At 40.1% G+C, this 576,716-nt stretch overlaps 3 protein-coding genes and 2 long non-coding RNA genes across 5 annotated transcripts; 2 read left to right on the forward strand and 3 right to left on the reverse strand.

The window, feature by feature from the left end:
* The first annotated feature begins 12,500 nt into the window (after nt 1-12,500).
* On the forward strand, nt 12,501-53,482 carry SMS (spermine synthase). The gene is made up of 11 exons (XM_021553026.3): nt 12,501-12,661; nt 25,665-25,785; nt 32,949-33,042; nt 33,787-33,851; nt 36,279-36,454; nt 38,256-38,410; nt 39,290-39,379; nt 40,345-40,459; nt 40,918-40,997; nt 51,664-51,779; nt 53,071-53,482. The coding sequence occupies exons 1-11, from the start codon at nt 12,610-12,612 to the stop codon at nt 53,111-53,113; spliced, it is 1,107 nt and encodes a 368-aa protein (XP_021408701.1). The 5' UTR covers nt 12,501-12,609; the 3' UTR covers nt 53,114-53,482.
* Nucleotides 53,483-70,650: 17,168 nt separating this feature from the next.
* Nucleotides 70,651-168,493, forward strand: PHEX (phosphate regulating endopeptidase X-linked). Its single transcript, XM_021552941.3, has 22 exons — nt 70,651-71,224; nt 75,424-75,492; nt 76,647-76,808; nt 91,919-92,005; nt 93,021-93,247; nt 96,357-96,425; nt 97,001-97,117; nt 100,134-100,217; nt 100,531-100,676; nt 106,874-106,967; nt 111,549-111,677; nt 115,132-115,233; nt 131,964-132,041; nt 133,672-133,775; nt 141,202-141,260; nt 155,327-155,381; nt 158,469-158,536; nt 159,891-160,021; nt 162,954-163,019; nt 163,131-163,235; nt 164,955-165,031; nt 168,151-168,493. The coding sequence occupies exons 1-22, from the start codon at nt 71,113-71,115 to the stop codon at nt 168,251-168,253; spliced, it is 2,244 nt and encodes a 747-aa protein (XP_021408616.2). The 5' UTR covers nt 70,651-71,112; the 3' UTR covers nt 168,254-168,493.
* LOC110483233 (uncharacterized) lies at nt 93,135-100,940 on the reverse strand. Its single transcript, XR_002467535.3, has 3 exons — nt 100,829-100,940; nt 96,908-97,096; nt 93,135-93,582 (listed from the first exon to the last, which is right to left on the reverse strand). It is a non-coding gene; the product is annotated as an uncharacterized LOC110483233 (long non-coding RNA).
* On the reverse strand, nt 103,624-140,792 carry LOC144245954 (uncharacterized). Its single transcript, XR_013339529.1, has 3 exons — nt 140,768-140,792; nt 122,669-122,768; nt 103,624-103,794 (listed from the first exon to the last, which is right to left on the reverse strand). It is a non-coding gene; the product is annotated as an uncharacterized LOC144245954 (long non-coding RNA).
* Nucleotides 164,479-470,422, reverse strand: LOC110483230 (uncharacterized). Its single transcript, XM_077790894.1, has 6 exons — nt 470,326-470,422; nt 469,575-469,750; nt 417,954-418,094; nt 402,905-402,973; nt 276,004-276,074; nt 164,479-168,421 (listed from the first exon to the last, which is right to left on the reverse strand). Exons 1-5 carry the CDS (start codon nt 470,420-470,422, stop codon nt 276,051-276,053), a joined length of 507 nt encoding a protein of 168 aa, XP_077647020.1. The 3' UTR covers nt 164,479-168,421; nt 276,004-276,050.
* Between the last annotated feature and the right edge of the window lie 106,294 nt (nt 470,423-576,716).

A 576,716-nucleotide genomic window follows, 5' to 3' on the forward strand; every position in this document is an offset into this window, starting at 1 on the left:
CTGGTTTCGAAAGATCAAGATGCTGAGATAAATGAAAGATATTAACGTAAATTAAGTATCAAAGAGCTATAGACAGAAGCAGGGCTGGAGTAGCATGCAGCAAATTAAAAATCAAGTTAGTGGAGGGGAAATATTTGGGAGAGTATTGAAGAACAAAGCCTCCAGTCAGCAAAGATTTAAAGTGATGATCACAGGAAAGAAAGGAGAGAGAATGGAACTGAGGGACAGGAAGTTGAAAGGGGGAATGGGAGAGATGACTGGGACTTGAAACTGTAGAAAGAGTGTAAGGATTAAAGAGACACCATATAGATAGTCACTGATTCTCCCTCATTCTGAGGAATTTTGTGGGGTTTTTTTTATAATTCCCTTATCTACTTACTCATGCAGCTCATTTTGTATTTACACCGCAGTTGCACTACATGTTTTTAAGATTCATTGTTTCAAGCAGCCTGCAATTTGACCTTAGGGGAGGTTTAAGGTTTTATAGCAACCTTTTACCTACCCACCACCTCTTCTCAGGAAATTTCCAGTTCATTCCTGCCATGACTGAAATGCTGCATGATAGCATCTTTGCAAAGCCTTCAGAAACAGCACCACGCCAAAAGCATCTTATTGCTTCTCAGCATTCTCTCAAAGTCAGTTTAATCCCACATATTTAGTGCTGCAAGCATGCAATTTCAGAAAATTAAACTGGAATTTCCCTATGTGTTTATAACATGGCAGTAACGACAGATTTTTATTTGTAGCTAAATATTATCCTGCAGTATTTACCAATTAAACATTCAAGGCACACAAGGAAAGTGATTGTGGGCTTGACTGAAAGCCCGATGAAGGGAGAAAATGTCATTGATTCAGCTGTGGTTTAGAATTGATAAAGCCAGCCCAGAGAATGTTTGTGAATAAATGTGGTCATTTCACTAATACATTGGAAGTGGAAATGCTTGGTTTTAAGGGCTGGAACACTTATGAGACATTTAACTCCTAAACAGTTTATAAATAGAGCTCTGTGTTGTTTTCAGCAGAAGGATATACTGTAAATGTGTTACTGGAGGCTACCATTCACACAGACTGCACATGATCCGAGCAATGGAATATGTCATGCCTGATGGTTGCCATATTAATGGGACAACTCTGGGAATAATACTATAATGCACTATCCCTCAAAGTTGAGCTCCATTAATTATTATAAAGGTATAAGTGAGACTTACTAACAGAAGTAAGCCTAAAGCTAATCCTATTCATAAGATACAGTTTGACCAGAATTACCTACAAGCAGAGAACTTTGGTCTCTTTCCCATTAAAAAGTACCATTTACATTTTGAACAAAACAGAGGGAAACAAATTTAATATGTTTTTATCTTGATATTATTCATGAATGAGAAAGAAAAAGAAAGAAAGAAATAAAGAAGAATGGTTAAGACTGGAAAAGACCTTTGGGATCCTCAAGCCCAACTATCAACGCAGTCCTACCACCATGTTCAACATTAAACCATGCCCTCCAGTGCCCTACCCACATGTTTTTGAACACTTCCAGGGATGGTGACTCCAACACTTCCCTGGCTAGCCTTTTTCAATGCCTTACAATGCTTTCAGTGAATAAATTTTTCCTAATATCCAGTCTAAACCACCCCTGGTGCAACTCAAAACCATTTCATCTTGTCCTGTCAATTGCTCATAAGGCCTGTGCTCCAGACCCTTCACCAGCTCTGTTTCCCTTCTCTGGACTTGCTTCAGCACCTCAAATAAATCTAATTGAAAGTAAAGTATATTTGTTGCTAAGTGGTCAGTATAGTGAATAGTGTTATATGCATAGTAATAATGAATATATGAATAGTGTTATATGCATAGTAATAATGCTTGTTTTCTTGTTCAGAAATCAAAGAAATTTTTCAGAGTCCCTTGGCTTTACTCTGCAAAATCACAATCATGTGATCTCATAACTAGAAGGGATCCAACAGTAGAAATGCTGACAAGAAAATATTTCCAGGGAAGAAGAATACTTAAAGAGTAAGGTGCTTACTAGTATTTCCTCCAACCATCTTGGCTTCCTCCTGCAGGTTTATTGCAGTGATCCCATGGGACTTGTTTCCACACCACCAGGAAGCCCTACAGCAATGCCTGGGGATCAGAGGGAGCCCAGCATCAGTCCTCAAGCCTGGTTTATGACAGGATGAGCTGTGAGCCTCTAGGGCCGAGTCTTTTCATCCATCCACATAGTTTTAACACAGGACAGTGAGTGGGAAAACAGAGCTGGCTGCTGCTTCTATGGTCCTGCAGTGCTGCAGCCAGCAAAGGCTCCACACTAAATCTGGCTGTACTGTGCTGCCCATAACACAAAGGGAGGGCCCTGGGCTCCTTGTGTCAGTGACTCTCAGTGCCATAGTGTAACCGTGTCAGAGTGCAATAAAATCTGTGGAAAAGTCTTCTGGAAGAATGGAATCAGGCAACTGCATAATTTGTTCCAAGAACTCTGCATGACATATTGCTTAAGTTTTACATCTTTGTCTGACAGACCCAGAATTGTCTGTCACACAGAAAATGTATCTTGTCTTTTCTTGAGCCATTTTTGTTGCAAAATCTGTTATTCAGCATTCATTGGTCAAAAAATTAATTCATGCACTTTGTCATTAGTTCCTGCACACTTCCTAAGCAAACAGTAAAATTTAAAGGCTGCCAGTTCCGCATTGTTTATTGTTACATAGGACTCTGTCATTTTGAGTATGTGATGAAGAGAAATACAATAGTGCACAATTTAAAACAGGAATCAGGACGAAAATATAATCCAAGAGTTTCATTTCAGCATTCTCAAATATCTTTTTGAATCAGTGTCTTTTGGCATTGACAAGACACCAGCTTGAGCTCTTTTGGCACAATGAAACACAGTATCATTGATTATGACAGATGAAGCCCATGAAAACATGGCAAAATAGAAAAAAGGTCAGGAAGTAGTGAGCACTCAGAACACAGCAGCTTGAATTCATCAGAGTACAAAAACAAGGCCACCATATCACTGCCTAGATCAGAAGAGAAACCTAACCAGGATTTCTAGTACCCTGCAGGTACAACAATACATTCTTTTCTTCTGACAGCTTAACCCCTGCATAGTAGCAATCCCAAAACACTGAAAGCATAGGAGCCAGACCAAACTAAATTACCCACGATTTGCTTTAGGTCATAAAAGCAACCTTTCTGTCAAGTTTTAATTGAAAAATTAAAATGTTTCCACACCAGAAATTCTAATTACATTACCTATTCACTTATGTTTTTAATTTTGCATGTCATGCTGGTCTAGTTGGGATTGGGAAATGACAGGAAACAAAAGAGATACTTGCTTTTTTTTTCAAGATTCATGTACTCTCAAGAGTAAGATGTAAGACCCTGAATTGATAAACTTTAAAATAAAGAAAATACAATTGCATGTTATTCTGTAAGATACTTGAACTTCTTAAATTACAGAACCCTTTATGAATAGCCTTCCTTTGTGTAGCTGAACAATCCTTGTCTATTGAAGTAAATGGCATCTTCAGTGCCTAGGCTTTGACACAACTCCCATCAAGGAGTTTTGCTTCCAGTTTTGTCCAGACAGAAGAAATTAATGACAATTTGAATTCTGTATAAGAAATTCTTTTCCTCTATCTCGTTTGCCAAGTCTTCATTTCTTTCACAACTTTCACCCCAAAGTCAAAATAGATACTGTGCTCAAAAGTCCTGCCTTTGAAAATTATCCTCAGGTGTTACCAGTAGCTGCAGGTTCTATTGGAAATCCCCTTAAAATTTTGAAAATCTTCCCTCTCAAGATTTTCACCTCTCACCGCTTTGAAGAAAACCTTCGAGAATTCTGATGCTAGGAAGAAAAAAAAACCACCTACATTTGAACTTTGCATATGGTAAGTATTCCTATCTGATTACTTTTCTGATTTTCTTGTATTTGAGGTTAATGTTGCTGGCAATAATAGTAATTCTATAAGTGTTGCAGCCAAAACCTCTAAACAAACTACATGTTATCTTTTGAACAACTGCTTACTCATGGACAATATCTTTATCACACATGCCATTTTGTGTTCAGCAGGAGTTCTTTCAGTTTAAAATTAACAGAGTAAAGAAGAAAACCTAAATAAGAAATCTAAACTAACCTGTTAAATAACTGGAGAATATATTAAAGACTGTATAAGGAATCACTCAGATAATATTAGTCAAGTAATAAAGAACCATTATAGGAAATTTGTGTAGAATACCATATACATTCTTCACAAGAGGAATTTAGAGCTACCTGTTGAATTTGTATTTTTTAAAATGTCACAACTGAAACAGTTTTCATCCTCATGGGTGTACAAACTAACAGAGAAAGAAAGTACTGTTAGTACCACTTTTTGAGTGGAATAAACATTAGCAACTTAAGAATTAAAACACTGATCTCCTGACTCCTAACCTACTGTTCTAGTTTCTCTCAAAGTATCAGTAGAGACATTTTAGTAAAGATTCAGCTGGTACCAGTGGGGACAAACTTCTGCAATCAGTTTATCTTACCTGACAAACTTCTGAGTTCCAAGGACACATAAATTCTCTGATGTTTACAACAGTCTGTTTCAGACTGAAAATTTTTATGTCAATTCCAAAAGGCACTTTGCTGTAATTACTGTCAATTACTACTTTATTGAGTTCTGGTGAAATTTTGGTAACAGATTGCAATACATTATTATTGTACTACCTTGTTAATGGGGTCAGTATTTTTCCATAGGTTTTGGAAGATTAACTACTAGACTTTTATCTGTTTCTCCAAATTTGGTTTATCCATTTTAGCTCTAATTGTGAAAGCACTTAGATGAGCTACAAGATCAATAACTTTGGATTATATTCTTGACTCTACAATTTAATTTACATTGCATTTAAAAAAACATATAAATTTATGATTAGATGTTACCTGACAACTTCTTGGAGGAACTGACTGTGAAAGCCACAGTCTTTCACAAAGTCCTTTCAACTTTTTTTTTCTGTGATGTTATTTAATGAACTCAAAGATGGTCTGACAGCAAATAAAAGGAGACCATGGCCAGCTGAGTTGATCAATATTATCAACTGTACTACCAATTTACTGTATCAGTTTTTCCCCTAGAAAACTCATCTCTTTTTCCTAAGCACATGCTCTTTCTTATTTACAATAGAAAATGGAGAAGTTGATACAAAAGTTTCTGCTAAGGAGAAAACTTGGAAAAAAGTAATCATGACTCTCATCCTCATGTGACAATTCTTATTTCATGTTGACAGTATCGCTGAATAGAAGGAAATTAATTCAATCTGTTCAAAGCACTCCAAGAATGTGAAATTCACCTGAACTCTTCATATGCAACAGAGAGGAACAGAACACATTTTAACTGATCTGGATTAAATTGCAGATGAGATGAACTAAATCTTAAAACTGGCTCTCTGCTGTTTCTGAATGCAGTCAAGACAACCAGATCAAATACAGGCTTCTGGATTGTAGATATCTGAGTTAAAGGAGATAAGTTTCATGAACAGGGTGCACAGGAGAGCCTGATGTGCAACAGCTGTTCTGCACTGGCATGTTGCTATTTAGACATTTTTCCTTTCTTTAATCTGGAAATCCCTTTGCAGAAGAGACCATTTTCTGACTTGGAATTCTTATTGCACTTGCAATTAAAAGGTTCCCTCATGACAGGCATAATAGTAATACCTTGTCTCACAGTAAGAAAGCTGAACTCATCAATAAAGTAATACCCCTTATAGAGTTCTGAGGGGTTGAGTTGAGTTTATGTCTTAATTATAGCTAGTGTGTTATTGGCATGTATTTAAGCATTTTGTTCATGCTCCTTGGTTTTATATTTTGAATGCTGTTACATACAATTCTGCCTGAAAAGTCAAAGGATCAGGTAAAAAAGAATATTGGTCTAACCTTGTCTGCAGTGCACCAGACAAATACTGACATTCTGGCTCCCTTGAAGATAGCATTAAGTCTGTCTGACTTCAGTGGCAACAGAATTTAATGTAAGAAGCCCTGAATCCAGTATACAATACAGATATGAAAATAAAATTCACACTATAATTTATCAGCATTTCTCACAGAGTGCAAGCTGAGGCGTCATCACTCAAAAGAGAATTGGAGAAAGTAACTAAAAGGAGCAAAACAACTTCATGAGAAATAATATTGCAAAACACGCATATAAAGTACATATTACTGATGTCTAGTTAAGGTAAAACATCTTTTCTATTGTGTTTTTTACACTCCCTCTCTTTTGCTCATTTGTTGTACTGCCTCCATGCTGTCCAGATGAATTCATTACTCTAATTTTAATCAATTTACCATCCATTCTTCTCTGTGCAGGGATTCCCTCCCACCCCCGCAAAAAAACATTGATCAGAAAGAATCTTATTTTCTTCATGTTATGAGAGGCTAGGATTACAAATTATCCCCCCATGTATATTTTTCCCTAATACAAAGAGTTTTACAAGGTATAAAAGAAATGATTTAACCCTGATTAGGTTTTCAATACTATTTACATTGTTTCAGCTGTAGCTGCAGAAAGCAGAATGGTGTCTACTGGATACAAAGTGCTGTGATGAAAAAGAGGGGATTTATCTATTCAGTGTGTTTTCTGATATCTAGGGGTAACCTCTTCCTGAAGTCACCTGCGTACCATGGGAAATTATCATGAACAGACAGAATGATGTAACTTGAAGGGATTGGGGAAACCTGCTTATTATTGCTCTTGTGACAGCAATTATTAGGACATAGAAACAAAACAGAAGGAGAAAAAAAAAAAAAAAAAAAAGAAAAAAAAAGAAAAAAGCAAAACCATCTTAATGTAATAGACAAATGATTGTGTTGCATTGCTGCTGGAAACAAGGGCTATCCTGAAGTCCCAACCATGTCACACACAGCCACCCCTAGCACTGGTTATCTGACCTCACCTGAGCTTGCTGCCATTCTGCTTTGTGTGTGGGGCAATGAAGCATCAGAATCTGATTTTTTTCTGTTATGTTCTTTTTGATTGTGAACCACGGGTCCTGTCCTGTACTCTCTAAGTCACCTCTTGGGAGTGGTTTAGATATTCTAACAAGCTGATGCAGCCATCACACATAACTTCTATAGCTTAGGTCATAAAAGAAGGCTAGTACTGGCAAGCCCTATCGATGCCTGAAGAGGTGCATCCAGACAATGTGACAGGCATGACAGAAGGTGGACAAGCCAGACAAGTCCTTTGTTGCTATCCAACAGGACAATAATCTGATGTGTTACTGGGAATCACCTGATGAGCTGCCCATGGGATTAGATGATGACTGGGGACAAAGAGTGAATAGGGAAAATTATCTGATAGGAGTTATAAAAAAGGTTCCTCAACAGCTATTTTCAAACACCAAGAGGGATTTATAGACTGTAATTGTTCTGAGAGATGACACAGATGTTAAAGAAAAGTTTGATCAAATTCTGCTATATCATGTGCTAAGTTCACCACAAGACTGTGGTTGGGATGGAAAAGCAGTGTTCATCTAGCCTTTACTTATATTTGGTTTGGGGGTGAGGAAATACTCATTAGGATTCTGGGGAATTCTGTTGAATGGTCAAACATCTACAGAGAAACACAGAAGAAACTCCATCAGGTCTGTGGCATTTTGGCAGTTAGGAAAAAGCCTCAACCCCAAACCTCCCAATATGTGCAGGTTAAAGGTACGATGTGGGCTAAGCTTAGAGAATGCTGTTGGGAAGGCAAAGGTAGGGAAGGGTCTGTAAGTGTTTTCTGTGGCTACTTCTCAGTGTTATCAAAATAATTCATTAGCTTCTGTCAAGATTGAAGCCTGATTAGTGAGTGTTTTAATGCAAGTAAGGTGTCCCTGAAGATGTGCAGGAGGACCAGGATCCTGGGATGACTGGACTGAAGGTTTCACCTCAATGGTAAATAACCTCTGCCTGAAGGAAACAGAGCAGAGTCTATTTGGACCAGAGGAAATCCCAAGGGTTCACACACAGCACTCTGGCTAAAATCCAGCAGAGGGTTCTCAAAAATCACGGAGTATAATAGCTGCTATAATTTATGGTAGCACTTATTTAAGTAATTAACTCTTATCTGAGTTTGCTAGCTTCCTGAAATTGTTCTGTTGTTCTGTGAGAAGTCTTACATCCTATGATATAATTTGACTCTCCAGGGTCTTTCTTTGCAGAATTAAAAAAAAGAAAAAAAAAGAAAAAGAAAAAAAAGAGTCTTTATTCATCTTGTAATCTGAGTAAATTTCCTGTTGAACTCAATATGCTTGTTTTTAAAGTCAGAGATTTCCCTCATAATTTCCATTAAGATGTAGACTCCACACTGCCTAAATTTAATTTGAAATGGACAGTTTGCTATCTTTTTTTTTAAGCCTCTAAAGCTATGCCCCAGCAAGCTTATACATTATATACAAAGCATCCAAGAGAGGGGGGATAAACTGTATTTGTTTTAGTAAACAGTAACATGTTCAGGCACAAGAGTAGAAATACAAATTAAAGAAGCAAATTCATTACAATAATCACTTCTAGTTTTCTTAGTTGTATTAAACAGTTGTTCACCTCCAGAAACCACAAATTTCATCTTATATAAGATAATGCTGTTTTGCAAAGTGGTGAATTTCATGTTTGGTCACAATTTTGATACCACATTGTCACCTCAAATCATTTCTAAAACAACTATTAACTTACAAACCCCTTCCCATCCCACCCCACCAATATTTTTCTAAAATGAAGTATTATCTTCCCTCTCCTTCCTCTCAAAATTTACCATGACTTTTGTCAATGATAAGCAAGTACTTAAGGACTAGAGCTGTGTTCAAAAAAATAAAATTCCTTGGGAAAAAATTATTCAGATGCACAAACAATGAAGAGGATGAAAACACTTTCAGGGGTTTGTACCAAGTTCTAACCCTCTTCTGTTTGCAGCCCCTGCTTTTCCCATTTTGGTGATATCTTTTAGCAAGCACTTCAGCTTGGAGTAATATGTTTGCACATGTTATTCGGCTTATATAATTGTATTGCATTAATTTTTAACAATACTTTGAATATACAGAACCAGGCATGGAGAAAGAACTCATGTGTAAGTTAATTTTAGATAGATACATTTAATTTCAAGGTTTCAATTAGCACTGTGAGATGGCCACATAATTCCCAAGTGATAAAGCCATAAGATACACAAGTGTTCCTAAACAAGGGTGAAAAGAACCCTTGTGAACTCCTGTCTTAAATGTTTTATTACTTTAGAAACTTTTTAGCCATTCAGGGAAAAAAAATCTATTGTTGTTAGGCAACCTTAGTGAACCCTGGGCTGGACTCAGCAGGACCTGAAGTTAATGAATTTCTGAACAGATTATAAAAATGAGGAAAAAGAATATTTTTCTTAAGGGATGTTTCTTAGCTGTGTATGAGAAGAAGTTTGGTTTATCTTTCATTCCTGAGGTGAATTTAGGGTTGTGGCAGTTGTAGGTGAAATATCTTTAGAACAACGAATAGAGGTAGATGAAGTCAGAGAGGATGAACAGGGAACCTGTGGTTAAAAATGCTATTATACCCTGATTAAAAAAACTTGAGACTTGAAACACTTGGTATTTCAGCCTGCTGTGGTCCTGCATGAAGAACAGGGGTTATGCAGGCTAAACCACACATCTAGTGCAGGTTACTGCATACTCTGCAAAGCCTTTGTCCCAGCTATTTGCCAGTGCAAGGATTGTTCCCATCAGCTGGTGTCTTTTGTCTAATCTATCCAATCTACCTGTAGAGGGTATGGTCTCTGCCCTTGATTTTCAGCACAAAGCTTTTCAAACACTGGTGCCTCAACCTTTTTTCCCCACTTTTTCAGTTTCTACTAGTTTCAAAATACGCAGGTAACCTCACACTGAATAAACTCTTTCCAAACAGTCTGTGCTAATCTTAACAACGTGATGTCACCCAAACTCCACAGCATTTGTGAAACATGTTTTAATATTCCAGATCTTTTGATCTTGTCTCATAAATCAATCCCTTCATCTCTTTAATTATTTTAATTGCCCTTTTTTAAATTCCCTTCAGTGTAATTTTCTAACAGGAAGATTCCCAAAAATATCCCAGGCATGACCTAGTTAAGTAGTATGCACAAAGTAGTCATGCCAAAGAAGTGGAAGAGGATTGTGTTAGTTCCTTCCTCAGTGATGGGATCCTGCACAAGGAGGCTTAACTTCTGTGGGCTTTCTTTTTATGCTTTTCTGTAAAACCATACGTAATTTACTGTTTACTTTCACTCCTACATACAGATATTGCAGGTTTCTTCCTTTTGTTGGGTGTTTTCCTACAGCTCTACCAAAGTTTCCAAGATGAACCTCTTCTTCTTTTTCACCCTTTACTGAATTTTTTCATGTAGTTTTTCCAGCTTTCCCAGTTTCACCTAACCCAATGATCAGCTGCAAAAGTCATTTATGCATAAGAACTTTCCTTTAAGTCAAAGTTTAAGAAAGACTTTGTACTGTTCTTTGGATTAATTCATTAGCCTTTTCAGCTTTTCAACCCACTACAAAATCACAAAATTCTCATCATATAAAAAAAGACACAGTAAAACTACTGTTCTTTTTTCCACAGCAAATTTAATTAAAAAGATGATGTTTCAACTTTCTCTAAGTGCCAATCTGAAATGGTTGGCCTTCAATTGCAAAACTAATGCCAGGAAAAGATGTGGATGACATATTGATGTTCTTTTTTTTTTTTTTTTTTTTTTTCCCTTCCCTGTAAACCAGGAAAGTTGCTCATGTGTATGTAAGGGCATAATTTAGCAAGGCACTTAGCACATATGAACAAATACATTTGAAGGCACTTAGGTGGCAGCATCTCTATTACCTTCATCCAATTATTCCGCAGTGGATAGACAATGTAATAGGTTGAACAGAACACAAGGCATTGCTCTCACTGAAGAGAGTAAAAATCAATCCAGTAAGTTCCTTCATGGAATGAGGTAACTGAAACCACTGCAGCAGCCACAAGCAAAGGTGAGAGATGCAAGTGATTTTAAAGAGCAGGATTTTACTGGCTGTCTTGTGGCAGTTGCATGTCCTGAAAAAAAATGTAGAGAGATTGAAGTTGGCAGCAAGAAAGAATTGATTCGGGTTAAATTAAAACAAAAAGAAAAATCAGAATTCTGGATGGAATGGCAACAAGGATACACAAGCCACCCAAACAGAACTATGTAATCCCTGTAACATCCAGGACTGGATCAAAGACATTGAATGGGAACATGCAAAGCTGTATATTTTAGCTAATGAATCATAAAATCCCCCAGCCTCTCATGCATGAGCTGTGTCACATGAAGACCATCTGAAGAAAGTATAGTTAGTACAGACCTGCAGATGGCTGTGTGTCTTCTGATGCACATTTCCAGTGAATGCTTCTGCTTTGCTCAGGGTGTCTATGCAGAGCTATAACTGTTCAAAACAGGGATACTGGAAGTTTGCCCTGAAAATATCTCTATTGAAAGTTATGGAAATAATCATGGTAACACATTAGATTACTCACATGGCAGTTACTTGTAAATCTTTTCATTTAATTGTAGAATCATGTGAAACCATTGATGCCATGGCATTGTGCAAATCCACATTAATTCATGCAATAAAACTAGTGACTGGTGCAGCCAAACATCTTCCCCTGTCCTCAGCACTGGTGAGGCCACACCTGGAGTTCTGTGCCCAGTTCTGGGCCCTTCAATTCAGGAAGGACGTTGAGGGGCTGGAGCATGTCCGGAGAAGGACAGTGGAATTTGGGAAGGGTTTGGAGTTCAAATCTGATGAGGAACAGCAGAGGAAGCTGGGGTTGTTTGGCCTGGAGAAAAGGAGACAGAGGTGACCTTATGCTCTCTCCAATTGCTTTGAAAGAAGACTGTAGACAGATAGGGCTCAGTCTCTCCTGCCAGGCAGCCTGCGACAGGACAAGAGGACACAGTCTTAAGCTGCACCTGGGGAGGTTTAGGTTGGACATTAGGAGGAATTTCTTTACAGAAAGGTTAATGGAATGGGCTGCCCAGAGGGCTGGTGGAGTTACCATCCCTGAATGTTTTTAAGGAAAGACTGGACGTGGCACTCAGTGCCATGGTCTAGTTGACATGGTGGTGGTCGGCTATAGGTTGGATTCGGTATCTCAGAGGTCTAATTGATTCTGTGATGTGATTCTGTGATTAATCTTGTAGCTAGCTACTTCTGGATACTATTTTTCTGGGTTTGTAACTGCACGTGATTAATATAATTTGTGGATTCAGCGCGGTGTTTCAGTTACCCGTTATGAATAAAAAGGACTTTAAACAAAAGGCTTTAAAGACTCCCTGGTGGTGGTGCCTCTGCAGGGAGGGCCGGCGGGCCCGCTCCGTGCCCAGGGCGGGCAGCAGGCACACACAGCACCCCCGGGACACCATCGTGGGGTTTCAGGGCTGGGATTTCGCCGCAGAGCCGCGGCCCGGGGGCTCTCGGCCACGCCGGGCGGGTCTCCGGGCCCGCCCCGGCCCCGCCCCGCCGCGCTGCCCCCCCGGCGCCGCCGCAGCCCCGCGCATATAGGGCCGCTCCGCCGCTCGGCCGCGCCGCCGCCGCCGCTCCAGGCATGGCACAGGGCTCTACCTCACTATGGCAGCAGCAGCGCGGCACAGCACCCTGGACTTCCTGCTCGGCGCCACAGGTAACCGGGCTCCGCGGCGGCGGGGGGCGCGCACCTTCCCCTCGCCGCCCGCCCCGTTCGCTGTCCGGCCGGGGCCGCCGAGGCTGCGGCCCGCGCGGGCGCCGCCTCCCCGCTCCGGCCTTCCCCCGCGCTCCCGCCGGGCCGTGTTTGTCTGCGGTGCCCGCCCGAGCCCCGGGGCCGGCGGGCGGCCCGCTGCGGCCTCCTGCCCACGGCCCGCCGCGGCGGGGCTGCCCCGCTCGGGGGCACCGGCGGGGCTGGGCAGGGCCGGGGCGGGCGGGAGGCGCCGAACGGCAGGGCCGGGGAAGGGAAGCAGAGCCCGGCTGTGGGCGAGCGGCCGGGCCGGGGCACCCCGAGGCCGCCCGGGCTCTGCGGCCGCGCCGCGCTTGAGGCGGGCTGGGCGCACCGGGCTGCGGCTGCCGCCGAGCGAGGCGCGGCGTGCGGTGTCGCTGCGGGGCTGCGGGAACCTGGGGCAGGCGCGCCGGGCCGTGGCAGGCCTGCCCCCGGGTGGCTGCAGGGGCACGTTCCGGCCCGGAGCCGCGGCCACCAGCGCGTTTGCCGCGGCCGAGGCGGGGGAAGGTTTGGTGGGGGAAGGGGGAGCTGCCGCGGGCGCCAAAGCGCCTCGCCGAGTGCCGGGCCAGGCCGCGGGCTCGGTGTGGCCTCCTGGGCCGGCCTCGCCTCCTTGTGGAACCCCTTTCTCCTTCCCAGTTCGGTGTGAAGGCAGTGCCCTGCATCTGCAGACAAAATCTTCTAAAAGCTTGGTTTGGGAAGAGGTTTCTGACCACGGGGGCTTTGCTGCGAGCTGTGCCCTTTGTGGCATTGCTGCATGTGCGCTTCGGAGAGCCGGGAGCAGGAAGGGGAAGGTGTTGCTGCAGTTGTTCCCAAAGAGTGTGTGCTTTCGGTGGTTTTCACAGTGAAAACCTTTCAGTTTCCCTTTTACACGGGGTTTTTTTTCAGGGCGGATTAGCCACTTTAATGGTAAATGAGATAGTCCTGCTATTTTCCTTGCATCTTGTGCTTGACTAATCTAGCATGAGCAGAATTGGTAAACTAGACTAGTGTAAAAACCAGTTTCAGAGAAACCAGCCAGCCCCCCACAATGGCCTCTTTGTGTCTGTAGTCCACTGAACTACCGTAGGTTCAAGAGTTACAACAATAACTGGCTTCTGCAGAAGGATGCAAATCGCCAGGGATAAAGTAGGTGTATTGAAAATAAGCCATAGGTATGTTAGCTCCTCTATGGTATAAAAAACAATGCTGTTCATTAGAAAATGTGGTAAGGATCTCAGCAATTGCTTTGATTTTAGGTAGGCTTTTCCACTTGCCTTTACTTTTGAGGGCAATGTTTGCATCATTCTCTCACCAAGATGGATGTGCCTAAGTGGGGATGGGAGGATGGACCCACTGTAGAAGTGTTGCTGTGTAGATCAAAGGAAGGAAGAAGCATTTTTCCCTTACATTTGTCTCAGCAAAACAGACCTCTTCAGTGAAATATGAAGAACTTTCTTTCAGCTATGACAGCCCAGTAAATGGTTTGTACTTCTTATGTGGAGTTTCTCCTCTCATCTAGTGTCTATGGTCCAAAGCACAAACAGTCATCTAAATAGAAAAAGTTGATGAATGTGCATGTGTAGGTTATGTTACAGGAGCTAAACCCTATAGCTTAATCATAAATTGTCAACTAATTCAGTTTTTTTTCTCCAAATTAGGTGGACAACTAGACTCCTGAATGGTCTGGAATGCCATGAAATGGCATTTAGTAAAATTAAATATTTGATTTTGGACCTTCAGATCTTGTGAGGATAACATGTTTTTTTCTAGGTCTCAGCTAAAGTTGGTTCATCTTTCCCCCTGAACAAGGCGGAATCTGTAAACTTGGTAATGCACACTCCATGTTTCTCAAAACATTAGTTGTGTACTTGTTTTTGACAAATGCGCATTTTTGTGTCGCTGTTAATATAACAAAAGTTGCCAGCTTGTCATGGATGGGTTGAAAGGGACCTTAAGTGACCTTATCTACGTAGATAAGGGACCTTATGTACTTGCAAGTTCTCTGCCATGGGGAGCTACACCTTGGGTTAGGTCAGTTTACACTGAACCACATCCAACCTGCCTTGAACACTTTCAGGGATGTGGTATCCACAGATTCTCTGGGCAGTCTATCCCAATGCTTCACCACCCTCACAGTAAAGAACTGAACCCTATTCTCTTTCAGTTTGAAGCCATTCTCCCTTGTTACTCCAGGCTCTTTTTCAAAAGTTTCCCTTCAACTCTGCGTTCCCTTCAGGTACTGGAAAGCTGTAATTAGGTCGCCTCAAAGCTATCTTTTCCATACTGAACAATCCCAATTCTCTCAGCCTTTCCTTGTAGAGGAGATTCTCCATCTCTCTGAACATCTTAAACTTGATTGTCTCTGGACTTGAACAGGTCCATATCCCTCCTGTGCTGGGACCGCAGAGCTGGAGGCAGCAGTGCAAGTGGGGCCTCACCAGAACAGAAGGGCAGACTTCCCTTCCTCACCCTGTTGTGCTCAGTGCCGTGAACACTCAGGACACTGATGTTTTTTTGGGCTGCAGATGCCTGTTGCTGGATCATGCCCAGCCTTTCACCCACCAGCACCCCTGAGTCCTAGGCAGGACTACTCTTGTTCTGTTCATCCCCAGATGTTGTTGATAAAAGCAGTTGCCCAGACCTTGGTGCAACCCATGGCACTTGGCCTTGTTAAACCTCATGAGATTCCCATGAGCCACTTCTCAAGCTTGTCCAGACCCATTTTCATGCCTTCCCATCCTTCAGGTGTGGCAACCGTGCCACTCTGCTTGGTGCCATCTGTAGCTGATCTCTTTGTCTGTCATTAATGAACATACTGAATAACTGGTGCCCTTATGGACCTGAGGGGCACTTCTTGTTACTGATGTCCATTGGAATGCTGAGCCACTGACCATGACCCTCTGGATGGGTCTGTCCAATAACTTACTTATGCACCAAACAGTTCACCCACTGAGTCCAGCTCTCACCTGTTTAGAGAGAAGGATGTTGTGAGGGATCATGTCAAAGGTTTTGCACAAGTCCAAATAATTGCATCTGTACTTTGTAGGAAGGTTGTACAATAGTTTGTTTCATTGCATGTATCTTGCAGTAACTGTACATGGTAATGATGGGGTTTTTTTTTTAAAGAATCTGCTTGGTCTGAGTCATTATACACTGTTGAAATAATCTGTATGTGTTCCTCACTGTCCACATTTAATATAGCAGCTATCCAAAGGTATCACTGTAATTGTCTACCATCAAGACTGAAGATGACTATAATGGCTGTGATGTTTATAGTTCTCTGGGATCTGTTTATCACTTTGTTCTCTGGTTATGTCTCTTGTCTATCCTCAGTTTTCTGAGATTCTCTGTGAGTAAAGGATGCAGGCTGTCTTTGTTGCTGGCAGGGGAAGATCTCCAGGATACAGCTCTGCATGAGGACTATGGGATTTTGTAATTTTGTGTTAATACTTGTGCAGCTGTTAGCAACTGCTTGTGCTGCAGAATGGTGTGGATTCTGGTGGGTTGTTCCCACTGGCTGACTGACTTGGCATGTTACAAACCTGTTCAATAACAGCCCTAGTTTCTTCAGGCATTCCAGTTGTCTTGGAGTACTGGACTGTGCAGCTTGTCATGTACATTCTTCAGGACTCAAATGTACTCAGCAAGAATTGTGACATCAATAACTTACATAGCCATTTCTTCATGTTTGCAGTCATTGCTTCCATAAGGTTGTTGGAAATGCAAATAAAAACATGGGTCTGGGGAGTTTGACAAAACAGGTCCTCTTGGGTTGGTTTTAGATGGGGGAACGCAGTATTGCCTTGGGAGTAGGGTTACATGAGATGATTAAAGCCATGTACTTCTGCTAAAAGCTGCCAGTTTTTTTCAAACTTTTCAATAAATATTTTTGTGTGCTACAGAAATCTGTATACTATTAAAAAAAACACCCTTTTGCTTGTCTGTGTGCTGTCCTTGGCTTTTTTTGTGTACGATAAAAATCTATATACTATTTTAAAAAAGGCCCCTTTGCCTGTCCTTGTCACTCTTTCCTCTAATTAGGCACCTTATTAATTTTTTAGGAGTAGTCAGTTAAAAATACAAGCAGGGGTGAATCTTTGGTTAGCTGGATAGAACAGCCTGAGTTTCAGTAATGGTCTTCTCAAGAGCTGGTTAAATTAGCAACTCAAGAGTTCAGGCCTTTGAACAGAGGTATTTTACTTATCTGTGACCCTTGAGATAGACAGCTTTAGCAGGCAAGCAGCAGAGTGCTCCCTATCCTAAAATACAAGAAGACTAATATTTATAAATATTGACACAGCTCACTGGCCTTCTTTAACTTGGGCATAGAAAACTTTAGTTGTGGTCTTTTTGTTAGTCAGAAGAGATGAATTTGAGACTCCTCAAATTACTTAGTTTGAGGACTTTATTATGAAAGTATATACATATTTGGTGCAAAGATGAGTGAGCTGGTGGAAGCAGCAGTGATTACCTGAGCTGGCACAGTTACTAAAACAAAAGCTTAGGAAGCTTTTTGGGTGAATTACACACTCTGGGAATGCTGGGGTTTGAGAGAGTGCAGGTAGGGCAATGCTTAAATTTAAGAAAAATTTCAAGTGAATGTGTGTGTGCACATGATCTGGTTTTCCTCAAATTAATATTTTCAAGGATATAAAAGGAAGGGAATGACCTTTTGTAGGCTGAGCATCCTCTGTTAGTGGCTTGCTTCCTGTCTGCAGGGTTGGGTCCACTGTTCAATTCTGGCACTACGCTGGGGGTAAAATCTTAACTACCAGGTGTTCTGAGTTACCTTCCTAAATATTTTAGTATTGAAGTTTTTACTTGGCCATCAAATTGTTAAATATTTTAACTGAATGCAGTTAAAATATTTTCATTCTTGTCTTTGTTTGGATTGGAAGTCTTAATGTTCTTCATGGAGCAGTACTGATGTTTCATGTGCTTATTTTTGGCTGTGTTGATGTAAACTTTTGAAGGGGAGAAGACACAAGGTTTTGAGTTTTACACCTTTTAAAAACATTTTTGTTGAGTTTCCTTACTTTAAGAACTAATTAAGAAAATATGTTTGTGAAAGGGTAAATGCTGGGAAGAGGAGTGTTTAGGAGAACTAAATACTGTGGGGATAGGGGGGGAGTTGGGGGGTGCTGCATTGGCTTTTACTTGCTACTGTCTCTGAAATCTCTGCCTTAACTTCTACCTGGGAAAACACTGCATGAGTTCAGTTGCTTGTGTTTTGAACTGTGTCTTGCTGTAATAAAGACAATTTGGAACTGGTGCTGGTTTAGTTTATTTAGCAGATAATCAATAGTTCTAGATGTTGAAACATTGTTCATCCCATAATAAGTGTAGAAATAGCAGGGAATGCAGCAAGAGATGACTGCAATTGAAGATTTGATATTTCTCTTGAAAACTTGTGGTTTCTTTCTCAAGTAAGTCAAACTTGTGTATGAAGGAGGAAAAATATGTCAAGTTCAGTATTAGCCTAAGATTATAAATAAAACTCATCAATAACAGATTTGAGCACTTACCTGTACAGAGTTACTTCTAATTTGATGTTCTCTAGTGGCTGCTTTTGTTGTCTGATGTACTAGAGATGCTAAGGCTTTGTTTTTTCCTATGAGACAGATTTTGCTTTTGTGGCTGGAGCTGGCTGCAGTTAGCTGTAAAAACATGTTAAATATATTTGAACTTCTTGTGAGGGAATGGTATCTCTGATCCTTATAGCTAAATTTGACTGGTTCTGTCAAGCATTGGGTTGTCTGAAGTGCTGAAACACCTGATTGCAGTGATAACATGCAGATGACAGGCTTATCTCCTTACCTTATTGATTTATGGTATGTGAACAAAATTTGCTGACTCCTTAGCAATGATCTGTATGTGAAGACCATGTAAATAAGTAGTAAACAAGACTTGGATGTCTCTGGAGCTTGCAATATGTTATCAACCTTGGCTAAAGGTGTGTTTGCAACTGCAGTTCAGGAATGGGTCTGTTTTGGTTGTATTTCCTTAGCAGCCTCCGCGAGTGGTGTGGGCTCAGCCTGCGCCTTTGTCTGGGCTGTTATGAGCTGAGCCCTGCAGGTCTCCATGGTCTAGTTCTGGCAGGCCTGGACCAAGAACTGGCCTGCTGAGTGTCAGAGCACAAATGGGGCTTGTCAGGAGGTGTTAATACAGGTATTAATAGCTTTCCATTTTTAGCAGTAACGACTGCTATGAACTCATTGCCTGCTTTTGTTGGTTTCTAGGTTTGAAGATTAAAATGCTTTATGACTGGAACTTTGAAAATACAATTATCTGATTCTCCAGCATGATGTCAAGTTCTCAGTGGTTGCTTGCTGAGACATGAAGGAACTGTGTCACCTGCAAAGGTGAAGGCTAACAGTGTGGGAGATGTTTTTTGTGAGGTTCTGGTTTGAGGCTGTAGAGCAAATTGTTGCTGGAAATGAAGACTGCTTTTGACACATCAGTATTTCCATTTCAGATGCATTTCTCTGACCATGCCTCTTAAATATCAAAATCCTTGAAAGAAAAGTATATAGGACAAGTACTATGCATAATGGTTATGTAGAAGATTAACAGGTGAGGTGATGAAAGTGGCTTGAAAAATGTAAGCGATCAGAAGAGCTCATATGATTTAGACATGCTGAAGTTCTGTTACCAAGGGTGTTTTCTTCTCTACAGCTTTCTTGTGCGGAAGGGTTACAGGTATTTCAACAGATGCTAAGATTTAAAATGTGAACAGTCTTTGTATACCAGTTGGTGGACTTGAGTTGTGTGTTACTGGGGGACAAATGAAGTTTGTTAAGGCATTGAAACTACATTTGTTGATACTAAGGCTCAAATGGAAGCCTGCGTTGTCTTGGGTTTTTTTTGGAGTTACCAGAGAATTGCTTTGTGATCTATTGTGCACATTTCCAGAAGATGGGCATTTAAAAAGTTAACAATTGGATGTCATAACATTACTAACTGCAATTAGATGCCAGGTATAGGAAAATACTTTTAAAGCATATATTTAATTAAAAATAGAGAAAGAAATAATTTTTAGATGTCAGAGTGAATGGGGGAGACTCTACTAGTGATTGAAAATATGGTCCCTAATGTGCTTCCAGACATGAGGTTTTCTTAAATTTTGCTGAAAGCTAATAAGGGAAAACCCCACTCACAGGTCTCTGTGGTGGAGTCTTTTAAATTTTCCGTAATACATTCTTCTGTAGGAATCATTGGGAATGAGCCTTCAGATATTGATGAACCCACAAGCAGAGGCACCCTATATTTGTGCAGTAAATTAGATATTTTGATAGATGTAATACAGCCAATCAAGTAGAGGAAGGATGAAGGCTAACTTACTTTTAGCCTATTTATTCCATTATGGAAGGGAATGGATCTCATAGACCTATATTTGCTGAAAACTTGAGATCTTCTGTAGAATTCTCCCTTGAAAGTGATTAGGGAGCTAATACAAAGGTGATGGTAGGCAGGGGAGGAGAGAGTGTTGAATTCTCCTTTTTGTAGCTGGGTATTGTTAATGCTTTGAGAGCTTGTTCTGATCATGCTTGTTTTACTCACAATTTCCTAAGGGACCCTTGGATGCCCAGAGTGACTCCTGTTGGCTCTGGTGATCACATGGAAGTGCCATTAAGTTCATGTTGTTGCTGATGTGATACAGAATAGCTGTATTTGCCCACATTCACTATGTAGCTGGAAATCCTTAAAAATAGGGGGAGATGTTCTGTGGAAACCTTTGGAAAAAGCAGGCTTCTACTCCTAGCCTTGTGTAATACATGATGCAATAGAGCATGTGCACTAGAAAACTCAATGATCTGTTTTCCCATGGATGAATGAGTAGTAGATGACTATTTCCACCTGCTGCCCCCGTAAGCCTCATGCCATATATGATTTATTGGCTTCTGTGTCGAAGTCAGTATAATGAGGATGATCCTTGTGGGTGTAAATTGATTCAAAGGAGTAATTTTAGTATGATTTTCCTCTTCCTGGTGTTTTCTTCTCTTGCAGAGCTGTCAAGGACAAAACAAAGGATTTTTCTGTGTGTGTGTTCTGGTGGGAGACTTTGAATCTTAATACCCAGAAGGTGTATGTTGCTAAAGCCAGTTGTTATTTATTTGAATCTGTTTACATGTTTGGAAAAAGCTACCTGCTTTGTTCTGGGTAGTTATGAAAGCAGGGGTCTTGGAGTATGCTTGGAGGGTGTTCTTTCATTCTTGTGGGGTGTGGAGTTATTTTCTTGTTGGAGGACAAGACTCAGCTTAGGCAACTGTTGGCATTCAGACTTGAGTTGAGCCTGTGATATTGTTATGAAAACTCTGGATAGTCTGTTCCAAACACCAGTGTGCTCTGCTCACTCATTTTCCGTGCAGGCAGATCCTTTTAACTAGCACAAAAGAATTACAATCCTCAAGTTTTCTAGTTCTAAGAAAAAGATTGCCATGCAGGAGTTGATGACTAAGTGATAACAAGTTATCTGCAAATTATTATGTACTGTTTTACCTGGTCACATACAATGGAGGGGAGGGGGGGACCTAGGAGGAGGAGGAGGCGGCAGCTGTTGACTTTCCATAAACAGTTGTGACTTTTAGCTTTTTTTTTTTTTTTGGTGGGTGTTTTTTTCTTTGTTTGGTTGTTTTTTTGTTTTTATTTCTATTTTCTCAAGTGCTAAAAAAATCTAGGACATGGAAAATACGTGGGAGCCTGTGCTTCTCCTTGGCTCTGGATTTTTAAAGTTTATGAACAATTTGCTCACCAAAGATTTCTGCTGCACACCTCTTAATTCTACAGTTTTTTGATGGTTAAGATTGAGATACTGGCATTAATATTGGTGTTGGAAAAATGCCTTGGATCAGTCTGTGAGTGAGAGATTCCCTGTACACCTGTGAGCCTGAGGACACTATTTCCAGTAAGAGGTGGTGGTGGTGGAGGGGGCTGCCAGTTTTGACTCTGAGTTCAGTGCCAGAGCAGTCAGGTGTGCAGCTGTAGCACGTTGGAGGTACCCCCTCCTGCTGCTCTTCTTGAACTGTCCCTGGACCTCAGCTGCCTAGAAATTAATCTCTTCTGTCAGGTGTGTTCCTTCACCACTTGTATGTGGCGCCCCCCCACTCTGTCTCTGTATTTCCTTTTCCTGTAAGAATTTTGAAGAATTTGAGTTGATAGGCAGAGTGCCTGTGTGCAAGAAAATCAGACTTGCAAAACACAAGAGTTTATTATGTTGAAACAACCTAAACAGCTCTGGACTAAAACAATATGCCAGCAGTTCAGGTTGCTGTTTACTATAAGCATATTCTGCATCTTTATTCCTAATGTATGCTAACTTTTTAATGTGTTCTTAATGTAGCACTTAGTTTGATTTGTTTTCTTCACCTTTCTCTACTGAGTATCTAGCTGCTAAGACAAAATTCTTCAGTTGCAGAATCATATATAAATGCTTTGATGTGTTTTATTGTTTTGGTTATGCTATATTCTCAACTATTAGAAGAAATTATTGAAAATCAGCGTAAGAAAAATTTAAAGTTGGAAATGAGGTGAATATTTTCAAATGAAAATTAATCTGTTCCCATAGCTTACTGAAATTTTGTTAATTGTAAAGTATGAAGAAGTCTTAATCCAGAATATTTTAGAGATAGTCTGGCTCAATAGCAGATGATTCCAGCACTGAGCTCAAGTATCAGGGTGGAACTAGCCAGTGTTGTGCATGAGACCAGACTTGATTACAGCAACTCTGCACTTTGCTCTCAGGTTCACAGATTACTGTCAATTACTGACTGCTTTGCTGCTCAAATTCAGAGGAACATCTGCAACTGCTGCGAGTCTTCTCTTCAGATGTGCTGGGGTTCAAAAATATTCTGGCTAAACTGGGCATTAACTCTCCTTAAAAATACATATATTTCAAATCCTATACATAGTGGGTTTTGTTCCTGTTCTCTAAAGTTGAAATTCTGGGCATTTTTCATTACTTCTGGCAACTAATTATAAAATGCCTAAACCAGTATTTTATACTTGATATCCAGAGTTTGTTTCTTTTGTTCCTTAATAACCAAAAAAATAATGACTACTTGAATAAGCATTTAGATGTAGATTCAGAGGTATTCTTGTTTTAATCACCATTGTCCTATTTGCTTATCAATGCTTGATAAGAGCATATCTGAGCTTGGAGTGAGGGGGTGACAAGTGGATTTGGGTGAGATATCCTGAGATCACGGAAACTTCCTGATGCCTTCAAGCAACCACTTAGACCTCAAACTTTTTATAAGGGAATCTCCAACTTGGGAGAGTTAATTAGCCCTCCAAGGCAAATCTTGGGTGGTATAACTAAAAGGATACCTGGTGAAAGAGCATGTTGTTGTTTTAATTTCCTAAAGTTAATAGCATAATTGGGAGAGCTTAATCAAGCTTGTGCCTGTTTTTTAACAAAGAACTCTGCGGCTGAGTGATGAGGTGTATATGAGGGGTTGATATGTTCATGGAGCAGAAAAGTATCTGTGATGATTTGTCCTGCAGTGTCTGCCAAGATGCACCTAGCAGGATTCCTTAAAGCTTTTGAAAACAGGCTACATGTGTTATGAGTACTTCAGTTCTTTTACTCTGTTCTCCATCTTACTGCTGTCTTGCAGAAGTGAAGTGGTTTGGGGGTTGGTTGGACAGTGGTTCAATTTGGGTCTCATGTAATTTTACTCTTGGTCCTTGGAGGGTATGCAATACATTAGTAAACAGAGTTTTTAATGTTTCTGTGGCTTAAGAAGTAAATGGTGAAAGTAGGCATTTGTTGTGGAAGAAATGGAGAAGGTAAGGGAGTTGGGAAAAGATGCAAATGTTACTGAAGAAGTGGGGATGACATATCTGACGTAACAAAAATTCATTGTGAATGTACTGGCATTGGAGCAGCTGCTCTTACCTTCTCCAAAATGGCTGATGGCCTGCCAGAAGCTGCAAGTTCAAAGTGAGCCTCGCAAAATTCCCTTACCAGTGCAAAGCAGAGATTAGAACCTGTTTAAGAACTGTGGCTCATAGTTATGGCCCCATTTATCTATTCTTTTGATGTCTGAAAAACATGTTGGTTTGATTGCTGGCCAGTTTATTACTACTGTAGTAACCATGGTTACTGGGTAGACACTCTGTGTACTCTGAGCCCTATTGCCTGTGCTGTGGTAGAACCTGACACTGGATAGGAAGTCTAAAATCTTACTGGTACAGATGATGCATATTTTTACAGAAAGGTAGGGGAAGGAGGAAGTTCCATGGTGGTAGTGGACTGTGCTGTTTCATCAGTGGTGCTCCTGACTAAGAAGGATCCAGCAGTTAAATAATTCACTGTGAGCTAGCAGAATTTAGTTTTGTCAATTCTATTTGCCTTTAGTTTGCAACATGAGTTAATGAGTGAGATTTAGAAGGTGAAAAAGAAATCTTATCTCAGAACATGCATTGAGATCAGATAGAATGAGTGATAAGCAAAACCTTCCAACTTTTATTAAATATCCTTGGCTACTGGGAAATTGCCTTGCTCTTGATTTTGTTTGAAGAAAAGTAAATCCTCTATCAGTTACTTCAGTCTGGTTGAAATATTCAGGGGTAATTCAAGTCTAGGGTTTATGGCTGGGCAAACATAAGTTTCAAGCAATTAGATTTTTAGCTTAGTCTGCTGTGGAGTTGGATAGATGATTGATTGATTGATGGACTTTGGTTTATTTGGTATGGATATTTTTTTAACTTCTTTGTAGCTCGTAAAACTCCATTTTATCCTGGAAACTTGCTGATTATGTCTGCTGGCTCCCTTTACTTCCAATGTATGTGCATTTTGGGAACAGGGGTAAAAGAAAGTAATTACCTTGGGAATAACTCTTTTAAAAAAGTCACAGTGGGGAAGATTGTGTCTGTGCTGAAGCATTGGTTGTAAACTCTGCCTCCGTACTACCTCAGTGTCAGGTGATTTCTCTGGTGGAGATAATAAATCCTGGTTGTTTTGATGCCATACTGCATGACCATAGTGGCTTAGTTCTGTGTTTTGTGAGGTGGAAGTGATGTTACTTGTCTTCTAGGAACATCCTGTAGATGTTTTGTTAGGTCTCCTCACTGACACTGGTGTGGTAAGTCTTTCCAGTTTTGTCTGTCTTCTGCTAAGTGCAATTTTAGGAGCATCCTCCACTAATTCACCTTGTCAACTCCAAAATAAATGGGCAAAGCTTGCAACTTGCTTTTGAGACACTTAATTGAAGAAACTAAAATTGTTCATTAAAGCTGTGTTGTGGGTAGTAAACCCCCCACAAAACTGTATAGCAACCTTGAGACTTCTGAACTTAGCATGTTCTGACTAAGGAAACACCTGTATGGACAAATTATCAGCTTGCTTTTGAAGGTAGTTGTACCAGAGTAATGTCAGTTACTTCCAAGTGAGCTTTTTGTGCTCTTCTGAGAGTTCTTTTTCATACTATTATGAAGATTTCAGCTGGGGACTTGATCTGACCTGGATATTAGAAAAAAGGATGTTGTGTAGGGGTATAATGGATAGGTTAGTCTTCAATGCCTTTGTAGTTATCTAGTATTACAGCTTAACATTTTTTTGAGGTTTCTTCTCAGTTCTGTGGTTTTTTTGGGGATTGCTGTTTGTGTATTAAATGATTTAAAAAGTAATTATGTAAGTAAAGACTTGTGTGGATTGTGATATAGTATATGATCAATAGTAGCCATAATAAAAATACTCTAATTACATCCATAGTAGATAACCATTTCTGCTCAGGCGTGAAAACTGATTTAAAGTTGTTTGGATACCCATGCACTGAGAAATATGTCTGGGTAGGTGAGGATGGCAGAAGATACATGAAAAAATGGTCAAATGGTACTTAAAGAAAAATTAATCCAGGTTTCTGGGAAAAACTTTCCAGCCTCTAAAAAGAGGCAGAAGTAACTTGAGTGGAAAATCCTCACTGATTGCTTTTTTTCTCTCTTAATCTTGCAGCTGATTGTAATGCCGTTCTTAAAGCTCTACAGCCCATTTTTCAGGAGCAGGGAATGACAGAAACAGTTCATAACTGGGAAGACCATGGTTATTTAGTAACCTACATAAAAAAAAATGGCAGGTGAGTGGATTTTCTTTTGATTATGTCTCCACTGTCCTTCCTTAAAATTTTTACTTCTCCCTCTATTGGACCTCCGGTAGTGTTGAGAGGGAAACCTATCCTTTTATCAGCCTTGTGTATGAAGTAGCTATGATAAAGCAGAATATTGTTTCTAATCTGGACTATGTCATCTTGCAGTTTGGATATCAGAAGGTTGAGCTGGTCAGTCTGGTCTGTACCATAGAATGGTGCCTTGGTCTCAGCACTAGTCCTTCCAGATGCTGGAAAGCTCAAGTCAGTTCAATGTATTTGTGATTTTCTGACCATTAAATATGTCTAAACATGTTGGAGTCTAACCTTGGCATGTGAACAATGACAACTTTGTGTTTGTCTGTATTTACATGCTGTTATGCTTCAAGTTTTCAAGCAGCTTCTGAGGTAATTAACAGCATGATAAGGGTGGTTGGTGTCATTAGTGACACAAAAGCTGAGTCTGCTGGGACAAACTGATAAACAAAACTACATTCACTTGATTTCCTGATGCTGCCTTACAGTTAGTTGATTATGGTGTACATTAATCTGGTCTATTTATAAGTAACTACCATAGTTTTATTGCACTAAATTTCTTTATTGTTATTGTCATAATTGTGGCAGTTGCTGCTTTGGGGTTGCGTGTTTTCTGTTTTTTGCTGGTTGGATTTGTTTTGTTTGGTGGTTTGTTTCTGTTTGTTTAATTGGGGTTTTTTTTGGTGGGGGGTTTTTGGGACACAAACTAAGGTAACAAGTAAGTAGATACTAGTAGTTCTATGTTTATCATTCTCAGTTGTGCTCTATGAAGTTTTTATTAGATTTCAGTTAGCTTTTCAAATGTGGCACTGGCTTTTTCTGCTCAAAATTACTTGGTTATTGTACTTAATTTGTCTAGAAAACCTGTTAGTTGTCTTGCTTTTGTACAGCCTTGTTTATTTGTCTTTAATTACCTGTGCTTTTTTATTCTTCCTGAATAATTTGATCAACATTGAGTTCTGGTAACCTTTTGTCTCTGGGTCAGTGAAAAGATATCAAAGTTGGTAATTTTCTACTCTGATTCTATCCTTCCTCTCTATTGAGTTAAACTTTAATGTAATTCTCCTAAAAAGATAATATCAAGATTCTACCAACTCTGAAGAATTAAAAGATAATACCTAAAAGTAAAAAGAAATTAGAAGATTAAAAGGTTGGGTGTATTTGATTACGTGACCTCAGGTTGTTTTCCTGCATTTCTTTGAGTGTTAGAGGGATTTGAGATGTGAATTCTCAAATTGGGTTTTCTTTTTGCAGATTTATTTGATCATTCATTTGATCATAATTTAAGATGATAGCTTCTTCTAAAGGAGCAGTTTCAGAGTTAAATTGCCTGTCTTTTGATGTGTTCCAGGAACTTCCTAGAAAACAGTGTTTTGTTGCATAACTTTTCCAAGAGATAAGTGAACTGGCACCTGGAAGCATTTCTGAGAAAGGTTTTTATAAAAACCTATATTTTAAAATAGCTGACTTGATTGCTCTTGTTACACTGTCAACTAAACGTGTGTAGGGGAACTTTCTGTGAGTTTTGGGACCTCAGCAGTTTTGTTTCCTCTGGTTATATAACGAGCCTGAATTTTTTAAGGTAACCCTAAATAGTATATTTCTGCTAGTGTAGTTTGTATTTGTTTGATGTAGTTTCAGTTAACTTAAACAAATGAGGTTATAAACCCATAAAACCCAACAGACTGGACAGTCAAAAATCCTTGTAAAACAAACACATTTCACAAGTTGTAAGAGTGAACTGATAAGCATATGGATTTCAACTGAACTAAATAGTTAAAACAGAACTTCCTAGTTCTGTTTTAAAATCGGCAAGTTTGTCTGCACTTTATGTTAGTACCCTAAAATGTCATACATTTTAGTTAGCATAAAAATATTACCTGACACAACTACGAAGAAAGTAGCCAAGGCATGCAGACTTTTTCTCTTCTTTCCCTGTAAAGCAGTGAATGCACTTCATTTCTAGCAGCAGCTTGTAGTAAAACTTGGAAAAAAGAATTGTGAGGTAGGTATGTTATGAGCAGCTCTTGTAAGAATGGCTGGCTACAACTTGTCACAAGTTCCCTAGAAGGAGAGATGGAGTGGGTCTGTGAGTAAGGGTTTGTGAGCATGTGCACACAAACGTGTTTTTAGCCAGCCAAAGGTGACCGAGCCATTGCAAGACAGATGTGCAGTTGATGTGACAAGCTGGGTACTAATCCCTGGGGAAAATATTTGAGAAGTAATGTGTTGCTAAACAATGTCTGTACTCCAAAGTTTGCTGAGATAACCCCCATAGCCTGCAGGGTGCCCCATGCTGCAGTCTGGAATTGTGGGCCCTGCTGTTGACAAAGCAGTCTGACAAAGCCACCATGGGAACAGCTCCATGGAGGGCTGTGCTGGTTGAACAAATTGGAGCTGATTTGGGGATTAAGACCTGCTTTCCTGTTGTCATTACCAAAGCAACAGATCCCTGTTCTCTTTTGTGCAAAGCTAAGCAAGCAAAAGTCATATGTGGCAACTCTACCTGGTCCATTTAATTTGTGATTTGTTCTGACAAAAAATCTATTTGAGGGAGGTTCAGTTGAAGAAATTTACTAATGGGGTTGTCGACACAAGGCTCTGGAGTGGGGCAGGGAATGGCTCACTTGAGCCACTCAAGTTCTTCTCTGAAGTGGTGGGGATGGATGCATTCCTCTCTGCTTTGCCAGCCCCCCTGCCCAAACGCTGCCTGCGGAGCAGTAGCATGTGCCGGAGTGGAACACTGTCTCTTGAGTTTTGAGTCTCAAGCAGTGTTGTTTTTCTGAGTTTTGTGTTTTTAGATTCCTTCTAGAGTGGTTTGTATAGGGTCACACTAAGCCAGCATGCTTTCACTATCTTGGACTAAACAGTTAAATTAGGTCTAAAATGTGAAGTTTTTACCTTATTTAATGTATATATGACTTAGTACAGAGTCATATTACCTAGTATATTTCAATAGGTTGAGAAGTGCTGTTACATCTAAGTTAAGGAGAAAAATCAATGAAGCTAAAACTTACAAATTGCTGTCTTTTATTATACTGCATAGAGCTTTGATTGTTTTTTTTTCCTTGTGCATCTGTGCTCCTTCTTTTGTGATGTCCCTCATGTTCCACCTTGAAGTTCTTAAAAAACCCCCAAAACCTGAAACTTGAGTCATTGTTTCTACAGTAGAAGAGTGTCTTTTAGAAAAGCTTTGTCCTCCCTTATACTACACATTCATTTTTTACTTTGGTGTCTGAATTCTCATTTAGAGAAGTTCTAATCCTACTGCAGTTGATTTCACAGCAGTGAAAGCTTTAGCCAGTTGAATTTGGTTTGTATGTCACAGAGATGCTGATGAATATGTTAACACTCTGAAGGGAGAGGGGAGTGTGTTTACTTTTTCTTTGTTAGTCCTTTGCTAACCACTCTGTATGCTAGACAGCGCATTTTAAAGGAGCAGGATGAACATTCCTCAGCTCTTTGTTGCAGGCTAAAATGTTGTAGTTGCCTATGGAGAGACCCAGAGTGTAAAAATGGGCTGAAGAATAAGAAGCAGTTGGTAGGAATCAGCAAATGGTTTTATTGGTTTGATTTTCTTCTTCTGTAAAAACAGAACTGGACTAATAGTATAATGTGATTGCCTAGCTCCTTAAGATCCCTCAAGTACTTTGTAATTAAGGTGAAGAACTTTAAAAAAGAGTATGTTTTAGTGAAGCAGTCTCATGCCATTTTCAAAAATTTTACATTTTCCTAGTAAAAGCAAATTTTTATTTCCTCTCTCATTGAGTAGTTTGACAGGTGATGCTTTTTGTGGCAAGCTGTTTTTTAAATACTTGAACTGTTCTCTTTTATAGCGATTCAAAGTTAGTCAGCAGATAAAAGCTTTGATGGGTAAAGTGGAGTTTGTAGGTACCTGTCTTTCTATCCAGCTTTATTCTCTGGGTGTGGTGGTTTGGGAAATCCTTTCTTGGGTACGTGGAATTGCAGTGTTTCCTTGTACTTTGCAGTACAATTAACTAAGGTAGGATGGTGCATTTTGGGTTAGAATATTTTGATCTTTGCGTCCTGTTTCCAGCAGTTACTTTTTGATTCATGCAGTTTGGAATTATTTGTTGACATCTGATGTTTTCTGATGTTCAGGTGCTAAGATGCAGAACTCAATAGAATTGTGTCTGTAGCTGACACCTGTTTGCATACAAGCACAAAAAGCTTGAGCACTGTCTTGGAGGATGTGACAGATATGCAGGTGCAGCAGCAATCGGAGTGTTCTTACAATGGGGACTGCTTTAGTGAGTGCTGCTTTTCAGATGCAGATTTCCTTGCTAGATGGAAAGGAAGAGGATACCTCCTCACTGAGCTTTTTTTTTCCCCCTTGCTACTTTTATGAAATTACATGCAAGCACACACCAGAAGCGTGGCAGGTGGCTTTTTTAAAAAAAAACAGGTGTTATATTTTTTCAGAAAGATGAGACAGGAGGGGCTACTTTTGAAGCAAAGTTTATTTTTCCCCTTGTATGGATTTTAAAGTAATCTTTCCTGTATATTCATAGATAGAAAATGGAAAGTATTGTCATTGTTTTAAAGAACCCTCTTCCACATATTAAAAGAGCAGCTGCTGATAGAAACCAAATTCATATGTATGTTCTGCCAAGCAGAAAAATGTAAAGTGGCAAAATCCAGCATAGCCTTTGCTGTCTGCTAGTAACTTTTTGTGAGCTCTGCTTTGGCCTACCACTACTGCATTAATACTACTTAATACTGGACTGTTAACTTTTTTAGGTACACTTGTACTCTTGGCTGTGTGCTTAAATCTTTATGGGCATTTTAGCTTATTTTAGGTCTCTGTTTTCATCCAGATAACTTATAGCTAAGGTATAACCAACCTGGACCTGTATTATTGTTGAGTATTTTGAATTTCATTCAAGTTTTTGTTTTTTTTTTTACTGTACACCAGCTGAGACTATCAGCCAGCAACTTGGAACCTGTTGGAACTTGAGATTTTGTCCCATCACACAGCCTGCTGCCTGCCTTTCATATCTTCCCCCTTGCCCCAGGTGTCAGGACCCTTCTGTTCTGCTAGAGGTGGCAGCTGGATGAAATGGATGGTTCTGCAGGCTGTTGTCTTTTATTCTAATGCTGTCATACCACTTACAAATCTGGAATTGTGTGGCTGTACTTTCAGAGCAGCTCTCCTCTCTGCCTCTCTTACCTCCCATCTCAAAGCAGGGGCAGGAATATCCCCTGCTGAGGCTCTCATCGAGTCACAGGGGAAGTGAAGATGTCAGCTGTCAAATCTTATGACACCTGTGTGATTCTTATGAGAAATTAATTTAAAAGAGAACTCGAGTCACAGGGCAGTCTATCTGTTGCTCATTTGTGCCAACAGCAATTCCCAGAATGTGGAAGTGAACTGATAAAAAGTTTTTCTAACAGTGAAAATATTTCTGACACTATGCCAGTTTTCAGGAAATCAAATGACAGAGCTGTCTTCTGAAGTCCTTATACATATTTCTGTCTGTAATGCCACAGCTCTAAGGGCCTATGGACTTTACCCTTTTCTCTGTGAATGGTCATGTCCAAAACCTGCTGGAGTGTCAAGTGCTTCCAAGTTCTGCTCTTTTGTCTTTCCTTTAAAAAAACCCCAAACCCTCACAAAGACAGAATCCTGGTAGGCTCTTGTGATCCCTAGCCAAAACCCTGTGTCGGAGGACACCTAGTGGGGAAGCTCTGGGATGGAGGGAGGGCCGCTCCAGGGTGGTGGCAGTCTGTGTGCCATGGGTGTGCATGTGTGTAGTAAATAGAAACACCTTTTCTTCCTGGGAGCAGGACCTGTCTGCAGAGTCTTCAGGAAAGACTAGGAGTGCCCAGACCCAGCCTCTGAGGAGAACTGGGTGACAGTAGTAACACATCAGAGCTGCAGATCACTGCTGTTCCAAAGCCAGCAAGGTGTTTTTATTCTTGAATTGCTTCAGTCAGTTTCATAATTTGATTGTTTTAGAGTTGCCAGAAGTTATCTTCAGATAACACACAATATTCAGGTTTGTATCTGTGACTGCAGCTGGGGGCTGAAGGTCCCAGCACCATGGGGGAGGTAGTATTCCTGTTGAGGCTGACAGTTTTGCAAAAGGAGCTCTGGAAGAGACAAAAAAGGTGGGAGTGGTAGGAAGATGAAAGGTCAGGCAAACTTTGTCATAACAAGTGTTGGTTTGTGTTTTCCTTTGGGGTTGAGTGGGGTGATAAGAGGAGACGGGCAGAGAATGGAGCATTCAGAGAATGATACAGCTTTATCTGAGTTTTCAGGTTGTACCAGTGCATTTCTATGTCTGAATACCCTGCTTTCTTTGTTCAGCCATTCTTGTTCTCATCCCCTCTTCTGCTTTTTTTTTCCAGTGTATGTTTTTCTCCTCTGCTTCCTTTGCAGCCAGTTTCTGTCTTCCCTCCTCCCTAGAATGGGAAAGATTTTGCCTCTGCTACATTGTTTCCTGGTGTCCTTCCCCACTGCCCTTAATTCTTGTTTTCTTAATTGCAAGTTCTCGGAGATTCTTTGTTCACCTCACATACTTAGTGTGGCAAAGCCTTGCTCTTTGGTCTTTAAATGTTTCTGTAGTAAATATACAGTAGGAGTTTTGTTGTCTTTCCATCTGTATTCATCAATGAGAGTTTGCTGCTGCAACTTCTTTGCTAGTCAAAGCTGTGATTTGCTCCAGGAAGCTTATTGTTTTTCACTTACAGATAAACAGACACATCCCCAGAAATGAAAAGGAAAACACAGGGGAAGGAGTGTCTGTTTACTTAAGGCTTGTTTTCAATGAAAAAGCCCAAACCAACACACCTGTTCCAGCAAGCCTTATAGACTAGCAAGCAGTGTCTTCTCATTATACCACTGTTCTTATAGCTTAACACCCTGTTCCCCTGCTTTGCTTCCTACTGGTTTTTAGTTGTGTAGTGATAGGCAAGTTCTTGCAACTTTGTTTGCTCTTTGTGACTTGCAGAGGAAGACTTGAACTGGTGCTGCCAACAGCTACAGATACTGGGGAAAAATATATTCATTTTGAATTTTAATATACCTTGTTTTAGATTTGCTTTCCATACTCTGGTTTTTGATAATAAAATTGTCATTACTGTCTCTGTTGTAGTTTTGCCAATTTGAGAATTCACCCTCATGGACTAGTGTTGGTGGATCTGCAGAGCTACAGTGATGACATGAAAGGAAGAGAAGAAGTTGATCAGGTACGAGTGTTGCTTATCTTACTAGATTTACCTAATTGTATGGGGAACCCCTTTTTTGTCACGTCTCTCAAAGTCTGTCATGGTAAAAGATTACAGATATTAAGGTCAGTTCAAACCTGGATGCTCACAGATGAGGAGCAGTAGCACCTGTTGAAGTTGTGCACACATGTGAGTGTGAATGCACACACTCCTCTGCAAGTACTGGGCCTCATCTTTGTAACAGTTGTGAGGATACAGCAGCCTTGCTTAGGGCTTGAGTCTCTTTAGCTACACAGGGCAGTGAGAGAGGACGTGAGATACTCTGTCTACAGCCCTGGTGTATTAGTGCGAGACTTTGTATTCTCTGTTCTGAGAGATGGGAAGCCTTCATACTCAATCTTTTGCCCCGTGGAGAAAAACAACTTCATCTTCCCTGGCATGAAGACTCTAGACATTGAATACTACAGGGGAAGAGGCCACTGCTGTAGCAGGAATGGAACTTTGAAGGGTTCTCATGTTCCCTCTTTGGATGTGTTGTCCTGGAGAACAGCTAAATGCAGTGATGACAGCTGCTGAAATGTGCACATTCTTGCTAGTAACAAGGCTGAGGAGGCCAGCTAGTTACTCGTGGGCTTCTAGTGTTACATTTCATAGCCTTTTCATAGCAGGTGCTGTTCTATTGACTTCCAGGTAGGCTAATTTAACAGATATTTTGCATGAAGTGCTGATCTACAAATTGTACTTCTGGTTTGCTATGTTTTGCAGCTTCTAAACAAAGTAGAAGAAAGAATGAAAGAATTGATTCATGGTAACATAAAAAGGGTGAAAAGGTAAGTTTGTACCTTTGCTTCTTATGTGGCGTGTCTGCATAGTTACTACAGATAATAAGCAAGTTAGGTTTTGCAGTATTGCAGTGAATAGCCTGGAATATGAAGGTATGGATGGGATATTTTTTTAGTTTCTTGAGAAGATTGCATGAAATAGTGAGAGAAAATGCAATATGGAAGCAGGAGCAAACTGCTCTGAAAGAGCTGGGCAGCCAAAAGTGGTAGAGGAAAAGGCTGGGGAATAAACTGTACTCTATGGGCCACATCCCACAGCTCATGGAGAAGGTGAACAGGATCAGACCCAGCCCTATGACTGCCAGGCTGGGCTGTAGTATTGAGGCAACTCTGAGCATGAGCTGGGTGTCAGGGACTGGCAAAAGACTTGGACAGGTGGGGATAGAGCTGCAGTGCAGCTCTGGCACAGGGACTAGGGGTGAGCATTAGAGCTAAAATGGAGCTCAAGCCCACAGAGGAGACTTTGCCCTGACAAGGTTTCCTGCAGCTCTTTCTCACATCTCTGCCTCTGCTGTGCATCATGGTGCTTGCTTGTGGGTATGTGTACTTTAACATATCTGCCAAGAAGGTATGTTTTGTAGCAAATTTTATATAATTAAACTTAAGAATGGAGACTTTGCAAGCCCTTTGTCAGTTTGGATTATTTAAATTCAAGGCTATGTGTTTAAATTTAAAGACTCAAATTGCAGCTCATGGCCTGGTGCTGAAATAACTCATACTGTATGTGGCTTGTTGTTGTCTTTGTGGTGGCTGTCTGAAAAGTGACTGATACCTTGAAGCCAGGGAGCACTTACTCTAGGCATGCACACGGCAGGAAGTGCAGCAGGTGCTTGAAGGAACATAAAAGTGAAAATGGGTCAAGAAAAGTAAAAAGCAAGTGTGAGATCAACGAGGCTCAGTAAAGCCAAGGAGTGAAGCAGTATTATGGCAGAAAGTAGATCTGGAGGTTGAGAGAGCACAAGTAAAGTGGTAGTAATTTGAAAAGTGGTATTATACTTGCATATTGTTATTTCTGTTTTACAGTTGCATGTAAAACAGAGTAATTATCAGAGAAGAGAGTACTTCAACCTGGTAAATCCTCACAAAAGGTGCACAGTGTATGAACATAGATGATCTTGCATCTGTGCTTATGGAGAGAAGCTTTCTGAGGCTGTTTTGATGCTGAAATAATAAAAGGAGTTTGTGGAATCCCTGTGATAGGAATTTCCTAAAAGTGGCTCGGGACAAAGTTTGCCTGGAGTGCTCTGGATCTTCTGATTACCTTTGTATAGGGAGATGAACCTCCTAGAACAGTGCATCTGGCATGGATCTTATCACACACTCCTCCATGTCTTTTTTCGCTTGTTTTTGGTTTGTGAGGTTTTATATGGTTTTTTTGGGTTCTTTTAAATTCATTTTGCATTGTTTTGTTTTGGTGTCAGCTGGACACATGGAGCTGCAGTAGGATGAATGTAGCTGGAGAAGTTTCTCGCACCTTTTTGTTGTAAGGCAGGGTTGCTCTTGCTCCCACCGTGTGCCGCCATCTGGCGGCTCGCTGCGGGTAGGAAGCGTTTCTGGAATGTTGATTGGGAATCGCTAGGGAATTTAGAAGCAGCTTGTTGGATCTGTCTTCTGCTACAGTCTCCTGGAAAAAAAACCCTTTAATTCTTTGATGTGCCTGTGGGAGATCTGATGAACTCTGTGCCTGCACATTTTGCCTAAATGCAATCTGATTGTTTACTGTCATATCAAAGATAGTTTGTCTTTACAGGTTTGAACCAAGGTACATATCTATGAATTAAAAAAAAAATCCTAAAACCCACAAACAACATATCCGAAGCAATCTTAGCAGATGCTTGAACCACTTTTAAAAAGTAATGCAGATTATTGACTGATATCAAGGATTGTGGTTATGTACTGCAGGCTGACCCAGCTCAGTTTGAAACACTGTAATAGTGCTTTTTTTTGTTTCTCTATGTATTAACATATGTCTCAGTATAGCTTCAGAATGAGATCCACTTAATCTCAGAGAAATGGCTTTCTTAACTGAACAGAAGATTAGAAAAGCTTTTCTCATGTGTTTTTTTTTTGGTCTATATTCTGTTTTTGTGCTGTATTAATTTCTAGTTAATGAGCTGATTCTTCTGTAGAGGCTCATACATTGTGTAAATTCTGTCTCATAGAATAGAGAGAAATTTACAGGTACATTGTAGAAGTTGTACATAAAGAAGAACCATTTGTGCTACCTGTCCCTTAGCAAGTTAACATATGACTGGTAAATTTCTTATATCTGTTAAGTGTTAAATGTGGCAAGTTATCTTAGAAGCCTCTTATATATATTATTTAATGTGGTGAATCCACAGTATGTTTAGAGGGGATTAAAAAAAAATAAACATTCCAAATTGTTGTAATCTTCTCTCATATCACTTTTTTCAGGTTGCCAGCCATTTTGAGAGGAGGTGTTATTGATAGATACTGGCCCACAGCTGATGGGCGCCTGGTGGAGTATGACATAGATGAAGTTGTTTATGATGAAGATTCACCTTTTCAGAACATTAAAATTCTGCATTCAAAACAATTTGGGAATATTCTTATTCTCAGTGGGGATGTTAGTAAGTATCATTTCATTTAAGAATGTCTGTTGTGAAAATGTCAGAAGTGTTGTTTTCTATCCTGTGGCAGTTTTAATAGATGTCTAAAGGTAATGGTTCAGATACTGGAAACTGTTTGTGCATGTACACATATATCTGTTCCTATACATTAAGGACGTTAATCAGGCTGACCAGTGTAAAATCTAGAGTTAAAAAAAAAATAAAGTTTATTTTTCCAGAGTTAGCGTCTTTGCCACAGAAAGTGGCATGGGAGAATAGAAGATGATGTTCTATAGCAGAGCTTGCTCTACTCCATTCTTTTATATGAACTTTTCTCTGTTGCCAGTCCAACCTTCTAAGAGCTTCTCTTTGAAAGTAAAACAAGCTACTTTGTCAGTCTTCAAAACACAATGGAGTTCCAAAGAAATATGAAATGTGACCTGGTGTGTGTGCATAATCTTGCTTCTCCCTTTAATTCTCTAAGGGAATTTCCTGCTTGGTGAGGTATAGGACAGCTGTATCTCAAAACAATTTAGATGCTTTATTGATGAACATCTTTTGACTCTTCTTCAAAATATTAGAACTCATAAGTTAATCAAAATAGTGACCCAACCTTTTTGTGAGGGTTTTTATATGTGGTACTTCATGCCTGCTGACCTTTGTATTTTTGAAAGTGGACTTAGGAGAAGGTGGACTACTGTTCTTTAAAGCTGGAGACTGCTGTTTACTGTAAAATCTAGGCAACAACAGGACTATGCTTTGTAAAATCTTAGTTCTTATGTTGAAAAGGGATTGACTGTGGTAAATGAAGGATGTTGCTGCCCAGGGATAGAATACCTATTTTCACTCTAATGGCAGAGTAATTAAGAAGTTGAAATACAGCTTTTTGAAATCATTGAAAGTACCTCTAACAATTCAATTAGCTTTCTGCAAGTATCAAGAGTGTTTCTGTGCAGATGGCAGCTGAAAAGTACTGCTATTGAATTCATTAGCAAGGTATTTTCTAATCCAGATAGAATTGTATTAGAAATCATCAAATTGGATACTCAGTTATTCTAGCCAGAAATTCTACATCAGAGATAATATGGAGGTGAGGTTTTACTTGAACATTATGACAATGTTCCTTGTAGAAAAGGAAGTATGCCATTACTTACTTCCCTTCCATGGGACTTTGAAATAATGCTTTGTCTCATTTTGTTATTGTGCGCTCATAAGTGAGGTAGTGATTGCCAGGCAGAGTGACAGGATGTGCCACGATGTGCTGCTGCACAGAGCTTGGCCCTTGTAGTGTAGATCTTGGCCCTTGTTGCAGCTTGGCAGTGTTACTGCTTGCTTTGAAGCTAATGCTGGCAGCAGGCAAGCTGCAGGGCTCTTCAGCACCTGGGTGTTAAGGGTCATGTTTGTTTCTGTGCAGGGATCCATGGGTGTGCATCCAGGTTGCTCTTATTAGCTGGGATCCACAATGGATTTTCAAAAGTTTCCAGATTTGTATCTTGCAGGATGAGTGTGAGATAAAAGCCCACTGAAGTATGAAGTGACAGCATTAAGTTACCAAGACCGATGGTTTTGCTCTGCTGCTTTTTCTCGTGGTGCACAGTACTGCTCAGTGCTGAGGTGGCCATTGTTGGGCTCATGTGGAGAACTGGGGAATTATGTGGGATTCTGAGAAGAGTCTCATTACTTGGACTGTCACTGATAGCCAGGTTGTTTCTGTAGATATTCTTGCTTTGGTCTGTGTTGTATCACCTCTGGATTAATACCAGTTATTGGGAACAACTGAAGATTTAATATTGCTGTCCAATTCTTTCTTCCTTCCATTCAGATCTGGCAGAAAGTGACCTGGCATATACTCAAGCCATAATGGGCAGTGGAAAGGAAGATTACACTGGGAAAGAAGTTCTAATCCTAGGAGGTGGTGATGGAGGAATACTATATGAGATAGTCAAACTGAAGCCAAAGATGGTTACTATGGTAGAGATATCCTTTGACAAATGGCCCATCATTCATATCAACCTGAGCTTTCTTCTGATACCAGCACTGAGCACAGTTACCTGTCAGGTTTTGATTTGTGTGAGGACATAGGGTCCAAAGTGAAATCTTTTTGTCACCTTAGAGAGACCCATTGGCTGCATACTTGTGCGTCATTACGCAACACCTGATTTCAGGTTCCCAATCCATACCATAAGTCTTGAGTAGCAGTTTACATATGGCTGGAAAGGAATGCCTGTGTCATCAGACTGGTGCTTTCTCTAATAACAGAAGACAGATCTGTCAAGTTTGGGCTCACTTCTGCCTTCTTGAGTTTGTCTGTTTTCCTAAAGAAAGCTATTAAAAAAATAGTGCCTAGAAGCAAAAAAATTTAATCCATAGAAATGTCAGGACCTGATTAACAGTATTGATTAATTGACCAACCCTGTTCTAAAAATACCAATACAAACCAATTTTCAACATTCTGTAGTTTGTCACATAAATTGCTGTTAGCCATATGAGATGTTGATCACCCTAGGTTTTGAGATTTATTTGCTAAGACTAAAAATAATTGTTTCAAAAGTGTAGGTTAAAATCTTAATCTAGTTTAACTTTATAGTTTTCCGTAGTCTTACAGTTCACATTTCAGACTTTCACAGTAATGATAACCTAAGGTATCAAAAATACTGGTTAAAACCAAGAATAAGCACTTCGTGATCATCTAATTTAATCTGGAGGCCAGTACATAAGGTCGACTATTGCAGTATATTTACCCCTACACACATCTAATTATTTCTTTGTGAATGCCTCTTTGACAACTTGCTTCTGAAGAAGAAGAAACTCTTAACTGTATTTTTGGAATCAATTATGCCTTGACAAGCTTCAAACATTGACCAAATGGTGATTGATGGGTGTAAAAAACACATGCGTAAAACGTGCGGAGATGTCTTAGACAATCTGAAAGGAGACTGCTACCAGGTAATACTTTGTTTTACTTTCATTGCAAGTCTTATTTCAAATACACGTAGTCTGGAAGGATTGCTATGGCAAAGTTTTGGGGACAAGTCTTCTGACTCAAATTTGGGAAGATCTTTTTTTTCTTTTGTACAACACTTGCATATTTTAATAACTGGAGTTTATATTGGAAATATTTTAACTCTCTCTTTAGACTTCTAAAATTTATTGCATATGTAGCTTTTAAGGAATATGAAATAGGAGAATGATCGCTCTAACTTAGAAATAAAGAAGAGATAGCAGTAAGAATGTTGTGTTTAACATCATTCCTTAAACTCTTAAAAACAAAGAAGAAATGTGTTTCTTAGTTGTTCTAGACTATTGAAAATAGCTGAATTTGGAATACACATTTAACAATTATTTTTATTTTGCAGGCAAAATCCCTTAGTATACACTGCTATTATATTAAAGTAAAAGCCCCAATAAATGTCATGCATCCCTGCAGTTGAGTTCTCTGTGCTGCATCTGATAGCACTTACAAATGAGCCCAGTGTAATCTGACATGTTTGTTTTTATTACTGGCCCTTAGCTGTTGTCACAGCTACAAACTTACAAAAGCTAGCTAATAAAAATACACAAAAATAACAGAAGTCACATGCTACTCCATGGAAATCAGTGGCCTTTCATACAAATACTTTATTTAACTCAACATCTTGGAACTGCTAACTGTTGTCAGCATTTGGTAGAAAGAACAGTGGTCACAGATCTAGGAACTTCAGTCCTGGAATGCCTGTGTTTTCACTGTCAGAATTCCTACAAAGTTCCTCCTTTCTGTATGATGTAAAAAGTTGAAAGTGGAGACTAGAATTTAACATGCGTTTAATGTTGTAATTTTTTTCCTCCTAATTTCTGCAAGTCCACATTTGTTTCTTTTACCTGGTCATTTTTAGGGTGTTTTTAGGACTAGCAACAATATTTCATTCTTATAGGTTCTAATTGAAGACTGTATTCCGGTACTGAAGAGATATGCCAAAGAAGGAAGAATGTTTGATTATGTAATTAATGATCTGACAGCTGTTCCAATCTCCACATCTCCAGAAGAAGGTAAATCTTCTAACTTACTTACTTAAACTTCTGAGACTTTTCACATTTCTGTCCTTCTGCTGCATAATAGTCTGCAGCATAAATGCTTTCTTTTTTTCGATTTAAGAAGCAGATCTGAGAAAAAAGACAACTGTTTTTTTGAATGTTAGAAAAGACTAGCAAGTGCCTAGCACTCTTTTTAGTCTCTTATTCCAGAATAATATAAACTCATGTAACTCTTGAAGTATTTGGAGTTCATACTCCAGTAAATTTTCCTCGCTGCATAATTTATTGGAAACTTCAGGAAAATTCCTGTGAAGAAAAACAATACTCATGCTGTCATTGCCATTGTGTATGGTTTGCATTTGTTTTTTTTTAATCCAGGCTTTATTTTTAAAAACTTTTTAAGTCTTGAATATGTAATAAGTAAACAAGCCAATAATGTGCTGTTCTGCTTTTCAATCATTGCTCATATGCAGATTCCACATGGGAATTTCTACGGTTGATTCTTGACCTCTCAATGAAAGTCCTGAAACAAGATGGAAAATACTTCACACAGGTATGATACTTGGATATAATAAAGTACTGCTTTATATCTATCACAATTTGCATATTTTCAGTTAAAAAAAAGACAAAGCTAACTGAAAATCTACTTCAAGCTGGTTTTCTCCCTTTAATGACTTAACAGGCATTTTGCATGAAAGTTAGGATTTGCTAACTGACTTGTCTTTTCTCCTTATTTCAGCTGAATATGTACTGCTTTTGTCTGGAGTTCAAAAGCATAATTTTAAGACTCAGCAAGGCACACTTCAGAATATTGCAGCTAAACAGTTCTTGGAAAAGCAGAACAGATGTACTTCATGAAGAGATACATGGTTTTTAAGCTAATGTCTCTAATTGTAGAGTATAAACCACAGAAATTTGTCATTCATTAAAGTGTAAGAGTTTGACATAGGTGCAGTGAGATGAGAAAATGGTATAGTCACCTCATAGGTAATAGAATTGTGGTATAGCTTTCAACAGATAATACTTCAGGTAATCCTGAATTTGAAATGTTACAAAGTTGTGTGCTATTGTACAAGAATGTGACAGGAGCCAGCAGATGGTTTAGTGAAGTCTAAGTCTCTGAAGCAGTATGTTTTTTGTCATGCTCATAAACTAGACTTCTGATGTGTGGAGAATGTAAGTACTGTAATTTAGAATAGTATCCTTAAACTCTGAAATATATAGAAATTCATTTATTTTAAAATTGTGCAGGTTTATAAAGAAATGCAAAACTTGTGGGATGAGGTTTCTGGCAATTCTAGTAGGCTGCTCTATTTTAAAATGCTGTGGTTGTATGAGCAAGAAAATTATCTTGTGGTTGAAATAAAATACATGATTAACATGGTTTTGCCACACTTCTAAATTTTAATGGCATTTCTGTCTTGTTAATTGTAGAAATATTTGTGGCAGTCTTTGCTGTGAAAATGACACTAAATGTTTTGGAAACAGAGCAAGTTGTGTTGCAGTTACTGTCCTTGTAGCATACACAGCAATAGTAACTCGCCTTATTGGAATGAGGATAAACGTATATCTGGGGACAGTTTCTGTTGGACTTTGCAGAAGGACTCTTGAAAAGAAGCTTGTGCTGAAAGCTGAAATGATGGCTGTGCTGCAGCCAGAGGGCAGGGGGGTTGTTCTGTGTCAGCTGGAACCAGCTGAGGTGGAGACAGGTGCAGCCCTTGCTGCTTGTTTTGCCCTGATGGGAGGAGGTAAGTCAGCTCTCCAGCATGTGGTTGCACAGAAGGAAGGAAAGGATAGCAATCCTGAACCAGCTCTGGTGGGTTTTAGCAGTTGTGAAACTATGAAGTGTTACATTTTGTGGTCCCAAAGCAACATGGCAGGATGGGAAAGAAACAATATTAAAATTGATGTGGCTTAAAATTGGACTTAGGGCTAATGGGTAGCCAGGGCAGGGGCTGGAGTATAGAAGCAGTGTTCTCTAGCAATTTAGTCTTCCTGAAGATGTTGAAAAAAGGACAAGTAATACTGGGGCAGACAGCTGTTAGAGCTTTTGATACATCTTTTGATAGACTACTCAGCTCATTTGATGGTCCTTGTAGCCACTTTGCAGTTGAGCCTGAAAAAACAAAATAGTCCTCTGTAAAAATGGAATAACCCTCTATTGGGTTTATTTGGGCAGGTTTTGGTAGTGGAGGAGTGTGAGAAAGGCTCCCCATGTCTAACAGAGGTAGTACCAGCTGGCTCCAGGATGGACCTGCTCCTGACCAAGGCTGAGCCCATCAGTGACTTCGGTAGTGCCTCTGGGATAAGATTGTTGAAGGGCCAAAAATTGCTGCACAACAGCCAGAGAGAGAAGTGAGAACATAGGAGAGAAACAGCTCTGCAGACTCTAAAGTCACTGAAGGAGGGGGGGAGATGCTTCAGGTACCAGTGCAGAGATTGCCCTGCAGCCCATGATGAAGACCATGGAGTAGCAGGCTGTGCTCCTGCAGCTCCACAGGGGAGCAGAGATCCCCATGCAGCCTCTGGAGGAACCCATGGTGGAACTTGTGGGTACCTGAAGGAGGCTTGTGACCCTGTGGGAGCCCCACACTAGAGAAGCCTTCCTGGCAGAAACTGTGACCTGTGACCCTGCAGGGGACCCATGCTGGAGCAATTAATGAAAAACTGCAGCCTATGGAAGGACTCAGGTTGGAGAAGTTCTGGAGGACTTGTCTCCTATAGGGGGAGAGCCCAGACGGGAGCAGAGTGTGAGGAGGAAGGAGCAGCAGAAATAACATGGGATGAACTGACCACAGTCCCCGTTTCCCATCCTCCAGTAGTGCAGTGGGGAGGAGGTGGAGAATTCGTGAGTGAAGTTCACCGTGGGGAGAAGAGAGAGGTAGTGGAAGGTATTGTTAAAATTTGGATTTATTTCTTATTATCCCACTTTGATTTGATGAGGAAATTGAGTTCATTACCCAAGTCGAGTCTGTTTGCCTGTGACAGTAACTGGTAAGTGTTCTCTCCTCAGCCCTATCTTGGCCCATGAGTCTTTTGCTATATTTTCTCTCCTCTGTCCAGCTGAGCAGGGTGTTATTTGTAGGCACCTGGCATCCAGGCATGGTCAACCCACCACACCCTCAGACAACTCAACAGTCTGGTCAGACTATTGGGGTGCTTTGAATAAAATTAGCTATCTATAACTTCGTTTAAATTACTTAAATTTAAATTCAATTAAGCTAACTGAAGCTGGCTACTTGGAGGATTGGTTAGACTATAGACAGAAATTCAAACATGACCACTACCAACTTTGGCAGCTTAGTCACACATTGGGAACTCATAAACTATTTTGAATGTTCTGTTGTGTTTGCTGTTAAATTCCAGTGCTTTTTCTTCTGTGTATTAACATTGGGAATTTAAGTTACTTCTGGTTCAGCTATCTACTTGCAGGATGCTTATGTTACACAGCAGGCCTTGCTGAAGAAATCATGTGCCTTTTAAGGCAGTTGTGTTTTTAAAATGCAAGGCTGTATGCCCCCCAGCCCCTTCCTTGCATTTTGGTTCTTTAAAACAAAAAATATTAAATGTCGTCAAGAAAAGGGACTGAGGGAATGTCCACTTACTTGTTGGAGTATCATCTTTGCTATGGTGAGGAAATGTCTTGTAGGAAAAATACAGCAAAAGGATTGTTGTCCTGGTGACCACCAGCCAGCAATTGCAGTTGTCTCTTCTGCCTTGGCATTATTTTGTACTAACATTGAAAATTTCTGTCCTTTGTAGTTTGTAGTTGGTCCCCTTGCACCCTGAACAGAATTGTGTGCATCTAGTTAGAATGTAATTTATTTCAATGCCAAAGAAATGCTTTACCTAAAAGTGGAATTGTGTTCAGAGAATGCCATCCTTTCCCATAATGTATTGCTGTCTGTCTAAATGCCATTGCTGGGAAAAATAAAAGGAAATGCTCATCACCTCTTTGAGTTCTGCACAAGTTTTAGAAAATGTTCTGATGTGCACGTGAATTGTCAGCAAGCAGGGTCTTAGTGCTGCCTAACTCCAGATGGATATAATTTATCTGAGATTATAAAAAGTATAATTTCTGGCACGCTGCTCTTAACACACCTGGTGGTTCCCTTGGGATTCCTTCCGTGGTGATGCTCAAAGCAGTTTCCAAATGCTGCTGCAGAATGTCCTGTCACCACTGGGTGGAGGCAGCTAACCGGTATTGCCTGGCAGCTCATTAACATTTATAGAGATTCTTCCTGTGGAAGGTTTTTCAGACTGTTTATTTGTATTCCTAGGGGATATAAGAACTTATGTTGTCAATTTTAAGATGCAGGAGGGACTTCTTCCTTTTTTTTCAGCTCTAGAAAGATACAAAAGGGCAGTTAATGGATGTCATTCTCTGCTGCTTTAAATTTGTGTCTGAGTGTGTTTGGGGAAAAATGCCTCTATTTTCTCTGTGCAAAAAGTAATCACAGCTTAGAATAAAAACTTGTATGAGTAGCAGATGTGCTTTACATGCCCTTGCTTTTCTAGCTGCATCATCCATATTGAGTGTTGCAACCTCTGCACAGAGGCTGCAACACTCAATCTGCACAGAGAGACATGAGCTTTGGGGCCCTTAGCCTGCAGGACTTGCAAACCTGTCTGTAGGTTTAAGACTTGAAGCTTGTTTGTGAAAACTTACTGTTAAACATAATCCCACCACTCTGAGGTTCAGTGCTCATATGGCATGCTCTTATTTCCATTCTTCTGAAGCTGGTGCTTTGACATATTTAATGATATGATAGGAGGCCATGTCTGTGAGGTGCTTGGTGTTATATTCTCCAAGGAGAGACAGAGGTCCAGGCTCCCAGCCATCACAGTGGAGAGAAATGGGAATTGATAAGGATGTAAGACATTGGTGTAACCTGAGGTCCACTTTCATCTCTAATATACCTTCCCAGCAATATGTTTCCAAACATGTTAAGTGTTTTTACAGTATTGGACTCCCTAAAAGTATGATTTTTATATGGCCCAAATGATTTCTTACAAGTGAGTATATATACTTGTAGATAGCAGCATGATATGTGCTTTTTGTTTACCTGAACCATCACCCTTGTGCATTCACAGTACCACATGAGGATTGTCCCAAGAGCTGTGAAGCCATGCTCTGTCAGATGCTGAGACTGGTTGTAAAGTTGTCTCTGAGTGTCAGTGGATTGTGTGTAGCTAAGAAACGGCCTTTTTCTGTGCTAAGTTTTTGTTCTGTTGATCTAATCTTTTGAGGTTGAGAAGGCTGTCATTTTCAGTCTGTTTATGTAGTAGAACCTTTAAAAATACCTCTGAACAGGAATTTGTAACTTCCTGGTTGGGGTCACTCAGCCCAGGCAGGATAGAAGCTCAGACCACTCACAGGTTCCAGTAAACAGCACTGACCTACTGAAGGGATCATGTGTCTCCCACATGAACATGTGGCCCTTCGCTAAGCTGTCTCTTCCTGGCCACTCATATACAGCCCTCTAAATGTCCAGACAATCATCATGTTGCTCCATAGTTAGACTCCTTTTTTTGGCTACTGTGTGGGCTTTCTAATTAGCATTTGCAATGAGGGAGCAAGATTCTCCATGAGTGAACCATGAAAGGAAGTTGGAAGAATGGCTGTATGTCCCTATGTGAACCTCTGTGATTTCTTGGTAGTTCAAGAGACTTTAAGGAACAGACGTTTCATTTCCTTTTGTTAATGAGCATTTAGCCAGTGGAGGTACAAGTGGGTTTGCCTCCATTATTTCCTTAACAGCCCTCAGTGTCCCCCAAAAACTAAGCCTAGCTTTGATGCTGGGTGTTTCATGCTCTGTGTCTTACTGCTTATTAGTCAATGTGAAGTGAGGAAGGATAAAACCAAACCATGGCTATGTCCAATGCTGGCACATCATTATAAAATAAAAATAGAAACCCATGCTAAACATAAAAATTCAACTTCTCTGGCATACAGTCACAGACAAAGGTGGCCTGTGATATATGGTGTTAGATATGTAAGAAATGGGCAAGTATGGAAAAAGAACCTTTTCACCTGCTTTTAACTCAGTAGTTTACTTTCTGAGGGTTGGAGGAGGCATAGTTGTAGGGAACGCTGTGCTCCAGGACAGCTTTGATGAATGGAGACGAGAGATCTCTGAAGGCTGCTCTTAGAATATCAGGTTTATTAGGGATGGTGAAAGGTCTTGCTTGGAGCTGCCAGACACAGCACGTGGCAAGGTCTGAGGGGATTGGGGAGGGGAGAGACAAGGGGTAGAGAGGATGCTCTAGGAGAGGGTGGAAGTTCCAAGAGGGGGGAAGTTGCAAGAGGGTGGGGATTCCAAGAGGGTGGGGGTTCCAAGAGGGTGTCTGGCCCCTTGAGGCCCCTTATCAGGGGGCTTCAAGGTGGGCTGGGACAAGACTTGGGCCAATGGGGTCACAGACACCTGATGCTTCAGGGGAGGGTTACAGGTGTGGGATGAATCATACATTTTGGGGGTTGAGATGGAACAGTCCATTTGACTTTTGGACCTATCTGTAGGTAAGGGCATTGTTTAACCAGTAGGGGGGATTGTTTTCATCCTGGCTGTCCTATTGTGAATCTTTTGCCAGGCAATTTTATTTATTCATCCTTCCCAACACATAGTGGCCTAAGTTCAACTTGTAACCAGTTGATGGACATAATGGGCAGAGTTAACTGGAACTTACAGGGCCAATTTAAACAATTTTTTTTGTTTTGCTACTTTAAAGAATGATTTTTGTCTGTCCAGAGCTGTATTTTTTATTTAAATTTGTTGTGTGTTGTCCTGTAGAAACCTAAAAACGAAACCCAAGGAACTGCAGAATTTATGCCTTGTGAGAGCCCAGAAAATGAGGGGATGAGCTGTTGAAGCGAGTGCAAGCACTGAGCAGACTCAGGATGCAAAGGCTGTGAAGCAGTTCAGGAGCCAACTGTCTTAAGCAAGGTTCTAGAGATTAAGATTTGTTAATCTCAAAAGTTAAAATTGCCTTAAGTATTTTTGTGTCAGAGAGATGCATCTTAAAGGTAAAATAAATTCTCATTCTCCTAGTTCTTACCTGTCAAATTGTTTGACATGGAACAGAGATTAAGTGAGGAGGGCTAGGGAGAGGAGTTTGGTAGGGTCTTTTGTATATGGTGAAAAATTGGCTGAACCTTGTGGGAGAAAAAAGGAAGTGATTTTGCTTTTTGAAAATGTGTAATTGGTGAGTCATCTGCTTTAAACCTTATTGAACAGCATTCAGTATTAGCTGTTCTTTGAGTTATATGGTGTCTGTTAGAACAAACAATGCATTGCTCTACCACATAACTCTTCATTAGGCAGTGGGAGTTAAAGTGAACACTGTGTTGCATTCTGGGCTTGGTTCTCTGTGGCATTTGGGTGATACTGGAACATCCAAGTGTGATTGACATTGTTACTAAAATGTAGTCTTGGTTAGTACAGCTGGTCATATTTTAAAGAAAGGTGTTAAAAATACTGATTTTTTTTTTTCAATAAGTTTATTGAAGTAAGCCTTAGGTTTTGTAGATTTGATTTTTTTGAGTGCTTAATTTTGTGTTGACTGAAGCCAGATAGTTAAAAAAAAAAAAGTATGCAGAACTATAAAATTCTGTAGTGTTTCTCCAGAAGAAAAAAGTTGATAGAAGAACCAGGTGAGTTGTCTGAACCTTTAGGCAAGATCTTGATTTGGAGATTGTGGGTTTGAAAAGTAGAAATTGTTTTTTGGCATGTTCATTGTTCCTGTAATTTGTTTTCCATGGTGTCTGCACTGATTTGTCCCTCACTAGAGAAGGGTGAAATGATGAAATACTGAAGCAACAGTCTGGGAATCTGTATACTCTTCTGTCATTGTGTATCCTGTTCAACTCCCTACGTAATAGTGGTGTGCTCTGTAAATTACCTAGCAGTGTTCCTATTTATGACTCAAATTACACACAGGTTGTTTTTTAGTTTTCTTTTGGATTCAGTCTGATGTTGAAACAAAATGAGATGTTTGGTAAAGGGCATCTGAACAAAAAAAACCCCACCACAATCCCCTGGATAATAACAGGTTACTAAACAAGTACTGCAGCAGTCTGTTTATTGTGCTCACTTTCTTTTAGTCTTTTACCTTTTTGTAAGTCTCATTTCTTTTCTGATACCCAAAACCAAATATGAAAATTTATATACAGCATGTCACATTCCTTTACTAAATAAGCAAGTACTAGTTTGTTTGTGCAATATAATCAAAATTGTAATCAAACATATTTTATGCAAATTCTTTTGAAGGAGTGCTTTCCCAGGTATGATTTTTAAAAGATTAGAGAGTGATAGAATAGAGTAGAGTCATAGATTTTGCGGTGTGGAAGGGGCCCACAACAATCATCCAAGTCCATCTCCTGGCCCTGTGCAGGACAATCCCAAGAATCACATCATGTGCCTGAGGCCATTGTCAAGATGCTGTGTTAAGATTTTTTTTTTTTTTAAGTTGAGGTTTTCTTTTCTACTTGTGAAGGCTTGAGCACAATTAAAAAAAAAATGAGCAGGATGCAGAAAATTCAGAGGAAGATGAGTGGAATGAATTCTCTTTTCACTTCTTCTGGAAATAGAAATGTTTTGAATACACTGTGAAAAAATCCTACCAATAAAAAGAAGGAAAAAATAGTATAAATCCCAAAGTCAGAATGTACATTTTACACTTTGGTTCTAGTTATCATCTGATGTTGTTACATGGAAAAATCAGTGTAAATGGAGCTGCATAGAAATACTGATTTCAAATGTGATTTCTGCTTGTTTTAGCCTCTGCCTGTTGTATGCTTTATAGAGCACAGATATTGTTCGAACTCATCTTAGTTCTTTGCTTTGTGAAAATTAATTTTCAGTTGCATCTGTGTACATGTAATAATTTTAAGGCCATTTAAAAAAATCTGGGAGCACCAAAAGTAAGCTGCATAGTAAAACAAGTCTTTAATACTCTGCTCCTGGATTTAAAAGCTTTGCAGTGTCTTAGCAGTGCAACACAATGTGTGAAGCATAGGCAGTCAGACACTTTGGAAGCATTGAGTAAGTTCTTGGTTTGTGGGGTCCTCATTTCAAGTTAGAGGACTTAAAATATTGAATAAGATGTGAATGTAAGGGAGCTAATTTTTTCAGTAGATCTAGTGTTTTCTAATTGAGCTATCTGCATTCTTTCACAGTCAGGTAGATGTAGGTTACATGTGTAATTGAACAGCAGGAATGAACAAGATACTGCATTCAATGGTCAGTTAAAAAAAAAACAAAAACAAAATCATGTGTACTTGTATGTACACACAAAGATTTCCCAAAGTCATTCAGAACAGCAGGAAGATACTGTTATTCTGTAAATGGGGGGTGTTGCTTTAGACTCCTTTTCTTTCTAACACAACTTCTGTGCCTTGCATTTCTTGCTATCATTTTGTGGGGCTTTGGCTCTTGTGCTGGATCTTTAGGAACTGTGTGTATTCATTAACATGAAAATTTTCTTTTTATTCTCCTTTTTATCTTCTTTGGCAAACATTCCTCCACTAGAAGTGGTAAAGTGTGTGGGAAAGCTGAGGATTTTTATATTGAGAATAGCTCTAGAAAATGCTAGTTAATGCTTCTCTATCTACTGATCAGAAATCTGAAGAGGAAAGCAGAGTCTGTGCTAGATCACAGTAAAAGACATTCATATTACATACTAGTAAATGAACCACTACAGGAAGATGGGGACACACATCTCCTGAAGATCTCATCCTGCCCCACATATGGCCAGACTGGCACATACTGTGTGAGCAGGAGAGATTGATAGTCATCATATAACTTGATGTATAATGTTACAGCCTGGTTGGTTTATCATGTTTGGGGCCTATAGGTTGAGCTGAAGATTCCTCAGGAAAGTGGTGCAAGTAGAAGACCACAAATCAATTCATTTGGCTGTCAGTGTGCTAAGGGCCTTTAACAATATCCACCTTGGCCACAATCACGGAATATATTTTCTCTGTGCTGTGCCACAGCAACAGTACACTTCATTTGGTGAGTCTTCATTCAGTGCCTCATACCTGGAGAAAAAAAAAAAAAACCTAAATTATTTGTAGACCACGCAGTGGTGACTGTATTCAACTTAATTTCAAATTAGTGTCCAAATAACTTGTATTGGCCACACTCTTCCTAAGACCATTGAATTTAAGGTTGTAAAGTGTTTGCTTGTCTACTTGGTTATGTCAAGAAACTTGACAAAGCTTTTTTGATTGAACTTGCACAGCTGACTCTTATTGCTTTGGGTAGTTGATATTTGTTCAGTCTGGTGTTCTGGTGAGCTCACTGTAACCACTAAATCTTCAAATGTTACGGATATGGACAATTCAGACTTCAAATTAGAGCTTTCTCCATTTGGGCACCCCAGGTATACATTGCAGTAACTTCTGCTTCTTATTAATACTTAGCTTGGGACATGGCAGTGCTTGCAAATAGGAGTTGCTTGGGGGATGGGGTTTTTTATTTTAATTTTTTTTTTGGGGGGGGTGAGGGATGTTTCTTGGGGGATTTTGGGCTTGGGGTTTTTGGGGGGTGGGGTGTTTATTTCTTGTTTTTTTTTGTTTTTTTTTTTTTTAATTCCTGACTCTTGGTAGTCCATGATGTGTTCATATACCAAGAATGAGATGTTGTTTCACCCCTAAGGCAAAAGAAGTACTGTCGGAATCTCTTCAGAAGCATGACGTGTGGAAACTCAAGATAATGTAGCCTGCAGCCAGAGAACTTCTGTATAATTTGATGTATTTTGTCATATTTCATTGTGGAAGAATGTGTTTAAAATTAATAAGCTGTAGGTTTTTAAACACTGTAAAATCTAGGCAATGTTAAATAACAGAAAAATCTGGACGTTGTAATACTGTTTACTAGTACATTTAAGCAATTATAAAGAAAATGGTTATGGGGAAGATGTTATAGGTAAACAAACATGGTGGTCTGTTTTAACTGGAAGCCCTCATATAATGGTTGCTTCTGCTAATGATAATATAGATAATCCCCCTATACTTAGCCTTTCTTGAAAGGATACAAATTGTTGTTTGCTATAGGCAGAATGAAGACAAGCTGTTCAGTGTTTGCCTTGTAAATATTAATCATTAAGAACAACATGTATCTGGTTCCGAAATATGTGGGAGCCTTGCAGTAATGTCAAAATGTATGTATTCATCTGAAATTTTGCTTGATTGTGACTGGGACTTCTTTTTTCTTCAGGGAAACTGTATCAATCTGACCGATGCCTTGGCTATGTATGAAGAACAGCTTAGCAGGCTTTATTGTCCTGTGGAGTTTTCAAAAGAAACTGTGTGTGTTCCCTCCTACATGGAATTGTATCCTTAAAGATTGAAGAAGACTGGAGAGTGTGTATTAATAAATCAAGCAAGCCTAGATTGTTTGGAGGTAATGAACTCAAGCAAAAAGGCAGCTCTGATTTAAATACTTAATGTTTTTTTCATGGTAAATGAACTACTGAATTTTTATTTTGAGGATAATTCTAGGAATTGTTTTCTAAAAGTGCTATAAATTCACAGCTGGTGAAATGATCAGCACCTTTCATGAACAGGTTGTGTTTTTGTTAATATTTTTGAGTGGTGTATGTCATGTAGAATAAACTGTATGATAAGGGTAATGCTGCCTAGGAGTTCTGACAAGGCTGTGTCTTCTTATTTTCTTTTACAAAAATAAGAAACTAATTTCACACAGATCAGCATCATCCAGATCTTTAGATATTGTCTGATAGAACTATTCTTGAACATACAGCTCAGGCTTGATTTTTAAGGCTGGGGAATGGAGAAGAGTGATTCCTAGCAATCATTACTAGTTAGTGTTACTGGGAAAATATTCCAGGTAGAGGGGTATGCATATTTTCAGCAACATCCCATTCCTAAAAATAATCCTTCCGAATTTCTTCAATTTGTGGGTAGCAAGGAAGTTATATAAGGAGCCTAGAAGTTTAAACTTCAAGCCCTTAGCTCGAGAGGGGCATTTTGATCTGCTGTAAGGTGGTTCTGCCATCTGCCTTTGACTTGAGTGTTTGCTGCTTTTGTGGGATCTCCCTGGAAATGTTTCTGCAGAGTGAAGCCTGCTGTGGCTGTCTCTCTTGACAGGAAACATCTTGCCACAATATTTCTTATTCATAATACATTAAGCACATAATACTGCCACAACCTTTCTTCTGTGGTGTGGGCTAATTTGCCTCCCTCCTGTGTCTCTAAGCCCGGAAGTGCTCACTGCTGCAGCCTCCATACTGACCCCATACTGACTATAGCCAGCTCCTCCTGCTTCTCATTATTGTCAACTCTGTGAAATGCAGGTTTGACCTTGCATTTTCAAGACAAAAGCATGTGAAGGCTAGCAAGATACTTGCCCTTAAAGCTTACAGTTCCAGAGGAACTGGTTATTTTTGCCTTTACATCTGCCACATGTATGTGTTTTGAAGAGTAGGCATCTTTTGAACTGCTGAGTCAAGATGAGAATCCAGGTAGCTTTCACTTTTGAGTGTTTTCCCTACTCTTTATGAGCTACCAGAAATTTTCAGAATTTAAATATAAGTAAAAAGAACTACATTTTAACTGTGTACAAGTGTTGCCTTTTTTTTCCTTAACTGCTTCTTTTCTCCAGATGGGTATTCTACACGATTTGGAAGAAACAGACTGACATCTGAACATCAAGATTATTTGAGATGATCCTAAATATACATGCAGCATGGAGCATATAGACCTGCCACATGCTGCATATTGGCATCTTGAACCTTTAAATTATATGCTGTAGATGATCCTGAAACTTAGTCATGCTATTGATTGTGAATTCTTTAAATGTTTTTTTATTATTATTTTAATTTAAAAGCAAATGGAAAATGTATATTTTGACGAGTAGGCTGTTATTTTTGAAAGTCAACTTAAAGATGAATAAGCAGCAAAACTATATAGCTGCTGACTGCACTGAACCTTTAGAATGTGATCCTTTTTATTTTTTTGTAGATCTTCACAAACTGGTTGATTAAAAAAGACATCTTTAGCATTTCATCCCTGAAGGGTGGTCCATGGAGTTTTTGTTGTTTTTGTTTTTCCAACAGATTTTTCATTTACGGTGCTTTTTAAAAATGGGAGAGGGTTTTTGTGTGGTTTTGTTTTTTTTTAAATGAACACTGCAGTGCTTCCATATAGAGAAAGGCATAACTAAAAAGAAAAAAATCATGTGGTAGAATACCCCAAGTCCTTTGTTGCAAAGGGAAGAAAGCCAGTCTTAAATTTTTATTTACCCTAGCAATTCATCATTGCTGTAATCTCTGCTGCAGAAGAATCTTTTGCCTTTTACCTCGTGGATTTCTTTAGTTGCTGCCATATTGATTATTTGGATTCTGATATGGATTTGACAGTAGCTTTGTACTGAAGCATGAATATCAAGGATGGGTTTTCATTCCACCACAGTGCAAGAAATTGAGTCTAATGAGGTTTGTGTGGGCATAGCCTTATGGGAAGCACTAGATTTTTGAATCAAAAGTTGGCTTAGAGGATGCAGAAATGTGGTGTGATGTGATCTATCTTTATGTGCACCTGTACTGAATGTTCTGAAGCAAGTGCATGTGTGCTTCAGTTGGGTCAGTGCTGGTTGTATTTCCATGGATGGCCCATATCGTGTGAAGCTCTTGCTCAGTTAGATTCACTTGCAGTGTAAAACCCAGTAGAAGCTGGGGTGTCTTGTAGTTCTGTTCTGAAAGAAAATGCATTTTTCTTCAGCAGTTTCTCATGCTGTCAGCCGTTATATTTTTCTAAGAGTTTGCTATGTAGGGACTAAAATATTTGTGCTTCAAAATCCCACTTGAAAGGAGGTAGGAAGGATATGACCAATATGTGCATTTTTTACTTTTCCAAGGTAGAATAAGAAGTGCACTATTTCCCTAAACACTCTAGTCCTGAGCAATGATGATGTTTCATTCAACACCCATATCAGCATTTTCTTAGTTTTATTGGAGAGAGTTGATTTGCCCCACCTATATACTGTTAATGAAAACAAACCATACTAAAGCTGTCCTTTATGTTTTTACACCATACATAAAGAAATATTTTATTGCATCCCACGTATATAAACTCTTCATAGAATCTGAGTAGCCTATGCAGAATTCTGGACTGATGCTAGAAAATGTGCCAAAATTTGCTTTTTCTTTGGTCTATAATTGGTCTAAATCTGTTAAAACGTTTTCAATTTGGATAGCCAGTAGAAGCATTTTTCAGTCTTACTATTTTAAATTATCGCAGTTAATTCTGTAATATGCACAGGGTGCGGTTCTTCCATGGCCTACAGCTTGAGAATCACTGAATACTTCCAAAGAACAGAGCTTCCCTCTAAATAGAATAAAGTTTCCTGTATGTCTCTGAATGTTCTAGCTCTGTTGTAGGCATCCCAGAAAACTTTGATGTCATTACATTTAATGTAATAGAGACTCTTGATTTATGATCCAGGACTGCAATCAGTTTGTGTAGCTGCAGATGAATGCAGATATCCTGTAAGCAGGTGTATCCATACCTCTGCAGGCATGAATATTTGCATTGGTTCTTAGTGTGATTACTCATGTAGGTGAAGTGAAGCCCACAGGGACAGAGCTCCGAGCATCTGTGTTCCTGGGTGAGCTTGGCAGATGTGGAAATCGGTCATGACAGGTGGGGGTTGTTTGGTTTTTAGCAAAGATACTTGTGAACTAGAAGATGACTTAATCTGCTCATTGTACCAGGGCTTGTACTTCCCTTTGATATCGCTGCACAGGGAGCTGCTGGGTGTGCAGGGATGTTCTGTAAAGATTCCCAGAATGACCAAGGGACCTGAATTGCATATTAATAGCTGAGAGGCAGCAGTGCTTGCAACCTTTTCAACTAAAAGGGTATGGAGAGAATTGGGAGAATTATTTTTTTCCTTAACTTTTTTTTAACGTAGTGTTTCGCAGTGATAGATGCAGTATAAAGCAATTCAGTAAACACTGAACATTATATTTTAAGTTACTGAATTGATTCTGAGCAAATATATATACACATTGTTAGTCTTTATTTATTTGTTGCTGTAGTATAGATTTTTTAGAAAGAAAAACAAGTCTCTGTGTTAGACTTTTCAAATGCAAACTGCTATAGCTGATCAGTTTTCCATGTTTAAGGCCAGTTGGGAAATGTCTGTGATTGCTGCACTATGTATGCAAACAGTTCCCAAGACATGGTTAACATTAGAAGTTTCTTAATTATTCTTTGCACTAAATTCTGCTTCCACCTAGAAGTTATTGACTGATAGTAGTTTGTGCAAGGAGAAGACTGCTGGCATTGTATCTACTGCATCAGTGCAGTGCACGTGTTAAAATAAAGGTACGCTGTCATTACTTGTGTGTTTGCATTGTTAAATCCATTGTGGATTCAGTGTTCCAATGACAGAATTGATGGGTATGATGCTTACCATTGTACCTCCTTTTTCCTTGTTGCATAAAGGTACTTCCTGGTCCTTTTATTGAGTATCTTTTCTGTCTCAGTTTAAGAAATTGGTTTGTTTTCTATATAATAAATGTTCAGATAAGATACTCTGTAGTATGGAACAGTGCACTGATATTTGTACTGGGGAGAATCACTTGAGGCTTCAGTGATACTTGGCCTAGAAAGAGTTAGTTTTCTGTACAGCATTTTAAACATGAATTCTTTGAAGGCCTCTAAGTGGACGTTTGAGTTTTTCTGCTAAAGCAGTAAGTTGGCTTTGGGTGACAGTGTGACTCATTGTGTGGCACAGAGAAAAGGCTTAGGAGAAGTCAGTGTGACATTGAGAATGATGGAAACTGGCACAGAAGTGTAGGAAACAGGGAGAAGGGCACAAACAGGATGGGCAGAAGTTATCAGTCTTACCAAATCACACCCCAGAATAATGTCATACAATGAAAGAAAGACATTACTTCCAGAAAATATAGAGAGATTTACATGAATTCCAGCTATCTGGAAAAGAGAATTATTCACATCTGCATTAAGTACAGTGGTAGCAGACAGCTTGCTCGTAGGGAAAAAGAGAGGGGGAAGGCATAACTTTGAGGGGAAAAAAGTCTCACACATAGACTGATGGTAAGGAGTAATTTTGGAGCTCCTACGTGCATGGTAGGGAAAATAGGTATCTTGGGTTTTTATTTTTGCTGTTTGAGAGTTTGAGGTGTTGACAGCTTGCTGGAGGGAACAAGGTGAGGGGATGGGTGAGAGGAAGAGAACTCAATTTCTTATTTTAATTGCGGAATAGGAGAGTGTAGATGATGTTGCCTGTGGGTAATAGGAGAAAGCTGACAAACTTTCCCCACAGAGAGAAGTGTAGTTCGAGTCATTAGAGATGCTGAGGGAACAAGTGAGAGAAGTAGCAAAGTAAGCAACTGCTGCAGTGATTAATAATAGCACTGAGCAGCTCAGAAGTGCCTTTTTGAAATGTGGAATGCTTTAGGAAGCAAGGAATGAGGAATGTGGAATGGGAACTGGGAGGATATGAAGTTCATACTGTGGTCATACATTGCAGTGAACTTAAGCTGCAGAGGTAGAAACGGAGAAGGTAGAAAGAAGGAAAAGTAAAATGTGAAATTAACTTCATAATTGGAAGTGTGATGAGTAGTATTCCTGTGCAGTATCAAGAGTGGAAAGGATGCAGGGGCAAGAGGCATTAAGTTGGAAAGGAACTGAGGAAATGAGCCAGGAGGAGGAACCAAGAAACAGGACAGCACAACAGATGTGGTGTGGGAATTTGGGGAACACATCTGGACATACAAAAAAGTGCCAGTCACTCTGCCCAGCCTGTCCTCTGATGGTATTGGACAGAGAAGGAAGAGAAATTGGAAACATTTGGGTTTGTTTTGTTGTTGGGTTTTTTCCTAACTAGTAATGAGTGCAAGATGTCTTCTAAGTATTTTAGAAGGAAAAGAGCTTAACTGCTGGAAATTAAATGAAGACTAAAAGGAAACTTCAGATTAAGGAGTGTTTAGGGTAGACTGATTACTGAAGCAAATACAGACTTCATGAAGTCCAAAGACAAGGCAGCTGTGGGATTTAACTCTCATGGATTATCATCACTGAGCATGGAAAGGAGGAGGGCAGTGGTGTCTCTGCTGTCTTCAGCTCATGGAACTGGAAATACTGATCAGAACTGACAAATTATGATAATAACTAAAACGCACTGCTACAGCCATCTGACTTCAACATGCCATGATAACATTGTGTGTTTCATGACTCAACGATGAATGCACAGCACAGTATACCATATTGCCTGTGCAGCACCCAAATACAAAAGCATTTTTTATTGGTGTATAATGGAAATATTTTATTGTAACTCTTCTTTGTATAGGCACAGAAATGCACCAATGGAATAAAACAATGGCTTTAGTAGATGGGAATAACAAAGATAAGTGTGTACTGGAAGCTCTGTGAAGCCTTTTGTTCTGGTGGCTGCTAGTGTTATCTAACACTTCCCTGTTTAACTTTAATTATCAAACATGATGGGTTTGATTTTAAAAATTATTTTTGTTCCATACTTTGTCCTGGTTCTGCTCTTAGGCTCCTCACTGGGACATCCTGTGAAATTACTTTCTAGTGATTGGCATGTCTTGTAACACTTAGGTGTATTCAATGATGTTTGACAACCACTGGTTAGTTAATTGGGGTGGAAGGATGACAAGTTCTTTTCAGGAAACAAATTTTTGACAGCTCATTGTTTAAAATCACAGTGAAGGCTGACAGAATACTTATAGGAACATGCCATGACTTTTTGTTTTAGAAAGGATTGAATACTGTTAGAAATTTTCACCTGTGTCTTGAATTAAAATGTTTCTACTAGGATTGTAAAATTCTTACAGTATGTATAACTTTCCTTTCCTTAGTATTTAACTGTTATCTGCTGGCATTTTCTGGAGCTGATTTGCAGACAGCCATGTGGCTTAAGTTGTAGTCTAGATGCACTTAATAGAAGCATGAAGAAAATCAACAATTAACCTAATAGTGCCAACACTAAACCATGTCCCTGAATGCCATATCTGCTCCATGGATGGTGACTCATCTGCTTCCCTGGACAACTGTTCCAGTGCTTCACGACGCTTTCAGTGAAGAAATTTTTTCTTAATAGCCAGTGTGAACTGCCTGTGCCACCAAGGGAGGCCTCTGGCTCTTGTCCTACTGTTTGTGACTTGGGGGAAAAGAGTGACCCCGCCTCTCTACAATTTCCTTTCAGGTGGTTACAGAGAGCAGTAACCTCTAGTCTTTTTCCAAGGCTAGAGAGGCTTGCCTCAGCTGCCCCTATGGTTTTTGCTCTGGGGTCCCACAGTGAGCCCCAAAGGCCTGCAGAGGCCTCTGGGTTACTCTGACTGCCAGACCTTCACCTGCTGCTGGAGCCTCACCACCTCTGATGCACTTCCATGGCTGCTGGGAGATGGCCTTGTGTGCAGAGACTTCTGTTTTTTGCTGTTCTTTCTGCACTGCTCCCGAGTAGAAGTACTGCCTGTGTCTGCCAGGCAGCTGCGGAGGCTGCTCACGGTGCAGGTAATGGGCGTCTTTGGCCGGGTCTCTGGGCCTGGGAGCGCTGAAGCTGCAGGAGTGGCTGGGCTGAGAAGTGACAAAATGCTGCAGAGTGGAGCTGGGAACAGCCCTGTGAGCAGCAAGGGGGGAGGAAGCACTGCAGGCATCGGGAGAGATTCCCCTGCTGCCCTGGGCATGGCTCCAGTGGAGCACGGGCTCCCTGCAGCCCGTGGAGGGAATGGGGCCTGAGGATCCACATGGCTCTCCACAGGACTTGCACTGGGGTACACGGCTTTTTCCTGAAGAAACTACAGCCCCTCTGGCAGCAGGTTCGTCCTGAAGCCCTTGGGTGGGATCCCACCAGAGCAAGGGAAAAGTGTGTGCAAGATGGAGCAGCAGAGGAGAGTTGGTGGTGGTGACTGAGCCCAGCTCAGTGCCTTGCACCTCTCAGGGGAGCAGGACAAGGAACAGCCAGGAGTGAATTTGAGGCCAGTAAAAAAGGGTGGAAAAGGTGTTTAACCTTTGTTGCTCACTTCCCTGCATTTTTAACTGGCAACACATTTAACCAATTTGGTCACTGGTAAAATGATGAGTGGAACAAAAGCTCAGCTGGAAGGAACATCTAGAGCAAAAAGAAGTATCTAGTCCAACTTTCTGACCACCTCAGAGTAACCTAAGTTAGAGCATGTTGTTAAATGGCATTACCCGAATGCCTTTTAAATGCTTTCAGGCTTGAGACATTCCCCACCTCTCTGGGAGGTCTGTAGGATGGACATTTTTCTAAGGTCTCCCTGGAGCACCTTCAGCCTTAAACAGGCGATAACATTAGGTATGACTGGGAAAATAAGAGAGGAATTTAGTGCTCTTCTAGGTAAGTAGGGCAAGAAACAGCCTCATTAAAACTGAGGAGTCCAAACCATTTTTAAATAGCCGACTGCTTAGCCTGGAGGCATAAAAGTATTAACTGGAACTTCTGGAACAATGAAAGAGGTTGTTCTCTTGAGCTAAATCTAAAGATCCAAACTACTGGCAAAGCGCTTCTGTTGCAGTGTGTGTTTTCAGCCTAGGGGCTGTGCTAGAACTATTTTGAGAGCTTGCTCCCAATGCAGACCTAACCCTTAGGTTTGCTGAAGCTAGAAGGTAGAGTTCCTCTTGTCCCCTGTCTCTCTAAACTTCTGTTTCTAGAAGTGCTGAAAATGCTTATGAGATATATGGAAATTTAATTAGCTGTAACTTCTCAAAGAGAAATAATTCAGACTTTCTTGACTGGAGTGTTTTCTAAGGTCTGTTTAACCCAGTCCCCCAATGCTACAGCTTACAGGAGATGGTTGCTGTGAGTCATTTATTCAGTGGCTGTGCCATGTGAATGGTCCCAGCTATCCCTGCCCTCTCATTGCTTTGGCTTCACCCTGTATTGTCCCATCTGCCATGAGAATTTCAGGGAGCTCTCCCATGGCCATGTGACAAACCAAGTGGGTTAAAAACAAGCAAGCAGAGATGTTAAAGGGAAATGAGAAATTGATGTTTCTCAGCTACACTGCTGAAATGAATGGATGAAAAAGCTGTCCGTGCTTCAAATATACCTGTCTGGCTCCTCATGTGCTGGCAGACCTCAGTGGTGAGCAGGAATGGGAACTGGTGGTTCCCATGGGATTGAGGAGCAAGTCACACCAGGTGTAGAATACGGGAAAAATGTTTAAAGTAAAGGTTGCAGAGCATCATGGTTTATACTAGCTTTAGAAATAGGGAGAGGAGTTGTTAAGTGTGCTACCTCTTGTTTTTTTCTTGCCTTTCTCTGACCCCATCTACTGAATTACTTATGGGCCCCTTCCAACTAAAGGTATTTTGATTTCAGTCATCCAGAAGTTTCAAATAATTTGAACTTCTACAGCACGTAAAAGGTGAGCTAGTATCTTTAATCTAGTGGGAATGAAAAACCTGTGTCAGTACTCTGCTGGTGGTGTAGCTTAGTAGGGGGGTGTGGGTTTTTTTTGGTTTCTTGTTTCCATTCATACCTTCAAAACTTTAAAATAAAATTTTATGTCAGCAATTTAGCTGTCTCAGTTGATTTTGGTTACATGGATTGATTTTCTTCTGTTATTCTGAGAATTAGATTAAAAATATGATAATACTACTCAAGTTTCAGATAGATTTTTTTTTCACAAGGAATTTGTTTTAAAGAATATGGGGACAGAACCAATTTGGTGCAACATGAGCTTCCTTGCTCTTGGCCTTCTTTGCTCTGCTTTTTAAAAAGAAAGAAATATGAGGCTCATTTAATTTCATTTTTGCTACAAACAAAATCAACAATGTGGCTTTAGATACCTTTGGACAAGGAGTGCTGTTATATGCTATCACAAAGGCAAGTCCTTGCACAGTGAGTTACAGTGGCAGGGTACCTGTGTGGGCCACAGTGAGTTCCTTCCTCCAGTAGAAGTGTTTTTCTGTACTGAGCATGCATCATTTGGGAGAGCAGAGCAGCATGGTCTAAGTCTAGATCATACTTGTGACCTGCCTTTCCAGCACCTGCTTGGCTGTCTGGTGGCAGTGAGTAACTTGTTTTTCCAGTGGACAGGAATTTGGCCAGTTTTAAGCATTTAATTATGAACAAATGATATTCAATTATATCCGAACTTAAAACATACTAAAACACATTTTATGTCATACTGATAAAAATATATTTGAACAGCTTTAAATATTTTATAGTGCATCCAGATTCATGCAACAACGGATGAGTTTCATTCAGTATTTTATTTAGCTTAAAATTATGTTTTATTTTTCCTTTTATGCTCACATATAGGGAGGAAAAAGATGTGGTTAAAATAAAAGCAGCAAGCTGTAAATGTTTTTCTAAAATGAGGTTGAAAGCATTCCCTACCTTGTAAGAGCATGTTTTCCAAAGACAAAGGTTTCAATGTCCCAAGAAAAGGAAGTCATGACATCACACTGTGAAAGCGTAGACAGGAGTGTGAGTTTATCTGATTGACTCAGAGTGAAGTGAGCTGCATTTGCATCATTCCTGGTCATGTGTTCTGGTGCTCTGAAAAGTGGGAGTAGTGACAGCAAAGGGAATGAATTAATTTCTGCAACAGTCAGCAGCTGGGTGAAAAGGAGGAACATGGCACTGCATTTTTTCAGACTGCTTTTCCAGGGAAAGACTGGGAACCAGAGAAAGTTAGGAAAGGTCTTTGTAAGAGGAGCAGGTCTTAGCCTCTGGGAAGTGTAAGAAAGTCCTGTGAGGAAATGGAGGGCTTTCCCTCAACACAGTTGATATCTTGGGCTATGGGACTACATTCTGGCTGGCTGCAGCACAGCCTGGGATCCTGATTTCTCTGATACCCCTGGCACACAGGAATTTTCATCAAGGTCTTACCAGTGTTCTGATCTGCCTTGAACGTGGTGGGGACTGTACCCAAATGAGGAGTTAAATCAGGTTTTGGAAGCCACTAGGAAATCCTTTTTGTGTCTTAGTCCAGATGTAGTCTGGCTGTGAGTGCTTTCTCTCTGTTTTGGGGAGATGGAATGCTTTCTCTCTGTTTTGGGGAGATGGAATATGCTCTCTGGGCTCTTATTTTCTCTTACTAATTGCTGCTTCAAAAGCCATGATACTCCTAGGTTGTTTTTAGAAACTTACTGGCAGCCTGCAGACTTTTCCTTAGGTAAAGCAAATGCTGTGAGTATGTTCTGGCCAATCTGAATTCTGTTGGTAGTCCAAGTTGCAAGACACTTATCACATCTATCACTTTGTTATGAAAAGCACAGTCATCGTGGGAATTTTACTTTAGTATTGTTTTAAAGTTGGATAATGAATGTCCCATTTCAGTCAACCAGTTCAACCAAGGAAGAGGCTGGCTGTGTTTGCAGCAATTTCAAAGAACTAGCAACAGAAACAGCATTTAATTATTAAAGACCTATGAATTTATCAGTGTCTTTTAGTGGACTAAGTTACTGTCATTTTCTTGGGAAGTGCATATTAAAGAAGTTAAGGAAACTTTCAGAAGAGCGTGATCCTTTCTGCAAGTTGTAGAAAAGGATTTAGCTTTGATCAGCATAATTTTCCTTCCCTTTAGGCAAGCTTGGTCATTAGTATTTTTGTCATTGTTATTAACTTTGCTAACAGTACTGCTGATTTCTTTGCAGGGTTATTTACATTCTAAGAGTAGCTAGTTAGAGCTGAGGTCCTTTCATCAGTTTCCCTAATCCAGTTACTTGTTCATAGGTTAGTGAAAATTTATGGAGAGCAATACCATGTAATGATCCAGCTTTTGATCTATAACAAGTAGTTTGGGTATGTTTGATATTGCAGAAATCTTTATTTTCTTTTAAAACCTTGTGTTAATAGTAAAGAAGGCAAGAAAGTTTTATTTGAAATAGAGATGTTGGAAACTTAAGGGAAGGGCTGTCAGAGACATAGTAATTTGACTTGTAAAGATAATTATAGTTGGTGCCTAACTGATTTTTGAGGATTTCTGCAGCTTCAGGAAAGCAAATGTTTGCTCTCAGTGATCCTGTCCCATGGGGCCTCTTGCTGTGGTTTCAACCTGATCCAACTCTGGTCTCTCCTTTCCAGAGAACTTGCTGACTAAACACATTTAAACTCTGCTGAGGGGCTGCTGCTCAGCATTATTAGATGCATACATAGTTACTAGAGTTGCACCAAGATGAGGACAAGATGAGAAATATCTAGAAATACCTCCACTGAATTAATACACACATAATCTCACATTGTCAAGGGGCGTTTAATTTAGGACATATTTAATGTGTGATTTTTCTGGCTTTTAGCTGTGTGCAAAGTGACTTTTAATCTCATTTTGAGATGAAGGAAAAGAACTCAGTGGAATAAAATGCTTTGAAATAAAACTAACTTCAAGTAAGATCCTGAGCTGGTTGTAGCAATGCCCTGGAAGAGCAGGATATGATATTTCAGGTTTGTGGCTGGGGTTTTTTTGTTGTTGGTTTTCTAGGGTATTTTTTGGGTTTTTTGACAGGCTTTCTTCTGAAAACAGAGGTTATATAGTTGTGCTTTCCTGTCTCTGTATCCCCTCTCTCCCACCCAGCCTTGGTAAATAATGCTGGACCTTGTCAGCCAACTTCAGTCAAATTTGACAGAGGGAATTTGGGTTCAAAGATATAAATTCTGACAAGTCTTTGCGTGGATGAAAAGGTCTCTTACTTCTGCTACAAGCCCGTGGTTAGGTGCATTTGTTGTGCAGAGAGATGTGACCCAACAGCCCCTGTGTGAGAAGAGCTTTCACCAGAGCTTGTGCCTGACAGGACTGCTGAGCTCTACTGCCTTGGGGTTAAAGCACTTGGAGGAGCTTCTGCTTCACTTTTTCTGGTTTCCTACAGAAGTTAGCACAAGCAAGTCCTGAGCAGATAGCACTGACAGTGCCTGTTACCTATTCAGTGGCACCTCTGTGGAGCAATTGCTCTGCTCCTGGCTGCAGTTGTCTCTGAGCTCTGTTGCTGCCAAAGACAGATTTGTGGTGCTGGAGATCCAAGTGGGAGAGGAGGCAGAAACCATTGCTTTTGCAGAGACAGTCATGCTTCTCTGAGAGACAGGAGGTGTATCTCCTCTTCTTTTAATTTAAAATACCAGTGAATGTGTGTCTCACTGCACACCTGAAAATTCCTTCATGGAACACAAACTCCTTGGTAACCAAGCTTCTTGCTTCCACTCATATAAATAGACTTTGACAACTGTCAGCAAACATCTGGACAAAGCAAAATAAGTGGGTAAAGCTCTGGTGGAATGATGCAATATTTTAAGGAAACAACAGATATTTGTGTTCTATCTCCGTGCACCTACAGCTGTGGAAAAGTGACATTTCCTAGCAATTCACTAGAAAAGTGACATTTCCTAGCAATGTCTTTTGCAGTGTCTTTACAGCCTATGTACATAGTTAGATTATATGAAAAAAAAAAAGCAAAAATTTGCTCTGAGTTACGCCAGGGTATCTTGTGTATTTCTTAATCCCCAACTAAAATGCCTTTCTACAGCTCATGTTAGCATTCACCCTTGTTTAATCTCTACAGCAGGATGACAGATGGGAAGGATGCCCATGTGATGGCTGAGTGTAAACACTCTCTGGTTGTAGTGCGAATGTGGTCTTTAGGAGAAGTAGTGTTTGGTTTAGCTAGAATTTAATGTGCTTCTTGACAAAAAATTGCCGGAAGACCTAAAGCAGTTCCTTCTGCTTGAGAACATATGTATTGCTTCATTAAAGTGCTTTTTCAAAAGAAGCAAATAAAAAGCTTGCAAACTTGAGTGGCGTAACTTTAAGCATCCCAGATGTTGGGTTTCATAGTCAGTTACGGTTTAGGTTGCATATAAGCACCTTTTGGTCAGAGAATGCAATGTTTCCTGCAGCAGGGAAAAAAAAATTCTTAGGGTAATGAGAATAGCTTCGTTTACTTGGAACTGAAAAAAAAAAATTTGGGGGTATTAAATGTTAGAGAAGAAAGTTTTCTGCTTTGCAGGGTGATCTTACAGTTGCAGTTAGTGGAAAAGCTTGCCACCAGCATTGTTTAGAGCCCTGCAAATTCTGTTGGCTCAGTATTGACTCCTAATTAATTATCCACATTCTCACAGATGCACTGAGGCCTTCTGTGATGTGGCTGGGCCAGTGGAAAACAATAGAGTCATTTATTTCCAGCTGTATTTGTCCCATGAATAAAGGACATGAAGTAGTGCCAGAGTGTGGTTTCTGTTGGCTGCTGTACAGAAATTTGGCAGCTTTTGTGGCCAAGGGAGTGTAATTTATAAAATTCAGCAATCTGATGACAACTGGTCAAGCTGTCTTCAAATGCAACATGTTGGGCTTTTCTTGAGTATGCTTTGTGTATGTAAAGCCCAGTTCTGGCTACAACAGCTGCATAGTCCAAAAAAACAGTTCAAGGCCCAGGGTGAAACCCTTGAAATGGGATGGAATACAGCCTTTACTCTGACCCATACTAATTAATCTCTTTCAATGAAGCCAGCATATACCTCTGTTTCTATGTGAATCACAGAATCACAAGGTTGGAAAAGACCTTCAAGATCATCGAGTCTAACCCGTTCCCTGACACCTCAACTAAACCATGGCACCAAGTGCCACATGCAGTCTTTTTTTTAAACACATCCAGGGATGGTGACTCCACCACCTCCCGGGGCAGACCATTCCAGTACTTTGTCACTCTTTCTGTGAAAAAGTTTTTCCTAATATCCAACCTATATTTCCCTTGATGCAGCTTAAGACTGTGACCTCTTTTTCTGTCAGTTGCTGCCTGGAGAAAGAGACCAACCCCACCTGACTGCAACCACCCTTCAGGGAGCTGTAGAGAGTGATAAGGCCACCCCTGAGTCTCCTTTTCTCCAGGCTAAACACCCCCAGCTCCCTCAGTCATTCCTGACAGGGCTTGTGTTCTCTTGTTGCCTCCTCTGGATGCACTCAGGTGTCCCAACATCCTGCCCAAACTGAGGCCCCAGAACTGGACACAACACTCAAGGTGTGCCCTCACCAGTGCCTAGTACAGGGAAGAATGACCTCCCTGCTCCTGCTGGCCACACCATTCCTGATCCAGGCCAGGAGCCATTGGCCTTCTTGGCCACCAGGGCACACTGCTGGCTCATGTTCAGCCGGCTGTCAGCCAGTACCCCCAGGTCCCTTTCCTGATGGGCACTGTCCAGCCATACCATCCCCAGCCTGTAACATTGCAGGGGATTACTCTGGCCAAAATGCAGGACTTGGCACTTGGACTTAGTAAACTTCATCTTGTTAGACTCTGCTCATCCCTCCAACTGTTCCAGGTCTCTCTGCAGAACCCTCCTACCTTTCAACAGATTGACACACGCTCTCAGCTTAGTGTCATCTGCAAATTTACTACTGAAAGGCTCAATCCCCTCACTCATGTGAGTGGCTTCCATGAGGAAGCCACTCAAATTGTGTCTGGTGTCTCTGCTTCCATCAGTGTGATGGTGGCTGTATTTTCCTTTTACCATGGGCAAAAAATCCTCAATAGTACATCACCAAAGCTGTGACACTGTGATTGTGGACTACTTCTGTTAAGCTGTACTTGCACTAATGTGCATTACACACCTCCCAGGTAGGGCAAGTTTTTAATGTGCACCATGGGAACAGTGTCCTCTGAGGCAATGTAACTCATGTGTTGGTGTAACCTATTGTGTTTTACCTGTCTTACATTGGGGTTTACATCTAGAACTGAACTGGAATTTTTTCTCTTTGTATAAAAAGTATCAGTGATTGTTTTAATACGTTTTGAAGTTATCTAAATGCTAGAAAGATGAACTATTTTACAGTACTTAGGCTCATTGCCCACAGTTTCTTTGAGCAAGGTTGGGCTGGCCATGTGCTGACATCAGGCTGTTTTGCTGTTCCAGACATTCACCAACACCTATGCAACTGGTTTTGACCGTTCAGTAAAAACTGGGCAATATGTGCAATTTTGTTGATCAATTGAATAGTTAAACCTCATTTTTCTTGGGCCAAGCTCTGTGAGGAGAAGCTGACATGGTCCTATTGATTTTAGCTCGGATAAGTGCTCGTCTGACTCTGACATAATGGCTAGAAGCGGGAATTGTGTCTGCCTGTGGAAGAGCAGGATATCACACACGTGTGTGTTTGTGAGTGTACGTTTATGTGCATACACAAACACACATATTCACAGACAGACCTTTCCTAGAGGCTGAGACACTTGATGTGGCTCAGCCCAGAGCATGTTCCAGAGGGTTTGCCAGCTCTGGCATATGACCATGGATAGAATTGTTTGTGCATTGTCCTGAATTTGTTAAAAGTGCCAGAGTGATCCTATTGTTTGAGTGGGATCTTGATGAGATGGAATTCTGAGTGAATGAAGTGTGGTTTGAAGCATGTAGCATTTAGTTATTACTTTTTTGTTCCCTGTTTCTGTTCAATGTTTTATGAATGTTTAGCAGAGTCTTTGCATAGCCTCATTAAGTGCCTTATTGGGCTGCAATGGCCAGGAGTGCTGTTAGCAGTTCCAGCAGGAGGTGTGGCCATATGTCCTGTACCTGCCAAAGAGCTGCTGGACTTGAGAAGAGCAAGGCAACCAAATCCTAGAACTCTCATCAAAAATGTGAATTAAATTCCACAGGCTTCTGTCACAGATCATCAGTATCAGGAACTTACTTACATGTGCTCTGTGCACCTTTTCAAACACTGCCAGAAGTGGACCTCTGCAGCTGTTGCCTGCAGCTGTTTATGGTTTAGCTGTAATTTTATAGTTCTTTACATGCTGGAGAAACCAAGATGGGTTATTGACTGCAGGCAGGCTCTACAGCCAGCAGAGAGGACACTTTATGCCACAGTGTAAATAAGACCACAAACCCAAACATGGAAAAGTCATTCTGTTGCTGACAGCTGATTTGTGATTTTTCTTGCCACAATGATTAGGTGCTGCTTGGAGCTGATTTGCCAGAGGACTCCTGTAGTTGGAGCTTGCTGGATTTTGTTGGGGTAGCTCCATGTTCCCATACTCCTCAACTTCCTGTGTTTGGGAGAGGGGAATGAATGTCCAGCTTCACCCTGCTCCTTCCCTGTCTTTCCTTTCCTTCCTCCCCTGACACAGATTTCCAAAGAGAAATAACTGGTTGCTGCTTTGTCTGTTGAAAACTGTTCTTAGTTTCTGACTTGATGTTGTCCTAGAAAGAGATCAATTGTGACGATGCAGAGTGATGCAGAGTCCCCAGGCAGTGCAAAGGAGCCCTGCTTTATTGCAAAAACCAGGCCTTTCTAAGCAGTTAACTGGTTATCACTTTACCTAGTTTTAAGGCACAACAAGCCCAAGTCAACCAACCACCAACAGCGCGGTGTGGACACGCGGCAGTCGCGCAGCCCGGCTCTCACGTCGCTTCACGTCTCTCTACCCCTATTCCAGCTAAGTCACTCTCCCATTTTTCCCTTCTACTTAGCCTAAGTAGCAGACCTGAGCCATTGTTTTACGAGGGTAACAAGGCCCTTATTTTATAAGACTTTGCCTTATTTTATAAGACTTCATGATTGTGCAACAATCGATGAAAGCAAAATCCTGCTAGTGAAACGTGATAGAGCATGATGTTCAGTACATACAAGTACTGCTCAAGGGGGAAGCAGCTGAAATTTAGAAATTATGGGGGGATTAAGTAAGCATATGATAATTCAGTATTGGTTGTGGGGACATAAAGGTCCAATAGCTCAGCATTTGTAGTGTTGGGGTTCAGTAGAAAAACCATTAGGTAACCAACAGCAAATACTTGTCAAAGGGTCCTTCTGAGGTCTACTCAGTGTATGGATCATGGATACAATGGTTTAAGTGTTGATATCACACAATGTCCATGGATCTTCTGTCAATACCCTGCCCTTCTGGCAGCCCCTTTGAGATCATAGTGATTTCTGATATGAGGACTCAATTGCACCAACATCACACAAATGCATTCCCAAACCTGTGCTGGTAACAGTCTTGTGCTGAGTATTTCTTATAACCAGGTATCTGCTCACACCCATGGAGTCCTTCACACGAGTGGGAATTTTTATAGTGGGAGGCATGTGGCCCTCCTGGTTCTGCAGCATCATTTTCCGCTCCTGCCTCAGCTGATGGGTGTCAAAGTCATGGGTTATATGTGGGATAATAGGCAGGTGAAAAGGAGAAAATGTTTTTTTTCCTGTTCTGGACCAAGCAGAGATGGGAGTGCCCTCTTGGAGCTTGCTGGTGAAGAGGGACAGGAGTAAGAACTGAGGGCATTTTGTTTGCAGGACCCCAACAAGGCAGTAGAGGGGGATGAGAAGTGAGGATTTCAAGACCTTCAAATGCTTAGTCTTCTTCTAGATAAACTAGGCTTTCCCTCTATGTCCATGTGACATCCAGGACAACTTGTGTGCAGGTGCTCACATGGAAAGTTTTCAGTCTCCAAGCTGGTAACTGCCATCACGCACATTTTGTGACATGCATTTCTTCTCTGTCTGCTTGTGCAACTTTTTATCAGGATGGTTGGGGGCTGGGATAAGGACTTTTAAGTCCCCATGAAAGTAAGTAACTCAGTAACATAAACTGTTCTTGATAGCATGGGCATGGTGCTGCCTCTCCCTGCATCCTTATGTTTTGTATGTAAGTCCAGCCCTTGAGAAAGGAAGAGCTCCTCAGGGCGCCCTCCTCAGAGGGCTGATTGTCACATTCAGCTCAGAGAATTCACCCTGAAATGGCTATTTTTTTACTTGATGAATGGAGAAAATTTGCTTCATGGAGAGAGGACTATCAAGTCTACTCCACTGAGAAAACCATATAAGATTTTATTTTTAATCCCTCACCATCTTAAAGTACCAAGTTGATACTTTTCCACTAAGCTGATAGTAGTACTTGACTTGGAAGCATAGAATCATCTCTTAAAATGTGTTGTGTACCCACAAGGACTGAAATATCTCGCCTAGGAAAAAACAGATCTAGCTTTTAGAGCAGGACTTTTCTGTAGGTTGGCTGATTATTGCTTTGTGCTGCTTGACTGTGATTTTTGGCACACAGTGTCACATACCAAATTCCCGAAATAAAATGCTACATGATATTCTAAGAGTTCTTAGGAAGCTTTAAAAAGGGATTTGACTGCTGAGTGCGTACCTCTTCTGAAGCCAAATGATGCAGCAGCAATGGTTTAAAAGGAGAAAACTTTAGTCAGCAGATAATTAGTCTTTTTAAATAAGTGCAAAAAAGGAAAAAAAAAACCCTTCCATCAGACTTGTGTTTGTAGAAGTTGTCAGCAATCCTGCTTTGATTGGAGAGGGTGTGCAGCTCTTTGAATAGTTAAAACATCTGTTTGGCGACGTTGTGAAATGCTCGTGTTCGGAACCCCTGATAAGGGGAACTGCTGAGCGCTTGGCTCTTAGAGGCTCTACAGGCAGCAAGGGCTGCACAAACTGTGGCCACTGCTTGCCTTTCCTCCTCCTGGGCAGAGCAAAACATAGGAGACAGCTTTTATTTTACATGTGATTTTGCTTTGAGAGGGAGAGAGCAGGAAGTGCCTAGGAATGGTTCATGACCGAAACCAGGAGTTTTAAATAGGAGAGAAGAGGAGGAGAGCTCATGGGCACAGTTGGTGAACAGTTGAAACACTGACACAACAGCAGCCGGGGAAAACCAGACTTCTGAGAGAGAAAGCACCTCCCAGGCTATCCTGATGGAAGGAGAGACAGTCCCTGAGCCCAGGGGAGCAGCCAGCAAAGCCACTTGGATCGCCCTCGGTGTCTTTGTGAGTGGCACTGTTGTGCTTGGCACCGCGCTTTTCTTGGGTAAGTAAAGCGTCGACACTAACCTGAGCACAGCCTCCCCAGCCTGCCTGCTGGGTGCTACTGTTTGTGCCTCATGATGTCTTTTGGTGAAAATCTAAGTCTCTTTTTCTTTCCTCCCTTTTTATATTTATCCTGAAAGGGATATGTGTCAGTAAAGGAGTTCTTCTTCTGGGAATGCTAGAGATGGGAGATGCAATGGGAATTCATGTAACGTTTTGAATGCTGAATTTAAATTTGGATACTCAGTTGAATGTGTTCTGACCAGACTTGGGTTCTTTCACAGGACAGAGAGAAGCAGGTGAGATTTTGCTGATTATGGATTCAGTGGTTGTGACCGATGTGGAGTAATATTCTCTGTTTCCTGAAAAATGAAACTGTGTACTGCACATATTTTATGGAATCTTTTTGGGTTTTCCTTCATTTGGTTTTCATTTAGGGCTTGACTAAAACCCCTGTAGAAAGCTTCAATTATGCATATGTGTGCACGTTTTTTAGATCTTTCTGTTCTTCTATGATGAATTGTGAAGTTGCCTCTACAGAAGTCATAAAGAATGCATCTAGGGTGAAATTGAAATATTTTTGTTAGATATATAAGCTTGTAACTAGATGCAACAGAGAAGGAAATAGTTTTTTCCCTCTCCCAGATTTGGAATTACCTGTAGAGTGGTTTTGTTAGCATAACACTTGAAAGCATATGCCTACACTTCTGAAATTATGAGTAGAAGTATAAATATGTCCAGAAACTCCAACAAAAGAGGAAGCTTTGTTGTATCCTTTAAGAACTTTGCAGAGTTGGATCCTCTTTTGGAACAATTCTTCGCAAGTTTTTATTTCTTTAGACCAACACAGATTTCCCTAGATTGGTGGAAACCTTGCCTCTAAGCATATCTTTTGCTTTCCTCCAATCCTTTATGATCTTGTGACTTTGTTTGAAAGGTCTGCTTTGTTTATAGTCACATAACGATGTCAGGTTTTCTATAGAATATTTAAAGCACCAGGATCACTCTTGGTTAGAGATTTTCTGCTCTGGAGCAATTTCTGTAATATTTGCAGGAAAATAACTTCTGTGTTAGTGATCCCATTCAGGCCAGCTTTTTATAACCATGAGTGAGTTTGAATCTTTAAATGTCTAGATAAAAGGAAAAGTTTTTAACTTAAAGAATGCAGTATAAACACAAGAGAGTAATAATGGAGAGACCTTATTTCTTCTTGTCTGCACTAGATTTGTTTGTTTATTGCTTAGAGCAATAAAAGTAATTGACATTTATCACCACAGCTTCTCAGAGATAGAACTGCTTTATCCATAGGCCAGGTGTGAAAATTCAAGCAAATATATTAATTCTTGCAGACAGTTTTCCAAGTGCGCCTGTGGCATGTTCTTTAGGCAGGGGCTCAATATTGAAGTTTTCATTGGCATAACTGCTAAGAAAATAAAAATGCTGTCCTTGGGTAAACCAAAATTTTTTTAGAATTTATTTGGAAATTGCCTGAATTTTTCAAGCTAAAGAACCAAGGAAAAAAGGTTAAATTGTTTTGGTTTAACATTTTTTCAATTAGATGTTTCCGTGTTTCATTGTGACATGGTTTTGTTTGTAAGTTTGAGCTATTTTTTTTTAAAGTTTTATTTAACTGTAGAAATGGACATATTTTTTTTCCGTCCATATTAAATATTTATGGCACCTCAAGATATCCTTTTTTCTTCAGTTTTCATTTAGTCTGCAAAACTTGTTGTTTCTGGTACACCTGAAATCAATTTTCCAGCCTGAGGAGTGAAATGTAGCTTTCTCCTGCTTTTTTCTTCTCATAGTTCCTGCAAGTCTAAGGAGGATGTGGGTGAATCAGACATTGTTATTTACTGTTCCTTGCTCGTGCTGGCTGTGAGCTCACTGTGACCTCAGTGGGGAGCATTGCTGGGGTCCTGCCTGTGACACTCTGGTAGGAGTGGGGGCTGTGACAGGACAGGAGCCACCTCCTCCTTGGAGGAGGCAGATTCATCTCCAGTGCCCTTGGGTGAGAAGTCAGGCAGCTTTGAATCTCAATTTGAGAGCCTCTTCTCCAGACTTGGTAGTCTTTAGGCTTCTCACATTACAGGAACATTCACATTATTTGCATCTGTATATTTGTATGCCTTTTCTTTTATCTTTTTTTTTTTTTTGTTTTTAAGCTCAGTTGTGGTGTGTATTTGTTTAAGAATCTGGAAACAGGCTTATCAAGGAGGAAGCTAAGACACTGAGGGTTATAACCATGACTCTAAGTAATAATGTCATGAATAGTTATCTTAACAATAAAAAGGCAAGAGAGCAAAACTGCAAAGTTTTTTCTGTCAAAATTAGCTGTTAATTAAAATGGAAATGTTACTGCCAAAAATTTATTCTAATGATAAAATTGTGTGTGTATATATATATATATATATATATATATAATATTATAATAAAAATGATAAAATGTTTCCCAGTTGAAATGGTCCTTTGTGTTTGTTTATAAGTATCAAAAGCACAAGCGCTGCTTCAGATTAAGCATGAAATGATGTCTGGCCTTTTCCTTCCTTTCTCTGCTTTGTTAAGAAAAAAAGTCTAGCAAACATTCAAGACCTGGATAGATTCTAAAGGGCTAAATTAAAATCATGTATAAAGGTGAGCTGGGAGGAGTGCAGCACTTAATTAAAAGGGTCATTATCCATTATTTGTAGTTCATCTTTGTAGTAGCTCAAAATCATATTCTGGAGAGCTCTACTTCTCTGTTTTCTCCTGTTCTTCAATATTCCAATTACAACCTTAGTATGTCTCAGAATCTTGTGTATTTCTTGGCTAATTTACAAAGGTGTTTGAGGTGTTGTGTTTCACTAAACCAATGCAAGCTGTGGAAAAGCTGTCCAGAAATAGTTTTACATTCCCATTTTTTTTGAGAAACGTGGATTGAAATCCAGCTATTTCTGTCATTAATTGCCATTAAAACTGTGAGACTGGAAGAGAAGAAACAGCTTACTATTCAACTCTAGCTGTAGGACTTTTTGTAAAAAAATTTCCTGGGCTGAAATGATATTTCATATTTTTCTATCACTTTGAAACAAGATGTAACTACAGCAGAAAATGCTTTAGAACTATCAGCACTGTTAAAGCTAAGGTACCATAATATATTCCATTGTTGTTTTTTTTTGCTTAGTGTTATTTGCTTTTTTTATTTTTTCCATGGACTATATTATTAAGATAATGGATATAATGAGACATTTCTTTATGCCTACTGAGCACATCTAATGAGAACTATTTCACCTATCCCATGGGATTCTCCTTTCCTAATCCCAAGTATCAATTATCTCCATATTTGCTGCCTGAGAGCAGTGTCTGAAATTAGCAATTCCTGTGCTTAAATTTCAGTGGCAGTTGTAATACATGTTTTTAAAAGACGAGCAAAATTAACTGACATTTTCATAGTTCTTCTCAGCAAGGCTTTTGGAAGCAAATGCAATGACAATACTTTTGGGAGACAATTCAGACAGAAACTGGGTTGTGCCTTATAAAGCACGGCTATCCTTGTGCCCATTGCAATCTGCTTTGCTCCAGGCTGGAATTAGGAGACGCTGGGAATATCCTGTTGATGCTGGGTTGTGCTGGGCAGTGCTGCTGCAGGGCAGTGTGGGCCCTGCAGCTCAGGGGAGATGTGGAAACCCTGCAGAGGGTGGGGAGACTGCTCCCTGTTTCATTTCCAACCATGGAAAGTGCAACCTGGTCCTGTGGAAGGTCCCTGCCCAGGGCAGAGCATTGGAATCAGAGGATGTCTAAGGTCCCTTCTAACCCATTCTATCCTCCTGTGTTTCCAAGCTCTGAAGGATGATAACAATGCTGAATTGTTTGCATGGTGTGGTGCTCACTGTCAGTAGGGCTGAAGTGATGCTGCTCCAGGCACTGTGCAGAGGCAGCCCTTGCTCTGTGCTGCCTGTGAGCACAGAGGGGGAAGGAGAAAGCGGGACTAGGAGGGGGGAGTTATTTGTACAAGCTGCAGTATTTACATAATATACATTCTAAATATTTACTTAATATACATTCTAAGTGCTCTAAATCTAATGCTCTAAGTGCTTTCTAAGTCAGAGAAGCACCGGGACCAGAGGCTGCACTGATATTGGAATGATCAAGTACACAACATTTCACTGCAGCTGTCAAAATTCATTGCAAATGATCTCATTATGGTTTTCCATTTTGCAGTTAGCCAAGGTCTCATAAAGTTTCATCCGAAGCAACAGTACTGTTTGACTGCAGAATGCATTGAAGCTGGTAAGCAGCAATTTTATAATCTCAATTATATCATGATTATAGTATGTTAATGAGGTATTTATACCATTTATTTTTTCCCATTATACATATTACTCAGAAAGCTTAATTAATGAGGAAGAAAGAACAACAACACCAAACTTTTTAAAAAGTCACTGTTAAAGTTGCTTCTGTTTTGTTTATTTTGTACAATTAAAATTTGGATTTTAATTTGGTCTAATACTAGTCAAACTAGGTTGACTCAAAGTTTCCCATAGGGATTATTTTTCCTTTCTTTAATAGGAAAAAAAATGTTGAGTGACTAGACCTTCAGGTATAATTTGTTGCTTCCTTTCCAGTTATCAGAAAATTAGCAAGTGTACTGTTAAGCACAGAGATGATTTTGTACAGACCTGACACACACTTTATATGATTTTATTATAAGAGGGTAGATTCAGACTAGTTATATGGAAGAAAATTTTTATGGTGGGGGTGGTGAAACACTGGCACAAGTCACTCAGAAAAGTTGTGGATGCCCCATTCTGGAAGTATTCAAGGTTAGGCTGGATGGGACTCTGAGCAACTTGGTCTAGTTGACAATGTCCCTGCTTATTGCAGGAGGTTAGACTAGGTGACCTTTAAGAGTTCCTTCCAAGCCAAACTATTTTATGTTTTTATGATGCAAAGCTACTGAGTCTTGGGCCTGTCAGACTGATCTCTCTCTTACCACCTCTCTTTCACTGACAATAGCAACTGGTAAGGAAGCAATCACAAAATAGAGCTGAAAATACAGTAGTCTTTTCCAGTGTATGGTAGATCAGAATTTGATCTGTTTGCTTGTGCAGTATTCAACTAGAGGTAAACACTGCATAGTTACTGAAATGCTAATCACAATCAACTTAATATGTAACACTACTAATTCCTCAGGCAATTAATTCTGTCATGGCAACAATGGAGAGCCTGTCTTCAGGTATCTGGCTCCAGCAGGTCATGTTCATGTAGTGCTAAGTTCAGCCATCATTGCTGTATGGCACTCAAGAAGATTTATTGCAGACATTTTGTCGTTTTTGTTTGTTTGTTTGTTTCTCATTAATCATAATTTCTGGACTGTAGCCTTCTGTAATTCTCTATTTAGGAAAAAGTGTTCCACAAAATCTATGTGGTGTCTTTTTTTACAGCTGCTGGCATCCTGAGCAAGATAAATCAATCTGTAGATCCATGTGAGAACTTCTATCGATTTGCATGTGATGGCTGGATATATAATAACCCCATTCCTGAAGATATGTCCAACTATGGTGTTTATCCCTGGCTGCGACACAATGTGGACCTCAAACTAAAGGGTAAGTAGAGAATTTCTAGAAGTATTTAGTTGGCTTGTCACTGTAGCCTGTTAATTGGCTGGGTTTGAGATGACCAAAAAATCTCCACAGTTCTTGTCACTGGATAACATCCAACAGCCTGACTTGATGTTCTCTTTTAAGTATATTTTTCTCTTTTTAATTAAAAATTGAGATTTTCATTGAGAGATAAAGAATTTAACATAAACAGAATTTGGGACAAAGAATAGGACTGCTGGGAATTCTGAAAATTCTACCAGTTATGGAGGGATGAAATTATACCGAGTATAGCAAAAGGAAAAGACAAGGGGATTTAACTCTTTCTCCCTTGCAGTAGATGGTTAGATCACAGTCCAGAAGCTCAGCAAAAGCATGTAAGAATGTCCCAAAATCAATCATCAGTCTAGGGCACCAAGCTGTCTCTAACGGTGGCCAACAGCAGGAATGAATATAATAAGGCCAAACCAGAATGATGTTTTCCAGTACACTCACCTCGCCCTTGGCAGAGGCAATTCTCAGGCTTCCGGAGATGGAGCTTGTTTGGGCATTGGGTTTCCTTCCCACTGCCATTCAGACTGCCACTGAAGTACCTGAGCTATCATCAGTGAAACAGAAAGTTGCTTAAAAATGTGTTTCTGGAGGAAAAAATAACCCCAGGGTGGAAATGTGTAGGAAAAAAGGTATTTTAGTCTGCATGTGACTTGACTTTGGGCTATACTCTGCAGTGTGGCTGCCTCGCCAGGAAGCCCTGCAGACCAGCTGGGGAGAAAGGGTGATGATTATTGCTAGGCAGGAAAATCCTGCCAGATTCCTACCGTCTTGTCTAGAAGTGAGTCATTCAAAAAAAGGGAGACATGCAAGATTTAATACTGTTGGTAGTGTACTTGAGCTTTGCCCACCTTGAGTAACTGACATAAGGGCCTGGCTTGAGCTCACCACAGAACAGAGGTCAGTTTTAGAATTTAATGCTTAAATACAGCACTTATTTTTCTTTGGATTTTCTGTAGGCACCAAAGCCCTTCTCCAATTGTTTTTTTTCAGTCTTATTGTATCCAATTTTCACCTCATTAAGTATTTTAAAAGCTGTATTTGGGTTCAGAATACAAGTTTTGGTTTTCAGCATAGTACATGATTTCAAGATTTCTGTTTAAAGTCTGCTGAAGATGCCACAAGGAAAGGAAAAAACGTATTGCCAGAGCCTGTTTTAAGTTATGCTTTGCATTCTAATTGTTCTGCTGTCAGAATTGTTCTGTATTAGATAACTGCATGTCCTGCATGAACCATAGCCACAAAGAAGCCAGTCTTAATTGAATATAGAGTAGCAAGATGTCACTGTCATCCTTAATTTCCTCTTTTTACAGGTCCTAATCAAGGACATCATGCTAAGCTGGATTTTTATTTTATTTCTTTACGCAGTTCCTTTAGAAGTTGCTAATACATAGCTAGAAAAAAAGTAAGACAAAGAAAGAAACATCCAAGTGGGAAGTATTTGCTTAATGAAAATTCCATATCAGATAAAGGGAGTTTATACAAATTTATTTAATAAGTGGCCCTTGGCACAGACAGGGACAAAAAGATGTGAAATGCTGGTTGGTGTACAGGAGTGTTTTTAAAATAGCCTTTCTCATCTCCTCCTTAACTTTTTACTTCATGAACTTTCCAAAATATATTCTTTGTAATTAAAAAAAAGGAAAAAGGGAAGCGTTGGCAGCTGAAATAATAAGCATAACTTCAGCCTCTAGGTATATTTGTGTTATCTCTTGAGTTATTTCAATATATTAGCTCAACACTGCGTTATTAATTTGTGTATGACCATAACCTTGCTAGCAGTTTTAGTAAGAGGAAGAACTCCTGCATAGAGAAGCAGCTATAGGAATGAATAGACCTTGGAAGCAAATTTAATCTCTCCTTTCTCAAGAACTCTTAGTAGAACTTTGTACCACATGGCAAATATCTCTGTTTGACATTTGGTAGATTAAAAAACCCAGTCTTTAAAGACCTGGTCATTATGCAACTTTCATGCTCTGAAATACTTATCATATTAAAGAAAACTATTAATTCTAAAATGATAACGTGGCTTGGCCAGAAAGACACATTTTTCATATTTGATTTTCTTTAATGGTACAATATAGATGGAAACATTTATTCAGGCTATATATTAAAAAAATATGTTACTTAAAAGAAACTATTTGGACATCTAATCTGTTTTCTGTTCCCTGAATATTCCTGAGCCTACTCCTGTTCTGGAGAAAGGGGTTTTGGGCAAAGACTTATATACACAGGTTGCACAACTGTATATTTAATATTCTAAAAGCTTTTTTTTTTTTTTTTGTTCAGGATCAATTGCTACAGAAGATCTTTCAGTAGATAATGAGTAGCAAGTGTAAGAATTAATTTTGTCTTACCAAAAAATGGTAGTTGTGGCTGTGTAATGTAATGTACTGAGCCCTGCATTAGGTGTTAGTGGGCTTGATGATGAAGCAATTTTTTCAATGTCTTTTGGATTTGGTGTTTTGGTTTGTTTGTGGTTTCTTTGTTTGGTAGGGATTTTTTTTTTTTTTTTTTTTTTTGGTGCATGTGTGTGCATTTTTGGGTTTTGTTTAGTTTTGTTTTTTGTGTTTTTTTTCCCTGGTGTGTTTTTGTGGGTTTTTGGAGGTTTTTTGAGACTCACAAGAGCATACAGCTTTGCAGGTGTCAGTTTCAAAAAAGGGTAGAATATTTTCTGTATCAGTGAAGGTTTTTGGTGCCTTAATAGGGAATTCCAAGAAGAGGAAATGGCAGTAGGTCAATGGAAAATAGCTAAGAACTTCTTGGTGGTAGATTTTTTTGTCTGCATATCTCTGGCTTATTAAGGGATCAGGATTAGAAACATTAATTTTGGGGTTCTTCTAGATATTCAAAACATAATGTGATAGTTCAAAATAGTTTTTTCTTTTTTTAAGATTTGGGTTTATAATGGGGTAGGAAAAAATATATATATATTATGCTCCCATGGTTTTGTCTAGATGTCTTAAGATGCATTCCAGCTAAAATCATATCATCATTTCCCCTTTAATTTCTTTTCCATACGTTGTTTGAGGGTCACTTGGGTTTATTTTTCTGTGCTCAGAGGAATCCACAAACCACATGTGTAACTCACTTTGATCTCCTGACTATACAAAATAAATAAAGTTTTAGCCTGGAGAAAGTAGTGGTAGGTCTTTCCTTGGATGAGACCTTCAGCAGGATTTCAGGCGTCGTGGAGGAATGTAAAGAAGATAATTGTAGAGAGCCAAAAATACCTCAAAAGCAGAGGCCTGTGGTTTGGGTTATGATCCAAACCTAGGTAAGGGACATGTTTAGGTTAAAATTTCTTATAGAACTGTTCCTTATAGAACTTTCCTGGAGAGGACTGAGGTACCACTACTTCTCCTGAACCATTCTGGGCCAGATCAGATTGTCCCTGACCTGAAGCCAGCCTTTCCTTTTCAGCTACACCACTGACATGTTAGAAAGTACCTGACTAAAGAGCAAACATTTCTGTGTCCAACAGGACTCTGATGGGGAAGTCCTTGGAGTCCTTCAAAGTGGAAAGAATCATTTGGCTGTGGCCTGCATTGTGTGAATAGAAGTGATCTCAACCTGCAACAGCTTCAGCTTCAGACTCTTGTCAGGTCAAGACAGCAGTGACTCTAGGAGTTATTAAATGTTTCTCCACTTACCATAATATTTCCTGCAAAGCTATTTGCGTTCCTGATGAATTTTTCTGTTTTGATTTGCTGGCCTCCATTAAGGTATTAGGAGTGCTTTTGTCTTGTCACTGAAAAGCAAGTGGCTTTTTGTGAACTGTTCAGAGGTGGAGGTCTGAGGCACATAATTCAGTGCTTATTGCCTGTGGTGAATGTTGGTGGTGAACCCAGAAGCTGTTTTTCCTTTCTCTGAAGTATAGTGGTACACAGCTAGCTTATTTTTTTTCTTTCTGTGAGTGACCATGCAGGAAGCAATAAATTAAAATAAAAACAACAAAACAAAACTCCATAAACATTCCTAAATCTCAGCACTGCAAAGGAGCTGATTTAAATTATGTGAATCATTTGTGAACATGTCTTCAGACCTTTTAATCTTAATTTATTACTGTGGAAACTGGTTTACAAATTAAGTGTCCATAGTGTTCCTGGTCCAGTGAGACACATACTTCAGGCTGATTTGCTGTGCTAAGCTTTGTAGTTTGGCTGTTTCTGAATGCCAGTCAGTTTAAAATGAGGAATTTCAAATGTGGTAAACAGAAATGGAGGTCTTTTAGGAGGATATGGTGTGTGGGTTTCTGAAGAACATGAGACAGACAGCAAACAAAATATCTTGGCAGCATAGGCAACTTTTCCCAGGATAATCTTCAGTGATTTCCTTTGGAAAAGAAATTGTTTATAAGTAAAACCAGTAAGTAAAAATATCTCTTTGGAAATTTATGCTGTTTGACTATAGGATATCCTTTCAGACTGATCCCAGGAGTTGGTATTGAGCAGTTGTTGTTGCTGTTGAGTGGTTCCTGTCCTGCACAGAGGACCCTGTGCCACAGGGCTCTTCTAGGGCTGGGTTTTATCTCCCACCATTCAGCTGGTGCTCAGCTGGGACCACTGGGATAGTTTGGAAGTGTCCCATGAAATCTGTAATGCAGCTGCTGACGCTCATCCCCAGGTTTCCATATTAGCTGACCTGTCTCTTGTGGTTTGTTTCCTTCAAAGTTATTTGAGCTTTTTGAGAGCTGTCCCATGTATGAGGAAGAATACCAGCAGCAATTCAAATAAAAGAGGATATTTATGGTTTTGCCTCCAATATTTTGCTGGCTAACTGCTCTTGAATAACAAGAAGGCAGAAAAAATCAATAGCACTTCATGCTGTTTTGCTTGGTCTTTTTTGCAATAAATAGATCTCTTTTCAATGGTACAAACACTTTTTCAGTGGTCCAAATCTTTCCTATAGTGGCTTATTTATCTGAATGTAAGAAAAAAATATAAGTGGTACAAGTCAGGTAAATCTCTCCAGGCAAGAAGTTAGTAGCATTTTGGTAAAATGAAATACCTAAGTCAAAAGTGGAGAAGCCAGGACCTTTTCCAGGCTTTGTGGCTGCTCAGAATGAAAACTGTGTGTAATGGGTCATTTTGGGCAACCATGAGTACAGATAGGAGACAATTTTGGTTCCTAAATGAGGTTTAAAGGCAGCACAGTAACTGAGCCGCAGGATTCCCACAGCATCTGCCTGGTGTGGAGACTCGAATGGCATCTTCCTCTGAGCCCTCAGCTAGAGCCTGAGCAGGGCATCCTGCTCACTCCTGTTCCACATGTGGCACATATTTCCCTTAAATTTACAGTGAACCTGGGGTTTGTATGATATGTGTCATCCTGGCTGTGTTTGGGTGGGTAATTTTACAGAATCAGGATTGATGCCTTGGAAGGCACAGCAATCCATGACATATGATTCCCCATTTGACAAAAAAAAAAAAAAAAAGCATCCACAAGTACATGTTGAAAGTATTATTGTAATGAAATAAATGTAATGCTGCCATTCTGTTGAAAATGTGTATTAAAATCTTTTGCCTAACATTATAATGACATGTGTTATCCTAAAGCATAATACTAGGAGGCCAGAAGGGCAGGGTAGGGAAGAGGGCAATTCTACTCAAAAGAATAAGATGTATTATTGGAATTTAATTTATGGACAGAGGCTATCACCAACATATAAAACAATTTTTGGTTTGGTCACAGTTTGTGTACAGTTACATTGACTTTTGGAGGAACTCACATGATGGGCTTATCTTTTGATATACAGACTCAGAGGATTTACAAAATCCTGAAACTGTAAACAAACAACATTTCTGTTTTGGAAATGTGCTATGTATTAGGGCACTGAATAGCATTAGGAAGCATTTGTGTAAGCACAGCTGTGTGAGAACTTCCATACTGCTAAAATGGATATTCAAGGAAAGAATTGAAGAATTTCTTTTCAAGGGGTGAGGAGGAACCCTAGAATGTCAGTATATTAGTTAGGTTTATATGTCTAAATAGAGAATCCTTAAATGAAATTCGTATTTGGGAATATTTTTTTGTTCTACTTGGTTTATGTTCCTTGGGAACTAAAACCTATATGAATTGATTAATTAAAAGATTGTAATGAATTCTTGTGGGAATAAATATTCATATTCATTACATCCTTGTGAGTGCAAAATTAATTCATAATGATCTAAATGTTCCATTGGAATATCAGAAAAATTAATAATGAGGGACCGTTATTTTCTAGAATCACAGCTCCATCCATGATGAGATGAATGCTGCCATCAAGAAATTGGCTGATGGACATTAATTGCATCAAATAAAAAAGATAGCTTCCTGAATTGATAACTGGTGTCTTGATCAATATTAAATACCTTTAAGAAAAACCAACAAAACCCCCAAACAAACAAAAAACTCCAACCAACCCCCTAAAAACCAAAACAATGAAAAAAAAGCAAACAAACTAAATTCTCCCCCTCCAACCAACCACCAACCCATCCTCTCCCCTCAGCTCAAAAAATAAAACAAGGGCAGGAGGGAGACACAGTTTATCAAAGCAAGACAGACCTAGATTAAAGCATCAGCTCCACAAGGGCCATTCTGAGGAATGAACTCATGGAGGTGCAGAATACACTGGTAGTTTTATTAAAGAAAAAACCAAAAACAAACTAGTTGCTGGTTTGAAAATATGGAAACTTTTATATTTAATATCTAAGGCATATCTGAAGCTATGTAAGCCAACACCAGGCCTTCCAAAAGTGACTAATGACCCCATCTTTTGACATCCTGGGTGGTTCTGCCTTCCAAAAAAGTGGGAATATGCAATACAGCAGGTGTAGGGCAATCTGAGAGGAGGCTAGTGCTCTGCATTATTTCATATTCCTGTCTGAATAAGGGGTTTGCCATTATGAAATTTGCTTTGAGTGATTATTTCAATCACTTATGTACTCCAGTAAGATGATTCTGGTGACCTGATTATTAACAATGAGGAACTGAGAGAAGAAAGGTAAGAAAGAAGTAGAACCTGGTTAAGACTTCTGGTTAAGGCTAGTTAAGACTGGGAATACAAAAGCCACGAAAGTGGAAATAAGGTGTACTTTGGAAGCATTTAAAAACTGCATTATAAGCACCAGAAAGTTGTATTGATTTGCTATCTTATTTTACTTTAGACACACAAAGCAAAAAGCATTAATTAGGCAAGGATAGTTTTAAGCATATGGAGAAAGACTTTTTTGCAAGCCTTTGATGCTAGCTTGTTCTCCCATATATATATTTTGCAAACAGTAGAGAAATATGGACTATAATTAATCAGAAATTCAAAATACATATTTATAAAATGCAATGAAATATATTTTGTACTGCATAAGGCTTAGATGCTTCCTTTCCTGTGCTCTGAAATGGAGAATTCTTTGCAGCCACCAATGCACAAAGAAAAGGAAGAAGATCCTTAATGTCAGTAACAAGTTAGCAATTATTTAATTTATTTATGGTGGTGAGAACATTTTTCATCACTTTTTTTTGCTTGTTTATTTGCAAGGGAATAAAAATTTTATCTTTAGATTGTGTATTTTCATATTTTGGACTTTTGGAAACAAATTTTTATTTGAAAACAAATTATTTGCAGTTCACTTCTAATAAAGTGTCTGGTGGGGAAAAGGACTCCAGACTTCTCATGCCAGACTGTGCATAAGATACGTGAACTAGCAAGAAGCTCTGCAGAATAATTAGCTCTACTAGTAGTTTACAAAAAACAAATAAATTTAGTTAAGCTCATATTTTAGGGAACCCTCAGAAACCAAATATTGCTATCAATTTCTACTAGAGGAAAGAAGTGATTTTGCACACTTAAGTTGCCTATCAGGAGACATTCTCAGCAGAACTTGTGTTTTAAAGACATAAAGGAATGTATTGAGGCCTTGAAATGATGTGTTTGAGGTTGGGTTGCACTGGTGTCAGATGAGAACTGTAAGCAGATATCTGCACCTCCACTGAGATTTGTCTCTGTGGTATTTTCCAGGCAGACTAGATCTTGCTTTGCTCTTCTTCCAAGGCTTCCAGATGCAAAACAATTCTGAAATGGAAGCTGGGCAGGTGCATTTGTGTGGGAGTTTGACCTGTGCTATTAACCTGCTAAGAGGGATAAAGTTGTGCTGAAACATTAAATGTTGTGTCCTACAGCAGATGTCCATGTCTTTTTCAAGAGTGCCCTGAGGGAACCGATTTAACTCTAAGAATAATCTTGGTTTGATGATACTTGTCTTGTTCCAAGAAATATGTTCAGCTTGAAATATCAATTAAGTCTATCACTTCCATTTAGAACATACATACATACATACATACATACATACATATACAATATTCTTCACTCTCCCCTCTAGATCCCATTCCAGTATAAGTCCCTTTTCCCAACTGATGAGAATAAAAATATATGTATCAGATTTTCTTCTCTGACTATTTTGCAACCTGGAATGTTGCAGACTAGTAAAATTCTTATTTTCATGTATCAAGACAGGAATGTTACCATTGGTCAAATGATCTCAGCAGTCTTGTGTATAATTTTATATGCTGTGGCCAGTGCTTTTATTTTGGGGTAGGACATTATGCCCCTCGTAGGCACAATGATACTTACCACTGCCAGCTCTCCTTCACTTTGAACTCTGAAAAGGAGGAATTGGAAACCAGATACTCTAAATGAATGTCAGCTGGCCCCAAACCATTCCAAAATTATCACTCTTGGAATGTGTAAGCTTATGTTGCTTCAGACTGTACATTTGTCTAGCTGTGATATCTGTAATAGCAGTGTGGTTTCAAAGTTTTTTGTGTGCCCTTTGGCATCTTGGCCAAATCTTTGCTCTGTGAACCATACTGACCTTGTCTTCTGAAATTCAGAGTGCTGAGAGTTCAAAGAGGGGCCAATGGCTTCATGATGCAGTTGGAGGGCTAAACAACCCCAGTGGCACAGGTGCAGTTGGATACTTGGGTTTCAGAGGTTACTTTTCAGGAACTCTTTTGTCATACCTCTTAAGTGTGAAGCAAATATGGGAATTAAGAGTTAGACATTTTTAAGGAGGACTAGATTTGTCATAATTATTTTATAGTTCAGGGACCTCAAGGAATGACATTCTGCACACATGTCTTGTGTGTTTGGTTTGATTGCTAAACACCAACCAAGGTTTGAAAAGGTTTTTCTCTGCATTTAAGAGATAATTCCTCACAGAACATCCTTACAAGGACCTGCTGTTGGCATCAGAGGACCATGTGCAATTTTTCAAAAGATAACTTGGATTTTGTTTTTTCACAGAGGTAGCACAGAATAGGGCTAACTTAGGGAGGAAACAAAGGCTGTCACTGATAGCTGGAGATGGGAACAGCTCTTTTAATTATTCTTCTCAACTTCTCAAGTAAGTTAGTTCTTATAGCTGCAGAGCACAGTGAGGGCAGGATGACTAGCAGAGTCTTTATTGCTCAAATATTGAAAGAGAAATTCTCTGTCATTGGATATTTACAAATAAACCTGCTGAATGTGTAGGCCCTTGGGCTGCTTTCTGAATCTGGTCCCAAAAAAAAATGCATTATGAGCTGCTTTCAGTTTAGTACTGAGCATCATGTCAGTATGCCAAGCAACTCCCACTGTCTCTGAAATTAAAGAGGCTGAGGGGCATTCACTGTCTCCAAAGGATCAAGCTCTTTGAGTGTGTGGATCAAGTTCAGCAAGCTTTATGCTCATAAAGGAGCACTATTCCAGTCACTTGGAACCTGACATTAGTTAGATAAGTAATAATCTGTGGCTCACTTTCTTTATCTGCAACAATGGATAATGGCTGTGTCTCCTTGCTCTGTCATGCCTAAGAGTGCTTTGAGATCTGTATCCTAAATGTATAGAGTGCAATTGCAGGAGTAACCACTAGATTGTTTCCTATGACCTTTTTTGTGTCACAGACAATTACATTACCCATGTAATGCAGCTCAGCATTGCACTGGGATGAAATATAATTGACTTTGGGGTAAAGTTTATTCCCAAAAAAGCATGTTGAAAATATTAAGGGGCAGAAAAGCCATTATCTTCTCTGGTTGCTGGTTCCAGTGGTTAATCACTGTCACTGATGAATTTGTCTTCATCGTTCAACCATTGGCTTTCTTTCTGCCTTTTTGCCATAGACTAAAGACCTCTCTGGCACCAAGCATTTTCTAAAGGTGTTTTGATATTGTGATCCCATCACCCTTTCACATCTCTTGTGAGAAAAATCATGTCCCCTCATTGCATGCTTTTTTTGTCCTTCCCTTCTCTTTCTCAAGCCACACCCTCCAAAGAAAAAAAAACCCAATTGTTTTGATATTTTTCTGCCCTCTGTCCAACTGTCCAACATTGTTTTTACAGCTCAGACAACAGCCAAAGGGCAGGCTGTGTTCCAGTCTGTCTCACCAGCCTGTGTACATATTAAGATCATCTCCCCACTTTGATACTCCTCTGGTTTTGCAATCCAAGACTCCTGTCTATTCTAGCATTGCCCTGGGAGTTCACACTGAATTATTGTCTGCTTTTAGCTTTTCAGTCCTCCAGGGTTACAACTTCCCAGGAAATAGGATGTCCCTTGGGGTTCTTGTATAATTTTTGGTTTTTTTACAGTCCATGCATATTCCCTGGGGGATATTTGCACATGGAGTTCTTTTTCTTTAAGACACAAAGCATTATAATATATTTCAGATCATTGTCAGATATCACTGTACAAACACTTGAGCTTGCATTTTCCAAACAGAGGAAATGTTTGTAAAAGGATAAGGACAAAAACTAATGGAAGAAATGCTACTGTCTTTACCAACTAGATATTTCTCTATATTTAGGGTTGAAAAGTGCAGAGAAAACTTATTTTTTCACTAGAATAGGAAATAAACCTCATGAATAACACAGTATTTATCAGGATTTCAACACAACAATATATATAGAAAACTGTCTGATAGGGTACAGTATATATACAATCTGATCAGGACACTGATAAATGAAATCAATACTTCTAATCTGAATGAATGGTGTGCATGTTTCTTTTCTCTGAAAATTTGGCATTGCAATCCTTTTTCATGCAGTCCAAGTCAGAAGAAGGAAAGGTATGGGATTTCTTGGTGCCATAAATAAAATATGATGGTAGAAAACAAAAGTGAAGCTGCGCAAGACAGTGGGCTGGAAAATCAACACGGGCTGGAAATGGAAAGTAAGATTAAAGGTAACACTTAGCCACAAGATTATCCTTAGCAGCTTTAGAATAGTATGCAGTTAAATAAACACACATGCAAAGCTTACTTTGTAATGTGCCTTGCTCTCACTTTTAACAGCAGATGATTGCTATTTACTCAAGGGTAGGAAACCACAGGAAGCTGGCCTTTTTTAGCACTCTTGCCCTGAAAAAGAACTATGTGAAGGCAACTCAGTATAAACTCTCTTCCTTCCTTCCCAGTTCCCCACCCACAGATGTGCCTTTTATTCCTTCACTGTATATCTGAGCATCTCCAGTTTGCACAAATAAAGATCTCTCCCAGCTATGGAGTGGTTTTTTGCTGGTGATGCTTAATCTGTGTGTTTTATATGACAGTCAGGGAGTGCAATGGTGCAAACCTGCCAGACCTGGGATGACAGAAGTTCAAGAACCTTGACTACACCCTCATCTCCTTTATGAAAGAAAGTGAATGATGAAGCCATTTGCAGCCTCAGGAAGCTTTGGATATCATGAACACCTTTAGCCAGTTTCTGACTGAAGTAGTAGCTGCTTAATGACATGAGTTATGTTATTACAGCACTGTGAAGTGCAATTGCTAATAGGTGTTGACACTTGCCATAACTAAGTTTTATGTGACAAAAAACAGAAATCTTGCATTTGGGATCCTGTGCATATGGAAACATGAACAATGAGGTGCTGAGGTCAGTGATTGAGGCAAAGATCTTTTTTTATCCCAAAGAAAATGACTTCAGAAATAATTTAAAAGTGAAGAAAGTGAAAGATGTAACTGAAAATTAACTGTTTTGCTAAAAGCTATTCAAACATACCCTTGATATTTGGCTAAGGAAATGGGATTCAAACTGTATATTCAACTGGCTTAAGCTATGCTGGTTCACATTGTTTGTCCTGGTGATTTTAGGTTATGATATTCTGCTTTGCAGGCAGGCTAATGGTATAACTCAGTAGCAGCAATAAATTGTTGAATTTTGGTTGATATTAATAACAGTTCTGTGTGTTTTCAGATGCGTGGAAATCAGCTTAGATTATGGTTTCTTTTTAACCTGTGCAGATTTTGTTGGACGTTTGATGTGTATTTCCTAATCTGATCAAAACTATATATTCCTAACAATTCTTCTTTAGAGGTAAAAAAATGGTGTTCTAAAATGGAAGATTGCTTTAAGGAATTAGAACTTTTAATTTGAAACAAGAAAACAGACAAGAAAACAGAAAGCAAGCAAGCAAGACAGCTCCAAGAAGAAGCTCAGTGTCCTTCTTAGTGCTAAGTGAGCTGTTTTAGTCAAAATGTTGGTAGTCCTGATCTCCCCAACTAAGTCAAAGTTTAAGGAAACTGTGCTTAAGGAAAGCCTATCAGGCTGAACTTCTCCGTAGATTTGTATGAACACACACAATTCCTTAGTGAGGCGTGAGAGGTGGAGCTTGGAAACACAAAAGAATTTAACAGCAAATCTGTGGTTTCTTATGAGGTGCAGCATTAACTGATCTTTGGTGGTCTTTCCTCTTCCTATCCCTTGAAAGACAACATTGGTTTTGCTTACATTTTGGCATCAAAACAGAAAATATCTGAAGTATTACAGTTTTCTAAAGTGGAAAGACAATTCTCCCAGCAGCTATAGATCAGGTGAATTTTTTCAGGCAGGCTGAATTTGCTCTCTGTATGTCACTGGCTGGCATTTCCCTTGCTCAGAGAGCGTGGGATGGCCCTGGGGCAGGTTTGTTCAGCTTGCAGAGCCCTGGGAGAGCAGACTGAGCTGCTGCCCTGCAGAGCAGCGTGCACAGACCCACACAAACATAGCTCTGTATGGAGTGGGTTTGTCAGAGCCTGCAGCTGCAGCCAGGCTGCTCACAGGACCCAATCTTGCTAATTTAAAGAGAGCTTGATAGGCCTACATAGATTTCAATCACAGTAGTGACTTTCTTTCCATGAATAAGCAACCTCTAGACAGACTAATTGATTACATATATCTTTGATCAGTATGCTGTGCTTCTTGCCTTTTCTTCCTATTCTTGCCTTTTCTTCCTATTCTTGCCTTTTCTTGCTATTCATCTGTAAGAATTTAAATACTCAAGGACACATAAAATCTATATGTATTTGTGAATTAAATAAGAAGCAAATTTCTAAATCTTGTGTTTGGATTTTATACTAGCTAGTGTAGAAATCATGTGGATGTGAGCAGTGGTCCAGGTTTGAGCTTCTAAATCTTTCTGAAATCTTGAGGTTAAGGCTGGGAAATCTCCACAGCCTAAAGACCATCCATGGATCACACCCTCTATTTCAGTGTCCACAGGATTCAAGCATCTTATTGAGTCTTTCATATTTGATCACTGGATTTTATGTTATCAGAACTGAGAATTGTCTTCATAAAAGGATTCTGTGCAAGCTGGCACCATCTATCCCACCTCACTCTTTGCAGTAGTGAGACGGGGTAGATGTCACAAAAATGAAATGGTTTGATGGAAAAACATCAGGTCTGATTTTAACACAATTTGATGCAGTTGTATCTCTAGAGTTGATTTTATTGGCTCATATAATCTGTTTCTCTCTTGAGCTTTAGCCATTGGATTTTATTAGCTTCAAAATTTCATGGTTGTACAGCTCACTGGCAAAGACAGAAATTATTGTAATGCCTGTAATGAGAGGGAAGATTTTAATCCTTAGTTTTATGAAGGACTCATGTATAATTTCTTTCAAAATGCCATTTAAAAATGTGAACAGGTCTGATTATGCTGCTATGAATTGTACACACTGAACATATATATATATATATAGATTATTTGCATTATATTATATTTAATAAATTGGGAAATATTTGAGGATTTGAAACCAAAGCTATCCTCTCCACAAGTATTTTTATAGAAAAATCTTATTCATAACTAAGAGGGAATAATGTCATTAAATCTCTTAATTGTCTAAGCAAAAGAATTGGGCAATAGGGCTTTTTGTCTTGCCCTGGCTGGTGTTATGGAGTCTCAGTGGTTCTCTGGATTCAGAGGCCTCTGGGACTCTTGTTTTCTTTGTTCCCCCTTTTGTGTGGGGCATGCTGCTCAGCACACTTGCACTGCGCTGCACTTGCACTGAGCAGAGCCCTGGGTGGTACTTTGGTGCACGGAAGGGAGTCTGGAATTTTTCAAGGCTTTTTAGCTCTGGCTGACCACACCACAGGAGGGACTTGATACCAGCAAAGCCACTCCATCCAGTGGTCCCAGTAACATTAAGGTAAGGCTGTGCAGGACCTGCTTGGGTCTTGCAAAACCAGATGAGGTCCAACAGAGTTTGCTAGCCCCATTCCTGTGCTGTGCTCAAGAGTTCCCTGCTTCTCTTGGCCGTGGAAGTGCTTTTGCTGTGCAGCACCTGGGCTGATATATCTCTCTGAAGCTCAGCTGCCTCTGCATTCAGCCACTGTACTTTGTATCTGCAGCTGCATCGTGGCTGATTTACAGCTCGCTCCTGGGATCCTGTAACCTTCTCTGTTAGGTCCTGATTTCATCATGTACCAGCACCAGAAGCTGAGCCACTTGAAAAAATTCCTGACTCCCTTCTCTGTGTGTTGGTTCCCACCCTCACCCCACAACTGCCTGTCATCTCTATTTGCTGAGGGTAGCTGGTTGTGAGGATGAGTAACAAGCTGCATCTATCATTTAGTGCTTTATATCAGTTCTTTTTAAAATAAATAAGTAAAAAATCCTTCTCTGTTGGGGATTGAAAAAGTTGCAATTATGTTTATGCTACTACTTAAGAAAGTACACATGGAGCCTCATAATTAATTAAACAAATCCTGTGATTATACAAAATGCTGAAACAGGCAAGCAGTGTCTGCATTTTCCAAAGTATTGAAAAAAATTATTTGTTTTTTTCAGCATTGCTAGAGAAACCCATCAGCAAAAGACGAGACAGTGAAGCTGTACAGAAGGCCAAGATCCTTTATGCATCCTGCATGAATGAGGGTAAGTAGATTGATTTGAGGAGGTCACAGATGCATTTCCTGCATTTATAAAGGCAGGCTTTTGTCTCTCTGCAGAGCTCTGTGAAGCTCTATGCAGATGCATGGATTGTACTGATATGGATTCAGCAGGGGTTGAAGCTGTGAACTGAGACTGTGATACACTCAGGTGCAAGTCAGTTTTAGAGAAACCTCTGCTTGTCAGAACTGTGAAGAGATATTTATCTGTGCAAAAGGATGTTAAACTGTGCCCCACGGTTGTGGGGTTAGTGCCTGGGGTTATTAAATCAGAGGAATACTCTGATGAAATTCTCATACTGATATTTTCAAGTGCCTGTTGCTCATCACCTTCTACATTTCTCTAAATCTGTTTAATCAAAACACTACCCCAGGGCTGGGTATAGACAGTCCTGACTCTTTAGCTTTGGTATCTGCATGTCAAGAAAGTTAGCCATGTTAGCAGAGTGCTTTTCCTCAGTTTGTAAATGCTGTAAGGTAATGTTCACTAATTCGGGATATATCACTACTCTTAGGTAGCTACACAGGTGAAAGAAGGCTTGGAAGTCCCCTTTGTCCTTCTGACTATTTCAGGATTTATTTCCTGCACACAGCATGGCCCATCTGACTGCCAGCAAGTGAGACAGCCTGCTCTATAACCTTGGTGCCCAGATATTGCTCCTCTGGACTTGATTATGAGCAATAACCCCCAAAATTTCCCTAAAACCAGTAAAATTTTTATGCTAGTTCCTAAGCAAAGAGTGTTTTTTAAAAAAATTTACCTAATTCTATCCTTTGCCTTTTTGGAAATGTGCTGACTTGCCTCTCTTATTCTTGATACAGATAAACAGGGTTGGACTTCTATGCTGCCCTGCTCACAGGCAGAGCAGAGGCTTTGCGTTTCAGCTATTGTGATTGCCTTGCCTGGAAGTCAATCGATGCCAATAAATCTTTGTCTTGTGTGGCTGCTGCTGGACTTGAATTGTCTGGAATGTAATTGTTGTTACACTTGGGCATTTCAGATAAAATTGAAAAAGCCGATGTGAAACCCCTGTTAAGTATCCTGAAGCATTCACCTTTCCGCTGGCCTGTGCTGGAATCCAATATTGGGCCTGAAGGACTGTGGTCAGAGAGGAAGTTCAGCTTGGTCCAAGCCTTGGCAACTCTTCGTGGCCAATACAGCAGCTCTGTCTTCATCCGTTTGTATGTGGCTGCCGATGACAAAATCTCCCACCGCTATATCCTGAAGGTAGAGTGCAGCATTTCTAACAGGTCACTTTGCATGCTGTTTTATGGTCTCTTTTTTTAAAACACATTTACGTACCAAATGTTTACATTTGATTGTTGTTATCTGCTGGCTTACAGATGCATGTAGGTGCCTGTTTATGGGAATGTAGAAGTCACTAGCAACCACATGCTATTGAAAAGTATTTCTGTACGGGTTTTCTTCTTTCAAATGGAAAAAACCCATAAAAATGTCCCAGTAGACCAATAGCCAGGGTCTATGTGCAGGAGAATCAGAACTCAGTATCTAATTCTGTGTGCTGCTTATGACTCATCGGTTTCATGAAGAAGACTTTTTGTCTGTAAGGATGAAAAATGGTCCATCAGTAGCAGAGATTTTGAACTCGAGCTGTTTTTCTTGAGATGGAAACACTTAATCTGGTGCTTATACAGCATCTTAAAAGAGAGATCTATCCCAAGTGCTTTTAAATGTGAAATAAGAGAATTCACATTTTTCCTGAAATGCTTTTAGACCTGAAATTGCTTTTAAACCAATTGAATTTTTCCTGAAATTGCTTTTAGACCAAAACATTGCCAAATTGTTAACAATGCATGGCATTAAATAACAGTTTAGTAAGAAAAAGACTTAAGAAATGTTGTCTCCTTGTAGTCTGACAAAACTCCAGATAAAATTGTATAACTGTGACAAGACTGAGTGCCTGAGCCAAATGCATTGTTGTTTAAGAACTTCAGATGAGAAGCCAGAGCAGACCCTCCCTCCATGGCTACAAGAAAATAGTTCATGAAAGCAAGAGAGAAGGAACAAATAAGAAAGTTACGATGGCATTCATCACAGCAAAAAAAAGGATCTCAGATCCTTATTTTGCAAGCATCTTGGCTAGCTGTAGGAATGTAGCCAAGAATACATTGTATTTAGGGACTGTGGTGGTACTGGACAGTTCTAAGTCAGTTCTTCCATGTGTCTTTTGACTGAGGCATTTAACTGGCATAAAGTTGAAGGGTAACTTTCCTTCATCTCTAGGACATTTTCCTGAATAATCAGCAGCAGATCAACAGTTTGCTGTGTTAAAGGTTTCATTCTGCTACAATGCTGTTGAGATCCTGTCAGGTTTTCTTCAGCTGGAGACTCACTCAAAAGAACTGAAGCTATAGAATCAGGGAGATGCTTATCTGAGTGTCTCCTGTCATAATATTTCAGTTCAAGTCTCCTGTCAGCAAATGGCTGGGCAGGAGCACCCTCAGTGCTGGTCTCTTGGAAATTATTTACAACCAGCAGGACCTTCACTGACGATGCTTAGGGGCACCTAGGAATTAAATATCTAACTGAAGCACTACATGCTATAAATGACGTATATTCTGTGGGTATTCTGATGTTAATTTGATTCGGACCTTGATCTGCAGAATGCAAAGCCACTGCTGTACTTTGTCCATGTTTTAACAAATTCCCTGGGGTGTAGATGTACCACAGTGTATTTCAATCTTCTTGTAAAAATGGCTTTATTGCAAAATTATTTTTGTTCAGCATTGCAAAACCATCAATGGGTCATAAAAGAAATGGAAACTCCAAATAAAACTTTGTTCAGCATTCAGCATGATATTTTTTCTTTTTTTTTTTTTCATGAATGCTGAAGCTGTTGGTTAACATTTTTTGTTTGTTTCTCATATTTGTGCTCTCTTGGTTTAATATGCTGTCAAATCTAATTCTAAGACCAGGGAATTTGAATGAGCATTTAATGTAACAGTCACATAATTGAAATTCCCCAAATAATCTGAAGTTAACTATTGCAAAGACACATGTACAAAAAAACATTAGTATATTCTTTTTGCATCATTGTGCTGAGAAAAGAAACTGATGCTGTTTTTCAAAGAATGAGAATTGCACTGAGCATCACAATAACTCCTTTCTCAGGATAGTTTGTTATGTAGAGGAAAAGATTACATTTATTCATGCACTTAAAATTCTAAGTTTTATTTATTTTTCACATGTAGAAAATGTGAAATATAAATCAATTAGCCTAAAGTACTTAGATTAAATAAGACTTATATGAATTGTATGAATAAATACAGTCTATTGTCACTAGACTTACCTTTTAAAAACAATTGCAGCATCAAACCAAAACTGTTTAGAACATCTAAGAAGTTGCTTCTGCTCCAATCTGTATCTTATTCAGAGTTTGGAAGACGGTTAATGGAAGTTTTCAGCTTTGGCTTCCATACCCTAACCTAAGCTGATTACATTGAAAAGTTCTGGGAAATCTCAGTTACTAGTAATTATTATAAAATACATACTGTGTAGTGAGTTTTTCCTGGTTAGGAATTTGAAACAGTATGCAAATATTCCCATGTAGATATTTCACTCAAAACACTAAATGCAGATCTCAAACTTTCAGGTCTAATTCCAGTATTAGGGTGAATGTAGACCAGAAAATCTGATCCATGTTTAGATGGAAAAGGTAAATGAAGGTCAAAGATCCTTCTGGACTACCAGACACCTTTAGCTAAGGTACTGGGGATATAACAGTATCCTGTGCATGCAGTCCTGGCTGGCACTTCAGTTTCAGTTCATCTGTTCAGAAGACTGAGTACAGCCCCGGTGCTGGTTTAGGGTGAAACTCAAAAGTGTAACCCCAGCTTCAGTCACAAAAATCTGATGATGCCTCCCAGATAGACAGCAGCTCTCATGCTGCAGCACCTCGGGGGTATTTGGTGTGGTTCCAAGCTGACTCCTGTACCTCTGAAACAGGCACAGTCATCAGCACCTTTGGTTTGATCCTGTAGGCCCTGTCCTTTTGCATTTCCTACTCACTGATGTAGCTGTTTTAAACAGCTAAATCACACCTGTGATTCTTTTCTTTAGGTGGCTTAGCTATTGCAGGGGTCACCTGAGGCTCCGCAGACCACAGTAATGTGATTTAGTTAATTCCTGTCAGCACAGCATAGCATTTTCCTGTTGTTTTGAAAACCTGTCCAATTCAGACTGGTGCAGTGTTTTATATGTTGGGTATTTGCACACAACTCAGAAAAACGTGAACTCTTCCAAAGCTGCTTGTCAGTTTATCTTTGAATCTGATGAATTTAGCTGTTAAATGTTACTTTGTGTTTTTTTTTAACAGCTTGATCAAGCAAGTCTCTCTCTGGCATCTCGAGAGGATTATCTAGAAAATACTACAGAAGCCAAATCTGTAAGTATTGTCAGCTGAAAAATAGATCCACCATTATTCCCCCCATCTTTTTTCATTGTTAGTTTTGTTTTTGTTGAGCTCCAAACTGAGAAAAGGTTGTGCTTTGTTTGGATTTGGGTTTTGCAGGGTTTCTAGCAGAAAACACACTTCTATCAAATACTCTTGCAGTTTCCTAAGTGAAGCTTGCACTTGTATACAAGTACTTCTGTCCCATGGTGGTTACTGTATTAGTTGGCTTAAAATATTGGTGTGCATTTTTACACATTGTCTAATCCATTTGTATGAGCTGAATATTGTCCGTCTAATCCAGAAATGTCATTTGCATTTCCTGAGTTTTGTACTCCCTGAACCACAGCAGTTGTCTCTGTCATACACGGTATTTTTACAGTGTTATTTCTCCTTTTTAACTTGCTTGCCATTCAAGGTAAGGAAAGCACAACCTTGGTTCATAAGGCATGAAAATAATATACCCCTTTCTATACCTGGGCATTTCTGGTCTCTTGCTGCAACTCTCAAGAGCAAATTTTCTCAAGAGCAAATCCTGTTGTCATTTCAGTCTTTCTCTTTCTTTGCAGTACCGAGATGCCTTTTTGAAGTTCATGGTTGATACAGCAGTGCTTCTGGGTGCAAATGCCTCCCGAGCCGAATCTGATATGAAATCAGTTCTAAAACTGGAAGTTAAAATAGCAGAGGTTGGTAATCTAATCTAATCCTCTCTTGAAACGAAAAGCCATTGTATCAACAGCATTAGCAAAGAGATTTTAGAAGCAGAAGGAGCAGATCCTGATGAAGAAAGGATGAATAATATTTCTCCCTTAGTTAATTGTTAAACTGTAAATTTTATTCTCAGGGCAAAAACCTTAGCCAGAAACCCCTGGTGTTTTAAATTGTAATGTCAGCCAGGCTGACCAGAGGCAAGCCTGGGGGTGGCATGGCAATGTTTAAGGGATGGTGTATTAGCAAGGTCCTTTGGTCTGCCATCTCCATGGAGTTGGGAGATGGAGACCCATATGGCAACAGAGATACAGGGGCTGTTGATGTGTTAGAAACTGTGGAAGTGCCTGAGGATGGTCCCATACGAATTTGGGCTTCTCCTTCCAAAAAGGTGATGAGATCAATATCCCAGCTGAAGTGCATCTACCCCAATTCACTGGTACCCACTGGTCAGCTGGAAAAATATGACATAACCCAAGACCTTTTCCAACCTAAGTGTTTCTATAATTTTGAAGCTGTGTAGAATCTGAGCTCCTGCCACACACCTGTGTTAAAAATATATTACTTTGTTGTTTAAGAAGCAGACTGGGCTTATTCTCTGTGGAACAGTCTAAAAGCAGTGCAAGACTTAGGTGGGATATTGGATCTTGGTGGTGAGAGGTGGTGTTTACAGCAGTACCATCCTTAGCTCCTGAAGTGTTTTCATGGAGTAGTCTGGGAGAGTGGATATTTTAATTTAGGGGATATAGATAGTAAAGTTTAGCATATTTAAATCTGGTGCTTGGTTCTGACATTTACTTGGTGACATTTTTGCAAGGAGTTTAATTTATACCACAGGATTAGTGCAGATTGAAGGAGTGTTTTTGCTTCTCTATACCTCTGTTTCAGTGTGGCTACTACAGGAATCCCACTCATGGGAGCGGCAACTTCATTATCATTTCAACCTTTACTAAAACTAAAGAGAAGGGTTGGCCTCAGTGTTGGGAAACCACCAAAAGTAAGGGTATAGACTTGATGCTGGTTTGCAGAACTGCCAGCTGAGCTGAGTATTCCTTCTTCATATGTGCAAGGAAAGAAGTTATCCCTGTGATATGCTGGTCTTCTGTTAGCATAGAAGTCTGCTGCATAGGACAGGTGATGCAGCAGGTGTCTTTTATCTGGATTCTGGTTTTGCAGTCTACAGGATACTTCTTAATGTGTGTTTGTACAGAAGTGAGGGCCACCCACAATAGCAGCCAATCAGTATTTCCATCTCTCTGCTGAAGGGGAGGAAATTTTGTCAATCATCTAAGCCAAGCCAAATATTCATTTGCAGCTATTTAGCATGGATGGACTAAAGCACAAATACTTCCTTGTGACCCAGCACACTTGAAAAACAGTACATATTTGTTCTGTTTATCAGTGATGGCATAAGAAGAGGTATCCTTAGCTGTGGTAGCTCTAATGCTTTGCTTAACAATTGTCTTACAGAGCATTAATCCACAAAGTACGTAAATGAAGCTGCCATACAAGATGACGTGGATCATGTAACAACCCTCAGCATCAGTAATGCACATCATTATGCAACAAGTCATGCTTGCTTACAGGTTATTTTAGTAAGGATAATCCTCCTAACATCTGTCAAGATATTAGGCATCAGTCAATAGACGTGGATTGTTGCATAAACCCTAATAAACATAATGATTATATGAACATCTTACTGTGATGGATGTAGTCCTGTTTGTTGCTGGAGGTTTGATTGTATCTTGTGTTCCTCTGCATTTTTTCATTTTTCCATATATAATGGAGAATTTCTATGCTCAGGAAGAGGCAGCAAGAATAGGAAGGAGTGGCATGCTTTGAGAGAGCTTGTTGTGTACAAGGAAGATTTTTATTAAGTTTGAATCACTGGAGCAGGAGGGAAAGTTTTGTGAGGAAGGGAGTAAATGGCTTCAAGAAGTGTTTAAAGATTTTTCAGATAAATGAAATTTGCAGAAAGGGAAAATAAAGCAAGTTTCTTTCCCCTTGGCTTGGGCAATAGTAAAACCATAAACACTTACTGGAGAATTTTGATTGGAGAAGTGCCAGTGATCTGGTTAGTCAGGTGTCAATCTCTGTCCTTTAGACTGCCCAGCATGCAGCCTGTTGTATAAGATTTACCTTACAGCAGGCTGGAATTGCCATTGGGAATTTTTATTTCTCTTGAACATTGAGAAATTTTTGAGCTGTATCTGTACTTTGTTTGTTTTACTATTATGAACTACACTCCACAGTGTCTTGGAGTCTGCATGTCCCTCTTGTCAGTCATAAAAGGTCTTGCTTCATATTTAGGATTTCTTTTGCTGTATCCTTGGACACTGCAGAGGAACTTGAGATCCGTCTCCTCTGCTCACCCACATGAGAGGCCTGGTTGGAAAATACTTTATTAATTTCTGGCCTATATACTCAGGTTTCATGCTATGGAAATCAGGATGATGGGGTGAAATGAGGAGAAACTTGTGTGTATCTGGCCCTTCTCCCAGGTGGAATAAAGCCCTAGCAAGAACATATTCAAATCTGACGCATGAGATGCACTTCCAGTTATGAAGATGAACCTATCTCAAACTTGACCTATTAAATCTGAAGTTGGCTTCTATTCAATAGAAGGAATGAAGGAATGAATAAGTATTAATAAATATTAATAATAAAAATAAGTATTAATGCTCAAGGTGTACTTTTCTCTCTTATGTATTAATATGTTTTTTCCTTAGCATAATCCAAGCTAAATTAGTCTAAAATCCAAAGAAGACATGCAGCTCATTAAATTCCCCAGTAATAAGTTAAACATAAAAGGAAATATGTTCCATATTTTCTAGTTAAATGCAATCCTCAGAAACAGAGGCTAATGCCATAAATGTTTGGAAAACAGGTGGTGAGATATTTTTGCACTGGGATTATGAAGGATGGTAATGACGTAAGAGTCCCTGCAGGATAAACCTTGTTTTGATGGTTTTGTGCATTTTTTTTCTTCACCAGATCATGATTCCATATGAAAATCGAACAAGTGAGGTGATGTACAATAAAATGAACATATCGGACCTTAGTGCCTTGATTCCACAGGTTGGTTGGGGATAACTGAAATTTTTTTTTTAATATATGGCTTGTATAATTAAAACTGTCTTTAGTGTTCAGAACACCATGTTAAAGATGTATCATTAAGAATGTGTGTGCTCATTTACAGTATATGTTATTTTAAATATAGTTCCAACTTTAATGAGGATTGAAAACATATGTAGTGAGAAAGTGCAATAGTTTCTAAGATTTTAATAAGTAAAGCATTGAAATAATTAGCTTTAAAGGTATAAGTAACTTAGTTAATAAATCATCTCACTTCCATAATCTGCTTTAACCAGCCTTCTCTTTGTCATTGCAGTTTGACTGGCTGGGATACATCAAGAAGGTGATTGACACCAAAGTCTATCCTGAGCTTAAAGATATAGGTCCTTCAGAAAACGTGATTGTCCGTGTTCCGCAGTACTTCAAAGATTTATTCAGGATACTAGAAAATGAAAGGAAAAAGTAAGGATCCTATGATGTTTCACTCACTTGTAAGGGGACATCAAATGCTGGGCTTTTTCTATTTTTTTTTCATGAGTTTCAGCTAGTCTTGTAATCAAGCCTCTAGGCAGAGAGTCTGTTTGGTTTTGTCTGAATAAGGATTTAGATATTACCTTGTGCACAGCAGGAGAATTTTCAGTTTCAACACATTTCTCCTATGGTTAACACAGGTTGCAGTAAAGCTGCTCTTTCCAGATACATTCAGCATCTCTTACTTTTATAGGGTCTTGTATCTTGTAAAAATCCTTTTCACCTGTAGAACATAGTTGTAAAATGCAGGTAACTCAAATTAAACATGGTATATGTTCTTTGCACGGAGAAGCAAGACAGCTTTGATCAGTAATGAAAAAGTGCCATCCCATTTTAAACATCCTTACTGATGACTTCTAGGGGATTTCTGTGATAATTTGGTCTCTGAGGCATGTTACTGAACTTGATGCTATCCCCAAATATCAGTCTGTGCTGATTGTACAATATGTCCACAACCAAATGTATTTCAGGAAAAAAAGGACAAAGATTATTCTTATATTGTCTCTCTCTGGCACTAGTGATGGAATGCTTACATTAATTCATACTATCTGTAAAAATAGCACACAAATCAAACAATTAGAAAAATAAAAATTACTGATTTGCCTACAGATAATCAAATATCTTTTATTTAAAAAGATTTGGATAAGTAGCATTAGTGCTGCCAATATTAATCTATCAAAAAATTTTTTAAAATTATTTTGTCTGTCCCTGTTTTCTAACTCAAAGTTTGTTACGTCAGTGGGTATAAATGTGTGATTTAGAGGATGCATATCTAGCAAGATAATAGGGAATTTGTTATTCCCTGCATACAAATACACTTAGATGCAAATATATTCTGTAACTACAGAGTAAATACCTGGAGACTTTTTCCATTAGTTTCTTATTCAAGGAAAATCTGAGTATTCAAGAGAATTTAAGCCAGCCTGTGTGTCTTGGCAGAAGGAGGCCGGAGTAATGATCAGAAATAATTGCAATGCCTATCTTTAGCAAAGCTCAAAACCAGGTTTCTGACCTCACAGGTCAGGGGGAGAGGGTGAACAAAACCAGTTCCAGTATATTCACAGGGCATATTTTATAGGTGTTAATGACTTAGGCGTTTTCTGCCCAGTCTTATCCTAAGAAATTTGCATCATAAAATGTTAGAAACTGGCAAATGCTGCTAAACTGAATCCAAGCAGGTTTCAAATTCTTGTGTGTAAAATGTATCCAAACAGCCCAGGCCTGATAACCAAGATCATGTTTATCTATTAGGTGCTAATGTTCATTACTTAAAATGTCAGAGTCTGCTTCAGAGGTAACCTTGCTATCTGGCCTGAGAAAATTAGGAAATCACCTCAAGGTGAACTCCTAACAATGAGGTCTCAGCATTTCCTTGTAGGGTGAACTTTGAAAGCATCATAAGGATATTTTATTTTAGGTAATCTCATTTGTTATTCTCCATATTACATTTTAAAGATTTATTTAATGTAAACAACATGAATTTGATTTGTTACTATAAATATCCAGACCTGAAATTCCTAGAAAAGCATTTCAAAATTTTAGATTTGCTTCAGTGTTCATAATGGTAATTATTTTATCATCATTTCAGGAGATGAGTGCCATTAGGAAAAGCAGTTGCTTTCACCAAGTTCATATTCTTTTCAGTTACAAGGCTATCCCTAGATTAAGCTTTTATTCCAGTGCCTTGTGTGTCCTTTTCCTGAATGAGCACCCTGCTAGCCTGGGTACTATTTAAAATGTCACAAAAAGATGGCTCATGCCCCAGTATTTTACCCAGTGATCTGGTAAAGTATTTAATGAAGTTTGTTTCAGGTGGAGGAAAGAATGGAGTGAAAATTAAGTCAGGCTACAAAAGCACTTTGTGTTGGAGGTGGCAAGCTGTACAGACTCACAATCCTTGTATTAAAAATTTCTCCCTCAGGGAACCTGCTGAGCAATCTTGAATTGTGAAATCATTCACGGGGCAGTATTACTAGAAGAGAGCACATTGACATGGTGTAGTTTAGCAGAATTTTACTTAACTGCATATAATCAAGTTGCTGTGTGGAGCTTGAAATAGGTGCAGTGGTGTCCAGAGGTCAGTCTGAAGTCCCCAGGCCAGAGCACTGCTGTGACTCCAGCCCAGGAGCTGGGCTCTCCATAGAAAGCTTCCCAAAAATCTCAGCAAATAGCCTGCAGGAGTTTCCACCAGCTTGGGGTTAGCTAGCCTTTGTCATGTCTGGTGCTGAAGTAAGTCACACCTTTGTAAGGGGTCTTCAGGGATTCCTTCAGCTTCTTGGTGTACTAATTCATTTTTATGGGGTTTGTCCCTATTACAGGAAGAAGAGATGTGTGTGTGTAGCTGTGATGTAAATGAGCAATTCAGAGCTCTAGTACAGCTGTGCCATGTGAAAGGGGAGATAGAGCTGTGCTGGCACTAATTAGGAGCTTATATCCCTTTATCCCTTCCCTGTTACCGGTGTGCTGGTGCTTTATGGGAGCCATAAATAGGATACTCTAAATTGCATCCTTTTTGGAGATCCTTGCAGCTGTTGAAAGAAGCAGCTTTATCATTCTCATAGCTCAGAATGCATAATTAGTTTAATAGAAGCATATGATGGTTTGAATTGAAGGGACCCTACAGGTTACCTTGTTTCAGAATCCCTGCCACAGGCAGGGACACCTTGCACAGGCTGGGCTGCTTAGAGCCCATTGTCATGACACACTCTTAAGGGCAAGGGCAGCCTGGCCTTGGACACTTTCAGGGATGGGGCATCCACAGCCTCACTGGGCAACTTGTTCAGTGCCTCATCTCCCTCACGGTAAAGAGTTTCCTCCTAATAGCTCCTAATCCTTGTTCAGTCTAAAGCCAGTCTCCCTTGTCTATCACTATATGTTCTAGTAAAATGTCCCTCCAGCTTTCTTGTAGGCCCCTTTTCCCTTGTCTTATCTTCCCATATCTTTGCAATATGGGACTATTAATTGAGAACTCTAATTCATATAGTATATGAGGAATTTTCTTCAGAGATGGTGGGAGGCACTGGATCTCTTCTCTGGTCTTAGTCTGCATCTGAAAAATCAAAGAAGTTATAATAATTTGCCTTGAATTAGTGCCTCTAGCAATAGAGGCAAAAGTTTTTTCAGTACTTATAATTTGATTCGTGACTCAATTCTGAATAGAATTTTCAAACAGATCTAAAATTTGTGAAGGATCTTTTTCTTAAAATGTCAATTAATTTTCCCACCTATCTCATATTAAATCTGTCCTCTTTAATTGCTACCATGTCTGTTGATTAAAATATTGCAAACTCACAGAATTTTACATGAGCAACCTACTTTATTCTCAGACAGGACAGAAAGTACTTTAGTAAATATTCATAAGTACTGGTATAATTTTAACTGTCCCAGCAAACGATCTCTCTACCACTTCCTTTGGGAGTGTGTGTCAGAATAAGGGTCATACTGGTTAGAAGTGAGCCTACACTTTCTGCAACGGGCATTTAAAGGAAGTTAAAATAGAGTGTACTCTTCTGAAAGGTTACAGCAACAAATAGTCTGGTCTCATCGAAAGAGCAGAGAGGATTTTTGTTTTTTTTGTCTACTGAATTTTCTCAATGTGTAGAGATCAACTTCTCTGTGCCTCAGTGAATTTATTTGGGAAATTAAGATAAAAATCACCCCAAGATCTGCACTGTAGTAACTTTATCAGCAAAAAGTGTCAGTTTTTAAGCCAGCTGAAAATAATAGAATGATTTGAAGTTTGCATAGTTAGCCCAAAATGTAAAATAATAATTTCCCAAATAAGTAAACAAATTCAGATAAATTACTATTTTGTTTTGTTTTGAAAAACAAACTAAAGCACACTGGGCTTCAAACATGACAACAAACCCCCTCAACCTTTCCACCTGTTGCCCATCCCCAATTCATAAGCATTCAAGTGGAACCCCCCTGTTGTTTAATGTATTGTGGTTCTGTTGTGGTTACAATCTGGAATTATTACTGTCTCATCAGACAGCTTTGGTTTTAGCATGTGTCAGCCTTTTCCTTCCCAAATTAAAATAATCTCCAATTAATTATATTTCCTGCAACTGTGATCCCCCTTCTTGACTTATACCTGACATAAACATTTCTGAATTCTTGTTGATATTACTGTTTTTCAATAAGTCACCTGTTCAGACCCAGCCTTTATAAATTTCAGTCTTTCATTCACTACCAGTTTGAGAGAGTTCCCCAACTCAAATATAAGGACAAGCATTGCTGTGTGAAAACAAGTACACAAAAGACAGAATTGATTTTGGTTTTGTGATTAAGTATCAAATTGTAATACATAATCGATGTGATAGTGATTGAGTTAGGTAAGGATTTTACCTACGGCTTTTGATTGGAAACAAATCTTTAACCTTTTAATCTGTAAGATTTGTATAAATGCTGCAGAAGTCACTACAGCTGGATATTCTTCAGTTCTGCTGAAATATCTGAGGCAGATTGTCGTGAGGTTTCTGGAGTTCGAGTCATTTACCAAAACAGTGAGAGCTGAGTGCTTTTAGGATGCTTCTCTTGTCATTGAGTGAGAAAATTCCACATTGTCAGAAACTTGTTAAGGGAAAAAATCTGAACTCTGTGGCAATTCTCAGGTTGAAATTAATTTTTAATGTTCCTAAACATTATCTTAAAATGGTGTGATTATTTAAACAGAGCTAATTGTTTTGGCTTTTGTGACATGCACTATCTTATAAATGTACATTATGCATGCTAAAAATATTTTTTCAGTTATGTTTTACAATTATTAGGTGCACTATAGAATATATCTGTGTACTAAAAAAGGGAATACACCCAGTGTGAGAGATGCAACAACACATCTTGAGCAGAAGGCTTTGTGTGGGTGGACTGGAGCTTGGTTAAAGGCAAAACTGAAGTGATGTCTCAAGCAAATGCTGCTGTCAAGACAGCAAGCCCACAGAGTGTGTTCCCAAGCTGTTCTGATTCAGAGGAGGGAGCTGCTTGGGATGTGTCTCTGGTGAAGCTAATGGAGTGACACTGCAGCAACAGCTGCATTGCCCCACACTTATGGCAATGGGAGATTGCAGAAATGGGATTTTTAGAGATTGGGGGAGTTGTTCAGACAGTCCATAACAGCACCTTCAGTTGCATAGAAACCATTTTCCTATCTACACAGAAGTCTATAGCCTGTCAAAAATGTTATGTGTATTCCAGTGGGAAACAAATAACATTTGAATATCCTATTTTGTTTTGAAAGCTTTGAAGCAATGACTATCCTTGAAAAATGTGTCATGTATAAAAGAAGATGAGAGTAGTAAGTGTAAGCCATTGCTGAACTTCTTTTGAGACTGAGGTTGAATTGTGTATTTCAGAATGCACTTTTAGCTTATACAGTCACTGCTGAACATGGAGAGAGATCAGTCTAGGCTGGATAAATCCTCCAATCAGGTGCCCAAAGTTTTAGAAAAGGGACATGGATGCCAGATCTCCTGGGAATTTTAAACAAGCTCTTCCTTGATCTCTCAGCCTCAATTCTTATAAGATTTTTGTTACTGATACTTCTCTTTTTTGGTATTTCAATTATCCATCTGACAAAATAGGAATGGTAAAACTTTAATAACTTTGTGAATAGTATAAGTTTTCAAAGCATAATGATAACTTCTAATGAAAGATACAACTATGGGATAATGAGAGTGTCTATGGGATGCACTGTTATCTATTCTGTTACCATTTGTGTGTCCTACTAATGAGGGGAGATAAAATTCACTTTGATCTACAAAAGAAAAACTAGTTAATCTCTGGATAGAACTTTGATGCAACTATTATTATAACACAGTTCTTGCCACTTCTAAGGAAAATGAAAGCTGCCTTTTGAAAAAAAACATTACCTAAAAATTATGTACTTGCTGATGGACCTGTCATAAATAATCTCTAGAAGATGGTTATCATGGACCAATTATATATTAAATAGCTGAAATCATACAGATTATTCTATGTAATTGGGACTTATCAATTTGGCCATCGATCATTAATTTTTAAGGTGAAGTTTCCAGCATTCGGGCAAAACGTTTGTGGAGCTATTTCTGTGAGTGCTTTGTGGTACATCATAGGTGTTTACATGTCTGATAAAAATATGCCTGCTTTAACAGGACTCTTGCCAATTACCTGGTATGGAGGATGGTTTATTCAAGGTTATTTAACCTCAGCAGACGTTTTCAGTATCGATGGCTGGAATTTGCTCGGGTAAGTTATGCTTTCATAGCATTTACAAGGGTCCTACTGTTTACAGTGCTGGTTTCCCTTATAGTTGCTTATACCTTTGCAAAACACAAAATGTTTTCCATGCTGGATTAATTTATTGACTAAACTTTTTTTTTTTTTAAGACACACTCTAAAACAATTGACATATATATTTTTGTATTTGATACACATATTTTTGTGTTTGACACTAAGACACTTATATGACACTAAAACAAAAAAGTCTTTTAGATTATGTTAAAGAGGTTTTGAAACCTCCCCTTTAAAAAACTTAGTCTTCTTTTGCAGAAACTTGAATTAGGTTATGTGGACTGTGACATTCAGGACAAACCCTTTTGACCAAAACCTGAACTTTTTGAAAACTACTGTTTACCCATTTGTGAATACAGCTGTACTAAAACTGAAGTCTAGCATTTCACTTTCTTGAAGCTTGCTCAAAGCTCTCCCATGCTCTAATGTCATTGCATGAGTTCTAGCAAAAGGATACCCAGCCATTTCCAGAGAGAAGATGATCAGGTGCCTTCCAGCTTGGGGTTGCAGAAGAACCAGAAAACTGCTACAAGCTGTGAGAGCAGAACTAATTATTTGTTCAGTAACAGGGGCATTTATGTAAAACACATACATTTAATTAAGTGAACCCTGAATAGAAAGCCACCTTGGTAATTGTGTGGGCAGTGTGAGGGCTCCTTAAGTAAACCAAGGATGAAACTGAAACTGAGTGGTTCTTTGTCTTGTGTCTAAGCCACTTTGGATGGTGAACTTTGCCATTATGCAAATTGGCTGACAACAGGAGGCTGGCAAGGTGCAGGAGGTGTGGGTGTTCTGTCCTCCCTGGTGAGGCATGCAGGTGACTAATTAAAGAACCTATACTGTTTTGCTTTGAGTAATAGTGGAATAATTCTGAGTTGATCACATACCTAAAAATAAATTCCAATAGCTTGATGGAAATTGCACAGGGAAGGCAACTTCTTTTACTTCTGAGATCATATTCAAAATAGTCTTGTTAAAGATGTTATTTTCTTCATGTAAGATATGAGAAACTGGCTGTCAGAACCACAGTGACAAATTTGTACCGCATGGTTCTTGAACATCTCCAGTGAAGGAGATTCCACACCCTCTCTGGGCAATCTGTGTCAGTGCTTGGCCACTGCACAGGGAAGAAATTCTTCCTCATGTTCAGGTGGAACTTCTTGTGTATCAATTTCTGGCTCTGGTCCTATTTCTCAGCATCACAGGAAAGAGCCTCCAAAAGGCTCCATCCTCTTGGCACCTCCTCTGCAGATACTCTTAAACAGTGATGGGCTACCCTCTCAGTTGTCTCTTCTCAAGGCTGAACAGGCTCAGCTCCCTCAGCCTTTCCTCATAAGAGAGATGTTCCAGTCTCTTCATCCTTGTTTCCCTCCACTGGATCTGCTCCAGGAACTCTGTGTCTGTCTTGTCCTGAGGAGCCCAGAACTGGACACAGCACTCCAGATTCCTCTCACAGGGGCTGGGTGGAGGGGCAGGATCCCCTCCCTGACCTGCTGGCAGGGCTCTCCCTGATGCACCCCAGGATCCCGTTGGCCCTCCTGGCCCCAGGGCACTGCTGGCCCATGGGCAGCTCATTGTCCCCCAGGACCCCCAGGCCCTTCTCTGCAGAGCTGCTTTCCAGCAGGTCACCCCAGCCTGTGCTGGTGCCTGGGCTTGTCCTTCCCCAGTGCAGGGCCCTGCAGTTGCCTTTTCTGAATTTCAGGCCATTCCCCTGCCCATCTCTCCAGCCTGTCTCCCTTCTGAAGGGCTGCCCAGCTCTCGGGGGTATCGGCCACTCCTCCCAGCTCTGAGTCTTCAGTGAACTCGCTGAGGAGGCCTCTGCCCCTTCCTCCAAGTCACTGATGGATTAGTTAAACAATACTGGCTACGTAGATGGGTGTAGACTTCACAGGTCAATAGAAAGGACATGAGGAATGGAGTCCAAGGCATTGGACTACTCTATTGTTGAATAGATTTATCTAGTCAGAGGATGGAGAACTGGAGGCACTTTAGGATCATAAAAAGGACCCACCAACCCCTCTGCCAAGTAAGTGAATAATACATTTAATTACTACTAAAAAGATATGACCATGAGATAAATCAGTGACCCTTAAAGGAAAAGATGCATTTATACATTCATCATTTTGTTAATTCAGTCATCCTCAACCATCATAAGCAGACTATTTTTTTTTCATCAGATTCTCATTTTCTTTTGATGGCTTTTATACCTTGTATGTAGAAATCTTGGCACCAAGACCTTATAATCTTTGCAAGGAGAAGGAAAAGTACATGATGAGACTTTAAAAAAAACTTCAGGTTTAGAAATAGGACAAACCTGCTGACTCTAGAGAAAGTGCTTTGAGTATCACATCAACAACTATCAGCATCTCCTCTGCAGTGGCACTTTGAGACCTTGTAAATGTGCAGTGGCACCTGGGGAAGAGGTTGGTTAATTGTGTCGTGAAGTTCTGAATTGACTGGGAGGGCTTGAAACCTGCTATTTATAGGCACTGTTACTACCTGAAGTACTGTGTTTTAGAGTGGTACATTAATATTAGGAGCACCATTTGAGGGAGTTCCTGTTGCTGTTGTGAAATAAATATCAATAAACCAGCTGTGTGATATAATCTATTCCTCTCAACTCTGTTTTTATTGGTCTCACAGCCTGTGCTGCCTTTATGTCCTCCTTACAGTCAAGCCTCCATCAAAATAATAATAATTATTATGTTGTAATAATAGTATGTCACTGTATAAAAGCCAGCTCTGTCTCCTGACTATTTCTATGGCTGATGCATACTCACAGCTTTTGGAAGAAATTTCAAGCTCTGATGACTAATGCCATAACTCCCCTTCTTCCCCCTGCGTCAGGAAAAATCTTCATTTCAGGTTTACTCTGACCCCAGAGAGAAATTTTCTTCTCTTTTGTTCTTATCTTTTTTTGAGTGTTTTGTTGTGTTATGTATAAAGGTTGAAGAATTTGGAAAAGGAGTCGATTGTCAAATTTGGCTCTGTTTATAAAAAATATCACCTTACTGTGTATTGGTTTGACTAATAGGAGTTCTTTTGGAAGCAATGTACTCTTCGCCATTGAAAATCTATTACTGTATATACAGTATTAATAAAAAGCACTTGGAAATGCAATTCACTGGTGTATTTAAGTGTGAGTCATTGATTATGCTTAATTACAGCCAATATGATAGGGAAAAATCGATCTTTGAACTACCAAAATATCTCACCTTCAATGGCTGAGGGTTAAGCTGCTCTGGAATTTTCCAATGAAATATTTTCCTATTGGCAAAAGACAAATCCAAACCCTTCATTTTGCTGGACATTTAATCTTGTGCTCAAAGGAGGAGAATAATGGGAAAAAGAAAGAGCTAAGAAACTGCAAAATTGGTGCTTAAGAGGCTTTTATAAATTATGAGAGGCCAAAATCTCTATTCCACCTGTTCTGGTCTGATGCTGACTATACTCTACCTTTACACAGCTGTCAGGTATTAATGTCCAGACTGGAATTGTGCTTGTTCTCTGTGGAAAAGCTTAAGAAGTTCCCTAAGTGGAAAGGGAACATTGAAACTAACATTGAAAAATAACAAAATATTCTTAAGTCAGCACTGCTTATTGCTCACATGGACTCATCTCCTATCTTTGTGTGCAGGATTTATTTACACAAACTCCATCTTGATAAGCAATATAATGTTAGCTAGCTAAGCACCCACAGTAATAACATTCTCCCTGTAAGAAACAGAAACCAAGGCAGCAAATGCTCTTGAGTTCTGTTTTGCCTTGTTCCTTGTTGTGTTGACCATTCTTGACTGTTTCTAATTTATGGTGACATCATCAGAGCCTGAAAGAATGTATTTATTACCATTCCTTTAGTAAAACTTGCAAGCTGTTCTAACGACATCTTTCTACTGCAACAGAGTGACTGTTTTTTGGGGGGGAGACAAACATATTGTGTTCTTGATTATTTAAACCTCTTCTCTCCTGAAAATGTTCCATTTGGGAAAGGAGCTGAAAGCAATTTTACTATTTTATACAAACTGCTGTAAAAGTAGTTGGACAGGTAAATGACAAGAAGGTGTGAACATGTACCCATCTGTGTTAGATGTCATTAGTTCATGGCAATGGAGGGCTCTGCAGGAGGTATTTCATAAGGATTAACCCAATTTTCATGAGGACAATCTCCCTAGGCATCTCACCCTGTCAGGGGAGAGGCAAATGTTTTCAGGAGATACCTCACAGCAGGGTTTTTCTAGAGGAAATTGTCTCTCACATAGAAAGAATACCAAGATTAGTCTCAAGTAAGCATGAATTCTCTAAGCCTAGTCTCTAAATCACTGCTACCATTGTACTGTTCTGAAGTTTAAAATCTTACAAGTATTTTGTGATGTTCAAAATATTTGTCATAGCATTGGATGAAAAGAGAAATAACTGTATAGTATCATTATTGTTTCCTTTTGGTGGCCTTTTGACAAACATGCTTTGGCCTATACTGTGTTTGGATTCTCCTTAAACAGCATGATGTTATGGCCTAATACTTGTTCCTGTCAACAGGTGATCCATGGGACTACAACTTTGCTGCCTCAGTGGGATAAATGTGTGGACCTTGTAGAAAATGCCCTCCCCTATGTTGTGGGTAAGATGTTTGTGAAAGCCCATTTTCAAGAAGACAAGAAAGAGATGGTGAGTCCTCTGCGGTCTCTGTCTGGAAATTTTCAGCTAGTGGTTTCATCCTCACAAATTGCCTCTGATGTTAGACCAAAGTTTAAAAAGAGAAGATTCTTGAAAATGTTTTCATTGAATTTAAAAACCCCAAAACACTAGGAGAAAATTGAATGAATTTGAAGAAGTGTTGCCTTTCTGCCCATCTGGGCACTGCCCCTGCTTTCCTTTCTTGTCCTTCAGACAAATAAGCAGCCAGTCCAAAACCAGGTTGAACACTGATGATTTATGCAAATAGTTACAGCCAGGCTGTGCAGGAACAGAATGAGGGGTATTGATCAGAAATGGTTTAGTATAAATAATATAATTTATTATGGTAAAGTTTTTACTGACTAATCAAAAAACTGGTTGAGATTTCTCTGTTTTAAGATTACTCTTTCAGGCTGTAACTGCTTCACCCATAATCTGAGCAAGAAACATGTGACTGATGTCTGGCCCAAACTGAGGGAAGCTGAGAGTCACATAGTGAGAGTTTATATCTGTGATTCAAATCTTTTCTGCTGAACAGTGGAAGGAAATATTCTTTCATACTTTGAGTCTAGAAAGATGTTCATCCTCATTCTAAAATTTTCATTATTCAAATAATTAATTACCCTTCACAATAATTTATTACTTACTTTCAGTTCATGCTTTTCTTACAAAGTTTTCCAATATCTGCTTTTGCAGCCATTGATTTTTCAGCAGTAATCAGTTTCAAATTGACTCATTTAGTCATTGAACTTAGCTCTCCATGCAGGAGAGGCACAACCATTTAGGAAAAATGAGATGGCACCCTGTGCTGGGAGCAGCAGCTCTGTGAAAGCCTTGCACTGCCCTGGCTCTGTAACCTGAGTTTGTCTGGCTTAATCTGTTTAGACTTCTTTCTCAAGGAAGGATTCCATTTTAGAAAGCACACACTTATTTGACTTGTCCAAATCTTTGTCATCTGTTTCCCTCCCAGGTTCTGCATTTCTTTTCATATTTGCCTTCAACTGGAGTTTCCTCTCCGAGGAATCTATCTCCTTTTTCTTGATCCAGTTTGTAATGTGCTATTTGGCCATTTTGTGGCAAAAATATTCCAGGCATATGCAGTACGTTATCCTGCACAGATAAGTAGGAAGAGTAGGAGTATAAGAAATGTACACTTTATGGAGGGGATGGACACTCATATTTGCATATGTGAGGAAAAATTATGAGAAGCAGATAGAACAGAGTTTCTCTTGAAATGCAAGTTAATTGGAATGTTTCTTAGTATGCACATTCCTTTTAGACCAAGGCTTTGGAAAATTATCAAGTCTGAATTCGCAATAGCACCTGTAGTGAGAAATGCATATAAAATTCATAGTGTAGGTCACAAAATTCAGTCTTAAATGAAAAACCCATGGAGATAAAATTACACACAGATGAAATTCATTGCATTTCATTTAGAAGTATGCTTTTCAAGTTAATAATTTGTGGTGTTATCATTTTCATTTCATTGGTTTTCAGTTCTATTTCTCTTTCTTAAGCAGTAAGAAAGCATGTGAGTAAAGCACTCTTATTTGTACAGTTTTTTTCTTCTTCTTTTTTTTTTTTTTTTTTTTTTTTTCTGGCTTATGGCATATATCTGTCTATGATAAGCAAATCCTGAGTTACGGATAATATGGATTCTTTCCCCCCCATGTTTTGTGATTGATGTTTCATACCTTAGATACTTCTTTTATCAAGAAAGACATTATTTGTGTCTAAATATAGCACTGCTTCTAACTCAGAGTGCCTGCAGTGTTTTTTACAGATACGCCTGAGCAGTTTCAGTAATAACTTTGATAGCAGGAATAGGTTTCTGCCCCTGCCCCCTGCAGCTACAGCTGCTGCATAAAGCCTAAGTATACACCAGGGCCCAGCTGCAGAGCTTAAGTTTGAACTTGTAACCTCCAAATACAGGGAGTTCACCTCATTAGTGAATGAAGTTAATTGAGTCAGTGCTCTGCCATCAATATCTTCAAGTTACCTATTTCCTGGGATGCAGTTTACTGTGAAAGTTTACTCCTTAGTCATATTTAATGCTAGACCTGCTCCGTCCCATTTTGCCTCTAAAAATAAGAAAATGTTTTTTGAAAAGGGTAGGAAAAAATGAATAATCTAAGGAACTTTGCTACATTTCTTCTGACTGCACCACAAATAAAGGACAGTTCCAGATTAAAATGTTCATCTGATGCATTATTGACAATTTAGCTAAAAGTAATGTTACTTTGAGGGTTTAGTCCCTGCTTATAATGACATTTCAGATCTACTAGATTTATAGAATAAGATTATACAAATCTCTGCTGCTTGACATTTTCATTATTTTTAAATGTAACATAACTGATAACACAAAGTTCCAATAAGTCTTCATCTAATGGGTATCTGTCAAGTCTTGTGCTGTCTCAACTCTGGTTTGTGCTAAAGGAGTCAGTCAATGGCTGGATCTCTCTCATTGCCTCACTCTCACAGCATTCCCATGGCTATCTGTCATGGGGTTCATCTGCTGACATAAACAGACACAGCTGGTTGCATACACTTTTCTGGGCTGCCAGACAGATCCATAGGAATGAAGGCTCTTTAGACTCATATAACGCATATCTTAGCCATTATTTTCCAATTTTTTGGCATTTCAGTGTTTTCTTATTGTGAATACTCACTGAACAGTCCTATTATTATTATTATTTTAATGGCTTGAGATGCGGGCTTGGCTGTGCAGAGGTGTCTGAAGAAGCAGCTGAGCAAAATGGTTGTGGGTTTACCCAGTTTTGCACAGATCCAAGCTGTCACTGGTGGTCCAGGACCACAGAAGCAGTTAAGGCTGTTCAGTGGTGTGAGCCAGGGCCTCTTTCCCTGCAGTAAGTACAGGGTAGCAATGCTTCACAAATGCAGCTAAATACAGGCTAAATATTTGGATACTGCTTTGTATTTGGCTGATGATGCTGTCAGCCCAAATTCAGTTCTTTGCCAGCATTAATAAGGCACATCTCAGTCTCAGATAAACCAAATCAGACCACAGACATTCTCTCTGAAGGAAAGGCTTTATTTGTACAAATGCCTTGCAGCTGGCTCTTTCTGCATGGGCCAGTGATCTAGAACCTAAGGGACAGAAATCTCCCCAAGGACTGCAAATCTCTTAGTGTTTTTTATGTTTTCAAGATAGGTATTCTCACAAATATGACATGAAATGATCAAAGCAATCAATGGGGTGTGTGATGTCAGAAGGGAATGAAGATGGAAAAAAACTTACCTTCAGAAGTGTCTTAGTACTGGAGAAAGCAGAAATTAGCCTTCAAGAAACACAGCTGATACCATCTGATCTGCAATAATTTGTGGTCTAAACAAATCTATCCATCCTACATACACCAAACCTTTCCTTACAATGATTCTGCTATGATATATTTTACTGGGGATGGATTTACTAAATATTTTGCAGATGGAGGAATTGACAGAAGGAATTCGCTGGGCTTTTATTGACATGTTAGAAAAGGAGAACGACTGGATGGACTCTGAAACAAAAAGAAAAGCCCATGAGAAGGTAATAAATACAAATGTTGGATAAGTAAAATCCTGTTATGATAAAAATTTGACTTGAGTAATAACAGTATTTGCAGTTCCACTTGCTTACTGATCATTTTCTTTGTGAAGGGACACATTTGTTTTTCTGGACACCAAGCCATCTGAGCTCCTGCTTCTCTGCTGAAGTTATTTTTGTTACCTTGTTCTTCTTTCCTTGCGTCCATCTTTCCCTGTCTGACTCTGGCTGATATAGAGTATGAGCTTATATCAGATTTGGCTTTTCTTGACAAAGTTTTTACCTTGACTGGGATCCCAGGGACACAGCAATCTATAGACAGAAAACAGTGTCTAAACTACCTGTGTTAGCCAAGGGTATTTGCTGTGAAGATGGAGAATCTAGCCTAGAAGGGGATATGAGAATAATTCAGGTTTCACAGTTTTTCCAGTGCTGTGGTGGGAGGCCTAACTTGAGAGCTGTCTTTTGAGAGTGTAATGGCAATCCCAGCTGAATATCCATTTCCTGACAGAATAATGCCAGTTATAAAGTGTTATAATCTAGGATGGTATCACTAGTCCTGATTGCTTTCAGATAAAGTCACAATAAATTTCAGGAGGCAAAGGTGAAGGCCAGAGGATGTACTCAAACCTCCTTTTCACCCTATTCTCCCATTTACAGCATGTGATGAGTGGAAAGGAAGATTGTCTAGATGCAGAGCTCTGCCCCCAGAGCAGCAATTGGAGGAGGTGTATAAAAAGACAAGTGGAGTGCGTTGTGTAGGTCTGTGTCCTTATTTATTGAGGCAATGGGATATCAGTGAATTAGTAAGCATCCTCTTTTGAATAAACTGAGAGGCAAATGCAGCTGAACTGTTCCTTCTCTCTGTGCTTGAATAAAAACAGCAGTGTTTTCATTTAAAAGCAAACATGAACTTCAAATTTTTTAGTAATTCTAATGAAAAGGCTGTTGTTACAGTGAGCTCATGGGCAACTCTGTGCCCCCTTCCCCGGGACTCTGTGACTCTGATCAGATAACCCTGGACCCCTCCTTCCTGCCCCAATGGGGTTGGTGGAGAGCCAGGGAAGCCCACCCTGTCCAAAGTCTATACAGACCCCTGACATTTCCTGTTTGTTCTCTTTTGCCCCGCTCTTCACATGGACAACACAGAATAAAGAGAGCTGAACCAACATATCTGGGGTAAGAGCCTCTTTTGGAAATCTTTGCCATCTCCTGATATTCCTCCCCTCAAAGCCTTGGATCTCTGGGCTAGCCTGATATTCAGGGGGCTGTGTGACAGGGGAACGTCAGGCTGTTGAGCAATTTTATCATTGGAAAGATTTAAATTCCATATGCAGTTCATTTACATTTTATACAGCAGTGCTCTTCATATACGTGCAAATGAAATAGAGCTGCATAAATGCACTGATAAGCTCTATAACAAGAGAACAATAGTAAAATGACATTTATTTCCTGTTAACCTGGTGGTAAATGGGCTGCAGTTATTACTTCTTCCTAGCTGTTGCATTTTTTTTTTTTTTTGCTAGAAATACCATTAGAAATATAATGATTTGTAATTTAGATATTTGTTAAAATTGATGCAAAATAAGAACAGGAAAATTTTCTAATTATTTCCTTAATAAAGATATTTCTATGTAACAACATGCTTAGTGACTTTGTTCAAAATTTACTACCTGCCTTTCAGCAGGGAACAATACAAACATTGCCAAAACCCAATGAACTCCTAAAAAAAGCTCTCCCTTTCCCATTTTAAGGAGGATTTTCAGCAGAAGGTAGGCTAGCTCTTTGGTGGGTAGAGATGGCTGTTTCCCTCTGTTGACAGATTTTGGAAGCTCCCAATTTAGACATGTCATTGAAGGTTTTGAAGTTAGTGGGGTGACTCTGGGCTGAACAATGCATGGCAAACTAAATTCCATAAGTACAACAAATACAATACTACAAGCCATAGTACTATCAAATGTATAGCCAATGGTTCAAAATAATTCTCACTGAACTGAAAAACCTTTTCAGAGTTTGCTGACATAGGAACAAAGTCAAACTTATAAGACATGAGTGTTATGTAATGCCTTAGATACTGCAGCAATGATTATGTGATATGGCTTACGTCTACAAGTTTAAGTTCAGATCCACAGAAATAGCTACTTGGCTGGAAGGAAAGAGCCTAGAGAGACATTTGGTAGATTTCCAGTCATGGAGTGTGTGCATGTTTATTAAATATTACTTATTGTTAATGATAGATCTTCTGTTTGTCCTGGAACTCTTGGATGAGCATGTTTTTAATTCAAGAAATAGATTCATTACATGTAGGGTCAGATAATTCACAGGGGAAATCTAAGTTTTATAATACAGCAGAACCTTCAAAATCTGTTACACTATTCTAATTAAATCTCATGAGCCTAGCACTTTCTGCTGTTACTTTTTAAATACTTAGGCTTTAATAAAGCAGCACAGACAAGCATGAATTTTATGAGGGAGATTGGTTGGTCAAAAAAACCCCACTATTACTTTTTTATAGAGATCTGTAAAAGTTTCTTTGTCAATAAATGTCATCCACACATTGGACTCAGCACCCAGGATGGAGAAACACTAGGTACCAAGCATAAATTGGGAGAGAGAGGGTGCAGGGCAACAGCTGGGGACTTTGGGGCTGTCTGGTTTGGAGAAAAGGAGGCTGAGGGGCCACCTCTGCATCTTCCTGAAGTGGGGAAGTGGAGTGGGAGGTGCTGATCTCATCTCCCTGGGGTCCAGTGACAGCATGTGTGGGAACAGTTCAAAGCTACTTCCTCAGAAGAGACTGGACTAGACATTAGGAAGCTTTTCTTTACCAAGTGGGTGGTTAAACACTGGAAAAGACTTCCTGAAGAAGTGGTCAATGGCCCAAACCTGTGTCTAAGAAGCATTTGGACAATACCCTCAACATTGTGCTTTAACTTTTGGTCACCCTGAGGTGGTCTAGCTGTTGGGCAAGATGTTCTTCCTTCCAACTGAAACGTTCTAATTCTATTATATCAATTAAGTAAAGAAAGGATGCTATTAGTTAGGTAAAGGATGTTGTGGTCATTTATGTTTTCATTAGTAACTGTCATATGCTTGTAGCAGTGCAGATTGGAGGTTCTGCTCTAAGTTCCATGGCAGAACTATATCCTATATGGAAATGACTGTTTCAGATATTTTGCTCATCCCCTGTATTTTTAATCACATTTTATTTTTGAAATGTTCAAATTCTCTGAAAAGGAATTAACTGCAGAAACCTGACAGTGGTTTTGTTTACTGAGCCTGCTCCATGTGATCTGTTTAATTTCCTTTCGTTTTTCTTTAATTCCAGACATATTTGGGTCATTAACTATTTTTTTACTAATTTCCTGAAAGAAGAAGAGAGTCAATATGGGATCTGTGTGTCTGGACAATGAGCATAGAAAGCCTTGTGGTGATTGTCTCTTTAGATGACAACCTTGTAATGTAAAGGACATGGCAGATTTGAAAGAGAATTAATTGCAAATCTCTGTGGTTCAGATACTCACTGTTTTGTGTATTTTTTTGCCTCCCGTTTTCTGATTGATGGCCACCTTTCTTTTGTGCTTGGCTGAGGCCAAATTTGTATCCCTTGCTGTCAGCCTGATGTTTTGCAATCAAAGGAGCCATCGACCTCCAAAGGACTTACGAAAGACCCTCTGGTAGAAACTATTTGTGAATTTTGCTTTAGGCAGCCCATCAGCTCTATCTAATCACTATGTCGTCGACTCTTTGTGTCTGTCCTGTTGTTTTATGTTACTCAGAGGGGACACTACTAATTTGATGTTTAAAGGATCAAATCTACTACTCCATGTGACACAGGGAACAATTGTCTTGCTGCCTTGATATCTGAGAATAATCTCTTTAGCTATTGTGTAGTTTGGAGTTAAGGTTTGACATTCCTTTCGTAACAAAACAATATAATGAGATAACATCTAATAATTTACCTCTCTCTCTCCCTTCAATTCCTTTCTTTCTGTGATCGAAAGATGAATTTAAGCCTGACCATCTGCAAAGGACAAAAAAGGTTTCTGGCAGGGTGAGGTGGCTCTGCCTTCAGTGCAGTTCTCACCTGGCTCTCTGGATGGAGCTCACGCTGCTTCCAAAGGAGCTCCGAGCCCGAGAGAAGCGCTCGGCTCTGAGCTGTGGTGATGTTTTCTCTCCTGTCCTTATTCTTCTGCTCTATTCTTTATTGACTGTATTTAACTATCATCTCAAATTTGCTTCAATATGTCTGTTAACCCCCCGAATTTTCAGTGGAATGTTCTGCTAAACAAACAAACACCCCAAACAGGTTTCTGTTCTTGTCCTTTTAGTCTCCCTTTTGTAAGGGTCATTACATTTTGCCCTTATTTGCAGAACAGAGAGATTATTCAACTGGGTGCAGCCCCAAGGATGTGTCGACAACACTCTTCAAATGCATGTTCTGTGAATTACCCATGGCCACACCACAGCCTCTGAGCAGGACTGCAGGGGTGGAGGAGAGAAGGGACACCCTTTTGTTTCCCCTACAATGAAGGTGCAGAATGCAGCCAGCTATGGTGGTTAAATGGTATTGACAGCTGTGTTTTGGCATGGTGAGCCACAGGGGAAAGGGGGAACCCACAACTGAAACTCCATTGATGTAACATTGATGTGTAATGAGGACTCACTTTTTTAAAACGGTAATTTATTGCTTCTGCTCTTCAAAGGATAATTCAATGGAAGATCATCACTGACATGCTAAATTATTCCCACTCCTGGGCAGGAACCATCATTTTATTAATCACTATTTTTCCTTCCTAAAATGTCCTTTGTTCTTGGGTTTAACTGAAGGCTTCAAAAGAGAGGTTTTTCTTAAATTCTGCAATTCTCTTGTAAAATATCCTGTTAGGCTATGGCATAGGAATAAATTCCTATTTGGGAGTTAGTTCTTTTGCTTTTCAGCACTATTTTTAAAGGATGGATGATAAGCCAAAAAAGAGCTTGTTTTTCCTCTAGTAAGATTTTTCTGTAACATTATTAACCTCCTTAAGTCATGGAGCACAAATCCCAAGGTCACTGTGCAATCATTTGGCTCCTGAACTTGCCTGCTGCTTTGCTTTATTTCTAAGGAAGTTGTATATGCAACATTTGTTTTCTCCACATCTCTGAGTCTGAAGGCTGAGTCAAGAGGAGCAAAACATCAGTACCTAGCTATAGGTGGCTCTCTCGGGCAGTGTTAGGTACCTTTGTTTAGCCTACAGGGCTTGTTCTGCTTCTTCAGAGATATAAAGCAAACCTCCCTAGACAACACAGTGTAATTTGGGCCAATAGCTCTTAGGAAATCAAGAGCCATCTGTACAAGCCCTGATTTTACAAAGTATAGGTACTTTAAAGAATGGGTGTCTGTGGGTTATCCCACTGAAGCTATTTGTTTCCCAGCCAGAACTTGCTGGCTCTGTCCAGCTCTGCTGTCACTTATCAGAGCTACAACCCCCTTTCCCAGTTCTCCTTGGTCTCTCTCTCTCTCACATTTGGGTGATTTCACTATGGCCATGACAGTGACACTACTCAGAGCAGAGTCCAGTGGCTGCTTCGGACAGTGGCCAGACAGTAGCAGATGTTTAAAGTCAATGCAAGGACAGGGTGAGCATAAAGGGACACATTCCACTGTCCTTTCCTGGCCTCTGACGAACTGCAGCTCACTTTCATCCTGAGCCAGAAGTGGTGTCTTTGTATTTATTCATATTTTCCTCCTGTGAGTTTATCTAATGACTTTTTGAACCCACAAAAATTTTCATCATCCACTACTTCCCAAAGTAATGAGCCCCACTGCCTCACAGTGCTCTGTGGGTAAAAAGAATGTCTTTTTGCTTGACTGAAAGTCTTTTCCTATGTTATGGTAGTGCAGAAACCAGAGAATTATCATTGCATATTCTCTTTTTGTGCTCACTCTTGCTTCTGTAAAGTCTTGGCACAGCAATACATACTGGGAGAAAGAAGCCTCCTGCTTTTCTTTACATAGACTGTCCAAGACTAGATACAGTTCTGAAAAATAACATTTCATTGAGACCTGAGGGAAGCCCAGACAAAAAGGCCAGGCACCACAGCTTCAGGAGCTGAAATTAATCTTGCTTAATGCCAAGCTACTTTGCACAAAGCTGACAAATCATCCAGTCTTGAAAGTGGTTACTGGGTGTTCTGCAAAAAATTAGAAATGCCTTTTGAGTTTTGTGGGGTCTGTGGACCCATCCTATGAAAATTAATTTGAAAATATGACAGTGGAACCAGCCCTGAGACTCAGTGCCTCCGATTTCAATGGCTATTTCTAGAATGAAAGCCAGCACAAAGCTGATAGAAAAATATTTGGTTAAAGAGAGGGATGGAGTTCCAAAACTAAAGCTTGCAAAACACATTTTACATGTTCCTTTAAGAAGACTTTATATCTTTGCTTTAAGGATGTCAGAGAACTTCACAAAATGTAAGACTGCTTCAGAGCACTCACAGAAACTGCTAAACATACTTCAGAAAAGCAGGAGGAATTTCCAAAGACTCTAATTTCAGTCATACACTTAATTCCTGTTCAAAAGCCATAGGGGTGACTGATGACTTTCTAATTTACTGGTTTTACTGGAAAGTTTGATTCAAATATTCTTGAAACCACCTTCCTATTTATTAATTGGAAAGTGTACTTTTGTTGAGTGCCAACTAAACCTTAGCCACACTTCTCCTTTGTGGAAGTCAGCATTCTGAAATTAGGGTAGTCTCTGTCTGGATGCAAAACATTCAAGGGCCTGGTTGCATTGTAGTGGTTGCATTGCAGGGAGCAATGAGCCAATCTCCTTATAAGGTTGGAATGTGTTGAAGTTTGGAAAAGGCAGAGTCACATTTTAACTCTTTTCCAACATGTCTGCAATTCCTTTGTGCATTATATTTATCTCTAGAGGTTTATCTTCCTGGTTTAACTCATTTTTCACAAAATCACAGCATGGCTCAGGTTGGAAGGAACCACAGTGGGGTCATCTGGTCCAACGTCCCTGTTCAAGCAGGGTCACCCCAGAGCACCTGGCATAGGAATGTGCCCAGATCATTCTTGACCATCTTCAGTGAGGGAGACTCCACAGCCTCTCCAGGCAATCTGTTCCAGTGTTTGGTCACTTCCCCAGTAAAGTTCTTCCTCATGATGAGGTGGAACTTCCTGTGTATCAGTTTCTGCCTCTTGTCCTATTGCTTGGCACCACTGAGAAGAGCCTCCAAAAGGCTTCATCCTCTGACAGTCTCAGATACTTAGAGGCATTGATGAGGTTCCTTCTCAGTCATCCCTTTTTGAGGCTGAACAGCTCATTCCTTCTTCTATCATGTGCATGGATATATGAAAAGAAGGGGACAACTCAATAGGAAGCTGTAAGGAAAGTAGATGCTTCTCAGAAATGATGTAATGGATTTAAAAATTTGTCCTACTTACCTAGTTTGGAATTTGGTCAGGATTTTGAGGCTGCCACTCCTACATCATTCCTGAGATAGCTGTTTGGAAAATGCCAGTTTTTAGAGTAACATTTTTTCACCTAGAAGAAACAGAGAATGGTATTTTCCTTCTGGAGTAGAAGTGTTCCATGGTTTTTGCTGAATAAAAATAAATCTTCACTTTCTATCAGATTAACATCCCCTTTCCTTTCATATTAGTTTTACATCAAATATTTATTTCTCATCACAAACTTTAATTTTTGAACTCTACGAATCAGCTATCACATCCTGAATTTAATTTAACCTTCCCAGGAAGACTGGGCCTTCTGGATCTGTAACCACAGGAGATGTTCTTCTCCATTGGCCAGAGCTGAAACTAATAGCCATGGCATGTTTGCTTATCTCTTATCTCTGGGGTTAGATTGCTGCTGTCAGCTTCTCCCTTGTTATCTGACTGCTGCTACTGCTCACTCAGTTGTGCAGGGATGTCAGTTCCATTAATAACCTGAGCACCGTGCAAACAGATAGTGGAAAACAGGTGAAGGGAGAGGAAATTGTATTTAACCCTGATCTCACAGCTGTCATTTTTCAGAATCAGCCACGACTACATAAGGCCAGAATGGGTGTGTAACATCAAAACACTTGTGACAAATCTCATGCTTGAAATAGGAGGGAGACAGATGGACAGACACCTGCAGATGCTCAGGGACCAGGGTGAATCGCAAGGTTTTATAGCAGAAATGCAACATGGAAACATCGTTATGCTAAATGACAGAGTAATTCTTCCAAAGAGCTAGACATCTTCCACCACCTGTGAAAGTCTTGGATTGTTTCAGCTTTAACTTTCACTATCTTTGTTGTTTTAACAAATAAACCTGTCTTCTGTAGAGGTACAGTTACAAAGTGTAGTCCCCCAGCTCAGCAGTAGCAGATACGGAGGTGCAGGAGAGCCATTCTCTGTGTGGAGGAGTTTACAAGGGCATGCCCAGGTATGTGCTTGGCGTTGCCTCTCTCTGCAATGAAAGTGCTTTTCCTGGCTGTGGTGATCTCCATGTGCTGTAAATGCTCACTGAAGAGAGCTGCCTGCTGGCTGGGAGTGAGTGAGGAGCTCAGCAGGGCAGGGTGGGGCTGGGACCCCACCATGGACCCCACCATGGAGCTGTCCAGAGCCAGGAGCGTGAACCAGCAGCACTTCATCTTGCTCAGATGTTGTACCAGTCACTGGGGTCTGAAGCAAAGTTGTGAGATTTTAAATGGCTTCAGGTACTGGTATTGCTGGAGTTTACCCATAAAGGAACTATATCACAAGCAGCTCATCCGACTGAGGAATTTGTTCCTTTAGTGGCCTTTTAGAAGCCAGGATGCTGTAGCTAAGAGTAAAATCTTCCTCAGCTGCCAAAATTTGTGAGGGAGCTGTGAAGCGTCTTGTGCTCAATTTTCTGCATATGGGATGAGCTTTATCAATGTGAAAATAACTAGATATAATTTATTTAAAACTAAAAATATGTAAAGGTTTGGAATAGAGAGGAATTTGATCTTGAGTAGAGAGTAGAGGATTTTCTGTATATTTTTTCTGTGTTCTGCAGCCTATGTATTTGATTATGTACACATCTGCTTTCCCCCCATATATTACAAGGCATGGACACCTGAGAGTGACAGACACGCTTACTGGAACAGTGCTGGTCAGGTCCCTCTTCAAGCAAAAGGAATTCCTCCTCAGATAAAACATGCAAGTCATGAGTACTACTGGTGTTTAAGTTCTCAGTCACTATTTTAGTTTGAGTAGTGTTAAAAGGGGTCTCTACCATGTCTGGTTTCAGTTGCATCAAGACTGCAGCTGAAACTCACTTGTGAAATGAGAAATGAAAAGGGAATTTTTCACATGCTATTCTTTATTTTAAAAAAACTGCTCAGCACCTTTGCTTAACCTTGAAAATGTTAAATGAATGTAAAGTGATGCAAGCAGAGACTAAGGTCAGAAGTTGTCCCTTTCTGGAACAGGTTATTCAGAGTTTTGCATAAAACTGGAGAAGAAATGCTGTGGTAAATAAAATCCCATACAGTTATGATGGGGAGAGATCTCTGAGCCTGCCGCTCTCTCAGTATCCCGTGCCAGAGATCTCAGCACAGTTTTTTGGATCCCTGGGGACTTTTATTTTGCTAGCACAGTGGGGTTTATTAAGCCTGCTGCTTGTCTAGAGCTAAAACAAAACAGCAGAAAATATTTTTTGATCAAGGTGTGTTGTAGCGCGGTACGCGCTCCTCGCTGCGGCACTCCGAGCCGTGCCAGGCTGGGCGGTGAGGGAAGAGAACGGGCGGCCGCTTTCCCCCGCAAGCTCTGCAGTCTCAGTTCGTGGCGCGGGGACAGACGAAGGCGACACGGGACTTGGGGGTGAACGAGATGGTTTTATTCAGTGAGCCCCAAGACCCCGGCGGGCGGGGGGGCAAAGGTTTTATACAGAACTCAGGAGGACGGGTGTAGGAACAGTAACCAATGAGGGAATAGCAGGGGAGGAGTTTAGGGCAGAACTAACATCTGGAAGCTGAGGAGGGGGCTAGAATGAATGACAGGGAAGGTTCTAGGGAAAGGGGCAGGGAAAGGGGGGTTGGGGGGGGGGAAACAGATATTAAACAAATATCAAATGAAAGAAAAACACACCACCGCAAAGGTGGGTGTGTTTCTAGCAAGAAGTGGCATGAACATGGGAGTGTGGGTCAACTCACGAGGTGTTCTGGGGGTTAGCAGTGAAGGAGTTCCTTCACTTCCAGGAAGGAGTTTCTATAGAATATAATAATTTCTGCAGCTCGCCAATGTGACAAAGACCAACCAAAGGTGGCTTTTTTTTTTTTTTTTTTGCTATTGCAAATCCTTAGGATCCTGGTGCAAAATTGTATCAGTGAAGATATTTAAGTTAATTTCAAAACACAAAGAGAATTTGGAGTTGGGGGAGTGTGTTTGGTTGTTTGGTTTTCAGAGATAGCTACATTAGAAAACATGGAATGTTGGCTGAAAAATAAAGGCAGGAAGAGTATGGATTTACACATACTCCTAAGTAAGAGTCCAAGCCTAGCTTGGCATGAGCCCTGTCAAAGGCAGTTTAGCAGCACACACCATGGGACATATATCTCTATCTATATATCTATATCTATATATACCATCTACATCTATATAATCTATATCTATATCTAACTATATAGCAACATGATACTAATGATAGTCTGTGTCTTCAGAGCACAACACTTTAGTTTCTGGCTTGTTTGAAGTGCCACTGCAGGAGCTCCCAGCTCTCCACACACCCTGGTGCAGTCGTGCCCCAGGTGATCCACAGGTGTGCAGAGAGGAATCCAACACAGGACCCCCACACTGGAGCTGACCTGTCACTGCTGGTGTGGTGCCATAGCTGAGGCATTTTGCATATCTGGGCATCATCCTTTCTTCTGGTCCATGGGCATCATTCCAGCTCCACTGACAATCCAAAGACCCTTAAAACTCACCCAGGTGCTTTGGACAGGAATAGTTAGCAGTTACACACATCCTGTGCCAGGAACTCAGTTGTGCTGATCTGCAGTGTAAGTGCACTTACATCTTCAAAGATGAAAATATTTTCTGTGTGCCACAAATAGAGGTATTGCAGATATGATGCTCTGTTTGCGAAAGACAGAATATATGTCTCTTACATATAATATTCTGTTTATAACATAATGGAATCATGCTAATTGTCATACAGAGGTTGCAAATGAAATCTGGAATTAAAATAAAATGGACAAAGAATTGTTTTTTCTAAGCAAAATTAAAGCAAAGTGAGAAGCAGAATGAGTTTCTGGTTGAAGGAGAAAATATGACTAGGTCTATTAATTGTAGTGCTGCACTGAACTGAGGAGTTGTGCTTATGAAAATATCACAGTCAATTAGTATGTTTATATAAGACTGAAATAAAAATGCTAATTTCACACTTTCTCTGACTTAATCCATTTCTATTGCTAAAAAAATAATAATTTCACGTGGGATCCATTTAAACTGAAAGGTTAATTCTAGTGAAACTTTCATCACAGTGCTTGAACCAATGAGTGAATCTTTGTATTCCAGAGAGCCAGAATGGATTTAGAACAGAAAAGAGTAGCACTGATGTACATTGTTGCTTTTTCTGACTCTTTTGTCCATGGTAGTCCTACTAAACTTCTGGATGCTTTAAACTTTATGGTGTGTAATAATAATATTGTCTTGCTGAATAGTAGTTATTATGACTGAACATATAATCTCAATGAACAGTTGTCTTAGGAATTGCTGTGTCCCTTTTCCTCTCTGTTTCCTAGGATTATAAGGTATGGTATGTTATTTTTAAGTGTACTAAATAGCATTGTCTTGCCAGCAAGTTTTGTCTGAGTGAGGCTTTGGTTTCAAAAGATCATTCGGAGGAGGAGGTAACTATTGTACCACATAACCCTTCTCCATTTTGTCACATCATGTGTCCCCAGCACTTGGCTTGTAAAAGTTCCAGAACTTGTTGGGTCTTTCCATGTAGTAAGTAGTTCAGCCCAGTGATCTGGCAGAAAATTAGCTTGGGAAAATCTTGGTTAAATTTCCACCTTGTTATTGGTGTGTTAAGTGGTCCCACAGAAAGATGTGTTGAGAAGCTGAGGCAGCCTTTGGAGGCAGGGGGTGCAGGCAGCATGAGAAGAACTATGGACAGAGCTGAGAGGAGTGGGGGAGAAGGACAAGGACTAGGACTTTTTTTCCATTTGGCAGCACAAAGTTGTTAAATGGATTCAGCTACTTTTGAAACCATAATGTGTATTTAAGTGAAAGCAATTTTATGTGTACATGAGAGTCATTATTCACACAAGTCACTTGATTATTTATTTTACTTTTTCTTTGACCTTGGCCTCAAGCTATTACCAAGAGGCAATAATAGCTGTGATTCTGTCTTCCTTATTTTAGCAATTATTTTAGAGCTTTCAAAACAATTCTTGTAATACAGAGGGGATGGTTATGGTGCAGTGTGAAATGGTGGAATGTGAATTATTATTAAATGAAACACCAGTTCTTGAAAAGTCTACACAGCTTCTATTACTGTGACAAAACAAAATGAGGACAGTTATGCAACAAAAATAGAACAGTTAAGCCAAGTTCTAAAAATAAATAATGATATTCTTGAGTATGGATTAGACAGTTCACCGCAGATCAAGTACTGTTAAAAATTGTCACTTCAGACCAAGTGTTCATGTTTAAGTTGCCACTTCACTTTCCTTTGTAGTTGGCAATGTGAAAATCCCTGATATTTCATTTTCCCACAAAGGAAATACTGTGCATAATTAGGGTGAGCTCAATCCATCTCTCACTCAAGTCAGTAGTGATTTCCTAGTGACATCTGTAGGATTGGGCTTTAGTCCTGTGATGGAACTTAACTGTGTTTTGCCAAGATCCATCATTCTATTTTTCTAGTTTTTCCGTATGTAAACCCTAGATAGATGCAGTGATATTTATGCAGCAGTTTTACCAGATGGCTCTTGAATCATCTGTTCTCAATGAAAAATGAAAAGACTGGGCACAAATATAAAGGCTGAATTAATCTTTGTAATTAAATGGAACATTACTTTGCCATGAATTATTTTAGCTTTCACAATGTATTTCATGCTAATTTTTTTCAGTGAACTGTAATTGTATTAATTTTTTATATATTTAGAAGCTTAAAAATGATATTCACAAAGTTATTGAGTCAAGTTAATATACAGAAGATCTCTGTCAGACTCATAAAACTTTGTTGTGAGATGTATGTTTTGTTTTGTTTTCTCTTTAAAGTAAGTAAAATATGTCAGTACTTACTGTAATATAAAATATCCAAGTCATACTCTGAGAGACAAAAAGGCTCTCAGGATGCTCACATGCTTGGTTGTCAAATGAGAATTTGAATAGTCTGGAACCTGGGCTGCTTTGGAGTGCTGAGACACGTGTGCATTCCCACGTTGGCAGGGTGTTAAGCAGAGAGTGAAAGCCTGTTTATTATTTTGCCCATGTAGAAAATTGACTTGCAATGCTCTCGCTGTGACAGAAAAACTGGTGGGAAAATCCCGGTTGTGTTGAAGTCAGTGGGGGAACTTCCATGCAAAGGAGTGGTGGAAGTAATCCCACTCTGGCTCCTCTGCCCCAGAGCCTGCTCCCTCTGGCTGCTGGGATGGAAAAGAGTCATCATGATTTACCCTAAAGCACCCTGCAGAAATGAGCTTCCTTAATTTACCCAACACCCAGGCTGAGTGCTTAATGGTGCCTGGGGGAAATACCCCAGCTCCTCTTTTCTTCCTGCACACATGGCTGTTTAATATGCAAATTAGAGAAAGGAGTTAAATGAGCCTTTAAACCATAAAAAGTTGTGCATGGTGGATTTATGGTGGATTCATGTGCAATTGCCACATGGCTGGTTCCTGTACATTTGTCACATTTCATTTGACTCCCTGTGCTTGCCTCCTGGAAGGCTGGTCTCTTATATATACTTTTAATCCTATCAAGGGGAAAATAATGACATCATTATCAAAAAGTAAGCAAGCTGTAGAAGAGTTTTCCACTTCCTTGTGCTATATAAATAAGGCATCTCCCAACTGCTGTTAAATATTACACAAGTGAACAGAAAAATAGGCACAGAAACAAGACTTCCAACATGCAAATTTAGAAACCTGTTCTCATTATGATACTTTCTAACTTGTCAGCTGTGTAAATAAATTGTGCCATGTGCTGGGCTCAGCTGAAAAGGTTTGCACCTGATGCAAAGCTTCTAGGAAGAATCCCAGTCAGAGGGATTCCCTAGGACTTCAGAAGGCCGCCTATGTTCTCTCATGATGGTTTGCTTTGGCTATAGGAAACAGTTTACCTAACCAGGAGCCAAACAACCTTCGCTGTCAGCATCAATTTTGTCTGTCTTATTTGCTCTCTAAACCACACATATTGTGGTAATGCCTTTTAGGTAACAAATGCAAGAATATAACATTTCCCCTTCTGTCTGTCTATCTATCTATCTATCTATCTATCTATCTATCTATCTATCTATCTAATCTCACAAAATACAGACAACTTTAGACATTGACAAAGCATTAAAGTACTAAAAGCAGCATTACCTTTTGAGTTTGCTTTCAAAAATCTCAAGACACACTCTGTTATTTACTAGGGTTTTATATAGCCCTTATAAAATGGTCTCATAGTGTCCGACTATTTTGTTCTCACGCTTAGAAATCTCCTCACAACATCAAATGTGAAAGTCACAAAGCAAATAATGAACTCATGCAGAACATTTGAGATACACCTGATTTGTTTAAGTAGCTGACTTAGCAGAAATGAAAAATGTTGGGTTTTGCCTTTCCTTTTTCCAAAGCTAGTTTTAAGTAGTATTGAAACATGGGAAATAGTAAAGGAAATTTTCTGATTCCTTGCAAAGTTCAGTTGGTTGGACCTGACAACACCACCAGGAAAAACTCAGACACTCTAGATTACATACAAACTTGCGGCTGACTTTTGCTCCTTTCCTGGCTTTTTATTCTCCCTCCCTACCACAGCATTTAAAATATCATGAAAGACTACTGAACCTTCTGTCAAAGTGAGGAAACATTCTGTTGAGAGTTAATTTGGCTCATTTCATATTTTCCATTCAGCATTTTTCTTCCATTGATTTTTTTATTACTAGGGCAATTTGCATGACAATGGGATCTTTCTTGCTAAAGAGATCGTCTTCTCCTGCTGCTAATTTTTTACCTGAAGTTGTTATCTTCTGTTTGTGGCATCTTAATTATCTCAACCACAATTAATTGTGATGTCACAAATGGAGGATTATGACTTTGGGTTGGAAATGAGATTGAGAAATTGAAGGAGATTGAAGTAGAAAAGAGACCTTTCTTCTTGAAAAATAAAAGAGGAGGCAGAATGACTTTGGTTAAATGGAGGCAATCCTCCATCACCTTTCTCCTTAAAGTTGTGGAACAGCTGGTTTTATGTATTGCTGTATACAAGGTCATGCTGTATTGAGATAACTGTGAAGTGGGAGAAGGGGAAAGAACATGTGGAGGAAGGGGAATCTTCTCTTAAGCAGTCAGTCCCTGCAGCAAGGAAAGTTGTTGGACCCTAAAAAGGTGCAGGCCCTGCTCACAGAGAGCAGAGTGCAGGATTGGTATGGTTGTTCTTGGTTTAAAGGCAAATTATTTATCGCTTTTCATATCTTGCTGTATTCATTTGAGTTTTGACATTGGAGTCTGATGACCATGGAGGCACAGTTTTTGAGGGGTAGAGGAAATTCCAAAGACCTATGGAGAAATTATATTCAGCATTCTGAAAACATAAAAAATTAAACTTTTGTGCTAACCTAGTCCATAATAGCTGTAATATATCCTATGGACTTGTCACATTTCACTTCTTGGTATGTCATCTCATCTTTTTGTGTACTTCTCCTTTTCTTCTGGAAACTTGTTTCCACAGAGATTCTAGGTGTCTGAGTGGCTTGCTGGTGTTTTTGTGAGGACATTACCAGAGCTGTTTATAAACTCACACCATGATTTACAAAGTGGGAATACTCATCTACAGCTACTTCACACTGGACTGTTTGTGCAGGTTGTGCATAAATGCTGGGACCAAGTCACAGCTGAAAGAGGATTAATGAAAATTGAAGTGTCTTATTTTAACACCGTTATGGGCAGTAGGGAAAGAGCAAAGACTGCAAATAAAGGAAGGAAACTGGAGAACTACACACAGATCAGTCCTGTGGTTTTTGGACTGTACAGTGTCCTTCAGAAAAGGACCCATCCCCAGGTGCAAATAGAAGTGGCCCTCAGTGGAAACACCAGGCTGCACTTGGTGGGATCAAGGTTGATTCACATCTGTGCATCAAATCTATTTTAGCAGCTGGATGTGCATCAGCTACTGTGGCACAGAGAAACAGGCCATTTCCTGATGTCCTTTGGAAAACATTGTACAAACAGGCATTGGACCATCTGATTAACACAAAACCCTGTAGGGAAAATCAGCTGTTAAGGTTTTGCACTCAGACACGTTGCTGTAAGTACGCAAGAGCACTGCAGGCAGTGACAGACCCACTGTGATAATCTGACAACAGAATCTGGACCCTCTGTGTTGTGATGCAGAGCTCATTTGTGGCACCAAGTTTACCTTGCAGCCAGGTTGTTCTGAAGTTACATTAGGATGGCTCCAGGGAAGCATAATAATACCAAGTGGAAACTGAGCAAGAAAGAGAAAAAGCTGTATGCTGAGAAGTGGTTTTATCTGTCAAAACTTTTTTCTCTCTTTTTTTTCTTTTTCAAAGGCAAAAGCAGTTATGGCGAAAGTTGGTTACCCTCAGTTTATAATGAATGACACATATATTAATGAAGACATCAAAACAGTAAGTGTCAGGCTTGCAGCTTTATTGATTTATTGCAGCCATTCTTTGCTCTGTTTTGCTGCTGTCTAAAGTCAAAGCTAGTCTTTTGTTTGGCATGCACCTGGACTTGTACTTGCCTGGTTATTTTTATTTTATTTTTGAAGTGTGCTAGCTCTAAATTTTGTCTAAATAGTCAATGCTGTTGTATCTAAGTGAGATCATGAGGCCTGCTGGGAGTAAAATCTGCCTGGGTGCAAAGAACTTTCCTGCTATTAAGCATTTTAAAGGTTAAGCACACAATGTAATAATTTTGTGTTTAGTTAAAAAAATGAGACAAACTAAAAGCATTTTTTCTCCAAATAATGATTTTCAAAAAGCCTAATGCATTTAACCTCAGAATATCACAATTTAGGATGCAGTACATAAGTTCTCCTCATCTCTCCAGGCTATGAATTTAATTTACAATTGATGCTTATAATCATGCCAAGAGGTCCTGACCAATGTATTGGCCTATTGTGCTGCTTGCTGGACAAAGATACTGTGGGGGGATTCCTTCCTGCCCCAGTACCTGTTCAGCCTAACTAAGGCAGGAAGGTAAATGATGATGATGATGATGATGATTATTATTATTATTATTAACAACAACAACAACAACAATAATAATAATAATTTTAATATTTTCCAACTATGGCATGCATTTGATGATTTGTATCACTGAAAGTCACAGGCAAACTAGAAACACAAGTTCAATCCTGAAGCAGTAAAATAAAAGAGCAATCATCATCTTTGCCAGAGCACATGAACACACACTAAATAGAGGTATCATTTATTGAGAGAACCAACTCAACCAGCCTAGTCCTTGTCCAGGGAAGCTGTAGGGTGAGATGCAGTGAAAGCAGTGTAATGAGACAGAGTATGTGACCAGCACTGTCACTCAGTGTATGGCATTATTTGCTCTGATAAGTGGCAATGGCTGGTGAAAAATACTTGTTAATCATGCCTGCAAAACAGTAGTTTACATCTAAAGAGCAACTTCCTCACAAATCGTAGAATTGTTTTAAACTGATGACAGGGATTTATAACTTATTAACATCCCTCTTCCTTGCCTGTTTAGTTTTGTGTGTGTGAATGCTGTTAGATTTGGAAACTTATAGAAGCATGGAGCCCTATGGCTGTAAATATTTAATGTGGTAGAACTCTCAGAAGGCACAGAATATGAAGTATTTTTTATAAAATGTAAAGCAAGCTGAAAAAGGGGACTTCATTACATTGTTGGAAGTGGTTTTAAAATGCACTTTTAAAAATAAAAGTAAGCCTACTTTCTCCTGGGAAAGAGGCTGTCTTAATAATAACCATAGCAATGTGCAGTCTGCAATCCATTGTAGGGTGCTTATGATTCCTTCAGCAGCATTCTGCACAATGAAGAGTTTTCCCAGTGTTCCAGACCCTTGTGCAGATCTGTTCAACCACTGTTTTTTTAAAGTAAGCTCATAAAATATTTATTCTGCCTACCAAGTGTGAAAATTTTACTTGCTTTGATAATCGCAAAAAAAAAATTAGGTAATTATCTCATATAAAAATTCTGCTTGTTTTATGTCAGCTTTTGTTTCTTTGGACATGCTTTAAAAATGTCTGTGCTTTCTCGGTACAGCTGAAGTTTACAGAAAATGATTTTTTTGGCAATGTATTGCAAACTCGCAAATACGCAGCCCAATCTGATTTCTACTGGCTTAGAAAAGAAGTTCCAAAAACAGAGTGAGTAGAAAAAAGGCAAATTTACATAATCTTCTAACAATATTTTAACTTTTATTATTTAATTTATATATTAAATACTGTTAATATTAAGTTTTAATAGAATTATGTCAACAGCAATATGTTATGCCACAAAAAGCCTATGGGCAAACTCCCATTATTCAGAAACTCCTGTGAATTTTTTTTTTTTTTGGTAAGGTATCCCTGCTCATATGCAGAGTAGTCACATGTTTGAAGCTTAAACTTAATGAAAAAAAGGGGTAATTGAATTGCAATTAAAAATGGATTATGTCTCTTGGTCACAGAGTTTGAAATGGTACAGTGAGGATTTATGAAATACATTCTGTAGGAATTAAATCATAGTAAGAGATAATGTTATTATTAGTAATACAAAACAGCATTGTTAGTTACCTGCTGTTGATAGCAATGATACAGAATGAAACATAATTTAATCTACGTATGTTATTTTTATTTATTTGTAAACATGGGAGCGCAGACTGTGTCACAAACTGTCATAAAATACATGAGAGAATCATTCTATTTTCTTACTAGTGGGTAATCAAATCCTTAAAATGCAAATTAAAACCTAAGCAGAACTTAATTAGTCTAATCATGCTACTTAAAAATGACTTCTTCTACACACAGACTTTGAAATCAGTGCCAGTGCTTAGCTCCAGTGCTTTTATTTCCTTAGGACTCCAGAAGCCCTACTCAAACTGAGCCATAGGTTGTTCTGGGGGTGGCTCTGTGCTGTCTGTGAGGCAGGGGGACAAACAAAGGTTGCTCATGTTTGGGGTGTTTTCATTTAGCCCCCTGTGGTCAAGGCATCATTTATAGCTTAGATTTAATTGTGAATTTTACCTTCTGATCACAGCTTTCTCTGCTGGTGCACTGGTCAGCCCTGGGGTATGATTTTAGGGATTTTCCTGGATGTCAGGACTAGACCAGGGTGGTGTATTCTCTTCAGGGTAACAGTTCCAAGAGAGCAGTGAACCAGCGCTGGCCTCTCTACAGCAATGGTCAGCCCTGGGGCAGCCAGCACTGGTGCAGAACCTGTAGACTCCTGGCAAAAGGAGAGCTGGGAAAAATGGGAAAGCTCCCAAAAATGGGAAAGCTCCCCTGTCAGGAAATCAAGTGGGAGGCAGCCCCTGACTGCAGGGCTGTCATCTGAGAGCTGTCCCATGGCTGTGCTTCAAAAATGAAGTGGCCCTCTACGAGATGGAACATCTCATGCCTGTCTTTACCTTCTTATTCCCAGGACTACATAATAGCCAGCCCCTCACCAACTTTGTAGCTCTTTTCTTGTCACCCCTCAGCACATTCAGGCCTGGGGGATGCCAGCTGGATTTCTGGTCCCTTCCCTTTGTTAACACAGCTATTTGCTCTGCCTTCTGCAGGGCTGGAGGAACTCTCCACCTGAGCCCCGGCAGGGAGGGATAATCGGGGCTCCTGCTGGGATATTATTCTGTCTCTGCAACTGTTCAGTGGTAGAAAAGGGCAATGAAAGTGGTGTCACTCTGCCTGCTGAGGGACACCAAGGCACAGTCATTGCTGCCACCAGTAATTTTTTTAAAAATTATTTAAATAAACCAATAACTCTCACTCACCAGTCTAAGGCATGTCAAATCTGGCCTCAAAAATATCAGCCACTTTTTAGCTACTTCCCACTTTTAAATCATCATACTCCACTTCTTTCTGATACTTTTGCCTTGTTTTTTTTCTCTCATTTTTGTGTTTTTCTTTTTTAAACTTTTACATTTCATATAACTCCACAGAATTTTTGATGAAGCTTGGTGTTGTGTTAATAACTAATTACCCTTGGGTTTTTGTTTCTGTTTGCTTCATTTCTTCTTTTGCCTAGTTTAGTAGCTTTTAGCATAACATTTATATTTTGAGATAGATATTATAAGATCACCAAAGTTGTGGACCAAAAGGTGAAATAAGAAAATTAGTGTTTAAGGAAATAAAATAAAAGTTGCTAAAATAATATTACATCCAAAATGTAAAACACTATATTCTTTTAGCAAATGGTCCATTTTTCTCAATAATTATTTCAAACTGGAATCACTTTCCTCAGCTAAATATGAAATTAAAATGATAGTTCAATTGAAGCACCAGGGAAAGACCATCAGGGGATGGACAGAAAAGATGGGAGATACAAGACAAACCAGTTGGATAAAACAAGGGGCAATATGAATAACAAAGTGGAAAAGAATAGTTTTGGAAATTCAACAGTTTTTAATTTAAAAAAAAGAAAAGAAAAAAAAACCCCAAATCAGGAATAATTAGCAAAAAATCTTTATTCTTTCTTCTATTCCCTGCATCCTTGGCATTTATCTGCCTGTCAGGAGAAGGGAGCATGGAGGAACTCAGATGAGCTCCTCCCTGCTCAGGGCATGGGTGAGGGGCCACACCCAACCCCACTGGTGCCAGAGAGCTGTGACAAGGCACAGGGGAGCTGTGACAAGGCACTGGGGAGCTGTGACAAGGCACAGGGGTGTGGAGCTGCCTCTTCTGCCACTCCTGGGGCCAGGCTCCCCGAGGACACCACAGCTCTGGGAGGTGTCACTTGTGCTCAACACCAGCCTTGGGTGCCAGCTGCAGCCTCACAGCTGGCTGGGGAGGTGACTGTCACCATCACAGCTGGCTCTAGCCAACAAGAAAAAAAGTGCTCAGGTATCAGCAGAGAGAAAAATGAAAGGGATTTGTGCAGGAGCTGAGGAATGGGGTGCACACACCAGCACAGGTTAGGCTGAGAGGGCTCAGTGGAGAGGCTGTAAGCAGCAGTGTGGGAGGATGGGCACCAGGTGTGGAGACAATCATTGTAAGCCAGGTGAGATACAGCTGGAGCAGAGGAAAGTGAAAGGCAGTACAGGGGGAAGTGATGGCCATGGGGAAGGGAAAAATGAAGGAGAGTCAGGGTTTTAGTTGCATTTGCCTATCCATCCATGGAGTCATACACATTCATACATAGAAATTTAAGTGTGTGTGTATACAAACACATGCCTGCACCTTTTAATCAGAGATAGGATCTGTCCTTCTTAACACTGATATTATACTTGCATTTAACAAAGCATCAGAGGACCTCTTGGCCACACCACTTCATTATTATTCATCTTTCTCCTTTGAAGTCAGCATATAATCTAAGACTTTTAGACCTGGCCAAATTTTTCTCCACTTTTCACTGGGGATGTAGATGTCTGGTATCCTGATAAGAGGATACAAAGGAAGGATGCTATAAGAGGATTCTGGGGTCTCCTCCAGAACCCATCCCTTTTTTCTGGATCACACACTATTGTGTGTTAGCCCTGGCTCTTGGTTTGTCACAAGGGAGGGTACCTCTGAGAGGTTCTGGGTTGGATACCTCTAAGGATGGTGTAAAAGCTCCTGCAAAAAAGGTAAAAACAGACATCAAAACCACTGGGCAGGCTGTTGTCTGTTGGAGAGGCACTGCTGGAAATTGTGTGGCTGGGATCTTCCCTGGAGAGGAGAGGCTGGAAAGGAACCTCCTGGAGCCTTTGCCTGGTCTTTGAACCTCTTTTTAAGCAGCAAATGTGGCACTGAAGGCTGGACCCAGCCTTATCATTCTAGTTCCTTGCCTATTCCTAAGGGAGATGGATGGTAACCTGGCCTGGGTCAATAATCTGCTTCTACATGGGAAAATATATTAAAGAAACTAACAAGGAAAAGAGAAAATACAATTTTGAAAGTCACTTTGAAGGTTGCCCCTCATTCAGAAGTTTTTCTTTTTAGTGTTTTCTTTGGAAGACATTTTACAGCTTCCAGAAACTTTGAACAGCTTATCCCTTCTAACCAGCTTGCCTTTGTACATTTAGAAGTTCATTTGCTATGTTTATATGATTATTAATTTTTTATTTCTTACTTTGAGTGTTGACCAGCAAACCAAATGATTTCTTCCAACTCAAAAAGCTGAGAATCAATTTGCAAATTCAATTTATGCTTTACAGAGAAGTAAATAAACAAATAAGATTTTTCTGTGTTGTTAATATTTCCAACCATCCCTGTTCATGAATGGCAATGTAGCACACTATACTCTTAACACAGAAAGAAAATACCAGAGGAAATTTCAGCCTCAAGAACATAGACTAAGGGAGTTTCTGCCCCACTTGCTATCTCATTGTATGTTTCAAATTTTATTTCTACAAGAGAAATCTCAACCTTACAAGTGTCAATTCTGCAGAATTAGATTTTGACTGCTGCAGTACCAGATAGGTAATACTACATCATTCAAAACTATCCCTTTTTCACAAACTTATAGCAAATGAAAACAGTGTAAACAGTTCTAGAATTTTTTTTTTATTTACTTTGTAATTAATAAGAGTTTGGAAATTGTAATGTCTTTCTTTTTTTCTATCCTTCTGTAGATAAAGCACACAGAAATTGTCACCAGACCTAGATTAAATTCTCAGGGACTCTGACTTCAAACAGGAATGGGAGAGTTATTTCTAAATTTGCTTCACCTTAAAATTTAACAGTAACAGCTATTTATTACACACCTTCATGTTGTAATTTGGTCTGTTATTAGTTAAGAACGGTCCCTGAAGGTTCAGTCATTTCAAGGAGCTCACTTGCATGAGCTCACTTGAAAGAACATGGCAGATGAGAAATGAAGTTGTTCTGCTAGCCTGGATGGAAGCAGTCTTGGTTATTGCTACTCTTTTGTGGAAAAAAGATTTCCTAAATCTTTTTGAGAGGGCTCAGAATGGTACAACAAAATGCTGGAATAGAAATATGCTTCTTTCTCTGCTTGTTACTAGAGAACGCTTAATACAATAGTCTGCTTGTTACTAGAGAACTCTCATTCTTCCTGACTCCTCAGTATAGCTGCTAAGTGTCCTCTTCCTAACTGCTTAAAAGCATAATGAATTCCATACAGGGTCATTCTTGAGGCCTTGTTATGGAGGAGCAATTTGGAAAGAACTGAGTCCAGTTTTACAGTGGGAAAATCAAGGCTGCTCTCAGCCTTGGGCTCATGCTAAGCTCAGCAAACAGGATGGGCTCTGCAATTCTGGTGGCAGATCATGAGAAAAGCAGCAGCCTCGGGACAGGGATGCTGTGATCTATCTTCCCCTGCAAGCTCCAAGTCTATGAGCTCATGGCTATGAAAATATGGCCAGAGGATGTGTGAAGTCCTCCCTCAGTAGATGTGGACCAAATGTTGCCAGCATTCAGTGCTGCTCTTGGGCAGAGTGAGGTGTTCCTGTGGGGACAAGTGCCTGAATCACCACCTCCTCACCCAGGAAAACAAGTGCAGACTTGTGCTGTTAGAGAGCTGTCTCTGGTCAGTGAAGAGCTCTTTGCTGCTGCTTGCGGTGTTCCTCTTTGCAGCTAGCAGTGGTAAGCCCCCACAGAGCATGGAGAGAAGAGCCACAGCACATTAATCTGTTTTGAAATATCTCTTATGCATCTCAGGCCCTTGATCCTTTGACTGGAAATAAAAGGCTGAGAGGAATTTGCAGAAAGGGAACATTTTCTGTCCCAGAAGCCTTTTTCATGCTTCAAAATTGCTGTTTGAGAACAGAAAGGCCATTGTAAGCAGAACAAGCCAAGAGGATGAGGTGCAAGTCACAACACTATGTGTCTTTGCTCAAGTTTACAGTAAAATATAAATTGAAGTTTTGACTTTTTTAGATGGGCTTTCTCCTTATCAATAAAGGAACAGTCCTCCAGATTTACAGCTAAGCCTGGAGTGCAGGTTCCAAGGCATAAACGGCAGGCTTGCATCCTTCAAAACAGTTCAGCTGATTGCTACTGTGAACAAACATGAAATTGAAATGTAGTTAATTAAGCTCCTCATTTTTTTTCCCTCACCATATACATTCTTTCTTCAATTTTCCATTATCTCACTACATTACCTCTAACATTTAATCTCCTTATTATGAAGAAAGCAGAAAACAGACCAGAAAACAGCCTCCCCTGCTCCTCCCCTTCACAATCTCCTAATAAACAAAACAGGGAGAGTTATCTCTGACAATTACAGCCTGTAATGTAATGGATGGTTAAAATATGTACATGACATCACTCTTAGCCTTTATTTATTAGTTTTTCTAGTTGATGTATTGCAAAATAAGCTGCTTAGCTTGGAGAATAAAATAAGCAGTTAAATTTATTGATAAAAGACAAAATGCTGCCATTTTTGAACTCTACACTTTGTTACATGGTTTAAGTAAGGACATTAGTTGTCAGAAAAACAGTCAGGATCTGCAGATGACTCTTTTATTAATGGGGCTATTTAAAAGCATGAACTGTGTGTACATTGTCACTGATATCACACATTTTCCATATTCTGAAAGATCTTCCTTTGGAAAGATCTTACTCAATGTTTTGCAGCTTCTTTCTCTTCTCTTTAAAAGAAATTTTCCAAAACAATTACATTGCATTCACATGGCTTTATAAAACTTTTGAGTATTATTTTACAAATGATATCAGGATGTTCCTGTTTGAACATTTACTAGAGTTTCTTCTAAGTTATTATGAACTAACTACTAATTATCATAATCTTTATTTCTTTAACCTAATTTCTCCCTTATCAAAACACAAAGTTAAATCTTGGGCTCACTGAACTCAGGGTTTCGTCTGAGGGAATTTGGATCTTGCCGAAGTCAGTCAAGATTTTCCATTCATATGGTTGAAGCTACTGTCAATATGACAAAATGAGCTTAGGCTAAGGAGATTCATTTGCTATTCATAGAATCATAGAATATCCTGAGTGGGAAGAGACTCACAAGGATCATTAAAGTCCAACTCCTATTCAAATCTAGGTTTTTTTTCCAGTATATATGAGAAATCAAACTATGAGAAGAAATGCCTGGCAAGAGGTCTGTTTGTTTGGGATGGTCATGTTCACTGCATAGGGTACAGAACATGAAGATGTTTATTTTGCATTTACATTCCCAGAAATTATCTGTTTATGTTGCTGGCATAATCCTAATTTTTCAAGTAGTTGTTCAGCAATGCCTCTAAAGCCACTTTACCTGTTTCAAAATGCTCTCCTCTAATTCCAACACAGAGTTCCTCCACACATTTGAAAAACACACAGTAGAGTTTTCACGGCTGCTGTCTGTGTTGCAGCCTCTTCTGGGTGAATTTTGTGTCATCAGCATGGCTGGCCTCACAAGCACAATGGTCACTTAAAAATTAAACAGATCACATGAAAGGAACAGTAAGAATTGCTCCTGTTGGCCATTTATTGACTGTATGCAGTTAAAGTAATTAAACAATAGATTTCAATGTTCTAGAAAGTGTAGGTAGCATGTACTGAAATGGAGAAATACTTAAATTTTAATGTATCTTAAGTCCTTAATGTTTTTACTTCCTTCTACTGAGTTCAATTTTTATCTTTGCTCCTTTGATTCATAAAGGTGAATGTCAATGTACTGACAGACAATTTCTTTTGCTCTTGCTACAGGTGGTTTACAAGCCCAACTACTGTAAATGCTTTTTATAGTGCATCTACCAACCAGATCAGTGAGTATCTTCCTTCTGAGTCTCCTCATAAAGTGCTTGTTTGGGAATGTATGCATCAAGCTTCAGATAACAGCTGTACCTGGTGTGTTGTTTGTGACTGAAAATTAAAAGTTCAAACCTGGTAATTCAGCTGTGAGACTTCAGTGTGTATGTGTGTGTTTTTGCACTCTGTCCATTGTGAATGATAGCTTAAATCACTTTTGTTTTCTGTAGCAAAATGGTGTACGAACATCTCCATAAATACAGAGTGATAGCAGTTCTGTCCTCTAGTATTGACAGATATGTAATAATAAATGTGACTAGAGAAGACTGTGATATAGACTATAAAACATACGAAGTTGTATCCAGTGGATTTGTTCAATACCTTCAAGGACAAGGAGTAATATCTGTAGTTAACTGAAAATTCTTACCTGCATGTGAAGTGCTATCTGTGTGATTCTAATTTCTGTTACTGGTTACTTTTAGACAGCATATATTCTAGTGTGGAAAAAAAATAAGGTAAAAGAGCTGAGTTTTTCAATTATGTGTTCCTAGTTTGGATGTTCATTTCTGTTTGCCTTAATGGGGCTTTGAATTGAAATTTTCTAAAATTCTATACCAGGCTTTAGAATTCTATACCAGTCTGTGTGCAACAGTTTTACCTTTATCCTGGCAATTCTCTTTGCTCTTATTAGCCCTGAATGTTAAAGTTGCTTTCTTTTTCTGTGCTGTTAGGGTCTGTAAAGTGGCTGCCACCACTTCTGTGGTCTCAGTCCCCAGAGTCAGGACCTCAAAAATTGCTGAGTGATTCCCCCTTTTTCTCCTGAATTTCTTTTGGACACAGAGAGAAAGGCACAAAGATAATGTATCACACTGAAGAAGGTACAGCAGAGGACTGGTAATTTAAGTCTGCTTATATTTGCTTCTACCAATTTCTGTAAACAGTTTTGCCTTCAAACCACTCGCTTAAATTTTTTTGTGTCTAAGTGATCTCATTTGTAAAGCATGTATATTAATTAGGCAGTTCTTTTGATTAAAATTAGTGCTAGATTTAAATAGTTCTGCCTTAATTAGAGGACTGTCATCATTAGGCGGACACATTTTTGTTGATCATCAGAGGGAGCACTTGGATGAGGTGGTCACAAGTCTGAGGTACCCCTGAAGCATTACAGCTGCTCTTCCTCCAGCCACCGCTGCTGCTTGAAAGGTTTTATGTGAGTGGAGAGGAAGCCTGCTCAGAGAAAAACGAGAGACATTGCTGTTATACCCTCTTTAATACTGGGTTCTTTCAAATTTTAGCAGTGCTCAGCTGTCCCAGAATCTCTGCCATGGCACGCTAGAGAAAACTGAGATGAGAGGCTGGAGCCACTGAAAACTTTACATTCACTGTGTCTAAAAGAGTCAGGAGGCAGAGAGTTGTCAAACATAACCCATCAGTCATGGGTGTAGGGGTGATTTTATTTTCTACCATAACTGCTGACCTCTTCTCGCAAGTGACCTGGAAGTTTGGACAGTGCCACTCACTCCCAGTCATTTTTAGGACATTTTTCAAAGAGGAAAAGGATTTAGGTGGCTCTGAACAAAGTCCTCTCATACCTGAGAGAGAAGTACAAATGTAATCATGTCCCAAAAATGATGTGCAACAGGAGGAGGACTCGGAGAAAGGCACAGTACTGTCTGTCACTGCTGGCTGGTTTGTTTTTATGGGTCAAGAGGCCCTGTGTGATGTGGGAGGAACATTCTCTGGTAGAAGTTGCTGATAAACATTTGACACATCACTACTGATTTCCCATTAATGCTGGTGGGGAAGAGCTGCTACCTTACTGCTTTGCAGCTGTGTTTTCAGTAGTAATCTGTACAAAGTTCTGGGGGCTGCTCACATGACTCAAGAACTGTGACATTTTTAAAGCCTAGTTAAATAACAGGAAAAAAGCTCTAGAAACCAGAATAATTTAAGAATAAGAATTATGTTTGAACTCTAGCAAGTTAGATGTAAAATTGTGATAAAGCAAGCCCAGAAATATTTAGAGGACCAAATTTCTAGGAGCGTAAGAACTAATACTTCAAACCTTTTTGTCAAATTCACTGAGAGAGGAGAGTCTCTAAGGAATAAAAATAAGCTAATTCTTTGTGTTGAAAGAGTTTGGAAACTTCTGATTCTGGAGCTTTTGCTTGTGAGAGGTTAGTCCCAGAAATTGTTTAAAATTTAGTGTCAATAGAAGGGACTTTAGAAGAAATTCATACAAGGAACTGTGACAAATACAAGCACCCAGGTATTTTAAAGGAACTTAGACAAAAATTTTCCAAACAACCAGCTTTGGTGTATAGCCTATGGCTTATAGTGGCCTCCACAGAAAGAATAGTTGTGACAAGTATCAAATCCTATATTTCAAAAGACAATTCAGAGGGATCTGTATAACAAACCATCTTAGCATTTATATGAAGAAATCTGGTTGTGACCACAACATATTGAATAGAGAGAATGAATAAGCATATGATACAACAATGAAGAGTGCACATGAGACTGTGAATGCTTTTTGATTTTTCTTTTAGAAAAAAATCATGCTTTCTTAATCTACTAGAGTTTTTTTTGTTGTTGTTTTTTAATTTAGAAAGCAAGTAAGTATGCTTGATATGATCATATATACTTTTTTTCCATAGAACACTTTTGATGAGGTTCTTTCTCAATCCTAATAACCTGAAAGTTGTCATGGGACAAGTGAGGTCCTTTCATAAATCAATGACTGATTAGAGATGATAAAAAAAGGAAGTAGGAACCAATTACTTGTTGGCAAATAGCTGGTGGGGTGTGCTGTGAGGATCTGTGCTACTCACTGCATTAGCAGATGAACTGAAAAGAGGGTGTTCTGTTCTGTACAAAAGAACAGAGGGATATAAACCCAGTTCAGGAGGACAGTTCCCACTGCTGCTGGCTGCTGGAAGGTAGGAATATGTGCTAGCAGAAGAATTACCTCACAGGTAATTCTGCCTGAAACTCTTTTCCTTCATATCTACAACTGATCACTCCTGTAAATGAGTGATTGAACCAGATATCCTCTCCATCTGCTTGAGTTGCTCTTCAGTGAGCAAACTGGATTTTAATGTCTAATAAGGTCCATCTATTTCTGCTCTTTATAAGTGAGTTTACTAAGAAGAATTTGAGAAATAAGAATTTTCAAATGCATAATAGAATTTGATCATGGAAAGTAGTTTCTATGTGAATTGGAAAATCCCTGGTTCCAAAATTTGATTCTAAAAATTAGTTTGGAAATGGAAATATACTGTGTCACGATATCAACAAAACTACAGCAACTCCAAACTTCATTAGTCACTGGAAGCTTCTTTAAAAAGTTAAGAGAAAAAGAAACATCAGTGCCTTGACCCGTGGATTCTGAATAGGAGCAATCATCAGGTGCCTGCAGAAGGGAAGGGAAATGTGGATGTCCTGAGCACTTCTGAGCTTTAGGCAGATGCTTTTGCTTTCTGTGTTGAGAGCACACGGAGGTCTCTGACACTCCTGATGGAAGGATCACAAATGCTTATCTCTCTGTAATCTGTAAAACTGACATAAATATTGGACTATCCATGCAAGTCCATGTGATATATATACATACACAGGCAGGATGTTAGTGTTCTTAACTTGACTGCTCGGTTACTTGGAAGCAAAGGTCTTGTTTCACTAAAAGAAAAATTAATAGAGAATAGAAACTAGATTATTTAAAAAAATATTAGATTTGTGAGAATTTAGCAAATTTTGCATATGCTGTAGATGTACCAAATTTTGATGTCTTTTAGTGCAAACACTTTTGTGTTTGGTGTTGCTTTGTTTCATTTTCAGTACTAAACTATTGATAGTTTGAATGATGAATGAATCTGTAAGTATCTCCAAAGGAGAAATAAGTAGCTGCACCAAGGTGAGATGTGCTGCAAAGAGCAGAGTTAAAAAAGATGTTGCATATAATTTATCTTAATATTATACAAGTTTACTCCTGATGTTCTCTGTATATGAGTTTTATTTATTTATTTCCTCTCTTTCCATAATTCAAAATGTCTTAGAGGAACCACCGTGCATGTTTATAATGGTTATTAATAATTTTTTAATCCTAGTTTGGATAATTTTTCAATTTTCTGTACATTTGCTTGCCAATTTACCCTTTAATTATAGGTACTTAACAAAGACAACAGGTATGTGTCATTGCCTTTAGAGTCTCAAAATGTATCTAAGTACACTTCATATCATCTAAGCAGCATGAATACTATCTTTTTAATTATCATAATTGGAACACCAAAAACAATTTCTAACGGATTAGTTTATTTTAATGTGCTCTAGAGCAGTCAGCAAATATGTGCTTAAAATAGACACAAGTGAGGATCAAAGTGTGCTAGAATATTTCTGTTCAAGAAAAGGTTTTATTTCATTACAGCACTAAAATATTGGCCTTTGAATATGTTAAGGATAAAAGGGAACTGTTCATCAGACATTTGGTGTGTTTAGGTTTTTTTTTCAAAGTGTAAATATGTATGCCTCTAGAATATATAAAAATAGTCACATTTGTGGGCTGTGAACAGTAATGAAAGGGAGATTTACAGTGAACTGAGGCAAATATAAGCAATGCACTCATGAGGTGTAAGCTTGAATAGATGTACTGGATAATTAATCTTGATATTATCTCTGCAAGTTTATATCCATGCTCCTTCTAAGTCATTTGTGCTGTTACTGCAGTTCTCTAGTGAAAGTCAAGAGGCCTCTTTTGAGAGAGGCCTCAACACATGTTACAGGAAGCAGATATGATCTACAACAGAATTTAAAAATTGCATTCAAATTAGCATCCACAGAGAAAGCCAGAGATGAGAGCTCATATTAGCCAATAAGTATCATCTTTACAGGAAGCATCACGCAGATGTTGACGCTGGCAGCTCACTGATGCTGGGGTTGCAAGGGAGAACTCTCATCTTGCCAGAAGCCAGGGAAGTGCTGGCAAACAGCACCTGGTGCCTGGCCAGGGCAGGATGAGGGGAATGTGCACAGGGCATTTTCTCTTCCCTTAAGAACTGGACTGTTGCAGAGGATAGATAGATACGATTGTTATTTTAGCTAGCCGGATGTCACTTCTACCCTTGGATGAATCATGGAGTGAAATGGACTCTTCCATCCCACCCCGCAAGAGATTGTGGTTCATCCCGCACCTCTGTACCTGCCCCTGAAGCATCGGAGTCTGTAACCCCATTGGCCCATGCCTTGTCCCAGCCCACCTAGGAACCCCTGAAAAGGGGGCTCCGAGCGGCCATCCGGCCTCTTGGCCCTCTCCTCTCTTGGATTTCCTCCCTCTCTTGGCCCTCTCCTCTCTTGGCCCTCTCCTCCCCTCTTGGACTTCTTCCCTCTCTTGGACTCCCTTCCTCCCTGGGGCTTCCCCTCTCCTAAACCCTCTGTTTCTCTCTCCCCTCCCCCGTCCTCCTAAGCCCAGCCACGTGCTACGCCTGAGAGCACGAGGCCTGGGCATCCCTGAATTCTCCAATAAACCTCTTCCCCCAAGAGCAAGCTTCAGAGATCTCTGCCTCCCTACACCCCAACCGTGCAAGAGGAGCATAATCATCCCTCAACTGGCGCCCAACGTGAAAGAAAAAGGAACCCACGAATCTCGACACCTCCATGCACGGTAATTACCTGTGATAGCCTCCTCTTCGCTCTGAGCACAGGCTGTCGTTGCTAAGCAACGTAGAAGCCTTATCTCTTTAAAGATTTGCCGAGGCAATTTACCCTCGAGCACCATAGGCCGTTAGTAGCGGGCTTTTGGAGCTCTTGGGACTGCCCGACAAGGAGCCGTGAGCTGGTGGCACGTGGCCACGTTAAGAGAGCGCACCGAGCACAGCCTAGCACTGCCTGCGCTGGAAGCCCCGAGGGGGGAGGTCTGAAGGTCCCGAGCACGGAAAAGCCGTCCGGAGAGACGCCCGGAGCTCTGAGGGGACCTGTGCAGAGTCCTGAGGAGAGGATCTCTGCTTTTGCGAATTTGAGGTGAGCTACACAGGTCTAAAATATGGGACAATCCCACTCTACCCAAGATAGAGATCTCTATAAACAATTGAACCATCTGTTACGTAGTCATAATAGTACTTTGCCTAAGAAAGAGTTAAAATCCCTTTTGGAATGGGTCCTGCCCCACTTCCCTCATACTGGTCGATCAGCCGCCTTTACCAAAGAATTCTGGGACTCAGTAGGTGATAAGCTTTTTATTGAGATTTCCAGGAGACACGCCGTTGCTTGCGACCTACTCCCAGCTTTTAGAGCTGTGGCCGAACTGTTCGTTCCTCGAGAGCCGGTCCCGGCCATGTGGCCGGCCCGCGCGGCTGCTGACGGCGGCGCCGCGATCCCCTTCCGCCCCGCCCCTCCCCCTCCCGCCGCGGCCCCGGCCGCAACCGCCGCAGCCGCCCCCCTGAGTGGCGCGGTTCCCGCCGCCCCGGCCCCTGCGACCCCCCACCCAACCCCCGCGCCGCGCCGCCGGGCGCCGGCCCCCGCGGCCGCTCCCACCCCTGCCGCTTTCACCGCGACCGCGAGCCCACCCCCAACCGCCGCGGCTGCGCTGGCCCCCGCGACCACCCCCCGCACCCCCCCGATCCCCGCGCCGCGCCGCCTGCCGCCGGGCTCGGCGGCCCCCGCCGCGGCCGCTCCCGCCCCTCCCACCTCCGCCGCGACCTCACCCCCCACCGCCGCGATCAGCCCCGGCCCCGCCCCGCCCCCCGCGGCCGCCGCTCCTGTCCCGGCCCCCGCTGCCGCCCCGCCCCCCCTACTGGCCGCGGGGCTCGTGCCCGCCCCGGCTCCCCCCGAAACCCCCCTAGCAGCGGCTGTTGCTACTTTCGTTAGCTCCTTACAAAGCGCCTTCGCCGCGTTTCTACAAACGCTCGATCCGGCGATCACCGCCGCCGCTGCCTTGCCGCCGCTGCCCGCGCCGGGAGGGCGCTTGGCCACGCCCCCAATCCCGGACGTGCGGCAGGAAGCACCGGGAAGCCCGGTGCGCCCACCCCAGCCCGAGCCCCGGCCGTGGGGGGACACCCCGGGTCCCCGCGCCGCGACCCCGCCACCCCCCGCCCCCCGCAAACCCCCCCGCGGAACGTGCCCATCGTCAGCATGCTCCGGCGGGGCGGCAGACGCGGCCGCCATCTTTGTTCGGCCGGCGGACCACGTGGTGCGCCCCGCGCATGCGCAGTTCGCGGTGCCCCCGGTCCGGCCGGTCCCCGTCGCCTCTGCCGCGCCGCCTGCCACTCCCGCCGCGCCCCGTGCCGCGACCCCACCACCCCCCGCCTCCCGGCAACCCCCCCGCGGTGCGGGCCCAACATCAGACGGCTCCGGCGGGGCGGCAGACGCGGCCGCCATCTTGGTTCGGCCGGCGGACCACGTGGTGCGCCCCGCGAATGCGCGGTTCGCGGTGCCCCCGGTCTGGCCGGTTCCCGCCGCCTCTGCCGCGCCGCCGACGGAGCCCGCCGCTCCCCCCGCGCCCCGTGCCGCGGTCTGCGATCAGCCAGAACCCCCGAGCTCAGCGGCGGCGCCGGCAGAACCCCCGGAGCCGCCAGAAGGAGCCCCACCGCCGACGCCGGGGACCACCGAGTCGCTTCCGGGTTTGCCGCTAAAGCCCTCCGTGCCGGGTGCCCGCCCGGAACTCCGGCCAGCCGTGCAACAAGTTCTCGTCACCCCACCGCCGCCCCTACAGCCCCTGGATGCCCCCACTTCCTCTCCTAGGCTGCATCCACATTCCACAGCTGCAGCCTCAGCTTGGAGAGAGCCCTCCACATCCTCAAGTTTCTCCCATGAGCCTTTGCTGACAGTCTCCACTCCTGCCCCTCTGCCCCAGCTGTTGGCAGCTGCTGCATCTAATTCACAGCTTAGCATGCAGCCAGGGAAAGAGGAACAGCACCTGGCAGCTGCTTTGACGAGTACAGGATCCACGGAGAACTGTGCTACCCCTACCAGTACCACCCCTGCTGCCTCAGTTTCCCAGGATGCTCAGGGAATCATTGATGGCCTCCAACTGATGGACAGGCATATATCCAAGCCTCATGGTCCCAGAGAGTGGACGGCTGTCCCATCTCTGGACAAGAGAGAATTCCTAGTAGCGGCAGGAGATAGTTGCTTACCTTTCTCCTATGGTTACCAGCTGTTGGGGGGTACCATAGAAAAGACATCTAAAGCCCTAGAAAGCAGCTTATTAAAACAGAAAAGGGGAATATATAAGGCCACACCCCAAAATAGCTTCAACAAAGCCCCATATGCATACAATCTTTCAAATTGCTGTATAGGACAGCCTGACATGCCCATTTACAGACACTTTCTGAACAACAAAAAAGTAAAAATAAAAGTCTTGATCAAGACCTCAGTCACAGGACAAATAGAAAGCCCATGCAACCTCGTAACATGGGAGAGAGGGTTTGCTTGTGTCTCTACAGGTGAAGGACTCAGATGGATCCCGGCAAAGAATGTAAGGCCTTACCATACACCGAAATCTGGCAGTGCCCTCACCAATGGCAGTGACTTTGCAGGTGCAAACCAAGAAGCAAGCGCTCAGATTTGAACTGTGCTAAGATGAGATGAAAACTACCTGCCAGAAACAATTCAAGACTATGGACATTTATTTTCACATGCATGTTAATTTTGTACCCTTGTTGTTACATTTGTTCTCTTATTTCAAATTTTGTATTGAAGTTCCACCTATAGGTTAACCGAAGACAAATGCCTGGGTAACTCTGGCCAAGACTGCAAGCTCTGATACCATATCTCTAACTGATACAAAGCTCTAATAGACTTTTTCAACCTAGTCAATTATAGAACCTTCCCCAAAAGGTTTTTATAACACTACCTCAGTTAAATTCTTCCATTAGACTAAAGTATTCAAATGGTTAAAATGCTCAATCAGTAAAGAAATAAACGCCACCTTGATTACAATTAATAATCTAGCTAAACAGTTTAACTGGAGGTTTGAGCTCTGCATCTTGGCTGAAGGAACTCTGTAGAGTAAGCTTGATTGTTTTAAGAGTAATAAGTATAGTTTCAGTACCAATATGTTATATACCCCAAGTTGTGCAAAAATAGTAATTAAGTCTGTATTTACCTTTTCAAAAGTTTAACGAAAAGGGGCAATTGTTGCAGAGGATAGATAGATACGATTGTTATTTTAGCTAGCCGGATGTCACTTCTACCCTTGGATGAATCATGGAGTGAAATGGACTCTTCCATCCCACCCCGCAAGAGATTGTGGTTCATCCCGCACCTCTGTACCTGCCCCTGAAGCATCGGAGTCTGTAACCCCATTGGCCCATGCCTTGTCCCAGCCCACCTAGGAACCCCTGAAAAGGGGGCTCCGAGCGGCCATCCGGCCTCTTGGCCCTCTCCTCTCTTGGATTTCCTCCCTCTCTTGGCCCTCTCCTCTCTTGGCCCTCTCCTCCCCTCTTGGACTTCTTCCCTCTCTTGGACTCCCTTCCTCCCTGGGGCTTCCCCTCTCCTAAACCCTCTGTTTCTCTCTCCCCTCCCCCGTCCTCCTAAGCCCAGCCACGTGCTACGCCTGAGAGCACGAGGCCTGGGCATCCCTGAATTCTCCAATAAACCTCTTCCCCCAAGAGCAAGCTTCAGAGATCTCTGCCTCCCTACACCCCAACCGTGCAAGAGGAGCCTACTCTTCCCACACTGGACTATTTGCAATGAAGTAGTTTCAAGTGTGCCATTAGTTTCCTGGAGGTTAATGAATGTAACAGATCTGGACTGAACACTTCTGAGCCCTGTTATTAAGTAAGCTCTAAGTGTCTTAAGTGAGCCCTCATTTTCAGTTTTCCTGATTTACTAAATACCACTATTCTCTTTTATTTAACCATGGTGCATGATCCTTACCTCCATTCTTTATTTTTTCTTTCTAAAATTCCTACCTATGAATGTATAAAATCAAAGAACTTGTACTTTGTTCTTCTCCCCCTAGCCCCCATTCCCTCACCCCAGGGAATCCACTGAGGCTGTTTTCTCATAAAATAATGGCTTCAGTTACTTGTAAAACAGATGCTTTCAGATTTCCCACTCCCTTAGCAGACAGTATTTCTTGGCACCTTACAAACCACATCATGTTCCTCCTCATGTTGGCCCACTGAGGTTGGTGAACACCAGGTTCTCTCTTTTTCATGAGTAGAAAAAACCTCTTGTCAGGTGAAGGAGAAACTGAGCCAAGAATTGAAGCAGAGGCTGCAGAGTCCTCTTTAAGACCATTACTTCCCTGTATCTTTTAAATTAACTTATTCACCGAGTTCTTAATAAAATTAAGCTTTGTGTTCATGCATTGCATGGAACAGTTACTGTGCCTTACACAATTTATATTTTCTGTCCTTGTACAAGTTTTTTTTTCTGTCCTCTTTGTCCACAAGATAAAACTTGAAATAAGGTGTATGATTCAGGTCCATGTAATGACAGACAGTTTAGTCTCTGTCAGCTACATATGGATGCTCAAAGCTGTCTGTGTGTCTTAAAGTGTCTGAAAATAATGTGTTTTTTCTTATGTGTTTTATCTGAGATAAAACTTGCAGGAGCCCCTTGCCAATGAGACTGACAGCTAGACCCCAAAATCAAAACTATCACTGGGATGAGATTCAGTAGTCCAAATAGAAGTCTGTGGAACCATTTTAAACAAATGTATCCTTCCCTTTGGGCTGTTTTAGACAACTAACCAACATCCCAGCTGTCTTCACATTTCCTTATGTGAATTCAATGTTCTTTGATTACTGACCAGCAGTTAGTCTTCCCTTTAAAACTCTACATCTGAATTCATTCAGTGAATGAATGTGACTTGAAAAAAACAAGTTAGAGCATTTGAAAACATCTGAGAACTGTCAGCACACCAATTGGCAGAGAAGCCTGTATATCAAACAGTTTAGCACAGCTATCTCTTGTATCTGTTATTTATCTGGGGGATTCACTAGCCTGTGAAGTTGCTTAAAACAAACCAACCTCATTATTGGAAGTTGTAAATGCACTAGCTTGGAATAAGGCTTTTCCTTGCTCAGTTAAAAACATCATGCAGTATAATTGAATAATGTAAGTGAACTATACAATTTGAATTAATATTTAGACTTGAACTCCAAATTTCCATGTGATTTGGTGAGTCTTCTCATGTACTTTAGTTTAGTTTATCCATTATTGCTCTGCATTTTTTTCAGGGAATTATCAGATCAAATGCAGTTATTTGTGTCTTCTTGGTAAACTAGCAATATTATACTGCGGTAAGGGTATTCATCTGCAAAGTGTATTATACAATATACCATGTATTATGGTATATACATAATATATGCATATATTATTGTATAATACCTTCATGGTATTATACAATAATACCATGAAGGTATTACCTAGTAAATGGATTTATTAATCCATTTATGATAGCAAAGCCCCTGCAAAACTGAAGAAAAAGAAAACACCTTCAAATTTTAAATACATTCTGACTTTACAGCACCCTGCAGGAGAGAGATGCTGAAAATGACATTATGGATACAATGAAGATAGAAACCTTTAATTACATTAAAAGTAGTCTTGTGCAGGAGATGTTGCATGAAAAGATTGTCAGCTCTTAATGTGTTCCTTGTAGTGTTGGAATAGTGGACAAGCACCGTCAGTCCCTCAGTGCTGCTGACCTCAGGAGAATGGGATCCATTTGCTTTTCTAGCTCACCAAGAATCACTTTCAGACCTAGATTTTTCTTTATTACCAACAAACAAACAAACAAAACCAACAAAACCATAAAAACATGCACCCCCCAAACAAAATAAAACCAAACAACTACTGGTGGTAATGTATTACAGTTTCCTGAGGTTTTCTGAAATGTGTAGTACATTCTACTGGCCTCTAACTCTGCTTTGGCCTGACAATACTTCCTGAGCTTCCTTTAGTGCCAGCTACAGAGGTGTTTTCATACATGCCCTGAAGCAGAAACCACTCCTTCAACCAGCATTTTGCTCAGTTATATCTAACCTAAAATAGATCCTGACTGAGTAAAATAATTACCAACCTGTTGTACAGATTCAGCATTGGAGCTCCCTACCATTCATGCCCATTGACTTGTTTAGTGAAACTATCTCATGGCTTAACTCAGCTGACTGTGTTTCAGCAATGTTCTATGATGACACATTTAGTGTAGCTGCATAAGCCTGAGTGAAGATTTGCACCTAATTTGCTGTAAATAATGTATATTACCTCTACTGCAGACAAGAGCAAACTCACTACAAGTTTATATTATTTTATAAAAAATAATTGCAGCTCCTTAAAAGATCTGGATAGCCTCTTGGTGCAGTGCCAGGCACCCAGGATTGTGTGATCATTAAACATGATTTGTGGGGTGACTGTGCTACCTTGGTTCATACTGCCTTCAGTATGGGTTCATTTGCTCATTTTGACCACAGTTGCTCTCCTCTGCTATTGTGGGGATAGCATCATTTAGAGTTGTCAGAGCCTAAGCTTTACAAAACCTTTTCTGAATTTCAGTGTTTGGATGGAACCAGTTCAAACTAGATTTTCAGCTCTGAACACAGCTCTTAAGGTCTAACAAGCAATTTTCCTCAGGTTGTATGAGTGTACCATTGCTCCCTAAAATGTTCAAAACATGCATAATAAATAATCTTCTCTGTGCACTGGGAGGCAAGGAGAGTTAGATCAGTAAAACTTTGTCCTTGACATTGGTAAAACTGTGGTTTGCAGTGCTGGAAAAGAAAATTATATTGTGCTTTAAAGAATAAAACAACATCTGGAAAATTAAGGATAAAAAAACCCAGACAACACTTGGCAAATAAGTTTGAAGCCCACCCTTTTTATAAGCTAATTGCAGATAGGGAATGATGGCAGCCATGGAGGAGCAACAGGAGGACATTCCTTGTGCCACATCACTTGGCATGAATTACACTCAGCATACTGGGTTTGGTTTGGGTTTCTTGGTTTGTTGGGTTGTTTTTTTTATTTGAAAGTAAGTTTTTAAAGACTTTGTAAGGAAAAGACAAAGGTCTTGACTAACAACTTATCTCAGATATAAAGAAGTCCATAACCAAACTATCAACAAAAAACTGAAGAGTGTTAGAATCAAATGAATATAGTTTTTGTATTGTTCTGGGTGTTCAGGTGATTTCTTGAAGAGAGACCCATAGGGTAAAGAAGAGTTCCTGGGAAAACAAGTGAGTCACTTGAGGAAATGTTCTTCCTCAACAAGGTGATGACCATGTGGGTAAATCTTCTAAGCAGGTGTGTACCTGTGCTTTATAGATGAGAGTTTGTGACACAAGACAGTAAATTTGGGCCTGGAAGTATGTCACTTTTCACCATCACATAAGAACTTTGACCGTGGGTGTATGTTTTATTTAGCAATTATTTGGGATGTTAAACTTCTACCATGTGCAGTTCTACTGTCTTTAGTATCCTGGCACTAAAATGTCACCCTGGAATTAAAAATAAACCTGTGACTTTGAATTTGAGGAACAATTTTGATTCTTGTGTGAAACATCAGTAGCTCATCACTCACCAGAGTGTTTCCATTGTTGATTTTTTTGGCAACTGCTTAGTCTACCAGAAGCAGCCAGATAATATTCATAGCTAGGCTGGCCCTACAGCCTTAATAATCTACAGTTTTCCTTTACAGAAGTGCCTAAGTATGTTCATTTACCTCTATTTTTCATAGACTAAATAGAATCAGGCTTGTATTTTATAATTTTCATATTTCTTGCTTCACTGAAGCCTCACTAAGCTAACAGTATTTTAATTCTTATTGCACTTCACCTATGTATTTTCTATTGATCAGTCAGCCACCTGAGGATAATCCAGTCCCCTTCATAGGAAGCATGAGGTGTGTTTCTCACAGGAACACATGCATTTATTCAGACCCGCTTGTGGCAGGATCTCTGCTGCCTCTCTGAGATCCTCCCTATTGCAGTCTACCTCCCTATTGCAGTCTCCCCTTGAAAAACCTTCTGAAACCAAACAAATGAGGTCATAAAATCTAAACCCTTGGACATTGTGACAGCTATTCAGCTGTATTCAATTGACCTCACCAGTTTTTTCTGGTTTTTTTTTCCTTTTTTAATTGCAGGGTTCCCAGCAGGAGAACTTCAAAAGCCTTTCTTTTGGGGAGCAGAGTATCCTAGGTAAGTAGTGCACAAGGGAACCTCATCCACCTAGAACTGAGGAATAACAGGGAAAGGTATTGCAAACATATATAGACAAAGAGGAGGGTTTGGAAAAGAAGGCTGCACTGCTGAAGGCAACTGAAAGCTAGCCCCTAGGAAAACTGTGTTGTCCTGCTCTAAGGCAAACTTGGTCCTTGGGTTGTGCATTCTCTCCTGCTGTATCCTGCTTTTGCCTCTGGAAGGGCTGACTTTGAGAAGTGCTGCTTTGTGTGATATTTTCTTACCCTTGGGAGCTGTATATGTTGCTGTTGTCTTAAACTGATGACTGATTTCTCACAGGAATCGCTAATTAAGTGCACCCAAGTGGAAGTATTTCAATGCTACAGCATGCAGATGTAGCAGTGTGCACATGGCAGGTATTAAAAGGAATTGTAAATCAGATAACTAACACTTCCTGAATAGAAGTGAATACCCAGAGAAGCCAGTTATTATCAGTGTATTGTTCATTTTCTGCTAATATCTAAGATTAGCAGTGGGCCCTTGTCTGTGCCTGTCAAGGTGCATGAGAATATCTTCATGTGCATAAGTGATTGCCTGAGACTGCCTGAGCAGGCCCATGTGCCAGTGTAGCTAAGGAAGGGTAATTATAGGTCACATACATTAAATTTTGAAAAATCACTGCTTTTGTGCAGTTCAGTAGCTTTCTATTTTAGGGCAGGGTAAGACCATGAACAATTTCTGGTGGCAGTTTCTGAAAGTTATTTTGCAGTTATATAAAGCCAGTTGCTGGCGAAACATATCCTTAATAAATCATTGTTAAAAAGAAAAAACAAATCAAACTTTTCAAACTTTTTGGTTTTGCCAGTATCCAATCTAGATTATGTCCTTGTAAACAGGAAATTTGGCAATATATGTTCAATTTATGACCAAATTAATTTGCATTCAAACAGAATTCTTATGGGCCAGGTGACTTTGTAAGTGGTAATTGGGGATAGAAGAAAGTCCTTTCTTCTTTCTTAAGGTGAACTCATTTTCTGTTATCATTATTGCAGGCCAGCTTTGCTTTCTGAACGGATTTCTCTGTATTCTGACCTTCTGCCATTGTGATAAAACTGTGGTTCTTTCAAAATATTATACTTTGCTCATTTCTCTTCCTTAAAGGTTACCTTAGCTTAAATTGGTTTTGCTGGAGTACGTATCAAAATGTAATTTAGTAAACAAATGTAGCTGGTTTATATCAGACAGCAGATTGCTTTTGTCCTTGAAATATTCTTGACTTTTTCTATCTGCTTAGAAGAAACATTACATGGCAGTGGAACAGATAAACCATCAAGAAGTTACCAGTGCCTGCTGAAAATCTAATTTAGCAAATATTTAACATTTAGTGGCATTTTAGTGTCCAGTTCCAGCACAACCACCAAAATCCAGTTACATCTATTTGCAGAAAGTAAAGTTTAGTTATCACTTTTACATCTCAGTACATTAAAATAACACTCAAATGCCACTGTTCACAATTGTGAGTCTTCAGTGCCATATATATTGAAATAGAGACTTCAAACTATCTGACCTCATTGCTTCCTTACAGTTCTGAGCCTCCCCATTCCCAGAAAGTTCCCCTTTAATATGGTATCTGCTGGGCTGCACCTAACCCTTCCATCTCTGTCCAACTGTGCCCAGAAGTGAAAAGCATGAACTGAACTGCGAAAATTTCTGGAAAAAATATTGTTGAGATGGACAAAATGCTGTGCTGGGGTTCACAGATTCAAAGGCCAAAATTCCCTGCAACCTTAACCCCATCTTTTGGAGTTAAGGAAATCTCCAAGGAGCCATAGTGCCAGAACACCAGCCTGTTCTTTGTCCCTACCACTCATGGTGACAAAGAATCTTAGAAGAAAAATAAGATGTATTTAGTAATAGGGTTTGTTTCTTCTGGATCTCTTTATACATTTTGTGCCATTATTTTTATACTTCTCCAGCTGCAAAAGATCCTGTATAACCCCTTTACTTCAGATATGGAAAACAAGTCTTACATAGGGCATTTATTAGGGGTAATTGTCACTGTGTGCTACACAAGATTACAAACTTGTCACACTAAAGGATGGCATTTCCATTGCTGAAACATGCAATTTTAACCTGCATTTTTTGGAGATGGTGTGCAACAGTACTTGGGCTAAAAAACAGTAGGGGAGATTTTAACACATGCAAAGTACCATTAAGGAAAGCAAAAAAAAAAGTGAAGGATTTTCATGGGAGCAGAGGGAATTAAACGATATAATAGTTTTTGGGCATGACTGAGATGAGCAATTAGTGCACTATGGATCATTAAGTCCAATAATATGTTATTTCAAAATCCTCTGCCTTCTATTTCAATACAATGTCTTAGAAATACTGTAAGCTACTTTGAAGTATAGCATCTCAATAACTGAAAAAATTAAAATCACAAAAAGTAACTTAACAAAGGAAAGATACATTGAGTAAGTCACATAGCCCCATGATACCCACTGTAAAAAAGCCCTGAGCTTTTCCCTCTTTCATTCCTATTTCTCCTAAAAGCATGCTTATTGGGATATAATAAGGAAGATATAATTAATTGTCAGTCAGGAATACAAAGTATTTCTTTTTACTCTGTCTCCCAGGTGTCTTAGATCTTACTGTGTATCATGTCCTATTCCAGGGCAGGTGCAAGGGAATTATGAGACCTTTCTTTTTAAAACTGAATGGAAATCTGTTAATGCTTTACAAAAGGTAATCATTATTTCAGAGTAGTTACAGCTATAACTTTGTCCTGTTCCCAGTCAGAATATTCAGAATTCAGTCAGCTGAAGGAGGATGGAGCTCATATGATCCTGATAAGGAATTTGGTTGGAAGAGTGAACTATCACAGTGCTTTCAAAACTTTAGATTAATTCTTACTTTTAAATGAGAGTTTAACATTAAGATTTTCAATGTCTTTAAGTCAAAATTGTGTGGGTTTGATTTTTAGACCTATATCCCCTGCCTCCTCAGCCTATTTTTAAATAAATAATGATATTTCCTGGGGTCTTTTGTCCTTTAATGTTCACGACTGTGAGCACTTTCTGAGGAAGCTGCTTCTTTGTGTTACAGGTCATTAAGTTATGGTGCCATAGGAGTGATTGTTGGCCATGAGTTTACTCATGGATTTGATAGCAATGGTGAGTATTTGATGCATTTTGATAACTTTTTTTATTTACGGAGTTGACAGATTATAAAGCTGACTTGTACATGCTGTAGCATTTTTCTTATTTTGTTTTTTTTAATGTGCTGAGGTGTGTGAAAAAATTATAAACTTTTATTTATTAGATTTATTTACATGGAATCATGCTTGTCTGAATTGGATTTTATTTGGTAAGAAATACCACAAGTTTGATTCTTTCTGTTTGTCTTGAATGAAAACTAAATCAGCAGCAGATTCTGAAAGTCCTAAGAGGGACAGGGGGGAGTCGGAAGGACAAAGGGATAGTTTCTCTTTGATAAAAATTACTAAATAAATTTTCATTTCAAGTTTAACATTTTTAAAAAGATAATTGTAAAGTTTTAAAGTACAATACTGGAACAAGAGTGGTAGAGAAAAGGTGTTGCAAAATATTAAAATTAAATTAACAAAAAAAGAGAGACAGGAAAAAAGTAGTCATAAAATGTCAATGCAATTGTCCTGACAAACTGGGTGGAGTGGGGCATTGCCACAGATTTGGCTGTCTCAGTAAAGTGCTTTTAAAAATTGGGACCTGAGAGAAAGTTTGGGGAGAGTGGGGAGGAGGGAGATGCAGACAGAAAGAAACTTGAACCCCCTCCTCTAGGGAGTAATTTTAAGTTTGCTTATGTTGTGTAATATTGAATACCTTAAAAAAAAACCCAACAAGCCCAAAAAAACCCTGGTATTCTGTTTGCTCTACAACACTTTGTGTCAGCAAACACCCAGAATGGAGACATTTTCCTTCATAAACTCCCACCTTGTGTAGGTAAGCACCTAATCTCCACTCGTCTCCTGCCAATAAGAAAGGAACCTAAAGCTTGATTCCCAAGCAGACCTCTCCTTACCAGAGTCTTACCTTCCAGATACAGAAAGAAATACATCTCTAGGGAATTTGTCACCTTGTGGAAACTTTAGAAGTTTGCATTAAATGCATTTGTTTCCTGATCAGGTGAAAAATTAATAATAAATTATTTACCATCACATTAACAGAATGAAAGACATATGGTCTGAGGATGAAAAATGCAATTATACTTGCAAGAAAGCTAAGTGCCTCTTACACTATGTGATTATAAAATGTGCTATAGAATTCATTAGGTATTACTATATTTTTCTGCAAATAAATAAATAGACAATAAATAGAATGCCGGATTTTCACTGCTGATTTGAGTGGGGTCAAGATTTTGCTCACTGTTCCTATCCATTTTTTACACATACTCACATGAGAACATTCACCTCTCATTTCTGTGATAAATTCCTAAAATGTAAAAGTTCTTTCCTGCAAAAACATTTATTTTTTTTCTCTCCTTTTTGAGGTCGGAAATATGACAAAAATGGAAATTTAGACCCTTGGTGGACAACTGACTCTGAAGAAAAATTTAAAGAGAAAACAAAATGCATGATTAATCAATACAACAATTACTACTGGAAGCAAGCAGGCTCACATGTATGTAAACCACCAGTAACTGAAAACAGTGGTACATGAGGAATTTGGGTTGTTGTGATTTTTTTTCCTTTTATTTAAGTTCTCTTTTTACAAATCCCAACATATTGGAATATTAAACTACCAGCTTCATTTCTCACAAGAAATGATTTTTTGAGGTGAATAATTGTGTTAAAAATTGTCTGTCAGGTTTGATTAGTCCAGTCAAGTACCACTACCCACACTCTGGTGACAGGGTTAAAACATTTCTCTCCATCACATCTTTTTGGAGTCAGAGGAAGAGGATGAAGCTACTCAGCAGGGCTGGTCTAATTATTGTGAGCATGTTAAATGTCTTCTGAAGATGAAGTCTCTAATGAAAACTGAACATTCACTCTTTTAGAAAGAATATAATAGCATGTTTTATAGATTCCTTTAACAATTCTGCCTGTTATTTATTGCAGCTATAAAATGGATGCATAAGCCCTACTTTATTTCAGATTCAACTCTTGCTATTCCTTCCATGTGTGCACACAGACCCCATTTGTATGTTTAAGCAAGGGAATATGACAGCAGTATCTCCTAGAAAAGGATTGGAAAAGTGCAAGGGAATTGTTTTTGTTTCATTGTGTATCAAAGGTATGGGCTTCTCTGAAGGTGTGTACATTCATATGTGTGTCCAAAATGAGGATAAACAGGATATGTCCCAGATCTTCAGAAATGAATAGCTGAAATTCCAGTGATGTTGTCTGGGACAGGATTTTGATCTTAGTTTTCAGGATAAAACACATACTCCAGTCCCCACTCAATTCTATCACCTCTACCTACATTTTAGAAATACTGGTACATCTTTGCCTTTTAAGAATAGTGAGGCCGTTAAATTCTTATCAACAGTTCTAGCACTTTTCCCAGGCTTGTGTGTACTGATCTCAGAGATAACAAAGCCATATTGTGGTCCAGTGTGAAGTCCAGCAACTCAGACTTGAAATATTTCATAATAAGCTAATTTACAAATAAAAATTCTCAGGTTCATTCCTGAATATTTGTAGGACAAAAATCATCATTACAAAAATGTTACTGAAAGAAGATCTTTAAAACCTCCCCCAAGGATGTGGCTGAGCTCTTCCCATGCCTCTGCCATTGGCTTGGCCATCCACTTTACCTTTTGCACTGTCTCTTGAGATGAGGTAGGTCTGAATTTCCTCCCAGTGTAGATACTGCCTTTGAAGTCCATGGGCTTACTAGAGAAATCCTGTTACCCACAGCCTTGTCATCCCATTCCTTCTATATCCACAGGATAATCAAAACCACTTTTTAGATGATAGAAGATTTTTCCAATTTTCTACTATATTTTATAGCGTTTGTTTGAAGAGTTATGCAAGCAAAGACCTTTTTTATTATCATTTGGGCCTGTCATTTACATCAGCACTCTGCAGGCTTTTTACCCTTGTATGAATATTTTCATGGATCAAGAAACCTATTTATTCTTCTTCCTTCTCATTTGGTATACAATAAAATTGTCTCCAGAAAAGAAATCTAATGAAAGAAAAAGTGGATATAGATATAGCTTCAGAGTGCATTAATCACATAAATTCATCTTATCAAATAAAGGGCTTATTATGGTCCGTGATCCCTGCCACAAACTCTCTGGGCAGAGTAGTCTCAAATACCTGATCCACAGCTGCCTGAGATCAGCAGAAAGAATTCTTCCAATTTTTAGCTGGCCTGTGGCCCTGTGCCACTGTTAGGTTACTCTGATCTTGTGCTCTAAGTCAGTCTCGCTCACAAGCCCAATGCAAGTAAAATGTGTGAGCATGAAGGCCAGGGGAAAAGGCAGCTGTGTGCATGTCTGCTCCCTGGTGCCCCAGCACCTGGTGTCCTAAAAGCTTCTCTCACCTCCATCTCCATCCTCCTGAGGCAGGGGAGAGCTGTCAGGAAGGGTTGCACTTTCCTCTGTGGCTCCCATTTTTCCTGTAAGATGTCCTGAGTCCAATCTAGGTGCTCATCTGCGCTGAGTGTGGGGCTGTGCACAAGTTCCTGGCCATTCCCTTGAATTTTCCCCTCATTTGCCATCCTGAGACTGAGTCCTGATGCCAACCCCACTGTCCTGATCCCTGTGGCACGGGAGAGCTGATGGCTGCAGCCAGCACTGACCTACAGAGCCCTGCTCAAAACCATGCTCAATTATCTTGCTTATTTGAGGCACAGGAGAGAGTAAAAGTGCTTAATTACAAACACAGTTGGTAACACAAGTACTTTAGTAGGCTGGGTGAGTAGAGATAATGCTACTTCAGCAGAAATCAGGATTTCTTTGTAATGACATTGCACTTGGTAATGCCAGCAGACCAGTTTCCTCACAAAGTTTATGCAGTGCAGTTTCCAACAATACATTCTTGTTGCTATTGCTCCTGTTCTTGGAATCAATAACCAGGAGAAGCAGCAGGAATCTCCTTTGCAGATATTTTTAGAGCACTGAATATACTACCAATTTTGATTCTGTCTCTGACAGCTATTTTTAATTATGCTTATTTATGTTATGACTTAGAAGTTATTTTAGCATCCCAGTAGCATATTAAGAGTTATGTAGAGAAATAAATATAGCATTTTAGATAAAAGTTTAAGAGGCTACTGGATGTTACATGTCACCAGATATAAACAGTCCTTAGGGGAAAATTACTGACACTCAGCTCAAAGATCAGGACTGGATTCTTAAGTAGATTCTATCTAATCTACTATGTTTTGTGCTACAGAGATCTATGACCAGAGCCAGGATAACTCATCACAGAAAATAGTTTACTAGCAGTATTCACATGGAAACCCAGTTTTCTTAGCCAAATTTAGTTAAAATTGACTGAGGTGTTCTTGCCTTGTTTTACTTTTCCCTCTCATTTTGAAGTTGATCAAGTAGGAAGTTCAGAAATGGGTCAAATGACTGATGTTCTTTCATTTTGCCAAGGTGAAAGGGAAGAGAACTTTGGCAGAAAACATTGCAGATAATGGAGGTTTGCGAGAAGCTTTCAGGGTAAGTAGATAGAAAAATATCTGAAACTTCGTATTATTAAAAAAATAAATAAAACAAAAAGCTATGGTTATCTTCATGCTGCTGAAAGGCACTGAGTATCTTTCTTATCAGGCATACAGGAAATGGATAACAGAAAAAAGGGGAGGAGAAGAAGAGCCTTTACTGCCAGGCCTTGAGTTCACACATAACCAGCTTTTCTTTCTGAGTTATGCCCATGTGAGTAGCACAAATGTGTTTCAAATCCTCTCTATTGTCTTGAACAATGTGCAATGCACAGATGAACTTGCTTGTTTTCAAAAATCTGCATCACCAAAACATAGATTTTGAGAGTATAAGCAAAGACTTCTCCCACAATTATTATTTCCTTCTCTTTTCCTTTTTGTCCTCAACTCCTCATGGTCCCAGAACTGCTGAAATTTTTTTTGGCTTTGCACAGTGTCGTCACAACAACTTTCTTTCTGCTTTCTGCTTCCCTGCACAAAAAGGGTCTTCCTGCATGTATTGACTCATCAGCCTCCTTGAATCTGAACTCACACCACTTGTTACTGTGTACGCTGTTCAAGGAAACTAAGCAGCAGTGAAGAAAATCTTAGTTTATTTTTTCCCATCTGTAACTAAATATGCTGTGACAAAACTTTTATAAGGGATGTGAGTTTTTTAGAGAAAGCATAGAGTGAGGGAGAGGATCGGAAATTATTTATTTGGGTAAAAAAATTGGGGCAAACTCCCTACATGAGAAGTAAAAAGCTATAAAACTTTGCCACCAGTTGAAGGAATTAATCATCTCAAACTGAAAAAACAGGACCCAATGCAAGCAGTCCTGGCTGAAAATAATTTCTCTGCTGAGAGTCAGTGTAGCAGTCTATGGGCCTATGGCTGTTTCAGTTTATTATATTGAACAAAGACAATATTACAGTTTCATTGTTTATGCTGAATTAAGTTTCACCTTGTGTCAGTTTTTCTCCAAGAAAATTTTGAAGCTATAGAGAACATCTGAGGGTTTTACAGGACCACTGCAGAAATCATATGTCCAGTGGTCCCTCACAGGGAGGGCACATGCACAGTGAGAGCAGTGTATGTCAGGTACCCTCGAGCTCAGACTATTTTCACAAAGCTCAAGATACTCAACAGACTTATTTAAAATGTCAGAACTGTGTTCAGCCAGAAAAAATTGCACTGAAGTCCACAGAAATCCTATGGGCAATCTGCCTTAAAGGATTTTGTTGATAGGAACATTCAATGTAGAGACTTAGGTAAGGTAGGGGCAGTTTAAAGGAGATTTTTCATGCAATGGACACAGCGTAAGAGGGATTATTCAGTTGTGCAAATGTTCTGTGTACCCTGTTTTTTGGTCATTTATGATTGGGTTAAGTGTCATATCAGGAACAGGGAACTGAGGACCACTGATGGATATGTGGAAGATGTGTAATTTACTGACAGATGAGAAAAGATACTGACATTCCAACATGGCATAAATATATTAGGTAATATAGCAGCAATTCTAGAGATGATAAGCATCATTATGTGTACCTTTTATACACATTACATAGTTTTGGGACCAAGAAGCATGTTTGGTAATTATTAAGGTGCGAGATGCTGCAGAACAAGCTGAAAGACAAGCTACCATTATTGAGAATTTCAAAAAAAGAACTAGCAAAGTGACTGACTAGATGATATGAAAGTGTGTAGAGAAAAACAGTGGGTGGACACTGGATCCATTAAGGGATTTGAAAAGCAAGAGAATATAACAAAAGAAATCTGCAGATTGGCAAAGGTGAAACAAAGCAGGAATTTATGGTGTCTTTCTGTTTTATGCATTCTATAAGTAGTAAACATCTTAAGAACAGTGACATTACATTTTGCTGTATATAAAAAGTCATCACAGATAATGAGTTTTTTTCTGTTCTTTTTAATTTTTTAATTTTATTTTATTAGGTAAGATGCAACTCCTTTAGACCAGAATCTGCGAGGGAGCAAATATATACTGGAGCTCACAGCCCTCCTCAGTTCAGGTAGTGCAAATATGGTATTTCCTCAGTGTACACACAGAATCAATCACTGCAGAACAGAAGTGCAGAAATATAGCATTTTAAGAGGGGGTTAAGAGCAAACACAAAATTGGACTGTGCTCTTGGTTTAGATGGAAATTGAACTGGTTTTATTAGCTTATCTTTCACTATTATAAATGCTCTTCTGTGAAATTGAGGAGCTTGCATCCACCTTCAAAAGCATTTGAACCAGAACACACTCTGATCCCTGTGATTCCTGTAATCATGGTCTGAGTACCTTAAATGCCTCATCTATCACTTTCTTGCCCTAAGCAATTCTAGTTTAGAAAACAGTGAATATAAGGAGGGTCCTTGATTTAATCTGCCTGAGTTCATTAAAAGCTCCTAAGTCTCAACCTTGAATTACATTGATAATGCAAAGCAAAATGTGTCCTGTGAGTTCAGTTCAAGACCAAACTCTTCCACTGGCCTTCAAGTGACACTTTGCTTGAAGGAGCTGTGCTTGTCCAGCCATAACAGAGGGAAACTCTCCTTGCCAAAAGGTCTCCCACAGGCTCCTCTAGCCACAGACACTCATGAACTCCCTGCAATAGGAAGGGGGAAAGTTTTAGAGACTAAACAGGAATTAGGAAGCCAGAGTTTATTTTTCTTCACCAAGAACATGTTGGTTGCATTTACTTAACTAAGAATTCTGTGTTGTTTGCCCTTGGTCAAGTACTACATTACCTCTTTATTTGGACAAAATTCACAAAATACAGTGGATTATTTACCTTCCAGAAAATCCTACCAGTTTTTGTTGACTAAAAGAGTGTTATACCAGTTAGTGAGAGTAAAAGTAGTTCAGTATGCAAATCTGTGTGGCTTTTAATATTGAAAATACATAATGACAATGAGGACAGGAGCATCAGGTTGACCTTCAGCCTACAGAGATATTATTTTCATAATACCTACCTGTGTTAAGATTTTGGTAAAATAACCATCTGTTGTCTTTTAAATTCTTCAGATTTATTTACTTGTATGTATATTTATATTCTGAATCATTTCATTGCTCCATTCCCATGAGATGGTGATACACATGGAACTCTAGGGATAGAGTATTTATTAGGAAAACTCCTGAAGGCATCAGGCTATGAAAGAAAATTTTAGAGAAGTTTAGATTAATATGAGATCTAGAAAATATAGACAAAACTTTTTCTTAGTTTTTGTGAGAAATACTGAAAACTGGCTTCTGTTTCAGAACTGAAGAAAAGCAGTGGTGCTTTTCTCCTTGCAAATCATATCAGCTGGGCTAAAAAATTATCTTCTCTATTTCTCCCAACTTGGTTTCATTTATGTCCCAAGACCATTATAAGCATAACTGTAATACAGGTAGCTCCAACAATGACAGCTCTTTCTGTCCAAAAAGCCCAAACTACCCTTTTAAAAGTAATTATAAAAGGTAACAATAAAAATTATAGAAATGAACAACGCATGTCTTGAGCACAGGTCTGTGCAGCTGAACTACTCACACCAGTTTCTCTTCAAAGTCAAAAAGGAAATGTTATTTTAGATGTTAATATATATATATATATATATAAATAATCTTTCAGCAGGTAATAAGTTTAAATTACTTAGACTCTGCAAGTACATCTTTCTATTGATTACCAAGGGAGGCCAGTGTGACCTGCTCAAGGAAAGGTGTCTCTACTATAATTCAATGGGATGAAATCCAGACACTCCACTCTGATTTCAGTTAATGTGTGGCAAAATCAAACCATGGGTAGAAAAGTGGCGTGCATGCATACATAAAGATTTTTTCACTGGATAAATTCTGGGTTTACTTGGTTTTAATTGGCAGATTTTCAATATTAGCATGTGTCTTTGCTATTTTTGAATGCCAATTTCAGATTGAAATCCCTGGCATGGCAGGCAGAACTCCCACCAACATCAGCAGCAGCTCTGCATGACCAACTCTTGCTGTTCCAGTCCCTGAATATGTATCTGCAGGGTTTTTTTTTTTTTTTTTTTTTTTTTACAGTAAAGCTGCATATCTTATTTGAAGTCTAACCTAATTTGGTAATCTTCCATACAAAACTGACCTTTAGGTATTTTTGTGCCAGATGACTGCAAATTTTCTTACTCACAGAAAGTCTAATCAATGTAATAAGAATATTTTCTACCATTTTGAGCTACACTGAGAAGCTGACTTTCTGCAATATAGAAAAATACCTCCTCACTGCATAACAAAGGCAAGGTATACAATTAATATCACAGTAGATATTTTTCTGCTTTTAACTCAGAAAACTCTTTAATACCATTGCAAGTTTCAGGTTAGTAAATCCCAAGATGGTTAAAAGCATAGGAAAAAACAGCAAGCAACACAATTTCAGTCTAGCAAAGGTAAAAGAATAGTTTCTGACTGCATCAAATAATGCAGATGTGAAAGCAGGAGCCAAGGATGACTGCCTGCAAAGACCAAGCTCTTCCCCTGTGCCTGAGGGTACTAGTCAAGAATTCAGGCACATTGTCCAGCTTGTGTCAGGCTCTTTCACTATCACACCACCTGTGGCAGGAGCAAGAGAGCTACTCAGGGCAGAAGGCTCAGAAAATAGATTTCCAAAATATCAGAGGAGTTGAGATGCTCACAGGTGCAAGGCTGAGCTGCCCAGCAAGAGCCTGCAAAGTCCCAGGGACCCAGTGTGTGTGGGTGTGGATGTGTGTGGGTGGGCAGAGCGTGCTGTTAAGAGAATCTGGAGACTCATGAAACCACTGCCAGCACAACCCCAGTGTGTGCTTACATCCTCCTGCCTGCTGCACCGCAGCTGTCTGGCAGGGCTGGGAGAAGAATTCCACCATGCACCATGGGTTACATTAGAAAATTGTTCTAAAGGACACAGTATCACAAAATACATTTGTTTTCATCGAGTTTCTAGCAAAGCAAGATGTTTCTCAAAGCATGAAACAATATTTGCTTCATATTAACTTTAAATGGGAGCCCATCTCCTGAACCTTTTGGTTTTATTTGTGGAAAAAAATATATGAAAGCCTGAAAATTCAGCCTGAAGTGAAGACACTGAAACACTTGCAGACCTGTAGTGTTTGACAAAAGGCAACCTGCACGTCAATCACTTTTCTCTTTGCAGAGTAATCGGAGCCATGAGCAACTTCGAGGAGTTCCGCAAAGCGTTCCACTGCGCCGCGAACACGACGATGAACCGCGGGGCAGAGTCCTGCCGGCTGTGGTAGCTGTCCCTTCCAGCTCTTCCCTCAGGGGCAGGCTGCGATCCGAACTGCTCAAGCCCAGTGCCAGAGTTTCAGAATGATGGTCTGAAACATGGAGAGGTGTTACTCCAAATGGATCTTCCTCCTCTGTGCTGATGATCTGCATGGATCTGACCGTTCCTTATTTAGAACCTAGAAACATTCCAAATAGAAGAGCTTTTCTTTAAGTATAATAATAAAAAGTAACTCCTTTTAACCATAAAACTCCTCCGGCACATCTGCAGTCGCACTGCTGTTGATGGATAACTGCCATTATCAATTCTAATTCCTGATTTATAGTTGAGCAAGACGTAAATGCTAAAATCCAGTTTTAATCTATTGCTCTGCTGGGGTTCTATGCAGAATGCTCCCACAGTAAAATTTATTCTTTCTGGATGAAGAAATTCATGAGACCTGCTATAAAGCCAGCTCTGATCTGCTGTGTGATACTGCATTTTCATAACTTAAGCTGTCACAGCCCAGCATGCCATAAATGATGTTGCATGATGTAAAGACACAAGACTTTATATAAGTTCAGTTTAACATGTCAGATTAGTGCCTCTGGTTTTGGAACAGCTTCAAGCTGAGAAAGTACCTCATAGTATTAATCTGTAGGACTAAAACATAAAGGATACTTGTCAGATCGTGGCCTCTTCTAATTTTAGAACAGCTTATGATAAAAATCAATGTATGGTGAAAATCAGAGGCTCTCAGAGGGGATTCCTGGCACCATGATACTTATAAATATGTCACCATTTTTTCCGGTTTACACTGTAGGCAGATTTTTTCCCAGGGAATGGTTTTTACCTTGTGCTGAAAATAGCTTCATCTACATTTATTTTTTTTTAAGCCAGAAATACTATACCAGTTTTAAATGATGGATTTGATAGTTTCTGAGTCTTACATGGCATTTTAAGTAGAGTGTGTGCTTGCCCTCATGTTCTGGATGGGACAGGATGACTTGTGATTTTAAGGCAAGAGTATGTGACAGAAAAACAGAGTACCAGCATAATTTGACTTGTCTGGCTAAAAAAAGAGCAATTGAGGAGTAGAGGACTTAAAAATATAGTAAAAATACAGACTAGTTGAGTTTTCAATTTGATTTTTAAGAGTATTAATGAAAAGATATTTTATTACAGCAGAAAAACTTTAACACATGACTGTTACTGGGAGGGGGTGGTGGTGAGGGAGGATGCACACACAGCTCTTTTTTTCCTGACAGAAAGGTACCTATACAAGTGGTGTATATTTATACCTTGTGCATTATTTCATTTTCACATGGTGGAGTTATTTCAAAAGGAGTTTCTTTAGACTGATTTAATTACTGCAAATCCATATTAGTCTCTGTGTGGATACACATAGACACAAAATATAATTTTTTCATATGCTTTAGGTTTTTTTTATCAGTATAGAAATATTAGTAAGAGAAACTTTTTTTACAAAGATTGGTGAAATACTGTTGTATAAGGACTTGGTTGGATGATTGTATCCAGAGGGTCTCAGAGTCCTAATGGACATCAGTGAAATGTGGTGCCCCTCAGGGGTCCATACTGGCACCAGTGCCATTTAATATCTTCATTAATGACAGATAAAGGGATCAAGTGCACCCTCAGCAAGTTTGCAGATGACACCAAGCAGAGTTGTATGGTGACCACACCTGAAGGATAGGATGGCATCCAATGGGACTTGGACAATGAGACTTGGCCCTTGGGAATTTCATGAGGTTTAACAAGACCAAGTGCAAGGGGCTGCACCCAGGTCTGGGCAATTCCTTGTAGCAACAACATCTGGGGATGAACAGATCAAGAGTAGTGCTGTCTAGAAAGACTCAGGGGTGCTGGTGGGTAAGAGGCTGGACATGACCCAGCAACAGGCTTTTGCAGTCCAAAAAACCAACAGTGTCCTGGACTCCATCCAAAGCACCAAGGGCAGCAGGTCAAGGGAAGGGAGAGGAAGCCACCAAGACAATTAGAGGGATGAAGCACCCTTCCTATGAGGAAAGGTTGTGAGAGTTGGGATTGGTCAGTCTGGGGAAGGGAAGGCTTTGGTGTAACCTACATTTCAGCCTTCAGTACATGAACGGAGTCTAGAAGAGGAAAGAGAGGGACTTTTCACAGAGGCATGGAGTGACAGGGCAAGGGGGAATGGCTGTAAACTGGAGTAGTTTTGGATTAGCTGCTAGGAAGAAGTTCTTTACTGTGAGGGTGCTGAGGCACTGGAACAGACTGCTCAGAGAAGTTGTGGGTGCCTCATCACTAGAAATGTTCAAGGCCATGTTGGATGGGGCTGAGCAACCTGGTGGAAGTGCAAGGAGGTGTCCTCACCTGTGGCAGGGGGTTGGAATTAGATTATCATTAAGGCCCTTACAGCCCAAATCATTCTATGATTTTATGATTGTCCAACAGTCACAGTGGAGTAAGGTTTACTGACGCTAACTAACTGAAACAAATTGGGTTATTTTCCTGTGTGTCTTTAGAAAGAAGGGAGACATAATGGAAGCATAATTTATGGAAAAGAACAGGATCTCAAACTACCTTCCAGAGTGAAGGAAGCACATACTCCTGTCCTCAAGACTGTGTTGCCACTTTTTAGAAACAAAATATTGCAATTTCAGACCAGAACATTCTTTAATATTTTTTTTTCCCTTGGAAAAGTCAAAGTTTTCTTAAGAGGAAAGCATTTTCCCTTAATTTCAGCTCAGTTTCTGAGTTCCACAGATTACAGTTTATCATATGAATTGCCACAACCAAATTTTTCTCCTGGAGGTATTTTTCCCATAATAATGGTAGCATAGACCTTTTCCCCAAACAAGCAGGTATGGGTCTTTAGCAAAGGATACTGTTTGCTGCATAATGGGAAAGTTCCTTAGCAAATTGAGTATCTGTTGACTTCATTTCTGTGCTCATATGAGCACTGACATGACTTGATGTTGGCTGCTTTGGATCAACAGCACAAAGTTCAGGGTTGACTTCCTGGCCCAATTAAAGGTAGTACCAATATGGTTGTTGTCCTCAGAAAAATCAGGACATCAACTCAGGCACTTGTCTGAATTTTCTAAATTGCTGGAATATGCAAAGATGGTTTCACAACAGTCAACTCTGTGTTTTCTAATTTTATCTCTCAAATCAGAGATGCATTTGCAAGAATTCCTCTCTCACGGTTATTTTCCAGCGGGACAGATTCTGTCATTTTGTGATTTATGAAGTTGTTTCTCTGTACTGGATTGGAATTTTTTCTAAAATGTCTGATGTTTCTTGCCTTAAATGTCACTTTTCCTGCTCCTTGTTAGGTTCAGGTCTTTCATGTTTAATACCAGGGGTTTCTTCACGGAAGTGTGCATATTCCCAGTGGCACAGGAGCCACTGCAAACTCTTTCATCCTTGCTAGGCCATCTCCTGCAGCAGGCAGGGGACAGGTTCTGAGCTGGGGGAATAGTAGGGAGCTGAGTGTTTTGGGGGCCATGCATTAGGAAAGAGGAAGAGAGGACATGACCTGATTTTGGCAGCTGAGAGGGTACCCACACACTGCTGGGGGAAGCCAGAAGTCCTTGCTGCTGACTGGTACATTCATCAGTAGTATCCTAATTCAGGAAATTCTTGCTGTTGACTCAGGGTCTCAGTGTCTGGGGTTTAGGTCTTGCCTGTGTCCACACAAGGACCCTGGCCTGCCTCACCTGCTGCTTTTTACCACAAACCAAAAAGTTGATCATAAAATTTACAGTTCACTTTGGATAAGCTTAGGTACTTGCTTAGGTACCATTTGGAAATCAAAGCAGAAGGTAATTAAACAAGTTCTTAAAACTTTTTTCATCAAAGATATTGAAGACATTAGTGATGGTTTGTGAGGGCTCTGCCCATTGCCTCTGTTTCATGAGACCACCTGGCTGTGCTTTGTTTTTGTAATGTGCCTCCTGGGTCTGTTCCAGCAGAACCTTCCTGCATTGCTCTCAGGTTCACTTATTACATCTATGCAAAACAATTCTTCACTGTATATATCCTTTTTCCCGAGCTTTCAAATTGTTATTTTGCTTAATTGTCAGTAATATTGGGAAATGTTTCTTCCTGTTGGCTCAGTAATCTACTTCTTCTTCAGTGACCAGGAGGGGAAAGGTCACCTATGAATGAAACATTTTTACCTTTGTAAATCTGAGGAGATATTTTTCTACTGTGTAGACATAAAGAAAGAACATCTACTCCTGTCCCATGTATTCTCCTTCAGGTCCTAGAAATATGGAAACCTATTCTCTCTTCTAGTTAATCTAGTCTAGTCTTTCTTTAATTAAGCCTGAAATGCTAAAACACCAGTATATACACTGTGAATATTTCTGCTGATCATATTGTGGAAGACTCAGCACTCTGAAAATGCAGCTGTGCTATTCACTGTATAAACTGCTTAGCTACAAAAATGATGTCCAAGCTGGGTCTGGGAACCGAAGGACCAAAAAATCAGCTGAATTACAAAACTCTGCCTCATGCCCTGTGCAGAGGGACTTCACTAGTCTTTAGGTAGGAACATTACCATGTCACTAATTGGTTGAATAATTTATAAAATAATCAGGTAGTTCTGCCTATTACTTTTCTTTGAGTATTATTCAATTACAGGTTTGGAAGTATATCTCATAACAATGTTGTATGTGTATATATATATATATATATATATACACACATGTATCTGTCAGTGAAATGTTCAAAGCCTGACAACTAAGGAGGCAGAACTATAGTGATTTAAAATGTCTTTTGTCTTTAAATATTTTTAATCTGATTTTTATTTACTGGTCAGTTTATTGTACATTTAATTTTTTCTACTTGGATAGTACAGTGTTTGACTGTTTTAAAGACATTGTGTTAGCAAATAAATCCAAAGTGATGAAGAACTTTCTTATGCTTGCAATATGCTAAAACCTGCTTGGCTTGGCTCTCTCCAACTCTACAATGTTACTTCTATAATATATAGTCTTAATGAGATGTAATAAAGTGCATAATGATGTGGCCCCAGGTTCTCAGGACTACTTTTACTGCTTGACAGGCTAAGAAGGATCTCCACTCTCTATCAGAGAATTGTGTAGGCACCGTCAGCCAGAGTTTAGGCTCCACATGCCCTCTGATGAGCTACTGTGGATGAGGGCTGGGTGCTGTAAAATCTGCAGAAAGGCAGAGCTGTCTCTACCAAAGCCACTGGACCACAAAAAAGAGTGAGAAAAGATCCACCTGCCTATCAGCCTCCCTCTTCTCCTCTTCCCCACATCCATCCCTCTCTCAGCCCACTCTTTGCTTTCCAACTGCTTTAAAGCATTTTCCAGAGGAGTTTTTGGTAGGAATAGTCCTTGTGCCACCCCTGAGTTTGAACTTCAGCTCAGCACACAGTGTTCTTCATGAGTGTGATCGAGCACATGTTCAAGGGCTGTTTGGGCACAGGGACTGTGCTGGGGCTTTAGGCATCACCAGCTGGGCTTTTCTGGGCTGAGTGCTCCATCTCCTGGGCTCTGCCCTGGCCAAGGCTCCTGGCACAGCTTGGGTGGCCACAGGCAGTGGTGCTGGCCCACTTCAAGGCAGCACCGTGCCTGTGAGCACCAAGGAGCGATTTCTGCTGCTGGGGACAAAGGGTGATGTTGGTCTTGCTGCATCTTTTGGATGGTGCTCTGTGGTGGTGCAGCCCTTTGCAGGCCACTGTCCACACAGCTCTTGGGTTTGGGGTGGCAGGGTGTCTTCCAAAACCTGCATCAGTTCTGTCTCCTACTTTACAGTGCAGCCTTACAACATTTCTAAGGGCAAATGCAAAGGTTTCTGTGCAGGAAGATGAATTAACAAAGCAAAGGCTGGGGTCAGAGCATGAAATCAGCCTCAGCACAAGGGAAATGTTAGGCTTAATTCTCATGGGTTATCAGCACCTTGGAAAGATGCTTTAACAATGTCTATAGAACGCCCTGAGGAATTCAGGGTTTAACTGTGCAGTGAGAGCCTGCTTCACTAATCAGACAACTAAATCCCATTTACAGTGTAATATATATTAATAAAAAAGAAAAGAAATTAAAGATACCCCAAGGATTCTTCAGCACAGCATTATATTTTGTTAAATATAATATCAAAGTTGGAAGTTACTGAGAATCAAGATAATGTGTTACATTAAATTGTGATCAAAGAAAGAGATATAATAATATAATTTTAATAATCCATAAGCACCAAAGCTGGAACATTTTATGTATGAGGCTAGACATACACAGCTGCATATATTAACTGTGGTTGTGAACTGAGAGGCACATTATAATACATGTCTCTAAAAATTTTATCACATCCATATCTACGGGTCCAAACTGGTAAACAAAGCTTGGAGAAAGGCTTCAAAAGGGATCTTAAACTTTTTCTACCATGAAATTTATTTAACATACCAGTGCTGCTGTGTGCAATGACCAGTTAGCTTGTTTTAAATGGATGATGCATAGCCCTCTTCTGAAATGTTAGTAGCAGCCATTTAAGTATAGAAATCTGAAAAGATATGATGTTCTATCTTCTTGATGCTAAAAGAGTATTTGGGTAGAACCAGGAAAAAGAAATTACATTTTCAAATACAACAATTAGGGAAATATAAACTTGTGAGTTTATGCCATGATATGCAATAAGAAATAAAAAGCTGTTGTAGGATATGAAGTTGCCAGACTGGGTCAGAGGAATGGTTTATAACTTGACAGATTATTTTTGCTGGGAGAAAAACCTGAGTGCAGGAGACTTGTCTGCCTTTGTAACTTCCTGGGGCACATGTGTGTTAGAGCTCTGTCCTTTGGTGGGGGTCACAGCTGTGTGTCTTCTGAGAGTTCACCCCAGTCAGCCCTGGGGCTTGAGGGGCTATTTGCTTTCTCTTGGGTGTCTAGAGCACCCAAAAAGGCTGAAATTCTGCCACTGATTCCTAGTTTTATATGTAATTTTTTTTCTTTTCACCAAGGAACACATCATATGAATCAGCCACTTTCCATATCATGGTATTTTAATTGAATCAAGAGGGGCTTTTGTAGGTCTGTGCTGCAAAACAATGCAGTGCTGCTGCATCTCAAGAACATCTGTGTTTTGTGAAATGGGGCTGCTCTTCACCAGACAACACATGTGCTTTCATGTCATTCTGCTAGAGTGGGCCTTGGGTGGTTTGCACTGGAGAGAAGAGAGCAAAATAGGGAGTAAAGTCTGATTAGGATGACAAAGAGAAATTAGAAAGTCTTTAGTGTTGTAAAGCAGCAAAAGATTGCATTAGTACAAAAGCATTAGTACAATTACTGCTATAAATGATTGTATATATATGGGCACAGTGTGGGAAGTTTGTAAGTCTGTGCTATGTGAGTGCATATAAAAATGTCAGAAATATGAATTATTTTTTAAAAAATTGAGTCTCAGGGTAAAACTCTGACCTCAGTGAGTTCATTGAGTGATTAATGTCTGTGGGCCAGCATTTTATTCCATCTGGATAATAGCACATAAAGTTTACTGATTTAAAACTATTTGGGACACACATTTTCTTCTAGACAGAACAAAATTTCTAACCTCTGGTATTTTCAGAATCTGCCCTGTCCTCAGTCATTTGCATAGGAATTACTTTATTTGCTCTTGTTTAGCAGATACTCCATTTTCATATTTTTAAACATTTCAAGAGTGACTTTATCAGTGTTTCAGAATTGCAAAGTAGCTTTTTCAACTTGCCCTTTCCAGATATGGTTCTATTAATCATTCAAATAAACTTGCTATGTTCTATCAAACTAAGTGTAGGCTTATTTATGACACTGAGATCATAAATATTTTTGTCTCCATAAATGTTTTTTTGTCTCTCCTAAATGTCTTGGTCTCCATGATGAGGCAGAAAAGTTTTGTGTTACTGGAGTGACAGGGGAAGCTGTTGGTGCCCGTGGCAAGGTCAATGCTCTTGGGCTGCAGGATGGCTGGAGAGGGGATGGGTGATTCACAATGGCCACATAAAGCTGCTCAGCAAGAAAAAGTCTGTGCTTGTCTGTGTAACTTGCATTAAAATTGTACTGTCTAACAGAACCAAAAAATCTGTTGTCGTAACCAAGAAATTACTTTTCTTGGTGGGAAAGGTGGGAAGATTTGAGCCATCATGCTGACTGAGGCAACAAAAGCTCTTGCATCTTGCTTGTGCAATCTCCAGCAATGTCACAGCCCTGCAGAGCTGCCTCTGCCTGCAGCTGTGTCTTTCCCTTTGTTTTGAGATGACTCAAATTGTTGGATGGGCTGAGCAAGGAACAAAACTCACCACTATGGGGAGTGCAGTGCAGAAGGAAGGCTTGTAGGAAACAGGGCACACCCCTGCTGCCCAGAGAGCAATCATAGTCCTTCAGGCTGCAAAGATGGTTAACTTACGCTGCCAAGTCCACCACTGAGCCATGTTCCTAAATGGTACATCCACATGTCTTTTAAATATCTCCAGTGATGGTGTCTCAACCCCTTCCCTGGGGAGTCACCAGTAGCTCCACCATCAGCTCCCACTATGGCAGTGGGTACAATGCAGCTTTTTACAGTGCCAGGCACATAAACCTCCTTCCCCCTTAGGGAAGCCTATCTGTGAGAACCCTGATGGAATGGGGAGGAGGAAGGGACTTGGCCCAGAGAGGTTTGTTTAAGCAGGGGGCACACCTTGGTTTGCATGAGCACAGATGGAGTGGCAGGAGTGGTGTGCCACCTCCCCTAGGTAGCAGGGCTGCCAGGGCTCTTGCATCCATGCAGGGCTCCTGCCAGGGCTCCTGCATCCATGCAGGGCTCCCTCCAGGGTGCATGCATCCATGCAGGGCTCCTGCCAAGGCTCATGCACTCCCCTCCCTCCCATGCATGGCTGCAAATGCCCGTGCGTGCTGTGTGTACCCACGGTGAGTTAATGGGTGAGGGGTGCTCTGCTCACCAGCCTCTCCTTATTCCTGCTCCCTCCTACAGCCAGGCAAATCACCACCAAGCAGGAGTGGGAAGCAAGCAGGGTGCCCTGTTCCAAGTCACCCCAGATGAGCTAATTCCCTGGGAGGCACAGCTTGCATGTGGCAGCACAACCTCATCCCAGCCTCCGACAGCCGAAAGGTGTCAGGTCATTTTAGAGACAAGATAGGAACATTTCTTCTCCTAGCCTGGGCTGAAGTAAAATGTCATGGTCTGACTTCAGCTTAATAATTATTTTAGCCTTTCAGTGTATGATAGAAGAGCAAAGTATGGAATGTCCTTTAGTGAACAATTTCATTCTTTCAGCTGGGTTTTCCTTTGTTCTGCCTCAGCTTGGTGACAGCCGGCAGCTCAAAGCTGCTTGCACAGTAGTCCTTGCACGAGCAACATGTGTTGAGGCAATCACTGTGACTGCATTCAGCATGCTTATTCAGCTTTCTTTTAATAAATCCAGTAATAGACTTTCAGAGGCAATGAAGGGAAAAGAATAATTTGGAAACAAAGCTGTTGAAAATAATACAATGCAGTAGAGAAGAATGGGATTTTGGAGGTCTCTGCAGCTGTTTTATTTCTTTAGAGGATTTTAATCAACTTGATTACACAGGGAAGCGAAGGAATTTTAAAAACAGTATGGTGATAATCAGTGGAGAAAACAAAGGGGTGTTTTCCCTTTCTTGTATCACTCACTTTTGTTTTCTCCCTTTCATGTGATTTTACAAGCAAAAATCACATATTAGCTAATTTTAATTTAAAAAAACTATCCATGCCAGGGTTTTCCTAGAGAACCAATTTCAGTCTTTGTCCACTAGATCATTTAATCAAAGATATCCTAAATGCTTTCAAGATTGCTGTGGCTGCACCAATCTGACTGCCATCAGTATAATGGCTTTCCCAGTGGATTGGAAAAAAAATGTGTAATTGGACCTGAGCCCATCCTTTCAAGTGGGATTAGCTGCTCTGCTGCAGTTTTCCCTTAAATTTCAGTGTTTGATGTTCTTTTCTTGTTCCTTCTGTACTTACTGCTGCAAAGCAGTGCCATCTTTAGAGTTGAGCTGTACAGGCACAGCCAAGGGAAGGAGTGTGGAGTGGCAAAAGGCCTCCTTTCTGTGTCACTAGGAGCAATTGGTGTCTGGCTACATCTGGGGAAGACCCTACACCATTCCTCCCAAGAGAGAACTGTATGTGTGTAGTGGGAATTTGCCACTTGTCGCTCCTAAAGGCTTTTGGATAGATTTTCCCAACAACCTCCTCCTACCTACACGCTCTCCCCAGTGCTGTGCATATCAGGACCCTTAAGCAAAGCACTGGTGACATTTTCCCTGCCCCAGCAGCCATATTCTGCATATCCCTGCTGGAGTTTGAGGCTTGGCTGCTCTCTTGCCCTGCCCTGTGCTCACCAGCAGCACAGCCCGGGCACACAGCACTTCCCATAGGCCAAGGCCAGCCTCTCCCCATGGTGCAGACACAGTGGCTTCCACATGCTCACCAGAGGACCAAAGGGCCTTCAGGCACCCCTGTGAGCAAACGACCACAGAAACCTTGAAAGACATGGGACTTCATGTGCTGCCTTGCTCTCTGCCTCCTTTTAGAGGTGAAAGAGTATTTGGTGCCTCCTGTCCATATCTCAGAGTTGTCCCTGTACGCACCATTTGTGCTCTGTTACATGTTAGATGGAGAAGTTTAGGTCAAAATTTAGCTTTGTCTTTTCTGTCAATAGTAATGGTTCCCTAATTATTCTTTTCAACCCTCCGCCAGTGTCAAAACTTTTCAAAGCCTAACTTTTAGTTGACTAGTGTTTGCAAAGTTATTCAAGTGTTCATGTTGCCAAAAGCAAAGGAATTCCAAAAGAGGAATATTTAACTTGTTTGGGGAAAGAGCTACACAGCACAGAGACCACAGGCACACTGTTCCCCTTCTCCCAGCCCTGAGCCACATCCAGGTCACCAGCAGCAGATGTGGCAGCACCAAAGCACCTGAGTCCTGACCAGCTTCTGGGACAAAGGAGTGCCCAAGGGATGCTTTAGCTGGAGAGAGATGATTTCACACGTGAAGGTATCAGTTTCCATAATGGCTGATGTTGGTTTGATGCCTGCTGTGGAAAACTTTCATTTTAAGATACTTCCAGATCAGTTTGTTGGGCTTGTGTTATATTAGGTGACAGCTCAGGAAACAAAGGCAGATCAGGCAGAATTGAAGGTGACAGGTCCTTCTCTTGGGGTGATTGAGTGAAATGTCCTTGGTGTCAAGAGGACAGTGAGGGAAAAGAACAAAAACACTGAATGTTTCCTCGTCAAAGTTAAATTTCTCAGGATTTCAAAGGACACATGAAGAATACCTAAGACTTGCTTGGTTCTGCTAGTGCAGAGGGTGGATATCACCAATGAATACAATTATTTAGAAGAAATATTTACTCCCAAAAACAGCTGGCTTTAGGATACATGAATATAGAATTTTCAGATAATTCTTGCAGGAATTAACTAACATAATTAACTAATTATGTAGTGCAGGAACTAGAAAAGCCCTGCTCCCTGTGTCCAGACAACATGGATGAAGTAAGATTCAAGTGTGGTAAAAGACAGATGTGAAACCCTGATAGAGTTCTTGAATGCTTAAATGTAAGAGGGCAAAAGCCAAAATACCACATGAAATGAGAAACAGAAAGGTGATTCTCAAGCTGATGTGGGAAGAGGCTTCAGGAGCTAGAAAAACATGCATGATGTAGGAAATCAAGAAGGTAATAGTCATATTATCCCAGAGGAGCATTTCAAAGGAGCAATGTACAGCAGTGCAAGAGGGGATGTATAAATGGGAAGCTTCCAAGCAATGAAGCAGTTGCCATTTTAACTGTAGCACTGCTGAAAGCCTGTTGCCTCAGATCTCTGCCATGGAAAAAGAAACATGCCTAAAGGCAGGGACTACAGGAGGAGCCAGGCTGGCTCTGGGCATTACTGCACAAGCAGCAGATGTGTGACTAGCACTAGATGTGCTTTGTTTTGTGGAAAATAAAGTGAAACTGGAACACTTTCCTTACGCATCATGGCAAAAAGTTCAAAAGAAAAAGAGATAAAACGTTTACCATCAAAGGGAAGAGGAGATAATTTTGGCAAGACAGCTGATATGAACTCTCCTCTTGGCTCTACAGTGACAACCTCAGTCTGGAAAGTTACTTGAAAAAAAGACAAGAGTCCAGTCTTCCTTTGATAGTTACTGCTTTCTCTTCCTGCTGCTTTCGTACCTGATATACTTAATGAGAAAATGTCAAACATTTCTCATAGCAAAGACAGTGAATGTGTTGAACCCTCTATAAGTAATAGCATAGTTCACAAGAAATATAAAAATTAATACCTGGAAGCAAACTAAAATCTTCAAAGAAAAGACTGAAAACACATTTCATCTTCCAGGGTTTTAATATTTTCATGTTGAAAATACTGTAGTCTTTCATTGTGAAGACTAAGAGGACTCTCCTATTGTTTTCCAAAATTTTGCTTGCACCAGGATTCTCCAAGGAAGTCCTGAGAGAGCAAGGATTTGAAGGATACAGTGTTTTGTCCCTTGAGTATGTACTCAACCATGTTTTTTTTTTTTTTTTTTTGGAGCTGCCTTACATCTTTCCAAACAATGATGTTTCATACTTGACAGAAGTGGTAGCACTCCCAATCATCTGCATTCAATTCTGGGCAGCTTAATTAATTAAGTGCTTATCTTAATGTGCCATGGGAAAAAAAGCCCAAAAGTTTTCTTAGTGAAAATAGATACAATGTGCTGACAGAATGTTAAAATACAATTGGTAATTAGTGTACATTGAGAGTTAAAAATATAGAGCAAGAGTCAGAGTATGGGAAAGGATTTGAGCTGCACAGTAACAGAGGAGAACAATGATTTTTCTTTCTCTGGTGTCTCTTATAAGATGAATTTTCTATGAGCTGTTTTCTTTGAGGATTTGAAATCTTCCATGGAGGGTTGGCATCTGGAAATTGTCCCTTTCCATCTGGCTGCTGCTCCCAAGTCTTGAAAGATTTAGATGCATTTGGCTATTTCTCTTGTGTGAATGACTCCAGTGAGTTCTTCCTCAGAGGTTTTTTTACTACCAATGGGATGAATTTACCTAATTTACTGCAATATAAGAAAACACTGAGATACCAGAAAAGCAGCTGGAGTTTAAATTAGCAAGAGAGGTGAAGGACAAGAAGAAGGGCTTCCATAACAGAATTGGAAAAGGAGAACTAAAGAAATTGTGAGCCTGCTGCTGAGAACAGCTAGAGATTGAGGGACAAAGGACACAGAAGAGGTGGAGGTGGTCAGTGCCTTTTTGCTATGCAAGACTGCTTTCAGACTCTCCTGCTCCTGAGGCTGGTTGCAGCCCCCTCTGTGGCAATATCCAGAGGAGAGGCAGAAAGAGGAAGGGAGCACTCAAGCAAGTTGGGCACATGGAAGCCAGATGGTGCAGATGGGATGTCTCTAGGAGCACCAGAGGAATGGGCCAACATCACCAGGTGGCTGCTCTACAGCAGCTTTGCAAGGGCATGACAAAGCTGATGGAGTGAGTCCTCTTGGAAGTCCTGTCCTGGTGGGTGAATGTCAGAAGGGTGACTGGAAGCAGCCTGCATGGAGTTCGCAGCAGCAGACTGTGCCTGATGAGACTGACTGCCTTCTGTGATGAGACAGATGACTCACAGTGAGGAGAGTGGTGGATGCTGTATATTTGGACTTTAGCAAAGCCTTTGGTGGGGTTCCCCACAGCATCTTGATAGCCCAATTGGTGAGGTATGTTTGGCTAAGCGGAAAATAAGCAATAAGGTGAATGGATAATTGCTTGGACGATGTGTCTTAAAAGATTTTAATCAATAGTATAATGTGTACCTTGTTGATGGTCACTGTGATAATCTTCAGGGATTCATATTTGGGACAGGACTGTTTTATATCTTTAAATTACCTGCATGACAGGACAGTGTGCACTACTCAGAAAATTCACAGCTGATACCAAGTTGTGTAGAGGGAGATCTTGTTAGACTGGAACAATCCGTTGATTGTTCTCCTCATGAATTTCAGCAAAGGGAAGTGCAAAATCCTGCACCTGGGAAAGCAGAATCCCTGCAACCACCTGGGCCAGGCAACCTTGCAAAAAGGGAGCTATCAATCTGGTGCTCCAAGTTAAATATCAGTGAGCAGTGTGTCCCTGTGGCAAAGGTGGCCAATCACATCCTGCACAGTTTTAGCAAAACCATACCCAGGGGGTCCAAAGAAATGACTATTCCCATGTATTTGGCATTTATGAGGTTGTGCTGAAAGTTCTGCATCCAGTTTTGGGTTCCTCGCTATAAGATATGGATCTTCTGAGGAAAGTTCAGCTCTAATCCCCACAATGTTCATGGGGATGGAGTACATGATATAAAGGAAAGACCATGGGAATTGATTTTTTTCTTTTCCCAGGAGAATACAAGGCAACGGAGTGAGTTTATTGCTGTCCACAATATTTAATGGGAGGGTGTAGAGAAGACAGACCCAAACTCTGCTCATAGGGATGCAGTGAAAAGAGGCAACAGACAGAAACAGGGATAAGGAAAATTATAAAAAAATAGTAGGAAAAAATCTTCAGTGTGAGGAAGGTCAAACAATGACATGAATGCTGGTGGAGACTGTTGAGTCTTCAACCCAGGAAACACTCAAATTCAACAGGAGGCAGCCTAGGCAGCCTGCTCTAGCTGCCCTGCTTTTAGTGGGCAGTGGGCTGGAGACTGCCAGAGCTCTCCTCGAGCCTGCAATTCTCTGCAATTCTCTGGCAGTGTTAGTCCTGTAATAGCAACACTGTGTGAAACTAGAAGATGGTCTATTAGAGACCACAATAAAAGCAACTGTTTTGGTTAGCCAGTCCAGGTATGGGGATATTTGGAACCTTTGAGATGTCAGGGTAGACAGAAGAGCACTTTGGGATTTGTTTGATGTGGTGAGCCAGCCATGCAAGAGGTGGGGGAAGGAACTGATGTAGGGGCCAAGCATAATGACTGTGAGGCTATTAAGAGCCTGATGGAAAATCCTGACTCATTGCATGGTAAATGCTGTTCATACCAAATTACAAGTGAGAAATGTGAGAGAGATCAGCATTTCATGGCTGATAACTGTTTCCTAAGTGAACTAGACTAGAGTGGCACAAACAATGCTCCAGAGCTCTGAAAGCAGTTCAGCTTGAGACATTGGCAATATTTTTGAGAAAGGGCAGGTGTTTCTTTCAGCTATTCTCCTGTACAAATAATTCCTGAAAAAAAACACTAAATGAAAAATCTTAAAAGATGGCTTATTTAGTGAAGTAAATCTTTAGAGCTATCAATTGAAGAACAATGATTTTTAAACTGACTTTGAGCAAATAGTTTGTGCGACTCTTTATTGTGAACTGACTGTGGTCAGTGGCTTGCTCATTGTAGCTCTAGCTCAGATGTTTGCCTTGTATGTCCAGCATGACACCCAGCCTGTTCTCAGTGGCCAGATGTATGGTGCTGATCCTCTTCTTTGGTGAGAGGCTCTAATTAGTATTGCATTTCCCCAAAAAAGCATTTTCTTCATTTACAGAATAAAATAATTAATTCTGGAAATTGATTTTCATTATAAAAAGTAATATTTCAACAAATTACTAGTTATTATCTAGAGAATGGCTGGCAGCATCATGTTACAGGCTAGTTTTTCCTAGTTGTGACTTGCAAAATTATATTTTGAGAGAGGCTGCTAATGCACTCTGGCCATTACCACATACCTAATAATTGCAAAGGACATAACTACCTGAATTCAGGATTTTCATTAGTAAAGTTGGTTTACTCAAAATTCTGAAAGGGCTGTGTCAAATGGAATCCTAGAATGCTTCTGCACAAACCCATTTTTATCAGCAAGCTCACAATACTGTTTCTGTCTCTGCTGACATATATTGATTGTAAGTTTTCACGACAGAGATAATGGCTTTGCTAATGGCACAGTAAGTATCACAATTTACATCAGCTATAAATCATCAAGTATCTCAAGAGCATATAATCTACCATGAATGAGCTGAGTCATAAATTGTGTCCCTGTTACATTTGTGTCAGCCCAGCAAACCTATATCACTTATCTCTCCCCAGCCTACACATTTCAAAGTGCTATAGGGGAGGAAAAAAAAGACAACGGATAACTCTAGAAATTGATTTTCAGACATGTAACAACACATCTAAGAAAGGTCAGCAAGTAAACTCCTTCTTGGGGTTGTTGGCAAAATAAAGTAAAATTGACACAAACTAAAAAGAAAAGGATGACAGCACATTCATCTGTCTGCCCCCTGGCTTTTAAGTATACCTGTGGCCTTATCATTTAGGAGGAAAGACATGGAACCCAGAGAGCACCACACACACACACACACACTGGACTTTTTGTCCTTCATCACGAGCAGGTGGCTTTGCCTTCAGAAGAGGTGTGACACTTTCCCAGCCAGCTGTGGAACAGCTCTTCATGGGCAGCCAAGGAGTTAATTTAAATGGTGTTCCCTCTGCTCCCTGCCAGAAAGATGAGCCTTCCTGGCCAGGGCAGAGGACAGAGTGACCTGCTGCTGCAGGGGACACAAATGCAGTCTCAATTTTACATAACTGCTTAAAAAATTTAAGCTGTCATGCCTCAAGATACAAGAACTTGACTGAATGGAAGGAGCAACCCTTGGCCACTGTTTTCCACTAATCTCTGTCCTGACTGCTGTGCATTTTATCTGTCTCTGACATTGACAAATGCAGTGCTTGTAAAAGCCTTCAGTAAAAGGAAAAGATTGAGGTAGGCAAGCAAATTAACACAAAGTTTAGCCTCAAGCTGTTCTCTGCTAAATGTTTTCCTGGCATTCTTTCTGCTGGGGCAGTGCTGCTTTGAGACTCAGGACCAGCTCTGTGATGTGCTCTGCCATGTGGGCTTTTAAATAAACTGATATCCAGCCAGACTCTGGCTTTCCCTCCCATGAGGACCAGTAGTTGTGAACACTTGCCAGGGTTTCTCTTCAGACTTTCAAAATTTGTACCTGAATTTGTCTTAGTACATAGACTGTAATCATGTCAAAGAAGTCACATTGGGCTTTTGGACAGTTCAGCTTGGGGGAAAACAGACCAGTCTGGCGGATGGCTTATCAGGTTTGAAAAAAATGAATTGCTTTCTTTTTGAGGGCTTTGGTGGAATTAGTAATGCAGGCCTAGTTTTACTGATCATGGAATCATGGATTGGTTTGGGTTGGAAGGGACCTTGAAGGCCACTGAGTTCCACACCCCCTCCTCAGGGAGGCAGCCCTCGGTCAGGCTGCCCAGAGCCCTCTGAGGCAGGAGCAGAGCCAAGCCTGACTGCACAAGCTGCAGAAACACTGGATGTTATGTGTAATAAATATAATTCACGCCATTCCTTGTATGAAATATGTAATATTGCATACTTGTTAAATCATGCCCGTCGTATTAGTTCCCCCCGCCCTTGCAGGCGAGACTGGATGTATATTGGAAACTGATTTACAAGTAAAAGGATGTGGCTCGGCCAGGAGATGGGCCATGGCTGGGCTCCAGGTGTTGATCATCGGTGCTGATCGTCCAAGATGGATCTCATGGAAATCCTCAGACAGATCCATGTGAATGCACCTTCCCGTAAACTCTCATCAAGAATTCAACTACTCCGGACATTGAATTATTTCTCCTCATCACCAAAAAAAGAAAATCTTATTAACCTATAGACTCTGAATAGAAGAAAAGACTAACTGCTGAAATCTTGGCCTCAGGCAGAATTTTCCCTATAAAAACCGCCTGTGCCAGGATGGAGGTGTGGGCATAGGAGAAAACCTCTGCTGAGGCTGACTCCTTGTGGCACACCCAGGGCCGACCCCGGGCTCGGCTCTGTCCTTTCCGTGTGGCTGGCTAGATAGAATTTGACTGCAAATAAAATGATTTTTGTTTTTAATCTGGCTGAATAAATTCTCATTTATAACACTGGACATGAGTGGCTGAAGTGGGGCCACAGAGCAGGAGCTGCAGCACTGCCTTTCAGCACAGCTTCAGTGGCAATGCAGAGGATTTTTAAATGTTTTGATATCTCTCTCAGGCCAGGAAAACCCAACAGATCACCCCACCCATGCTGCAGAAAAAAATTTCAGCTAATTGGGGAGGATCCTCATTCCAGCCAGTAGGCTCCACAATGCCTACAGCTAACTCTAACCTTGACAGGAGCTGAATTAAGATATTTTGCAGAATAGGTATTCACAAATAACAGTTCTATTACTTGATCTTTGCAAGTACCTCATTTTATGCAGAAGTATTGCTTATGAAATTTGGAATTGTTAGCATAGATTGTGACTGTGAAAAGTTTACAGATAACAACACTGACAAAAATTAAATTGTTGAATAGCGAAACAATTGGCTAATTTTTTTGCAATGTCTTTTGCTGAGACTCAGCAAAACCATGAGAACCCCAGGTTACCCTGACTTTCCCAAAGTCACCATAAGATCCTTTGCTATTCTGAGCAGAGATGCACAAGCCAACATATGGAATTTTATTTTATGTAATGCAGACAATTAAGGGGAAAAAAAATTTCTGAAGACAAAAGTAGCACAAAATCTTTAAATTCCCTTCACATTGGACCTGTGTAGTCATTTCATTGATGTTGAAGACATTGTATAGAAGTTTTGTTTGGTTTTTTGTTTGTTTTTGGGGTGGTTTTTTTTTGGTTTTGTTTTGTTTGAGTTTTTTTGGGTTTTTTGGGTTTGTTTTTTGGTTTTGGTTTTTTTTTTTGTTTTGTTTTGTTTTGGTTTGTTTTACTTAAACTGTGCCTATATGAAGCCTGTTGTCAAGCACAGGATTCCTGGAAACACCAATTACTAGCTAGAATGCCTTCGCATTCACAAAAATGTCATGTTGGAGTTTTCTGCCCAACTGCTGTGTATGTTCCATTTTAGAGTAATAACTCATTTTCTTTGTAGGTGAATAATATATGATCTTTAATATTTTAATAACCCCTCACACTGTAAAATAAAGTACATCTTGAAATGTTTTACTCTTAAATAATACTATAATTAGCATGTGTTTCATTAGAAAGTGTCTCAAGAACCTTCCTATTTCTCTTCCTAAGGAGCATTCAATCAAATTCAGTTATTCTGGGGCTGGAACATGAGACCTACTGTGATAAGTTTATGATGCAGTGTTCTTGTGGAATGGGGGCATCCTGGCTCCATAGAAAGCCACAGATAATTAAATAGAACTGGTCTCTTCATAAAATCTTTTTCATCTATGAAACATTGTACAGAAGTTTCTCCTTTCTTCTATAAGCACTTGAAAATAAGTAAAACTCTTTTATTTTCTTTTTCTCCAGCAAGATTGTTTTAAGTAGAGGCTATATTTCAACAAAAAAAAAAAAAAAAAAAATAAAAGCTTTTTAATAGTTGCCACCTTTTTTTGTTTCATCTTCAAAGTCAGACATTTTGCTTTGGGCCTTTTCCCAAAGACTGCTATGATAAATAATAGATGCTATACTATTTGTAAAATGTTATTTTTATGTTCTTTCTATTTCAACAAATCCTGCCCTTTTCTAATATTAAGAAATCTCTATGGCTGGTATCTAAAAATATTTTTCAGCATGAGAAAATGATCTTCACTTTCCTTTTCTCATTTGTTCTCAACTAAACTTTATGGGTACATTTCAGCTGAAAAGAAATTAATACCATGATTGGGTCCCCTGATATCACTGCACAGAGCTGTGGGTGGGAGGAGGGGAGACAAGAAAGGCATGATTGCCTCTCTATAAATAGAGTATTCTCTGCACATCACCAGTTCTGCACAGATGTCTGTCAATGACATAGATGCTACTTCAGAAATTACTTAAACAGCTGCATTCCAGGCAGAGAGGAGAAAATTAACAAATGGATTTGGCTTGCAGAAACATTTCATTTGGTGACAGATGTTTGGATACAATCTTACCTTTTATTTATTGAATAAATGCTCTTAATTTGATTTCCTTCTATTATTTGCCACAAGAGCATAAGTAACTATTTTCTAGGTGAATATGTTTATATCACAATCTAAGAGTCAATCATTTATTATTTTACTAGGAGAAAATAGATGCCTTTGAAGTACTGTTTGACTAACCACAGACCTTCTCCCTGGGCAAAAGACATGCAAAATATTTGATGAGGGAATATATAAAATCTGAAACAGAGGGGCTACTTTCCAAGAAGAGGACAGACTTCTCAGGGAGAGCTTTTCTAGGAGAGTGCTGGCCCACCCCTTACAAAGGTCCCTCATGGGGATGTATACTCAATTTTTCAAGTTTCCAAACCCAAAGTAAATTTCCTTCTGGAAATTCACTGGTAAATGAACAAGTCCTAAATGATTATATAAACACTTTTGCCTAGAAAATAATTCTTTACGTAATAATAAACTGCTGGATAATCTGGGGGAACATGAGACAAATTCAATATCCAGGATTATGCAGTCAGATTAGGTAACATATTGTATCTCCTTTCTTAAAATCTATATATCCTTAATAATTCCCTGGATAACTTTCAGATTTTGGTAAGGAGTGCCACCATATCCTGTTTAAATCAAGTTGCTTAGAAACACCATGGATAAGAGTTTTCCTTGCTTGGTATTTACCTCTCATGTCACTGACTGAAAGAAACCTGGAAGCCTCCTAAAGGGACTAGGATTGCACTACTTATTTTTGCAGCTATTTCAAAAATGTTTTGAAATAATTTCCTTTCTTTTCCCTGCTTTGCTAAATAATCTGTATGGCTGTTCCAGATCAGCTGGCATTAACAGGGGGCTGGGGGGAAGGAGACAAGGCAAGGGGAGCTGGAAATGCATTTCAGGGAGTGTGGGGAGTGAGGCAAGTGCAATGGGAAGGAACTGGCTGCTGTGATTTAAAGCATGTGGTACGTGTTAGCATGGAGTAAAAGACATGCAGGGAGCTAATGGAGCTGGTGTAGTCTCTCAGAGGAGATAATTTAGGTATGCTGGATATCTTAACTACCTTTTTAAAAGCCTGGAATAATTTGGTTCTAATTTCTGAGCAGGGACTTGCAGCCCACACAGCAGTAAGTCTTGATAATTATTAATTATATGTTTTCCTTCTGTTCTCTATGACCTTGTTTGTAAAGGCTGTGTGGTGAAGCTAGAATATTAAGAGGTTTATGGGCTCTGGCATGCCACCTAGCTGGAAGAGATGAAAATATTTAAAGAACAAATTGATAACAGAAAGTATAACCTTGAACTTGCACCCTTACAGAAGGCACTGAAATGTGGAGTGCACTCATCCAGCACACTTGGCCACTGAAGAGTGAGGAGGTGATTTCCTGGTTTAGCTACAATTAAACTTCAGACACACTCTTCTTTCAGTCTGATATGAAATGGCATCAGGCAGCAAAGGCACAGGGCAAACCACCCATGGAGGAAACCCTAGCTTGAAAAGCTGCCTTAGCTTTATCCCAGCAGAGCTCCAGGCACCACAGCTCTGGCTCGAGCATTGAGGGGCACCACAAAAGGAACCACTCCAGCACCAGGGAGAACACAAATTAAATCTGAAGAGGAGAAGCTTTGCTATGAAATTTTTGTTTCTACTTCACTACCTTATAAGAAGCTGCACTACCCTTCTACTGCAAGATCACTGTGTTCCTTTCCAAATGTGGGTATTAGTCTAAAAATCAAACCTTCTGTAAATGTGAGCACTTATGTTGTTTTTTTATGTTGTACCTACTTAAAGAAATGCTGCTCTCTGATCTTTCTTGAGTTGCCTGACTCTCCCCCAAATATTTTTTCCCACTAGAAATAATGAAGCAACCTGACTTGCAATAAGAAAACAATGTTCTGGAAACCATGAAAGCAGCCTGTTTGCCACAGTTACAAAGAAAAAGTATAATTGGACCTGGATTTCAAGATGCTGAGGAGATACGTATTGATTGTGATTCCTCTGAAAAATAAATTGGCCTCCAATCCTTGACATACTCAGAAGAAATTATTCCTTTACTAGTTCTATCATGGTTTTCTTCCACAGGTTTGGAACATAATGTCATTCTCTGAGTGGCAGTTTGTATAGTAAGTGAATTATTGCAGTGCTGTTGGGAAGAGGCCCTAAGAAGTTCATACACTATAAAACCAGTGTCCACCCACACTTTACTTTTAACATTATTGCACAACACAAGCACAGAGTATCTCAAATTAAGTTAGAAATCTCAAACCTTTTATCTCCTGCCCTTTTGACTAACAATGTAATGTGTTTCTCAGCTCTTTAAATTGCAGAAAGTGGTCTCACTAGAGTAGCAAACTTCTGTGATAAAGATTTATGTGCAATTATGACTAGTAAGAGAGGAAAAGAAAGGCAGTTTTATGAAAGCATGGATGTCTGCTGCAAAAGGTAGATTGAACTGGGAAAGTTAGGGCAATAATAGAACACCCTTTCTTGCCTGAATAATATTTTAAAACACATCATTGTTTGCAGTGTGATGAGTGCTGCAAAGAGTCACAGCTGGCTCTCAGACCTGCTTGGAAAATGGAAGAAATTATGAATTCTTCTGTCATATTTCCTTGTCTTTGTCCTCTCCACATTTGATTTATCTCTCATTTTTGTCTTTTTGGTGAATCCATAGATGTATCCTCTCTGAGATAGAGTGCCTGTTTGCTTGGCTGGGCTCTCTAGCGAATATGGAAGCAATGACAGCAGTGGCTCAGCTCCTCCTGGTGATGACTAGAAGCTGAAAACTGATCAGCAGAACCCCTGACATTCAGATTAGGGGCTGCCAAAATTCACTCTCTGGGAAAGGCTTGGAATAGATTGCACCTGGGTAAGTAATTTTATTTCACAAAGAAAGGAGCTTGCTAATATGAGAAACTAAAGGTTGGGTAAAAATAGAAGAGAAGAGACCATTACTGTGCCCACCTGCTGCCAGTCAGGAGCAGGAGGGAGACATCAACCCTAAATGCAGTTCCTGCAGCTCGTGAGCACATTGAGGGCAAAAGCAGAAGCACAAGAGGAAAATTTGGTGACAAGGAAAAGCAACAGAGTCTTGAAACTATATTTGGTGCTACCAATGGTTCGGCTCTCAGTCCTCAGGAGAGCAACAATAATTAATGGACTTGCAGGGATGGGCTTTAGAGAGTTGGAAACCCCTGGGAGAGCCATTCTTCAGGCAGAAAAACTCAGTCTGCAGCACACAATCAGGCCTGATAGTGTGCATTTCCAGATCAGTTCCACTGGGGACTGCAGAGACACAGCTGCTTTATCCTTTATGGTGCTTTGTAGGAGCACAGACCACCTGGAGCATCAGGTCTGCTCTTCCACTGCTTTGTTTTTAGGGCCAGTCATGACTCCTTTCGTTAACACCTGCTCAGAAGTCTCAAGTAATTCACATTTCCTTGTCTTGCTCTCTATTCAGTGACATCAAAATTTAGAAGCCCTGGTGCAACTTAGGCAAAAAGAAAGTAATTAATACACCATTACTTTATTTTCAATCCTTGCATCCAATCTTGCACTTACAATTACATCTTCTTATAAAAAACATAAGTGCTAGAAATGTTAGCATTAAACAAAGCAGCTGGCCCAGAGGAAGATTTGCCCTGTTGTAATTTGTTATCATGGGGACTTTGCTCCATTAAATTGAGCATGCAGTGAGAGAAATTACCACATCAGTGAACAAAAGCTCCTCAGCAAAGAGAAAACACCAGTAGATATAACATACAGCAACCTCTCTACACAGCACACACTTCTGGCTGCAGTCTCCTGGAATCAGATGGACTTTGAACATTGTGCCCCAGGTTATCACATCCCCAGTGTATGTCAGAGATATAACTGGTGCTTTAAATCTTGGTCTTTTTATGGCAATATTGTTCAGAATCACATACCCGTCACCTGACAGTATAAGGCAGAGTTAAGGATAGTAAGGTCTTTTCTTAATGTTCTCTTCAGGTCCTAAAACTTCAGTGATTTTTTTTTTTTTTACTAAAATTAATATGCTACTTTTTTTTGGTAGTATTTGAGTGCCTGTAACTACAGCTGTCCACAGCAGTCATCTGCAGCAGAAGAATAAGGGTTATTCAGCTTTAATGTGTGATTCAGCCATGAGAATTGGGTGTCTTTACCCAAGCTGATGCCAATGAAAATCTACTTGTAAAATAAGCCATTTACATCAGTGAAGAAAGATGGCAGTGCAGTGAGAACATATTGTCTGGCACAACAGACACTATTAGGTCTGGCTATAGACTTCCTATGGTATTATGGGCAAGACAGCTAATCACTCAGTGCCCCTGTTCCTCAGCTATATAATAAAGGTGATAATTCTTTGCCAGGCTATTCATTTTTTCTTGTCTCTTCATGGCATAAACTGCACCATGTAGGACCATCCTACAGGGTGTTATTTTTATACCAGTAGTACCTTCAAATACTAAATGTAGGCTAGAGTATCTGGTTTGGTTGTTATTACCAGAATAAAATAAAGGCTATTTTAGATTTAGCATGGGCTTCATCACAGAATACATCTGCTAAGTGAACCATGCATTTAGAATTACTTTTGGATTATTATACATCAGGTTTGAAATAATTCCAACTTTTGAATGAACTGTGATGGCATTTTATTAATGAAGGGTAAAAATTTCAAGTTTTACCATTGTAAGGTTTCTTGCCTGGTTAGAATGTTTTAGCATATGGTCCCTGCTGCATTAATTTTGGATATGCAAAGCATGGAGGGTGCTGGGGGTTTTTTGGGCCAGGGAGACTCATGGCACATCATGCCAAAATCTTTCACACCTGGAGGGCCCCTGGAGACATATGTGGACCCAGACAGGGCCCATGTGGTTCTTTCAGACAGAGGGATGGGCAGGATGGATATTCAGTTCCCAACTTTATTGACTAGCTCTTATTAAGCCAGAAGTGCTTTTTAACTTTGTAAATATTTTTACTTTGGCCTGGCTGTTTGTGTATTAACTTGGAAGATTCAACAAATTCCAGTCTATGCTTGTAAGTCTTGAATGACCTGCTGTCCTGGACCTTAACTTTTTTTCTTACAGCTAATAAATGAAGACCATTCTGCTCTCCACAAGACCACAAGCATGTTTTTTAAGGCAGCACATTGCTTTTTTCTTCTTTCCTGCTCCTGCAGTTGTTTTGTAGAAGACAAGATGCTTTGCAGTGAGCCACAGGGAGACATATTTTCTTCCTACATGTGGCTTTAACCTGCACAATCCAAGCAACAAATGGCATGTTTTGTATAATTGTGGGGAAGTGGATGTAACTAATGATCAATACTGAGAATTGAACCATTTTCCCCATTTGCAAATTATCAATATAGACCTGGAGTTTAATGATTTACCTCTTGTTCCAAACTAATCAATCAGGGAAGAAACTGTAAATTAGTCTCAGTGTATTCACTGAGCAGGTATGGATGGATGCTGATGGCTGGTGACAGGGCAAGGCGAGTCCAAGAGCCTGCAGGGGCATCAAATGAACAGCCATGGCAGGAGCTGGTCCCTGGGGAAATGCCAGCCAGATGAATTTTAAATCCTGCCTGCAAGGTTGCCTGCCTGGGGCAGTGGGGTGGCCTCACCACATGTCCAGTGTCAGAGGACCTGCCAGTGCTTTCTGAGAGAGAGCAGAGAACAGCATCCCTGCTCTCCAGTGCTTGCTTGGAGACTTAAGTGTGTTACCATCATACTACATTTTTGTGTGCTTTCAGACCTATTACCCTGAATTTCCTTGCTGCATGGGGTTTGATATGCCAATGCACTGGGGAACACCTGTCCCAGAGCCTTCCCATGGGATCTTCATGCTTCTAAATAAGCAGTCTGGTTTTGCCTGGAATGTTCACAATCCACAAGAGTATCTAAAATGTGTTCCTCTGCCTCTTTTCATTTTAAATGCAAGCAGCACTTTAACATAAACACAGAAGTGTCCATTAGGTTTATAGGCTTTTTGCTCTAAAAATGCTTTACAGATCAATACTTACAGGGGGCTCTGGTGGGAACTCATCTTCTATCTCACTGTCCATTTTCAGCCTCTCTCCAGGTCCATTCAAGCCAAATAGAAATACCTAGGAACACACGAATCTTCATGTATGTGACTTTTCATCAAAATGGTAGCTCTCCTCTTCGGGTATGGCTCTTCCTCACCATACAGTAGGTTTAGAGTTCATGATAGGTGTCAGGTTTGGAAGCCCCCAAGAGCTGTATTTTAGGATTTGAGATATCCTGAGTGGCTTGAGTCACCTGTGGGCTGGCTGCTGGTACGTCAGCTGAGTGGGGGCCCTTGGAACTGGTGGGGACTATAAGGGCTGTGTAGCAGAACTGAGGCTTTCAGTGCAGGAACCGTCCTGATTGATAAAGATTGCCATTTCTGTGCAAGTTCCCTTTAAGTGTTTCTTTAGCATTGCTCTGGGTTTTAAAAGGTTTTAAGGTTATCCACATGACCAAGATCAAGCTGCTGGTACCATGTCTTTGCTGAATATAGCTGTGCAGTCCTGCAGATAAATACCTGACTCCTCCAGCCGGGTAGGTTATCCCTCCATGTCAAATCTGTCACAAAAGATTTGTGTTTGAAAGCAAAATAACAGTTTTCTTACTTTATTTTTTATTACCGTAAATCTGTCAAAGGCAAGCAGCTGAAGAAGAGTTCTACATCCTGAGGGGAAAGAAGAGAAAATATTGTTTTGATGGGAAACTCAGATAAATCATTTAAATTAAGAATTACTGACACTGTGGCTGCTGGAGGTGCAAATGGAACACATAACTGCTTGAAACAAGAGTCTGGGAAAAGTCAGAGAAATTGTGCAAAAAAGAAGTTATGCATAGCATTCCCTCTTCTCTGTTGGTCGTTAAACCTAAGGTTTTCCCCAGCAAAACACCATAGGCTATTGTATGGTGAGGAAATGGTCAATTTACTGTTAAATCATAGGGCTGGAGTCTGGAGAAGCAGTGGACAGAATGTAACTGAGATAGAAGTGGAGGCTGAAGTTTCAGATTATGTTATCCAATGTTTGTGTGTGTGGCCTTCTGGCCAGGAAACCCCAGCCTCACACAGCAGCACCTGCTGCAGTGGTGAGCAAGAACTGCCTCACTTGTCCAAGGGCCTTTTAGTCCTGCTGAGAACTACTTTACAGCATAAGCAGGCTCCTGGAAGAACACCAAAGTGTTTCTAATGAAAGACGTGAAAGTCTGGACAAATTGGTGAAGATGGTACAAAATGATGCTGCAATTCCCTGCAGAAGGCTCTTTGCCTCCTGAGCAAAGACCAATGTCCTGAGCTATAAGGGGAATCCACCGCAGCACTTTTCATCAAAGTTAAAGTCACAATTTAGACTTAGACATTCACCTTCACCATGTAATTGAATAAAGACATCAGCAAGGGCTTCAGCAGAGACAGCACCCTAACTTTAAAGACAAAAAGGTGGATGCAAAATCCTTGTGTGTGAAATGGCAGTATTGATTGCAGACTGGATGTGAGGGGCAAACTGGCAGTATGACTGAATGAGGGTGTACATGCCTCACTATTTATGGTAATTAAAGTTTTAAGGTCAAAGTGTGCCTTAGATGCAATTTGCTGCATTGATCTCAAAATTCTTTACAAAAGGAACATTTGTACTTTACAGAAAACTTCCCTTCTGCATGTGCAGCCTGGTTGATAGTGGGAGCTCTGCACGTGTATCCTGAGTGAACACAGCCCACCAGTGAAAGGCATCCCAAGCATGCCAGCCACGTTGACCTAGGAAATGTGAGATTATTATGACCCCCCAAATGAGTTTGCAGTAATTACTCAAAGGCAATGAACTATTTTTTATTAAGAGAACACAAGACATTAAACATTTCATTAATGACAGCTTCAAATTTCTTTGAAGTCATTATGATTAGGGACTTATGCATTATGAAATTGCTTAGATTTCAGTTTCTCCTTCACTGGTCACAAAATCAAATCTATTTTTTTTTTCCTTGTGTAAATTCACCCTATCCAGTGTGGTGCCTCCAAGGCACACATTTCATTTTTATTAGCTGGGCAGTGTGAGTCATGCTATTAATCGGTATCAGCAGCAACACTTCACCAGCCTGTCCTTTGCTGCACAGCCTATATTTAGAAAGGGAATGAGACTGCTGCTGGGTTATATAATGATGCAGCTATTTATAGATCTCCATTATACCTAGAGAGCACCATCCTGCCATCTGAGCTGAGAGCAGCCAGCCTGACAGAGGTGTGATTATAGATTCATCATCTGCCCTACCTTTCCCCCAGACACAGTTGCAATTTTGTTTACCTTGCCATTATTTTTGTTTACTTCACCTGCAGTAAAAATACATGTAAATTCCTCTGTTCAGATAAAAAAAACCACCAAAACCCCGCAGCATGTTAGAACCTGTGATTACTTGTGGAAAGGTAAAACAGTGTCACAATACAAAACAAAAACCAAAAATCCCCTACATTTTCATTTACCTTCCTTTTCATTTGCATGAAACTCATCAAAATGGACTTTAAAATACACACATATTTCTAGTAGCACTGCGCTAAAATTTTCCGATTCTGAGTTTTTTCCACTTTTTTCTTTTATACTGATTCCTAGTGGCTACAAGTCGAAAAAGCAATGAGAAACATGACTTTTTGTTTGGCCTGAGTGAACATAAGGATGGGGGAGTCAAGCATTTGTGTTGGAGGTAGAAATGTGTTTTTTGCTGCATCTAGCATGTCTCACAACAAAACACTGGTTCAGTCCTGCACAGCAGTTAGTCCGACTGACAAATAGTTGCAAAGTAGATATTAACCATTTAAGGTGAGTTAGAAGGCTCAGGACATGGTCTCTCTGCTCATCTAAGGCATTTCAGACCTTGGATGTTCATTTGTAAATTTTCTTGAACTGTAATTTTACTTGTAGAATAGTAAATAGACCAGATTCCAGCCCTGGCCTCTTGGTGCCCACGGTACCACAGGCAGAAGGCTCAGCCCTGGCTGGAGCTGCTGAAGCAGTAACCTCACTGCTGCAGTTGGCTCACACCGAGGCACGGTGTCATTCCACAGCAGGCTTTGCCTGTGGCAAAGCAAAGGCTTGGAGCTGGTACAAAACTGAGAGGAGTGTCAGGTGCACCATAAAGTCATGCTGACATCCAGAGGGACATCACCAGGCAGGAGAAATGCGCTGTCAGGAACCTCCTGAAGTTTAACCAGGGAAAGTGTAAAGTCCTGCCTCTGGGGAGGAAAACCCCCAGGCACCAGAACATGCCAAGGGCACCTGACTCAGAAGCATCTTTGCAGAGAAGGATGAGGTGGTCCTGGTGGACACCAGCTTTGACAGGAGCCAGCAATGTCCCTACTTGTAAAAAAGGACAACAGCGCTCTGGGCTGTGTTAGGAAAAGTGTCACCAGCAGATCCAGGAAAGTGACTCAGCTCTGGTGAGACACACCTGGACTGATGGGGGTTGAACTTGACCATCTCCAGAAGTGTTCTCCCACCTCAGCTTGTCTGCAGGCCTGGGAAGGCTGTTCCTCAGCTGCAGAATCACTACCTTGACCTTTAAGATCCCTTTCTACACAAACTTTCTATGATTCTACACCTGTTGAACAGAGCAGTGTCAGCAGAGGACAGTGTGTGCCAGGCACTGCTTGCTGCAGGAATGCATGGGAGTCATTGGAGTGGATCCTTTATGCAGTGAACAGACAGGGTAAGGTATGTCAGAATGCATCTGGGGCACCTGAAGTGCCAAGGGCAGAGTTACCAAAGGTAGTCTGGTTTTCAGCGGCTGCCAAATACCTGCATCCAAGAGGGATGCAACACGTACTCTGGAGTTGTGGGGCTTCCAATCAGTAAAGCAGCCAGATGCTTGTCCTGCTGTGCAATACATCACCAGTTAAAGCTCTCCACCAGGCTGTGGGAGATATGGATCTGTCCCTTCCTCTGCTCCCAGGAATTTATAGCTGTGGGGCACGACTGAGGGCTGCTCAGTGTCCTGCTGGCTGAAGCCAAATTGCATACAAATAGTCAGGACAGACCAGTGACAACCTGTTGTACTGTCCAAAAGTAATCAGCTCCTACCTGAACAAGTCAAATTCATTTTCTTCCAGCTTCCTGATTTTCCATGCATTTGTTTCTCCCCAGCCAGTGGAGGTCCATGCACCAGAGGGGAACACAGGAAACCCCAGAGCAGTGAGTCCAGGTGTCTTTATGTTGTCTTTGCTGTTGATTGTAACAGTGCTTGGCAGGGTGTAAAGTCCAGGTGCTGCTTTTTAGCTACTGTGTGCAGGCTGGGTTACCTGATGCCTGGAGCAGGAACAAGGCAAGCAGGGAATACACCAAGGTCCGCATCTGGCAGCCAATGTGCTGACATGTAATAAGACAAGAACTTTTCTCTGCCTCCTTTTTCTTTTTGATCTTTCTTTTCTTATCTTCCCCTCTTCTCTCATTAGGGTGTTAAGCATGTCTCTTTTAACTCTATTCAGATACCCAGTGTTCACAGAGCTGGCAAAAGTAGGATACCCTTTGAAGCTCTGTCACAGCTGATTGAAATCACCTACTGACTCAACAGTTTTCAGACAAATACAGTCACAGTGCAATCACATAAACACCAAGAAAACAGGATTAAAAATACTTCCTGTAGTATCAAAATAGTTTATTTATGCTGCTATAGTACTAGTTACTGATACCATATTACTATTGCCTAGTACCTATGGCTAGAAGTGGTTTTTGCTAGATCTGCAACAGCCCATGTCATCACAATGTGTCATCATCACTTGCTGTTTAGAGCAAGCACAATAGTTCCAGCTTATATCATCATGTGCTATTTAAAGTGCTTAAAAGACTAACCATCAGGCATCAGCCTCTCCACTACAATTATAAGCAGCTTGTTTCTGAAAATTGAGATAGGTAATGATACAAAAACCTGATGAAATGGCACACATTTTGTTCCTGGCCATGGTTGCATTTCTCTCAGGCCCCAGGATTTCTCAAATTCCCTCATCCCCTTTAGTCTGTACATGCAATGCATGCCTAAGTATCACAAGAGAATTAAAATATAAAGGGGGGCACTGTCAATGTGATGGCCATTAAAATATGGTCACTGACCAAATCCTTTAATATCCTGAGTTACTGCTGTTGGCTTTAAATACACTTTGAAGAGGATTAACTGCAAAGCATGTTAGACCAAGGGCATATCTCTCATCCTCAGCTGCCACAAATGGGATGTAAGTTTTGCATACAGAAGAAAGGAGAAGGATTTTGACAGCTGGAGATGCTTATCTTTCCATACCACAGGGAAGGCTGGACAAGATGCTGCCTGCCACCTTTCCAGGCTGACATTATCTACACATCAGTGAAGGTGCTGAATGTCAGCACCTGAATGCTGCTGAATGCTGCTTCCATATGCAGAGGAGCTTGCCACCACACACCAGCAGCAGATAATGTTCTTTGAAGTGGGGCAGGGGAGGCAAGGCACAGGCACAAAGCATGCATTCAGAATAGGCACCATCCTCATTAATTAATTTGAAGGCTGTTTATTAAAACATGCAATAACATTACAAATGCCTATGTTAGCTGGCAATCATTACCCATCATATTTAATTAATCCATTGATATTTAACTTACTCTGAGCTTCTTGTTAATATATGGAGTTTGATTTATTGTGGCAGTTATTGAGTAGTAAAAAAATACTCCCACTAAGACAATAGGTCAAACTGCTGTGGAAGACAAGAACTATTGCTGAAATGTAAGAGCTTTTTGATGTCCTGGAAACAATTCAGGCCAACCTGTCCTGACTGGAGGCAGTACAAGCCCAGGCTGTTGAGCCATTGCAGAGGGGGTGGTGCCATTTTGTCAACACTTGATGAACATTTGAGTTCCAGAATGTCTCTCTGTTTGGACAAGAAGGTTTTTCAGATCCTACAGAGAGGTTCTCAGAATATAATGATAAAAAACTATAATAACCCCACAGGGTATTATTTTGGTGTAATATTACACTGTGGACCCTGTTTGTGTGTTGTACTATATCTTAACAGTTGTGTCCCCTTCTGGTGTAGGGCACTGCTCGTGCTTCTTGGTCAGGGATTCCCTTCACCAGCAAATATGTGCCTTCTCTATCCAGGTAGTCTCTTCCAACAGGGATGCTGATGCAGCAAAAGTTCTGTTTTTCCTCCTCACTGTGTAATTGTCAATGTGAGACACCTGAGACCAGGCTTCAGTGAGGCCAGGTAAAGACGTCCAAAACTTCTTTTTCTGCTGCAACATAATGAAACTAGAGTAAGACACAGGGTAAGAGCAGGTAAGGGGGAACTGAGCTCTTTAGCCTTGTGATTTACTCAGGCAGTCAGTCGAGAAGAAGAGTAGTCAGAGGCTGCTCCCTGTTACAGGGACTGATGATGCATTTCTACAACCTACAATGAACTGTTCTCCCTTCTCTACCGAATGAACAGCTCTATTCCCATGTGAATGGAGGCATACATACTCCAGAGGTGGATAGCAATTTGCGTGTGTAACCACATTTAGAGTGCAATTCACCCAGTCATTTAGGTTGGAAAACATCTTTAAGATCATTGAGTCCAACCATTAACCCAGCACTGCCAAGTCCACCACTAAGCCATGTCTCAAATACTACATCTTCACATTTTTGATCATTTCCCACTATTGTCCAGGGCAGCCTGTTTCAGTGCTGGTCCACCCTGTCAGTATAGAAATTTTTCCTAATAATTTCAATACAACCATAGTGTTGATATAGGTAATTGACTCAGGAGAGCTATTTACCAGGCCAAATGTTGGTGTCTGTTACAGTGAACGCCCTTGCTGACTTGGCTGAGTAGACTCAAGGTTCTTGTACCTACATGCAGCAAACTATTATTAAATTATTCTGGTGTTACGTCCTGTCTCCCATGAGGAGGCTGAGATCTTCCCTAAGGTCCACATCCCCTCAGCCAGCCCTGTGTGGTGTCTTGGCTACCCTTCAGTGTATTAAGTGGAACCAGGATGTGACACTGGGGAGCTGAACTGGAACCTGACTTCCTACTGCTTACAATCAGGGTCTGGGCATGTTGTTCACATCTTGGCACTTCACAGACCACGCTTAGATTTAGCTACCTCACCCCACCAGCACAGTCTCACTGCCAGTGTTTCTCACTGGCAGACTCTTGGTGATTTTCCTCTCTGTAGGCTTTTTGCTCCTGGTGCCCTCAGCTGGCAGACATAGCACCCAGACCCTACAAGTCTCTGAACTCCAGGTTTTAGCTTTGGCTTTCAGATTTATGGGGGTACAGCAGCAAGAGGAAAAAGAACAAGCTGCAACTCCTCATGAGAACAGAGCCTGAGGTGTGGGGAGGGCAGGGGTGGGTGGGGCAGTGCGCAAGGTGTGGCAGCAAGGTCTCATTGCTTTACATATGAGGTCTCTTCACAGACCTGCTCTTCTTTAATCACTGTTGAGTGTATTCTCAGTGTAATGCCTACAAATGATCCTTAAAATATATAAACAATTTTTTTTGTATAATAGACACATAGGTAGTAAAACAATGATTGCTCATTCCTGCTTAAGTGCTGGAGGGAGCTTGAGTAGTCGGGAATAGCTGCTATAAAGGGTCTGAGGTCAGGATCCTTGGAGACTTTGAAATATTTCACCATGTTTTTAACTAGCCTTAGTATGCTGTCTCTCCCTGTCCCCAATTAGCAGGCTTTGTATTTCAGGATTCTGATATGCATGACAGTAATGCTTTACCTAAAGGAAAATAAAACTGCCCTTTAGCAGATATATGGCTTTTCAAAGCAAATTGGTTTCACTATATTTGGAAGCCCATATGTGTTGAAAAAAGCCCTTTAACTGAGAAGAGTTACTCAAAGCCCAGAAAATGAATGTAGAGTAAATGTTCATGAGCTCAAACCAGGGAGCTGTTTCATTGAACTGCAGGAGACATAATACAACTGTAGAACATTGTTTTCTCCTTTTCTTTGCTTTTTGTTCATTATTATTCAAAGCAGGTGCTATCTAATGGTAGAAAGAAATTTTCAAGCTATTTCCCTTCTGAGGTGTTTACAAAATCGATACAATAGAAATTAGGCAAATTCCAAGGCTTCCCTCAGCTTTTCAGCTCTCCTGTTATACCACAGAACTGGTTTGGAAGAAGCATATCCTTTTGTGGCACTGGGCTTGGGGCACTTCTTGGGTCCATATCTATGCCTCACATTTTGCTTGGACCTTAGGAGACTAGTGAGACAGAGTAAAAATTTAATGGGGTAGAAACCCATTTGGATTTAGGTGAAATGTGCCACTTTGAGCTTGCTGACATAAGGGAAATATGCTGGTTAGTCTGGTAACTGCAGCACTAGCAAAGTTGCCCCAGCTAAGGAGAAAGAATGCAAATTTCCACACTAAAAAGGTAAGAGATAAGAAAGACTCCTCGGACCTTGAAACAGGCGGTGTAGAGTGACCCAGGAGTTCTTTCTGTACTTTCTGACAAAAACTGAGTGCAAGTGTAACTAGCTGTAAGAGTAATGCAAGATCAGCAAAATGAATATACATGAACTTATTGTAAAATTCTATGCATATGGAAATTAGATAAGGGTAATAAAAAAGGATTGGGAGTTCTCAGGGGTGTACATGTCCATTGAAGGGCAATGAGTCCCCACATGCATCCAGCACTGTTATAAACATACCATCCCTACAAATCTTTATTGGAATTGTGGGGTTTGGATTTTTCATCCACGTTTCACTAGGGAGGGCCCAAGGACAGTTCTGGACTACTGAGCTTCAGAGAACAGCCCAAGAGCTGGACCCTGGTAGCGCTGATGAGCTCTCAGACCCTCCTGGTGAAAGCATTTCCCAGAGGCAGAGCTGTGTGGGTGTCTGTTCTTAACATCTCAGGGATTAGAAAACAGGCAGGAGCTGAGTTACCCTGGGATGGGAGAGCTCCCAGGGAGCCCTGCCTGAATTGTCCTGCATTGTGCTTCACAGCTGGGGAGAAGCTGCTCTCCTCTCAGATGCAGAGCGACACGGAGAGCCTTTTCTTTTGGAGACAGAGAAATGAGAGAGTGTGACTTCACAAGGGAGATTCCTTAATGATAAAATCTTTACAAGGCAGATCAGAACTGCTCTTTTGCAGAGACAAGGAGCTAGCTTGTGAGCCCCATAACATGATGATAACACAACATTCCGTGTTCAGCCCACATTTTCTCCTGCCTCCAGAAGCATTCTAGTTCTTCTGTACACTGCTCTTTAACTGAGAAAGTGAGACACAACACCATCCTTCCTGACTTCTAAGATAACTAATTGCTGATACCAGAGAAAACTCAGCTTCTCCTGTGCTGCCCTTGCGTGTCCATATTCCTCTGAATTATTGCCTGAGGTGCCGAGACAAGCTCTCCTCCCTTTCAGTCCAAAAAAGGACTTGCCAGCAGAGCTTACAGCTGCAACTCTGTGGCTTTCCTTTCTCATTTCATTTGGAGCTGGTTAGGGACAAATAAGGGCTAGGTGACAGCTCTGAGTAGCTCCTGGGAGAAGGAAAGCTCCTTCTCTGCAGGGGAGAAGTGATATTTTGTCTTCACAGGACTTCAGCAGGCAGAGAAATAAGAATACTGCCCTAGATGGGCAAGTTAAACCTGGGATAGCTGGTGAGATTTAGCTGTCACAACCATCTGCTTCACCTCTCCTGGAAGCTGCCTCTCCAGCTGAATGATTCATGAACCACCTCAATTTACAGCTTGGCATAGTCATAGGAATTAAAATTAATGTGCACTGGCTTTGATACATTAAGCTGTAAGTGCAGCACTGCAGAGACAGAGACACATCCCAGTCAGGGTGTGCTTGATGAAAGCAGGAATGCTTGGCTCTGCAAGGAGTGCGAGATGGTTCCCGAAAAGAAGAAACCTGTCACCTTCCTAGTGCCATCCATGTCAAATATGTGTCAATAACTTTACCACCCCCAAGTTATTTTTCCTCTGCCATCTCCAAATAAATTTTTTTCTCAAAAAAAAAAAAGGATAATTAGAAATATTTTAGATTATTTGGTTGAAAACTTATTTCCTCAGCAAGACTTATATATTTTTTGTTTGTTTCTGAAATGCTTTAAATCCTGAATTGCAATGGTCTCTAAACAGAACACCTCTAACAGGCAGTTTTTACTAAGTCAGTTTGCTTTGGTTTCATGCAAGGAAGTGTCATGGCTTGTAATCACACTTACCAAGAGGAATTATACTTGTCACTTCCGTGTTATCTGAGATGATCTTGGAATAAATTTCAGGCTTTTACTGGCATCAAGATCCACACAGCAGAATCATGGACAGGATGCATGAGCTGAATTAGGTGTATCTCTTCAAAACCCACACTGGGTTTGATCTGCCAGGTATGCCTTGGGAGGTCATGGCTAAAGGAATGTGGCTTGCTCCTTTCCAATGTACCCAGTGAGTGAACTTAAAACTTTAAAAGGCTTTGGGAGGACAGCCCCTGGGGTTTCCTGGGACTTGGAGATAAACTAGGCAGTCTCTAACTACACTGAGCTGAAGGGAGAGGACAAAAGAACACTTCAGAACTCTGAAAAAAACCCCCAAAGTAATAAAAGCTTCCTTTGACAAGTTATAAAGAGAAAACCAAACAAACATTAAAAAGCCAAGTCTCTTAAGTGAATTGCATTTTTATCCAGCTGGTGTTGTGAATGATTTAAGGACAGATTCAAGTTCCATTGCTCTGTTTCCTTCTCCTCCCTCCCCCATTCCCTCCTCTCCCTGCTCCCCAGACACGCCGGCTGTGCCCTCTGCAAGCCAAGTGTGAAATTGCTGCCTTCATTCATGTGTGACCTGCATCAGCCCTCCGGGAGCCTGGAGGGGAGGGAGTTTTTCCTCCCAATTGCTGAATGCACAGGGTCATAGGCAAAGACAGCTGTGTTGTCTTCTGTGTGTGAGGCCCACAAGTTCCCTCACACAGGCACTGAGAGTTACCCCAGCAGCGCCTTCGAGTCTCGTCTGTTCTGCTCCAGAGCCAGCTGCACAAGGTTACTGTGGTGGGGAATGCTTCAGGGCTGTGTGAGCTGGAGCAGAAAATCCCCTGTGCATCACTGATAGGGAATCACCTTGCCCTCTGCAGCTCATGCTCTCCCTAGGTTGTTTAGGATAAAGTAGAAAAGAAGGAATCCACATGTCCCTGGTGTAAAATAGCAGTCTCTTTTTGGTGTCATATGCATGTCTGAGCCATCTAAAACACGACACCTGTTTTATTATTTTGTATGCCTCTGGTGTACAATTGCTGTGATTGTGAGGACAGGGTTATTTCTTGCTTAGGAGTGATTTTTCTAAAAGAGAAAGTGGTGGTAGCTCTCCTGTTACCTACTGCTGCTCCCCAGAATGTGAGTTTTTTTAATATAAACCAAATCTTGCAGTGACAGGGAGCTGAAGCAGCCCAACACGGCACATACAAAACTGAAAAGGAGATTGCAGCTTTGCTTTTATCAGCTTGCAGACAGCTGATTCTTTTTTTGTCTTGGCTAGCTGGAGAAGCCCACCTCTCTTCTGCCACAATAGATGTGGAGGGTAAGAATAGACATGGCAAGTTCCTCTGATAGGCTTTAGTGGTGTCTCTTGAGAAAAAACAGGCAATCCCCAGTCCATCAAGTGAAGACTGAGAGCAAGACAGCCCAGGAAGCACAGGGGGAGCATATTGATGAACTGCCTTGTTCAGCATTTGTTTTGCCACCTGTTGCTGGAGAGGTTTTGCTTTTCTCCCCTGTGCTTGATTGCATCAGTGTGCCATGCTTTCCTCACTGCTTCCTTCCTCCTCCTCAAAAAACAAACAAGCAATTAAGTTTAAAGCCATGCTTATCAGGGAGGCAGGGCTGGATTAGCTTACATAAAATAAAAATTGGTGTGCTGGAGACAGACACGGAAAACAGAGGAGCAGTTCAGTAGCTGTGTTTGTGCAGTGCTGTCAGCAGTCAGAGTGTGTCACTTTGACCTCAGCAATCAGCACGAGCCTCCTGCAACAGCCCTGAGACCATCACCCCCCTCTGGGATGTTGACCCAGGGCTTACAGCTGGTTTAAATAAGACTAGTTATGGTTCACCCAGCTCTGAAGCACCTAGCTGATAGGTAATCCCCAACGGAATGAAAAACGTAGAAAAATTATTGTTGTTTAAAAAAAAAACAGCCAATGTTAATTGTCCTAGGAATTATTATGAGCCTAAAGGGCACTTTCACACCTCTGCTGTTGAGAGCAGTGTGTAAAGACCAGCTTGTGGCACTTGAGAAATAGTAGCACCTACTTTGTCTTCTTTTTCACCTGCATTGTGGCAACCACATTTTTAAAGGATAATAAATGAAATTATAGCTTGACTTCAAAAGAACAAGGTGAGAATGGTCAGTACTTTGCTTTTCCAAAGGAATGTTGCCTAGGAAACATCAGCCTGTGGCAGATGTATGTTAGTAAAGACAGATTAATTTTGTCTGTGAGGAGGCATGTCAAGAAAATATTTCTAAAAGGGGGTGCAGGCAGAGGAAACCCCACCCTGCAGCCTGTCCTTGATTTCCTGCAATTAAGGCATTAATTACGAACAGCTAGAGCTGCCCAAGGACCTTGGGATGTTCCTGGCTATCACTGGTACACTAATTGCTAAATTAAGGTGATCCAAGCCTCTCTTTGTCTTTGGGGCAGTTCTAGAGGCACATGACACACGTGCATAACTGAGATGGATCTGCCGTGGAGGGGACACAGGGGCTGGGGATCTGAGGCTGACTGCTCCAAAACACCTGGACAGATACAAAAGTAATCCTTGAAACACTGTTCTGAGGCAGAGAGATGGCATCATTAAAGAATGAGAAGTGACAGAATCAGATAGTAATGAAGATCCTGTCAATACCAAGATAGCAAAGGGACAAGAAAATAAAAGCTTAGAGGGGAAGAGGGCAGCCCTCAGGAGGGAGGGAAGAAAACCTCACTCTTCCACAGGTACAAGAGCTGTAATTAAAAACATACAGAAAACAAAGCACAGCAGTTTGGAAACATATTGAAGTTGAGGTGATACTGTCAATAGAGGGGGAAATAAGCCACCTTTTGTTCTTTCACAAAAGCTGTCAGAAAGCTACCAGATGAATTGAGAAATAATTTTCTATATGACAAAACTTGAAAAAAGGAAGATTTTGTACAAAAACCTAGAGAAAACTGGAACTAGTGAAAGAAGGACTTGAATATGAGCTGAAAAATAACTAGATGTCAAAGCTAGCTGAAATCTAGCAGGATGCATAATGCCAGGTACAGTACTGATTTCCTTGGAAGACAGGGTCAAGGACAGGTGACTTCTATAATTTCAGAATAAAAACTCCTTTCAGTCCAGCACTGCAATTGCTGTAGCTCCTCTGCATTTCCTATAAGTGCAAATACAATAATTCTATTCTTCACTGATGAGAAGCACCTTGCTTTTTCATTTTTTTGGTGTATGTAATTGTTGTACATACATGTAGTAGAGAATAAAAGATTGAGGTGCTCTTTAGAAAAACAGAGGTTCAGAAGTGAAGTTTTTAAATCCCAGGACCTGTTGTTTTGTTCAATCTTTTGCTTTAAATCCCAAAGATCTGGGCATATTCTAGCACTCTAGAACTATGTCTGTATTCTGCAGCCATATCAAATAGTCCCTGCAGCTAAAGCCAGTTCAACAAAAAGATTCCCAAAACCTCACAGAAATTTTAAAATAGAAACAGAAGAGAGTATCTACCATCTGTCTTTTCTTCTGGCAGGATTTCATGATCAATTTGTCTAACTTACGCTTTACAGTCCTCCAGTGGTGGAAGGGTTGGCTGTCCTTTTTGTCAGGAAACATTACTCTATCCTAAATTTCCCTTGATGCTGTTTAAACTCACTGTTATTTTTCCCAGCACTGTTAGGGAGCGAGAAAAATTACTCTGTATTTTGAGTCTATATTTTGAACACATAGCCAAAAATAATTATCCACTCATTTTCCAGCCTTCTTTTTAGTGGAAAAAAAACCCCAAAACATCTCATGTACAGCATCCTCATCTAGTGCTCAATAGATTCCCCCAAGAGGTCCCACAGGTTTATTGATGTATTCTGGATATCAGCAACAAATAGAATAAGGGGATTATTCACCCAGCTACATGGATATGTTTATCTATTTTCTCCTGAGTCTGATCCTGTTCTTTTCCTGTGTTCTAGCCCAAGGCTACAGTGTTGGGGTTATGTTCTTTGGGAGCTGTGCACTGGTATCAGAGACAAAACCCAGCCAGAGCTTTCTCTGCACTAAACAAGGTGCTCTCCCAAGGTCACTGATTGCATCTGCCAATCTATATCATCCACCTTGAATATTAATGCAAGTGACAGTATGTTGTTATGAACTTGTCCTATAATTGCTCCTGTTAGCCCAGGATTCTTGACCTCCTGGACTTCAGGGGATGCTTGGATTGTTTTTAAAAACATTTTTGCCATCATTATAATTTCACATTGTGGTCCTGGTTGTGTTAGGCAGTCAGAGATGATCTTCAGGCCATGGACTGATTTAGCAATGAGTGCAGCAGATGCACTGAGAAGGTGAAGTTTCTAGAGGGGATTTTTGAAAGTAATTCTATCTTCCTACTGGCACAACATGCACCTGAGCTCACTGTGGGAAGAAGGGATCCATCAGCACCTGTTAAGGCTCAAATAAAATGGAATCTGCAATATTATCCATATTGGCAGATATGGCCCCTTGGGGGAAACTCCCTTTCACTCCAATCTGAGTCTTTGCAGTAAAGACCTGGTGGAATATGCATACTCCTGGATTATCTGGAAAGTCCTGAAAACATCCCTGGAACTAATGGACTCTATTTATGTGGGCAATGAGTTTAGCTGTGTCACGGGCATCAGTGGAGAGTCCTTTGTGCTTGCAAAGGTCATTAAACTTTCAGCAGTTCCTATCCAAATGTAGCAACAATGGGAATCCCCTTTCTAGAGAAGGGTTTAAAAAACAATCCCTCGAAGAGTTCCATGCAGGTGTCTAGTAACACCTCTGGAACAGGGAATGAGGAACTCTTTCCTTGTTGCAGACCAAAAGGACCTCATGTGGGCTACAGCCTAACACACACTTCAGTGAAGTGAGAATGGACATGCTGGGAAAGAACAAAGGGCATTCAGCTCTTCTTGAATGTGTCAAGGAAAAGATTATATGACATGAGAAATAAACTGTGAGGATTTTACATTATGTATTTTCTCAGCTCTCAGCAACCAACCCCTTGGTTTAGGGAAAATAGTAAGAAATTGCATTCAGAAGACAGGAATAAGGAGGGGTGGACTGGAGGAAGGCACACAAACCAAAAGGAGCATGGGGCAGGTCATTTGTAGTGAAGACACAGATGACATCCAACCTTTGGGAAGTGGGTTTTCACCCTTGTGATAGACAAAATCATAAATCAGCATAAAACATGGGATATGTTAGCAACTGAAGGGAAAACCTCTCTGCTAAAGACCAGAAAAGGGACAGGAATTGTGGATTACAGGTAGAAAAAAATTTCTTGAAGAGGGGCTGAGCTTTGCTGGATTTAGTGCATAAAAACAGATGTAAATGAGAAGAGTGTCTGTCATCCTGTGAAGGACAGGGGAGAAAGAGGAAGGAAGGAGAAAAGTGAGATTAGCAATTGGCTTGAATCAACATGGCTCTGCTGGCTCTGACAGTTCTCTCTGGTGGAGCTCTCCTGAGTCATTCATGGATGTAAGGAGCAGTGTTAGTGACTAAGGTTGTATAGAGATAAAACAACATTATACTGATAATTATACAAACTGGTAGTTATAACTTATTTTATGACAAGGAAGGAGATCCATGCATCTGTCAGTTTGTTCAGAGGTGTTGCCATCAACTATATATGGGGTCTGACTTTAGGATGGGGAGGACCTGCCAAGAGCATTAAATGGTAAAGGAACAGAAGCAGCTTTAAATTGAGGCTGGAGATTTTGTTCAGAATAGACTCAATGATCCAAGTTGCTCTTCTGCAGTAGAAATCCTGACTGGCTTGCTTCTGAAATTCCCAGTACTTTGTGACCTGAGGATGTTGAGACATATAAAAACTGAAAGTGATGGGGCAGTGAATCATCTGAATTTACCTGAATGTGAGGGAAAGTCTCAAACCAGAGTGAAAATTGTTCATTCACAGGAATGTGCATTGAAGTAACTTTTTAAAATTCTGTTTTTAATAGACAATGCTGCCATTTATTGATTAGAAGGGCGCATATCACCCTATTACTCCTTGACATCCCATAACTCCAGGACACTCAACTGTTTCTGCATTAACAAGAACATATTGAAGAAATATTCCAGAACAAGACTTTTTGGATGATTTTCCAAAAACTCTAAATAAATTCATAATGCTCTTCAAGTTATCATAAGCATTGATTTCCCCTTAATTTTAAACAGACTTACTATGACAATAAAACATTTTAACTTTACTTGTTCAATAGCAATATTTTTATAGAAAACTCTTTAATTAGCTTGTGTAGTTTGTAATTTTTTCTTAATGGTGACAAATGACATTTAATTCAGGACAAAATTAATATCATCACAGACTTATGCTGAAGAAACCACTGTTTTACATTTGAACTTCACTAGTTTCTTCTCAATGAGAGGAAATACATTTCTGCCTGACATACTGGGTCCTATCTCAAATGAAGTCACATGCATTGAGTTTTAGTGAAGAAAATGCCAACAATTTTAATGTTTCCACACTCAATTTGGCAGGGGAAAATAACAGAATTTTTATGGGAAAAGGTTGGATTTAGAGGAAATCTTTGTTTCTGAGTGATGATAAAGGAAAGGCTGATGCGATTATCCTACTTGATAGTGTTTAGGGAAAATAATGATGCATCTGTCTCTTTGATGGATTCCTGTTTTAGCCAACACTGGCAATACAGAATCCTGGGGATATTATAGCAATTTTTATTTTCCAAAAGGTCTTTCCCAGTAAACAATTTTTTATTGTGAGAATGATATATCAAAATCAATCAGGCATGCATGGGAGGACGTGTGCTTATATGTGTATATGAAAGAGCAATTTTGGGTTAAAAAAAGAAGGCAGATTACTGACATACCATTAAAATGAAATTTTAGGCCCTTTGCCTGCAAGATGGCTAAAAAACAACTCAACAGACAGTCTTCAGAAACACCTTGAAGCCAAAGTTTTCTGTGTCCCATGGAGGGGACCATGGTCTGCTGTGCTTTGGTGTAGCAAATCAAAAAGCAGTTGAGTTCAGGAACACCACAGTCACTCTAGGCGCTTCCTATTGATTTAAAATTTGATATATTTTATTCTTTCCCTTCTGATTTAAGTAGGCTGTGGGCTACGGAAGGTGAAGGTACTAGAATTTTTGAGAAGTTAAAGGGGGTTTGGCAAAAAAAAGATTTGCAGAAGGATAAAGCAGCTGAAGATTTTCAGACAAGCAAAGCACTGTGTGTTTTAATTAAAACTGTTCTCTGTGGAGTCATTAACATTGCTAATTAAATTGTCAGTTTTAGATTTCATGATTTAAAGTTGATGGAGATGAATGGGAAAAGTCACACCTCTCCAGTCTTTAGCTCCAGGCATTTCAAGATTTCCTTCATAACCACATAAGTTAGTAGCTGCTTCCACAAGCAGCAGCAGTGGTGGGATCTGGGTTCCTTAGCTTTGCATTTGAAGTCAAATGTTCTAATATTGAATAAAGTTTGAGAGCCCTTGTATATTTGGGGGCATTGGAGCCCTCCAAGCACACTTGTCTAGCTTGGCCCCTCTGCTACCTGGGCAGTGGGCAGTGCATACTGAAGGCTTGTCATCCACAGCGTCATTTAGGGCTTCTCTGTCTCTCTAAGACAGCCACTGATTTTCAGGAAATTGGTAAAAACTTATAGTTTTTTATATGGTTGTCTTTATGTTAAATTTGGCTACTGTCCCAAGTCTAAAATTTATTAGAATCAAGTAAATGGATATTTAATATACTTATACACAATAAACTGTTTTCTCAGCAAGCAGGGTAAACAACAGACCATCTCTTCAGGTAGGATCAATACCTGCACACACCATTTTCTACTCACTGAGAGTTAGGGCTTTATCTGTTTCCTGCCAAAAGTTTTGACACCGGATGATAAATTCAACATTGCCAGAGAGGTAGTCCTGCCTTGGGGACAGTGGAGTGCATGCTAGCCTTGTAACCTGCAATATCACCTTCATTGGTGCTTTTTCAAGTTTTGTTTGGTATTCAGGGTTGTAAAACTCCTTCTCCCTTGGTGCACCTGCTGCTTAGTGCCTGTGTCCTATTATTTCAGTTTTCCACTAACCTTTTGCTTCCTCCCATCCCCTTTTTCTGTAAAACCTATGGAACAAATCAGATAATTGGAAAAGAACTGACTATTGTGCTGACTCACACCCATCAATAGTTCTCTTAACAAACTTGTAAGTGGAGGATGAGCATTACTGCTGATGGTCCACAAGGAACAAAATAACTCGGCTCGATATTCAGATCAACAGCTAAACAGAAGTGGCAGTGGGGATAAACCAAATGCTTCCACTTGCAAATTGACTCAACTAATGCAGAGTACTTCTAAAGAAAGAAAGCCATTTAAAAGCTTAATCTTAGGCACTATCTGAATTTAAGCAAAAAATCTGCACACACCTCATTGCAAAAGGCTCTCATGAGATATAAGGGTCACTGTAAACATCCATTACTTGTGCTTTCTCCACCTATGCAGTCACTGTGAAGAGGAGGTGAAAGTGACCTCTTGCTTTCTACACGGGAAGTGAAATTTCCTCACTTTTAGATATGCATTCTCAAAGGAGAGGCTAAGTAACGTGATACTCAGAGCAGCAACATTTAACATTTCGGCCTCGCTGACCTCAGTGCTGCTGCACTCGGTGTCTGCTCTCACAGGTCAACCAGAAAGTACCTGTTACCCTCTGGGAGGACGAATATCTTCTTTCTTGGAGTTTTCCTGTGTAAAGGCTAAGGTGGTGGAAGTCCTTTCCAGGGTGACTGGAGACCACCCTGAGCATGCACGGCTCGCTCACTGCCCAGCCCCAGTGCTGGCTGAGCAACCCTCCTGGGTGGGAGGAGAGGAGGAAGCAAAGAGAGAGAAAAGAACTCTACTGCCAGTAATTTAATGCCTGCCTGCCATTAGTGCCTTCTCAGAGCAGTGAGGATTTCTCCTCTCACAGGGAGGTTCCCTCAGGCATGCCAGCTTTGTGTGTGTGGATATAATGCCAGGCTACCTCAGGGAGCAGCCCAGTGGTTTTGAGACTTAACTAGCTGGGTACTTGCTATGTAATTTAGGATTAGAAGCAAATTACTTGAGTAGCAAAATGTCAAATATAGAGACTTTAAAGTCCCTGAAAAGGTTGTTGTTTATTTATTAACTCTGTTGTTGTTAAGTGTATTGATTCTGCCTTTTGTTGTTTGCTAACTATTCCACAAGATGAATTAAAATCACAGAAGAGACCCATATTCATATGTTTTCAGATAGGTTTAGGTATTATGGATAATTACATTATTTCTTCTAACTCGAAGGAAATGTAAAAATGAGAAGCTCATCCTCACACATGAGATGCTGTTAATTAGGTCAGATATAATCCATTGCTTAATGAGATCCTTCAGACTCTGAACATAGCTTCTGTTTAATTCAGAGCTTTAGTCACTCATTTAGTCACTAGTTCATTAGGACTGAACACAGGTGATTAGTGGGGTCATATAGGACTAGGAGTGGCCCCATAACACAATCAGTTCCAGCAGACAGTCTGGATTGTACCACATCATTATTACTGCCCCATAAAAATTGGAATCCAGCTTTTGAAGAGTGTCATGAGAAGTCCTTAGTTTATGAATGACAGGTTTGATCACATTGATTGTTTGCAATCCAAATCAATGCTATTTGTTAAATAGAGAGTTTTGTAAAGGGAAATCAAGGAACAGAAGTTTGCAACTTATCTTCTTTTCTTCCTTGGGATTTTTAGTGAACATTTTTTATTGTGATTGTGGGCTATATTAAGCAATAATTCATTATGGACCTGATCCAAAGACCATTTAAGTCAGTGAAGGAAATCCCATGTAATTCAGAAGCTACCATTCACTGCAAAGTTGTGAATAGGATCAGCTCCAGCAAGTATAAAGTCTATTCTGGAAAAGCTCATTCCCATATAGTACAGTTGCTCTGTATCAGTCTGATGAGCAAATAAATACTGGAAATTTTGTGGGTATTTCTTTGTTTTGATTAAGACTTCCATGTAAATTTTCCCATCTGCCTTCATTAGAAATGTTAAGACAAGTAGCTGTGATCTCCAGGGTTGGTTGACTACGGTTTCATAATAACCACAACCAATGGTTTGCTAAGTGCCAAAAGGAGTCAATCCTTTACCCCTCTCAGACTGTACCTGGAAATCTTGCAGGGCCATAGAATTGGTTTTTTTTCCATTAAATAAGCCCCATACATTCATAGTCACCATTAAAATGGTGCTGCTGTGGATGTTTACAAGATCCAAGATAATGTTGAGAGCCTTAAGGTCTGTCACAGGATTTCAAAGCAAACAGCAGCCAAAAAAAAAAAAAAAAAAAAAAAAAAAAAAAAAAAAAAAAGTAAGTTGAAGGTCAGTTCTTCTTACTGTCACTGCAAAGAAAAAAAAATCAAATGCTATAACAAATAAATATTTAAACCTGTAGAAATGTCCAACAAGTGAAAACAAAAAAGGCCCGTCTAGGCTGAAATTAAGCCCTCAGCTTCCTTCCCCACCATATTGCACACCACCCCTTGTAGAACTGCCCTTTTGAAATTTCCACATCTTCTGTTCTTCATCACCTCCTCTACTGTGTTATCCTTCATCTGCACATCATGCCTAATTCATCGCTGGCTACATATCATTCATCCAGCAAGAGGTCAAGTCCTCAGTCTGCTCCTTGGGACAGAAAGGTTTATCTTTCTTTGGATAGGAGGAACATGCACACATTTATTTCCTCCAAAAAAAGCATAAATATACTAGTCAGCCTTTAAAAGAGTGATGCATTTTAGAGGACAAATACTGACCAATTTGGGCTTTAAATAAAAAATGTATGATAAACCTGAAACTTACTTTAAAGACATCTTAATATAATGTTGAGGGAATTCCCCTTTTAGTATATCTAAACAGAATTCATAATGATCCTTGATATAAGAGATTGTCACTCTCTATGTGGCTGGTTGTTCACCAGCCTGCCCTGGTGAACAAGGCAGTAAAGATCAGAAGAAAAATCTAAATATCATTCTAAGAGACCAGTTGATTTCAGAGGAAAAAGGAACTGAGCTGAATAGTAAGCTGCAAGAACCAAATTATGTCAAGCAGTGGAAGAGAGCTCTGTGGGGAAAATGTTCCTTATGAATCTGTGCATGTTGACTGATGAGCTGTTAGGTAGAAAAGATGTGTCTTCTCCTTTCTAGTTTGTTTTTGTAAAACAGTCTATAGTTTTGCCATTCTTCATGTGGTTTGGAAACATGAAATTAAAAAAAAATGTGTTTTATAGAACTGCAGGGGAAGTTTTATATAATATTGCTCAGTACTGTACATTTGACTGCAGACTTAACATTTTGGACCTGTTCCTACTTCAATGCTAAAGGAGACTGAAGTACTTAAGAACCTTATATTGTTAATATTAGGCTTAGAAATCTCTGCCCTTAGAAGGACTTCTTCAGTGCTGGAGGAGGCTATTTATTTCTTTCTTTGTATATAGAGCCATGGATTCACCCCAAAGACCTGGTGCCAGCTCTCCCAGCAGCAAAGAGGATACTGGTAGTTAGAGATTTCACCCAGGAAAATGGACTTTTTGTCTCCTCTATGCGATGTACAGAATTCAATCTTAAGTGGAATATGGGCCTGAGTATGCCACATCCCAGGTAATGTTGGAAAGCAAAAGACACAGCAAGTAAAAATAAATTTGGGAGAACCACACTGGAGGGACAGTTCAGATCCTGAGATATTTTAGGTACCTAGGTTCCAGATCTACAAACATCCATTTTTACAGGCCTCTAATATTTCCAGTGAATCCTATTTTCTGTGCTTGCATGACTGACAGGGAAACTCAGACACAGAAGGGGATGGATATCTTCTTGAATTACTGGAACCCCTGTAAATGATTTATGCCAGTGAAATGGGGAGACACAGAAAGCTTGTGGGATCCCCAACCTTGGGAGTGTTCAACACTAGGCTGGATGGGGCTCTGAGCAACCTGGGCAAGTGAAAGGTTCCCTGCCCATGGCTGGGGATTTGGGAGAAAATGTTCTTAAAATCTCTCCCAATCCAAGCTGTTCTATGATTCTATGAATTGTATGTGCTGACCAGATCTGCTACAGGGCAATCAGCAGTCACCTCTGGATCCAGCTCAAGCAGAAAATCCAATGTTCTGGAACTTTCAGCCTGAACTGCAAATGTGCACAAAGGAATCCATGATGTCCAGCCAGAGTTATTATAGGGTAACTCTGCTTGGGCTGCTATGTGTCCACAAATTTCAGAAAAAAGTATAAAAAACTATGCATGTGGACAAAATCTGTGTTAGAGCCTGGATACATCCCACATAATGTTGTGTTACTCCACAGGAACTCAGGACTTCTGAATGTACTTAAGCAGCAGCAGAAGTCTCACAAAGTGCTTCTATTAACCAAAATTACATTTTCTGTTATCTGACATGAAAGGAGAGACTTCGTCCAAATTATCTTCACTTCTGATAAAACACCTTGCAGCTTTCAGAAAGGTGCAGAATAATACAAAATTCACAGCCTGTTCCAAATCTGAGACCATTAACTGAGACTGATTTCCCAGAATAGCTAAGAGAGCAATCACTCCTCCTGGGTATTCACACACAAGAAAACCCTTGTGGAGATATAGCTTGTCAAATCACTGAAGAAGGACTGGATATGGGCAGATTAAATTTGAACTGTGCACCTACAATTTTGAAACAATACCCATACGGGTCCTGAATGTGGATCATCCCACTGGGGGATCCAGGAAACAAGTTGACTTATTTCTCACGGATGCAGTTTAATTTTTATTTTTTGCAGCTAAGTGTCACTGACTAATGAAAATATATTGGCACAATCCTTGCAGGTTCTTGTTCCATGTGGCTGTACTTCTTAGCTGGGAATTTGCAAGCAGGTCATGGCTGAAAGCAATATGAATGCACTCAGCTATTCAAATATTCAAAATATATCATGCTGTATTTATTGGAAGCAAAGTCTGACAAGATTATGTGTATACTAGGAACTGATAATGAAACATGGCATATGGCATTGCATTGGCATTGGCTTTCTCAGCAATAGAGAAATTACAAACTTTAAATATTTATATAGTAAAATTAAATGAAGCTATTAGTGCTTCCAAAAAGCATGCACTGCAGTGCTATAGATAGACATGAAGAATAGAGTTTTGGAATATCTCTAACAGGACAATTTATCATTTTTGCAGAATAGTTCCATGTCTGTGGAAACATGGTCTTAAAGAAATTAGAAAAAGACTTGCAAAGAGCCAACAAGGTCTGAACACAAAAAATGGATGTTCCTAAGGGCTTAAATACACAATGGAAAATGAATGTCATAAGTAATCCATTTTTCTGCATTGCTGATTTATTTATGTTGATTTAAAAACAGTAAGTACAAATATTTCTTTAAAATGCTTTGGAAGCCAATGATATTTATGGTCCTTCAAGAGATCATCTACTTATTTTTTGTTAATTTAATTCTTTGAAAAACTGCCACTTTGATGTTTATTATGTTTGCTGTGAGAAGATGAGGAATAAACAGAGCAACCCTTAAACACAGTTAATGGTGTTTAGTCTCAGTTGCTTTTCTATGCTGGGAGAAATCCTGAAGTCCTGCCTAGAGCAGGAAAGAGGAACCCTGGGAGCATTTAGGATGTGAACCCGTTACACCATTTCCTTCAGCAGCCTGATGGAGCAAAGTTGCAGTCCCAACTTCCTCAACTATAAACCCAAAGACTCCTGTAAGGCTGGGATTTCTCTTTACTTATTCCCCAAATGGGATGAAAACATGGTGATTTCTGCCCATCAATTAGAAAAACCTGCTTTATTGAAACACCAAAATTAGTAATTTAGAGTCCTGGGAAGCTATGCATATTGATTTGGATTGTCTTCAGTTGTCTAAGTTGCTGGTGTAAAATTTTTTGAGACAAGGGCAGCTAAGGATATGGTCTGGAGTGCTGTGCTTCAATTTCTGTTTTCTGCATTTCTCTTTTGGCTGCTGGTTAGTGTAAGCTCACTTGAACCAGATGAAAAGGTGAACTGGGATCCCTTCTATGAGTGATGGCCACCACAGTGTAAATCAGACCAATTGCCACCAGGAACTGCCTTCCTTTTCTCTTGCCCTGCACAGGCTGGGACCAGGAGAGCATCCAGCTGAGACCTGACACAAAAAATGAAGCAGGAAGCCAAAAGAAATCCCTGAAGATCTCAGCACCTCATCAGGTGAACTTCAGCATCAGTTCAGAGAAGGATGGAACTGAGTACTGGGATACTCTCAGGTTATATAATCTTAAACTGCTGGGGGAGCACAAACTTGGTGTTCATGCAGCTATGATAGTCTTTAGAGATTGTTGCCTCCTTAGCTCAGCTTCAGCAGAAGCATCCATGAGGTAAACAGGATGAATTTCAGAATCTAAGCATTTGGTATGAATGATGTATGCAAAATGCTATTTTTAGCCCATCACTGTATATCTTGACTCTGAAAAGTCATTGACAAAAGAAGAGGATGCATCGTACAAGGGTTTTTTATCACTTGTCATGAATTTGACAAAACATATCTTGTGTATTGAATTTCATCACCCCAGAGATCAGACCCTTCCTGGAGGCTATAGAATAACAAACCTTGCAAGCTGCCAAAAGGAAATGCACCCACACTTGTGCCACAGGTCCTGAGGCTGTCCAGACACTGGGGCCCTGTGTTGGCAGGAGGGAAGGACATGGTTTAATCTGTTAGTTTTAAGAAAAGCACATTCTATGCTTAAAACCACAGTCATGATTTCTGAGCTCCCACCTACTGGCAAATGCACTGATACCTTGCTGTATGTGTCACACACACCAAACAGCTGCTGGGACCTGTGTACATGCAATGATCCTCAGAGATTCAAAGTTTTAGGCAGGCCAAGAAGCTTATTTATTGTATTGAGCTTCATAACCTCTGAGCAGAATTTAGTCTGTTGTTAAATCTCTCCTTTTTTCCAACTATAAGCTTCAAGGCTTGAAAAAGAAATAAACTTCTTTTCCTTATACAGGCATGGAAATGCCTGTATGAGGCATTAGTGCCTCTGACATCACATACAAAGAAACAGGAGCTCAGGTTAATAGAAGTGTATAGTGCCTAAGTTGCATATTTTTCTTCTTATCTTGCAAATAATGTGGCAGCTTGCTTTGCTTTGTCTTGGTGGATGATGATTATTTACAATTCTGAGAGTGAATGCCCCTTAGAATGTGAAATATTCATTCTGCATTTTCTCCTCAAAGTTGCTGTTCAGTAAGGGAAATACCATAGTACTAAAAACTACCTGAAAGGGTGCTAGAAACATACTTCTGAAAAATTTGGCTGATTTCAATTTTTAGGCTTAACTATCCCTTAGCATGAACATCTGAACCCAGCTGATGGATATTTATCAGCCAGAATCTGTCTCTACTGTTTGCTCTTCCACAATCCAAGCAATCAACTTGATTAAACTGAGCATCAAGCTCAGAAATCCAAGGAATTCAGAAGAGTTTACAGTCAGAAAATAACAGAGTAGTCACACCAGTAATTGCAGTAATTATTTCTGTTGCACTAAAGGGTATAAGTCTTGTCTTCTAAATTTAGTAAATAGGAAGGCCCAGGCAATAAGGAAAAAATATATTTGCATTATGCATATTTTTTATGTGTAAAAGACTCTCTATGGGAAATGCTGTGGTAGAACTGGTCATGAATACTTTAATGTCTTTTGGGAATTTGCAGTCAAATGTCTTTTCTATCTTAAGAAAAATCCTTCTTGGCTGAATATGCCCTGGGGGGGTTTGCCTGATCCTGGACTGGGGTTTCCATTTTGCTATTAAAGGGAAACATCAAATTACAATTTACAAGTAAATTTTCAGTCTATAGTGATAGCAATATATCATCTGATACAAATAAGCATTTCCAGAGCTCAGGGAAACAGCTCTGCATTCTTAAATGTCTGAATATTTCAAATACAAGAATGTCAGCAACAGCATTTTAACCATTCTTCCTAATGGGCAGTGGCAGGGGGAAGTGGAAGAATATTTCACATCCTGTATTTCACATCACAGCAAAATTGAATACAAGCAGTGGAGCATTCATGCATTTTTTAGTACTTGCCATTACTCTGCAGAGAATTTAGTTTATTAAGTAATGGTTCATTTCAAGAAAGGTTACAATATATCATATCAGATCTTGTTTATCTACAGAATTTTTCTGTTTTGTGGGGTTTTTTGGGTGGTTTTTTGTTGTTGTTTTTTTGGTTTTTCTGTGGGGAAGGAGGACTTATTTATTATTTTTTATTTATTATTTTGTTTGGGATTTTTATTTGGTTGGGGATTTGGGGGGTTTTTGTTTGATTGTTTTTTTTGTGGGATTTTTTTTTGTTATGGTTTTGTTAGTTGTTTTTTTGTCAGTTTTTCTGTGGCCTTTTGTCATTGTTTTGGGGTTTTTTGGAGGGGTGGGGGTGAGGATAGACACACAAACAAACCCTTGTCCAAATTGGATCAGGGCATTTTCAAAGGAAAAAAAATAGGATAAATATAATCTTAAACTCTAGGCAATATTTAAGCAGAGACCATATTTCAAAATAGCCCTGCATATATATATATGTAAAAAAGAAAATTATATATGCTTATACTTTTAAATTTAAAATTAATAGATTATTAACATGTTGTTCATCAATGAGAGAAAAAAATACATTGATCAATAGAAAGGGATAAGGCAAGTTTTATAGGTCATTTTATTATAGAGTGTTTTAACTTTGACAAGCATAATGAATGTTCATTTACTTTGCTGCCCAATGTGATAGATAAATGTGCTGAAAGAAAAGGACAAAGAGGACAAGGGATAGAAAATCTGAATTTTCAATTCCTTGAATTTTCTATTCCTTGCCTCCTGAAATTTTCTAAATATACCTATCTTAGGATGCACCTATCACATTTCTCTTTCTGTTAAAGAGTTGAGCTTTTTCTCCCTAGCTTTGTAAGGATTAAGAGCATCCCCACTACCTGGTGCTGGTAGCTTTACTGTGGCACTACAGTATTTACAGCACCTGATATCAATAATTTAATGTTATACACAGGGCAATAATTTCCAGTTCTGCTGAGCTTGTTTCACCAAATATGATGCTTTAACCCAAATTTGATGCATTCAGTGGAGAGGAAGAAAACCTACACACAGCAATGCTCGTCTAAGGAGCTGAACAGACCTGCATGGCAATGACACTGAAGCACTTTGCTGCCTTAATGTGTACCATGTTTTCATCTGTGAGTGCTTTCATTCCACACAGATTTTCTAAGCTCTTGCTTACTAGGATGGTTGGCTTAAGCTTGCTTCCAGAATATGATTGTAACAACACTCCAAAACCACAAAAATCCCTCAGTCTAGATCTTGAATGACTATGGACCATTTTAAAGTGGTTTAGACACTGTGAGCTAAATTTTTAATGGCATTTATGGAGCTCTGTGATGTCTCTTAGTAAAACCCTTTGATGATGATCTGGTTGTATTTGCCTTTTCAATTCCTAGTGCTTCTGTTTCCAGCATACACTTTTGCTTTCCCCAAGCAGCACCTGCCAGGGGCAGTTTTCTCAGCCCTCCTTCACCAACACCACCTAGCAAAGCTGACAATGAGCAGTAAATATTTATGTAACATCAGATTTCAAACCCAGTATGAGCACAAGCTTTCTAACTGAGCTTTTACCAATTGCCTGAGAACTTTCCAGGGACGCTGCCTGCACATCTCTTGGAGATTTTTCATTCTTCCCCCTTGGGCAGAGGCAGAGACATTTGTGACCGTAGCCCAAACCACACTCATGCATATAAGTTTGCTGTGGGTTTGGTGGGTTGGGTTGGTTTTTTTTGGTTTTTTTGGTGTTTTTTTTTTTTGGTTTTCAGCCAGGTTGCCTTGGGGCTTTTTTTGCACTTGACAGCCATAAGGAATCATAAGGAAAATATTGTCCTTCTCCAGTTCCTTTTGGGAGCTAGAGGAAGTAAAGCACTTTTTTTTTTTTTTTTATGACACCCATCATCAGTACCAAGCCACGTATTACAAGGAACCATTTTGGGATAGCATGGTAGGTTTTAAGTGTGAATTAGTAACAGAAGTACAAGTTGCCTAATTTTTTTTTAAACTATGTGAGGTTTCAAAGCAAACTAATGAATTCTATGTGGCTTTCTATAAGTCCATGCCTCATCCTCTCTGGAGTTTCATCTATTTACTTTCCTCTGTGCTGCCTAGCATAAAAGCATCTTTGGTGTTGAACAAATGCAAGCAAATTTTACTCTTAGGTGTTTCGCTAAGAGCATGACAGAGAAAGATAAAAAATTAGCAGCCCAGATCATGCTATGAATGATACATTTCAAACATCATTCCAGATCAGTCATGTCTCTTGTATAATTTAGATACACAAAACATAAAGAGATAACCTAAGTCTATCAATTTAACTTCTTGGCATGTTTCTATTTGTTTCTTTATAAATTGCTCCTGAAACTCATTCAAATTCAATTAGGGTCACTTCTGCTTGATCAGCTTATTCCTCTTTTTTCTGACAATAGTAGTCTGTGAAGAAAACTTTAAATGCAATATTTATCTAAAAAATAAAGGTGAATTAAATATTTCAACATTAGCAACTTTATTTTTCTCCTGTTAAAAGGGCTTAGGTAATTTTTTTTTTCCTTCTCTCTCCTTGAAACCTCAACATAGTTTTCACTTCCTTATAATTCAGAAATTGATTGTGATATGTTTTATTGCTTCAGTAAAAAGAGCTTCTCCCTGTTGAGGAAGCAGGGATGCTAGCAGGCATGCTAGTCTATTAGATATTATTTTAATTTATAGAGTATGTTTTCATCACAGCTGTTGGCTAATGAATCAGTTGGAAACCAGACATACTTTGCTTGAATCAATACCATTGTTGCAAATATCCACCTACTAATTCAGCCAGTAATTTTCAGTGGATGTGATGTTCATGACTGATTTGCATAGCATGCCAAGGCCACTTATCTCTGTTAAATGCAGTGGTTTCCTTCTTGTGAGTAAATGATCAAAATGTTTTATGCACGTCAGTAAAGAATAATTAATTTCAGGTATCAGATTTGGATCTACATCTGCTGTTTAGTAGACTACTGAGACATACTTACTAGCCCATGAAAGTGGTACATATATTTGTGATGAATCAGTATTTTAAGCTTTGTTAGTCAGAGAGAGCTGAGGCCTTATTCATGCAGATGTGTGCACATTAATTCTTCCATCATTTACCATGTATAGCAGGTTTAAACCATGAAATTGTGGTAAAAAACAAATTAGTTCTTTACAGGATGCCTGTGTCATTCAGTGCATTAAAACAGATTTTGTTCACTTATGGGCAATTATTCAGCATTGTGTGCTCCCTTTGCTGCTCAGTGTATATTCCAACCATATTATGACACACAGCACAGTCGTACATTTGAGACAGATTTATTCAAGTCCTCAAAGCTTTTCTGTGGATTTGATACCTAGTTTTGAAGGCCAGGAGATGTTTCCATAGGCCTTCAATTCATCCTTATGGAAGATTTCACGCTATGTGGGCCCAAAATAATGAGATACAAATCATCCTGTAGAATTGACTTCTGCTTGTAATTATTTCCCAATCTGTTAATGTTTGTGCCATCTGAAAACAGTACCAGCAATGATTCATATTTTCTTCCCTGTCATAGGTGAGAATATTAAAAAGCACCAACGTAAAGGCAGATCTTTGGGTCATTTGACTGTTGACAATCCCTTTGGGAGGTGATTTTTTTCTATTAATCCTGTAATTTGATAGGTATAGTTCAATCAGTTTAACTATCTATTTAAAAAAGGTTACATTTCATGTAATGCTATTATTTTAAGCAAATAGATCAAATATTCTTAGAAATCTGTTGCTATCTATCCTTTCTGCCAATTAAGAACTTCAACTGACAAAGAATTTTTTGAGTATTGACTTCAAAAATCAAATAATAAGCTACAATTTTTATTGAGATTCTTATCAAAGTGATGACATAACCATAATTTAAAATAACTTGAAAGAAAACTTATAGTGTAAAAGATGTGAAAATGAGGTTCAAAAGCTATAGATTTTTTTTTCTCAATACCCCCCTAAAAGTAATTTTCTAGTGCTGTTTTTCTAGAAAAATGGAGATTTTATGTTCTTTCTGCAACCAGCTGAAACAGGATTTATGATCATCTTTGAGCAATTATATGAAAAAAACCCCTAAGTATCCATGAAAAAATCAGCAATTTTTCCCACAAAAGGTCAAACTAGAAAAGCTAATTGATCTACTCAATTATGCATTAACAGATCTGTTCAGCAAAGTAATTTGCAAGTGTCCTCTGAGTATTATTGGTTGCTAGGGCTCACCTAGTTTATCAAGAACTGACTCAGATAAAGGAAAACAGCGATTTTCAGACTCTTAAGCTACTCTGACAAGCCATTTGGTTACTTTTTTTCTGACATGACTATATGCAGTGGGCCTTGAGCGATCCCTGTCTGGAACCCTTTGACTCAAGGTCAACATGGATTGAATTTCATCTTTGGGTGTCTCAATATCCCCAGTGCCTGACCTCGGGCCTGAGAAGGAGGGGGAAGACTTTACCCTATTGCAGAAATGGTGTCTGCCTGCTCCTGAGACCTCATCCTCATCCTTATCTGCCTCTTTCCCAAGCCAAAGAAAGCCCTGCCACTCCTACCCTTCAGAGTGGTCACACCAGCCTCCTTGGATGGGCACATGGAGAAAGGAGAGCAGCAGCAGCAGACTCCTGATTTATGGGACATGCAATGGCAAGCTTAGAGAAGTGATTGTTTTCTTTTATTTGTTTATGTGCCTGCTATATCCTACTGGAACTTCAGCTGCTCCAGTAGCATCACCAGCTGTAACAGGAACACAGCAGTAATGATTGTATCCTCTCAAATCTGATTTGTAGTGGCTAAATCCAATTCTATTTAATTTGAAGATTTTATCTGAGCTTTTACTTGCTATCCAGAGACTGAAGGAGCAGAAAATGGCTTACCATTAATTATGAATATCTGTGAGAAACAGAAATCCAATGACAAATTGTGCTGCCAACCCCCCTTTATGCCTAGTACACATTGGTCATGCTTATTTTGTTCCCACAGAGTGGCTTGTCTGTCATATACCTATCAGCTTCTTTTATGAGCACTTTTGGGTTTATATTATATTTGATTAGCTCATGTTTTAGATCATTAGTTCAACAAATAACCTGTATCCCAGTGACAGATAATCTGCGTTGAGTTAGAATCATTCAACCAAGGCCTGACAATTCCCCATGATTTAGTTTTTAATAGTCATTTTAAGCACTTTAAGAAAGAGTTAAATGAACATGAAAACTGTTCTCAGTTTCAAGTTTTGTATATCCATCATCTATTAGACACCCACTCTGGGCTCCATCATGCTAATCAATCATTTTGGGTAAGTTATTACATTTGCATTGCATAAAGAGATAAACACTTTCATTTTTCAAGTGCTATTGTACCTGTTATTCTTTCTTGTATGCACAGACAATGACCATAGGAATAGGTTAATACCAATTTCTGTTTAAAAATTGACCTTTGAATGCCATTAATTTATTGATTTTTAAGTTTCCATGCAGTTTAAGTTGCACAAATTGATTTTAAATCACCTAGTGACCTGTGTTTCTCCTCTAAAGTCTTCTAATTTTCTGGGAAAGAATTGTATTTGGGGCAGTAGAGTCTTAATGGAAAGACATTGTTTGGGTATTACGCAAAAGTGCTAAGGCAAAGAGCAATGTCCTCCATCAGCACAGATGTCTTATGGAGGAAAATCAGCTAATTATAATGCTGGAGAAATGGTTATCTTATTAGGGAAGTTTAAAAATATTCTGAGTAGGTATTTGCAGACTGGCAATGCTATATTCTGTAGTTTCTTATCAAAACTGAAAGGACAGGAAGAATATTGAGGTGGGGGCAAGTATTCAAAAGCTGCTTACCACCAAGATCCGTATCCTGATAATAGAATCACAGAATAATTTAGGATAGAAAAGATCTTTAAAATCATTGAGTTCAACAATTAACAATGTCAAGTCCACCATGAAACCATGTCTTTCAGTGCCACATATACTTATCTTTTAAATACCTCCAGGGATGGTGACTCAACCATTTCCCTGTGCAGCCTGTTTTATTGTTGGCAACCCTTGGCATAAAGATATTTTTTCCTAATATCCAAACTACACCTCCCCTAGCACAAAGTGAGGCTGTCTCCTCTTGTTCTATTGCTTGTGCTTTGGGAGAAGAGACCAACCCCCATCTCACCACAACCTCCTTTTTACTCTCACTGAAAGTGGAAGACAAACCATTACAGATGCAAATCTCCCTGTAAGGCATATTTAATTTAAGATGTATTTCTCTTGCAAAAAGGACATAGAAAAACATCTTCTGAGAAGCATTTCAAAAACAAAACAAACAATTCTGTTGTGAATCACCAAAATCAAGTGCAATCTTTTGAAAATTCCATGGGAGAAGCGATATACACATGCAAAAAATTCTTGTTGAACTTCAAGCTCAATAGCATTCTCCATTCCTGCTCAAAAAATGACAAGGGCATGCCCAAATTCACGCAGTTACAAAGTGAATGTGCTTAGGCAAAACAGTTTTCTTTTTCTGAGTGGAGGAAATTTGTTGTGTGTGTCATATTTTTAATGCCCAAGGGATGCCAGTCATGATATCCATTATTATTAGCCAATAAATTCTCTTCTTACTCCTTAGGGAATTTCAGCAAAAGGCTGGAGAACTATTCTGACAGAGGGAATGCCTCAATGTAATGAAAAAATGTTTGAATTATCAACCTCCTGGCCATTGCACCATATGGAAAGCATTGCTTATGAAATAGTTGTCTAATTTAGCCATATGTTACATAAATTAAGTCAATGATCACAGGTTAAATATCAAATTATGTATGATGTAATATTTAGCAACACCCAGACTAAAAAAAGACTGGATAAAAAGTAAATAGTCGTAATGTCCAAGTATGTGAAACAAAACAACTAGATTTACATTTAGGCATCTAATGATGGAAATTTGGCAAACATGGCATAAAGTGTTCTGCTCCCACTAGCAAAATCTGGCTGGAGAAGTGAGTTGATATATATGATATCAACTGGACATTTATTAGGAAATTTCTCAGACTATATTCTGGTTTATGTCTTAATTAGATACCTAAACATCAATGTCCACATTAAATATTTTCTAAGTTTCTGTTGTATGTCAAGAAATCCAGCTTTACCTTAGGAAATCAAGTGCAGGGGGTTTCTGTTAAGAAAAACAAAAACAAAAACAAAACCCAAAAAAAACCCCAAAAAACCCCCCCAAAACAAAACAAAAAAAGAACCCAAAAGAAAAAAACACAAAGAGAACAACCAGAGGTGATTCTTAGTGAATGCTAAGTAAAAGACTTTCCAAAGGAAAGCAAACTGATAATCTTGGAAGTGTGACTCCTTGTCTTACAGAAAATACTATAGCAACTTTGCTGGTTTATAAGGTCCAGATACAGGAAGTGCAAAATTCTGCACATCTGACCTTGCTTTTAGCCGTGTGTAGATTTAAAAATTCCTTGGCAATATTTTATATGTTACCAAGAATCATGAGGCAAGGTAACTCAAATCCGTATCTTCAGACTGATTCTGATCTCACACTGACTTAGTATCAGTAGAACACTGTTGGTATCAATTATATTACTTTGCTGATTTGTACTGATACCGATTCAATCAGGAAGACTCACGATAAGTAGATTGTGAATGACTGGATATCATGTGGTCTCCCTTTTCCTTTCCACTAGAGGTACTAAATCAATTTTCCTAAGTGCCATATATCTTTATAACTGTGGATTTTTATCTCCATTAGCTCCAATTATTCTTGTTTCCTTGCCTGTCATTTTTCATGAATGCTTCACAAACATTATTGCAGTGGCAAATTACCATTGCCCTTTCTTGACTTCAAAATTAGTGTAAATGTTTATGGCATTGTTATATGGTGGCACTGTGATAAAATCTGAGTGTTAACATAGGCAGGGAGACACTGCACCAGGCAGGTAATGGCAGAGTGAAGCCAGAGTTCAGGGCATGTCTGAACAGAGCATGTTCAGAACACCTTGGAAGTGTTTCCTCATCTCTGCACCATTAAAACTGACAGCTGTTGGGAGGTTTACTGGAATCATGGACAAGAGATAAATAAAAAAAAAAAAATTGTCTTTTCTGCTTGTCTTCTTCATCTTTGACTGCAAAGTGATAGAAGTAGGCCAAGAGTAAAGAATAAGAGTCTTTGATCAAAACCATTGAAGAGATACTCACTGGCCATCACTTTCTCAGTCCTACATGGTCTTTACTGGTATCAGCTGATTGACTCCTTGCTGCCTATAGATTTTGACTTTTCAAATTTTTCCTGACAGTATTCCAGGTGACTGTTGTTACTGATTTACTGCTAACTTTTGTCCTGCCCAGTATATCTTCTCCCGCCACATACTTTTGTTTCACTCCAGCTTGTGCTTACACCTTCCTTTAATGTCAGTTGGATTTGTGAGGCCTTTGTCATGAGGGAGGCTCACAAGGTGGATCTCTTTTGCCATGCAAGTCCCTTTCTGATCTTGGCACTGAATGAGCACCCTCAGAGTGGTGCTGGGTTTGTAACTACTGAAGTCAGCACCAGAAGAAATGCCCCTGTGGTGACCAGGGGTCAGAGCTGATCCCCTGACTAGGAAAGCTGCAAAGCAGTCATGGCCAGCCTGACATGTTTTTTGAGTTTGCAGTAACAGCATCTGGTATTCTGCTAGAGATCTGCTACAGTCCAATGTTTTTTTTCCCTAGATATTCATCTGCTAGACTAGAGATTAAATCACCAGTTTCCATCTCTTCACATAAAAATGTGAGGCACCAAGAGATCAGTCCTTTTACCAAGCAAAGAGGTTTTCACAACACTTAGTGCTCCAAAAGATGACTTGGAAAGCACAAAAGAAAATCTATAGACACAGACTCTTTTCCAGATTGGTACTCCAAGACAGATAGCTGCAGACAAGCCACAGAGAGGGCTGTGCTGAAGCCCATGTGGGCTTATCCTCAATTTCAAATAGAAGTGGTCTAGCCAGGCACACAGCACTGATACAAAACTGGCAGAAGAGCCAATTTTCTTCTGTTTGAAGTCTTCAAAATTCATAAGCTGCATGACAGAAATAAAACCAAATGGTACATAGCAGTGCTTAAAAAATAGGGAGGAAAACATTTTAGACTTATGACATTGAAGCAGACAGGGCTCCCATTCTCTGATAAGGGATTCACATGTATGAGCTGACCTTGAACTCAATGCACCCTCTCACAAAAGCACCCACTCAGTACTTCAGTTCCCATTCTGGGTTGTGGGAATGAATAATCCCCCCTCATTTCCTTGGTGTCATGTACCAGCCAAAGGAGCTTATGAAAGAAAATAAATACATGAACATTCAAGCATACATGAGAGAATATAAGTTTTTTATCACGGAGACAAATGCAGTTACACATGGCTGAAGCAGCACAAGTCCTCTGGTGAAACCCTGAGAATCTGCTGCCAAATGCTTCTGTATGTTCAATAGCTGTGGTGGGATCTCCAGGCTCAGCCCGAGTATGATTACCTGGCACAGGTACCACTTTTTCTCATGCCTGTTTAATGATGATTCCCAAGCCCTCCAGCCTGCAAGGCTCAAATATTTGTGTCTCATCAGTACAATGAGGAACAAGAACAAACAAGTAAAAGATTCACACAGGACCCCTGAACATCTGCAGGCTATCCTCCCTGGTATAAATGACATTTCTGGTGATTGAACTTGCAGCAGTTTTTATTTTTGGTGCAAAGGATATACCTTATGCCCAGAATCTCTTTGACAGAGGGAGGAGCAATATCACCATGTTTCCCTCAGGGGCATCACTTTATCACCATGCAGAAAACAGTTTTCCTTGTGTCAGGTCTGAGGCCATTGTAAGAAATGCTTGGAGCAACAGAATTTGTAATAGAAAAAAATTTAAAATAGAGGCCAACCCCCAGGCACAAGGAAACTGTGTGAATTGAGGAGCTGGGGGATATTGGTTAAATCTGTGATGTGTGGCAGACCTGTCTGCACCTGGCCAGCCCTTTGCTGTTCAGGGGGCTCTGCACTCCCATTCCCTCCACATATGGGATGAGGAGATGTCAGCTGTGGGGCAGGTTTGCACCTGGCCAAGAACTTTGTGGGCACGAAAAATTATAAGCCAAAATTCTTTTTTTTGTTGGTTGGTTGTTTCTTTTTGTGTGCGATTGTAATGGAGATGGGGAGACTTGTTGCAGTTGGATGAAACCTCACAAAACAGTCCTCAGAGCTGCAGTTCCCTCAGTATCCATGTTACAGCAGACTCTGGAAATACATTCCTTTTCTCCAGGGAAACACGGAAATGGGCACCGCCTGCACTGTGGGAGGTGCTCAGTTTGAGACTGAGCCCCTGCAAAGGAGTTAGTTAATACAGCTCCTGACATTTCTCAGCACTTACAAGGATGGTGTTGTCTACTGCAGCTGAACCCAAAGTGCACCTGTAATTTTCTTAGCTCTCCCAGAATGGCTGCTGATGGGCAGCAAAGAAGAAAGACCTGTAGGTAGTTCAGATGGGCAATGAAAAAGGAACGGCTAGTTCTCATAAACCTTTTCATAATTTAAAAAATCCCATATTGGATACTTTGAGCTAAGACAAGTGTCTTGCACTTACATATTTTTAGTATACAGAGAAAGCACTGAAAACCAGAACATTTGAGAAACCAGAAATACAACAAAAATGCCAGAGGGCACAGTCTTTAACCACTCTATAAAAGCAGAAAACGAACTAATGCCTAATTTCTATATGATTTGTTTTGATGCAAATAATAAATAAACAAACCCCACTTATTTATTGTTCAGGTAGTCCACTTGTTCTTCCTTTAAGCAGCCACTGTAGTGAACAGATTTATAGAAATGTCAAACCATTATAACTTTCTGAACCCTTGCAGTTTCTGATCTATTAGTAATCTTGGTTGAGCAATAGGAAGTATATTCTATCTGTAGTTAATGACCTTTGGTTCCTGCTGTGAACAAAAATGACAGAAAAAAACTCAGTGCTACCCATTCACCCTTAATATTTGCACAAATCACCTTTGTCTAGAAAGGAAATTATCTTTTTGTTGTTGTTTTGTGATTCCCTAACTTCTTCAGGAAATTAGGAGTACTGCCTTTTCTGGCAGCATCAATTAAATAAGTAGGTTTGTGGAAAATTACACAGCATCCTACATTTTTAATCCAGTTGCATGAAGCTGTAGCCCTACGGTGATCCCCAGCATGGGTCTGCTGTTTTGTAAGAGCAGAGAGTGGCAGAGCTGATCTGCTAGAGGCACTATATATGATAATTGCATACAGGTTAAGTGTTTTGCAAATTAGCAGTGCTCCATCATCCACTTTCTTTTTACTGCCCGTTCAGGTTGGCATACCAAGTGTGCTGAAGGTGACTTGTCTAAACTGCAGCAGCTGGAACACTCTGCCATCCCCATAAAATAATTTCCTGCCATTTTCAAATGAAGCTTATGGAGATGGCTGTTCTTCTGTCAGAAGTGACACATGGCACCATGGATTTTGTCAAGGAGCAACCACCTCTGGGGCTCTGTGTGAATCACTCACTGAAAGAGTATTAGGGCTTAGGAGGCCCATTTTGGATTCAGAACAGCACCTTGAGGTATTTCTCTCTGGACTTCTGAAATCCAGCTCCATCCTTCCCCAAGTCTCCCAGAACAGCTGTGCTGAGAATTGCCTCTGTGCACTGGTAGGAAAACCCATTCTGTGGCTCTTGTGGCTGACATTTCCCTGGACCTTCAGCATATACTTCAGAGATAATCTGTGCTCTCTCTGGGTGTCTAAGGTAACAGAAAGAGATTATGTTAAGTGCTTGGTAAGAGGCATTTTCCATTTGCAACATTCAAATTCATTTAGCTGTAATGCATGAAAAAAATGGACCCACGTGGGTGTTGATCTAGCCATTTAATTGTACCTCTGAAGTGTGAATGCGATGAGCATCATGGATTTTGGCACTGTTGACATTTCTTTTAAGCAGGTGACAGTTTGAAAGGATGGGAGTGTATCCTTTTATCACTGCAACAGATAAATACACTACAAAGTGATTGAAACAGCTTTACACACTGACAAGTGACAGAAGAGAAAGTGGTGGTGAAAAAAGTACAAAAGGTAAGACAAATTTAAATTTAAAAAATGAAGCATAAAACATACAAGTGTTCTTAAAGCCTCTCTGATGAATTCACACTGTGAATAACAGTAAGAGTGTTGGCTCTTGACCAACAATTGTCAGTGAGAAAGTTACAAGACTCTTAAAGATTCCTCAGAAGTCTCTTTAAAAGAGTGGATCTTGGACATGTACAGTGGGAAAGCTGAAGGGAGACAAGGACCTCTGGTAAAGAACAAGAAGGGTGCTTCTTACAGGGCAAGCTCCGATGTTCCAAATTATCCCCTCCCTCACATCAGTGTTTTAAAAAAGCATTTTGTTTGTTGGTCTGAGAGTCTCAGTACTTTTAGCAAGTACTTTTATTGCCTTCTGGGATAGCAAGACATAAGAATGTTCTAGAAACAGACCCTTTTCATGGTAAGAAACAATATTTTCCAGGAGTGGGCTGGACTAGAAGCAGACAGGAATGGGTAAGGAAAAGCTCTGGGTGAGGATCACCAGGACTGTAGAAAACATGAGACCTGTGATTTTAAGGATCTCGGGTTGCTGAAGGAAATTGCCAAAGGAATATTTTTCTGAGACACTTATTTAAGATTTCCAGCAACAGGTTTTTGTCATTAACAATATGTTTTCTCATAGCCCCAGATCATCTGAGCAGCTACTCCCTAGTGAGGAACTCAGCTGAGGCACCTTTGGAGTCACCTGAAATCACAGATGAATTCCCATATTTATCAGCTAGACAAGCAAAATTAGCTGTCAGCTCAGGAAGATGCTTGGACTGAGAATCCATTGTAAACTTTTGTATCTCAGGTTCTGTAAGTGTTGATTGTTTTCTTCTTGTGTACTTTTATAGTGCTAAAACAGAGTTTAAATGCAGATAATGGTAATTCAATCACAGACAAGCACCTGTCTAGCATATATGTATGTTAGTTTATCACTGGCTATCTACTGTCTGTCAGATAACTTGACAAAGTGAGAAAATCTATTACCAATGAAGCAGTAGGGTTTGAAAAAGCATTAACATGGGACCCTAGAAACAGTAACTGTAAAAAAAAGCCATGTGCATATAAGAAAGCTTTGGGGTTTTTTTTGTAAGAAATTTATTTGAGGAAGTGATTAATATAAGGACACAATAATTGCAAATGTAAAATAATTTCCTCACCCATTTTGTGAATATTTTGTTCCTCTCTACGCCTACAAAAAAAGGACCCTAAGCCTCTGGAGAGAGAAACAGAAATGCTAACAACATTATCAGGCATGTAATCGGAGGGGATCTTTCTTCTCTCTTGCCACAGATAATAAATTATAGAAGTTTTTGGGAACCTAATTATGTCACAGAGCAAACACTAACATGACAATATTAATGTTTTCTTCAAGCTAACATGATTTTGTGAAACCATTATTTTATTTTAAAAGTACTGCAGAACTCAACTCTGGTCTATTTTTAAAATGATAACTTAAAAAGAAAAATTGTAATTAAATACTATTCTGGTTGCTTTTCCACAAAAAGACAGAAGACCAAATGTCAATTTGAAATTAAACTCATATAGAAGCTGAGCAAACAATAAGGGGATGTATCACTAAGCAAATTATAGCAGTTCAGGTATATAACAGATCTCCTGAATATCTTTTTTTATTGTTGTTAAACCACTAGGCAAATGCAACTCCATCATACTGTGTTTCATGACAATACTTTTGAAGAACTTGAGGAAATAAAAGCATGTAGATTTATGCTTACTGTGTATTCATGAAGATTTAATGGCTGCTGAATACAGAGTTGAAGCAGCTGCAGGAAAGGTCTCAGTGCTGTGATGCTCAGTGATGCAAACCCTCAACTTCAGTAGCCCAGGCCAGGAGTCAGTGATGCTCTGCCAGCCCTGCTAAGGATGAATTTCCTTCCTGCTTCTTGCTCTCATGACATCCACAACACCCATCTGACCAAGCAAGGAGATGCTTAAACCAGTCCAAAAGGAAAACTAAGAGAAGGCTGCTGCTGGAAATTGTGAGGCTGACTTTCAAATGTGGGAGTTATCCTGAGAACTGTCTCGAATGAGTATGTGCAAATAGGCTCAGGACCGCCACAACAAGAGATGGAATTTTCCTGTCTCCCAGTCCCAGGTGACTCTGCCAGGTGGGACTGAAGGCCAGAAATTGCCTCCAAGGCTTTCATGGTTCTAAGCATATCAGAGAAGACCCCTCTGGTTTTTTGGTCCTCTGCAGAATAGATTCCACCCTGAACTTTTTTACCTGTGGAGGGAGGAGTGGGGCTTCTTTTTCACTGTAGAAGCATATCTAATCTATACCAGTAGCAAATTAGATATTCCAAATGTAGGTCTCAATCCTTTCCAAGGCCAGGATAAATAAGAATTTGTATCACCTGGTTTCTAAGAAGGTGCATTTGTAGCAAACCTAACACAAAATAAAGGTATCCATTGCCTCTGAGTCCCACTCTTCCTCTGAGTGAACAGGAGGCTGCCAGTGCTGCTGAGATGTCATTTGAGTATGCCAAGTGAGCCAGGCTCTTCAGGAACCTCTGGTGGGGGCACCTGTCAAATATGTAGGTGGGCTTTTAGTTAAGTGCACCCAAGATGGTGACATTTGTCAGGGCATGCAATAGTAAAGCTCTAGGTAAATGAGCTTGCTATGGAAAACTAGGAGATCACCATTAGGTGCCTTAAGAAGGGTGAGCTGGGCTTTCTTGGATCATACTGTTGGAGCAAGGTGTGCTAGCTCTAAGTCATGCTTGGTGTGAAAATAGTGATTTTAGATCTCACCCTAGAAATTTTGCTGTATCAAGGAAAAGACCTGTACTGGAGAGAACCTGAAATTGCTGAGTCCTGAATCATATTCTAAACTGGAACAAAAACCCTTTGCAACTTACTAAACTTTATTTTTTAATGTTAGGAGATAAAACATAAGCAAAAATATGTAGGAACATAAACCTCTGTGTGGAAATCAGGAGAAATAAGGGAAAAGACTTAAAGTTAATGTTGAAACTTATTCTTGTGCAATTAAGGATTTTAATTTTCTTTGTCTTACTGTCTTTTAAAAATTATATTTTGTGGACAGTTAAAAACCTTAAAATGGAGGTACAACTCTCTGGACAGTATAATTAAGGGTTTTCATGATATTTGCAATTCTCTTTGTTTCATTCCAGAGAAATAGAGAGCTCCCTCTCCCAGGGCTCCAGAGAACAGCAGTACCATTCCTTTCAAAGAGCTCCCTGTAGCCTTCCTCCTCATTTTTTCCATATTCTCTTAGCCAGAGGTACCTTTTTTTCCTGCATTCCTGTTGTTTTTATAACAGATATATTCAGATACATTTTTCATTTTCTCTTGCATACTACTTCTGTTTGAGACCCTAAGGGCTTCCAAGTAAAATGCAAAAATAGCATAAGAAAGAAAGAAGCTTCCAGACAGACTTTCTTCAATCTGAGTATAAACAGCAAGACTTTTAGCTCATCAGACTACCTTTTCAAAGTTTTCTCTTTTTTTGGAAATGTTTGTGAGACAGAATTTGGATTTTTAAAATCTGTTTTTCATTCCTGTCTTTGAAAAAAATCCTGCCCATCAGTGGATTCAAGTGTAAACAGTGGACTCTCTTTGAAGGGATAGAAAACAACAAGACTTTTCAAATTTTTATGTAATTAACCCTTGTTCACTGCTTGCTGGTAGATCAGGGACCTGGACTCACAGCCCAACTTTTCTCTTGGTCTCAGCACCTCCCACTCTTTGCAGGCACTGCTGTGACTGCCTCCATTCCTCCTCAGCCTCTCTGCAGCTTCCCTGATCTCAGCACCAGGGCTCCCCTACCACACCTCTCTAACAGATACTGCATTGTTCAGTCTAATCCCTATTTACTATTTTGTCTGGCATCTTTTTTATAAATCCTCCTAACTTCAGGCTTTGTCTCCCTGGGTCTCCTATCCTTATCTGTGCTAAACACCTTCCCAGCACACCTTCCCAGCTTACAGAGACCTTTCAGGCTTGAATTAATCCTTTCCTCTGTCTGGGTTGCACTTGCACACTTTCCTCACACTGTACCTTGGGATACTTTTCTTTCCTGCCTTCATTTGGTGCAGAGAGATGCATTGTTTAGAGAGGAAGGAAGCCTGTATGGAAGTCTTTAAAGCATGGATCAGAGCATTTAATGAAGGTAAATCATGAGAGACAGAAGGAGCAGGAATCACCAGTCAAACAAACTGGAAAAGCTAAAGAAAGTATTTTATAAAGTCATACATTGCTAATCTTTCTCCTTGAGCCCTTACTTTTACATAGAACAGAGCCCAATCTCAAAAATAAACCTCAAAAATAAAGAGAATTGGAGAATCTGTGAAGAAAAATCCCTTTTTTATGAACTTATACAGAGCCAAGGGTCAGAGAAAATGAAACAGAAGGAACTGTGAGGGCAGCACAGGCACCATGGTGACAAATGAGGTGGCACTTGCTGGATGCCAAGACGATTCCCCTTGTCACAGTGTTTGCCAGAGATCAGGAGGCAGATGTGCCTCACACAGATGTTTCCCAGAGACAGAGAAGGAGGCCTTTATAAAACATTGGAAGCACCAGAACAAAGCAGTCTGGGGGGAATACAGTCAAAGAGAATGTGCCTCTGTGCTGAATTTCCCTGTGCTCCAGCTCTGATGGATGCTGTGGTCCCCACATTCCTCTCTGTGCCTCGCCAGCACAGAGATGGTGTGCAGGGGTTTCTGCTCCAAATTAAACATGGGGAAAGCAGGTCACTTTTCATTCTCACAGTTACTACTACTACTACTACTAAAACAATAATCAGGTCCATCCCAGTCTGAGCATCATCAGATCATTTTTAAACCAGGGAAGTCTCCTGCATATGAAAGATAATAAAAACTCTCATTAATGATGTGGGGTAACTTCCCTGACTATCTGCTGCCAACAAAAATGCAAATGTGATCACTGCCTTGAATTCGAACCCAGAAAACTGCTAAAATGCCAGAAAGAAGTGGACTTTTGCCTAATGACTAAAAGTTTTAGTCCTGCCTCCAAGTAATGAGTTTGGCAGTATTAGTGTAATGTGTTTCATACCCTTTGAAAAATAAACATTTCTGTTTAGATAAAATCTAAATGAGCTTGGAATTAAAATAATTCTTCATTGGCTTCAAATTAGATGGATTGGCCATGTCTGAGCATTACTGCTGCTAAATTTAATATGACATATTGGCCTGGCATTTCCATTTTTAATGTGGGAAGCTGTGTTTATAAATAAGACCTTTCATCTCAGGAACAGCAGTTTAAATTTTTTGAAAACTAGCAGAGATCTATTTAAACGGTGTCTTGCACACTGCTCAGGCTGGGTACCCTGAGAACATGTAAATTTGTCTTATTTATGATAAATGGACCCATGAATAACTTTTAAAAACTTCCATTTTTTTGCCTCCTGCAGCTCTTCCTGCCACAAAGCATTCAACTATTAAAGTATTTCTTGGATGCTTTGATAGCACTGAGGAAGGTGAACATTTGATTGACATTTTTTAAAATATTTCTGGCCTGACATTTTCATGTCGTGTCCTGTAAAGGAGGAATATGTGTCATATACAACATGCAGGAATTCTTTCCTCCCCACTTACAAAACCAAAAGTGATCCTGAACAGTGCAGGAAATGTAGCCTGGAGATATTTCTGGCCCCATCTCTTCCAATTTTCTGATCGTATCTATAAAATTGCTGCAACTTTGGCCACTGCGAGCTGAAGCAGAGCACTGGGTGGGTTCTGTCTGCATTCCTTGAGGGGTGGCTTTGAAGCATGTGATAGCCTCAAGCCCAGCACAAATGTAGCATATAGGGATAGGGCCATTTTCATTCCAAAATTCATCCTACACTTTACACACTAGTGTGGAAGTTAGAGCACTAACTGGGGAAACAAAGAACTTTGATCTCCAACCTTCCCCAGGACAAGAGAATCTCCTGGAGGATGCTCCTCTGCCCCATCAAGAAACAGGCCAAGCTGAGGTGAGGACAAAAGCCATCATTATTTGATCAAACTGTAGTTGGATCTGATGGAAAGAGACAATCCCAGGCACATATGCTCCTGAGCAAGGGGACTTGTTGCTAGGATTGAGCTGCCCAGGGTGTGATCCAGGAGCAGCAGGGTGTCCAGAGCCTCTCTGCTTCAGACTGGAAGGCATGGAAGACTGCTCATGAAGCAAAAGTGAGCTCAAACATTTAGTGAGACTCGCAGTGACACTGACCCCAGTAACCAATAGTCAGCAGCAACATCAGAAGCAAACAAATCACTTGTTCTGCAGTTCTCAAATAACACCTGTGCATGAAACACATGCAGCTCTGGTTCACCAACAACTCAACACTACACTCCAAGGACACCATTGAAATGTACATTCTTTGGGGGAGTAGAATAGAAAGTAATCTTAGGGATAAACCAGAATGATCTGTTTTTGATAAGCCCTTTCCTAGCATTTGGTCAGCAGATGCAAGCAATTGTATCCAAATCACAACAAAGACACCTCTGTACATGAAACCCTTTCAGCACTTGTTGATGAGAGTTTTGCTTTTTGGGGACCCCTCCTTCTAAGATGAAGCATTATTCTGGAAATGCAGCTGAGTGGGAGCACAAGGGATGGAAGAGCTGGGCTATAAACCAGAAGATGACTGGTCAGAGGATATAAAATTATCCTGTGTACTAGAGCCCATGGCAAGTATGCCATCTGTTGGGATATGTTGAAGGGCTGCTTTAGATCTAGAGCAAATACTTTCAAAATCTGAGAATTAGCAGGTAACTTTGTGATTGGGAAAAGCTGGATGGCAGCTTTGAATTATAGTGCCTTCCAAGGCTGGAGAAACCCTGTTGCAAAGAGGCTGTGTTCAGGGTTATTCTTGTTTTGGTGAGGAGGGGAGCTCCCATTTTTCTTCTGTGTTTCTGTAAGTTCCTTGCATGTAAAGCACTGAAACTGTGGCTCCACTGCAAAGTAGCTGCAAAGTTCCTGAGGGTTTCAGACAGCCCCTCTCAGCAGCCTTCATAAGAGGACCTGAAAAAGCTCAGCTAAAGTCAAACTGCCATGAAACATCCAATAAAGACTTTTTTTTCTGCAATGTGCTGGCAGTAGTAATGACATACCAGTCCAAGGGACCCTCTATCAAGTTAGAGCTGTACTGAGGAACAAAATTGCTGCTGTCAGTTATTTGCAGTTAAAGCACAAGCACTGCAGGGGGAAACACCAAATGCTTTTACAGTGCCCTAATGACTGTGAGGCAAGAGCATTATTTATGTTTGGTGAACACCCAGCGTGAATCCAGGAAGGCAAAGCACTGTGGCTGTCACCAGCCACCACCTGCTCTGCCCTGCTGACCTGCCTGCCCTGGGGGAGCCCAAAGCAAAGCTCAGGGGAGAAGAGTCTCCAAGCCTGTGAGCAGCACCATGCTGCCCTGCTGGGCTCTGTGCTGTGCTGGTGCCTCTGCACTCTCAGCTACCATCCCCCCTTGTCTCGTTCCCTGGTGGCACCATGAAGATGGATATATAAAACTAGATCAAATAATTTTTTATTGGTTTTAATTTCCACAAACAGAAGCTTGATAAATTAGATTGTTAGATTTTGTTTGTAGTAGCTAAACAACCTCATAAATGGCTGGAGAGCTAATGAAATGTACTCCAGTCACTGAACTGGATTGGTATGTGATTTAATGTTCCCACACATTCAAAAACTCTATAATTATCAGGATTTCTCAAAAACTGTTTGAAATACTTCTGATACATCCAGAAATGTTTATTCTTCTATTCATCACAATTATTTTTCCTTTCTCATAGGGTTAGGATTCCTCTTGACCTTCTAAGTTTTAATCTTTTTTTGTCTATAGATCATATTAATTTGAATCTAATAATTTAGATAGAACTCCTTTAATGTCTGCTGTCAATTCATTTATGAGTTGCATTCAGAGTGCAGAAAGCAAGTAGACAGCAAATTATTTTTAATTTCTTCAGTATACTAAAATGTGGAAGAATTATTAGAATTCACCACACTTGGGCCGGGGATAAGAGTTCCTTCAGGCTTGAAATTTAAGTTTGGCTTCCTAATAAGTTATATTCATAATGGAGAGTTTAATTATACTCAATGAGATATTCAGAAGACTTTCAGTTTTATGCAGCTGTTAAAACTGTATTTACAGTTAATTAATAGTACAATAATCAACCAGTCTTTATGTCTGAGTCAGATTTCTCTTATATAAATGTAGTCCTGCAAAATCCATATCTTAGCTCTGTGTAGTTATTTGGACTGTCTTCACATCTGCTAGGAGAGAAGGTGACCAAACTGTGCTCAGGTGGACCCTGAAGCTGGTTACTGCCTTAGGGATGTCCATCTCCCTGGCTAAGCAGGGAACAGAGCTGGTTTAGCCCAGGTGCCTCACTTTTAGGTAGCTGAAGTTAGGTAAGAAGGACTTAAATCTCCATCTCTTGGGATTATTGCAGTGCCTTTTTTTTTTTTTTTTTCCCAGGGAACAGAATAGTCCCTTTTTTTTTTTTTTTAATTTTTAGTAATGTTGAGTCTTTAGAATTATAAACCAAAATGAAAGCTTCAGAATAGACAATTAATCCCATAATAAAAACTTAATCAATTAGACTTTGAAGTAAAGAATGCAATTCTGATTTATGCTCATCTCATCTTGTCTTCCCTGTGGAAGACTGCTTCAAGATCATACTTTTTCAGATCATACACCTATAAATATAGAAAAATACATACTAGTAGGGTTATAATTCATGTTAGTAATATGTACTATTTAAACTGTTCATGAAGAAAGGATATGCTAAAGTAATGCTATAACTTTTTTCAAGGTTTGTGTCATGCAGTTAAAGTGTATTTGAAGAGATTTATAAATTACACATGTTCCCAGTATGTCTATGTATGTAATTGGTTTGGATTCTTATTTATCATTGTTAGAAGTCATATCTCAGTAATGCTGCAATCTAAAGTATTCAACATCAGATAATGATATCTTAAAAGGATCTATCACTTCTTGAAACTGGGTCCCTTGAGACTACAATATAGTGATACACCAGAAAAAGTATCAGAACTGAAAAATTTTCCCTAGTTTTTTTTATGGTTATATCAGGTTACATACAAAAAGCGAATTTAAGCATGGTGCTTTCATAAGTATTTCAAATGGTTGTTTTGAATACATGTTCCAGAGAGGTATTTTGAATGTAGGATCCCATGAGACCTGTAGCAGCAAGACCATTAACTATCTGTGTATAATATATGAAAAGATTAAAGGGTGAGATGAAAAGAATAAAAAAAGAATCAGCCATGTCTGCTGCTTGCGCAGTCTGCCAAATATTACAAATTGAAACCTAAGATTGATCTGAAATAAAATATTTGAAGAGCATCAAGGATTACAGAGTCATGTGAGCAGTGGTGAGGACATCTGGAACACAGATATCTTTTTCATCTGTCCTCCCAAAAGTCAAATGGAAGGGCTTTGAAAGGGACAGTCAAATCTGGCAAATCACCAAATGGCCACAGGACTGGTGCCACAACCAGGGATTTGGCTGCTTGGATAACGGGACTCTGAGAAGCCTGAGGAGTGATAGGGCCCATCTATCAGAGAAGGGGAAAATCTTTGGTCACAGGCTTGCTGGTCTGGGGAAGAGGCTTAAACTACAGTAGCTGGGGAGAAGAAGCCTCAGTCCATCCCAATCACACTAGTTTGACACCAGGGCCAGCAAGAAACGCCCAGAGCCTGGAGGGGATTGACAGGTCATCAGGAGAGCACCTGAAGAGCAGCACTGAGGAATTGCAGCAGCCACTGCACCCAGTAAGCCACCTTCATTAATTTTGGAAAAGACCCCCAGATCATTGTGTTCCAACCTTTGACCAAACACCACCTGATCAACCATAGCACCAAGTGCTACATCCAGTCATCTCTTGAACACTTCCAGGGGTGGTGGCTCCACCATTACCTTGAGCAGCCCATTCCAATGTTTAACCACCCTTTCAGGGAAGAAATTTTTCCTGATGTTTGTCTGAGCATCCTCTGCTGCAGCTTGCAGCCATTTCCTCTTATTCTGCCTGGGACAACAATCCCTGCCTGGCTACAATGTCCTTTCAGGGAGATTTAGAGAGCATCCCTTTTTCCAGGTTTAACCCCCCCAGCTCCCTCAGCCCCTTCTCTCATGACTCACTCTCCAGACCCTTCACCAGCCTTGCTGCCCTGATGAGAGTCCATTTTAAATGTCTCTATTCAAATGCACAAAACACAGGGGTTAACAAGATGAGCCAGATCTGTGCACAGCTCTGCAAGGCTGTGATCCCACTGGCACCACGGAGATGTGGTGGGATGGTCCTGGGATGGGAGTGTTCCAGTGGAAGGATGCAGGAATTTCAGGAAGCAGAGGCAGGGAGACCAGGAGGAGGTGTCTCCATCTGTGTAAATGAGGAGCTCTGCCTGCAGGTGGATGAGGAGCTGACTGAGAGCTCAGGGCAGGAATAAAGGGAGGGCAGGGACAGGTAACACGGTAATGGACAGGCTGCCCTACCAGGAGTTCTGAACAGATGAAGCCCTCAATAGACAGGGAGGAGCAGCCTCCCATTCACAAGTCCTGGTCCCCAAGGGGCACTTCAAGAAGCCCAATATCTGCTGGAAGCACAACACAGCAGGGCACAGGCAATCCAGGAGGTTTCCTACTCCAAATGACAGAGGAGCCATTGAGGAGAGGTGCTGTGCTCTGCTGGACCTTGTGGTCACAGATGAGGGGCTGGTGAGGAATGTGAGGCTCAGGGGAAGCCTGGGCTGCAGTGACCAGGGGATGGTGGAGTTGGAGATCCTTAGGGCTGCGAGGAGGGTGCACAGCCAGCTCAGTGCCCTGGACTTCAGGAGGGCAAACTTTGGCCTCTTCAGGGATCTGCTTGGTAAATTATCAACCCTGAAGGGAAGAGGAGCACTAGTAAGCTGGCTAATGTTCAAAGATCACCTTTGATCTTTGATTTTCCAAGCTCAGTAGCAATGCTTTCCAACAAAGAGAAAGACAGGCAAAAATGCCAGGAAGTCTTTGTGGATGAACTGCTGGACAAACTCAAACACAGAAATGAAGCCTACAGAGGATGGAAGCAAGGTCAGGTAGCATGAGAGGAATATAGAGAAATTCTCCAAGCAGGCAGGGATCAGGTTAGGAAAGCTAAAGCCCTGATAGAATTAAATTTGGCCAGGGATGTCAAGGACAACGAGAAAAGCTTCTATAGGTACACCAGTGATGAAGCCTAAGGAATGTGGGCCCTCTTGAGAAGGAAACACTCTTGGGAAAACTGACAAACTAAATCACTTTTTTGCCTCATTCCTCACCAGTAAGCTCTCCAGTCACACCACTTGAGTCACAGAAAGCAAAGACAGGGATTGGGAGAATGAAAAACTGCCCACCATAGGAGATCAGATTTGAGACCATCACAGGAAGCTGAAGGAGCACAAGTCCATGGGAACTGATGAGATGCACAGACAGGGTCCTGAGGAAGCTGGTGGATAAAGTTGTTGGGCACTGTAAACCGCATTTGAGAAGTCATGGCAGTTCAGTGAAACTCCCACTGACTGGAAAAGGGGAAACATAACCCCCATTTTTAAAAAGGGGAAAAGGAAAGATCTGGGTAACTACAGGCTGATCAGTCTCACCTCTGTGCCTGGACAGATCATGGAGCTTATCTGGCTGGAAATTATGCTCAGGCACATCAGAATTATGAAGATGACAACTAACATGGCCTCACTATGGCATATTTAGGATATGTACCTAATTTCTGAGTAATAAAAAATGTTAGGCAGTATTTTTATTTCAAATAGCCACCTACTATTGCAGCCGCAGATGTATCATTCAGTTTCTAAATTCTGTTCTGTAGCAGAATCATTTTGCCTTATCTTTAAATAAAACTCTATTCAGAGGATATAGCCTGGAAAGACTATGCCTTATCTGTGAAATTGTTGCTATAATATAATAAATTAAGGTCTTAATGTGTAGGCTTTTTAGCTAGTTTTGACTGAGAAAAAATATTTAGAATTCAGATTGTGGTTTTTGTATCTGTAGCATCAACTGTGAAATGAAAATCAGGGTTATTATTATTTTTTAAAATAATAATTCAGAGATTCTTTTTTATGAATGAAAGAAATTGCAGTCCTAAAAAAGTCAAAGCATGTAATCAGAACTTGTAAAATATTCCATTCTGTTTTATGACATCTCAACTCCAATCAAATAAACAGAGCCAGAAAGAACTGGAGACTTGATTGACTGTTTAAAGGAAAAGCTGTCAGTTTGATTACAGGAAAGTGAACAGACACATTGCTAAATGTAAACTGCATTTAATTTTATTATGCAAGCAGCTTTAATAACGTCACAAATAAGTTATGCAAACTGAAACACTGAGTGCTACTGCATACACATTTCTGATAATGAGTGGGGGCTGTGGATCATAGCTATTTTCAGTTTAAGTTTTCTAAATTTATTAGGGAGCAAAAGGTAATTAAAAATGAGTGAGCATCAGAGGAAAAAATACCTCCCATCATGTTGTTTCAAACCAAAGTGGTAGAGCTTTCAAATAGGTTTGTAAGAGTATATAGTTGCAGTGCTATGAAAAAATGCCCTTATGGTGCTTCTATTCAAAAAATTGCAGCATTTTCCCCTTTTCCCTCTGGTTTCATTCCCCATGTGTAAATAGTTTTGAAATTCAAAATGACTCATTGAGTGTGATGGATGTTTGACACTAAGCTTGTGCAGGTTTTTTGGTCTACCCACAGAAGGAAGCAAGGCATGAACTATTTAATAGAATCATGGAATCATTTAGGATCAAAAAGAACTCAAAGACAATCAAGTAGGACTGTTAATACAGCACTGCCAAGTGCACCACTAAGCCCTGACCCTAAACACCATCTACATGTCTTTTAAATGCCTCCAGGGATGGTGATTCTACCACTTCCCTGGGCAGCCTGTGCCAGTGCTTGACAACTCCTTTGGTGAAGAAATTTTTCTTGATATCCAATCTTTGTCTCCCCCGGGGCAACTTGAGGCCATTTACTATCATCCTCTGTGGTTTGGAGAATTTTTTTTCCTTACCTTGCTGCCCAGGGGAGATAGTTCAAGACAGATGCTGCTGAGGGCTTCTGAAAATGCTGGGATATCCAGATGTTGTCCAAAAGTGGACTTTGCAGCAGAGGCAATAGTTCTATCAGGCTTATGTTGAGGGGAGATCAGACTTGAGCTGTGCTCTCCCCCAGCCCATGGGACCCTGGATTGCCAAGCTGGAGATCCCATCCTTGCCTGCTTATTTCTGCCTCCTGACCCACCCAGCAACACAGGGGGACAGACCTGGTGTTGCTGTTGAGGCAGAACGGGAATGAATAGACTTGACTCAGAAGGCTGCTGAGAGTAAAACTCCAATTTATTAAAAATACACCATTCTTTTATACAGAGCTTTGCAAGGATCAAATCCATTGGTTCTGAAGTGAAAACAGCCCACCACCATTGGTGCAAAGTGCTTGACGCACAGTGATAGAACTTAACTATAAACAATGTGAAAAACAAGAGAGATAAAGAATTATTTACATTCTTTCCCAGCTCTTTCCCAGGCTTTTGCCTGGATAGAAACTCTCATTTTCTTTGACTGAATCTGAGACCCACAACCTGGAACTGCTCTGGTAATGTACAGCTGAGGGAAATGTGCAATCACAGCATCTGATGCACGTCAGACAGAACCCAGGAGGGAGACAGAGATGGGGAGACAGGCAGGGGTGGCTGCTCCATGATTCCCAGCAGGAGAGCAGCACATCTCCCAATCTGAGCACTTGTTTTCAATGCAAAGACAGGAAAAAAATGTTGTGGCTTTGTAGGTTTCACCCAGGGAGCGTGCAGTAAAACACAACTGTCCTGAAGCAGTAGATGGCACATTCTCACAGCAACAATATGTCCAACAAAAAGCAATTCTGTAGCAGGCTTTAAAAAAGAAAAAAGAAAATTTAGTCACTGGAGAGGAAGCTGGCAAAGCCTGGTGATCAGCGATCAAAATCTGATTACATTCAGTGTGGAAAAACAGAGAATAAGGGTTAGTTTTGTCAAGCTGAGGGAAATTATGAGAAGTGATTCTTTTCTGACTGGCAATTTTTTTTTTCTGGCTCCTCAGAGCACTCTTTAGAATCTTATATGAGATGATTAAAAAGCCATGGAAGTACAGCTGAAAAGACGCAATGTTTTTCTAAAAGCTCCTTTTCGTTGTCTAGCAAAATGAAGGTGATAAGTTTAGTAACAAATATTTCAACAATAAATGGGAGGAATACACACCAATCAGTGCAAATTCAGGGCAAGCTTTTGGAGCACAGAAAAGTGGAACCGAGATCAACAGGTAAGAACTTTGGAAAAGATACAATTGAGCATCAGTGTAAACAGTGTTATGGAATTAAAACAACAGTACTAGGAGAAAAAGAATTCTTAGTATACTAAATATACCTGCCATGAAGAAGAATACCAGAACTAGTAATGAAGGAAAATAGCAGTTTTCAATAACTAATAATAGTAAGTTTTTTGTTTGGAAGGAAACAGAATAGCTTACATCTTCATGAAGACACAAGATATGCTTATTATTCAAAAGGCACTGAAAAATATGTTTTTTCCAACTGCCTGCAAGTTTTAAACTAGCTGTCCTGAGTAAGTATCAGCTTAAAAGGGCCAGGCAAGGTGAAGTGTGACTGATGCATCTACCTTCAGTACTGTTAACTCAGAGTGCTTAACAAACTTCCACACAGTAGGTGTTCAGCCCTGACCAGCAGCTTGTTGTGAGCAGCTGAAGAACACAGCTATTCTGACTTCAACCCCAAATAGAAAAAATTAATTAATAATTATCAGTCCAATGAAAGTCACTCAACACCATTTGACTGCATAAGGCTTGGCAAAACAAACCTGATTTCATTCTTCAGTGTGTTCACTTCCTGTCTGATTGCTGTACTATATATATATATATATATATACACATAATAGATCTAATGGATTTATTTTAATTTTTTATCATCACACACACATCCTGGCTGAGGAATTGGAACATTATGATATCAATAACCTTACACTAAACTGTTTTAAAATCTCAAAGGGCAATCCACGAGGGCACCTCTTAAGAGATTCTCACCAAAATTAGTGCCAAGTGATACTCTTCATAATTTCTATTTATGTTGTAGAAATAAATATAAAATCATTCCTAACACAATTTGGCTTAAGCCTATATACAGGAATTTATCTAATTATGTCTGTAGCAACAAGGGCAGAGCATCAACAGAGAATGCTCACAACATATCACAAGGTGAGTCCAGACCACAGGTTGAGTCCAAATAATTTTGACAGAGCTGAAAGAAATTCTGTGTGTATTGGAACATGGGGTCCAGGTCATGAAAAGAAACTAAGAACTTCTGTCCCAGGACAAAGCACTTCTAAAAGATGTAAGTATTTTAAATGAGAAACTGAGTATTATGACAGAAGGTAAAAATTCTGGTACCTACATTTTAAAGGAAATGCAAGATATTTGGGATCACAAAAATTATTTAAATGATTGAAAATTATTATGTGAAATCAAATCAAATTAAATTTATTTTTAAAATATTTAAATTTCTCACAGTGAAAAGCTAAGGAGTTTGTTTATCCTGTCAAAGAAAGGACTGGGACATCACATGAGTTTATTGCCTTGCTGCACAAAGATGCAAAAGGACTCAGGTTTAGCAAAGGCCAGCACATGGAGAGGCAATGGTTGAATATTGAAGTCATCCATAACCAGATGAGAAATAAAGCACACTTCAAAAAATGACAGGTCTTCACCACTGGAGAAAGACATTAGAGGAATAAATTTGATAACCACAAGCCAAGATTAAGTGGCTTTCTGGAAGCTGTGCTTCAGTTAACCAGGAGTAAAAGGTCTCTAGGCAAGGATAATGGGACCAATATTAAGCTTTTTCATGCAGATCATCAGGCTGCTTGTTTAAAGGTTCCCCTCTAATCTTAAATACTAAAACTTGGCAAGACAAAAGACAAGTGTCACAATGATAAATCCTGAAAGTATTAGAGGACATTCAAAACATGTAAATTATAGAGATGATACTGGGGATTGCTCCATCTTTGGTAAATACCAGTATAATTTTGGTTTTGTGAAGATTTTAAGCATGGTTATGATTTTATGTGGGTGGTTAAGTCCTCAATACTTCAATAGAATTAAACGCATCTTTTTAGGTCAAAGTTTTATCTGAATAATTAGGGCTGTGAAATTTCTTTTTTCAATATTTCAGTGCATCTTCTGCACAGTTTATCATATGTCACCAATTATAACTTATTTCCACAGTCTTTCAGGAAAGGGGAACCAGACTGAATCACATGTTTATAGTATTCTAAACCTCTCTCTAACAAAGAAATTATTAAAATAGAGGTTTGTCTGAGAGCCAAATAAGATGAATACAATATTAAGATATCACACTTGGAAAAGAGGGTTTGTGAATTTACTTGAATCTCTGTAGCAGGAAAGAGCATGAGAAAACATGAAAAATTATACTTAATTTCATGCTGTTTCAATATGCCACACAGTATGTTCAATGCACAACTCTGCATAGCCACAAATGCTGTCTTTTTTTCTATCTCAGGCACATTTGGTTTTTGATAAAACAGTTCCTCCATCCTCATCTTCATCCACAGTTTCTATATATTGAAACACATCTGTAATGAGATATTCTTATTAATGGCAGTGGAGAGCACTGGGTCTACTATTTTCTTCCAGAAATACATGGAAAAAATTTCAAAAGTTTCTCATTTTGGCCTCCAGATGTCATCAAGACCTTTACCTTGGCATGCAGTGTGTGCAGAGCGAGGGTGGCTGGAAAAATCTCATTGATAGCTTCAGTGACTCATCAGCCTTGTTATGGACCAGAATAAAAAGTCTATTCCAAAAATAAACCATGTGGAAAATAAAGAGAAAAAGAAAATTATAAAAGGGGTGGGGGGGGGAAGAAGAGGAGGAGAAGGAGAAGAGGAGGAGAAAGAGAAGGAGGAGAAAAAGGACTAGAAAGAGAAGAAGGAGGAGAAGAAATAGTACAGAAAGTACAAGAACAAGAAGTGGAGAAAAAAGAAGGCAATTATTTACAGTCTTTAAAATCTGTGTTAAATATTTCCTCAGTTATTTTATTTCCAAAGTGTCCCCCAGATGTGCATAGGGAATGCTCCTCTGTTGCCTGGAACAACACAGGGCAATCTTTGACCATGTGGGAATCAAACTAAGATCTCAAGCAGCCAGACAGAAAAGTCCAGATGTCTTGTAGACCAGCACTGCACTCATGTGGAGACAAAATGCCAGGTGGTGGAAGTCAGATAATTTCTCTGCCCCAGTGCAGTGACAGAGGAGAAGATGTCAGTGCACCTGCAGAACTCAGGTACGGGTGCATTCACATTGCTCCTGCCGCTCCATGATGAAGTTGACACAGAGACTGGATTGTGCTGGAGAGGCTGGGGGATGCTGAAGCCCCTCACCTGCAGCAGGAAAGGCAGATTTTGGCAATAGGTTGTTAAATCAAAGTCTGGAATCAATAATTACTGGACTCAATTTCGTAGCAGTCCTGTTTGTGAAGTTAATATGTGTGTAAAGTACCAATTTGCCTCTGAGAACTTCCCCAATCTCTTTGGAAATTTGGCAGAATATACTCAGAAAGTACATTGCATTTATTCTTAATTAAGAAACTCCAAGAAAGTATTTAAACTGTGATCTCAAAATGAATGTGAAAGTAGTTAATGAGAATGGAAATCTAGTCTGGATCTGCAGAGAACTCAGCAAGGCTTTTTATGTAAAAGATCCAGTAGAATGTATCTGTACCATATGGAAATCTTTAAGAGACCAAACTAAATGCAGGTAATTAGGATACTTATAAATGCAATATCTTTACTTCAATATTCCTCAGAATGTCATTCCTAGTTTTCTTACTTAAATTCTTTCTACATAATCTATAGATATAATTCACAAACTGCCTCACACTTCAGCCCTACTAAAAATATCATTCCAAGGGTGTCCCTAGTCCATGTTTCCTCTTCATGCAGAGGATTTCTCAATATGTCTCAATATAACAAAAGTAAAGGAGAGCTGTAAAAAGTCCCCAAATGTGTGATATGAAAATGTATAGCAAAGAAAATTGCTGGAACTGGAGATACACTTCCATTGTGTGAGTCCTGAAGAAAGTATTTCCATTTTTGCATAAGTTTCTGCACTTCTACTATCTTATGGTTTCTACTGCTTTTTAATAAGATGTCTAAGATCTTTTAGCAGGTTTTGAAAAATAATGGGCACGATTTCTAGAATAACAGTATCTATTAAAAGGCTGCAGGATGTAAAGTAGCATGATATTACCTTGAGATGATTACATTTCTCTCTTTCAATGTATTTGTCAGCTTCAATTTTTCTTCTCATTTCAAATATCTGCCATTTAATTATCAAGGGAGACTATCACAGAATGGAAAAAATACCAGGTTTATGCAAACCACTGGATTCCTTGTGTACATGAGAGGAACAAGGGCTGTTTAGATGGAAAGAAATCTCAATAACCTAGAGACAGCAGTGTCTGACACTTCCATGATGGTGCATTTGTTCTTGTCAAATCTATGAGAACACATTAGCATAGTTCAATTTGGATGACAGGTTTTCTTGGTTGCTTTTACGGACAATTTAGTCTGTTCTCAAATTCAAAAGTGCTTTTAATGTCTTGCATTGAGATCTTGTGATCCACATTTATATGGTTTAGTGGTGGACTGGGCAGCGCTGGGTTAGCAGTTGGACTTGATGGTCACAAAAGACTTTTCCAGCCTAAATGACTTTATGGTTCTGTGATCAGCAATATCAATAAGGACACCCGAGGTAATTATCCTTTGGCTTGTGTGATATTCAGCAACAAAGAAAAGTGAGCATAAACATATTGCAATATATTTTCTCTCTAAAAAAATGGCAGCGTAGGTTATGTTTTAACTTGTTCCTTTCCCTGGTTTTCAGCCTTTGGGATATTTTACTTGCTTTGTCTTTAAGAAAATTGTAAGAGAAACTAGTTCCAATAAATGGTTCAGAGTACTACTCCTCTTAGGAAAAATATAGAACAGAGATGGGCAAAAGCCTAAAAGACTTGCAGTTCACCTTATCATTAATTTCAGTCACAGTAATGGCACTCAATCTGCATGTCCAGGGCAAAAAACCACAATGGCAGCCAGGGAAACCCACTGAAATATTTGAGAAGTGGAACTTGATTCCGCACTATGTCAGTTATATGGTGTCATTCTCTCCTACAAATTAGTAACAAAATCAAAATTAACTGTTCCAGGTATAGATGTGGTGACGATGCAATTTTTTAAGCACTGTGCATATCCAGTATATGCTATTTGATACGAAACTGAAACTTCTCATTTGCATGTTATGCTTTTGTAACAGACTCGAGTGTTTGGTGGCAACAGAAGATGAAACCTATACCTCTCTGCAGAATTAACACATATGGAATATATAATCACTCTAATAATTTAGGAAATTTTGAAACATATGGTATTAATTTATCCTGAAAGGGGTAGTTCCACCAGAATTCAGATGAGTTACTTTCTTGGGGAAATACAAAGAAATTTCTTTGTCCCAAGTTCCTTCTTCACATTCAGTTTTATCTATTATCAAGCAGAGAATGTGATAAGCTGCCTTTGGTGTTCTGCACCACACTTTACTTTATGTACTTAATGACTTTAGGAGATCTGCCAGAGCAGCTATCAGAGTACCTATCTTGTTGTGTCATCCCTAAAATGCTCTTGTTCAACACACTCTTGTTCCTGATAACTTCTGTAATGTTTGTTTCAATTTTTTCATTGGATATAATTTCCCAACAACTAAAGAAGGTGACCTGCAAATAAAGCTTTGTGTAGTTCTATTGCTAAGTATCTGGAATTTTTCAAAAATGCTAAAAATCAAATAAAGAAGTAACTTGCATTCCAAAAGGGAACACTATGCATAAATGACATCCCCCTGGAACTTATAGATAAGTCAAAACATCCTGAGGAATTCTGTGTTTCTTAATTTAAAATCTTCATATCTTTTCTTGGAGATTGTACTGACAAGCACATTAGAATTGGGAAGGTGTATTTCATGAACAATAAATCCCATCAGCACAACTTAATGCTATATCCTGGGCTGATAGTTTAAGAACTCAGTAAAATACTCTGACAGGTTAAATAAGTGGTAATGGCATCATTAGAGCTGTGATGGTTCAAGAATGCAAGTGAGGAAAATGTGCAGAGAACAGTACAGGCATTACCACAGCCCTTGGAAAAAGCATTTTAATTTCTCACCTCCTCCCTGCAAGGAGGTCCCTTGCCACCAGCGAGGTGGGGCCACAAGTGTTCTGCAAAGAGCACTCACAGCAGCACTCGAGGGCCTGGCTCTGCACCCCTGACTTTTTGGTGAGCTGTGGCTGATGGCTGGTTTGTGGAGGTTATTGTGTCAGCCCATGGGTGTTGGTAATTGCTATGTTATTGCTGCTCATTTTCATTGCGGGGTCTAGAGGGATGATGCTGGTGTAAGAGGAAAGAGTGGTCATTAATGGCTTTATGTGGAAGTCAAAAAGTGAAATCAGACTTTCAGTCCTCACGATTGTGTGGCACCTATATGCTCCACGAATTCAACAGTTACTAATTAATTGAACAACATAATTAAGTTAAACTTCAAACAAATGTTCTCCACCCTTCTTGGTCGAAAGGTTTCTTCTTTTGATCAGACTGAAAGGAGATCATTTGGGCTGGAAAGCCTGACCAATATCACTTATGTTTAAAAACCTTTTTAACCTCTTTTATAGTTATGTTTAAATAATTCTTTATTATATGTTTGTGAATTTGGCTTGCTTTCCTAGGACTCATCTTTCTTCCTGACAATCTCCACACTCACAGAATTACATACTCCAAAACACAAAGAAAATAACTAAGACAATTAAGAGTTTGTTTAAACTACTACATCAAAGCAGTATGTAGCTAAAACCTCTTAAGGCAAGACAGTGATAAAATCCATTCAGCAAGTACAGTAACTCCAAAACAGTAACAGTACAAAAACTGCACAAAAACACAATAAAAAACAGTAACTCCTTCACGGTGATCAAGGTGTTCTCTTGAAGCCCATGATCAAGTGAATACAATACTGGGAAATAAGAAGACATTTATTGGAAATAAAGTCACTTTTAAAAGGAGAAAATTCATTGCTTGTGTACTTGTAAATTAGTGATGCCTTTTTAGGTGCTTACAGAGCCTTCATCTCTAGAAGGGGTAACGTAATTAAAGTTAACCTGTGACCAAAAGCTGAAAATGTTCTTTTGGATGAAAAGGTAAACCAGTAATCTGCAATGCACAAGATATTGAACTGCATAAAAGCATTTGCTTCAAAGCTCAAGGACACCTCAGCATCTATAATTGGAAGGGCTCTCAAAGGGCATAGACAGAGTCTTTCAATTGAGGTAGGCAACACTTCTTTTAAAACAGTCCCACAACATGAAAGTCTGAGTTCCTTTTAACCTTTTAAGGAAAGTAAGTGAAAAAAAGACACAGAACAGTCAGCTCTACTTTGACTTTACCATCTCAAAGCAGATATACCTCAGTAAAAAGTTAAATGGTGCAGCTAATAGATGTATGTCCTTTTAAATTGTAGTTCTGAAGTCCACTACTGACTGAAGGAGGTTTCCAACATTAACTTATTGAGGTGTCTGAGCTTTTATAATCTTCCTGGAATTGTGTTCTCTCCATTCTTGAGTGTAAAAATAAAAATTTATTCTTTCCCCCCTCCCTCCCCAAAAATTCCTGAGATATAACTTCCTCATATCATAATACTGAGGCACCATGGCAGAAGCAAATTCTGACCTTGGAGGAGGCATCCTACAAAAGGAAACACCTATTTACTTAGAGGAGGGCCCAAGAGAGGCTTTGTTTCCTTTTCAAACATTAAAGGGTAAGTGATAAACATCAGGTTTTGAATGCTGTGCATAACAAGCAGTATTGGAATGTCATATATTTTTTCTCCTTTCCTTAGGTATTTTAAGCTTCTCATGCATCTGGATAATCAATATTCTCAAGGCAATACCTCCCTGTATGATTCAGATACTGGAAGTATCCATGAGTTTACAATGGGAACTGCATCTTCACGCAATACAGTGAAATAGCATGACTTCAAAAAATTTATTATTTTGATTATTTAAGTATCATCCCACTATTATCTTCAGTACAGTTACTGTGGTGCAAGAAATTCATTTCTTGGCTCTAAAGAACATATTATGCTATCAGGTTTATTTGAACCAAGTTGCTTCAAAACCACAGAGTGACATCCTACCTCACATTCTGGAGGCAGACTCATTTTAAAGCATCCAATAGATAAAACAGTTTTAATATTAAACTGTTGCTACTTGTTTATTAATTAAACTGACACTATGAACTTAATATAATAATCTGTGTTGACTTTATATATTAGTCCTGTTTGAAGCTTGTACATTGTGCTGCAGCATACTGATGGGACACAAGCAGCTTTGGCTAACATCCAGGAGACTGCAGACTTCAGAAAATGTTTTTCTTAGTATGAATCAATGTGAAGCAGATTTTGTCTAGAATGTTAGAAACTCTAAAGGGGCAGTGTTGTATCCCCAGTGGTCTAAGTGTGTGTGCAAAGCAAAGCTTCTGGGAAAAAAATAAAACGAGTCCTTGGGCAAGGCAGGCAGGCTTCTGGCACAACAGCTCTTCCTTTGGGAGCACTGGCTCCTCTTCAAGCCTGAAATAGAAGCCACAACCCAGCTGCTATTTAAAGGTTGAGAGCAATTGCTCTGATTTTAGTTTAATTCCATCCATCAATTAGACAAATCTGAAAGGAAATGCAATTGATACCTGGGGGACAGAGCAGGATTTTAGTGAGGAAAGAAGCGATAAGGTCACTGTCTCCCATGGGACAGAGAAAGAGAAAGACCACTGATTACCACCTGTGGAACATGCAGATGCAGACTGAAATAAATTAAATTCTAGCAATTATCAGATCATGCTAATATGGAACTGTACCAAATAGAAATCACTTGAACCAGGATATGATTAGCAAACAATTTTATTTGTGTAATGCAAGAAGCTGGTTCTATGATTTTAGAGGAGGTGGCTAATCCTCTCCATTCTTTTCCAACCAGTTGTGGAGAGATGGATTTAGCCTTCATTAACCAAGATATTATAAATATTTATTTTTTTATCTACATCCATGCTATAGGGACAACATTTAATATCCCCATCAGCCAGTAATCCATCTGGATTTCAGCTACCTCAGTACAAATGTCTACCCAGGTGTTAGGATGATACAAAGAGATGCTGGCTGGTGTTTGGTTTCTTGTTGCCAGACAATGAGAAGGAAGTCCTCAATCTCAGTCAGATCAGCCCAGATCCAGGGTATCTCATGTGGCATTTACTGCCCTGCTCAAAATTGCAAACAGTGGTCTGCAGGTGAGATGCAGAACACACGGTCCCTCTGAAGACCCTAAAATAAGGATAACAATCCCTGACAAGTCTTATGACTGTCACAGAATGGACGTGTGCTGGTAACATACTATGCAGCTGGAGAAAAATTTGTCAGACTTCAGCTTAAACCAGCTTGAGATATTTCTGAACACAGACCTCCTGTATTAGGTTGAGATTCACCACAACAGCAATATAAAGGCTGGGTGGTTTTACAAATCAGTTTGAAATTATTTTGCAGTAATGAAATGGGTAGGGAAAAAGTAACAATGTGAAATGAGATTTTTGTTCCAAGAAAATAAAAGTAAGGTAATGATGAAACCACTGTTCAGTTTTGCACACAGGTCTTTTTTTCATTCAAAGACATGAAAATTCTTTAGAGCAGGAAATTAGGAAGAGAAAATGAAAAACACACTAGGCTAGATTTAAAAGTCAATTTTAATTGCAGAAAAATCATCTTTAATTGTAGAAATAGCCTGAACTCTAAGGACAAGTAGTATGATCTATCTTTTGCTCAAATTAGTTAAATGCAATAAAAAGAGGTGAATTAGTCCTTAGACTCTCTAAGAACATTCCTTGGCTGTGCTGCAAAAGAACAAAGAAATTTTTATGTATTTCAAATGACACCAAGTCACAAGATGTCACATGAAGAGAACTTTAATAGTTTGAATGACTCCTGGTTCAACAAGAAAATTGGCCAGGATCATTACAGGTGGGGTGGACAAAATATTAGACAGGAAAAACAAATCATTCCTTTCCAATGATTTACAACAACTATTTGTTAGCAGACTGAATTCATGGGTTTTTTCCTTCATGCTGGAAAGGTTATAAACAACCCCAGTGCAAATACAAACTTGACAAATTTATTCTGAAAGGTAGTGGGCTTAACAAGCTAACTGTGGCAACAGGTCATATCCCTAACCATGTCAGAATTTACTTTCTGCAGCGTCTTCTATGTCAAAAAAGTAGGAGCCCTCAGCTTCTTGAGAGACAAAACTCTTACTTTCACCAGCAGTAGCAATAAGTAGTGGAAGAACTTTCTCTGGCTCCTCCCTGAGCACTTCACTACCTTACTTTTCCTTAACACCATGTTAAGAAAGAGCAGTGACACAGAGAAACATGCTTCTTTTAAGATGGTTAGAGAAACTGGATCTGAGGATGTGTTTCCAGAGATTGACCATTAACCAGACCTTGTCCCACCACTGGTTATGTTAAAAGGAAGTCAGAGAAGGACTAACAATGCTTCCACTATCATCATCCTGGGACATCATCCAAGGAAGGGTCTGTGGGCAGGAACAGAGGCCAGGATGCTCTGACCTCCAACCTCTGTGTCATCCAGGCAGGCTCTGTGCCAGGAGGAGGTCAGGCAAAACCAACTTCTTGCTTCTGAAGGGAGTCTTGCCAGGAATTTCAGCAGCAGCTTTCAAGAAGGATGCCAACGAACACGTCTGAATACCAATGATTTCCAGGGCCAGTGACTCACTCCAAGGATGGGCATCCTGGTGAGAAGAGCTGTGGCACCAGCCCCAGGAAGCCAGCACCTGCCTGGGGCACTGCAGGCTGAAATCACTGTGCTGGGGATACCCACACCAGCTGTTCAGGCTGACTTGTTAAAGCAATTTTCTGCTTCTAACAGTACTCCTGAGTGGTCATGGGAACCCAGTGCCACCATGTGGCACCTTATCCAGGGAGCTACACTGGTGACTTCCCTAGACACATGGGGAACAGATAGAGATCCCACTGCTCTGTCATTGTATATGGTGGATGAAGGGAAGGTTGCCCTGGCCTTCCTCCTCTTCTCCTGCCAGCCCCTTGTATCCAAGTATATCTGAATTTCCAGTGGCAGCTGGGTCCACACCCTCTGTCTGTCTGCTGAGGTGCATCTCTGTCCCCACCAGACCCTATAGATCCTGATGTGGTCCCCAGAGACACAGATCAGTACCATGAGCTCTCCTGGCAGAGAGTAATGAATAATGTTTCCCTGCATGCAACACACCCTGAATTTTAGCCCTCTGCTTGTCTTTAACACACTGCCCAAAAGAAACAGAAACCACTTACATTTTACTTATTCATCCTAAACTCATTCTTGGAAATGGATGAGGAATTGTGGTTGAAATATTTAAAAAACCCTACCCAAGGCAGAGGTAAGCGTGGCAAATTTCTGCTTGAGCAGTTCTGTGTAGTGATAAAGCAAAGAAAACAGAGCTAATGGCAAACACTAAGCAGCCTTAGCCATAGGCAGTTTTACTAACTCCAGCAGGAATGTGTGGTGTTTTTCCCATAAATACTGCATTGAAGTGCTGTATCTCTCACTCTGCTTCTGTTCAGCTAGCAGCAAAACCCTAAGCTAACTTCTCTGTATGCACAACCCTAATTGAAAACAAAGTAAATTAAATGAATTCCAAGCAGTGCCAATAATAGCTACTAGTAATGTTGCAGTACAAATCCCAATATTTTATCAGTTTTTAATAACTGTGTTTCCCTGCTGTTTGCAATGACAAGAAATTTCCTCCAGTATAAACACAGTTCTTCCCATGAAATTATTCAGCAGGCCTCATATGAGCAATATATTAAAAACATACTATACAAAATTACTGAAATGTAATTGTGCTGCAAAGAAACAGATATAAAAGAGGGTCTACTTCAATTTCCATTTGGTGACTTTGCTTTAATCTCATTTTCAGTGAAACACTTTAGCAAGGGTTTCATTCAATAACTTTCCAGTTTCCATTCAATAACTTTCATCGTCACTGACAAATGGAAAGGAAGATATAGTGCTGGGTAGCATGAAAGAATTTTTAGGGAATATATTATACACATTTATCTTCTTTTATGCTTGTACTTTATAAAAATAATTTGTGATATTTTTTTTAGCCTCTTAATTACCTGAAAAAAACCTTAAAACCGTTTATAAAATTGGTCTTAATCTCTGAATGCAATTATCCTAAATGTGCAATTAGACTTTTCAGGTAAAATATCATCATATAGTAAGTTTATCTAGAATAGTTCTATTCAAATAGTTTTTGAAAAGCTAAAGTTCTACATAAAAAAATAAAGGTTGCTTCTTAAACTGGCCTATATTCTCACTCCAGTGTCTGGATTTGTGGCACACTTCTTGTGGCCTTACATTTTATGGGATTTGTCAACCATACAAGAGTTAACAACATTTTCCTCATGCAGCTATTCAGTAACAAAATTCTTAGGCTTCATTTGCAGTGAAAGCAGAGAAAGCAGAGAAGCAGTGCTGCTGCTGAGCCTGCACTGATGTGTTCCCTGCTGGGGCCACTGAGGCACTTGCTCAGGGCTCTCCCTCCACAGAACACCAAAAGGGTTCCCAGCACAGGGCAGGCTTTCAGTACTTAGTCTGGGTAGGGAAGGGGTCCTCTTCAGTGATTCAGGAGTTTCTAAAATATTAGAATCACCATCCTACAGGTTATTCAAATCTATCTTTAACACTATAGGGAAAGAGTTTCTTTGGTTGCTGTTGAACAGAAAGACTGAGAAAAAATGATCAAGAGTGGTGAAAGGTTTTGCAGCAACAAAGAATTTCCAGAGATTTCAGAGAACTTTAAAGAAAGAATAAATTATTTCTGGTTTATTAATATTCCTCAGATACTTGTTAAATGTCAATTCAGCCCTAAACTGTCTTTCTCCTTCATGGTACTCTGCCTTATTCAGAGGCCAAATGATCTTATTATTGAGCCTGGTGAGCCCACATCACACAAGAGAATGGAGACTTATGCAACCCCCATGTGGTAACATGCTGATGGAGAAACAGCTTTTATGCCAAAATCATTCTTACAGAACTTGCCCATCCAATTCTAATTAGAAGTTGGAAAATTTTAATGAAAGAAAACCATGAATATTTTAAAGACAATAGCCTGCTGGTAAAGTATTTAAATTCAGCTTTTCTGCTTCTCTCTTTTTGCCCACATCCAGCCTTTGCCAGTGCTTCTCTTGGGGGACTCAGAGATACAAAAATTGTGGTCTCTCCTCCAAGCACTGGCTCTGATTTCCTCTCAGCCAGCTGTGGTCAAAAGACCTGCTGGGGAGGAAAGCTCCTTCTTCCAGAACAGCATTTCTGAGGTCTTGCCAGAGCAACTGAGCTTATCCCTCACCAATCCAGAGTCACTGGCATGGATCTCTAGTGAGTTGTTGCTGCCAGAATAAACTGAAATGGTAACTTACATCTAGAGCTATACAAAATATTTTCAGGGACAATGCCTCTAATTTTATTGGTCATTTCCATGGTGAACTTTGTGCAGCATGGCTAGAGTTTGCAGGTGTGATACAACCTTGTTTTCATAGGTGATATGAACATGTAAGGCTGAAATCCTAAGTACACAGACATGTTGGACAGCTCAAGGCACAGGCAGCAGCTAAGGAGATTTATTAACTTGGCTCAATATGGTAGACACCTAACTTCCATACAAATTCCAAAAGTTAGGTACTTAGTCTGTTTGGCTGTTTTGATTTACATTCATCAATGTATACCTACACTGGCAAGACTCTAAATACCTTTAAAACCTATTCCATTAAAGCATAAATCTCCTTACAACCACTTGAACTTTCCTTGTGCTAGGACTGAAGGATATGTAGGCATCTGTCTGCCCCCTCACCCTTTGAAAGCCATGTGGGACTATACATATCTCATTCTGTAGCCTTGGGAGCCTGGGCTCTTGCACACAAATCAGATCAGAAATTGGAGCCTCTTTATTAAACTATATCTGGATTTTTTTCAGTTAAAGAAAGCAGACTACAAAAATTACTCTGCTATTCTGACATACTAGCAGAAAATTAGTTTGAATGTAGAGAAATATATAGTTAGAAATAAAAGCCAAGAAAGAAGATTGCATTAAACACCAAAGTGATCATGAGCAGTAGCAGTGAGCTTTTTTTAGGCTCTTTTAACCACACTTTCCCATTCTAGTTTCCATTTGTTAATTTAAAACAAGTGTGTATTTTCCCCACTTGAGGGGTTTTTAGCTGTAATGGTCACCATGGTTATCACAAAGACAATTTAAATGTTAGGAATGCACAAAATCGACTTTCAATGGTTCATTCTGGAAAATATGTTAAACTCCTGAAGCCTGTGGATAAAAAAGCTGCTTAAAGAAACCTCTCTGGTCATTTATTTCATAGGTTTGATTATCTGGATGGTTAAGACTGGGCACATTCCTGAGAGATAGAAACCAGCATCTGGCCTTTAAATTGACTGTTTTTCACCAAACACTGCCTTGTGGGTTGCAAACAAGAGAAGCTATAAGGCTGGAATGGGCCTAGGACTCTCTCCTCCTCAGTACTTGTACCAAGCAGTTCCTTACAGTGAGAAGGATTTATTTCTCCTGCCCCCTTCAGCTATGCCTAATTTCCATTCAGTGTATTTTAAAGTTTAAAAAGAGTGTTGTACATATATCTGAGTCAAATGCCTGGTTCATTTGACTCAGGATCCTAAAATATAGGCAGCCAGGATTTTTTTTCTCCACTAGCCTCCAAAAAGTGTCCAGCTGTCCCTTTCTTTAAACATGACAACCTGAGTATTTCCTTTAGGAGAACTCCTTCACAAGACACCAGTAATTAAAGATGCAAGATTTACTTACAACTCTTTTAAGATTTATCCTTAGCTGGTGGTCCTAACCCTTGTGCAGACCTTGCTGGCAGTGCTTTCTTCTCCTCCCCTGCCTGCCTCCAGCTCTGCCCCATTGCCATCCACACCCATGTTCTCAGGCAGCACAGGCAGCAGCAGCACTTCCAGAGGGGGAAACAAGCCAGCTCAAATCACCCCCAGAATGGCTATTCCCTCTTAGACTCCTTGCATCTCTCCAAATTAATCCCTGATTGCTGTCATTGCCTTTATTTTTTTGTTAACAAAACCCATTAAACTGGGAACACTGAAATCCCCACTGAGCCTTTTCCTTTTCCAGAACTGCCATATACAGCCTGGCACAGCTGTAATGAGAGTCTCAGAAACAAAAAAATCAAGCCAAAGTAGTAAATTTCCACTGGAAATGATCACCAACATCTATGAAGTTTAACATTATCCTCTGTCTAATATAAAACCCCTTGGCAGAAATGATGCAAACTTGTCTTCACTGAATGTATTAGTGGAGATGGGGGATAACTTGCTAATAAATAGACTGTAAATACTCCATAGGCTTCCTGCATCTGACATGAACAAAGACAATGGAAAATTAAAGGAAAAGGAAAAGGCAAGGAAAATGAAGAAAAAGAGGAAAGAATAAAGTGTTTTTCTGTTTCATTCAGGTTTCTGGGTTTTGGGTTTTTTTACTCTCTCAAGACAAAGTAGGAACTGTACAATTACAAAATCATTTTCCATGCATCTTGCCAGAGGTGGCATCAGATGAAGTCCAACTTTTAGACCCAGGTGAGGCTTTGTGCAGGCAAGACCTTCAAGTTATGTGGATTCAATTGTTGCTCTCTTGGCTTTCATGAGATCATGGCCAAGCCACTTAATTCTGCATTTCAGCCTTGCTTTTGCTCTGGTAGTGATAGCTAAACCCAATTGGTTTTGGCAACTATGCTTATTCACAGCAGAATCTGAAGATAGCTCAAAAATTATTGTTTGCTTTTGGAGGCAATAGAGATAAGGCAGCATTTTCCCCCAGGAAAAAGTTCAACATACAGACTCAGAGCAGATGACATTAACCAATCTGCTAGTAAAGCTTTTACCCAATTTATGGGAACAGCAATCCCTGGAGGCTCCCATGGGTGCTGTTGCCCAGGAGTGAACACCCCTGCAGACAGTGTGTGGGTCTCAGCCTGAGGAGCTGTGATCCCAGCACTGGCCTGAGCACACACAGGAGCTCCAGGGAAGTGAGGCTGACAAAGGGATTCATGTAAGCATCTCCATTGCAGACATAAAGATGAAATTTTCCAAGTGAATGTAATTTTAGTGTCTTCAGAATTTGTCATGTTGATTTGATATTATTGCCAAAAAAAAAAAGGAAGATAGAAACATATAATTTTGAAAGAGAAGATAATATTTTGCTTTTTCTGCTAATCTTCTATTTAGAATTTATTTCCTCTCTCCTTCTCTGACACCTGGGTGGGGGGAGGGGGGGTGCAGGAAGAAGGAAAAGGAAAAGAAAAAGGGGAAGGGGAAGGGGAAGGGGAAGGGGAAGGGGAAGGGGAGGGGAGGGGAGGGGAGGGGAGGGGAGGGGAGGGGAGGGGAGGGGAGGGGAGGGGAGGGGAGGGGAGGGGAGGGGAGGGGAGGGGAGGGGAGGGGAGAAAGAAAAAAAGAAAGAAAGAAAAAGAAAGAAAGAAAATGAAAGAAAGAAAATGAAAGAAAGAAAGAAAGAAAGAAAGAAAGAAAGAAAGAAAGAAAGAAAGAAAGAAAGAAAGAAAGAGAAATAAAAGAAAGAAAAGAAAGAAAGAAAGAAAGATGGAATTACCCAAGTATTGAGTTTATTGAGTTTATCTCAAAAGAAAGAACAAGAGACATTAAAACTGAGAAAATCCAGGTGTATGGAACAAGCATATATTGCCTTAATTGAAACCCAGAAACATTCTAATTGCTAGAAAATGCTAATAAGCAAAACTGCTGGTTCCTTAAGCGAACATTTTGCTAAATCACAGGCATTTAATTTCCTCTTGTGCATTTAAATAGCATACATTTACTGAAAATAAAGTATCAAAATAAACATAAAAATTCTGTTTATCAAAAGAAGAATTGTTTTGACAATTAGTGTTTCTTCAAAGTGATATTATAAAATATTATGCATCAGCTATGCTCAGAAAAAGCACATCATTTGGCACTAATTTGTCTCTAGTTAGAGACAAGAGGGCACGTTTCAGTGAAGTGTCTTGAGTAACCTCAGCAAGGGAACTTAAAGGAGCTCCTCATTTGACTAAGGGGTTGGAAGGATCTGGCACTTTGGAAATCCCAGTGATGTGATATCCTTATATTTCTAATGAGAGCAACTTCATCAGTGAATTTTTAAAAGAACTTTAAGTGATTGTCTGATGATTAACCAGAATTGATTTTAATTTCAGACCATCAGCCCACACATTTTTAGGGCCATTTGACTTAGAGACAGAAAACTTCTCTGCAATTCAGAGAAGTGGACTTGTGGAACAGAATTAAAAGATTTTGCTTCGAATTACTCTGGAAGGTTTATATTAGTTTTCTAGGTTTGATAGGACCTCCACTTCATTCCTCTGACTGGACAATTGGAATATTCTTGGTCTTTCCACTAAAACACCAGACTGGCCTTTGAGGTAAACTAAATTCCCAGTTGGCCTGCAGATTTCCTCAGGACAAGTCATTCATGCTAAAGGACAACTTAATTCCTTCTCTATTTTTCCTACTGAAAAGCTGTGGAAGAAGCCCTCCCCCATGCAGCCAGCAAGCCCTGGGAGCTGCTCAGACACTGCAGTGAGACACCCCCATTCCATTAGGGCCAAGCATTCAGTGCTCACCTAATGGGACTTTTCAAGAGCTCACTGCAGCTGTGAGCTGGCATTCACTGTTTGCTGAGCAGTCTTCCCTCTCCTCAGCACAAATCATGATTGTGCTGGCCCTGATTTATTAAGAAAATTGGGTTATTAATGTATGGAGAAATGTGTGCCCCAGGAATATTGGCACTGACAGCTTAAAGGGACAAGATTCTAAGGAATCAAGTCTGTGTTTGGGCTGTGACTGAAAGCCCACAGAAATGAATGGACCAAATAACTTCAAAAAGAGAACATTTTTCATCTTATTGGTCACATTCAGTGCTTCAATGATTTTTTTAAATTCATTGAAGATACAGAAACTGTTACACATTACTCCCCAATAAATGGAAGTTTAGCTCTTAATCTTTTTACAAACCTAATACAAGTAACAACTTTATTGAAGCTACATCAACAGCTGAAAAAACTCTACTGAGAATAAGTTCTTTGCTTTAGCAGGGAATGGGTGCTAAGTATAGCCTTATAAACTGTAAAAATTTTACTGCACACAAGACTGGTAAAAGTCTAGCAAAAGCAAAGGAAAAAATGTGAAACAGCACAGATATCTCAACTGTGCAAGGCTTATAGCATAGTATATATAGCTTGTAACTTATATTTCAGCAATATAAAAATATATTTAATCAAATCTACTGAGAACAGTTTTAAGAAGGAATTCTGGGTTTCTTCTGACTCTACTCTTCAGCTGAGTATTTGGCTCCTATAGGTCACTTCCACACTCAAGAAGCAATTGCTTTTTTACAACCTCTAACCAAATTCTTTTCCATCCATTATAATTATAAAATAAGTTCAACTTCTTTCCTTTAGATTTACATAAGTTTTTTGTGCATCTCCTGAATAGGAATTGATTGCACTCATGATGGCAGGCTGCTTCAAGGACACTGAAGCATGCATGTGACATATAAAAGGATCATCCCCATTTCCTGGGAAGGCTGGCATAATTTCTCAGTCATCCTCATTTTCACTTTACCATTTCACCATGCTTTCTCAGAAATGTGGGTATCTCAAACATCTTGATGAAAACCAAATCTTATAGATCTAGATTTATCTTAATTTTCTGTAAACAGTCATTCCCACCTGCTCTGTTTGCTGTTCTGCTGGACAATGCCATCTCTGCAGGTGAGCTGAAGTGCTTCAGCTCTTTCAGAAAAAGTTCAGTCATACACAGGATCTGAAATCTGAATTCTATTTCATCAGAATTAAATACTCGCTGAAATCTCTCCATTCCTTCATGACAAAAAACAAAATAAAACAAAGCAACAACAACAAAACACAAACCAGACAAACCAACAAGAAGAAACCACAGTGCCTGAGCATCTACTTACACAGCTCTGTCATCAGCTACTTTAAGGCAGTGTCATTCACCTAAGACAGCTCCAGATCTATCAGGCAAATTTGGCTGCCCAAACATTTCTCTCCATGATTCTGAATATTTCATCCACATTATAAGCAAAACTCTTGCTTTTAATATTGACCTTTGTAATTTGACTTCTGCTCACTGCAAATTCAAAAACTGCTCCTTAGTTCAGGTAGGGAATTGCTTTTTCAAAGCAATACCCTGAGGCACACCAAAGTAACAACAAAATTCAGCTGGCTGCTCCTCTCTGCACTCCTTGCCTGCCAACAGGAGCCAACAAAGCACTGCTGCCAAGAGGCCACTTGGGATGAGCCACCTCTAGCAGCAAAGCCCAAATTTATGGTAGTGCTGGTGCCTATGGACTGCAAAGCTTTGCTGTATGTCCTCGAGCACGCAGAGTTCTGTCCCTCCCTGGCAGTGTCCCAGGACAGGCTGGATGCAGCTCTGAGCAGCCTGGTCTTGCAGAAAGTGTCCCTGCAGGTGGCAGGGGGGGTTGGATCTTTAAGGTGTCCAAATCACACGATGGTTCTGTGATTATCTGAAGGCTGTTGGTCCATCTGACATTCTCAGAGCCTTGTGCTGCTCTTCTTTCCATGGGTCACCCAACTCAGCAAGGAGCCCACACTTCCAAAACATCAAGGTAGAAGGTTCTTGTACTTGGGAAAGCAGGAATAATATTGCTTACCCAGCCTGACAGAGAGTGCCATGAACCTGCCTGCAGAAACCTTTTATTATACCTGGCCCACGAAGATACAGCAGGTGAGAATTTCTGTAAGAGATGAATGTCACAAAAAGAATATGTTCTTGGGCCAAAGAGTGATGAAAATTAAATCACAGAAGTTTTATTAATTCTCATTCTATCTACAAAAAAAGCCCAAATCTAAACAGACAACAAAACCCATGGAAAAAATTTCTTATGCAAATAATTTAATAAATGTAAAAAATTATATTTGTGCTTAGCAGACACCCAAACACTGAGAAGTAGGTACATTTTACATACTCACACTGCTGATGAAAGACTGAAAGAATCTGAGGATAAAATGAACACATATAAAGTGGGGAATGAGATTTATGTGTGAAAGCCAAATCTAGAGACTTGTTCTTTCAAGCAAGTTGCATTTGTGGAAAAAAAAATACCTCTCAATACTTAGTTCACACAGAATTCAGTAGGTTTCTACACATATATATGAGGATCTGCTTACATAAACTCCTGTGAAGAACATGAACACAGAAGAATAAGAATACCAGATTTCTATTCTTAGTAATGAATCACTAAAAATGAAGGAAATCAGTGCAATGCAATTTCTTTTTCAAATACAATTCAGTGGTGTCAACAAACACCATTCCAAACTCACCATGATTTTTTTCTGCCCAAGGCTGTGTGGGGAGAGAAAACATCCATTTCCATTCCATGTGCTATTTTTAAAAGCAACACTGTAACTGAATGATTCAGAAATATTGGGTCTTGGAGCAGTTATTTTCTTCCAGTGCTCCAGAATAATACCTCAAAATCCCAACAGAATGTCTCAATAAAACTGTCCCATTATGTATGGCATCAGTAAAAATCTATGGTCTAACAGTCTCTGTGCTCTCCAACAGGAGCTTTTCCGATTTATTTGCCCTGGAAGTTGTCTCTGCTTCCAGTAGCCTCCCCTTCTCTGGCACATGGTTGTGGGGTGGTGTTAAAGCAGCAAACATCAGGAAACTGCTTCTACTGCTTCCCCATCCTCTGCTTAGCCTCCCAACACCATGCAAGCAGTAATTTAATCTCCTTGCTGTTCCTCTGGCTCCTGTCTCCCCTGTTGGGATGTGTCACAAGGATGTGCAGGTGTAGATCCTTGGCTTCTCCAGTGAACTGCCCCTTGGGAACATCCAGCCCCCATCACCAGGCTCTCACAAAGATCCTCACGCTACACCTCTTGGCAAAGCCCAGCTAGTCCTAAAAAAGAGCTCAATAGACAACTTCTTTTGACAGCTTTTGAAGGTATCTACCTTTTTTACTGGCTCTTTTCCCTTCTGTCTTTATTAACTTCACCTTCTAATGAGGTCCCATGAAGATACATCTCCTCATTTAACTTAAAAGGTTCATTGACCCTCTGGCATACTGCTATACCCCAGTAACCTGTGAGTACAGTAATTAGGACATTATAAAACACTGAGTTGATCTGCACACTTCACATTCAGAGGAAGAGACGTGTGCTGTGTTGCAAAGAGAGCTGGCTGAAGCAAGGGAAGTCCAAAGTGAAAGAAAAATTAATAATTTAGGAAAGAAAGTTGGGATTATTCACGGGAAGAAGAGATTGATTGGAGCAACAAACTTCAAGGAGAGTTGCTAAGGGCAGCACTCAATTTGCTTCAAGAAAGCTCCAGGAGCAATAAAGAATAAAAAGAGAGCAAAAGGCAGAAGAGGGAAGGGCAGCAATCACTCATTGACTTTTGTAACACATTCCTACTGCAGCAGACTCACAGTAACAGCACATAAGAAACTGGCCAAGAGTCAGCTCTTGTCACATGCTGCCCCTGGTGTGACCTGTGAGATGCAGATGGTCCCAAATTGTCTTCACTGCATTCATACAGTCATGGAGCTGCACAAGGATATTCATGCAAATTCAAGAGGCACAATTTAATCATCATCAAGGAAATCGCAACACCTTTCCTAAAGTGGTTTTTTTTTTTTTTTTTTGTGAAGGCAAGAGCTTCATTCTATTCTTATTTACTATTACATTATTTTTCAGCCAATAAAAGTAGAATGTGTCAAAATGCCTGACAGCACCAAACACCAAGAGACAGATGAAATTGCAGATACAAGCTGGTACTATACATCACTGTGGGTATGAAGCAGGATTTCAAGCACTTGTTTCAGACATCCCCAAAAGTAATGGTTTATGAGCCACATCCTGGGCTCTTTAATCATCACAGATATACTGCCTTCAACAGGAGTGCACTGCTAAATATACGTATATTGATGCCCAACATGCTACTCTAAAATAAGTGTATTTGGCTTAGATCTATGTCAAAATAAAAAATGCATTAAGTATATGTACATGGAACTGTACTTGTACCAATGAAGAATGTATCTCATTAAATTGCTAGATTTAATGACAAGATTGTTAACATCGCAGAGATATCTGCAAAATCCTTTGGATCATCCTGGATTATCTCTTCAGCTATTCGTCTTACATAATTTTTAATTTCCTTGGCTGTTAATCCTGTTACGGAGGAGGTTTTGAACAAACACTTTAATTTTTGCAAATTGATTTCCATGATATCCCTTTTTCATTGTGCCCCTTCACCGTTCAAGCTCTGCAATAATATTATGTAATGGAGCCCACACATCACCCTTCTCTCTTTTATAAAACAGTCACATCACACCATGTACTTTTACAGGCACCTCAGAAAAATGATTTGCTGGTTCCAAAACCCACACACAATTATTTTTATTTTTTTTTCTTTTCTTATTTTTTTTTTCGCAGAGATCCTGATTTGCTTCTTCAACATCAGTTATTTATCCCTGTAGCAGCCTGAAAAAACAGGCAACGTTAGTCACTCCGGTAAATCCCGAATAAGCGATGTTAACGATTACAGTTTACAAAACTGTTACTGCAGGAGACACCTCAAAGTTCATCAATGAAATAAAGTGCACCTTAAAGTCTGGTGCTATTCCTATTAATCAAAGCTTTCTGACTTTATAGAAGCAGGCACACTTTGAGAGGATGTGTGTCTGGGGAGCTCAGCCTGCTGTGATCCCATAAACATTTGTCTTCCCTGCAGAGTCCCCAGGGGGCTCAGTCAGGTGTGATGTAACCTGGAGTGAAGGCGCTGGGCTGCAGCTCAGTGACTGAGGGACAACCTTCTGCCTCGCCACGTGTGTGCCTGTCAAACTGGTCCCTTCAAGCCCTGCACTTCATCTTTGGCCAGCAGAAAGAGGAAAGGCCGTGGTGATGCACAGACAAACTGCAATTCCTGTTCAAAAAAACTTTTCTCCCTGTTTTTGATTTTTTTTTTAATTCTCCATTATATGAGAAGATTTAACACCACTGCATCCACAGTGCACCTAATGGTTTGAAAGGAGTTTCTGGAAGGAACAGCTATCTCAGTTTTACTTGGTATCTGCCCATATTCTTTTTCTCAAGTATCATCATTATTAACCATGCTTTGTTTTCATATTAGAAGAAACTTTTCCCCTAGACAGTCAGCATGAGATCCAGGTAAGTGTGGGATGGTAATTTTGGCATTTGGTTGTTTAAAACAGATTTTATGCCAATGATAGACAAACCTCAAAGGACACATTCCAGCCAAAGGCAATGTTTGTGTGGATTTCAGGCCTCCATCTCTCTCCAACAGGCTGCTACCCAGCCTTTCCACAATCAGCATAAGAACTCACTCATGTTCCTATTTCATTTCCATATTTTCCTTGTTGTGAATCAAAGAGGTTCACAGGAAGCTTTAGAAAAATCTTCCACAAGTGATTATGCAATGAAAGACATTTTCTCTGCTCAGACAGACCTCATCTCCAAACACTGTGAAAAATTTTGCAAATAATTGGAACTATATGAGCCAACTCTCATCTAAGCTGTCAGAAAAGACTGGGAAGCACTTGCAGAGGACTAAGGGCATTTGGAAGCATGTCAGAAGGATTAAATAAGGAAAAAGAATTGTGTGGGCCTTTGAAGGAGATGGCACAGAGAAGAAAAGAATGGAGAGGAGAAGACAGCATAAATAATGTTTCAAAGCTGGAAGTGTCATAATCAGGTCAAAAGGGAAAAAAAAGATGGCTTTAGCAATCTGTGTGCTTATAACTTGAATGGAGATCAGAGAGTGTGTGCTAGCACAGACAAGGAAGGATCTGGAGAAGGAGATGTAAAATTGTTTCAGTCCAAGTTTTCTCACTGTAGAGCTCAAAACCTCCATGTCTTAGCCTTACTTGAGAGCATCACTATCAAAATAGAAGCAGCATTCATAACTGTTTCTGCTCCTCCTTTTACCCAATCCCACATTTCACAGTTTAATAAAGCATCATGGTGGATGAAAAGCCTTACTTTGACCATATTTAAGCTGTTGGTCTATTTACACAGCAGGTGCAACAAAAAAAGCTGCCCTTTGAGTTTCCATTCTCCATTAGCCTTGCCAGTAAAGGAAATCTACACCAGTTCAGGAAAAATTCGCATTTTATGTGGCTGTGGATAGAGAAGAAGGAAACGAGCAGGTAGCAACAGCCCTGTCTCTCTCTTAGTTCATTCCAGCTGCATTGTTTATACTTAGGCTTTGCTTTTTGGCATTTTTCCCCTTAATCTTATATCTCTATTAACTCACACATATTATGTTAAGACAATAAGGTTAAGTGTACAAAGTCAGCTATTCAAATCCAATATTCAGGCTGTCTTCAAAAATCAGTATCAGGGCACACAGAAATTGAAGCAGCATCCTACAGAGGCTGCCTTGATATAAAACCACCCTGGCTAAAAAGTAGCCATGTGTCTCTATCCTGTATGAACTAAGAAATGTGGTTGAATAGTGCCTTTGCAAGTGTTCTCTGGCATCAGAGAAACAAATGTATGCCCTTGTCCTCTGGTCCTCTGGGTGCAGGATGTTCAACATCCTCAGGTCTCAGCCACTCCTCAGGTCTTTTATTTTCTCTTCTTCATGCCCAGGCACCTTACCCTTCTCTGCCCTGCTCCAATTCTCTTACTTTTATTCTTGGAAATGACTCTCCCACTTCTGCTGAAACAGAGAAAAAAAATCTTGAAAGGAAAAGGCTTCTTTTAGAGTCAGCCCAGGAGATCCAGTCCAGTCCCATGTTGTTGAGAAAAAATTGATATTGTTTAAGTTACATCATCAGGGAAAAAAAAATTAAACTGAAGCACACTAATTGAAATTCACGCAGCAAAAATTATCTCTTTCAGAGCCACTCTGGTTAAAAGTAAACCCCACTCATGGACTCTGACCACAGATGAATGTGATGATAAGTGATCCTTTTTTTTTTTTTTTTAAAAAAAAAAAAAAAAAAAAAAAAAAAAAAAAAAAAAAAAAAGAGAGAGAGAAACATGAACTCTGTTCAGTCCCACTTCTGGGAACCAATATAGTCATACCAATAAATCATTGTCACTGCTTGATAAACAGCCTCAGATTTATGGCAGGCACAGGACCCTAAAATAAACATATTACAAACAGTTCTGAGACCAGTAGAAGAAGCAAAGCCTGATTTATTAAAGATGAGTTATAGCTGAATTTGCTAACAAACTAAGCTCTGACCAATCCTTTTCCCTTGGCTGAAGCAGCCAAAACACTTATTTCAGAGGTGGTCTGCCTAGAGCAATTAAGGATGTGCTCCTGTTAGTCTGTCCCTTACTGGTCCCCCCTCTTTTTTTTCCTAGTCAACTTTTCAACTTCAAACTTTCAAACTTCAAACTTCAAACTTCAATATATATATATATATATATATATATATATGTATTCTCTTTATACAGACATTAGTAGAAACAATAAATTTTAGATCTGTGCAGGAAACTGATATTTTCATAATTTTCCAAGTACTGATACAATTTTTCCTTTATTAAACATGTCTATAATATCCATTGATTCTGTAGATCATACAGATCTGTAGATCGTTTTTAGATCATAGAAATTTGAAATTCAAATTATAATATGAGTGACCTGTAATAACCTAATGAGAAATAACTGTTTATAGAGGAATGGGTCAAAGCCAGTCTTTGATGCCTCTGACTGCTGATCCATTTTTATGCAGCAAAGGCACACACACTGCACTGTGGGGCACCTATGTCAGAACCTTCTGGGTCAAGTCACTAAAGATCTTTCTACTTGGCCTTCACTTTCTTTCTTAAATGTCTGAGTGTAAATATCCAATAAAAGAATATCATGGTATATTTTATTTAATTTCTCCATATTATAGGAGGAATGATGTGCATTGCCATAAGCAGTTTACACCACAGGGAACAAATGATTCCAAAAGTCAATGACAGTGAAGACAAATCCCTCCTAATGTGAAATATTAGAGACAAAAATTAGTGGGAAAATAAGTAAGGGGGAAATTAGGAACTGATAAGACAGAGGAAATAACCCCAAATCTCTGAATAACCTACAGCAATTTACACACCCTTCAGAAATGCAAAGGTTTTGTATTAATGTGATTATGTAGAATATATATTGCTCTTCCACCAGCCCACGTGAATACAGATTTCAGCCTTAGGAAGAGTATGTTCTTTCAGGGCACTCTGAAATACCTGTTCTGTTTATCCTATGCTACCAAATCTTACTCTTCTTACATCCCACTTATCATTGCATCTTGCCACAATCTTTCAGCTGAATGTTGCATAATATTACCCAAAAGTGTTACATACAATATTCCAAATTTTTCAACATTTTATTCTTGAGACACTTTCCTAAATATAAAAAAAAAATTGCAAAATCATATTACACTGACTGATTTATATCACTTTAATCCAGATAGTCTCACAAAATACAAAGTGAATCCTTGTGTTCCTAAAACTAGAATGGGATTTAATTAGACAGAAGGTAGCTCTCAGTGCTGGGGCTACTAGAGTTAGCATCCCTACAGCCATTCCCATGGCCAGAAAATGTCAGCTGGTAGCTTTTGGTGATTTTTGTAGATCAGACACCAACAGGTAATTTTGAACCTTTTGATTGCCTTTTTTAAATTACTCACTGACCCTTATCTGTGTGTGCTTTTTCTTCTTGATTTTAAGAAGATCTGGATGTAAGCTGCACATCCGAAGGTATCTGTGGTCCTAAACTCTCGTGACTGCAGGTTAAATATTGGAATTGTTTGGGTTTTTTAATGAAAAGTATCAGAAAGATGCTCCCTCCTGAATCAAAATGGCATTGGGCACTTTTATTCTGACCTCTGGGGACTAATGCCATCCACTTAAACTTCAATATTTGCTGTTGTTTTTGAGTGTAGCTCCTGACCCAAGTGTGCTTGACCTGCAAGCCTTAATGATGCACAGCACAAAGTGGTGTGACCTTGTAGAGTCCCAGTGTTACAACAATGACACAAAAAGACAGCTATGAAACTAAACAGAGTGTTCAGAGTTAAAATTTCTCATTTAAGATCAATGAAAATATTTTATTTGAAGAAGTTATGGCCTATTTCTGTTAATAATGAGGCTGCTGCCAGACAACCTAAGAGATACGTCCCCCCAGGCAATGGTACAGAACTAAAACCAAGTAAAAGAGACTACAATATATTAATTAATCATTGGACTTCCAGCTTCTCATTAACAGTCTCAGAAGTTTCAGTAATTCCTAAGCATTCCATAATAAAATAGAACTCACTTCAGGGATTCAAGCAACAACAGATGAATTCAGCAAAATTCTGAACCTAGTGTGGGGATTGAGTTCTAATCCAAAATCGAAGGAGGATTAAGGAGGAAAATACCATGAGCACAGAAAGGCCAAGACAAAACTAACCAGCCAACCAAAAAACAATGAGGCAAGGCAAGGCAAGGCAAATTTTCTATTATATGAAATTTAAATATATTAAATATTCTATTTTTTTTCTTGCAAAAACTAGAGGAGTTGGATTGCCTGATGCTATTAAGAGATTTTTCAAAGGAATACAAATATTACCATCTACAAATTAAAGGTTTGGAGGTTTTTGTTGGAGTATTTTTTTTGGTGGTGTTTTTTTTTTTTGTTGGTAGTTGATTGGTTTGGGGTTTTTTACATTTTGACTTAATACATATAAAGTAAAAGGTTTAGTTAGTGGAGAACCAAAAACTTTAAATTTGCTGAGACATTCTGAATACTCCATGTCTCTAGTCAGATGCCAGGAAGCCTAGGTTCAATTATTTTTCATCTTGTGATGGACAAAGATTTCTGTTGAGTTGTGTCAAGCCTGAAGTGTGAACCTATTAGACTTGCTACCACTTTTTAGACACAAGAAGATCTACAAGTGGAGCAGTGGACAAGCAGAGGAGGATCTGGCTAAGAAGAAATCTTTCAATATGTGCTTTCTATGGCACAGTGTTGCTTAGTTATGAGGAAGTGATGCAGGTCAAGGAGTCCTTTTTTGGAGCCACAAAAATACAGTTTTCTAAGAAATTTTACAGAGCATTCAACTCCTGTACATTTTCCTTGAGTGTCCTGTGTTCCTTGAAAGGAAAAACAAACAAACAAACAAACAAAACCCCAGAAAAGCGCTTTTTTTATCCCAAGAGTTTCACTTTTCATCTTCAGCATGGTGTTACAAGCTCATGAGAATAAAAAAAGACAGCAACAGCTGTAAGTCAGTCCAGCTTATTCAAATGAACAATGTTACTGTTGCAGTCACTATCTAGATAAACGGTGCCCCACTTCAAATATTAGCATTATAAGTCTCCAAGGAAAAAAAAAGTAATTCTAAAATTTTTAATATTAAAAAAGGAAAAAAGTCTACTCAGTACAAGTAAGAATGCCATATTCTGGTAACTTTGAACTGGGCTTGCCATAGTTTAGAGGGGTGTAGAAAAATGTATTTCAGGACAGGCTGAATTTCTCTTTAACAAAAGTTGCAGCCTTTTTTTTTTTAATAAGTCAGGATAACTCTAGAAGGGCTCTGCATCAGTTACTCTACTGATAAAATATTGTCTATGTAAGGCAGTGAAGAGCTAAGGAAATCACAAAGCACTCAAAGAATCACAAAGAAAAAACCCAGTGACTGTATTAGAGTGGTCCTCTCACCCACACAATTTAAGTTTGCACATTACTTTTCTGTACCTCACTCTCAGTGTCAGGGACTCATTCAATACAAGGAAGTACGAAGACAAACAATGGCTTTATTCACCTCTACAGCAGTCAGCTCCACAACTGCAGTGAGCAGATATTCTGCACAATGCAATGACAGCAAGGAAGGATGAGTTTTAAGTTTAATTCTGCTGTGCCACAAAGAAGTTGAAAAACTTTCTACAGAAAGTGAGGAATTTCTCAGTATGGATGAAACGGGCTTATGTCAGCTTATATTTGATATCTATTCTTATTTTTGCCCGTATTCCAAAAGATATTTTTAATGATTTTGCTTTGAGTCAGAAAAGAAAATCAAGCTAGGAGAAGTATAGTAATATTTAAAAGATTATCTGGACTACCTACCTGAAATGGAGCATTATTGCATATATACTCTTCAAAGAGATGGTGTCTTAAGTAATAATCGCTGCCTGAATCTGTGGAGCAAAAGGAAGAAATTAAGCTTGATTAATGTATGTTTTTGACTGAGTAATTCAACAGAACAAGACATGAAAAGGGAAAATATCTTAGTATTGTGTTAACAAGTTCACAAAAATGCAGGGAGGGTAACATCTGTGAGCCAGATAAAGTAGGAGGCAGAGAAATAACAAATGAGACAGATGCTGTCAGAGATGGAAAGACTCACCTGGAGGATAAATTATTCCATCTAACCATCTCTAGTTCAGGGACCTACAACTTTCCCATGGGTTCTGACTTTTTTTAGCTGGTTTAGAATATTCCATTTTTCCAGGGCTGCAGCACTGTGAACATACTATAACTCATTTATATTGAGGATAATTTGATTTGGTTTTTTTGTTACATTTGTTTTGTGTCAAATGAAAACCCCAGTGATATTAGCTGCATTAATGCACACAATCACTAGCAATATTTACAAGTTGAATGTCATTTTGTCAAGTTGGTAAAGATCAGTAAGACTACAATAAAAAGAAAGCATGATTTTCAGACACATTTGTTAACTCTGGTGGCTTTTCCACCTTCTTCAATACAGATGATGAACTACAAGCAAATAGGGCTCATTGGTTTCTTCCTGGTAATCCCATTGCATAAATTTATTTATATCACCTTTGGGATGAAGACAATCAAATGCACAAGCAAATATTCCCATAAACTTGGTATTCCTGTGATGAGAAATGTTTCAAAATAACTTCCACATTGGAACACAAAGAAGAATATGCAGTAATGTTTGGGCCATTGTATTCAGAATTCTAATTTGTAGGTATTTTGTATTAAAAGGACATAATCCACATTTTTTTAGTTTTCCTTTTATCAGTGAATCTCTGTGAAAATCCAGAAGATTGCTCCCACAGTGACTTTGAACCACAAGTCTGCTGACCTTTAAAAATCAACACCACTTTGTGGTTCCGCTCTTATCTTTCCTCTCACTGACAACCATGACCAAATTGTTGGCAGACTGTCAATATCTCAGACCACAGACTTCCAGTGAGTCACCAGCTGTTCAGGTACCTCGTTATTCATAATCCAGTTTCCTCCTCAAGCCTCAAGGGACCACTGGTGTGGGAAGTGCAAGATGTTAGCTGTGATTCTGGGTCTGGTGCCTCAATAGAAAAGCTGTCTTGCCTTGACTCCTAAGACAAGAGCAGCTGTATATCCAAGGGGTATTGAGTTTCTTAGGGGGGTTTGGCATAAAAAATGCCTGTGCTGCTTTGGGGGCCCATACTCTTTGCAGAGTATATTATTAAATTAGTTATATTATTAAATTTGCCCCAAAGAGCAAAAGAAAAGAGAGGAACAGAAAACATTTTGTGTTGCAGTCCCCAGGAAGAGGCCACATCCTTTCCCCAAGTGTGGCAACACTGCTGCAGTCCCATCAGGCTGAGCAAAAGGAACAGGAAAGGCAAAGATAAATCAAAATATGTAGCTGCTGACCATGACAACCTAATACAGATTCACCTCTCTCTTCTTAACCTCTCTTGCTTGTATTATGTCCAGCTCCTGCTCCAGTCATGGTATGTTGTTAAAATGAACTTCGCAGCTTCTTTGGCCTCCTATGGAGATCTAGTAATCTGTTTGGATTTTTTACTTTTTTCTCAATTATCAAATAAAGACCAGCAGTAAGTACTTTTGTACAGCTGACTAAAAAGTCTCCCCATGTTTTTGTTTTTGAATGTAATAAATATAAATGAATGTATAAATATGAATATGTATAAAATAATGTAAACAGTTACCAACATTGAGAAGAATTAGAGAGCATTCACTAGGGAAAAAGTAAGCAAAATTCTTGTTAAAAATCCACCCTGGTAATTTTTGTATTATATATTTGTGTCCTTATCATATTTGAACTGAATTTATTTTTGGTGATATTTTACAGAGGAATGCTTATAATCACACATAATTATCTGAGTAAGAAAAACACTGACTTCCTAAAGAAATACAATAGATTTTTAGATACTTGTTTCATAGCATAGTATAAGGTGTCAGAAAGACCCCACACTTCAAAGTTTCTGACTCAAGTCCAACCACTGTAGTTCAGGTCCATGTACAATCATCTGCTGAGGTCAAAAAAAGCAGCCCACTGCCCGTGTGACACTGAAGCAGTAAACCCTGCTTCTCATCAGAGCTGCTCCCAGGTCTGCTTGGGCTCCTGGTGCCTTCAGGCCCTCAGTCAGAGCTTTGTGGCTCCTCTGGCTGCAGTCCTCATGCACCCTTCAGATTGGGAGAGACAAATACAAGGATGGGGGCAACTCTTCAAAGCAGGATGATCAAGAGTGCCTTTCTAATGGCTTCAGGTGGACTTTGGAGCAGGCCTTGGTGCTAGTACCTATTATCTGAGCACAATAAAGCTTCATGGACCTGGAACCTAGCCATATAAAAAATGCGAGCCATCCAAGGAACTGGCTACTATATTGACTCCACAGATTAGAAGGTCTATTCCTTTTTGTTTTTCAGAGGTAGGCATCAAAGCTCTGTGGCATATTAAGCATTGTTCATTAAGTATGATATGACAGAAAAATACCACCTGGTTCTACTTAAACTTCTAAAAAATTTGGATCACGGGAAAGCCCTAAAATGCTGAAGCACATCCCTGTCTCAGGGGCACTCAACAGTAAGATGGAAGACCCTAAAAATAGGGTCCACCTGTTTAAATCAGAGATGGCTGAAGACAGAGACAAGCAAAAGACTTAGCAGTTAAACAGCTAAGTAAGAAAAACTCATCCAGGGGCTTTAGAGAAACATGTTCCTGATTTACAGTCAGCTCCTGGCTTCCTTGAGGAAGGTGCTGATAAACCGTGACTGGACTTTTGACCACCCCAAGTTGTGTGATTCATGTGGTTACCTTCACCATGCCAATTCCTCTTTAACACCCCACACTGCTGTTTCTGATTCCTGTGATCTCTAGGGGATGTCTAAACTCAGATTTGGGGGTGTTTCTCCTGTGGTGTAGACCTCCCTCACCCTTTGTGAAGTTCCAACACATCACAGCTCCTGGCAAAGCCTCTGCACAGCTGTTTCACCAATGGCAGATGATGAGTGTAGGATCCCAGCCCCAGAGCAATGAGGGAGAAGGAAGGGATAGAAAAGCTTCAACTTGTGTTAGTTGTCTTGCATGACATAACTGCAGTTATCTTCTTTCAAGATTACTAGGCACAATTTTCTTTTCTTTAAGTGTCTCATCTGAGGCTCTTTTCCTTGTTCCTCTAGAAAAAGAGTATTTATGTTTCTATTAATCTTCTGTTAAGACATTTTTCATCTTTTGTTTTATGATCTCAAATTGGCTTTCCTTTGATAAAACATCTATGTTAAGGCATTTCTCTGTGATATTTGGATATAACAGATTTGAAACAAATTAGTCCTTGATTAGTCCCTGACTGTTTCTCCTCTCTCTCTGCCTATTCTTAAATTTATCCCAAAATTCCAATGAAAAAAACATTTCAACTTAAAGTTTGAATTCTTGAGATTAAAACGTGCAGTGAGACTCACTACTTTTATCTGAAATGGGGTAGACAGCAGGTAGCATTTAGTGCATTCCTTTTTTCTTGAAATTGCTATCTCTATTTTTTCATGCCGTTGTTCTGTCCTTTTGCCGTATCTGTATTGAAGAAAACATTCTAAAAAGAAGAAAAAGGAGGATAAAATGGATTCTTTGCCTCTCTGATGTCATTCCTTTCCTGAATTAGTTTCTGTGAAATGATCAAAGCTATATACCAAGTTAGGAAGAAAAGGTTTAAAATGTGTTTGTCCTCTGGTTTTCTGCTGCTCTGCCTGAGCCTCTTTTCCCCTTTGCCATTTACAGCATTGGTAGCTTCATTAGCAAGGGATTACAACAACCAAACCTGCCCTGATTCTCCAGGGAGTGCCCCCTATATCTGCAATTACTTATTTAGCTACTGCTGTACATTCAAACCAGCCCCTTTTCCAGCTAGTTTGACTCGGCCAAACAAACAAGCAGCCCTAACCTGACAGCATATCCTGATTGAAGGGATCCCTCCTGGGTAAACACATCCTCACCTGGCACAGAGCCTCCCCAGCCATGTCTTTGCTCACCCCCCAGAGTTGCAGGAACATGAATAAAGGCCAGGATCAGCAAGAAAACTGCAGCTCCTAATACCTTGGCCATTTAAAAGTGCTTCTAAGTCATCTCTTGGACTTAAGGGTCATTCACCTTAGCCAACAGTGGTCTCCATGCCAGTCAAATATAAGCAGAAGAAACAGATAGTCCAGGTTTGAAGGTGTATGCACCTCATCCTTCACACCCTCCTCTTCCTTCTCACCTCCCAGGGACTGAAAGTTTTGTCACTGCTGACAGGGTCAGATTATCACATCACACTTACCCCAAGGAATTAGTAAAATATCTGGCTTTTCTGCATAGAAACCTGGATTCAGATGCACTCCCAAAACACTGAAGGGAAACATGCAAAGATAAGTCAGCTAAACAGAGAAACCATGAAAACAATCATTCTCAGCCAGTGAAGGAAGCTGACAAACAATTCATCGGTGACCTCTCGAAGTTCAGATAATCAGTGGTTAAGTATGCTCTGCCACCACAACATATAACTCTCCAGGAGATTTTCATGAGATCAAGATGATGCTGAAAACGGGAGGACCTCCCAACAGCTTGTTTACCAAGAAGGTACCAGTTCATTGGGAATCTGAATAAGAAATAAAAAACTATCTTATTGTATAAAGAATACAAGTACTGCAAAAGGTGCTATCATGTTTTCTGCAGGTACCTTCTACACAGATTCAGTGAATCACAGAAAGTCTGGTCTTTCCAAAAAAATTAAAAAACCAAACCAATACTTCCCCTGTGTACAGCAAAGAAAATATCATATTCTATTTAAATCAGTTACTTGGTGGATTTTTTTTTTTTTTTTTTTTTTTTTTTTGCTGAGACAACAAAAATCAAACAACAACCAGAACAAGAAAAAACTGGAAAGAAAGCTACTATCTACAATCTTGGCACATTTAAATGTTTCCTTGATTTTGTAAACAAGGTTGCACTCACAGGTAAAATAGCAATGTCCACCCTGTGTGCCTTTGAAAACAGTCATCAAGGAAGATAAAACCAATATTATTTCCAGTCTAAAAATAAGGTCTGAGAGCACTGTACTCCATGCTTTGTTTCTTTTGCACTGCTCTGGCACAAATGGGCTCTCAAACCAGCTGATAACACTGATCACCTTGCAAGGAGAGATAAAAAGAGTCTCTTTTTGAGAAGACTGAGAACTCTTGTCTGTCTTACTGCTGGGAAAACACTTGCAGCTCTGGACACTGATTTCTGAACCCAGGCGTGTGAAGGTGGCCCTGCTGCAATCACTATATGCTTCACCATGGGCAGAAAGCACAAATGAGTCCAGCATCCTCATTTCTGAAGAAAAAATGTAGCAATTGCTGTATCTAACATTTTTTTTTCCTATTAACACATGTAAATAGATGCAATAAACCAGTTCTGCTTAACAAGATAGTCTTGACTAAAATATCACTAAAATAAAGGAGCCTCTAGAAAGCTCTGCTTTACCAATACTGATGCTCTGATTTGCAGAAGACAGGTGAAATTGTGAGCTTGATCCTCTCTATTTCAATGCAGAGTGGCCAACAGACATGTACAAACATTATGCTACCATCAAAAATTTCCCAATAGCAGGGCAGCTGGCAGACAAATCTCTCAAATGACTATTCAGATAGACTCAGAAATAATGGTGACCCTCAGCAAGTCTGCAGATGACATCAAGCTGAGTGGTGTGGTTGCCACACCTGAAGTACAGCTTTGGGACCTGGACAGTCTCAAGAACTGGTCCCATAGGAATCCCATGAGGTTTAACAAGATGAAGTGCAAGGGTGCACCTGGGTCAAGGCACCCTCAGTATCAATCCAGGCTGGGGGATGAACACATTGAGAGTAGCCCTGCCTGGCAGGACTTGGGGGTGATGGTGGGGGAGAGGTGGGACATGAGTTGCCCATGTGCATTTGAAGGCCAGAAAGTAAATTGTGTCCTGGGCTGCACCAAGAGAACTGTGGCCAGCAGGTCGAGGGAGGGCAGGGCTGCTATGCTGGCTAAGGTGTGCTCCTCCTTGAAATATGTGGTGGTCAGACCCCAGTGAGCTGCCTTGTAGGGGTGACCTGAGCTGGTAACAGTATCTGTGCCCTCCAACTTAGTGATTGCACTGGAGGAAAGCTGGGGAATGGAGAGACTCCTGCTTCACTTTGGTCGGTTGGACAAGCGCTAGAGCTTCCTTCCTGCATGGGCTTGGCAACAGCAGTCCCACTCCTTTTCACATTCCCAGGAGGTCAGAGGCAACCAACTCAGACCTTCTCAAACCTATTTTAGTTTTGCTTCTGACAATTCTACTGAGGCCACCTTTGGACAACAACTGTGAAGAGCAGTGAGTCGGTAATTCTGCTGTGGTGGCTGTCCCTCAGTGCTGCTACAAACCTTTCTAAACCATGCTGCTCTAAACATGTGGAAATTATGTGCAGTCTTCCAGGAAGCTCTTCATTTGCTATTCACTTCAAGCAGCAGGAAAGCCTTCCTCAGATTTCCATTTTAAACACCAAATCAAATTAAATCTGAAGATTATTGTTTTCTTATGAAAAACAAATGAATAATTAATTGTCATGGGATTTGTCTGTGTAGTTCCAATCCGTGAGGAATTAACTGGAGTCCTTGAGATTGAAAACAATTAATGAACACAGGATGTGCAGCCTCTGCATGAACATTTTGGATAATTCCACATCATATTCTGCCAATAATCCCACTGTTGCTAAAGCACACATCCAAAGCTCAGAAGTTACGGCACATGTGATGATGACACATTTACAATAATGCCCCAGATGTGATCACCTTTCATTTCAGTGGAATGCTGGCAACAATACACACCCAGCATGTATTACAGTGGCTGTAAGAGAGTCATTAGGGTGGGATGCAAATATCTGAAATGAGCAATGGACAAAATTTGGCAAGTGCTAATAAAACCATTAAAATATCTGAATAACAAGGAAGATGTTTACTGCTCCCCACAATTGAAGGGTTTAAAACTATTCAGACCCTGAAAATTAAGCTCTGGATTTTGTTCAGGAAACACAGCTGTGTTACCACCACTGTATTGCAGCCCAGCCTCTCAGCCACACTCTCACTGCCCATGTAGGTGTCCCAATATCATGACTGTTCATTGCCCTATTAATTTATAAAGGTACCTATTAATTTATAAAGGATACCTTGGGATAGACCCAGTCTAAACCCAAGAAATAGAAAAGATGGGATGAGTTTACAGCTAACTATTATGTCTCTAACCCTGACCTTCCTTGCTGCAGACTCCCCACTATTTTCTAGTATAGACTCTTTCACAAAAACCCAGTCTGGAATCAGCTTTTTTTTAAATACCAAAAATCTTTTGTGGTTTGTAAGTAACCTTGCTCTGAGGACATCCCCTTTTTATCTGGAAAGTGCATGGCCACATTGGGCTTATTCCAATTCCTAGAGAACATATGCATTGATAACACTTATGTAGAAGTATACATTTATTTCAGTGGCTTTTGCAAGCTAAATGAGCTCAAATTGCCAGAAGATCTTGTCTGTTTCTTCCCAGCTGTAGATGCTATAAAGCAAATCCTAGCAATTAATGAGTAAACTTTAAAAGAGCTGAAGTTGCTTTCAATGCAAAATCAAATGTTTGAATTTTTTTTTCAGTAATCGGCTCCTTGATGACATAAAACTGATCTGGAAATCTCACGAGCACTGCCATTGCAAGGTCAGAAATTCAAGCCTGTGATGCCAGAAAGCCAGCTCATGATGCCTTGAAGGTTGCTCCTGACAGTAGAAAATGAAGATGGATATAAAAGAAAAAAAGCATCCTTAGAGTTGAACAGAAACAAAATTTCTTCATTATGAAAACAGTGGCCCCAAAAAACCAGAGAGATCCGAGAAGTGTCCCACCTGAGAGGAAAACCCTTCCATTTGCATTCATAGTTCTCTAGATACCAGAGAAATCAGAGAAGAAACTTAGAAGTATCAGAGATATTAAAAACTTCTGTCAATTTCATTCACATTCAGAAATCTAATCACTGAGGAGACAATAATTCACAAATTCTGCTATTTGTGATGAATATGCTGAACATGCTGGAATTTACCCAGCTCTGATTTTCAGCACTGCTGCCTTTTGACTTTGAGATGAAACTGTAAGGAATCAAAACACCAGATACTACTACATAAATGTGTGCAAGTATCTCAGTGAATCTTTTGGAAGAAGGGAATGGATAGTGGTTGAACTCATTAGGAATAAGAATTCCAAAATATGAGCTCTCTGTGCTCAAGAGCCTGGTGTACCAGCTGCTGTTTTGTGCAGCCTAGGTGAAAGGAATGCTTTACCCTGGGCCTAAATCACCACCTTAAGTGGTTCCCTCCCTAAGACAGGTGTCCTAATTGCTGCTTTTATTCTTTTGTGACAATTATGCTTTGTATGAAAAGGAACTTATTTTATACAGTTCACTTATGCCTACAAGGAGAAACCTCACTAGTTTTATGATCATATTCAGAAGCAGTATTCCTGAAGATGGCACATTTGGAATGGCATTATTTCATACTGCTGCATAGCAGCAATTGGCACCCCAGTCTATAAAAGATACTACTCAAAAAATATTAAATAGCCAACACCCACAAGAAGAAACAGAGCTCTGTTCTATCCCAAAATATACCTCTGCAGAGTACCTGTTGTATTACATTTAATCTAATTTACTAAAGGAGAGATGAATCCCCTTGCTGCAATGAAGCTATTTTTAAAAAGAGATTGTGGTGATTCAGCTGAGTGGTGACTAAACCACTGACAAATTTCCCCTGTCAGCTTGTGTGTATAAAAAGATGCTTTGCTAGAATGTATCATCTGCAGATACCACTATCTTTTTGGACTGATGGGGAGTTTTCTAGTCAAACTATATTATTTTAATTATTATTTAAAATTATATGCAAATCAAGCTTTTAGCACATTTCAGAGGGGCATCAGGTCATACAATCGAGCTGCACTGGGTTTGCATGGCTGGAAGTGGTCTCTGAGCAGTTTCCAGAAGCTTTCCCCAAGTGCAACAGAGCCAATTCCAGCTGGCTACAAGGCAGAGCCACCACAGGAGAGAGACTGTGTGGGAGGAACAACTCTGGAGCCATTTGTGCAGGACTGTCTCCCATAGAAGGGACTCCCCACCGGAGCAGGGGAGGAGTGAAGAGCTGCCCCACTGAGGAGAGAGGAGTGGCTGAGACAAGGTCTGACCACAGACTTCATTCCCCATCCCCTGGACCACTGGATGAGAGGAAGGTGGAGAAAAACAAGAGCAAACTTATGCCTTGAAGGAAGGGAGAAGTAGGGGAAGGTGTTTCTAAGATATGGATTTATTTCTTATTATCATACTCTGATTTAATTGGTAATAAATTAAACTGACTTCCCCAAGCTGAGTCCGTTTTGCCCATGACAATAACTAGTGAGTACTCTCTCCCCATCCTTATCTTGACCCACAAGCCTTTCACTGTATTTTTTCTCCCCTGTCCAGCTGAGGAGGGAAGTGACAGAGTGGCTTCAGTGGCTCTCTGGTGTCCATCCAGCTTCAACCCACCACACAAGCCACAACAGAGAGAATTTGAAGCAGATATTATACAAGATCATTAGCAGAAGCTGCTTGTTTAATTTACTTTATCTGAGCTGAATGTGTCTTCTGAAAGGATAAACAGAGATGCATTCCCATGATCAGAAAAGCAGAGTCATCCCCCATTCTGAATGTTAGTCTGCAACTCACAAGGTGCAGATTGAGTTGCCCTCTACAAGCTGCTGCCTCTGGCAGGTACAAGATTACAGTCTATGGACTAGGGATGACTATGATGCCTCCTACAGCTGTTCCTACCTGCAAACTTGTAGTTGATATAGCAGAATAAGGAGGGGAGAATGTGAGTTCATTTACATCAGCACAGAGAAAGAACTTAAATCTGTAAAGTAAACTAAACCAGAAATGGAGTTGAGAAACAACTATTACAGTCCCTTGAGTAGAGCACTTAATTACTCTGTAGCTCCTTTGGAAACTGCCTCCTAGGGACTACAGCAGAAGCTCATGCTCATGACATTTATCAGGATGTAAGTTTAGAATATAATAATCCTGACAGTTCACTAGTGGGTTTCCCTGGTCCTGAAAAACTAATTTCCTAGGAAATTACTTTTTAAGATCTACCTGTAGTTCTGTCTGGTTTCTCAGATGATTTACAGGACTAGATAACCTGCTTTCTTTCCATGGTGAGAACAAGTCTTAGAGAGCACAGATGAATGTTTGTCCTTCTCTTCACCTTGACTTTAAAATCTCACAGTTTATGTCAGTGAAAATTGTTACACATTTAATTAGCTGTTTTGTTGATGCAGAGTTAAAGACAGTTTAGTAAATAGTCTGTCTATTATTTCTATCCTCATAAGTCAATAATGAAAATTATATCACTCACAGGACAGCATATGCAAATAAATGTGCATATGATAGACTGAAAGCAGAATTCACTGGCATCTAATAGGTGCTTAATTGCTTTGGAATGCTACTAAAAAAGCAATATTATTAGGATGTTTTTTCTTGCAAATGGGTTTTAGAAGCATATGGTCAGTGCTGTATGATCACAGTCTTATAATTAAAATTAAATAGGTTAGAAATGACAAGGTAGAAGAAAATAAAAGCTCATCAGCAAGTATATGTATGGCTAACCATGGACTGGTGTGTGCTGTGTGGTGCTTGTGGGTGCACCTAAATTCTGTGCTCTGGCACTACACCTGCCAGGAATTACCATTATGGCTTAGGAGGAACTGTGGCTGTCTAAGGAGACCTGAGGGAAACAAATTCTTAGCTGGGGCTGACATGAGTTCCAATTAACCAATTAAGGCACCTGTATCAATATAAGCATCCTGACTCATTGTTTAATGGGATAATTGGAATTCTGTAGAGGAAATAAAGTTGATTACAGAGATCAAAAAGAGTGAAAGCTTTCTAAGTATTTGTCTCTTGCTTGTGACAAGTTGTAGCTTATGAGGCTGCTGACATGAATGCCTTAAGTTTTAGCTTTCATACTTTTCAGGTTCTGTACTGCCTTAGTGAATAACTCTGAATTTCATAGAAAGTGTTAGCAAGTCCTCTTCACAGTTTAGTTAGACAAAAAAATCCTTTTCCAGCCTGAGAACCAAGGACACTGTTGCAGCTTCAGGCCCAAAAAGAATAAGCAATGGCAAATTGACGAGAGCAGTCTGGGAGGATGGAACTTCAAAACCTGAAGCTGTAATTGGACAATTAACCCCAACATGTAAATGAACCAGAACTTATGAAAGTGTGAAGTCATGACCCCTCCTTCATCTTGGGTGTAGCCTTGGCTGGGCTCTTGTACTGCCCAAGATGTATCCTTTGAAGGCCCCTTAATAAATACCTACTTTATTCCCTTAACAGGCCTCTGTTCCAGGTAGCCTCTTTAGGCATGAACGCAGAACAAATAGCAGTATGGGGAGTAAAAGGTCAGGGCATTACTTTTCAGTGCTTAGAATAAAATTGTGTACATGCTATGAAGAAATAGACAAAGGTCTGCATGTTTAGCAATAAACATGAAGTCTATATTCCAACTTTTTATATGTATCTGAATTCCCAGAATGTTCTGGTTTCACCTGATAAAGTGTTCTTGGTATAATGCAATTCAGCAGATTTTCCCATCATCTTACATGCATCTATAAATTAATTTACAATACAATCCTAGGTGTCTACTCTTTGGTTTTGATGGGTGGATTTGCCCATGAAAGCATATGATGAACAGATGGTGGAAGAGAAAAAGTCAAAGAGATGAGGGGCTAGTTGGGTTCTTCAATCCAAAGAAATAAGACACGGATGATTTACTCCCTATAAAGAGAAGACAAACTGATCTCCAGAGAGAAGAAAGAATGGAAATAAATTCACTATATTCTCAGGAAGCAATCTATCACAAAAGGTCAACACGCCTTTATGCTTGAAGAAGAAAATGAAAAGGCATCTGTGGCTTATTGTGTCCAAATGTATTATTTCCTTTGAAGGAATCAAAATATTTTTGTCCAACGGAAACTGATGCCTACGTAACTTCTCTGACATGTTTCTGAAGAGTAGTCTGATTATCTGAGAGGAAAAAAAAAGAAAATCAAATACCATAAAAGACTAAGCATTATTTTCTCTTCATATGTCAGATGAAATTTTTGGGTGTACATGACTTGTCATATTTTTTCTGGAATATCAACAGCGAAACAATAAAGAACACCTAATGCTTTATTTATTTCTTCCTGTTCTACCATTGGTTTTTTTTTTCCATTCCTGCAATTACTCTTTGCAGGACACAGATCTTCAAAGGACTCCAGCTGTAATGACCTGTATTTCTCAGGATGCAGATATTCCATTGGCACAGAGTGAGAATCAGTTTTGAAACTGCAGCAGCAGCTGGGGACCATGAATAAGGGTAAGAATACTGGCCCAAATAAGGGCCAGTACTAGAACTCTCTTTAGACTACAGAAGTTTGCAAAGCAAATATCTTCCATTTGAGGAATTAAAAATAATTTCCTCTCAGTTGAAAATGTCCAACCATCCTGTTTCGATTTAATGGAATTCTGGTATTTCCAAATTTTGCCTAATTGTACATCAAAATCCAAGATGAAAAAGGATAGAAATTCACTATTCAATAACAGAAATTCTCTATTCAATAATGACTGACTTTGCCTAGAACACAGAGCACACCATAATGTTATTGAAAGAAATAAAATAAATGAATACTCTGTAAGCTCCAGAATACATAATGAAATGAAAAATAATGAAACACAGAAGTCCATTACATTTATTATTTTCTATAATGAGACTCTACCCAACTTATCAAATTTCTGTGATAAACTTGCCCCTTCTGCAGCTGATGAATTTTGCAAATTGTACAAATGAAACAATTCTTATCCAGCATTACCCACACAGAAGAAAGTTGCACACTGACCATAAAAAAAGGATGTGCAGAAATCCTTTAAATAAAACCACATTGAATGAGCCATTAGGATTCTTCTGTAGAAGAAAATTAGAAGAACAATCACATTAGGACAAGAAGAGGACCATAAAATATGCACTTTGCACTTTTTATAAGCCCAGGATGATGTTAGTGTCTCAGTAGATACCAGATTCTGCATTGAAATCTGTTTATTGACCTGTAACTTATGCAAACAGGATGACTCAAAGGTAATTGACAAGAGAGATAAAGAAGTAATATGTTCTTTAATGTGCCCTGAGCTGTTTTCTCACAAAACTCTCCAACACATGTATGCCTTGTAATGAAATATTGTATAAAATTCTTCCTGAATAAGACTATTATGGTTTTCAGATATATCTGTCCTGGAAGACCTCGCAAAAAAAAAAAAAAAAAAAAAAACCAAACCAAACCAAAAACCACCACAAAAAAAACAGGCATAACAAGAAAAACAATGTATTCTGCTCTTGGTATTTAATATAGTATAAGGTAAAGTATACTTTTTGTTGCCACTTGCAGCAACAAAGTTAACAACACCAGCATGTGATTAGGACTCTGAAGTCTCTCCTTCATCTGAGATTGCTTTCTGAAATCAAATTCAGGCAAAGACAAAAGGAGAAACAAACAAGTTTACTGCAGCTCTGCAGTAGCAAATAATCAAGATAACTACTTGAGGAACATAAAGTAAAGCACCAGATTCTTCAAATGATATGATAATTGAAACACAGGTGTTGAATATCCAGTTATGTGCAGTCTCTCTCCTCTCAGAGAATGGAAAAGGCACAGAAGATGAACAACAATGCTAGGGAACAAAAAGAGCCAGTCTGTGAACTGGAGGACAAATCTATCTCAACTTAAAATTTGTCATCGCCTGTGTTGTACAGGCAGTCTGTTCAAACACATGACAAATGACACTGCTATTCATAGAGCAGGCATAGCACAGGTTGCCACAATCAAAATTGTTACCAATAGCACCCCATGCACCAAGAAATGTCACACATTCAGCTGTAGAGCACCACGGGCTGAAGGTGTGGGTAAGAGGAAATTACAGTTAATACAGCTAAAACTATCCAATGGCTAGCTATGTGGAACTAATCTTTATGCTTTGTTAAAAAAAAAAAAAAACAACAACAAAAAAAAACCACCCTAAAAAAAAAACCCCAAAAAACCAAACCCAGTCATTGAGGCTTTTAGCACTTTTTTTTTTTTTTTTTGCAGTTGCACAGTTGCACTGCATTTCAGGAAATGAGAAATACTGAATCTCTGGTTATAAGGAAGCAATATTTTGTTTTGACATCAGGTCTGTGCAGCAGATTCAGCCAAATGTTCCACATCAGTCCTTGATTTGCACAGCTATGAAAAAAAGGATGCATCTTCAACTTATTTGTAGCCCCCTCCTGTCTTTTTAAATATATCTTAAGAATGGCACAGATTGTCTAGCCAATGAGTTATGCTGTATGCATAAAAATATGTGGATAATAATGTTCTGTCTTCTTCATACAGCTTCATGGAGAATCTTGGCTTCAGGCCAAACAAGTGCAAAAGCAAAGCTTTTTCCCCTCAGCATTTCAGCAAAGTGCACATAATACATCTTTAAGTAAATTAGAGTTATAACAGGTTTCCACTGATCCATCTTGAGGAGTCAAATGAGAACCAAAAATAGATCCTGTTTTCAATTTCCCCTGAGCACCAAAATGATTTTAAATCCTTCCTTGCCACAGGAAACAAACAGATAAACCCCCAAATTTGGCAATGATTCAGTAAATATATGTGCCTGTTTCCATATTTAAATCCAGGAGCCAAGGAACTCTTTATTAGAGAAGGACTTGCAGCATATCCAATAAAGCTAGGAAGCAAGTGTGACTCTCCAAGAAAACCCCTTCCTCTGTAGTCAGATGCTTTGTGGCATTTGCAGAGGGAAATTCAGCTCGGAGTATGCAGCAGATGCCAAAGGCAGCTCTGCAGAGAGGTGCAGAACACGTCAACAGCCACACACCACAAGTACACCTGTACTGTACTTAAAGGGACTGGCAAAGTACAGGTGAAGATATGATCAGATGCTGTTCATTGGAATAAACAGTACAGGTGAAAAAATAGACTGCAACTTCAACTTGAATTATGAAAAGGGAAACCCCCCTATTTGGAAAATTCCTGCAGAATGGCAAAGTCATTGAATCAGTAACAAACACAGCAAGCATTTTGAAGCAGAAGAGCCCCTGCCTTTAGGGCTGATGGGATTATATGCAGTTTTTTAAGTAACTACTCCTGGATTTGTCTGAGATAAGTGATTGTATTTTCAAAAATGGAAACAAGATGATCTCATTTAAAGTTTTAGTACTTCCTTAAAATATTGATGTAAAAGAGTGTTCCCTGGCAAGGAGATTTGGATGCGTTGAAGCAGAGGACAAAAAGTAGAAACAGTAACTCAGCATTCAGCTCAATTTTAGTACATACTTTTTAAAAAAGGATAAAATCATAGTGTGTGATTTCATAGATATAGTTGAGAACAAATCCCTGAAAGAAGATTTCACTGAATGTACTTGACTGGCATAAAACAGACCATCTCTAATTTTGCTAAAAGCAGATGCATGTTAAGTTATTTTTCTTAATGCCTGTTAATAGAATTGGCATTGAGTAACAAAAACTAATGTTTTTTTGGAACATTGTTGCTAATGGGATATTCTGTTTGTTTTTCAGCAAGGCATATGTATATGCTCATACTCAGCCCTAGTGGCAGTGGCAGTGTTAGGAGGTAGCATGATTACCATGACATTAAACTAATTAAGATTAGCCTGAAGAAAGCCAAGGGTGCCCTTGTTTCCAGCTCTGTAGAACAAAAGGAATGGGGAGAATAAGGGAAATATTAATATCAGTTTATATAAGAAGTGTTTGATTTTGCTCTGCTTATATGGAATAAAGTGAATAAAGTGAAAGGAGAGAAAAGGAAAGTATTTCTTGGTCCTTAGAAAAATAACAAATGGGTTGTTAATCGGCAAGTGTTTAAAGGGCTGGTTCTAATCAGGGTAAATGGGCTTGTTTTTCCAACACTGGGTCTCACATCAAAACAACAAGAAACAATTGAAAAATCTTTGCTGAAGAAGGCAAGAGGAAGTGGGTTGTCACCAGCTGCTCGAAGACAAAATCCTCCAACAAATGTGTAGCAGCAGATGCTGTGTGAAGCACAGGGAATGCAAATGCACATGAGTCATCCCACAAGCTTAGGGGGACATGCTGCAGGCCAGATCCTGGGGGCAAAGATTGTTGTGACTTTAACCATCTCTCCACTTGCTTTGTACTTTGCTCAAGTAGACAGTATGTTTTTTTTTTGGAAGAAGCTGTTTTAGAGAGCCCTGAGCAGAAAGAGAGTATCTTACAGAAATATTATTCTTTGGGCCTATGGTATCAAAGAACAGAGATGGTCCAGCATCATTGTCTGTCCAGCACGAGAAGAGTTTAAAGCATTTCCCCCTTTCCCCTCTTTTTTTGGTTCATGATAATGACAAAAATAATCAAAAGGATAATTTTTATAATTTCCAGCACTTCACTGTTTCTTTTACACTTCAGTTTCATAACTTGGCACACTGGGAATGGATAGAAAAATGGCATAGCAGCAAAAATAGAACTACCTACTGTGTTTCACGGAGATAATCCTGAGGATTCCATCTCAAGCTGGTTTCCCCTGGGCAGAAGGATAAGACCTTCCAAAAGTTGAAGTATGATGGAACTTGAAATGAAAGTGACAGAAGGATGCTCTCCAGGAGTTTTCAATAAAATCCTGTTTCTCTAAAAGAAATAGCAAGAAAGAGACAGAGGGAGGAGTCCCAGACTCAAGCTCTTGCCTTGGCTGTCCCAGCTGTATATATTTAGGCATTCTCATACTCTATAAAACACACACTGATTTGCACAATTCCATAATCTTATAAGAAAATAGGTCATGGGAGATTATCAAATTCTCATCCATTTAATTTTAAAATTCTTTTCTTGTTTTCCCCCAGCAGCACCAAGATCTTACATGGAGAGGAAAAAAAAAGATTTAGCAGAAGACTTTGCATGAAGTCTACATTTTGCATGGATCTACATTTTGAATCCACTTTTATGTTTCATGCTACCATGTTTCACTGTGACGGAGCCTGAGGATTTCCTCCTGCCAGTCACCCTCAAGGCAGCCATCCCCAGTTTCTCCACTGAATTCATGCTACTTAACATGTCACAAACAAGGAGAGGCTTTTTGTGCTTTAAAGGAGAACTCCAGAGCTGACTGGAAACAGTGATTTAATTTTGTGAAAATATTATGATATTTTGATATTAGAACATACTGATATGTGATCTTGCCTGGTTTAAAAAAATCCAAAAAACAACAAAAAGGAGAAGGAGTGAGGAGGATGGGCCCTCAATAGCCAGTGATGCAGACATTTGGAAATTCACCTGTTCCAGAAGGGACACTGCAGGAGTATCAAGCCAGTGGGGAAACAATGACACTCTGAGCTGCACTGGGTGATGATTCTCAGGCTCCATCAGGGTGATGCCATGAACCTGGTGGAATCTATAACATATACCTGCAGACTCTATCCGTGGTCAGGAGAGGCATGCATGATTATCGTTTTCTTTGGCATATTTTATCTGCAAAGCTACTCTTTAAGAAACAGAAAACCTCAAAGGCATTTGTACCTGATCTGAGGAAGGAGGCTTGAGGACTGAGCTCTGCGACGTCTCACTGCAGAGCACAGGTGGGAGCCAAGCATTAGCAAGTCCTTCTTCTGTACATGGGCAAATTTAGCCGGAAAGGAATAAAATTAGACCCTGCTGCCCTTTATCCCTTGTTTGCCAGACATGTGGTCAAAAGAAACTGCATTATATGTGATCCAAGCCAGATTCCTCTCCAGGCTCAAGATGTGTCCACTTCTCCAATTGTGTTTCCCACAGTTGGTAACTGGGGTCACACTGTGGGAAGGGATGGGGCAGCAGAGGGGAGCCTGACAGGCTTGTTCCTCAGACCTGGGAGGCAACCCATGCCATGAATCTACAGCTCATGGTGGCTGGTTCTTCAATGATGAGAGTGGACCACAGAGCAGCTACTCTACTTCCAAGGGAGGGAAATCCAGCCTGACTTGATTTTGTCATAAGTGATTAGATTTTATAGTGTGCTTATGTACTTCTCCTAATCAAATTAGCATGTTGGCTCAAAATCAGCCTAGCAGAAAACCTCTCATTTTCTTACCCATTCTAGTTCATTTATCACCTGGAATTACCAAAGTTTTTAGATTTTTTTTTTTCTCTCTGACTGGGCCCAGTTCTGCTTAGCTTATAAAATTTGAAACATTCATCACCCAAGGTTGCAAGAGCAATGAATATTTATAATCCCATCTTCCCAGCACACTCAGAGGTGTCTCACAGTGTGACTTCACATTAGAAATGTCCCACCTGTGGGGATCACTTTGAAAAACACAGATTACAAATCTGTACAACATAGAACAAGGTCAATGCCCAAATTATGGGAATTATGACCTTAAAAAAGGTTGCATATCTGATGATGCTCTGCCCCAACACTGATTTATAGGTACTGTACAAGTGACTCTCCCCTGTGAAGGGAGAATTCCAGCTATTAAGTTACAACATTATTCCCTGGTTCTTTATCCAAGGCTTCTCATGAATCTGCAAATTGCATAATGCACTCCTCTCACCATTTAAAAGGTAGCCCATATCTCCAACAGCAAGAAATGAAAAAAGGGTTTCTCACCTGGCTTCAGAGTCCAGAAAAATATTATGGTTTAAAGAACATAAAGACTAGTGACAAAACACAGGCAGGATTATGATGCTGAGAACTGCTCAGAAAATACTGCAAATGAAACTTCCTGACCCTGCAGGCACCTTCTGTTAGTTCACTGCAAATATGGGTCTTTTTCTAAGCTAAGGCCACACTCTAAAAATCCCAACCCCCATCCCATTCATCTCCAAAAATGCAATTAAAGCTTAATAATAATTCAGATTATTTTCCTACTCAAGACAGAGCTATGAGGATTACAGTTTTAACTCTTGTCAGGAAAATATGGTTCCTTCCACTTTGCAGACAGGCAATTAACGTTCAGCAGCAGCACTGAAATTAGGAACTATCTAGAGGCCATTTTAGGCCAAGAAAGTTTTGCCATTGATTTTAATGCATCAAGATATAACGTATTCTCCAGTATCATGCCCTTTCCTATTTTTCCCAAACTTTGGGTGAACCATTAAATTGAAGCCTGCCCTGTAAATCCCATAAGCTATTAATGTAGTTCCCTTAGCTGGAAGATAGATTAATGACCTGAGACTTCTGTAGAATATTTGCTACTTCAGTGCAAATTAATATCATATTTTATCCTCATTTTATACCCACATCCAGCACTTCCTTTTGCAAAGGATACCAGAAGGAGCTGATTATTTAAATGCCAAGATTCTAAATCTTATCTTCAAATTTTTAATCAAGCTGTTAAACATGAGTCTTAAATTGCTGCATTTCAATTTTTCATACTTCTCTCACCTCATTTTTCATGATAAGAACAAAGAAAAAATTGAGCACACAGATGTGTTTAGTAGGGCTTTTTTAATACTAATCAAGTTTTTTAACTGCTTTATGTTTTACAGGACTCTGTTCTCCTCCACACCTTGGGCTGGGACTAAATAAAAATGTCTTTCATTCCACCCTGGTCTAAGTTCTCACTTTTAAAATGGGTAGTTTTTAATTTTCTAGGTATCATATGCTATCCTGCCAATAATGATTTTGTCCAAAGTCTCTTATTTTTTTATGTATTTTTAATTAAATTATCAATTCTTCTTCCACTGCCTAAAATAACATTGTTTACTAAACACATTTCTCTGATGATGAATGTCATTTCTGGAGAAAGCAAAATCCCAAAAACATGAAAATGGCTTCAGACACATGTTTAGTTCTAGAAAACTCAGGTCAGGCCTCCTTTCTGTAAGAGTTAAAATTTATGGCAAAGTCTCCAGTTCCTCCAGGCAAGCACATCAGGCTATTGGAAGAAATAAAGGAAGTGGCAGTGAGGAAAAAGATGAAGTTGCTTTCTCTTACTATTTCTTCTTGCCAGCACTTTAAAAAATGTGGTCTTCATTTGTAAAGAGTAAAACTAGGTTGAAACTTCAAACTTACAGCAAAATTTTTATTTCTATACTTCAAAACCTCAATAATAATATTACTAATAATAAAAGGAAAAAATGGTATGAAAATCACAGAAAACAAACAGCAGTTTGGAGTGAAACCATACATTATATTTTCTGTCTATATTTGTTATTATAGAAAATCTTTCTATGAAGAAAACATAGTCACATCCCAAAGTTTTTACTGTTGAATCTTTATGCTCTTCTGGCACCAGCATTAGCTATCAAATCATAGGCACACCACAAATTTAAAACACACTTGCAAACACATTCACTTACACTTGATCAATCTGCCTTGTAAACTTCATTAGTTGGTATTGGGGATGGCTGTGGTCAAAACACTTTTGGGGAGCACACTTCAGACACTCACCCCTCTCTTGATTAGAAATATCCTTTATATCCAGTTTTAACATATCTAGAACTCAATATGACAATTTGTAGTGGACCTACAAGGAATATCTCATTCAACTGGCTGACCACTTCAGGCCTGACCAAAAGGTAAAATATGTTGCTAAAGGTATTCTCTAAATGCTTTTTAAATGCTGACAGACTGGTGACATCCACCACCCAGCTCTCCAGGAAGCCTGTTGCAGTGTTTGACCACCCTCTTGGCAAAGAAGTGCTCCCTAATGTCCAGTCTAAACCTCCCCTGGTGCAGGTCAGCAGTCCCTCCTGACTGCAGGAGTTGTGTCTGCCAGGTAGTGGTGCTTCCCTGCTCCCCATTTCCCAGTGGTGCTAATCATCACTGCACTTCAAAGCAGCTGATGCCCTCCACAGTTCTTCCTCCAGCAGGTGACATCCTCCTTGTCCCTGTATGGATGCCTCTGTGGACTGCCTTTTCTGTGGCTCAACCTGCCACATCTTCCTGTTCAACAAGGGTCTCTGACACTCCCTGTCTTCTTCTCTCTCTTACATAGTTTCCTCAGTGTCCATCTGAATGTCACTATTTGTGTGACCAAGCTGTGAGTCTTCCCTTCCAACCCTGAAGGCACACTTGGCAAAAGGCTGGGCTATGCCCTGAGGTTCAGCTCAGTGAATTAACCATGAGAAATTACTGGACAAGGCAGAAAACAGAGCAGGAAGTTAACAAGTGTTACAACTTATACCATGAAGGATGACCAAATTTCACAGATGGTTAAGATGTGAAGATGGCCAAAGTGGGAGGTTTGGATTAGCTATTAGGAAAACTTTTTTCACTGGAAGAATTACTAAGCATTGGAACAAGTGGCCCAGGGAAGGTATTACCCTGGAAGTATTTAAAATATTTAAAAGTGTGGATGTGACACTTAGGAAAAATAGTCTAGCAGTGGGCTTGGCAGTGTTAGGATAAAGGCTGGACTCAGTGGTAATTTCTAACCTAAATGGTTCTATGGAATCTCACATATAATGGAGGGGAGAACAAGGACATTTTCAAGAGTAAACCCTTGCTAGGTCCCTAGGTACTGCTAAATGATTAGACAGGAAACCCTACCAGAAACACCAAGTTCAGATACAGAGGTAGCAAAGGAGACTTGTGAGGAAAAAGTAACCAGGGTACAAAACTATTTGAGAGTAGACACAGGGAGAGACAGGGAGGTGATCAAGATAAATGAGAGAACAGGTATGGGGAGTGCAGGGGAAGGGAACAAAAGGGGACAGCTGAGTGAGCTGCTGTTGCTTGAGCTCTGCACCTGATCACCAAGAATCAATCCTATCTTCTCATTCAACTCAACTCCTATTTTCTGTGTAAGGTGTCCACCATGAGAATTCTTGCATGGACTCTTTGTTTGAGAAATAGCTTTGAAGTTAAAAAAGAGAGATACCAGGCTACAGAAGCAAGAGAGGAAGCAATGTAGGAAACACGGACAAATTCAGAAGGACAAACTCTGCCTGTTCTGTTTTCAGCTGGGACAGAGTTAATTTTCTTCCTGGTAGCTGGTGCAGTGCTCTGTTTGAAATTCAGCATGACGATAATGTTGATAGCACACTATCACACACACTAAGGTTTTGTTTGTTGCTAAGTAGTATTTACCTTAAGTCAGGGACTTTTATGCCTATGCTCTGACAGAGCTGCACAAAAGCTGGAAGGGAACTGAGATAGGACAGCTGACCCAAAGTGACCAAAGGGACATTCCACACCACAGAATATCTTGCACACTGGGGGAGTTACCCAGAAAGAGGCTGATTGCAGCTCAGGGATGGGCTGGGTACCAGTCAGTGGGTGGTGAATAACTATTTGTCTTTTAGGTTTTATTTCTCTCTCCCTCTCTTTCTTCTCCTATTTTTTATTACTATTATTGTTATAGTTATATAATATAAATAACATATATTTCAATTACGACATTGTCCTTATCTCAATACATAAGTTTTACTTTTCCTCCCTCTGATTCTCCTTCCCATCCCACTTGAGGCAGGGTGGGGAGTAAGTGAGCAGCTGTGTAGGACTCAGTCGCCAGCTGGGGTTAAACCACAACACCCCCATAAAATTCTATGCAGATACTGCTGTCTATTGTTACTGGTTCATTGGTGCCTGAGCTGCTATGCCTTTTGGCAGGGAAAATCAGAATGCACTTGACTCCACTCTGCTGTAGCCAGCATGCTTCCAGTGCCCAACATGATTATTTTAATGCCAGGTAAAGTACCACTGCACTGCAGCACTGCCATACTTTGTCTCAACAAGGAAGAGAGCAAATTAAACAACTACACCTCCACTCAAAACTTCCTCTTCTTTTGTCCTAGAGGTAACACTACAAGCAGCATCAACAAAAAGAAATATAAATAAATAAATTGGCAGTAGTATTGCCTTTGAGATCTCAGTAACTCTGTTATAATCCAAATAAATTCAATAATTGGAAGACTCAACAGAAGCTTTCATAAGCAAAGACTGAGACCCTATCTAAAATACTGACAAGGGGAAGAAAAGGGAAAATCACTTAACCAAAATCCAGTGGAAAAAAAAAATACAATGTCTAAGTTTCAACCTTGATTTAATAATTGAAACATCATGTTCCCTAACATTACACATGACATGATGTGGCATGATTTCTCTGATATGCCAAACTCAAGACAACTGCCTGGTTTAGATGTTATTAGTCTGCTGACACCCTGTCTGTCTTAATTCTGCCATTTCCAAGTAGAGATAAAGTCACAGCTCTAAACCATGGTGTGGATACCCACGCATTGCACTTGTCTTTCCAATGGAGCCTTCCCAACAGATCAGTTTACAAAGGCCAACCCCATTTGGCTGGTATCATTCTCTTGAAATCTAAACTGTTTGAGAAGATAAATTATTGTTACTACATGCATAGCACCTGTCATATTTTACCCACTGAAATGTGCATAAAATACATTTCCAGTGACTGTCAGGAAAGGAAGGATTGGTGTTGGCTGCCACTAGTGACAAGTCCCTTCCTCCAGCCTTTTGCCTGAGCTGTGCAAAGCCCTCATGAAGACTTATCTTTTATCAGACTTGAGGAAAACCTCAACCTAGGCTCTCGGGTACTTGCCAAAAATTCTTTCAACTTTAACCTGTGAAATAGATGCTGTCTTTCCACTGTTGGCAATTAGCTCAGTGTGAGAGGATGACAAGGAGTCATCTGGGCTCTTGTTCAGCAATGATACTGCTGCTCTCAGTTTGTCAACCAGCCAGGGACAAACAGTTTGTTGTGCAAGTGTTATCATTTTACTGAGCAGATCCCCAGTGCCACACTACAGCTGGCAAACAGCAGAAACATGAGTAGCTCCATTAAAAGCATGTGCTGCACTCCAGCCTTCCACGGGACACACTTCCCACATCCATCATCTTTGCTCTGGCTTCCCCACATTCACTCTGGCTTTTCCACATCCCCACATTTGCCACCACAACCTTAAAAATACCAAGTATGAAGATTTTCAGCCTACTGAAGAAAAAACACATTTAGCATTCACACAGTGAGAAAGCTGTCTTTTCCAAAATGTTGCATTTAAGATTGATTCAGAATCATAATGGAATGAGACTGCAGCTGAGAAAAGGGAGAAGATGAAGTTAATTAAAGTGCTGTCCAGCTGGAACTTGAAAATTCTTCAATCAAGGAAATATATCATACTCTGCCTCTTCCCATGTACATTGAAAAATAGCAACTGCTGTGGATTTAATTAAAACTTAGACTTAGTTTTTAGTTAATACTCTACTTGATTCATTATTATTATTATTCAGTCAAGATGCAAAGTTACAACCCTCATAATGAAAAACAATGTTTTCCTGCATTATGATAACCTGTATGATTTTTTTTGTTGGTTTTGAATTTCTTATAATACCTGGGGAAAGCTGGAAAACAGAAAGGTTTGTAGCTCAGCTGGTTTAAGGTGGCCTTTCCATTTGGTCTAAAGATGGAGGATTTTGCTTTCTCTGTTTTGTTCAATAAATTTTTGTTGTTTCTCAGCCACAGAATTGAAGCTCAAATGTTATATTAAGAGACAGATACTCAAAGATTGCACAAAATTTTTTCTCCATCAAAGCCCATAATCCACATTTCTTCACTACTAGGGAACCATGCTGCAGCTAAACAAGCCCACCTGGAAGCAGCAAGGTACTTAATATTAATCTTGCTGTGGTTTCCTCATCACCTACAGAATCCAAATCCCAGCCCACCAAATACACCTGTATGTAATTTTAAAAAGAGTCAGACATATTTCTTCTCCCAACTACAAGCACAACAACAATGCAGAGGTCTTTCGGAATCAAGAACAGTAACATTTATACCAGCATCCCTCAGCTGCAGTGCCACATTATGAATAAATGATGAATTCAAAATCACTGCAGAGGTGGACATCTCCACCTGCAGTTGCTCTGTCAGCAGGGCAGACTGCTCCAAGCTGGTCCCATGCCCCAGTGGCATAGATCCAAGTCTGGTGGGCTTTGCACATTTGCATACAGTCTCACACTAACAAGGTTCTGCTGATTTCAGAGGCCTTTTGGAGAGCTTGGAAAAGATGGGATGGTACATGGCCCAGGCTAATAAGATGTTCCAGACGTTAGGTGATCCCGTCCTGGTATCTGCATTTCCCTCTCAAGTACAGGCATGCTGAGGAGCCAAAACCACACCATACCAATCAGTTTTCACCATCTGAACATGCTCCCTCCCACCCTCTTGTGCTGATAGATTCACTTTGCAAACTGGAAAGAAATCCTTCTGGCCTAACTGATAAATCAAATCTATGAGCTAAAGCCACTGCTTCAGTAGTTACCATGTTAAATGGTACAACAACCACATTACAGACTTACAGCCTGCCTTCAGTGACCAGCATTCAGCAGCAGAGGAATCTTTACCCCTCTAATGAAACTGCCCACCCAAACTCATACAGAGTTGCTGTGGTTCTTCTATAGCCTCTGTTAGGGCAGTGCAGAGCAGGAACAGTCACTGAGCCTCCTGAATCAATATAAAAAACAAGGAAGGTCTTTAAAAATATGCACACTAAGGAGATGGAAGTTAAGGTAAAAATGTCCACTTTAACCTGAAGATGCAAATAACATAACCAAATGGGTTTAAGGCTTGTAAGAATGGGACAGATGAAAGAAAACTTGTATCCAGGAGTTACCTGAGTTTGTACTGGGTGGCTGTGCAAGTACCATCCTTTCAAGGTATAATCTGTAACCGTGGCAACCCAGTTGTTTTTAAAGGGGGCAGGGTTGGAAAATAAAGCCTTCACTCCCCTCAGCCTGAGATAACCATCACAAAATAGTACAGGCTCAGGCAGGGAGACACACCTGGTAGGAAGGAGTTGAGGAGAGGCTGAGGGGGCTGCAGAAGGGTCAGGGTCATGCAGGTGAGAAAAGGAAAATGCTCTGATGCCTACACACCCGCAACATGCAGCACTGCTCACTTACAGGGTCTGTTTTGTTTTAAATCTTTGTTGTATGATTATCCTAAGGGTTTAATAAATTAAAATGTAGTTAGAAAAAATAGGAATAGGAATAAAATAGTCCTAAAAGAGGTTTCCCTCCATAAGCATTAGGATAGAAATGGGGAAAGATAACAGACAGCTGCTGGTCTCTGTGACTTCCTGCCCCAGTCTCCACCTTAGCATTTACAATTTTATGTCACATCAAAGATTTATAAAATTTGGATTTATATGCAAGAAAATTCTATCAAGATTTTAGATAGACTATATTCTTCATATTAACAGGTTTTAGTATTTGTTCTTTTTCATTGTTCCATATCCTTTGCTAAAGGGAAAGATAAAACCTTGCAATACTTCCTTGAATAAAAATAATTTTTTAATGTTTTCTGTCCTGTAGACAAACTCACATAATTAAAGAATTTCACACAAATTAATCCCCCAGTTTAACTTAAAATATGGTGGATAAATCCACAAAAAGCCCTATACAGTATCAATATACTTCTATTCAACTTTTAAAAATGTGTTTCCATGTGTCTAGAATAAAACAGAAACATAAGATAAAAGACTCACTACACCTATTAATGTTACAAAAGAAAAAAAGAAAAAGAAAAAAATTAAAAAAAAAAAAAAAAGAAAAAACAACAACTAACAACTACAAAATCCATTAAGTGTAGGAACAGAAATGAACAAATTAATATTCCTGGAATTAGTTTTTCATATTCAGAGTAATGCATAAAAACTAAATTTAGGGAAATGTGATTGAGACATGCCATTTGCATACCTCCTTCTAGAGCAAGGAGTAGTGCTGCCAAGTATACGTGACATAAGAGAAAAGAAAATGTTGTAACACTCATTCAGCAAGATTCCAGGAAGACCCAGACAGAAAAATGCTTTTCTCCCTAAATTGTCTACTGCAGCCTTTGAATTTGCAGTACACTTATTTCATGTTAGTCTGTTTTAATCAACAAAAACCAACTCAGTGCCTGCTTTAGAGACCCCAGAGGCACAGTGTGATCTGTGGTGGTGAAGCCTCACCACCAGGCTGCAGGAAGCAGGGATCAGGCAGCAGTGCAACGTCTGCATTCAGGGCATGCACAGAGCAGAGTCAGTGCATCCACAGCAACTCACAGGGCTGGATTTGAATCAAGAATCACCATGGAAAGCCCAAAGAATTTGTTCCACCACACACACACTCACCGCTCACACTCGGATGAGTCTGATTATACACCACAAACATTTGCCAAGTGTCTCGACAAGCATTTCTGGTGGTGTTAGCTGGGTAAATTTGCAGTGAGTTTGCACAGGCCACAACAGAGCTGTGAACAGCAGCCTAGAGAAGGCCAAATAAGGTGACAGATTCATTGCATGGAGTCAATTCCCATCTTTAGGGTAACACAGGGGGTCAGGCACATCCACACAAGAAAATCCTTCAAAAAAGAACATGGCATGAAAAAGTGATGTCTGTACACAACACTATGAAAACCAATATATTAGGATAATGGCAAGTTCAAGCCCTACTTGCTCCAGTTTCCCATTCCTCATTGAATTCAGTAGCTTGAAGGGATAGATGATATCATGTGGAAGAAATAGGAAAATTAAAAGGATAAAATGGGGAAAGAAAGGAGAAGAGAGATGACCAAAGGAACAACTTCTGACAATTCACTGACCTTGGTATATTCTGTTGTATTTCTAAAAGATATTTTTTCCCCTTAGAAATACTCATCATTGGCCACATGCCTGGATGAGTCAAAAGGAAGACACATGGGCACTCAACAGACAGGGAGATTAACATATTGTCATTGTTCTCTGTAATTTATTTCAGATAAGGAATATTCCAGAACAGAATTCTTTTCCTTTGGTCCAAGTATTACAGAAAATATTTAGCTTAAACTAGTCTGCTAATGTATTCTCATAACTGTGTATCTTTTGCAAGTAACATTAGCAGCTAAAAATCCACCAAATTAACAATATAGGGAAAACTAGGTCATCAGTCATACTATGGAATGAAAAAATGTAATCAGAGCTACTTTTAATAAATGCTCACACAGCAATTCTGCACTTTAGTGTTTCTTTTGCAGAAGATTTGATGTTCCTGAGTATTCAGTGTTGAATTTTTATTTCCAAAAGAAGTTATAAATTAAGCAGCCTATTGTGCTTAGAGTAAGGTTATGATTACTTTACTATATGTCAAGTCATTCTTTCAGACTTTGTGCTAAAAATACAACTTTGTGAAAATCCCTGATACTGCTAACAACCCCATGAAGTTCTTTGAAGTGCAGTGTGGCTGTCAAATGTGTCAGTTGCTGAGGGAGCCTCTCAGGGTGCTGAAGAATGAAATATTTGATTGGTGAGTCAGGAAAAGTGGAATAGAGACGTGCCGACACAGAACTGAGCGGGTTCAATTGCCTGATCACCAGTTCTTTAGCTGGGTATGCAAATGTCAGATGCCAGAAGTAGATCAAAGTGCCCCAGGGTGCCATGAGCTCTGTGTGGCACATTTGGAGCCATTAGAGAGTCTGTCCCTGCACTGCACTGCACATGGAAGTCTGTGCAGAACAGAGGCCAAAATGCTGGAGGAAGCATTGAGGGAGAAGCACAATGGGACAAGTGTTTGGGAAGACACTCTGAGCAAACCAAATCAATCAGAGGGGCTTGTGACTTGAGCCATCCTGCAAGACCTTAGGTTGAATGCAGCATCTCTGGCACACCCAGCCACACTTTGTAGTTCTGCTGTTTGGGGAGGATGTCTCACAGCCTCTCCCCAGAGATATGGTCTTTATAGGGTGAAAGAACATGACCTCAAATTCTGGTTGTCAGGGCCAGTTCCTACTGCAATGCATTGTATGCAACATTTGAACCCTCTGATTACAACCCTGTTATGTTAACCACTGCCCAAAACACTGTGAAACCCCCACTCCAAATCCAAAAATACTGTTATCACTCACATATCTTTGATTGTGCTGTTTTTTTCAATATATTAAAAAAAATAGAAGAACATGAAGAACATTTAGGCTTTTTCATTTTTAAATTATAACTACACCTCCTAATCAGGGACTGCAAAATAAAGTCATGTCATTGGACTTTGAGTTCACTTTTTCTTTTGCAACATAATGCAACACATTTTTAGTTTCTTCATCTTAAAGTCATAAGGGAAGCTGCTGTCACTTTACTTACAAAAACCAGATTTCTCTTTTTATTCCCACCCTCAAGATACTTCCAGGTTTTTTCAAGCTGATTCTGAGCTAGTGTAGAAATTGTTATTGTTTTAATGTAATGGTTTAGCTCTAAAAGTCCAACATATTTATTTGAAGGAAATAAACCTGAATGGTTTTACTTCTCTTTCTGATATTTGAATATTAAAAGAATTGCTGTATGCTTTAGTTCTCCAAGGTTCAGATCTCACTGAAGGAGTTTCTTATATTTGTCATTTATTTTTTATATTTATATATAAATTTTAATCTCTCTACCAGATTACTCCCAGTTTCTAATAGAAAGTAGCTGTAAGTGAAGACTTGCATGTGCTATTCTCAAAATCACTTTGCCAGGTTATTCCACCTGATATACACATTTGGTACACTATTTTTGTTATTGACACAAGACTGCTACCTTTGTGAGGAGCTCCATGATTGAAGAGTTAATGAGAATTGCTAAAGATGAAAAATGAAGCACTGAATTTCATGAAATTGTAAATCCTACCGCAATTAATTTGAAGATGCACATTCCAAGCATGTGCCAAGATACAAACCCATGTGATTAAAAGAGAAAGCATCAATCTTCTTTTAACACTGCCTAGATTTTACATCACAGCCCTAATATTTTTTAAACAAAATTTTCATAGTTGACTATGGAAAGGGTGAGTTTGCTTTGTTTAAAATTAGGCATACACCCAAGGAAAGTTGAGGGAAATTACTGGCCTGTAGGGTTAGGCAGGAAGAGCACTGGTCACACCCTCAGTAATGCTTGGATGTCTGTGAAAGTCACAAGAAATACTCAGAGTTTTTAGAAAGGGGAATTCCTGTACAGGTGAACAGATTAACTTTATAATCTTGCATTTAGTTCCACTGTTTTTCAATTCATATGAACAGTAACTTCCGAAGAACTTTAGAAATAATGAAGTCACAATGAAGTGCAAATAGGGAAAGTATGCCAAACCTCAGCCTGAGGTGGCTAGCAAGTTATAAAAACATTTTTACATGCTTAAACTAGCAGGAGAGTTGCATAATTGATTGGAAAATTACAGAGAAAATAAACTTTCATTTTCATGGAAAATGTAATTTTGTGCCTAGGGGGATTTATTCAGAAAGTTCCTTTGGTGTTGAAGCACTCCACTGCAGACAATTCATGTCCAGGAGCAGGAGTGTCTGCTCTGTGCCCTGCCCAAGCTGGAAGTCTTGTCAGCTCTTTAACTTGAGCTCTGTGTCACACAAAAGCAGTACGTGGCCTCCTGATCCGAGCAAGCCTCCCCAGCCCAGCAGCACAGCCTCACGTTCCCAACCCAGCCATGCTTCCCTCACACCAAGCTGCCTCCTCTTCACTCGGATCTGACTCGAGAAAACAGATGAGCCTTCACTGCTGAGCCTTTAAAGCATTTTCACATTCCCATGGATTACAGAATAACACAGCTTATTTGGATGCTCATTTGGAGCATTTCCTCAAAGAGGAATCTTACTGTGCTTCAGTCCTGTTGCTGTTCATCAATGTTGATTTTTTTAAACTGGTGTCTACTGTATTTATTTGTTGACTTTTTCAATATTTACAAAGGATGTAAGATCCACTGATAGTTCATTAAGTAGTTCATTTATCTTGTTACAAAGCAAACTAGGAAATCTCTAGGAAGCATGTCCAGTAGGCCAAGGGAGGTAATTCTCCCCCTCTTACTCCACTTCCATGAGACCCCTCTCTGGAGTACTGAATCCAGCTCTGGAATCCCCAGCATAAGGATGTGGACCTGTTAGAGAGAGTCCAGAGGAGGCCATGAAGATGATCATAGGGTTGGAGAACCCCACCTATGATCACAGGCTGAGAGGTGGGGAAGAAGGCTCCAGAAAACCTTGCAGCAGTCTTCCAGTACCTACAGGAAAGGTGGAGAGGAACTTTTCACAAGGGCATGCAGTGATATGATACAGGAGAATGGCTTTAAGATGAAAGAGATTTAGGTCATCTATTAGGAAGAAATTATTTAATGTGAAAGTGGTGAGGCACAGGAACAAGTTACCCAGAGCAACCTGGACTAGTGAAAGGTATCCTGCCCATAATAGAGGGGTTGGAAGTAGATAATCATTAAGGTCCCCTCCAACCCAGACCATGAAATGACTCTATGATCTCCAAAGTGTTTTACAGTTTTACAAGAGCTCATAGCCAGAGATTTATGACCTGAAGATCAGTATGCAGGATTAGTGTTTTCAAAATTCCTTAATTCCCTACATTTCCAAGAGATTTTTTTTTTTAAACCACAAGTGCAATGTAGCCAGTTTACCTAGAGCCTGCAGGGCAAGTGTCTATTTGGAACACAGATCCTGAACTGCCCTGTGCTAGGTTGTCCCTGGCCCCTCTTCTTTCCACCCCCAGTTCATGGCCAGAACAACCAGGTCTCAGCCCTCCTGAGGGCGACTGAATGATACTGCAACACAAACAAATATCAGCAGCAAGACTCTGGAAACCCTCTGAAAGGAAAACTCTGTTCACACCATTACCCCTCTCTGTACTGTCACACAGTGAACCTAAGTCACTGTTCCTTACTTCTTCATCAGCCTCCAGGTTTTCTGCTCAGTCTTTGTCTGGGCTGGGCCAGCAGCCGCTCCTGGCCATATTCTAACTAACCCCAATAGAACCAGCCACATTTTTCCAGCCTTACTCAGATATTACAGACAAGGACAATGCAGAGTGATGGTGCAAGGCAAGGCAGACATTTTAAGATTATAGTAATAGATATATTCAGAACTTTAGAGTAATTGTGTTCATATATTGATGAAGGTAATATATATATATATTTCAGTTTGACTAAAGAGGTGATAAGAGTTTTCAAGGAAGAGCCAGAGATTATTAAAATGCTTTGAGATTAATTATTGCTTTTATTTTATGGATTTTTACTTGTTTGTAAAGTTGAATGTGATAAAATAACTTCAGAACACTGTATGGAAATGAAAAAGGAAAATACAATACTTCTTCAAGGCTCTCCCTTTTCTGGTAATTATTTGTTGAATTCAGCAGAAATTAATTAGAAAGGTCAGGACTTTTTACCAAGGGGGGGAAAAAAATATTTGCTTTAGGAAATAACAAAAATTTGCTCTAATAACAAATTTATTTAGAAATGAAATGTCATACCTCTGTTTCTTAATTATTAGAGAACATATAACTAATAGTAACCATTCTTATATCAGCTGTTAGGGGAAAAATAATCAAAAAGACCCCATATATATTACTATTTGATCTTTTAAGATTCTTATTTCAGATATTTTAAACTGTATGCCACAGACGTGTATTTTATCCTGTATGAAGCAGAAATTCTCACCTAGACCCAATTAAGAATTGCATTTGAGTGCACATGGTAATGTTCACTCAACACCACATCCATCCCAGCTTGTACCTGGAAAAGTCCAGGGGATGTTGCGAGGCCAGCAGCAAACTGCAGAGTGCCAGGGGATGGCTGCCTTTGCTATTCCTTGCTCCCACATGCTCAGAGATCAGATGTACTTTTGAGGGTCGACATTAACAAGACTCAGCATCAAAATTATTAATTTTTTTCTTCCTTCTCTTTCCCAGAATGATTCTGCACTGTGGTTTTATACACACAAATATATGCCTTCATGGTGAGCAGCTTGTTTGTGGAGTCCAGGAAACACTCACCCTGGCTTAATGGGGGAAAGAGGAGTAAAGAGCTCAGTTTTGTCATCCTCTGTCACACTGGTGTGTACTTTATTCTGCAAGTGCTTCAGCTGGGGCCAACAAATCTGCATGTACAGAGCAGAGCACTAATTGGGTTATATAAGATTAAACAAGGGTGGCAGATCCAGGTCACACCAAAGGTAAAAATATTTTTCAGAAAAAGTAAGTACCATAAAAAAGGAAGAGATAATACATATTTGACAAAGTTTGGGAGGAAGAGACAAGCCTTGTAGACAGCTAAGAGGTACCAAAGACTATTGATGCCACAAGCTCCATGGCTGGAAGCTCTCCATCTCAGTGGAGCACTGAGACAACCAGAACAACCTGCTACAAAGTCACTACCTGAGGAAGTACCACCCTCATTGATTTCTTTGATTTAGAAATTATTCTAGTGATCTAGTCATCCAGGTAATCGTTTTACAGAAAGAAAAATTAGTATCAGAACTTCTGCAACTCTGAAATGTCCCTCAGCAAGCAAACAACTAACTCTTCCACCCACTCAGTACACCCCCACTTGTGAATTGTAATTAGCATTACAAATGTCTTTCCCTTTTCAGAACTATTGATTGTGCTATTAAATAGCAGCAGAGAGTTTAAATGCTTGAGAACCTGCTTTAGCTTTCATTCTCTGTTATCTATCTACCTACCAAACTATCTATCAATTATCTGTCTATCTATCTATCAGGAAAAAAATCCAATTCTATACAGGTACTGCCATGAAAAAACCATTGCATGTCCTTCTATTTATGGGCAATATATATAATACTATAGTATTCCCATTCACCTTTCAAAAGCTTTATTTAACATGGTCTAAATTTCTTCCCACTATTTTGGGGAAGTACTCCCATTGTACATCCCCCTGAGCATACCCTAGGCCAAATTTTATGACTAGTTGAAAGAAATACTATTAGGCCAGTTCATCTTTGTGTGCCTCTTTGTTTTTTCTGCTTAATACCTCACTTTATTTAAACCTGAATATAATGAATATATATGGATGTGTTGGTTATAAGGAGGCAGAAAGAAAGTGATATATTCAATATATAGTTGCTATTATATGCAGACATTGCTTTTAAGGGTGAACAGAAGGCTGTATTATGACTGACAGGAATTCAGAAAATTGCAATTGTGGGCAGTAAGCAAAATGCCACATTGGTACGAGTGTTCTTAATACACCTTGTGCAACCTTGTGCAGCAAGATGACTGCAAATATCCTCTGTAATCCTGTGTAGGCCTATGGTGGAGCTGAGAGGTGAAGCAGAAAGACTAAGAAGTATTGGGACTTTGAGGAAGAGGTTGAGCTGGAGCCTCACTCGACCACGCCCTATGCCGCACATCACAACCTCCTCAATTAAGAAAAAGAAGGTAAAGTAGTAAATACCTGAAAAAAAACCCTGAAAAATATAGAAGGGAAAACCCTCTCCCTTTTGAGAGGAATGGAGGGCCCAGTATGCTGACTAGACCCAATCTGCTGCTTACTGTCATCTTTGAAAGATCCTGGGAATCAGGAGAGGTGTCTGAGAACTGGAAGTAGCAAAAGTCACCCCAGTCTTCAAAAAGGGAAAGAAGGAGAACTCATGGAGCTACCAACCAGTCAAGTCAGCCTCAGCTGAGTCACTGGAATGGTGATGGAGCAGAGAGGAAAGTGGTGGATACTGGTTATCTCAAACAGGGTTTTCAACACCATGTCTCACAATATCCTGATAGACAAACTCAGTGCAGACAGTGTGGTGGTTTGAGAACTGGCTGAATGGCTGATCCCAGAGGATCATGATCCATGGCCCAAGGTCTCATTGGAGGCCTGTCACTGGTGGTCCCCCAAGGTTCAATACTGGGCCCAGTATTATTTAACTAATTCATCAGTGATTTGGAGGAAGGGGCAGAGGCCTCCTCAGCGAGTTCACTGAAGACTCAGAGCTGGGAGGAGTGGCCGATACCCCCGAGAGCTGGGCTGCCCTTCAGAAGGGAGACAGGCTGGAGAGATGGGCAGGGGAATGGCCTGAAATTCAGAAAAGGCAACTGCAGGGCCCTGCACTGGGGAAGGACAAGCCCAGGCACCAGCACAGGCTGGGGTGACCTGCTGGAAAGCAGCTCTGCAGAGAAGGGCCTGGGGGTCCTGGGGGACAATGAGCTGCCCATGGGCCAGCAGTGCCCTGGGGCCAGGAGGGCCAGCGGGATCCTGGGGTGCATCAGGGAGAGCCCTGCCAGCAGGTCAGGGAGGGGATCCTGCCCCTCCACCCAGCCCCTGTGAGAGGAATCTGGAGTGCTGCGTGTTGCCTCAGGACAAGAGAGACACAGAGCTCCTAAAGTGGGTCCAGCAGAGAGCAACAAAGACAATTAAGAGGCTGGAGCACCTCTCTTATGAGACTGAGGGAGCTGGGCCTGTTCAGCCCTGAGAAGAGGCAACTGAGCAGGGTCCTCATCAGAGTCTGTAAGCATGGCCTGGGTTCGCCTGCATTTACAATATGTCAGTACGTGAAAGGAGGGTGTCAAGAAAAACCAAGCTCTTCCCAGGATTGTCAAGCTTAGGACAAGAGGCAACAGGCAGAGACTGATGCACAGCAGGTTCCACCTGAATATGTAGAATTTCTTCCCTGTACAGTGACCAAGCACTGGCACAGATTGTCCAGACAGGTCAAGAAGTCTCCCTCACTGGAGATGTTCAAGAACCGTCTGGACAGAATCCTGTGCCATGTGCTCTGGGATAGCCCTGACTGAGCAGGGAGGTGGGACCAGATGACCTTCCAGCCTTTCCCATTCTGTGATTTTGTGAGATTGCTGTACCACCACAAAAAGATTCACAAACTCTGTGCCAGGAAGGGAGGAGACAGAGAACTGCAATTCTAACAACTTCTGACACTAGAGGTTGAGCAGAGTATGGAAAATCAACACATCAGAAGGGCTTTGTTTATTTCAGTCACAGACAAACTCCAACAAGGCTTCATTTGCATTTGCACAAACAGCAAAGTGCGCTACAGTAAGCTTTTCTAAATTGATTAGCTGGAGGAGGGGAAAGCAGACCTTCCTAGCAAGCTGCTTTGAAGATTCATTTGTAAGCAGGGGAGGAATGTGATGGGTGATCCTATGAGGCAATCCAGAGGAGGGGCGTCCATCCTGCTCCCAAGGACTCCGCCTTGGGAGAGCCCACTGAGCTAATCCTCAGCTGCAGCTCCCAAGGCAGCTTTTCCTGAAGTGCTTGGGGAAGAGATGAGTTTTTGACACAAGTTTACCATGCTTAATTTGATGCTTTCATAGAAGCAGCTCCATCTCCATAATCAAGAGCTTTTCTCTTTGCTTTCCTGTTTTGATTTTAAGCTTGTCTAGCCACAGTATTTTGACAAATTTAGAGTGGATCAGCATTAGGGATGTAATACATTCAAATGATGCTGCAGACAAGCAGTATGCAAACTGAGACAAGTCTGAGAATCCATGGGGTCATGGTGAAATGCTAGGAACAAAGGAAAAAACTTCATGGGGAGGGATTATTCACTGGTTTCTGACACAGAGTTTCAAGCTGAGAGAATCAGCTGCTTTGAAAACGTCTCACATCACCACGTGTCTCTTCTGATAAAACATCAGGTAACCCTATGTTCCAGGTGTAAAGTACACAGCTTGCTTATTGACTGCACAGTGGTAAATTCTTCATTAAAGCTGGTTTCTAGCTGTATCTCAGAAATTTAATGTTCATTTAAGTGAAAAGTAACCTGAAACCATTGCTACTGAGCAATCAGATGTTATATGGGGAAGTCTGTGCAAGTCATCAGACAGATTGCAATAAGGTATCTCAGAGGGGAAAAATAAAAGCCCAACTACAGTTGGCTTGGCAAAAAGTGTTCTCACAGGAACATCTTGCTCCATGAACACTGCCGTTCTTAGAAACAGACCAGCTTTAGGCATGGTTTCTAGGATTCAGGGGAGTCTGGGGATTAGACAAACATCCCTTCTTGAAAACAAAAATTTAAATTGCTTGCTGAACTGAGATGGACCAATCAACCCAGGCCAGAAGAGTGTAATTCCCCAAGAAAACTGCCATGCATACAGTTGGTCTTCATGACAAGGAGAACTTGAGCTTGTGGCTCCTTCATGCCAGCAAACTTTGGTAAGTAATTAGCTCAAGACCATTAGTTTCTTAATTGGTTAGCTATTCCTTCCTTCCTACATCTGCAAATGAGAGGGTAAATTTTCCTGTGATAGGAAACTCAGCTAATAATGTTATATCCTAAGGAGAGTAGTTTCAAAATGTTTGTTTTCCTCTTGAGACCCGATGAGTCAAAATCTAATTGCTTTTATCTCTATAAGTTCAGGAACTCAATGACCTTTTTATCTATGTATATGAAAGTAAGACCATTCACCAGGCAGGTGGTCCCACACCATTGCATCTTTATCTTTTCATTGGAACTACATTTCACCACTCTAGTTCCAGCACCTCTAGGTGAGCCTCATGTTTCAATCATGGTAATTTCCAGCGAGTGATAATTTTTATCCTCCTACTTTTACATTGATTTACAGAAATTGTGATGAAAGATTAGGAAAAAAAATCTGTTAGTGCTCAATTACTTCCATTTTTTTATAGCGAGCTGGTTACATTAAGCAAAAAAAGATATTAAACTACCACACTGACATCGAACAGCAAGCTGAATTAGATTTGCTTTTTGAAAAAAGAGTCAGCAGAAATTAATTTATATTTCCTTAAATGTTGCATATGTGCAAATATTCTTAGTGTTCACTAAGCAGGAAGTTCAGTAAACCTACAGCATGCTATAAAACCTCAGCAGAATCTGAATGGGAATATCACAGAAAAAGGAGTTATGGGTGCAAAAAATGCTTGGACAGAAATCACCATTTCCCTGTACAATTACATAGTTTATTACAGCTGATTTTTCATGCAATTAGTAAATTAGATCAGGATGTCCTAAGTTTATTTTTTCAGCAATCTGTAAAATATTAAAAGCTATAATATAACAAATCCAGACATTTATATTGAAGTGCCTATGGGGCAAGTTGCCATATTTCAGGCTTACTAAGGACTTTATTGCTAAATCCCAAATTATAGAACTCTGACATAAAACGAATCCTTTTAGTGCAGCTGTGTTTATTTTAGTACAGAGTATGCCTGCATTTGTGCTTTAGTTCAGATCATGAACGTGCTTTTGAAGGCAGATTGTGCAGTTACTGCCACTTAGCATGCTTTGATTCATACGATGGAAAGGCCTCAGAGGATACTTCTAAAATTAACCAGATTCTTTTCAAATTAAATAAAACTGGAGGATGGGATTGAGGAACACGTTTACTGTCTTCCAGCTGCTATGACCATTTTGTCCTTTGGTTCAGAGCAGAGCTAGTTTGAAGTAAAACTCACCTGAAATGGGAAAAAAATTGTCCTCAATGCGTCCTCAACACCAGCTGCATCTCTTCCTATGGCACTGAACTTCTGGCACGTGTAGGTACAGCCTCCAGAGACCTACAGTAAGCACTGAAAATTCCTTTCCCTTCTTCGTAAGGAAAAAAATCCCAACTTCATTGTACAGGGGGTTTCCCAGGAAAGTGCTTTTGAGCCTCTGACGTACAAGGGAGATCATAAATTATCTAACTACTAAACCATCAAAAAATTTAATGTGATCTTTCCCAAAAAAGCAATTAACCTAATATTATCCTACAAAAACACCAATGACATTTCAAACCAGGCTGGTGTATGTCATTAGAAAAACATTGCTTATGTCACATCATATTCACTGGCTTGAATAAAAGCCCCCAGAAACAAATATCTCCCTTTTGTCTTTATTTTAGACTGTAAGGCCACCGGCTTAGGGACCACAACATTGTGATACGAGAGTGGAAATCTCCTTTCTGCTGTTTATCAATTCACCTCCCTGTGTATGCTCTTCATGAAAGCTAAAAGTACTGGTCCACACATTCAGCAATTAGGGATTTCCATCTTTAGTTAAGTTCTGCACTCTTACTGAAGTGCCTCTCAAGGACAGTGAGTCTCAGTAATACAAAACCTCCTACAACAGATCATGGAATTAACTTCAATGTGAAGTACCTAGATTTGTTAAAATATTTTAAATTTCAATTTGAAATCAAACCATAAAAGTTGTACAGGACATTTTAAGTCAAGCATAAGCTATGCTTCTATGACCTTAGACTTGTCTATATCATTTGGTGATTTTATTTATTTTGCTTGAGGATAATAAATAACAGGAATTACAGCTAGTTTCCAGGAAGCCAGATAATGATTAGTGCTCCCAAAGACAGAGTTCAAGCAAATGTCACCCCTTAACCCTGTATCCCCACAGGCAAGTTTAGTTGTTAACACAGTCTCAAACAAGTGCAAAGCAGTATGTAACACATACAAATTGCATAGTTATGTAATTATGCAAATGATTCTTGCATGAAATATGTCATCCATAAGAGAAAAAATACCACTAAGTCTTGTGGAAAAGAGTTTCCTGCTTTTAGAAGAACTAAATTTAGATGTCTAATCTAAACACCAAGGAAGCCATTATCTGATTCTGTTTATGATCAAAACAGGGAATAATTGTACCTGTCTCTGCTGAAGAACAACATAATTTTCATAGTGGGTGGAAGCCAGCGATATGCTAGGAGGGATTTGGAAATACATGAGCTGGATGGCAAAGTCTTTGATTCTGAATGGAAACAGAAGGACACCCTGGCACATCAGAGACAGGAGTTTTCTACCAGCCAGGACTTTGAGGACATGCTGTGTAGACCATATTCAAGTCCTTGCCCACAGATAGTAGATCCACTTTTATACCTTGCCAACAGACATGTTTCACAGGCTTTTCTGGATTTGATACAAGGATAGAACCAGTCTAGGGTTTCCTGAGTTCCCAATGGCTACATTTTTATAAGGCTGTGACCTGTTACTCAATTTTGACATTGCAAATGTACAGTTCACCTTGGCATAGCAAGCTTTAAGAGGCATAGCAAGCTTTAAGAGGCTGACACTGGGGTGCTCTAGCAAAACCCACCACACCAATACAATCCTCTATGGTATCTAAAGCAACAAGGTGAATTCCACTTTAATGCCAGGGCCAGCCTGGGAGCTGGTAATCCAAGAACCTCTCTGTAAGAGGCATCTTTCACCAGGCAGCAGCACAGGACTGACCCTAGGAAGTTGTAGGAAAATGAGAAGCAAATGGTAAAATGGAGTATCTGAGCATGGAAGGTCCTCCCAGGAGTTCTTTAGAATAACAAATCTTAAGCAGGATTTCTGCCTGCCTGTCATTTAACTTAAATCATAGCTATTCCCTGACAACACAAGATCAATTTGCAATGCTTTGGAGATTCAGTGTGTATTTGCTTTGCTTGCTTTCTCTTTATTTGGAGAATATAAATGAGGATAGGAAAAAAGACAAAATTTTCAGAGAAAATCTTGTTCCCAGGGCAGAGAGCAAGCAACTGGAATAAAAAAGCCTTTTCTTGATAAGGGATAGGGTATTATTACAGAGCCATGAACAAAGCAGCACTATGTAAACCAAACTTTAACAGAGTCTGATGGGCCAGTCAGGTGTATAAACACGTAGACATCAGAAATCTGCTTACACAGAAACAGAAGTGATAGCATTGAAAAACTTTTCAGAGAATGCATTATTGCTGAAAGGCAGGTACAGAGTTTAATCCATACTGGGAAAAGTGCCTGCACTTTTGGTTTTCCAATGAAGGAACCTGCTGGTGACAAAGCAGGAGTTATTTCAAGCCTAGACATGTAGATGCAGGGAGCAGAAGAAGTTGCTTATGAGAGGCAGGTGAAATTGCCAAAGAACATTAGGATTGGTTGGGAGTTAAAGCTGAAATAAATAGCTGTGGGGCAACTGAACAATCACATCCCATGAGGAGAATTGGTCATGCTCATCCTACAGAAAAGACTCACATACTAAGGAATGAATTACCTTTTTAGAAAGTGCAAAATGTTCACACAGTAACAGAAGATCCCAAGACACACATAATCTACAACAAGAGTGAAAAGCTTAGACCACTTTATCACTATGCTGCAAGAGAACCTGGTATATTCTGTGTAGAGAGACTTCATGATGAATACTTAACATCTTTTGAAAGATGCAGTGTCAAAACCACAAGAACTTCTAGGGAAAAAAATAGAGAGGTTCATAGAAATGTCTGTTAAACTTTCTAGTTCTGTTAAGTGGACAAAGAGTAAGGGGAGCCTTATACAGAGAAACCGTAACAGATGCAAAGCTAGCTTTCAGTAGTAGGGGGAAAAAATACATCTTAGTGAGGGACCAGGAAAAAAGGCAAGAGAAAATTATTTAAGACTCATCCACAGAGCACATGAAGAAACTTGAAATTATGAAGATCTGTGCAGGTAAACTCCAACACCTTTTGCTATTCTGAAGATTAAACTAGAACAACATGTGCTGCAAATCCTGTCAACCTCTGTAGTGGTTTTTTGAGATGGGCAGATGGGCCCATTATAAAATCATCAACTTGTACACAGCAGTTCAGTACAGCTCAGTTATGACCAGTGTGTCTATTCCCGTGTTTCAATTCCCACTTATTTCCTTTGTAGTGAATGGAGCACAAATGCAGAGGCACAGCAATTAAATTGTCATTCACAAAGGCTGAAATTGAAACACATCTTTCCAACAGGGGCATCTATGCCTACATTCACATTATTACTAGATTCTTCACTGTTTCCTTTTCAGTGGTTTTACAGTTGCCTAATAATTAGATATTCAGTTAACTGCTCAAAAACCTCCTGGAAACATGACGTGAAAAAGAAAAAACTAAATGAGAAAGTGGTACACCTGTCTGAGGAAATGCAGAGAAAGACAAACTCCATCTGTCTGCAGTCATCTGCCTGGACATTGGATGTAGATTGTCTGAAAGGCACACACTTGCAGAGTAGGTAGAACTGCACATCAATTTGCATACCAGAGCTGAGCATGTTAGTTTGCCACCAAGAAAATGTGCTGTTCCAGCCTTTTGGCTAGCCCTGCCTAATGACCCATCAGCCCTGGCCATAGGAAACTTGCCCAGTGTTGCTGTTCCCAGATTAAATTCATCTCAGCAAACCACCAAAAATTACCTTAGTTTCTTAAGCTATAATTAGATGTTTCCTTCTCCTTGCACTAATCTTCTGCTTTTGAGCAAATTTTGCCTTTGTTGCTAGATGGGAATGGTCTTTCCAATATGTAACGGGTTTTCCTTAATCATTTTTACTGGTGTCCTTTCAAAATTACAGGCCCCAGCACATCTCCAATTAACACCTGGTGACAGTGTTTTAAAATCTGTTTCTGCATGCAAGCATTGACTGGCCAAAGAGGACATACAAGTAAAAGTGGCAGGTCAGGTTCAGGGTGAATAACAACTGCATCCTTCAAGCTAGGTAGGGAAGCGAAGGACAGGGAACACAGGCACAGTGAAATTGAAGGGCAGATAGGGAAAAAGACACATGGAGAAAGGACAGATGATCCTGAGGTTCATAAACCCTCCTGTATATCTCGAGGGTTAGCAGCATTCAGGCAGAAGCAGGAGCTAGTTTTATTTTAAAAGGTGCTATCTTGGCATTAGAGAAATAGACTGGTCTCTGACTGCATTACATTAATCAGCCTTGCTATCATTGCTGTAACAAAACTCATCCCTGTAGCTACATAGGGAATGGTACAGCTATGCAGAATACAGCTCCAGCAGAGCATGGTCAGGGAGTACTGCAGCAGCTGATTTTCTAACAGCAGTAGAGCTGTGCCTGTATTTATCCATCCTGCAGAGCTCTGTGCCCTGCTCCTCATAAAAGTGGCCTTGGCCATATCCCAACATGACAGATCAAAAGATCTGCTTCTTGGTGACACTGCTGACATAGTACCAGGTGCAGAACTAGAGATGATATCAAGGAGTTGCTCAGTTATTTTTGCTTGCTCAAAGTGACAACAACGAAACTAATTAACTGGAGGCAATTAGTGCAGGTATCTGAACAAGGAAGAAAATTTTTAAAAATTAAACAGACTGATTTTGGATGTGTTTGTATCTTTTTCTACCTTGTCATGATAATTTCTGTTGAGTTACGTATTTGACATCATAGGAAGAAATCAGTTTGATCTGAAGACATTTACAGGTAGGCATTCACAGACAAATGCCTAAACTCTATTTTTAGCTAGCAAATGCTAAAGAGCTCCTTAGGAAGAGTTCATTTGGACACCTGCCTGGGATTCAGATGCCAAAACACAATCCATGCTGTTTGGCTGCTGCAGAGATCCCTGGACCAGTCCCTAGCATATGCTCCAGGGTGTTCTCCTGGACCACTCTGGTAATGTCCAGTCTTGAGCAGACATCTGGGGAAAAAAGGGGCACCTCAGAGGGCCCTCAGAACTGTGGGAACTGTCCATGATGGCCCTGCTGAAATTATGTTAACTATATTGTGCTCAGAAAATAACTGGATATGGCACTCAGTGGCACAATCTAGTTGAGCTTTGGTCAAGGGTTGAACTTGATACCAGAGGCTTTTTCAACCTAATTGATTCTGTGGTTCTTTGATCTAAAATAAATTTCTGTATCTATGAGTACATAGCAATGTTTTATACATAAATAGTGATATAAATGATGCTCCTGAAAGCAGCATCTCTACTACTGTCAGCTGAAGTTCCAGTTATGTAAATAAGGTCATTTCCTGTATCTTTATTAAATCCCCGAACTTTTCCTTTGCTAAAAAAAAAAAAAAAAAAAAAAAGGGCAGCAAACAAAATCAAACAAACCCCCAAAACAATCTGTCTTTGCAGACAATTTATTTGTATTTCTGAGTTTTATAAATGAGCTCACAACATGTGTCTCCATTAAGTTTTTAAGATCAGGAAAGCACCTCCAAAGTCAAATCTCTTGGCTTTTCCCAATTACTATGCCTTGCTTTTCCTCTTGATCTACACTCTCATTCTATGTTTCAGAATCACTAGACTGAGATTGTAGACATGATAGGGGATTAAAAATTCAGTAACTGGAGAAACATTTAACTACTGTTTTTCAAAATCTGTGGTGTAACAAGGAAAGTAGCAAGCAGAGAGACCTTCCAAAGTAGAAAGAACCTTCAGAACAAAATACAAGTTTACTTAATGGTTACTGTAAAGGGAATCACTAGCAAGCACAGTAGGGGATCAAGCAAGCAAACATCCAGATTTATACATTGTATGAATAATGAAATATTAATGAATAAATAATGCATATCATCTTAGTAGCTTTTCTTGGCAGAACTGTGAGCTACATGATCAATGGAACAGGATATAAATACAAAAAAAATATTTTAATCAAGCTTTTGAAACATTTTGAAATATTCTTACATTAATTGGTTTGGACATACTCAGGGTACTGTGCTTTATCTACCTGCAATACTACACTGAGACACCTGACATGGTATTTCCACTATTTTCATATTTGGGAAAATGAAGGGAGTGTGTGTTAGTTTTACAAAGAATAACAATATTTTTTCCTTGAGGATGGGACAGCAATCTCCTATTTTAAAAACCAACCTAAGAGACTTCCAGTATTTATATTCTCACATTCAAGGGTGCAGAACCCATTTTTCAAGCATCACTGGAGGTCAACAAGTACTAGAAAGAATTGTTAGTTAATCTGAGTTCCAAATGAGGAGCATAGCAGGGAAACACATTGAGAATCCACATGGCCTTTCTTTTTGACTAAGGCTCTGGAGAGAGACTTAGAAAATTCAAAAAAAGCAGCACACTGAGCCAAAATCTGCTGTTTGTAATGTGGGCATCATGTGATTTGATGTCATAAAATCCAGATGATAACCAATTTCCTAGTTCATGGGAGGAGCCCACAGAGGAGAAACACAAATACCTTAGTGCACTAAGGAGCCTTATGATATTGTCTAGAAACACTGAAGGAGATCCAAACTGGAAAAATGCAGAAGAGCAAATCTGATGAATCATACACTGCAGGACAGATACTCCATGGGAGAAAGGGAACAGAAAGGTAGCAAGGCTGAAGAAGATCTGAGCAGCATACATAGGAAGAAGGGTCAGATCTGGGATTGCAGCATGCACTAACAACAAAAAAATAAGCCTGAACTAACAGCCAGTGCAATTTGCAGCTCTTTTATTAGGTGCTCCACTGTGTGCAGTCTGTAATACAGCATTTAGGAGCAGGAAGGCACCAGGGTGCCAGTGGAGATCCCATGGGTTTACCAAGTCCTCCTGGGAGATGGCAGGGCTTGGGCAATCCTTCCTGATGGCATATTCTTGAAAGCACACCCCAAACACTGTCCATCTGGCTACCTTCATGCCAGGATGAATTGGAAGGGATCCAGACAAAAGCAAGGCAAATGACAAAGAGCTGGAGGGAATGACTTCAAAGGAAGGATTAAATGAGATAAAATATGCATAGCATGGCTAAGGAACCACTATAGGTCAGGAAACAGGGAATACAGTAACTATAGGCCATTCTTAGGCAGAGGTACAAAAGAAAAGGTCTATCATTGACAGTAAATAGGCAGGAGAAGAATTTGTCATCTTATTAATATTCTTCTTAAATTTTTGCTAGATACATGGTAGCTTTACCATATCATCATGGAATGCCAGCAGCAGGAAAGACACAAGCACTGAAAAAACCCATGTTTATTACTAGTGTACTTTGAATTCCGTTTTATAATTCATTTAATTGCCTCCTTTCTTACTGCTGTAGGCCAGGTTCATCATTACACAGGACTAAGGAACCAGTTCTCTCTGAAACCAAGACTATTTCAACAAGGAATATTCAAAATATGAATATTATGAACATTTCCAGTACTGCTACAAGACTATTCCTTCTTCTATGCCTTGTTATTGCAGGACCAAACAGTCTGGGAATTCCTCGGTCTCATATAATTTCAATAATGAAATTATAAATTATATAATGATTTTTCATGAGAATTTCTTCTTCCATCTGTTTTTTGTTGTCATTGTTTTTGATTTAGTTTGGTATTATTTTCTGTTCTGTCTTTGAAGCACAGGCAGAGACATCTGAAAACAGATTCACCCAAGTCTTACCTCTCAGCAGGAGAATCTTTGTCCTGGCATCAGGTAGATAGTAGCCACTCAGGGAGGGTAGAGACTATAACTGTGCTTTCTACCTATGGAATTTGTGCCTGGGACAATTCTTTTCATGTTACTCTCCCCTATATCCAAATGCTCAATTTTCAACAGCTACCTTTGTACTGTTTTCCTTACATTAGTTTCTTCTTTGATTACTAATGATGGCAAGTTTTTCCCTGTAAGGATTTTTTCCCTAGTATATCTTTTGAGGGTGTCACTCCCACTGTACCTTTTCTTCCTTCTCACCCTTTACTCACTACTGTAATGTATACAGCTCCTTTTTTGTTATTTTTAATATCAGACGGTCAGAGTCTCATCTGCTTATAATCATACAAGTGAATGTTTAACTCTGAGGAAGGTTTTCCTGGATCATGGAAGACTGATATTCTTCTAGGCAGCAAAATTATCCTCAGTGATAGGAAAGAGAAAGATACTTGCTTTGCTAACTAGTCTTTTAAAAGTATGAGTTAAGAGCATCTCATCCTTTATGTTCAGCAGCCATTTGACCAAGAACTGAAAGAACTGAAAGAAACATCACTGAATCACAGTCACAGCTGTGCAAAGCTCACACACTGGGAGTTGCTTTGTCTGCTCTATTCTCTACTCTTTACATTATGAAAGAGCTCCCTACACTACCAATTCCTTTCTTTTTCAGGTCATAAACCCATTTCCATTCATAATGCAAAAAAGGAGCAATACAAACCAGGGCATGCAAAACTACGTCTTATACCAAAATGACCCTGTGGAACTTATGACAAGTTGGAAATGTTTGAACATCTTTCACTACAGTTAGCAACTTGAGTGGTATGAGAAAATTCATGGGAATCTATAGATTTTAGATGAATTTCCCCATATAAAATTGGTTTTGAGTAAGCTCATTTAAGGGAGTGAAATGGTGCATTTTGGCAAAGAGCCTCTGTATGATACATATTTATACTTCTGTGCAATATAATGCATACATTACAACCAAAATTATATTTCACATTGCAGTATTTTATATTGTCAAAAATGAGAATTTTTTTTTATTTTATTTCGTTTAGAAGTGAAAATAGATGGGATTCTATTTTTTTACAGGACCTGGTAATACCTTTTTCCACCCTTCCTGTTGCTTTCCTGGTGAGCAAGCAATCAAATTTTAAAAGGATAATCTTTTCCCAACCTTTGGCTATAGTTAACAATGCTACTTAGAGACAGCAGTTTGAAAAGTTACAGTATAATTGATGCAGCATGAAGTGAATCAAGAGGGCAAAGTTGATATGCAGATATTAACATTATCTGCTCCTCACATTCCAGAGAAGTTCACATTCTTTCCCAGCATGTAATTTCCTTATTAAAAAATACTTCTACCTTTACTCTACAGTCCTTTCTTGGATGCACAAATGACAGCCTTCATTCACATCCTGAATGACACTTCCCTGCTATCAGAGCCTGGACATTTGGAAGAGAAAAATGCCCAAGTTTGGGGGTTCTTTTTGCACAAGGAGCAGTCAGCAACAGCAGCCTCCTCATGCAACTGTTTCTACATACATACAGAGCCAAAGGCATGAGTAAACCTCTTAGCTTCCTAATAACATGCAAACATGCTCAAATCAGTTCTACATTAGATTACTGATCCTTATTTATGTTACTGCCTGAAAACATATGAGAATGGCTCAGAGGAGATGCTTTTTATTTTTAAGTTTACTTAATTGTTTGAATAAGCAGACATAAAAGGGAAAGGGCAAATGAGCTTGTTCTCTGAAGGGATGAATGCACTGCTAGCTTTCCAGTGGGGCACATTGTTTTCTCTCTACTGCACACACACTTGTGAAATTACAAAATTCTGGAATAAAGTCAAACATTTAGAAACCACCTTATTTAGGCTCATGATTAAGCTTTCAGGTGCCTGTTATTAGTACAGCCATTTTCCAAATCTGACCATGTACTTGTGAGATTAACCAATCTTGAAATACCTCATTTTTACCTGATCCACACAGAACCAAGCAGTCACATCTGTGATATCTCACTCTCAAAAATCACACAGCAACTTTTTTCTGCTGCTTCAAATAGTCTCTGCATTCAGCATGTGCACCAGTGTGTGAAGAGGAAGGGACAGAGGGATGTGAAAAAGGAGTAAAGGAGTCAAGTGTGGTGGGGTTCCTCCCTCAGCATCTTTGCTGGATTCCTACCTGGAGATTATACAATCAGAAAGCTCAGCAGCACTTCCCCATATCTCCAGCTGTACTCACATGGCACATAGGTCCTGCAGTTGGATGTGGTTATTTGCCAGCTAGACACATCAGAGGAGATCCTGTAGGATCTCCTTCCTGACAGCTGTTTTTCAGAAATGGAGCCAGTGTTAATAACAGAAACAGGCAGATGCAGTGGCTGCTCGACACATGGGAAATGAGGCCACTTGCATTTCAGAGCTTATAAATGGATTCAGCTTTCTAATTTCGGAACCTACAGCTGCAGGAAAAAAATCCTAATTCATCGTATGGTTTTCATTTTTTAACCTCTCTGTAGATGTGCAGATCTTTAATTTTCAGTTCTGTGCATACACATTATAATCTCTCTAAGTATAAACCACTCAAATGGTCTTCTATATATAAATTTAGTATTCCCTGATCAATGTATCTTTCATATGCATGAAAGAACTACCCCACATGCTACTGCAGACTCCTACATTTCCCTGTTCTTTTATTCAGCCGTATTGGATTTTCTTTTTTTTGAGCAGTCATACTCCTTTGACAGTACATAGCTGTCATGGTTCTGTCTCACAGGTTTCTATACATCAGAGACCAGCTTTAAAACTATTTTGACAGGTTAAAAGCTGGGATTTTTCCAGGGACAGGATGGAGAGAAGCAGGAATGAGAGAAGTGAAAAAGAGTATTCCTTGACACCCCCTAATCTCCTCAGTGCAGATGGCACTGTCATTTTCAAGTAGCTTCTGTGCACAACAGCCATTGCGAAAGAGTGAAAGTTGGAACGCTGAAAATGGTCTTTTTTGGAGAGGCATATACATATCTATATGTGCATCTATCCAATATGGCCAGCTGTGAATGCATGAGCAGACAAATAAGCAAAACTTACCTTCCCACTTCCTCCCCTTGTCCATTCACTAAAATTAATTGTTCCCCAAGATGCTGCAGGCCACATTGTTAATTATTGTCTCTCTCTTCTGCACCTGAGGCATCACACTGGTTTAGAAAACAGCCTGCAAACAGATGGAGAGCTGCTGGAGATGAATCTGAAGGTATGTGAAAAAAAAAAAAAAAGGATACAGACTTTATGATACTGCAGGCTCAGATGGTCTATTAGTTTTCAATAATATTCTGGAAAGGAAGGAGGTCTCTACATGTTTTTATACTTAATCTGTTTTCAAAAAAAGAGTTACAAGAGTCAATTACTTTTATGATTTCATCACAATCATTTATGCTGGAAGAATATTTATAGGGAAATATTCCAATCACCAGCCTTGCTGTTTCTTAGACAACCCTTCCCCCCACAGGCAGCTGTACATGCACCCTGCCTGACAGGACCAAGGCTGGCTGTCTTGCAGACCAGAGAGAAATGTCAGCTTGACCTGGATGCTGCATGCAGCCTCTTGCCTGCTGCCTTAATGCCACTGGCTCTTCCCCAGCACCTACTTTAACAGCCTGATTCTGCCACCAAGTTGCCACAGAAAGCCACAGCAGCCTGGGGCAAAGCTGTCCCTTACATGCCCAGCCTGCCTCCATCCCCCTTGAACGAGGCACTGTCCTGATGCAATCCCAACAAAAAATGCTTCTCTCTTTGATCCAGTCTGACAATTAACAAAAAGCCACTGCAGTTGTTGACATTGACTGGTTTTTCATCTTCCCAGGCTGAGGATCAAAGTTGGTACAACCATAACAAGGAGGCAGGGATACCTCTAATGGTGCTCAAAGCTGTCCTGTTCTACTGAGGGCACTGCAAAGGCACACTAAGCACAGGCATCCAGACCTACCTGATGTGCACCATGCCAGCTTCAAAACAAGTAAAAGGGTTTCCCTTTCATAAGTACTTCAATGCGATCATTTTCTGTGTAAAAGTACCCAAGAGACATATCCAAAAACCATAAGCTCTTCTAATAGAGCCATCTTACCCTCTTCAAAGGGAAAACTATTGCTGCACATAAGGAACAGTTGCAATTTCTAAATGGGGAAAAAAGCCTTTCAGACTTGGCTGTAAGTTCAGCTCTGCACATTAGCCAAATTACTTCAAAAAGGCAGTGGAAAAGTTATTAATAGATTCATCAAATGACTATCCAAAGGAATCCAGATATTTTAGCCAAGAAGCAAGAAAAAGCAAGTTAATTATACCATGACCAGACCCCCTATCCATATAGGAGCAGGGAAGAAAAGGTTATACCTAAAATGCAGTGGCCACCCTTCCTTTTCCAGTGATGGCATTCTGCATATTTTGTGGAGCAGAGTCTACTTGGAAGAGATTGGTACACAATGTGTCGTGTATTGTACACAGTGTGTCAGGCTGTCATATGCATGTGTAAAGGAACTCTGGAACTTAAGTGTGGTGTCATTTCCTCCGGTACCCAAATTCTGCATATAAATATCTTGCAATCGAGCAGAGATTCTCAACTGCCATCACTTCATAAAATTCTTGGTCTAGAAACAACTAAATGCATAAATGCATAATCCATTGTATATGTTCCCATATATTTAGCCTAGATAACTAAATCTACTCTCTCTCACTCTTTTAAAAAGCTCATCAAATATAATAAATATGTCACAAGAATCAGTCTGTATCTTCATCACCTCCACAGGTTAATAAACAGTATAGTGTTGCATGACCTTGGGCTTCCTAGTCAAGAATTCTTAATCTGCCTCTTTTCCTGCTCTGCAGATGTTGCAAAATGTGAACATTTAAAGTTGGTAGGGCTGAATATGTCTCTAGCTCCTTCTCTCTTTGCAGAAGCAGTATCAAGGCCTCAGGCACTACATCTGCCCCATGGGTAAGAAGTGGAGGTAAAGGTGGTTTCTGCTGAACCATCTTCCCCCTCGGTGCTGCAGAGGATGAGATGGGTACCTGGCCAGTGGTGGTGCTTAGCCAGAGTACTGCAGACTTACCAAAAGCAGAGCTGAAAATAATACTAGCATTTGATCTGGAAAGGACAATCTATTCCAACACTATTTTAGGTTCCTTTCTTTCTGCAGTGAACCCTTTGTTTTATTTTGGATAACAGTTCTTTGGTAAAATGCAATTGTCTTTAATGAATTGCTTTTCTCAGCTGTCACAGTCATTGTACTGAAAATTCAGGGTGATTTACTTGACCTGTAGCAGAGGTGTAAGACAAAAATTTTAGCTCTTTTCCATTCTAACAGGAGTGTTTGCTCTGGTAGGATTAGTTCACTGATGGGGGCCTTTGGCTATGGATAGACAAAAGGGAAAGATGCCAGTATTTGGATACTATCAGACTAAGGTTTGTAGGCTGGGCTGAGAACAAATTTGTCCAGTGGTGATGACATATTACAGACTCTTCTGTGGCTCTCATAGGCCCAAGGATGCTTCTTTCATTTCTGCCTTTTATGAGGCAAAATGAGAAAATATCTATGAAATCAATTCACACTCTCAAAATGGTGCTTTAGTCATGGGTCACACAATTAGCCACATCTGCAAAGCGGTACATTTGCTGATCGCTAAAGTCTCACCTCCAAGAACCTGGGCTAAATTTTAGTTTAAACACCTTGGTACATGAAAAAATGTTGTAATTGCACACCTAAATGCCAGGTATTGCAATGAACATATGAGTAAAGGAAAGTTTTTTTTTCCTCTGGAAAAAGAAAAAGGTTGTGGCTGAAGGTTCTGGTCTGTTCTGTATCATTTGTACCCTCTCTTGGTGTTCCAAGATATTTCTATCATTCAGAGCCACAAGATATTTCTGAGAAGAACTATATCTCAGCCAGACTTTATCTACTAACTTTTAACTCACACTTGGTAAAAAAACCTTTTACATCCAAACAAAATAAGATTTTTGCCTCCAGCATCAATTATCATTCATCTGGCTTTTGAAGAAGCTGACAGGTCTGTATTGTCCTTGCTCCCCTTCTTCATGTATCTTGAAAGATATTTGCCTTTCTTTCACCTCATGGCATCTCAACATCCTCCTCACTTCTCAAAGATATTTGCTAACAAGGCTTTCAGACATCATCACTTTTAAAAATTCAGCAATAACACCCCTACATGCAACCTGATTTAAAATTGTCTTAGCCAGTTCCTGACCCCTTATGCTGCTAAGTAAAGTTACAATTTACCCACAGATGACTTCTGTATGCATGTAAGGCCTGGTGCAGTTACATAAGTAAAATATGGTAAGCAGTCTTCTTCTGATAATTAACAATAATAACTAAATACCAGCACTTTAGCTGAAAGCTAAAGTGCTGGTATTTAAAATATCTTGGGAGTTGTCAATAGGCATCACAGATTTGTTTGCATGCCTCAAATGGATCATTTAGGACACCCTTCTGTACAAGCTTGCCAATGACTCCAGTGACCTTGCTGAGCTCACCGAGAACGATCTGCCCAATGCAGAAAGGACAAAATAGAAAGCAAAAGCAGAATGAAAACCAACCAACCAACCAAACAAACAAACAAGTTCTCTGTAATAGCAATTAGCAATGCAATCTTTTGGGGGATGATGTCAGCACAGGCTGGCATCTGCTCCTAGGAGGGGATAAAACAGTGAATAGCAGACAGCAGTGAAATGCTTCAGCAGAGAGGGAAGACTTGCTCTAAACTTCAAACAGGAGACATTGCTAAAAAGAAAGGAGAAAGGAAGAACATGAGAAAAGCCTATGAGCAATGAAAGAAAGATAACATGGAGGAAAAGGAAAGCAAGTAGGGAAGATAAAGAGAGCTTCATGATATAGTTCTACCAGGTGACCATGTCAAAAGCCAAAACCAATGCAGCATTACAATAGCACTTTAGTAGAGGAGAGAAATCTAACCCAGTGGTGGCCAGGAGAGGACCCAGAGGTATATAAAACCTTCATTGAATGTATGTACCATGAGCAAAACTGTAAAGAAAAGAAAACAAAATTTGCACTAATGTTTCACACATTCTCTCATAAAATCTGAACTTTCCCCAGATCAACACAGCCAAAATAGCTGAACTATTTGTAGTACTTACATGTAGTGCCTGCACCTGTCAATAAGAGTGATTATTAATTTTCTGTGCATAGGTCATGTAAAAAGTCACGTAGTTTCTCTGTGATTTAGTTTCCCATCTGTAAAACTGCCACCTCTACTTCATTAAAGGCAAAGAGGCAAAAAATTGACAAGGAAGAATATAAATAAAGAAGGACAAGGCAGATGAGTTAATGGAAACATCAGGCTCAGGGCCAGATTAAAATAAAAAGCATATAAAACAGTGAAGCAGTTAACAGATATATTTTATTATAAAACCATAAGCATCTTCCAAAATATATCTGAAAAGGGAACATGAAAATTAAAAGTATCAGTATGAAATTAAATTCCTCTTTGTTGTAGGCATTCACAGGCTCTGCTTCCCTGTTGCCTCCCTTCTAGTAAGACTTTTCCCCTTCTTTACTCTTCCTAATTGTCAAGGTTTAAAGGACACTGAAGAGCACAGGATGGGTTCATTAGAATTGCAAAGCATCACCTCATACCATTTGCAGCAGGGCACCATTTATCTCTGTTGCCACGCCATACTGTGAGGTGGCACCAAAAACCAGACACTGCAGTCCAGAGCTAGGGAATGCTAATCATCCTACATCAGACCCAAACCATGCAGGATTCAAGGTTAACTGTGGTTGAGAACATCTGTTCAAGGCAATAAATGACTCCCAAAGGCAATCAGAAGCGGGCTTTAGATTTTTGACATGACCAGCTTGTTTCTGCTGGCCTGGAAGACCTGGGTCAAATTCTTGGCCATTTGTTTCAATCTCTTGTGTCCACATAACTAATTCTGTCCCCTTCCTTCAATGGAGGGCACAACTACCTCTCTTCAGACCCTTTGAAGGCCACCAGCTTGTCACCCATGGTAAAAATGAACATGACCATGTCTTTCTTTGCTTAGTTGCACTGAAATAATAATATAAATTACACCTCCTGCACAGATATCAGCACCGCACATATGCATAAATACCATCCTATAGTTTAGTTAAAGGAATCTGTCCAGCCAGTTGCCCAGGTGCACCCTGTCCTGTGTTTAGTCTACCTCAGAAATTCTATCTTTCTCCAAAATTTATTTTAAAATATTTCCATTTTAATGTCTTTCATATTAAATGCCATTTGTCTTACAGCAAAGATAAGCAGAACTGGAAAAGGTACTCAGTCAGCAGTACATTGTGGTGATAAAGCACAACTAAGAAGCAACTATGAGGTTGCCAGATCAGAGACTGTACATTAAGTTACTTTGCATTTATAACAAGTCTGTAGTCCTGCTCTTACTGAAGTCAACAGCAAGCCTGCAGTTAATTGCAGCAATAGTAATATGTATTTTAGGAAGTCACCGTAAAGAGGTAGGCTGGATTATCTAATGACATATACATATTTTACTAAATGTGTTACTTGTCAAGCTAATTAGTTACCCTGTAAATGAAAGGTCAACCCTGCATAACATTTGCATCTCATCTTTCTAAGTCAAATTTCCTGTGCATGGTAGGTGGAAAGAAATAAATTCTACTGAAGTTGTGAACGGCTGATAGGAGGAACAATTTGGCAGGCAGAGAAAAATTTGAAAAAAGCTGTTCAAAGCTGATCTGAAGCTAAGAGCATGGAACATGTCCATCAGGAAGACACCAATCCCACGGCCACCAGCTCCATATTGTACAATTTGTTTCAAATAGCTCTGCAGCCAAGCAATACATTGAAACTGTCAGTCACACTTTATTTACATTTTCTACTGCTTCTGCTGCTCTTTACTAAGCCACATATGCAAGTCAAAGAGAGACAAGGCTCTTGAAATCACTCCACTGCACCAAGGTGCTACTTTTGACCCCAAATTGCCACGCTGTAGAGAAGGGTTACCTGACAAACCACACTGTCGTGTGCACACTCCACTGTGTGCATATTTCCCCTGCTTTCTACAGCTGGAGGAGAAATCCATCACAATATAACTATTCTACACCTGCAACTCACTAATTTTGAAGCTCTCAGAGCCTTGCACATATATAGCAGCCATTTTCTTTTCCAACATCTTTGTCATTTACATATATCTGAAGTATGAATACTTGGCACAATAACAAATGCTTGAAAGATATTGACAAAGCCATCAGCAAGAGGCTAAAGAAAAAGCATCAGAAGCCTTCTTGTGAAATACCAAACCAAAACAAACAGAATGTTTCAGGGCAGTCAGCAGATTAACCAGGAACTTTGGAATTTTTTTCTTTTTCAGAGAAACAACCAGCTTTGTGTTTCATTCTGTAAACACCCTATGCCAGAAAAGGATCTTCAGAGACTCTTTGTCCTTGCTAAAGGGCTTTACTTAATGGGGTGTTACATGAAAAAGCGTATCTGTCTTTCAGGAAAATGTGCCCTGCGGGCTCACTGAAACAGTGGCAATATCTAGAGGAAAAAGAAAACCAGGATATGAAATATGTCCTGGCTATTGTAGGTTTAAATATACATTAAGTCACTCTGCCAGGACTGAAAACTCTGGTGTCATAAATTTCCCAGCAACCTGTGTGCATTAAGTAGATGTCATGGAATCGTGCTCCCTTCAACAGCAGTCACCTCTTCCTAGCAGTGACTCTGGTGTCAAAGGCTTAAGTCTTGCTTGCAGAAGCTGCCCCAGCCAGCTCTGAGCTCACTCTCCAGACAGGCTCTCCAGTGCAGATCCTGGGACCTAGGGCTCATCCCCCTGCCCGTGGGGACACACTTCCACTGTGACTGACACATGAACTGGGAACTTAAAGCCTTTACACCTACATTGCAAATGATTGCATCACTCTTCAAATGACAAGTCATTTGAAATACCTGAATTATGTCAGATTATTTCCTTTGTGAATTCTTTGATAAGAACTTTGCACCCCACTTAGCTGGCCCGTATGTAACAGAAACAAGTGGATTGCTGAAGATACAATATAAAGAAATCTTAGCTTATAACTTGTATTTCAAAACCCTTCATTCCCAGTATGTTTGAACCAAAGTTTTAAATTCAGATGTACTTAAAGATGCCTTTTTTTTCCTTTCTGGTGCACATACAAGCTTATGGACAGATAGCACTAGGAATCAATTATTCCATTTTAAGAGAAGTGAATACATACTCAGTTCCAGGCTTCAGAGAAGACACACCTCCTCCATATATTTTTTATCAGGCAGGATTTTCCTGAATCCAAATAGCAATGAATATGGCACTCATGTTCACCCTCCTCTACTCATGGTTTATCTAAGAAATACTTCCTTCTGGCTCTGAGTTACCCATCTTATATGTCAGAAGGGGTAATAACTCCTCTGTGTTACATCAACTCAGTTATCTAGAAAGGGAAAAAAAATTCTGGATTTTACTCATAAGACTTGTGCAAGAGAAATTTAGGAGACGGCAGTACATTTTTAAATCTCTTTCTTGTATGATCCTGGCTAAAAGCTCTCTCTTTTCCTTCATTTGATTTTGACTTGGTTCAAGAGTATCAATCTTGTATGCAATTGTTGAAATCTTCTGGAACTATCAAAAATCCCACAATATGTACAATTGTGGAATTAATCTGAAAAGGTTTTGATGTTTGGAAGGCAAACATTCTGTGTCAACTTTAACATTTTATGAGGAATGTTGAAATTCACAGTGTTTACCTCAAGGACCCTAGTACCTTTAAACCCAAATTACCTTTGAAGCCAGTAACCAAGAGTTCAATTTGGTACCTGTTCTACTGGTTCCTTTCTGTGCTGTGCTGATTCACCACATCACCCCCAATTGTCCTGTTCTTAAATTGTTTTTTGTCCTGCTCTTTAAGATATATCTTGCTGTAGAAAGGGAAAATGGGAATGCCAGTGCAGACTTATTCTTAAAACAAATGCTCCCTTAATCAAAACTGGATGACTAACAAGCATAAAATTATGGCTCTAATACCACATATAATCGTTTATCTCATTGCAAAGAGGCATACATCATTTGCCTTGTGTTCCAGTAGTGTTTCATACCCACTTTACCATAATCTAAATGAGCATGCACAGCACAGACAAATGGAGATTTTAGCCCATCTTATGCATTTGCCTGGAGAATACAATGCTGTTTGTTGTGTGTGTTTTTAAAAATCATGTTCCTATAAATAAACACATTACAATGTACAGACAAAGCAGTGTGTAATCTCACTGTCTGAGCAGTTTTAATTCTGAGATATACTTTCACAAAAAAAGGATGTTTTTAAAATAGTTTTTTTCTGGACAGCAATTTTAATAAAGTATATTTGAAACATATATGAGCTATGGAATAAGTTTGTTGAAAAGAATTTAAATCTGTGGATACATCAGCTCAGCATGTGGGTACTGCCAACCACTTACAGCTCAGACTAGATATTATTTTCTTCTGCCCTGTCCTCATTACCTGGATGCACTTAACAGTCTAAGCCAGGGATTCAGCTTTAAAATACTTTAAAAACTCACCAAAATGGCAACTGCCAAAGCATGTATTTCCTTCCTTAAACTTTCTTCTGCACAAAGGCTGTAAGAAGCTTTCGCTTCTCCATCTGCAGCATCCTTCCTATTCCTAAAACCACCACAGCTGTGAAGTTCAATAATGAATAGTCCTTCAGGGAGAGCAAGTATGGCTTCACATGACAATATTTGCAAGAGCTGATTCCAGCTCCTGTGTATGACTTTACATCCTTTTCTGACCTTGTAGATCTGTGAGAAACTGGCACTTGAAACTCTGACATTTTTACAAGAGACAAGCTGATCTTATACCTAATTTTAGAGAGCTTTATAAAGCTCTTTTTCCTATTTACAAGGATAATTCACTCAGCATAGCTGATCTTACTGTACAGAAGTATGAGGCTTCACAGGCAAAAAGAAATGCATACTAAAATACATGGCAAAATTCTCTTTTGTATTGTTAAAATCATTTATCTGTGACATATGTGGCATGAAGATGAAAATATGATATGCTCTAAAGGCTTTATTGTTATTTCACTTGGACTGAACTGCATTGCTTATGCTCAATGCACCATTTGTGCAACATGCTTTTCTGATTCTGCCCACAACCTAAAGCTACCATCCAAAAATCAAGGGAGCAGTACAATCTTGACACAGATTAACCTCAAAAATAAACTGTAACCATATTAAAGAACTGTGAAATTCTACTTGGAGATTACTTACTCAAAGAATAGGAACATGACAGAGATGGTTGGAGGATGAATTGAAGATGCTTCTGCTCGTCAAAGGTCTAGATGACCTTTAAATGTCCCTTCCAACCCAAACTATTCTATGATTCTATGATTCTATGAATGATCCTCAGCAAAATAAAAGAGATAGATGGATACTCTGCACAGCACATTAAATGCTTTAGAGTTCAGCAGAGTATCATTCCTCTTTTTCCACTAGTCTCTCTTGTATGGATTTAGCACTTAAGAGAATAACTACATTACATATTTTACATAGAAGAGTAACTATATTACATATTGGAATAAGTATGTTTATATGTGGAAAATAAGGATTCTGTATTATTTATCTTGGTAAGCATTGTGCAGGTATTTTATTATCTGTATGTCCAGCTCTAATTATTAATTGGCATTCAGTGTTCTGCTGCTAGGGGTGAGTTTAATTGCATTCCTCTAGTATTTTTACTTTACTACTTCTTTCCTACCAGCATAATATTAAAAATATGTTTCTGCATTCATGTTTCTACTTCCATTCTTATTTTTTCCTGGAGAGTCTGCTGTCTTTTCAGTACCCCCCATCTTGTATACCAGTGTGGTGTTCAACTTTGACCACTAGTTCAGCTCCATTTGTTTCATCTCTTTTCACAAAGTTTACCTGCTTTATTTTTTTATCCTAAATTAATTTAAAATTAATTTCATCTGTCCTCAGTGTTTATCTCAAGCTTAGCTTTTCAGAGAAATTAGTTTTGTGTGTGCCTACATATGACATAGTGTCCAAGCCCAATATGTCCTTTAGTTTACTTTCTTTGCCTATTCAGGATTGTCCACATAGAAATATTACACATTCATCAAGCCTGATTGCCTGGACTTTAAACAACATCAGTTATTCTTTCCACATTACATATCCACAGAATCAAAAATGTTCTGAGTTGGAAGGGACCCATGAAGATCATCAAGTCCAGTTTTTTAAGTTAACAGGCCATACAGGGATTAAACCCATGCCTTTAGCCTTATAAGCACCATGCTCTAAACAGTTGAGATAATTCCATTTAATTCTCCCTCCAACTGTCTTCCAAAAATACAGAAAAACTACATACCTCTTTCTGTCTTTTGATGTTTTCCTTGCTGTTAAAAAGATGTGAAAAAAAAAAAAGATATTCGAAAGGCTTTTCTTACTTTACCTTAATGATTTCTCTGGAATTTGTGAATGTCATTCATCTAGATCAGTTACCTTGTCAAAATGTAATTGTTCCATATACTTAACAGTGTGCTCTAGCATAATCTTAAACCCCTTAATACCTTCTGTGAGAAAATACATTTTCCTCTTCCAGATGTGACCTTCAGCTTTTGTCAGAAATGTCTATACTGTGGAAGAGAAAACACATTGGGTTATCTGAAATACATTCTTTAGTAACAATAGCTTTTATTCATGTTGCTTTATGACCTTGCAATCTAGGTTTTACAGATAACTCTACATATTCTATGCTTATAAAACCATTTCTTTTTCCCATATTAATGCCATTAATTAGCATTATTATTACCAACATTAGAGTCTAAATTTTGCTTCTCATCAATTTATCAATAGCTTCAGCCTTCTTTGCAGCTACAAGAACACTTCCTTTTTCATAGGAAGCATTTTATTCCTCTATAAATAATTTCATTGAGTGTGAGGTAAAGTCTGGGTTATCTGGTCCAAGCAATCCAGCTTACCCTTGGCATTCACACACTTTTCACATATGTAAGTGCACACTTTGAGAGCTTCTACCTTCTGCATCAGACCATTGTACAGAACAGAACCATCTGTAGCCATCTGTAATGACATATACAGAAAGAGGGAAATTCTAAATTTGCTTCACACTACCAGACTTGTACATGTGATGTTGGGTGTTATAAGAGGGAGGCAAAAGTTTGCAGGCCTAACAGCACTTCTAGCAGTGGAGAGCACTGGAATAAGAGGATGCATAACATACATGAGCCTGTTCATTCAGTAGTACAAACTGACAGTTCTGAAACTCTGTACTGTAGACAGAGCTTGGCCCAATGTGTATGATATTACACACATGGCAAAACTTGAATATTCCAATTCAGGTTTCTTCTACACTGCTCAGGTATGAAGCACCTGTCTGGTGCTTCCCAACCCAAGCCTGTTGATAGATCATGTGTTATTAGTTTTATATCATTTCAGTAAATGTTCCCTACAAATGTTTTGTGCATATGCAGAGAGAGAGAAGCTGGGTGTATAACTGTATCAATGCAATGTACAGGGTCTGGAGAAACTAACTACACTGCCAACAATGAAAGCATCAAAGTACACAAGGAGACAGTTGTTACTGTGGGATCTTACATGTCACACCACCATACAAGACAAGAATTTGACTAGCCAAACTACAATACATGCACATACATATATGTGTGTGTGTGTGTGTGTGTGTGTATGCTAGATAACAAGCTTTGCATGGCTTTCTGCACAATTAGAATTTTACCTGAGCAAGTCCCTGTTTGAGACAGCTGCAATCAATGCGAGATTTTTCATTCCAAGCAGTGCCATTCCATGAATCTATGCTAGTTTGCACTGATCTCATTTGCACCCCCATCAGTTCATGCTATCACCCTCACTGTGTATCTTTTACTGCTACTGTGCCTTTCATCTGCACATCACTTCCCTTTCATGTACTGTCATCTCCACCTTTTTCCTTAGAATAGTATTTCACTTTACTCATTCTATATTTAAAGCTTGCAGCTCTCCCCATTTGCTTTGTCTAATTGGCTCTTAAAACTTTTTTCACAATGAAGTAACTAATTAAATTATTTTGATCAGTTTCCAAAATTTTCCTCAGGAAATGAATAATGTATCGGTTTGCATTATAATTTTCTTAGCTATTTCATTTAGGTAATTTTGGAGCATTTTTGCATTCATTGGGACAGAGATAAAGAAGAAAGTTTGGCTCTGTAGGGAAGCTGGCTTGGGAAACTGTTTCCAAAGAGTCCTATAGATCAGTCTCTACCTAAGTAATATCATACAACGAAATTGTCCTTGAAGCATAGACCAGAGGGTTCCAAACCCATGGAAAATCAGGGTGTTACACTTACTCCTACTCCCCACTCTGTAGCTCATTGAATTGGTAAATATTTTTTACAATCTGCCATAACTTCTGGGGCAGATTTTGAAAGTACCCGTCCTCCCCCACAGTCTCTATGCTGGGGAACTTTCCAGGTCAGATTGTGCTTGCAAAAGCAGAAAAAGGGGCTGAAACAAGATGTTCTCTTGAAAAGGCTGAGGAGGAGATAAGAGGAATCACCACCTACTTCTGCTCTGGTTCCCTCTTAAAAGAAAAGATTGATTCTTCTATGTGTTTTTCTGTGAATATTCAAGATTAAGTCCCTACTTTCATGGCTGCAAATCATGTGTGAGAGAAATGCATGCAGAGAAATGCACAGTGAAGCACATAAGCCTCCAAGAGGGTGGGGATTTAAAACTTGAGTGAGTCCTCAGGGCTTTGCTTTTGCTGCCTCAGATGCCTCAGTGCTTAGGGCTGTGCACACCACTATAGATCATTCATTTATTCTTTGCCATTGTGAAGCCCACAATGCCAACCCCAGGCCACAGATTCTGCCACAAGTCTCCAAATATTACATGGTACCAAAATCCTTGTTTGCCCAAAACTTAAATCTCTATAACTTACCATAATTTAATTACTTATTTTACACATGTAATGCTGTAAGCCTCTGCCCATTCAGACACATGCAATGTTTCAGCAGCTGAAACAGAGCAGAATATGCATGCAGATATATGAATGTCAGCACTGTCAGGCAACATACTTACTTACTGATGTACTGTATTTAAATCCTTACTGATGTACTGTATTTAAATCCTTCTGTACCAATGGACACCAAAACTGGCAGATGCTGAAACCACAATGTGTGCCTCACCTGCCTGCTTTTGTGCCTTACCATTCCATGCATGACACATGAGAAGCCATGCCTCCACCTGTTTTGTGGCTTTGTGGTCTTGCTACAGCTCCAAAATTCTCCTCTTCTCATGCACTGCTCCTATGACCACAGCCAGAATAGTGCTCATTGTGTGAACCCACTGATGCAGTAGGGTGCAAGGGATAGGAGCAGGGCAGAGATGCCAGATGCACTGGCATGGTTAGAAGCTGTAGTTCCTGCAAGAAGAGCCCATTGTTCAGGGTCTGTATTTCAGGAGTGGAAGAAAAAGCAAGGTTTCAAGCTTCCTGACATCCCAAAGTGCAGTATGATTTACAGGTCTTCTCTCCCTGGTCAGATGCACAATCAGCTCCATAGACAGCAAGGCAGAGCAAGATGTTACCTCTCCCCCTTTCCAGCATCCCTCCAAACCTCAGAGAAGCTTCATCCCAAGGCCCTAAAAGAGAAAATGCCAGCTGGGGTGATTTTCTGACACACTGAGTCACTGTGTGGGCTGAACACTTGTCCTGAACTGTGACAAAACCACCTACCTCTGAACTTTGACAACCTGTGCCAATATTATTGAGTGATCATGACCATTTTCTGTTAACTTTTTTTTAATGTTTCATTTGCTAAAAAGTCAATTTTAGCTCCTGGAGAAGGCATTTTAAGCAAAACTCAGAAATGTGACCTGGAAAGATAATATAAATGGGATTTTTCTGTCATCTCTCTATGCTTTTGATTATTCTTGACATTCTATAATGTTAAGTTATAAATAGAAAGCATTTTGAAAATGTCATAATATCCTGAGTCTAATAAGAATACCACAGCTAGAAAATATGCTTAAGAAATCAAGATTACATAGCAGACTCAAGAGGAAGAATTAAACTGGGCTTCACTGCAATGCAACTTAACAGCTACAAAAAAATGTGAACCGTGAACTCGAGCTGGAAGCTACAATTGAAATGTAAACATTGCTTATTGAAAGCAAGATGCTGCATTAATAACAGCAACCACAAAAGCTGAAGACTTGTGGCATTACTGGATAGACCATTGATGCTTTTTCATCCTTTCAAGTGGATCTAATTCAGATTATGTCCCCCAGCTAACCCAAACGTTCTAAGCCCTTGCACTTGATCCTTCAGTAGAACATGAATTTGTTTTGGAATGTTCTAGCTGAATTGATTTCTTTTTCTCTTGCCTTGCCATCTCACATAGAAATTATTCTCATCTCTTTGCAGGTCTTCTGTATCTTAGCACAGGTAAAAGGGCTGGTACTGATGAGTACATGACAAGCTTTTCCAATTCTCATAAATTAAATCAGAGTATTTACTAAAGATCAAAGTTAATTTCTTCTTTTCTATGCCTGAACCTAAAGCACAGTGCAATTTTTGCTTTGATTTGTGCTGAACATTTTGCTGACTATATCAATATCAACAAATTAACCCCAGACTACATGGAACAGAGTCTGGCTCCTAGAATGTGCCTGTGAGATTTCAGGGGCTGAGCACCACTCTGCATCACCCCTCCAGGACGTACCAACCATTGACTCCTCTGAAGTCTGGGGATGGCCAAGACGAGTCACAAACATGGCTAGATTTGGTTTTGACTAGTACTGAAGCATAACTAAAGTTATAATAATAAAACCACAGCAATAAGATGATACGTGCTGAATTTAACTCTGGTGAAAATTTCAATGAGTGACCTGCAAGATCAATAAAAATTAGGCTCTTAATATAGTCAATAAAATGGCTCAGAAGTACTTCAGAAATTAATATATGAAGCAGAAAAACTTAAAAATAACTAAGGCAATTTCTGTGGAGCTTTGCCCAAACTGGCATTTATTCCATTACACCATCCCATTCTAACAGTCCCTTGTTTAGGTACCTATGGCAACCAACGACAACCCAACAAAAAATACCTTTTTCACTCTAGAACCCTAGCTTCTTGATTACAAAGAAATAAAGCTAAGACTTTGGGTAATTAAAGGTGACTGGTCAGAGAAGAAAACACAAACAGTACCTAGGATCAGTGTAATGTGACAGTCCCAGCTGCAAAAGGGCAAGGTCTGTCACACCAGCACTGCCCCATTGTGGAATTAACATCCACAGTAATAAGCAAAACAACAGGGGTCTTAAAAACTCTACAGCAAAAAATACAGATTTTTTTTTTTTTTTCATTTAACCCAAGCAAAAATAGTTGGGTGTAATTGCATGATGGGAGAAAGAGCACCCTTTGAAGTTTAAGTGTTACCTGTGTACTTAGAAAATGTTTTCTAAGACAGGTCATTTTTCTTCCAAATGTGTCCGATCTGTTCCATGTGAATGCAAATTCTCATTTCTGCTTTGTTATTTGTTAAGAAAATTGCAATCAATATTATTTTAATCCATCTCATATATAGTGTTGAACCTTTTATTTGTCTCAATGAATAAATAATGCAAACTAAGATTCAGTGTTTTCTGAGTAACTAAAAAAAAAGCTGGAGTCTCCTTTTCACTTTTAAGCTTTGAATTATGGACCATCTCATTGCCTGAAAGAAACTGAAATTCTTAAATTATAAAATTATTATCTTATTGTTTTTGTTATTAAAACAAAAAAGTAGATATGTTTGGGAGGCAATAAAAATTTAATATAATCACTAAAAATTGACATTTGTATTTTCTTTGGGGTTTTGTTTATTTGTTTGTTTGTTTTTTGTTGTTGTTGTTGGGTTTTTTTCCTCTTTCAGCTTTTAAATTAACATTTCCTGGACTTGATTGCATTAATTTAGTTTTAGGAAAGATCGCCATGTTGGATATACATATGAACCAAACATTTATATTAACACTAACAGCAGTCATCAGAAGTTATGGGAAATTTGTGTGTACCTACTGATAGAGATAGTGAATTCCCATAATCCCAAAATCCTTAAATGAACATAACAAAGGTAATTTTCTTAATGTTTTGGAAGAATATAAATAAATGTCCTGTTATGATCCATATATCTGCACCGAGACTGACATTCCTCTTTTGAAGAGTTTTAGCATCTGTAACAAGTAATATTTATAACGTGTCAAAAGTAGGTCTTGAGAAAATCAAGCTGACATTTAGAGAGCTACATTTGGTGCAACTCAAATTTACTGCAGCTGCAGTATAAATAATCTGAGCACTGCCAAAGATGAGCTACTTATGTCTGTATACACACAGAACAATTTAAACTTCTCCACATTTAATTTCAAATAAAGAACAGTTTTACGGCTGATCAGTGCAATACATAGGATCTCAAGCATGACAAAACCATGAAATCTGAAGGAATTTCCATCACAAAGAGCCTAAGAACACATCAGTTTCTTCAAAACTGCTTCACAGCCCCCTCCACTAAATCCAGGTGTAATATAGAAATTTGGTGCAATTCCTCCTTAATTACATTGAATGCCATTTGCAGATAAAATTTGTAGAAACTTAGAGAGTCGATGTTTTCTATTTATATTTTGGATAGTGCTGGATAGAGGGGGCTGGGGGAATACAGGCAAAGAAAGGACAGGAATTTTAGGACAAATTCTTGCTATAGAAAGCACCTCTGTGCTAGCTTTTCCCCAGGTACTGCACAGCAGCTGAGCCACAGATGCTGAGCCTCCTCTGTGGGTTTGGAAGGGTTACAGCCAGCACTGCCACCCTCTCAGGGATGGCATGGGAGCCACATCACTCACAGGGACTACAAATTTCATCCCTCAATTTTGGCTCAATGAGATGGAGGAAAATGAGACATTTAGGGCCAAGGCAGTACTGGAAGATTTGACAGCTGGGCCACACTGGATTAAAGGAGGAATCTTTTCTTAAATTGTTCCCTTGAGGTCACTTTTTTACTATCTCAAAGTCAGTTTTTACAAGAAGTTTATGGACCATGGGCTTTAGGGGAACATTTATGCCACTACAAGCTCAGTATAAGGGAAAAAATAGTGGCCTGATTTTTTTAAAAAATGGCATTGCTTATATTCGTGCTTGCTTTATCCACATTTCAGTGTTGTCTCACAAACATTATGGAATGTGGTAAACTGGAAAAGCAATAGAATAATGGTGGAAATAAAATCAGAGAACTTGGCCGACAAACATTTTTTCAGATGTTGTTTCTCATCATAAAAATCAAGTTCCTATTTCCAGTCTTAGAAATTTTATAATTCAGATGGTATTTTCAGATATTTGTCCCTCTTCCTTTTTTTTTTTCCTTTTGCAAAATTTTCCTAGGGTGACTTTATGATGCTTGTATCCCCAATCCTCTGTTCTGTTTGTGTGCTGAATATTAAGTTCTGACCATCTAAGACTGGTTCCAAGAGTGAAGTGGGGGAGAAGGGAAAGTGCTGGAATATTTCGTGGCTCTATTCACAAATATAGAGATAAGAGCTCAGTGTGATGCCTGCAGCAAAGGAGTTTGCTTTTAGATAGTTGCCTTTAGTTAGCTGAGGCCAGAAGGTTTTTGGAACTGTTCAGCTATTGTTTGGTCTGGGAACACCAGGACTATTGTCCAGGGTCCCCAAGCTGCACTGCAGCCAGAGAGCCCCGACAGACTGAGAGAAAGCCAAGCACACACCCATGAAAAGCACTCTGAAATACAAGAGAATTTCTGAATTTGCCATTTCTTCAGAACAACGAGAGGTTCCATTGTATAATATTATTCATTTTCTCATGTTTGTGAGTACTTTGATTGTTAAATAAACAGTTTTTTCCAGTTCTCTGGAAGGAGATTTATGTCTTTTGAGTCAATTGGGGGAGGGGTAGCTTGAATTTCCTGTATAGAAGAGACCACTTCAAAAGTTTCTGTCCAAATTTACCCTAAACCAGGACAACTCTTAAATTCTTACAGTTGCCTTATCATTTTAATGACATATTAATAACATCCAGATTTCTGTAACATATTGAGTTTCATTGATAATTATTCTGAATATTTAAAGAAATAATGGATATGCTTGAAAGTGTTCCAGAATTTAAAAAAAAAATAAATAAAATAGGCATGTGTTGATGTTTAATAGAATTTTTGCTGAAATCTGTAATTTTTAATTAACTCCCTTTGAAATCTTTTTGTCATCTCATGAAGGAACAGAAATTCTATGTTAGATTTAGGAGACTAATCATGCAATCGAAGAACAATTTAATCCATATTCAGTGTGATCTCTACAGAAACAGAGTCAGACCTTCAAGTGTTCATTACAACCTTTTCATGAATATTTTTACTTTTCAAGATAAATTACTCATTCATCCAGGAACATCACTGATTTTGCAGGAGTGTCATCACTCAAAACTAAGCCACTCAAAACTTGTAAATTTATAGCTCAATTAAGAGTAACTTCTGATAGATTTAGTGAATTTTATGAAATTACATTACATAAATGCCCTTAACCTCATCCTGCAGATATGATATTTAATAATTGCATTTAAATCTATTATCTTATTAGGATCAGTTGGATTTTTTAAAAACTTATTTTTTCTTTTTTTGGCATCCTAGAGAGAAAAGATAAAGTTGCTGAAGTGCCATACCTATGGGTTCCTTCTGCTGGCTCAGAACAACTGCTGCACATACCTGTGCAGTTAGGACATAAACCAGTATATCTGTCAGTCAGGAAGATATATAAATTATTTAAGTTGCATCTGTAATCAAATGTGCTTACAAAGTGGAGGCCAAAAAGCCACCACAGACAGCAATAAAAAATCTATCCCTTCTGGCAGATCTGACATAACCCTGATATCTCATGTCATATACGTGTCAATATTATCACTAGTGCAATTGTTCTGAAGGGCTAGTCTTGACTGACACCATTGGGGAAGTCAGAATCGGGCCCAGAGATGTTCAGATCACCAGATGGATTCCACAAGTGTCATGGCCTCCCCAGTCTCATTCACAAAATCATTTGTTGCACCCACTGCCAATGGAAGTGTCCTTGCCCAATAAGCTTCACTCTTCATGCCAGGTTTTTCAAGAGCAACAAATCATCCAACATCAAGCCATGGCTGATATCCCATGGTCTGTCCCTTAATTTTATGGTTTCTCACAATAAAGCCAAGGCATGGAACATGAGGGAGAAATTTAATGCAGCTCCTCTTCCAAGCACTGTCTGAACTGGAAAGAGGAGGGTATCACAGCCAACATAAACTTACCAGCACAAATGCAAAGTCTGCACCTGACTGAACTAGCACAGAAACACTCTGATTCCCTGCTGGAGACCAGCTGAGGATGGTTATGTGCTTATAGTGCAGATCATCTCTTCCACCTGGAAATAAAGAACAATTCAGGGTCTGAACAGGCTCTGTGGCTTCAAGGCTGATACTGTACTGCTTGGTCCATCAGATTTCTTCCTCTTCTGAGAGGGGTGGAGATCCCAACATTAGTCTTGTTCAGAAGAACACAGACTGAAATAAGTGCAGTGGAGAGAGATTTTGCCTGCTTTGTTTTTTCATTTGCTTGTTTGTAAGACAGTGATTCTCTTGTTCTGTTTCTATACCTATAGTTCTATAGAACTCAGTCCTATAGCTACTGAGTTGCTCTGCCTTTCTGGCTTTAGCAAACGTCTGACTGGCTGATTGCTGCTACATTATGCTAAGCCACACAAGTAAAGGAGCTCTCTTCTGTCATACTAGTGCTAATATCTTCTCTGTTATCTCTAAGGTGCAGGAAATACTATAAGCCATAATTTAAAGGTGAGATAATCTTTATGATGGAGGTACAAAACTACCTTCTTAAGGTAGAAAATTCTGTCTGCATCAAAGTCACAGGTCCTAACTGACTTCTCTACACAGTGGCTACACGTATCTGGGGCAAAAAGGGAACTTTTAGGAGGCTCCTGATATCAGCAATGCACTGTCCAAACAAGTACATCTTCTAATGCAGCTGGGCTGTGTCAGTTTATCTTCTACATCCTTGCCAGTTATTCCTAACCAACTTTCTTATCATAACTACTTCTTCATATCACTTCTGTCTGTTGCAACATTATGGCCCACAGGCAAACAACTGAAATGTTTTAGCTCATAATTTCATGCATTTCTAATTGTCTCACTTTAAATTGCCATTAAAATTAAAATAGAAGAAGTGGGAAAAAAAAAAAAAGCTCTTTGCATGCTTATTCACCAAGCAGCTTTCTAAGGTTCTTAGAGGTCTAATTATGATATGAAAACATGATTTCCAACTTTGCAGATGATACTAAATTGGAAGAGAATAAAAACAAATGAGGAATAATTAGGTAGTGCAGCCAATAAAATAATTTAGATCATTTTATATTTCAGGAATAATAGATGGCAAATGCAGGGCTGTGCAAATAAATTGAGAATAATTAGCCTCACAGTGTGGCATAAAAAGTGGGATCCTGTTTAGAAAGACAAGAGGCTACAACACACTGAGATAAATTCTGAACTTTGATTGCAAAATTCATATATAAGATTCCCTTATGTGACTTGCTAGCAGTCTCAGTGGTATTCCCCTAGAAATGAGGTAGAACTCAGTGTCAACAAAAAAAACACCACTTGGACTCTGAGAAAGGAAGGGCTAGATGGAATAGTCTGAGAAGAAGTTTCTTCACAGCAAACTCAAAGGATTGTATTAGCTAAATAATGGACCACAGGCTGTATTCAATCTGAAGGATGTTTCTGCCCAAACCAGTATCTTTCTCTGGGGACAAAAAGAGAATGAATGGGGAGAATACACCAAGGAAATGTTTTGCTTCTTTGCTCGAGTGCTCCTGCAGAAGAGCCACCTGACTGCGGCAGAAATGTGCCGCTCATTTGGAAAGAGCTCTAGGCTGATCAGGAACAGTCATTTTTTATTTCCTTACATTATGTTATGTTCTTTAATGTATTCAGGCCTGAAGTTAGAAAAGATTTCCAATAGTTGAGCTGGGAGGTTCCAGGAGAGCTGTCAGTGGGAACAATGGTGGGAAGAGACCTTGCTGGTTTTAAAATGTTGCTTTATGAACCATGACAGATTAAATGCTGAGATAGCTGGGATGGCAAGAGACGTCACCCTAAGAAATCACCATGGTTTCCTACGCTGCTGCTTTCCGCTCTATATACTGCTGCCTACTTCTCTTGACTGAAACACAACCTGTCAAAAACGCACTCCCTCTTCTGCATATATCAGCACATTAATTTTCAGCTATGTGATATGGGATGTTCTTCTGTATCAACCCAAGAAAAAAAAGAGAGCAATTTTTTTCTTTTTTGAAGATATGTGTGGGAATTCAGGGCTTCCCTCTGGCTGCCTTAGAAGGCCTGAGACCCTGGCAGGGGGTCAGGAACCCCCCTGTACAGGGTCCCCAGAGATACTGTCTGTGATCTCTGTCCATGGAAAAGAATTTGCAATGTTACAGGATTAATTACAAGCTCTGAGTGTTTGATATAAGTAATAATTAAGTGTGGCACGGGTGCAAAAGTAAAATTTTAGGATTCTAGATTAGGGGTTCAAAGGGACAAGATGGAGGAAATTTGGTGTGTTTTGTCCTTCTCCTCCTTCTTCATGCCCTCCATGTTTCACTGTAGTGTTGGCATTTTTCTATTGGTTTAGGTTGGGGACACACTGTTCAACATAGATGATAGATATTGGCACATTATTGTAAATACAGCACAGAGAGTTTCTGGTATTTAATGTTTGTAACATCCCACTGAGGGCAGAGCCCCACACGCTGCCCTGCAGGACAGAGCTGGGCAGGGCAGCAGAACATGTTAGAGATAAACAGAATAAACAACCTTGAAACCAGCACAGACCAATTATGACTCCTTCTTTGGCAGCGGGGCAGATAGACAGAGACTTTTTACAATCTCGGGATCATCAATACCACAGATTCCAACAGATATAAAAATTCGTTCAGGAAACTGTTTGGTTTTTTTTGTTGTTTTGTTTTGTTTTGTTTTTTGTTGGTGTTTTTTTTTTTTTTGAGTTGTCTGCTCATTTTGAAGGTGGGTGAAGATGGCAAGTGGACAAATGCATGGGGGAATTAGGATCACTGCTGGTGAGTCAGTACTGCAAAGGATTACTGACTACAGAATACTTTCACTGAAAACAGAATTAAATAGACCTCTCTAGAATAATGATGTCTAAAATCCATCATTACTTCATGGAATTTGAGAAGTATTAGGTTGATCTATTTTCCCATCAAGAGATGCCTTCACCTTGGGGGTGAAGATTTGCCTTCCTAGGTCTTATTGTAAAGTTTGAGATTTTTTAACAGTAGCAAAGTAGTGACAAAAGCTTCATTTTAGGGCATTTATACATTTATTTAGAGCCATGTTTTCCACAAAATAGGTCTGAGTTATTAGCCATCTTTCAAAGCATGCAAGTGAAATGCCATTGAAATCTTCCAGATGCAATGAAGTGTATTTCAGCATTTCAGAGCTAAATGCCTGCATAATTTATGGCAGAGTGCACATAATTTCTATGTATGGCTATACCTAACACAGGCTCATTTCACATTTGAAATTCAATTCTTCCATCTGACTAATTGATTCATTTCCATAAATACTCTAAAATTTGTAATAAGAACAATGCTTTGTGGTAAGATATTGTTTTGGCCAGTACCCAAATTAACTATGAATATTTACTTTCAACAAAAGCCAGTGGGACCAACAGTAAATAATGAAAACATAGTGATTTATAATTTATTTTTACAATCCTTTTGTTACATGAGCAAAATTTCAAATCCTATAAACCATCCCCTTAAAATACAGTTATTATGCTACTCAATCTCAATTTTCTGTTCTCTGCCTCCTTCTGCCCATTCCTTCCAGGAGCCCTCCCTGCTGGGATCTCTCTAGTTCTGTCTTGGGATGTAAGACAGTGAACAAGCTTCTGACAAGAGTTTTGATAGCCACTATGTCCATGATCCTTCACCAGAAGAGTTGAATTACGATGTTTTCAGGAAAGGTGGAAAATAGTTTGATTCCAGAAAGAATGATAAACCATTTCCAAAACACTTGAAAATATATCCTGAAGTCACCCAGGTTTCCAGAGCAAGGACCTTGTTTAAAACATACAAACTCAGACCAAGGCAGTGTTCTCAGGAAGGGCTGATGAGGGTTGCAGTTCAGTTCCCACAAGTCACATTAGGCCGTCATGCAGCTGCAGCAGGAAAGATGGCATTAACATGAAGTATGGAAAGTGATTTGTTAGTCTAGTGCAACTCTTGCATGGTCAGGCTTGGAGAGAAGCACCTGACTGGTGATGGACACTTCTACCAACTCTAGACTTTTGGGAGCATAGCCCAACCTTGTCACATCACCCTTCTCCCCAGCTGCAGTACAGCAGCTCTCCCTCCTGCCTGACCATTAGTCTGTGGAACTGATGCCTGGCATTTGGGGAAACAGGCAGGATGGGCCTCAGATACCTTTAGGATCGAAGATATTAATTAAAAAATAATATCAGTTTTAGGTTAGCATGATTTTAAGTGTATGAGAGGTAACTTAAAGGCTGTGACCATCATTGAGCCCTCTGTCTCAGAGCTCTGTAATAGAGTTCAGGGACAAGCACACCTTCCCCTGAAACCCATCAGCTTCCCACCCTTAGCTCTGTGCTATTGCCTTGAGGTGTTTTAGCCCCAGATGTGGCAGGAAGAGGCAGCAGAATCAGATCTGCTCCCCAAAAGGATTCTGTAGTCTTCCATAGCCACAAGAGAGCCTAGCATAGAAAATCTACCTTCAAACCCATCAGCTGTGCTGAGTCATCATCCTGTCTCCCAGCCACTTAGGAAACCTGCCACTAGGCATCACAGCTGCTGGAAGTTGCCACACACATGCCAGGAGGCAAACACCTGTGAACTCGCACTGCAACAGGCAGGCAGCTCCCAGGGGGCTGTGCCCATGCCCACTGCACCACTGAACACTTGGACCATGGCAGCAGCCAGAGGCCAAGAGCCCAAAGCAGTGCTTGGCACCAGGAGCCCACAGCCTTGGCTGCCATCACGCTGCCTCTCCAGCAAATCCCAGCTGTGCCCTCCTCTGCACCCTGGCTGTGCTCTTGCCCTTCTTTTTCTGCAGAAGATATACACAGTTTTTTCTTTTTTTTTTCTTTCTTTGTCTCCAGGAAGTTTTATTGGCCCAAGAATTAATCACAACACAAAATTAAATTTTGTTAGTGATATATATATAAGTCTTCAATTTATTTGTTGTTGAGAAAAGCAACTCTGTGTAAATAAAAATAAAAATTAGTAGAAGGTTAAAAACAGCCTGGCTTGCTCTGCAGAATTTTCAGTGCTCCAGGATTCAGCAAAAATAGAATTAAGTACTTACATCTTCAAAAAGCATTAAGCCAAGTACTTCATCAAAGGTTAAATTGCAGAAATATGAAATAACTGAAAAGTTGGCTCACTGGACTGCAAACTGGCCAAGAAAAGGAAGTGAATTTGAAGAAGAAAATAATTTATGAGAGGTTTTGATAGAGATCAGCAGATCTTCAGCTTCTCAATATTATGTTAACAATGGCATCAAAAATTTCTACTGTCAGTTCCTAATAGTAAATTCTGGTTAACAATAAGGAAAGAACAAAACAATCAGAAACAGGAAAAAGTACAATATTAATGCATTGCAGTACTCATAAATAACAACACATGAGAGGGGAAAACAGTCAAGAAAGGGATCTCTATCTAATGGAAAATTGTTGCAGAATTACAAGGAAAACAATTCTATTCCAGAAAAAAGTCTGTACCCAGTTCAACTAAAAGTGCAGCTCCTGTAAATAAGACAAGTTAAATCACCTTAGAATTAGTCTCAGCTTTCAGGAAAGCTCAGAGAGTCTTAGGTGCATATATACATACATACATATATATATATATATATATATATATATATACATATATATGTGTATGTATGCATATAATTAGCAAAATATAATCTAGATTAAACTGAATTCAATACTTTGTTAAAAGATTGAAAGCATTTGAATAGGCATACATTTATATAGTACAATTTTTATCTTATCTGAAGTGTTCTATTTGTGAGCCTTACAGAGCCTGTGGTTTGTCTCAAACCACATTCCCAAGTATTTTCCACTCTTGCCAGTTTTGTGCTCACCACAGGTGCTCTGTTTTATCAGCATGAGGTCCACCATGAGTTTGGGATAAACACACAAATCACGGCACCAACTGCCCTGCACCACTGGAGATGCAGCAGGACAGATTGCATGAGTAAAGAGTTAACCAGGCATCACAATTCCTAGCTCAAGTTTAAAAACAGGGGTTTTTCTTCCAAAATTCTTCATTCTTTCCTTCAAGCTCTATAGTTTCCTACACAATACCCAGTGGTATAGCAGAAAAACTTCCTCTAATCAAAGGCTTAGGCTGGCCTTCCAGTTGTTGCATCTCTGCCAATGCTCTAGTTAAGTTTAAAATGAAGCATAAGATTTTAAAGGATTTTCTCACTTCTTTAAGAAAAAAAAAATAAATAAACAAAAGAAACCTTGTAATTTAAATTTCTACATAGTATTTGCTTTGCATGTCCCTTTGAAATATTCCCTATGGCATTGCATCTCTAACTAGACATTCTTTGCAATTTTATTGTTCAAAATTCCCAAGATAATATTGTGAAAGACCATGTAAATGTAATAAAATTCCTTCATCCTTTCATGAGATGCTGGTTGTTTCCTTGTTAGGTGTCAATGCTATTTAAAGGAATTTCTACAACTCTTTTTGTCATTCTGAATTTCAAAAATTAGGGAAAAAACATGTTAAAGAACAGTCTTTTCCAGGTGTGTAACTTTTCCACACTCTGATCTTGGAAAGAATTGGCTAGGAATGCAGACAAACACTGAGTCAGGAAGAAGGAATTGACTTGAGATTTTATGTTGCATTGAACCAGTGGACTCAGAGAAAATATGGATTGCTAAAATTTCAACCTGACCAGTGAGGACATGATAAAAGGATTTTGAGAACCTCAGAGAGATGTCTGATGATATTAGGATAAGGATAATATTAAACAGGGGAGAAAATCTATACAACTTCCTCAGAAGAAAAATGCATCCTATGCTCCTGATTGGTAAAATAGGCAAATGGCACCATTGAATCAAGAAGTACTGTAGTAGCTAGATTTCTGCACAGAATCTGATGGATTTATCCACTGTGAAAGGAATCTAAGCAAAAAGTAATGAAATTACTTTCTGGGAATTGTTTTTAATAGTGCAGGTTATAAAGAGACAGTGCTGTTTTCAAAAGACTGTCTTATTCCTCATTTTCCAGTTAAGTCATAGTTATTCTATCCCATAAAATATGATTCATGTTAGAACAATGGCAATTTTTTTGAAATTTATGATACAGCACCTGTATTAAATGCTTAGGCATGAAAACAAAAAAGGATGACAGAAATGTAAAGACATAACTGTTTAAGAATATATATATTAAAATAATAACCATAAAAATATCTCCATAATAAATGTTCAAAAGTAAAAGTTTTTGCTTGCTCTTGGTTCTGAAAATTGTGTTTATCTAAGTAAACATAATTCTCTTTGAAGACCAGAGTATCCTTTAGCATGCATTATTTTCCTGTCAATCAACAATTTCCATAGCTATGCAATTGCAGTGTGGCCAGAGTCCTCTGCATACTTCATTACCAATGACTTCCACTTGTCCCAGTGCCACCCTGTTTTTCAAAACCATGCACTCTGGAAATTACTAGTTTTCATAACCAAAGGTATTAATGAGAAAAACCACTCTGTTTTTCAAAACCACGGACTCTGGAAATTACTAGTTTTCATAACTGAAGGTATTAATGAGAAAAAATCAGGGGGAAAAGAATGTGACCCCAGATCTCTTCACAAAAGGGCACTGCACAGGAAATAACAGAGAGACAAAGCCAAAAAGATTAATATTCTTGTTTCAGCCTGACACATTCATTTCCCAGGTATCAGTCTAAGAACATTCATGCTAAAAGCAGTGGGAAATAGCCTGTAAAAATTAAGTGACTTCATCTTTATAGACAGTGCTTTGTAAGAATGAACTTTAGCAAAATCTTTCATAATTCAATGCCTTAGAATCATGGAATGAGGGTTTTCAATTTGCCTAGCTATGGCAAGGCACCAAACAACGAACTTATTGAAAACAAAAGCTATTATGCATCTTCTGGTTCAGAGCTTACCACACAGGACTTTCAAGGGCATTTCTCTTAATCCTTTCTCAAAGGCAGGTTTACATCCTTCCAGTGAAGGGCTTATAATTTTTTCCTTTATTGGATTCATAGCCATCTGCATTCATTGCATTGACTGATTTCTGACTTCTTAGTATTACAAGCATTATTTTGGCCAAAACTACATTCCTGCTTTCCACTAGAAGTTTTGAATCTTTCAGTAAAAGCAAGACTTACATAAAAATTAAAATGTAAATTTCAAGTGGGTATGTAAAACTGAAAAGGCAGAGAACTATGACGACAAACATAAGACTATACATCACTAGGACCATCAGTTTCTTTTTGATCTGTCATAATATATCCCATAATGTCATACAACAAACTTTAAAAAGTAGTTTCAATGGGCCAGGCCTTCAATTACTATCAATGGAGGTCACAATCATCTAACTGCACTAAATGGATTCCCTTTTCATTCCATTTTTAGGCCTTCCAAATACTGCAATTTAACTATGTCTCCAAAAATCACTGGTTTTTGTCAAGCTATGCATTACTTTCTCTAATTATCATCACATATCTCCTTCCATGTTAATTTCTTTTTCACTAAGGAGATCACTAATAATCCAAATGGAAATTTGGTGCAATCACTTATAAACTGCTTTCCATTACAGAAAAATTACAGAAAGTTGAATAAAGTCTTTCATACATCTATGTAAACTATGAAAAAATAAATAAAAGACGCCAAAGATTGAACATAATGAGCAGAAAAAAAACATGAAAGTAACTTCCAATACACTTGAGGCACATGGTTAACCACAAAGTCTGGAGGCAGTAATCCAGAAAAGACTACAGCTTTGGGCAGAATCTCTCCCTCTTTCAAATGCTGACATATATAGCCAAGAACAGATACCATTTTAATGTGGAATCTACTTGACGTAGCATGACAGATAAAATTACCCTAAAATGCTAAGCAAAAAAAAAAAAAAAAAAAAAAATCTGTGCATCCTGATCTGAACACAGACTTTCTGTTCTACTGGAAAACACCACACCACATTTGTTTTTATTGTGATAGGAACAAAAGGAAAAGCTGAATTTTATTTGTAAAGAAAATAATTGGATAAATTAATATGTTCCATTTCAAATTGAGTATTTTTGTTCTGATTTTGATTTAATGTTATGTTCAAACTATAGGTTGTAAAAACAAGAAGTATTTTGAAATAAGAAACCACATAATTTCATTATGGATAAGACTAAAAATTACATTTTCATAATTTATCCTTGATTGGATTTTATTGAAAGTGAAGCCTCACACAAAATTTTACTATTAATAAATAAACATTATTTTTCCAATGGGAAACTTGTATTTTGGAAAACACTCCAGGTATTTACTTTTACAACTGAGAAAATAATGTGCCTATGTTATCAGTCCATAGTACAACTTTTAAATGGCCGACAATTTCATCAGAACCAAATCAAACCAAAATCCACTTAGGTAAAAACCAACTTGTTGGAGCTGACAGACAGTAAAAAGTGGAAATACTAGAGACAAGCCAAAAGTGGAGTGCAAACTGTGAGTCCTGTACACTGCATACACTGAAGACCAGTAAGCAGATAACATTAGAGTATGAAGAACATTAAATGTCCAGGGCAGCAGATGCAGAAAGAGGAAGGAGAAACATTCACACAACCATGGCTACAATGTGAACACAAATGATGCTCTTAGAGGCTGCTGCAGCAATACATTATGGGAAGGAAAAAGTCAGAGTATGCACCAAGACTTTAAGTGTAATCACTACAAACCAGGAAAATAGGAAGAAAAACAGTCAAGGTATTTGATATCTTGCAGACAAATCTTTTTTCAGAAATCAGTTTGGGGAACCAAAATTCTGCAGTCTCTAATTACGCTACGTTTTGTATCAAGCAGGAAAAAATGGAGGGAAAAATCACTTTCAGAAAGAGATTAAAACAAGCAATGGCTCAAAACATTAAGATCATGTGCTTAGCCTTTATTCATATGTGAAAGGTTAGTTCAAACACTAAGAAGTCTAAAAAATATGAGCCATGAAGTTGATTAATCTCAAAATTAGAGTATTTATTATGTGCACTTAGCCACCCAATATTAAAAATTACAATCCAGTAAATTAAGGAAATGGTTGCACTTCAGACTGTCATAAAACGTTGCTTGGAGAAGTCACAGCTGAAATAAAGTATGTTGTTTAGTATCCTGATAAAGATGATCACAGGTGAGGAACCCAAAGAGAATGGACTGGGGGCTTTGCAGGAGCAGAGGGGGGAAAGTGGGTCACTCCAAAGGATTTGCTACAAGCAAATTTTTCTTTAGCAGCTGTGGGACAAACCCAAACCCTGACAACCTCACTGCTTTAGAGGATGGATAGAAAACATGCTTCATGCCCCCTGGGTAGTAGGATGCCTCCTTTCCTCTAGGAGGCAAAAAAAGCTAAGGTGAAAGATAAAGTTATCCCAAGCAAAGTTCCAGCTGAAAAAATTATAACTGGAGGCCCTCAGCCCCAAGGACCTGGAGTGCTCAAGCAAAGAAAAACTCTTACCTCAGGTTTTAATTTTTATTTGATTTATATCAGAAAGAATATTTAATAACTCCCCTATTCACCTACGTGCTCTGCAATGCTCACACATACAGAGTATGAAGATTATAAGACAGACTAATGCCTCTCTCCACTGAAATTACTGTAATAGCAAAGCCATTTTGCAAATGACAGTGTAAGTATCAGCTTAGATAATTCTGGTAAATTAATGCCTCAAATGAAATGCTGTCTCAGAGCTGAGGGAATACATTTTATTCTTTGGCATTTTTACTCTTACTTTATATATATTGTTTACTACTCTGGAGTATAGTTTCTTTTTTTTTTTCACCCCCACTCTTCAGCATGAGGCCAGTGCAGTCATTTAGCAGGCTTTAAAAACAGAAAGAACCTCAGAATCAGCTGGCATGAATGCTGAATGCTACTAAACAGAGAAAGGTGAACAGCTTGCATGATGAGGTGGAGATCAGAGGCATGCACTCAGTCTTCCTTAACCTGGAAAAGGGGATGGGAAAGCCACACACAACTCCAGGCAGCAATTCATTCATCTTATGTGCCCTAAAATTGCTCTGTAGAGGTGCCACTCTCTCTCCACACCGATAAATAGAGGTCAAATCATTAGCATGGATAAAAACATTTGATTTCTGAAGCCTTAGAATACGTTAAAGAGATCCTGCACTAAAGACTATCTGACTCTGCAGGACAATGATAAAGAAGAAAATCTACACAGGACATTACCAGAAGAACAGTAAGGGTGGAATAACAAGGTGACTGGAACAGTAATATAAGTTCACTGGTTGGTTGCTTGTCGACTTGTTGATATATTTCTATTTTTGAGACCTAGAGAACTACCTCATTCTATTTATGCTACTAGTAACTTGGTATTTACTACAACTAATAATATTTTTTTCTTAAGCTGACTTTGTATGTGCCTCTAATTCTATCAGATTATACAATTATCAAACAAAAAGGGAAAATTCTTTCCTTGGTCAGATCCTTGGAGGTTCTTAGCCTACAGGGCACTAAACACAGGCTTCATCCATTATGTGGAAAATAGCCATAATACATAAGCACACTCCAAGAATACTCTAAGAGGGTTGAATATAAAACAAAATCAAGTATGGAGCCTATATACCTCAAAGATTATCTGAACTGCAGCATATTTGGATCTGTGTCATACAGTGAAGATAAAGAAAATTCATTATTTCTCAAGACACTATTTACTATACCCAGTTCTTCAATTACATTAATTTTAATTTATTATCTGTTTTCTGAGCCACTTGATGTTTTCAGTGCTTCAAGGCTGTGGTATCTGCTTCTAAGACTTCATGTTTGAGTTATCATAGGGTTTTAATTGTCATACTAATTGTGATGATTCATTTATTGTGGTGTCTTTCTACTGAATTCAGGCTCCAAGTCTATCTCATAAATGAATGAAATTAACTCTATCACTGAATTTACCTTGTTGCAGGACATCAAAAAGTACTTTGCAGAAACTCACATTCCCAATCTGTAAAAACCATCATGATAATGGACCACTCCGTGGAAAAGAAATTTGCTGAATTGTGACACTCAAAGAGTTGTGTCAATGGCTCTATGTTCAAGTGGAGACCAGTGACACGTGGTGTTCTTCAAAGGACAGTATTGGGATCAGCACTAACATCTTCATCAGTAACATGGACAGTGGGGTTGAATGCAACCTCAGCATGTCTGCCAACAATCCCAAGCTGTGTGGTGGTCAAGATGCTGTAGGGAAGGGATGTCATCCAGAGGGACCTTCACAGGCTTAAAAGATGGCCCCATGTGAACCTCATGAAGTCCAGCAAGGCCAAGTGCAAGGCCCTGTACCTGGGTCAGGACAATCCCAAGCACAAACACAGGATGGGCAGAGAATGGATTGAGAACAGTCTTGGGAAGAAGGCCTTGAGGGTGTTGGTGGGTGAGAAGCTGGATGTGAGACCTCAGTGTGCACTCGCAGCCAGAAGGCCAACACTGTCCTGGGTTACATCCAAAGCCCCATGGGCAGCAGGGACAGGGAGGAGCCCCTCTGCTCCACTCTGGTGAGACCCACCTGGAGGGCTGTGTCAGCTCTGGAGTCCCCAGCATCAGAAGGATGTGGACCTGTTGGAGCAAGTCCACAGGAGGCCCAAGAAGATGATCAGAAGACAGACTGAGGGAGCTGGGCTTGTTCAGCCTAGAGGAGAGAAGGCTCCAGTAACATTTTCCAGCAGCCTCCCAGTACCTAAAGGGGCTACAAGAGACCAGAGAGGAACTTTTCAAAGGAACAGGCAGGGATAGGACAAGGGGGAGTGGTTTTAAACTGAAAGAGAACAGGTCCAAGTTAGACATTAGAAAACAATTCTGCACTGTTAGTGTGGTGAGACTCTGGCACAGGTTGCCCAGAGAAGTTGGGGATGCCCCATCTCTGGAAGCACCCAAGGCCAGGTTGGATAAGGCCCTAAGCAACTTGGTCTAGTGGAAGGTGCCCATGGCGTTGGAACCAATCTATAATTCTATGATTTGAGGATTTGAAGATTCCATTCAGGGCTTGTCCAAAGTTAGAGCTGGGAAAGATTTTGCTGGTTTTGGAATCCTTAAGTCTGTCATTTCCTTCTGACTGAATTGTATGACAGGAAACATACAACATTTTAGTCAAAGTCAAAAGGAAAAATTAAAAGCAAATTTAAAAAATATAAAAAAACAAATGAAAAAAGAAAATATAGAAGACAATCACAAGCTGTTTTGCTATTAAAACTATTGGACAGCACATACTATTGCATCTTACCACTTAGGCAATAATTTTCTGTTTTTTCTTCTCTCCTTCCCTTTATTACAGTTTTTCTTTCATGCAATTACACTATTGCTTTAATTAGGATAAAAAGTGAATCTTTTTTCTCCACTTGGGTCCAGAGAGGTCTAAGAGCAAGTGAATTAATTTCCTAGTAGGGTTACTCAGTGGTCAGTAATAATGAAGCCTTGTACGCTTAACACTTTCTTGATAACCCAAGCATAGCAGAAGTCATGGTTTGGTAGATAATGGGATGTGCAGGACTGAAAATACTGGGAGACATTAAATGCAAGATGTTCTTGACAAACTGGAGAAATGATCTGGAAAAATGCAATTCACTAAGTGTAAATTCTATCTCTAGATTAGTGTACACAAATACAACATGGGAAACAGCTAACCATGGCAGCAGCCATGCTGGAATAGGTCTGGAGGAGGCAAACAGAAAATGACTCAGCACTGATCTACTGCTGAGGAAATTAATGCCCCTTATGCTAGGACCTTATACTCCTTATACAAACAGGAGTTTAATCTCTAAGTGGTACAAAATAATCCTCTTTACTACTTTCTTCACCAGCCCTAGAGTCTCAGCAGATCTGATGTGTCAGGTGTTGCGTATCCTTTCAATAAAGATGCAGGCAATCAAAAGAGGACACCAAGGAGAACGCTGAATATGGTGAAAGAGATTTTATCTCTGAAAAAAAAAATTGAAATTTGGAATTGCTTTATCTGGGGAAGAGTGCTTGCAAGGCACAAAAGAAAATAAGTTCTTAAGTTCTTTGTGAATCAGAAGAAATATGAGAAGTCTAGATTGTAGCAAAGAGCTTTGAGAAGTTTTTTATATTGGTTAAACCAGTAGAATAAGTTTTTCTGGAAGCTGTGAAAAACTCGATCAGCATGGTTTTAAGCACTGCTTGATTGAAACTGTCAGAAATGTCACAGGTAGAGGGATCTTGGCTTGAAGCAAGCACCCCTAGTCCAGATGGCAGACACAGCTCAACTGAATAGCCTGCAGCCTGCCTGTTACACTTTGTATTTTTGCTATGCAGATGACCAAAAGATATACTACGATTTAATACTTTGCAAATTTCACAAGAAGATAAGCATAGGCTTGGCTGGTCCAAGACTTGCACAAGGCATTGCACCTACTGTGTATGCACAGGCAGTGCTAGCTGGGAGAGAGACTCCCTGTACAGCACATGTGATCATCAGACAGCCCTGGCAGCACTGCTGCCCACGCTGCATGAACTCACTGCACGTGGGGGTGCTAATGAGGGAGCAATGTCCTGCTGGCCTCTGTCCTTCATCCCATGACCCCCAGTGTGTCCCCCATCTGACTTCCATGTTGGTTTTGAGCAATGCTCAGTTAGATAATTGCCCTTTTCCTCCTTCTCATCATTTCACTGAACCCCTTCTCTACTTCAGTTTTTTTTTTTTTTCTGTCCCATGCATCTCCTCCATTTCTTCTACTTGTAGCAATTTTTCAGAGCCATGTCTCCTTTTTTGTCAACATGGTTTACATCCATTTAGAATGTGAAAATGTCCTGTGAGCTCCTCTTCAGCTTTTGCAGCTGGGATTTCTGCCCTTAAGGTCTTGTCAGCAATTATCCATTTAAGTGCCAAACATGAAAGGGGTTCATAGTCAACACAGAGATGCCAACAACTCGGACTATCTCACGCACCAAAACAATCCTGCACCACATCAGCCAGCCTGCTTAATTTCTGTTGTCAGATTCCTGTAGGTTATAAGCAAACATCTCCAACAGAAGTGATGGGGATAACCCAAAAGCATATCAAACTTGCTATAACTAAATGCTGTTGGAAGATGTGAGACTGGGTACTTTGACTCCTAGTGACTTATGAAAAAACAATCCTTAAATATTGTTTTATTTGAAATGCACCACTTAATTCTGTATAATGTACACTATTAGCAATTGATACACTTGCTTTGTTTAGGGAAATGTGAAGAATAAAACAGATTTCTGTTTCCATCAAAACACTTCAAGCTGAATTTAATAGTGTTGAAATGCTAATTGTGAATTGTATTTCACATCATACACTGCAGACTAATTTAAAAAGAGGAAAACATTATGGTAAATACCACAATGCATTCACTATGAGTCATCTAAGCATATGATGAACTGGAACAATACCAGCAGCACAACATAAAGCAGCTGAATTAAAGCTAGAGGGAGTACAATATCTTTTGATCAGGCCTAGCATATACTAAGAATATATACAGCTGCGCATACACCATTAGGTTTCTGGCAAAGAAAACAATGCGAACATGTTTTGTTTCTCCTTCTTCTTTCCCCAGTGCAACACTTCCAAATATATTTGCATTAAGTCACTAAGAAGCAAAAGAAGTAGTCTTGCTTGTATGAAGAACAGGCAGCTTCAGCATCTGTTCCCCATGCTCCACTGTGATGCTGACCATGCTTATATTACACAGATGCTTGCTTTTAGCATCCTAATGAGAACTTTGGAGAATTCAATTACTATTAAATTAGCTTTATTGAATGTTATCAGAATGCTTCTGAGGGTTTTGTATTATCCCATCAGCACAGGAAGGAAGGAATACCACATTGTCAATCCAATTATTTTTTTGTGTACTTTTTACAAGGGGAAGGGTCAAACATATGATTTGTCTTTCTCAGGGGAAAAAGAAGACAGGAGCTGGCATCTCTGGCAATTCAGTACCAGATCCTTGGAACTTGAAGAAAGCCACTTTTGTCAAAGCCTCTCAATCCTCTCAGTAACCACCAGCTTTTAGTAGTCACTGTAGCATTTCCAGAGACACTGGCTCCCTCTGAAAGAGCTATCAAGCAGTCAGGATCCTCATTATCCACAACAGAGTGCTGGAATTCAAAAGACATTAGTTTATTCTCTGCCTCATAAAACTTCTCTGAGGTGAAAAAGGCTCTGGAGAAGCTCAAATGGCTTCCTCCAGCTGGGTTCTGAAGCCCTCTTAAAAGTCCTATGACTATGACTGTATGATTCTGGGATACCTGGGTGTGGAGGTGTGGAGGGATAGCTCTGCTTTCAGAAGAAAGGTCAGAACACTGCTCCTTAGCCTTTCCATCCAATAACTATTTATGTTTTCCTCAGAACCTTGAAGCATTGTCCAAAGCAGTATTACAGAGGGTAGTATATTTCAGTTATAGTTCCCTGGTAACATCATGTGAATGTTAGAAATTTGTAAATAGGCATTACATAGACACATTACATTTCTCTCAGCTTTCCTCCTTCACATCCCTGGATACTCATATTTTTCTTTAAAATATGCTCTAGAAAGCTCTTTGGTACTTTCCTCCTTTGATTTCCATTCTGGTAGTTGTGTTTTCACAACTTTTTTTCTGAGGATCAAGCATTAACAGGCCTCCATTGGTTCAAAATCATATTCTGTTTCTGAGATGTGTAACAACCCTGTTAAGAACTGAGCCAGAAACTAGAGTAGGGATTTGCTATATAAATCCTCAGACGTCCCACTGTGGCCATCATTCATCAATAGCTCACTCAACTGCCCTACTATTAGAAATAGAGGATGCCAGCAGGGATCAAAGCACAAAGAACTCTGAGTGCATATTAACTGAATTAAATTGTCACTGTATTAAACTTCCTTGAATTCACAGGTTGATTTTAGCTTGTGTAGAAACTAAACTTCTACCAGGTGATATAAAAATACCCACATACAAATACATACCGAAAAAAAGATGGAATCAATACTCTCAATTCATTGTAAATTTAAAATAATCAAACACAATTAAAACCTGTTTAGCTTAGCAGTAATGCAGAAGAATGTAATTACTTCTCTCAGTGCTTAGATTACCTTCTCTGTTAAAACCTTTTCTTCTGGAGAACTTTAGCTGTTCAAGGAGCATAAAGAATGGTAAATAAATATGTGGCAATAGTAATTTTGTTATTCATATTACTGGAAAAATGGTTGTATTTATCTCTTCAGCATACACAGTGCCATAAGATTGCTTTTTCTAATTTATCAAACTAAGCCAGAAAACAATTACCATCCAAAAATGAGAAATCCCAGGAGCACATACACCCAGCTAACTTGTGTTGTGACTGCACGCTGGAACATCCCTACGCCATGCCACCATAGGGGACCTCAGTGACACTGCAAGGTGGCAAAACACAGCACTGTGCTCATGGAACAGAAGCACAGCACGTTCTGTGCAGGAGGCAGCATCAGGGGTCCCTTCGGTCCCTTCTGAGCCAGGCAGGTGAGCATCCCTGGGGGGAGGGCAGCAGATGTGCTCCCTTCTCCCATTCCTCAGAGCCAAGGCAGGATGTATCCTGATCATTTGCACTCCAAGACAGATATTTCCATGAGCCACCAGCTGTCACAGCACCAGGAGCTTCTGCTGATGGCGGGCAGAAAGCAGCATAGGGGTGTCAGCTCCCAGAGGACGGCAGGGTTTTCCATCCAGTGCTGTACAGACACATGCATCAGCAGCCTTTGTGATGCCAGAAGAGTAACCCACTTCAGCTGAACCACCGCAGAGAAGTCTCCCCACTGCCAGTAAATTGGAAAATTAGAAAAGACACCATGTTTTTAAAGCTGTGCAAAACCAGAACACTTCCCTGTTACTTTCCTTCATGCTTCTTGTACATTCATTTTTATATGAGGTTTTAGACTAAACTTGGAAGGCTTTTTCAAAGTCAGACCTATGGCTTTTTCCTGTGTTTTTTTTTTGTTTGTTTGTTTGGTTGGTTGGTTTTTTGTTTGTTTTTTTTTTTTTTTTTATCCAGCTGAGCTTCCACTGAATTCAATTTTAACCCAGTAAACTTGATCAAGAGGAGCTTTGTGGGGACATTGGTATATCTGAGAGCAGGGGCTTCCAGCTTTCCCTCCTCCTCTGCTACTCCAAGATAACTGGCAGCAGCACCACAAGCTACTTTACCTCTTGTCACCTCACAGTAATAATCAATACAAACTAAAAAAGCAAACAGTGCAGCTATTATTTGAGAAAGAAACTGCAAAGACACCCATGGTCTATGGTCTGTGGAGATGACTCATTTCACAGCACAATCTAATTCCAAAACAATTACAGCAAAATCAAACTCCTCACACAAAGGAGAGACAAAACACAAAGTCTAGACCTCTGCTGAGCACATGACTCTATAAAGCTGACATGACTGCAGAAAATGTACTGCATTCTAACCATAAAGCATGATTGTCCATTTTCTTTAAACTCTTCCACGGAGAATTAAACGGTAAAGAAAACAGACCACAGGGCAGTATGGTTCAAATGTGAGTGCTTGTGCACAAAATTTGCTACTGCAGTTTAATTCAAATAGAGAATTAGCATTCTTTTGCTTCACTGTAATTTAAAATAAATTACCCACTGACCAAAACAAATAGATTATCATATTAATTGGTAACTTTTATGTTCATTATGCTGTAAGAGAAAACCACAATTTCTCTAAATATGTTCATTACTCAGATAATTATCCAAAAAAATTATGCAATAGAGTTACCCAGACAATTACTTAGGAGGGAAATGATCTCCAGATGCATCACAAGCTATTCTACGAAGTGCTCAGTATTTATCGTTTTAGTTGTATTGGCTATGATTGACCAAATGAGTCATATGTTGTTCCATCAATTCTCCATTGTGAGCAAATACTTCTAGAGCAAATATTCACTGATTCTAACTTCAGGTGGTGTAAATATCACACACATGAGCTTGCACTTCACATTCTGGGGCAGAAAAAAGTCTGGACTAACCAAAATCTAATCCAGGCAAAATGCCACTTGACTACATATTGCACTGTCTGTACTTGCCCTTAAAGCAATATCCTCTACCTGTAAAAAGCAAATTAGGCCAAGTTCTGTAAAACAACCATGATGAACAGTCAGATTCCTTCTCTTGATCTGAAATGAGTCACTAATTTGGGAGCAAGATTATTTCAAAAATCACAGTTTTCCATGTCAATGTAGAAAATTGAGTGGTAAGTATTGTGATCTCATACAGTATTGCAAATTTTCAATCATGCAAAAATACTTAAGCTTTTATTTTAGATCTGAATGTAAAGGCTTTTTGTTTTGAACTTAAAATAGATTATCTTTTAATTATTAGCTTTTCTTGAGGTTTGGAATGAACCTACAAATTTGAAGCACACCCACAGCCAAAGCAGGCCAAATTTGATTGTGTTTGTAAGCAAAAAGAAAGGAAATGACAAACAAGGCTTCAGCATCTATTAACTCTGAGTAAAAAAATTTAACAGATTAGCTTTTTTATAATTAAAGCTATGAAAGCCGTAAGAAAATATAGGGCTGAATCAACAAATTCTTGAGCAAGTTCACCACCAACTCATTAGTATTTCTGCATCATTGCATTTCTAACATTTTTGGAAGTTTCAAGGGTCATAATGCCAAGGCTCAATGAGGTCCAGTATGGTCTTTGAATCACCTTAAGCAACAAAGTTCAAAAAGGCCACAAGGTACACCTCATTTTACTGTTTTAAAACATTGCATATTAAGATTTTCCAGTTTGATCATAACAAAAACTTGCCAGGGCTTACCCTGACAAGTAACATTCTTCAAAATATTCTTAGGCCTTATTTTCAGGTGTTTTTTTCCTAGTTGGACAGATTTGACAGTACAGATAGGCAACTAAACCCTAGGGCTAGGCATGAGTTTCACTTCTTAATAATATTTTATCTACAAAGAACAGCATACAAAAAGACAAGTTGCTCTGTGCTCTGCAGCTTCTATTGACTTTAAAACGCAAACTCATACTTCCTCCTCTGCTTTCCTAGAATTTAATTGGTGCCAAAGTGAAAGATCCCAGCATGACCTGTCTCCACTCTAAGCCACTCCAGCTGTGATTGTGAGCAAATTTGTACATTCAGACACTGCTGCAAGAGAGACCTTCCTAATAAGCTGAGGTTTTCACTGATGGAGGAAAAAAAGAAGTGCTTGGTTGGAAACAGGGAGAGCTGAGACTTGACTTACCATACCCTTAGAGTTAAACAAAGCTCTAAAGGCCTCAATAAGAACCAAATGAAAACAGAAAAAGGAGTTGGCTATTTACTATACACAGAAGAGTTAGTACAGGTAATAGTGCTAACCATTTGAGTAGGATAAGTGGCAACCCATATTTTATTAACCTATATTGAGCAGGCATTAGGATTGCAGTTCCTCACATTTTCCACTTTTCTGACCAGAGTCTCCCTAGGGAGACTCCTTTGCAGTCTCTAGGTTTTTCACTGCACTGTGAGCAAGTCTGAGTTAGTTTTAAACTACCTGCTGCTTGTAATGAAGAGTGAGTCACTCAGCCTCAGCATAACATACATGTTCACTACCCACCAGTGCAAGGTGGGCATGCTTTATGACAGAATCATAGAAAGGTTTGGGTTGAAAAGCACATTAAAAATCACCCAGTTCCAATCTCCCTGCCATGGACAGGGACACCTTCCTCTAGACCAGATTTCTCAGAACCCCATCTAACCTAACCTTGAACACTGCCAGGGATTGGGACTTCTATGGGTAATGCAATCCTGTGCCTCAGCACACTCACAGTAAAGAATTTCTTCCTAATATCTAACCTAAACCCTCTTTCAGTTTAAAACCATTGCCCCTTGTCTTCTTTTCTCTAGATGGAACAACCCCAACCCTCTGGGTCTGCACGGCTGCTGAATGGGCATCCCTTGCTTTGGCACACTGCCCCTTTCCTCGGGGTGCAGTGAAGGGGATGGTCTGATGCAAATACACCATATGCACTGATATGGCAATATCCACAGCCAACACGTGTGCCAACCTGTTCCCCTTTCTGAATTTGACTTTACAAGGCTTAATCCTTGCACATTAAAAGAATAAATTAACCACAAAGAAATTGAAGCAGTAGTTTGTCTGAGTGTGCTGAGACATATTGGAAAAAGAGGTTTTTGATTGTTTTTCAGTATTGTCAATGGAGAACCATAGCATGAGGGTAAAGAGCAACAGAGTGAAGAAATTATTGGAAAGATAATGCCAGTTGTTTGAAACAGTGCTTCAGATGGGGCTAAATGTGAGCACAGGCTAAATGGTCTCAGTGTCCCAATAGTCTTCTAAGGAAAAACTGAAGCCTGCTGAAAATAGTCTTGTTCTGGAAGAATTTTCCCAACCTCAGGTACTTTTCTATTTATCTTTAACATATCACAGATATATAAAAAACATATAATACAGAAATCTGGACTGAATAATTATTTCATCCAATTAAATGTATTATTTTAAACTTAGGAAAATAATGACCAAGAGAAATACACAAGCAATAGAAACACTAATAGAAACTCTAACTAAAACATAAAACCACTTGGTTCCCCATAACTTTGGCCTGAAACAATTGAGCATCGCCTCCACATGCTTAGAGGAGTGCTTTCTGCAACCAGTAAAACTAGAAAGGACAGACAAAGCCAGAGGTGAAAGGCAGAGCTGGCACATGGGTGTTACTCTTTTCTTGCTTTTTTGGGCAACTGAATTGGTCGATGTCCTGAGTTTGTCACATTCACTCCTTTCCATCTCAGTCATAAGCAGGGTACCTCCAAAAGCTCCTCTTCCAGTTTTGATACTGGAAGGATGGATAAACCAAAAATTGTATTATTTGGTGCTTCCCCCAGGTAGTTTGTCTGAAAGAAGGTTCAGCTTTGCACACGGGGAAGTAGCTCATTGCTAAGAAAGAAACAAGGTCTGTTTGAGCTGCTGTGCCATAAGAGGTGAGGGAAAACAACCTGCAGGAGGGGTTCAGGACAACACCACTCAAATACAAATAATGGACAGAAGATTTAATGACCTTTGGGGTACCATTATGGCTGAAATTTGTGATCCAATGAGTCATTTATTTGCCACTGACTGTAATGGGACTGTGACTGAATTGGTTTTGTGTTCTACCAAAGTGTGGAGAACTCAATTTTTGAAATTTCAGGCACAAATCAGGAAAGAATGAGAAAAAGAAACTAGCCATCAAGCAGAAAATGTAAACAGTAATTACAAAATGAGTATTTTCTTTAACAGGATTTTTGAACAGAGACATAGCCATTTAGATTAAAATCAATCAGACTATTTTTTGGTAAGTCTAAAATGTCTTGCAGAAAAGCATTTCTTTCAATGCCATTTTAAGGAGGGTCCATGACAACTTCAAAAGGAAAACAAGGAGGAGAAAAAGGAATCAAAACACTTCCTTTCTCAGTTTGAAAATTGACATTTTGTTTCAAACATTTTCACCTAACAAAATTATAATGCTGTGACTTTGTGCCAGTTTGGAACAAAAATAGATGTATAACCTTCAAAAAAATCATCATAAAATCAATCTCTTTCCTTTGACCTGTTGTCTAATTGTCTGGAATTATATCATATAGCTTAAGAAGCTGCCAAGAAATGTCCAAATTCAAAGACATTCCAAAAGTAAGCAGAAAATAAGCTATTTTTTAAAATGTAACCTCACTGATTTCGTAAAAACCTTGGCTCGATAGCCCCTTTAAATTGCTTTTTTCCTCTATATGTGAAGCTATAAATCCCTTCTTGCTACTAGATACTGTTTTATATCTAGTGATCTCAAATCCAGCTTTCTTTTTTATTAGCAAAAAGAAAAAAGAGTTGTTATTTGCCATACCACCAAAATCTGAAAATATTTTCAATTCTTATCATTCTGCAGGTGAGAAATGGAGCTGCTATTGGATGAGCTTTAACTGGAAGCTCACTTTTGCTTTCAAAAATATGCATTAATGGCAGGATGGGCACAGATGAGACAAATCCCCTCTTCCTGGCAGCCTGAATGGGTGATGTTGGCAGGTAGGAAATCAATGCTTCTTTGGTCTGGAAACCAATAATACAAGACTAAAGATGGGCCTGAGGTTTTTTTTTTTCAGTGTCTCTACACAACCAAACCTCATCTTAGGGACTCCTGGAGTCCATTTCCAGAGCCAGGTCTTTACTCTGCACTGCTGCGCTACCCCTGCCTGGATGTGCAGAAATCCAGTGGAGGCAACATCTGGCACAGCTTGGAGAGGCGAGGTGGAAACAAGCTGATCAGGAGCCTGTCACTAGAGGGCAATGCGGCACTTCAGCTGTCCCATTCCTGCCACAATGTGTTCCTGGGCTCTCCGGGAGCTCCGCGCAGCTCCCACGCCCGGGGCAGGGCGCAGCAGCCCCGGCTGCGGCTTCGCGCATCCCGCGCCCGGCTCTGCGGGACACGAGAACAGCCCCGCTCTAGTCTAGAGAAAGACCCTGCTCAAACAGAATCCATTTCATTCGGTGGAGGCTTGTGGGATTTTGCAGCACCTGGAATGTAATTGGCTGGCCTTTAATTAGATCAGGGGATATCTGCGGGTAATGGGACCTCCTGCAAGGTGATATTGTAGAAGACAATAGCAGAAGAGAGGCAAGAGCTTGAGGTTCATGTAAGTAAGCAAAACCCCATTTAAGACCAAGAATCACAGCAGTTGTTAGGCATCCAAAAGAGCATCTATTCACAATCAGTTTTGTGGAGAGAGAGCAAACAACCAAGTTTAGAATGAGAGAGTCCAGAGGATATGTCAAATTTTGAACTCAGTGTTGAGGTGCTGTAAGTTTGGCACCACTGTAACATTATGAGAGTTTGGTCTAACATCCTCAGTATTTAAATAAGATGCTTCTTTTCACAGAAATTGAAAAAAATTCTCTTTTTAATGCAGATTAAAATTCTCTACCCAGATATAAATCAAAAATTAACAACTTTATCTAGGTCAGGACACTGAAGCTACATTAAAGTTTTATCCTCATTCACTAAATTTTAATTTTAATGTGGCACATCTGACAAGTCTTCTGGGACTACTTAGAATCCATTGACATCCTTCTGTCACTGGTATCAAAGCCTCATCTTTGAGACCCTTGTTTCCAGATACCTAGCTGTCACTGGATTATTTTGCCTCTGCAATGGTGTCACAATTGATGGCTGTGCAGGCATTCACATGCAGGTCCCACATATGTCAGCTAAAGCTCACACACCACAGAAATAAACAGCTTTACCTCTAGAAACACAGATTTCTATGTAGTCACTTAAAGGGGAAGCTATAAATCTTTTTTCTTATCCCTTCTGGCCTTTTTAAAAGTTATTAGAATTAGTTGCCTGTAAGTTAAAACTCCTCAACAACTCTAAGTTTAATTTGCAAACAATATTTGATTACAGGAATAGCTATGAGAAGAAAAAATATTTTCCATATTCCTGCCACCATTTTTATATATATGTATATATATATGAGTATATATGGCAGAAATGTAGATGCACTATTTGACAAAACTGTCTGTAGACATGGTAGACATCTAATTCTGGAGTAGAAACAGTACCACATGATTTATCTAGTCAGTCAGTTCAGAATTATGGCAGAAATTTAGTGTTTCAGCTATTGTGACCTTTAGCATCTGAGCAATTACCAAGCTTAAATAAAGGCCTCTTACAGAATAATAGTTGTGACATATTCATGGAATGTCAAAGTATGTTCACAGATGCTTCCCTGGCCAAAAATTCAGTGCCAATATTTCAAAAATATAAATGGTAAAATGCATATCTATAAGGTAGGTATAAATGGATTCATAGCAACTTCTTGAAAATTCATTTGACCCAGGAAAGAATCCCCAAACCTTTCTTCTGTTTGCATTCCCAAGCAGCTGCCAAGGTTTGTCCTCAGATCTCAGACCTGCTGTTAGCATGGCTGTGACTCACTAGAGGAAATACCCTGTCAGTCAGGGCAGCTGGCTAATCCTGGGCTTGTGTACAAGAGAGAGGGGAAAGATCTAGGACAAAAAGAGACATTCCTATCATATGCAAAATGACAGCACATGGCAGAATTACAAAGAGATTTTCTTTGAATTTGCAGTTGTGTCCCACAGCACATTCCTACTGCTACTGTCTTGCTCAGAGGGCCCCTCTGACACACTCAGGGGAAGCACCAATGTCCTTGTGGACAATGTCCAGGATGGAAGGTGCTGCACTAGGTCTGAACTCACCAAAGTATTACATCACCCTGCATTTCTCATCACAGTCCTAGTGGAGAGCTTTTAAGTCTACTTCTTCCTTCTGTGATTCTGCACACAGACCAAATTTCAGGCACCAGAGGCTTCTAATAAACGTGGGGCTGGGATGAAGGAAAGGAAGGACAAAAACAGTAATATATGCTGTACCTAGTTAACATAAGTCGGCAGTGTTCTCACTGCATCTTTGACTTTCAACGCAGCATGCACTCCATGTTGTCCCAACCTGCCCATATCACTATGCATGAATCTTTTAACCTGAATTTACAGACAATGTTGCATGCTTTGCCTGTCTCACAGTCACTTGAAGCTTCCTTCACTGTTTCCTCACTTTACTCCTTCAGAATCACTGCCTCCTATGGGGAAATTATCTTTCGCTTACTTTCTTCTGTAAGAGTGAAAGTGTGAAGATAAAACTCCACAAGTAACAAAAAATATTTCTTCCCATTAGAAATATTGGCCTGGTTCTAGTTAGTCTGGGCTGGTCTTCAGGTGGGATGACTAAATATGTATCTCACAGCAATAAGGCATTGGTAATTTTTCTTAAGAGAATAATAGTTTATTTACATGGGCTTGGTATTGACAATTGACCTTCTAGTTCAAAGCTGAAGTTCTACTCCTGAACCCAGCTACAACTAAGTCCCAAGTATTTGCTCTTCTTGACATATTAGGATTACATTTATTGAACTTCAGCTTTGTTTTTAATTGAATGCTTATGCATAATCTTACCACTTATTAGCCTTATTTCTCTTTCCTGTTGCAAATCCTTAGTGTTCCAAGCACCATTCCTCCTTAAAACTAAAGCTCTTGCTTATTTGTTTTTTCATTTCCTTAGCCAGTCTTCAGATTGCATTTTCCTGAACACTACAGCTATTTATCCAGGGAAAGGACTAAAGGACAGATTCCTTCTGACATTCTCAGCATGCTGCTGTGAAGACTTCTGGCTTCAAGGGCCCATAATAATGGAACATGAAAGCTTTTTAACAGTTCACCTTCTTGAGTAAATTACCAACACACAAAGTTCAAAATAGGTTCAAAATTCATATTCCCCTCCTCAAGAACTGACATCAATGAAAGCAAAGTAAATGTATCAGGACCACTGAACACACATTTTTGCATTTATGTGCAGCAGAGAAAAAAATTACTTTTGTCCAAAGGAGAAAAAGAAGTAAATAAAAAGGCCTTTTTACAGAGCCTAATTTCAAGGATATTTCAGTATCCATTCTCCATTACTTGTGCCTGCATTTATATCTTCCAGCACACAAATCAGCCAATTCTGCAACTTGGCTTCATTAAATTACTTTATACATAATTCAAGATGGAAGAAAATTCTTTTCTTCTTACTTGCACCCTCCCTATTTACACCTGCAGTCAGTCATAAGACTACAATTTGATAAAGTGACTCAGAGACTGTTACACCTTCTGACAGTAGCAAACTGAGAAACATTTTTTAAGCACGGCCATTCCTGTGGCTAGGGGTAGGGTGAATTCCAATTTCCATCAATAAAACACATGTGGGCCACAAGGAGTACACTGTGGTACCACAGAGTCCCTGAAGCCATGAAACATCCAAAGCACTCAGAACAGCTCAGGCACTTTGTCCCACTGACCCACATTTACCACCACTCCCTGACCATTCAAATATGCTGTTTATACTCCCCTAAGTCCCTGTATCAGTTGATGCTTGTCACTGATTACTATTCTCAAATACCAAGGATATTTCCTAATTCCAAGCAGGTAAGGACCTCAGGTGTTACAGCTCGGAAGCATTTTCATTAATGTTGACCAATATATGCAAAGAAAGAAAGAAGAATAGGTCACCACTTTCTTTTAGACGTCAGATATGGCTCTTCATGCCAAGGAAAATCCCCCACTGAGTTTGTAATTGACTAGTAGAGGAGAAGTGAAAAAGGAACTCAAATAATTTAAAACTTTGCTGATCTGTCATAACATTAACGATTTTCCAACTTTAATAGGCCCTGAATAGAACATAGGCCTAAAAGCAAAAATAAAATGAAAAAAACTCCCTAAATGCCTTTATCTTCACATTAAGACAGATTTTTGCAATGAATGAGTAACCTCTTTCACTTTTAATTTAGACCTACCCATCAACATGGCTGTTATTATTCACAGCAGCAAAGTCCTTGCCACAGTACAGCAGAAATAATAGCTGTATCTCTGGGTTCTGTTTTCCCCAAGAATTCACAATGATATTTAAACAAGTCTAGTATGCCATAGGTACAGCAGACAAGGCTACTTCTAATGAAGGGCTATTTTTATTTCTGCCCAGCTTTATATAATATGTCTGAAATTTGCTTGAGGAAGAAAGGATCATTAATAGCATGCCATCTCTCCCCTGCATGCAAGGACTCATGATACCCTTGGACATTTTCAATAGTCATGTTGACATCTATATTCTACCAAGAAGCACTATGTCATTTACTAAACAGCACAGGCAGAGAGTATCCTTGATGTTTCCATAATACATGATGCAGTGTATTCCTGAGAGAAGCAAAGCAAGAAATACATCTACTGCCAAATCAAGAACTCAGGAAAAGCCATCATCTTCTTCATGTATGCTCTCCAAGACCGAGCACAATGGGATGTCACTGCCTGGCTCGTGACTGGGACTCTGATCCCACTGCCACACTGGACCATTGGGTCTCCTCTCCTGCATGGCAGGGAAGTGAATTATAGCATTGAGTAAAGTTTTCCCCAATCTAATTCCACAGTTCAGTCTTTCCAAAGGACCTTAGTGAGATGCCCACGTGCTGTTATGACAAGTGCTGGATGTTCATGTCCCCAGGGCCTACCTGACTGCTCTTCCCACACTTTCCATAGCAATATTTTAATTCAGGATCCAGAGGAAGTTCCTCTGCAGAACTATCTGAAACTAAATTGTATGTGTGCTTTCCAGGTTACTTTTTGAAAACAAATGCAGGTATCTGAAGTTTATTATTCATGCATACAATGGTATTGAAAAATTAATTACAAGTGACACAAGTGGCTAAGTTACTATATTGTACTTAGAATCTGCACCCTTTTTTGTGGACAGCCTCCAAGTGTACTTAGGTTTCTTTAGGTGAAGCTCTGTAGCATATTCACTATTTCTGCCAAAGAAATAATTTGGGATGTATCAACAAATGCAACTATTAACATAGAGCCTACCTTCCAAGAGATTTGACAGCCAGCTGTGATGGAAGATGTAGGTAGAGGCATCTTATTGTAATTCACATCTGCTGAAAATCAAAAAGAAAATTAAGGAGCGAACTGAAAAAGGATCTTGATATGAAAATCTCTGTTTAACCACCCCAAAAATAACTGTTTCTCTTGTTTCAGACATATCTTTTATGTCAGGCTTATTATTTCAGGCTTATTTAAGTGTTGGGAGTTCATCTTAAAGCCACCATTCAGAGCTGTTGTATTCAGGGGTAAGTGATCACTAATCACTTAAGGAAGATGAGAAATGTTACATAACTCAGGGTTAGGATCTCTACAGCAGAGGAAATTTTGGAATTAGCCAGAACTTGCAAGGAGAGGCTGAAATAAAAATAGGACCTAGATGAACAGGCTCTTATTGATACAGATGTTTTACCTTTTCACTGTCTATTTGTGAAAAGATACAAAAATCACCAGGTCCTGAAGAAAAGACTGTCTTGAAGTGTGTAATGAGCCCTGCCAGGGGGCAAGTTTCTTCCAGGACCTGTTTCCAACAACTTAAGGCTGCAACCCACTGAAGCAGGAGAGGCTCTGCCACCAGGTGCACTATAGATGTGAAAGAAATTAAACACATCATCTAAAAGGTAGGGCACCTGGAAGACCCTGAAGCTCTTTGCTCCTAATTTGCTGCGATAACCTTGCTGAGAAAACAAAAGGCCCTTTAGACTGCCTTTCATGGCTTATGTGCAGGTATTTCATATAGCCAAAATGAAGAACACATTCTGAATACCTACCAACCTCAAAATAATGTTCAAAATAATAGACACACTCCTAAATTCTACTGAAGTTAATATGATTTTTCAGTTTGAATTTTGAATGTTATGAATTTTTATGATTGCTGAACTCAAATAAAAATCCATGCCCAAAAGTCCATAATATTACAAGGAATCTAAGTCCAAAATTATATTTTTAAATCAAGCATGTGTTTAAAATTGTGCAACTTATATCAGAGTTATGGCTGAAAAAAATAAACTATTTAACAAAAAGTAGTTTATGTCACAGTTTCAACACAATAGAAAGCACAATAAATATAGTTTATTCAGAGCAGCCACAAGTGATTTTTGTCCAGGAATATCTTATTTCTATCACTATAACTGTGTTGTGCATTACTTACATATGTGTGTTACTGCAGTTCCCAAACTGAGATCATTTTACTAATTTATACTACAGTGCACAGATAAGTGATTAGCTCTTCATTTCTCTGATTATATTAGGTAGCAAGAAAAGAAGTGTGAACAGTATGTTGCTAATGAAAAAATGTGGATGCCAAGAATGAATTGCAATAATTGTAATATTTAATATTAAGAAGATGAGAGAAAGAAATTACTGACATACTTTCTCAGCTGCACATTCAATCACCATACTGATAGGTAAGCTGCTCGAGACTTATGTATGAGAGACTTAATACAGCTAATAATAAATTATAATGAAGTCTGAACAAGGATATATGAAAATGACTGTGTCCACGTGACATTTTGTACTGCAGGAGGAAAGGCTGAGTCAGCAGGAGGCTGGAGAACTGTAGTTATGAAATGAAAATGAGTTTTTCAACTCATAGAACATCAGAGAGATGAAGTTCTAACTCCCAGTGAAAGCCAGCAGGCAGAACACATAACCCACCTGGCCCTGTACAAAGTGATAAAGTGAGAAAAATGCAAGCCCTCTCCCAGTGCCATGCCTGGACTGGAACTGTGTGCAGAAGACATATTTATTGCAGCTTTGTGCCATATTATCTGCAGGACTCCAAGCCTCTACTGCAGGGTAGGATAGTTTGCTTTCCTTTTAAACATGGCAGGATATGGCTGGAAGCTGTGGCAGAAGAGATTGTGTTTAATGAAATTTCCCTGGGTCTTACACTTCAGTGGTGTATTAAGACCTAAAAGCATTTTAACCAATATCTTGGACTCTTCTGTAGAATTCAAAATACAGACCTTGTGTTCCAGCTCAGCAAATGAATGATGTAGCAGTCCCTCACTGTTGGAAAATACTTTTTTCAGGTATCTGAGTACAGCCCTTGGGGTGACTAATCCTCTACCCCAGTTTGAAAAACCCAGCTCCACTGGTATTTAGCTGGGAACATGAGAGTGCTTTTGAAGAGACTCTCCTTAGCATTCCCCATTACATAATTTTGCTTTTCAGTGCAGGGCAGTCTCAGATCAGAGACTGTGCTCATTTGGGATGAAACTAAACTGGGGTGCCCTGAGTGTGCTCCATTGCTCGTGGGCACTCATTCAGCAGGGTGGAAGTGCATCTTTAAGAGTGTGTCCGTGTGTTGAGTCTCCTGCATTCTCTGCTCCCCTGTGCAGGATCATGCCCCCTGCAAATACAGACACACAACTGTGCACCATACATACACCGCTACTGCCAACATGCCCATCTCTACCAGGAAGTTAGGAAAAAAGACTTCTGAGATAGGAATTATCTCTTTAACAGCAGGGAACATTTGAACAAATTGGTATTTGCAAAGCTACCAATATAAACCCCTTTGTACAACTTTACAGGGAATATAAGAGTAACCAAAGGCATTTAGACAGACTAGACAAGTATATTGTACCTGTTGGAACTCAAAATGTCCCTCAGACATTTTTTGAGGTTCCAGGCCCCAGAAGCATTTTAGACCCTGGCAGGCAGCTGGAAACAGCTGTGATTTTGAGTTTGAGCCAAGGAATAAGTTACCAACTTTGAAGGTTGAACAAGCAGTCACAAAGGGTTAGATATTATAGTAGAAGTAGTTACAAAGTAGAGGGGAAAATTTTTTAGTATTGTACAGGGGGTTTTAGCACCTGTACAGGAGGTTTTTACTTTGTACATAGGGGTCAGAAGTTCTAAGATGGAGGAATGTGGGCCAATCCTGTTCTTCCTCTTTCTTCTTCCTTGCCTCCATGTTCTTGATGATGCTGGCACTTGTGGATTGGTTTAGAGTAGAAAAGCACCTTTTAATATAGGTAGTAGGAATTGGGGAAAAACTGTAAACACGTAACACGTAATGTACCATATAAAAGATAGCAGCAGCCCTGGGCTGGAGGAGAGGAGAAGAAGACACAGACAGAGAGGATGTCGGGGTGTGTGTGTGCCTCTGCCTGAGCTGCTGAGCAAACCACAGCAGCCTGAGAAGACAATCCTTTAGATAACTTGAAATAAACAACCATGAGACCAAACAACAAGAGACTGCTGAGCCTTTCTTTGGAAGCACGGGTTGGAGGAGAGACTTTACCACCACACGAGACCCCTGAACCAGGCCGGGGTTCCGGCAGTACCTATGAAATGCTCTTCATCATTACTGCAAGCACTAGTCCTTGCATATAAGGCATATAATTCTTGTCATGTTGTCTGTAGGATCATGACAGAGCTTATAGTTTCAGGAGGGATGTGGGATGAAGATTAATTCATTTCATATGCATTCAGATATTTTCATTTTTTCATTTTCTCCCATATGGAAGAGACAAAAAGACAGGCAGCTTTGAAGGAAAAACTTTTTTAGTTTTAAACATTCTTTCCTAATATTTAGTATTTTTTCTGAAATAGCATATTGGTCTTCCTTAAAAGAAGATTTGAATAGTGACTAATAAATAAAATAAAAATCTTTATTTCCTTAATAAAGAAATATTGGAGCACTTTGTAAATTTCTTTCCTTTGTGGTTGTTGTTGTTGTTATTATTACTTGAGTTTCATTTCAATGAAAAATTGATGCTTGGAACCAACAAAGAGGCATGCATCTGTTAAATAATGCTAATTCATATTCAAGCTGTGGTACTTAATTACAATGCATTTTTCATGGTACCATCACAGATAACCATGGATCATTATTGGTCAGTCACAACTCACTTAATTAGCAGAAACTTAACTATTATATTTTTTGACTTTTCATGGATTGAATAGGGTATGCCTTCCAGCTCTCATGATCAAACATACTTCCTCCTCAAAGTATATGATTAAAGGCATTATATTGATTAAATCACAAGCAGGCATCTTTTTGCTTTACTCCACAAATGTAGAAATGAAATATTCACAAACCAGATGTATTACAGTGAATAAAAAACTGACTCAGTCCTGGAAAAAGCAAAACATAATGTATCACCCTAAAAAGCTTCCTTCTTGAATAATTGTATGAGTATTTTTAGATATTAGTGTAGGTGTTGGGGAAAAGCCCACACTGCTTTAAAATCTGCCTTTTGTTTAAAACACCATTTCAAGATATGATGTTATGCAATTAGAAAGAAGAAAGGGAAAGAGTCTAAAACCAAGTGATTCAACCTAGTTATAGTAATAGAATTTCACACAATCTGTAGAAGGTTCCGTCTCAGAAAGCTTTAGAAATATTCGGGTAATAGTTTAGTAGATCATTGAGATTTATGTTCATATTCGATGAAAATACAAATATAAATCTTTCTTTCCAAACAGGTTTAGACCAAATTATTCTCTTTACAAGTAAGTCTCAATACATATGTCTGTATGAGTACCTTAAATGCCAAGTCCTAAAATACAGGAATCTTAAATGGATGTTTTTGCTACCTGCCTTAGATTAGCTGCAGCCCTTTGTGTCATGCAGTGGGCACTGAATCAAAGAAAAATTCCATCTGTGTCTATTAAAGAGGCTGAGCTGGTACTGGAAGGATACTCTCTACAAAAGAGGAAAAATATAGCAAAGAAAACCCAACTTTTTTTTCACAAACCTTAAAGAACAGACAATTTCTGAGGGAGAAAAGACTATTTACTTTCAGTACTGCTTGCAATCCTTAGCCCTCTGCTTAGGACTGCCAAAAAACTTATACATACCACGTCATATCAATAGGACTTTTCAAAACAGTATCTTTTTTCTGAGGACAGCCACTAGCAGATTCCAGGTGGGAGTAGAAGGAGAGAGAAGGCACACATTCATACTTTGTTCTCATATGCCCTCTTCACTTCTGGGAGTTTGGAGAACAACCAACGAGGAGGTTACAGCCACAATATGGGATTTAACAGGTTGTCAGCCACCTTCTTCCCATTAATGCCCTGGCCTGCTTTTCATCCAGTTATATTTTGTACACTGGCAAACTCAGGGTTGTTTCTGGATGAATTCTTGGTGTGGTTTAAACAGCTTTCACAGGGTATCCCTTATCTCCAGACATGTGAGAAGCAGTTAAGGGAGAAAGGGGAAGACGGAGCAGAGGATTGAAGGAGGTCAAATCTCTGTCTCAATGGGCTTCCAATCATGGAGGCTTTCTGATCATACTGGAAAATGTATCCACTCTTCTCTGTGTGTACTTACCTGGATACCATCAGTCTGTGTAAAACGAGACTTGTGTAAATTTTTGCCCTAGCTTCCAGCTGGAGCCTCTATTGCAATATAACAAGACATGATATTTATCTTTCAGGAAGGCATGACTTTGCAAAATTTTTGCTTTTTGTAACATAGGTCTGCTAAGAAAAGAAAACTCCACAACTAAACTAGAGATTATTGTGAAAAGACAGTGCACTGGGAGCTTGGAGCTACTCACTAAACATGACAAATAGGATACAAATCAGATTAATTCCAGTGGAGCCTGCATAACCTGGTACCACCAGCCAAATGGCAGAGTTAATGTCTTCTCATGTATTCAGACCAGAAATCATCACACTACATCACAGATACTCCTAAGAAGGAGGTCTTTTAGGATAGCAGAACCTTAACAATGAGAAAAATAAGGTTTGTGAATTTCACCCTTTTTTTTTTTTTTAATTTGGCTGGAGAAGCTCAGTGCCTGTTTTTTAGTTCCATTCCTCTGCAGCTTGGTAGAGGTAACAGAAATGACAGGGTGGTGGGCAGATAGATTGGCTACATTAGTTCACATTCCAAACAAATAGCAAAATTCTTTTCAGCAATTTATGCACTGCCAGGCCACTCCAGCAGCTAGCACATCTCTACTGAAGTCCAGAGTGCCACCTCTAAATACTTTACCATTAAACCCAAAGCTCAAAACCTAAAGATTAAAATATTTTAGATAATGACAATAGCATACATACTTAAACTTAGTTCCAAATGCAACATGGTAATTATTTACCTACAAAATCCTAAGATTAGATCTTTTTTTCTTTTGCTAGGAATACTAGGAGTTGTGGGAACATGTCCAAATATTTTAATGTTATCAGCTCGCCATATCTATTCATCTGTCAGGTGCTGCACCATATTTAGCATATTTAGCAATTCATGTCAGCTCCTTCACGACATTCATCACTGGATTGCCATTTTTGCCTATTCCTGAATACCCTGCAGCTGCTTCTCTGAAAGAGTGAGTCACCCAAAACTATTAAATCTTAAAGCCAGTCTTAGTTTGTCTCCCAGCAAAATCAACACATGACAAACCATCTACACTCGTGCAGAGGTGTTCAAGGGACTTACAGTGAAACCCTAAAGTGTTGTGGGGAGGCAAAGATTCTAGCACACTTTGCATGGTGTGGAAGCTCAATACCTCTGCTGTAATCTCCTGGGGGGTAACCAGGAAAGTCAGTCAGCACCACATCTTGAACTGCAATTCAGCTGTGGTGAGGCACCTATCCCATAAAATAGGCTTGATGAGCAAGAAGAATCCCATGTCCTCAGCCACTGCAAACTTGATGTGATCAGCACTCAAGCTATGCTGATGTCACCATTTCCTGTACAGACTTCGCATAATCACAGAAAATGACAAGCTGGAAGGGACCCACAAGGATGATCAAGTCCTGATCCTGCACAGGACCACCCCAGGAATCCCACCATGTGCCTGAAAGCATAGTCTAAATGCTTCTTGAACTCTGCCAGGCTTGGTGCTGTGGTCACTTCCCTGAGCAACCTGTCCCAATACCAACCACTCTCTGGGTGAAGAACTTTTTTCTAATATCCAACCTAAACCTCCCCTAACACAACTTCAGGCAATTCCCTTGGGTCCTGTCACTGGTTATCACAGAGAAGAAATCAGTGCCTGCCCTTCCTCTTCCCCTCATGAGGAAGTTATAACTGCAGTGAGGTCTCCCCTCAGTCTCCTCTTCTCCAGGCTGAACAGGCCAAGTGACCTCAGCTGCTCCTCCTATGAAGGCCCTCAAGACTCTTCACCATCCTCATGGTCTCCTTTGGACATTCTCTAAGAGCTTAATGTCTTATATTGTGGCACCTAAAATTGCCCCCAGAACTCAAGATGAGGTTTCTGCAGAGTAGAGCAGAGTTGGACAATCCCTTCCTTTGTCTGGCTGGTGATGCTGGGCTTGATGATCCCTCATGATTCCTCATGCCCCTCCTGGCTGCCTGGGCACTGCTGGCTCATGTCCAGCTTTCCATCAACCAGGACCCTCAGGTCCCTTTCTGCAGCACTGCTTTCTACCTTCTCATTGCCCAGTCTGTCCATACATCCAGGGTTGCCCTGTCCCATGTACAGAATCCAGCACTTTGCCTTGTTGAATTTCACATGGTTGGTGAAATTCAAGTCCTCTAATTCATCAAGGTCTCTCTGCAGGACCTTCCTGCCTTCCAGGGAGTCAACACCTTCTCTCTGTCTTGTAGAGTTGCTCAGTATCCCATCCAGTCCTGTGTCCAAGTGATTTATGGAGATGTTGAAGACCACAGGGCCAAGGATGGAGCCCTGTGGAACTGCACTAGTAAAAGGTCCCCAGTCTGATGCCACCCTCCACTGTAACCCTTGGTACCTGTCCCATCAGCCAATTGTCACCATCACATGATGTGTTTATCCAGCTGTGTGCTGGACATTTTGTCCAGAAGGATTCTGAGAGAGACAGTACTGAAAATTTTACTGAAATCCAAAAAGATTACATCAACTGATTTTCCTTGATCAACTAGGGGATTTACCTTGTCATATAGTTATATTACACCAGAATCAAAGCCAAATTTAAAATCAAATCTCGCCAAACTAGGACAAAACATTAAGCAGTTATGAATGCTATATACTTAAAATACTATATATTAAGACATATATATATATAAATAATTCCATATTTACGCATATGAAGCTTCTAAGGAAGTTGCCTTCTGATCAATAGTAATACTAGGAATTATTTAAATTAATTTCCAATTAATCAATATTTATATCATTGAGAAAATACAAAATGGAGCTCAGCTGGACATAAATTGTTCTCATTAGGTAGCCTCTTAAATGCTAACAGCACAAAAAAATTGATATTTGGCTGCAGGAATTCTTTCAAAGAGCAACAAGGAATAAACAGAAGCAATACATTTGGTTATACACATATGGGAACAAAATAGCAAAGCTATACACTGACATTTCGTCAATCGTTTGCTGTAAATGGTGCATTTTTAAGATTGCCAGAGATTATCACCAACTGCCTGGTGTTCAGTGCCTTCCCCTACAATGATGTTCTCAGAGGCTGTTTGAGTTTTGCTTGGGGAGGTCCCAGGAGGTAATTTTATTTGGTTTTCCTCTCCTGTAGAAAATCTGATAGTCTATTTCAAGTGGTAAATGTCGATGTCATGTTATTACTTTACATATTTCAGGTTTATAACTGAACTACTGAGTGGCATTAGACTATTTTGTATGTTTCCAGCTATTCCAATTCTTTGCTTCATAAACTTCTGAAAATAATAAAATCTTGTTTTGATGGAGCAGCTTCTAAATATGACCACAAGGTAAAATACCAAAAGCAAATCTTCAGGCTGTTTATGTCAGCACTAGGGGATTGATTACAAAGTAAAATGAAAACGTGTCACGAGTATATCAATCAGTGGCAAAGTTTCATATTTATTTATTTATTTTAAAATATTAAAGAAAAAAATTAAATACTTAGAATTTATATTTCAGGCTACCCTACTTTTCTTTCTTCCCTACACAGACTTAATCTTTTTCCCTCCCCTCTTAAAATTCTGATTTCAAAATTATTTTGTCATCTAGGCTTTTTTTTTATTGTACAAGAATAGAGCTAGGCAGCCAAAGATAAGCTCAACATTTATGTATTCAAATCTGCATTTTGCAGGCATTTCTACTCTTTTGGCATTGCTACTGTTCCTCAGTTCCTGTTCTTCCTAAGATGAATTGTAGAGCCTTCCTGCAGCCTGGCACTGGCCAGGTCTGATGAATGTCCCCTTGAGGTCTGGATGTGGCCAAAGGAGACACATTGCCTCCTACAAGATTCTTGCTGCAGAATTGGGGAATATAATTTACAAAAGTCTTGAAAATCTAGAAGGGTTACCAAGATTATTAAGGGTCTGGAGCACGTCTCTTACTAGGAGAGATTAAGGGAGCTGGGTTTGTTTAATCTGGAGAAGACTGAGAGGGGAACTCATTAACACATATAAATCTCTCCAAGGTGGGTGCCAAGAGAACAGTGCCAGACTCTTTTCAGTAGTGCCCAGTAACAGGATGAGGAGCAGTGGCCAGAAACTAAAACTCAGGAAGTTCCACCTCAACATGAGGAAGAACTTGCTTACATTGAGGGTGGCAGAGCACTGAAACAGGCTGCTCAAGGAGGTTGTGGAGTCTCCCTCTCTGAAGATATTCAAAACCCACTTAGACGCATTCGTGTGTCACCTGCTCTAGATGACCCTGCTTTCGCAGAGATTTGACCAGGATTATCTCCAGAGGTTCCTGCAAACCGCAACAGTTCTGTCACTCTGCAAAGAAATGTATTAAAAAACTCACAGTGTCTCAATATTTACTTGTGGGAGCACTGTGTCAATGGCATCTGTCCAAGCACCACGGGCTGCCATGGAGGACCATGGAGGGCTCCCCATGCTGGGGACAGCAGGGCAGGGCCTGCAGCCCAGCCCAGGCAGGAGCGGGGCAGCCGCAGGATAATGGGGCAGCCACAGGATAACAGGGCTGCTGCAGGATAACGGGGCAGCCACAGGATAACAGGGCTGCTGCAGGATAACGGGGCAGCCACAGGATAAATAATGGGGCAGCCACAGGATAACAGGGCTGCTGCAGGATAACGGGGCAGCCGCAGGATAATGGGGCAGCCACAGGATAACAGGGCTGCTGCAGGATAACGGGGCAGCCACAGGATAAATAATGGGGCAGCCACAGGATAACAGGGCTGCTGCAGGATAACGGGGCAGCCACAGGATAACAGGGCAGCCACAGGATAACGGGACAGCCGGAGGATAATGGGGCAGCCGCAGGATAATGAGGCAGCCACAGGATATAGTGGGGCAGCCACAGGATAACGGGGCAGCCACAGGATAACGGGGCAGCCGCAGGATAATGGGGCTGCTGCAGGATAACAGGGCTGCTGCAGGATAACGGGGCAGCCGCAGGATAATGGGGCAGCCACAGGATATAGTGGGGCAGCCACAAGATAACAGGGCAGCCGCAGGATAATGGGGCAGCCACAGGATAATGAGGCAGCCACAGGATATAGTGGGGCAGCCGCAGGATAACAGGGCAGCCCCAGCATGGACACCTCTCTGGGGCCAAGACAGGAAGGTCTGAGGCTGGGCTGGGATGTGCAGCTGCAGCCATGCCCAGATCGAGCTCATGGCCAGGCAGGGCTGTGGGGAGCTGGAGGATGGCCCTGCTGCAGCACCCCTGGGGCAGGGGCTGGCCTGGGGTCCCAAGACCTGGGCTAGGGACAGGGAGCCTGGGCAGGGGATGGGAGCCCTGAGGGGGCTCCGTGGGCACCAGCAAGACTGAGTGTGTCCTCAGGGCCCTGACAGCACAGGGTATTATTTATGTAGCTTTTGGCCAAGGATTAGATAGTGAGGCATAGTCTCTCCTAAGATGAGTGTTTGGTGACTGATGGGAAGCAGTGTGTCCAAATTAGATTTGCTGGTGAATGTTTGGGCTGTTTTCAGAGGGCTGTTACTGAGTGAGGCTGATTTGATGCTTTCTGTTTTGCATGGCCTTCTTTCCTCACTACTGTAGTGATGACTGCACTTATCAGCCAGCTCTAGGCATGAGAATAGTGTTTCCACTGTTCCAGAGTATCTGAGGGGGCAGATTGCTCCAACCAGCAAAACACATGGCCTTGTAGGATGGCTGGTGAGTCTGAGGAAGATACATGTAGGAAAGCAGGTATTGCTGGGGAAGAGTGGGCAGAAAGGCAGAGGAAATCTTCCTTAGAGCAGCAGTCCTAAGACCTCCAGGAATATCTTTTCCCTGACAGAATGTAAGCAAAGCCCAGCTGGTTAGGGCTTTTCCTCCTGCTCCCCAACCAAGATCACAGAATCCAAGATTCACCAGATGGATTGGGTTGGAAGGGATCTTTGAAGACCCTATATCCAACTCTCCTACCTTGGCCAGGGACACATACCACTAGATGAGGTTGCTCAAAGCCCCATCCAACCTGGCCTTGAGCACTACCAGTGCTCCATCCCTGTAAGGAGTAATTCTGCCTGCCACAGAGTCAGTTCTAGCTCTGGGTTAGCCTATTCATGACTGCAAAATTTACTTATTAACTCAACTTCCTTGTGAAGTGTGAAGGTATTGGAATATCTCCAAACTTATGTTCTCCTACAGATCATTAAATGGCCACCTTAGTAAGTAGTGTGATGCAACAACAGCGGATCTAAAAGGAGAAACTAATTGGCTCCACCATGAGAGAGAAAACTATCCAACTGGATAGATTCTGAATAAACTACTGAGTTTGGACGTTTATAGAAGGAGTTAGGAGAAAATATACAGGGAAAACAAAGAAACAACAAACTTTAATGCTAATTTTGCATTCATTTTTCAGCAAGACTCCTACTGGGTCTTGTACATATTCTCCTCATATCTTTTGAAATTATGTTTGCAAGCATGAAATCTAACATCGTAATGGTGTCAAGTAAAGAAAGCAGTGTCTCCTTATGTGCTGTATGATAGTTTACATGCAGCTTAAAGAGGGAAGATATTCTTCCATTGTTCAATTACATTTTTATTCTGGTGTTAAAAATTCAAGACTAGCCAACTTTTAAAAACAGTTGAGCTTGCTTCAATTCACTCTTCCTCTCAACTTTATACTAAATAACATGCTTTCCTATTAAGCCTGATGGAATTTCAGAGCACTCTGGGTTGTTTTTTTCCAAAAATAAATGAAAGTGTTAAGGTGTGGGCACATTTTGTCGGATAGGAGTGTCACCTTGTGGTTCTGTCAGACATCAGATCTATAGAGTAATGTAGATCAATAACAGTGCAAAAATCAGAAGTGGAGGACAGCATTTTCACAGTTTGATTTGGTTTGTTACAGTCATTTTATATAAAACCCACTGAAATAGAAAATAAGCAAGTAGCTATTTTAAGAACCTTTTCCAATTGCTAAAGATCCGGGTGAATTTTACGAAGATGAAAAAGTTTTCCACAGATAAGCACCCAAATTTTTATATACTTGTGCTGAACAACAGCAGTGTACCATGATATTTTTCAGAGACCTCTCTCCTCCTGAGGTTTCTAGGAAGGTTCCCAGGCACAGTTCCATAATGGTGTGTGACTTTATGCACAGAATTAGGCATCTGTTAATTAACATGGGATTGCCTTTATCACAGAAGGTTACCAGGATTCTCCTAACAAGATAAATTGAAGGCAAAATAGCACAAAGAAGTAACAGAGTTTAACTATGAATATCAAGAAAGAAATCTGGTGATTGAGACTGCTCGTGCTGCAACAGAGAAAAACTTGTTTCCTGCAGAAATAAGATTACCATCATTCAGCCACAAAACACAAGCGTGCATTGACAATCTGCTTTAGTTTTCCTCAGTGTAACCTTTTGCACATTATCATTTTCAGCTTAAAATTACCTGAACCAAACAGGCCCCAAATGCAGGCACCCTCCTGAATGCTTTTATCAGATGGAACATGTTAGAGGTTAAAATAGTTCTGGCAACCTTAGTTTTCATCCAGATACTCAGAGCAAATTTTTAATCTGCTCCCACTTTTCCTAAAGAGAAAGAGGTTACTGCATGCAAAAATTTTTCCTCTAACTTTTATGCACATTAAGTAAAAGCCAATGTTCCCCATTTTAAAATTTTGCATAGTACAACACAAACTCCAAAAAGTCTACAGTCTAATCAAAAAGACAGAGAAAATTATTTTTAGAAGAATCCTTCAAAATATAAAGAACTAACCAGAACTCATGGCTTTTCAAAGTCCTTGGCTGAAAGAGATCGTTTTTGTATATTTTATATAGATACAAAAAGGAAAGGGAATTCTAATGTAAGAAAAGAGTCTGCTGAGAGGAAGGGACAGGCTGTTCTCAGCAGGCTTGAATATGAACAATCTCACAGGCAAGCTTTGAACCTTACCTTGTAATTGGTGTTGATATAAGAAGAGTGACTGTGTGCAAGAAAAGAAGACGATGCCCCCATCCCTGAGGCATGCACTTCAAACCTGATTGAGAGAAATTTTTCCCCTGGTACAATCACTTCTACTTCAGTGAAACTCCAGCATAACGAGCATTTTATATGCATTGCATAGGGACCAGAATACTAATTTCTAAATGGAAATTGATAAACATCTTCCTCTATTTCGGCTTGTGGCTATGACAGAGAATGCAGGCATGGATGGAGCTCCAAATAGAAATGCCTCTGCAGAGATGAAGGCATTCAGTATCCAGTAAATACACAAGTCCTTTACAACAAATAAATCCGAAACAATTTTTCTGGTACCAAAATATTCATTCACAGAAAGATCTTTTAAAATTCATCATATTTGATTTTGCTTTTGGATAGTCGAAAAGTTATTGTATCCCAAAAGGCAGAACATATTTGAATTATAAACTCCTTACTATAACAAGATGGTTATGTATAAATATTTACCTATCACAGCAGTGTGCTTGAACTATTGCATCTTTAAAATTGTATTAGCTATCCACATATGTCAAACTGGAAGTGAGATTAATATAAGCAAGTGTCTCATTAACTTCCCTTTCTGCACTGGGAAAATGAGCCATGAACAAATTTCAGAAGTTATGAGGGTTAATTTGGATAAGCAGACAAAGTGTTTATGTTTGCCTGATTTATTTCTTGAGTCTGAACCATAAACCTCATAAGCCTGAAACTCTACTTAATGTAGCAAGGGTTTCCTGATTTTTTAGCTCAGGCAGAAATGAATGGGAGTTCATGGCATTCTTGTGCTTCGGACAGGGGATGTACAGGTCTTGAAAGTCTGGATTTTTTGTAAAGGATGTTTTTTATCAGTAGAAGTCACTTTTCTGCCTTGCCAGTGTTCAGGACAGAAAACCACATTTTTAGGAGGCTTTTTTTTTAATTTTTAGAATGGTGGTATCATAAATGATATCTCTTTTGCCCATTTTGAAAGCCACAATCAAGTGACAGACAAGGAAGAGCTGCTAGCCTCATCTTTTGTGTGTTATATAATGACTGTTCCCATTCTCTCAAAAAGTTAATTTTACACACCTCAAATTATTGACAGACATAAGTTTCTCCTCCTTCTCAGCACCTACATAGGCATGCTGATGTTGATAATTCTAGTGTGAGCATGCCATCCTTGCTTTCATCTAGTGTGAGAGGATCAAAAGATGGTTGGGCAAGGCACTGCAGGAACCAATCCCTTCAGTTTGGGGAGGGAAAAGATGACTTTTAGCTCTCATCCTGAGAGAAGGAAGAAGGAAGGTCCTCCTTTTGGGACGTGCTAGAGGGAAGGATAATGGCAACAGCAGGAAGCAAAAGAATGAATACAAAATTCACAAGAGACAGGACAGCAGCACAGCTACAGCACACTGGGGGCAATGGACAAGACACAGCTCAGGAACTGGCTGTGCTTTCAGACTGTGAAACCAGACTCATCTGATCCCCTCAGTGTTCCAGCAATCATAGAAACTTTCCTCTGTGCTTGTTTCCAGAGATGTTCAGACAGTTTCCGTTATACTGGAAAGTATGATACATTCCATTATATTGGAATGTATGATCCCTGAAGACCACAAACAGTTCTGAACTGAAATACACTAATAAAATTACCACTGACAATTTAAAGACACACAAGTTTTATCAGCTGCAGTAAAAAGAAATATGTCCAGCTAAGTCTGTAAGCTTATGTTAGTGCTAAATAGATTGCAAATTTACAGACTATTAAAGATAATAGGTTTGTCTTCAAGATACTGGTTTTTCCTTCGAAGGAGCTCTTAACCATACAACCACATCTACTGGTGAAGGACAACTGGGAAGCAGTTACTTCTGACAGATTTACCTGCATTTACATAAGTAATAGCAGTTTCTCACAGAATGAGCTTTGCATCTGTCATTCACTTTTGCCCTGGTAGCACCCTCACCTCTGTTCTAGGCTCAGTAACTGTTTTGAAAATGATGTAAAATGTATTTGACAGAGACCACTACATCTATTTAAATTAAAGCCAGCAGCAGCCATCCACTTCATGCCCATAGATACAAGGATTGTTAGCACATAAGTGACAGAGCAAATAAAATTTTCCTATAAAATTCAGTCTTAAATGGATGGTAATTATTTAAGATGTCCCAGGGCACTTCGTGGGCAATAAGCAAAATATGAAAATATCATTGCTTCCTAAGGCATATATTTAAATTCCAGTATCTTATCTTAAAACAAATAAACTAACCAAGCAACCAACCAGAGAGCAAATCTGCTGAAAGGCAAATACAGATTCCTCTGCCTTCCTATCAGGATGACAGTAAGTCTTAAATGAAGAAGGTTTATCTCTTTTTGAGAAGAATTTAGTGTTTTTCTACCAAGTTATACATATAAGCTTGCACTTGAATGAACATACATTTTTCATCTTTATGATAAGTTATGCAGAAAGGACAGATTGTACAGATGTCTTTTCTTAATAAGATTTTATATTTACATGAATGTGTTCATGGCTTAAGCCACTTCTTTCAGATGTCTCCAGTTAAACAGTCCTGTCTCTTCATTCCTTTTGCAAATTAGGCTGTCACTAGGTCATGCCTTACTGTTTAGTTATTTTTAGCCTTCCCATTACACCTGGAGATGTCTGCAGCTAAAGTGCTGCCATCTGGAGTTGTTAATGGCATGCTGGTGGAAGTGTAATCACTGCGTGACTTTGTTCTGCACTTCCCCAGGGTGCAGAAAAATGTGATACACATTTAATTTATGTTAGTTTGGGCTTACAGCTGCTCATCATCAAGTGTGATAATATATACAATTTGGTGTTCTCCTTCAATATCTTGCCTTCAAAAATTACCTTTGACATATCAACAGTTTATACCAAAACCAAAATATACCAGTACACAATAAAAATAGCTTTAGGTGAAGCCTGTTTGATTCTTCTAGGAATTACAAATCTAGGAGCCTTAGAAATCAAGATGCAATTATATTCATCTTAGTAGGAGGTTCCTCTCTTGTTTCTACTGCCACTGATTTTGGGATGGCAATTTATCTCTGCTTTTCACTCACTTTAAGCTGCAGAAAGGAGATTTTATCTGCATTATCTGATTTGTCTCTGTTATGTGATGGCAGAAAATGATGTATTATTGTCTTAGCTGTAGCAATTTATAAATGAAGAACCTAAATTCTGCCTTCCAGCCAGGGGCTGTTTTGGCTTGGGAAAGGACATTATGATGTAGGTACTTTGCTGTTTCATTTGCTTTTGTTTGTGGGGTTTTTTTAACAGCATTTTACCATGGTACAATCAAAATCATGCTCATATTCAAAATAAATGGAGGGGTTTTTTTCCATATTAACACATTATTCTGACTCAAAGGAGACTTGGCCCTCTAACTGAAAAAAAAAAAAAAATGAAGTCTGAATTAGAAGAGGAAACACGAAGAGTTTTAATAGGCATGTAACTGCATAATTCACAGAAGATGAAACAACACGTGCAGCACAGAACGGGCTGTACAGAAGACCTCTACTTTGAGCTGCTGAGCAGCATTACCAGCCACAGCTCTTGGCATTGCTCAGATGTATTCTGCCTAAGCTTCTCACTTTGGGAAAAAATCATTGATTTTCACATAGAAGCTTGACTTAATTCCACAGACTACTCTACTAAATAATGTCCACTAAATGATGGAGCCTGGGCTCCATCCTCACAAGTTCTTTTCTTGGGCACCAAGCATTCCAAAATGAAAGTCAAGCCAGAGACAAGACTCGCTCATTGTCACTCTAATGTGGGATGTCTGCATGACTCTTCTTTCAAGGCAGTCTTGCAGAGTCCAGAGGTGGGAAGATTTGCTTGAGTGTAAATAAATTCCAGGTATGGGGAAAGCTGATGTTTTACAGAAAGGAAGGAGCTTCTCATCCCCAGTAGGGAACAGGAGGATCTCCCTGCATTAACACACTCACACACATCCTCCCTCACATTAGTTTTGCCCAAGCAGGGAGCACCAGAGTATCCCTGATGAGGCTGGTGCCTCCCTTCCAGTGCCACCGAGGCATCCAGCTTGGGGATTTGAGTCTGTTAGGAGGCAATGCCACCCAGGGGATTGCGAGACCTCTTTTTCTCCCCACTCACACAAAGTGTATTCATTTGAGAAGCACCGCAGTGTAAAGGCAGCACAGGAACGAAATCCCAGTGCTTTAGGCTCAGGGCAAACAATAAAAAACTCAGCTGAGATTAGACAGTTTTGAAAAGCAGAGCATGTTGTTGGCAGCCAAGCTGGAAAATTATGACTTCTGACTTTTATACTAAATGTACATGTTTGACAAATAACAATTTGAGAATTTTACTTCATGTATAACCTACACATTTGAGTCACATAAAATTCTAAATATCAGCCAATCAGAGGAATGGGTAGTGGACATGTGTGGATGTGGGGTATGTAAATCTTTCTAGATACGATGTTGACGCAGTTGCAAATTTCCATATTGCATTACAGCGAAAAGACTAATTTGTCACAGTCACACAAAACAAATTTGTAAAGCTGTCTTAGCAGTATTTTTCCTAAATAAACTTCCAGTATCTCTCAAATCTGCTCTATATTTTCCATATTTGACCAAATGCTCTAAAGTTTTGTTTCTAGCTCTATGTTCCTTACACTTTTTTTATTAAATTACATCCTATATACAAGTAAGATTAGAATACACAGAAAAGACAACAGAAGACAACAGAAAAAAAGCATTAATTTTTTGAAACAGAGATTGTTTCATTCAGATTGGTGGGAGGATAAGTGCTTCTGTAAAGATCTGGTTGTCCACTGAGATGAAGGTGTTGCAAATGCAAGTGAAAATGTCAATATTAATATTCTGCCAAGAGAGAAACAACGGAACTGATTTCTGTATTAGAGAATCTTACATCAGGAAAATGCCTGGAATGGACGTGTGGAGGGAGCCTTTAAATTTGGTTAAATATTTAAATACCATAGTTAAAAAAGGAAAAAAAAAAAAAAAAAGACAGAAAAAAATAGAGAAGAGAAACAGAGAAATTTGGAGGCTGTTCCTGTTACTAGAGTAGCAAGTTCTGAGGTAATGGAAAGAAACATCTCTGGCTGAACTTCATTTTCCACATTTGCAAAACACACATCTGTAAGTCTACTATCTTTGGACCACAGCTGCTGTGCTTTGCACTCCAGGCTTAGCTGAAAGAAAAGAAATGAAATGCTTATTTCTGGGGAAAAAAAACCATACCAGGGTAAGAAGATTGTGTTATATGACCAGTCACAAACTTTGGCTTTATAAGTCCAATATGAAAACTTCTAGTTTGTTTTTACTGTATTCTTAAGTTTGTATTCTTGAACGAGGAAAACCTATAGATACACTTTAGGCATGATTTTGGGCCAGCTGTAAAATTTGTCATAGGTGAATTGTCAGCAGTTTATTCTCCAGTGTGATCATATTGTTCACAAGAATATGAGGACAGTGTGACCACTATGGTTTTATTAAAGTTTCTTATATAGATTGTTTTTTAAATCTATGTGCAAGAAGGTAATGTAAGATGTCAAATTGCTTCTATCATTCCTTAAAAAAACAGGGAAAAGTTTTTATATGCCAGGTGGAAACAATGACCTTGTGATAACTATTTACTAATATAAGCCATCAGAGGATAGAATATTCACAGTAATTGGGAACTTAATTAGATATCTGGCAGTGCTTAAGCAACTAATTTATTAAAATTTTTTTAAAAAAGGCAGATCAACATGGGTCACCTCTCCAATGAAATAAGTGATAGCAATCTTTTCCTTAATGCGTATTCAAAACTAAAGTCCTTAAGTATCATTGCTTTAAAAGAATGTTTTGACAGAGAAAATTATTTTCTTTTGGGCTAATTTTTGAAAGATTTCAACTATTGTTGATTCTAAAGAAAATAAAGGAATGTCTCCACAAATAGTCTGCAGAAAAGAAAAAGCTAAATTGTTTAAAATAATTTTGTCACCTTCTTAAAAAAAAAGAAAGACTAATATATCTCAGGGTATGGGGTGCAGATGCCCAGGTACTGTCAGGGGCAACATCTCTGAGGAGCATCCAGGTCTTTCCCATGCCAGGCACAGCAGCTTCCAGGCAGGAATGAAGGACTGAATTTGAGCCTGGAAAAGGCTGGGGAGAGGGAAAGTGTTTTAATTTTGTATTCCTTTCTCATTACCCAAATCTGCCTTAATTGTTGATAAATCAAAGTAATTTCCCTGCAGTCAAGTTAGTTTTGGTTGTGATGATAACTGGAGAGATCTTCCTGTCTTTATATCCACCCAGAAGCTTTTTTGTCTAGTTTCCTATGCCTGTCCTGTGGTTGGGTGGACATCCAGGTGCTGGCCAAGGCACTGTAACCCACCACTCTGGGTGAAGGAGCCAAAGAATACCTCCTGCTGTCACCTCCCAGCTCCCATCCTGTCACACCACACCACAGGTACGTCTTTTCCTGCTAGTGCAGGCTGAGGTCACAACAGGCAGCATAAGCCAGTCGTATGGCCAGACACCTCCAAGGAAAGCAAATTCCCCATTACTATCAAGAAACAGCTATTTTTTTTATTTCTGAACCATGAGTACAACCGGCAAGATGAACTATTTTAAACCACACAGAGGTCAGTAGAGCAGAAGTTAAAATTCAATGCTTGTTTTACAAAGTTAGTGAGATACAGAAAAAAATCACTACTATGATACAATAGAAGCAGCCTTTTCTACAAATAACTATAATTTGAAATTCTATAAAGCACCAAATGGGGAACATGAAGCCTTCAACTTCCAGGCATGAGAGCTAACCTTAGTAAATAGACAAAAGGGTACAATTTAATTTGGGTCTAAGATATATGTACGTGCTACTACTACATAGTAGCAAATTAAAAATAAAAGTACTTCAAAAACCTTTGCAACCCACAATCCTTTTGAGCTTTTACATACTTTACATACCTTGGGGGAGCCCTAAGCTTTAACAGGAGGACATCCAATTTCATTGAAACATGAGCAGGAACTGTGCAAGGTCAACAAGGCAAGGTGGAAGGTAGATGTCTTAATTAGTAGGGGGAAAATGTATTTTCTTCAGGAGAGGTTCTGATTATATCTTGGTGGTTTTATCCCAGTACTTGCATTCTTCTTCACCTGAAACCATGTTATTGCTCTTTTTAAGGTTGCTTAATTCAGTTTCCTCTTGAAATAATTTCTATTTATTGCTAATACATATGGTTTGCCACAGTATTCCCTTATGTGAACTCAAATGCTTCACTTCAATGTATTGTCTACAAGTTTCCAAGTCTACTTGTCAACTTCATAGTATGTGACCTCACATTTCTGAAACAACTAGTCTTAAACCATGGAGAGGTATCAATCCATAGCACTCCTTCAGTATATTTCATCCCACTGTGAGATGCCCTCTTAGCCTCAATTTATCTATGCTGTCTAATATACTACAGCCTGTAGCTAGGTCTGTCTAATCTGTCTTCATAACTCATATCCTCACAGTCCTCAGCACTTAGACAATTCTTCACTGCATCGTCTTCAATCTTGACAGCAGGTTTTTCAGTATGGGAAAGAATTTGCTCACAGCATTTAGAAGAGGGGTGAAACTCAAATTACATTATTATAGATTTTATCATAAAATACGGACTCATTGGAAATTGTTTGAATGACTCATTTTTTTGCGTATTGTTACAAAATTTAATAAAGATAAAACTATTAGAGTTCACTTGATAATATCTTTCAAACATTTAAAGGAAGGTAAGAAACTTATAAATACTGCAGACAATGACTTCTTCAGTAAGAACAATCAAGTGGATTTTTTTCAAGTGGATTTTACTCATGTGGTATCCATTTGGGAATTTGCTCCAAAAAAAGTCTTGCAAAATATATACATATAAGACAGTATGAAACTCTTAGAAAGCTGATTAATTTGTATTTCCAAGGACAATAATGTCAGTTTTCCCACACATTTATAACCACTGCAGTATTTCATACAAGTGTATATATCTAAGGACAGACAGGGGAAAGTTTGGGCTTTATTTGTGGGGATCAAATAGTACTGAAAGTACATTTGCATCCAGAAATGCAGTAAAGCACTGAACTGGTATTGATATGGCATTCTCCCCACAGCAGGATCCAGTGAGGCACAATCCCAGACCCAGGGTATAACTACTCTAAAGGAATCCAATAGCATTTGCTTTGAAGTCATTAACAGAAAACCCTTGCCCTACCACATTTGTCTGGGAAGATTTCTGGAGACTGGGAAGCCTGAGTTGTGGGTAAGGTGAAGAAATTTTATCATTCTTTAACTAGTAGCATATTTGCATTGAGAGAGAATCACAACAAAAACAGACCCCTCCATCCTTCCATCACCAAAGACATGCTTCCACTCGAGTGGAAAAAAACTTCAGCACCATCCCCTTGGAATACATATTACCAGCATTGCTTTCAGCCATTTTTGCACATACCATTACTCACACATAAAAAGGTGAACAATCACTTTACAAAGATTCCTGTGCAAGAAAATAATGCAGAATGCTTAAGTAAACCAGAAGATCCAAACCTGCATTTTATAGGTCGTAACAATATTTTGTGTGAAAAATCTGCTGTCACACTCCTTTGGCACTCTGGACTCTCTTACACCGAGAAAAAAAAATCTAGGAATAACTGCAAAATGCAGTAACTGCAAAACAAGTTTATAAAAGTGAATCATTAAAATAAAGTATTTTAATATTTAATCATATTTCATCACTCTTGTAGTTATTTTTTTTACAGAAACTCCAAGAAGGACAGGATCTGAACTGTTTCCTTGACTGGATTCCTAACAAAGTCAGAAACATAACCAAAAAGGGATTAGTTAATGGAGGAAAAATCACAAACAGAAAGAAACAGAGCAAGGAAGATTTGGAACCTTGGTTACACGCATAAAACTGATGTTACCTGAGGCACCACTGGACAGCCCCATATATCACAGAAATCTTACATCTATTTCAGGAGGTAGGCTATTATTCCTACAAAACAGAACACTGTCTTGTCTGTGCTTCGCAGTCTCATGGATGTTCTTTTCAGTGACAATGAAATTGCATGTAATCTCTTCTGATTACACCAAAATTGCTACGATTTGCAAAGAACACATTTGAATTCATACATCCAAAAAGTAAATCAAGCTTATAATGTAGGCAACATAAGTTTTGTAGATCTGACATCAGACCATTCTGACTGAAAGATTTGAATCTGACTGAAAGGTTTGAGGAGGCTATTTTTGGATCCATCAATAAAAGACCGTTTCCCAAGGAATCATGATATTTAGGCGGAGGGAGAAAATCGGTTCTGCCTGCATAGATAGGAATGTTCACTCTTTATCTGCAAATGTGGCATTTTCCACTATGAATTTTGAAATAAAGATTCTTCAGCAGTGTCAGATTTTCATAACCATGATGTGTTGCATGAACATAACTGAGCAAGGGACCCTGTGCATCTAGTCACAGCTTCGTTCAACTACAGCAGTACAATACAGCAATAATTACCAGACAGCTCAGAAGGAGACAGAAATAGGTAACTACCATCACCCTAGCAAAGGATGGAGATACCAGAAGGATTACAATGGTAAATCTACTACTTGCATTTTTAGTGTAAAGCAATGTTTCAATGTTGAATTATCACCCAAGAAAATGAAGAACAGCCTTTCTTCCATTCAGGCATAAAGTCTGCAACACCTCATTTTGACTTCAGAGGTGAGTCACTAGGATTTCCAGATTTGGATGGTTAAACAGTCAAAAAAATCCTTTGAGTTTGGGTTTTTTTCATTAAGCATTATTAAACAAAACACTAATTTAATTAATTTTCTTGGGAGATACAAAATCAAATAGCAATCTGAATACCTTTAATTCCCTCTTTGCTGATCCACAGTATTAAATGAAATGAGAGAATAGTTTTTGTTTCCAATATTACTACAGCATAGCAATTTCCTTGTGTGTTTTTACACAGATTTTGAACACCTGGTTTGGAAGCTTTATTCAAAGAAAAATTCAGATCTAACCTTGCTGAGATGGGAGGAGAAGGGACTTTTAGGATTCAAACAGAAACAAAAATTCTCATGGAAGACAGGAAGATTTGAATTCCTAGTTCCCCACAAGAGTGTTAAAGTTATGTCTTCTCACCATCAGAATACCCTTTTAAATTCCTACCCATTAACAAAAAGGTGAGGTCAGTGGCAGTAAGTAAAAACAACTAATATCCAGCTAGAGAGAATCAAACAAACAGAGCCAGAAATCAATTTGCAGAATCTTGGCTGACAGCAAAATAACTTTATTTCTCTCCTGAGGTTTCCAGTTTAAATTCTCTGTCATTGTATCACACACAAAGTCCTGCAGCAGCTAACTTCACTAGTGCTCCCCAGAGCTCTAAGGACCAAACCCCACAAGCAATAGCATGGCTGTCCTCACATTTCAGTCTATCCCATTGGAGTCTATACCCACAGGTATGGAACAGCTCCCTTCCTTCCTCTCTGGTCATGGACTGAGTTTTTCCTGTGGGGGAGACAAGGGCCGTGCCCTGGGACTCTGTGCCTCTGTTTCCTCCTCCACATTATCATTAAGAGGCAAGTGAGAGCTGGAGTGGAAGCAAGTCACAAGAGACAGGCACTGTCATGGATCTGAGTCATTCCTCCAGCTCAGCAGGACAGAGAGCAGCAGTTTGGCAATGTATTGCCATTCAACTTGTTCTCCCCTACTTCCCTGAAATTCAGCCCAATCCTTTCTGGCTATGAAGAAATTTGCTTTATCAGAGTGGATTTGCTGCTTCAATCACATCAATGACAGAGACCTTTAAAAGAAAAAGACTCCATTCTCTAATATCTTCTGTACCTTCACTGTCATGCTCAAATTTGAAGTTTGAGATTTTCTATGTAGTCAATCCACCTGTTAGCAAGATCTTGATCATGGCACATGATTAAGATCTGGACTTAGGTATCACCCCAAAACTAGTACAACAGCAGCAAAAAGCCTCCTGATACTAATGCTACTCTTATATTCCACGGTCTGGGTCTTCTTATCCTAGAAGAACATAGATGTAGTGCTCTTCATCACAAAACAAAGAAATTAATGAAACAGTTCTACTAGCTTCTTAACCTTCAGTGCAGTCTAAGCACTGACTGCTTTGCAAGTTACTACCAAGTCTGCTTGATTTTTAACATATAAAACTTTAAATTTTGTATATCGTAATTTTTTTGGTTTTTGTTTATCTTAAACTTTGTTCTTTCAGGGTTTCTTTTTCTTTTACTGTCTTTCTTTCTTCTGTCCTTATTTTCCTTTCCAACATAATATTTTAAATAGTCTAGCAAGTTTTTTTCTGATATTTGCTGTGTATCTGTATTGTCTACAACAAAAGACCCACAAATGTACTTCCCATAGAAGTAAGTGGACAAAGGTATATAAATCCCTTTGTGACTGTGGCTCCCAAGGCTTAAGGGCTCCACCTACAAACTGGGTTTTGAACATACTATTTTACGTAACAGTCTTGTCCCCAGAGATTATCATCTGATTAGAGAAAACACCAGGAGGACAAGGTAAGGTTTACTCCCATTAGCAGATGAGAATAGAGACATAGTTTAATTATCTAAGATGATCCTAAAAATCTGTGTCAGAAACACAAGTCAAGGTAATTTCTTCTGACTCAGTATCCAAGCAATGTCCAACCATTGTCCATGACAATTTCAAGCTGAAACAGGGGATACTGGAAGCTCTTACCACTTCTTTGGCTCCTCTTTACTGCATCTCTTTTCACAGAAGACTTTGCAAGTGTCACTATTCCACATTTGGATAATGAAGTTAATGAGAGCTGAGCTACAGAAAGCTCTTTATTAGGCATTTTTGTAATGAACTAAAAATGCTAATAAGTACTATGCCTTTTGTGACCTACAACTGTCATTTCTTTGTGAGCCAGGCAGTGAAAAGATGTGTCACCTGTCCAATACTGTGGCAGCAGAAATACCTCGAATGTATATGACAATGCTTTTACCAGCATAAATTATCTTTGTTCTATTATACTTATTTACAGTATAGTTTTGCCACTGAGTCTGAACTGGGAGCATTGCAGTTACAGTATATCAGTATTCTTACACTGTTGTAGCACAAAAAACAATTCTGGAAGATTAATTAATTCTAAACAATCAGCTAGGAACCTTTCTTCTTCAGCACACAAGCAAATTCCCAATGACAGAACAGTGCAACCAGCATATTTACGTAAGGATTACTTCCTCCCAGAAGATGTAAAATGTGTTTTTGACCAGACAAGAGTGTTATTGTTCTGCGGTATACACAGAATCTTATTAACCTGGCTGAAAAGATAAAAGGAATGGCAATAGCACAGTTAGTGAATTTTAATAGAAAGTCTATATATATACTGACTCTTGTTAAAATGAAGAAAAAGAGAGATCTTTTTTTACCATGATTAGACAGAAGAAAATTAGAGGAGTCATTCCAAAACAAGATACAATTTATCAACTGAGTGCCACATTCTGGGCTCTTGATAGGCCTTTACTTCCTTTCTGATTTTGCCCTATACACAGTGAATGAGCTTATGACTGATTCAAATGATACAGTAAACACCAGGAACCCCACTACAGCACAGTCATTTTGTCCTCCCTGCTGAGACCACAACCTCTGTCCCTATGTCAGCAGCTTCCTCAGATGCAATTTAAAAATCCTCTTAACACAGAGGTGCTTCTTCTTTCTCCTGTATGCTTTTTTTGCTCTTCCTTAAACAGTTTTTGTCTGATCTTGGTTGAACAGTACTATTCTGCTAAAGGTAAGAGAAGTCAAAGCCCACTTATATGACTCAGTCTCGGAGTATACACTGAAAACAAACAAACAAAAAAAAAAAACAACTTACAAGGACCTCAGTATTAGCATATTACTATTTGAGAAGAGAGGACAAGAAACACCATCTTTCAGGTCATACTTGTGAGAAAGAAGATGCTGTGCTCAGTTCATCAATAACACATGACTCTGAAACAAACTGAATATTGCTTCATTTTCAGACTCACTTAATAGTCTGTCACTTTTTGCTGATGTGAGCATTCATTTTAGTCTCTTTATGTTTACTTGTAATTCAATGTCCAGTCCTGATGTAAACCTTTCACCTTCTTTTGTCCCTTCAGATTGCACTAAGCTCCTTTTGTCCTTCTCATGCCATACTTTCAAGAGTTTATGATTCACAGGATGTTTCTCCTACAACCTTCTAGGCTACTCTTTTCCTATGAAATATTTACACAATCTGACTGAACCTGGGAACAACTATGGTAGCACTTTTGCCAGTTTCTGATTCATTACTGAAGATAATAATCTAATTTCATTTCCATTAAAAAACAGATATTACTATCTGTTATAATAATAATATATAGTAATATATAGTAATATATAGTAATATATAGTAATATATAGTAATATATAGTAATATAGTAATATTGCTATTATTATCAGCATAAGCAACTAGTTTCAGAAAGCAAAACTTCTAGTAGATTTGGGTTAACTTACAGAGAAAAGCATGTACTTGTAGCACAGCAGTAATCAAATGAGGATTTACAGTAATTTAAGTTATGTTTGATTTAACATATTTATGTTATGTTTTATAGCAGAAATGTCATTTGCATTTGTTATAATTCTTAATCAGATCTCAGAAATACAAACTTAATTTCAGCCATTTGAATCTTCAGGTTAATGAGCTTTAACCCAAAATAAGGAGAATATATTGATCAGAAAAAGACTTCCCAACAACAGAAAAGCCTGGGCTTGAAAACTATTTGTGCCACATCAGGAGTTGTTACATCCTCCATATTTATAACATAACATTAAGTTGCTAAAGCAGTAAGGGAGTAGAAGAGTTTCAATTGTAGTAAAAGGTTAGGCAGGCCAAGGTAACTGATACTTGAAACAACACTCTCAAAAAGGGGTTCAAGCAACTCTCAGGTTTATTTTTTTATTTAACAAGAATATTAAATGAAGTTTCCTGGAGCGTAAGCAAAAAATTCCAAGCCTTGAGAACTCAAGAGGATGCCTGTTTATTATTAGTGCTCTGTGAACTGAAGCTAACACTCTTAGACCTGCACTGCATGGCCATGCTACACATTTTGGGGCAGGGCAGGTTTTGAGCAGGAAGGAAGGCTGGAGAAAGGGACTGGTGATCTGTTTGTGGGAGACCATAAAAAACCACAACCTGAAACAGCAATGTGTGGCCATATTACTCCTACTCTGTTGTCACACAGCAATTATACAATAATTAAATGAACAATATATGCCAAACAGATTAAATCAGGATTTCCTATCTTCTTATAATGAGGATGTCATTTTTTATTTCTGGTTACAAAGAAAATGCAAAGAAGTAGAGCCACATTAGACAACTTCCCTCAAAATCTGTTGAGGACATATAGAGAAAGAAAACTGTCATTTAAGATAGATGAGACCTAAACCAAGAGAGACCCTTGGAGGGGGTGTAGAACCACCCACCAAAAATGCTGAGCTTTTCTTCAGAGATGAAAAGTGGAAAGCCACCCACTCCTGCCTTAGGCTCAGGATTAACATGAGCATCATGATAGTAGAAAGCAGTGATAAAAAATGGTAATTTGGAAGAGAACAAGCAGGAACAAATAATGGTTTACTGAGGCCTGAGACTGCAGAGTGTTCAGTCTTTGCTGGGAAATGTCTTTCCACGGTCAGGCACTTTTCTCAGCAAGGTGCATATAGCCTTCTGACATAAAAAAAAGAACAGCTTTTGGGAAATATGAATTTTCATCAGAGGGTCAGGAGATGTAACATTAATGTCAGCAATCAACACTAAACAAAAGACAAAAATAAAACCAAACACCCCCCCCCCCCCCAAAAAAAAAAAAAAAAAAAAAAAGTAACTGCACACCTTCTTGAGGAGGGGTGAGGAGAAGGTCCAATAATCCCTTTGAGGAGCTCCCTGGGGCCATCATCCCACCAGCTTCCCAGAGAAAAGGGAATGTGTTGGGCAATTCACCCAAATGCTCACACTGGGAGGCAGACACTGGACAACCCTCCCTGCAGTTCCCACACCCCAATATCAGAAGGGCACAGCCCCGGCCAGGCTCTGGGGCGCGAGGAACTTCAATGCCATTCTGTAGCTGTAAGCTGAAATGCTTGTTAAAGGATTCATTGCATCTGCAACATCCATCCAACTTAGCTGGCCTTTTGGCTAAAAGACACACAAAAAGAGACCAAAGGACAATTTGTGAACTACATAGATACGCCTCCAAATGAAGGAGACTGATGTCTTGTACAGTCTGATGACTGCTGTGTTGTAGAATATACTTTTACAGTACGTTCTATCTTTTCTGGTAGCAGAGGCTCTGAGGGGTTTTCTGTTGATTTATCTTATTTGATTATTTGGGGAATGGTAAATTGCAATTTCATAGACGGGTAAGAAGTCATTTTGCTAAGTATCACTACAAGTAAAGGATCTGTACAAAAATGAATCCAACAAAAAAAAAAAAAAAACACTTAAAGATACTTTCTTAAAGTAATTAAGTTGAGAAGCTGCTGCAATTACCAGCTGATAGATGTGTAACTCTGGAAAAGAGTTAATTAATATAGTCAAATAGCTGTACCTTCTGTTCCTTATTATATCTTGTTGTGGACAACACTTCTAGGAATAGCTCATTTCCTTTGTCATCCGAGCTGAAGGGGAAAAATGAGCTCTGATTTAAGATCCTATTTCCCAATATCTACTTCACAAGCTAGCTACTATACTTAATCAACAATGAGGCTATAAATATGCACACCTTGTTATTTCAATGTTTCACTTGATGAAACATAAGAGGCCACTAGTGGACAGCTAGAATAAGAATGCAGAATTACTGCAGCAGCTCCCAGATGACCTGATATAATGCAAACCTGATGATAGAGCCAAAACTGGGGGAGGGCAATATTTCACTCTGCCAGGTTTCAGTGACATAGACCACATCAGGGCTATTATCCATGATGGAAATTTAGATATGTTGCAATTTATTTAGGAAAGACAGGCTGTTTAGTAAAGAAACAAAAGAAATGACAGATTGAAACAGCAGTGTCCACTACTTGTGACTAGGTGGACTAACCCAGAAAAGAATAGCTGATAAGACTTTTATGAAAGATGCAACATCACTTTTCCTCAGCCAGGTGTGATGTATTCCAATCTGAAGGGACATTTTACACCTGAAATATTACTGAGAGGCATTTGAAAAAACAAAATGAGACTGGCTGCACAGAGGTGAAAATGTTATGATAAATATGCCACCTATGGGTAAGATATATATATATAGAGAGAGAAGGATATATCGAGGAGGAGGGAGTATATATATACATATATATAAGGAGATATACAGAAAGTAGGTAACAAAAGTATTCACAATTGACATTCCATTCTTTACAGGAAATAAGGACAGATTAATCTTAAATTAATGTCCAGATCATCTCTTCAATATGTTATGGCATCAACACTGAGCACCGTTGCTATAGCAAAGAAAGGGTAAAAACAAAATAGAGACAAAAAGATCAGTGAAAATTATCTGCTTCCTCCCACACATGCCTATTACAGAATTTTGCTTCTGAATGAGTTTGCCCTTCTGTACATACTCACGTGAATTGAGGAGACAGGGTTTCAAGGGACAGAGCAAATAATGAGGCTCTATGAAAATTACTTTCAGAGCCTTAAATTCTTGGAATTTCTTCTATAAAAAAACAGCAACTGCTTAGAAAGCCCCACCTCTAACAGGGAAACATCAGGTTCAATGAAGTGTTTTCTCCTCAAATAATACATTCTTTTCTTGTGAACCTAAAGGAAGAAGGAAAAAGATTTCAAAGTAGCCAGTTGCACAGGAACATGATTCAGAATAGGGGCTGGAACACAGATCTCTCCAAACACTCCTAAATGTGCTAGCCACTAAGTTTATGGAAATTCACTTCTGATCCATGCTGGGAAGAAAATACATTTTGAACTATTACAAAAATTTAGGCTATTTCAAATAATAGGAGCTATCACCTAGTAAACCTTAATCTCCAGTCCCAGAGATACAGTTAAAGGATCAAAGCTATTCCAGAATCCACTGTTGGCTATGTAGCTTCACATCATATATTTGCAACACTTGCATGGACATTCTCTAGAAAATCAGCAGCAGCCCCTTTGGAAATTAATTCTTCTCTCTTCGTACCACAGAAGAGTACAACATATTTTAATCCATTTTCAGTGTATGAATATCCTCCCCTGTTGGGATTTAAAAGAGAAATTAATCCCAAAACAGTGATTCCAGTACGATTCACAACCCACCCATAAACTCCTCAGCACTGTTTCAGGACTAATTGACAATGCAGTTACATTGTTGGTGATATAAAAAGAACTCTACTGCAGTATTTCTTCAGTGTCTTATGACTTAAGTGCAGCAGGTATTTTCTGAAGCAAATAAAACTATCCAGTAAATCCTCTGTAACATTCTGGAGTAGGGAAAAGAGAGAATATTTTCAAAAGGCTGCTACTATAGACTTGTTTTCATGACCCATCTGGGAAAAAAAGGCCATAGCTAAACTGAGTAAGACAACTTCACTTAGTTTCCCTGCAATAAAGATGAAATCATCACTGGGCAACAACACACTGAATTTTAAACTCAGTGCATGGAAAGGATATTTTGAGAGGCATATATCTTTTTCCTTTTGTGCTGATCAATAAGTCAAGCACTACATCATTAGAGTTCATGATCATAAATGTAAAGTGATTTAAGCCCCAAAATTCACAAGAAGTTACAGGAAATTTTGCTTTCTTACCATTACGATTTTAATAGATTGGCAGCATGGCAGAGCCTCAATGCTGAATTATAAACATCAGATTTAAAAATTCCTGCCTGTGTAGCACACAACTATGATGCAAAGGAGCTGGGCAGGGGCTGCTTTGCAGTGATCTGGTATCTGGGCCCAATACCTGGTTCATATGCAGACTTTTGCATCTATTGATTAATAAATATTTAAAAGCTCCACCACCCGCTCCAATGGCAAAGAAGACAGAGATCTGATGTTCTGATCTGTTTTCCTATTTAGACAGTCTTGAATAATTCCATGGCAGCCAAATGCACTGATATTCCCAGTCACTGAATTAGCAGATAATGTTCTCTCTGGTGATCAGTACCAGAATATGTATAGCACTGCATTTGTAGCCCTATATAGCAAAAGGGTCAAACACTGCATTTAATGGATGCAGTAGTCTTGTCTTCAATGGGACCAGGATATCCTTTAATAGCTATTTTTTAAACTTAAGCATGAAGAGTACTGTAAGTATGTTTTGTAGCAAACCTGTCCTTATAACATTCAATTTAAGAAATCTTCGTAGTTGTTGCACTTCTTTTGGTGTTTAAGACAGAAGTAAAGAGTCACTTTATCCAGTCTTGGTGATACCTAATTCAGTTTTATTTGCATCCTGCTGAGATCATCCCACACCCTTGAAGACAGGATGCAGTTAACTATCAGAATCTGCCAGAGTGAATCAGCAGGATCTACACAACTTCTCACTGAAGACTTCCATGCGTTTCAAATCAAGGAAGGCAAGAGAAAAATGCCTGCTTATATCCCTGATGTAGAAAAAAGTCCAAGTTACTAAAAAGAAGCTGGGTCATTTTTTGAAAGAGAAAAAAAATTCAAACAAAAATAACCAACCAACAAAAACAATAACAAACAGGGTAATTAGCATAAGCCAGAGATAGCACAAGTATATTGCTTCCTTCCAATAAATCACTGAGACACCAGCAAAGCCCAGTAACAGCAATCTTTGCAAAACTGCTGCATTATGTAGTTGTTTTTATTCTCAAATACACAGTTACAATTATTAATATTTTTAAATAGAATGTTGTACATAAAATAATTGATTATTAGATAGGAATAAACATCTCTTCTATATGCCTTTGGAAGATTGGGATTTTTATTTGGTTGATTTGTGTGTGTGTGTGTTTTTCCAGTGGAATTTTTATAAGCACAGAACTAAAGATGACTCAGAATTTTTATGAAGAGAATTGGGATAAATATTTGCGATAAGACAGAGGGGACAAGTCTATTGCAGAGTCACACAGTTTTATAAAAAATGCTAAAGCTGGAGCTTGTTGAACTCTGGATGCTGCATTAGCAGGCAGCGGCTGGGAATACTAATCACAGAAAACTTGCTGTAAGTCTGAGAGATAAACAATAAGGTCATGGACTGAAAATTCCTGGCAGATAAGCTTTGTGCCAGAAATGCTTTAAAGATGGTAAAAAAATACTGCAAAACTGCCATGAAATAATGGAAGAGGGTATCACTTTCTTCCCTGAGAAATCTGTTCTCATTTTGGTGTGAATCACTGCATACCTGAATGTGAGACCCTCTTCTCCCAAGCTGTAAATTGCACAAGTACAGGATCATTCCCACCAGAAGCCAGAATAGCCAACAAGTCCCTCATGGAATTGCTTCCTATCCTGTTCATGCAGAAGAAAAGTGCCAACATGTTGAATGTACATACAGCCTTAATCAGTGAAGAGGAGAAGCTGTTGCACATACATGAGCTCTTCTCCATTATTTACTTTTAAAAGAATATCTCCACCACCTTGTTGGAAAACCAGAGCAGAATGGCAAGGAATTAATGGGAAAGTTTTAGTGCATCTGAATGATTTGAAAATAGGAAGGTGATGTCAATTACACTTACAGTGAAAACCATGGCAATTAAATCACTTTGCTAAACAAAATTATTGCAATTTTCTGCACAGAGCCACTACACTGAAAATAAATGAGAAAAAGTTTATATTTGTAAACAACAGAGAAAAAGAAATTACATAAATGTGTTAGCTTTAAATTAATTCTGTTGTTGGACTGATGAGATATGAGCTAGTACAAGATGCTTGAATAATTAATTTGGTGTTTTGGGGGTTTTTTTGAAAGCATGTGAATTTATCACAAATCAAGAAAAGTGCATGACTTTTTTGCGTCATTTCAAGGTAATGGGCAAGAAAATAGGAACTGTAGGCTTTCCTTTTAGAAACTTTGGGGGAAAAACAATGTTAGGAAAAAACTGTTGGAAAGTCTTTAATATGAAAATGCATGATTTTTTTAAAGAAGCAGTAAGTTGTTTCTCCAGTTATCACTGCTAGAAGCTTGCACTTCAGTCTGCAATTCTCAAGCTGCAGCTTCCTGCTGTCCATTCCCAGTCCATCTACTTGTCATGATTTAACCCCAGCCAACAGCCAAGCCCCATGCAGCCACTGGCTCACTCCCCCACCAGCAGGTTTGGGCACACAGTTGGAAGGCTGAAAGTGAGAAAATTTGTGAGTTAAGATAAAGACAGTTTAATAGAGAAAGCAAAAGCTGTGCACACAAGCAAAACAAAATCAGGAATTAATTCACTGCTTCCCGTGTTTGGGCAGGTGTCCAGCCTTCTCCAGGAGGGCAGGGCCTCATTGACATAACGGTGACTTGGGAAGATAAACACCCTCACTCCAAACATTCCCCTTCTTCTACTTCCCCTTATATTGAGGATGACAATACATGGTCTGGAATATCCCTGTGATCAATTGGGGTCACCTGTCCCAGCTGTGTCTCCTCCCAGCCCCCTCACCAGTGGGACAGTATGAAAAGCAGAAAAGGCCTTGGCTCTGTGTAAGCCCTGCTCATCAGTAACAAAAACATCTCCGTATGATCAACCCTGTGTTCAACATAAATCCAATACACAGCCCCGTACCAGCCACTGTGAAGAAAATTAACTCTACCCCAGCCAAAAGCAGCTCCCTCCTAAATTCATCAGACTTCTGCTGTGAGACAGATTCTTGCTGCACAGACACTATTTCTACTTTTAAATATCCTCTGCAGTGAACTGGATATCTTTTTCCTCTCTATTGCAAGAGAGACTATGATGAAGTGTCAGAAAATAGCCTTGTATTTGTCTTCTGAAGTCTTCCCAGCTAGCCAACATACTTGTATGTAAGTATAATTGCACCGAGTATCCTGGCACTACTTTCATTAATGCCAAAACACGGCTGTCACTGCTGAGGCAGGATGGGGATAAAGAAGACTCTAAGTCAGAAGGCAAGATGAGAACTGAACTTCATTAACAAGCAGCATTTCTCTTTTATAACCAGGATCGCTAAGGTGAAATATGATTGGTCTCAAAGTGAAAAGCTTTCACACCATTGGTACACTTGGACTTAAGGTCAATGTAGCAGAACATATCTATAAACAATATGAACAGAGAGAGAGAGATAATAATTGTTTACATTCCTTTCGGACTCTTTCCCAGGCTGGTAGAAATCTCTCCTTTTTTCTCTGACTGAACTGAGAATATCCATACATGGCTATATTTTCATGGCTATATTTTCATTCAGTAGGCAGCCCACTGACATTTGCTAGGACCTCACTTGTCATTTCTGGCACCACCCTGTAACAGGAGCTCAGTTCAGGCTCCCAGTCACTGCACTCCTTGGGCCCTGAGCCACTGCCCAGCAGCTGCCCAGTCCGCCCAGGCAAGCAAGTGCTGCTTACTGTTGGCTGCCTCCCTCTCTGGCTGTGGTTCACATGTCATTCTGGAAAGCCCATCTTCTCCCATGATAACCCTGAGATCTCTAAATTACTCTTCTGCCTTTACATAACACTTCATTAACCTCTTGTTCTCTGAAACTTAATCAGCAATTATTTTGTTCAACACACACAAAAATTTTAAAAATCCCAATATTTTTACAGAATCACAGAATGACTAGGTTGGAAGAGACCTTCAAGATCAAGTCCAAAGCATGTCCTAAACACCTTAACTAAACCATGCCACCAAGTCTTTTTCTGAACACATCCAGGGATGGTGACTCCACCACCTCCCCAGGCAGGCCATTCCAACATTATATCACTCTTTCTGTGAAAAACTTTTTCCTAATATCCAACCTATACTTCCTCTGACGTAGCTTGAGACTTTTAGAGAAGGGTGTGAGCTTTTTCACTCAACCTTCTTGATCTCCCACTCCTGCTAAGGACAAGCATAGCCATTTCAAACAGAGCATCTGAACTTGCGCATTGAAACATCTTAGTTATTACATTTTAATTCATGAAATACATGCTATCTTGACTTCACTTGGCAGTAATTATTTTTCTAATCAGAATGTTTCTCTGCCAAAAGTCAGTTGTTTTACTGGAGTCTGTGACAACACTGTTGCCTTTATCTCACAGATTTGTAATTTAATTAAAACTGATACCAAAGAAATAAATGAACTGTTTATTACAAAACCATGTTGAATAACACTCATTAGAATGAAAGGATTATGGCTTACATTGATTATTATCATTCTTTCACGATTTGTTGAAAACTGATAAAAGGCTGGCCAATTTAAAGCTACCTAGCACAGTCAGTTAATTTATAAACATACAGACAGAACATTAGTTTTTATTGTGTCCCCCATATCTTCTGTAACATTCCCAGAGATGCTGAACTGAAGTGGTTTGGAGAACTCCTCAGCCAGTTCTTTCAGCACTCCTGGCTGCATTGCAAGATTGCTGTGCTCCCTGGGAGCAGTGGCTGCTCACCAACAATGCTGCTCACATACACCACCACATTTCCAGGCACTTGCTCTTCCCTCTGGGTACTGACATTTGAATTTGTGCATTTGCTGACTCGGTGAAGGAATGCAACAACACTTCTGTTCTTATGAGCAAAACAAAAGGCAACATATTTCAAATTTTTTCAGTGGAACTCAACTCCCAAAATTTAAATCAGTGAAAATTGTCTTTCTTTTCCTGAAAATACTAAGAGTAGTGAGTAGCTCTGAAAAGAGAAAACAAACAACAAACAAACAAAACCAACAAAAATACAACAAAGAAGCCCAAACCCAAGAGGGCAAACAGAAGAGGAGAGAGCAAGTAGCACAGGAGGAGAGCTGTTGGTAACAAAGAGCAGCTGGGCAGTCCCTCGGGAAATCCTGTGATTGAATCACAGCTCCTGACCTCCCAGCCAGGGCTGAAGCACACAGCAAGGCAGGGCATCCTCTGGGAAACAGAAGCCTTTACTGTGCTGCCAGCCTGAAACCTTTCTGATTGCTCTGTTAGTGCTTTCCAGCAGCTCTGTACAGCTCCATATTTCACCCTCACAGAGGAATGTAACACTTGTCTAAAAATTTTCCAAGGATGACAACAAGCACATATGTACTCCTAGGAGCACAAAAATCACACTGAACAGTAAATGCATTAAATGTGCCTTCTCTAATATTTGGATTATGAAACCCAGCCAAGAACTGGAGTTCCTATCAGCACCGATGAAGGACATGTATTTTACAGTATAAGCAGGACATGTGGTGAGTGGATACCACATAAAACACAATATTCACCAGCAAAGGTCAAAGAAACCAAAAGTCTAGTAAGAAATAAATAAATGACCAGAATATCTTTACTGAATCAATAGAAATTTAGCCTCTCAATGTGCTGTTATAGCACACCATTTTAAGGAGCTGGACTGATAACTATCTCTCCAGATCGAGAAAGAATAATAACTAACACCTGAGAATGCTAACATCACTTTTAGAAGAAGTTTCAAAATACTCCAAACAAAAAATATAGAGATAATGGTCCAAATCTAAAATCTAAAATGTCTTCTTGCATTGCTAGGAAAGTAATTCTGCCTTCTGATCATTGTTCCTCTCAGTGTTTCCTGAAAATAAACAGGTTTCACTTGATTTCAAGATCACCTAAATGGTCTTTGTATCCCAAAACAAGAGTCATTGTCTCTGCTGGAAATAGAAAAAGGCTGACTAACACACCACTTTTTACCCAGTTCAAGCCTCAAAAGGAATTTTGCATGGCAACCTGCATGAGCACCCAGGGGAGTCCTGTGCTTGTCTCATCAGCTATGAAATCCTGAGCTGAACAAAGCAAGGTCAAACATGTTTTGTACAGATACTGATGTCACCTTTTCACAAGAATCAGTCTTGACACTTTTTTTCTGTTGATCTCCCTTACAGTAATGCCATATTTCAACTGTTACAAGGGAAAAGAACATCCTGAAGGCCAGAACAGAACTACTGGAGAAAGGTGTGCATATACTAAAACAAGCCCTTCTCCTCCTGGTCAGCTGGCACTGAGGAGAGCAGTATTCCCAGGAATGACATCCTGTTTTACATCACATGTAACCTCTGCACCCAAAACCAAGGCAGGGGTGGTTCAAGAGCTTCTGGGTGTGTTTTGGATGAGGCCCATGCCAAAATCAATGTCAGCACTGCAAGAAGGTGACAGAGAAGGCAGAATTGTAAATCTGCAGTCAAGACCAGGAGGTGAGATTCCAGTTAGTTATTCTACCTTGTGTGTGACTGCATCTGCAAATGAAAGAGGTGGTGAACACCTTTTGAAGTTCAGTGAAGGTACCATTATAAGAGAGGAATAACAGAAAACTAGTCTTAGCTCATGTTCCCCAATATCAACCTTACAGTTTTCATGCTAAACAGATGTTTACTTCTTTTTCTTCCCAGCATCTTAACACTGGACTGAATGAACTTGCAAATGTGTACAGAGTAGTGCCCATATGATTAATCCAGATTTGAACCTGCAATTATCATCATTAGGGATTGTTTTGAGTAGTGTGGATGTTTTTCTCACTTGTTCCCTTTGCATCTTCCAAGCAATCAAGTGCTATAAAAACAGCTTTGAAAAACTACAATAGTTTACACTTTATTCTTCCAATAAATACTCCTGACAATATTGATCAATACTGAATAGTTAATACTATATAATTTTAAGAACTGTTGTTGAAATTACATAGCATAGGGAAAAAAACAACTTCTGTTTCTGTTTGCAGATGTTATTGGTTCCTATTGTCTTATTGGAGGACTACAAAACCAACTTGTATTTGCAGGTATATTTTCTTACTCTACAAAACATTGAGTGAATTATCCACTGTATTAAACTAAAGATATTTTCTCCAGAATATTCAGATGGGGTTTCCCTGTTGTACAGACATTACTGTGTTAAAACCTTTGTGAATTAATTTCATGGTAAAACATAAAAACAGAAGAAAAACATATGATCTGTTTAAATTTTCTGCAGATAGACAGTTGGTTTGTAGGAGACCATACTTTTCATTTTAATCCATAGGTCAGATCTCAGGTCCAGTATTCTGCTCCCTTCTGAAAAACCCAGGGGTTATTAAGGGTACAGTGCATATCCAAGGGCTCTACAGCAGGGCATCCACTGAAATATTGCTGGGTCAGGGAGGGAAGCAGAAGGGCAGCATAAGTAAGCAAAACCCAGTCTTCCTCCTAAAACTATATGCAGTTCAGAACTGCATCTTTGCTCTGATTTTCTTCCAGTTCCATCTACACTAGAGTGAAAAGGAATTATTCCTTGCATGGCAAAACCATAGAAGAGGAAGTAATCTTATATCTATTCATACTGTACTTCCACTTTTCTTTGTTTACTAAGACAATTCATTGTGTTTTGTAAGCCTACCACCAAATGATGAATTTTTATTGCATTTAAGCTTCATGATAAATATATCACCTAGTATACCTAATTATTACAGCCTATACTCATTACCACAGTAAGCTACATTCCAAAGTTGTTTAAGGTAGACAACTCCCCCAGTCCCAGGTACTTCCTCATTTGGCCACAATTAGTATGATAAATGGGGACGTTTATTTGGTTACAGGCAATAAAGGCACTGCTTGCTCATCAAAAAATGGGGAGAAATAATTAAATATCACAAGAAATGGCTTAATAATTAATAATACTACCTCAGTCACCTGCAAATAAAGCAGAACTCCATCCAGGTGTTCATTACTGGCTGCAGTTCAAAGCCAACATGGCCTTAATCTCAAAATAGCTATCTGCATTAATGTGGTAGGCAGAAGGATGAAATCGTGCTTGCTCTTGCCAGGAGTGAGATGGAGTGTGTACAGTCAAGCTGAAGCTGGAGTTGGTAATCATTTTGGCTAAAGCAGCTGCAGCCTGTGGAGCTCGTGAGTGCATCCTTGGTGGCTCCCTAATTTGTAAGCATCATCTAGGCAAGCATTTCCCGGCCCACAAAGTGACCTAAAGAGCACTTGAGGATCCAATTTTTTAATATACATTGAATTAAAGAAGACTATTCTGAGGCACATGGTCAGTACTAGGTTAAATGAAAAAGGATTCACTTTTCTGTCACTTAGTTACAAATACAGCATATTATAAGCTCATTTAATTGCACTCTCCACCTCTTTAACATCCTCAGCCTTCTGTCTCAACCTGTCTCTCCTCAGGAAACACCTCCTGCTGACTGAAACTGCCTCCCAATAATTAAGCTCAGTATCCTCTTTTCTCCCAGGGGTACACAAGACCATGTCCATGTCATAGAAATCAAATGCAAAGGGCTCAGCAGCACCTCAAGAGGGTCACCTAATTCTCCTTTCACCTCAAAGGCAGGATCAACTTCTGCTAAATTGTTCTTGACAGAAGTTCATTTAATCTGCTCTTAAATCCTCCAGCGGCTCTGCAGCCTCCCTCAGCAATCCAGGCTGTGATCAGCCTCCTTTACCATTAGAAAACTCTAAATGCTCAAGGTACATTTCCTTTACTGAAATTTAGCCCATCACTTCTTGTACCAGTCTGCCAAAGTTACAACTGCATCAAGTCAGAGTGTTTTACTTGACTTAATTTACTGCCAACAAACGCAAATACACAATCACTGATTCACAACAAACAGAAATAACTGTGCAAAAACCACTTAAATTTCTGTCCTTCCCCATCCTGCTCTCAAGTGCTCTTACTTTTTGCCTTTTTTTGATCTCAGTGCATCAAAATTCCTCCAGTGAAGCATGGTTGCATGGGAGGCTGAAGCAGTGCAACTCATTCTAACCCTCAATGGTTAAGGTTTCCTGCCAGGTTCCTCAGTTTCCCTTTCCCAGTTTGAGTTACTCATGAACCCCAGTCCCTCAGCGATGTCCCATTGTGTGTCAACCATGGCCACAGTCCCCCTGTTGTGTTCTTTTCCCAGGCATGTTCAAGCATGCAGGTTCCTCGACTTCTCTAGGCAAACTGGTGCTCCCAGCTTTGCGTGTGAGTCATGGGCAGTTCAGGGAGGAGGGGCTGGCAGCAGTGCAGTGGTGGGCAGCTTCCCCCAGTTCCCCCAGCCTGAGGGCCCTCATCTCCAGGCTCTTAAAACAGCTGGTGGTCAATACCTGCAGGCAGGTCTCTGGGTTTGATCTTTTGTCTTTCACTCCCTCTGTTCCCAGTGTTGCTCCTCAAACAAGGACAGTGTGGTGCTGGTCTCAGGCTGCACGGGCAGGATGTGGCTTTTGTACAGGTATCCCTGAGGGTGGCTACATCCAGCTCATCTCCATCCCTGATGGAGCCTGATCTGCTCAGCTCAGAACTGTTCTTCTTATCAGCCCCGCTACTTCTGAAGTCAGGCTTTCTTCGTATTTCAGTTTCTTTGCTGCACTGCTGAAAGAAACTTGCATCTGCACTTAAGTACTTTCCTCTGCTTAATCAAAGCCTGTGTACTTGTATGCAAACATACTAATTGCAGGCAAAATTGCTCTTATGTAAGCCACTACCTGATGTTTTTCATGGAGTTGGAAATGCACAACAAAGACTTTTGCACCCATTAAACATTTTAGTAAAAGCTTTTAACTTTAGGTGAGGAAATGTGTCATGGGGAATCTGAGTGCATTATCATCAATATCATCAGAAGAGAAGAATAATTTATTCCTGACAGTTGTCTTTTACAGCATGTCATTAGAATGATCCCTTTATAGCACCCATTCATATACATGACGTCTTAAGTCATACCAATCCATCTTCCTCAGCAGATAAAAGACTATCATTTTTCTAATATCTCATTTTTTTTTTTCATTTGAAAGCCTGCGTCAAAAACCATTTCACAAGCATTAACAAGTCCAGCCTACCAATTTCCTGGAATCCTCAAGCACTTTCTAGAGTCATCTCTTCTTCCTTCCTTTCTGCCCCAACCCAGTCTTGTAAAAGAAAAGTACAAGAATGCAAGACACTTCCCCAGTGAAGGACTAAATGATGCAGACCATTTTTACCAACCCAGATTACTGAGAAGCGTATGATTTTGTCATCAAGAAGCCTGTCTGACTAGATGGAATATGCACTTCAGCTGTTTGGTTTTCAAAGCCACCTCCCACAAAAATAATCTCTGAGTTGGAGAAGTCTACCAGCACATATGAGGACAGCTGTCTCTCGAAGATGCTTGGAACAGACAACAAACCAGTTGGGATTTGGTGACCAATCTAGCAAAGGCTGTTTGCTCTGGTGCTATGTAAAATTCTCATAATTGTTAACATCTGACCTTGAGTTCTCCTCAGTCCTGTCTTAGATCCCTACAGTTCATTTGCTCTTATCTATCACTAGAGAGACAAATATGTGCTCCCTACATCATGCTTTCCTCACTTAAAGCAGTCAGAGAAACTGAGGTAACTTCCACACATATTTACATCTTCATAACATGGAACCATCATCCTGCAGCCAATCAGTTGTTCTAATTTCAACTCCTTTTACATTTTTGGGGGAAATCTCAGTCAACAAATGTGCTTCCTCTCCTCTTCAAGCAAAATATTTTTCCATACTTAGGTTCTTGATTTCACACCTGCCTTCTTCAAGAACTGTAACAGTGAGACTTTTCATTCCATACACTGCATTTAGATGGGTAAGGTCCAATCTAACATTCACTCAAAACAATGGTTTGGTATTAAATCAGACTCACAGGATGTGTTCCCTTCATACATAGACTATTTCACAGTGAAACGTACTCAGTCTGTGGAAAGGCTTCATGTATGAATCACAAAAAGAATTTTTGCATATCCTAAAGCTTAGTTGTCCAATCTCATATTAATTGTTTGCATTGCTGGCACTCGATGTCAGCATGCTGTCATGAAGAAACATGGTATTATGACAGGGCTTTTAGCACTAAGATTACTTATCAATGGAAGACAAAAAAAAAAAAAAAAAACACCAAGAGTACCATTCAAGATCCTGTAGTATAATTAGCACATATAATAGATAAGAATTTTAATGCAGAAATCACCTCCTTGATTGTGGAGGGAAACATTAACAGTTTTCTCTTCTGCTGCAATAGCATACTTGGAAATGTCCATTTTCATGCTGGATGCATGTAAGGGGGTGAGGCTGATAAATACACAGAACCAGGATGTACAGGATTCTGGATAACCAGAAGTTACCCAACATGTAATAATTATGGATTTATATCAAAATACTCAATAAAAGATTGAGAGTTCATCACAAGAAGAGACATTTTCACTTGCTGCTCACATCAGGAGCAAGCAAATCCATATGTTCAATCAAATCTTTGTCCAAGTAATGCACAGAGTACAGTTTGCTGTGAAAGTTGATGTCTGAAAGGTAAAAATACAGTCCTTTGACTACTCAAAGACTCTGGATATTTATATATTTTTACAAGAAGATCCTTCCTGTTACCCTCCCTATTTTAGCCAAATTCCACTTTGAGTAGATACATTTTCCAGTCTGCAGGCTCTCTAGGTTTAATGAGATGGTTTGATTTGGACTCAGCTGGTAATTCAAACACAGGACTGTGGGTGTTGCAGGGGCCTCTGCTCCTGCTGTACTCAGTGACCCCTTCAGAGGGATTTAGCTCACTGCCCCATGGACTTCTACTCTGCAGAGGCCTGAATCGCTTCTGGCCTACCAATCCACCCTGTTGTCTTTAAACTGGCCATGCCAATCAGAATTTAAATATTTTCCTTCATAATCTGAAAACTAAATCTCACTATATATGGCCAAGCAAATTCACTGCCTTCCTTTCTGAAAGCCAGCAAACAATGATGCTGACATTCCACTTCCACACACACACACACACACACACACATTTCCAAATTTCAGTTTGAAGTGAAATAAAAACAAATAAAATGCCTTTTATTTTTTTTTCCAAAGTTACAGAACCACAGAATCACAGAACTGCTGAGGTAGGAAGGGACCTCTTGGGGTTATCTTGTCCAATCTTGTCTGCTCAAGCAGGGACACCCAGGGCTGACTGCCAAGGAACTTGTCTAGATGACTTTAGATTATTTCCAAGGATACACGGATGGAGACTCAACAACCTTCTGAGCATTTTATGCCAGTGCTTGGTCATCCTCATGGTGAAAAACTTATTTCCTGTGGCTCTATGTCCTCTCTGAAGTAGGGTACTTTTAATGCGAACTTTTATGGGCAACAAGATTCCTTGACCATGTATTGGTGAGCAGAACACTGCCATTTGTGGATGAAGATTAAGAAGGACTGATTGCCCCTTGTGACTTGAAGAATAAAGCTGACTGTACTCATCAATATCCCCACACTGTGAAGAAATTATCTCAATAGATCTTTATAAATCTATAAAGAGAATTGAGCAACCCACAGGAAAGACTAATGTCTGTAGCATGAAAGCAGAATTCACTTATGCAACCAGCTTCATGTGTACTTGAGTAACATTTCTTTTAAGCATAGCAGACAATAGATTAAGTCTGAACATGAAAGGTCATTTAACAAAAGTAGGAAAGAAATGCTATCTTCTAATGTTCCTATTTTTACATAGGAAAAAAAATTATTTTTCAAGATCAAGCTGCTTTCTCCAGCTTCTTGCCTGTGGTAGAGGAGCACAGCTATACTCACTTCAGTAAAATTCACCAAATGGTAATAGTGTAAAATAACCTGTGTTTTTATGCTACATATATATGTACACACACACACACAAACAGCCCCTTTTAATTCTAATACATGTTAAGGAGATGGAAAACCATTAATTACAAACAATAATTAAAAAATTAAAAAAAAAAAAAACAAACCACAAAAACAACCTACAAACATTCAGAGGCTTGATAGAGTGCCTTTAATGGCCTTTAAATGCCTGCTAAGGCAACTTAGATATTCAAACAGCAATATCTGCTCCTGGTGCTTAGCACATACAGCAACAATTCTGGACAGCCTCCGTTATTTACGTTTTGATTGTTTAAGGCTCTTGACTTTTTCCAGCCTACATTGATTAGCTTGCAGGGAGAGAGACAGCACAGGTAACATGGCTTCCACTTGATGTACCATTTCACAAAACCCTTGCAATAATCAATGAAAAACATCCCTGAAAAGGAGGTGCTGCAATAAATGTTGTACTACATTGCAAAGAAAATCTCCTAATTTTCTACAGCAAAGATGCTGTATGTCATGCAAATGTGCATGCAAAGATGCATGTACATTTATCTCTCTGGTGAAAAAAGATTTCTCTCTAATGAGAGAAGGATACACTTGAAAGCAAGAGTCATATTTCCCAGCCAAAACAACACTATGGTACATCTTCAACAGTTTTCATGCTCTTATGTGTTATTATTAAGCGACTGCCTATGGCTTTATCACATACACGAAAAAAACAAGATGTTTTGCCAGCACATTTCTAATTTGATGGATCATGATTTTTATCTCCCACCAAGGATTCAATCTTTGCATGTCCTTTTTTTTATGGCTACTATTTAAGGCACTGAGCCATGGCAGTATCTCCCATGAACCATTTCTAGAACACAAAAAAATCATTTAAAAATGCAAGAGAGGGTACCAGTTATTTTTGCAGTAACTGGGGAGTGTGACTGAGGGGTACATGACCCATGACATCCACAATGACTGACCATGACATCCACTTACAACACACTTCACACTAGTGCTTGACAATAGGTTTTCTTTTGGCACTCATGGTACTTCAGTGCCATGCTTGAAATGTAGCTGGTTTTGCCAGTGTGTCATCTTCATATACATTGTAAATATACAAAGAAGTGTAAAAGACAGATACCTTTAATTTCTGATCCCTCCTCTTCTCCAGTCCCTCTTCACAGACCATATGGAGGAAAGGAATGAACACAAAGAGCTCTGGTGACCAGAAGTTACAGGTTTCTTGGCAGGGTGAAGTGGGCCACACTGTCTTCCAAACATTCTGTGGACAAGCAGGTACCAAAGTTTTACACAGTGCCTGCATACCTAAAGCAGCAAGTAACTTCTGATGACTGGGCGGGAAAATCATTTAAGAAGCTACACAAGTGCAGAATTATCCTTCTGATTTTTCTGAGGTGGACCTGTGGATATATCTTTTATTTTTGTAAGGGTTTTTTTTAAGATACTTAATTTTTGGTTTACAGAACATCCTGACAAAGACTTCCAAATTCAGTTTTGAAAAGTTGCTGACAGATCACCCACTAATTGAAGACAGCAAGGAAAAACCAAGGAATGCCTGAGCAAGCCACAAGTAGCTTTTTCTTTTGTCTTTGCAAAATTTTTCAAAGCACAGGGTCTCTGATTTTTCTTCCTCTACTTTCCAGGCTTGAAAATAGCATTTTCAACGAGCTGCCCTCAGAGGATGCAAACTGTGCTGTCAGCCTCACTCACAGGGATTTGGAGGGAAGTGCTGCCATAATTGCATCCTATCTGGATGCACTATGATGGTCTCTAGTCCTACTATGTCAGGAAGGAGCAAGAGGGAGCTGTTCCATGAGGAAGAGGAAGATGCAAGCCAAGCATGGTGACAAAGCTGACCAAAGCAAAGGTATCAGCAGCAAGAGCCATCTCATCACACTGTGTGAGGTAAGATCCCAGCGAAGGCAAGCCCATAATCACATAATCATATAATACTTTGAGTTGGAATGGAACTTTTAAAAATCATCAAGTCCAACCCACCTGCAAGCTGATTCATTAATATTTCTGTGGATGGAGAATCTCTGGCCAGTCTCTCTCAGTATTTTGTCACTCTCATTATAAAAAACATCTTCCTTACATCTAATCTAAATTGACCATCCTTCAATTTAAAACCATTACCCCTTATCCTATTAGCATGTGCCCATGTAAAACATTTCTCTCCCTCTTTTTTTATAAGTTCCCTTTAGGTACTGGAAGGCTGCTGTAAGGTCCCCCCGTATCCTCCGGGCTGAACAATCCTAAATAAATAATAAGGCACCAGGCCTGAGGTAAAGAAACCAGTCCCCAGGTCAGGGCACAAGCAACAGGCTGCAACACCCACTGCAGAGTGTCCCCAGCAGGAACCAATCTCATTCCCAAGCAGCTGTTGGAAGCCTCTGCCATGGAAAACCTTCTTCCAGCTTTTGGTCAGAAAAGTCCCAAGACAAAAAAGGCTTTTCAAATATCTATTTCTGACCAAACACTTGGCCTCGAGTGCAGAGGGCCAAACTCCTGGGAGGAGTGTGGAATCATGTTCCAGGCTCTGCCACTGCTATTCCAGAGGCAAGTGGGGCTTTCCCTGCTGTCTGCATGGCTCCATACATTGCAGTTACTTCTGTAGAAAATGCTGTACAGGCTGGATGACTGACATGACGTCCTTGCTTAAGTCTCTCCTCTCTGACGTGGCCCTTTATTTACTCTTTAAAAAAGCTATTGAGTGAATTTCAATTTAGATTATTTGAAATAACGAGATTTTAAAAGCAGGTCAGGTAGAGGAAATCACTGTTGGAAGGCCACAGCTGAACCACCAATTTCATCTTCAATATGGATTTATATCCCATCCTCTTAAAACTCCTATTAAAAAAAAAGCTTCAGCCACAAGAGCTGTCAACAGGTCAAAAGTATAACGTCTTCTTAAGTATCACATTGATGGTACAAATGTGTTTTCAGTGACATTTTTGCCAATGAAAAATTCCCCTCTTGAAGTGTTGCTATAATTCAAAACCTAATAGAAAGTTGCACAAATACCTCAACACTTCTCATAGCTTATAATAGTACTTTTTGAGTCAAGGGCAGGTAATTTAAGACTAAGTATGTGCATCAAAGCTACCTTAAGGAACTGGTACAAGCAATAATGACCTCAAAATGACTACTTGCAGGATTATATACTGTATACAGGAGCCAGCAATTTTAACCTCATTAACTGCAGAGTAACCTCAGTTCACTAACTCAATTACTTAAATGATTTGTACAATCACTATTCCTTAATTACTAGCAAACTTTAATATTAAAGGTGTAAAACTGTGGAGACATCATTAAAAAATACAGCTGATAGAGAATATTTACTAGGTTCTCCTCCAGTGCTTTAAATTCATTCTGCCTGAAAATGGAACTTGGAAGAACACTGACTTTTAAAGCTATTGTCCTTCCAAAGTTGTCTGTTGCTTTAGAAAAAATTTGACATGCAATTTGTGAAAATGGAGAGGGATTTAACAAACTCTGTATATGATATAGGGACGTCAGCTTCATAATAGTTTTTTTGTTGGCAATCTTGCATACAAATTTAAGAGGGATGGCAATGGGCTGTGGATCAGTTTTTCCCTTTGATTGATGTGAAGGTATGGTGGTGGTGTTTGATCATTTAAGAAAGCAGTAGAAAAGTCTGTAGACAAGTAAGTGAATTGTCTTGAACTTGACACCCAAAGAATCAGAGGTGGGAAAGAAGGAGACAAGACAGCAATAGAAATATCTGCAAGTTGTCAGGGTAAGGATCACTGTTGAGCTACCATCTTAGTAACATTGTGCAAGGAAAAACAAAGGGATAGAGGATGAAGTACCAGGGTATCTCTTGGAAAACTAACAGGGAATGGAAATGGAGAGAGAAGGAAAAAATATTTCTCTGAGGGATGAACTGAAGAAGTGATAATCACAGAGTGAAGAAGAGAAGCATTTCCACAGTCACAGATGAAAGCAGCAGAGTCAAGCATATCCTTTCTTTCCTCATAGTGCTGAAGGAAACTGCCCTGTTGTGTTATTGGAAGTCAGATGCCAATTTTGTGCTTAGGTGCATAAGGAGGCCTTGGGAATGTTTTTAATAGAACAGACTGTGACACAGAACTTGCTTCAGTTTTAGTACAAAAACAAAGTTTGCATGAATTGGTTCATTATAATACTTTCATATGTTGTTTTTTTCCCTGCTTTCTAAAGCTGTATGATAGTAAGAAAACAGTCCCCATTAGATCTATTCATTCCACAACAATAATACACACAGTACAACAACAGAATATAAATGAGCCACAAAATAACGAACTTGTAAAATCTATGGAGGCAAGAAGTCCATTTTTTTAACCTACCAAGAAACAGACTACAGAAGCATTTAACCAATTATCTGTATGCTCTGCCCTTTTCTCAGCGTATCTGGAAGCACAAGCTCTCTTCCCTGACACCTCAGGAAAGAAGTTGTCAAGTGTGGCTCTGCCTTCACTGCTGCAGCTACACCCACTCCTGTACTCTGTGGCAACACCAGGGAGCAGCAGTCTCCTTTTCTTCCTGTGAATGTGACTGAATGTCCACCAGTCCAGACACATTTCGGCCAGTGATTAACCCACCCTGAAATCTGGAATTCCTCCATAAGGCATATCTACTTTTATTGAGTGCCACGGTTGTGGGATCTCTTCTTAACACAATGCACTTAAGAAATTGTCACTGTTGTTTTACATTCGATATGTGCACATGTGCAGCATAAATTACCATCCTTTCTAGAGATGAAAGTTTTCTGCCTCTTGTGTCTTTTTCTCTTGGGTTTGGGGTCCTTAGTGATGTTCCCATACAGGAGATCTGTTTATCTCCCTGTAAGTACCAGTCTGGATTGATTTTCTTTCCTCAGCAAATTCCAGTCTCTCCCTCCAGCACTATTTCCAAATCTCCCTGTGATTGCTCTCTGGCTGTTGGCTTCAGTCCAGGTCCTTCTGGAGCCTGACATCGCACTAAGTAACTTTCTTAAGTGAATGTTTGCGACTAAGTTGTGAAAAAAGGAAAAATCATTTTACTTTCTGCTTTCCCCCTTTACTTAACAATGTGCTGCATATATAGATTTCTGTCTCTATACCAGCTCCTGAAATGTTTTAGTGCTCTTTCAATTCAGCAGTAATATAAAATAGCAGCAGCTCAGCTCAGTGCTTTAGCAGTGCATGATCAGCTATTCTAAAGTTAGTTTGTGGACCTCAACATTGTGCCTCTGCCTGCCTTTAGACCAGAGGCTTCTCAGTGCCTGCTGTGTTTGTACAGTCCTGAGCAAAGGCCCACCTTCACCCACTGCAGCTGTTCTGAGACCCACAGTAACATCTGCAATAAAACTAAATGTGGGGCTTTTCCTGTGTCACACAGAGTGTCAGGCTTAGAAGTGTTTGTTACACAATCCTAGGAGAGAAATTTAAGTTTTTCAGGGTCAGTTTCCAAATCCAGGGAGGCATATACCCAACACAGACACTCAAACAGATGCAACAACCAGTGCTCCAAATTTTGGCTTCACTTCATCTCATTACAAAAAGCAGCTCATGTCCTGCTGTGGAGGAGCTGTAGGATTATGCAGGAGGTCAGACTCCATCATTCTGCTGATCACTTCTGTCCTTTACTGTCTAAAAATAAATTTTCAAAGCCCTTCTTAAGTCTAATAGAGGGTTCATAAGAAATCCTTGAACTGAGATCCATTTCTGGATCCATGCAAACAGCTGAATGGACCCATTTAAAAGTAAAGGCTCTGATCCATCAGAGAGATCCATTCTTATTCCCTTTACTAACAGTTTTCAAAATTCTAAATGTTGATGCTTCATTCTGCACTTTTTGCAATTTCTTTTAAATGACTTTCACAAAGGACAGTTGGCTAATACTCAGTACTCAGTTTTGTACAGGAGCTGGTGGTCACAAAAGTGCAAAGCAACGTTCCATCAAATTTCCTTGTCCTCCCGCACTTCAGTGGGGGTTTTTGCCATTGCTCATGAATTTTGATTTGCAGCAGCACAGGTGATATTACCAGATTCTTCTTATATCCTCAAGCTAATAATTCATTGTACCACAGGAAGACAGTATAAGATTGAAAATGGCAAAAAAAAAACTTTTGGGAAATATGTAATTCCTGAAATGATAGAGGTTGGATCAACTTTTCTTTCTTTTTCCTAACCAAAAATCACAAATTACTATTTTCACATTATTTTTACAGGAGCTGCTGAACATGCTTATGGAAATTTCCACTTAAAAGAATAACCATGATTTTTGAAGACTTGCCCTGTATTAAAATATTTGGGCTTAGAATTATCTGGTATCTTACAAATACAATATTACATAAAATTCTTAGATTTTAATAAAATTTCTGGATATAGATCAGTTAATAAACTTTGTTTCACCAACCACCTAACAGATACCCAGCTATGACTGCTTAATGAATGTTTCCCTGAAATGAAATCTGGAACAGTTCAAGCTATCAGACTGATGGAAAAAAATTTCTCTGCTAGAAAAACCCTGCTGCAGATTCAGTTCTACATAGCTGAAGCTCACTTTATTTCAATTGGCAGCATTTTCACCTTTGAAAATCTTCTCATGTCACATTGTGGCAGTCTTTTGTGTTCACAGTGATTATTTACTGAACAATATACTAAAATAGGTTGCTGGAAGTGCAAGGCCAACTGTTCCCAGTCTGGCTTCCACAAGTGCTGTATCCCTTCTGGAACTATAGGTTCTGCAGGGAAAGGCACAGAGCCTTTCCCAGGGACAGGCTTGAAATGTTAGAACATTACACTAGAACTAAAAGCTTGCACACTTTGAAGGGGTGTTACACAAATGCGAGTGGCCCAACTACAAATGTTTAACCCTCTCCCTGCACTGGGGCACAAAGATCAGAGCTGCACCTGCAGTGGGAGCTGCACCTGCTGATGGAAACTGCACCTGGTGATGGGAGCCACAGAGTCACAGAGTCCCTGCCAGCTGCCTCCTGCTGGCCTCAGCTGCAGGATTCAGGCACATGAGGCCACCAGCCAGGTGTCACCTATGCACTGTCTGGAAGGTGTGCAACATGCCCTGGAGAAGACTGGGACACCTTGGGCTGCCACACTTCCACCTTTCTTTTTATGAGAAGGGAAGACTGGAGACTGAGAACAAGCCCCAGTGCTTGAGCTTACATTACAAACCTGACACAGGGAGATGCCAGCCAGCCCTAGTAGGAATCCAAGCTGGACCAGCACAGGCTTGCTTTGTAGCCCTGTTGTACAACCCTGAGCTCAAGGCAATAAATCAGCTTCCTCGTTCCCATCTTAATACTTTTATAGCCCCTGCTACAATACTGCATCATAATATCATCACAAAAAATAGTATTTGTGATGATGGTGGAGTTGAATCAGCAGTGAGTGCAACTTAGGCACTGGGCTGATGATGAACAGTGCATCAGTGACTGTGGAGAGGCAGCCACAGCTACAGTAAAGTAACACTGGGGACTGTGGTTCTGTGATAACAATATGCCACTTCCTTGCTGCTTCCACCAAAGCATTGTATAAGAGACGACTGATCAGCTGCATGTAGGTGACAGAGCAGTTGCCAAATTGGCAATTTATTGGGGTTTGTCAAGCAAATAGCAGCAATGGCTGTGGAAGAACTATTAGCAAATGTGAAAATGGATTCTGCTTCATAATTATCAGGACATTGGTAATACATTGGTAATGAGATGGTTTTAGGCAGCCCCACCTTTTTTTTCCAAAATTATTAATTAGAACAGTTCAGCTAAGCCAACAATTTACCTTTCTCTTGAGTTCATGAACTGACTTTTGACAGAAAAACACAGACAGAAAAAGGGGAAGAAAACACACAAAGGTGGAGCTAAGACATCCTAGTTAGGGACTGGCTTTATTTTTATGGCATAAGTGAAAAGATATCAAAAACAACCTTTTCACTAAACAAATACCTTTCAGTCTTGTCAGCTCAACATGAGCATGGCTATTTCAGCTGCTAGACTGAACTACCAAATGGCACAAACACCAGCTGCAGGTAAATCCTCCATGGTACTGACACGAGGGTTGCAGTGTCATTTTTGCAAAAGTAACAAAACAAAAGAGAGCTTACTATACCCGCTGAGGAAGGAAAGCAGCACAGGAGAACATCTACTCCAAGGACAGAGATTTCACAACCTCTCTGGGCAACCTGTGTCAGTGTTTGATCAGCCTTTGAGAAAAAGTTTAAGTGGAACTTCCTGTGTTTCAAATTATGACAATTACCTCTTGTCCTGTCACTGGGCATTAGAGTCTGGCTCTGTCATCTTGACTTCGCTCATCCCAACCCAAGCAGGCATTCATGCCAGTGGGTAAGATCCCCTGATTCTTCTCCAGGTTGTACAGTCTCAGCTCTCTCCGGCCCACCTTTTATGATAAATGCTCCAGTCCTTTAATCTCCTTTGTGACCTTTCACTGGACTTGCTCCAGTACATTCATGTCTCTCTTGTGCTGGGGAGCCCAGCACTGAACCCAGAACTCAGATACATCTCACGAGTGCTGAGTGGATGGGGAGGATCACCACCCTCAGTCTGGTGACACCCTGCCTGCTGCAGTACACGGGCACAGCCATTCTGGTCCCAGATACAAATACAAAACTTGTCATAGAATCATAGAAACATTTAGTTTCCTATAAGATGATTGAGTCCAACCACTAATTTTGCAGTGCCAAGTCCACCACAAAACCCTGTCCCCAAGTGTCACATCTACGCATCTTGTACATAGCTTCAGGGATGGTGACTCCACCACATCCCTGGGAACTTTATTCCAATGTTTGACAACTGTGAAGAAATCTTTCCTAATGTCAAATCTAAACTTCTCCTAGTGCAAGTTGAGGTCATTTTCACTTGTCCTCTGTTTGTTCTTCAGCACGGTGTGCAGGAAAGAGAGAAAGTTTTTCCTCCAGAATGTCCCAGCATGTGTAGAAGTTGCAAACTACTCAGCCAACCAGGTAGGAATGTGAAGACAACATCAGAAATCTGGTTGGGAGAGAACTTATTCAAATATTCTGGGACATTATGCTGAGGGATTTCTCTTACTCCTATAACTAATCTACCTAATCTTTAGTCATTTTCACATAACACTAGCAAACTTTTCCATAGAAAACCTGTTTAAATATTCAGCTGGAAGCCATGTGGAAGTCATTCTCTAGCCCTTCTCATTGTGCAGAGACTACAGTTGTTAAATGTCGACACTTTTTTTTGGCCTGTTTTAAAGACAGTCAATTTATAGAACCATTTCAGAAGTCTATGTAGTTTATCTTCACAAGCCTTTTTAGTTTAGCTTTTGGATTGAAACACTTCAAGCACTTCAAACAAGTATCACATGACTTTCTGAAGCCTGCTACAGAAATCATATTAGAAGGCCTATTGTAGAAGAAGCATAACTAAACACGCAAGGAAGACATGATTCATTGGGACTGAGACAATTCAATGTCTTCTGTAGACAAGTATTTACTTCTTCCTGATTCACAGTCACCTGAGGTATTTCTCTAAGCAGCAGCAAAGTGTCAAAGGCAAAAAGAATTTTATCAGCTCAGCATATGAAAGTAAGACAGCCAACTGAAGCTGTCATAAGGAAGATGAGACAGACAGGTTTGCTCAGGGATTGAACACTATAAGCAACTCTGTAGTGCTGGCTGCAGATGTGCCCTGTGCACACACACATGAGAGGAAGGCAATGAAAGCCCATAAAAATGGATATAAGATGAGAGAAACTTTTACAGAGGTAGTGCACCCTGGAAAGAGTTGTGGAACTATGACCAAAATGAGACTCTATTCAGAGAAATGGAATTTTTTAGGTATTTGAAATAACAGGTTTGTAGTGAAAAAAAAAAAAAATGTAGACTCTGTATCAATTCCTTTTTTGAATGAAAATTTTGTAAGACCCTTACTAATGATTAAATCATCATGTCAAAGGTGCACCTAACTGGACAGGAGAGAAACTGAGATGCTATTCTGCTGAGCCAAGGTGGAAAGAAGATATTCATTGACCTTAATCAAAAAGTTAACTGAAAATATTTAAACAAACTTGGCAGAAGAGCTGCAGGAGTCTGGGAAGTCTGAGAATGTCTCCAAAGGGCTCAACACTCACAGCTGCAATTTTTGCTGGGGAAAAGCATCCAAAGTAAGGCTGAAACCTGGCTTTTGAATTGATTTTTACAGTTTCAAGAGGTCTGATTATAAGTTTGCTCTTTATAAGAAAGGAGCCCAAGTCAACACATTTCTGGACTAAAATCTCTGTAACTATAAAAAGCCAAGACAGATAGTTTCTAAACATGCATTTGATAGTAGATACTCACACAAGAAAAGAGTTCAACTATTGATTTACAAAACAAAGTTTTGTTCTGGGCAAAAGGACAAAACCCTTGTTATTTTGCACCAAATGACCCTCAGAGGATATGAACTAGCTTCATTTTTCTCTGGAAGTCTCTCAATGCCTTATGTTTCATGGGTGATGGATAGCTGTCTATATTTCACAGGAAGAGCTGCCATGCAGGAAGGCACCTTTCAGACAAAAATTACACGATAGCTGTTTGTGATGATGGTTTATGGTGCACTTGCAGGACATATGAAATCCCTTCAGAACCAAAGATGATTTTTATAAAATCAGAACTGAATTCTGGGGACAATCAGGCAGTAGTTCCATGTTATTGTGGAAGAGTGATAAATTAGGCAAAGATCTGCCCAGCAGTGTAACCCACTTGCCAGCAGAGTTATCTGAAACATTAAAGTCTCTGGCAGCAATTTTAACTAAAGAATCCACTGTAATTAACTCATTAGCAGTTGTTTCAATGAGTTTAGCACTGTAAGCCTCTGAGGTTCCAGAAAGCTAGATATTTCAGAGGCTGTAAATTTTGCTAGAATGTGGCAGCTGTTTGCACAAAGCTTTCCTCAGTAAACAGAAGTGAGTTCAACCATCTTCCACTTCTTGGGAAAACGTAATCTTTGTGGCAACCCTTCCTGGCAGAACACATCCTACGGTGCTTTTCCATGGCTACTCAGGCTACACAGCAAGGCCAGCAATAAACACACATCCTTTTATGCTTAACAGTCAGGTCTCTTCTTTACTTTTGGGGCTAAAACAAAACCTCCTACAGCTACATCTCCATTAGGGACTTCAGCAGCTGGCAGTACTGACTTTGTGCAGCAAAGAACAATAGATGTATAACACACAAAGGTCATTTCTGTGACGGAGTGGGACCTGCTCTAACAAGTTATGAATATGTAACAGAAAATGGAGTTTGACAGGTGTTTTCTGTTCTCCAGGCCGAAGTCCACAATGTAGAAAACTCTTCCCTTTACTGAGTTTTGCAAAAGATACTGAATCCCACTACAGCATCACACCAAGACCCATATCAGCCAATGCTGCTCCCTGACCAGGAGTGCATGACCCAAAGACTTCCCTTGCAAAGCATCTCAGGCAGGAGCACCTTATCCGAGTCCTTATTGCACAACTTCAGGCACTGAGTCTGCACAGGCCACCAGGGAGCCAACCATGCAGCCACCAATGGCACCCTCACCTAGATCTCACCCAAATTCTCTGTACATGCCATGTACAAGCCCAGTGTGCAGGTAAGACCAGAGAGTCTTTCCAACCTAGGCAGCCCTCAGCATCCCCTGTCCCTTTTCATCAGGGACACAGCCTTCCAGTTAAAACACATTGCAGGAAAAGAGGGGGGAAAAGCCACTCCACACCAGGACAACTTTGCTTTCCACTTCTCCATTCAGAATCCATTCTTGCCAGTATGCCCCAAGGACAACACCTGCAACTCTTGGCCTTCACTAGGCTGGACTCCTTGAAAATCCCTGTTCCACGGTGGGGGGGTTCTGCTCCAAGTCTTCCTGGCATATGTGTGTTTTACCATCATCCCTGTCAACTCTGCTTCTACTGGTTTTGTCACAGTCCTCCCCATAGAGAAGCAGCGAGTCACAGAGACAGTGTGCCATGTTTTCCTATGGGATTGGCTCTGACATGCACAACAGAGCTAGAAAAGTCTAGCCTACCCTTGGTTCATATGCCTAGTAAAATCCTTCGTACTCTAAGGCAGAGGATCTGGACAGACTTATTGCTTTGAGAACAACAACACATGTTTCAGCACTTAGAGTTGTTTCTTGTATCAGATGCTCAATGCAGAGTTGTCTGAATTTTATTTTTAAATATTGAGAGAAACATTTCATGAACAGTCATTATCTAGTTTGGCAGTAACATATGTAGCTGGGTCATAGTTTCTAGAGTTTCATAACAGTTCAGTAGTAGTTAAGCATTTTCTAATGAAAGCTAGAATTTGTAGACACTGCCAACATACCAGAACTGCAGGGCGTTAAAAGAATACAAACCCAGATAATTCTGAAAGACTTCAGTGAAGGTCACAAGTATTTGCAGTCCAGCCAATGCCTGCTCAAGTCTGGGTCCAGCTAAAAAACAAGCACCCTGGGGTGCTCTTCTATTTCTTTTAGATCTGGACCCTGCTGGCACTAAAAGAGAACTGGGGGAGAAAAGGACAGCTCTGTTATGGAGGCTGGAAGGAACAGGACAGCCCAGTCAGGACACACCTGGGTTGCTTGTATGACTTTGTTTAGCTCTGCCTGCAGCCAAACTCCAGCTTGCAGTAGTGATTATACAGCTTCTAGTGCACCAAAAATATGGTTGTTCAAAAGCCATGAGGAGATGTTGGGCCAAACATCTCCCAGACAGTGTCCAGGACAGCTGGCAGCTCAGTCACAGACCAAACACACTTGGAAGAGGCACCAAATCTCCCCTGATCTGCTGGCAGAGCAGGAGCCGTGTTGGAGGGCTTGAGCCCTTCAGGACAACCTTCCATCCCTCCTGTGCCACCCACCTGACACCAGGTGACAGTTTGTGCCAGGGCAGACAGGACAGTCTGACCCCAGAACAAAGCAAAAAGCAGCAGCAAGTGCCAAGCAAGACAGGACCTCACTTCAGCTCCATCAGTGTGCCAGACAGATGAGGATACAACAGTGAAGCAGTGATCTCAAACCTCTGGTGTAGCTGATAGCTGAGGTAGCTGTCCTCACATCTTTAGCTAATTTTCATATGCAAACAGGTCCTCATCTTGCACTTTTGATGAATAACCTTTGCTACTGCTACTGATGTCCTCTTCAACACAGACAGGCTGTGCACTTGCCACAATCAACTGTTACAAATCTAGTCTTTCTTGGTCTGCTGTATTCCAGTTTTTGGAGGAGGAAAAGACTAAATTTGAAGCTTAATTATTTAAAACAGATTAGTTTCCCTGTTTAAGAGCTAGAGACGTGATTTAACAAGTTGGGGACTGACATTTAAAAGTTTAGTGGTGAGTCAGACTGTGCCAAAAGGGTGCAATTGAGAACAGAGTGAAAAGTGAATGTAAACTCTCTGGAGCTTTAATCTTGATTGCAATGTTACTGACAAAACTCAGCCCAGAACTGACCCAGATTCAGCTTGCCTAGCTTCATAAACATATATGTGACACCCCATTTAGAAACTGTTGTCCTACACACCATCTGTAGTTTATGGAGAAAAATCAAGACCTCTGGGGGAAATCAGCCTGATCTGAAATCCAGATTTCAACAGCCTGTTAGCAATATTCCCTTCCCTTTTAAAAGAAGTCTCTTGATTGCATCACCCCTTGCATCTGTGAGCTGTAGGAGTCAGGCTGCTCATAAAAATCTGCTTCAGACACCAGAACATCTAGAACTTACCCTGTCTACTCAACTTTCCTAGCTTGCTGTCTCGCTTGCTCTGTCACTCTCCAGCAGTGACCACTGAGGATTCCTGTGGTTTGGGGCACGCCCCAGCAGGTGCCACTCTGCACACACAGCAGACATTGCTCATATCCACGCTGGGGTGTTGAAGCACAGAGTTTACACAGCCATGGAACACTTCTCCAGTTGACTCTGAGCACCCACAGGACTCCGGATGAAGCCTCATGAGCCTTGTTTAACAGCTGCCAGTTTGCTGTGGCCCCCATGGCCACCAGGACTGCTCTGCTGTCCAACAGGACCCACACTCCTCTTCCAGAAGGCTGCCCCAGCCTATATTGGTATTTGGGGTTATCCTGCCTTAGCTGTTGGCTATTTTTGCCAGACTGCCAGGATGCTTCTGAACAGCAGCGCTGTCCTCCAGCCTATCAACCTGGTGTCATACAGGGAGGATGCTGCTGCCCTTTACCATCCCCCAATACATTCTTCCAGGCATTTCAAAAGGTAAAAACATCCCACCTTTGTTTTCTTTTGCCTCTTCCCCAATCCCCCCCATACAAGGGGGATCATTACAAAGTGAAATAAGAACCTGTGTGTGACAGAGATATTATATGAGACTGCATTAACAAAGCTCAGGAAAAGGAATTGAATGAGAATATTCTTCTATTTTGAGTGCACACACACAATGTAAGATTCCTATTTGCCTTAAAGGTACATAAATTTTTACTGGCTTTATTTGCTGGAAACAAAGCATAATGTTCAGTATCACAGCACAGTGATAGGGGTCTGTAAGTTGTACAGTCACTGGCTAGATCAATAAAATCAAAATGCAGTTTCAAATCGACCAAATATAAAATAACTTCTCTGAAGGCAAAGAACCAGAACAGTCTACAAGGTTGATGGACTGTTGAAGAAAAAGATTCAAGAGTTCTTTCAGTAAAGTTCTTCAGTATGTCAAGGTGTAACAAACTGGTATTTAAAAACATACATTGTACTATTCTTAGCCTGGAAATCAAGAGACCACACCACTAATATAACTAACTAAATAAATACACTGATTGTACTATCGAAACACTATGATTATTTTGCATTTTCTTCAATAAGAAAAAAAATATAATTTCCTGCAGCAAACTCAAGGTGAAGAGGGATTAAAGTGATAACATTCAAAAGAAGTGCATTTGTTTATATCATCTAAAATAGGTGGAGAATAATGACACAGAAGAAAATATCAAGGTGATAATGGAAAATTTTAAGATGCCCTTTCATGCTGAAAATCAATGCTAAAATGTCACTTTCCAGTTCCATGTATCTGTGTTCTCCCTATTTTTCCTCCAAGATTCTCCATGTTTGTAAGTGGTTACTGCTTTAAAGTGATCAGACTTGCCACACATTTTATAACTGGGATACTGGCCAGTTTCAAAATTCCAAGAGGAAATTAAGATTCTACAATCACAATTTGTATTTAGAGAAAACATAAGTTGTCCCTATCCTATAAACTAGCTCCTCAGAAACTGAGACCCTAAGATCTTTTTGTTTCTGTTTTTTTGGGGGGGTTTTTTGTTTGTTTTGTTTTTCCAGAAAAAAACAATGGGCTAGTCTGTAAAGCACACCCACATTGCATATGGAAAATCTAATTCCAGGTGTTTCATTAGTAGTGATCACAGCAGGGATTGGAACACAGGTGTTGCAGGGCAGTGTCCTAAGTGGACACTGTTAGGAGCATTTTAGAAATGGTCCATGAGCTGGGAACAGCCAGAGCACATCCACACATTGCACAGATGCCTTGGGAGTTCACGGGGTGAGAAGCACAGCAGGGCTGGGAACAGGACACTGTGGTCAGACTCCAGATTTTGAGGATGAACTCCATAGGAAAAGATCGCTTTCCTTAGAGTAAAGAGAAGCAAGTCACAAGAATACTGGTTGGAAGACACCTCCAGTGGTCACCCAGAGCAACCTCCTACCCAAAGCAGGAGTGCTGCCAGCAACAGCTCAGCTCTGCCATGGCCTTGTCTTGCTCAGTCTTGAGCACTCTGACAGGCAAAGAGGGCACCACCCACCCAGAGATAAGGCTTCTCCTCACATCTCATCTGAGCCCTGCAAGCTTCAGCACGGCCATTTATCCCTTGCCATATGTTTTGACTCCAGCAGGAAGACTTTGGCTCTGTCACCTCCATCCCTGATCTTTAAATAGCGGTACACTGCTCTATATTACACCTGCCCTTCAAAGTTCTTCACTGATTCCCTCAGTCTCTCAGTTAGTCCCTGCTGACCCACTGAACCCTCTTCTGTATGTAAAGGGCTGCTACTGCTCCTCTGAGGGATAGCCAAACAAATCAGAAAACACTACATTAGGTCACTTCAGCATTTTTATCCTTTTCTTTCCCTTCCCTGAATTTATTTTGCAAAACAAGCATATTACCACAAATAGTTACAATAATACAAATTAACCTTATCTGTTAAAAATTAACACGACCCAAAAGCTGTTCCATTAATCCATGACAAAATGAGGAGTTATCTTCTTTATTTGAGGTGCCTAACAAAGACAGAGAAAGAAACAAAGAAAGATTTAAGCCTATGCTATTATTTTTTTTCCTAGCTGATAATTGAAAAAACCACCTGAAAAGAGCAATTAATCTTCCTTATCTGAGCTGACATCATAAGAAGCATCACCTTCTGGAGTTGTCTGTTCACTTCATTGCTTACAAATGGAGGGTGATAGACTTAGCCTCAGACATCAAGCTTAGTGTAGATGACTCCCATGTTACTAGTAATGTTTGCTAATAATCTGCAAGCTAAACAGACAAGCTAAGTTCCTCTCCCAAATTCAGGCTGGTTTGATACAGCAAGCAAGAGTAAAAATGTCGTTATATTTTGATAGAACAAGAAGCAGTTACAAATCTAAATGCAAAGATGGTATTAATGGTACAATTTGCATCACCCTCCAAAGCTAATGTGCAGCCATTACACTTTCTTTTAGTACAGTGTAAAATGCACAGTATATATTTAATTCAAGAGTTTGCAGACTCTGGGAAGTTTCTCTGCTTTCTTATCACAGTGGACACCTTAACTCTGTTCTCTTACTTCATTCATCTTCTCTATGAAATTCCTATAGATTATTATAAAAGGAACATACGACATCTCCTAATTTTATTCTCAGTTGCACAATATTATTTTATATGATTTATCAATATTGCACTCATGAAGTGTAGAAACATAAGTCCTTCTCTACTAAAAAAAATACTCCAAAGCCTAAGTTCTAGCATTATTCATACCCCTGCAATATCATGGCAGATTTATCAGCACCACTGTCTGTTTCAAAGTCAACAGCAAGGGAGTAAGAGCATTGTGAGAGGTCATCACATTTCACAAATGTTTTGGTTGGGAGAGGTAGATCAGAAGGCATTTTGGCAAGGAAAAAGAGGACTCTTAGGAACAGAAATGTAAGAAAAGTACCTTAGTTAGGAATCTATCCGCCTCCTTGCTCTGGAGTAGAAGCAGTGAGGAAGTGAACTGAGCCAGGATGTGTGATGGACTGGACTAGACCAAGACAAGTAGGAACACACCAAGCAAGTGGGCCAGGAAGGAAAGATGAAGAGTGTTCCCTTCACTCCCGTGCAAAGCAGCTTTTCCTGAAGACATGATGCAGTGTCATCTGAAAGCCATCATAGAAAAGGTCTAATTACTAGACGAGGTTTTTTTCAAAGCCCTTCAATTGGGCAGATCAGTGATGGATGACTGATATTGCCATTCTGTCAAAGATAAATCATTAGGACCAGTGAAAAAACTTAAATCTTAACTACTACAGGTTTTTCTCTTCTATAAAATCTTATTTTAAATGCCTTTATATATGGGAACACCTGTGAAACAAAGTAGACATTATAGAATCGTAATTCTGTGGTTTTTAACAGAAACACTGTAGTTCTGCCTAAGCCAAAGTTCTTCAAATGATAAACACTTTTAACTGATGGGATGAGAAATTCAGTGTGGCAAAGATCTTATTCAGCCTCAATAAAGTCTGAGCAAAAAAGAGAATGAAAGAGAGACAAATTCACATAAGTACTGGCACTGAAAATACTGAAGAGGTGGGGGGAAGGGCCATGGAGAGATGGACATTTAATGCAATAGTTTTGGCAAGGACTCATATCCTATAATTTTAGCTATCAACAGAGCATCCTCCAGAGAGTGGTGCAAAGCACAAATTCAAATTCCTCCCAGTCTGAGAAGCAAAGACAAACTAGATTGCTAACACAAGGATCTGTGTTTGTTGACTGGAGTTAAAGAGAAGTATTAATCTTCTTCTGTCAAAATTAAATAGATTTATATTAGAGTTATTAAAGGTTTTCTGGTCCATAAAGGTAAAAAAAAAAAAAAAAAATCAAACAGAGAATTGGTAACAAAAGCAAAATACCTCAGAGTTAAGCCCTGTGCCATACCTTGCAGCCATGACCTTCAGCTCCAAGCTCCAGCAGGTTCTGCTTCTCCAGCTCCCTTATCTACCTTTCTATATAACAAGTCCAGCTCACAGAAAGTGAGTTCACTGAGCACATTTTCAGATCAAAAACATTATTAAAGGAACATAATGTGAGGAAGATAGGACCAAGTGATTGACAGTAATTGTATTGGAAATGGGAAAGGCTGCATAGCCCTTTTTGAAATGCAGATTTCACAGGACTGTGAGAGGTTGAGATCCAATGCTGCATTGGGCCCATTAAAGAGCCTTTTAGGCCAGAAGGGATATCTTTAGAGTCTCACTTCACAGACCACAACATTTCACTGTTTAATTCCTTCATTAAAGCAGTAAGAGTTCATTGTGCTGTATCATATCTAGATTTAAAAGGATTTTCAGGGAAAAGAATAACCTATACAACTCCTAGATAAAGTTATTCCAGCAGTTACTTAGCCTTGCTGTAAAAAGACCTCTTCTTTGTCACCTGAAATAATCTGGTTTTAGAGATTGAGTAGCATCATGCTTTCATTCACTAGATTAAATTGTCATCCTGTATCAAAAAATGTCACTGTGTAGCAACTCTTAAACCATGATACAATAGCACACCAACCTTCTCTTTGTCAAAATAAAAAGATTGTGCTTCTTCACTTCTCACAGGCAACATGTCCAGACCTCTGACTGTGCTGGAAGGATTTCAGAGGCATTTAAAACATTCAGCACCACAAGAGGACTCAGACCCCAGCAGCAGTTTCACCAGGACAGAAAGTGACATCATACCTTAACACCTACAGGATATCTGCTCAACAGATATATTCAGGTATCCCTGGTTTCCTTAGTGCCACACTGTGTATGGTATGGTTCCAAAGTTCCCTGACAGCACAATGGTTTTGTACCATTGGTCAGAGGTGGTAGCCATGGAAAACAAGAGCCTGAAACGCCTGAGTGAATGCTGTCTTACAGAAGACTACCTTGTGGTATTGCCTAAAGACTTCTAGCTTTTTCATACATTTGTGGCTTTGTCAATTTTTAATATATAGTTGTATAGTCTCTAGTACTTTTCCTGCACTTTCCCACATTTTAGAACAATAAGCTAATCCTTTCTAACACCTTCTTGAAATTCTGTTGAGTCTTGTTCTCAATAAGAGAATTTCTGACAAGAATATCTTGTTTTCACCAGTATTTAAGAGACATAACAAGATATAGGGCAAAGAATCCCTTGGACCAACTCCAAGGAGCAGACACAAGGGTGGGTTACTGGGGTAACTGATCTCTTCTTGGATGTACCTGCTAGATATAGTAATTAATTAACCTTTTTAAAATTGCAATGATGAAAATGAAATCCTATGGCTATGTGCACATAGCCGTACTTGGGCATCTGAAAGCTTCCATTAAATAATTGCTTTTCATCTTACCCCTCTTAATATTGTTTGGAAAGTTTTTGTCTTGATTCTAGGCAACAGTGAAGTCAGAAATACCTGAGCTAGCTTTTAAAAACTTCACTGTGAGAGCACAGAGCTCTATACAGCTAAATTTATCTTGTTTCTTGGCAGTCTAAAGCATAGGCATACTGGGTAAGATTCATCTGGCCAAGTGTAGACATACACATCTGAGCCAGACACCCTTGGCTCCTACATGGACATCTTCTCTGAGAGTAGGTGTTTGAAATAGATTACATGAGTCACCCCTTAAAAGAGCCTACTTTTCTCCACAGATCACACAGGGAACCTAGAATAGCTCAGAAGCAGGCACCTCCAGGCTGTAGTAAAGTTGGCCAAATTGAATCCCACCCCCTCCAAAGAGAGAGGATAGACTTGAAAAACACATCAGAAAATTTCAGAAGTCCTGGTTTTGCCTTTTTCTTCTTCCCCTTTCTATGAGGCTTGGTATGAAAACACTGAGTGTTTGTGGGAAAATTGAAAATATTTTGTCAAACTTCTTCATTCAGAATTAATCTTTCCAAGTACCTTATGCTACCATTAGCACTGCTTTGCTTCAAACCTACATGTATTAAGAATTTCAAATTAATTTTATTTAAAGAATCTCTACTGGAAAGTTACACTTTTTTATATAACTTTCCACCTTGTTTAAAACTAGCAGCTTTTTGTCATTTCAGCATATTAGTAGTTTCTCACCTTTTTTCTGGATGATTTTATATAGGTCTGGAAAAAGGAGAGTGAACACTTCAGTGGTTGCATTATGACAATAATGGATATCAGGGTACTGCACCAATTGCAGCTTGGTTATTTTGAAGACTTTTCTATTTCTCATTTGCTTTTGCCAAGCAACAATAGTTATGTGCAATGTGTTGCTTAGGAACTACATACTAGATAATACGTGAACCCAATAATTATTACTGCAGCTGACCTTTATTTCTCTGTAAACATTAATAGAGTACATATTTTCATTAGGATTTGGGGAAAAAAACCCAACAACTTAAAACACACAAAACCAGATAAAACACTATTTCTGGTTACAACTGTTCAGTTTCATACTGATCAAAAATGGGAATAGTGTTTAAGTTGTGCTCACAACTTAGATTACAAGGGGTCCATGCACCTTACTTATTTCTTTGATTTATATTGTGAGAACAAAGTGATTGGGCAGGTTGAGCCCATGGTGCTGGAGATAAGATATTTCAAGATTTAGTTCAAGAGATTTTAAAGGAGGTCCTCTGCTGCACATTGCTTCAGTAAAAATAGAAGAAATCCTTTTTAGCTGAAAAAACTCCTCATTTTTATTTTTTCTTCCTTTAGATAGCAAAAAATAGTATTTTATATTAACAATGGTTATTTTAACCCCTCTTCTGTGCTGTTCTCTTGATATTCAATAATTTAAGAGAATCAGGAAGATGTGGCCACAGAAATGACATTCATTTGCCAGTATCAATTACCCAATGTGCTACTGACCTTAAAAGCTGTGCTTGGGGAATGATGTGGAAGAAACTCACAAATACAATGTTGCTGTTGTCCTCTACTTGGTTTTTCCTATACTTTCATCTTACATGTGCAAAGTTTCCTCTTATAAGCCTACCAAGCATATACATTTGAAAGAAGTAAGACTTTTTCCTGTAGTACAGCATTATTTCTCATTTTCCTTGTTTGAAGAAAACAACCATAGATGTTCCTATTTCAAATGATGACTGAAAATACAAGAAATTCTCAATATTGCTCTAAAGCAAGTTAAAGTTTTTCCTTTGAACTGGGATGGGACATTATAAATTTAATTTACTTTGTGTTACATTTAAACTTGAAGTTTTAGGTGTTCTTTTCGTCTTTCTCAGCAGCTTTTTTAAGTTTCAGCAATGAAAAATGTTAGCATGCAAAAGCTTAAAAGTGTATTATTTCTGAGTACACTAAAGGAAATGCACCTTTTACATCATACCATAAAATTAATTATGCCAGAGAGAAAGCAAACTTGTGTTATACAAACACTCAAAGATTTCTCCATTAGAAGAATTCGGACCAACAATCAATACAGACATTTGAAATGCATTGCACAAAGGTTTTCTCCTCAGAATTTATGATTAATTTAAATTTTAATTCCACACTGCAATATAATGCTGAATGCCCAAAAGATAAATTATGTTAAGGTAGATTTCAAATGGAAGAAACTATGAAGTATTTAAGAAACAAGACAGTGCCACATAATAAGCATCCAGCTTGTGTGGTAGAGTGCCTTTTTTATTTAATTGCAATATGATGCAGAATCATTTACAGATTAAAGAGCAATAACCCCATATTTAGACAGAAACCAAACAGTTCTCTGAGTGAGACGTGTATCCTCATGTATTTATGTGAGCTAAAAATGACATAAAGTCTTATAAAGAAACTATGGTTTGACAATGAAGCATCACTTATATCTTTTACTTGCAAAGATGTCAGACTTTTTATGAGTGATATCTGAGTTTCCTCACTCATTCTGTGTTTGGTATACAAGCACAGTTAAAGAGCAGTATTTAACTTTTTGAGCATGTAACTGCACTTGTTGTCTGACTTGATTATTTCTGTTGTGGATAGGACAAATTACATTGTACTGGGTTTTGTTGCGGTACAAGGTTTGTGTCATCCCTTTTAATTATTTAACTTTTTTTTCCAGTAGACTTACACTGTAACTACATTAATTATAATGAAAATTACTAATTATAGTAGTAATACTCATTATGTTGTGCATATATTAACATCACAAGCAGCACTTGATTCTTGGTGTACAACACACTGGAAATTCAGCTTGATTTTTGTGGCTCTTACTGTATCCCAAAACTGCTCTTGCGCCCAGACAGACAATGTCCTTGTGTTACAGCACAAGTTTGTTTTAGAACCTTGTACATTCATTTTATATGCTTTGAAACTTAAGCATTTTCTCTTCACTTGCAGATTTTGTCACCCCTTGACACTGGTCAACTCTTCAAAGCATCGCCTGACAAGGAGACAGAACAGCAGCCTGAACAGAGGCATCCTGCTGGGAAACAGCAGCACCCCCGACACACATCTGACACAGGTTTCTTCTAGCCCATCACTAAGAGCAGCAATCATAAACCACAATTATTTTTAAAGTCTAATTTGATTTCACACAACAATATTCCACCTATTCTCTTCATTCAACAGGCCTAGTGCCATGATTCAGGAGCGTGCTTTTACGATGTACACAGAAAACATTTTCCAAGGGTGTGAATTCTTTTATGGCTCAACATACAGAAGTCAAAAAGAATTCCAAGATTTTGTTTCCACCTTGGGAAAATTTTATGTTTCTATCCTGGAAAATTAACAAACAGTTGAATATTTGTATCTTCTGCAAAGATTTTTACCACAAGACCAAGCTTGAGAGCTTCTTCTGGTGATGCCTAATAGTCTCCAGCCCTGTGTGCTGTCACACACGCTCTGTCTATCACCAGGCATGGTTCTGCAGCTCAGAGTCCTCACAGAGGAGCAGGGAGGCAACTGGAGAACAGGAATTGCTGCAAAAATTGAAAGAAAGACAATACAGCAGGACAAGACATCAAGATAAGCAGAGGAGAGCTCAGGTAATGGTCTGTACTCTTCAAAAATATTTATTTGTAGTCTTAGCATCCCCCAACTACCAACAGCTTTCTGTGTAAGGTAAAAAAAAATCAAACAAAACCTTAAACCAAAAAAAAAACCAAAACAAAAAAAAACAAACAGCAAAATGTATATGTATAGTCCTAAATACTCAGTAGCAGCTTTAATTGGACTGAATAAATCCTCTCAATAATAAATCAATGACCATAACATGAGCACAGATCTGCCTCTCCTGTGCTACGTGGTATATATGAATATATTTCCATTAAAAAATTCATAAGGATTCACTTCTGTCTCAATAGGGACAAGGCAAAGGAAGGGAAGAGATGATGGTTTAATGCAAGAAGTTAAGGCTGACTGTCTAGAGCAGTCCTGTTATTTACCTGGCTCTCAAGCACACCCAAAGCACACGGCTTTTGTACACACCAGGTAAAGAGAGCTTTGCAGGGTGCTCACTGCTGTAGGGCTGTCCAAGACCTTTACTTAGCTGCAGTATTTGCCATAGTTGTTGCAGCAATCCTGCACGATGCCTGTGTGCTTCTCAAAGCCCTTTTCCAAGCCTCTGCGTGATTTAACTGAGAGCCAATATTCTATTTCCACAATATTTTAAGTTAATGGCAAAAAAAGTCTGGACATATCTTATTACTCTGCTGTCTTTTCCCCCAGGGCCTTTCTGCCGCCTCTGACAGCTTTCTGATTGCAGCCTTTCCTCGCCCAGCATTGCCTCAAGTTCCATCATCCAAATTACTGTACTTTAAGTCCCCTGCAGTAACTGTGGTTATTTCCAATATCCCAACAGGAAGACCCCCATCAAGATGAGTCATTCTTATTTCCAAGGGGGTTGTGCTGAGGCTGCTCAGAGGAAGATGCAGCAGCAGCTGCTTTGAATTAGCCTAGTGGGGGTAGGAAAGAACAAGGCCCTGCTTTCAACTGAATTTCTTTCCAGCAATACAGATATTTTTCCAGAAACTATGAAAATGACAAACACTTACTCTAACAAAAACCCTGTTGGAAGCACCAGAGCCCTGAAAACCTCTGGAATCATGCCATGATGTGTGGAAAAGGGAACTGGCTATTTTAAACTTGCTGCCGTCTGGACAGAAAGTGATGTTTGCTGTGAACTGCTGGGCCTCTGAACTGTTCATTCATGCGTTATTTTTTGGCAGCCTTCACCATTTCCACAGAATCACCGGCAGCAGCCTCACTAAAGAGCAGGTAATTCTGACCCTGCAACTTATCTACCACTGCTAATCACAAACAGGTTTTTAGCTGCCTCATAGCTGTGATTATTCAGAGCTGGTTTAGGATCGTGTAACGCCGCCATGAAACCTCACACATACAGATTCTCTGAAGATTCAGAATAATGCTTACTTTCCACTCAAAGAGCACAAGAAAAACCTTTCAGCAAGTTACTGCTGCAGCACAGATAGAGCCAGCTCACATAGACCTTCAAACAATGGAATTAGAATTAGGTCAAGATGTAGCAGAAGTCTGAAAAAGATTTGATTCTAAATCAAGGGTGGATTTCCAGCTCTAATTCTGCTATCTTTGAAAAGAATACTTGCACATTATGCACAAGTAGCACAGACTAGTCACTGGAATATCATTTACTCTTGGGCTCCAGAGAGGTAGTTAAATATAAACAAATGTTTGTGTGTATCAGCATAAGAACCCCACATTGCCAAGACTTGGACCATCACTGGAAAATTTGTCACCATATGCATTCATTGCTTAAGTGTGATATGATGTGTCTTTCTGGAGCCTCTGCAATTAGTGACTGATACACAAAATGAGGAGTCATGGTGAGTGCACACAAGCAAGGCCAACCAACAAGTATCTGGATTTTCAAAGTGCTGCTGAAACTCTGGTACGAGCCCTTCTATGAACAGTGGGACAGCCCAAGGTCAGAGACACAGGACACCATTTCAGAGACGTGGTGGGGAAACACCTCTTAGAGTCCATCTCACATATGTTACTTTGAAAGCTGTCCTTTCAATTGCAGATGTTTGTTATATTTGTTCTTCCTAGCTACTCTTCTTTTCCCAAGTGAAATGGAAGTGGTGCCTGACAGGCTGTTTGAAAGATTAGAGATTTCTTTGTTTTTTGCTCTTAATGTTCTTGCTGAATTTATTTATAGCTTGGCTGGTTATTAGAACTTGTTCCATATGGTAATCCAGCAATGCCAAGCAAAGGATTTAAAATTAAAAAATAGATTCTTTCAGCAAGAATATATACTTTTGTGATTTGGAAATTCACTCAGAAGTATTGGAACACAATTTAACCCAGCTTTTCAGGAGAGAAGTGAGGGAGGAAAGTAGCCAGAGGGTAAACAGAAGACTATATGAAAGTAGAAATTTTCTTTCATGTTGTTGGAAAGTGGCCCAAAAGCTCATTGTGTTGAAGTCTACTTCAACAAGAAAAAAGAACACAGCTTTTCTGGATTAGAGGGTTTTCCAGTCTTCTGCTTCTGTAGGAAATGCAGCAATGAACCCCTGGGAGGAAAGCAAAAGGAAAACAACCCAGGAAGCAAACAATTTGGACCCAAACTAAGACAAATTAGATACTTACCTGCATAACTAGATGCCAAGGAGACAATAAGAAATAAGAAATTATATACATCTAGGTTACCTTGAAAAATATGCTTTAACATTTTAAATGGTACAGTAATACCCCAATGCAGGTTTTTGACCCCTGCTTCAAAGGTGTCTGGATTAGAGTTGACCAAAAATCTCGGATAGACGTTTGATGAGGAGGCTTTGACAAAGCAGAGAATCTTCTGCTTTGTAACTGGTTAGAACAGAGATTTGGTTTGAAGCCTACCTTCAGTATATATTTATTAAAAAAAGGAAACCCAGAACCAAAACATAACAAAACAGAAAACAGATTTCTAAATCCTACATGCTTTTGAACAAGTATGTCACAATTTCCCCATAGTATTCAGACCAGGATGGCAGAAGCACTGGAAAAATATATTGCACAGACAGCATCAGTAAGCAAAAATTGCATTTTTATTACCAATAAAGTAAAAAGTCTGAACTCACAGAAAAAGTACTTTTCCCACAGACAAATTATTAAAAGTGAAGACAACATTCTCTATTCCTCCAATTACAGCAATGGAGACCTACATGTAGAAAAGACTGATCAGTGCAATCTTTGCCAAATTCTGACCAAAACTTCACAGGATTCAATATTATCCTTAGCAGTAAGGTCAATGTGACATTCAAGGAAAACTGATTGCAGCCATTGGGTTTGCTTTTTTGATGTCATAGTCTTTTGTAAACCCAAGTAAAAATACAAAGAAATCAGGCAAGCTGCTGATTTTGTTTCTATCTTGGCTGTAGCAGCAAGTGCCTACAGTGAGAATCATGGTCCAGAGAGGCCACAATGACAGCAGGAAGAACAGAGAGACAAGTCTCTGTTATTTAGCAGAGGAGTCCATTTTATTTCCCCCTTCCCATGCCGGGGGGAGCAGGGGGGCAGAGGCCCAGGAGCAAAGCCCAGAGAGCCCAGAGCCAACAACTGAGATGGAGCAGAGCCAGGGCTGTGGGGTTTTATCAGGTGTCCCGTGGGAGGAGTCTTAAAATCAGATTACAGCCTCTTCAGAATGGGAAAGCTCCACACTTGGCCACTGTGCAAAATACAGTAGCCAGTAGCATCAGTCAAAAAATACAGGTATTAGTGCACTGAAAAGTAAATCAAACTTTGGGTTTCATTTCCTCACCTTGCATTTAAGGAACAAAGGAGTTTGTCACAAAACAAGTCTTAAGAGAAGTGCTGATGCATACTGCTCTCGGTTTCAAGACTTTTCAAAGACATTCAGGTATTGAGTTAGATGGAGTTTTGAACAAAGGCCAAGATTTGTGGTGTTTTACAGAAGTCTGTGAGAGTTGTTGGCTTATGGCATTCAGGAAAACTGTTCCAGGGAAGGGGGCCTGGCACACTGAGATGGGACATCATCTGGGCTTGGCTATTATGTTGCTGCTATCAACAAGACCCAGCCAAGGGTCCCCAGGCCCACCAGAGAGGTAGGGATGTCTCCCAATGCCTAGGGATTCCCTCTGAGCCAAGCACCAATGGGGTACTGGTGTTCCCTGCCCAGTACACAGGGGAAGTGTCACAACACACTGAGAGACAGCATTATGGTGGGTCAAATCATCCCATCCCTGTCTGCACCTACACAGTGACAGAGCCCTGAGGCACATATCCCCAGCAGCCTGTCCAGCAGGAACACATCTGTCACCCTCCAGTGAACCGAAGGGATGAGTGAGTGCAAGGGAGACAGAAACGTTACACTGTTCTTGGACAGTGCAGCAGGAAATGGCACAACCTCAAGTGGTGCCTTAAACCAGCTCAATACACCTGAAGAGAGAGCAGACAGTACATCATAAAATCACACTGGACATTAGCAGTGCTCAGGCAGATTTTGTACTTCATATACGAGGGTTAAAAATCCTCTGCTCTTCCCCTACTCCAGCAAAATCCATGAGATTTTCATGCCATACTAACTCGTTCAGTAGTTTGCTCTTCAACACATCTCAATGGTAATTAAGGTTACACTAATTACAAGAAAAACCCCTTGCTTGAACAAAATGTATCTTTATATTTACAACTGTTTACACTTTAAGACTGCCTGGCAAACCAAGGCACAATGAGTTTAAAAACTACAGGTTTGTTTCTTGCAACAGTTGAAGGTAAATGATCCTTTTCTGTTCCAGTTTTTCATGCTAAGGCCAAACTAGGATGTGTTCTACGCAGGAGGGACCACGAACTCCAAGACAAGATTCTTCTTTGCCCTAATCAATGGGCAAGTCAGGGTCAAGGGCTACTGCAACATAGAAGGGGCAGCCAATTAAATTCTAATATTTCCTTTTTTTCCCACATCAAAATTCTTCCTGAAACATACTTTCACCTACAAATCTTTTATAAAAGACATATTAAGGTCATAACAGGGAATAATAGCACATCTGTGAAAATTGAATTTCTGTATTAAGTATATGCTGCATTTTCTAGTTTCTTTCCTGATCCTGCAGAAGTCAGTATCTAGTGCGTGCCATCTCATGTACGCATCAGTTTTCCATTTGCCACATCCTTTTACTGTGAATGCAGTATTAATAGTGTTCTTATCCCTTCCAATAGAGCACATTGCAGCAGTAAAAATACTTCAGGCAAAATAGGATTATCATAGCTTACATCCACAGCACAGGACATGTAAGGTCAAAAGTTTTCCTTCATCATGGATATCCCAGTTGAGATACCACCCACCTCATTTTTGACACTACTTAGCATTCTCTCTGCTATTACGCTGACAGCAAAAACTTTATGGACTGCAGTTATAGCCATGAGAGTTCTGTATTTTCTAAAATAAGATCCCAAGAACATTTAGTCTAACAAAAAATTAATGACAAGCTTGAGTCAATGAGAGTGGGGTTAGTGGGTGTATTGGCATTTTAAGAGAACTCAGAAGAACCGGCAGAGAGATTGCCAAGATCTCTTTAAATGTGCTCACCTCTCCCCAGAAGGAAACCACTTGCCCCTTCCTCATGCAGTCCCCTGTATCATCCAGACCACCCAGACACCAAAGATACACTTTGGTGTCAGGACCACCCCTCCAACTAACCATTCCTTGACACAATTCACAAGTAAGCAGTTTCCCTACAAAGAGAGGTGCCATGGTGCTTAGGTATGCATTGCTGCAGGTGGATTTATGTTATTTCCACTTCACACCACTGAACAGGGAGGTCTCCTGCCAGCAGCAGACACCGTGCCGGGGTGAGATCTATAAGTGTGGGTTGTGGACCCTGCTCAAGGGCCTGCATAGTTCTCCCAAGTAGGAGCACAGAGCTTTTTCCCACCAGATGACAAAGGATGATAAAGTGGGAATGAGAGCAGCTCCTGCCTGTTCCTCTGCAGACAGCCTGTCCAAGCCATGAACAAGTAGGTCTGTGAGACAGCAGCGCTTTCCTTCCTATCACAGAGAAACTGGAAGGACTTTGAACTTCATGGAGGACCACTGAAGAAAAAGGCTCAGGTCTAATTCAGTCCATGAAATTAAAAAGTATTTAGGATGAGAGATGCAGGACACAAAGCAATCACTACCCCTAGTGTGTGCTGTCTGGAGAAAAGAGCCAAGAGGAAAAGGTTTTTTCACCCCATGACTTATCTGAGCCAGGGGAAATAACAGGGACACTTCTGACATGGATCATTATCAGTGAAACTGCACAGCTCCTACCACAGCATGTTCATGTCACATCCCTGAGAGACATTACTCTGCCTCTCAATGGCCTGCATATGAATGAATTATACGAAAAAATATATGCAGCTCAGTCTTGTTCTACTCCACATGTACTAAATCCTTGCTGCCCGGCCTGGAAGGAGAAATGAAGTTTAGCATTCATCTCTGGGAAAAGCCTTGGCAGTGGTTTTTCCCATCATCCAGCATTCCATGAAGTACAAAGGAAACACTTTCAAAAATACTGGCAGAAAACATCTAGAATCCAGTTATAACTTGTTTCCTGCTGCTTTTGTCATGTCTTCTCTGCTGTGGAACAGTTACCCTTCCTACACTGCAGGAAATGGGTGGTGAGGGAAGAGGATATAAAGTGGTAAATGAGTGGACAATATGGACACATCAACCTTTCAAAGCTTCCATATGCTAAAACTAATTACAAGCAGGAAGAGAAAAAGAGAAAGCTATCAAGGTAGTATCAGCATGTAATCCTGATGGCAGAGCATTACACATTAACCCAATTCATTCAAAGAAGAGAAATAAAGGTTACAGGAGTAGGAATTCCCTGCTGCAGGACTGCAGAAAAACCTCAGAGAGTATTTCTTTATTTATGGCAAGGTTTAAAAGACAGTGCCTATTGGCTCTGGCACAGCTAGTATATGTAACACACACAAGCACAGGCAACAGACTCAGCCCCTCTGTGCTGTAGCATCAAAACAATGTTTGCATAAGCCTAGAAAACCCTCGGCTCCTGTCCCACAGGGGACACTCAGACAAATCATAAAAATGTCTGAACGTATTTCTGGCTTCCCACATTTCTGTGCTGCTCAGCATTCTTCTTGAGTCTACCCCAGATCTGTGAGTCCCTACATACACTCTCTGGAGGCCCACAAAACACTCTCTGAGCAAGCATAAAACCCATGGTTTTAATCTTCTGGAATTATCACAACTTAAAATATTGGAGCAAAAAAATGAAAAGGAACCAACTGTCTGGATAGCCTGAAACCCATGCACGCAAAAGTTCCAACAAAATTCAGCCCTCACCTCATCTTTTAACTTCATTCAAAATATTTGGTGCTTGATGTTTAGTAAAGTTTCAAAATCTGCTCTGTCAGTGAGCCACAGTGGCTGTTCAGACACACATATATGTGTGTGGGACAACACAGTGCAGAGTGGGAGACTGCAATCACAGGGAATATCAGTAACATGTGGAGGCATCACAGAACTGCAGCATGAAACAGCTCAGCAGAGACCTTACAGCTCTCAGTAATACCTAAAGAGCTGCTGTTTTCTCCAACGAGCACAACTTGGAGAAGTCTGGAGCCAACCACTGTCTTCAAGGAGGAAAACTTCCATATCATGTCTTGTCTCCAGTGGAAACACCATTATAGCATCATTAGCCTAGATGGATTTGAAAATAATTGCCTTAGTATGAAATATTTTATGTTTATAAGATAGGTGTGACCAGGCTTATTTATTGACAAATTGATTTCTCAAATATTTCTCCTGTTTCCTAGAAGATGCCCAAGCTCTTTGGCACCAGTCACAGCTGTGCTGGACACCACGCTAAGAAGTGAAGAAAATGCATGGTCATAGTGCAGTGTACAATTTTTGATCAGCCTAGAGAGATCACATGAATGATAGATAGCTTGCAACCACTGCCTGTGACACCAATCAATACCAACAGCCCACCAGGTAACAGATGATGCTTTGTAGGTGTCCTGGGGCAGCTCTCAAGTCTCCATTTACCATTCATCAAGGCTCAACCCAGAACTCTTCCAGCACTGTTGTCACACTTTCTCCCTCAGCACAGATGAGGCTGCTGCTCCCCTGATGAGTCTGTACTAATGTTCTTTACCAAAATATAGACTAACACACTGCCATCACCCCCACTTAACCACTGTCAGTGGGGAAGAACTGCAAGTAGAGGCAGTCACTTTACCACATAAAAGAAGAAAGAGGTGCAGGAACTATCAACTATTTTAAAATTAACTGCATATTTCTCAGGCTGGGAGAACCAGGAGATGAGGCACTTGCCATAACAGCAGCAGCAGAGTCCCCAGAAAGGAAAGAAGAGTTTGATGCCAAGCCCTGTGCACCTGATCCTTTGCTGCAGATGATCCCACAGGACCCCCACCATTCCCTACAATGCCTTGGGGCATTCTTGTACTCTGCTCTGCAACAGAAAGTGGCAGCTGCTCCTCCCCAGGACAGCCTGGTCTTGAATTATCTTAGCTGCAACTTCATGTTCTTACAATCAGGCACTGTGTCAAAACAATGTTTTTTGGTTTGTTTTATTTATAAAAGATAAACTCATCATGGGAAAGACAGGCTGGCAAAACACAAATCTACATCCTTTCTCCATTTATTAAGAATTTTGAAAAGCAAATAAATGTTTTTCTGGAAAAAGTAAATGTTCCAGCAGCCACATATGATCTCATTCTGGTACTGTGTTCCTATGCTAGTTGAATCTCACAATGCAGTTTTCAGACGCCTGCATGCTGTGTGCATCTGTATTTCTCTCCCATATTTATGCATAACATATTTAAGATAGGTACAATGCTGTCAGAGGAGAGAGCAGAAACTGCTCTTACAAACACATCAGTAGTCATGGAATTTCAGAGCCTAAAGAGAGAGATGATCATTTCAATACCACAAAGCACCACATTCCCCAGTGACAATATATTTCTAACATCACTAGGAACTACATATTCTTCCCACAGTTATTTCCTTCTGCATCTGTAACACCTTGTTTTCTGTAGTAATTTCATTGTGAATGGAGAGAAGTCAGGTAACAGCTGTAGATTGAGAGGGGAAACAATCCTTGAAAGCCTCGTGTCACTCTCTGATCTTGTTACAATTTCAGGAATGGAGGCGGCCAGTTTGTTTGCTTTATAACCTGCAGGGAAAGACTAAAACTATGAGCTACAGCCTGCTAGATTTTCTAGATCTCAAGACCAGAAAGAAATTAACACAAAGATACATAGAATATCTTCTTCATTATAGATAGGAAGTGTGCTGAGAACTGTTAGCTTGTCAGTAATCAATAACCGAAAGAACTGGCTGACTAAGACACTTATTTGAAAAATTCACAGAAGTGCCAGGATTTGTTAGAAAGCATTGCAGTGGAGAGTCTGATCAGCACCAGAGCTAGGGGAAAATGCCACCCATGTTTGTATAAATGTATGACTAGAAAGCTATTCAAGATACTGTAATATCTGGTGCAGTTCTGATACTGTACTCTTGGTATCTGATAATAACATTGTTTCAAAGTGATTACCAGGAGTTATCCATACAGCTAAAGAAGGAAAATTTCTGTTGTGTGTCTTCAGAGAACACTTACAACAACCTGATGCAAATGTAAGTGCCTTTGCTTCTCATTTTACACCCTTCATAGCACTCCATCTTTTCCCTTATCATTTTCCAGTGAAAGATGCACCTAAAGCCTCTTTTGTTTGTTCCAATACTTGAAGAAACATCTTTCTTTTGATCTTAGGGCTGCCTTTCTTTGTGAACTGTTCTAACTGAACATGCCATTAAGCCAGTCCATTAGTTTTCTTGAAGCACATCCCCCTGTGCACACAACTTTGTCATAGTTGCAGAGAGCTTACAGCCTCAGCTCAGCAGCTGAGGGACTCTGGCTGACCTTCTCACCATAAGTATGTGTTGAAACACCACTAAATTGTTCACATCATCCATAATACACAAGGGATTATTAAGGGGTTCTCAGCATAATTTCTCAATGTGACTTCTCACAGTAACACCCAGTCTCTTGAAGATTACTACTACTGCATTATTTACTTTCTGGATAGGAAATAAAACTACTTGAATCACAAGGAGGAAAAATTTAACTACATTTAAGAAAATTATTTTTCTTAAAGTAACATCAATTGTGTGAGGTTTTTTTGCATGCATACAGTCTAATACACTCACACAGTTTGAAGCTGTAGTAAGTTAAAGAAAAAATGTCACTGCTGAAGAAATGGCAGTCCTAAAAATCCTAAAAAGTGCAGAGTCCCACTGGGTTTTTTCTCTCCTTTATTCAGTCATAGGCCCTATACTACCAATTTTGTCCCTGCTTCCAGTTGCTGTAGATGGTGGGTGATTAAGATTTAATACACAACCATTTATGCTAGCATGTCTTGAGACAAATCTGTAAAGGTAAATTGCATGTATTCATTTAAGTCTCAGACATCAAAGAAACTAAGATGAACCTTAAGCATATTGCTTTTTAAAAACTAATTTTAAAGCCAGTCTCTTGTTTTTGATCATTCTGAGCTGAACATAACTCAAATCATTTTCTCCCCATCTAACCTTCAGCATTGCTCACTACTATTCTCATGTGCTGAATTAGAAAAGAGATCAGCAGATCAATTACTTAAAGACTATTGTAAAATGGCTGCATGCATTTTATAAGATTCATATTTGCTGTGGAGGATGATCAGTACAGATATTTATCATGTAGTGAGGATGTAGCAGAAAGATGAATTCTTGGAAGTAATTCAGCCTGACAAATAAGGTACTATGCAGAAACTGTCCACATATCAAACTACATCCTACCCAGTAAGATTGACAAGGCTGTTCACACACAGCAGCAATAGCTAGGCCTGACCTGGCTGCAAGAGTGAAGGCACTGCATGCAAACAATGCTATAATTCTTGTTGTCAGTCCCACCTTTCTTCAAAGAGAGAAGCAAAGTACAGCTCAAAGACTGTCTGAGGTCTGAAAAGGGTTTTCACCCCTTCCAGCAAAACTGTTGCCAGTTTCACTTTGTCAAAGGTCTCTCATCAAAATGTGCTCTTCTGAACTGATACAGTTCCTGTGCTACCCTTAAACAAGGAAAGTTTGAGATTCCTTTTAAATTCAGAAATACCACAAAGAAAAGTCACTGAAATCAATTTTTTATTCCTTTTTCTTTTTTTAAAATTTAGGATGCTTAGTGTCTTTGCTGTCCCAACAGATAGGTAGTTAAAAGGAAGGCAAACTGTTTATAAAGAAAAAGGGGGATGTGTGGAAACCATACAACGAAGTAACTAAAAATGGGGCACTGCTGTAGAACTCCATTTTCGAAACACAGGAGCAAGGGAATAAATCAAATAACTCAGACTGTCCAAGGCAATATGATGGAGCATGGAATTTTTGGCACATAACAGTCTCATGATTAATGAAAACACAAATAAAAATCAATGGCTAAGTTGTTCAAAGAACAAATTTTCCCTAGCAGTAAAAAGACTTGAATACTGGCTGCCAGCCTAATTTCATTAGGAAATGCATTCCAATTAATGGAAGCTCTGCAAACAAGAGATAATTACTAAGGCGAGACAGAGGAAAGGCCTTACAGCCTTTCAGCTTCTCTTCTTTGGCTGCAGCTTGCCCTTTTCTCCATCCAATTCATTTAAGATGGGGTTCATTGGAATTCTGAAAGTGTCTTTTCCAACCTCCTCACCATTCCTGCGGCACAGGAGTCTCCTTGCCTGCTTCTGTCATTGGCCTCATCCCCCACACACACAGTGTGTACTGTAAAGTTTCCCATGCTGGGGAGGGATGTGTTTGCTCTCACATCTCAGTGTCTGAATGCCAATCGTGCCATTATTTCTGTGCTACTTGTTCATATTCATTTTGATGCTACGTTTCCTGTGCCAAATTAAATACTGGCACAGACAGGTGCCTGAAATCAAAGTTGTGCCTGCTTATGCTCTAGCGAATTTACTTCCATGATTTCATTTCCCAGGAAAACAGCAATTATGTAACCTTGGTAAAACAGATGCCAACAATATTAAGCTCACAACTGCACTCCTTTCACCCCAAAGGCTTCTTTCAATGGGAGGATGGAAAGTTTCTTAAAACCAAACAAGCAACCCAGACCTTTTGTTTTAACAGACGTGTTTCCCTATTCTATCTGCACGTAGGCAGACGCTTGAAGTACTTTGCCTCCCTCACATCGTCCCCTTGAACGCCGTGCTCTTCCCAAGTGTCTCAGCCACATCTCTCTCACAATCAGTACTGGCCTGGGCCCAGAGGATATGGGACAGTCCATCATGAAGGTGTGCAAAGTAGTACCTACTGCAGAGCTCAGCAGTGAGGAGGAACTGTACTTGAAGTCCCTCCACTGCACACTAGGAGATCCTGCTGCCAGGGATGAGGTTGCTTGGCAGAAGCTGCATCCCTCTTGGGTTGTTTCACCCCACAGCTCTGCAGAAAGAATTTGTTTACATCCATCTATACAGCAAAAAAGCCTAAGTGGCTGCAACTCCATTCTCTTGCTCTCTGATGCCCAGCACAAGCTGATTGTCCATGGACACAGGGACTGCTATGTTAGCTCACATGGGCCAGCATAGCACCCCAGGACTCACACTAAGTCCTGTGCAGTGAGGGTGCTGCCGTTCTCTCAGCTCCTGCCACCTACCTTGCATATGGAAATACATGGGTCAAGTTCTATGGAAACCAAATATGAGCATAGAGGCAACCCTACTGCTTTTGGGAGACTTAAATCTCAGTGGGACATCAACTTCATCATCTGTTTACATTTAACTTACTTTTTTGAAAACTCAAGTGTCTGTCCACAGCCACCACATGGCATTACATATTTCCAGCACCTTCTCTATCAGGTAAAATAAAGGGTACACACAGAAAAAACAGTGACTTTGAAATAATCATAGAATTGTTATGGTTGGGAAAGACCTTTAAGATCCATTCCAACCATCAATCTAGCAGCACCACCATCTTCACCATTAAACCATGGCCTCATGTGACATAGCCTCATGTTAGTTGAATACTTCCAGGGATAGTGACTCACTCACCTCCCTGGGCTGCCTTTTCCAATATTTTACAAGCTCATCTCTGAAAAAACTTTTCCTAATATTTAAGCTAATCCACCCCTGGGGCAACTTAAAGCCACTTTGTCTCATCCCATCACTTGTTACTAGAAGAGACCAAGCCCCACCTGGCTAAACCCTCCTTCTGAGAGCAATAAGGTCTCCCCTGAATCTCCTTTTCTTCAGGCCGAATAACCCCAGCTCTCACTGCAGCTCCTCATAGGACTTGCACTCCTGCCCTTTCACCAGCTTTGCGGCCCTTCTCTGGACTCACTCCAGGGTTTGTGGCAAGGGATACAGGCCTAATTCACCAATTCTAATAAAGTGAGTCACTAATTTAAAAAAAAAAAATTAAAACAAAAATCAGACAAAAAAATCAGCCTATATCACAGTAGAAAATCCGCCTATATCAGCAGTGGCACTAGGCTAACTATTGTGATGCCATACAATGCCAGTTTCCAGAGGATGACCGGCTCTTTACATGCATTTTAGACATGGCTCTGCAGTTCTGAAGTGTTGGGTCAGACATGTAATATATCTTTCTCTCCCACTGTGGCGATACGAGATCATCATTTTAAAGGTCTTCCCTGGCATGGCTGCCAGGCTGTTTGTCTGAGCTGCAGTGGTATTTTTGGAGACAAAGACTTGGACACGGTGCAGGACAGGTGGCCTGGCAGCAGTGGTAGGAAGCTATCAAACCGCGCAGCGTACATTTCAAAACACAAACCAGAGGGAGAGGAGATAAATCATTTACTGTATTTAACTTAGCATATTGCTACTTTTTGTGACTCATATAGTCTTGCGGAAGACTCCCCAGACAGGTTAAGCCAAGTTTGAAAGAAAGACGATGTAAAGCTTACAGACTACCAGGCATTTGTGAAGCTAGTATGCATAAATACACGGAGGCAGCAGTGAAAACAACAAAACTGAAAATGAAAAGGCATCTGTATCAGCCCATCTTCCTTGCCTCTCCCTGGGTTTCTATGCTTCATTGGTCAAAAATAAACCTGAACCATCCTCTGAAGGCCAGTGCAAAGAGGCATCAGCCAGAAAAAAGCATCAATACCTTGCACTCCACCTGAAGAGTCTGTCCACAGCACTGCTGTTGGTTGTACCAGGCCAAGCAAACCCCCACGTCCTTCCAGTGGCAGGGCTGGACACCTGCCATCGTGTCACCAGGTCACTTGGCCAGAGCTGGTGTGCACCCACAGCACAGTCAAGCTACAGCTGGCCCTGACCTGCAGCCAAGGCACACACAGGAACCACCTGGAACCACATCCACAGCAGGACCAAGAGTGCAGCAAACCTGGGGCTCAGTGGGAAATGTCTCACACAGTCCCTCTTGTACATCCTGCTCCCAGTTATCCTCTAACTGAAGGTCTTCTCAGCAGCAAGCAGCAAACAGCAAAAAGGCTTCTGTCTGAACTGAAAGGGCATCCTTCTCTTTCTGGGGTACTTAGAGCCTCCAACTCAGCATGTTACTGGAGATGTACTTGCAGTTTACAGAAGGGGCTGTCAGGCACACTTGACTGGACTACCCATTATGTGAGATTTGCAAACCCAGGCACAGTGCACTTTTTCCCCTCTCAGCCCAATTAAAATAAAAAAATCCAAACTAGGGACCTCCTTGGAAAGACTGCATTGCATAGCAATTCTTCTGAAGGTAGTTAGTTTTAATCCAGTTACCAAGAGCTACACTAATTCTGTGTTCTTCATTTTAAGCTGAATTCCTTGAAAATCAAGATTTTCTGCACACTGGAACTTTTGTCCCCATGCTTTTAAATGTGCAGGCTGTTCTCAGCTAAATACAACAAAGAGGAGGCATCACCAACCTACTCAAATCCAAGAAGATTCATGACAGATGCGGCCAGACAAGGGAAACCCAAACTGGAGTCCTCACACAAGAAAAAATAATCCCATTAAAACAATCACAATGCCAGATACTAGAGTGCTCATAGGGCGGAGAGATTTTATTGCAGCTCAGCAGTGCATAAAGCTTCAAGCAGACTTCATTGCTAGTTAGTCACAGGGTAATGCAAATACAAGACACAACGCTATTAAAACAATCTTGTGCAGAGCTGCCCCCATCTCACAGAACAATTTATGAAAAAATTAGGATGTCACACAATGCTGCACACCCTACAGCGTATGAAATTATCTTTACCAGACAAACTTATAAGAAAAGGCATCAGCTATACTTGGCTAGACATTTTCCCCACATCCTTCAATAATTTATATTGCATTCATAAATTTACTGACTGCGCTGTCTCTCTCTCCCTGACCCATCTCAGCCTGGCCCAGAATGGACATTAGAACAACCTGCTATCATTTCCAGGGTCATCACAACAAGTGTGCCCCTGCAATCCTTCATTCTTTTATTGCAAATGCACACTTGTTTCCATGCCTGGTTCTTTCTTCCATCTGAGTCAGGAGAATGAATCATCAAAAATGCTATTGTCAAATGCTTTCTATGAATTATGTTCTGCACTGCAGTGGCTTGCTCTGCTCAGGATTCTCTAGTTTATTGGTATTTCTACCCGGGATTGCTTTTTGAAATTGCTGAACCAAAGTCTGATTATCCCCAAAAGGGACCAGCCCATTTTAATGGGAATGAAATTGAAAGCACAAGCCAGTTTGTTACATGACTGATGTCAAAAAGTAACATCACTAGAGGTGTCCAGAAAATAGAATTTTTTTAAAAATGAAGAAGATGTATTATATATAGATATTATATAACTCAGCAACATCTTATTAACAGGATACCTGTAAGCTCCAGGAGCACACCTACCAGCACACAATACCTATTGCTGTATTTCTCAGTCTCACTTTGTTTTAAGGGTGTTTCCTCACATCAGGTATTGGGTACAGAAAAGAAGAAGTGTCGCTGATCTTTGTGTACAAGTTTATCCTATTAATATTCTTCATCAAGTACAGACAATTAAGAATTCTGTGTGGGTTTTGATCCCTCTGACCCTGACTGGGGAATGAACTGAAGGTGCTGAATTACCTAAGTGAACCAAAATCTGCATCTCCTATAAGCCATACATCCACCAAAATTAGACATCCTTGCTCATTATTTTGATGCTGAATAACTACTATAAAAGACAAAAATATTGTAGAAAAAAAAACCAGAGTATAAAATTTCAAACTAGATAAGTTTTAGTCTAGAAATAAGGCATATGGTTTGAACAATGAGAGCTTATGAAATGAGAAGTCCCATACAGCAGAAGCCAAATAACATCTGTGTATTAATTCTTCTTTGCAGCTATTATCTCTTTCTCAAGACTTTAAATTTTTAAGACTTTTTTTTTAAGGTTGCATGCCTGTTACAGGCAATTCATGTCAAAAATAGAAAGTTTTTCAGTTATTTTCATTGCTTTTCATCCAAATAAGCAATCCTCCAAAATTGTTCTGCAAAAGCTTGCATTAGATTCTCCATCATTTGCCCCTGGCAGATCAAAGCTAGATGACTTTCTAGCAATACAGAGTCAGATGCAAGAATCCCTGCATCTCTTTCATGCTTAAAGTCAGAATAGAGACGCACAGCTCTTTTCTTTCTTAGTGTCTACAACATGAAAGCCATGATCACCACTTTTTCTTATGTTTAACCAGGTATTTAAGCTAGGCCATAATGCAAATATTATCCTAAGACAATTAATCACTTATTAAAAACAATAACATATTTAGAGTGACAGGAAATATTATAATTTTTTTAAAAACTCCACCTATGCTACTTTTTTTTTTTAATAAAGACACAGAAACAGAATATACTATGATAAAATAATTATACCAGGCCTCTGGAATGTAAAAAGTGGAAAAAAAAAAAAAAAAAAAAAAAAAAAAAAAAAAAAAAAAAAACCAAAAGTGATAACATTTCCAATGTAATCACCGTAAGGAGACCAGAAAAATGGCATAAAGCATAACCCTTTTTATGACAAAACCTGTAATAAGATAAAGTGAAAAACTAATCTGCTCCAGAAGTCTGCATGATCTGATCCTCCATCAATTATCAATTCCAATCATGTAGAAAACAGTTCCTGTCTACAGAGCAAATCCACTTTGATAGTTAATCCTGTTGTCTTGTAGTTCCCCCTGGAGACCTGAGGATACAAAGTATTTTGTGCCTGGGTAGCACTGTTCAGATACAGTTTAACAATTCCACTCATCCTTGCCACGTGTATCTCCTGGAAGAACACGGACAATGAAAATTCCATCTCAGGCACACACTGATTTCATTCCATGCTGATGTAGCAGGAGCCCAACTTCCAGGTCTGTCTTACTCCTTTGCAGCTGCTTCTCCCAACACACTCCCTGCACAGCAGGAGGCTGCAGCCACAGCTCTGGCTCTTCCTCACGCTATCAGCTGCCTAGTGAAATGTTCCAGGTCATGAACATTTGCAAATTAAACATCATAATGGGATCTCTGAATTACCAGATAATCACATTAAATCCCTTTTTTCTGAAAATTACATACCTCAGCTGATACAGAAATTAAAATGCAATAAATAGGATACAACCTTTCTCACCTGTGCAGTACTGTTGAATTATGAAATTCCCTTCACTGTTTAAAGTGCATAGTTTATAAAGGCCAGTAACTCTTCATTACATTTTGGTTTTACTTGTAGTCTGGTAAAGGCCTTTCTTTTTTTCTTGCAAACATACCACTTCTGTGATCTCATTTCTTCTTTCATCTGCCTTTTGTCACACAGACCATTTGATTGCAACAGTGGTTGTAATTCCTTTCCATTTTTTTGTAGGTTTTTTTTATTTGGAATTAGCATTCCAGGTTATAGAAATAAAAAGTACCTCATATACTAACTTCAGCATGTCCATTTATTTATAGCTTGTGCATTTTATTCCTTTCCTACCAGGCATCTTCTTCATTTGGGCTTTCAATTATACAGAATTTCATCTCAGCAGAACTTTTTATTACATGGTGCTCAGATCAAATAGTAAGCCCCAGAAGATCTCTATAGACAGAGTACACTGCATTTAATATATGTGGGATATGAAAGATTTTGTATATAAACAGCTTTTTAGCCCTAAGTAATATATTTCCAGTAATGGTTTGTTTACTAAACTAATATCTTCTCAATTATCTTCAGATCAACACAGTATTTTCTTAAAATCATATATATGTAATTTAATATCATAATAACCTTCAAATATAAAGCCTTTTCAATGTAACTATTTAGCTTCTCACGTCTCATATTTATCAGAGAAAATTATTCCAAAAGAGATTTCATACTACAGTATTCCTTGGTGCAGATACATCTTCATATACTCATAGAAATACCACTTAAAGAATTTAGGAGACATTAGGAAACATTTTCCACCCAGAGGCAATTGCATTAAAAAAAAAAAAAAAAAAAAAGGCAAAATGTTTTGCTGATTTTGATTCAGCTACATGGAACCACAAAACAGCAGTAGATTTAGTAGATTTTTAGTTACAGATGGAAAAGTTTCTGTCATATCATTGTTCCCCTTATCCTGAGGTGATCTATCCTCAAATACCACTATCAACAACATGACCATTACACTTTTTTATGTTCTTCTTCCTCTCTGTACCTTCCCTTCATATTTTAAGAAATAAGGTTTTGGTATCAATTGTAATTTTTTGACTTTGTAAGATTTTCTGCCCTTGCCAATGAAACACCTTAAGTCCAAGAAAACCTCTCCAAGAATTATCTTTTCCTTAGTTAATTGTATTCCTGTTAACACAACATTTAGCTATAAACATATACATGACAAAACATGGACCCATCTGCATCTGCCTCTCTGTAAAGCAGCCTTGAGCTGGTCACATGTGCCTCCCCAGACTGAGTGGGTTGGGGTTAAAGCTATGACAACATGTATTCTGATGTGAATTTGCATCAAGAGAAGACACAGTTCAGCCTCTTCAAAAAAAAAAGGCACACAATGCATTTTATTTGATCTGTTTCTTCAAATAGAATGTTCGAGCAGCTGAGGAGCAGCTGGGACTGAAGCTGCAGCATGCTGCAGTGTGCCCCAGCTCCCGGGGCTCTGCCCTGGCACACGGTACCTGACACACAAGACTTGCCCAGCACAGATTCACTGACGGTGGCTGGGGCCCACCCATGTCCCGTGGCATGCACAGGCCTATTGTTTCCAGTCAGCTGCTTACAATCACTCATAAGTCTGTCAAGATTCATGAGCACTTCTTAAATACAATTGTGGGAACAGAAGTTCAACTTCCATGCCATTTTGCCCCGTGACAAACAGTGCTGATCTTTAAAGCTTGGGGAAAAAAAAAAAAAAAAAGACTATTTTTATGACCTCATCACAGTTCTTTTTAGCTGTCACCCTGCTGTTTGTGAAAAGAGCAAAGAATCACATGCCATACATCTTGCTAATCCATTCAGTTCTTGTGTTTAGGAATCATCCATAAATAGCTAGTGCTCATAGAAAATACCTGTGTCCCTAAGGCTGGGTGCTAGAATGCAACCAGAAAGCTCCTAATCAGTATTGTTTTTGGCATGTCTGCCTATGACATTGGCATGTATTCCTTTCCCATCAAGACTGATGGAAATCATACAGATGATTTAATGATTATAATGTTCTGAACAGAGGTATCAGAGAGGTGAACAGAAGTTCTCCCAGGTAAGTGTGCAATGCCTGCTGGTGGGCAGGTCACTGGAATATAGACATGCACAACAGCAGCACTCTTGTCTTCTCAGTAAGGACACTGATAGTCCTGGCTACACATGGGACAGCCACAGCCAAGTTCAGTCTTCTGGCAAGATACAGAAGACAGACAGATAAGGACAATAAGCTGTAGATTTTAACACTGAAAGACCAAGACACAAGACTAAAAGAACATTTCGCTAAGCTGCAGTTGAACAGCACAGTCCTTTATCAGAGACACCTTCAGTCCAGCTGTAAAACAGCAGGGCACAGGTCAGCACAGATTGGGGGGAGCAAAAGAAAGCAACTGGATCTTCTTTTTAAGCCTGATGGGAAATTATCAGCTCTCATAAGAAATTCAATTTGTGGCAAAAACTGGGGAGAAAGGATCATTTTAAGGCATGACTTCACAGAGGAGAGTTCTACCGATGCTACAAACAGTTCCAATATTTAAGTGTTGCTGCAACTGCTGGAGAATATATACTGTGCATGTTGTAGGCTGCTACCACTGCTAAACTGAAATAGAAATTGAATATAAACACAGAGTAGGCTTTCAATGCAGTAACTGGGACAGGGATAGGGTGGGGAAGGACATATTTTTATGGTCACAGGGAAAAAAGTATAAGTTTGTTCTTGAGGACAAACATGGAGGGACACATTTTCTGTTCATTTTTTTTTTTAATTAAAAAAAATCAACTATTTGAAAAAGAATTTATCATCACAGTTTAAGCAAGATTCTCACTGAGAGCAACACCTGAAATTTGGTTATGCATTTGCTCTTGGGTACTTATCAAATTTTGTATTTAGTGGTGTCATCAGCACGGTCCAGTGGATAAAAGAGCAGCCTGAGACGCATTGATACTACCCCTGGCTCTGTTTCTAGGTGCTCTGGGCATGCAAAGTCCTCTGCAAAGCAAGCCAGCTTCATTATTTTCAATTTTAGTAGAATGGAAGGATAAATTGTTCCAGTGAGCAAAAGTGGGCGAGAAATGGCATGTACAATTACTGACTGTTCTAACTGTATATGAAATACCTGGATTCAACTGAGGAGCATTTTACACCATTTAGCAAAAAGGTGAAAAACATGCAGGTAAACATTAACTGTTCTAAATGCAAAACATTTTCATGCACTACTCTCAGAGCCCTATCAGTAGGGAACAGCATGAACAAAAACTGAACAGATACTCATGGCTGTAGTTAAACGCAATGAATTTTCTAAAGATCAAACTAAATTCTAGTTCTTGAGGATGGGAGCAGAACCTCATTAAGATCCCTTGAGCTCATAATGATATCTAAGTTGTAACTCTGAAATTAGTTTTTCTTTCTGTCACCCAACATTTCAACATTAAGACATTTCAATATAATCTTAAACAATCACAGCTCTGAACAGAGTCACTGAATTCTTTCATATGTAACCAATATAAACACAGTCACAGAAAAACTCTCTACCAAGGTTTTCATACAACCTCTCTCAAGCACAGTGCAGAATCTCTTCTAGGCCAACACAAATAATTCATCTTAGTCCCTAACTGCATTTAGTCAATTCAGAAACCTTGCCTCAGTTGAGCACTACATGCATCTGCTCTGGTTACAGGCCAAAACACAGAACAGAAGGAATAATAAGTCAAATTCCTGGTCTCTTTGTCCTGGCTATTTAGGAAGGCTCAAGAAACATGGTAAGAGAAACATGAGAGGGGAGTACAGACACAACTTTCCTTGCTTTCATTCCTGCCAGTAAAAATTTTAACATAAAACCAATTCTTTGATATAATATCTGAGTAAAGCAAGAGACTACATTAAATTTTATCAATATTCAGAGGCCTGAATAAAGCCTGAATAAAATAAAATAAATTGTTCTCTAAACAGAGAACCATGGTCCTCTTGGAAATGGCCATAAATTGCACAAAAAAATCACCCTGAACTGAAGTAATGTTTTTTTTATATGACAGGAGTCTCTAAGAGTTCAGATCTGAAAAATACAAGTCTTTGAAAACCACAGACCTTTTTAACTGGAATTTATTTTTACATAATGGTTGTACTGGTACCAATATTCCAGTGGTGAGTTTACCTCACTGTTACAAAGACAAACCCTGCTTGCTCAGCTTCATCTTCTAGACAGTGCATTTTATTAGGCTGGTGTTGGCTACACTGAAGAATTCCTTCCCCTGTGATGAACCAGAACAGGTACTAAAACAGAGCAAGCAAAACTAGGCCACCCCTCTTTGGTGAATCAAGCAGAAAGTGAACTTGGGGATCCATTTTTTCTAATCCTTTACTGTCATGACATTATCTAACCCCTTTCCTCCCTCTTAACAGCAATACGATGTACATGTGCGAAATACTTCTCTATCCTTACTACTGTCATTACTTCTCTAAGAGCCACAGCAGCTCACTAAAACCTCACTCATAGCACACTACAGCTTGCACCCACTTTACTGACACCATCAGATCCCTTTGCATCAGATAGCTTTCCTCTTTCTTAGATTTACTGTGGAAAACTGATATTGTTACTATCTAGGTCATCAATAAAGTGCTAAATAGTCACTGCTATTAACCAGTTCTTATAGGATTCTACAGAAAGGTACACACTCAGTGAGGATTACCCATTTGCAGTCATGTTTCATAGCCTGTCTGCCAGCTTTTAGTCCATTTAAGAAGCATCAAATTGATTTCATTTCAGTCTAGTCACTTGATCAAAAAATCATGCCTCATAGAAGCACATTATATATTACTTCAACGCAATGGCATTGATCAAACTGTTTTTGTTATCTCTCAAAAAAGAGAATAAAGAAAGGAATAAAAAGGCAGGTTGATAAAATCTATTTTCCAAAAATCATGGGTGACTAGACTTAAAGAATGATAGGAAGCTTAAAGGCAGCCCAGATAGAGAATTTCTTTCATTTTTTCCAGGACCAGAGCCAAATTGATAGGCTTCCAATTATCCAGAAGATTCCCTTTGAAAGCATTGGTGACAAATTTCCAAGTTCACTGTAATTTCTCCATGTTGCAAAGCATACTAAAAAATTCAAGCTTCATAACCCAAAGAACTCTACAGTGAATTCTGTAAAAACTTCTAGGCATTCGTTGTCAGGTCCACATGTTTAAATAAGCCAAAGAGTAGCAGAACAGCAGCTCACCCAGCAGAGGTGGAGGAGGCTGTTATGTGCTTTACCATCACTGCCAGCCGAGATACAGTCTCAGTACTTTATCCTTTACTGACACCTGAAGAGAAGTAATTCAATGAATACTTTTCTCTAATTCTAATAGACATTTTTCAACCAACAACAGCCCACTCTTTTTCCATACTCCTTTTGTTCTTACTAGGCTTCTTTAAAATTTAAAAAAAAAAAATACAAGAAAAATATATCTCATCCAATATTCCATTCACTATTGAGATTTTTGTGTGCCTTTATCAATTTCTTAAAGTACTTAACTTTTATTTTATAGAACCTTCATACTCCTACCTTCTCACTTGGGGATTTCCATAGCAATCACTTTTATTTGTTGGGTTTCATTTGTCTTTTTGGTCATCAAGTCTAAAGCTCTTAGAGAGAAAAATAAAAGTTTTAGCATTTTTATTTGTCTTGAGACTTGTTTTAAATACTATGAAACTGGTAATTTTCATAAACTGGTGAGAAAAGGGACTTGAATATATTTATTATAGGAAAATAGAATAAAATCATGATCACTTATGCCTAATTAGCTACTCATTAGTGATTTGCATGCCATGTAGAGAAGCGTTGTAGGAGAAGAAAGGCTGTGGTACTGCTGACTACAGCTACCATGGCACTGAGTACAGAACCTCTCTGTCATGGAAAATCCTTGCGTACATCCCCCAGAGTTCCACTCTCTGCTGCAGAAAAAATCACCCAAGAGAAGCTGCTGGTCACAGGCTCGTGGCTCAGATGGGGGCTCCTTCCAAGCCACCCCACTCAGCTCCCCAAGGACCAGCAGCACAGACCAGACAGCTCCTGGCTCACCCTGCAGCACCCCGAACCACGCGTTCCCTCAGAACTGGCTTTATAATGTCCCTCTGATACACAGCAGAGCAATTCTGCCTGCAGCCCCCCATCCAGGGAAAGTTAAGGGCCTCTCCATTGGATCTAGGGATATTTACTTGGCTCTGGGCAGCTGAGCTACAAACTAGATAGCAACTTGAACGGCATTTTCAAGATCAGATCCCAAAACACAAATTCAAGAACAGGATACAAAATCCAAGGAATATCATATGCAGATAAAGTGAGGAAAAGAGATTCTCAATCAGTGTGTGTAAGACTATATTTATTAATGGTAGTTTACTATTTATACTAAGTCCCAGGACTATTCAAAGATCAAAAAAAGCCTTTTTACTTTAGCAAGAAAATAGTAATTTGCTAGATGTCAACGGACTGTTTTCTGTTCTTCTGCAATAGCTATTCTCTGAAGGCTTAAACGGATTGCTCTTTAACCATAATGGTGTTAAAGAAATGCCAGGAAGTTTATTCATGGTTTATTAATACTGCAGAGGGCCCAATGCAGCAAGATGTCCAGACTTCCAAAAAACAGGATTGCCAACCATTCCCTTGGCCAGTTTCCAATCAAGGAAGAACATGATATCCAAGCTGCAGCTACAATGACTTCAGAAATTGTTGAAAAAATAAAAAGTAGAATGATCCAATACACAGAGTCCTACTCCAATTTTATACATACACAAAAAAAAAAAAAAGTCCTAAAATGCCACTCACATTTTATTTGCACCATCACATAAAATCCAGATGTGGTCTGTATGAATATTTTTTCCCCAAATGCTTTCTCAGAGTTCAGGCTTTGCCACCAAAAGGCAAAGCCCCATACCAATTGTAGCACATTTCTTAATTCTACTATATGCTTTCTTTCCCTGCAGAATATTGATAATTCTGTCATCTGGGTTCCTCTTATCCTTTTGATAAATGAGGCTATTGCCTTCCTAACTCATTAAGGCATTTAACCTCTCCTTTACATTTGAAACACATATCTGATATACAAAATAATTATGAAGCCCTTCACTAGAAAACTATTTTGGTGAGCATCAACTACACTTAGGTTTGTGGTTTCTGAGACCTTTTAAGATTGCTCTCTAACAAGATTACCTGCATTTCCTCTGTCAGGGCCAAAAGTGTTTCCTTTTCAAGGTTAGTGCTTACAGATTTTTGTTCATCTCTGGAGTGTTACAGGATGAAAAAGGGGTTTTAAAGTGATAGTTTTCCCATGAAAAATAGCTCAGCTTCTTCTGAAGGCACATTCTACTATTGATCAGTCACTTTGCTCTCTATGAAAATGAATGACTGTATGATACATAGAAGTGTGCTGTTGTGTTCCTTAACAGATAGAGGCTCCCAACACAAAGTCCATAAACAGACTCCAGAGGCATTGTAAGGCTGTCCCTCACCATGGTTTGGGGAGGGAGAGGGCAGGGCATGGTACCTTCAACAGAACAGAGCAGATTCCACTACGCCCATTCCCAAGCACCCAGCTCCTGCCACCAGGCAATGCCTCCTCGCTTCTTACTCCTCCGCATTGCAGAAATGAAAGCAGAGACATTTCAGATGTGATTGCCTGTCCCAGTTGTTGCGACCCTTCATAAAGGAAAGAAATTCCTTTATTATAAAAGTTGTCCACAAAAGGGTGTCTGTTCAGTATTTCTGCTGGATGAAAACACCTGTCATTATATGACACTGAGGCAGCCTTTTTTCTTTTTCATAACACATGCAATATTAGGAATAATGAGTTTACCAGGGCTCCAAGTCCTATAAACGCAAAATGTTGACTTTTTTTAGAGCATTTTCAAATGCGAAACTACTTCAATAATACAATTTAAATGCAAGGATTATGATGTATTAGTGTTTCTTCTGTAATCCTTTTTCTTCAAAGAAAAAATTTACTTTATCAAACTGCACAATCACAAGGAAAAATCTGGGAGCCTGACAGGCAGAAGCCACTCACTTGTCATGGTGCACTGTTCCTCACCATCTCAGTGCCAAAACATTTCTGCAGAGCTGTCACAGGGGAAATTGAGATAAAATCCCTAAGATTTATATTAAGCAAGAGTTTGGGTATCAAGTGACAGTTATTCTTAAGTCCTCCTAATGAGGTCATTAAGAATTTTGTTTCCAAACTCAGTATTTCTGATCCAAAACTGTAACTTTTAAAGAATATTGTGGGGTTTAGACTTCATTTAAACACGTATTTCTATGTTTTGAAGGTACTTTTAAGGTGGCAACCACCTTTGAATATGTACCCATATCTTCTAACCTGTAAGATGAGACAATTGTTCAGTAAATCTTGTCATTTAGTTCATTGGAATTGGGATTTCACTTCAGGTTTTGGCTTAACAAAACCAGGGATAGCATCCTAAGAGTGGATCTAGAGCCTAGAAAAAGGACTTTAAAAATTACAAATACAATCAAAAAAAGCATGGGCAGCAGGTTGAGGGAGGGGATTTTGCCTTTCTACTTTGTTCTCATGTGACCCCACCTGGAGCACTGCATTCGCACAAGAAGAATAGGAACCTTTTGGAGCAAGTCCAGAGAAACAAAGAAGCCTGGAACACTTCTCCTACAAAGACAGGCTGAGAGATTTGGGGTTCCAGTCCCTAAAGGGGCTACACAACAGAGCTGGAGAGGCAATTTTTACAAGGGCTTGGAGTGATAGGACAGGCAGGAATGACTTTAAACCACTCTTTTAAGTTCAAAGAGGGCAGGTTTAGATCAGTTTTTAAGAAAAAAATCTTTAGTGTGAGGGTGGTAAGGCATCTGGCACAAGTTGCCCAGAGAGGATTTGGATGACCCAGCCCTGGAAATGTTCAAGGACAGGTTCAATGGGGCTCTGAGCAACCTAGTCCAGTGGAAAATACCCTGCTTGACCAGGGCTTGAAATGAGATGATCTTTAAGGTCCCTTCCAACCCAAAGCATTCTACAATTCTATAACTTTACAATTTGGTTTATTTATTCAGTGATGCCAAGGAGACAGCCTTAAAGGTTTTGCATATTTCTCCTATAATGCACAGGGACTTTGTTTTGGATTTTTTTTAAAGTACATGTAAATAGCAGTCCTAAACAATGCAATATTACTTCACACTGTTAAAAACCAGTTCAGATACTATGTGTTTTGTTTTCTCCATTCTACTCTAGGCTGTTATGAGAACATAAACAAACTTAAAACATTTGTTGATATTTGTGTTATGTATAGCTCTACTCAGCCCAGAGTCCTTTTCTCTTGTTCATTATTTCTATCTGGAACTGGGAAACTTTTCTTGAAGCATTATTGCTTTTCATTTGGGGAAAAAAAAAAAAAAAAAAAAAAGAAGGCATGAGAAAATTAAGTATTTAAAAGTCTCTCATCTTACAGAGTACGTACACCCAGTTATAAATATGCTACAGTCAGCACAGTACAAATTTTATGTAGAAAGAAACAGATGATGGTGGAATTCAGTTCGTGCTAAGAAAAGAGGAACAGGGCTTATAAGAATGCTTACATCTGTCCCTAATTTGCTTGCACATAAACCCACGGTAATCTGCTTTATTGCCAAAGTCATATAAAGAAATTGAGCACCAAGCAGCATAGGTAATCTCGAACTGGAGGCCCTCCAGACTAATTAGACACAAATGCCCAGAAGGCTGGAGACTGAAATATGGCATGTAGATTTTGAAATATATGAAGAGACAGAACAGTCTCATTAGCAGCCATCCACGCGTGTGCTTAAGCCTCTAAAGTTCCTTTTTTGACTGAGGGAAGGAGTAAGCCATGTCTATGCCCGAGGGTAAGCACATGGAAAACCATCCTGCTCCCTCTGGAAATTACCCCTATCTCCCAACCCCCACCCCAGCACGCTCCTCCTGGGCTTTGTGCAACTCTTGGCAACTCTCTTTGGAAAGCCATACCCACAGTCAGCCAGCTGATTTAGTATCAATAATGCTGGAAAGCCAAAACATTACAAGTCATTGAAAAATAAGACAAAGAAGCAATTCTGTGGATAGTTTATAGACGTATTCGTTCGTTATTCACTATTTAGTAGACACATTTCTTAAAGAAAGTTAGTCATGGAGTTTTGCCAAAAGCCATTTTCAAAGTGATAATTTTCCTTATTTCAAACCACTGAATGCTTTTATTATTATTGCATCAAATAACTATTGTTGGCTACTTTCTGACTACAAGCTTGTCTCTCTTTGATTTCATATATGCATATATTTTATAGAACAATGAAAAACTATGAGTGAATTCAAGAAATAGGCAGAGGAGAAGTCCACAACAATTTTAAGGCAGAATGGCTGTGGTAAAGGCTGTGTTCAGAACTGACCTCCATGTTGCAGATTTCAGGCACTTTCAGGGACTATCTATTTTTGGAACCATAATAGCTGCACTTAACTAACCAGAGGGTGTGATAGAAATGTTTTTATCAAGTTATCTCACTCTAAGTTATTTGGAGGAACAATGCAAGGCAACACATTATTTCCTTTTTCAATTGAATTTTTACATTATCAGGAAATATCACACTGGCCACAAAACTATAAACAACTTCTGGTTTTAGTAAAGCAAAAGGTGCTTTGTGCTTCTTTTCTTTCTCTGCAAACACAACACAAAGGAAAAACACAGGGACACAGGAGTACAGAAATCCTGTGTGCAATTAAAAAATGTGGATAAAGCCTTCTGTTAATTGACGTTCAAGGTCAATTTGTACCTTTGTTTGTGATACTGCTGTTGTATTAGTGCCCGAGATCACCAATCAGCCCCATTTTCTTGATAAATTTTATGGGAAGGGTATTTGACATCTAACCTTAGTAGCAAGTACCACTGAAGCATTACAATTACAAAACAAATAGGCAAATGTTAAGTGGGATTAATTTTTAAAGAACTTTTCCTAAAGATTATTTTTAATGGTTTTTTTGCATTTGCAAATGTCTTGTTTGGTTGTGGTTTTTTTGTTGTTTTTTTTTTAAGAATATGTACCAGGCTATGCACTGCTCTCTTTTGCCCTTTGCTATGCCTTAGGTTTGAGTTTCAAGGAAACAAAAGAAAGCAGTAGGAAAGGAGTTACTCGGCCGCAGCGTGGCATGCCTGACAGTACTGGCCATGGCTGTGACCTCACCCAGCAGCGCGAACCGGGGGATGCCCCTCCGGTAGGGGACCCGCAACCCGCCGAGGGAGCAGAGCCTTGGCCCGCGGGGCTGGCTGCCTCCGGGGCAGCTCAGACAGACATGAGCTCACCGCCCCCGCAGGAGCCAGCTCTGCTCGGAGCCGCACAGCCTCGCAGGGAAACCCGTGCCCAGCCTGATGCGTCTGTGCCCAGCGCGGGGAGCGGGGACCAGGCAGAGGATCCGCCCCGACGCGCCCGGGACACGCACACAGCGCCCGGCGATGGGGGACAGGGCACGGCGAGGCCGGGACCGGCCAGCCTTGGCTAAGGACAGATGTAAACACGAGGAAATAAAGCGGGAAGCGGGCAAGCCTTGGCTGGTTGAAGCGCATGAAAGGGCAGGTGCCACCTGCCCGGGCCCACGCTAGAGCCCCGAAGGAACTCGCAGGGGCGGGCGCCTGGGACAGGGTGGGAAGAGGGGACGGAAAAACCCGCCCAGCCAAGAGGAGGCCGCCGGGCGCGGTGGCAGAGGCTGGAGAGGAGATGCCCCGGGCGGGCAGTGGGGCGGAGGGCAGTGAGGGGGAAGCCTGCGAGCCCCAGGGAAGCAGGGCTCAGCTCCGAGCTGAGGAGCTGCACCCCCGCGAGGCGGGGGCGCCGTGCACGGCCCGGGGCGAGCCCGGTGCCTGCCCCCGAGAGCTGCCCCGGCGCCCTGCATCGCCCCGACCCCGCCTCGGCAGCACCCCCTTACCTTCCGCTGCGGGCGGGGCCGCGGCCCGCCCGCGCCCCCGGCTGCTCCTGCCGGGGGCGGCGGGGCCGGCCCGCGGACAGGCCCGGCCCGGCCCGGCCCGGCGGCGAGGCTGCCCGGGGTCGGCGGCGGCGCGGAGCCGAGCGGGGAAGCCCGGGCTCTCCCGGCTCCCCCGGCACCTGTTGCCAGGGAAACCCAGGAGTCTCCTCGTCCGCGGCCATCCCCGGCGCGGCGGAGGGGGCGAGGGCCGCGGGGGCGGCGGCGCTCGCGGCGCGGGGGAGGCGGCGGAATTTAACGAGCAGTTGTTTCTGCGAGGGGCTGGCAGCGCGTCCTTAGGCGCGTTTCTCCCGGTTTTGGGCACGATAAACCCGTTCGTCTGCTAAGCTAGGGCCTGTTTCAGAAAGAGTAATTGTGATTTGGGCAGGAACTGCCAGACCCTGCGAGCCCAGAGAGGCTCCTGCCTCCTGGCCTTGTCATGCAGGACTCTGTGGAACAGGTGGAGAAATCATGAGCGGATTTCCTTTGGCTGTCTGACAGTGGAGAGCGATGTCATTGCATTGACTGGTTCAGCAGCAGTTCTATCTGTAGCATAAGGACATGCCAGCATAGAGGAAAAGATCACAGAAATTACGCCGCTCAAAAATTGCCTCCATTCCCTTCCTTGCAGTTAAGAACTAATCAGTTCCAGGAATTTGAGGGAGGCTGTGTATTAAGGTAACTCTGCAGCTAGCTGGGCTTTCTAGGACCCACTCACCCCTAGGGCTGACCCTTTGTGCTACTTCTGGCTCTCTCTGACCTAAGACTTCTTCTTTGCATCTTTCTTCTGCAACAGAAAGGGTGGGTCTCTCCATTTCGATCCTTGTGGTATTTATTTCCAAAATCCTGCAGTGCTCTGCACAGAAACTAAAGTAGTGTCTTAGGATAAAAGTAAAAATTAATTTGACAATTTCTGATTGTATATTCATTGCAATTAGTTTTCCTACAAGCACCTGAAAATAACTTTTCCTACCTAAAGAGAAGTTTGAAGCTGTTTTATATATTTTCTGCTTCAAAACCCAAAAATGAAGCATGGCTGTATATATTTTGGATGTGTCAATAAGCAAGAAATGTATATGATTTTATTCAGTTTAATATATCAAGATCTGACAGAAAGATGGATAACCTCTGCATAGGCCATATTCTGGCACTGGGGGCCCAGAAGTAGATGCTACAATCCCATATTCTTCTGCCAACAGTACTGGGGAGAACCTGACACTGGTCAATAGTAGTTTCTGCCCCATAGACCTTTTAATCCCATAAAAAATCACCAGGCAGTGGCTGGCACTCCCAGGAAAATCACATCTGGCTTCAGCATGTGTGCCCTCTCTCCCACATGGCTGAGCTGGAATTTCTTCTAAAGCTCCAAACCGAACCTATCCTAACAAAAAAACTGCATATAGAGGCACGGCTGCTGTGGTCTTGAAGGAAAGAAATGCCGTCAGACTAGAAAGAGAAGGATATTTTGTTTCCAGATACATCCTCCTGCAGCAGTTGCTATGGTTTTGTACATTCTGAAGTTGTTTTGCCACATCAGCTCTAAAAACTGTCATAAAACATCAAAGGCCTCAGCTGAACAAGAGGCAACTCAGTACCCGTGCTGTGTGCTCGTTTCAGTTTCTGTGTCAAGATATGCCACAGGTAGTAGTTTTCAGAGTCTATCAGATCTTCAGACCCCCTGCACACTGACCCACAAGGCAAGGTCCTGTACTTTTCCCTTGTTTGAGCAAGATTAATAGCTCTCTTGTGGATCAGAAGGACACATGCTATGTCTAGCATGTGCACTAATAAATGATCGATAATTCCTTCTGCCTCACTTCTTTGCATTATTATTTCACCTTTCTCGCTGTCTTACGTTGGGATATTTAGCTGGGGGTGTGTATCTACCAGTAATATAGATTTTTACCCACCATTTTGTCTTGCATACAACAACAGCACCAAGTCTGAAGTATTTTTGATCAGGGTATTAATAATTAAGTGGTTTTAATCATTTTTAGCCTGCAGAACATCACAAGATTTAGATATTTTGGTCTTTTGTCACATGCATTCTTTCATTTTTCTTGTACAAGAAGGATTCTATTAACTGAGTCACAGCAAAGAAACCATGCAGAAATTTATCAGAAGGGTTATATGCAAAAACTATGTGCTACTTCACTGGAAACCAATGGCACCAGTCCAGTAACTAACATATGCTATGGCAACGGTGACACCACATGGGAGTGATGGGCCGGGCTGCAGGGTGAAAGGAAGTGCTAAGCAGAGTACACAGTAGACGGAGGGAGCTATTCCAGGTTTATCTTCCCAGTGCTATTTTTAAGTTTTTAGATTAAATCTGATCTCGATTCAGTCCTTCTTTCCACACATTTGGGAGTCAGCTCAGCACACGCACATGGAAAATGCTTTCCAGTTACAGCATGAACAAGCTGAGCAGGAGGGATCCACTGCAAGATTGCCATCCAAATCGCCATCTGCCCAAGGGGAGGGACAGCATGTAGTTGCACTATTCCTGGAGCAAAGAAAGGAGCAGGTAGTTACCAAGTCTTCCTTGCCCTCTGCAGAAAGTTGGTACAGCCCACCTCAGGAGGTTTGTTCCTGCACTGGCTTGTTCATGCTGCCAATGGCTTTAACAAAGCCAAACTTCTTGTGTACCTGCCTCAAAGTTTCTTTAGTGCAAGTCCACAGATTTTGGGGTGTGGAGGAGAGAAACAACAACAACAAAAACGGGACTAAAAATGTGGTACCCTGAAACAGGAGAAAGATAAGATGAGAATACATTTCTCCTTTTACAGCCATGGCTTTGTCCTAGCCTACATCTTCTGAGGACATTCACAGGCCAGCCCTATTTTTTACTGTTTACCATGACACAGTTCCTTCAAGTAACAGAGTACTTAGGATAAATGTCAGACATTTTTTATGGAAAAAGTAGTCTGAACATCTATTCTTTACAAAGGCTTTTGTAAAAAATATTTGGCCACTTAACAGTGGAATTGGACCATCGAAAAAGAGGAAACTCCTGCAGCCTGTTTTCTGGAATGAATGATCTGTCTCCAAAGAGCAGTTCACAGAGCAAGCTCCTAAAACTGCAAAAGGAAAAAGCTGTTTAGTTACTCAGTATAATCTCTACCATAAGCTCTATCTTATCCACAGGTGTAAAGTAACGCTATCTGATCTGAAACCATCAGTAGAGCTGCTAAGTAAACATATAAAAACCTTAAACTGTAACTAAAAGTGTTGCCAATTATTAGCTGTTGTCAGTGGAAATGAAGGTGTAAGAAAATTCAAGAAAAGGTCATTTCATTCCTCACTTTGCCTCCTGGCTCTCAGCTGCTTTTACTCCAGAAGTGGTCAGACCCCAGAAGCTGTTCAGTTTCTTACCATGTTAAGAAGCTGCCCTAAAAGGCATAGACAGATAGCTTATTCCAGAGAAGCCTCTTCCTCTCCAACATGTCCATGACACTCCCTAGCTTTCATGGGGGAGTAGAGAACTGCTCCTGCAAACCAGGACTGCTCCTGCAGACCCACTCAGATCAGCAGGATTCCACTTTGCCATGGCACAGAAACTGAGGAGCAGCCAGTTCCACCAGCAATGCTCTCTTTCCCCGCTGTCAGAGAAGCAAGAAGAGCTGCTAGGGAAGCTGAGCGCTGAGTCTGACATTTACAAACTAGGAACAAGGCTAGCTGCAATGTCTGCAAGCATAGAACTTTCATTCACAGGTTCCAAATGTTCTGCTTCACAGAAGTCAAAAGCTCCCACTGGTCCCTCAGGAGCCTACCTGGGATCAGAAAATAATTTTATCTAGCACAGAAGACAGGTGGATGTTACCATGGTCAGGTTTGGCACATTCCTGGAGGTTGGTAGTTCATTGGACAATATCACCATTATGTTGGGTTTGCTTCTCTGTTACATGGATGCATAATTTAAGACAGTGAGATGAAACTTAGCACACAGAATTCTACTTGCTTTATTCCTAACTCAACAATTGCAGTCATTCAGTCATTTTATATCTATATACAGCACTTAATCCATACTGCAATAACCCACGTACCATGTTATATTGCTGCACTGAGACTTTGCCAGTTTCAGATCAGTCACCTCTGTCAAGTCCCATAGGATAAGAGGGCCTGTAAGACCTATTCAAAGTAAGTTTTTTACCCTGCTTGGCCACACATGCTCTAACTTCCATCACCAACGAGGTGCCAGGGGAAGAGCAACTGATGTTGAGAAAGGCTGTTGGAAATGGTATTCCTGCCTGTGTCATACCAGCTGCTGAACTTCTGCTCTTTTGTCATCTGAATCTGCCTGGACAGCCTCTTATTTTAATTGCTGTTACTTTCAATGACATTAATCTGGGGGAGGGAACTTAGAGTTAAAGCAGCATATTTTATGTTTGTAGAAATTATAATCATGTTCAGAGAGCAGATTAAAAGGGTTCTCATAATGATGGCAGTGAAGGCAGAAGATAGAGCTTTCATTTCCATAAAGCATTAAGCAAACCCTACTTTACTGCCAACACAATCTGCTGCTGGCTCTAACTATTTATGTTTATTTTTATGTATTTATTATGTGTTTGTCCCCTGCTGTCAAGGAGACAGGCTTCTGCTCCTTACCTTTCAGGAATGCATTAATCCTGGTGATTGGTTAATGTACAGGGAGGGAACAGAGCAAGGGGAATACAAACTGCAGCAACCTAGTGCAGTGTAAATCCTGAGAACAAGCTGAACTGCATAGAGATGGAATCTGGGAACTGTTCTTAATCCTGACAATTACAAGCAATGAGAACACACAGAACCCAAAATAACACTCCCAGGTAATAGCATCCCTTTTTGGTTTCTCTCCAAGTGGAAATTTTATTAATGCATCCCAGGTAGGGGTTTTGAAACAACAGAATACAAGTTGATTCAGAGTTAATTCTCATTTCTGCAGAGTTAATTCTCATTTCTGCTGCTGGCCCCAAAAAAGCAGGTGTCGTCATGGGCTGTTGGCTGCCTCCTCCTGTGCACAGGGCACAGTGATTAGAACAGCATGAAAAGCCCAGTGAAGCCACCAGAGCTGGCACGGGGCAGTGTGCCTAACAGAAAAGCAGTGGGGGAAGTAGTCCCTTGATGGCTGATGTCACTGTAAATAAGCCTTAGGTTAGCCCAGAAAAATTCAGTTAAAACCTTACTTTTTTCCTGTTTGCTCAGATGCCAAATTTGCTGAAACTCCACTGGCTGTATGACTAATCATGCCTTTTAGTATTTCGCCCCCTGTGATGAACCTAAGTGAAGTTACATTCAGAACACTCATTACAAACCCAAAAGCACTGAAGGAGAAGACAAGGAAGGGAATCCTATATTCTGAAATTTCCTGTTCCTGTCCAATTAAACATTTGTCATCTTCTAAACCCTATGAATGCCTTAACTTTTAAATTATTTTTAATGATGTGATAGTTTAATTCTTTCCCTGCTGGGTCATCATAGGAACATCAGTAATCCAATCAGATGTTTTGGGAAGTGAATGGATCAGGTACACAAATGAGCTCTAGTAACAACAATTTAAATGTCTCCCCCACTCTATACCTCCTCTCCACAGCCTCCATAGCAACCACATTTTTGAGAATGTTTGCAAAGATTCTCAAAAATTCAACCTACAGGGAAAAGTAAGCCCCTAAAATCACATTGAAAATCTGAAGCAGGAAAAACAAAGAATTCTTGCACAAAGCACAAGAAAGGAGCATCACAACATCTGAACCTCCAAGTCACACATCAAGTCAAATTTTACAGTTTTCAATTCAATCAGTGCCAGTTTTCAGCATCATTATAGCTTTGTGATGCCTTTAAAAACTATGAGGGAGGGAGGGAGCGTATTTCAGTGCAGCTCTACTGAAACCTGGGTCTAATGACAAGTTAAAGTAATTTATAACCCATAAAGCATTCACAGCAAGGCCAGTATCACAGTATCTAGTGATATTTATGAGTTTGCAGGTCCCAGTTCTATTAATATGATTAATATGTAGATTATTAATGAGATAAAAGAGTGTTTATTGTCTTTAATTAAAAATCCTAAACAAGCATTCTGCAACCTACTGACATCTGGAATTATGGTTTGTGTAATCTGCAGATTTTGCTTTGTTGGCACAGAATGGGTCAGATCATAAGTGGTTTATAGTGCTCTTTAACATACAGCTATGGCATGAATAGGCTGAAAAGACAGATGCTAGGCAAGTCAGCAGTTTACTGATTTGACATTCACTGCATTTGCAAGGTTAACACAACTTCTGTCCTGAACAAAAAGAAATCAGGGGCATTCCCACTGAACCAGATGAGTGCTGGTGTTTGCAAGGAATAAGGGCACTGCTGTCACACAAGAACCTGCATTATGGCAGAGAAAAAGCCCAAAGGGTAAATATAAAATTCTCTGCTTCCTGAGGCAGCATTTGTGCAAAATGTATGCATGCATAAATACTTCTAAACATTGTTTTATTGCCTTTCATTTAGGGAAAAATGTGGTGATTACAGAAAAGCAAGCATCAAACTTTCTTTAAAAATAAATTATAGTATCAAGCCTAAATTAGCAAATCTGGAACTGCTCTAATATCCTTCTGAACCTAAATGTGTGTTATAAGACGTCTTTTATATAAAAGGCATACCTTGAGTTAACACAAAAAGCAAGGAATCTGATCTGGAGTAAGGTACTTAAGCCATGCAGAGGCGAGGTTTCAAACCAGGTCTATGTATACCAGGTAATAATAACACATACATCCCTAGAGAACCAGGCAAAGCCAGTGTGAAGGCACACTTCCTGCATTGATCTCCTCTTTTTACAAAGTGCAACAGCAACACTTTGACTCTATTTTGCTGGAATGGAATTTCTGGCATTGTGTGTTGTCCAGTGCCTCTGCTGGCATTTTGTTTTGGATCTCTCTAGATCCATGCCACAGCAGCAGCAGCATTACCCTCATGATATAGTGCTTCAATCCCTACAACTGTGTATCATTAGTGGGAAATCATTTTAATACTCTTGTAAACACCATCAGAGAGCCAGGAGACTATTTGTATTTGTTTTACTGTCACAGACTAAACCGCCTTATTCCAACCCTGTCCATCAAATTAGTGTTGGACCAGGTTCAAAGCACTCCAAAACTGCCAACTCCAGTCTGGCTTGAACTTTAATAGAACCAGGGAACCATTTTCTGGTGCAGACACTGCAAGCATATCAGTTGCAAATACATGTATTAATAAGGTGCCCTTGCTCCATCACACAGAAGGCTGCAATCCCCATGTTGAAGGCACAGCACTTTGCTCCTCCAAAGGCTTTATTACAGGTTTTATACTTCCTATTGGCAGAACTTTTCATTTTCCCCACATGGAGAAAATGTAGGTGTATAAAATATTGGATAATCTTCTTACATAAAATATCTTACATTTTTATGTAAGAATTCAGTCTATATTTAGTCCAAAGTCTTCCCCTCTGAGGTAACTTTTGGTTTTAACCCAGGGAGAAGGAGAAATCTTGGCAGAATGTTGAAAGAGAGATTTTCTGACCTAGTCACTGGAAGAGATGGTATGATTTTAGATAAAAGTTATACTTTTCTTTCAAAAAGACTGAATATTCAGTTCAGCCCACCAAAGTTAGCTATAAAACACAAAACTGTTGACCAAAACATGTTTGCTGAGAGGGGTTTTCAAGCCTTAGCTGAGTGGGAGGAACAGAAGGTCACCTGGGAGCACAGGTAGCCAGGGAGCTGAAAACACCATCCCACAGAGCCACGAGGATCCAGTTTCCTCAGCACAGTGAGGTGGCACTGACAGCTGCAGAGCACCTGGGAGGGTGCACTGCTGTGGTGGTGCATCTCAGTCTGCACTTCCAGCTCGTCCTTTAGCCACTGCTGCTGGAAGTTCAGAAGGAAGCCTCATCTGCCCAGTCAAAGGCTGGATCTATATTAAAAACATTTGCCAGAAAGAACGGCAGTCACAGAAAACAGAAAGACACAAAGGTGATTAATTCATTTTTTTCAATGCTGAAAAAATTGTCTGTGAGCAGTTCCCAGAAGCAATGCTGGTAGCAAGAGAAATTCTGAGCGACTGCACACTCAAACACATTTCTTTTAGCCTTCATTTTTGATCTTTTTTTTTTTACTTTCTGTCAACAGCAAAATGTTCAAAGCTAAGCTCCACTGCTCATGGAAAGCAAGACGTTAACTCGCCTCTCAGCTGCAATCAAAATTTGAATTGTATGTTTAATAAATTGGGGTTGTGATGGTTAGTAGAAAGAGCTAACAAAAGTATCTCTTAGGATTTGCGTAGCAGTCCTATACAGGAGGAGCTTCCAAGTACAACTATCAAATATTCACAAGTGCTTGTAACCTTTTCACTTGCGTCCAGATGCTCTCCCCTGTACCATGCTGTGCAGGAACTGCCACTAAAATCAGCACAATTCCCAACAGAAAATGCTGCTCAGCTTGAGTAAAGGTGACAGAATCGAACCCTTAGAGGGGGAGGATGAGAAAACTCAGTATTAGTTTGAATAATTAATGTATCTGAGAATATCCTAATCTCCTTATGAAGAGAGAGGCAAAATCTAAATACATTATTCATTATGAATTATTCAGTCAGCTGTGTATGAATTATCCTGGGAATATTTCACTGGCTTTTAGAAATTCTTTCTTAGAACAAATAAATCTAGCTTGGGAAAAATATCCTCTTTAGTGGCCAACCACATTTTCAAACTAGTCTGTCAGCCAAAGATAAATTTAAAATGTTTCCTAGCATTTATATCTACTGTAGCATCATCTAGGAATCCAAGCAATACATTTGCATCATAGTAGCATCATGTAGGAATCCCAGCAATAGCTTCTCATTATCTTCAGTGCAGTACAAAGATGTGACTATAATGCTGTTAGACTCAAATGGAAGTGTAAATGTATTCTAACACCACAAGATTTTATGAGACCAAATTTAAAATTCTGGAAAGAAGGACTAATTGTTGACTAAGCATACAATTGTATATGCACACCTTCAAGACCATCTCCATGAAAATTAATGTGTCTTCAATGTCACACCTGCCACATGAAGTGAGGCAGAACTTTTCCTAGGAATCCTTCACTAAGCCCTACTGCCAAAACCCCAAACGCTCAAAGGAAGGATGCATTTATGAATAAACAAGATAGCTGGATTTAATTTTCTGAGCTCTGAAATCCCTTGAGTGCAATATATTCACTATTTTTTTTCTCAGAGATTTGTACAGTTAAAATTATGAGGGTGGGAGAGGTTTAATATATTCATGTATAACAAAGCAAGCCCACTCCAAAATTATCAAAGGCATCAGATCAGGCAACCTAAATGTCTCCATTCTTTGCATCCCTCTATTTTTTGTTTGGTAGGACAATTTACAGAAAACACTGTGTCCCTGGTAGACTATAAAAAGGTAACACAGCAGATGTAGCAGCTTTTCGTTTGCTTATTCTAGTGCAATGAAAGGCCTATGAGATGGACTAGTGGGTATGTCAGGAGTTTAAAATTCTTACCTGAGAGCAAAACCTTAATACCACAATGCCACAAGAAAAGTGTCACCAAGCTCAAAAAAAAGAAACAAGCTGGAAAAAAAGTTAGCCTTTTAAGTCGAGACAGGACAAGGAAAAAGGGAGGATAGGAACTAACATCACAGATGGAAAATGGAAAACAGCTATGACAGATCTCAAGCTTCAGTGAGAAACTGCTCTGTCTCAGAAGGGGGACCTTTTGAATCACATTTGTGATTCTTACTTCACTTATTTGAGGTCTATTTAGCTTTAAATCCTGTGTTCATTCCTGGATATTTTCTCTCTCTTAATTAAACCTTCGTATCATACTTTTATTAAGATAGAGGCAAAGCCTGTACCTTCCTCATTCTCTTAAGGTTATCTTCTGAAATAGGATTGAATTCTTTTAATGGAAAAAGACGGGGGAGAGAACTGCTAAACCTATGGGAAAGTTGTAATTCCACAGTTATTTCTAAGAATACAAAAGATTGTTGTATCTTGTATCTGGACAATCCAATTAGCTTAATGTCTGGGAATTAAGCAGGCTGCTGATCATGTTGGAGAACTGACCTATTTCAATGGAAACCTGTTTTATTTGCACAGCAGTCTTACTTTGGCTCAGTAGCTGAGTCTCCAGAATCATCCTGAAATTAACCATGGGCCATTACTGCTCAAAGAAGGAATGGTAACTTGTTCTGGAAAATCACAGGCACTATAATACCTGTTCACTGACTGGTATGCACCACAAAAATTATGTGGTCAGATTTTAATATGGGTATCCCCAGTTGCTGAATTCACAGGTTGTTTTCTAAACAAGTAATTAGCTAATGGCCTCCAGATCAATAAAATATTTGTGAAGTTTTTCCATTTCAGAGTGTGAAAAGAAGTCTTGCTGGTTTCAAAATTTTCAATAAATACATCTCTCAGAAGCAAATTTCCCTCCCCTTTCCCTTCCTTTTTTCATCCTTGAGTGACATGGAGTGACATGGCGTTACTGAGTGTTGTCACAACTTAGAAACTGTGTTTTGGAGGGAGCTTTTCCTCCTGTGTGTGGTTTGCTTCACTAGCTCGCTCCACACTTAGGAGTGCTTCCAGCTGCAACGAAGAGCAGAACAATACAAAGCTGGCTCCCCTCTGCCACCCACTGCAGGTGCTTTTCCTGTCAGCAAAGGTGCCAGAGCTCTGGACTCTCCAGGGTGCCACACACTTCCATGGATGGCCATGGCCTCAGTCACAGCTCATCCCCCTCAGAGAAGGGATAAAGAGCCAAAAAAGGTTGTTGGCCATGCTGGGACAGCACCATACACAGCATAGGGGCTCTCTCACTGAGAAACATTGCTCTCTTCTTCCTTTCTCTAGTGTAGTTTACGATGCTTAAAACATTTGCATTTACCTCCACAGGCCCTCCTGATACTCTTCTAATCAGTAACAACAGAAGTAAAAATTACAGGGAAGTACATCTTCATGAACAAGAATTAGCTAAATGTTTGGTAAAGAACAGGTTGTTCAGAGAAGTTGTGGATGCCCCACCCCTGGAGATGTTTAAGGCCAGGTTGGATGGAGCTATGAGCAGCCTGGTCTAGTGGAAGTTGTCCCTGGCAAGGATATTGAAACTAGATGATTTTCAAGGTCCTTTTCATTCCAAACCATTCTATGATTCCATGATATTAAGAGGCGTAGTCATTCAATCTAAAGGTAATAAAATATGTAATTGCCAGAAATACATAAATTTAATAAATAAGAATCTTATGTGGCACTCTTCATAAACAGACCTCAAGGAGCTTTGTATGGGAGATCACTCTCACTCTCATAAAGACAAAGACCACTTATTTTCTATTTTATTAAAAATGCCATTAGAATTTAAATCCAGAAGGTGACGCATCTCCCTGAAATTTCCTCTACATCTTGAGCATATATATGGACATATATATAAGTTGGATGAAGAACAGTCAGGCAAGGAAAGAAATTTACTCATAAGGGAAAGAACTGGCCTCATATGAGGCACCAGAACTATTTCTCTTCTTGACCATTTTAGCAGTTCTGAGCAGAAGGCAGTTTAATTGCTCATGTCTTTCACGATATAAAATGTCTTAAGGCATAGAAGGTCATCTCTCATTTCCTCCATAAAATAGTTTACCACAGAGTTTTTGCAGGAAGGGATATACCAGAAGATTACTGGCTATTTGGATTACTCATCAGGGTCTGATAGTATGGCGTGTTTAAAAGAATTATGAGAAAATAAAAAATAATGTCCACATTCACTGGCAAGAAAAAGAAGTTGGCACACTGTAAAATGTGATGTTTCCTGCTAAAAGATCCCAACCTCTTTCATTCATCCAGTGGAAACTGCTTGGTGCCTGAACCCTCTCGTGCAGCAGTAGGCAATAAAGCTCTCACAGGTGGAGAATTAGCCCAGCCATCAGGGCAGCCTGCTTCTTACTTCTCTCAGTTGGCCCTATCTCTGCTTTGAACATTTCACTTGATAGATAATTCAGCAAGTCAGCATGCTACCTTTTCAGTGATTTTATTCGCTCTAGTCAGAGCTGTGCTGCAGGATGCAAACAAACCCTGGGGAAGCCGTGTGCTCCAGCCGGGCGCGGCTGGCTCCCGCGCTGTTCCGCCGCCGCTGCCAGCTGCCAGAGCGGAGCTGGATGCCATCAATGCCACATCCCACCAGTGCCAGCATTTGTCATTCTGGGAAAAGTGACACGGCTCAGAAATTATATAACTTTAGAAGGAAATTCGTACAGCAACCAATGCATACTGGTCCCTGAAAGTAAAATTGTACTTCAACCAGTAGCTAACCTGCCAGTGCCCACACACTCCAGCTTTGAGGGAAGCCTTATAATTAGAAGAGCAGCATTTATTGAGGTGGGTGGTATCTGTATCAGGCTTCAGTCCTAAGGATAGATATGTCATCTTAAATGTTACCTGAATATCTAGGAAGGTGTAAGATCTTTGGAAGCTTTTAATCATTTTGGAGCTCCTTTTAGGATGAACTTACTGTCTCTGCCTTCTGTTTTGCTTTTCTTCTCAAGTTCTTTGATTTATCTGATCCACATTTTGCTCCAGCTGAAGCCAGTGGAAGTTTCACCTTTGATTTCACCGAGCTTTGGCCTTGCCTATATAGAGGAATTAACCTTTTCTGATGAGGGTAGTTGGGTGTTAATGGTATAAGACAAGGGAAAGGCAAAGGTCATGGACAGGAGGACGTGTGTCTCCTGTACACAGATTAGATAAAGCAGAACAGAAGGGGAGAACAAGTAGACACTGACAGATGCCAACACTACAAAGCCATCATGCAAGGCTAGATGTTGAGGGAGAAAAGGATAGGGTCCCATATCAAGAAGAAAAAAAATTCAGGCCAGTGGCATCATAAGAGACATTACACTGCTACATATTTATGGGCTCTGGTGTGGATGGGGGTGCTGCTGCCCCAGCTCAAATCCTCTCTATCTCCTGTGAGGGGAAAGACCACCTCCATCTTTGAGCCTGTTGGGTTTGTGCCAGAATATCCACAGAATCTATGTGATTTTAATACTGCTCTATGTACTTGTCACAACTACAAGGAGCTCCATTTTCAACTACTCACAGGACCAACCCGGGCACATAAAACATAAAAAAACGTTAAAAAAAAACCAAAACATAACACATAAAAAAATTTCATGCTAGAGTTTGTGTTTGCCACTGGGGCCCACCTTGTTCACCTGCCCATTTTACAGATGTGTCCAAAAGCTGGAAGTAGCACCCTTATGTTGACATCCTGTCTGCATCTCCATTCTCTCACCGCAGCACCTGCCACGTTTGCTGGGAAGGGTGTCCAAAAAGAGAGAAATTATTTACAGAAGGGAAAAGGATTTATAAACAATGAGTCATTCATATTCCCTCTGAGACAGAGGCAAATCTCAGCAGCTACAGAAAGGAACATAAATGCCAGTGGAGAGGGTTTGGAGGGAACCATAATGTGCAATGTTTGAGCCTCCAAACATGACCCTTTGGGGCAGTTACCTGTCTGCTATGGATTTTAGGTCCCAAGCCTTAAGCTCATATTCCAACAAAGTTAGGAAATGAGCCAGCACTGTGGTGAAAGCTAGAAATATTGCAGCCCACAATGCATTTTTTGTAGAAATGAAGCTCAGGTTCATATTATACTGAAACTTCTATTATTTTCTGGTAAGCGTTTTCTGATATACTTTGTAAGAAAATTATGATAGATAGCTCAAGTTCTCACCTTGCATTTGGACATTTATTAGGGAGTGAAGTCTCTTTTGGGGGGTATTAATTGTCACAGGTGGCTACAGATCAGTGAGGTATAAGACAATTTGTTTGATAGCCTGTAAAAACGTCAGGTAAATTTATCCTAGTATCTTAATGCTGAGAGATACAAAATGCAGAAGATACAAGGAAAAGGGAGAGGAAGCAGTACAGGAAGACTTTGAGCCAGGGAATACAGAGTGTGTCTTCACATCCTTAAACTGATCCAAGTGAGTGAGGACCACTTACAGGTGCTTTGGTCCAGACACTACTTCTGTTTGGAATGCAAAATAAGACTGTGCATGGCTGCCCTCTAATCTGTAGCAAATACAAACTACCTAACCACTACTAAGTGGCAGAAACATTTACTTAGCAGTTTCTCAGACAAATCTTCCCTTTGCATGATGACAGATTCCCTTGTAACAACAGTCTAGAGATTTGCTTGGTTGACTTATTGATTATTGAAAGCAGTGCTTTAATGCTGACTTTCCCAGAAGACCATGCAGCATGTTTGATTTTAACTATCCCTTGACATTAGTAAGTGTAAATATTCATTTTCAGAATTTAAGCTTATTAGGCACATATCTACAAAAGAATAATGGTTCATGCAAGATGAAAGCAACCAGGGATTTTGTCAGATGAGATCCAATAAGAAAATGAATGTTATAAGCTCTTGGTCTCCATCTGTTATCAAGCAAAATGAGCTTAAAATATTGGCAGTGATTAGCCTGGGAGCATTCAGGCAATATATTCTCCATATTTATGAGGTCCAGTTCTTGCAAAGATAGGCACATTATATATATATATATATATATATATATATATATATATATATATATATATATATATATGTGTGTGTGTGTGTGTGTGTGTGTGTGTGTGTGTATGTATGTATAAGTATGTATGTGTATGTATGTGTATGTATATGTATATGTATATGTGTATGTATATATATTTAAACACACACACATATTCTTGCTTCCATGAATTCAGAGCCCTTGTAGGATACCCAAATGTGTAAGTATTTACAGAATACTAGACTAATAGAATAGAATACTAGAATAATAGAATCAAGGCTTAAAAGTACCATGGTACCCCAGACCCAGAGAGCTGCTGCCTTGCCAGTGGATAAACTAATGGTTAAAAATACATTCTTTCTCTCCATTTTGACTGAGAATTATTTTTACAGTGAAAAAGGGAATAAAATCAGTTGTGAGGTTTTCTATACAGCTGTCATGGCTGCCGTCTCACAGTATCAATGCCTTAGCTACAGGGAGAAAGGGTTTGGCCACAGCACTGCCAGGGCAGGGGGGAGGAGGGCAAGTCAGAGCAGGGACCCCTCCCCACATTCCCATCCCCCTGCCCAGCGGTAACAAGCAGAGCTGGACTGGGAACCGGCCCCAGCCATGGGAATGGAGCAGTTCTGGGGCCAAGCAGGGATCCAGAATCAGGGAAAGATGTGAGCAGGAGTGGGCAGAGCTGCAGAAAGCTCGGACAATGACCAGGGTGAGGGCTGAAGCTGAAATGCAGCTGAAGCTCCTGGAGGCATCCTGGCCCCACTAAGGTTTCCTGCAACCTTCCTCACACAGCTCTGTCCCTGAGCTCACACAGGGCTGCTCCCCTGCACCCTGCAGCGCTGGCCTTGGGCACACTTCTCAAAACACTCTGGGGCTCTGCATTTCTTCAGGACCCCATAAGAAAAGCACACTTTATATATTTTAGAAGACACTTTTTCTTCTCTGTGTGAAAAAATCCCAACAGTGATCATGAACAATAGTTCATGTTTTTGGTGATCACGAGTTATATTTTTCTTTTTGTTTTTTGTGGCTGTTGGAGTTTTTTTCTCAGATAAAAATGTGATTTCTGGTATGTTTTTTGCCTGTTTTGTAGAAAAGGCCTTTAACATCTTTAACTATTGTATTTCTTTTAACTCCACATAGTGAACAGTATTGAATTGCTGCCATAAAATATGAGTCCCCTAAGGAGACAGACATGATTACCATATTAATATTCCATGTAGTAACAAATATACAAAGTGGTAACTCATTGCTCGGGGAAGAAACACACTCTGATGATTAAAGAAACACATCTGGGAGAAAGGCTGCTATTAACACCAGTGTAAGTGACTGGACATACAGCAAGCAACAAACCACTTGAGGGTGGGACAGAAGTTTTATGGATGGGTGGAGACTACGAATATGAAATTAGACAACCCCCATGCTTCTAGAGTATTCAGTAATAAGAATGACCATAAATGTCCTTCATCTGATATTTGTATTCACAAATGCTATGAAAACCATGACATAATGCCTCAAGCAGAAATAAATTTTTAAACATCTTTCTCCTTGAGAAGAGGCTTCTTGAATGACTTTCTATCCCTCTTCATGAATGATAGGATTTCGTGGAAAGATGTCATATTTTGTTCATTTTGGCTCCTAACCCACGCACTTTTTGGTTCTGCCATTCTTGGTATGTCTCTAGTCATCCTATATATGCATTCAGCAATCCCTTATTGCAGCATTATTATTATTATTATTATTATTATTATTATTATTGTTATCCCATAGATATATTTATTAACAAAGATTTTGATCCTGCTCTGCCAGGTTGCTGTTGTGCAGCCAGTGGAATCACATCTGCCCTCTCTCACCCCACAGCAGTGTTGCCTAAGCCCACCTTTCCACCCTGGCATTGCCCTTTTCCACTCCTGTAAGGTTTCCAAAACCCATCCTGAGATGAGACAAACTCCCTCTCACATCAGACTCTTCTGGACAACCCTCTGGACTGCTGACAGTGCCATCTGTAAGCAGTGCCCTGGCACAGGTGGCACAAGAGAAGCACTGCTAAGGCACCCCTTATCTTTTAGCAATCTTCTAATGAGCATGTTTCAAAAAGCTTTAGATTCAAGAAACAGAGGCATGAAACACCTTTAGCAGACCTCAATGGAGAAAAGTTTATGTGCAACAGCCCTCCATCTCAATTACTGGTTTAAACATAGCCAGGAATATTTCACATTAAGCTTCTAAGTTTGGTGCCAACAAAGGGAATTGCTAAACTGAAATTGCTGGAAGCTATTACAGTGAAGGAATGATGCTTCTCTCTGTCTCTGTCTTGATGTAAGTATATGAAATATATGTGAAATGTTTTTCAAAATTACTGTAAGCCAGCCTCTAGGAAGCCTCTGATAAGGGCAGTTGTGTACTTTGCAGAAGAAGGCCTATCTATGTAATTTTTACCTGCTTCATTTATAGGGTAGCCATTTTAAACCCTAAATGATTAAAGATACTTGAAAAAGGCCACCATCTCCTGATAAGCAGCATCTGAGCTAACAACACTTTTCTTTCTAAAGCTGTTAGTGTTATTCTATTGATTTCAGGGTTTCCCACCACTTTTGCACACAGACTAGCAGTTTGCTTTGTTGCAAAGAGGGTGAATCCATCTTTTCTCCATGGTCGTAGTGCCCAGGGGCAGTTGCCAAGGCCCAAATTACAGCAAGAAAGATTTGGACTGGATAATAGTGGGAAAACTGTTCTAACAGTAGAATTCCTAAGTCACTGCACTATTCATTCAGGAGAATGTCGACCCTCTCATGCTGGAGATTTTGAAGAACTGGGAAAACATTTGGCAAGAATTGTGCAAATATATCTATGAGGGGACAGACTAAGGGCGGCTTCTCAGGTTTCTGGGTGTCTATGAACCTCTGAGAAAGAACATGTCTTAAAGCATTAGACTGAAATAGAAGGGCAGTTTTCCTTTTCAGACAGTCCCAAAAGAAAAGCAATATTCCTGTACCTCACAGTACTGCAATGAACTCAGCTGTGAAAGCTGTCATAACAACATTCATCCAACTGTGCATTACAAAATGCACACTCAGTTACCACAACCAATGTAAGACTAAATGTGTGTTTACCTACAGCCGTTCCCCGCCCAGCCTTGCATTTTTCTGCAGGCATTGACTGATAGGTACAATTACAGTGGCTTCATGCATAATTCAGTGCGCAAAGACCAGGCTAGGTTCATAATTTTTTTTTTTCCCATGGAAGCATCAATCTTCTCCTTAGGAAGAGAAAAACAGGAAAAGACTGGTTAATAAAAATAGCTAGCAAGCAAGCTAGCTACCACCACTAGTCCAAGTGTTTCAGGTATAATTCATTCCATTTCAGCTGCAACATTTAAGACATATAATGAGCGTCACACAGTGATGTGCATACTCCCACACCCATTGAAAGTGGATCATACATCAATATATCATATACTATAGTCACTACCTGGTTTTTGAGTCTCCATTTCTTCATAAAGACTCAGCAATTTTACCAGATTCTGTGGAGTTTATCTAGATTTACTTTGGCAGAAGTGTACTGCAGAGATGTCTGTTTCACTCAGAAGTCATTTAGTTCTTAGAGAGAAAGGTTTGGCTGAAAACAGCATAGAAATCCAAAGATTCAGTTTGTTGGGAAAAAACAGAGCAACCCATCATAACCAAGCAAAAGATTTTCAGTGACTAATGCCATAACTTGATGGTAGTAATGAATTTATCAGAGAGCTTGGGAGTATATCAGAACAAGATGCTTGACTCACAAATAAACCTCTTTAAGGGATGTCATATTCACAGGCCAAGATGCATAGCCTGCATTTATTCTTGCTAAATGCCGGGCACTTGGTGCATAAAAAAAATCATCTGAATTACAAATTTTTATTTTTCTTTTCTTTCTTTTTCTTTTTTTTTTTTTTTTAATTAGGCTTCTGGATTGGTCAATCATGCCATATTGTGGAATCTTAAATGGCTGTTTCACTGGCATTTTCTTCCCATGATGCTTCTGAAAAGGCCATTTTTTAAATTCTTATTTAAACACAAGGCTTTCTAGAAAATGGGGAACTTACTTTGAAATGTTTGTTCCTATATGGTTTTACTGATGTTACAGAATCTTAGCTGAAAGTTTTCATCAGTCTTCTCCAGATGATGCATAATCAGCTTAAGAGTTTCTGTCTTAGACAGGACTAAATCACCCTTCCCAGTCCCTGTGGCCTGAGCTTACCCAACACCTATTAGGATTGTTCCTTCCCAAAGAAGCTGCAAATATCGAAGTGGTCTGATGGCAACAGTCTGGCAATGCACAGAATGACATGGAAGCTTTCCCACTCACATGCTCTGGGATTTAGTGTTGAGTCCCTCGATGTACAGAGTCATGGCTTGACCCTTGACAGTGATCAATGATTATCCTACAGAGTGTACTATTGATAATCTCCCTGATGTTGCTGCAAATGCCAGCAGAAGCTCTGCTGCTTGTACAGTCTGTCCATGCTCTTGAACTTGTCTTGGAAGGCTGTACCTACACCAGAGCTTGGCTGAATGACTTGGAGTCTGCCACCCACGCTCATGACTCTGCAGATCATCTTCATCAGCTGGTATTGCTTTCAGTCTTCAGCTGGCTGAACCTGTTGATTATTGTATGAATACAGACTTGGGGAGATGTAATATGTAATGCAACATTTGTGAGTTAATGTGTAATGCAACATTTGTGAGGCCTTCAATTCTACTTTTGAACTGGAAATTTTCTTTCTCCCAAAGCAATTGATTTAATTTGGCAAGGCTTACTTCAACAATATGCATGCATTTTCTAGAGCAAGCAAAAATGAAGCTTCCATATCTGTATGCCAGAATGGGACCTATGTATGTGTTCACTTGAGACAAACAGGGAGAACATGTGCATGTGTGTGTGTCTAAGTTCCAAATGTCTAGTATTTATCAGCTATGCTATCCATATATTATCAATGGACATCAGAATTCCCAGCCATATTCCAGTTTTCACAGTTGATCTTTTATGGGCTAAATTCTCCTCACCATAAAGAATTCTAGAAGGACTCATGAGTGAAGAGTTTTTAGCACTGTTTTCACCTCTCATTGTCATGTTGTGACATGAACATGAATTTTAATTGCAGATTTTTGTTCTATCAGCTTTATCAAGAATCAGCTTTGAAAAACAAAATACAGTTATTTTAAGGCATATTGAGGTTTTCAGTGCCCACTGGTGACAGGACAACATATACCTCTCTGAAAGTGATATCCACTTGCTGTTGCTTGTCCACTCAGCTTACCCTTTGTCTGCCAAGATTCAAGTGACCACTTTTTGACCCCCAGGATGAGAAAGGACAGACCAGATCCCCACAGCAGCTGGCTGAGGGATATTGAGGACTGGAGAAGCTAGTGGCAGGAGCCCAGCACACCCACACTAGGTATTTTCTCACTGCAGGGTTGGAAACTGGGAGTTGCCAGCATGATAATGAAGGGGAGAGTGTGATTTTGCAAATGAACAAAATAATTTTAGAATAAAAGTTACTTCTTGATTCTCAGGGCCACTCTCTCACGGTACATCATGGCATCGCAACTCTTGCACAAACATGTGTGCACATATGTAAGTACTATATATGCTTGAAAATGCATGCACACAGACACAGAGCTAATTTCAAGACCCATAATCAATTGTTAGTAAGGGACAAAGAGTGAAAAAAAATTCCCAGGTATGACCAAAACTGTTTGAACCCTCAAGTAAAAACTCTCATTAGTATACAATACTCATATTCCACATAGCACTTGAATACTTAAATTTAAAAGTTATCCACATAATTTATTTTATACATCCCCACAGGCTGAGCCTGGGCCCACCAAACAAGGCACTTTCCTGAAGCTTGAAAGCTGTTTAATCTTCTTTTCTGGCGCCTCTGAGATAACTTCTGAATGGACTCTCTAAGCTCCTTGTACTAAAAGGTGAACATAGCGTAAGGCCAGAAGTTCCCAGGTTCCCTTCAGATGGTGGACACATGCTGGGCCTGACCAGTTATCTCTAAACACAGATAGATTTCAACCTGTTGTACAAAAGCCTTTGTGTATGCTGAAGGAAATATATATATTAGAAATTTCCTCATGACAACAAGAAATCACTAGGCTATTACCAGGAGGGAGAAGAAGACAAATATTTTTAAATGAATGGTCTGAACCTGTCCCCTTGTGACTGATTGAAATGAGAGTTATGAGGCTTGGATTCAGCCTTTTATTATGAGACACTGAGGTTCTGCAGTATATTTTTTCCCTTCTTTAATTTAGATCTGTGCAAAAAATTGGCATGAAATACAAATAAATGACACAGCGCTGAGAATTAGGCCATTTGTCTGTAAAACCAGACATAATCCCCAAAATAGCAAAATACAGAAAAATGCATCAAAATGTATTAGTGATGACAGGCCATATATTACACAGGCTGTTAATGCAACTGTAGGTCACTTATCAGTACCAGTGAGTCACAGAAGCCTAACATTAAATATAAGAGGCAACATACAGACAAATATTCATTAAAATAACAATTACTGCTAAGTGCAGCATTTTGCTAGATACAATGACAGCTAAAAGACTGATGAGGTGCTCACAATAATGAGCAAAGTTAATATTTCCACCCTCAAGTATATACATATATACACATATATGCACATATTGCTGTAGGAAAGAGCTGAAGAAATATGTAAATCTCTATGAATACATCATTTGAAATGCTATAATAATCTTCCTTATTTCAAAATCCCTCTAAAGAGAGATTTTAGAGCTCCATATCTTTTGCCGTACACAGACACCCATAGGTCTGAAGAGCCAGTGGAGTTGCCCAGTTCATGTGGGTTTTCTTTCACTGTATTTCAACTCAACTTTGCTGTCCTCACTCATTCCTAAGTCCCTGCTGTCAGCACAGGGAGGCTGGGCTGGCCAGCAGTGGGGCAGGGGCAGCCTGCAGCAGGGACCTGTGCCCCACACTCACAGGTGGCCAGCAGAGCCCGGCTGGGCTTGGCCATGGGGACAGGGCACCCCTGGGACCAAGTGTGGGATCAGCAGACTTTGATTCATAGGGTTGGGTACAGCTGTACCAAAGCATGAAGGCTGGAGCTGAAATGCAGCCCCAAAGCCTGAGGATGATTCTTCTCACAGCTGCCTCCCTTTCCCAGCAATGAGAACGCAGCCTGTGTGGTGTGCCGGTGTCAGAGCAGCCAAACCACTCGTGTTAGAGCACATGGCAGAGCTTGTCCATCAACCAGGGCACCTCATATTTTCTTCTGTAAGTCTCCAGATCTCCAGTTTTACTTGGACAATACAAAACATGAAGGGCTGATGGATGTGGCCCCCAACCTCAAAGTCAGAGTGCCACTGAACAGAGAAGCCATTCTCCAAACTTAGCACAGCGGCAGTTTTCTGTCCAATTCCACTTTGTTTTCATGAGGCACAGTTTGTTTTAAAAACAGATTTACAACATTGCATCCTCTCCACCTCTAAGCCCATATGTAGGAAGGATATTGGCATGCTCACAGTGATTCTGCACTGAGTTCCTGTTAATGTACCTTAGCATGAGAGGTGAGTCAGACCTGCTCTTTGCATCCCTTTCATCCAGAAAGCAGTGACTGTGTTTGTGTGCAGGCCAAAATGTTTTTGGCATGACTGCCACAATGACTGTAAGCCTCAGGAAAGCTCTATAGATAGGACACGAGGAAGTGTTGAGCGTGTTGCTCTCATCGCAACACATGGGGGATGTACATGCAGCTCCTGTGCCTCAAGGCATGTCAGGAAGGTTTGTGGGCTCACCTAGACTGAGTCAAGAAGGAGCTTGCCAAAGATCATCATCATCCCATGTCCCTCAAAGACAGGCCATCCACTTGGCCTGTGAAATTTCAGATCAATATGGTATCTGTTTGAGTAATTATGTCACTGTTTGCTGAGGTGGTAGTAATTTCCCATTACAAGACTTCTGTTCTGATAGATTAGAGGTAGTCTGGTCTATTGTGGAGCTGAAAGGGTTGTATCCTTTCTGGATAACATTTGTAGCTAGAAGAGAAAAAGGTCATTCATAATTATTTTTCAGGTATACTGGCTTAGCAACTAGTTTGATTTATCACATGTCCTTTCTGACAGAACATGAAATAATCAGAGTTAGATAGTCTTTACAGGAAACAGGCATCCAGCTCACAGAATATATCAGTTTCAATAACACAGTTCAAAGGAATACAGCTCCTTTCAATATATTCAGGGATTTGTTCACCAGTTTAGGTTCAGCTGCTTTCAAAATAGATAGAAGAAACCTCCTTGTGTGATATAACCAGATGCCATTTGCAGAGACTGTGACATATGGTCCTTCAGACGTGGAGATAATCACAGAGGATAATTCTTGAGAGCCCGTTAGGATTCCAGAGTAGCTGTCTCTGCCATGTGGTGGTTGCTGATGTCTAAATATGATAAATTCACTCACTTTATTTTCAAAACACAGCTGAAAGAGTTTTAAAAGGAGTAGCATGAAAGCAAAAAAGTATCAACCCTAATTACTCAATCAAAGTGAGAAATATATTCCTGATTCCATCCAACTTCAAGGCAAGTTAATGAACTAAATAGAAATCTGCATCTGAAACTCACTGATATGAGAATAATCTAATTTTCCACAGTGAATGCAATAAGGATTTCAAGGGAGCCTACACAAGCTTTTGTTCAATACATGTCTTGGGCAGGCAATGGGTATACCTCGTTATTTAACCCCTTTCTGTCCCTAAAAAGAAAAAAACAGGACCCTTGTATTCAGGGTAAGAAGCAAAAAAATTAAAGTTTATGCTGTTATCACAAAAAGTATTTTAAAAATTATTCTTAACACAAATGCGGTAACCTACTGGCTTCCCCCAGCACAGGGGGTCCAGGCTGATATTTGATTATATGCCTCTCCCAATCTGATATTTGTCCATCAGGATTGACAAAAATAATTATTTTTAAGAAAAAAAATCATAGTAGATGGTTGTGAACGTCTAAAATTGCGTCAATCACTGTGCACCTTTACTCTGCACAGAACGAGGCCAGGGCTGAAGAACTGAGCCCTTGTCCTAGCACACTCCTGCCACCATGCCTGGGTAGGTACTGGGGCCAAGGACTGGTCCCAAGGGGAGTGTGGGCAAGAGTCCACCAGCATCAGCTTGCCATGGAGCCACCATGTCACTGGACACACAGAGCCACACTTTGTGCTGTGAGACCACTGTCAGCTGGCCTGTGGCACAAACCTTACAGAGCACATCAGAGCTCTTTGAAATGAAACACATCCAGTAACACACGTAGTTTAATGCTGCAGGCTCAACTGAAGGTCAGAAGCTGTGGAACGTAAATGCAGCCAGTCTGCTCTGGAGTGAACCTGCCTTACAAAGTGTGGTGCAAGGCACTTTGTGCTCCCCAGTCCTGAATTTGATTCCTTAACCTGTTAGGCATAATGTGCTAATCACTCCACTGGTCTGAAATACCTGATGAAAAAATCAGCTCCACACATCAGGATTGACAGAGTTAGAAGTTTCTTTGGGCATCAGATTACTCCCAAAACAGTCTAGAAAGGTATGAAGGGGCATGGTGAAACATTGAAATATAGTGATTTTTGCCATAGTATCTGAAGCATTTTAAAGGAAGTCCTACAGACTTCATAGGAAGATGTAGTACATAGGAAGACACAGCTGACTTAATGTCAGCTGATTAATCTCTATCTCCCATAATATATTTGCTGTCCTATTATTTGGTCTTTCTCCTGGCGCAAGGAATCCTTCTGGTGTTGTTTTTTTTTTTTTTCTCAGTGCAATGCAAGATACACTAGATGAAATAACAGAAGGTGAAAGTCCTTTTGGCCTTATACACCCATGAACACATGTACATGTGAAAACAGTGCTAAAGCATCCCATGGGTAATTTTAAACTGATAGAGTTTGAAAACTGCTGACTACTCAGCTTACCTGGATAAAGGAGACTAAAATACCCTTTCTGAAGCTCGAATGGGGTCAGCTGTTGACAAACATGCTGTTCCATGGAGGCACATTCCATGGGCAGTGTGTGACTATTCAGTTTTACAGAGTGTCATTGCTCAGCTCAGCTGTGTGGAGAGTGTTCAGACCTCTTCATGTCTTTTAGATCAAGCACATCCCACTCCAACTGAAGAATCCAAGAAAATTACTCAAGTCTTTAATCCCTTATAAGCCTTTCAAGAATAGGAATGGGCTGCCCAAGGAGAGCTTGGAGTCACCAAAGACTGCACGTGGCACTCGGTGCCCTGTTGTAGTTGACAAGGTGGGGATTGGCCAAAGGTGGGTCGCTATGATCTTGAAGGTCTTTTCCAACATTAATTATTCTGTATTGCCTGAGAGGGCAATCAGTTATTCTGTGTGGATTGTATAAAGCTTGGTGTGCAGATTTTGGAAACCTGTCCTTCGAGACATCAGCAGGTAAATGAGGAAGAAAAGCCTGTTTACAATTCACTTGTGAAGTTTTAACTGCTCACAAGCTCTCTGTGCCAGAAGGCAGCAGCAAATTGGCATTATCAGCCTTGGGAATATAAATTTTGTGCATCCTAGAGTAATAAAACATCCTCTGTCTGAAGGAAGAAACTAGTATGAGCAGTTAACTTTTCATATTTGCCATTCCTTCCATTTTATGAAATTAAAATGCTTCAAGTGCTTTCATTAAACTAAATTAACAACAAAAGAACTAGAACTAAGACACAGGATTTCCATGTTGCAGGAGATGCTAATCACCCTGGATTTGTTTCCTACAAAAATGACACAGAAAAATAGGATGTATGAATGGAGGGAAAATTTTGGACACTCATTATTTTTGAACTTCCGGACTAAAATAAAGCATTTCTTGACACTCAAAGCTATCGTCTTTGATTCACTGGCCCAAAATGAAACTTTTTGTTCTCAAAGAAACAATTCACAGCTTACAGAATGGTGTGAGTTGGAAGGAACCCACAAGGATCATTGAGTGATTGGAGTCAACATGAATCTCTGTGTCCAAACCAGCTGCCAAAAAGCCTTTGGGGAGCTGACTCCCCCTGCCTTTATGTCCCTCAGACGGGCACTCTTCCCCAGCCAAAATGTATTTTCCATGTCCTCACCACACAGCAGAGGTCTAAGACAATCCTGTGATGTATCACACTGACTCAACCCAAGGAGAAACAGCCATTGTTTCTCATTTTCCTGGGCGCAGTTTCATCGAAGTCTTTTTTCCTGTGGCAACTTTCTGTTCTGATGAAACATACTGTTTCTCATGGAAAAATATGTAATGTTTTCTATAGGCAGTTAAACACCCCTCAGAAAACAGATTTGAAGAAAGAATGAATGAAGACCTATACCACTGAAACAAGATTTTCCTCCATCAGGAATATAATAATAATATTTGAATTCATTTGGTAGGTAATTCTTCTAAAATGATGGAAGTTTATTAAGCATTTATCTGTATATGTTACACTCAAACATGGAGTAACACATTTTGAATTTGATGAACATGTGTGTTTATATAGCACAAATTACTTCTTCCATTTTACATGGTATGGTTTGTATAGCTAAGAATTATTCAGTAGTAGTTTAGGGAAAATGTACAGTCTGAATGTTAAACTCTGCAATCAGTTCTGTTGTGCTACTTGTTTCTAAGGGGCAAATTCAATACAGCTCATGTATTTTTCAGTTTAGACATATGTATAGGAAATAATTTCTAATACCATGACAAAATAAATTGTTTAAATCTTCACATTCCTCACAAATTCCAGTCCTCTTTTTTGACTAGTAATTACACAGTCATAAATCACAATTATTGTGAAATATTGTGTTATTAATAACATGCTGTCCAAATAGTCAACAATAATATTGAAAGCTTCTGTAAATTTGCTAATTTGTGCTACTTGTTGCTAATCATGATGGCTCATAAATGGTCATCTGAGTAATATGAGGTTGATTCTTTTGCCTGTTTGGCTGACATCCAAATTGAATGAGAGGGGGAAATGGCTAAGAAATTATGGAGAATTAGAAATTCCAAGTATACACCTTTTTGTTATCACAGATAATTTCAAATACTCCCTGCAACCATTCTGGCATGAGAACAGATCCGATAATGTGACCTCAGAACCGCAGCTCAGTGTTTCAGTTCTGTACACAAGCATTCCAGGGTACTCCTGTCATTCTGTGAGCTTCTCTGCTTGGGCACTGTGCTAGAGGCTACAAAGTGGAGGTCATATTTACCTGACAGACTGTAGACAGAAACCCTGGAGACAAAATGGGCTTTTATATAGGTACAAGTTTAGGGGTAGGGGTGGGTGGAGCTGTGGGTATAGGCATATACTGTCCCAGACAAATAAAACTATTTAGTAAATTGAGATTTCTTTGGTACCCTCCCAGAGTCTGGTGAAAAGAGGGACAAGGAAGACAAGCCTCCTCCTCGCTGTCCCCAGTGGTTCTCCAGCCCTGCACTGACAAGGAGCGGGGAAAGGAAAAGTTTCATTCTGTCTTTGGAGACACAGAGCGTGTAAAGCGAAACAGCAAAGAGCTTTTACGCAAAGGAAAAAGGTACTTGAGGCTGCCCTCGGTGTCGGGGTGGATGCCTGGCGACTGTGCTCGCGGAGTGGGGCTCCTCGGCCGCAGCCCGCGGCCGCCGCTCCGCGGGCTGAGCGCGGCTGCGGAGCGGAGCGCCCGGCAGGAGCCGCGGGCAGCGCCGGGAGCCGCTCCGGAGGAGGGGGAATCTCCTCTCTCGCAGCTCAATTCCCTCGCCGCCACGCTGAGAGCTGGCGAGGAGGACGGCCTGTGCCAGGGCTGTCGTTACCGATGTAAATTAAACAGTTAGCACCGCAGGGTGACTCTCTGCTCTTTTCCCCGAGCAGACAGCTGCTCCAGAAAACACATGCTCCGGCTGCTCAGGCTGAAAGGAAGAACCGCAGAGATTTTATTTATAGATGCAGTAGGCAGGTGTTCCGCATTTAATGTCTGCCCGGTAAGAGCTGGAATTGCCTCTTTGCTCACAATGACTACATATTTGATTACTTGCTGTGTACATAATGCATTATATATATACGCTGTACCTCTCCCTTCCCGTTTGGATTCAGTGCATAACCTCTGCACAGCTGTGTTGCCCCTTTTGCAGCAAAACATTTACTGATCTTATCAGGGCAGAAAGATAAAGTGCTGCAGACTGTGGAAAACTAAACTTTAATGGAGGAGGTCACGCCAAGGTGTGCCTGCTGTGTTTCTGGATGGCAGAAGAGTGTTGTGCAAGGAACATCCATCCCTCATTTCAGTGCAAAACGTTTCATCAAGGCTTGGGAAGCCATGTATGAAATATTAATTAATTACTGCTAAGTCTCACTATACCATTGTGAAACTGGCACAGTGCAGCTTTGTGCAGGTTGTTTTCAGAAACTGTTGCCTTCTATTTCAGCTACTTGATCATAGCATGCTGCATAATTTATACATCTAAGAGTCTTTTGTAGGGCATGCTGGCAGAAAAGCTCATAAGTACCACAGGAGCTGGGATCTTGTCGATATTAACAAGGAATTTTGAGGCTGGCAAACAAAACCAACAAAAACAGTTCCTGTGCTTGTTGCCATCCATGATCATAGTAACTGCAGGTTTGCTACTATGACTTGTGACAAAGCAGTAAGAAAGCAAAACTAAGCTCTCTCAAATTCAAATGAAACAGAAAATACACCTTGCTGTGAATGCAGGATGGCAGCAAACCATAGCACAAATACATTTTGAAAATATATGAAACTTAACTTTAAAATTGTTTTCATTTGAGCTGAGTAAGAAGGCAAAATACTTTTGAGTCTGCAGTGCTATGCACCAGTCACCAAAAATGCAGAGCATAGGAGCACAGACAACTTCCACTACAGACTGCCACTGACGAAATTGGGAAATGTTTTTTTCCACATTTCTTGACCAGAATAAATATTCTGTCATGCCATTTTTACATTGGCATGTAAAGAGGGAAAGGCATGATCAGATTGAGGATGATTTAAAAACTCTTTCTCTTTTTGGAAATACATTTTTGTGTTTGGAAAAATATCCACAGGAAAGAGTGGAGATGGCTGGGGAGGTCTGGGGGCATCTCAAAGGCTGCTTAAGAGGCCATTAGTGTCTAAGAGCCCATCTGGTGAGCAGACCTCAGCTAGGAAACATCAAGAAGAACCATCACAATGCACAAGCAGGTAAGCAGCAGTGATGCAAAAGTCAGGCACAGCAGCAATACAGCACAGTTCCAGACCCATGAGTGTGAGGGGGACATTCATGCCACCAGAGCTCCCTACCTAAAAGCTCAGTGTTTATCCCAAGCCAGATATCCAAATTCCCTTGACCCACAGTGCAGAGGGCACCTTCGTCTCCTCCTAGGCTGCAGAGGGAACCTCTGTGATGAGCTTGGGTTGGACCCCCTAAACTTTATACAGCTACAGCTGGGTGAGAGGGATGCCAGGGATGTGCCAGGACTAAGAATAAAGCTCACAAGCTTTGCTTTCCAGCTCCACAATTAAACTGCTAAAACATGTTGACAATATGCCTGAATCTTGTTAGAACATCTACAGCAGAAATGCAGCTTATGCCTGTGCCTGTAATTACTTATAATTAGAAAGTGTAATTGGGATGTGGACAAACAGCTAGGCTCAACTGCATAAAGAGGCCACAGCAAAATTTTTAGGAAGATCAAACAGAAATCACATTCTGTAGGTGTTAATTTCCATAGCTTAGTAAAGGAGCACATACAATAACCAGTTAAATAATTCTGGTTGTTTACAGTTCTGCCCCCTTAAAAGACAGACTTTAATCAAGATATTTTAAGAAAGCCAGTGTATTCTTTCACCTTCTTGACAATGTCTATGCAGCAGAGAGCATCACCCTGGTCTGCACTGTGCACAGGGCTATACCACACATCCTTGAAAAAGTGATGGTGACCTAAGTAAGTAATGGCCTTTAGAGCCAGAGCACAGATAAGGAAAAGGAGATCTGGCCCTGGGTATCTTGTTGGAGAAGAGTGCAAAGAGGTGTGCTTGATGCCATTTACACTGCTGTGGCTGCCCAGGAAAAGGGATTCAGCAACCCCAAGACACTGGTAGAGGACAGTCCCTCAGTCAACACAACCCCTCCTCTCTGACCACCATCCCTTGATACTCCAGGCCCATGTGCTTTCTCCTTGGCACCCTGGGGCAGAAAGACATCTGTATATAAGACCAGAGGCAAAGGGCAAGCTGGGCAAAAGCATGACTTGGAGGGCTAAGCCATCTGGAGGACACAGCACAGACTGTGCTGAGATGGCTCTGCCGGCTGCTCCTCCTCTGTGCTCCGCCCAGGCACAGGTCAGGAACCCAAACACAGAGAGAGACTGGTACCTGTCAGAGAGGAGATTCTAATGGAAGTGAGATGCTTTGCCACTTCTGCTACCCCACTCTCCCGACAAGGGAATGATTCTCCAAAAAATGGAAAATAGTTATTCAAAGAGTTATCAAAGAGTTATTCTTAAACATGGCACTGTCACAGCATCTCCCATGTCTCACCAAGGCAGTGATTCTGGAAGAACTAAACAGAACAGGTCACACAGGAAACACCACTTTTTCCCCAACCCTTATGGCAGTGTTGAAGGGCTGAAAAAAATACGGAGGAAGAGGGTTAAATAAATTTTTTTCAGTTACAATATACCTGAGGAAGGTATTTAGCAGATATTTCTAGTTGGCACATAATGAAGCTGCTTCACTATCACTGATGGGTTTTATTCTTCACAGGTTCCCTACAGAAATGCAGGCAAGCACCAAGCCTGCTCAGAATAAGAAAAAAGCAACTGGTGACTAGCAAGTAGAGCCAAAGCCTCGGTCAAAAATAGGCTGGATTTCAGGATTCACTCCAATAGGAAGAGGAGGCACAGACCTTGAACTTACAGGTGAGTTTCTAGGGAATTGGAAATGCATCTGAAAAAGTGCAACTTACCTGACAGGCAGCATTCTCTGTGCACTCTGCATCAAAATGTTTGTAGGAGGCTAAAGCAAGGGGAGAGGAGAAGGTAAAATTGGGCAAGCAACATCTCTTGCTGCACAGGAGACCCAAGACTGTGCAAATATTTTCAGTCAGAAACATGAACTGCAGCCCAAAATCCAAATATGTGCTCAGAGACACCTATTTCCCCCTAATCTTTACTTTTCTGATGTATATTATCAGATGGTGAGTTAAAATTATTTCAGATCCCCAAAGGCACACAGGCACCTGCATGTTGACAAGAACACAGTGGATGGGCTAATTGTTTAACTTCTCAGTTTTCAATGGTGGCAGGCTATTAAATCAGCTTGGAGCTCACTCGGTACGATGCCCTCCAGTTGCAGAGCTGAAGATTTGTTCCTGTTCTCCCTAATTGCTTTGGCATAATTGGTTTCTACATTGCAACTGACTTGGCCTCTCTCCTGCCAGCACAGCATTTTGTCAGTGGACACTCCAAAGTTCACACGTGCTGATTCACCCTGACCTACCACATCCTCTGTTCCCCTAAGGAATTTGCAAAAAGACACATTTTGCCTCTGGTGATCATTTAAGCATTGTACATGTCCCTAATTATTTTCTTTACTAATTTATCTAATAGTGAGGTAAAGTTTCTTTGTAATAAGGGAACTATAACTCTTGCAAAATTCCAGTCATCCTTTATGGTAGCTGGATTTAGTGATAGTTCATGCACTTTTACTCACAGATGAACCACCCAAATGTTTTCAAAGCTCATGGATGAGTACTATCTGGCCCTAGGGATTAATTTCATTTTTAAATTGTTCCTCATTTTTATTATTTTCAAAAATAAAGAAGCTCTAGAGCAGATAGAGCTAGAGCTCTTGTCCACTGTGATGAAGAAAAATGCAAGGAATTAGTTTCATTTTATTGCAATTTTCTTATTATCCCAAACTGTTCCTTTTCAAAATTACAGTATCATCTGATGGACACATTGGATGGAATGCATTTGTTTCTCTCACTGTATAGTTTATGCAATAGATCTTCTTTTACTTTTCCAACAAGCTCTGTGGTTGGCAAGCTATCTTATGAGTATCACAGTAGTACCGAGAAAATAATTTGATTTTTCCCTCCAATGATGAGTGGGGGTTTCCTTTTATCCCCAGCCAACTGCTACTGGTAGCCTACAGAAACTGCCTCCCCCTTCACAGACTCCTGATCCTGAGATTCTTGAGAAGATTTTCACTTTCTTTCCCCTTCTTACTAATTACAGTGCGTGTTCCTTCACACAATCTTAAAATCTACTTTTTTTCTTCCTTTGCTGGTTTAAGAATATGAACCACTCTTAAAAAAAAAAAAAAAATACAGCGTTTTGCAAGTGTTTTAGCATGCCTTTACAGCACAATTTTTTTTAAAATTCCACTTCCAGGGAGTTCTTGCACTGAAAACCCCTGTTACTTTTCTTCACTAAGCCTGCGGGTCCCAGACCATCCACAAGATGCTGCAGAGACACAGACAAGCCAGAGAGCCTCAGCCCCAACCAGCAATGGAAGTACAAGCATACACTCTTCAGCAACTTTCCAAGACTTAGACACTCAACAGACTCTATCACACTTCATATAGCACAAGATAATCTAATTTATAATAATACTGCAGCAAACTAAACCAATAAATATATCTTCAATCTGCACAGCCACATTTGGAGAAATGTCATTGTGGACACAGTAGGAGCAATGTGTAATAAATGCTTCATTGGCTCCCACAGGTAATATTTTTGCCAAGGCAGCTGGAGAAACTGTGCAAGTTTACTGGCTCTCATATTCAAGCTCAGCATCTATTTGGGGAAAACAGCTGAGGACTATACACCAATTTATATCATAAAAATAATAAAAAGCCTCAATTGCAGTGACGTATGTAGCTCAGACAATATCACTCTATTATTTTGTTTTTATTGCTAATAATACCACCAGTAACAGTACAACACCCAAACCATGGGAAATTTCAAAGTTTTATGTACAGAAAAAAAACAGCTCTTGCATGATGGGGGTAAGAATTGACCAGGGTTGGGAATCCCAGCAATTGCATTCATTCAAAATTGTTCCAAAGCTTTATTTTGTGACAGACCATTTCCGAGTGCAGTAGATCAGGATGTGCATAACACAGGGATGAAAGAAGGTAGTAAAAGACAATATATCCTGTTAGAGTCAGCATCAAACTGACTCAGAATGCTGACTTCAGAATGAGTTGAATTGGCTTTTCAGTGCCGAAAGTTCTGAAGACCATTACTTCCAATGACTCTAAAGAGTTGAAGAATTCACCAGATAGCCCATGATTTCTGAAAAGTCAGGAACTTAATTGCCACCTATTTCTCTCATGCTTCTCCTTTGCCATGCTCTCCTACAAGGGATATTTGATGGAGGGAGAAATGTCCAAGACGCCATCCCATGTCTGACCTTGCATTTTCTAAAGTAGTCTTCTTAAAAAGAGGATCTCCATTCAGGAGAGAAGGAATCAGACTTTTTTTCCGGCCTGAACAGAACAATAAAACGTGTACTTGGGAATCACTCATTGTTAATGGCAGTGCAGGCAGGAGAAAGTGCAGATATCAACTCCTCCAGGAGGCTGACTTTGTTGATGTCTTTCATCTTCACCAAGAAAAGGAAACCAGAGCTGGGGCTGAAACCCTCAAGTTTCTGCTGAGGGCCTTTTACAGAATGCAAGGCCAAATCCCAGAGCATCACACTGTGTCTGAGAGAACACATGCTGAAGTTTCTCAAAGAGTCAAAAGACCACGGAGTGTTCTCCCACTTGGAGGAAGGACCATGTACTCAGAATGATCTTTCAGCTCTTTTATTGTAGGCACCTCACTCCAGCATTTATCTTGAAAAAATATATCCACACATCACAGTCACCACATTAAAAAAAAAAACATCTTCAACATTCACCCTTTCATCTGCAATACACATATAAACAAGACTGATCTGTAACAAGATTGGACTATTTCTGTTTGTCTTGTTGTAATGAAAATATTAATAAGATAGGTATTAAGTTATAGTGTTCCCTTTTCCTGCATTAGTAATTCTGATGGAAAGCAATATGGACAGCTTATACTGTCCCTGGGCAAATATTAAATAAACAAAAGGCTCAAATACAATAAGCATTAATATTGCATGAAGTTGGGCAGGCCATCAAGAAAGCTTTTCTTGATCACTTTACCTAGCATTCTCCCTGTGGGATTTGAAATGGCATTAATGAGAAGTAGAAAGAAATATCTCAAGCAGCAAAAGTACACACTGAGTATGAAAATGAACTCCTTTTTGGATGTCTCAGAGGAGCAGGGCTGTGCAAGAGACAATATTTCAGATGTCTTAGCAGTATATTTTGAAAAGTCAGGCAGCCAAGTTCTGTTTTGCTTGTTATTTGCTGTTGCCCACAGAACTATTCAAAACCCTGCTCCATCAAAACACTTTACAGATGCTGTTTCAGGATGGTGACAACTATTCAATATGGAACAATTTGGACCAGTGGATAATTCTGAAAACTGTGGCAACTCACAAGTACTATGCAGTTTCGTACAACATTGCCTGAAGAGGTGCTGGAAGTTCCTTATTTTTTCACTGCAGGCTGGGAAGGAATCCAGCCCCAGGATCCCTGGAAGGGAACGCCTCAGGAGTGGGATGGGCCTCCTCAAGCCAGCAATCTCGTGGTCATTGGTGGCCATGGGGGTTTGCATTTGAAACTTGTTTGGGAAAGTGAGGAAACAGCCACCAGTGTAGGGGAAGCAGAGACCCAGCTGACTCTGCAAGCGCTGGTGCTGGAGCTGCAGAGCAAGAGACTCTGGGAGGTGTGCCACAACCAGGGTGCACATGGTGTTCATTTGTGCCCCCTCAACGGGATTTGTTTTGCTTGGTCTTAGACAATTATAGCACAGACATATTCATCTGGGCTGGCTGTCTAACTCAAGGAGGAATAGGTGCTCCTGGGGCATAATTCATGTCCTCCTCAGATAGATGTCTGAAACTGAGCAGATGAATCATTTTCTAGAAGCGCCTCCAGACTCTCTGTTGTCTCCAGAGTCATAAAGGAGGCCAGACAACTAGATCATATGTAGACTTCTGCTTTTCAGGCTTATAAAATTAAGTGAGAAAAGTGTCACCTTTTGTGACTGAGTTGCATCAGACTTGTATATGATTCAAGGTGAATACAGCAAAGAATACAACCACCTTCATGTAAAACAAAGGACACCGTAACTATAATTTTCATTGGCTTACGTTTTATTGAGCTGAGCTACATATAGTTCCAAGTCCATTTACAGGGAAAATGCTAAATGCCTACTCTTCCTGAAAAAACTCACAGAATAATGTATAATTTCTTGAAGCACCTCTTTATGTCTTCTCTAGCATTTGTAGTTTCTCAGAGCATGCACTGGTCCCTACTTGCAGTTTCTAATGCCCTAGCTTGGACATCTAATATTCAGAGTGCATGACCTCTGTAGCCAGTTTATTTCCCTTTCTATCTGGGAGTCAGCCTTTTAACAGATGTGGAGAGTTTATTCTGGCCATGGCCATTTATAATTATAATAAAATCACAGTTTTATTGTGACCTTATATTCTTCAACCGTGTGTACTCCCTACAGAATTTCCTGATTTCTAGAATACAAAATGTGCTGTATGCTCTAAACAGTGGTTGATGACTACTGCTCTATTCCAGTAGCATTCTGTGCCATAAAAATATCTTCAGTCTGCAGCAGAAATTATATTCTGTAGTGCTTTTTTATTTTAATTCAGTTCAGCATTGCACAGTGATTCTGTTCCCGGAAAAGGAAGAGCTGGCAATCAATATGTTTAGACTATCTGTAGACTCTAGACTGAATTAATTAGCAATTAACTCAATGTATTTAGCATATTTGTAAAGCCCACAATGGACATGCTACATATTTATTTATGGTCACAGACGTCTGTTTCTTACCCAAAATGGATCTTCTAATCTTTATGTAAAAAAACATTTTTTAATTGTTTTGAGGAAATGTGAAATGGTGTCTGTAGCAGCCTTTATTAAATGTGTTAAATACTTGCTGCTAATTGACTGCTAATAATTCAGAGAACTAAAAGTTTACAGTAGATGTATCTGCTCTGATTTCTCTGGCAAAAGCATTTTCTCATTAATCATCAAGCATCATTATGGTTAACTCCAGACACTGCTCTTCAACCAAGACCACAGCACACAAGTATAGAGCTCTTCTTCTTGTGCACCAGGAGATTTCAGCGGCAGAGACCAGAAGCTCACAGTGCTCTGTTGGCTGAGAGTACCTGCAATGTCACATGAACTCCAGACATGGCACAGCTTTCCTGCATTTTCTGGGCCACCCTTAAGCATTTGGAAAAAAGGAGCATTTGAAGACTGCTGTGGAGCAAAATGGACAGATTCAAAAAATGAAATTAAAGTTAAGATGCTCTGACATAACATAACAATTCAAAGAACTTACAGATAATTCAGAAAGTGATTGCAAGAACACGTTTCTCACTTGCTACTCATATATATCAGCTCCCAGGGAAGGCTTCATTGTTCACCTTTCACCACAGAAGCATTTTCAAATTAATTCAATTTCCTCTGTATTTTATACTAGAAATAAAGTTTCACAGAGTTTAGAACAAAGTACTGAGCAAGCTTTAATATACTCATTATGCCATAACTTGGTCTTTTTTGATTTTAGCATTTTAAATTCACGTTGTCTTACCCAAGGAAAGAAAGAAATTTTAGGGAAAGCATCTGAAAAAAAAATTAGTTTAATTAAATAGCCATTTTCTTTTGGTCTTTGTGGTTTATATTTGAGGAGCAGATTCTTTCCTAAGTACTAAAAGTGCACATTGTTACATTAATTTAACTAATAGGCATTAGTTATGACAGCCAGCTTGGTAAAGGTTCTGAGCCAGTGTCGTTTCTACAGATTTATACACTTGGAAATGTGCACTTTAAATGAGAATCTTGCTGGTGTCAAAATCAAATTAAACTGAATTAAATCATATGCCTGATCACAAAGACCTAGGATTCTTTTCAGAATCAGGTCCAAATTATAATCGTAACTCTAGCCCGACTACTGAAGAAAATTAAAAGGCAGTTCCAACTTCATTATACTCTGCTGAAGTTGCCGGCTATACAAACAGGGCAAAATCCTTAGCTCTGCAAAGTGACTGGTACTGGAGCACTTCCAGGACAATTACTGCCACACTCACAATCTGAAAAGCTCTGACAGAAATGAGCTGTGGAGAATGGCTCCTCCAGGAACTGTGATCAAATGGTCACAGCAAGATGAGCACCTAAGACTAAGCTTCGTGTCCATCAAGTCCACAATCCTACTCCACACTCCAACTCTCAGTTTCAAACCCAGAAGGATCTAGTAGTGAAGTGCTCTCAGGGTTTGTCTTCAATGTTGACACACAAATCTCTCGATGGGTTGATGTCCACCTTATCTGAAGTACTGTAATCAGTCACAGTCAGTCCTGTCTTGCCTCAGAGCACACCGGTCAGAGCAGCCTTCACAGAAAGCAGAGAAGGTGGTGCTCTGCCATCTTTAGTCCAGCAGTCCAGTGGTTTGTGGCACTTAGGCGTGGCACGGTCATACTGAATGTACAATGGGAGCTAGGAAGGGCTTTTCCTCAAAGATGGAACATGCTACTACAAACTCAGGGATGGAGTAAGGCTCAGAGTAAGCCAGGATCCTTCCTGCTGAATTTGGACTCCTGTAGGAATCAGGATCTGGAAAATGGTGTCTCCCAAAAATATTTTATTTTGTATTTATGTGGTTCCCACATGTGTTGGTTGCTCTCAGCCACCTGTTGCTTCTGTATCCATGCCAAAGGCTGTTACCCTACCTTAAGCTACTTGAAGCATCAATGCATGATCAAGAAAATGCAGCATCTCAAGGCAAGGTATACTGGGAACTTTCCCAGAAAGAAATCTCTCTTAACTGTGCCATGCAGAATCTCAGGCCTTCCTGCTATGAGCAAATGCCCCAAGAATTCTCAACAGAATCACAGAATCATAGAATTATCCAGATTGGTAGAGACCTTCAAGATCATCTATTCCAACCCAGCACCACCATAATTAGCCCCAGACCCCAAGTGCCACATCCAGATGCCTTTTGAACTCTTTCAGAGATGGTGACTCCACACCCCTCTGAGCAACTTACTTCAATGTCTGACCACTCTTTCAGTGAAAAACAAATTTCAGGTATCTAATCTGAGCTTCTCCTGGTGAAACAGAAGGTCGTTTTCTCTCATTCTTTCACCTGACACATGGCAGAAGAGACTGATCCTCACCTGGCTACAATCTCCTTTCAGGTTATTGCAGAGAGCAACGAGGTCTCCCCTGAGCCTCCTTTTTCCCAGGCTATACAGCCCCAATTCTTTCAGCTGCCCCTCACAGGACATGTTTTCTAGACCCTTCTGTGGACAAGCTCCAGCAACTCAATGCCCTGTTTTGAATTGAGGGGCTCAGAACTGAGCAAAGGTCTTGAGTTGCAGCCTCACCCATGCCAAGTACAGGTGAACAATCACTGCCCTGGTCCACTGGTCTTAGGGTGCCATTGATTTTCTTGGCCACGCTGGCTCATGTTCAGCTGATTGTCAACCATCACCTCCAGGTCACCCTCTGGGCAGCCCTCAAGCTTCTGTTCCTCAAGCCTGGATTGTTGCATGAGTTGTTGCAACCCGAACGCAGGACCTGACACACATGCCTTGTTGATCCCCAGTCCTCAGCCGACTGATCCAGTCTGTCCAGATCCCTCTGAAGAGCCCTTCAATCAGATTTACACTCCCACCCAACTTGGTGTCATCTGTGAACTTACTGAGGGTGCACTCAATCCCCCCATCCAAATCATCAGCCAGTTGCTCCAGGAGAACGTTTTGGGAGAGTGTCAAAGGTTTTACTGAAGCCTAGATAGACAACATCCACAGCTTTTTCCTCATTCACTCAGTGGGTCACTTTGTCACAGAAGGAGCTCAGGTTGGTCACACAGGACCTGCTTTTCATAAACCCATGTTGGCCTGAGCGCCTGGTTGCCAAGCACATGCCACGTGATGGCACTCAGGGTGATCTGCTCCTTGAGAATGTCTGGCACAAGTCATAGCACAAATATACCAGACTCACAAAATCAAAAAAGGAAACACCATGTCCTCAGACACATTGTAAATATAGGCTTAGGCAGGGTCCACATCTGTCAGGCTCTTGTCAGTCCCAAATGGGACCATAGCAAGAAAACTTTACGTATCATTATTGATCACAATTAATCTCAATCCTTCAATCAATACGGCATTTGTTAAGTGGGGTATGGAAGGTTTGAACTACATGAATGTCAAAGTTGTGCCATGAAACATCAATTCATTTGTGCTTTTCTTTGCTGGCCTGACCAAACACAGTCCTGCAGCACCCATGGACTTTTAAGAAACGGTGTTAGAAACTAGTGTGGGTGAGATGAAGGTTTATACTTTGGTGAAAAGAAATTCTATCGTGTGTATCTCTCCCTTAAAGATTTGTGGCTCATCTCGGGGTGAGATTTAGGGAATCTTTCATCATATATCTGGATCATAGCCGAACTAGAAACTTGCCAAGTATCTGTCATTAAAAGTGATCAAGGGAACAGCCCTTCCCCTATGATGTCACAATACTAAAAAAGAGCAGACACAAACAAAAGGAGACACAATGCTCAAATCCACAAATATATCCATCCTCCTTTCACCCACAGGGTCTTTTGGGACTGGGGGTGATAGATGGGCTATGCTGGTGACAGACCCACCCTCTACCAACCCACATCTGCACTGGGAGAAGGAACTGTGCTCTGCAGCTGTTGCAAGCTGTAATTCTGAGAGATACTCAAAATATGCCAGACACCAAGCTTGTACCTAGATTTCTCCAACGTCTCAAACCCTGCATAGCTCATCACTCCCAAGGATCATCTCACTGGGTTTCCACTCATCTCTCTTTCCTGCACAGAAAGCAAAGTATCTTTTTCCAACAGATATCTGCAACAATCAGGAGCCAGCTTTGTGTAGCTACCATGCCCAAAGGCAGCCTCTTGTGAGTCAGTCTCAGAAGTCTCTTTGAAGGCTGGTTTACTGGCTGCCTATGAGAAGATTGAAGGAGAGTGAGTTTTTTCCATTTCTTTGTATTTTCTTTTAAAGAGATTTTCTTTCAAAGTTATGCTCTAAGAAATGTCTACTGCTCCATGCAATGCTCTCTATGGGACAGGGAAAATATTACAGTTAAGCCTTCTGTAAAAAAACTCATTTTTTAACAGAAAAGCATGAATTATTTTTACAGAACACAACTTGTACTACTGTGCTACCCAACACATGCAACAATAACATGTACATGTAGCACACCTTTATTTGGAAATGAAGTCTGATATTGCATTTTTCACAGATGCTGAGGTCTTCCTCTCCTATTTTAGTGCAACCAAGGTATGTCAGTATAGCTATCCTGTCTCACTTTTCATTTTCCTAAATAACTTTGAAAACTGTTGTTCCCTGGCAATACTTCCATGCACATCTGCATTCAAAACAAATTCATCTGTGCTCTTCTTCAGAGAAGGGATGGGGTGAAGGGAGTGAAGGGTGATACAATAGCTGTCCTGCCAGCACTCAGCAGGGCAACACAAACAAAATCAGCAGCCCACTTAATTCTCTGAAATGAAAAAGCACATTCTTCTCGCAGAGCACCTTATAAGTACTATCCAGCAGGGATCTCTCCCATCTGTGCACACTGAAGAGCCACAGATTGAATACCAGAAGTATTGTCATACCAGAAGTATTACAATGATGATTACATGGCATGAGCTCTCTACCGAGTCAGGATCAAGTGTGCAGAAGTAGCTCTAGTGACTTGCTAAAGTGACCTGGGCCTTGATAATAAGCTGCATCATCCTTGCAGAAAGTAGTAGCAGCCATGGAGGGCAGCCACAGTCCTCTCACTCTCATTCTAAAATTCTTTACCACAGCATCCAAAAACACTGGGTAACTCAAATCTTGTCATTTCCACCAGGACATTGGTAAAAAGGTAAAATCTCTGATACTTCTGCCAAAAGAAACTGAACAATTCTTCAAGCTTCCTTGGTCCCTAATGAGTGATCATTAATCATGGGTATTTTCTAAGCACATTTTAGAGTTTTAATAAATGCCAAATAAAGAATTAACAAGGCCATAATCAAGCAAATATGTTCCTTGATCACTGCAGCAGGAAGGCTTGGAGCCAATTAAACAGCATGCTGTCATTTCAAGCCTTTCCTGTGTTCCTGCACATTCCTCCACTGGTTGCTTGTAGGGAGGAAAGCAGACTTATGTTTTCACATGTCTGTTGTCATAGGAGAAATATGACTTTTCACTGCTATCCCAGAGGGAGAATGGAAATGAGGGGAGAGGGGTTCCTGACCCAGTTTAGTACAGTGTGTGCGAGACCTTAGCTCACCCACACGCAGTTGTGGTGTCCAGAAGAGATCTCTTTAGAGGAAGGAAGCCATAGGAGGAAGATGGTTAGGTTAAATCCACAAAGCACATGCCTTTTCCAAAACTCAAATGAAACAGTCCCTTTCTCCTCCACCTCAGCTTGCAGGTGCTTCCTTCTCTCCCAGCCACCTCCTGCTGCTCCAGCTTGAACTGGGAGTCCCTGCTCTTTGAGGAGAGGCCCGTACAGCAAATCCAAGGCTAACTTGCTCCATGTCCTGCCTCTTTCACCATGGCTTAATTTATGGACAAACAGCTGTAGGCAGAAACAGAGCACAATTTCAGTGACCCATTCCAAGTGCACAGGGAAAACCCTAAGAAATGTGCAATCTAACTTGGGACCACAAAACACAAGCATCCTGTGTGCCAGGCAGAGGAAGGCAATGATAGGAACAGTGCCCAATCACAACAGTTGGCTGCTGCACGGGCTGAAGGCATTATAAATGCACACTAGGAGAAACCATCAAGCTGAGATGAAACCATCTGGACCCAGTTAGGCAACAGCAGCTGGCTGGGGAGTGCGGAGGATGGTTTGAAGGGGAATAATGCAATCACGGGTTCCTTTATGGATGGCAACTCTCTAAAACCCTCTATCCCCTCTTTTCAGCAGGATTGAGTGCTAATCTATGATACCCAGAGCAAAGTGCAGTTGAAGAAGCAGCCTTTTGCTATGCAAACTACACCCTGCCTAGGAATTAAGATTATAATTATTAAATCTATCAAATCAATGGGAGAAGGTGAGGGTGACACAAAATGCTGGAGCAGAGGCAGTCACTATGTAACCAGTGCTCAAGAAACACCCACAGCATAATTATAGGGCTTTGCAGCTTTGGGTACTTACCATCTGCTGAGTCTCTAGTGATCCCAAAACCTAAAATGAGCTTTTTTCTTGTTGTGGGCCTCACTGACCTCAACCCAGCTGAGAGCATACAAGCCTGGCCAGAGAAGAACTGGATTTGTCAGTGCCCATTTCACATTGCAGTTGTGAGACAGCATCATACAAGTCACTTAAACTCAGTTGCATTCTCCCTAATGGTGCTTCTTTCACACCCCTTGCCGGTGTGACATGACACCCCCAGGCCTGACAGATGCAAGTGTCACAGCTGAAGCCAGGGGCAGTGATTCATGGAGCATGTGATGGCAGCTAAGTGCTCATAACAGTCATGCATTTGCCACACTGAATTCATGGAGATCGGTGATTTATTTTCTGCTGCCAGGCTCTGACTCCCTCCCTACATTTAAGTTTGTCTGATCACTCCCAGTCTTACCAGGCTCCCACCAAATATCAAACCCCACTTCCAGCCTTCTGTCCCCCGCCCTATCCCATCCCTCCTTTCCCACTGTGTGCCATATCCACAGTCAGCCCTGGGAGCCCTCTTCAATCTCCTTTCTCAGGTTCTGTCCCCTCCTGAGCTCCACCAAAGCCCAAGGCCACCCAAAGCCTCTCTGAAGCCACCTGGGGCTGAAGCCACTCTGCTTGCCTGGTGAATCTGTGTCTCTTCTCCTTCTCAATGGGTGTTCCCAGCACCTGACCCAGCTCAAGCTGCTGTTTACCATCCTCTGGAAAGCTAATGCTTGGCATTTTTTAACCTTTTCTTTTTGCTGAGCTGCTCAGGGTTTTTTTCCCTTCCCTTTTCTTCTGCCTTTTTCTGCTCCCAGTCTCTTTCCCTCCCCTTTTGCCAGCTTCATTGTCTCCAGACTCAAACCAAAGGCAGCCCCTTTTGCCCTCCCTGGACAGGGCACTGGCAGATGTCCTCTGCCACTGTCATGCCCCCAGAACCTGTCTACACCCTCCCTTAGGAGACCTGTGTCTTCAAAGCAACCTTTCATACCAAACTATGCATTCAGTTGCACAAACTTCCTTTGTTTATCATAAAAGAAATCTTATCAATTGATGTGCATGTCTATTTACAATCCAACACTGCAAATAGTTACAGTAGAAAATGGAAAAACTTTAGAAGTGCAAAATTGCATTAGCATTTTTTAAACAAAACTGTTTGCTTCAGAAAATTTCATGACCACCCTGAAAGAGTTTGTCTTAATACATGCTGCTAAAAGGAAAAATAAATGTGTTTTTGGTCTGACCAGAAGAACTTTTCCATGTTTTGTTGGTTGGTTACAAAAGCAAAGACCTCATTAGCATTGTTCTGATGCACCTTTTCAAGTCATACAGATGTAACATTTGTTTCAGATCCACGGGTGGAAAACTTACTTTTAAATATTATTTAATCCATAAAAAGTTACACTTATGTTTTATTCCATGTAGTAGTTACCATAAAATCAGTCCAAAATATATCACTTGTATAGTATGCATTTATGTATAACTCTTCCCCCACTGTATATCCCATCACGCCTGCAAAGTCTTTAAAATGCATTTTGAAAATGCAGAAACCTCAAAAAAGAACTGTGAAAATTATTCCAGAGCTGGAGATAACATTGCACCACAAGGCATTTTAAAAGCTTGCCAGGAAGAATATGCAGACATTACTGGATTACAGTATCTAAGGACCTCTGGGGGAAGCTTTTCCAGGTGGGAGAGGTCTGTTTAATCCACCAAAAAAAGAAAACATGTAAAGGAATAATATTTGGATGCTGAGGCTGATCAGGAATTAGGGACGTAGTTTTAATAGTGAAGATATTAACCAGTAGAATAAGTGGTGGGGGATGTTCTTGTCTTGAGGTTTTTAAATGCAGAGCAGATGCTCTTCCAGAGACCTGATTTATCAAACATACTTTCCTGGGATCTCTATAGGAGCGTTGGGGTGAAGATACATTGATAGACCTGCAACACCCAGTTGTCTTGTCAGATTATGTCAAGATCCCTCCTAAACACATAAAATTAATGCATTCCCTCTTCCTTGGAACTGAAAATGGTGCGGATGGACTTCGTTTCCCAGGGTGTGCGTACGTTTGTTGGGATGTGGCCAGGACTGTGAGATCTCCCACACTTTACAGAGCAAGCCATGGGAATGTCTGACACCTACAGATGGTCTGAGAGCAGCTACACACCTCATACAGCAGCACTGGATCCTAATGCCATACTGAGGGACAAGCATTCCACTGTCTCTGACCGGAATATCATTGACTGAATTCCAAACATCATTTACAGCAGCATCAGAGACATTCTTGGAACAGTTTGATCCAGCAGACACCAGTTATATCAGGCATCTGACCACCTTGTGAGATCTTGATGCAGTCATGGAGAAGGTGCAGTGGAATTTGCTTTATTCTTTTTATTAGTCTATCCATACTAGATGGAATAATACTGGAAATGGAGATACTTCCCTCCCAAGTGAAGAGCAGAAAGAAAAGAGGTACTGAGGGGAAAAATTCTTGAATTTTTCATAATTCACAGTTTCATAACTCCTCTGTGCCCCATCCAGACTGTCAGCTGCAGACCTCACCAAACCTGTGGATGTGGTTCTTCCACATCAGCTCAGTCATTAGGTAAGGACACCAAAGGCCATCCCTCCAGCACAGCTCCACAGCAGCTGGCAGAGCCTCTTCTATTTGACCCTCCAGCCCAAAGTTCAGGGAAAGAGAGATGGCTGACAGCTGAAGTGGATACAAAGAGGGAATTCCACCTCCAAGGAATTTATGCCCCAAACAGTCTCTGTTTTAAGAAGCTAATGAAGGGGCTTGTAATGTTAAAAAATATTATTTTTATGTTTTATGCTGCCAGTTTTCCCTGATTACTCCTCATGTGCAATTCATAAATATTTACCTAATTTTATTGGCCAGATGAGTTACCACCCAAGTTGGTGGTACTGTTCTTGTCAGTAATTTTATTTAAGAAAAAAAAAAGCTCATTGTTTTAGTAAAAGGTCATTAATTTGGCTGAAAATACCATTTTCTACAGGAGATACTCCCTCCTGTGATTCAGTAGCACAGATATAAACACTCTCTAATTGTCCAGAGACAAACTGCCTTCTAGAAATTAACTTCCTCACAACATTTCATTCAGGCAGTTGGTAGTTTAATACTAAACCAATTAAAAGCAATATAGAGCTACATGAATAGGATATTAATTTCCTCACCAGAAGTGGAAATGAGTGGGTGCTTTGATTCCCACAGGGAAGGCAGCTCCACCAACCAGCAGCTTAATCTACAAAGGCTGCAGCCTCAAATGAGGGATTCACTGTGCACAACCAGATCATTATGCTGTGTGGGTATGATTGCCAAAGCCTCATCCTTTCTGCAGTAGCCCCAGGAAATACTGAAAAAGTAAAGCAAGGTGATCTTCTTACCCAAAAAAAAAAAAAAAAAGCCCCACACTTTCCCCTTGTAGCTTATCAGATTGTATGAATGTGATCCTTACTGTGCCAAACTCTCTCCTGCGTAATTAATTGTCATTCCAAATCAATTCTAAGTATAAAAGTGCTTACACTGAACTGATCTGTTCAATCTCTTATTTCCAATTGCAGACAATACTGAAAAAGAACATTTAATCTACTTTCAGCACCTTCTTTTATTGAGGATTAGCCACAGGAAACAATATTAGTTCACTCTCTACGTGTTGGGGTGGCATGTGATGATATCCAGGTAGGGGTAGAAGCAAATTCAGATGAATTCTGCTGACAAAGCTCATGCAGTCTGAAGTGGAACTGGATCATCCATGGATAAAAGCCAGCAATCCAGAAGCCATTTCATCTCCCTCACTTGTACCCCTGGTGTAGTGGCCAGGCCAAGAAGAGAAGGATGTAGCCCCATCAGCCCACCAGCAAATACACTAATAAATACTTCCACATATTGAGAGCTAAATCTGCTTTAATTAACATTAGAAACAGATGTATAAGAGTTAAAGCATGAGAGAAGATGCAAAATACAAGGTAACAAAGTGAAGACACAGTAATGATGATAGGAAATTTTGCCAGAGTTCTATAATGTTAATTGATTCTTTAAATGTTGCACATCCCAGGCAGCCAAGACTCTTATTTAGAGTGTTGTATATCAGAATTGAGTGGGACAGCCAGAGAGGGGCTTTAATTTATTTTTAAGTTGCAATCATCTAGTCCCTGCAGAGCAATTCATCATATGTCCCCAAATAAATAAAACACTTCAGGGCATTTTAGTTTCTTAAAATCACAGCAGCTGCTTTTCCAAGTGCTCCCCTAGATCTGTTGTGCATCATTACAGGAGTCTTCAACATGTTCAATGGATCCCAATGAGGTTTCATGTAATTTTTATATTCATATAATAAGTATTATCAACACACATTGTCAATTTCAATATGACAAAAATTTACCATTAGACATTCCACTCAAGCAAGGTCAGATCAGATGAGGAGTTCAGGGGATTTGCAAAGGGGAAAGGGAGAGAGAAATTCAACCCAGCAAAGTATCTCCAAGCTTCCCTAGCCCCATCATACCCTGGTTTTCCTCAGAACTCACCACAAAAATCAGCTTTGCCAGTGGTAGCAGTACATTGTTCCTAGTGGGTTAAATACTAACCTAAATTCTTGCCTTGAGACACCTAGAATGACCTCCCTGCCCCCACTTCCCTCTTACATGTTCACACGCTAGGTTGAAAGGAGGGCCCAAATGGCTTAAACCTTTAGCTATAAACTTAAAACCTCTTTCCTTTGGCTTACCTAAGGTTCTCTGTCTTCACAGATCCACCAACTATTTGTTTTAATACCAATAAAGCAAAAAGGATCTTCATATCCCTCATAAGGTCAGCTACACAGTTCAGTATAAACATACAGTTCAACAACCAAACATATAATTTTTTTCTACTTTCAAATTGTCCAGCAGCATACCACAATACCTGCATTGTGATATAGTCACAATACCCTCTGTGTAGATTTTTTTTCTTTTAGTTTGATATATCTTGCCAGTTTTGAGCATCTTCAGCTAAAAGCATTTTGGTTTATGGAATAATAAAGCAATACATTTTTGTTCCATGACTCTGAATGTAATACATGGCTTTCTGTGCAAGCCTTGCTGTGGATATGAAAAAAAAGAAATCTGTCATCATTTGCAGTATTTGCTATAATTGTCAATTTCCATTAAATCCCATTGCCAGCAAGCTACTTTACAAAAACATTTGAGCAAACAAAAAAGGGAGTAAGTGTGAGTACAGTCAAAGAGAAGTTCCTTAAAAATGTGAATGAATATTCACCCGGTTCATAGCTGTTTCCAGGCTCCTATCAGTTGGAAGTGCTATCCTGAAAGTTGCTTGCTGGCTAGAGCCAGATATTGATTCAAGCTAGTGCACTTTCACATTGTCATCTTATTATAGCAGCTGGTGGGATCTCACTCATTGCAATGATGGGACGAAAGCAGAGAAAATCCAAAGCAGATAGAAGCATCCTTAAATTAGCTTTATCTGTAGGGACTTAACTAAACCTCTTCCCCAAACAAACACACAGATTTTCTAGGTTCATTTTCCCATTTGTTTTCTAACTATCTCAGTGTAGAAGCCCCTGGAAGTGCCAAGTGATTTTTAACTCCCTCTACCATCCTGCAATAGTTCACATTGTCACTCATCTGCCTGCCACTGAAAATACACCCAGCATCAGTTTTGACAATTAATCTGTGAAGACAGGGTCTTGCTCAACTTAGTTAATGAAAAGGTATTAGTTTGATTGCAAGTTGTTAATTGTTCTAGCTCTGCAGAAAATGTCATTAAAATAATTTTTACAGAATTATTTTAATAACTAGCTATTTTTGTAACACAATTGCTTTTAAATCTCCTGAGGCCCATGTGTAATACCTGACTGCTCCAGCTCACAGCTCTCAGCACTCAGAGGGCATATATCAGGTTTCAAGTTGTTAATTTGTTATGGTAATCAATACCTTATTCTTTTTAACCACAGAGGCAAACTCATTTGCTCTTTTCAGTTTGATATTGGATTATGAATGATTTACATCCATAACTACTGCAAATTCCACATGACACTTAACAGCATCAGCTAGGGATTTATAACTTGTTTTTCACTGGGTTTTCAATAGAATTTGTCTGCAAGTTGCCAGATGACAGCACCAGCAGTATGTGATGGTTTGGGACCATTGCTCAAAGAGGATTGCATAGATAATGATATATTCATAAATACATTTTAAAAACTAAAAAAAAATCAGATCTGATAATCAACCAGTCCATTTTACCAGCTACCATCCATGCCTGCTACAGTAGCAGAAAGCAGGCACTTGGAACTTACCAGCTCTATTACATCTATCAACACCTTTGAGTTGTGCAGGAGCATAAGTAAATCTGATAAACATGCCTGCTAAACAGATTTGTGTCATCTATAAAGAGGCTTTTCAGAGTATAATTTCTTGAAGCATTTCCCAGGTGTCATCCTAGGTTATAAATTATATGTAATCCAAAGTGTAATCCAGAAGTAAAAGAGGATATGGAAATTTCAGCATTCTTTTTCCAGTGGTTGTAACTTCATCTCACATCATCTCTTAGGCCCTCCTTAGGCCACCACAGTGATGCTTTTCACATTTAAAGAACATTGCTAAGACAGACGTGAAGGCCCATAAATATAGATTTGTTTACAGGATTCAGGGTTTGATGATATTTCAAATATATTAATTTTTTAATATTTTTAAAGGTTAGAATGACATTTCTTTCTTCAATTATTCCCCTGAATTTCCCTGTCATTCAATGGAAGCCTCATTCCTTCTTTTGATTCCTCTTTTATATATATATTTTTAATTGCTTTCTCAGCACCACAGATTTCCCTACCTATTCTTTTAAAATTAATTTATTACCAAGTGCCATGGTCACACTCCAATATTTCATCTGGGTGACACTAAGCTGAAGTGGCTTAGTTTATAGGCTATGTAATTTTGAAGAGTCTTAATTTTGCATGAAGATCAAGAAGCCAGGGCAGCGAAAGTCATTCATGGAAAGTGCCTTCTCTCTGGAAGAACACTTGCATGATGAACTCATTCCTTGATTGAAACTATTTCTAATTACATTTACCATATTCTCTCTCTAATCTCCCACCATTACTAAGCTTGTTACTTCATTTCCTGAAGCCCTTGCACTTTCCAACTGACATATTCCATATAAAAATATTATGGCTATATCTAACTCCAGCATATTTCAGCCTGATGTCTTTAGCTAGACCATAGATATTGAAACATATGAACCTTTTATTTTGCTAATAGTCCAAAAGAGAGTGCTTTGGCATAAGATCAGTCATTGCTTGTCTAATGTAAATAGCCCTCATAAAGCACTGATTCTGTCATTTATTTTAAAAATTCTCATTGCTGTTTTGTTTGTGATAAGTAGGTACTTAGAGCATTTCCAGAACAACTTGGCATAGAGCAAAATATGGGAAGCATTTGCAGGAGTTCAATCAGCTGACACTCAGTACATGAAAAACCTCAGGGGAAATGAGTTTGTCTTATGCCTTAAGAGTGAGAGCTGTGCTCTGGCAGAGCACAGCAGGAAGAACCTTCTGCAGTAAGAGCTATATAGCACTGACACTTCAAACCTCAGCTGAAATGTCCCTTACTTCAACCCTGAAACTGAGAGAAAGGGTGATCTACAAGTGCCAATACATTAATCACATCCAGCACCAAATCACTACATTGAACTGCATCTTAAATTCATCAGCAAGTAGGTCTCTCTGAGCAGAATCAATGCTGGAAGTTCCTGCCTCACTCCTATCACTGGACAGAGCTAGCTGGGTTTAATGAAATATGATTCATTAATGTATTTGCACATTTAGCCCTTGAGTTCAGCCAGCTGCTATTTCCAGGACTTGCTAAACATCAGCTTTCTCACATACTACAGAAATTCAAAGTCATTTTCAGTTTATTCCTTCCCTACTATCTTTGCATCTGTAGCTGTATCTTATTACCACCTCGTCCAAGATACCAGTTTTATTTTCCACATAGGTTTTCAGATAAACACCTTCTATTGCTGCAAGGGGTGCGAGGGGAAGAAGGAAAAAAAACCAAACAAATTAACTAAAAACCACCACCAAAAGACATGCCTTTATGCCTTCTTGAAGGCCTCTCTTGCCTGATGTCCACAAAATATGTCTACATTGAGCTCTGTGCATGCTGAAGTCACTGTACCAAGCTGAGCCACTTTGCCTGCCTGTTTTCCTGGGCTCCTCAGCATGCTACAATATCAGCTGTCTCACATCCTATCACAGGATTGCAGGCTCCTTCTTCCCACTGCAAACTCTTCACCAGCCTGTGCAATAAGCTGCTAAAGTGGGTCGAGGTCTATGAGCCAGTGTCAGTAACTAAACTCCTGGAGTTTCACAGGCTTGTCTACAAATTAATAGTTAACTAAAAATTCATACAGATAATTCAGTGTTCACAAGAGAAAAACTATGGCTAGAAAAAGGAGCAAACACACCACACTGATCTTATTCTAAAGGGCAGATCTTCAGATTGCATAGAAGAGCATTACAGCATGGGTATCACTAGAATTATGACAATTGATACCAAGGACAGATGTGTCAGTCTTCAAGTAAAACTTACATGATGCAAGGTCTTTTCATAAGGATTTATTGAGTTTAATATGTTGTTAACAGTTGTCACTCAGCTTTCATTTCACAGTTTTTTAAACCAGTAACATCTCAGTAATCCCAAGAGGGAAATAAAATGTCATATGACCTTAGCACCCAGTGCAAATTTTTCAAATAAAGTGTTCCTAAACAACCTCACAAGCCAAAGTAATTCACTCAACCAATCCATGAGAAAATGCAGATGCCAAATCTGTTCTTAACCAATTTGAGCAGTACTCACATAAGTCTACCACCCACGTGCTGCTTAGTCAAATCTTCTAAGCTTTCCTCAGCACTAGCTATGGTGGTGTCCAATCTTTTTGAGGATTACTAATGCATGGCCAAACATAGAAAATACAGTCTGAAAAAAAGAACAGTTGTGAGTTTGTGAATCAATAGGGAGACAAGCAACAGCCTCTGACTGTGTCTGAAAACAAAAAACAGTCCCACAGAGAAAGCAGGGCTTCAAACCACTCAGCAGAAAGACCAGAAATCTTCTGTCACTTCTAGGTCCCTTACTGGGAAGATATCAGCATGCCTAAGGATTAGATGAACTTCCACCCATGGCACAGAACCCTGCCAAGGTCAGGAAATGTGAGAAATAAACCTACTGAAGAGAAGACAGAAAATTTTTCTTTCTCTAGCAATTCTAAACATCTGTGAAAGCCAAATAAAAATTTGCCTTTTTTTTTTTTTTTTTTTTTTTTTTTTTTTTTTTTTTTCCCAGAAATAAATATTCAGGTCAAAACCCCCATTTGCTTGAGATTATGTTTTGGTGAGTTTTCAAGGAATCAGTAGAGTAACTGAAGCACAGGAATCTCTGCTCCTAGCAGAGCCACCAGGAACTCAGCATGGATTTGTAGTCTATCATATTTAATGTTGCTGAGTGATCCAAATGAATTAGCATTGATTTTTCTGTATATTTGTCCCTCTCCAAGATGTAATCACTTATTAATAATACTAAAACTGCTATTCTAAGAGATATTTTGTCTCCAAATTATTGTGGGTTATTTTTTTGTTTGGGTTTTTGTTAACAGGGTCAAAATTTCTGGGAGCACATGTATACTAAAACTGGTTTAGTACTTCCTCTTGTAAGGAACTCTGCCATAATCAGATAACCTGTCTTTCCAGCTTTACCCAAATCATGGCTCCAATGTGTAGGATTATTTCTGATAAATAAGTAACAGCTAATTTGTGCAGAATGGTCTACATGGCACATCAGACCCTTTTTCTATCAACATTTATTTTTTGATCCCTCAGGAACATACGAATTTTTCCATCACCTTCCCTCATATAATATTAATTACTTTTTAGGAAAATACTATTTTATGGCAGAGATCTTGTAAAGTCTCATAAAAGCAAGGAAAAATGCAAAGCTTGTGCATTGACACCAGCTGTCAGCTCAGCATTTAGTTAAAATGTTAAGAGACAGAGCCAAGGATAATTTTGAAAGCATAATCTCATATATATCATGATGAATCATATATTTAACTGCCTTACCTTAACTAGCCTGGAAGGGTGATTGTAAGTGAGTTGTAAGTGAGATGTCTGAGCCATTTTGGAAAGGAACTACATAGCTTGTGGCAAATTTATGTGCTGGAGGAATAAAAATTTACAAGCAGCTTTTAAAGATGGTGCGAATATGTATTAATTAGCAAAGTTATGGTGACATCATTGGTAAATTTATTTTTAGAGAACTATAGATATAGTAGAGATGTAGTACTGTAAGAAGCCATGTAGACATAAGCAAGAAAAACAAATTAAAGCTTTACTGGTGATCAGGATTTCTAGTTGAAGTTCAGAACAATATTTTGTTTCCTAAAAGGTCCAGACTGAAATTCTAAAAATACTTTTTCTGGCCATAAATATCTGTAATTCTAGGATAACACCACGATCTTGCATCATCATAAAGAACAAGATTTGCCTGCAAGATTCAAATATCATCAAGGTATTCAAATAATAAAATGATTGAGCCACTTTAGATTTGAATAAAGCAGCACCTCTTAAACTTAATATCACTGGAGACAGATATTTGTCCCATGCCCCATACTCCTTGCATCTGTGTTAAACTTAGTATCACAAAAGGTTAAGGGAAGAAAACCAAATCTAAACTTTCTTTAAAAAAAAACCCAACCATGTCTGAGAAACCTTAGGACAAATGTTAAATTATAGACGCATAGCTACATTTCAATTGAGGAAAGGGTGAAAAATAAGTACTACAAAATTTTTTTATGTATCTTAAACACAGAACAGTTTAAGCTAAAAGATCAGAATTTAAAAACAAAATAAACCAGAGGGTGGCTGAGAGTGTTATGATCCTTTTATTGGAGAGATGCCTCCACACATGTTAAGGTGCAAACAAGACCATAGGCTGAAGTCAACAGTACTTCATAATTGTGAGATAGAGAGGCAGAAAGAAATAGAAAAGATGAAGGGGGAGAGAGGGCAGGGAGAAGAGAGAGACAGATTAAATAGAAACATACCTCCACCCGTGGATCCAGCAGCATCCCATTGTCCTTCTGCACCCCGGTCTTCTCAGTGACAGGTTTCACAAGGTTTCAAAACTTTTCACTACTTACACATTTTAGAAACAAAGGAGTTAGTGCTCACTGGATACACAGTTGTCAGATTCTATTAATTAAATGATTCTCTTGCTTCCAATGCTAATCAGTCCCATGCTCAGTCTTTCTCTTCTTTTGATCAGGTGGGGTTTTTAATTCTGTGGGTTGTGCACGATCTCCCTCTGCCAGAAGCACCTCTACCAAGAGGGAGCTTGTGGGGTGAGGGTCAATAGTGACACTGAGTCCCCAGGCAGTGCAAAGGAGAGCCACTTTATGGCAAAAACTCAGCCTTTTTAAGCAGTTAACCAGTTAGCAGTTTAGATAGTCTTAAATCATAACAAAAATAATTCAACCAACCACCATACACCACAATGTGAACACGCCTTGGTTACAGAATTTATTTTTCTACCCCTAAATTAGCTGAGTCCTTTTCTACTCAGCCGGGGTAACAGGCCTGAGCCATGATTTTAAAGGCCTTTCTTTTATAAAGCCTTTATTGTAGGTAACAGGAGGTGCCCTCAGCAGAGCTGCTGAGTTTTCTTCCCTTGGGGATTCTTTGCAGTGATTCATTCCTCTCCCCCCGCCAGGCCTGAGATAACGCACAGAGTTCGGTGCCGCTTTTAGAGTATTTCAAGTTCCCATCAAGTGCCTTAACTGACCAAGTTCCAGGAATCCAAGGGCATATTCAGGGACCAGGGGGACACTTTGGTGGCCACAGGTGCCATCTGTCCTGTACCTTGGGGTGATCTTTGTCTGACTGTCAGCATGCTTAGGGGCAGTTGTCCCTCCACCCATTTTGTCATAATGGGAGAATTTTTGTCTGGATTCATTACCCAGGATGTGCTAGCCAGACCTCACCAGGCCTGGAGTTAAATCCATTCTGTGTTTATGTCAGGGCAAAATCCTTCTGTGATTTTAACAGTGTTTGAGACAGGCAATTGTGATGTCCTTACAGAGCTTCAGAAGTTTTTGGGAATTATTTGCCCCTCATCCGCACTCATCAGCAGAGACAACAAACACTGCAGTGTAAGGGGGAAGGGACAGAGAGCAGCCCTGCTCAGTTCTGAAACAGGAACAGAAATATGTGACAGATGGAGCAATTGTAGGTGTGAAGTATATTTAAAGTTTGCATTTATTTATTTTTTCATTTTTCTCTACTGTAACTTTGTTGCCAGTAAATAATCAAGAACTTAGCCCTTTGCTTTACTATTTTTTATCTGAATGGATATCTAATGTTCAAAGTGACTGCAATGACTAAAAGAAAAAAAGAATGGTGTGTTTGCATTCCCATGGAGATAATATATCTAAGAAAAGAAGCCTTCCAGAGAGCTAGGAGCCAAGGCAACTTTAGGACTTCCAGGAGTTGGCTTGTTTCCAACCACATTCCCTTTGTGAGATGACATGAAATAGCAGGATGGAAGAAGAAATGTCCCCGGGGTGTATTATCCTGATCCCCGTTGCAGGTGGTGAAAAAGACAAGACAGGTTTTCAAGAAATTCCATATCATTGCTGAGTGTTATAACCATCCCCTAGTATTTCTGTGAGTGAGAGGCATCCTGTCCTTATAATTTCTTAGGCCATATGTCACCTTTTCAAATCTTTTTGACTTCACATCAACAAGCTCATTAACAATTCAGTGCCAAGCCTGAGTAATTTCAGGACTGGTTTATTGTCAAGTTAAGAATGAAATGGCCAGCAAGCAATGACTACACATCTCAGGTTTGTGCTGTCAGATGCTCCTTTCCCTCAGTCCCCCTTGCTTTCGACAAGACTGAGAAGCTTGTCCCACCTCTGTATTCCCATCTGTTTTCTCATCCTCTGTGAGAAGCTGATCAGTGCCATGGGATGGAATGGCTCTGGGCCCTCCTCTGTGCAGCAGCAAAAAATCAGTATGTTGTGTTCTCCACAGTAATTCAGGAGAATGCAGTGTAAAGGCTGTCATTTATTAATAATGTATTTATGAGATACTGAGATAGAAAGCCTTTAAAACTATTGGGGAAGGAAAAAGACAACCACATGGGCAGTTGCTTTAAAAGCAGTAAGAATTCACCCTGTTAAATATGGAACATCTACAATTTGTTCCCTTCCCTACAAGCTCAGGACAACCAGCATTTTGCAGAATCAAGTTCTCAAAGACTTGGTTGCCCCTGTTAGGTCAGGAAACTCAGCTCCTAGGCAGAGCAGAACCTTGTTGCACAAGGACAAGGACTGACTTATGTGGAGATAAAGAGGTTTTTTCAAATTGATTTTATGTGTGAGTAGGAACTCCAAGACCTTTGACCCTTGAAGACCTCAGCAAACTAGGCTTCTGCTGCAAGGTGCAAGTCTGTAATCATAATTTTTCCTTTCCCTAAAAACCCAATGACAGGTACCTATAGAAAAAAAGGGGGAAAATCTGCTGTAAAGATTTGGAAACTGAATAGCTCAAACAATCATCCCTGTAGGGAGAGGGGATAAGAGCAAGAACAAACTTACAATAAGTGTTAGTTTAGTGTTAGTAAACAGAGTACAGTCAACATACTTCTGGTATTACATCCTGGATCCAGGCTAGGGTATGGTGCAATAGGATCACTTTCAGTTGAGAAAATAGAAAACTTCTCTTCCAAAGTCTTAACATGAACTGAAATTTGGGAGAGTCTATTAGAAAGCTCATTCAAGTTCAAAAAATATAGGATGAGTAATTTGTCTCAAATACTCTTACCTGAAAGATCTTCTTCAAGTTCAGATAAATCTAAGATCATGCCCATTCAAGAATATTAATTCCACAGCACATCTAAGAGCTGTATTATAAAACTATTTTTCAAATGATGAGGATCTTAGGTCTAATATTAAAGATTAAATTGAGAGTTTCAGATCTGAAAGATAGCCATGAGGTTTAAATAAGAATACCAATATAATATTAAGTGTTTTTAATTAGAGAGTTAGTTTTAAAACTGATTAACACTTGTTAAATGAACTGTCAAATTAACTAATAAAATGTTAAAACTTAGCATAACTTTGATATTTTTGTTTTTAATGCTTTTTTTGGTGACTAAACCAATTCTTTATACTTTGTCTTATCCATCTGGACCCCTGCTGGGAATGTCATTAATGTTTCAGGCCCCACTGAGTGGCAGTAGTGCTACTTGCTGAACAGAGATAATTGAAACAAGGATAGGTATTTCTGAAAGCATTTCCAGAATTCCTTAGAGACAGACATATAAAACTGGTAAATATTATTTAGCTTCCTGCAGAAACTGCTGCACTAGGAGGGCAGATACCAGCGCTACTGCTGATTTGCTTCTCAAGTGCAACACCATATTTTGGTCTGGTTTCTACCAGGTTTGCAAGGCTTAGACAAAGACCAAAACTTCTTTGAAAGACACTCAAAAACCTGGAGAAGGAAAGCAATTCAATATTTTTAAAAAGTATTTTACTTATTCAGCTGCTCCATCTTTCTGAAGAAAATTGGCCCCAGCAATGTCTACAAGCTCTCTGGTGTAACCATCTCCTGGCCAGCATCTCTGGAAGCCATAACTCCATAGCTGGTGTCTGAAAGAGTGGTCTGGGAGAACAAACACAAAGCCAGTCTGTGGGGAACGCTGTGCTCCAGGACAGCTTTGATGAATGGAGATGAGAGATCTCTGAAGGCTGGTCTTAGAATATCAGGTTTATTAGGGATGGTGAAAGGTCTTGCTTGGAGCTGCCAGACACAGCACGTGGCAAGGTCTGAGGGGATCGGGGAGGGGAGAGACAAGGGGTAAAGAGGATGCTCTAGGAGAGGGTGGAAGTTCCAAGAGGGGGGAAGTTGCAAGAGGGCATCTGGCCCCTCGGGGACCCCTTATCAGGGGGCTTCAAGGTGGGCTGGAACAAGACTTAGGCCAATGGGGTCACAGACACCTGATGCTTCAGGGGAGGGTTACAGGTGTGGGATGAATCATACATTTTCGGGGCTGAGATGGAACAGTCCATTTGACTTTTGGTCCTATCTGTTGGTAAGGGTATTGTCCAGCCAGTAGGGGGGATTGTTTTCATCCTGGCTGTCCTATTGTGAATCTTTGGCCAGGCAATTATATTTATCCATCCTTTCCAACACCAGTCAACAGAGCAGCCAGCAGGGCTGTGCTCACCATCTGTTTGCACTGCAAGGTGACCACACACCTCACCTCACCGTGGCCAGCAAACACCAGCTGCTCAAGGTGGGCTGCAGTGTGACTTCAGATCATGTGGGATGCTTTAGGTAACTGGCAGGCACACAATCTTCTGCTGTGGTAAATGTGGGACGTGCCCCCATGTCCAAAAGAAGTTAGTTAGCTCTCATGAGTAAGAGCATTATCACAGCAGTCCTGTGCACCTGTCAGTGCCACAAAGGTAGCAGGAGGATGTTGAAAAGAGTGCAAATGGAAGAGACATCTATGGAGATGAGAGTATTTTCTATCAAGTGTCTAGATAGTCAGCACTTGCCATATTCACAATGGTCTGAACAATCAGGGAAAGCAAGAGGAAGAGCCATGGAGACTGAAGGAAGCCCCTACACACACTGCAGTGTATATCCCTCCTCTTGGGAGACTGCTCCTGAGAACACCTGATGAACCCAGCTGTGACCACCAGGCCTTTTTTTCAGGCCCTTCTCATCAGGAAGGCCTTTCTGAGGGTGCAGGTATACCAATCAGTGCAAACAAGTTTCCATCTGTAGAGCCCTAGATCCACCTGCCTCTTTTATCAGGGCCTATATTCCCATTTTGTGGATATACAGCAGCATCCTCACTGTGTGAATCATTATAAGCTGCAAACTACTTGCAAAGTTTGGGCACACGTACTCCAACCATGCAGTACAGAAAAGACAAATAACTTTTAACTGGCTAAGTAGACATTGGCTAAAGGAGTGAGAAACTCTGTAGTACCACACGCTGAGGCTGGGGACTGGTGCTGCCTGCCTGTCTCGTGGCAGCACTGGTGAGATGTTTGCTCAGAAAGGCCCAGCAGAAAGGATGCTATTTTACACTGCAGGTGGTTTCCAAATTATTAACTCCAACACTGGAAACAGCTCCAGCACTGCAGCACAGAGCTATGAAGCTGGTTTGTCCTGTTTCACAGCAGCTTCCTGCACAAACAAGCTCTTTCTTTCACACATCTTTTTACTCTTTCCAAATCCCATCACATTGCAATGCAAAGGAGGCTGGGTTCAGGATATTTGTTTTTTAGCAAAACTGTCCTCACTTCTCTGTAGGTATTTCCACTGAAAATATCCCAGCTGGGTGTAGTGACAGCATCTGAAATGTGATATCAGAGACATTAAATAGATCAGCACTTAGCCTGCTTAGAGGGGGTGGACGAGGGGGTGCTTTATCTCTTCCCTGACATCACGTTGCTGTGTGAAGGGAGATTTCTCCCTACAGCCTCGGACCATTTGAGGCTGGGGCATCCCACTGAGGCTCTGGCTGGGCACCTTCAGCCCTCTGAAAGCCAGAGGGGCATGAAGGCAGAGACTGACAGCTGCTCCCAAAACTGACAACTGCTTCCCAAAACTATCTGCTCCTTCTGCCAGCAGCTTGAATGGCCACCACTCTTCCCAGGGAAGTGACTCAACCTATAACCCTGGTGCAGGGTCAAGCAGCTGGAAGGGTGTCAAGGAGGGAAACATCTTCAGAAACAGAGATAAATGGTGGATCCTTTAAATTTAATTCTGCGTCTTGGAGATGTCAAAGAATCACAACTCTTAACTTCTCTAAAGAAGCAGTGTGCAGCCCTTGGAAAACACAAAGCTACAGCAATGCTTCACTGAAATTCCCTTGGATTTAACCCAAAGCTGACATTACTCTGACTAATTCCACTTCTTTCTCCCTTTCATACCCTGAAATACAGCTAATTTTAGCAAGAATATAAAGCTCTTTAGACTCATCAAGACACTCTGAATATTTTTAAACATTTATTCCACTTACACACTGTGTCAGTCCCAAGGAAAAGCACAGCTCTGCAGACCCAAATATGATGTGACATGATCTGCTCCTGGGTTTCCACACAGAACAGCTGTACCCCACTGCTGACCCACAGTATTCGTGGATCCCATCAACTCGGCAGCCTGATGTTCATTTTGAAACCTGAATGTTAGTTAAGCTCACTTAACAGACACAGAAATCAGGATCAATTTCTTGGCAATAAATAGGACACCTGCATTTTCACAGTTAATTACTTTGGAATTCTTATCCCGTCATGGTAATCACATTTTAAAAGAATCACCTTGCTATCAAAGCAGCTTTAGCAACTGTACAGAGCTAAGTGTAGTTACCTATTGTGTGGCTGGCTGGAAAGAGACAGTCACATTTTGCTCAAATAGATGTGCACTATTTCCACTCATCTGCACTTTTCTTTGGTTGCATTAGGGAAAATCAAAACTGAGAAGTGTCCAAAAGGAAAAAAAAAAAATCCACTAAAAAAGGAACAAATAAACCCACCCGCCAAACGTGGGCTTCCTGGTTTGAATTCCCAGGCACCATTTAAAATTAAACTCTTTAAATAATTAATAGTTTATTATATCTTTTCAGTCCTGTATAGGTACACCTGTGATGTTTTCCCTAGGCAAAAAAAAAATAAAAGGTTAGAACATCTCTACTATGACATTAAAACAAGTTGACACAATATTTCACCATCCCTGTGGATAGGTCACAAAATAATGAAAATTATCAAAACTAAGGACAAAGTACCAAATAGAGGGAAAAACCCAAACACACTTCTGGGCTTTGAAATTAAAAATTTAGAATTTTTTAAATGTGGCATTTTGAAAATCCTGGATTTTGTTCCAAGGCAAATTTAAAATGTACAGATTTTGAAAGTTGACACCAAGGTGATTTCCCTGAAAGCAGTAGCTTCTACCACAACAGTGTGAACTGATGTGAGATTCCCAGACAGGCTTTATAAGCCAACAGGAGAAAGGGATGTTTTAATAAAGATGACTTCTCCAACTTAAAGAGAAATTTTGAGACTTTTTTAGCAGACTTCAGACACAGACAACAAAGGTGGGGGAATCCATATACTTTTTCAGTGACATCATTTGCACTTGTCTTGCAAACTAGGCTGAAATAATTTCACATCTTATGAGAGGCATTGCCCATACAGGGAAGCCAAAAGAACCCTTATTATCTACAGGCAAAGTAATCTGAGAGAGCAGAAATAAAGGGAATAGGCTAGAGATTTCTGTAGCATCCCTGGAGGAAGTGGATCTGAGGGCATCAAAGAGCATGGGGAACTTTGTAAAATACATTTGAATAATGCCTTTGAAATAAGAAGAATGGGAAGACATGAGAAGTGATACTGGGGCTGCTAATTTACATCTCTCCACTCACTGTCTGTGCAGGCAGCACACCAGTGCCCTGAAACTTCCAAGCCTTAGTGCCTGTCCCCCAATTCTGAGCAGGCACCAGAACGGTGCCCTGGCACTGATGGCTCACAATGAGAGCAGAAGCTCTGCCACTCTCCAAACTGGGCCAGGAACTGGCTGATTTCCCCTACTGCTGCTCTGTGGCTGTCAGTGCCCCACGTCAGGTGGGACATGCCTTCAGGTCTCATCCTCAAGGAGCACCAGAGAATTGAAGTTGATGGATCTGAATGAAAAGAGAAGAAAGTGAAAACGCTGGCATCTTCTATTTACCAGCTGTATCCAGTGAATCCATTCCCTTCCAATGCAGGAAGGTTCACCTTATCCATTTCAACCTTTTACCTTTTGTTTTCTGTGCTGCGGTTTTCTCTGAATTGTTCCCCCAGACTTGACTTCAAAATTTGAAAAACACCTGATGGAACCTGACCAGAGTAAACCTTGCTCAGCTATAAGTCTAACAGAGAGATTTCACAAGATGACTCTTCCCTCACATATAAAAACAGCAGGAAACTTAATTTTCTTTTCCTTTTTTTTTTTTTTTTTTTTTTTTAAATAAGCCAGTTCAGGAAGGCTAAGCAATTCACCAACAGGCCAGATGAGAGTCTGGGACATGGTAAGTGAAGAATGAAAGCTCTTTCTTTGAGACAGGAAAGGACAAAAGAGATCCTATATTTTTTGCCACATCCAAATCTTTGCTCAGGTGTCCAGTCAAACCTCACTCCTAAGAGCAGCATCAGAGTAAAGACTGCAGGCATTCTTTGCATCCTCACTTCTGTTTAGATATTACGACAAAGAAGAGACTTCAAGCAGCTTTGTCATCTGGGGTCAGATTTGTCAGGGGTAGGGTGGAAGTATGAAGTTACCTGTGGGGCAGGCACCCTGTGAGCCCTGAAAGCCCTGATCCAGCTGGCTGATCCAGCTCCACTCATTCTTGCCATCCTTCCTAACATATAGCTTGGGAATTAAGCTGCCCTTAGCATGAAGTTAATGATAAAATTGCATCTGTTTACAGACAAGCAAAGGCAGCCATAATCTGGTCTGCATGGATAAGTTGTTTGGAGGGAGAAACAGAAAGCCCTAAACCACAGGAAACAAAAAATTGAAACTAAGTATGGTACAAAGTTGTTTTGGTTTAGATCAAATGACACACACACAATTTTTGAACCACACAATTTATGTCCTTTCCTAGTGATTAATATTTAAAAAGATTGTTTGGCACTGGACACTCAGTACATGTCTTGCAAGGACTTGGCACAGGGAAGAGCTAAGTAATCAGAAATGTGCCAAAAACTTGTCAAGGAAAAACTTACGCTCAATACTAATCAAGCTCAACTCTGTGCCAGTCCTCCCACCCATCCTTTCATAGGGGAAATTCTTGCAGTGTGAGCCTGCCCATGCTGCTTCAGAGACAACCAACATCTTCCACAGTCAGCTGACAAAAATGAAAGTTTGGGAGGCTGAAAACAGAGAAAAAAATAAAACTCACCTTCTGCTTTACAGAAAGGATCCCTGCTGGGCACAGAGTCCTGACTGCTCTGCTCAGGGGACTTCCAAGAGTAAAAGACTTAATTTGCATGTCTGCAGCACTAAGAAATAAATTTCATCGTGCCCCTCATCCAGCATGTTTTGGTCCCCAGTGCTATTACCGTGGCAGCTTCACAGCAGCCACCATATTTTTCTGCTATGAAAAAATTCCTGCTGGAGACTGTATCAGAGACACCAAACTCATTAAGAGTTGTCCCTGGATGAGAGATGGAGCTGCAGAACAAGGTCATCTCTTTTCCTGGCACTTATGGCATTTGGTGTGCTGAAGGGGATACAGCCCATGCCCAGCGTTCCCTGTGGGGCAGGGACAGCCAGGTGGGGTTGGTCTGGAGTAGGGCAGGGACACACAGGTGAGGTTTGGCCGGTGTGGGGCAGGGACAGGTGTGGGTCTCAGATTCAGCCAAAGAGAGAAACGGGAGTTTCTAGCCAGGCAGAAGCCTGGGAAAGATTTGGAAAATAATGTAAATAATTCTTCATCTCTCTTGTTATTCACACTGTTTATAGTTAAGTTCTATCACTGTGCATCAAGCACTTTGCACCAATGCTGTGGGTTGTTTTCACTTCAGAACCAATGGAGTTGGTCCTCATGAAGCTCTGTATAAAAGAACAGTGTATTTTGAATAAACTGGAGTTTTACTCTCACAGCTTTCTGATCAGTGTCTCTTCATTCCCGTCCTGCCTCGACAGCGACAGACAGGCAGTTTTGTCTGGCACACTGGGCCAAGTTGCTGTGCTCAGGCTGCATTTCCAACTCTTTTTCAAGGAGCACACAGGACAGCCACAGACAGCACCCCCGGAGCCAGCAGGGAGGCGAGCACTGGCACACTCCTCCTCCTGCCCTGTGCTTCTGGTGATGGTCCTCACCTCCCATCAGAGGCAATATTTGCTGCTCTCTCCCACCTTCCCTCACAGGGTCTGAGGTTTCCAATATTAGTGAGCGCAGCTCATCAAAGCCCTGCAAAACACAGCGTGCTCATCTTGCAGGAGGAAAATGGAGAGGTTCATTACCATGTGGGGGGGTGGGAGGTCCTTGATGGAGCCACCAGTGTTGTTAGCACTCCTGTTGTTAATTTACTTGGCAAAAACCTTCTTTGAATTACTTCCATCCACTAGTTTAAGAAGGGAGGGCTACGCATACCACTTTTTTGCACCTGAATTAGAAAATGCATCCATTAAAGTATTTAAATTAAGTGCTTTGAAATACCTCTTGAAAAATATTTCTATCTCCAGTGACTATAGTGCGACCCCAGAGACACAGATTTCTGTCTGGATATAGGTAGTTATAGTTAGCTGGTATGTACCCCTGTTTCCTGTACAGTTTATATACCCTGATAATTTTAGGCTTAAAAATAGGATGCATCAAAAATCTTCTGAGAATCTAAACCAATTTACAGCTGTCTATGCATAGAAAGTTTCACCAACTTTGAAGTGTTTTTTAATATCACTGTACCCATACAGGGTGCACATGTTTAAACAACTGCAGAGTCAGAACTGCACTTGACTGGGAATCTGAACCAAATCCTCTCTTAAATGTTTGCCATTTTAAGAATTAAATATATTTAATACTACATGGAGATAAGAGCTTAAAAAAATTCAAAATAATTTTTACAAACAAAAATCAGCAGTTGTGTTCTCCCAAAGACATGAAATCTCCTACCTGCCACAGGTAAAGAGTATTCCAGAGCTACACACATCACTGTTTATAGTATCAAGGATGCTGCATGAAAAGTGAATGTTAAGGAAGCCAGGGCTACACGGCACCTGTGCCACTGAAACACAGGAGAAAAGATGGGCACAGCTTGCATCACACTGGCAAACAGCATTAGGAAAAGGAAATTAATCTCCCAGCTTCCAAAGCACATTGCAAACATTACAAAAGAAAATATATTTATATTATGAGGGCAGTAATTTTTTATTTTTTAATCTCTTTTCTTTCACTCTCTAATCAACATTTTGAACTTATAAAAAAATAACACTTACACATCTTTTCTACAGTGTTCATTTCCTAGAAGGGAAAGACGATCAGCAAACATGATCCCCACAGTGCCAAACATGAGTCCAAAGTCAATTATTTTCCCCAACTTACTTAAGCAAGTCCATTATCCCCCTCAGTGAGAGATAACACACCAGTGTACAACCTTTAGGCACCTAAGGGGATGGGGAAGAGGGGGAGAGGTAGGACAGGAAGAGGCCAAAGCAGTGGAGACACATGCACTATTTGCTTTAGCTAATAGTTCAGAAGCAGCTCAGAAACAATAGGGATCTTCTGGCTCTAATCTGCAGCTTTAAAAATATTAAGATTGGGAAAAAAAAAAAACTCGGATGGAGCAGCTAACATTTAAATATTGCTGTTGTTTGGGGACATTAGCAGGAAAAGGAAATGTAGCCACTGCTGCTGGCACATCTGATTTTCTCTCTCCTCCATCTCTCAGCAAGGGTTCACACACATCCTCAGAAATCCTGCACACCAGAGTGAGCCATGCTGCTTCTTCCTCTTGCTGAAGTTGGCAGTAGGGAAACACCACTGTGCTTCAGAAAGCATTTCAGGAGCCCTCATTCCCAGGACTGGCAGGGGTCAGACCAGATTGTGGAGCTCCAGTGATGCTCTTTTTCTTTCTCTGCCTGATGGATGCAGAAATCGTGGCCAGGCTGCTACAACAAAAGGAGCCCTGGACCCCAGCTTGTAATGCTGTACTTCTTGGTCCCTCCTTTTGCTCCAGCAAGGAAATTTGTCAGGACACAACATCATATTGAAAACTGTTCCCTTCCTCATTGCTAGATAAATAAGCCAGTGTATAGCCATGAGGAAACAGTCCTTTTGTGGTGATGGCTTCGGGCGTAAACTGTGACCTCAGAAAAAGCAAAGACAGAGCAATACAGAGTTAAAAAATTTTTCATTACATCTTTAATTTCAGTGTAACCTTCAGCCTATTATCTGAACAATAACTTCTATCAGTTTTAGATTGTCACTGCTTTTTCCCCCTAAAATAAAAATCTTTGCAAATTATTGCTGTTGTTATATTAATCACACTTTCTACAGCAGGACCTATGGCATCGAGGATTAATGAGCAGATAACCAAGCATTAATATAGATAAATGAGATCTACCTACCTCTCCTTACCCCCACAAACTCCACACTGGAGCAAACAGATCAGATAATGCATACTTCTGTGCATCCCTAGGGCACCAACCTAAAAGCCAACCCTCCCTAGTACCCTCAAAGTATCAGGACCCCAGGGAATCTACAGTCCAGATGGTTCAGACAGAAAGAGGAGAGTGAAAGTGGTGAGTGACACGTGGAAAGGTGCATCAGTTGGGAGAATGAGATGATTGAGGAGAGGACTGAAAATATTAAGACAATAAGGCTCAGAGAGGGACAGCATGAAGTGGAGGCAGCTGGAAGGGCAGTGAAGATAGGTGACACAGCTTCTTACACAGGGAGAGCCAACACATCTGCACAGGGCAGAGGCAGCCCAGCCACAGCTGCACAACCTCCTTTGGCTCAACCTCTTCAGCCTCCAGGGCTGCCCCCAACAGCTGGGCTCCCAGGGACTCTGGTGGCACTGTGCCAGCACAGTGACACTCCAGAGAGGGGATTGCCCTTAGCTCCTGGATCTCAGGGCTAAAAGAGGCATTTGGAGCAGCTCTGCTCAGCCCATTCTTGAGAGACAGAACCAAGAGTCACCCAGATATCCCTCCACAGACCCAACCAACCCTTCTCTGATTGGCATTCAGAGGGGCACTCAGACTGGCTATGAAGATATCAAAAGATGGCAAATCCATCATTCCTTTCATTCATTGATTCCTCTAGTTAATCCTCTTTACTGAGAAAAAAATTTTGGCTTCACATCTGAGTCCCGTATAATCTGTCACCCTCAAAATATGAAGCTACAGTCCTGGAAGCTAAACAGATAGTTCTATGTAAATCTCAAAAAAATATATTCTCTTGGACAAACAGTGTTTGGACATCTGACCAACCAGCTAGGTCTGGATGAAAGCATTAATTTGAATTATATGGGCTTTTTTTTTAATCAACTCTTCTGCCAACACTGACACCTGTATCATGTACCTCACATTCAGAACAGTGCTGTTTCATCACAGAACTTTGCAGGGTGAGCAGGAGGAGCCAGAACTGCCCAGAAAAAAATGTGTTTTCACACATTTTGCCTCTGGAAAAGGAGGCAAACTGGCAAGAGGTTTCATTCAAGTATGTGCTTTGTAGGAATTAAAAAAAAAAAAAGGAAAAAAAAGAAAACTGTGGCTTTTTTCATGTAGACTCAAAGATATCATGTTCTGCCCAGTTGCCTTATTTCATGGAATGTCAGGTAAATCTACCCATTTAGTAGACATAGTCTGGCAATAAAACACGGTATATGAACAGAAAAGGATTCCTTATTTTGCTTTAAAGTATCATAAACCAAATTTTTCCTTGCACACAACCTTGTGCAAAAAAAAAAATGTGGAGTGTGAGCCAGCAGGAATTTCAAGGAAATAACTGTATTTTTAAAAGTCATACACAGCATCTGAACATGATAGCAATGAAAACTTATGCAAAAATAACTGCTCACAGAAAGAAAAATGCACCTGATGTTAACAGTCCAATAAAGATACCTTAGAGTATCAAAGGTTAATGTGGGTTTTACAAACATTAATGTTTAAATTTCAATTATTTTAAGAATAACCATATACTTAATGCTTTGCTGAGACTCCTTAGGCTTTGCTTTTCAGTAGCCTTGGGATTCCAGCAAGTTCACCACTTGGTATAAGTAGATAGTAGTTTAATAAGATCATAGGACAGCTATTTTTTTCCATAATTATCTGACAGGTTTTTATCCACTTCCAATCAAAACCTTCTTCGCACTGAAACATTTAATTTCCTCAAGTTAAACTTTAAAATTCCCTTGCAGCCATCAGGCTTGAGATCTTTCTTAATATCTTCTTAATATCTTCTTAATATCTTGATATTAAAAAAGATCCCAAGCAGTTACAAAAAAAAAAAAATCAGTTTAAAAAAAAATCATCCTCTGGCAACACTTTAACCTTTTAGAAGAATTTGCTTCTCTTCCTGGTGCCAAAGGGAGGTTTGGAATTAAGCTAGCAGCAAACCATTCCATAAGGAAGATGAGAGACCAGATATGAACTGCAAACCAGAGCATGCAGCATATATATGCAGCTAGGAAAAAAAAAAAAAAAAAGTGCAGTGTATGTGTTTTTGAAATTCATTTCATTGGAGGGAGTTTATAAGAAGAATTAATAGTCAGAACTATTGATAGTTAGAACTCAAATCTTATCTCTCTAAAGGGCAGTGAGCCTTTTGCAAAAAAGAAATGCTTTCAGCTCTATTGTGGAGTTAAGTAAATAACTATATTTTTGACCAGGCAAAAGAGCAAAGATTTGCAAGAATTTGAATTGCATTTGAAATTATCAGTGACTTTAAATTAAGATGTCTCTAGAAATAATGCTGGGTATTATCTTTCACATAGAACTGAAAGTGAAATTGGCTTCTCAACACAGAAGGTCCTCTCCACAGTACAATATATTGTATTAATCCATTAGCAGAAATGTCAAGCTCAACTGATAATTATCAGCTGGCTTTGTAAAACCACCAGCCATTCCTCATTAAATTTATGTAAGAGACCTAATTGGAGAGGTCCATTTTGAGATATCTGATGATCTTTTACTTAATTTAACAACCTTCTTGCAACACAAGACTGACTTTGCTGTAAAATGGACCTTGACTTCCAGGCTCCAGAGTTTCACATCAGGCAGAGAGGGTTCAGAGCATCCTGCCAGTATGAGCAAAACTGCACTACACCTGACCAGGAAAGAAGGATGCACCACAAGTTCACTGCTGCCATGGAAAATGTAGGCTGGAAGATGTGTCTGTAAGCCAGGCAGAGGGATGTGAGAGCTGGGGCTTGTAGGTGACAGGGAAGCAGTGGTGCTTGGTGTCCCTATGGGTGACAGCACCAGTAACAGGTCTCCTGGCACACCCACAGCCCTGTCCACAGCAGCAGCACCCAGAGCAGCCCAGATGGGTCACTCTTGCCTCCTTTCTGCCACAGCAGAAAGTCTGCATCTGCACAATTGGGTTCAGAGCACCTGAGGGAAGCTCCTGCTCTGCTGAACACAGTGCTGAATTTCCCAACTGTTCCAGCAGTGCTGGGCTTTAGAAAAAGGGCTGTACAAAACAACACTGGCTTGCTGGTGAGAGAGCAAGGAAAATTGTTTTGGTTTACTCCAACATACTCTGCTTTATTCCTAATGGCTAGATTTATGCAAAAAATTCAGAGAAATGTATATCAAACAAGCCAATTGAAGGGCTATTTTTAAAATCAAATTTCATCAAGATAAAATTTTGCCAGTTCTGCTGGGAAAAAAAAAAAAAACCAAAAAAAAAAAAAAAAAAAAAAAACAACAACAAAAAAAAAAAAAAAAAAAAAAAAAAAAAAAAAAAAAAACAGAAAATCTGTTTTAATTTTAGACAATGCTAATACTTAATTTACCATACAGACTATGGAGATACCCAGACAAATTCTGGGGGTTTGTACATTAGGGTGACACTATTTATAGAGCAGACGCAGTGCCATAATTCTCAAGGAGGGAGAAGCATAAAGACTTAATCTGCTCCCCCTGGAAACCAGAGCGGTGCCCTGTTGAGGCAGGACTGGGCTGCCTGCTCTGTAGCAGCATGTATAATGGATGAGACTTTCAGGAGGTGGGTGTTCAGGTGCCAAAAACTGATGCTCACAGAACCGTTAGTCACTTCTGAAAAGCCTTTGGCAGGATCCCTAACTACATGGAACCAATCCATAGCTATACAGCTCACAAGTGGGATGCTACAGACTTAATGGTCTGTTCTCAAGCAGATATATGGTTTGTTTTTGTTGAGTTATTGAGTTTGTTGATGGCTTCTTGGAGCAGAATGGGATTGAATGAAAAAGGGAAGGTGATTCACAGAAAAATGGCTCAGCTGACCAAAATACACCTTCTCTACTCACTGGCTGCCACTGTCAGCTCCAACTATAGACAGCTTGGAAAGATTTTTTCCTTCCTTTCTTTTTATCTCTCACCACCAACAACATGCGTGTGTGTCCTTTAGAATGACTGATGAAGGCCTGAAAGCATTTTAGGAGCAATAGGGTAAGAAGAGAGGATGAGGAATAAGCCTGGTCCTAGTTCTGCCAGAGCAGTTCAGGGTGAGAACTATGTGGATACATCACACCAGAAAGGAAGAGATGGCAGCACCAAGCCTTTAACCAGTTTGTTCTTTGTCAGCAGAAGACACTGGTCACCAGGATGAAAGGAGTAAGAAATGAATGAGGTTTGAAATGGGCATGACTAATTTCCTCCTCAATCATTGGCAGTTTATTTACTCCCAAGTCAACAACTTAGTAGTTGTAGACAATGGCATCTCCTTTCTTTTATGTGATTACCCAAAAGGATTAAAAAACAGTTGTTTTTACTGCCACTTACTTTTAGAGACATTCATTAGACTGAGCTTCGCAACAGCAAAACAAAAAGAGATGCTAAACGTAACAGGCAGCAGAGAGCAAAGGTGCACACAGCAGCTCCTCAAGCACTCAGCATTTCAGCTGCACTAAACAAGACACCCTACAGGCACTCAGGCCAGAGGGACTGTGACAATAACAGGGCCCCAGAGCTGAGACACTGCCATGTGCCATGGCAGAAACCTCCCTGAGCCCAGAGGAGCCACTGCAGATACACGTACAGGGACAGGAGGCAGAAAGGCAAGAACTGCAGGCAGATTTTCCCTCTGTGTGGGGGTAGCAGGGGCTGCAGGGGATGGGCAGAAAGCTGCCCATGAGAGCAGTGAGAGGCCTCCCCTGAGCTGGCAGCAATGCCCCACTGCACGCTGCAGAGCAAGGCAGAGGAAGCATTTTGAACTTTTGCAGTCAGTCTTTTCCATGGCAGAACCTCTCCCCTTGAGATGACACTGCAGTGCCTTCATCCACCCCTGAGAAGTCCAGAAGTAAATTTTAGTAGCCCATATACCTATATTCTTCAGTTGGGTCTCAATCCATGCAACTCCTCTAGCACACACTCAGACTTCTAATTGTCAAACTGTTTAGTGGATCTGAGCAAAACAGAAATCTTGACACGCCACAGAGAGCAGAGGCGAAGAGGCAAGTTGTGAAAATATTTGTGAGGAGGATGTAAGGGGGAATGGCTTTAGAGTGAGAGAGAGTAGGCTTAGATTAGATATTAGCAAGAAATTGTTTACTGTGAGGGTGGTGAGGCACTGGAACAGGTTGCTGAGAGAAGCTGTGGAAGTGTTCAAGGCCAAGTTGGATGGGGCTCTGAGAAACCTGGTCTAATGAAAGGTGTCCTTGCCCACAGCAGGGGGTTGGAACAACAACGTCTTTAAGTTCCCTTCCAACCCAAACCATTCCGTGATTCTATGATATCCTAAATCCTTGCTTTTTGTTCATCATGGACTTTGCAGTGCCATTTAGGAACCTGCTTACACAAAGAAAACATTTTTCTAGATGTGTAGCCCAAAACTAAGTTTAGCAACTCTATACATGTACCCAAACAACCCAGCCATTCCATTGCAGCCACAAAATCTACTGTGTTTGCATGGCTGGTTAGCAGTCAACACGAAAACCAATTCAGCCAAAATCAGACAAAAAACCCCAGCCTGTTGATTTGGTTCCCACTTGCCACATATAAAGGAGATCCGAGGGGATTTTCATGAAACAGCCATGAACAGTGCTCTGACACAAGACATGATGTTAAAAAACTACAGGAGGGCTCTGGTCGAACATCCCACAGGTCCCTCCTGCCGTACCCCAGGGTGAATTCAGCAGTGACATGATCAGCTCCTGCTCCTCTAATGGCACAGGCCTGTCAGCCTTCACCCACCTTTCATGATTTGTGCATTTGACAGGCGTGTCACCTCTCTGCAGGGCTCAGATGCAATCTCAGGCACTGACAAGGGAATGAAAACCATTTGGCTTAGGTACCAAATTGCCAGTCAGGAGAACAGGACATTAGTATTTGCCTCTTCCCCAGGCAGCTTTTGACATTTTGCAATTTGCAAGCGTTACCAGAGGGCTTTTCACACCTGCCTGGGAACAGAAGTCAGGGCTTCATCATGGCAGGTCGAGTCTAACACTCTCTGTCACGATGACTTTCAGAGCAAAAGTATCCAGCTCTGCTATATAAAATCAACACTCATAGCCTGCTTGACAAATCAAGAGAAATCAAATGCTCTTTTAAAAGTGCTCTGGAACTCACCAGTACAGCAAGTAATAGGTCAACCTGTGTTTGGGCACCTTGTTCCTGGTCTTCAAAATAGAGATAATCCACTTTTAAATTGCACTTATTAGAAGGATAGATACCTCAGCTGAAAAAAAAAAAAAACAAAAAAAAAAAAAAAAAAAAAAAAAAAAAAAAAACTTAAGTTCAAGTATTTACAAGCAGACTAAGCACTTCTTACATCTGAACACCAGTAAGTTAACCACCTTAACAATTATAAATTACTGATTTAAATCCCACTACTATCCAAATGGCAAATGTTTAGAGCCCTAACATAAAATTAATTTTATAAGCCTACATCCATGCATCTCATTCCTATTTTCATCAAGACACTTGGCATGAGACAATGAATGGGAAAGGCCAAGATGCAAGAAGGGAAGGGATGGATAAGCACTACCTGGCTTGCTGAAAGCACAGCAGCCATTGAGATGAGGGCAAGCAAGCAGCTAAACCTGGAAGCAACTCAGCTGTATAAAGGCATTCAGCAGGGCTGACAGTTTTCTACCTGCACTAAAGCACATGGGTTTATCACATGATGTTCATTGATCTGTGCAAATTACTTGTCAAATGTAAACTAACTGGGGCATAATTTGCATAATCAGTGACATGAAACTGAGGGTAATATAACACTTGTGTATTTATGCCTCCCAGGAGTCAAAGAAGGGCTAATATCAGTGCACAACCCTGCCCACTCTAGGAACTCACTCAGGAAACAGCTCCAATATTGTTTGTTTTCTGCATGACACATATTATGTGTTCATCACAGATGTAGGGTAGCCTGCAGCCATATTCCTCCACCTTGGAACTACTGGGCTGAGGTCAAAACAGCAGTAAAAATGCAGCCTGACATGGCCACACATAGCCCAGGATAAGCACATGCTGGCTGAAGCCTGCAGAGCATCTTTGTTCTTCCAGGCCACTGCTGGCAAAGTGAAGAACAGTGCAAACCCATACACAGTGCCACCATCCAGGCCTGTAAGGATGATTCAAGTGTGTTTTAGTTAAAATGTATTAGACAAAATGATCATTTGGCTCTTTTCAACTAAATTCTTGGTCATCAAACTGCAGGAGAGGCTATTGCCCCACCTGCCAGTCAAAAACAAAGGTAACTTGCATCTTTTTGTTGATGGTGTCTGTGTGAGGGCATTTAATTACTCCATAAACCTGAGTGTGAAAAGGATTGATACTCCCATTTTCACCAATTATTCATAAAAATATTATCATACACATTTTTTGAAGAGCATGTTAAGGATCTTAACAATATTTTCCCACTGTCCTGAAAGACTTTAAGAAGTCTTTCAGTCCACCAAAACCAGCACTGTGGAAAATGTTTTCTCTTCTGAAATGGAACACAATTATTTTATAAACCATCCATGAGAAGCTATTCTAAGGGAAAAAAAAGGGAAATATTCTTAATTCCCACATAGTAGAGGTGAAAACTGTCTGTCTCCATCTCCATGGGATTGCCCAGGTCCAACCCATTGTTCTGAGGAATCCCAGGCCCCGTGCTCTGGGGCTGGGCTCCTCAGCCCCAAAGGAATCATGCAAGAACCTGGACTTCAGGGGCATTCTGAAAACACCAAGGAGCCAGGAATAGTGTGCAAATCTACTAAGTATGTCCAAGTCACCTTACCAGAGCTAAAATCCCAGGAGAAAGAACCTCAAAAATTACTGGAGCTATGAAAAAAAAAAAAAACCTAAACAAAACATTCTGAGAAGGTTGAATGGTGGCTTGATCACAATTTATTAGGGGCTGCACCTGCTTACAGCCAGTTTCTCTCACCAGCAGGGGAAAACATCCATTATGGCAGGCTTTGATGTATAGTTAAACAACACATTGCTATTGTCTAGTGCTTCTGCTGTACGAGAATGGAATTTCATACAAAGGCAAGGCTTACCAGGAATGTTTGATGGAATAGAAAGAACCAGTTGGATCCCAAATAAGTTTAGAAAAAAGTACAGATTGCCTCTTTCAGGTACCACTGTGGAAAGAAGCCTTATGTCTTTAGTGGCAAGACTTCCTAAAAATCCTTCACATTTTTTAAAGAACTGTAATTCTTTCTATACTTTTGCAAATAGTTGGCTTTTTCTGTGCGGTAAAACACTTGCTGTTGCAAACAGATGCTATCAATTTCTGTTTGGAATACAAGAAATGAGCCATCATAATTTTGTATGCATTTGGAAAAAAAAAAAAAAATCCTTCTTCTTGAAAAAAAACCCTCAAAACTCAAACTTTTAACACTTTATCAAACTAGAGGAGAATTCATAGCCAGATGCATGACCAGATCCCTTTGATATCTGATTCAGCAAGTCACAGCCTGAAGTGAGAGCCAGTACTTCCTAGCAGAAACACAAGCATTTAGCTATTGAATTTGTCAGGTGTAGTGCTATACAAAGACCATGGTAATTGTCGGCAGACTGATCACTTGGCTTGAATGCAAAGGCTAGAGTAGACTAATTTTTATAATTAAACATAAAGTGTTGAAAAATTAGATGCCTGGCAATTACGAGCTGGGAGAAAAAACACCTTTTTCTACAGTAGCTAAGCCTATGAAACATGTGTGTTCATTTGATGATAAAATTTTTCACTGTTTCTCCTGCATAGTTTTGGAAAGTTACATCATGGGCTTATAAATTATTTCCTTCATCAGACTTTCCAAAATATTTCTGATTTCAGCTTGGAAGCTATGACATTCATCCTGGTCATTAATATTTAGGATTATGCACCCATACACATATATATAGAAACACATATATAACTGTGTATATGTGTATACTCACATATACATTTTACACACAGATATATATTTTTAGGTGTAAACGTTTCCACTAACAAAGATGTGACCTTTCCCATTACTGAATGCTATTGCATTTTGGCTACTAATGAGTAGCAGAGCTTAGAAGTTAACATACAAAACAGGCAGGCATTACTTCTGTGTGATGCTTATTTGTAGATCTTGACATTTCTCTGAAGACAGCCACCCAAGAAAGCAGCTATGGCCACTTGGAGGGCTTAGAAAAATGAAGGCTGACCTAACGAAATCAAGCAAATTTGTGATGACTCACTGTCTGACACGTCAGTGTACCCATCACAAGATCCACTGGGAAGGAGGCCTTGCCCACCATTTCCTCAACCCCATCCATGAATTGAAATCACGGAGTAATGCTAATCAATACAGAGAGCTAGAGTAGCTTTAGAAGGATATTCAGAAAAATAATTATACATGATGCAACATTTCCAGACACCTTTCAATCCACTTGGCATCATGATGCTCAAGGAGCACAGAAAGAGCCAACATTCAACCATGCCCTTTAAACAGTTTGCCTGTAGAGACAGTGCATGACTCACAAAGCAGGGTATTCTCAGCTGAGACAGCAGCTTCTGACTCAGCAGCGGGCAGACAAATGTCTGCTAGTAAAGGTGATGAAAAGGTCAGTCTGACAACTTCAAGTGAAGGAGGAGCTGGTAACAAGTTGTGCTCCCTAACTTGGGCAGCACACTTTGGCTGCAGAACCTGCAAGGTGTCCTTCTGGTGCTGCAAATAATCAGGGAAGCAGTAGGTGCATTTTGAACTGATTTACTAGTTCTCATAACTACACCTTCCAAAAACAAGCTGTTCATTGGACATAGAGGATGATACATATGTGGCACTGGCCCACAGAATCTATCCTGCAAGTTCTTCTTAAAGAACGGGAATTCAAAAGCAAAACTGTTCTTTGCTGTTTACAGACCTTAAGAAAATATATCCCAGGGTAATTTTCATCCATCCCTTCTCAATAAATTATACTTGCAAGTCAAAGTATGTCTCATCACAAAAGGAAATTAGTGAGTCAGATGTTGAATTGATCCCTTGAATCCAGCAGGAAGGGGGCCACCCTGAGCCCCAGTGTCTGCTGCTGTCCCCATGGAAGGACATGTCCCTTGCAGGGACAGCCAGCAGGACACAGCAGTAGTTCTCAGACAAAGTCCTGGGGTACCACATGCAGCACTTACAGTCAGAGAGGACAGAAGTTGCACAGGTAAACATGATGGCTGGCTATTAAGAAAAGTCCCCTTCTCCTGCATTGCCTATAAGCCAGAAATTATGGCAATTGGAAACGAAGACAGTAAAGATGAAGATAAATGTAAAGAATCTGCACTCAAGAAGATGCTTTGTGGTTCTGAGTTCCTCTGAACTTGGTGAGGAGTTCAGAGCATAATAACCACCTCTAAAAGAAGGAGCTACAAAAACTCATCATCACTTTATGAGCTGTGTTCATGTTCTGCAGTGGCATTTTACTTCCTAATAGCATCTTACATTACCCAAAATAGCACCATAAAGAAGACCTCAAGAAAATATTCAGTGTAAATTTGAGAAAAGTATTACATACAATCTGAGAAGAACTACTGCAGGGATGCCATGAATTATCCAATAGCTAAAGTTTTCCTTTTTTGCCTAGGATATAGATTCACTAAGGAGTGTTGTACTTACCTGACACTGGCAGTGGAAAAAGTTTAGTTTGCCCTTGTAAAGGTGCGGTGAAAACTTTCTAGAATGAAAAGACTCAAGCATGAGAGGACTCCATCCATCAACTCAAATGTGCTTCACTTCTTTAAGTGCAGGTCTGTAAAGAGCAAATGATGGACCATCACAATTTTGGAAATACAGAAGATTCAGATTTATTCAAATGAGAAGAAGACCAGGTAAGTTCACTGAGAACACAGGAAGGCTGGTGCATATCCTGTGGGTGTGAAGTTTGGTGGGAAAGCCTCTGCTATGCCATGAAGACAAAACTCACTACATGCCTGAAGGATGGTGTGAGGGCATGGTGGGCTGTCTGAAGGTGCAAAGCCTGCCAGAATAGCACTGGAGGCCTGCTTAAAGTGCAGAGACAAACTTGGTGCAATCACAGCCCTGCTGCTTTTTGGACATGACTACTCCTACCAGCTGCTTCACAAACTGCCTGGGCAGCACCTCAGAGCACTAATGGGCATGGGCCAAGCCAGTCAGAGAATGTGCTGTTGTTTAGGCAGCATGGGCAATCAGAGAGCCAGCTCTCAAGGATGTTGTGTGCTACTCTGCTGCAGATTTTCAATCAGATTTGCACCATCCCTTGGCTGAGGGGCCACACCCCACCCCTGAAACATGGCATGCCTGTGGAGGAAAAAGTGTGTCAGCTCTCTCCTCCTCCTAACTCTTCTCATTTGGGTTTTACCTGTCCTCGCAGAAAGCTACCACTACTGCTGAGGTTGTTTCCTCTCCTCCAGAACTCTTTCCATGATTACCTGCAGAGATCAAGTGTCCTACAGAAAATCTGTGCAGATGCTACAGAGCTATCAGATGGCAGTGATTCCCCAGCTGATTGCAGTATAGTCTTTTTAGTTCCTTGAGTCACTTCACAGTGATTTATGAAGAAGGGAGTTCCCTGCAGAATAGGATATTGTCATTATGTAGCACAATCAGGCACTGTGATGAAATGCTCTTTTTTCAACAACAGGACTCCCATGAAGCTCTGAGAAGACACAGAGGCTTCTGAGACTGACAGGGCTGGCAGATCTACTCTTGGATTTCTCTCAGTCAGGTATCCTGAGCTCTGTGAATAAATGTTCCAGTGCAGATGACAAATGGACCTTGTTCACTACCTCAGTCAGGTATTCTCCCCTGGCCTGCAGAGAACAGGCTTCCCTCAGGCAGTGAGGAGGTCTGTGGTGGAACCTCCCTGCCGGGGCAGAGCTTGAGCTGAGAAGCACCTGCCACCCACCCTGTCACACCTGCCCATAACCAGAGTGAAAGGGGAAGAGGGGAGGAAATATTTTGCTGCTCAGAAAACTGGTAGGCTTCTTAACAGCACAGGGGGTAGGCACGGCCAAAATGAAAAATATGAGTGCAAGCGTGAGCACCCTGGTTTCTGTAGGGTTTTCTGTTCTTTAACAGTATTTGGTCCTACCGAAAGCTATTTCATAGCTTACCCATGCCATTGCTCTGTGTAACCTGCAACCATCAGAAGTAATATATCCCAATTTCCCACACAGCAGGTTCACTCGTGAATGAAAAGTGAATTTGATTCTCGAGAGGTTGTTCCAGATGCTGCGGCTGACACTGGCTCTCCCTCCTGCTTCTGACAGACCACAGCAGAGCACTTCTGTCTGCAAAGCAGCATCAGCATGTCAAGAAAAATCACTGAAAGCAAAAGGGGAAAATGCCTCTGGCTCTGTCGGGCTTTTAAAGCTGCACTTCAGAGCTTGGAGAAAGAACAACACTGAGGGAAGTCCCAGGAGAGCAGAGGAACTTTGGAGTCACCTTTGGAGGAGTCTCAGGTCTCCCTCTATCTTGCAATTTTTGCTGACTTTAAGTAAGGTAGGTCAAGTCACATGCTTCAGTGGCTTTTCTGCAGTTCATCAGCTGTTTCAGTGGGAGGAGGATCCACCAAGTACTTCTGCAAACTGCAGTGCCAGGCATGATTTGAACCCGTGCCTCATTTTGAGAAATGCAGCAGAAACACAGCACCAGAAAACAGAATTTGTATATTTTTATTTGTGCACTTAAGCGTTTTTTTTCATGACCAAGCAGTAGATATGAGAAGTTTCTGTTTCACACAAATCTCTTGCATGAGCATTTAGCACTGAATGCCCTTCAGAAGCTGCAATGTGCCACATGCAAGGACTACGCTCTGTAGAGCACTCAAAATGTAAATGCCATCCTGCTGGGCCAAAGACTTGGACTGCTATAGCCTAGGATGATGAATTTCTGGCAAATCCAAATCAGGTTCCCCTTAAAGAACTAGAGACAAACTGCAGAAGTGAGCAGCCACAGGAGAAAAGGTGTGATGCTTTCCAGGCTCTCCAGCTCAGGAGTAATGAGCCAGGTCAGCATTCCAGGTTTCTTGCTGTGGATTCAGGAGACCCAGAGCTCAGAAGAAACCTCTAACCAGAATTCCAGACAGCTGCTGGGTGACAGAAATACAGGTGACAAGGATGTCATCTGCTCTGAGCAGCTGGCAGCATGACTGAATTTCACTTGTTTTAGAAACACCTGCTTTCTGAAATACAAATTTCTCAGAATTTCTGATGTGCAGGTCGTTTCAAGGCAGTCCCAGTACAGCTTTATTCCTATCACAACTGTTCTTCAGAAACATAATCTAGAAATTTCACTCTTCAATCAGACTAATTTCCATACTCCTCATCCAACAGCTTCCTATTAGGAATCCTAGACCAGCTCCTTCTTCTCAATGCAGCCTTCAAATCCTAGGCCCAACAATACTTCATGGACAGGTCTTTCAGATTATAGAACTACCTGTCCCCAAACATTCTTCTTCCTTTTCCCCTTCTCCATATCCTCTCCCATGTGCTTTCCTGAACTCCATCGTATACATTTCATCTATGTCTGAACTCTGCAAAATTATGAAATATTGCATCATTTAGTGAAATGTCATGTCATTCAATGGTTCAACAAGCAAAACACTCAAATCATAAATATTAAAATAACAAAACACATGTGCTCAAAATGATGCTTCTGTTTTACTATGGGCATTTAAAAGTCTTAATAATACAACACAGTGTTTTATTGAAACTGAAGGATGTTGGGACTTCAAACTTTTTTTGACCAAGTCCTTTGGTCATACACAGAATGAGTGATTGCACTCAGGCATATATCCATTTCAGTGGACATACAAGCCCCTGCAAACACAGATGGCCACATGGTTCATGAAGTTGACTGTCTTCCTATTCCACTGCACACCTCTGTCTATAATTTTCTGCTTATTTTCCTCCAGATTACACCCCTTGAGTTTGTTTTATCTGACTAACTGACTCGTTTGTTCAGCCCAAAAGTTTACACAATGTCTACTTCACATGGTTCAGGGTATAAAAAAATCTATTGTTCCATTCATTGCACCAATAGAAAAAATAATTATTTCCACTATTGTTCTCCAAATACCTATCTCTACTCTTTTCCACGGTCAGGCAAACTCAAAGACTCAAAGGGATCCCTCTGTCAATATCTCTGTTGCAAGGAATGAGTACAAAAGAATACTCAATGGTGCTATGCAATAAGAAAGGTACTGGGCAAGCCCTGGGCCACAGAGACAGTGCACAATGCCTGCATTAGCATTTCAAGAAGGTTTTTCAAATCATAGACCTTGAAATCTACTGTTTGCAAATGGAATTGTTTTTCACTATCCTGGGAATAAGGGTCAAGAAAAAAGCTAATGATGGCCTTCCAAATTTTACACACAAAATAAGCATCCATTACGTGCAAAGCTGCTCTCAAGAGATCATTTCATTAACAGCTGCAGTCTGAATTTTTTGGTCCTGACATTTAGACAGGAATCCAAAAAGCCACCATGAATCACACAGACATCTCAGGCTTAGTTATTCTCAGTGAATCCCAGCTGTCCTCAGAGCCTATTTGGAGTGTTCCTTGCTGAACTACTCTGTATATTGTCCCTGCCATTTCCAATCCCACGTCACCACACTTCTTCTTCAAAGGCCAGATGAGCTGGGAGACCATTCAGTCCCACAGAGCTGTGGCTTCAGATGCAGAGAGCATAGGAGAAAGGGGATTCTGAGCAGAAACTCCTGGTGCAATTCACCAGGAGCTAGGCTCAGCTCTGGGGTCCTGGCCTGAAAGGGCCTTCCCAGCTGCTTTGTACACACTATAATGTTTCAGATCCTGAAACATTACCTGACTGCCCAAGTATGACACAGGTATTTGTGGTTCTGTGGCAAGACAAGCACTACTGTATGCAGAAACTACAAGAGAAGTACCAAGATCAGAGACTTGGGAAGGTTTAAAATGGTTCTGCCATAGAAATGGACCACCAGAAACCCTCTAAGAAAAGATGTTCAGTGGAAGAGAGATTTTTTTAATGAAAATCAAAACCCAGTTTCCTACTGAAGCAAAGCACCCCAAATATGCCTTGCTACTTGAACACCAGCCTCACTTTATTGCCCTCCCAGCAGCTCTACTGTGATCCTTCCCCGCAAAGCTAGCCCTAGCAGAGCTACCTTGCTAACTCTAAAAAGGAAAACTGAAGTTAAGGTATTGTAATGAGGAATTAGAAAAGAGTTATTTTATTGTGTCACAAGTGTTAATGGCCCATTTTGTAGAAAAAGGTATATTGCTCTGTGGAGCAGTAAGTTCAGCAGCTTTCTATTCATTATCAGAACACGGCTCCTCAGCAAAACAGCACTGATCCATAGACACACCCTCCACGCTGGCACAAAGAATTAGGCCAGGCAGCCTTTTGTCCCCCTTTGTCACTCTTCAGCCCCCAGAAGCCACACAAAGAAAGCATTCAGACACCGGATTCTTCTTTCAAGCACCCTTAAACCATTCACCTCAACAAAACAGGTCTCAATTACCCCTCTGAGAAGGAAGCTAGCAAGCCTACAATTTTACTACCATGCAGCCCAGTTTGTTGGCCTTCTTGGGTTATCTCCTCCATGGTTCATTTGAGCAATGTAGGGAACAATTTAACCAGACAAAGGCTTTTCATCCACAGCCATGTGCCTCCCACACAGTGGCAAAGCCTGGACTCAGCAGGTCAGGCTGGGAAGGAGGAATGCAGTGGAGACCATTCTGGGATGTACAGCCTTGCCATCTCCTCTGTCCATCCAGCCACCAGGTCTTCTCTGCACACTTGGGGTGAGCAATGTCACAGGCACGATATTATTGATATTTGGCTACTCAGTTTCTGCCAGTCACTGCTTTAACTTACCTCAGAAGGAGTCAGCTTCCAACAGATGACTGGTGCTGTTTATACCCAAAACACTAATGTATCAATCTTGAAAATACCCACATTCAAGAAGAAACTCCTGTGGAGAATTTATATCTCAACCAGACACTAAAGGGTTACTCTTTTCTGCACCTGACTTTCAGGAATGTGACTCCTAATTTCACACCAGCTTTCCAGAAGCAGGTCAGTAGTGCCACCCTTGGTTTGTCATTGCAGTGGTGACAATAAATCAGTAAATATAAAAAAGAGGAAAGGCTGAAGGAGGAAAATGCAGAGAAGGGGTAAATCTTCCAGGTCACTGAAGTAAGATGTGCTTGTTACCTTCTCTGTGAGAGTTTGCTCAGTGCAGTTCTGCAACCTTAGCTGGTGTAGATTATCTGTGTGACTCTCTGTCATTTCCTGGAAGACAGAAACAGGCCCATAGGCTGCACCTGTCAGTGCTCAAGCTTCATTATGCAGAATAGGATCCAAACAGGCATCTCAATTAATCATACTCATGTATTAGTAAGTAATTCATTAATTCAATAAATTGCTTTAGGCCATGGCATAATCAGTCATGTCAGAGATTGTAACAAAAATCACAAACCAAAGTGTTAAACATGAACTCATCCTTGCTGATTCATCATTTGTACCGATCATTCATGGCAGAACAGGTATACTTTATATACTTTAAGACAGGGTGACATGAAAAATTTATCATCATAATTGTGCAGATTTTCTCTATCAGATCTGCTGGCTGAGCAATATAAGATCTAAACTGCAGAAAATTCCCATGCAAACCAACTCAGAAAAAATTAAACATTTTTGTGATCTGATAGCCAGTAAACACTCTGCTTGATAAATGGGACTTACCTGTACAGTAACATGTAATTTCTCATCCTCTAGCCCTCAGGCACAGGCTGAGAAGGTGCTGTAAGAACCAAAATCAGCCCAAGCCAGAGCTCTGAGAGCCCACACTGAGCAAGCTCCTGCTGCAATGCCATACCTCCATCATGCTAATTTCTATTGTCTGTTACCAAACAGGCCACTGTACCACACAAAGGAAATGTCAATCAATTCATTCATTTGAACCTATCCATTTGGTAATGTTTTTATGGCAAGGAAGAAGATCTACATCACAGAACTCCAAGAACAGGGCTTGAAGGACCTCAGACCCTGATGTCCACTTAGCCACACCTACCTCATCATTAGCAGATAAAAAATACAGATTTCAGATCTCAGGATTACAGATCTCAAGTAATATAATCCCCAGGCAATGTATCCCAGTGTACATTTCATTTTGTGTACATTTAGAAATGTTTTCTTACCATCTTCCTGCAAGATAAACTCATACACTTTTTATTATGTCTACCACACACCTGGAAAAGGTTCTGCTCCCTTGCTTTCTGCAGTAGACTTTCCTTTTGTGCCTCTGAAGTTTACTGCCTTCTTCCCCATCCAGTTTCTCTTCTATACTCATGATTCAAACTATGATATTTTGGGGTCAAATTCCCTTACCTATGCAGGAAAAAAATGCAGACTCAGATAGAACAAGACTGCCTGTAGATTAATACTCGTGTCATTAAGTTGGTTAAGATAGGCAAAATTAAGTTAACGCTAGAAAAGGAGAGATAGGGACAGCTTTTTTTAAAGATTGCCCTATATACAACACAAGAACTCATTCCTACTGACAGACCACTTCTATATCTTTTTAAGCCCAGGAGAGGGTAAGCCACAATGCAAGGAACAAAGTAAGATAATTTCTCCTCCTTCTGCAAATGAATTAAGTTATAAGTTTTATAGTTATAGCAAGCAGAAATTGAAAAAGCTTGCTGAAATATTCACAGTTCACCTGTTCCCCAAGAAAGGGCCCTTTTTCATACCAAGAAAATTTCCCATTATTTGACAAGTTGCCATTAGGTGAATATTCTTTCATTGTCCCAGCTTGTAGATGGCATTTGGAAGTTAAGTTATGCAGAGGGAGGTGTGTTACCATTTCACATTTTATGAATTGAAGAACACACATGTTGTCACATGTCACACGTGGTAGGAACAACACAAGCTGTACAAATGAATATCTAGTTCAGTGCAATGACTAGACATGACACAGGCTGTGTTCACACCATGAATTAATGATTCTAGTTTGCATGATTTGCCTATAACTAAATTTGCAGTTCCTTACATATAAAAAGCTATCACTTTTACACAGGAACTAATTACACATCTGGTGAGATAGTTCTCACGTGGTTAAAATTAACATTTTATCTGCCAGCTTACAGCCATAACAACAGACCTTGTTCTTGGAATTGTGCTTATATGCTCTGCCTACTTTTAAATCAATTCTGAACTTTTCTGGACATTCGTTACAAGAGATGCTTTGAGTTGTCAGAAGCAACGTGAGATCACCAAAGGCCTAATCCTGGGGAGAGCTTTGTGCTCCTGTCACTGCACAGAAACCCTGACTGCTGCTGGAAGCATTCAGCAACTGAGGACACTAAGCTCTCTGTAAGAGTGAGTCATCCTCAAAATGGAAAAGGTCATAGGGATAATTATTTTTATGTGTTAAAAATGTGCTGTGGATAAGCTCAGTAGATATTAAATGTTTTCCAGCTCCTGTCTATTGTATCACCATTTTCTTCCAACTGAGAGCCAGTACAGTAAGGCAAGATCCATCACACAAAGCTGTCTAGGAGTCTGGTCTATACTCAGCAGGTTTTGTCCCTGCAAAGTCAACAGAGACAGAGGGGTGCCTTCCAGAGGGCAATGAATTTTATCTCAAAACAGATGATGGAAATACATGAAGTGGCTCCCCAAATGCCTGTTGGAGATCATACATACAGCCTCTCAATTGTTAAGATTCAGCAGTACAAATTACCTGAAAGGTAAAAAACTAATTATTTTCCAAGCAAATACCTGGTTTTATTTGAAGTTTGACACTCAGTGCTTTCAGGGGGGTTAAAGTAGCTAGGCAGCAGCACACACCATGAAGGTTAGGGTGATTGTAATGTCCAGGATGTCAGGTGGAACTATAGTGGTGCAGCCCATGAGGTGGCACTAGCTGGACCAAGGGTATATCCAGGTCATTCTGTGGTTATGGTACACGGTTTCACAGTCAGGCATGAGCTCCCTGACCTAGGAAGGAAGGTGCATTTCAGTTCTCTTTGCCCAACACAACCATTTGGGACTTTTTCTTCACATTTCAAAAGCTAAGCAATGCAGGCTTTCTCCTGCAGGGAGCAAGTCCTGCTGCCCTGTCACTGAGATGCAATAAACCAGCTTGCCTTCTGTCTCCTGACTTGCCCCTTGGTGGAAAGGAGAGCCAGCTCCCATCTTTTCCATCAGTCCATGACATGAGTTTCCCTGGCACAGGACACCATTGTGGGGCAAAGGTACACACTACCTGCTGCCTGCCTTCCACGTCCTCTGTCACTCCTAAGCACTAAGGATGTCCCTGCAGTGAAAGCAGAGATCCTCTGTATTTTCCTTGCTCTTGCTGCTGCACAGCCTGTGTCATCAGCCTCGGCTCACTGTCCAGACACATGGAACCCAGTAAAACGCAGAATTATTTTGGACACTCACTCTGGAGATGCCAGAGCAGAACAATCCTTTTTTGGGATCGTTCTGTCCATCAGAAAAGCTGTTGGCTTTGCAGCCACCTGAACCCAACACACAAACATCCCTCTTAAATCACTGCAGTCCAGATTCAAGACAGAAAGTCTCCTCTTCACCTGTGCACTGCTACAGAGGTTAGAGGACATGGAAGACAGACCAAGAACAGGACTTAAGAAAAGCTGTCCCAGGTATAGTGAGAAGAATGTTTGATCTTCCTTCTCCAAACCCAAGTGTTTTCTACTGGTGTGGCAGAAAACCACGGTGCTTGTGCACTGGCTGAAAGTGCAGAGTGCCCTGCTGCCACCAGTCTGATAAGCAGAAGCAGCTTGCTTTTACTGTCAAAGTTTTCTTTCTTCTTTCTCATAATACTGCTTATTTAACACTTTGTCCAGATGATATCTGTCTGACAGCTGTGCATTGAGAAAGCACAGAATGAACTGCTTTTGCAAATTTCATTATCGCTGAAATGGTGACAAATTGCTCAGGACTTGCAGGAAATTCTACTGTCAGGAAAAGCCATTTTAGTAAAAGGTTAATGACTTCTAACAGAAACCTGTGATTTTAAGACTCAGAACTTATAATAAATAGTATTCAAATGCATGCTAAACAGTCTCAGTATAATTATCTACTAGAAACCTTATTGACAATATTTACAGCTACTAAGTACATTAAGATAAAAGGTTCCCACAAGCAATTCTAGATATCAATTTTATATTTTTTATATAATATATATTATAGCTTAAGCAATTAGTAATTCTACATTCAACTGAGGAAAAACATTTTGGAAAGAGCAGATAAATTGCAAACATCAATATTACAGTAAAGAGCTTGAAAAAATGTCAGAATGGGTTTCGGTCTTCAGAATGAGCGTCCCTGGATCTAAAGCTATTTGATGTCAATGGGAAGGCTTCTCTAAGTAGTCTTTTGGAGGGTTGGAAACTCTTTACAGTCATCAAAATCAAAGCAAAAGTCTTTCCTTTGGACAGAAACAGCTTGGAAGTATATTAAAAAATGCAATAAAAATAAAAAGCAGGGTGGTCTTTCCTGAACAGCAGGAATTTCCTTTTAACTTATATAGCCTTGGATTGGTGAGGAGAGGTGAAATCCTTGGCTTTGTGGATGTGTGCCTATTTGCCTGTACTTTGATGCAAATATGAGTATTTTATAGTAATGTTAAATGGAAAAAAAAAAAAAAAAAAAAACCACAGCAACAGAGAAACACTAAGAGCTGTATGAAATGGTGGAAATGCTCACAAACAGTGTACTGACACAAAGCTAATGGATTTTGCCCAGCTCTAGGTAAAAGCTACAGTTGCATCACTGAAATACTGGGTTTACAAAACCACAAATTTCCCTACAAAATACATGATTTAATCTCAAATAAACTGCTTCTAGGTAATTACAAGGACAGAATAAAATTTAAAAAAAAACTTTCCTAGTGTAATTAGAGTTCCTCAAACTAATGGTCCAAGGAATTCTCAAATACTCAGATGCCCTCTTAATTGCAGCTGAGCAGCTATAATGGTAAAAAGCAGTTCCAGATAACTCAGGGCTGGAGGGTAGACAAGCTGTAAAACTCATTCTTGCTGGAAAACCTGCCAAGGCCTAGCACTGAAGGTGGCAGCTGAATTCAGCATCATTTCCCCATTCTGCAATACAGTTGACAAATTAAGTGACATTCAAAACAAGAAATATTGCTTGAATGTATGTGCAAAAGTATGCCACACTTCACTCCTGGAAGGGAATATCCTGCTAAGACTGAGGAAATGGCTATATCAAGGGACAAAAAGCCCAAATATTTTAAAAGCAAAGGGCTGTGTTTTCTGCACGCATCCCTAGTCTCATTAAATATGAAGGATGAAGACCAATTCTTCCCACAGTACAAACACATTCCTGACTTTAAGTAGATTTAACTAGACGGCATCATTGGGATACTCTCTCCATTAGGCATATGTTTAAGCACCTCAGTAAGCCCAGGGCTGATTTTTCAAACAATTTTATCACACAAGTAAGCAGCAATAAAAGGAAATTGGGAAATAAATGTTCAAAGAAAATCCTCATTAGTTTCAAGATTTTGAGGTTAAAACAAGATTGTCTCCCAGCACTGGGTGTGAAAGAGGACACATTTTTCAAAGGGGCTTAGAAGCCAGCTCCTTATTGCAACCCTAAAACACCTCTGGCCATTCTGAAAAGGTGGCCATGTGGACATTGAACTAATTTGAAAATGTGTCACATCTATTCATACTTCCTGACTATTACTTTTGAGTGACCAGATGATCTTTGCATAATATTCACATGTTTATATGTTTAAACTATATTCACAAATATGATCTGTGACCATCTCTCAACAAGTACATAAGTGCTATAAATTGCACATCAAGGCAGAAAGGTCAAACATTTCAGGGCTTGCTATTCCAGGCTGGTGCTTAGTAAATTTTGCATGAAACTCCTATTTCAGCTAATACTCAGATTTTTGTATCCAGGGGCTTGTAGGTATGTTGGAGGACAGGAGTGTAGCTTGGAGTGGAAGAAGCAGCCTGATGCACTCAATCCAGTCCAATGGAGGAAGACCACCAGGATGGGCAGAAGACCACACCACAGGACATTTGTGGGGAGGCTGGAGCTGCTCAGGCTGGGAAGGGAGGGCTCACAAGGGATGCACTCATTGCCACAGCTGATGGCTACACAGCAGGCAGAACCAAGGGGGTTATCAGGGGTTAACAAAAGAGCAGGAAGAAATGGGCACAGGTTAAAGCCATATGGAGAGACAAATTCCCCATGACAGCAGTCAGACTCTGGAACCAGTGACCAGAAAGCTCAAGCGACCACCAGCCTTGGAAATATTCAAAACTCTGGACAAAGCCATGAGTTACTTGGTCTCAATTTTTAATGTCAGCCTTTTTTAGTGGGCAGGATTAATCATACAATCTCCAAAATAACCTTGCTGCCCATACAATGCTATGATTGTATGATCCTCTCTATACAAGGATTTAAATGTACACACATTTTTGGCAAATATTATCAAAGCACTTTCTGGTGACATTTGTATATGGGTGTTCTCATTTGCATACCCAGAAATTCCTGGTTATTAAGCAGTATGCAGATTTTTAAATTTCCTTTTTTCCACTTTAACTGTGTTGTCTGACATCAAAATGAGAAATAATAGCAGACAAAACCCTTTTCTTTTATTGCACCTGAAATACAGAATGGTATTTCCCCTCAAAATATCTTTTCCCCCAAAACCACTAAGATTGAATATATGTTCTTATATGACTATCCTCTAAAAAGAGAAAAATATGAGCAAGCATTATGACAGATGACTTAAATATAAATAAATCTTTGCACTGCCACGACTAGAGTATAATAAACCCATAACTCAGTTTCATGTATCTTGACCTAAGGATACATGAACTTTTTCAGAACAGTGGTACTTTTCTAAGTATCACAGGTTCAATATATCTCATTTCTCTTTTTCTCCAGACACACACAAAGAAACCCATTAAATGTTTTGGATTTAGCCAATACATTTGAATATAATTTTTTCTGTTTCCTCTGAAATCTCTCCAAAGTGACAAGTATTTCTCAGTGGCTCAGACAGTGAACACAACGAAGAGGGAGATTTTTGAAAGCATAAGAAAATAGAAATACCAGCAATCCTGTCTCTGACTGATGGTCAGATGTTAAAATTCTGTCTCCAACAGCAGCCTGAACCAGACACCTAAAGTGGAGTCTAACAGGGAGGTGAATAAGCTACTTACCCTGACTCCTCCAGACTCCACCAATCTGCAGCTCAGGGACTTTCAGAGCCTGAGGTGATTTCCATGTACTCAGCAACCTCCATAGACTGGTGAGTGCTAATGGCCAGGTTAGTCCATTATTCTTATGTATGAAGTCAGGATTGTTGATTTCCAGTATGTCCCATTTTAGATTAAATTCCTTTTTTTCTTTTTTACTGCCCAATCCCTAGCCATGCAATATTTTTCTGCAGTTCTGCACAATCAGCTTTCAACTTCACTACTCTGAAGAATTTAGTATCATCAGTACAAGTTTGTACTGTTTCTATATTCACCCACTTTTACAGAACATTATAAATAAATTAATTCATAAATTCGTATTTTGAATTCCACAGGTCTTGGCACAAAGCATTCTGGAGCTCTCTTCCCTGGGAAAACTTTCTACTTTTACCCTCTGTTACTTATCTTCTGAACAATTATTTACTTTTTTTGCCTTCCTTCTTGTCCTTGGATATCTGATCATGTAAAGGAATCTTGGGGGAACTCAGCAAAGAGAGGTACTGATCTCTTTCCCCTGGTATCCAGGGGCAGCATGTGTGGGAATGGTTCAAAGCTGTACTGTCAGGAGAGGTTTAGACTTGTTTCAGAGACATTAAGAAGCATTTCTTTACTGAGAGGGTGGTCAAAACTGGAACAGGCTTCCTGGAGAGGTGGTGGATGCCCCAAGCCATCAGTGTTTAAGAGGCATTTGAACAGTGCCCTTAACAACGTGCTTTAGTTTTGGTCATCCTGAAGTGGTCAGGCTGTTGGGCAAGATGCTCCTTGTAAGTCCCCTCCAGCTAATCTTGTGTAGTCTAGTCTACATCAAACAACTTGGAAATCTCTGTGGGTGGTGTCAACCAGGTCTGCTGCAGCTACATGCAAAGAATACCAAAGGAGACACACCTTTCCACTACAAAGGATGTGGAGTGACATCCTCCAAACATGACAGTCAGTCTACTTCCATGGATTATGCTCTTTACTGATTCAACAGATCTGCTCAGTACAGATGTTCGACATCAGATTTTCCCTAGTTCCCTTAAAAATCAGCAACCTATTTAATTCCTAAAAGAATGTCAGAAACCAAGGAGTTCTGCAAAAGAGTCTCTACACCACAGCTAGCAGCGGAGCTGTTTTACCCCCACATTCCTCTGGAATGCTGAGGTAACACCATCTCATCCCGGTGACTCGCTGTTTTTCATTTGCTGTCTTTGTTCTAAAATTAGTCACATACTTCTGGTGATTCAAAAGTTCAAAGCTGAGCTAAGTGCCTCACTCCTATCTGTAAGAAACAGTTATGAACATGATGTCTTTATATGAGCTACACAGATAGATTGCATAGATATAAATATATTCTAAATTGAAGTATCCATTCAAGCATTTCAGGTAAACCTGTTGCTATGCACTCATTCCATGCTTACAGTGATGAAGTCCCAGCTGCATAGTCCTGCCCTTCTCTTGAGGCACCCAATTACCTTCAGTCCTATGTACATTTAGGACTATTCAGTCAATAAAATAAATATAAAATATAAAAATATATCTCATCTATAATATAAAATATATAAATATATTGTTTATTAATATATAATACATTGTATATAATATAATGTAATATATATTATATATATATCATATATTGTATAAATATATTAAATGCCTAAACACAGCAGAAATGCCACTGATGTGGGTCTGTACCAGGGAACTTCATTTCATATATTGTCATCATCTGTAAGTATTTAGCATAACAGCACACAAAAGAAAAAAAAAAAAAAAAGCTGAAAAAATAAATTTTTTCATCCATTGGTGCAATCTCCTCTCCCAGTTAGTACATTTCAACTGGTGTGTAGTAACTTACTATGTCATGGTAACTCACATGGTTCATGGGATCACTTTCTTTAATTTAGCAAAAGCTCAGCTGCAGACCATGGGTTAGAATAGACCAGTACAATCCTCATCTATATTTTTTCACAGTGGGAAAAATATGAGCTCACTGTTTCAGAGACTGAAAGTTTTTGTGCAGCAATATGAAATTTTAAGTCGATCCATTATATATTCCTATGGGTTTAGAAAGAATGCACTTCCTTGCCTCTGGAATAATTCTTGGATGCCAAAAAAAAAAAAGTCTCTCTCGCTAATCTGTCTTTCTGGCAACAAGGCCAGCCCTTTATCATTACCCTAATATTGTCAATTACTTTCAGTTAATGCCAGATCCCTCTCATTAATGTCAAAAAAACATAAGCTCCTCTTTTCCCCTGAATTCCCCTTACAGAGGCAAGTGTTGCCTGTAGTGGAATGTGTGCCCAAATGCAGTCAGTGGGAATTGCTATGTGAGGCTGTAAACATGCTGCCTGCCTAATGCTCATGCTGCTTAAGACCTGAGAGGATGAATAAAAGAAGTTTCATCACTGTATGCCTCTTTTCTAACTCAAAGTAGGGATTAGGAATTGTGAACTTTTTCCATTGTGAACTAATAGGCATAATAATCCTATCAGCATTTGTATTTTTGCACTGGTAAGTGACTTCGTTGAGCAGTCTGTATCTACCTTAGACAACACACACAAAAAATAATTTAAAACAAAGCATTCAGCCAGTGCAGTATGTGTGGCTGTGCAGGGACCTGCCTGTGCCTCCACCCAGCTGTAGCAGTCCTTGCAATCCACCCTGGCAGCCCATCACTTCACCCAAACCCCTCCCTTACCTCACACCACCTCCAGCATCTCCCAGCTGTAAATCCTTCCCACTGCTCGTCAGCTCCGGATTTGGCAAAGCTTTTTTACATAAATCTGTAACAGAGAAACCCGTGGTGTCGAGAGTGGGGGGGACAGCACATTTATTGCTTTTGCAGGGCAGAAGGAAAACTCATATTGTTAAAGCTCAGTTTTCACCATTGGTGGAAAAAATAGGACTAAAAGAAATGGTTTTACAAAGCATTTAAGCTGCCCACCCACAGCATGTACTCAGCATGCGTATTCAGGTCAGCATACTATTTCCTATGAGTCACGTTCAGCTGTGCCTTAGCTGCATATTTTAGTCAGAGTGATCTTAGCTGAAGCCTGTGCTGTGAGGAGGCTGGCAGTGTCCAAATTTGTTCTAGTATCCTGGAATTTGCTCCTTTGAGTGTTGTGACTCATTATAATCCTACAGAATTAAACTGTTTCTGTGTACCATTCCCACTGAGCTAATGAAATAGTTAAAAACCCCATCCGTGGTACCGAATTGCAACACAATTGTTACAGAATTAATAATACAATATGGAGGTGGGTTATATAGCTCAAATGCAGCTACACCAGCATTATCTAGCTGAGCATGTTGCTGAGAGAAAAAGCCAAGGCTCCTTTTCATAATGCAGCTGCCAGCTTCAAATTCCTTATTGCCCCTCTCTCAGCTAGGAACGTGACTATCATTTTTGGCTATACAAATGGGGGGAAATAGTCACAGAGCTGCTCACAGGAGACCACTCAGCCCACAGAGGGGTGGATGCTCACCCATGCTTGCTCTGCTGCTGCTGGTACCTCCCAGCCTCTGGTGGCTGCTGCAGGCCATGGCTTGGGTGCCACATGTGAACCCCCAGCCTCCCCAGGCAAAGAAACAAACAGCCATGTTGTGTCTTCATGAGAAGCAGAAGCTCCAACTCTAAATCCACCCAGCGAGATATCCATGTTGTCATCTTCCTCTAACCTAGCCTGTCCTGGTCCCATGAGTACTATAGAGTCCTTTTTGCTGGAAGTTAGCTGCTTACATGAGTTTTATGGCTCCTTAAGGCTTGCCCAGCCCTTTGAAAACCCAAACCCAAGGACTTCAGTACTCGTGGTGTTGCAGCAGCAAGTTGCATTGTTAAGAGATGCTTTTTGTCTTACAGCTCATAAGTACAACCTCTAATGGCTGGTAGAGCGACAGGTGCCATAGTCCCAAGGGATGAGGAAGCTCCACATCTTCTTCCACAAAAAGTGGAGAAGTGGAACAGACAAGAACAGCAGAATGGAGCAGAGGGGAAGCCCAAGCAGTTTACAAGATGGTTTTGTTTTCCTTGTGACCAGTGAGCTCACGCCAGTCACTGCAGGATTGAGTCCCTCACCCACCCTTGGCTGCACACACACAGAGGAGAGGCAGAATGACTCCCCACATCCAGCAACCATTTCATGAGAGGCAGAACAATTTACTGATTTGTGTTAAATGGGTAGGCTCATCACTTGGGATTACAATTAACACTGGAAGGAGATCCAAGAAGTTGTAAAAGTTTAAAGGCATGCCTGCCATGTAATATTCTCTTCAACTGAAATGATATCAAAAATCTGGAGCCTAATAAGTAAGAGTAGAATTAATCCCCTAGCTGTCAGCAACAGTACTCTGAAATGGTGACTTACATCTAATTACACATTTTTTTTAAGTTTGGTTGCAATCAATTAGCTTCTGCCCCTCCCCACAAAGAGAAAAACCATGGCTGTGATGTGAGATTACATGTCACAACTACAGGGGCATTTACCCTTGTGTTAAAATAGTTAAAGCTGAATGGACACAACACCTCCAAATTCAGATAGAGTAGTGCAAAATGAGAGCTTGCAACCAACACCCTCCAGCTCTTTGTGCCTGAGAAAGGGCACAGGAAATCTTCTATCTTTAATGCATAGTTCAGATCCATTTCCTTTTGATGCTCACTCCAGCATCCACGCTGCCACCACTGACTGGCCAGGCCATGCCACTGCAATGAAAGCCAGGCAAGAGACTTCAGAGGCTTGCTGGGGGCTTTTCAGGGAACCTACAATGCCTCCTAATAAGAGACGTTAAGATAAGAGGAGCTACTAGAAAGGATAAGCTCATACATTTTTAGGGTATTCTTAATAATGTTTCCTAAGACATTATAACAGTGAAGCAATCTAACCATCTTAGAAAAAGCTATTCTGAATTTTCTTTCTTTTTTTCACCTAGAAACTTTTTCTGGCTTAATGTCTATTTCCATACTGAGGCTGAGATCCACTGTGGGATATAAGTGCATGAGTTTTATTAGCTCTGTTTCCTCAAATGCAGGTCAGTAGCAAAAGATCATATCCCCCCATGCTATTTGTTAGAGTTAAATTGCAGTAAAACAAGAGAATTTTAATCCAGGAAATACTTCCTACAGCAAGTTAGTGTAACATTTTGGGCCTATAGTTTTAGACTAGTTTGTATCAACCCTTAAAATGAGGATTGGAATTAATGATCTACTGATGAATGAAAAGACCAGTGCCTAAGCAAAGAGGAATTATAAGTTACAATCAGCCTTTGTACTAAGATGTATCAACTCAGCTTTATGTTAATTTCTTGTGCTGTAAAACAACATCTCATGGCTGACTTGGCCCACTCTGCACCTCTGTACACTTGGATACCCCAAGTAAAATGCATTTTTTCCAATAGCACCCACAGTAACTTTTGACAGTGCATGAAGTAAAGCTGGTGAGAGCAGCCTCTCACCCAAGGTCACACCAGACTACATTAAAGTTTGTGTTCATATTGAAAAACCTTGTGATGTCTTATGATTCCCATCAAAAATATTTTTTATTAAACCCCCTCTAGACACAACTGATTGGTACTTTTAAAAATGTATTCAGGTTTTTCTCCCATCAATCATCAACCAAATTGTTCCTTTTTTTTTTCTTCCATTATCATTGAAAGATTAGCTCCACCATGCAGCACTAATTAGGAAGGAGGATTGATTGAAAAGGCAGCATTTCACTAAACAATTGTTACTCCATTTTTTTTGCCAGGTTAAGGCAGGCTTCTGCCATTATTTTTACATAACCTAGCCCTTAGAGACAGAAGCAACATCCTGCAGAGAGCAGAAACTACTTGCTTAGGAATACATCTATAAACCTGACAAGAATCAGCATCCAGAGACTGCTCCAGCTCCTGTCCGCAGTCTCTAAAGTTTTCAGCTGAAGTATAGTGAAAATGAGTTTCTGCAGTGCTGGATCCCAACCAGAGAGAAGAGTGGGTACTGCAGGTTTTCTGTCAGAAATCTTCAACAAAAAGCAACAACAACAAAAAAAACCATCCCTTGCCTTTATTTGATAAAAGCATCTGTAGGAACTGTCTTTGTGAGGAAGGTAAGAAACTTGTTATTTTCCCTGGCACTGGGAGAGCAAATAAAAGTTTCCAGCAGGCAGTGATGCTAATAGGAATTTATTTAGTGGTAGAAGTGATCTCTGTTCCATCCTGGGAATGCAAGCTGGGGAGGGGTTGCCCACTGCAGCTGAACTCACATCTAACCCAAGTGAGTGCAGAAAGGACCACCTAAGGGACTCAGACTAGGCACAGACATCCAGCACCTCCCCTCTCCCTCAAAAGTAAGAAAGTTGGAGTTGAAATCATACAGCAGCAGCATCTTTGTAGCAGATGGAGCTAACCCTGGAAGAGACATGTCTGTTCCTTGATTTTTGCCATTATGTTTTTACAATATTCATTAGAATGAGGCCCAAAATACAAAATATTGATAACAATTTGGCCTGTCCAGTGGGTCAGGACATAAATGTACTAGTTTGAGAAGATGAAGTTAGACGATATAAATTCCTTGGCAGGATTTGCATTCACTTCAAGGTATCTGAATTTGGAACTGGTTAGCAGGAGGATTGAGGCATGAATGAGTGATCTCCCTAAGAAATAGCTCCTGACAAACATAGAGGGGGCCGAAGGAGTAGCTCCAGCTACAGGAGCATCCAGCAGCCTCTTCTGAAGTGAAGGGATACTGAAGGAGGAAGAAAAAAATAGATCTTTCTGGGAAATCAGGTGAGTTCATACAGACATTTCATGAGGCCAGGTAGCCGAAGGGGTAACTTAGATCAGTAACTCCTATAAACTGTAAATAGTCCTAACAGAATTCTGAAAAACCCCTCACAGGTCTCTTCTCTTGACTCAGTGGGTCTTCACAAAGAAAGAGGAACGCCTGAGCACTTCTTGTAGCTGTATTTCAGGGCTTAGCCCAGGCATGATTGCAAAGCAGCTTATTGTTTGTTCAACAGCACAGCAGGAATTTCTTTCTCTCTCCAACAGAAAGAAGGTAGCTGGGATCCAGGAGAAGATCAGAGATACTCTAAATACATAGGAAAGGGATAAATCAAAAGACCAGAAATTTTGTCTAAATTGGGATTTGAAAGGAGCAGATATACTGTCCTCTGTGGATGTCCACTGCTGAAACCACAGCAGCCCAATTTCCAACAGGATTTTTTCATAACACTGCCATAATACTTAACTATTAATAGAAGCAACTTCTATCTGGATTAATAGGAAATAACCACAACACAAATTATTTCATTGATCTCGAGAAAAGGTGCAAAAATGAATTTCATCAGGGTCATGGAAGAGCAAATTTTCAAGCCCCTCCTTATTTGTCCACTTCCTAAAAGCAAGTCCCTTCCCTTGGCCTCACCTCCTGCACAAGTCTTCTTTTCATCTCACAGCAAACCAAACCAAGCCATGCTTGGCTCTTGCTGGCTCAGGCCACAGAGGAGAGCAGAGGAATTGAGGCAGTTTCTATATCCCTTAGGATCCTGAGCTCTGAGTCTATCTGTAGGCAGTAAGTGGAAGGATGCTTCATTTGGTTTTCCACCTTTGCAAGAATTTTAAAACCTGCTGAGATCACAATTTGCCATCATTTGACATTGCTCCCACTGTCTTCAATGCATCCTGGCTCAGGCATCAGATGAATCAAAGATTCTGTGCCATTTCTCTCCAAACCTCAACAACTCTCCCCCGAGGCAGGCAGTACCTCCCAGAGCTGTTTCCTTCTCTTTCTCAAGAAATCTACCTCTCTGCAAGGCTCCTCAAGAAAGTTCTTTTATATAAAACATTGGCCCCGATAACTGCAAATGAAAGACAAATTCAGCAGATAAATGAGCTCGATATTATTTTATTGTAATTTAAACAATCATTTTTGAAGTGTGTAAGATTATATAGAACCTGTAATCAGAGCCAAGAGATGTCACTGAATAATACATGACATGATATAAATTAAGAAAAGAATGATTATATGTAATAAAAAGAATAAGAAATTTCTTCTTGCAGGAAGGATAGGAACCACATTATTGCTGAGCAGAGAGTGATAAAAATCATCTCCTTATGAATAAAGCAATGGGAAAAGGAAATGCCAGAGAGAATGGAAACGACCAAGGAAGGCTTGGCCAGGACTTAGTAAGCAAAGCCAGGGGCTTATAACTCTTCCCAACAGAGCAGTGCAGTGATGTTCTCAAATAATTTATTCCACAACCAGTGTATAAACTATTGATGAGTATTTTCTGTTTTTCAAAGGGTTTTACTTCCTACAACTTCTTGGCTGATAAAAAAATCTGGCATAATGATGAGCTGAGTCGTGTATAGAAAGGGAATTGTGAGCCAGCAGGAGAGCAGCTTCCCCTGTGCTGCAGTTACCCTGTGTGAGGGGTCCTGGCACACAGCACAAAAGCCTCTCCTGGCCTGATGTGCTCACAGACACCCCTGTTCCACCCACAGATTTACCTCATTCTGAGTCAGTTGAGGGGTTAAAAGTGCATTAATTCCATGGAAATTCAGGCCTCCACTATCTCCTATATTGAACAGCTATATAATAAAAGAAATTGCCTGTGTCCAACCACCCACAGTAGGCTAATCACTCAAGACAGGATCATCAGCCACCAGGGTGTGATGATACCTCTAAGAATGTGGCAGCCTGGCAGCATCAACACCCAGAAGCTCCTAGCTTGTAAGGACAGTATTTATTACTGCCTGTCCCTCAAAAGCTTGTATCCCCAAAGAAAGCATGGCAGACTGTAAATTGCACCCCTTAAACCAGAATCAGTGATGGTTAAATAGAAGTTCCTATAGGGTTAAAAAACTTTTCACCCAGCTTAGAGGAAAAGGACAAGAAACATAAAGATGTGCCATGCTGAGGCCAGAGCAGCAAATAAGTGTCCTGTGGTCTGAACCTCCACTGCCTTGCAAAATGAAAAACAAGGTTGTACCCATACTCCAGACAAAAATTCTGCCACAAAGGTGAATTGCAGGGTCAGATCTGGTAGACCAAAGGGGTGTTTTCTGCAAAATTTAGTGACTACCCATAGCGAGAGGTGGCAGAGAATCAGACATTCATCTACTGGGCTTGAGAACTTCAACTGAAAATCAGACAAAATTAAGTTCCTGTTAAAGACAAACCATGATGTTTCCAGGATAGATCTATAGATAAAGATGTGCCTTCAGCCTGAGAACGAGCAAAGCACAAAAATCACTTTTACCTCAGTTTAATTATCTTCTTAAATCTAAACAGTGTAATGACCCTGCTATCCCATAATACATCAGCCCTTCACAAGTATTTCAGCATAGGTACAACACCCTTTCAATTGCTTTCTTCCTTTGCAGCCAGCAGGAGAAAATAACCTTATTATGCTGAAGCTTGGGCTGGGAGTAGGAGGCGGGAGGGCTGCGGTGCTCGGTGCAGAACCGCTGGGTCAGCAGCCCGAGCTGGCACCGGGCAGGGCTCCCAGCCCTCCTGCCTGGGTGGAGCAGCCAGCTCCCAAACCCCAGCACAGCACTTTGCAATGAGCAGTGGGTCTGCTGCCCCGGGTTTTTTCAGTGCTGTGACTTCTGAAGAGGGAGAAATGCCCCGTTAATCAAGAGAGAAATTATGTTACCACAGCAATTTAATATGCAGGATTGATTTCTAAATGAAAAAATTTGCAGTCTTAACATCATGTTTAGAGTCATCTTATGTACAATACATACTTCTCCATACTTTCTTCATTATAAAAAATTAGTTCCTTCAACTTCCATAGCTACCATCCTGATGGCTGCATATCCATTTTTCCTCCATTATCTGTTTACAGTGTAGCATGTCCAGCAGGCTGTCTCATAATGCTTTTCCAATTAACAAAAAAAAACCAAAAAAATTGGCATTAACACTTGTACCTTGCTTCATATATTCATCAAGTCTCTAGATTCTGCTGTGATCTCCCTTGGCATCTGTGAGTTTGGGGTTAGTTTTCCAGCTGCTCTCATTTTCTTGGGGCAGCCATTGCAAAAACCCTCCCATTTGGCACTGGTGTAAGGAGAGTAATGGATAGTTTTCAGTGAATGAAACTTCAGAGCTTATAGTCTATTATTTTGGACAGAATTTATAGTTTGTTAATTGTTACAGATTAGTCTAGACAAAAATAATTCTGACTAAAACAAATCATCTTCATTAGAAAATTCTATTCTATTTAGAAAATTCAATTCTATGAAGTTGATGTTGCGCACCCAAGAAAGGATTCCTAGCCAACAAAAAAGCTTTTTTGCTTGCTTCAAGTGAGGACTTGCAATCTTAAACCTTACAGTCACAGAGATGCATGAGCTCAGAAAAGCACCTTGCAAATTCTACTTTTTCTGAGGTGACTGAAACTTTCATTTAAAAGATATATAGAAAGCTTGGAAATTCTCTTTTCTGGGAAGCAGTATTTAGGGATCTTTTTTAAAACTCTATCTCTTTCTTCAGGGTTGGCTTGCAAGGTAGAAACATTGAGAATACCTCGCAATTATTAATTTATTTAAGCTGTTTTGAAAGACTCAGAGTCATGCTTAAAGAGACCAATTCACCACTTCTTGAAATTTTTAATCTTTTTAAATATCCATGGTCTTCATAACCCTCTCCTGGTTTTCTCCATCTACACGTGCTAAAAATTTTGGATACAATTCTGTTCATAAAACCCAGTATATCAAAGAAAGAACAAACGAAGTTGAATAGGTGAATTATCCTTCTAATTTTTATTTTACACTTATCTGGTCTCTTTCAGCAGAGATCTCAAAATATTTTATAAGAGCATATTGAGTGATAAATAAATTACCTCTAATAACATGCCAGGAGGTAGTACAGTTAGATAAACAGAAACATAGAAAATTTAATTGTCAAAGGTCATATAAAAAGTGATTTGTAAAACCAAGCACCTAAAGAGTCCTAACTATGGCTCCTGCAATTTATTGAATATGTCAAGCCTGATTTGCAGCTGCCTTCATCCTTGTGTAATTATTTAGTGCAGTGCAAGACAAGTGTAAAACAGGAGTAAAACTGGTGCCAAATCAAAGTAGAACAGGTATGAAAAGATGAACAAGGGAGAAGAAAATGCAGAACCCCTAAATTCTTGCCCATTGTGACCAGCTGGTCTCTGGTTCATTAACTCTCTTGTTTACCTACCAACATAAATGATAAATTTTGTAGTGCTCTTTTGACAAAAGGGTTGGCTAGTTATCATTTTGCTGATGGATGACTCTGCAGCAAATTAAATCATTACAGGTATACCCTAGGTGTTATACCACTTTGTCCTTCTGGTTTTTCAGCAATGACATGTAGGTAGAATTAGAATCAGATTTTTTTTTTTTTTTTTAGTGCGTTGTAGATCAGGTAGCTAAAATCTGGGTCTTAAATTTGACAGAATTCTCTTAAACATAAGTTTATATCACACATATAGATATCTGAACTCTCACATCATCGGAGGCCTTATTTGAGACTTGTATGACAGACAACATTAAATGCAACTTAGTTTGAACAAAATATAGAAAGCGTAAGGTAACATTAACATATCTCTCACTAAAATACAAAGTTACTAATTTAGCAAACTGCTTCTCCAAGATTATCCCTTCCTGTTACCAGATGTTCTCTGCCAACACTTCAGAACACACTCATTCTCAGTAGGGACCATCAATTTTATATTAAAGCATTTGAGATGTTAAGAGGCAGTCACTAGACCCACTGTGTTTTGGGTCCATCCTACCACGAAATGAACTAGAAATGTTATATATTGAAAAGATATTTCAGTGGCTAATGCATAACCTAAGTAATAAAACACTGGAGAGGAGGAGGAGATCTGATGATACGTTTTGTTTTCACTAACCACAAAAACTTTCAGCTCTACTCCAGTTCAGATGTAAATATTTTATTTTGACACAAAATGATTATGTTTTGAAGCAGTTTGGCTGGGTTTCACTGTAATGGTACATTCCCCTGCTGTGAGATTTTGGTCCATGCTCACCTTTGTTTGGGACATTTTTCCTGAGCAGTCTCACCTCCCCTCTTACAAAACAGCCTTTTCCCACTACTTGCAAGACCTATATTTGGCTCCAGCTGGGGTGAATACTGACAGTAACATTTTAAACAGCCTGAAAAAAATTAGAAAACATATCATTCATAAACTGTATTTATGCCCATTTCATTTTTTCCCTATGAGAATTATTTTTTAATGTTGATAATTTGTCATTTTTTTCTTGACAGGATAAAAGCCCATATTAGGGGGAAAAAAATCCTTGTTTTCATCAAGTTCTAACCTTATGTCTCCCAAAAATTAAATCAAAGAAGAAAGACAAAATATTCCTTAAAAAAAAAAGACACCAACAAGCAAAACAAAGCAGGCATTTTATTTAAATCACAAAGCCAGAAAAGACACTGCAAGTCATTTTTAAATTAACAGCAACACTAGCTTGTTCTGCTGAATATGATATTAAAAAATCTGTTTTAAAACACAAATGGTAAGATACCAGGCTAAGTGTTTTTACAGTGATTCTTAGACTAAAGTGCTTTTTGTGGTACTGTCCATCCAAAGACCTCACAGCAATTTTCCAGCACTGATGCGCTAACTCCCCTGACATTGACAAATACACTGCTGTTCTCCTTAGCAGTCATGGGAGCTGAGTCACAGAATATAAAGTCTCTCACAGGAGGTTTTATAAGAAGCCAAAGTTTTCTAGGTGTGTTGGTTCTGCAAGTCAACAAGCAGGCAACTTCCTCCACCCTGTGGGTGCCAGGTTCAAAATCCCCAGCAGTACCTTCAGGTCTCACACACCCTCCCTCCCCTCGGTGACATGGAATTTTTCTGCAGCCCCCATCACCTCTGCCTCGTCAATACCTCCAACCTAAATATCTTTAATTTTCCCACTACAAAGTATGCCTGGACACAATTCTAGAAAGGTCTAGATGGCAGATTCTATGTGCTCTGCGTGAAAGGCACCCTCAGCTGCAGACCTACCCGAAGACACCCGACTGTTGTGTCCTCGCTCCTGCTGCTTCTTCCCAAGCTGTCGTGTTTTCCTCCACATGTTCCTCAACATCATCTCCGTCCCCTCACTCCAGCTCGCACTCGAGTTGTCTGGAGAGGGCGTGGGAGGGTAAAGACAGGGAGGAAAAGAAATTAAATGGACCTCGAGATACATTTCACGCTGCAGTGAGAAATGGTGTTATCCTTGCTTTCCCCACCTCCCATCCTCTCCTCCCTCACATCTTCTCCCCTGCCTGTGATCTGGATCTCTCTCACAAAGGTTTGATAAGCCTTTCTGGAGCTGGAGGAGCCGTGTGTGGCAGGAGTGAGCGGGGCAGGAGCTCACAGCCCCCCCTCCTGCCGCCCCAGGCCGGGGCTGCTCCCCTGTGCCTGCGCAGGTCCTCCCCAGGCAGGGGCTGCGCCTCTGCTCCTGCACATCAGAAGCCTTGTGTGTTTGGGAGCACATGGGAAAATGCAAGCTGAAGAGGAAGCAAGCCCTTCCACTTGGCTCAAATGCAGTTTTCAATGCTTAACCTTTTTAAATGGCATCAGCATTGCACCACAATTAGTTTTTAATATATCACTGCTGAAATCCATGAATCTTCATTCCAAGTATTATTTGCTGTAGAAAACATCTTATGATGACCTGCTACCACAGCTGAAATACATTCACGTCTGAAATACATATGCATCTGAAATACATTCTAGGATTAATTAATTTATTAATTATCATAAAATACCATAGTCAACTATTTTCATCATATTGTCAATGGCCTGTGTACACAAGCTAGGGAGTACACACTCCTTGTCTGAGGTAACACTGTTTTGCATAAATCACAGTTAGGCAATAATCACAGTGAATAATAACTAGAATTCACAGTACAGCACATTCATCTTAGGGAAGATTAGAGCAACCAGGGTGAGAAAAAGACTCCAAGATCAAAGATCTTGCTTGTGCTGGTAGCAGAGGCTGGCAGATGAGAAATACAATGAACCCAAAAGGTACCAGCAACTAAATTTACCATTAGTTCTTGTAAGCAATGTATGATTGCTTACAATGTATGTAAAACTCCATTGGACACATATTTGAAGCATATGAGGAAATGAGGAGAGGGAAAGCTTCACATTAGGTGAATCTTCCTGGACCAGGCTTTGTTTTCCACAAAGGCAGCTAGAAGTGTTGGAGGTGAGCTGTGGAACAGCCCTTCTTACCAGAAAAACATACAGCAAAACAATGTTTCTCGCCCTCTTATTGAAAAGAAACTACAAACCAGAATTCCTCCTCAAGGCTTCCTAGCAGGGCAGTGAGAGCTCCTTTTCTCCTGCTCAGTTTAGCAAAACATGCAGGAAAGGGAGGTGATAATCCCCTGGCAACATTTCACTTAACACTTCTCTGGGAGGCAATAATTCCTGTGTGCCACAGGAACCAGAGTAATGGAAGCAGGCTCTGTTTCAGAGAAGTCTGTTAATGTACTTGCAGCATATAGAGGATATTATTATGAGCTTAATCCAAGTTTTGATGAAAGCACTGTAAAGCTCTTAAAAGGCCTTGGTGACATTAGGACTTCAGAGCAGGTGCTGTTTGCCAGCCCTAAGCAATGAGAGGCTCCAAACCAAAGGAAATCCAGACCTGACCCAGGGACCAGATATACAGATGGGTTCCACAAACTGAGGGTAAGTGAGCCACATCCTCCATCCCTTACCCTCATGGTGAAGACAGCAGTTCTGGCTTCAGTAAATAAGCAGACATAAGCATGTAGACACAAATGTAAAAGTAATAAAGGGTCATATTGGAGCTTTTCTATATTAGGGCTGTACAACGGATTTCATGTGCTAATTCACAAGAGAAGACTGGGAGCATAAAAACTGAGGAACTGAGCCCTATCCCTTCCTTTTTTTGACCACTTATTTCCTTCCTAGACATGCCTTGGCACATCCACTTTGTAGGCACAGGTTCTCGCCATCTTCTTTGTGTACCTACCTAAGTTTTTTCCAAGCTGGTTTCTCTTCACCACCAGTAACAGCAGTGCTTACTGTAGCCCACATGCTAACATTTTATACATTTTTACATCCCTTATACATTTTTAAGGGCTGTGTGGACTAAGATATGTTTCATGAAGAGACAGAGAAAATAAGAGAGAGCAGGAAAATAGAGCTAACCAGGGATTAAAGTGTTAGAATATCAATACAAAAATGTATCTGTAAATTATGCCCTTTGCTATTTTTAGCTACCATTTCAGAAAGAGCAATAATGATGGATACCACCTTTGCACCTCAACTCCTCGAAGGCAACTTGTCCTCACAACTTTGCCACTGCTGCATGAATAGGAGATGCTCTCTAAGCAGACAAGGAAGGCAGAGCAGCTCTGCATGGGACTGTGCCCAGTGATTTAGCTGCAGAGCTGCCACTCATTTTGCCATGTTGCTGTAGAGAAGCTAATTAGCCCCACTGAGAGTCAAGCTTTATTAGCCTGAGTGCATGTTTGTTAACCTTGTCTCACCATCAGGGACAACACTTGGCCAGCACAGGACAAGGGTCTCTGCACAGATGCCTGCACACAGACATGCCACATGTTCTGGGTCTGTCCCTGGTGCAGTGCTCTGCCCCAGTATCTCCAGTGCCACGGCCATGTGGGGAAAGCAGGGGCATGATTCACCCTGCTCCCCATTTCTTTCCCGCTACTTCTTCTCCCACATGCAAACATTGCAGAGGGCCTGCACCAATTCAGCAGAAACAGCATTCTGCCCTACAGCTGCTGCCCACCACAGGAGTAACCATATACACTTCTGGGACAGCAGTGCAACTTCAGCTTTGGCACTAAGCTGATGCTTATTCTCAGGAAACACTGTCACCAAGTATTTGGCACCTCCACTCCTGCTGCTCCAACTGCACTTCAGGCCCAAAGTGCCAGTGTTGCTTACTGCAAGCAGGACTGAGGAAACCTGGTGGTGGACCACCCCTTGAGGTATCTTGGCCTGAACCTGCCTCTCCACATAGGATGTAGGAGGCTACACATGCATGGCAAGGCACCAAAGGTGCTCAAGCTTGTGGAATTGCTCAGGGGCTGCAACTGCCTGATTCTGGAGCAAATGTGGAGTGTGTATGTGCATGGAGATTACGTCAGATGATGACTTTCGGCTCTCACCCTACAAAGGGAGAAAATAAAACAACATCCTTAATCTGAAGAGAAGAAAATAAGGGAAACAATTTGGTCAGAACCACACAGAATCTCCAGGCCAGAGACAGGAATCAAAGCTGCCTTGAGTCCTTGCTTACTTCTTGTATTACAATCCAGCCCTCCTGCTCTAAGCATCCTTTTGGTTACTACTGAGAATATGAACTAAGGTTGTGTGTCATCTTTAACAGAAATGCCTCAGATGACCCAAGGCATTGGGAATAAGTTCCTTAAGCCTTTTGGCTCATTCCAGTTGTGGAGCATTTCTGAAGTGTGTTGCCCTTCTGTACTGAAACAGCTACACAGATCAGGACCTGGGCACAAAATTCTCTCCATGGCACCCTAAGCCTCCAGGTCTGCCCATGGCCTGCCTTCTCCAGCCATCCCTGGGCTCGGATGAGCACATCTCTGCAGTGACTCTAACAGGCACACACTGTCTCTATGGCAATGAGAGACAGGAAGAGCCTGGGAAAGATGCTGCAGAAAGAACTGTCTGGCACCAGGAGGAGACAGCAGAATGTGCAGGAGACCAGAGAGAAACATTCCCTGCAGGCTTAGGAAAGTGATGTGACCACGGGATGACAACAAAGAACCCAAAGGAAAATAGCAATAAGCGTCAGTTTTTTCAAGTCAGGTTTTCCTTACCATTAATATTTTCATTACCTTTTATTTATAATAGATTAAATTTTAATCACACAGTACTGTAAAAAGTGCTTACTGCACACCACCCAGCTCAATCTCTATCAGGCTCCTGAGAACTGTGAAATGTAACATTTCCAGCTTTCTAGTGCAGAAATGCACTGCATGTTATGTACTTTGCTGTGGCACAGGAAGGGTTATTTTGAAATAACTAGCACTGCGTAAGAGTACTTTCAGGTGCTCTCTGTATTTGTGTCAGGCTTTTCCCTCTTTGGAAGAACTGCAGTTAAAAGGCATTACATTAGCATAAAAACCATATTTAACTAAAAACATAACTACTATTATAACTGATGATTCAGAACAGGAAAGGAAAGAAGTAAGACTTCTAATTCACTCTTACCTCTTTATTGTTTCCTTTTTAACACTTCATTCAGACAAGAGCAATGAAATGGCCTTGCCAGGCTCAGTCTCTGTTTATAGCTATCTTTCAGTTCTCAGGTACTAGTGCCTTCTTGCATCATACACAAGAACAAGAAGGATGTTTAAAAATGTACATGTTTTAATTTTGTCAGGATTTGACGTGTCACCAGAGAAAATGCAATAAAAGTCTACAAGTTTCTGCTTCTGCTACAAACCAAACTACTGATCATGATCAAGACAATATGACAGGGATTATTAGTCACATTAATTGTTACAATTCATACTCACAAATTGGTTTTAATCCTGCATGAAGCTATTTGCTTTCAAAATCCAAAACAGAAAGGTCAATATTTTACTTAAATCCCTAAAAATAAGTTCTCTACAAAAGCTGCTCAATTTTGTCTCTTTAATTTCAGGGAGCAGATTAAGAAATGGGGCAAATTTTTACTTGCACCAAATAAATTAAGAAGAAATGCAGCGTGTATTTGCAGGCTTATTCACCTGTGCTGTACCCCTACTGCGTGCTTTTTCACAGCCACCTATTCTCTACAAGTAGGTAGGAGTTAGGGAGAAAGCGGGAAGAATGAAATATTGGGACAAGAAGTAAATAATCCTGAAATCACTGGAGAATAGTATAGTATAGGTAGTATATTCAAGTTCCACATGTGTGTGTAAACAAAAGAGCAGGACTTACATATAAATCTGCATATGGTATATGGGACTTCTGAAACAACTCCCTGAGACATATATTGCTGCCCTACTGCTGTGCTTTTCAAAACCCACATCTTTTCTGAAAGAGAAAATGTCTGCACCTAGCAGATTCTAACTTTGTGTGGGTGTGTAACCGACTTGGTTACCAAAGAAACTAGTTCATGTTCTACACCACTGAAAACTAATATTACTATCAGAACAAATAATTGGAAGGAGAAGAAAGGAGAGGGAAAGGGGGAAAAAAAGAGAGAGAGAATTACTGCACTGCAGATTTGTAACAACCAATTAATGGCCAGGGAGAGAAATGCCATAGCCTCTGTCACAAAATTTTCAGTCTCCCTACACCGACCAAACAAGCCTTTGCTTTCAACGCAAATATTTCAAAGCCAAGCCTACACTGCTGTGTTCACGCACCACTGCACTGCCTACACGACGTGTTTTCTGCATAAGTGAAGGAAAGTTGCAGACATCTTGTACTGTTGCCAAGACACTCTGACACTTGCTCAGAGACACTCTGCTGCTGCCGCTGCTGCTCGGGAATCCTCTGACTCCCTGCACTCCAGTGCCGCACCTGGGCACTCCCGGGCTGCTGGCACCTTCTGCCTCGCTTTTCCCTCTGTGGAAGGTGAACAAAACCCCAAAGCGCAGAACCGGACCATTTCTTTGGGGCAGAAATACTCTATTACTTCATGCTCGCTATGCTGGCCGGGTAACACCCATATGTTTAACCCAGCCTGGCGCCAGCACCACCAGCTGCTTTTTCAGGGATTTTTGGCCGGTTTTCCCAAAGTGCCACACCAGTGCTCTAGGTGGCTGCCCGCGTCCGGCGGCA

Source organism: Lonchura striata, chromosome 2, assembly GCF_046129695.1.
Source record: "Lonchura striata isolate bLonStr1 chromosome 2, bLonStr1.mat, whole genome shotgun sequence".
NCBI classification, from domain to species: Eukaryota; Metazoa; Chordata; class Aves; order Passeriformes; family Estrildidae; genus Lonchura; species Lonchura striata.

Excerpts from the sequence above, each read along its gene's own strand:
- PHEX (XM_021552941.3), top strand. The coding sequence starts at position 71,113 with ATGGAAGGAGAGACAGTCCCTGAGCCCAGGGGAGCAGCCAGCAAAGCC. Across the intron at positions 71,225-75,423 it reads TGGCACCGCGCTTTTCTTGG|TTAGCCAAGGTCTCATAAAG; the intron begins GTAAGTAAAGCG and ends TCCATTTTGCAG. Across the intron at positions 160,022-162,953 it reads GGAAGCAAGCAGGCTCACAT|GTGAAAGGGAAGAGAACTTT; the intron begins GTATGTAAACCA and ends CATTTTGCCAAG.
- SMS (XM_021553026.3), top strand. The coding sequence starts at position 12,610 with ATGGCAGCAGCAGCGCGGCACAGCACCCTGGACTTCCTGCTCGGCGCC. Across the intron at positions 38,411-39,289 it reads AGATGGTTACTATGGTAGAG|ATTGACCAAATGGTGATTGA; the intron begins ATATCCTTTGAC and ends CAAGCTTCAAAC. Across the intron at positions 40,460-40,917 it reads CTCCACATCTCCAGAAGAAG|ATTCCACATGGGAATTTCTA; the intron begins GTAAATCTTCTA and ends GCTCATATGCAG.
- LOC110483230 (XM_077790894.1), bottom strand. The coding sequence starts at position 470,422 with ATGGAGAGACCCACCCTTTCTGTTGCAGAAGAAAGATGCAAAGAAGAA. Across the intron at positions 469,751-470,325 it reads ACAAAGGGTCAGCCCTAGGG|GTGCCGGGGGAGCCGGGAGA; the intron begins GTGAGTGGGTCC and ends CCCTGGCAACAG. Across the intron at positions 418,095-469,574 it reads GGCCCCGCCCGCAGCGGAAG|AATGTTTGGAAGACAGTGTG; the intron begins GTAAGGGGGTGC and ends GCTTGTCCACAG.